Source organism: Siniperca chuatsi, linkage group LG24, assembly GCF_020085105.1.
Source record: "Siniperca chuatsi isolate FFG_IHB_CAS linkage group LG24, ASM2008510v1, whole genome shotgun sequence".
Taxonomy (NCBI): Eukaryota; Metazoa; Chordata; class Actinopteri; order Centrarchiformes; family Sinipercidae; genus Siniperca; species Siniperca chuatsi.
Window position 1 is genome coordinate 9,260,063 of NC_058065.1, and position 439,844 is coordinate 9,699,906.

The 439,844-nt window shown below is 40.0% G+C and overlaps 11 protein-coding genes and 1 long non-coding RNA gene across 47 annotated transcripts; 5 read left to right on the forward strand and 7 right to left on the reverse strand.

The window, feature by feature from the left end:
* Window positions 1-296: 296 nt before the first annotated feature.
* On the reverse strand, window positions 297-94,027 carry LOC122871808. Its single transcript, XR_006376933.1, has 3 exons — window positions 91,660-94,027; window positions 15,182-15,232; window positions 297-475 (listed from the first exon to the last, which is right to left on the reverse strand). It is a non-coding gene; the product is annotated as an uncharacterized LOC122871808 (long non-coding RNA).
* sox1b (SRY-box transcription factor 1b) lies at window positions 48,462-52,729 on the forward strand. The gene has a single exon (XM_044187209.1). The coding sequence runs from the start codon at window positions 49,018-49,020 to the stop codon at window positions 50,065-50,067; it is 1,050 nt and encodes a 349-aa protein (XP_044043144.1). The 5' UTR covers window positions 48,462-49,017; the 3' UTR covers window positions 50,068-52,729.
* Window positions 94,028-95,837: 1,810 nt separating the features above from the next.
* atp11a (ATPase phospholipid transporting 11A) lies at window positions 95,838-151,578 on the reverse strand. 6 transcript variants are annotated; one of them, XM_044187848.1, is made up of 32 exons: window positions 151,083-151,577; window positions 122,988-123,110; window positions 122,426-122,515; window positions 121,173-121,253; window positions 120,924-121,031; window positions 119,946-120,074; window positions 119,704-119,807; window positions 119,546-119,593; window positions 118,994-119,058; window positions 118,563-118,644; window positions 116,876-117,026; window positions 116,588-116,785; window positions 116,330-116,443; window positions 115,513-115,572; window positions 115,265-115,431; window positions 115,047-115,118; window positions 113,797-113,870; window positions 113,424-113,527; window positions 112,559-112,740; window positions 111,807-112,058; window positions 111,347-111,524; window positions 111,057-111,159; window positions 110,426-110,571; window positions 110,218-110,277; window positions 109,958-110,085; window positions 108,767-108,902; window positions 107,360-107,383; window positions 105,053-105,118; window positions 104,813-104,916; window positions 104,464-104,629; window positions 101,057-101,184; window positions 95,838-100,178 (listed from the first exon to the last, which is right to left on the reverse strand). In XM_044187848.1, the coding sequence occupies exons 1-32, from the start codon at window positions 151,125-151,127 to the stop codon at window positions 100,127-100,129; spliced, it is 3,540 nt and encodes a 1,179-aa protein (XP_044043783.1). In that variant the 5' UTR covers window positions 151,128-151,577; the 3' UTR covers window positions 95,838-100,126. The 6 variants fall into 6 exon arrangements, with proteins under 6 accessions (XP_044043783.1, XP_044043781.1, XP_044043782.1 ...); XM_044187849.1 differs by lacking the exon at window positions 95,838-100,178 and adding an exon at window positions 102,400-102,503 and having other exon boundaries at window positions 101,047-101,184; window positions 151,083-151,578; XM_044187850.1 differs by lacking the exon at window positions 95,838-100,178 and adding an exon at window positions 102,913-103,006 and having other exon boundaries at window positions 101,056-101,184; window positions 151,083-151,578.
* A 1,716-nt stretch (window positions 151,579-153,294) lies between these two features.
* tubgcp3 (tubulin, gamma complex associated protein 3) lies at window positions 153,295-170,580 on the forward strand. 2 transcript variants are annotated; one of them, XM_044187903.1, is made up of 23 exons: window positions 153,295-153,492; window positions 154,596-154,703; window positions 155,956-156,023; window positions 156,319-156,396; window positions 156,608-156,816; window positions 158,014-158,180; window positions 158,414-158,526; window positions 159,760-159,885; window positions 160,015-160,083; window positions 160,519-160,651; window positions 160,797-160,963; window positions 162,506-162,616; window positions 162,830-162,938; window positions 164,195-164,384; window positions 164,473-164,608; window positions 164,730-164,798; window positions 164,973-165,108; window positions 165,746-165,834; window positions 166,340-166,471; window positions 166,587-166,727; window positions 166,857-166,973; window positions 167,107-167,201; window positions 167,728-170,580. In XM_044187903.1, the coding sequence occupies exons 1-23, from the start codon at window positions 153,417-153,419 to the stop codon at window positions 167,792-167,794; spliced, it is 2,706 nt and encodes a 901-aa protein (XP_044043838.1). In that variant the 5' UTR covers window positions 153,295-153,416; the 3' UTR covers window positions 167,795-170,580. The 2 variants fall into 2 exon arrangements, with proteins under 2 accessions (XP_044043838.1, XP_044043839.1); XM_044187904.1 differs by having other exon boundaries at window positions 160,525-160,651.
* Window positions 170,581-190,100: 19,520 nt separating this feature from the next.
* LOC122872160 (fibroblast growth factor 14-like) lies at window positions 190,101-257,053 on the reverse strand. Of its 4 annotated transcripts, none has more exons than XM_044188014.1 (5): window positions 256,733-257,053; window positions 215,169-215,279; window positions 209,666-209,769; window positions 197,090-197,288; window positions 190,101-196,747 (listed from the first exon to the last, which is right to left on the reverse strand). In XM_044188014.1, exons 2-5 carry the CDS (start codon window positions 215,218-215,220, stop codon window positions 196,599-196,601), a joined length of 504 nt encoding a protein of 167 aa, XP_044043949.1. In that variant the 5' UTR covers window positions 215,221-215,279; window positions 256,733-257,053; the 3' UTR covers window positions 190,101-196,598. The 4 variants fall into 4 exon arrangements, with proteins under 4 accessions (XP_044043949.1, XP_044043946.1, XP_044043950.1 ...); XM_044188011.1 differs by lacking the exon at window positions 256,733-257,053 and adding an exon at window positions 251,110-252,428; XM_044188015.1 differs by lacking the exon at window positions 256,733-257,053 and adding an exon at window positions 225,957-225,975.
* Window positions 257,054-259,298: 2,245 nt separating this feature from the next.
* Window positions 259,299-269,494, forward strand: rcbtb1 (regulator of chromosome condensation (RCC1) and BTB (POZ) domain containing protein 1). 3 transcript variants are annotated; one of them, XM_044188128.1, is made up of 14 exons: window positions 259,334-259,436; window positions 259,539-259,568; window positions 260,669-260,960; window positions 262,117-262,267; window positions 262,760-262,926; window positions 263,927-264,085; window positions 264,180-264,287; window positions 264,417-264,559; window positions 264,950-265,013; window positions 265,652-265,778; window positions 265,939-266,065; window positions 266,442-266,593; window positions 266,722-266,852; window positions 267,518-269,494. In XM_044188128.1, exons 2-14 carry the CDS (start codon window positions 259,552-259,554, stop codon window positions 267,656-267,658), a joined length of 1,779 nt encoding a protein of 592 aa, XP_044044063.1. In that variant the 5' UTR covers window positions 259,334-259,436; window positions 259,539-259,551; the 3' UTR covers window positions 267,659-269,494. The 3 variants fall into 3 exon arrangements, with proteins under 3 accessions (XP_044044064.1, XP_044044065.1, XP_044044063.1); XM_044188129.1 differs by lacking the exon at window positions 259,539-259,568 and having other exon boundaries at window positions 259,299-259,436; XM_044188130.1 differs by lacking the exon at window positions 259,539-259,568 and having other exon boundaries at window positions 259,306-259,455.
* A 303-nt stretch (window positions 269,495-269,797) lies between these two features.
* cdadc1 (cytidine and dCMP deaminase domain containing 1) lies at window positions 269,798-278,922 on the forward strand. The gene is made up of 11 exons (XM_044187833.1): window positions 269,798-270,269; window positions 271,427-271,527; window positions 271,662-271,839; window positions 273,258-273,555; window positions 274,242-274,448; window positions 274,559-274,683; window positions 275,198-275,247; window positions 276,279-276,448; window positions 276,613-276,802; window positions 277,091-277,139; window positions 277,316-278,922. The coding sequence occupies exons 1-11, from the start codon at window positions 270,170-270,172 to the stop codon at window positions 277,414-277,416; spliced, it is 1,569 nt and encodes a 522-aa protein (XP_044043768.1). The 5' UTR covers window positions 269,798-270,169; the 3' UTR covers window positions 277,417-278,922.
* An 88-nt stretch (window positions 278,923-279,010) lies between these two features.
* cab39l (calcium binding protein 39-like) lies at window positions 279,011-293,436 on the reverse strand. Of its 2 annotated transcripts, XM_044187834.1 has the most exons (9): window positions 293,190-293,435; window positions 286,137-286,269; window positions 285,579-285,743; window positions 284,865-284,983; window positions 284,537-284,705; window positions 283,808-283,867; window positions 282,802-282,867; window positions 282,301-282,444; window positions 279,011-282,009 (listed from the first exon to the last, which is right to left on the reverse strand). In XM_044187834.1, the coding sequence occupies exons 2-9, from the start codon at window positions 286,236-286,238 to the stop codon at window positions 281,830-281,832; spliced, it is 1,005 nt and encodes a 334-aa protein (XP_044043769.1). In that variant the 5' UTR covers window positions 286,239-286,269; window positions 293,190-293,435; the 3' UTR covers window positions 279,011-281,829. The 2 variants fall into 2 exon arrangements, with proteins under 2 accessions (XP_044043769.1, XP_044043770.1); XM_044187835.1 differs by lacking the exon at window positions 282,802-282,867 and having other exon boundaries at window positions 293,190-293,436.
* Window positions 293,437-294,258: 822 nt separating this feature from the next.
* Window positions 294,259-348,627, reverse strand: mcf2la (mcf.2 cell line derived transforming sequence-like a). Of its 12 annotated transcripts, XM_044187881.1 has the most exons (35): window positions 348,282-348,627; window positions 348,029-348,139; window positions 347,204-347,307; window positions 345,932-346,057; window positions 320,646-320,729; window positions 319,004-319,118; window positions 316,570-316,660; window positions 309,127-309,240; window positions 308,845-308,961; window positions 308,552-308,701; window positions 308,289-308,413; window positions 308,044-308,158; window positions 307,830-307,949; window positions 306,931-307,122; window positions 306,579-306,770; window positions 306,283-306,436; window positions 306,087-306,139; window positions 305,780-305,859; window positions 305,450-305,516; window positions 305,018-305,133; window positions 304,534-304,603; window positions 304,260-304,352; window positions 304,066-304,158; window positions 303,844-303,969; window positions 303,325-303,546; window positions 303,127-303,219; window positions 302,959-303,037; window positions 302,787-302,853; window positions 302,581-302,687; window positions 302,216-302,308; window positions 301,043-301,117; window positions 298,794-298,903; window positions 298,548-298,660; window positions 297,956-298,059; window positions 294,259-297,442 (listed from the first exon to the last, which is right to left on the reverse strand). In XM_044187881.1, the coding sequence occupies exons 4-35, from the start codon at window positions 345,996-345,998 to the stop codon at window positions 297,363-297,365; spliced, it is 3,477 nt and encodes a 1,158-aa protein (XP_044043816.1). In that variant the 5' UTR covers window positions 345,999-346,057; window positions 347,204-347,307; window positions 348,029-348,139; window positions 348,282-348,627; the 3' UTR covers window positions 294,259-297,362. The 12 variants fall into 12 exon arrangements, 11 of the variants coding, with proteins under 11 accessions (XP_044043816.1, XP_044043819.1, XP_044043818.1 ...); XM_044187884.1 differs by lacking the exon at window positions 347,204-347,307; XM_044187883.1 differs by lacking the exons at window positions 347,204-347,307; window positions 348,029-348,139.
* Window positions 348,628-350,838: 2,211 nt separating this feature from the next.
* On the forward strand, window positions 350,839-377,096 carry LOC122871845 (radixin-like). Of its 3 annotated transcripts, none has more exons than XM_044187295.1 (15): window positions 350,839-351,055; window positions 353,394-353,487; window positions 361,956-362,039; window positions 364,221-364,316; window positions 365,256-365,378; window positions 366,333-366,484; window positions 366,727-366,810; window positions 367,208-367,354; window positions 368,275-368,371; window positions 368,515-368,678; window positions 369,255-369,385; window positions 369,872-370,032; window positions 370,209-370,301; window positions 371,222-371,458; window positions 372,628-373,335. In XM_044187295.1, the coding sequence occupies exons 2-15, from the start codon at window positions 353,476-353,478 to the stop codon at window positions 372,682-372,684; spliced, it is 1,638 nt and encodes a 545-aa protein (XP_044043230.1). In that variant the 5' UTR covers window positions 350,839-351,055; window positions 353,394-353,475; the 3' UTR covers window positions 372,685-373,335. The 3 variants fall into 3 exon arrangements, with proteins under 3 accessions (XP_044043230.1, XP_044043228.1, XP_044043229.1); XM_044187293.1 differs by lacking the exon at window positions 372,628-373,335 and adding an exon at window positions 373,430-377,096 and having other exon boundaries at window positions 350,840-351,055; XM_044187294.1 differs by lacking the exons at window positions 350,839-351,055; window positions 372,628-373,335 and adding exons at window positions 351,448-351,488; window positions 373,430-377,096.
* A 1,428-nt stretch (window positions 377,097-378,524) lies between these two features.
* LOC122871844 (probable ribonuclease ZC3H12C) lies at window positions 378,525-396,296 on the reverse strand. Of its 2 annotated transcripts, none has more exons than XM_044187291.1 (6): window positions 396,145-396,296; window positions 384,883-385,769; window positions 384,562-384,701; window positions 384,220-384,454; window positions 383,775-383,881; window positions 378,525-383,458 (listed from the first exon to the last, which is right to left on the reverse strand). In XM_044187291.1, exons 2-6 carry the CDS (start codon window positions 385,698-385,700, stop codon window positions 381,888-381,890), a joined length of 2,871 nt encoding a protein of 956 aa, XP_044043226.1. In that variant the 5' UTR covers window positions 385,701-385,769; window positions 396,145-396,296; the 3' UTR covers window positions 378,525-381,887. The 2 variants fall into 2 exon arrangements, with proteins under 2 accessions (XP_044043226.1, XP_044043227.1); XM_044187292.1 differs by lacking the exon at window positions 396,145-396,296 and adding an exon at window positions 390,724-391,194.
* A 2,015-nt stretch (window positions 396,297-398,311) lies between these two features.
* Window positions 398,312-437,366, reverse strand: LOC122871853 (mitogen-activated protein kinase kinase kinase kinase 4-like). Of its 10 annotated transcripts, none has more exons than XM_044187323.1 (33): window positions 437,064-437,364; window positions 436,657-436,722; window positions 424,300-424,356; window positions 420,108-420,233; window positions 419,702-419,812; window positions 419,519-419,609; window positions 418,692-418,822; window positions 418,496-418,550; window positions 418,326-418,404; window positions 417,242-417,417; window positions 416,982-417,054; window positions 416,667-416,877; window positions 416,377-416,538; window positions 415,774-415,860; window positions 414,334-414,804; window positions 412,720-412,872; window positions 410,891-411,166; window positions 409,866-409,966; window positions 409,131-409,270; window positions 408,806-408,900; window positions 408,628-408,636; window positions 407,335-407,513; window positions 406,963-407,071; window positions 406,194-406,487; window positions 403,961-404,078; window positions 403,342-403,512; window positions 403,003-403,146; window positions 402,446-402,580; window positions 402,196-402,296; window positions 401,938-402,087; window positions 401,697-401,856; window positions 401,359-401,498; window positions 398,312-401,104 (listed from the first exon to the last, which is right to left on the reverse strand). In XM_044187323.1, the coding sequence occupies exons 1-33, from the start codon at window positions 437,118-437,120 to the stop codon at window positions 401,021-401,023; spliced, it is 4,512 nt and encodes a 1,503-aa protein (XP_044043258.1). In that variant the 5' UTR covers window positions 437,121-437,364; the 3' UTR covers window positions 398,312-401,020. The 10 variants fall into 10 exon arrangements, with proteins under 10 accessions (XP_044043258.1, XP_044043257.1, XP_044043256.1 ...); XM_044187322.1 differs by having other exon boundaries at window positions 403,342-403,509; window positions 406,963-407,092; XM_044187321.1 differs by having other exon boundaries at window positions 406,963-407,092.
* Window positions 437,367-439,844: the final 2,478 nt, after the last annotated feature.

Below are 439,844 nucleotides of genomic sequence, written 5' to 3' on the forward strand. Positions count from 1 at the left end.
CTCACATGGATCATAATACAAACCAAAGGATGTGTAAGTGTGTGTGTGTGTGTTGGTGAGTGTGAGCGACAGAGGGAGACTGATTTGTAAGGAGGATAAAAGGTCCAGCCAAAAACCACACATCTCCACACACTCAGTAATCCCCATGTTGGTAGCTGATGTTTATTGCCATGTAATAGGATCAGGATGAGGCAGCGTCAATATCAGAGCAAACATCTCACACACTCTCACACACACACACAGTCAATCGCTGATCAAACATAGCCCAGGAAACATTGTGATCCAGGAGAGATGAGAGGACTAATCCTTTTAGCCTTCTAAGAAGACTCTCCTCCTCCTCCTCCTCTTCTCTTTCTCTTCCAGACTCGCTTCCTCAATCATTCTTCTTCTCTGCCTTTCTCTTTCTTCTTCTCTTTCGCTTGACAACATTGTTTTCCGCTCTCTCCCGCTGCCACTTTTACTGACAAGGACAAGGCTAAAGAGAGAGAGAGAGAGTAACTGAGCTAAATATACATGCCATGTGTGTATCTATGCGTTAAGAGTAGATTGATCTGCTTGGTTTGCTGAGAGATTAGGCCTGATGATAAATCCTGCTTTTAAACCAAACCAACCTCCCTCCTCAGCCTCCTCCCACCCACACTCTGCATCCATCCTTTAGGTTTGCACAATGATTCCCATCACATGTTAAAATTTCAGCTCAAGCTTTTGAAGTTCTGAAGGGTGAGACCAATTTTTGGACCAAAGCATGTCATAGCTGATGTTTTAGGGCTTGTTTTACAGAGTTAAGAGATCGCTAAAGTTAATGCACAGATGTCCAGGAATTTTTTTTTTTTTTTGGATGGATGGATGGATCTCTGTGGTTACTAATGATTTTGGTGACTGTCTTCACCAGAAAACAACAGCATTGTTGTTTGTTCACACACTTTATTTAATAGCCAACAGTAGAGAGATGACAGGTTTCTAGGAGAGAGAGCAGTGGGACGTCGAGGTTAATGGTCAGCGCCTTAAACCCCTTGGCCACCAGGGCAACCCCTATTTATATACAGTTTAATTTTAAGATACTAAAATAAGAAGAATCAAAGACAAATTTGGAATTAATTTCAACCAGTTTATAAAAAAAGTATACATATAGAGTACATATATACAAATTTAGAGGCAAACCTGATATGACACTAACAAACACTTTTCTCTAGTAGCTTCCTCTAGTCAATTTCCTCCTCTATGTAATTGCACTGCTTTCACATAACTCAGTGGTTTCTATATACTTTACGTCACTGACAATATATCTTGTCCTTTTTCTATTTTGAGCCTCTCATTTTCTTGTCCATTTTGCATTCTGTTCAAAGTTGGGAGCCAGTAGTGTCACATTTTTATGGTGTGCTTTTCTAAATAAGGTGATTTGTTGGGCTTCTTTCTTCTCCTGTTAAACACTTTATTTTATTAAAGACTGCAGCCATGCCACTGTAGACAAATATAAAGAATGAAAAAAATATTAGTTCATATCACATGAACATATTACATAGGTTCACTGCTCACTGCTGCATACAGTACCTGCTTGTGAAATGTGTGTGTGTGTGTCTTCAAACAGAGCTGTGAGTGCTTAATGAATTTACTTTGCTCTGATTGGAAATTAATTAAAACAGCCTCAAACAGACAGCCGCCCACAGGGAGCCACTGGCAACACACTGACAGACAGATTACTGCTCTGTGGAGGGAGGGAGGAGGGAATAGAGTTTACAACTATCTGATGCACTCCCTACGACCCCGCATGTCGCATGGATATATAGCAACCGTAGCCTCGTTTTTGGTGTAATTTTTCAATCTGTCTGATCTGCGACATCGGTTAAACAGCAGCGGTCTTGATTGTAGACAAGTGAGCAAGTGGCTTTCTCCTCAGTGAGCTTTTGACGGACAGTGACATGAATGAAATGTTTTTAACTGATGCCAGAAAAACACTGCAGGAAGCAGATGTTTCTTCAGAAAAAAATATTTTTAGAAAATGTGACATTTTAGGCATATATGTTGCTATATTGCCTGTGTCCCTATAGGCCAGACTCTGGATATTAGACCCTGCTTAGTGCGGAATTATATCATGCTATATAAATAATAATATAATATAAACGTCAAATACTACGTAAGTATTAAACACCCCATTTAATGAAAAAATTATGTATTCAAACATTTATTTACATTTCCCAGTCTTTCTTGTCCCTTGTAAATAAAAATAGTGTTATTTAAAGTATCACAACTAGGATTTGTTTCTATGAAGAAGTTAAACATATTCATTTGTGTAAATTGCGTTCGATTTTCCACACTAAAATGGACTATAGTTGAAGATTTACCAAATTTGTCACAACTTCTTTTGGCTTTATATTTATATTTTATTGGCTGTCGTATGAGTGTCTCATCTTACTTAAAATGCATTTGTTATCCCGATTTATATGATATAAATCTTGAAACGTGTCTCAGGATGTAACAGCAAATTTGCTCAGTTTTCCTGAGCAAACACAAGTAAAGACTAAACAGTGGTGGTGATATGAATTTGTTAGTTTTATTTAGAAAATGACAATATGGGAGTGTGTTAATACAGTTTATTAAACTGTAAAGGCAAAAGAATTCAACAAAAGTATTTGATTAATCTGTGAGACAGCTGGAAACTGAAGGCATGTCAGTGAACGATTCCCTATCAGCCCCTCAGGGAATGTGTCACACACAAGGCACAGAGAAATAAGACACAGTGTATACAGTATTCATAGACACACAGACACATCAATAATGACAAGGTATGGTATTGAGAGAATTCATCAAGAGTGACCACGTCAGCCTCTGTGAGTGATTTCCTACCTCCACTCAATTCAAGCAGACCTTTGTCTCAATTTTCTTTAAATCTCTTTTTAGTGTATATCATTGTTTTCTTGTGAAAAAAAAAAAAAAATTAGAACAGCAATTTCGTATTGCACTTCCATAAGGTTATGGGCTTGCAGGAGAGAGATTTAAATAACAGTGGTTAACATTGATGGAGCAGGATATCCTGACTTTTGTGCCACATTCATGTCATATCGGAGTTCTTGTAATTAGCAGTTTCTGACTTGTAAATAGCATCATGTCAACATCCAAGTTGTATTTACAACTGGGAAACCCTTTTTCTGAAAGCTCAGATGTATCCAACTTGTGCCTGAAAACCAAACAACCATGGACACCTCACGTCAACCAAAGTTTATCAGTCAGGGTATTTAATCCCAGATTTCATGGATATGGTGTTAGATTGTCAATGCACAGTATTTTTTTAAAGCATTTAACGCTGTTGTCTGATGATGTGATAGCTTTCAAGTCGTTAACATGGGAATCTTTCCCATTTCTACCTTGCATCCCATATAATGTGAACGCAGCATTAGTCCTTATTATTGGTAAACTTGCAAAAACACAGCATCCTACATTTTCAGGATTCCCATGCATCCTGGAAACACCTGGAAATGGATTAAAATGAAGAAATATCCTGGAAATAATCTATGTTGTCCTGGAAAATTTAAATTGTATTCTAGCCCCTCACTCAGATCGCCTACGTTAACCTAAGTGCATATTTTGTTTGAAACTCAACTGTTGGGGATAAGCTGCGCGGTATGACACTTCCAAGCAGGTTTACCAGACGCGAAGCGGTACGGAAAAACGCTCCCTTTTCATTTCGTCAGGCAATCTAGCTGTTCACACCAGACACGGAGCGCAACAGCAGCGATCTTTTTGGCGTCGAGTTTGTTTTTCCTGTAGCCGCAAGTGGAATTCTCAGAAGCCCAGTGGAAATTAGCCACGCAGTAACTTTGATACTGAAGCAGCAAGTTCTGGGATTATAAGGACTGTCTTTTTTTCTGTGATTTCTAAGCAGAATATTGGATGTTTCATCATGCCACGGACATCGGAGATAATAAAATCTAAAAGTGTGTCTGTGTGACCAGATATGACGTCAGACTCCGGGAAGGAGCATGATTTTTGACGCTAATTGCGCCTTATGCCCCCTTGGCCAGGCACGCCTCAGTTTGAAAACCTCCGTTCTAGATCATGTGATATGATCAAAAGCTCCAGAATGGCACCTAAATAGACCTTGAGGTGAGACTGCTGTTTCCAAGCTCAAGACTGAACTTTCAATCTCAACCTTTAAGCAGACATGGAAGAAAAGCCCTGAAAGTGCTCAGAAACAAAAATCTGAACATCTATAATTTCATGAAAACTGGGCAAACTTCATCTGCTGATGAAGATCATGTGATATGATCAAAAGTTCCACAACAGCTAATAAATGGACATTGAGAGATTGTTTTGTCAAATGATAAAATCTAGTAAAACATAAGGGTAAATTAGGTATAAGGGCATCTGCAGTTGAGGTAAATTTGAGAATTTACAGTGTGTCTGCTTCACACGTATATTTCATTAAAAGGACTCCAACTGTTGATGCGTCTGAACCTCTCCGCTCTGCCTCTGGTTCAGGAAGTGTTAACCAGTGCAGTTCCCTCTGGCAGACAATGATGTTAAAGACTAATTGACGAGCACTTTAAATAAGTCCTAATTAGAGCACGGTTGGTAATAATTGGGCAGGCAGTCTGAGCACTAATTAGCGTAAAATAAAAAAAAAAGCCCACTGTGTGTGTGTGTGTGTGTGTGTTACCGTGTGGATGAATGATCTCTACAGGGGGGCAGATGAAGCCCATACTTTGAAGAAGCAGACAGAGAGAGAGAGCGAGTGGGCGAGAGAGGTATGGAGCAGAGAGAAAGAAGGGAGATAAACCACCGCCCCTCCTCGCTCTTTTGTGATGGCGTGTGGTCTGCGGGTGGCCCTCTCTGCATGGGAGGGACGAGGTGGAGGCAGGTGTGTGTGTGTGTGTGTGTGTGTGTGTGTGTGAGAGTTGAACTTACTCTAACAAGACTAATTGATTCTGTAGCCTCTTTATCCCCGTCTTCCCCTCACACACTCGCTCTGTTTTTTCTTCTCCTCTGCCTCTAATTGTTTGTGCTGAGAGGCGTCTAGAAAACAGCAGTAATAGATTTCCCACCTGCTGCAGAGACACATTAGTAATACACTCAAATGACTTGTTTGCCTCTCTCTCTCTCTCCCTGCTGTCGTCTATTCATTGTTTACCGCTCGTCCTTTCAGCCGGCGACCCAGGTGTACTGATCCCCTCCGGTTCTTAGCCAGGCTGCATATTAAAAATACAACCAAGGTGTCACTCTTCTCAATTTTTCTTTCTATTTGAGTAGGGTTATTGGTGATTTGTCATTAAAGCCCAGATGTTGTCCAGTCATTTGCTTATTAGCACTAAACACAGTACATAAACTGAAGTATTGGACAAAATCAAATTTTGACCTGATGATGGTGCTAGCTGTTTTTAGCCATGCTAGCGGCTAAAAACAAGGATTAAATTCATGCTGAGCAAAAACCAACACACACACACACAATATTATATCCCTTGAAACGAAGAGACTCTTTTTGATGTCTAGGCTTCAGGTCAGCACATTCAGATAGGACATGCTTTGAAAAGTCGGCAGTGAACTGGGTTAAAGTTTGAATATTTCTGAACTTCGATCACAGTGGGTATTTGGTGCACAACACCCAAGGTAGCTCTGCTTTAAGGTTGCAAAGTGATTCTGCTGATCAAGCCCTGGGACTTAAAGTAGTGTCCTACTGGCCTTAGACACAGCAGGATTCGTCACTCAGACAGATTCATAATAGAAAATTACTTCAAATACTAATTAATGGCACAGCAGAACCAATCTAAAATTGGCTGTCTGGTTTGAACATGCCAGCTGTACAGTTGTTGGCCTCTAATTGCTGGTTAATTAATTAAAAAATCCAGTGGATTAGAGGAATTATGGGCAATTGTCCCTCAACAACCCTTAACGAGGTCTTGATTAGTGTCTTCAGCCATATCCTGTGGCTAAAATGATCCTTCAATTAGTGATGGAAAGCTCATGAAGAAAGAGCGATGGTGGATGAGCGGTCACATGATGGACAGTGGACAGGAATGAGATTTGCAGTTACTTCAACAAAATGAGGGAAAAGAAAAAGTTCTGAGGGAAATTTTAAGTTAGTGCACATGAGGCCTGTGGAAGTCTTGAGCAAGTTGAGATAAGAGGATTGTGGTCAGTGGGTTGTTAGTTTACATTTGTTTAGGCAACAAAGGGACTCAAAGACTTAAAGAGCTCCTCAAACTTTACCCGTTCTCTTTGTCTGTTGGTTCGGACAGTAATGGAAACAGTATTTAAGCTACCAAATATGCCAATTCACCTCAGTATTTCAGAAACCACTGGCGACCAACCCATCTGCAGAGGAACCTCAAACTTTTTATTTAACCGAGCTCTGGGATTGTTTGGTGATGAAGATTTATAGACATTCAGTTTAATAGCAAAACACTGAGTTATTAAAACTGGCTTTCACATGCAAGTTAAAACAATGCATATAGTCATTTTCAACAAAAAATAGAATATATATCTGTTCATGCCCAAGAAATTCTGACCCATTTTGAGATCTATTCAGGAAAATGAGTCTTATTTTTTCTTTCTGTTCAGAACTGCAGGACTGAAGCAGGGAACAAATTGTGCATCATTGACCTCTATTCGGTATAATGGATTTTACCCATACTCCATTTGTACAAGTCATTTTTTGTTACTCTTCATACACCACACATCAATGTGAAACCACTTGTTGCTGAGACATTTTACTTGATTCTGGTAGGTTGTCTGTATTTTTAACATTTCTCTGGAAAACTGTTGACATTCAATGACAAAACACCAGACGTAGGACCATGATATGCAGCACGTCAGTCCTGCATCCAGGCTACTAATACGGAGCTGTAGTTAATGTCTTGGTAAATTGGGAAAACTGGTTTTCCTGTTTTTGTCATGAAGAAGCGTTGAAAACCTGTAGCTTAATCTACAACTTCTTCAAATAATTCCAACTTCACTATGTCCAAAAAACAAAATTTGATGTGTTTCAGCTACAGTGTGTGTACGTGCAGCTGCATGATGTTTGAGTGCATCTATTTATTTATGTATGTGTGCGTAGGTCCACATATTTCATGACTGGAAGATTTCCCCGGCCTCTGCAGCCTTTTCAGATTAATGTTCTAGATCTCCCATCACGCACGCACGCACGCACGCACGCACGCACGCGCGCACACACACACACACACACACACACACAGGCTGTATGGAGATAGCAAGGTGGCTGACATTTGTGGAGCCTCGGATGAGGACATGGCCTTTTCTCCTCATTTCTCCTGGCCAATCACCCAGACTGAAAGGGGAAAGGAAGATAAGGCCTTTTGTTTGGCCTGACAATGTCCTACTGATACTGCCATGGGAGACCATTTAGTGTGTGTGTGTGTGGCAGTGTGTGTGTTGGGTCTTTCCCACCCCTCTTAAGACAGGGAACCCCTCAGAGAAGTCATTATTATTACAGGAGGACATTTACCATCAGAGCTGCGTTCTTAGAGAATCAGACACACGCATGCACACTAAACTAACGCACACACACGAGCACAGAGCCTACATTCAGTGTAACAAGATGGCACAGAAGATTTGTCTTACAACCACTCAGTCCAGTAAGGAATTTGCAATCTCGTGAAAAGTTTGTGAGAATAACACAATTTATCTCCACTGACTTCTTAGAAAAATGGTCAAAACAGTCACCACCCTTTTTCACTTATATAAATGCAATTCAGAACTGCTGTTAAAGCACATTCTTGGTATTACTTTGTAATGTGATCGGGGTAATTCTACGGTTCATCTCATGATTGTCGCAACAAAGGATAAAATGATCATCGCCAGAGCTTTAAAATCCTGTCTCATAGTGTTAGAAAGAAACCACTGTGTTTTGGCGTGGATATATTACTTAAACTGGCCTTCCTGTATCCTGTCATCACCTCATTAGTACCTGAAGCAACATGCCTACACCAGCGCTGACCCTTTTTTTAAAAAGCAGGGGCATTTCCGATCAGGACACCTGCAAACAGCCAACTTCCTTTCAGAAAGGCTAATGGTAGCTAGACTTTCTTTCCCACTGAAGTCGTTCTCAGGCAGACACTGTGTGTCACTCGCAGAAAGCTCTACCATTTCAAATCAGCAGCAACATTTGTAATTGTCTCCGAAAACTGAACAACATCTAACCTAATACTTATTTTGATTTTATCTTTAAACTTTTTGTTTTGTTTTTTAACTCTAGATTTATAGAGTTCGTTGGGAGCTTTACTCAGCCAAGCGCTACTTTCCCACCCTCCAGACCAACACTATGTCCTAAAAATTGTATTAATATACAAAAGTGTTGTCCAGACAATCACACAATGCTGCCACCAGCTTGATACAAATAATCAAAACTACAGAAATAAAAGCCAGGCTGTGGGGAAAAAATTAAGTTGAGCATTAAAGTTAATTCTTGACAATGGAAACCATATTTTAGGTCACTCACGAGCTTTCAAATTTACTTCGCTTTCATACTTTAATACCATCTGCCAGAGAAGACCGTGAGATGTGGTTGAAAGCTCTGGAAAAAGCTAGTGAATGGACCTTGAGTTGAGTTGTCAGTGTAGTTAGATGACAAAAGGAAGCTGGGTTGTGAGTAGCTATTCAGCTAGAAGTAGATTTTCCCCTTCTGTATTGAAAACCATTATCCGCTTTTAACATCATGGCTGACAGTGACTGACAGGTGACAGCCGCACAGTGAGTTTTGGTTTGCCTGGTTGCCTTGAAAAGGCTGTATGATGTGTGAACAATGTTACTCTAATCTGACAGATTTGTCTTCTGTTAAAGATGCTTTATTTTATTTCTTTGAAGGTCGGAGTATATACTGTATCACATACGCTGACAGGTTAGGCTCGATATGTACCAGACCAGTACTTAACATCCTCGGGACACCATGTTAGGCAGATGTCGTCCCATATGATATTAGATACCTGGATATTACATTGTTACCAGTAAATGGTGTTAAGATAGTGTCAGGTGGAAAGGGGGAATGCACTCATTTAAGGTGATATCACTCCCAGAAAAAGGGGCAGCAGCCAAATGCAGGAGGATTGATAATTTTGTCAAATTGCCTGTAGCACTTTGAAGCCTCGCCGTCAGCTGCCGAACATCTTAAAGAAGATCCTGGTATAATATATGAAGCCATCTTCATAATGTATCAAAATTGAATGGCTGGAATGCCACTTAAGGTAGAGGTGGTGTAATTGGTACTCTTAATAGTATCATATATCCTGAGCTGGGCTTTTAAAAGGATCTATTGTGAGATCTTGCCTTGATCTCTCTCTCACACACTCTCACACACTCACACACTCAGGATAATGCATTCAAGCCATCATTTCATCTCAGGATTCCCAAGCGTACTGGGATACCACATGCTATAATGATCCTCTGTAAATGGCTTGGTTGGACTGCTAACTTGTGTAAATAGTGCAGGCAGAGACTAATGTGCTGTCTTGTAATAAGGGGAAATTACTTGCCTTTTACAGCTAGACCCTCCGAGAGGGGAGGAGAGGAGGAAGGTGAGGGGGGAAAAAGGAAGTGGAAGACGAGGATGATGAGATTGATGAGGAAGATGAAAAGTTTCTGGTGTGTGTGAGGAGACTTGATGTCGACAAAATCTAATGGAGGCAGTGTTCACCCATTTTATCGAGGATGCTTTGGGAGCTGACCTGTGTGAACTTGGAGTAAACAAGTTAAAAGTTAACAACAGCATATATTCTGCTTGAGATGGCAGAGGAACGCCAAACCCAAAAGTGTACATTTTGTACAACAACTGTCATTGTGTCACAACATTTAGGTTTGAGAGATTTATTTGGCAGGAAATTAACTGTTTAATGTTTTCTCAGTCAGCAAGTCTCAGGTAGTCCTTAGGTAATTTACGGCTGATGTATCTGTAGGGGTTTGAACACGAGAAATAATTTCTTTTTGAGACCAAAAGTTAACTTTTGGTCTCAGAGTTAAAATCTAATATTTGCTGCTGGACAAATCGGCCCGACTGAAGGTTAAGTTGAGGTTAATGTTTTTGTATTGGGCAGTTAACGTCGTACAATAGCTTTGCCTGTTTATTTGTGGCTCCTTATATGTGCAGATCTTGCCACACTGCAACAGATAGAGCGTTATATTTCCCTCCATTCATTATCTGTGCCTGCTTATCCTTGCAGGGGGCTGGAGCCTGCCCTAGCTGTCATTGGGTGAGAGGCAAGCCATTAAAGGACATTACCTCAAATGTACATTACAGTGAGAATCACAGCTTTACCGCTGTGTTGAAGTGTAACCACCTGGTGATGTCAGCACGTTTGGTCTTGTTCTTGTAAATTTGGACTCCCATGAATGCGAGTGCAAACTTGTGTATTTTGTATTGAGAGAGACCTTCAGTGTGAGAAATTATAACTGCAACAAAAGCCAAAGTTACTCAGGGTTGTGTTGTCTTTGAACCCAAGAGCAAATGTTGGCAATTCCAACAGCTCCACTGGTTACCTTTTTTAAGGATTGTGTGGTAATATTTAAAGATCACCTTCATAGGACTGGGGGAACTTGTGCCCAGCAGACTAAAGCGAGTGTGGCCGACGTGTGCTTGATGAGGTTTAATATCAATATGGGCATCTGTTTCTTTTTAAGTTTGAAATAAATTGGAATAAATTACCTTAGTAGATGTAAAATAACAAGTAACCACCACACCTTTTTAAAAATGATATGAGAGCATATGAGAGACTTGAAAGTGTAAATGTGCAGTTTTATATAATTTATTTTGTTAATGTTTTTATTCTTTTTTTTTTATTGTGCCATCCTTGACGTTTTTGTAGCTACGTGTGATTTAATGCCCTCTTCCTCCATATTGTCAAAAAAACTAAACTTAAGGAGGATCCAGTGATCAAAAGTGTTGGGTGAAAAAAGAATATGAATGGAAGTTCCCATAAAGGCCTCATAAGTGTTAATCAAACAGCTGAAAAGTGCCATTCATGGTGTTTGGATTCATTTGAATCACATTCTAAACAAAATATGAAGCTTCATAAATCTCCTTTTCAAATCTGGATTTTGTTTGCTGACAAAATTCAGGCTTTATAATACCAACACCATGTTTTGTCATGCTTGTTTAAGGAAATTAATTGAAAATCTCTGCAGAGCCGGTTGTAATGCACGCTAATTTCCTTCAGCTATTGGTGAAGCGTAAATTGGCAAACACTCGCATAATGTGTTCATGTGAAAAGACAGTTTAGATCGCTGTTTGTTAACAATATTTGTTTGCTTAGTTATTGTATTCATGGAGACAAATATGAGGCATGTCTTTTTATGCTGCTTCATTTCTTGTTAGTTGTTTGCTATTATGATAACAAGGATCCATTTGATGTCAGCAGGCCTTTTATCTTCAAATGAGCCATTTAAATGTCATTACTGTAGGGGTGTGTGTGTTTGCATGTGTGTGTGATCATTACATTTACAAGGCCCATTCATGTCTAGTCATTTTTCCTACAATGAGAAATTACCAGCATTCACTCTGTCTGATGCTGCAGCAGTAACAATATTCATTTAATAGTTATTGTTCAGTGACATAAATTCAAGCTTTTGTCCATTTCACTGTCCTCAGTTGTTTACTGTTTTAGCAACAGGCCATAGCATAATGACACAGGAAATTAGTCATTATTCATTAAAATGGTAGACATTTAATTTTGTGATTTTTAAAGCTGAACATGATCCATTATTTAGTTTTCCCTTCACTGTGGGTCATCCCTGTTCTCAGAGCCCATAAGACCAAAATGAGCTTTGGAAAGTCAGCAACACTTTTTGTAGCTCAAACTTACCAGTAGCTTACTAACTGAGTCAAGTAAGTTCAGTCTGCCCGTTTTCATGCTAATAACGTTTCTGAAGCTGTTTTTTAAACCATTGCACACTGATTTCCACATCTGCATGTATTTCCTACCATGTGACCCCAGAGAGGGTCAGTATAGCACAGCACAGCATGGCAGGAGAAAAAAGTGACACAAATATATCTCACTGCTCATCATCATCATGAAGAAGCTCAAGCTGTGAAATGAGCAGTGATTAAAGCTGAGAAAGGAAGAACAAGTAACAAGCTTAATTATAGTTATAATATAGAAACACATAGGGACACCTCCATCAAGTTGTCTGGCTCTTTTCTTTGCCAACAGCTACAAAGAGAACGCTCACTGCACATTCAAGTTGCACCAGTTCAGTTTAGGTCAAATGAAGATTGACAACTAAATATCTTAGCTTTTAGAAAAATATGGGCTGCACCAAAGTTTTCAACTAATGATTTTGATTGTTTATTCTGTAAAAATATCAAAGTGTTAAGATTTAAAAAAAAATAAATAAATAAATAAAAAGCCAACACAAGTTAGACTCCAACGAGCACAATTCTCCTTCAAACTGTTGGCTTGTAATATGTTTTAATGAAAGTAAAAACCTGTTGGGCAGGTTTCAGTTTTCCACACTTCAAACTCTTTTAGGCATAACATTTTAAAATGTGTGCCTCCCTCCTTATCCACCTTGTGCATTATGTCCTTGTAGGATACATATAAAAACTGTCAGAGCGACTGCTATAAAATAAACCAAATAAATTGAAATTTGATATTAATATTGCTGATATTAATTAAAGGATTGATCGAAAAGGTGAAATTAGTGTTCAGATCGTTGACTTAAGTAAAAAGTAATACAGTGTTAAACTACTCCTGCATTGAACATTTTAGTACAGATTATCAGCAAAATGTACTTACATAATTGAAAGTAAAAGTACTCATTGTGCAGAATGTTATATACTACACAGTATTATTGGATTATGCACTTATGTGAAAGCAGCATTTGCATGGAGCAAATTTTTACTACTTTATGCATTATTGAGTAGTTTAATTTACTGTATAAACATGCACCATTATTTAAATTTGCATTATTAAGTGTTTACCATTTTAATTTACAAAGTTACTACTAACTATGGCTGTCAAACACATGTAGACAGTGTTGCAGTGGTGTCTTGATAGGGGAGTATACAGTGCAGTGGTTTCTCCAAGCTTGGTGCCATTTTACGGGGGTACTTAATGGCTAAAGTCAGAAAAAATAACGTCTCATGTATGCAGTTAAAGCCATAGATTACATGAAAGACTGTGGTATGCTTGGCTCCAGTCTTGCTCTGTAAGATGGACAGTGATACATACAATATATCAAAACTGTCCTTAGGTGAGGTACTCAGTTACTTCCCACCGCTGCTTAATCAGCTTTGATATGTTCCAGATGAGCTCAGGACACCTAACAGCAGACTCCTGTCAGAGGTGGACCTTGCTGACTGGATGATAACGGCTTTTTAAAGAAAAGCTGATGTTGGCTCCATGTCACGTTGCAGTCTAACCTTCATGGAGAGAGCACTGTCTCGGTCTCTTTGCTTGAGTGGCAGATAAGCTGTAGGGCAGTCCTCCCAGTGCACTATTGGTAATTTAGGAAATCCTTACTGGCAGGTTGAGATGACAAGGCCACTGTCTTTGTGGCAGTGCTCTGCAATTTGCTTGTTTTCCACTCCGCCATAGAGCTGACGCAATGCAGGAGCAGGCAAGCCAAGGAGCTTTCTCTCTCTCTCACTTTCTCTTTCTCACTTGCCCATTTGCTCCGGGTATGCTCTCTCCTATAGTTGTCATTGTGTTATTCAGTTCAGTTCTGTGGCCTCTGAGTTAAAAAGAAAAACACAGGCTGCAACCACCAAGGAAATCAGAGCCTGAAAAAACACAATCCTCCAACAGTTTGGAGTAAAGGGATCATCAATCTCTTGTGAAATTTGGTATCATTCTTTGATTGAAATGTGATTTTTAAAAAGCGTCTAAATATGGATATACCATAGACCATCAGTGTAGCTGCTGATTAACTGTTCTGTCACTTTCTGTGTAATTTTCATTTCCTAAAAATGCTCATATAACACCCAAATGAGAGAACATGTGTTTTACAGCTCATGTGTGGAAAAAATACCAAAAATATTAACAGTTTGGTACAAGCTCATTGTAAATGCTCTGCATAACATATCATTTCCCTCGCTGTTGGCCTGGAGCATTGTGGGGAATTCCTAAATTGAATGTAAAATATAAACGCTACTATAATAAATACAGGTGTATTGAACATTTTCTAAATCCTGAAACTGCCAAATATCAATCTCTGACTGATTGAAATGTGATTAAGAAGGCGTCTAAATATGAATAAATTATTAGTGTAGCTGGTGATATAGCTCATTTGTTCTGTCACTTTTTGAACTAAGTTTGGTACAAGCTCATTCCTCAATTTCTTTTGATGAATCATGAATTTTAAATGCACTGCTCAGTATATCATTTTCCTTTCTGTTGCCCCAGAGCATTCCCTCCTGTCATGGCATACAGTTTTTTTTTCTTCATTATCTACTTGCATTAGTCTCTGAATGAAACTATTTAGTTTGAATTGCAATTGTTTTCTGAGAAACAGGAGCACTGGACACAGGCTACACTTGCGTATGTACAGTGTGTGCATGTGTGTCAAAAGAACTTTGACAAACAGCTCCCCTGTTTACCATGGCGACGCTGTGGCCTGTGTTCTCTCGTCTCTACGGTAACCGAGGTCCTGAGCTCTCTTATTGGCTCAGCCATTGAACTCCCAGCTAGAGACAAAAGAGAAGGACCCGGCACTGGTAATTTCTTATCACCAAATCCCATTAGGCTCAGGGTTTTTCTTTTTCATTAACCCACACAAAAGTAAAGTGGAAATCACCATACCCAGTCAGCTCAGCCCCCTACTGTGAGCCTGACTAGGCCCCCTAATAACATCACTCTGCTCTAGCTCGTGCTACAACAGAGACTCGCAAAAAGTACATTAATAGAATCAATCCAAAATGGAAAATAAAAAGCCTGGGTTATATTTAAAAACAGCAGTACTTCATTATCACATTAGTCCTGATACATTTGTGAAAAAATGATTGTGAATAAATGAGACCATGGTAGATAAAGCTGATAACCTCTATATTATTTCAGTAATACTGTTAATTCATTTGTTTCTATGGATAGAAAAGAGTACTATTTATCCCAAAGGGAAATTGCAGTGTTACAGCACACATAAGGACACTGAAAGACATAAGTGATAAAAACATAGATTTCTGGAGGACGAGGACAAGTGATCTCCCCCCCCCCCGGCCTTTTCCTTTGTATCACCATCGTATTACCATCAGAGTGTCCTGGAGGTGCACACGGGTCCGCAGCATGCTGGTGGGTCCCTGCAAACAGATAACAGCCCTAATAGTTATTGGAAAGGTTCTGTTGAACTAAGGAACAAATGGCAATCAAGCAGCATGTGCACATTTTAATTAGTATATTAAACCCAATCCAATTTTTTTAAAAAGCCAATTCTTCAGGTTAAAGTCAAGATTGGTTTATTCAATGATATGGTCCCCAGATCCAATGTCTAATAAAGGAACACCATACCAATGTTACACAACAAGATCAGCTTACCAGTCGTGGGGGAGTACAACTCAGCCTGTGAAAAGAGTTGTATAATATCTCCTGTGGCTCTAGAGGAGCTTTGTCAAATATGAGAAAAGATCGGAAAGTCTGCAGTACAAACTGGAGGTGTGGAGTTTGAAAATGTGGCTGTTTACCTGGCAGAAAGGCTCTAATGAAAGGATCCAGTGTTTTTGCAGCTTGACCCATAGTAGGCACTAAAATTCTGTATCTCTCTGCCGCTTTGTTTTTGATCATTCTCGTATTAATAACTCTCCCAAGTTCTCCAACTGAAGCTAAATTTCTGGCGTACCCCAGTAAGGTTATAGAACAGATCCAAGGCTAGTAATTTAGCTCTGTATAGTAAATATATGTGAAGACAAGAAAAAGTGCTATAATATAATGATATGTCGTGTCAAGCAGGGCTGCTAAACATACAGTACCACTAACAAGTTTAGTTATATGTTGGGGCCTTTTCAGATTAAACACCCAGGTAATTGGGTAGAATTGGCTGTAAAATCTACTCTGAGACAAAAAATTGTCATTTGTCAATAGTAAAATGCAACATTGAAACTCTCAGTATAATTATTATAAAAGAACAAAATCACTGTTGAGAAGAGAACATTTCACAATTAATGAGGAAATGGATGGTTAAAAGCATATATCACCTCTGAGGAGTGCAGGGCCTTAAGTGCTGTAACCAATATCTCCAAACCATCTTGTAAAAGAGGGAAATGCTCAGGAAAAAGAAAACAGAAGAGCAGCTTGCACATTCAGTTGACTGGCTAAAAATCCTGCAAACACTCCATTCAACAGTATGTGTTATGAGCTTTCCAGGCTGTTAACATTACTTTAATCAAAAGGTTATATTGATAACATTTTTATGTAAACAAATATTTTAGAATTTAGAAAGGCGCTGAATAAAAGTATCACTTTTCAAAAAAAAATAAAAAATTACGACTGAATTAATCATTAAAAAAATGAATGTTTTGTTTCTCTGTGTGAGATATCTGACGTTTGGTTCCTGCTGCTAACAAGGCTTGTGAGCCAATAGTATAACGACGTTGGTATCACGTGGTATAGTTGCCAGTTAGTGTGGAAAAAACAGACACTGACGTTAGCGCATATTTAAACAAAATAAACAACAACTACCGACAGTCATAGTCCTTAAAACCTTAACTAATGTGTTGTCACTGGTTAGATAGAAAAATAGTTAGAAAAATAACAGCGTAATCCCTGAGGAGCTACGTTAGCATTAGTGACGGTTGCGTCCAGTTACATAACGATATAACGCTCCATTGTTTGAGGAAACTATAATGAAGATGTGTATCAGAGGGGATTTAGAAGTGGGCCAGGGTCCGACATAACCGTTGGCCCGGGGCCAGTACCAGTTTATGCAGGGCAACTTGACTGACCAGTGGGTGGACTGGTCCACTTATGCAAAGACGGTCTGTCTGTCTTCTTTAAGAATGGAGTGGACGTGGGATCCCAATATATTACCAATGTGTCATGTCGAAGTTCAGAACTGCTGTGAATCTGCTCATTATAGTGTTTAGACCCAAAACATGACTGTTATTAAGAGTGTCATCTCATATAGCAGTCTAACGTTAGCCCTATTATTAGACACTTCACTGAGGTACTTGTGGCTAGCTAGCCTCGTAGCCAGCTGCGTTGAGCTCAACAGCTACGGTACTCACATTAATATAAAAATCTGAAAATACTGACATGATCATACAGTCGTCCTTTCTCCCTGTAGCTGTTATTGCTGTGTGGCGTTCAGCTGTTTTTTCATAATCCGCTATGAGATTTGTTTTTAGCAAGAAAACGCTTCAAGGTCAACACTTCGCGCTAGCTAACTTCAACTTTTACTGTAGCTGTCTGTAATGTTGAGCGCTGTGGGTTTTAATAGCATCCCTTCAATGTACTGTAGTACGTTATCTAGTGGCTGGATGTTATCAATAGCACCATTTTAAGTGTACAACATTTAACAGCAAAATAATGGGTATGAATTCAGCTAGTGATCTGTCGACATCCTGTGCGCTCTTCTTCCCATATTTCCTGTTGCACTGAAATTTTGACATTTTGTGCAATAAAATAATTTTAAAATGGCATACATTTATAAGGGCCTCCTTAATGCATAATGCTAATATCACTTTCTCAGAAAAGTCCAATCGGAGAGGTCTAGAACAAAAACAAACTACTATAGTAATAACCAGTACACTGATGATTACCCATAGTCTTTTTGACATGTTGGCCTTTCCAGTCATCATTTCAGCTCAGCACTAAATTTCCATCTTTCACCTGTCATCGTTCTTCCAGCCCACAAACTGAGACGTGTGTGTGGGACGGCCCTAGCACCACTAGATCTGACACCTCTCAGCATACTGAATGGGCCCGATATACCTGCGGCCATAATCACTGCAGTTTCTGCACAAGTGTGCGTGACAGTAGGTGGTGGTTATGTGTATCTGCTCGGGTGTCTGTGATAACCGCCTCTCTGACGTCGGATTGACAGACAAAGGCCTAATCGCTCCTCAGCTCCAGCAGCCAAACAGCTCAGAGGAAGTATTGACCCAAAAGCACCATAATCCCCTTCACCTAACACGGGCAATTTCATGTAATACCTGTAATAACATGCATTTAGCTCAGAGTAGTCATCAAAAGAGCTCTGAGCATCTGATTTTGAAAGGTGAGCTGTTTGAATAAAAGGGATCTGAAGAGTATATCAATCTGTAATACCAACATCGTGGCCCGGACTCGCTTTCTTTTCAAGGCTCCTTATCGCCACTCCTCTGAATCACTTTAACTCGTGTTCTCTCACTCTCTTTGTCTCTCTCTGTCTAAATGTTCCGCTCATGTTCCTTTACGCTTTCAGCTTTTGGAGTTGTTTTAAAGAAACATATGGAGACTCCCATGGTAAAGAAAAGCTGTGTCAAGTAGGGGTTTCATTTTATTTTTGTGCGTGTGAATAAGTTTCCATTTATTTTTGACATTTGAAATGCCTTTGTTAGGTACCAAACTACTTGTCAATTTTATTTTCTCTGCTGTCAGTAAAGGTCTTGTACCAGCTTTCAAAAATCATGTAATACAACAACAGCATGAATGCTGAGATTATTTCAGAAAGTTGTCGAGAGCTTTGGATAACCAGAACAGACAAATGGCTAGAGGTTATCTGCTTGATTAAAACAGTGTAATCCTAACCTTTTCTACTCGTGACCACTTAATACGAACCAAGTACTTGTGATCACTCGTCAAAAAGTGCATATCTGTGAGTTGTAGACTGACTTTTAATCATTTTTAGAAGCCTAAGGAGGAAGAAAAGAACAAATATAAAACAATTTTGTGCAGCAGAATTTAGTTTTGTTTTATTGTCTTCTTGTCTCACAAACCTTTGGGGGATCCATAATTAAAAGTGCTGAAACATCTATGGATAGGAGGGATTCTAATTTTCTTTCCCTCTAAGCAGCTAATGAAGTATTAAACTTATTGTCAGTATGCAACATTTTTCTGTGGTGAGAAAAGTTGTAGTAAATGGTAGTTTGTTTTTTTGAAATATCTTGACAAACTGTCTACAGTTGTGTGTGTGCTGGACTAAATTTGCCGTCTTTATTTGTTGTCTTGATTAACCACACTATGAGGAAGCATCAGGTCAAACTTTATATGAATAAAAACAAAAGGACGCCCAGGGGTGCAGTGACTACCTTCCACTCTGGTGAAAGTAGCTTTAAAAGCAAAATGTTTTACTTTTCAGATAAACAGGAAACAAAATTCAGTTTTTGTAGCTGTCTGTTGGTGGCTGGATGCCACTAAAATATTTAGCAGTGATGAACTTTCCATGCCAACAATTCATCAAATTCACAGCTGAGATTCTTTCTTTTTGTCAGCACTTGGGTTGTGGCTGTGTTTTGCTGCTGCACAGTGAGTGTGTATAATGCGAGGCTTAGCTAGGAGAAATGGTGCACACGATGGAACACATGGTATTTTCTGTTTGTGTTGGGCTACATACACACAAATGGCAGTGAAGATCAAGAAAAGAATCACTAGAATGTTTTTGGAAAAGATATCTAAAAAATACATTGAGGAACACTCAGGACCAGTGTTATGGAGAGTTTATTAGTTTGGGAACCTTCTGTAGATCTAATAATTTAGTTGAGTTGTTGCTCCACATTTCTTTAGAAATATAGTCTACAAAATCTAGTTTGGAAGTGTTGGAGCTTAATATGAACACATACCGTGAAGGGAACCTGTTACACCCCTTGTGTAATTGCTACTGGTGGAGTCTGCCTAACAACTTTTAAATGTATTGAACCCCAAAGGAACTTACAGCCAGGTGATCGCATACGCTCACACAAAAATAAAACACTGTATGTGAGGTGAGAGCATAATATAAAACCTCTAAAGCACATCCAGCAAACCATGATCCAAATATTTGTTAAAAACATCACCACCAATGATTATGTGGAAGACTCGTCATCACCTGTCTCATCATGAGCGATAAAACAATTTCTCACCCTGTTAAACCTGGCCTTTGTTTCTCTAAATCTCCATCCACAGGGACGTTCAGGATTCACAAGAAACAGACAAACCAGACACCGGCTCTAGATAGGGCCTTTCGCGTTTTTAGCGAGTTTCACAGCCACCGTAGTTTATCCCACGCACTTTGGGTGAGGCGAGCGGTATTCAAATGGTTGCAAGCTGCAATTTCACTAAATCCTACACGCTGCTCCTTTTAACTTTTGAAATACAGTAAGAAACACAACATTCTGTCACAAATGAAAAGTTGAATTCACAAGCAATAAAAACACACCGTGTGTGATCAGGTCACACTCAGGTGAATATTAGCAAACCTTAAATAGGTATTGATGTATAACTGACATTACTGTGTCCGTTTGCTGACTTTATGACTACTTGCGCTACTGTTACACTACATTTTAGCCTTCACCATTATCCTGTAATTCCGACTTCTGGCTGATCAGCAAAAGTTACGTAGTCTTGCTTTAAGGATTAGTTAACTGATGGACTTTTTCTACACTACAGTACAATCTGGGTATCAGCCTTCTTGAGTTATTAGTATTATTAGTAGAGTAGCATGACACTGTTATACCATGAGGAACTCAGAAAATGCCTTCCCCATTTATCTCTTGGAACTGTATAATGTTCAGAAGGGCTTTCATGTTTGTCTATTAAATTCTGAATACAAAATACAAACATTTAGAGATTATTTTGAGCAGTCCATAATGTATTCAGTCTGATACCTGATCTGATCAACTGCTGAAGTGATGGTTTGTACCATACATGCACACACACACCTACCACCACCATCATATTCTCAATCATTGCTGTCTGCATTCACTCACACAGTTTTTAAGCCTGATTTGGTATTCATGTCACAGAGATTAATCAACCTACTCATTCCCTTGCTGTTATACACTGATACACACACACACTTACCTGCCTCTAGGTGTGTGTGTGGGCACATGTTTGACAGACAGTGAAAGAGGCCTCTATCACCAATCTGCATATCTGCATATTAGCACTGGACCATCCCTTTAATTTCCTACACCGGCTGATACCCATCGCCTTCTCTCGGCCTCTTAGTCGCTCCCACACAGCGCGCTGAGATTTCATACGTGTGTGTGTGTGAGTGAGAGTGAGAGAGAGAAAAGGTTGTTGTCAGTTCTTTCTGTTGCTCAATACATACACACACAAGGACTGTCGGACAGGCATTGACATCCTATTGATTCACTTTTCTCTTAAATAAGTGAAATGATCTGTGAGATATTAAAAGGAATGATGTAGAGAGCAGGAGGTCAAACAAGTTGTGGGAGGTGTTCAATGATAAAACAGGTTTGAAATGACTCCGTTTATTCCTGTCTGAAATAGTGTACAAGCCATCAGAGCACTAGTACGCTCCACTGAGACGCAGGTTATTGCCAAACATTTTCATTCACTTGTGTTGAACCTGATCAAAACGTCTCAGTAGGATCACTTGTTGTTAGTGCTTCGTATAGATAGCCAGTGTGGTATTGATCCATTCTTATTAAGTGATATACAGCCACAACATTAAAACCACCTGCCTAATATTGTGTAGGTCCCCCTCGTGCTGCCAAAACACCTCTGACCCGTTGAGGCATGGAATTCACAAGACCTCTGAAGGTTTTAGTGTTGTGGCTGACCGGTGTATGTTATCATGTCAAACGTGGACAACACTGTCAGTTTGCAATGAAATTTGATGTGTATACACGTGGCCCACATGATTTTTCTGGATTTCCATGAAATCTGCTGTGACTATTCATGATCTGCAGAGCATGATTAGTGATGTTAGTGAAGCATCAGAATAACATTTATGGTTTTACACAGAAGATGTCACAATCATATAGCAATGAAATTTACTGAGTATATACCTGGTCCCCACCGAAAGAACCCAATTACGTTTGGACAATTTGCACAAAAATATAGAAAGAAGTCCCTCTGCACTCTTGTGGAGAACTTGGCAGACAGGTGTGTCTGTAAAGCACTGGATCTAAATACAGCATTTGGATCCAACAAGACTCTTCCTCTGGTCTACTACAAACACTTCTGACCTCTTCACCTACAAACCATAGGCGCCGATTATGTGGGTGTTTGGCAGCTCGGGCTACAGGGGAATGATACTATGGGGTGACCAAACGAGGAGAATAGTAACATTGTTCAGAGAAAATATAGCGAGAATTGGACACTGTGTCAAAGCAGCGACTTTTAAGTGTGAGCTAAGCCTGTGTCCATTATCTTGAACCTGTCTGGTCTCGTACAACCTCCCCATAGGTTTCGACCACTCAGTGGTTTCATGAAGTGGTACAAAGCAACCTGCACCAACCGTTTAACGTAATTGGCTCTGGAGAAAGCATGTTAAAAGGGAACAATAATTTTCAAACCAAGGCAAAGTGAGTTAACAAGTATAACACACCCTGGCCATTAACAACCAGGCTAGTTTTTAAATCAAATGTAGACAGGACTCCGGTTAAAGCTTTAGAGACAAGTCAAGTGACTGTGGTGAGTTAGCCTGTAATGGTAGCTGTATGAGAGTGTCTGTATCAAATGTTCGTGTGCATGTAGCCTGGCGGTAGACACTTAACCTTGTTTTTTTTTTGTTGTGCTACTTTGATATTGATATTTACTTTGACTTGGTGATGAGATGGTTGTTTTGATTGATCGACCTAATGTTATATGGGGATGTGACTGTCTTTCCACAGTTTTTATATATAGATTATTGATTCATTTTCAGGCACCCCTTTGGAAAAAAATACACTTGGCACCTATTCCTAAAGCCCTTTCTTGAATAGTACACATGGAAAATATATTTTACCACCATGGGGAGCACGTATAAATAAGGGATGAACTCTGAGTGTGTTCATTTCATTATTAGCTCATTCTAATGCTTTTGATGGAACTCCTATAGATTTGTATAAAAGTTTTTGTGATTTTATATGATAACCACTAGTTCTAGCTGTAATCTGACTAAATGCAGCACAGTCAGTGCTCATCAGTGGACACTGAGAAGATGAAGAGTGTGTGTATATTGCATGCTACATAATGTTTGCGTAAGTGTTTGTGTGTGTGTGCTACATATGGTCACACAAGTGTGTTTGACAGCTCCACAGTAATAATTGCTTCACCTTAATTAACTCTGTGAGGTCTAGGCAAGTGGCCTTGCAGCAGTCTGTGTGTTTGTGTGTGTACTGAGTCATACCACATTGCGAGGAGGTGATTGGCGAATGCTAATCTGATATTTGCTATTATTCTCAGAGACCTTGGGTGAGACGAGAGGATGGAGGTATAGACGGGGGGAGCAAGAGAAGAAGCAGATATGGAGGTTGTGAATGAAGCCTTTGTGTGTATTGGTAGTAGAAAAGAGAGGTAGTACAAATTAGAGGTATGAGAGGAGAGGGCGCCCGCATGAGAGAAAGAAAGCCAAGTGAGGCAGAGAGAGGCGTCATGTGTCTGGCTCCCATCATGTACATCTGCATCTCACCAAGGTCGCAGCAGAGATAGAGAAGAAGAAGTCTGTGCAAATCTTTCTTCTAGCAGAAATATGTTTGATCAAGTTCTTACTGGAAAATAACCCGGACTGAGGATTCAGTTGTAATGGATATACAGTAGTTTTGCAGGTTGTCTGCTTTTTGAATGAGTTCACCACTTTGATTGGTGTTTAATTTAAGGCAAATACAGTTGACTTTGGTGTAATGGCTGAGTTCAAAGCAAGTTCCCGGACCAATCAGAAAAGTACTTTACCCTGTTTAGGCAGTGGTTAGATAGATCTACAGGTTACAGAAGGGTGGCTCAGGCCACTGAGGTGCCGTTGAGCAAGGCCCAAGTCTGTGTTTCCAGTCTGTGTAACTGAGTGTGAACAGGGTGATCCTGAAAAAGAGTATTATGCTGTCAGACATAACATGGTTGTTCAGTTCTGTTCTTTAAGTCTGTACATATAGACAATAATCTGCATGGATGAGGCAAAACTGAGATCTTCATCAGGGTTTTTTTTCAAGTCAATGCCAGACAAAGATCTCTGTTAGCTCCCATAAAATTTAACAGAGCTATCAGCACAGTGAGCGCATCTTTTGCCTTCAGTTTGTTTATTGATTCAGCACCTGTAAAATGTTTTGGGATGTGCAAGCTCTACACTCTTTGTCTTTGAGATGGGCATTCATGACATGTTCTGAAGACTAAAACATAAGAGGGGAAGTCTGGGGTCTGGATTATAGCTGTCTGAGACTACAGTCATGAGAACCAAGAGACCAAAACTCTGAGACTTGTAGATCAGAGCTCAGGGCCAGGACATGTTCTGAGAGTCCATGGGTCAGGGAGGGAACCAGACAGTGCTGTAGTCAAGACCAACAATGAACATAGTGGAGTCCAAGTCCCAAAAAGCTACAGTAAATTTATATCACAGTCATAATTCCTTGGAGTTGGCTACCATAAATAACACCAGTAATAAATGTGTCTTAAAATGATACAACCATTTGATGATGATGCATGACGGACAGTCATGTTGTTTACCTGCAAGAAGTTAATCCCTGTATCTGCTCCACTATGTTTGATAAATACTTAGCTGGTTGCTTTTTGAAGTCACTAATCTGTATGTGAGTGTAATGCTGCATTGTAATTGTATGTATGAATGTTTTCATTTCAGCAGAATATAGTAAATTACTGAGTATATGTTACTAATTCAAGGGACTTAAATAGAGGAACGGCAACTGTTTGTTACTGATGGACGCACAGAAAAACTCAGCTCATACTGACGCGCACACAAACGAAAGCCGCACCTACACAGACGTATGAGGAAAGAAATCCTGACTTTAAGAGTTAGGTGTTGTGTATGAAAGAGACAGAATTAAAACCTACTCTCTTCTTTGCAAAAATCAATGTTTATTTCACCTTTTTTTAAATTCTTAGATTTGATCTGACAAAGGTCGACTAAAGAAAATAATTCTTCCTCTGTTCAAGTCTGAGCGTTAGCGGCAGGTGAAAAGCAGACAATCTCTCTTCAACAATTTTATCTGTTTGGTGCTTTAAACATTTTTCATTGATACCATGAAAGGTTCATCAAACTAAATGTGACCAAGGGCCAGTCAAAGGGATCTGATCCATGTAGCTGTGTTCATTCCACCATGTCGCAACAAGGATTATATTTGTTGCCTTCCCTGATTCATCTTCTTTCCATCTAACCTTTTCCTCTCTTTTATTTCTTCTTTTAGCTAAGAAGCCGTACTTGAGCCCAAAAAGTTCAGGTGTCCCACTAAATTGCTTTGTTTATACTGAATTTACCTGTAGAAATCACTGAGTAACCATCTTTTTGCTTTTATTTTTCTGTTTTCCAGGACAGACATCAGACGGCTCCTTACACTGAAGTTGACAACCGAGAAGCACAATACCTCTGAAAAGGTTGAGACCTGATCATCCTTCCCAAACGTAAGAAATGCATAAGAGTTATCTGGTCACGGTGCAGTTATCAATGAAAGTGTGGAAGATTTCTCTAAATTGGCCTTTGACAAAAAAAACAATGTAAAGAGCAATTATTCCTTTATTAATTAAGTAATTAATTATTACTTGTTTTACTTGCTGCATCTAATATTTAACTTTAATTTATTAGATCTGATTAACTTAAAACAGACCATGAAGGTGCTCTTAATAACTGCTACTATCACATGTTTTTATTGGAGCTATAAAATAATTCCTCCATTAAAATGGTCAGATTTTAAAATAGACTATCTGTGGTCACTCGTTGCCTCAATGTCCCTCTTCCAAAATTTTCTTTTCATCTCTTTCAACCTTCCAAAGGCTGTGTGTGTGTGTGTGTGTGTGTGTGTGTGTGTGTGTGTGTGTGTAAGGAGCATTCAATGAGATAAACACTTGAGCTACAGATTCTGTATAGAAGGAAATCTATAGTTAAATACCAAGGTCAGTTATTGTTTCTCTCTCTCTGCCTCTACGCTCTGCCACAATAGATGTATTTTTCTCCTCTCACTGAAGAAAAGTTCCTAATCAAACCCTGCAGCTGAATGTGTGCACGCAGTATGGATGAGGTGAAGTGTCAATACCTCAAATCAGCAGCTAATAACCCTTTGAATAAGGGCTTCTTGTAGTAGTAGAATTTTAATAAGGCTGAAATTTCTGCATGTTTTGTTTGATTAATATATGACTTCTACTAAAGTGACTTTAACCCATGCACTTTTTGTTACTGTCAGTGAATTGGTCCTACTTATTCTTCAGTGCCCATTGTTGTCCAAAAACTATTAAAAACACATCAGTGAGCCACATCATTGCACTTGGTGACATGTTCCTTCATTGCAATGTCACTTTAGTTTATTATGTGTCTCACATACACTATCCTTGAAAATTAATTAATTATAGTGATCATAATGAAATAATCACTGGAGCACCAAATGTTTATTAATCCGCAGCTGAAAATAGTCCCCAATAATTGCACTATTTATTGCTGTTTGGGTGACATTTGCTAAAAACTACAGTGTCCAGCTGTTTTAAGTAGGAATCAGTGGGTTTTACAGCATCTTCTACACTAACCTATTATTGGTTTTGATCTTTTCATGGGATTTGTTGACAATAGGAAAAATATAGAATAATACCATCCTTACCCTATAAAAGTTTTTATACTCCCTCTCAGTTAACTAAAAATCTATAATATAATGAACTCACTTATCAAATATTCACACACAACCATTAATGTCATCCATTCCTAAGGATTTGGCTGTTGCAGGTTGAAATGCAGTTATGTTGCCGTTGTCTGGCCAATTAGTCCCTGAGCATGATAAACTTAAACCATCTCATGTTTATTTTATTAATTGAAATAGAAGACAACTAGGGCTGCAACTAACAATAACAGTCCAAAACCTAAAGATATTCAATTTACTGCCGAATATGACATAGAAAAACATCAAATTCTTTTATTCGAGAAGCCGAAACCAGCAAATATTTGGCATTTTTGCTTTAAAAAAAAGACAATTTTCTATCAATCAGTTACCCGACTAATCGTTTCAGCACAACAACATAACATTAATAAATAACTTGCAAATATAATTGTTCCATTTGAGATATGTAAACAAAAGGCAAGTCTGCCAACACAGGGGTACTAAAGCAGTGCTGTGTGAATGTGTGATTTTATGTTCCTAAAAATACGCTTATGTTGTCTGTCAGAGTGAAAGAAGCGTAATGGACATCTTATCAGTGCAGAATGACAGTACGTGCTACTACATAGAACGGTGTGTGTGTGTGGCCTGGAAGGAATAGACTGCTGACAGCACAATGATGAGATGATAATGTATGTTCTTCATGCTGAAGAAAGACAGAATGATGGACACGGCTGTTTCTTGCTCTTATCCTGATCATCTGTCCAGTTCGACTGACTGAGCAGTGATGCTCTGCAGTCTTCACCCTGTAAACACCCAGTCAACCTAAATACCTACCTGACATACAGTACATGTGGAGGGATGGATGATTTATAAAAGAGTTACCATGGCAAGAAACTGAAAAATCACATGAGATTCAGCTCTCACAAACATGCTTGAGAGGAAAAAGTTATGGAGGCTCCAGGGACACCTGAATGATTTTTGTATGTGTTTCTTAAAGTGGTCATATTATGCTCATTTTCAGATTCATAATTTTATTTTGGGGTTGTACCAGAATAGGTTTACATGGTTTAATTTAAAAAAAAAACACACACATTTTTCCCATACTGCATATTGCTGCAGCACCTCTTTTCACCCTGTATCTTGAACGCTCGTTTTAGCTACCGAGTGAGGCATCTCACTTCTATTTGATCTTTTGTTGGGAGTTGCACATGCGCAGTACCTGGGTAAGGACTACTAGCCAGTCAGAAGCAGAGTAGGGCGGGTCCTGACGAGCAAGGTAGTGTAATCCAAAACAAAGCCGCTTCAGCCGGTAACTATGGCTTCGGTTCAGCTGTGCATGTTCGAGCCCGAGTCTGATACCGAAACACAAGCAGAACAACCGGAACCAGCTTCACAACTTAGACTGGAGCAAGACGCTTCAGAGTGGAAAGTTATTAGTTTGTAACTAATTTATCTCTCGTAGGTAACGTTTTAACAGTGCACTGTCTTTACGTCACAGTAACAACTTTGTGCCCATTGACTGCCTGGAGGGTATCTAATGTTATATTAATTTCATATTTAGGTGTACTTGTGGAAAATGCTCCATTCGTGCATTATGACGCATGTTACATAGTGACGTAGATCTTTTACAGAAGTAAAGGCTGGACTACAATCCAGCTGTTTTTAGGCAGTTCAGGAGCAGTTTCCCTTTGGGGTGGACTTAGGTTTGCAAAGTGAAAAAGCCCAATTACATGCACAAAAAATATATAACACAATACAGGAAAGGGAAAAAGCCACTAAGCATAATATGACCACTTTAACACAATCGATTAGTCGATCGTTAGAAAATGATTTAATTAGTTTTGGTAATTGATTTATCATATAGTCTTCTAGCAAAAATAAACATTCCAGTTCCAGCTTCTCGCCTGTGAGGATTTGCTGCTTCTCTTTGTCATATTTGACAGTAAACTGACTACACAGAAAGCTTGCGTTACAAATGGTTTCAAAAGCATATTTAGCAATGCTAGCGGCATGGCTCTGTGGGTGGCAATGTTTGTCAATCGGTCCACCACTTTGGTCCAGACTGAAATATCTCAACGATTGGATGGATCACCATGAAAGTTTGTACAGACATTCATGGTCCCCAAAGGAAAATCTGTTAATCTCCTGCTTTTTCCTCTAACGCCACAATGAGTTTGACATTTGTGGTTGAGACTGAAATGTAACGACAACTATTGATGTATTGCCATGAAATTTGGTGCAGATGATGAATTATCATAACCAAATACCTGCTAAATTGACATCCCGTCAGCCTCAACTGTACTTTGTGTTATGAGTGTGTAGGATCCTGCGTTTATCAAGCTTGGCCCCAAACTACGGACTAAAAGTCAGGATATCTTGACCTCTGCTACTCCAATTTTGACCCTGTTTTTGTTTTTAAATTTTGTTTTTTAAATACTATATATCTTTAAACTTGTTACGTTCCTCTAACAGACAGCAAATTGACATTTTAATAATGAGTCATCTATCCAATTTTAACACAGGGCACATTGGGAGTTGCCCTGTTTTTTTTAAAGGCAGTACCTTTTATTTCCATGTCTCTTTAGCGTTTCACTTTCAACCTGGATAGAGTCAAGGCAAGATGAGTTTAGCACCATCACTCCCCTCCTACCCCCTTACTCCCCCGGTTGTCCTCCTGTCGTGCTCTTGATCCCTCCATCGCTGTCATGTCAGTGCTTTTATCCCGTCACCCTAAGCAACCTCTCCATCTTTTTGTCCTGCTGCTGCTATCTGCCTCTTTGTCGCTCTGATGAGGGTCAGCAGGTCAGCTGGAGGGCTTGTCATTAGCTGGCAGTGTGCACGTACATGTGCATACACGTGAAGTGTGTACACAAGATAATAAGGTCCTTTAATGATCACTGAGGAAATTGTAGCAGAGAGGGAAAGTAGGCGAACAAAGCATTTTAAAGTAGAAATATATTAATGTATAAGGAAAAATGTAAAGAAATTAATTATGTAAGAGTGTGTGCAAAATAAGTGAAAGTATATACTTGGACAAAAAAACTGAACAGTATGAGACAATGGCAAATACATGTATGTTTCTTAAACGTAAATTTAAAAATGAAAACGTGTTAAACATGTAACAAAGAACAGAAGTTTTGAGAATATGATGAGTTTGAAAATATGTCAGTATATATTTATATTTTGGGGTTTCTCCTGACACATGGAGTCACACTGCCAGGTTTTTCCTTCTTTCTGTTGCCTTCTATGCTGACCAGTTGCTCTCTCTCTCTCGTGCTTTATGTATGTCAGCCCAACAATAGGCACCAATAGGAAACTGCTGATGCTGTTCTAGTTGTAGTAAACAAACGGCATCCAGAGCTGTCCACCATCCTCCCATTTTATCATTCAGCGCTCTCCTCTCGCTTCTCTGGTTACATTTTGTACATCTCTATCTTCAGTGAGCCAGATATGAATTTTAACTCTCTTGGGAATCAAAAAACATAAAGCTATATTGTGAAGTGAAGCTAATGTTAAAGTACATGCTGAGTGTGTGTGCTAAATAGCTCGCTGGCCTGTCCCTCCAGTTTGTGGAGTGAAACTCTCGCTGGGTATTGATCATGTAGCTCTTCTGTCTGTCGACTTTAGCTTATTGTGCTGGCTTGTAACGAGAGCTGCTTGGCGTGTGCTGCTACCATCGCTGGGACTGTTTGTTTAGGTGCTGGTCTTCTGCGTGTGTGTATTTACATACATGTGTACACGTGTGTGTTTGGATGCCACTATTTGTTCAGCTTGGCCTGCTTTCTCAAGGTTGCCACATTGCAGCCAGGAGACAAGTATAATAGTGGTGTGTGTGTGTGCGCGTGTGTGTGTGTGTGTGTGTGTGTGTGTGTGTTTGCCTGAGGAAATAGAATCTAGAGTAAACACACATGTCCATCTCTCTCCCAGGTGGAGTTAGATGAATGAATGGGCCGACAGTGATATTGACAAGCCAACCACTGCTCATGTGAGTGTGTGTGTGAGTGTGTTGCTCTAAAACATGTAAGGAAGGGAGAGAGGTTTGAGTAGACAGACAGTTTAGCTTGTACACACTGTTCTTCACCAGCAACAGTTGTCAGTTTAACTAATTAGAGATCCACTAATAAGGGTTTTCAAGACCATTATTGATTTTTTTTTTTTTTTTTTTTTTTTGCCTGGAATCACTGTCTCAATGACTCTTCTCTACTTGTGCTGCTGTTACACTAAGTTTTAGGAATTATCATTATACTGTAATTTTCACTGGCGACTACAATGCCCATGTTCAACAACAGTTGCATTGACCCTATTAATCACATAATGAATCAAATAGTGAAATTCAATGAAAAACAAAAGCTAAACATCTTCCTAAAGCTTCAAGTTAAAGAGGTATTAGAATAAAAAAGTCTGTCATAAGAGATTGCTTGGACAGCATCTTTATTTGTTCCTTAATGTGCTGCAAAACGGTGCTTTATATGTGAGTAAAACATTAGATGTAGTTCAGTAACTAAAATGCTTACCGCATTTTAGTAAGACTAACATTATATAAAGGATAAACACTAATAGAAATATTTACCAAATTTAGATGATGAATTCTGTAATCATCAGATGCTCCATCTTTTCCAGGGCTTAATTACATTTTTGTTCCGGGTGGGAAAAAAACGGGATTGTACTGTGATGTTGACTAAATGTAACTAATTACTAATGTAATTAATAACAGCGTGTTTGGCTCTGAAGTGATAAACGTTACTTTGTCCCTTAAAACATATGGCAGAGAGCAACAATTAAATGACAACACTTTCTCCTATGGAATTTTGTAACTAGCTAGCTAGGTTAGCATAGCAAACTGAGACTAGAAATGACAGCAAGTGTCATTAATCTTGGGTGTGCTGCACATAGAAATTAATATAAAGTGTTGCTAATTATGTATTTGAAATCCCTACAAAACCAAAAGGACCACAAGGCAGGATGTGTGAGTGCAGAAATTAAAACAAGAGGTCTGATTAGAAAATACAGGGGAACACAGCAACATTGCTGCAAACAATGTCAGAGGAGGTCAGGAAACACCAGCAGTCAGACAGGTTGTAAACAAGCTAGCAGTTTATCCAGATTATCCAAACCACTTTACTCAGAGGTTAAACTGAAAGTGTTCCTGAAATTTAATAATAATCCTCCATTGCAGAAGGAAGCGGGTCTGTAAACTGTGACCGTTTAGGAAGTAGTTTTGCAGTTTGCAGCCTGTCTAACTCTCTGACCGCCTGTGTTTCTTGCCTCATTTGACATCTTTTTAGGGACTTTGCTGTGTTCCCAAATCTTAGCAGTTAACTTGATGAGTACAATGTTATCATTACTGATAGAAATGATGGCCAAAACTATCAATAAGTTGTAATAAACTGGAATTCTCCTTTAAAATTGACATTGAAAGAGAGTCAAGAGTGCACCATGGGTAACGCATATAGTATAATCCCTTTGTGTATAGACAGAAGAATATGTACTTACTATAAGTCATTATATACAGGGTGTGCTAAAGTGCTAGCATGTAGCACTGAAATCAATGATCTGCTTTTGGTACATTTTCCTCTCATTAGACAGAAACTAACAGGGTAAACAGGGACACTAGAGAGACATGACGCATCGAGCTGCTGTGATAATCTCTCTCTCTCTCTCTCTCTCTCTCTCTCTCTCTCTCTCTCTCTCTCTCTCTCTCTCTCTCTCTCTTTCTTTTGAGAGAAAGGGCCTTTTCTCCATTCCACATGCCAGGCAACTCCCAGCGGCCTCTTTGTTGACACAGCCACCACAATGGGAACTAAAGGCCTCCCAATGCCTCCCATTATGAGCCTAACCCAGGGCCCGGTCGCTGCGCTGCAGGGTTATCCAGTGCAGGCCAGCCAGCATTGGCCAAAGCCCCCTTGAATATTAGCCTGGATATATAAGACTACCCCCCTGCCCCCTGCTGCATTGTTCAGGGTTATTCTGCTCCCACAATGGGACATCACACTTTGGAAGTAATTTTCAAAAAGGGGAAGCCAATCAAAAATAATGGCACTTATTGTTTCTCTTTTGACACACATTGCTGAACGGCCTGCCCCTCCCTCCTCTGTCGCTTTCTCTGCCTGTGTAGCCCTAAACCCCAGGGTTCATTCACGTCTATTATACGGACAAATTAAATAAAACCCAGTATGGGTTGGAGAGGAGCGGAGAGCCACGCTGGTCAACGGCGGTGGTGTTGGAAGAGTCAGGGATGGGAGGAACACCATGGAGGGAAGGGAGAGGAGTGGATGCAAGGGAAAACCAGAGGAGGCTTGAGGAAGGCAGGAAGGGATGCAGACAGGCCCAGGTGGAGGGAAGTAGAAGAAAAAGACATGGATACTGAGGGTAGGGACAGAGTTCAGTTGTTCCTATTGCAGTAACTCATCAGGCAGGGCTTCAGTTTCTGCTGTTGATTGACACATTGAGTTCTGCAGGCATTTAAAGATGTGATGCTATGGGACCGTCTGTGTCAATGCTAGGCAGAGACGGTGAGCATTTTGATGGAAAAGTAGTGGAAAATATATGCATCTGGGAACAACAAGAACTTATGAAGACTAAAGGGAACATCACTTGGAGATTGTACGCCTGGCATCCATGTCTTTCCCCTCCATGCTCTTCTTCTATTCATCCTTTCTCCTACAATGCTCCAACAAGAAGAAATAGTGTAGAAATTACAGAGCTAGCCTCATCCTGGATGGACTGATTGATGGATAGATGGATATATGGAGAAAAAGAGTCCTCAACTTGCCTATCTACTGCTTTCTCCCATGGATAGATGGATGCCTGGTAAAAGGAGGGAAGGTATGTTGCTACTTATCAAAGAGGGAGGGCCCTTTGAGGCATGAAGGTGTGGGCTAGACAGGTGGTTGAGGTTCATTGGCTAATGATCGGCTGCATTTATACTCAATGTTGCTGTTTCTTTAGGTGTGAGAAATGCAAGAAATCAGCCTGTATGTTTAACCTGAAAGATTTCAACTCACTCGAAATCAGCCCTGACTGTTAGCACTGCTGCTTTATCTTTTGAGCATGGCGCAGAAGAATGACTTCCACTACATATGCTATGAAAAGGCTTCCACGGCCTTTGAATATTGGTGGAGAAATAATAACATAATTGCATCCATTTGTAGCAGCAGGGCTCTGCTCAGAGCTACTGTACAACTTGAATCTGCAGCTAATAAAATGTTTCGGGGAGTCCAGCTTTTTGTATGCAGTTTTTTTATCTATTAGCTGGCTCTGGCCTTGGAAAAACACTGTTCAGGTTATTTGCGTGGCCTTTTGTGACTGATTACATGTTGCCTTTAGGAAGCTCTTAACCTGAATGGATTCACATGAATAGTTTTAATATCACAATTGGTGTCTTTATTCTGGTTGCAGTGGAGATTTTTAATACCCCATGTTGATTTAAATGTTGATTCAGAAGCTTTTTGACACTGACAAGACAAAAGTTTTTAAACATTACTCTTTCTAGTAAGCAATGGTCTGGCACTGGTTCCTAACATTTGCTTCTGACCCTTTACAGCCAAGCCATGCCTACTTGTGACCCCTCGTCACAGGTTGCATGTGTCTATGAGCTGTGAACAGTTCAATTAGAGTCTGATTGTTTAATTTTAATAGTTTTGAGTCCCTAAGAGATAAAACTCTCCCACATGAGAAAAGTCAGAAAAAAGTAAACACAATTTTGTGTAGCAGAAATGTCTTTTCCACCTCTTGTTTTTCATCTTGCAACCCCTCCAATTTATCATGTGACCCACAGGTTGGAAAACACTAGTCTAGATAAAAATGTATTGATAAATGAAGGTTTTTAGACTTTTAAGTTGCATAACTGTTGTTTCAACTGAAAGACTGCAGTTTGATATATAGTCTCTGCTATGCCTATGCTGTTGAAACAGACATCTAAAAAATGTTAACCAAATTCAGCTGAGTTTTTACCTAGATGTCTTTTTGATCTGCAGATCACAAAATCGCTGTTCTGACTTGCTCAAGTATAAATTATGCAATGAAGAGCGGAAAAAAGACAAATATTGCAGATATAGATAAATGGGTACAGTAGGTAGGCAGATGTGAGCAGGAAAGAGGAAGAAAGGGGTAGCTGAAGTGAGGGATAGGGATGGAAAAGGAAAGGACAGGAAAGAGGAAGAAAAGGTTGTAGAAGAAGGGGAGGAAAGGGCAGGTGGAGGAGAGCTGCTCTTTGGGGTCTTTGAAAGCAGCAGGTCCTGGCTGGGAGCTTGACCCCATTTAGGATGAGCGAGAGACATAGAGAAGAGCTATGAGGGAGAGAGAGAGAAGGAGAGACTCCTCAGCCCTGCACTTAAAGGCTCTCTCCAGGAAGTCCTCATTCTTCCCAGAGCCCGCCGCCCCCCACCAACAGCAGAGAAAAACGAGGAAAAAGCCTTCATTTAGGATGAGTGGAAGGGAGCGAGAGTGAGAGTGAGAGGACCCCCATCCTCCTCTGAGGGGGGTCTTGATATCAAAACTTTCCCTCAGCGGGACGGAGATAAATGTCAGCAAGAAGGAAAGGTTTAGTGTCCTTTATCATTTTATTTAGAAATTGATTTGTGTGTGCAAAGCTTGTAATCAACCCATTTGACCTTTTCTGCATTTTGCGATGCTGAATTCAAAATGAGTGATCTATTGTTTGTCGCAGATTGACACAATTTAAGTTTTTTTTTGTTTTTTTTAAACCCGCAAGTAGTACAGAGGGGGAAGAAAACAAGGTTTCATTAAGTCCACAAAATACTCCACAAGTCAATGCGAGTCATTTTGGCTGTGTAGAATGTCATTTACTTGAGTATAGTGTACTTTTTGCTGCACTTTAAATCTGCAAAGGCACTAGTAACCAAAGCTGTTAAATACATTTTATATCTAAAACATATGATCTTATTAAATATGATGCATTGTTTACAGATTAAACTACCCAACAGTGTAAAGTAGTTAAAACCTCGACTGACTACAACAACAAATGCTGCGTACTGTACATGTTTATGCATCAGTGATAATAGTCCAATAGTAATAATATTAAATAATAATATTTCTTACAGGGGCCATCTTGCTGCGTAATGATAACTTTTACTTGCGATACTATAACTACTGTAAATTTTGCTCATAATACGTCTGTACTTTTACGAAAGTAAAAGTAGCAGTACCACCATGTGAAAATATCCTGCATTCAAAATCCTAATTTAGTAACAGACCTGGACACTTCTTCCACCACTGCATTCTGGTGCCTAAATATTGATTCTGGCTGCTATTCCATTTTTTTCTTTAGATGGCAAGTGAAAAGTCATCATAAACTAGAGACAACACTAGACACAGCTTTACAAAGAGTCCAAATGGGAACTGAACAAGGGGTTAGCAAAATGCCCAGATTTGTAGGCTGAGAGGCAACTGAATTTCTTAACTTTCAGTTTATATCTCCCTACTCTTTTTTTAAAATCAGCATTTTTAGCTGTCCCTGACCTCACTCTTGTTGGTTAAAAGGATCTCCGGCGGTAGATTATATATTATATATACTCTGTAGCTGATTTTGTCACGACTTTCAGGAGAATGTTAAACATTTTTGCATATCATATCAATATTTAGAAAAATAAGGTGTAAAAGTAATTAGGCTACACCTGTTTATTACAGTGTAATGTTACATATTTAATCAACAGTTCCTATTTTCAGCTGCTATCTGCAGGTTGGGAACATTATGTAAATGCTGTAAACGTATGTTGACACGTGTAGCTGGTGATGTGGATGGAAGCTGTTTTCAGGGAATCATAGGCAGCAACAAAAAGCATATTTCATAATGAATCCCATTTTTTAAATGTATAAGCTATCTCAATTTAGAGCCGATCCTCATGCCCAACCAAAACTGTAAATGTTATCATTCTGAACGGCCCTTTTATTTCAGAGCTACTTCAAGCTTCAACTGTGTGCCCAACACTTGTGTAGTTGTGAAATGGACAGTTCAGTAGTGTCTGTGCAGTGAAGTTGTGAGAAAAATGCTGCTGTATAAACAATTGTAATGACAGCCACAACTGCAAAAATACAACAATTTTCCTTTAAGGACACTTGTAGGATAGGTTCACATTTTTTCAAGTCTGTCTTAAAACAATGGTCCAATGCCCATATGAACATTGCAACAGTTTTTGCTTCCTGTAATCATTCGTCCTGCTCATACTGGACACTAAAACATCCCTTCCTAATGTGATTCCAGTGTAACAGATGGGGGACAAAATCCACAGTCCTCATTTAGTACAACATTGTCTGTGGAAACACTGTTCATTTGAGCACCAGACTATTGTTTTAAGACAGACTTGAAAAACTGTGAACCTATCCTTTTAAAATGTGAACACCTCAGGAGGAAATTAACAAGTGAATCCCCACAAGAAAAAACACGGAACTAGTTAGAAAGTCAGAAAACTTTTGTTGTCTTTCTGACTAGTGTGTTTTTCAGCTCACAGAACTTTCTGCCCTACAGAATAATTTTCAGATGTGTCAGTTAAAATCAGCCAGGATGGTGGGGGTTGAGTGGGATTAGCTGTTTTTGGCCACTAACACACACACACACACAGAGGTGTCAACCCAGCATGTTGAACCTCTCTAGTTGACTGTCAGCTGTTTTCTCGCTGTTGTGCAAAATTGGCAGAATTGTGTGTGTGTGTGTCAGAAGATGTACATGCTCCCAGCAAAATTACTGAAATAGTTATAAATCATTTTAAAAGGAAAAGTGAGTTTGAAATGAACGTGTACTTGCGTGATGTGATGTTTTCTGTTTATTCCAGTAGGCAGTGGCATCCATCTGTCTATATCTTTGTGCCTCGGTTGGTCTTTTTTGTAATTGTTTTCGTAAGAAAAGCGCTGAATGTAGATAGAATCTTAACAGTAGTTTGAATATGATGTAAAATTACAGTTTGACGTGGATCAAATTATTGAACATCTGGTGGGATTTCTGACATGTGGCACTGCCATATGTTTGCAGATAATTTGATTTTGCAAAGCAGTTTTCTTAAGTTCTGTGTTAAACTCTTCACAAGGTGATTTCCTTCATTTTTCATCATCAACGGAAGTGTTTATCAGTGTTTTTTAATGACTTCATATTACAGTCCTGTCAAAGTGGACAAGAACCAGAGCAAAGGAAGTTGGTGTTTGTTTCTTTGGTTGAACTTCCTTCACCTCATGAGCCTGACTCAGTTTTGCATTGTTGCTTGTTTTCTATGAATTTGTGCTTTTGACTTGTTGATAGACAGACTTGGCCTGTTGGAAGTTAATTGAGGATCTTACACATTCTTTTACTTGTGCCTGAGTTCATTCAAAACCTTCACTTTGTGTCCTTCCCAGCTATTTGGTGGCAAATTGAACCATGGCCTGGAGTTCTGGCTGAGCTTTGTTAACACATACAGCAAAACAAACCATTAACGGCACCAGAAAACAGTTAACTTTCATTTAGCTTCTGAATAGGAATTGTGTATAAAAAGACAACCATTTGTTGATATCTCTAAAAATAAAAACACTGGAGGTTTTTCAAGCAGCCCCCCAAGGAGAGAACAACCTGGCCAGTGGCCCCCACGTAATTTGAGACCCCTGCATTTGATTGTTTAAACTTGAACTGAACTGTTTATTTTCATGTATATACCTACTGTACAAAGTAATCACATACAAAGCAGTCATGTGGTGGAGTACAAGTGTTAAGGCATGTGTATTCTGACTTGTGTGTGTGTGTGTTTGCATTAGCCAGACAGGTTGGACTGATACTGATCACTTTAACGTGTTCATTGTGTGTGTGTGTGTGTTTGCATTGGCTGGGACTGACTCTGCTCCCTCAGAGGGACTATCATTGCTGGTAATCCTCTTCATGGTCGACTAATCTGTTTTCACCGGGGTCAGTCCTCCCTGCCTCCCTTTCCCTCCCTCCATCCTCTCACTGTCTCACCTCCCTCTCTTTTTTCTTTTCACCGCTCCTCAGCAGGGTTCCTTCCCTCTCTCCTTACCTCATTCTGCAAAGGTCACTTCTTCACTCTTCCCTCCTTCTCACCATAGTTCCATCAGTTCTTCTTTCTCCCTTTAATAACACTAATCTTATTACACAGAGAATCAAAGCTTTCATGTTTACCCCCTGTCCATTTGAAAATCAAACTAATGACGAGAGATTAGGGATCTTTGACCTTCCTTCCTCCTCAGATCCTCCATCTATCCTTTCCTCTACGTCACCTCTGATAATTTGACAATTATCGATGGAGGCCGATACCAACTTCTTTCAGAGAGTGAGATGAGAAGATCACTATCAGTCTTATGAATGTGCGTTGTAAGTATGGAGCTTGAGTCAGGACATGGATAGCCTAGCTTAGCATAAAGACTGGAAGCAGAGTGAAAAAGCTAACTTGGATCTGTCCAAGGAGATATTTTTTTAAAGTAGACTAATTTACACAATGTATCCCATTTGTGTAACCCATACCTGAACAGACATGTAAAATAGACAATTTTCAGCTCTGAGCATTTTGTACTGTTGTTGAAATAGCTTCAGCACGTAATTCCTTCTAAAACCAAATATTGTCTTTTTTACATTTCTCTTTCTGTTGTCCCTTTATCATAAAGCCTTTGGAGTAATGCAAATGCTTTTCTCAAGTCTGTTCATGTCGCTTTGACTTTAATTCTTTGTGCGTTCAGTGTGAACACACTTTTAGAGGTGATGGCAGGCATATTTCTTAATATTGGACGGAGCCAGGCTAGCTGTTTCCCCCTGCGTCCAGTCTCTATGCTAAGCTTCATACTTACACTACACAGACAAACTTGACAATATCTATCAACAAATTGAGCTCACTCCTCCTTCCTTCCATATTTTCCTCCCCTCTTATATTCAATCATCCTTTTCAACCCTTCAGCTTACCTCTGCTCTCACCACTGACAAAACCACAATCAGATTTCTTCCCATTTCCTACACACACACACACACACACACACACAGGCAAACTCAAACACATGGTCTAATCATATTTCTTCCTATCTAGAAGCAATCAGTGATAGTGTTGGCTGCTCCCGAGCGCCTTGACAATGCTGGCAGAGAGGGAGGCTGCACATGCTCTAATTAAATTAAATGTATGTGTGTGTGTAGTGGGGGGGACAAATAAATGTAGCTGCAGCATCAACACTGCTTGACCTGCCTGTAGCAGATGGGAAACAAAGGTTTGATGTGAAGAGCTCAGCTGAAAGTATTAAAGGTCGAAGCAGGATGTTGATCATCGCTGCTGCATTAACATGTCATTAGTGTTCTTCTTTTCAATTTACTGTTTTTGCACAGCATTTCTCAGACATCACATGTCAAAGGGTTTGTCCTGTCTTTTCCCCAAATATTCTGCTAATGAATTTTCAGTTCCTTGTCTGTTCAGTTATGATATTTACCAGACATTTCATGTCCTAAGACATTTTAAGTGTTAAAAACAACAAATGTAAAAGCTTTCCGGATCCTAAACCCTCTCTAGTTGAAAACACCATCTCACCTCTGCAAAACCCCAGAGTATGTCCAATAACAATTTTTTGATTTCCAATGCCACATTTTGAAAATGTTCGCTTTCTACAATATCTGGTACAATATATAAAAGGTAACTACGGTATGGTTAGAAAAAGATTGTGGTTATGGTAAATAAACTATATATGGTTAGGCAACTAACAGATTGTAGTGGCAATTAATAAAGATGAAAGTTAACTGCAGGTCTGCATGAAAGTTGGTCTCAATACACGAGCAAAAATGTACATTGTACAACTGTATATTGTTGTATGTTATCTGATGTGTAATCAGTTTTAAGAATAGAGGGAGGTAAACCACTCTGTTGCTTACTACAAAAAAGCTCTTTGCGTGGGCATCCGTGAACTAGTTTTTGACCACTAGTAGCACTGTGGAGAAATGTTTTTATGAGTGGGTCCCCGTTTGTATCGTGCACAAGGACAAAGCGTTACACATTCCTGCCAAAGGTTTCTCCCTGATTCACTGGCCACTGACAGTTGGCGCCGCTAGAAAGCATAGCAATGTGCCAACAAAGACAGGGAAGACGGCGACTGAAAGCTAGCAAACATGGATGTAAACAATGCAGGATTGTAAATGTAAATGCATTCATCCCATTTGTACTTCAAGTATACACATGCAAAACATGAAGAAAACTCCACAGTGCACCTTAAGAACTACTACTACTATAGTGAAGAACCTTATTGTATATGAAGCTGAATTTAACCAACACTCAAAGATCTCTGCGTACACAATTACATTTGGGTAAACTACCATTAGCTGTAACACAAGAAGGATTACTGTTTTTGTTATTTTTTTAAGTTTTCATGTCTCTCTGAGTCCCTTTGGGCTTCCAACAATTAGATACTAACTAGACTCTAAATTCCCAGTAAATACACAATACAGAGCTCTGTCATGGACTGGCAAGTGTGTCCTTAGAGAACGCTCCCCTCCCCTGAGACCCTGGAGACAAATAAGCATAGTGCAGAGATGTGTCAGAGCGGAGTGCTGCATATTATGCTTTTCCCTGTTTTTTTTTAAGATATAAAGCCTATCTGTCTCCCACTAGTTTCACACCATTACAGCCAGGGCATATTAGTGATGTGGCTGCTAATTGTGAAAGTACTTGGAGAGAGATGCTGATGAAAATGACTGGAGGCCTCGTTTACATTGAGCTCAATGCTGAATTTTCCATTTTTCGCACACACAGAACAGATGTGAACATGTAAGTGCTGTCCGTGAAATGAAAGCTCAGAATATGTATTTTTGGGTTGGTTTTGTCTGTTAAGACTGCTGTAAGTATGCAATCTCTGTATGCGAAATGATAGAATAAATGGTCTTGAAGCTCCCGTGTAAACGCAGACTTCTCTGCCTGAAGCCTGGGCTGTCTGGCAGACAGACAAAACCCATTAGCAAGGCTCTGTTAGCGATCGTCTTGTAAACCGAGGCCCTGGGCATTCATTAGGCATCAATCAAAGGACGAGGTGCGATAATTAAATGATGAGTGCAAATGCTTAACGGTGTTCGGTACACCAGGCCACTTTACTGTGACACTTGGAAATGGATGGAAGAAAGATGATGTTAGTCTCTGTGTAGATGGCTGAAACTGGTTAATTTATTCATCGAAGTTATTAAAGAAAGTGAATTTCAAAAGCTTGATGATGCCTACAAATGCTGGTGGAGCAAAGGGAAGTCAGGGTGCTCCCATTGGCTCTCAGTAATCATCGTTAAATTACACTCAATTTAGGATTTCACAGACTTTGTTCCTTTCAAAGCTCAGAACGTATCAGTAGGCATTTAGTATGTCGACTCTTAAAAAAAATTAAACACCAGAACCAAGTTTGGGATCTGTGATGCACCGCAAACTATAACAATGCTTAGGCATCCATCCATTTTCGAAGTCGCTCATATGTTTCAGGGTCGCAAGGTTGAAGAGGCAATGGACTTTAAATATTTATTGAATGTTACTCTGAAAAATAAAGCCCATTATAAACTGAAATGATAAGGGCCTTAAGGCAACTCCAGTAATATTACAAATACATACAAATCTTGAGGCTCCATCTAGTTAAATGTAGTTTTATTATTTTTGTGTATATTGAGCTTACATGGTGCATTTTAAATTTATGCTTAAAATTTAACAGAAATTTAAATATAAATCCTTGGTGTTTGTTTCATTTATTGTTCTGCAGTGATGGTGCTCCCTACATTAGGGTTGTCTAGAGGGTGTGAACTTTTGGTAAAATTGAAGAGAACCCAAGTTTAGTTAGTTAGTCGCAACTTGATTTAAGTCTAATTACTAACTAACACATACACAACACTGCACAGAGTGGGAGAAATGGGATCAATAGGGGCTCATAACATATTTTACCCCAGGGTTTACTAATATCACATCTACACTTTACATTCATCTCAAGAATTCAACAGTTGTTCTTTCACAGAAGAAAGCAGAAATACCTTGAGTGCCTGTGTTGAAAGCATCATAATACACAGCAGTAGACATACACTAAAATGATATTTGCAAAGCGTTTTCCATTCCTTTTGTAAATGGAGAGAAAATTAGGCTTTCAGAAAATACAGTGATTTCCCAAGAGATTACTGAGCTCATTTTATATAAAACGTCATCACAGCTATACCCATATGATTAGATAATACACCTGGAATAGTGGTGTGTTATGCCGTCATAACATTTTACAATTTATGCTGAAAAGTTTTCCTTTACGGTAAGAAAAGATACTGTTGTAATGCTATAAATTACTATTCTCAACATCAACTGTGTTAGTACTGCAATCATATCTAGAGTTAAGAAGGCTCTGGATGTTTTTAAGCACATGACATATTTCATAGCTTGCTGTTATATATATGTACTGTATGTATGCATGTGTGTCAGTGTACTCCCTGCTCTGTCAGTAAGGCTGAGCTCCAGTAGAGCTGACAGCTTGCTGTGACAGAGAGCCTTAAACAAACCCACTGGGTCGGCTGCTGCACAGGAGAAATGCCTTTGATTCTATTAGGCCTGTGTGTGTGTGTGTGTGTGGCCTGTTGGCTTAGAGATTTGGGTGAAGAGGTGAAGAACATCCTTACTGCTGTGTTTTATCTCCAAGCACTCTTTGATCCTTTGCTCTGTCCAGGAGTGTGTTGAGAAACAGAAAGTGGTGCTATTTTATGCATAATTATATGTAATGATCATCAACATGATCGTTTAGTTCTGGCGTCTCCGACTTATTTGTCAGTTTGTTCACACTGATGTGGAAGCTTCTTCACTTTAATCTGTCCTCAGTTTCTTTTCATTTTGCTAAAAAGTGGTCTTTGAAACAATGCCATAATTACAGTAAGTGCTATAAAAGCGATATATAGAATCAAAGGTCCACTTCTTAATTGATTTGGAGCTTTCAATCTCTACTCATGGTTGACTGAGTGAAGACCATGAGCCTAGATTCTCTTCACCATATATTGTTCCCAAAGGTCAAGAGCGATCATTCATTTATAGAAACAATGGTTTGATTTACATGGGTTATAGTATTTCTTTAAATGTTTGTGCCACAGCTGCGAATATATGATTCTTTATGCTCATACTAAAGATTAATTTGAACGTTTTAATGCTAGCAGCTTCCAAAAATGTTCCTTTTTTTTCCTCCATAAGAGAGTAGAAAAGCTTCTCAAAGAGCATTCAGCTGGGTCACATAAACAATATAAACACTGATCGCGATAGAAAATGTCCTCAATAAAACATTTTTTAATTTTGATACACTGTCAATAGAGGCTATATTGCTACAACAACCAATCATATGGCAGTCTTTTAGGAGCAGAGAGCCCACTTCCCAAAATAGACACAGCGCATGCTATTGTTCTGGTATCAAAAGTCAGAGTCGGATGAGCGCTCCCTCTGAGAAAACGTTTTCGTGTCGGCACAGAAAGCAACAGTCACGACATACAGTCCCATACGGGGCTACGGTACTTTAAGGCCGACTTGAAACAGATTGTTGGTGCAGGTTTTCAGCTTAGTGCCAAACACGTGCCCCTTGTTAAGAGACACATCACACGTACTGTTGCTTTTTTAATGGCAAAAGATATGATAGATTTAGACTGACAACATTGAATATTTTAGTTTACTTTTGTATAATTTTTAATCTAAATAGATTCTGGTTGCGGTTCAATTTTTTGGTCATTTAAATAAATAAATCTCACTTGAGGGAATCTTTATGTTCAACATAAATAGTGATTTAATTTATATTGTGATATTTCAATATTGGCTGATATGAGAAAAAGGCCAATAAAAATAGAGCCATTATCTGCCTGATACTACAGTATATCATCACATCTGCATGTCATAACTAACTTTTTAATCGACAAGACGTTCACTGTAGCTCAAGCAAGGCGTAGACAAGGTTACATTATTCTGCTTTATGTCTGTTATAAGCAGGAAAAGCCAAATTACCCCTTAAACACTGTATTTGAACATCTCGCGATCCTAAGTGTAGACCAAACTAACCCAGACCAGCAGAAGTGCAGCAGTGTTTCCAGCACTGTCCGTCCTGTCCCAAACAAAGCCTGTTACAGTACTCGCTGGGTATTTCCAATTAGGCCACGCTTGCTTAACACTGCTGTCTGGTGAATATCTCCAAAATGCAGGTTACACCGGACTTATAAGTAGATGTCGTCTTATTTTAACCACTGTGTGGGTTAGGCTTTAACCCATGGAGTCAGAGCTTCATTTACATTTACTTGTAGAGGTTTGAAGAGTGTCCAGTAATTCACTTACTGTAAGAGGCCTGAAGTATCTGGTATTTAACTTATTTTTGTCCTCTCTAAAAGCAAGCATTTGTGTAGAGGGAAAAAAATAAACTTAAACCTGGCCCAATTTCTTCAGCATTTATTATATCATCAGGTATTACGGACTAGAGTTTTTAATGATAGATACAGTAAGTGCATTTCTTTGACCTGCATTTAGTATCTGTGCATATTAAATACAGAGAGGGAGGAGTGACGGTCTGATAAATTGTATCAATGGAATTTTTTTGTTCGTTTTTTGATTGTGTTGTTTCCAGTCCCGGTGCTATCACATTTTACAATCTGCTTTATCAAAAATATTGTTTGTTACAGATATGGACATCTCTGCTTCACAAGCTTCTTTTGGGAAACTCCATGGAAAGATGATATCACTCCCAGCGGACCTGCAGACTTTCATTTATCTAGAGTGGAGACAGAACTTCACACGGAGCTGCATCTGATCTGTCACCGTCCATCTCCTAAGTCCCTGATGAAGACAGACACTGAATGGACAAACTCTACCATGTGCCCAAAACCGCAGAAGAGTGTTGTTGAAGTTCCCACACTGGATGCATAACTAACTGCAGCTTTTTGAAAATGCACGACACATTCCTCCAATTAGAAACTGAACAAACCCACTTTCTTTCCTGCTGTGTTCAGGTGACTGTGTGATTCTGTCGCCTACAAGGAAAGGCCTCCATACATCACTCATGCAGGTTGTGGATGACAAACACTGCTGAAAAGTCCAACTGAAATTAAATTGTGCTTTTTTTTCTCTGCTACAGTATACATATCTTCTCTGTAAATCACTTCATTTTAAACCAGATTTGTTAAAAGCAGTAACAACACAGTTCTATCATAGGCGGACCGACATCAGCTTTCCTGCTAAAGTCTCCTTCTCTAACTTACGAACAGTAACACACGTCATGTTCTGCACCTTAGCTTGATGAACGAGCGACCAAACAAACATTCTAGATAGCTAATGATGTGTAAACATACTTGCAAATGTCCCTTTGTCTTCTTTTAAAACGTGTCACTGAACGGTTTACATGTCTGAACTTGATGCTATTAAAATCAGAGCACTTCTTATGTGTTACTGGATATTACTGCCATAATCATTTTGTAATAACTCTTGATATGCGTGTAAACAAGCTTTAACTATGCCATCCTCATCCTGAAACTCTGCATGGTTGGGTCAAGACTGTCAAAGCAAAACCACAACGATAATGGTTTGTATGATTATGTTTCTAGAAAAGCGCCTGGTAGTCAAAATTCAGAAAAGGCTACACTACATTCAGCTTATTTGGAGCCATCTGAGAGGCCATCATTACCTCAAGAGTGTAATTCACCTGCAGTAAGTCAGCATGGCAAACAGCATCACACACACCAAGAAACAATAAAACACACAGAGTTATGATCTGACCGAGCTGATGAGGGCGTAACAGACAGGATGGGAGTGGTGTCCCTCTTTCTTTACAGTACTTTACAACAAAGTATTGTAATTGAAACCATCCAAATGTCCCTGAAAAACTTGATGCTCCTTATTAGCTGTCGGTTGAGTCTTCTATAAAATACCAAACAAGAGAGCAACAAAGTCCCTGTACGGTTTGCCATGAAATCAACAGATGAACATACACTACATTAGAAGATAAAGGAAAGTGTGGTCACTGACAAGATATTATTTGGTCAATGTGAAATATTTCTGTCAATTTGCTGATTTGATTTCCACCTCAAAGACTGACTGCGGGATTTTCTTGATGCCTTATATTCTGCAGCAAAGACACAATGTGCTTGACTCTGCGTGTGTCCATGTGTTTCTGTGCTGGATGTAAAAACAAAAAAGGCAGAGAGAGAGGAGATTGTCACAGTGTGAGCAAAACAGATCATACAAGCCACTTAGCAGCACTATAGCCAACTGGTACAAGGGAGCGAGAGGAAAATCCAGCCATGCCAGCGTGCCAATATAGTTTACCAGCTCGCTGAGAGGCAGGCAGCACCTGACAGATGCCACTTGGGAGCATAATCCCAGAGGGCTGAAAAGATCCTCCACATGACGGGAAGCCAGTGAAGCAGGAGGAGACTGGAATACCAAACGACAAATTGCAATGTTTAATGAAATATCTATCTCTCTCTTCCTTTTTCACTGTGCTTAGAAGCTTCATAGTGCCAAAATAGAGTCAAATGAAAGGAAATTAACACATTTCTACAAGGCCTTTATTAACTGACAATGTAAAATATAGAGCTGCAATGATTAGTTGGTAAACAAAAAAAGCAAAAACAATCAGCTACTATTTTGATGACTGATTAATTGTTTGAATCATTTCTTTAGCAAAAATGCCAATCATTCGCTGGTTTCAGATACTCAAATGTTTAGATTTCCTGTGTTTCTTTGTCTTGTAGGATAGTAAACTGAAAATCTCCAGGTTTTGGACTGTTCGTTGGACAAAACAAGTAATTTAAATGTCACCTTCAGCTCTGAGAAATTGTGATGGGCATTTTTCAGTATTCTATCACAGTTTACTGACAAAACAATCAAGAAATGAATCGTTAGTTGCAGCCCTAGTAAAATATGGTTAATGTGAAACATTATTATTATTATTATTATTGGCAGTAGTAGTAAAAATAGGGTAGTATTAATATATTAATTTTAAATTCAACCAGGTATTGTTTGTTTAACAACAGTAGTTTTTCCTTACAGAGCATGACAGACTCAATGAAATTATATCTTTCAGTAAAATTGCTTGTCAGATTCGTCCTTGATCCTTAGTATAAGAACAGGAGCATGTAAGCAATCCTGGGCCTCTTGCAGCAGGCCTGCAGCTGCGTTATGGTGGCCACATCATACTTCATCAGTTTATTAATGTGATCATTAAAAACCTATTGTATTTGTAACATTTATTATAGGATTACAGTAGTTTCTTTGGGATGGGGGTTAAATCTCTCTCTCTCGTTCTCTCGTGCTTGCCACACAGCTTTGGTGAAACAAACAAAAGGGGTGCTTTGAATGGCACGTGCTCTGGGCGTCAGTCACCTGTTTCCTAGCAACAGGCACAACAGAAAAGCACCTGTGGCTCTGAATAGGAGGCTGTGTAGCCCTTAGTTTGACAAAAACCAGGGGGAAATTAAAAAATATAGGATTTCTTTATTACTATTAGTAGAAGATATGTGCCATAACATATAAAAGGACTAATATGCCCCAAACAATTTAATTTGGTAAGGCAGCCTATTTCATAGCCCATGATAATGAGCTTAACAGCCTTCTTCAGTATTATTTTTTATTATTAGTAATAAGTTTCTAAATCAGCTCTGAAAGTAGACTGTTCACTGTTAATATAGGCAACAGCCTATTTTAAAATTCAAATATTGTTTACCCAGTTTGTACTTTTTGTACTGTTGATGTGATGGTGACCATGATAGGCTTATTAATGCTATAATGAATCATTTGGTTATTTTAAAATGGCCACCACATTTACTTTATTTTGATTTTCATCAAAAATGTTCCATATTGTAACATAACCTACCTGTTTTCTGTTGCTGCAAGGAGCAAATTTCGTTACCATTAAAGTTTTATTTGCTGTAACATTAATTTTTGCTCTATTCTTAGATATTTTACAAAGTGATATGAAAATATCAGCACAGACTCTGTAGCCTGCAGAGGACATGCGCAAAATTATGGGAATTAAACTGTTTACATGTTGTGTATTTTGTAGCTACACACACACACAAAACAGATGACAGAGGGAGTAATTTTTTTTTTTAGGTCTCGCGCTCCGACGTCACCAGAACCTCGAGCCCCTGCATGCAAATCACGTCTCCGCTCGAGCCTCTCCATTGGCCGTCTCTCGCTCATTTAGCTGCTGTCAAAGCGCGCGGCCCGGGCACGCTCCGGTAACTTTTCCCAGTACAGCTTCAACCAAAGTAAGCTCAAACAACCGGTTTCTATTCCTCCCGGCGCTCGCGGATGACAGTAAAAAGGCGAAAAGGGGAAGTACGGAGCAAGTTTACCTCAGAGTGGATTTCATCTTGAAACTACAGCACCTTTTCATCCCTCTCCGTTTCTTTCACTCTTTATCTCGCGCTTCCTCGGAGGTTTAGCTGCGCGCGGGCCAGCCTGAATGTTTCCGTGTGTTTGACTGAGAAGTGTTGTCCTACCAAGACGAGGTGAATGTACAGCATCATGATGGAAACGGACTTACATTCCCCCGTGGTGCCCCAGACCAACCCATCCAACCCGGGGGGACACGCGGGGGCCGGTGGCAAGGTCCCCCAGGACAGAATCAAGAGACCCATGAACGCCTTCATGGTCTGGTCCCGGGGCCAGCGGAGGAAAATGGCACAGGAGAACCCCAAGATGCACAACTCTGAGATCAGCAAGCGGCTGGGCGCAGAGTGGAAGGTGATGACCGAGGCGGAGAAGAGGCCGTTCATCGACGAGGCGAAGCGGCTCCGGGCCATGCACATGAAGGAACACCCGGACTACAAGTACCGGCCGCGGAGGAAGACCAAGACGCTTCTGAAGAAGGACAAATACTCGCTGGCCGGCGGGCTCCTCGGCTCCTCTGCGGGTGTAGGGATGGGCGGCGGGCAGCGACTGGAGAGCCCTGGAGGGTGCCACGCAGGGGCAAATGCGGGCTACGCCACGCACGTGAACGGCTGGGCTAACGGCACATACTCGGGCCAGGTGGCGGCTGCAGCGGCGGCGGCTCACGCGATGATGCAGGAGGCGCAGCTGGCATACACGCAACACCCGGGCACCGGAGCTCACCCGCACCACCCGCATCCACATCATCACCCGCATCACCACCCGCACAACCCACAGCCAATGCACAGGTACGACATGAGCGCCTTATCTTACAGCCCCATCTCAAACTCTCAGAGCTACATGAGCGCCTCTCCACCGGGCTACGGCGGGATCACCGGCTACACTCACCAGCACCAAAGCTCCGGTGTCTCCCCGGTGTCCGGGACGATCGGAGGGACTTTGGGGTCCCTTGTGAAATCTGAGCCTAGCGTGAGCCCCCCGGTTTCCACCGCGCGCGCACCGCCGCCGTGCCCTACGGGGGACCTGCGGGACATGATCAGCATGTATCTGCCGACCGGCGAGGCGGCGGGGGACTCCAGCGTTCATAGCAGACTGCACGTGCTCCACCCGCAGCACTACCAGAGCAGCGGCTCCACTCCGGTAAACGGGACGGTTCCTCTGACTCATATTTAAATCTCTAAATGTACTATAAGCACTACAAACCACAACCAAATATTTAAAAACCTAGATGTGGGCGCAGGCTGCTGATGAATTGTAAATTATAGGCGGTTATAGCCATAAAAATGCAATCACTTTGAACAAACTTTTTTATTGTAATTTTTATTTTCTTTCAGTGATGGATTTCTGTCTGTCCGAGCTAAAGGAAAGCGCATCCGATTTACTTTTGCTCTCTGGAAGAGAGCATGCCAAGTTTTGACACGATTTAAATTATAATCCGTGAAGGCTGGTGCATTTTGAAGGTTATTTTTTTTTTCGACTTTTCTGTGGAATTAAAAAGGCACCAGCTGTGTGTTTGAGGGACCCTGAAAACCTGTTTAAAAAGGGAACCGTATAATAAATGGAGGGCGGTGTGGAAGATGTGTTTAAAAAAAGTTTCTAGGCTGCAATTTAAATTGATTTCCAGTTTTAATGCTTGTAAACATGTGAGTCAGTCGGTGTAATTTGAATTTGTTTTTGTTGTTGTAAAATCTTGTAAATTGTGAATAAATAGGCCTACTGAAAACGCTTTTATGCAATTGTACATAATTTACAAAATACCAAGCCCCTATTCCGGCTGAAGACGAAACCATTTTGCGCTGAGTTTAATACATTTTTCAAAAGGGTTAGAGTTTAGTGGGGTATTTATTTTTTTCAGGAGACTTAATCAGGCTCATGTAAACTGTACCTCCAATATTTGATGTTTATTTACATTTATTCCATCTCTGAACTATATTTAAAATGCTGACGAGCTTATTGTGTCGTTGCAGTGAATACGGGTTTAATGAAGTCTCGGAAAACAGTAAAAATCTGGTCAAAATGCAAATGACATCAAAAGAAGAAGAATTACAACATTAGAGGCAGACATGTTTTCCCCCTTAAAGATTAATTTATTTATCAGTCGGGCTCCTAATTGATTATTTCTCTTAAAAATAATGGAAACAATTATATTTAGCTTTTTTTCCCCCAGGTAGCAGAAAAATCAGTTAAACCTTCTAATTACCTATCTTAAGATGACACAAATCTTGATGATATGCATTTTATCAATATAAATTCATATTGGAGCTCATAATGGGTAATGAGTCATATTAAGGTGATGGGAGTTATGTGAAAATAGGGTCTTTTAATGGGGAAATGGGAAATAGCCTATGAAAACAGAGGACAGGCCTACATTTTTTCCTGAAATTAAATTTTTTTTGTTTACATTTGAGTTTCCTGCCCTAGGATTTAAGGATATCTGTAACTGTAAAGTTGTGTTTAATATCTTATATGCCCACAATATAATAACATATATGATCACATATTTTGTTTGATTTTCTCTCCAGGGAGATTAATATACAAAATATTAGCCTGATAATGTCCTAATTTTCCATTTGTCTGTCATTTAAAATGGGGCCACGGTCTCCAGGACTCACACATTAGTGTCTGTATTTAAAACAAAAGCACATTTTCATGTTTTTTTTAAATTATTTATTAATGCCAGAACATACATAGAACATGCAACATAGAAACAAAAGGGATTATAGGGATTTATTCTATATTCATCATGTTGTGTTATATAGTCATTTCTTATTTTCTATCTCTGTTTCTTACATTCTTGCAAGTGCTGAAAATGCAGTAGGATATTTTCAGCTAAATCCCTTTTCCCGTGAGCTAGCCTTACTGTATCCTGATTATTAAAATCACCTGCATGTAAAATATGTACACTACAGGATGAGAAGGCCTTTCTATCGTTTTATCCCAATATACTTATTTTCTCCCCTCAAATTCTGGCACAATTATTCATCAACTGCATCATGGCCAACTTGATCATGCATCATTTAAATGGACTTTATGACCTTGACAGTCAGACCCACTTTCATATGCTGAATTTGTGGTCCTATTTGTTGGTATAATATTGCACTCATAGGCCAAGCAAAGCAAAGTTAAATTTTTTTTTGTACCTGCTTCAGGGTCATGACCTCAGTAATCTAGATCTCAAGCAAAAGTAAATCTGACAACAAGAGTATCCGCTGGTCAACGAACAACTAATTCTTCAGCTGGCCTCAATGGGGCCCACTTCAACCCCGCCTCCACCTGGGTCCCTCACAGGTCCTCAAATCCTACCCCATCTCACCCCCAGCATCAAACGCCTGCACCTGTGTGCGCGCAATTCTCCTGGCTGTTAAATTATTTCCTTCTTTAAATGTGATGGCTGAATCACTGCAGGCCCTGGGGTAGGATGGGGTAGGGAGGGAGGAATGAATGAGCGTGGAGGAGGGGGAGGAGGGAGAAGGCGAGGAGAGGAGGTTTTTGTGTTGGAGGAGAATGGGGATTAGTCCTGGTGGAAGCTGGGGCAGCCCGGGGGTCACCCCCAACAAAAAGCCCAGCAAACAACACCCCTGGTTTTATCAGACTAATTCCCACTGGGGTCTGGACTTAAAAACAAGAGGGCAACGTGGATGCAAATCACATAAAATAAAGCTGTTTCCATGGATGTCAGGTGTTTAAACTGAAGGTATTTATTAGACGCCTAAGTCCTGAATAATGTTTCCTAGTGTGATTTTTTTCTTTGTTAAATTTCATATCAGATTGCTTTAAATTTGGGTCTGTCTTTGCTCTTTGGTAAAAACGAATAAAATTTGGATTGATATGTGAAGGGTTTACGAAATAACTTTTTTTTAAATAACTTTACTACCTTAATACGTAAACATACATTGAAATAAAATCCACCAAACCTGTATAAAAATGAGGATGTTCACTTTAAAAAGGAATAATGCACAAACATGTTTTTCTGATTTGTGGTGGTTGTTAAGAAAATACATACTTAACCACCTTTTTACTACTGCATGACTCTTAATTAATAAATGTGAATTCTTGTTTTCTCATTGTTTTAGATGATTTTCCATCACATTAAAATATCGCCAAAGCCAACTCGCCTGGGATAATTTAAAGAGCTACTTTAGTGACAGTCAGTATCCACGGCTGCTTATTAATCCCTAAATGAATTCCACATTTGCAACGACTGGTAACTGATTAATTGAAAGAAGTTTGAGAGGCTGTAAAAAGATTTGTTGTTCAGACTTAATACATAAACTGACACTAAAACGTATTTTTGGGTATATTATATTTGTATTGCTGAAAATACTATTAAAACGGTTGCCAGTCATTTATTTCAGAAAATGCTAAACTCAAAAGTTAAACTGTCAAAAGGGAAGGAGGCAGAGATGTTAACAGATCATCTTTTGAGTATTTATAAACTTGAGGTCCTTGAGGGAATTTAAAAGATGAAGACATTTTAAGAAGACTAAAAATGAATTTGAGGGGTGAAAAGGAGAAGTATAAAGTTCAGTGTGTTTTTGTTCAACGCGATAATGCTGGGATTATTGCCTCTAAATATTGCTCTAGTTGGACTTTTTGATCAATAATGTCTTCAGTATGGTGGTTAGAAACTGCAAGATCAAAGATGGACGGATTTTGTCACAATAAACGTTTTCTGTAAAACTACTGTGAGGAGCATCATCCACTAAACCTCAAGGTATGACAAGAGATTTTCCTCCAAATTCTCCAAATATCCAAATCCATGAAATGTCTGGGAAGAATAATTTACAAGATATTATAATCTGAAAAGTGTGATGAATCAAATTATCAGGTTTATCATCAGGTCCTGATGTGACATGATGATGAAAGCGTCACATTTGGCCTCACTGAAGCTCAGGTAAGAAGAAATGACGAATATCTGCATCACTTTAAGGCAAGAATCAGTGTTTGTAATAGGATACTTTGATTGATCAGTCAATAATACAGCCTCATATCCAGTGGCCCCGGATGCTCCCTTTGGCCCGTCACTGAGGCTGGAGGCTGGACCCATCCACAGCCATGTGTCTGCAGGTTTTCATCCTCTCCTCATGTTCTGCTTGGCACATGCTTGGACACCGCTGCTCTGGCACTTCCCACTTCATAACCCCATGCACCCCCATCCCGCGTGCTCCCGGTGTCCTAAACGTGGCTAATCGGCATCAGTTTATCACGCCTCCGCATATTTCCCTCCCTCTCCTCCTATAAAAACCCTCACCTCCGACGTTGGACCCGGTTCTGTTATGGGAGATTACGGGGGACCGATTGCACAAGACCGAATGTGGCGCGAGGAGATTAGCCGGGATGCCATAGAAAATAGCAACGGGGCCAACGGATTCCTCGCGAGGGGGCCTTATCGTGCAATTACACGTTGACACGTTTTAACCATTTTTCAGCCTCTTAATCCGAGGCGCCCCTCCTCCCCTTTCCTCCCCCTTCTCTCTCCAAAAGCAGACCTATTGGTGCTCAGGGAGCCTCGGTGCTCTCTGTCTGACTCTCTCCATCACTCTGCTGCTGTCTGAAAAGTCTGCCTCATTTTCTCTCTTTATCACCCACTGTTAATATTTCAAAACATTTCAAAAGGGAAAAAAATACCAAAGAGTTGCTCGCAGTTTGTCTCTGTCTATCTCAGTTTCAAAAACTTTAAAAGCTAAATTAGAGTATTGAAAGTTTACTCAGGTTTAGAGTTACAAAGTCTTTAAGAAGATCACTGAGGAATATTGCAAACTAAATTAATAAAGGGCAATTACACAGAACAAATTTAATAAGATTAGAAATAGAATAAAGTACAAGAGAAAATCTAAATATAGGAAGAAAAACCTTTGGTACTAATTTGAACACAGTTTATGACTTGACAAAACAAAACCCTACAAGCATCCTGTAAATACACGGCCCCATGACTGGCTGGGACGCTGATTCTTGCCTTCAGGATGTGTGTATCTTGGTAGTTACACTGTGACACCATTACATTGCGGCTTTCACTGGACCCTCAGATAACGGAGTCCAAATTTGAACTGGTTGTTGTCGAAAGTGAGTACTGAGCCAAACTGACTGGAAAGCTACTTAAAAACAATATCTTAGAATAATGAGTATAGGAGTATTTTCCATTAGTCTTATTGTGTGATTACTATATACTGTAGGTGGGTTGGGATAAAGCACTGCACAACACTGCATGTTACGGCTGTCTTTTGTCAGTCATGTCACCAAGGTTGTAGCCAGGATTTTAGAAATACTGAGGTCAAATACTGAGGTGTGTGCACATATACACACACACACTACCGCTCAAAAGTTTATAGTCACCTGTTATATTGATGTTTTTCTTCTTTCCTTCAATAATGGCTATTTAAACATAGATAAAAACAGCTTAATTATACAATAAAATCTATTATTTACATTTGAAAGAGTTTTAGAATAATTCAATGATTAAGACTTCCGTTTAGTCGATGTCCCCACAGTGTTGTATGACAGGGGAGAAGACAGTTTTTCCCCTAAATACTTTTCGATTCTTTATTTGTTTTCCAGTCTAGAAAAGCATAAGTGACCCAAAATCATTTTTGAACCACAATGGTGCAATTGGGCTCTAAATATTTTGGGAACCTGTTTTTCTTTGGGCCCTCTGCAGTCTCCTCATTGGTTAGATTGAATAGGTTTAAACTGATTTGTCAGTCCAGAGTATGTTCAGCTGCTCTTCCGTGTTCCAACAGTGCTAACTCTAGACCAACCTACTATTTCTATTTTGAAGTTTTAAGAATAGCCTTGCTAAAGCAACACGCCTGTTAATTCCAGCTTGTTAGTCATTATTGTGCACTTGACACTGAAACAGGAACCTGATCCTATTTAAATCTACACAGATTTTAATGCTAAGTTACCAATGACTGCTGATTTCTTATATTGTTTTTTAACTGTTGCTCAGACGTATCTTTGTCTCTTTCTGCCCTTTCAGTTGTCAACAAACCATTGAACGGCGTTTTGTTCTCCGTGCACAAAACATTACTTTTTTCCCCAAACAATTCATACAAAATCTATTTGTAAAGAAGACTTTCTACAACCTAAAAGCATGAAAGACCATTCAAAATTTAGAGTATTCCTCTCAGCCATGTGACTGTAACGAAACAAGCTTTTGTGGAGGGCGACTCCAAACTTTTGAGCGGTTGTATGTAAAGTTCATATCTTTTTAAAAAAAATTATTATCACTACTACTACTACTACTACTACTACTACTACTACTACCACCACCTTTTCAGCTATTTGCTGCTTGCTAACAAGACAGTTGTTCCTGTTTATTCCAGACAAACCAAAGGCAAAGCAAATGACGGAGCAGTATTAGTCATAACGATGTAGTGGCTTCTCACTATACATTTCTGATGTCCTGTATTCTGTAAGCGGTAACCTGTCAGTTCTTTTTGCAACTCCTCCATCTCTTATAGCAGCCAATACAAGTCAGAGATTACTTAGTTCTGCTTTAGTTGCAGCAGATGTAAAAACTTACATGAACTCAGATTTTTCCCACATAAATCTCAATGTAGACTTCACACCGTCAGCCACGGCCTTGAGGTTTTTTTAAACAGAGTCACCAGGCATCAAACGGACTGCATGGTGTGTTGTTCCACCATGCTGCTCAATTCAATTAGGGTCTTTCATGACAATCAATTAGGGAGTACCCCCTGGATCTCCCCAGGGGCCTATAATCATCACACACCGTCTGCTCAAACGGACACTGGGGAGCCCCGCCCACCAGTAGCAAGGACGCTTCAGTGCAACGTAACAGGGCCACTGGGAACCATGAGGAGACAGTTTGTGGTTTATTTCAAGGCATCTTACTTCAGATTATGCTGTTTTTTTCCTTACTGGCTGTGTGTTAAATGTAGATTTCCCCCCTTTAAGTTTTGCTCGTCTGCACCATTTTCCTGCATGTAAGGGGTTTTATCAGGAAGGTTTTACCGCTTTTGGTTTGTGATAATTCTTCCAGCTGGTAATCACATCCAGAGGTTTAGTTTTCTGAAGCGTTGCTGACTAAAACCACATTGATTAATAGAGTATTTACTGTAGATTGCAAATCCATCTGCTATCTTTTTTATCTTACCTTGTTTAATACTGGAATATTTAGGTAATTAATGATCCTTTTACTGTAGGTTTTTTTTTTTTTTTTACATACAAAACTGATGATCAGCTTCTAAAATGTGATAGATTGTTACAAATGAAACTATTCAACAGTATATAAAGTGTAAGAGTGCAAGAGAAGTGTATTACTAAATCTCTTGAGTAGCCCTTTAAAATTATGTTCACGCATATGCATCAATAATAATAATCCAATAATATAACACTAGCCATTTGGCAGAATGAGTACTTTTTTCTTTTGATACTTTAAGTACATTTTGCTGATAATACTTCTGTACTTCTACTAAAGTAAATGACTGCAGGACTTTTACTTGTAATGAACTCTCTTTACTTTGAGGCATTAGTACTTGATTTCCATAGTGTATTACAGCAGCTAAAATGAAGATGGAAACTAAGTCTTGGGACTATCGGACTTCACTATCTATTCCAGTGACAGCAGATTTGTGCCAAATAAAATCACAATCCCCTTCATTTGTTTCTGATTTGGGACAGTTAGATTACTCCAGATGAAGTCTTTGTGAAGACATTCACTCAGAGGTTCTCTAAAGGTTTTAGCTCATATTCCTCAGGAGTCCACTGTGAGAGCCACTGCATTATGTAACTGTTAGTAATGGATGATCACACTTTCTGTAAATATGTCAGCATTATCACTACATGCCATCACTGATTAAAAAAGAGTTTATAAATATAGGGAACTATTTTTCCATGGCACCTTCGCAGAGGGGTCAAAGGTCACGGTCAGCTATAGCAATGGTTCCCAACCTGGGGTCGGGACCCCTGCAAGGGGTTGCAGAATAAATCGGAGGGGTTGCGAATGGGACAGGAAAGAAAAAAAAAATAATAATGTTCTGCTACATTTCCCTAATCTTTGCTTTTTTTCTTGTGAATTGCTAGATACTTTTTCGGGTGTGTTAAAGTTATTCAGATATAATACAACAAAATAAGAAAATCCCCCTTTGGTTAAACAACTCAAGCATATATTCAACCTGTGATGAGGGGTCACAAGCATACACTGCCAAAAACACTTGGAACCCCCACGGACTGGTAGAGATTTTTACTCAAGGCTGTTTTAGAGGGTTAGGATTAACAGATACTCGCTATATTTGCTATTAAAATATTGGCAAACTTCACAGCTTTATAAATAAAGTTTCTCATGAAATGAGGTCTAGCCTCACAAGACTAGGTTCTTTTCGCACTGCTCAGCCAGAAGATTTAGCTCAACAATGAAGACCCAAGAGACTGTCTTGTGTCTTGCCTACCTGTCATTGATGAAGGAGGAAATTATAAATTTTTCAGAATGATATATCTTTAAAATTGATATTGGTGAACATAGAGTAAAGATGTGCTTCACTGTAGCTGTCCAGGTGCTGAAACAAACAAGTTGCGGTGTGCCTGAAGACAATAATTCTAGCCATGCTAAACCATGCTTCAAGAATTACAATTTACATTGTCCCTATTGCCCCTTTTTGTTTTTTAAATGTTCAGGATTTTAAAGGAATAAAAAAAGACCTTGGCCTAATATAACAAAACCCAGCACAAAAGAGAGTTTTAATATCCCACGATGGTCTAAATGCTGCATACTTACATGTATATCATTTTAAACTAATTAATGGTTTGAAAATGGCAACATTTAAGATATTGAATACCGACACAAAATTGGCTGTTTCAAGTCATAAAAGTGTTCTACCAGTAACAAAACCTAGCACTGGACAATGGAAAGCAAGGAAAGCTCCAGTGTTTCTACCTTTAAACCAATTATAAATGCAGGAGCAAAAATGAGGTCTCCTCAGACCAATTACCTCAAACACCACGGTATTATTCCTGGAGGGTTAAGGCACTTTGGAGAAGAAAGAAAGAAAGAAAGAAAGAGAGGGAGAGGGAAGAGGACGAAATGGAAGAGAACAGGAAACACTAACATGATTACAACTGTAGCTTGGGCTCAGGTAATCACTGGAGTTAAAAGGTCTCCTGCCAGCCCAGAGGCCAATGAACCGCTCTCTCCCTTTCACCTCTGCGGAGGGGAACTCTGTCATTTGCAAATTGCAGGTGAGATCTGGTTCACGTCTCTCCAACCACCCACCGGTCTGGCCGACAAAAACACTGGTCAATTAGTGCCAATCATCAGCAATGGTGCCATAATTATTTAGTGATGTTTGACATGGGGAGACCTGTGTGTGTGTGTGTGTGTGTGTGTTTATATTTTACAGATCTGGGTTTTTAACAGCATATGCAGACATATTCTGGGTTGAAACTCCAAAAAGCCACAATACAGAGCCTTTGAATTATCTTTGAAATTTAAAGACATCTAAACATTTTAGATGAACCCTCCACACCTTCCTACCTGTGATGAATTGGGTTGCATTTTGTACAAGCACGTGAAATGAGGAAAGAATGAATGAGCAAAGACAATCAAATTTTACCCGCAACTATGGTTGTAGCGGAACCTCTATCGCATCAGTGGACAAGGCTGATATCTGATTTTAAATTGATCATCGTCTCACTGTTTTGGTTCTTAAATTCATAATCCTTCAGATTTCAGTTCAGCACCTGTGGTTTCTGGTGGTAATGCTAAGTTAAGTGCCAGAGTTCTGTTCCAAATTATACGCAACCAACGTAAATATGATTCCTCTTCAAAATGCCCGGGGGCCAGCTATTCAGATTATGTCATTACGTGACATATGAGCATGCAAACAAACTACCTGCTATGTCAGCATGCACCAGCTCTTGTCTTCCAAATCTCAGAAATGGCGGACTCCGCCACTGAAATACATTTAATAGCTATTACAATATAAATGCTAAGCGTCAAAATTGGGTTTGATATGATGACAATATTAGGGATTATAACTTTAAATATCTTTAAATCCCTCATTTATGTGCTCATATTTTCAGAATGTTTTGAGGAATTGTTTTCATAGTATGCCATTTTTACAGTAAGGGCTACATTTTGGGAAAAGAGCTCTTCTATAAGTGGTGGACTCCTACATGTATCATTAGACAGAATGCTTAACTCTAACAGTTCAAGAATATGATTTGTCTAAAACCACATTACCATATACTAAAGTCATCTATAAACCATAAATGTGTGAATAACGCAGTATATGTACATGATTGGTTGTCTTTATTTTTATATTAATCTCATTTAAATATTCTTTGTAAAGTGTGAAGGACACAATCAAAAGTGTGTGGGACTGACAATGAAGTTCTTCTTAATACTACAACTGACCCTTTAAGACTGCTTTTCAAGTGTGTGACGTGTTAGAAACATTTTCAATGTTCTCAATTCAGTGATAATGTAACATGGAAAACAATAAAAAGTAGAAATGATGGTTACTGTGATGTATTACCTATTTTAATTTTCATGTCTCTACGAGTTGATTTTTATACTTACTGGGAAAAAAAAATTGGAGCCAATGTCTACCTAAAAAACAGGAGAAGTACATTAACGTAAACGTCTGAAATACTATGTTATGCCTTGGAAAATGGTCAGCAGTAATGTAACATATACATGATTTTTTAATATGTGTGTGTGTGTGAGGAAGAGAGAGGCAGAGTGAATGAATAGCTTGGCTTTTGTACCAAACCTCACTACATCCAAAATACTTCCTTCTTACGGTTTACAGTGGAAACAGCTACAATTGTAAAAGCTAACATGTTCAGTGTTGTAGCGAGCACAAAAAAGCACAACACAGCTTTTTTGTTTACCTTAAAAGGATCATTACAACTTGGGTCTTATTTTCGTAGTTTTGCATTAGTGGAAAGTACATTTAGTCAGGCACTTTGTAGTATTTCCATTTTCTGCTACTTTATACTTCCACTCTACTACATTTATTTAAAAGCTTTAGTAACAAGTTACTTTGCAGATTCCGATAATCAAATAAAATATGTATTTTTTAGATGAATCTACCCAATAGTATAAAATAGTTAAATTAGCTCCACCTGGACCAACTACAACATTAAAGAGTATGGTCAAAGTTGAACCAGAACGTCAGTCAGTAAACTGTGATGGATGTTTATAATGGACAGTTCAGGTACTAATTTTATCATTGACTTTCTTTTTCTCTTCCAAATAAGATCTCAGCAATTCATTTGGTGAGTAAAATGTTATTATTACTGATAGAAGTTGGGGAAAAAAATCTAATTATCCTGCGTAAATTAATTTCTCTTAAACTATTTGTGTTTTATTAAAGCTACTTACTTTACATGTTTGTGGACCCAAATGGCAGAGAGGTAACTTCTTCAGAAATTCAGTGAGCTCATGTTTATTAACCGAGCAGTGTGTGATGCAGTTTACCAAAAAGAAGATCGAACACCGGTGAGTTCAACTTTTTCCTGGAGTGCTCACTCGCTGCTGTTAAAGCTTTCTGAGTAAACATTTCCCACCAGTGACCACACTGACTCCAGATTTTCAATTGGGCCATGCAGCTTTAAGTATTCACATAGTAGAGTGTGTGTGTGTGTGTGTGTGCGTGCGTTTGGGTAAAACAATATGCTAATCTCCGGCGTGGAGTAGAGGGATTTGCTGTATAAAAGGAGAGAGAGAGGGGCATGCTTGTTAGCGATAGCCTGGCTGAAGATTCCTACACACACCCACCTCCCTGATCCACTTCCATAGGCCTTCTAGTGTGTGTGTGTGTGTGTGTGTGTGTGTGTGTGTGTGTGTGTATGAGTGTAAGAGAGAGTGAGAGAGAATATATGGTTGGAATATATGGAATATATGGTTTCAGCTATACATGTTTTTCCTGTTTCTGTGTCATTTGTGGATGTTGCATATTGAATATTGATATCCATGTGTTTAGTGTGTGTGTGTGTGTGTGTGTGTGTGTGTGTGTGTGTGTGTGTGTGTACGTACAGGAGGATGATCTGTGTTGGCAGCCAGTAGTTGTGGACTCAGATTAAACATGGAGAGGGATTCAGTCTGAGGATATTTACAGATTCTCATTATAGCCTCAGAATATGAGCATTCTCTCACACACACACACACACACACACACACACACACACACATTAATCTTATCACCTATATAGCTTAATCTGTTTACTGTGATTAGACCAAATTTGAATAACATATTTTTACTTTTTTAACCTGATTTCTTTGCTGCTGAAGTTGAATGTACATAACCCTAAATTCAGAAGGTGAAAACATAATCATAGAGGTAATAACTGGGTTTTGTGCAGTGCATGCTGGGATATGCTCCTGTGCCACATGGCGCTGAGCAAGAAAGCGGGTAAAGATAATGAATAAACGACTTAGTAAATCAAAAAAGACGTCATATGAGCAGAACACGTACATTTCTCGGTTTCTACTCATTCCTGTATAATGTGTAAACCTCATCTGATCTCTGACCTCAACCCATACATGTACAACAAGTACTGAGGGAACGTCTTAATTAAATTAACTTATTGTAATAATAAATTCAATTAGAAAAGCTGAATAACTTGCTCACTTAAAAATTCATAATTTCTCTTTGAGTCAGAGTTATTTTTCCCCTCTTTCACCTCACTCCTAAGTTCAAATGATAGTTCTCGAGTCCACATAGCTGCGAGGGTCTGAGTGACGTACATTCATCATCTGCCCTTGAGGTACATGTGTGCCAAATGCACATTTGTGAACACATCCACCTCTGCAGACATGCAATGTAGCATAAACAGAACTGCATGCATGCCTACTGTCTGCATCCCTTTTGGAGTATATCAGGGGCTTTATAGTACTTATTTATGTGATGTAAGGTTAGCACTAGACTCTAAACAGTGGAGGAAAGTTTTGACGAGAATCTAATAGAGCTTGTCCTCTACCCTTAACATTAGCAACAAGAAGGGCACTCAGAGCGCAGACTTCCGCCAAGGCTAATAGACTTTTATGATATGCAAATCTGCAAGCGCAACTACTATATATATATATATCACTGGCAGGGCGTAGCTGTTTATGCACTCATCATGGCTGCACAGGAGCAGGCCCTGAGCACCAGAGCAATAGAGGCCCAGATCTACCGCACCAGACAAGACCCAAGGTGTAGGCTGTGCAAAGAGGCCCCTGAGACAATCCAGCACATAACTGCAGGGTGTAAGATGCTGGCAGGAAAAGCATACATGGAGCGCCATAACCAAGTAGCTGGCATAGTGTACAGGAACATCTGCACTGAGTATGGACTGGAAACCCCGAGGTCAAAGTGGGAAACACCTCCAAAGGTGGTAGAGAATGACCGAGCCAAGATCCTGTGGGACTTCCAGATCCAGACTGACAGAATGGTAATGGCGAACCAGCCTGACATCGTGGTGGTTGACAAACAACAGAGGAAAGCCGTTGTGGTTGATGTGGCGATACCAAGCGATGGCAACATCAGGAGAAAGGAACATGAGAAACTAGAGAAGTACCAAGGGCTCAGAGAAGAGCTGGAGAAAGCCTGGAAGGTGAAGGCAACAGTGGTGCCCGTGGTCATCGGAGCACTCGGGGCAGTGACCCCCAAACTGGAGGAGTGGCTACAGCAGATCCCTGGAAGAACACCAGACATCTCGGTCCAGAAGAGCGCAGTACTGGGAACAGCAAAGATACTGCGCAGAACCCTCAAGCTCCCAGGCCTCTGGTAGAGGACCCGAGCTCGAAGGACGAGACCACCCGCGGGGGGTGAAGGACAAAGTTTTTTTTTTTATATATATATATATTTGGATATATTTCCAAAACTATTAGAATTACAGTATGTCAGCACGCTGTGGTTGTAACAACAACTGCGGACAAAGCAGACAGAAATATCGCTTTTCTACGTTACCTTCACTACACCTGGTTCACTGTGTCCGCTGCTTGAGTGGGGAAGGTAGCGTACAGTGGACCAAACAGTATATGAGCTGAAAGACGCTGAAAGGCTCCGTTGAGCTAAATCAGTTTTCTAAAACCAATATTATTGGAACCCTCTGAGGTTTTCATCACTGTTATGAGTCACCTGTGCATTATAAAAAGTACCACAATTTAAATGCCAGTGTGAACTTAATAAGGAAGACACCCTCTGAGCCACAGAACAGAAGTAGCAGGTGAAACCCAGCTTGCAGATTCTACACTCATGTCAAACATCCTCAGGAGGAAACTTTACACAATGCAGCCTTTGTTTAGGCACAAACTTTTTCTTGTTTTTTTAAAGTAGACAACTTAGTCGGTGGAAAGGAAAAAGGGAAGGAGGGAGCGATGGCGAGGGATGTGGAAGGATGAGAAAAAACAGAGGGAGGGTAGAGCAGTGCTGAAACACAACGGGAGCATCCATCCTTTAACCGGTGGGGAGTTATCGCCAGACGACAGAGCCTTTCCAAACGCTTTAAAAAGCACATTTGAAGATGTATTAGTGCATCCCTGAATCCACTTGCTGCCAATAGGGGGCTGTTTGCTGGGCTTTGTGCATGTCTCTGTGTATATATATATAAATGTGTGTGTGTGTGTGTGTGTGTGTGTGTGTGTGTGTGTGTGTGTGTGTGTGTGTGTGTGTGTGTGTGATTTTTTTTTGTAGCTCCCTCCAAATTCCCTTAGCGAGCGTTGCTAAGGTGCTTTAGGGATGGGATTAGCTGGAGGCTCATCACACATTCCATAACAGAAAAAAAAAGTACGGAGAGAAAGAATTAAAGAAAGAAAGCAAGAAAGAGGAAAGAAGGGTGGAAAGAGTGATGAAACAGAATGAAGGAAAGACTGGAAGAAAAGAAAGAAAAATGAATGAAATAAGGAAGGAAGCAAGAAAGAGGAAAGAAGGAGGGAAAGAGTGATGAAACAGAAATGAAGGAAAGACTGGACGAAAAGAAAGAAAGAAAGAAAGAAAGAAAGAAAGAAAGAAAGAAAGAAGAAAGGAAGCAAGAAAGAGGAAAGGAGGGAAAGTTACTAAAAAGAAATGAAAGAAAGACTGGAAAAATAAATAAATGAAGGACAGAAGGAAGAAAAAAGAGAAGAAAATACAGGACAAAGTACAGTAGGAGGGATAGAAGAAAACAGGAAACAAGGAAAAAATAAAAAGAACTGAATAATAGGAAAAAGAGCAAGGAATTGATTTGTAGAGGCAAAGAGAGAAGGATTGGGAAATGATGGAGAGAGAAAAAAGGGGATGAAGAGTGAAATGACACAAGAAAGTAGAAGAAGAGAAATAACAAACAGTGTGGTAACGAGAGGAGAAGGGGGATGAAGGAGGTGAGGAAGTGGGAGAAGAAGAGGCGAGGAAAGAGAAGGACGGAATGAAGGAGGAAGAGAGGAAAGAGTAGGAAGAGGAGGGGAGTAAAGGAGTGAGCTTGCTGACTGTTGCATCAGCCTGTTAACCGAGGGCAATATGATGAGAATAAGCTGCATAATGAAGCGTGGAGGCAGCTGTAGAAATGTGTCCAGGAAGCCACCTTGTCTCCTCTGCTGTGATGTTTGAAAATCCATCAGAGCAGCAGCCTGGCAGGTTTGGCATCCTGAAGATTAAAGACACGCAGGCAGATGAAACTGCTAATCTTCAAGATCCTGGTTTATTTTTGGTGTGATGTTCCTGCACTGCACTTCCTAGAGATCACCTGTCAATCAAACAGTGTGGGCGGCGCTGTGACGTCTTTGTTAGATTTTCTGTTAGTTATCACTGCTCATGCCAACTAGTTCTTCTAACAAGGCCTCCAAATTAAATGACAAAATAGGTTGTTTGTAATCGCTCTGCATGACGGCCCTTTCAGCAGGACATGATTTGTCAGTGCCCTCAGAAACAGTTACAAAATAACTGTTGCAAAAATAAAAGTGTCTTCTGATCTTAAACAACTAAAGATTAAAAGAGTACTCCACCGATTTAGAGTTGCACTCCTATAACATTGTGGGACTCAAGATGAACAGTTCTTTTTAAAAAAAGGATTAAAATCGATGCAACAGAACTAGAGATATCATCTTTTTTATTCTACACATTCTTCTTCCTTGTCAAGACCTGGCGCCTACATTACCCACAATCCAAATCGATATGCAACAATTCGGATGGAGATTGTGTTGTTATGCTAGTAGCAGCTGACATAGCCTCGAGCCTCTAGCCTGAAGCAGAGGTCTGGTAAACTCACTTCTTTCTAACTTCTCAGCCCCAGATTGTTCTTCATCTTCAAACGCTGACAGTGACATCACTTGAGGCAATTTATCAAAAGGCTTCATACAACTTTTTAACAATGACTTGGTTAGGGTTAAGGAAATATCATGGTTTGGGTTCATTTAACTACTCCTATTAGGTTAGGGGACCATCGTCACCATGGTTAAAGTAATAACTACTTGGTTACAGTCAGGAACGCTCATGGTCTTGGTTAAAAGAAACCAACACTGAAGAGGAAGCAAACAACTGCACTTACCTCCTCCTCTGTGGACTTTGTGTTTTGCGATAACAACGTCACTTCAGACGGACAAGTCATAATACTTAAAGCTCCAAGAGGACTTTGAACATAAACATATGCTGTCATTTTCTTGGGAGGACAGGCTCTGTTCTTTTGTCCACACCAAGCACACCAGACAAAATAAAATAACCTATTGGGAACAGCAGCTATAAAAGCTTCCCTAACCATAACCATGAACTCCTTACATCACTCTTCTCCCTATTTCCATCAGTTACATTTGCAGTTAAGCAATTTTGAGACAAGACTAGCTTAGCAAAACTTGTAGCCTGTCTGATGATTCAACTGACAACATGAGGTTCGAATTAATCTACCGAGTATTTAGGGTAGGTAGCTAGTCTGCATTTACAACTTTGAAATGCCAAATATGTAGAATATAACTGTAAAGATCCAAAGCAAATTGATTTTACTATCGCTACATGCATCCAATGGACTGGAAGTGAACTTGACCAGTGAAATATGACGATATGAAGGTTTATTAATAATTGTGTCATCAGTTCAGTGATTGGTTTGGCTTTATGAATAAAAGAAAACAATCTTTCACGAATAGATCAGCCCTGGATAAACATATTCTCGTAGTTTCAGCTAATATTGGCCATATCTATTTCTGCCCGATGCACATGGCATCCCTGTAACACACCATCTATTAGCTGTACAGCTATGATGAGTTCCTGAGAAATAAGTCAAACGCAGTAAAAAAACAATGACAGGGACAGATACTTCACAGGCAACATCTGTAAAAGTCCAAAGCCACTTCACCTGAGCAACCTAAAATTTATTGAAGTTTGTTATTTTTTTATCTGGCTTGAATAATTCAATACATCGAGAGTTGCATAAATTTACTTGGAAAGAGGCAGTCTGATGCACTATCTGGAATGTAAAAAAATGATATAGACACTATATTTTTCTGATGTACACATGAGGTTAACAGACAAAACTATTGATTTGTCTGGTTAAATGAACACACGGTGGTCATCTGCTTCACTTTTAGAGAGCCAGAAAAACAAACAAACAGCCAATGTCCATACACTCAGTGTGTTCACAAGTGTGTGTATGTGAAGCAGTGGGGATAAGGCTAATACCTGCTGTATAGGTGTGGTCTGTTAGATCTCCTGTTACCTGGCCCTCCACTGCAACCTGAGCCTCCTCTGTTTGGACAAATTGACACAGTGAAGCGAGCTGACAGGCAGCCAGATTTCCCTCTCTGTTTATCTCCATCTCTTTCTTTTTCCATTTACCTATCACTCACTTTCTCTCTCTCTTATTATGATGCATATAAATAGAAAGCTAAATAGAATAGAAATAGAAATATTCTTATTAAGAAATTAGGACATAAATAATGATGGAAAAATGTTTTTTGCATGTAGAAATCTTTGTTTGGCACGAGAGAGAGATTCAGAAATATAAATGTTTCTAAAACTTGTCACAATTGCTCTGTCATTTCTCCTCTCTCTCACTCACTATGTCACGTTGTCTTTCTTTCCCCCTCCATCCATCCGTTTAGGGTTTCCATGATCTCATTATGTGTCTATGAAAAGGGACAGGTAATGCAATCTGGCATGGCGTGGTATGACTTTGTGTGTGTGTGTGTGTGTGTGTGTGTGTGTGTGTGTGTGTTGATTACCTGAACAACAGTCAACAGAGTCTCTATTTCACCCACTTATCTCATCTAGAAATAATCATCTAATCAGGCGTGTGCGCGCGCACACACACACACACACACACACACACACATTAATATACATTACATGAATGTAAGTACAGCTTCTCTGCATACAGTGCATGCACAGAGTACAAACAGGCATTCAGACAGGATGCAAAACACACACACACACAAACTTGTTAAACCTTTAACCCTTTTACATTGACTTACATTAATTCCCTGGAGACTTAACCTAACCTTCGCCACTAAATGCCTAATCCCAACTCTCACCCTGAGAGGATAAGGGTGGTAATATTCTATATATTTATTGTCAACAAACCCGATGAAAAGACCAAAGCCAAAAAGGACTTGATCCTACTAACAAGTATTTCCTGTGTAGCCCAAAGCCTGATACATATTATTCCTCCTCTTACAGCTCCATTATACACTGTAATTTCAAACTGTAATTTATTTTGAGTCAATCCAGTGTCGAGACGTTCAAGTGTTATGTTGCTCCAGTATAAACCACCAGGTCCGGACCTCTACGTGTATTTAGAGGCCACAATAGTGCACAGCAAGAATACAGGTTGTACTGGTTTTAAGTGAAGTAAAGCCATTTAAGCCTCATTATCCTTCGAAATTATTAAATTGTAGGCTACATTAAGATAACTCCATGATGAAATCACGGAATATTTTACTTACTTTGATAATTGTATTGACTCTGTGTGTGTATTACAGTATTTTTCCAGTGCAAGAACAAAAATCTGCTAACATACAGTTGAGTGAGTTCTGTGTACACGAACACAGAACTGAAGAAATGTAGACAATTAATGTATTAAAATCAATAAGAAAAACAATTATTAAAACACCAGCAGGCACTAAAAGTAGTCGATCAACCAACCATACTGCAGCAGTGTGTCTTGCCAAACTCGCAGGCAGCCAGGAATAATATCCACAGGCTAACGTACACCGAGTGTACTGTCTGATTCTACTACATGAAAGATTCTGGCGAGTCCCTAAGCCCTCAAGTGTCGACAGCAGCCAGTATGTGCGGGAGCCGGTACGACCAGCAGCAGCGTCGAGTCAAGTACAGCCGAGTCGGGTTTGCTGTACTGAATTATCTCAGCAGTGAGCGCATACAGCTCCGTAAGCCCGAGAGGTCAGCCCATCAGTCACCGTCTGCACTGCTTGAAGCAAGAGAAACTTTGTTACACAGTACTCGAATGAGTTTGTAATACTGTTTAAGATTGTAATGCTTCCATTAGTTTGGTAATATATAAAAAAAGTCAAGTAAGCAGGAGAAGAGCTTTTGTGAATGTCGGACTCATTGTGCGAGGCTGTGGCTATACCAAACCCAAAAAAGTCTCAGTAGAAAAGATTTGTTTATGATTTATTTTATGCCAGCACTAGTCAATCCCACATACAGCATCCTGCTAAATACTCACTACAGCACCAAATGTGTATTAATTTGCAGCTGAAATTAGTCCCCAATAATTACTTTTAGTAACATGAGCTAAATATTACAGTGTCCAGCTGTTTTAGGAAATTAGTGAGCCTTTTTTAATGAAAATGTGCCTTGTTTTCAAAAATGTATGTCTTCAGTAGGAATTAATTGTCTTGAGGCTGAAAGCGACGAGGTAGAGAGAGACAAATTAATGCATTGTTGGCTTTGGTCTTTTCACGACTTCAGGGACTTGTTGACAATAAAAAATATGCAGAACACCACCAGCCTTATTCTTTTACCCTACCCTAAACCTAACCAAGTCTTCACCATAAGTGTTTTGCTCCCAAATGGGAATGGAGTATCCATAATATGACTATCTGAGCAGATTTATATCCCCACAACACGATTAATACAGGTACACACATAAATGAAGACGTATTTCACCTGTTTGTTCGCCTCACATGAAAACACCCTTCACTCTCCCTCTGCATTATGTTCAAGGCATTAAAAAACAGCAAATAATTCAGATAATTTCATTTTCAGCGGCTTAAAGAGGTGTGTGTTTGTGTCTCTCCAACATAATGCTCAATTGGCAGGTGCCTGTGATATTAAAAATCACATATTGAACCGCAGTAAACACGCGACAGTAAGAAAACAGAAAAATAGATCAATCGCGCCGATGGGAGCGAGAGAAAAAAGTGATGAAAAGAAAGGGAGAAAGAGGGAGGGAGGTCGATCGACTGTAGCTTTGACCTCTCTGCGCACACAAAGCCCCCCCCCCCTCCCCTCCTAGGCCTCCACGGCCAGGGCATTTTACTGTATCAATTGCCCCCCCGCTCTCGTGCCCTCTCAGCCACCCACCCCACATGGTTGGACAGCCGATAAGTTGGAGCTGAGGACTAAAAGCTCCCACAGGGCGAGCGCCAATAGGACTCCTACAGCTAAGGACAGGAAAGTGCTCTCTCTCTCTCTCTCACTTCCTTCCTCGCTAACTCTCTCTCTCCCTCCTACGCTGTAGGGAGACATTATGGAAGTCATTATTCTGGCCCTCCAAGTTGCCACAGAATCTTCAGGGCTTTGACCTGGCCATGTGTGAGTGTGTGTGTGTGTACGTGTACATAAGCCCTGCAGGATGTCTTCCAGACCCACAGAGTGTGAGATGAGGAGAATTAACAGTAATTTTTCCTCAAAGAGTCTGACTTTTTTCCCCACTGAGGAGCAATGTCACACATTTTACATTTCTACTGGATACACTTTGATATGCACATACACACACACACACACACACACACACACGCCTGGTATGAGGTACATTCGTCAAAGTGGGTGAAATGGAATAGGCCTAACTAATGCATTTCAAACCAAATCTGCACTTTGTAAAACCACCCTTCGGAACAAAAATGGCAACAGGTGTTAACATCAAATATTACTTCCCACAGAGGAAGTTTCACGTCTTATTTTAAAATAATTATGCATCAGGATCAATAGGTAATCAACGTCATACTGATCGGTCATTGAAAGTAGAAAACAGAGGTTGAGAAAGGGCAGACTTTTCATTATTCAGCACCACTGATGTGATGATGCTCATTACTGTTTCCTACTGTTTCAGTGTTTTCAGCTTGTGTTCATACAGTACTTGGCTTAAACAAATATTACACTGTGAATCAGTCTTTTGAGATCAGCAGTTTGGATTCACAGCAGTTCCAATGCACTTCCACCCTCTTGATCAGTATGTTCCAAACACTCATAGTTTCTCCACACTATCCAGACAGATTACAAATTAAAAGGTGGTTTTGCCCTGCCCCTCCCTGTGCTGATCTCACATCTGTGATCATGTGAATAAATGTGTGGAGAAATAAAACTAAAGTAGAGTTTAGACTTGTAGCTTGTTACTAAGACACTTAATGGTGGTTCTTCCATCCATTTATCACCCATTCACCCATCAGCTCTTCTTAGCTCCGAAACTTTGCCTTAAGTAGCAGAATTAGTGATTTATTGGTGTGGCATGAGTCATGGACCAAGTTTCTATTAATGTTTGTTAAGTTTGGTTGCTTTCTTTTTGCTCTGACTCTGGGTCGCTGCTGTGAATCCAAGCTGATACAGCTGCCATCCTTAAAGAAAGACTTTCTACTTTTATCCAGTCTGTTTTAACATTGGTAGAAGACATATAAGGAGGCTGTGTTAGAGAGCTCTGATTGAAAAATAATGGAAACATCCTGTGTTGTTACAGTACAGTTTAGTCCAGCACATTGCTGCAGTGGAAAAAGCATGTGAGGTTCATCCAGGTCAGGTTATCTTTGTGTTGGTTCATGCAGACTGCAGCTCTTTGGAAAGCATTTCTTCCTTTGCCAAAATTCCAGTTTCAATGCCAGTATAAACCCAGTCAGTGCAAATTAACAGAGAGTGTTAGCCATCAATCATTTCCCAATACACAGAATTTGATGTGGAAATAACGGTGCCATAATCCAACATTGAGCAGTTATACAGAAGACCGATTCAGATGTCATGAAGAATGATGTACTGACTCTGTAAAGGACTGGCTTTGCCGTAATAAATTTCAAGGCAGTACCAATTACAGCCACCTAATCTAAATGCTACAGCCAGGTGAGGTTGGCATATAGCTATCACACCAAACTGCATGGACTAGCAGGGTATCTGTGCCAATTTTTACATTTCACCTTTCTCCACAAATTACATGAAGGAAGAGTCAAGTTCCAGGTTTGATCATTTCTTTTTCTTTTTTTCCCCCCATTTTAAGTAGGCTAATCCCAGAACGACTATTTTGTGAGGATGTATTGTTACCAGGTCTTGCAATGTGATATGTAGCCTAGGTTTCTATTTTATTTAGCTAGTTGAGGTGAACTGAAACAACATTTGACCCTTTTGTCAGCAAAACTGGACCGTAACAATCAGTGTTAAAATTGGCAGAAAATCAGTTTCTGATGCAGCAGATTTAAAATTTTGAAAAAATATAAATTCCAGCTCACATTTTCTAGATTTGTGATTTTTTTCATGAACATGCAGCAAGTGCTTAATTTATTATCAATATAATAGGATAACTAAATCATCGTCATCATCGTCGTCAATAATCTTATATTATTGCTGTATTTGTCATGTTAAACATCATCATCAGAGGTTTCTTTCTGCCAATATCACCTCTGCTATTGTCGTGATCACCAGCACCTTTGTTATCCTCATCATCACTGCTGTTGTTGTCCCCTTCATCATCCTGACCTCGTCGTCACTTTCCTCTTTAGGGCCTTTGATTGTTCTGGTCCTCTTGTATCTTTTTAGCCAGTGTCTGGAGAGGGCCTTTAGCTTTTAGGCTGAGCGACTGATGGTTAGAGAGAAAAGGGGATAAAAAAGGAGGAGAAAGGAAAGAAGAAAGAGGGGAATCAGGATGGAGGCTGTAACAGGAGACACGCAGCAGGAGGGCTGTTTACTGTCACTGAAGGAGGAGAAAAGAGATGGAGGGGGCTGAGACAGAGAATGAGAGGAAAAGAGGGAAGATTAGGGGAAGATGAATAGAGAAGGGCAGCGTTCAGGGAAAAGACAGACTGTACATGTTCTATACAGTGACAGAAAATGTTTCTTTGCTTGACACAGTCCTTCTATACTGTAGCATCCACTGTACAGTAACAAAGAACCTTTATGTAACTTCTCTAAACTGGTCTGATATACCAGTTCTGCATTCTGACAAATATTAAAAGTTCTTAAGCAAGCTCTGAGCTGGTACCTGCTCTGGTGGTGCGCTGAAGAGCTGGTAAAATCACTAGGAATGTTTCAGTAACCTGATATAGGATCAAGTAACAATTACATTGTCAAACGACAACCGTGGCATGTTATGTACTGTACCTTTGGTTTCAACAGTGTAACTAAATTACACAAAGTTAAGATAATGTTAGCTAAGGCTAAAGCTTGCTAACATTGAAGGATTGGTTAAGATGGATTAAGAAGACTCGATACCATGTTCCAAGATGTCATTTCTTTCATTTTCAATAAAAGCTGCTCATCAGGCACATACATCGAAAGATTTCCGCATTTATGGGCTACGAGCACATGCTAATTAGAGTCCTTTTCTGGCTAAACTGGCTGACTACCCGCACACGTCAGTGGCACAAAAATAGTTTGAGATCTTCATGAAATTTTAATTTATGTTGCACCCAATGGCTTGAACTGTTATAATGCAAAGTTTACTAAATTTACTTGGAAAAAAGTGCTATTACTTGCAATTTACTGTCTTTGCACTTGTTTCTGTTCTTATTGTGTACACCGTGGCACTGAAGGAACACAATTTTGTTTCCCTGTATACGAGAATTGTATATGGAAAGAACCTTTAAGTCATTGTTTTACAACTGTTTCTTTTTGTAATAAATTCAATCCTTTTATCCGTTTTCCACTTCCACGTACCACAAATGAGTTATACTGTATAATGACTGTGTTAAGTTTGTCACTTGACTTACAATTCTGATTATTAAGTCTATCTATTAAGCCAAATTGTTGCTGTACCTGGGGGCTGTGGACGTACACATTATATTAGCAACAGTAGATAGCTTCATCAATATTAAACACATTAAATCGACAACAGTATGACTTCAACATGACAGACCTAGGCGTTCTTTAAATGGTTAAATCAGAATTCACAGGTTTTTATTTCATCTTCCAGTTCTACATTAAGTGTTGCTTCCTCTGTATTTTATTTTAACTTTATGGTCTATTGTTTTTGAGCATACATTTTTGTCCGTGTCCTCCCCATTTTAGCAACACCTTTGACTGTCTCTGACTCTCTTCCTGCCTTTCACATCACTGGTTCCTCAGCTGAGACCAGCAAGTTAACAACTGCCTGCCAAGAAGCACTTCTTTGCTCTGAACTGTTCATGATGTGGTACATGAACTGGCACCTGGCTTATTAAAAAAGGGATATCAGAGGATTCTTTGAGGGTTGAAGCACCATGACCAACCAAAATCAAAACCATTTAACCAGACTATTCAATACCTAAGTCTCCCTTTAAGAACCACTGCTCTGACATTTACTGTCAAATGTCCATTTTGTTGAGATACGCACATGTATTCCACATTGTGAGTAGACATTGCCAGAAGCCATGATGTGGGCATGGCGCCAATGTGTTAGGCATGATAGGAATGGCATAAGGCATTGCTTACTGTAATCACATTTTGAGGTTTTCAGGTTTTACCAAACTGCAATAAATACCTGTCACCTGAACCTCTTCACCTAACCAGCTGACTTGTGGCTGTATTTTCTTTCTCACTAAACAACCTGCCCACCACAAAACACGAAGAAATAACTAAAATTAAATGTAAACCAAGTTCTATTAAACAAGCCCTTAATATTCAGTGAAGTAAGTAAGTGATAATGCACAACATGGTGTTCCAATATAAGAAAATAATGGACAAGGTGGAAGCAAAGTTTCAAAATTTCACAATGTTTCATGAGGTGTTTACGCCACAGTCTATTATTTTCTGTGATTTAGCCATGTAACTAGTGAGAAAGTGTAGACTTAAATAAGCACACATTATCTACGTGTTAATTGTTTACTTACTGAATATTTGTCCAGGAAATGAAGAATCAAATATTCTTATTCAAGACTCCACAGAGAGAAACAAAAACAAAACAACACTTAGCACTGATTAGTTGATGAACACATTTCCAGTGCTGTATCTGGAATGTGATCATTTGTGTACTGACTTTTTTAAGAAAATGTCTCTATAATGCATCTTTCTCTCTCTCACACACACACACCTTGAGTGTTTCTTCCAGACGCTGTTGGGAGCATTCACACACTGACACTAATGTATGCTGCTGCTTTGAAGATAGCTGAGCAGTAGAGTAGGAGGGAGGAGGGAGAGAGAAAAAGAAAGGGAATTGGTGAAGGTCTTACTGTGCTTTCTAGCAATCAATAACAAAAAGTCTTCTAAGAGTAAGAGGAGTCGTTACTGACATGTTTTGCTGTAGCTCCCCAGTTATAACGGTGTATATTCAACGCTGAAGACATCTAAAATTCAGTAGTTACTCTAAATTTGTTGAAATGATCTTTATCGCTGTAACCTCTTTCTACAAGTTAAAAGGATTAAAAAAACCCACATATATGGTGACGACAACGGTGTATATTTTGGCCCTGGATTTCTAAGCAATCGCTCAGGGAATGTTGCTTTCCTTTATCTTAACCTTGCTGCTCAGAGGAACTTTAATTTTCTGTTCATTAAGGGTCTATAGTTTCATCTATTCACCCATTTAGGCTATCACTGCTCAGGCAAACTACCCAGCTCTAGAATTCTGGTACTTGATCAACGGGTTCTGACAGAGGAGGCCGGACTCAGGGCGTATCCAATGCGATGCATTAGCATGGCAAACTAATGGTCAATAAAGCATGAAATTAGACAAAAATATAGCTTTGGGTCTCAGATTTGATTTGGGTTTCAAATTTGGCAGTACCAGTCAAGTTCAGTCAGGTCGGGTCTTAGTACAGGCCAAGTTCAGGTACAGGTACAGGCCAAGTTCACGTATCAGTTTCTCAGTACTCTTCTAAATAACTACTTTTAACTGAAATCTACTAGTTTCAGCAAGTACAAGGCCACGCCATTTCCTATTTTTTTTATTTTATTTAATGTTGTACTTTTTTCCCCCAAGAATGACAAAAATCCTGCCAGCACAACGTTTCCATTTACAGATGTACTGCCACAAAATACAAGTAAACAATAACTTACTAATAACACGAATGAGCCACGACTAAAAACACTACTCATACACCTTGGTTGAATACCCTATTGTGTTTGTGGGTGGGAAGCCAGTGAGGGATTATGTCTCATATCAGAGATGAGCAAGAATGAGGGAAAGGGAATTGATCAGTACAAACTGAAAGAAAAAGAAAGAAAATACAAGAAATTAAAAGGCTGTGCTTTCAAGAGGTAAAGTTAACATTTGTAAAATTTTGAACTGATTTCCAAGACTAAGCATAAAAGATTCTAAGTAACATTTATATAAACTGTCATCATGAAAAAGACCTAGTCAATAATGATTAACCGCACAATACCATTTAAAATTATCAGCATTATTTCCACTGGGTTTGAAAATCCTTGAAGACTTGTAAATTTTAGAATAATAAATTCAACATTTTTGAAAAGGAATAGATGGCCTTGACAGTGCTCGGTTTATTTTTCCAAACCCATAGCATACAACTTATTTAAAAGTCAGTGAACTTTATGTTCAAATGGCCGCGACAGCCAAGTGCCTCCACACTGATATTGTAAATGAAAAGATCTTTATGTATGATGTGTTTTGATTGATGTTGCTTATCTGCCAATGTGAAAACTGTAGAGTGGAGCCTTTTATTTTAAGATGCCAGGACAGTGTATTTGCCATTTATATTTCTCTCACAGGATTTTCTGGACATTGATTTACTGTCTTATTTACAGTGTTGTGACAGTACAGGTACACAGTATTTCTTTGCTATTCAGTTCATGTTTGAACTCCTGATGTACTACATGTGTAATTTCATGCGCAGAAATCAGAAAGTTATAACGGCACTAATTTCCAGTTCTGTCAGTCTTAAAGTGTTGTATGTTGTATTAGTCGTTTTCTGCAGAGCTATTTATCTGTCACATCTGCGAAACTCCATACTGCCAGTGAAAGCTGGCATGACAAGTGTAATCTAAAAGAAAGCAAGGAAAGCATCCACTGTAGGTTTATTAAGGCTGCCAGCAGATATAAATGCTTTACTGTTCTGAGGACTGTTTCCCAAAAGCATCTTTAAGAGTAACTCCACACTAGGGCTGCCACTAAAAATAATTTTCATTAAAAAAAAAAAAAAAAAAAAAAAAAAAAAAAAATCGATTAATGTGCTGATTATTTCCTAGATTAATCATCACAATTTCCCAGAACCCACAGTAAAAACTTAATGAAACAATCTGTTGCACTGTAGCTTGTATGGAGGTCAAGGGTTGCTGCACAGACCCATGGATGTATTAAGAGAACTGGATATCATCCTGGCAACCAAGTCATCCCAAAAAACAAAACCCTGCTCATTGGGCGGATTTGCTGAAAAAGTTCTTTAGTCTTCCACATTTTTGGGCCCATACAGTAGGCAGATTTTTTTATCTTTGGATAGAGCCAGGCTAGCTGGGTCCTCCCGCTTCTAGTCTTAATGCTAATCTAAGCCAACAGTCCCCTGGCTCTAGCTTCATATTTAGCGTACAAACATGAGAGTGGTATCAGTCTTTTCATCTAATTCCCAACAAGAAAGCGAATAAGCATGTTTCCCAAAACTATTCCTTTAAACTGATTTTCTTGGAAACGGTGCTTTGAGTAAACACTTCACATACTCTTAAGACAAAATTACCATACCATAGATTAAAGGGCGCTTCCTACTTGTTCACAAAAACACTCTTAACCTCTAAGACTGATTGTTATCAGATAACGCGGCCCTGCACTGTACCCAGGCCTCTCTTGTCCACACAAACACACACACACTCAAGCTCTCACCTGTCGAGCTCTTCCAGCGTTCTTTACCTGCCAATGGGACCGGCTCCAACAACTGTCAATTATCCGTAAACCAATCCCACAAGCGATTGACAAGCCAGTAGAGCCAAGGATCGAGTTCAGTCTCTTGGGGATCTGTGTGTGTGTGTGTGTGTGTGTGTGTGTGTGTGTGTGTGTGTGTGTGTGTGTTTGAGAGAGAGTCAGTCAATGTGTGTGCCTTTGTGGAATCAACCAGCGACACTACTAAGCTCTGACTTCAAGCAGCTCAGGTTGACAAGAAGTCGATGGGCTGATAAAACCAGTGTGTGTGTGTGTGTGTGTGTGACAGAGAGTGTGAGTGAGTGGTATAGGCCTCATTGTCTGAAGACAGAGACCATGGGAACACATGGACACCGCTAATCCTTTAACTACCTTTAACTATGGAGAGAAACCACCACATAAAACACACACATACACAAGAAGTATGTTAGCCTACACTTAGCATCTGTTTCTGTTGAGTTCTCTTAATTTTATGAAGTCAGTAATGTTACCTCGTTAATGCTGATTGATATAACATAATAATGACTCAATTAGTCATAGCAATCAAAAAAGCTATTACATTACTTAATACCTATAGTTTGAAGGGGTCTGTACTTATCAGAAAAATGTCAAATTTCAAAAGTAATGTTAAAGTTTTAAGCCACAAAAAGCTTTCGTTTGGGGTGGATGGTTGGGTATAGTAAGTGTGTGACTTCTATGTCATAAACTGTAGTTCACATCCCGTCTCTTACCAACAGTAACTTCTAACTGATCTTTCTCTAGCTAAGCAGGGCTCCAGGGTGCGCACATGCGACCAAAAATCTGTCAAGTGCCACTAAACATTTTCATTGGTTGCACTGGTGTGCCTGAAATGTAGCAGGTCTGATTAAAAAAAATGATGTATAAAATATCTTAAACACCCACTGGGTGTGCAGTGGTGATGCAAATCCGCATGTACACATAAATAATCCACCTGCCACCCACCCGAACAAATTATTTTCTCGGACTGAGAGACCCGCACGGACATTTCTCTCCATCTCTACCTGTCCCTGAAGGCTATATTGCCACTGAAATGATGTCGAGCAGCGCAAGCTTTCCAGGTGATTTCTTTATTGTGCGTTGTACTGATGTATGAGAGGCTGCTGTCTGTCATTTTAAATGTTTCCATTCGTGCAGTAATGTCACAGCAAATATCGTTAAGCAGCAAAACTTAAAACTGTAGTTATAAACTTGACAGGACAGAGGAAACAGAATTACACTTCTAGCTTCTGAAATACATTATTTTAGACAGCTTTGATGGGGCTCAGGATTTATCCGGAGGACGGCTGCTTTACTCCAAACAATCTCACTGTATGACCATGGAATGTGTGCGTGACCTGTTGGATGTATAGACGAACACAGGACATTAATTAACATTAGATCCTGACCGATCCTGTCAACATGTCGGGAGATTTAAACGATCAATTAAGTTATGCTGCTGTGCGTAAAGGTACGTAAGGGTCATTTTTATGACCCGGCCCACCCGATCCGCGGATTATCCACAGGATCCGTGGATATAACTGCGATCCGCCCATCACTACTGGGAACAATGCTTTAGCTTTCGGAGCATCGACATTCTGAATTGAAATGTTAAAAAAGCACAATGTCTTCAACAAACACATCCTGTGACATCCTCTAGATATGATAATAAAATTTAAACACTGCTCATAATATAGCCAAAGAAGAGCTGCCTTTTATTAAATTCAAGTCTGTTTAAAAAAAAAAAAAAAAAAACATCTGCAGCGTCATTCCTGTTCATTTACATGTGTTAAGAAATTACCAATGTGTATGGGAACTGACAAAAAAAATGTGATGCTTAAAATGTATTATTGGGTGCACCTAAATTATGTGCTGGTGCACCTAAATAAAAAAAAGTTAGGCGCACCAGTGCCACCAATGTAAAAAGTTAGTCTGGAGCTCTGAAGCTAAGTAATTTTAGTTGCTTAAATGTAATCATCGGGGGTGTTAGATTAGTAAAAGCTCATATGAGTCGCTTTTGAAACAGTCAGATGGGACGTTTTGGATGGTACTGTACTGATATGACTGGTTTTGTCGTCCAGGTATGACAACTTGTTGGAAAAATCCTCTGCTACAAATTGATGTGAAGTGTGCTTTTTTGTTTCCAGAGGCAACAACTGCAGTGTAAGAATGAGAAAATATTTCACAGCTACAATAAGTTAGTTATTACTGCAGAATGCTCAGCCACTAAATAGCTTGCTACTGTCAGCTTGCTGCACTAATCTGATTTGTTAAGTGTCATGTAAATGAGGAACTTGGTTTTCAAAATCTGGGTAGAGGAATAAAGAAACCTAATGGGCCCAGCTATATTTCTGCTGGAGAAAGAAGATTTCTTGGTCATATATAAGCGGCAACAGGTTTCTTACTGGTGTTTTACACGTATGCATGTGCATGACAGATACTTCAGACAGGATGAAGAGAAAGATCATTACTTGAAGTGATGCATCCTTGTATTGAAAACTATTTAATTTCAAACAAAAATTCACTCACCCATAAAGTTTAAGATGTTGTAGTAGTTTTTTTTTCAAATTATAACTGCCTTTTCTCTTATACATTAAATGACACCCCTCTATCTGAAAGTCTGAATGGAGGGTACACTTTCCAATAGAAGCAATTTCACAGTAAAACACCTATTTAATTATCTAAATTAGTTATGAAAATGAGCACCCTCTGTGTTACATGTTGCAAAAGAGGGAATAGGAATATCATTTTGACCCTGGGAAATGGATCAAATTCAGCAAAGCAGAGGGACACCTGACTATGGTGTTATTTAAAAAAGCCACAGACCAGAGAGATCTGACCACATTCAACTGAAAATAAATGTTCAAAAACACAGGAAATACAAACACTAATTTTGGATTAATATTCAGCCTGGAGTCTAGTCTGAAATTTTAACATTTTCAATGCATTTTGCAACAAATTTCACGGAGGCTTGGAACACTGTCATCACGGGAATGATGCCACAAACAAGACAATGTCAACCCGAAGAAAGGTTCAAGGATGACTATTAACCTCATCTTACAACCTGTGTGTGTGTGTGTGTGTGTGTGTGTGTGTGTGTGTGTGTGTGTGTGTGTGTGTGTGTGTGTGTGTGTGTAGGGCTTGGGGCCATATTAATGTCATGAGTTTAATACTCTAATTATTCACCTTTATTGTCCCCATAATACAGGCCTATCAATCAGAACCTGATTCTGTGTGTGTGTGTGTGTGTGTGTGTGTGTGTGTGTGTGTGTGTGTGTGTGTGTGTGTGTGTGTGTCTTTGACAAAGAACCTGACTGAATGCCGAATCAAAGAGGCAACTTTCAACTCCTATCAGATGACTGCTGGGAGAGGAACAGAGAGTAGAGGTGGAGGGAGATTATTTTGTTTTCTACTTAGTGCATTTAGTTGTCCTTTAGCAGATAAGAAGGTGGAATAAAATAAATAAATAAACGGCCACATCTGCTTAATAAAAAGGAATTACTATTCACATTTACTTTTCTGTGTACAAGTATTGCACTGTCCTTGTTTGGAAATAATCAACTCTCACACACACACCTCTCAATAAAATCTTGGTGCTCAATATATCTGACATATCTGGCAACTAATGAAAGTTAACAGAGTGCATATTGATTAATGCACTTTATTCAACTCATTGTCAGTTGGGATAAAAGGCCTAGCTAATTATTTTGGGTCATTACAGGACAAATTCTCAGTACAATCTTGGCATGGGTTAGCAGCTCTAGAGTGATTTAAATGGAAACTTCGGTATTTTTCAACTCGGACCCTATTTTCCCATGTTTTTGTGTCTAAGTGACTAATGGGAACAACAATTTTTGAAATTGGTCCAGTATTGAGCTAGAGCGCTGCAGCTGGCAGCCACAATATATCATTCTTTGGGGCAACAGCACGCCGTTAATGTACATCCACTTTCTTGCCACTGACAGGCTTCAATTGTTATTTTAAGTGTCTGTCAACATTGTGGAAAGAAGGCTAAATTATTTAATTTTTTTAAATGGGGGGGGGGGGTTCCTTTATTTGATAGGAACAGTTGAAAAGACACAGGAAATGTGGGAGAGACAGTGGGGGATGACATGCAGCAAAGGGCTATGGGTAGGACTCAAACCTGGGCCGCCACGGCAACGACCCAGCCCCGCACTTGGGGCACACACTTTAACAGGTGAGCTACCCGGGAACCCCATCACACAGATTCTTGTTGTATTATGTTAACACAAAATAAAGAAGAGGCAATGCTGTAAAAGCTATGGTGGAGTCGGACACAGAAGATGTGTTTTGAGGAGTTTATATTAAATAAATAAAAGGCCTTAACAAGTACTACCCACACCTTTATTGTTGTCAGTTTAACCTTACATTACATGTTTACATGTTCGGTAATAGTAAACATATTTTACTGCCGTGGTCAGGGAAGAAGCTTTGCAACAAAGAAGTGGATGACACCAGTCGGCTCTAGGTATCAGCCCATCCTGTGTTAATACTGTATTCAGCTCCACAATCCTTGAAAACTTCCCGAAGGTTAGAAAACTTTACCAAGTACCACAGCTTCCCAAACATGCCTATTGTCAACAGCTCCACCTTGAGAATCGCGGACCTCAGAAGCATCCAAGGTTGGAGGAAAAAAAAAAAAACAAAGCTGGAGTGGCAGAGAGTGGAGAAAAAGAGAGATGAGGAAGAAAGATGAGAATAAATGCTAACAAAAGTGAATACAGTTTTCCAAGGCTGCTCAGATTGGATCTATTCAGCAGTGACTGAGGACTGTTGAGAGGTAAACATGTTAGACAGTGAGTGTGTGGATGGAGTTTAGTTGTATGTGGGAGAGTGTAGGAGTTTGAATTCAGTCTTTGTCTTTAAGTGAACCCAGTTAAATGGAAGGTAGAGGAGAAATATGAATCCTCAGTCCAAACCAATTGATTACATACAAGGTTAGCTACTGTAACAGTGAAATAGCCAGACAGACAGACGGACAAGACAAACAATGATATCAAGATCATCTATTCTCTAGTTGTGTGTCCTTGCTCCTTCACGTCATCTATCTCTTGCACAGTATTATTTTTAATTTCTTAGTCTTGGATTATTGTGTATAAAGAAGTAAGTAAGACATTCCGCTGGTATTCACAGGATCCTCTGCTCGTTCGAAGAAGAGGATCACAGGACCACAGCGGCTCAGGTTCGATTCCGACCCGTGGCCCTTTGCTGCATGTCATCCCCTCTCTCGCTCCCACCTTTCCTGTCTCTCTGCAGCTGGCACCAACACCAATTTATCAATTAGGTGCTTTTGTGATATAAAACATTCTATAAACTTTTTAGCCCTTGACTTGACCCTTTCATGGCTCTTTAAGAACATCAAGCTGTATTCAAAACATTGGAGACACGATTTCCTCTGCAAGTACAGTTAAATATAAGTCTTTACATTTGCTGAGCGGTAGGGGATCGCGGGAGGAGAGAGCCGGGGGCAGAGCCAAAACTTCTGGAGGAGTAAACACCCGGAGTCACACCGGATTCTGATCTGGAGCCCTTTACCGGCGGGAGAAAAGCGCAGAGTTTTGTTTGTTTTTGTACTTTTGGGGTTAAAATGCGGATTTAGCTTCACTCTCGCTTCTCAACCTGTCTGCAGCAGCAACCACAGAGGTGCCGACCTCCACTGTTGTTATTGTAGCCTTCTGTGGGCCCCCAGAGCTCTGTGATACTACTTCGTTTATACAGAGACCAGACAAAAAACGAGATTGCTTGGAGAAAAGTAAGCGAGGAAGTTGGATTACCTGGTACATTTTTAAAAATCGGCTTTGCATTCAACACGTTGTCAGCCTCAAGGACAATGCGTATTGGTTAAAAAAAAAAACACTGAATTTAAAATGGCTTTGAAAATAATTTGTTTACAAAAACATTTTCAAAATGGGAAGATTTGCTGCTTTTTTCTGTTTTACACTATTGTAAATTGAGTATCTTTTTCAACTGTTGGTCGAACACCACAAGCGATTTGAAGACTTCAGGAAATTTTGATGGGCATTTTTCTCAATCATTTGACATTTTATAGACTAAAAAATGAGTCAGTTAATGAAAAAATGGGACAAATTAATGAATAAGAAAAACAACTGTTACTAGCAGCCCTAGCCTTAACACGCCATTAGTTTTGGCCTTGAACTGGTGATGATGGTGTGCTGAGTCCTCTCTAGACCATCTCATCAGTGACAGCTCAGAGCACTAGCCCTCAGTCCTCTGAAGGACACAAGTTCAGACAGTGTCTTTAGAAGGAGAAGGCACCGGAAGAACACTGAACTTTATCTGGCTTTTCAAGTGTTTTCTGTTCAGGACACTAAATAGCGTCCTGAATGCTGAACTCACTGGTGCTGCAATGCAGTGGTGAGATCACCAGAATACACATCAAGTGAGTTCAACTTTGATCTTGTAGTTTTCATTGTCATGATGCAGAAGAATCATCGTGCAGCAATTGACAGAAAACTATTTAAAAGTCTCGAGAGCATTCTGGACCTGTAATGCCCTTCAGATGATAATTTAGTGACACAGTACAGCACATTTTTATGATTTGTTGGTGATTGGTGTTCAATGTTTGCTCTAAAATTTGAGTTTTGAAGGTTTTTGTGGCATGTCAGAATGAGTTCCAAAGTTGCCACAATAAATGGAGAGGACATTATTTGCTTTTGGGCACCTATTCATTCAGACTTATTAACCCAAAGAGTGACATTGGACAAAACAGGAAGATACTCATCTCTCTCACTTATTCTGTGTGTGTGTGTGTGTGTGTGTGTGTGTGTGTACGCAATATACATTTTTCAAAACCAGTATGATTCAGACAGAGCTCCTCTTGAATTCATTTCAATTGCCTTCTTGCTTTCTTCTTTCTCTGGTTGACCTGGCCTAATTATCCATGTAATGATATAACCCTGGGTGGAAAGGGGATCTCCCTGTCTCCCAGACACACACACACACACACACACACACACACTCTCACAAATAAACTCCCCATTCCCACAGAAGACCAAAAAGCCTCCTGCTGAAAGAAGCGATGGAAGGGAACGAATTTCACCCACTAATTAGACTCGACCCCGCCTCGTATTCACAGCGTGGAAACATCCAGGCCATGAGAACAGAATATCATAGAACAGAAAAAAATAAAAAATAAAATAAGAGTTCATGTGTGTATAACTCCTTTTATATGCCACAAACGCTTTCCGGAGTTGACATTTATACTTCAGTAAATGGAGAACGACTAGATAAATGGGCAGATACCTTGAAACCAGTGCAACAGCATAGTGAGATATGATGGACAAATGTGGAACTTAAAAACTCTGGCTCCTTTGATGCATGTATTCAACTTCAATTTACTTGAAATTGAATGGTTTTAAGCAGTGCGGGTGGTTTTGCTGTCCATTCAAAACTTTGGTCCGGAGCAAAATATAGTATCTCGACAACTTCTGGCCAGAGTGCTGTGAATATTGCTGTGGATATTCATGGTCACCAGAGGATGAGTCATAACAATTTGCTGACCTCTGACCTTTCCTGTAGTGCCACCTGTATGCCAAAATGTCAACGTTAAACAATATATCTCATACAAGCAGATCACCAAGAAATTTGTAGCACATTTTGCCAAGAGGATGAACCTATATGATTTTAATGACCACAATCTATTCCTGTAGTGCAATTTCTTATTTTAACCCAACTACAATTAAAGCTTTAACAAGAGCTACATTTTCTGTTGACTGTTTTTGTTTTGTCAGCTAAAATGGGCATTGCAGTCTCTAATGGCTTTAGACTTTAAATTGTTTTTAGTTCAACTGGAATTAAAAACACATGAATTATTCAGTTTTTACTTAGGCATGAAGGTAGGGCTATGCAATATGTCAAATATATTCGAATATTAATTAATGTGCGATATAGCAGATGACCATACCGCCATATTCGAGTTTTCAGTGTTTCCGCCGGTCGCGGCTGAGGGGTAGTTCCGTTACTTTAGTCGGTCATAAAGTGTGTGGATGAGCTCAGGTTGCAGTATACTAGTGAAAGGCTGTGTGTTGTGTTTGCTGCCACAGAAAAGAAATAAAAAGTCCCTGTTTATGTAACGTTACTACGGCGTCTTCTGCTCTTCACAGCAGTTGGTCCAGACTGAGAACAGCTAGCTAGTTAACAGCTAACTTTATGTGTGATTTTTTTTGCTGTGGCAGGGAAAAAAAATAAAATCACAAGAGAAAACGCGATCAATCATCTGATCGCTCTGATTACTCTACCCGCGGTTCCAGCTCCGCAGCTCCAAAACATATTTGGGAGACCTCCAGTTTTAGGATATTTTGATTGACTTTAGCCTGATTCGAAGCAGCTTAGTAGCTACCTGTTCACAGTCTGGACCAACTGCTGTGAAGAGTACAAGAAGACGCCATAGCACCGTTACATAAACAGGGACTTTTTATTTACTTTCTGTGGCAGCAAACAACACACAGCCGTCCAGTAACTATTATACTGCGACCTGAGCTCTTCTACACACTTTATGGCAGACTAAAGTAACGTAAGGGAAAGGCTCACTTTCACAACAACACCGCTGGTTACCCACAAGGCCACTTTCCTTAAAGGGGGAGGCTCAGCAGATGCAGTTGTGGGTGTGCTAACCAGAGGTGGAAGTAGTATTCAGGTCCATCACTTAAGCAAAAGTACTAATTCCAACCCCACTGTGAAAATACAAATAAAAGTTCTGCAAGTACTCATTGCGCAGTAAAATGCTCCCCGTCAGTGTTTTACTATTATATCTGATGTTTCTGGATTCATATTACTGCTGCATTAATGTGTACATTGCATTTTACTGCTGTAGATGTTTAAGGTTGAGCTAATTTTAACTGCTTTATATACTGTTGGGTAGTTTCATCTGCAGCAATGCATCATATTCTACAAGATCATATCATATGTTTGCACTATTTGAAAATGTTCGGTATGTTATTTTAGAGAAAATGTATATATATATATATATCGAGATATATCGTATATCGCGGCATAGCCTAAGAATATTGAGATATTATTTATAAGACATATCGCCCAGCCCTACATGAAGGCACTTCAATTTGTAAAATCACAGAAAAGTAATGGAATCAACCTTTAACACATAGAGATAATACTGTGTAAGGCCACATTCTGACAGACAACAGCACTGCAGCCCCTTCATTGATTTGAATTTGGGGGTGTCAACACAGAGGGCTGGGACTGTCTGGTAAAAACGTTGAACCTGGCTCAGCTTTTGCTGCAAAGCAACATCATCCGGCAAGACGCTGCGGTGGCCAATCAAATACTTGCCAGCTCACATTCCTGGTAGATTACTTTGTAACATGAACACCGTACTGTATTTCTACTGTTCACCTCATGATCATTGTAATGAAAGAACACTATTGCCATCGTGACTGTTGTTGTAAAATCCTGTCTCACAGTATCATAAACCACTGCGCAGTGTGATTTCCTGGATCCTATTTCCTTGTCTCACCGGTACCTGAAGCAAACGCTCCCTAACTCTAATCTTTCTGTTTTGTCATTTGTATTGTAGTCTATGCAAGTGTGTTGCCATACATTTGGATCTTGCATCAATTAATTAAAAGAAAGGAAAAAAAATGTAAAAACAAATAACCATCAAAAACACATACATCGTGTTACATTCCATTTGGCATAGTAGCTGAAGTACAGCTTTTTTTTTTTTTTTTTTTAACTACAGAACACAAACATCCATCAGCAGGCCTTTGAACAGTGAGGCAGGTCAGAGCAATTATATGAGATCGATAGCCGCTACACTTAAACACACACAGAGTGAGACATCAGGGAGAGACTGACAGAGTGCTCTTGGATAGAGACTCAGTGTGTCTCATCTATCTTGCTCTATTTATCATTACATGTTTGACAGTAACTGTGTGGTGACTCTGTAGCTAAGGTGAGCAAACTGAGTTTGTTAAGCAGTTGAGGTCAAAAGTCAAGGTCATGACAGGTAGCACCTTTTGTGATCCCTGACGTGTGTGTGTGTGTGTGTGTGTGTGTGTGTGTGTGTGTGTGTGTGTGTGTGTGTGTGTGTGTGTTACCAGTGGAGTTATGTGTTACATTTAAAAATTATAGCCAACCTCCTTATACAGACAAAGGGCAGTTTAGGAAGTAAGATCACAAATAAGTGTGCTCTTTGTTTATTTTCTGCAGCTTGGTGGGTTACTCTCAGCGTGCTACTCTTTGTCAGATGTTTTTAAAACACTCTACCTTTTGAAAAGCTACCACTAGTAAAGCAATCCACAAAAACTGAATGATGTTTTTTTTTTCCCTGTCTGTGGCTGTGTGAAATTGAGGAAAAGACACTGGCAGGAGAAACATGCTGGCACATTTTCAAATGGTAAAACATCTGAACTCATTTAAATGACATTGAAGCAGAAAGAGAGCAAAAAATGGCCTTAACTGGTTTTCTAAACATGTGCAGAGCTTCAGGTGCAATTCAGCAACTGGATTTATTTGGTGATTTACAACATTATCTCAGCATGTGGCTACATCTTGTTGTTTATATTTTTTACTGACAAACCAACAAGGTCTTAGCTGTATAAAGCTTAGAAGCATAATAGTTTTAAACAGTATAAGTTTTAACCAGCAGAAGTCACTGGCTATTGATGACACAATGAAGAAACTACAGTGAATGTTTCTGTCTTATAAGCTCTCCAGATTGTGAGATGATAGGTGTGTGAGCTAGACTCTCTGCAGTGCCGGCTGGTAGCACCTCTATGGACGGGGACTCCGGTCAATGAGTAAGGCTCGGAGTGTTAAAGCCAAAATCTTTAATGATCACTCAGTCGACATTGAAAAGGCACCAGGGTGTATTCATGAGGTTAAAAAATAGGATAGCATTCAATTCATCACCAATAGGCAGAATACACGTTCAATTATCTGTTATTATCTGTAAATCACTTGGATTATGAAGCAACAAAACACTAGCAGAACAGCTCTGCAGCCAAAGATGCGCTGTGCTGGCAAAGTAGTGTAACCACAATAAAAGGCGACCACATGGCAGACTGCGGCTAGTGAAAAGGAGTATTGCTTGTTAAGCTATTTAAACAAATTGCAAGAACTATCACTCCTTAATTACCATCAGAATGTGTTATTCTAATTTGTCTGGAAACTAAACAGAAAACACCTAAACTAACAATTCCATAAAGGATAGTATGTGTCACATACTGTATAGTTTACATATATCGTTTATTTTAAGTTATTATAGTTTAGTTTAAGTTTTCTATAGCAGCGTCTTCTTCACCTCATTCTGGTGCACCAAGCTGTAATGGGCTCATTACTGCCCCCTGAGGCCAGAGGGCAGAAAAAACCCCACTGGTCCTTGGTGGTTTGTGAAAATCGACATTTGCAGTGGGTGATTTTTTCCCTACTGTGGTCACAATGGGGAAACAATGAGTCCTTTCCTAACTTGAAAACTCGTAAAAAAAAGGGACACAATGGTGAGATTTAAGCTTTATCTGAAGTTTTTTTTTTTTCAGTTTTTCAAGGAAAACGCTTCAAGGTTGAGGACTAACTGGTTAGTTCAGCAAATGTAAGTCTAGTTAACTTGCCCACCTCCAATAAACAGCAGCGCACAGCTGCTTCCCTGAGCTTTTCTATGGGAACCATCCACTGTTTCATCCACTGTGTGGGAGACACTCCCAAACGGGTATCGCTGTGAAGAACTACAACACTGTAGCACACAAGGTGGAACCCCATGTTCCCCTGGCATACTGGGTATTATTTATACCAAAGGATGTTTGTGCTTACAAATAATAATAATAATACCTGCAGTACGTGAAATCAAATTAAATCTGGACAACATAAAGCCACTGACAATTTCTCCAAATTATATACATTTTAGAATTGTTCCATGTGAATTAAGCAAATATCTCTTATGAAACCCAAACATTTTATTATATGCGATCTACAACCATTACACCTCTCCTTGGCTCAGTTGTGTTTGATCAGATAACATAAGTCAGGATTAATAAAGTGACAAAAAGCAGTATTATCAAAAGGAACCGATGTGGACTCCTAGTGAAGTTTGAAAAGCAAAGAGACTCTATTCCACTGCTCACCCTGCCATGTGTGTCAGTGTGTGTGCAGGGACAGAGGACAGGCCACATTTATTGACAATGGCTGCTTCGCTCGATAAGAAGAGACATAAAATCAATCAACCTGATTGGTAGACAAGAGGGAGGAGGAGAGTACAGAGGGCTGGAGAGGAACAGCACATAGCAGCACAAAAAAGGGCTACATATAAATAAACAGTGTTGGAAGAAGAACTCAGATCCTCCACTTAAGTAAAAATACTCTATTACAAGTAAAAAATAACTCAGACATCTGAAATGTGAAAAGAGCCCCCACCTAGATTTTTTTTGTAAGGGGTCACAAGCAAAAAAGGTTAGGTACCACTGGTTTAATCTTTAACAATGTGTTGTATTTTATAAACTGATCATATGTTTTTTTTTATGTAAAATCTTAATCTGAAAAGTAAAGCTGTCAAATAAAAGGCAGTGGAGTAAAAAGTACAATATTTCTCTCTGAAGTAGAGGAAGATTATTAGGAAGATTTATCAGAAAAGAGAGCGTAGGAAGAGACTGTAAACTACCACAGACAAAACACAAACACTTAATTTAGTGTCTGAATCACTAATTGTGATTTAGTTACTGGTGAGAAAAAAGGGAATGAGTTTGTAGCTACCAGCACTGCTTGGAAGAATAGCAGAAAAACGTCAGCTTTCTGCCACTGGCACTTGGACTCCATTCAGCACTGAGAAGGGGGATACACGCTAATCTGATTAGTTTGTTTCTGCACTTGTAAGAGGAGACAGTCAGCAGTGTGATGCAGTCTGTGTCCCATATTTAGCCTCCGCCAACATAGCATAGGCTATCACCTCTCTGCTGCTCAGTGGCGGTTCTGGCTCATTTAAACCACAGGGGCCAGACTGGGGGCCAGCTAAATTAACTCTGAAACTAAGAGCTCATTTTAGCATAAGAACTTTGAGAGAGATTTATGTTCACATCAAAAATAATGCACATATCATAGATACATGACTTACACACATTCCTTGAGCATTTTCTTAAACAAAAATATATACAGTACTACAAGTCATATACTCTGATACAGGTACAGATCAGGTCTGAATACTGAAAAAAACATTCACTGATCTACAACTTTTTCTTCACATCAAAAAAGTATCAATGCATGTATCAAATACATGCCTCTTATCTATATGGTACACAAAGTATAGTCTACAAGGCCTACACAGGTACTTAGCTCAATACACATTATACAGCACAGCTTAAAAGGCAAAGCAAGACCTCTCACAGGCTCATTCACAAGTTACAGGCAACAGGTGATTAAACAACCAATAAAAAGGCAAAATGTCAAATTATTCACAGCCTCGGCGGGCTCTGTAGACAGCAGCAACAAAACCAGCAGCTTCGGTGTCCAGGCAAACAAGATACAGAGCACAACAGGACTTCAACCATCAGCAGGAACACAGCCAGGAGTTAAATACAGGCAGGCAGCCACGGCGGGACATTTAACCATCAGGAAAGAAACCAGCCAGCAGACAGACTGTATCAGACTCACGTTTGTCGTCTCAGTCCATCGTGAAGTATCCACTGATGGTTTGACAGTCATTTTGTTTGTTTGTTGACAGAAGTCTTCGTGTCCTCTCTCCGTCGCTGCTAGCTTAACAGTCTTTGAAAAGCAGTTAGCATCACTGTGAAGCTAGCCGACTAACGGAAAACCACCGGTTGTTTCATTTAAATTATGTTGTTAACTTTTTATTATGTGTGGTCAGGGTGTGACAGGCTTCACAGTTCACTTCAGGGTTTCTTTTCCAGCGACGAGTCGTTCACAGTTTAGCAGTGTCATTACAGTGGCCGCGGCTTTTGATTGTTTGATACTTAACTATTTTTTAATCAAAGGATGCCAACTTTCACCTGGCGTCCCTTCGGTAGACTTCAGGAAGGGTGCAATCTCCTTTTTGACCACACACCCTGGCTGCCATTTACCAGCCGTTACAACCCAGAGGGGCGCTGTTTCACTCCCTTGAGGGAACCCAAAAAGTGAAAAATGGGGAAGACATGAAAATGAAACAAGTGTTTGCTATGTTACAAAGAAAATCTTTTTTTTTTATTATTACAATTACAATTAAAGTGATAATGAATAGTGAGGGAGTCCTGGCTTGCCTTAGTTCCTGAGGGAAAACCGGCATGTATGTCTCACTACTTCCTGCATTGGCTCTGAACTTGACTCTGGATATAAATCAAGTACAAGAATCCTCCAGTATGAACATGATTCCTAGGAGATGGACCTGGTTTCCAGGACCCATACTCTGCATCCTTGAATGTCTTTTTTCCATCTGAAAACAACCTTGTGTTTCACTTCATCCTTTGCTCCCTCAAGTCAAGTAATTTTTTTCAATATATCCCAGAATCACAGATTTGTCAGAGGCTATTACAATCAGCAACAACATGACACACTCAGTTCAGATAAGGAAAAACTCCACAAAAATAAAATAACAAATGTGCTCAACATAAATTCCACACCTCTGGAATAGTAACAAAATAAAAGATGAAAACAGTTCAGAAAATTAAAGATACTGTCCTATTTAAACATACTTTATCAACATAAAGAAACATTAACAAAGTTGGTGTTGGTGCCAGCATAATAACCACAAACATGACATCTGGAGCTCCCATATGAAATGGAGAATTCAGCAGTGGCCTTGAGTGAACGGAGAAAGCTGTGTGTGCGTACAGTATATTGTTCATGTGTACTCCAGATGACGCCTACAGCCCCTTAAGCTTTCAGCTAACTAGAAGTCTTTACGGCTCAGATTGTCTTGTATTGTATTGCATTTGATTCTATTATGTGTCAGGACATTGACGAGAGTGACAAAGAAGTGACAAGACCGGAGGATAGATAGATAGATTTAGTTGTTTGGTGAGTGTGTGTGTGTGTGTGTGTGTGTGTGTGGATGTGTGTGTGCATCCATCCTCAAAACATCTCCCTTTAAAAGTCAGGCCATAATAATGAGAAAGCCCTTTGTACGGACAAAAGCGGAGCCCCCCCCAAAAAAACAATGTGTACTGAGTCATAAACAATTGGTGGCAAATTACAGCAATTTCACAGCTAATTCGTAGATTTCACGTGTGGATGCCTCCATCACCTCCCTCCATTTAATGCTGTGAATAGAGACACATGCTGACATTACAACCACGAGATGAGATTCAGTGTGTGTGTGTGTGTGCGTGTCCGTGGTGGGTGGAGGTCTTAGGTCTAATGATTTAAGTCTAGTTTGAGTGTCAGACCTACTGTTGGGCACAGAAATATTCACACGCTGTTGTTACTACAGGTGACAAAATGACTGTAGTTGAGAGCTGATTGTTAATTGGTAATCAAATAAATCCATACAAATCAATTGCCTTGGATTGTTTAGAATGTCAGCTTATCCAGAGAGCATAATTATAATACACAACTCATGTGAATTTATAGCATATTCCCCAAAAATGTTTTTTTTTTTACCTTGGTAATCGACTTCCAAGGATGTTGAATATGTCTTTTTAATTGTTTTATTAGTTTCTAATGTTTTTGCAGCTTCATTTTTCACCCATGACCCATAACAGGAACATTAAAAGGTCAAGCAGGTCAATTTGGGCAAACCTTTATTTGGATATATTTTCCTTTTTTTGCTGTCTGTCAAGAGACACTTCAGCTCTCTTCCCTTTATTTATAATCGTTGCACATGTATTTTAGTCCTACCCAGAACATTTTGTGAGTAGAGGTGAAGTACTCGAGGATCGAAGTGAACGAGATTCGACTTCAGTACAGGCTGAAAGTCGCTGCAGAAGACGAAAAAAGAAGACCCTCCACACTATATTTGTTGGTGGTTTTCATTCTGCAGTCGGCCTGGATGAAAGCAGTTAAAAGGAGCTTAGTGGTGGGAAAACGTGGGGAGGTTAAACACCCGATGGGCAGCAACGTTCCAGACTAGCTGTAGAGGGAGAAGATGAGGGGGCCCAGGACTTAGCCCTGTGGAACGTCTGTTACCAAGCAGCGTGGTTCATACACAGATCCTTTCCATGTCACCCAGACGGAGCGACCAGAGTAACCAGAGTTAGACGAGAAGATCGAAACCCCTTACATCTGTATGTTAAATGTGCAATTACAGCCAGCAGCCGGTTAGCTTAGCTTAACACAAAGACTGGAAATGGAGGGAAACAACTAGCAGCTAGTCCAGAATGTCTTGACCAGGACAAGTAACTCCATGGAGTCTCTGCTGGTTGCCTGGCAACTAGTCCTAGCTAAGAAATAGCTTGGAACATAACCCCCCAGAAAATGTCTTTGGTGATGGTAGGCAGATTTTGTTACCTTTGGACAGGGCCAGGCTAGCTCTTTCCCCCTGTTTCCAGTCTTTCTGCTAAGCTAAGTTAGCCATCTTCTGGCTTTAGCTTCATGTTTAGCGTACAGACATGAGAGTCTGACGAACTTTTGCTTTAACCCTCATCTCACACCGAAAGAGGATTTTGTGCATGGCACTTTACAGGATTACCATTAAATTCTCATATTTTTAACAGTCACCTGTTGCTTATTGCTGCTGATATCTAGTCAGTGCCTTTGATTCTGAGTTACATGCAGACATTTCTCTGCCAGTCCCATTTCTGTCTCTACCGTTTCATTATGTGTACTCCATATGTTGAGTATTTTCATATGATCGGGGGTGTGAATTCATCTTAATCTAACATTCTTTGTTACAGCCCTCACAAACACACACCTACCTCAAAAAAGTGTGTCATTATGTCTTACTATTGTGCTTCAAGCCATCCAACCTCAAGCAGTTCAAGATGAAGGAAGCCTAAACTGGTGGTGAAAAGGTTGTAAAGGTCTTGGTTACACCTTAAAATTACACCTCCCACCTCTCTATATATTTTAGATTCTATACTAAGTAATACACCATAAAAATGAAATTAAAGGTAGACATACTGCATATTTATAGTTGAAGTTTTTACAGTTGATGAAATAGGTGGTAAAACATTAAGACTTTGGTCGTTATGCTCTCAGTTTAAAAATTATTGAATGAGTCATTGCAATTAAGCTACTGAAAAAAAGCTATCTTGGGGAAGGTAAAAGAGGTCTGCGCAACTACAATGAAAATGCACAGCCACTTTTCACCATCTGCTTTTCATATTTTTTCCTTCTTCCGCACATTTCACCTCTGACAGTCTTGCCCTAGATATTTCTCCATCCTTGTCAGACACACTAGCAGGTCTCATCGGCTGCCAGCTGTGGAGGAGAGGACGTGGAGATCAGCGCAGATGAGAAGTGAAAAGGATGAAGAGAATCCAATCGATCCAAAACCTCCATTCTAATCTTGTTGACGTCCTCAGATGGTGCAGACAGCTGCCCTGAAGCAACTTTGGGGAACACATTAAACCTAAAAATTGTCTTTTTTTTTTTACCAGTTCCTAAGTGTCATTTTCAACTGATAGTTTAGTTTGAGACAACACAGCATACGTGAGCACAGGTTGGCTGGATGCACACGCTCATGAAACATCTCTTTTGATTGTATTTCATCCGCTTCAGATATTTAGAAACTCCTCAGGTGCATTTGATTTTTCAACTCAGATCTTTTAAGGCCTCAGAGAGGTCTGACACATCAGAAATACTCTACTGCAGCCCTGTGGCTGATGCATGAAGTGCAGCTACAAATCATCACTGATTAAATTTAACTATATTGTATGAAAAAATAAGTCACATTATTTCAGATTTCCACTTCTGGCTTTTATTTTCAAGCAAATGTACAGTTGTTTGCCATTGATAGCTACAGAAAGGTTGGCAAAAATCCACAAGTAAATCTTGATATGACTCTGTTAAAAACTGTATATAAAAAGACCCCAAAACTGTACATCAATTAACATAGCTACATTTATATGTTGTGTGTGTGTGTGTGTGTGTATATATATATATATATATATATATATATATATATATATATATATATATATATATATATATATATATATATATATACTGCATCTGGGTGTACAGCAGTTTATAGATACTGTTGGTTATGAGAAATATAGAACACTATAATACATTGTTTAAGAGAAAGATAACATTCTGTTCGAAGGCTGTCAGTTTAGGTGGTCTTGAAAGATCAAGACAGTCAGGACAAGAGTGATTGGTACAATAAGACCTTGAATCCACCATTAATGGCTTTGAAGGTTTCTACAGCAAAGTGTCAATCATCAGACGAGACGGTTCAGTGCAGGGGTGTATCTGAGCTAACGCCACAGAAATCTCTTTTTTTAAATCTTTAAAGCTATGCATACATACATGCCCAGTGTTGTTTTGTCACAACTCAGTTTGGTTGTTCGAATACTCTTCTACATAAATAAGACACGTCAAATACTGTCTCCCGAAAGTAAAAAAAAAAAGTAACATGATCTCTAACATACATATAAAAAGCACTGCAGTAACTGTAGGTATTTATTTTGTAATTTATGTGGATTCCACAGTTTTCTAACGACTCTCCAACAGACAGAGACACAGGAGGTACCTGACTATCTCTTGGATAGATTAGCTCACACAGAGAAGGGGGTTATGGCAATAATTAGGATATTCTGATAATAAGACTCCCAGATAACTTTAAGAGCTAAAATTCAGTTAGGTTTGATTAGATAACTCCAGTCATAAAGAATAAAAGCTTGTGTGTTCGTGTTCCTCTTTATGAGAACTTCTTCATTCTGTTGTATCCCACATTAAGGATTTGGTGAGTGTTTAAGCACACATACACATTTCCAATAAGTGATGGAGGGATTATACATGACATGTTTGAATGTAAGACTAGGACAATTGTAATACTTATTCACTACCACATGGCTAGTGCTCTGAGGCCACATTTTTTGCATCTGGTCATTTACATGCAAGGCAATACTTTTACTTTAGTTTGATTACAGTCATCAGAGTAAAGTAATCACTGTTTTAAGTCCATCTCTGAGCAAATTAGCCCTGTGGTCATTCTGTATGAATTCATGTATACTGGCCCATTAAAAAGTTACAAACCATCAGCCACTTCTGACAGGACAATGGTTTCTCTCTCTGTCAAAACCTAATTTGAATTCAGACAGAAGTACATTCAAGATTCATTATGAGCATTAAAGGGTCAGTTCACCCAAATTACAAAAGAACATACAGTATTTGCCATCTAGCCATGCATTCTGTCTCCACCCCAACACAGTGAAGATGAATGAAATTTCATTTGTGCTGCTCAAATTGTTGAAAAATGACATTTTAAACAGTGTCCCTGTTACTCCGGATAATCCTCAGACTTCACTGTGAAAAGTTTTCATGGTAGAAAGTAGTTCCAATGTGCATGTCCAGATATTACTAGAGGTGAGTGAGAAAATATGTTTTTTCTTTTGTAACTTGGGTGATGTGACCCTTCAATATGCAAATCAGAGCCTGAAGTTCAGAGACAAATTCTGCGGATTTTACCACAGAATCCAACAGTATAAGCACCCCTTTGCGTTGCTGTTAATTATATATAAATATTGAAACAGAAAACCAGAATTTTGAGAAGCAAGTCAGAGATGTTAAAATAAAAAGGAAACATACACAGAATATTTGTAACATTGATTGACTGCAGTTGATCGATCGAACAGAGCTGGAGCTCTTCAAGTTTTCTATCTCATTAAAATAAAGATTAAAGACAACATCACATCAGACAGATATCTTTCCAGTGAGACCTTCACTCACTCTTAATGTGGTAAAGGGGAATTTTACACATTATACATATCAGAAAACGGTAAAAATAACATTTCAGAGACAGATGCCCTCCTGGACATATACAAAACAATAAAAAACAGATATTAAACGTAAGTCATTGAATGTTTTGGTGCAAGAAGTAATTAATTTATCAGTAGTAATATTTCAGTGCTGTGTTTGTTCCAAATAAGTCTACTTGGACAGTATAACCTGCATAAAACAAATTTTTACATTCACCTTTTCACTCACTTATCCATTCTCTGTCATGCCTAGGATCCACACCATACGATCCAAATGCCTATTTGTTTATTATTTTTATTATAATTATTAGTCATAAATTTACCATAAAGCAAGCAAAGACAGAGAAACTACCACAAGGCACCTAATGTAAAGCAGCTAAAAGTATCTCTAGCAGCAACAAGGCTTTGGTTCATAGAAGTACTATTAAAAGTAGAGTACAAAACATAATTTCTACTCTTTCTCACAATAATAGATGGATGGATAGATGGATGTATGTATGGAGGAATGGCTGAGAAGATGCAGAAGGGGACAGACGAGAGGATGATGATGATCAGACGGGTGGAGGCGGCTCTCACCAAGGTAGGAAAACTTCCACGTCAGTATCACTTCAGAGGGAGAATGAGAGAAAGACAGAAACAGACAGACAGCTAGAAAGAAAGACAGAGAAGATGAGTGTTGAAACAGGAAAGTGTGAGACAGATTTCAAAGACTGCACGGCGCAGGCCCTTTTCAAGGTAGAGAATCTCATTAGACTCTTGTAACACCACCATAAGGCTTTTAAGAGCATTAGCACTGAGCTATTAGATGCTGACCTGCAAACTAAAATACCTTACACTCTTACAGTACATTCTGCTGACGCCATTAGGTGGAAAAACATCTTTGACATGAATGGGTCTGAATGTCTGATACCCGAATTTCCATCAGTCTATAGCTAATAAACTAAAAGCTACTATCTAATAGGACAAACATGGATCAGTCCTTTGGTGAAAGACAGAAATATTATAAAACCTTTCAGAACTTCTGCTAATTGACAAACTCCACTCAGGGCAGCAGGGTTCAGTGACTTCTAGTTTTACACTCAGACCCATCTTAATTTCACCATTGATGATATAAAAAAGACCTTGGGGTGCTCCCATTACTATTCTCATCCTTAATTAACTGGTCAGTTAAGTAATGAAATAGTTTCTAACTTTGAGAATGCACACAGCAAGGTACAGAGCTATGTGAGATACTGTGTACAATACAATAATAATTTTGCGTGTAAAAAAAAAAATAGGTAGACTTTTTGAGAAATAAGCTTATTTGCTTTCTTGCAGAGAGTTAGATGAGAAGATTAATATCAAGCTCACGTCTGTTCAGTAAATATGAAGCTACTACCAGTAAATGGTTTGCTTGGCTTAGCACAATGACTGGAAAAAGAGGGAAACAGGGAGCCTGGCTCTGTCCGAAGGTAACAAAATCTGCCTTCAAGCACCTCTGAAGCTCACTAATTAACATTTTATATTCCTGGAGTCTCCGCTGGTTTCCTGCTACCTCATGGTTCCGACAAGTCTCCAGGAGGTCACTGCTCCCGGTCAAGAAATAGTCTGGCACATAACCCCCGTATAATTTAGGGAACAAGTGGGTCCTTTTTTAAATTACCCTTAAGACGTCCAAAAAATCTCATATTCTTTCTAGTGTTTTACAGAACCATGAGTGTGTACATTGACCTATAGATACCACACTTTGCCTAGCACTACACTATATCTATAAGTTGTTGTCTAAAGGACGTCATATTGTCTTTCTGTTTCTTTGGTAAATGGTCTGTGTGGAAGATAATGTGGTATTTACAAGGTGACATTAAGGCATTAAGAAACAGCCAGGAAGCCGTTACATAGCCACTTCTACTGGATTCTATTACTAAAACAATAAGGCATAAAAAACTTAGTTTCTCTGTATATAGCAGTATAGATAAATATAAGATGAAGGTATACAGTTAAAGTGCTTTAAAGACAATAAGACAGAAGGAGATCCTGCAGAGATGAATACAACACACACACACTAATAACTGCTACCTATCAGCACACACTCTAGACTACCTACATGTGAGTTCAAGCATAAGTGTTGGATATGGGGCTAAAGTCTGTCTTTTTTTCTTTAAGACATAATATACAATGACTAATAAAACAGGAAAAAAGACCAACTCAGATCCACTTCTCCAACACTTAGGCTTTACTGCTCAACTACACCCCTCCTTACAATGTTGTAGGACCCCAGAGTCCTAGGGAGTATTTCGAGATAACATGTTTGCACACAGGCAACACCAGTTAGTCCTAAAAAGTGGCAGAACAGACAGAGAGAAAGAAAGAGAGAGATGGTAGGAATGAAGAAAAGAAAATGTTTGGTCAGAGAAAGCTCGAGCTGGCTTAAGCACTGTTACTGTCTTCATCATCATCAGCAGCAGCAGCACAATCACAACACATCATGATTATCGCCATAATTGTTTTTCAAAAAGTCATATAAATCCTAATAGTTGGAATAAAGTACACTTCAGCTGCCAGCTATAAAAGACAGGCAGACGTAAAGGGCCAGTGCACATATTTTCAGTAGTGACACAATACGGTTTAAGAAATCAAAGCTCTTGAGTCTCTTTGTTGTGACATCAAATCACTGAGCCCTTGTTGCACGTTGTGGCAGCGAGCGAGGCCCTGTGGATGGAGTCCTTTTCCAGAGCCGTCCCATAGTGCTTTGTGCCATACTTGGCTGCTGACTTGGGAACAGTTATGAAGGTCACTTTCATTGTAATCCCTTACAGGTAGATTACATCTACTTGCTATTAGCAACATAGTCTGTTATTTGACTCCTGGCACAGTAACATAAATAAATTAATTTCAGTTACTTTTGGGTAACTTTACTTTCCAGCTCTGCTCGCAGTGACCTGGTCAGCTTCTGGTACCAATTTATTAGAATTACTCCTTCACTCAGTTCAACTCCAAATGGATGCCATTGTATCTGATATCAGAATATAAGAATAGAAAAACACCAGACAGAAATACATTAAACTGAGGTCTCTGGCCCCGCCCCGCTGTAGGCGTGTCCCTGCTTCGAGTGGCGGGAGCCATCGGCAAATTGGAGGAGGGGGGTGAAGGTACGGTAGTCTGGCATTTTTTGCCAGCGTGTATACATGATTTTCTTGCTAAAAGATTCAGACCTTCGAGGGTTCTGGGCGTTCCTTTGGTTGCCCGAGCCTTGCCGGTGGCTGCCAGCCTTGGACGGGGCGTGGAGAGACGCCAGGGGGGTGAACTCGGACAGCTGGCCCTTGTAGAGTTTATCAGTATTCTGTATGAGTGTAAAGAGGGAGGAAAAGGAAACAGAGAAGAAAACATGTTACTTGTAGCGTACTGTGGAGTTCTCTCAGAGAGCAGATGGGGGAGACATTGTTATTCCAGCTAGCCAGAATTCAAACTGTGGATACATGCTGTACATTTGTGTATTTTAGTCTAGTCTAGTCTAGTTTCTCATGGTTTGGGCTAGTTTTTACTTGCAATGAATGTTTTTCCAACTTTGTGGCATCAATGGAAGGGCCTTTCCTTCTTTCAACATTACAGTGCCCTCGTGCACAAAGCAAGGTGGTCCACAAAGCAACGGATTTCTCAGTTTGGTGTGGAAGAACCTGAATGGCCTGCACAGAGCCCTGACCTCATCAAACCCATCCAACACCTTTGGGATGAACTGGAAACGCAGACTGTCTGGCTGAATGGGAGCGGATAATGTCTGCTTCTTGATCTATTCAATACTTAGCTAATAGCTCCTACAGTAGCATCTGCATGTTGACATCATCAGTACTTGCTATATCAAGTCATTTTTCTGGGTGCTTCACAAGCTAACCCATTTTTTTCCAGGGGTAACAGGGCTAACTCTTCTTATAAAAGGGAGGTTATGGCTGAAGGGAGGATGGCCAAATGAGCTACTGCAAAAGACAAGACACCTTCCTCTGTCAGTAACATGAACCTGGACACACTTCTGCCTTACCAGACAATTCACTTGTTTATATAATTTAAGTATTGCATTGCCTTTAATCTAAATGGCCAGCTGTGATCATAATGTCCCCTCCACTCTGTTCAGACACAATCAATGCAACCCAAGCAAATGAAGTACATAAAGAATATGTAAATTAATGCATACTGTAACACCATACAACACCTAACCAAATCATGCAAATGGAAACATGACAAATAAACATGCATATATGTTCAGTGCCACAATGAGTAAAGTCCTCAGGCTCTGCAGCGATGCTAAAATGTGTTACTAGAGGGCGCCAGAGCTCATGTAAAGATTCCCCCAACAGGATGCAAGTGTTTCATACAATACCTGGAGTTTTTCGATCATCAGACTTTTAAACCCTCACAAAGACACACACACACACTACAACTTACATGTTAGTCAGATAGAACTCTCAGAAGTCAAATCTCTGAAACCACACACCACGGCAAAGTAAACCCCATTACTGCAGGATGTTAACGCCAACCACCATTACCCAGTCCAGCCATTTACCGTGCTGAAGCCCTCTAGGCTTCTGTGACAGCTACTTCATCTAGTAAGGAGTCAGAACACCGGTAGGCCAGGGCCCTCTGATACACTCTATTATCCTTCACACGCTATGGACACACACACACACACACACACACACACAGACACACACAGACCCACACACATACATTCAGAGACTAACACATTAATGGTATACCACATACACGTAAAAATACACACAGTCTAACCTCAGTGTTACAAAAGAAAACTGATTTCTAAAACAAAAAGTCATGAAGGTCACACATAACACTTCAGATACGCTGCATTTACACTACAGGCAGAGGAACACAATTTGAGTTTTGGTTTGTTTTTTACTCTGCCTGTGTAAATCCAGATATAGATGCACTGGCATGCAATCAGACTGTTCACTTCATGCAAAATTGTGGTATGGAGAAAGTAAGAGGGTACAAAAAAGGAAAATACAGAGAAAGAGGGATTCTACACAAGTTAGAGACAGTAGGAAAGGCAGAGGGTCACCTCTAGGAGGGCTGGGTTAGAAACTGATTCTGCTGGAAGTCTGAGACAGCATAAAGATGGTGGAGGGCTCAGAGGCAAGGCACCGACGCTTAGTCTGCCAGAGGGAGTGATAAGGGAGGAGAAGAGGAAGGGAGGAACCAGGAAGTCAGAGGGAAGAGTTAAAGCTCTGGAGATCAGTCAAATGTTTCAAAATGCCACATGATCAATTTGTGCGATTGAAATCAAAATCAAAAGGTCACATTTACAGACATGAGAAGATAAAGTCTGTCTCAGAGGATCAGAAATATCTCTCCAGCTCTCCACAACCACAGCTATTATAAGGGAAAGGAGCAGTTTAGGGCATGTAGGAAGAAATATAGAAGGTTGTTCAGGTCATTAGGAGGTTAATGTTCAAACCGCACTGAAAACAGTTTGAAAACAAACACATTTGACAGGCTACACATATTTGTACACATTTACTTTCTTGATTGATTTTCTCAGTGCAACCTAGAAAGGTTGATGTCACTACAGCAACTGATCCAACCATCAAACACAGTGTAAGAATACAGGCTTGGTGGAAATTCCCCAGCTCTCCATGTACTGTAAAATAACATTAGTGCTGTGCTTTGCAATAGCTCCCCTGTGACTAGATTCCAGAGCCCGGGACAGCAAGTGTTCTTATTTCTATTATTTTATGCAAACAATTTTTATAGTTTATTCATAATTGATATTTTGTTGAATACTGAATCCTACAGTATTTCTAACTGACTTTAATTATTTCTGCGTAACATGTCACTGTTTAGACCTCTGATCATATCATTCTGCAGCCAAGAAATGGTCCATTTTGTTTATTCCTGATCAAATAAAGCCGTAACACGAGGTACTAAAAACATATTTCTCCTTTGGGCACCTCATGTAGTCCTCCTGAACTGTTATAGCCTTAAATAAAATAATATAGGACTCTTCAACACCACACTTACCTCTATTACATGTTCAAAATGTATAGTTTTTACACAGCATTTATGCAACTTCAGTGCACATTTTCTACACTGTAACCTGCTAACAATTAATATTATGTCATTACTAACAAAACATATTTTCATAGCAGAACTCCCAGCCTCTGTAGGAGAGTAAAATAATAACTATGATGGCTGCATTTCTGCCTCTCATTTCTAAAGTATACATTTTTGTATACATTGATTTAGAAATAAAGGAGCACTGCACACAGACAGAGAGGGGCTTACTGACTTACATCCAACAGAGCAGGGACGTAGCCAAAGCCAGCGTACATCTGCTGGCCCACAGTCATCAATTAGACATTTGACACAGTTAATAAACAGTACTATACGTTTATCTATAAAGCTTTAAACTGGTGAATTAGTGTAGCAAATGTTACTGAAAAATATTGAGTTGTCTTGTTCTTCACAAAGTAAAAGTAGTTTGGAGGTAAATCTGGTAAATTGATTTATGAAACACAACAAGTAGAGGGAGCTGTTAAACTGTGTAAACTGAGCTTTCTCAGTTGTTTTGCGGTAAATACAAACTTAACAGTATGTATATGTATGCACCCACCTGTATGCGTTCAGTAGTGGTGGGCCACAGGGCCCTCCAGAGGACCTTCTTTACCACATCTGGCAGCAGACTGGCTGCTATTAGAAGGATTATGCTGAGCCAGGCCGGACCACTGGACAGCATCTGCATGAACACATAGTACATCCTCTGGTAGTTGAGGAAGGGCCTGGAGGAGAGAAAATATTTCTTTCATTAACTTTTTAGGTGTGAGGCCAACTCATTCACTGACTCTCTAATCAACACTTTAGTGGCATTGGAATTTGCTTTTACATAAAAATCATGCCTACAGCAACTTAGGAAATCCACACTAAAACATTATTTTAAGAGTTCAAACTTTTTCAGAGCTTACCAGATGATTCCACCCCACAGCAGAGAGAAGACTACAAAGAAAATCAGTGAGCCCCAGATGACAAAATGGTTGATCCAAGTCCAGTAATGAGTATCTAAAGCCAACTACAGGAGAGAGGGGAGAGATGAGAGGGGAACCTTCGACCTGTCAAACTTCATAGCTCACTTTAATGATACCAGTGAGGCTTAATCCAGCTTTGCAGTGCAGATGCTGTATGTGTGTGTCTGTATGTGTGGATACCTTGAATGTGACAGTGAAGACAAGCACAGTGAAGACCAGCGTCCCAAATGTCCAGTTTCCAAACATCTGCAAAGGCAAAGTGACAACAGATGCTGTTAGTAACACATTTCAAATAAAAATATTTCTGTTCAGTACATTTTTTTGTGTTCAGTATTTTTTTGTTATAAACTTCACGTTGAATGCCATTCATACTGTCACAACAGTGAGTTCATACAGTATATGTTTTTTGCAGCTCATTGTACAATGTCACATAACCAGATATAAGTGAAACAGATTCTAAGCAACTGTCTAAGTAAATATTCTTTTGTGTGTTGTGAAAATAATGTTTATTAAATGCTTAAATACCTTCTATATGCCTGGCATTAACATGCATCACAGGGCACATGACTATATTTAGGTACATTTCACAAGTAAATGCACTCAGGTCATTTGAGGCCTGGTGTTAATATGGTACACAGAGATAAACTTAAATGCACGTATTCAATAAGGAATCAATCAATCAAACAGATGGCAGGGTACTCAGACAGCAGCATTCAGGTGAAGAATAGATTGTCAGATGACTGATGGATGGGAAACAAGTGAGATGAGGTGTTTTTAAATGACTTAAATATTACCAGGAGAAGTGATGTGCATGTCATCCTGATAAGAAAACGTGTTAAATGTGCCACGTGTACAATTTATAAATGAACAAATAATAATTAGTCATGTAAATCTGAAACATCAGCCTCTCTACTGCAATTTATATTTAGTGTCATTAGGCTGGATTTGGGAGGAAACGTTGTTTACAGCACAGAGGACGTTGACACGGCTATTATTGCAACTTAACCTGCGTAAAAGCTTTGTTAATTTCTGGGAATGGCAGATAGTGGAGTTCTTAATTATACTAGAGAAGACTAGAGTATCAATGCCTGTTTTTCCATAATAATCCTGACATAATGCCATTAAGATGATGATGGCCATTGGATCAGAGGCCCTAAATGAAACCAACAATTAAATGTACTTTTTCTTGAAAATTCATGATAGCGATGAAGATTATTTCCCAAAATCAAAATTTTCACCCTGGCTTAACTTTGCACTCTTTGGCTACTAGCATGCAAGAAGCATTATAATATATAACATTTTTATTTTTGCTGTTGTTTCCTTAAATGTGTTGAATACATGACAATAAATTAGAGATGTCATATATGAATGACATCTATATGAATGACAAGTAAAAACAAACATAAATACAAGCATGAAAAGAGCTTTTTAAAGGCCACTTGAATATGTGGCGGTTGTCATGTTGATAGTGACATATGAAAAGATGACAGTAATGAGTTATAAGATACATACTTTTTAATACCAGACTGTCAGTCTTATGGTTAATATTACAAGCTCTCTCAAGTGCCAAGACAAAGCCAAAGGGCTTGCTATTATTAAAGTAGAATTACAGAGATATAATAGCAGCGAGGTGCTTGTTTGGTCCTGGACTTTCAACAATCACAGACTTAAGTCAAATCTATTACCTAGAGCAGCTATTGACCAAGACAATTTAAATGTGGCCTGTTTTTGTTTGCTAGTTTGCTGGTAAAGCAGAGCTATGCCATGTGAGTGTGCAAATCAGAGAAACTGGTAATCACTGCTGATTTTGCTGAAGGTGTTTATTAAAATATGAAATAAAACAGGACTGTAATATTATATTACTATTATAAAGACTAATGGAATGGAATGCAGCTGTTCACATACGCAAATGTACATAATGCACCTTTTGCTTTCTGTTAACATGTCTCCATCTCTACCAACTTCTTTGCATCCCATTTTGACTCCAGCTCTGCTATTTCTTTACAAATAAGCCTAAAAATAGTCCTGATGGTTCAGAGAGTAACCACAAATGTGACAATGTTCTTCTGCTCTAAAAGGAGCACCATCATCTGAGGGAGAATTAGATTAGAAAGATGGCTAAATGTCTCAAATGTCATGTTATGGAAGTAGGGGTGCAACTACTTTTCTATATTCATTTATCCCCTGATTTTAACTGAAGTTGTAACACAATGGCAACTGCCACACACACACACACACACACACACACACACACACATGCACAATGCACACAGAATGTATAGTTAAGGTGTTCAATCACTACGCAAAAGGAGGGTCACTACACAAAAGCCTACAGTTGATGTGTCTACAGCAAGCACTAAGGGCTGGACATGAGATGAACGGTGAACGGATGATGGGTGGTTTGGTATCAGGCTGTGTGACGGGACGAAACAGGATATTGGAAACTGAAACTAAGGAGAGATGACAGAGAGACAGGGACAGGCTTACCATCTGTGTGTTGGTTGTCATTAGCTGGGAGGAGGAAAGAGAAGCAAAAAGAAAAAGCAACACAAAGGTAAGAGGAGGAGAAGAAGAAGAAGAGGAGAAGGCCAGAAGAAGAAAATCATAATAAAATAAACAACAGTTTTGTGGCTGGAGAAGAATAAAAATCCAACGCATAAAAAAAGCAACTCAACGCAGTCCAAAAGGTTTCTGGGAGAGTAACGCTGCTTGAAAATGAAAGGAAACAAATAGAGAAACACAGAGAAAGATGGTGGAAAACCCGCCATGGTGTTGTGTCTTTGGATGTGAATAGGAGAACATCTATCAGCTTTTTAAGTACAGACGTACAGGTGTTATTTTTTACTAATGGGCACAAGTTAGAACAGCAGCCTTGAAACCTTTTCGGCCTGGGAAACAAATTAAAAATGTAGTTTCTTTTTTTTGTAGAAATGTACAGGTAGGTTTTTCTGTCAGTTGAGGGGTTGGAAATGTACCACACATTTTACCATCATGTGCTGCACATTTGCTGTGAAAATAAACCGCCAGTGTTGCATTATAGAGCAGAGTATCTATCGGGTATGTCATATACTGTATAATCATGTAGTAAGAAGTAATTACTAGTAAGTAACTGGTGAAGTTTTACCAAATATCAGGTAATTAACAAGTGCATTATGAGGAAAACTGCCACATAATTAAAAAAATTGGTACATGGTACCTGGTGCATTTACTAAATACTGTACACCTTTAATGTTACCTATAAATTAACTGCTTACTACATAATAAGGTGCTACAGGCATGGTGCAAAGGTACTACTGAATCATTTTTAACTTCACAGTAGTTGATAGACATTAAGAAATCCACTGTCCAAGCAACTCTAAGTCTATCAATAAAGGCTACAGTTAATACACATTGAACCTGCGTAATAAAAAAAGGTGGGGAATAAGCTGAGATTTGCGCCACAAAGAACAATACCCTTGGTTTATGTTCATTAATAGACTTAAAACATCCCAAATAGACTGAAAAAGACAAATGACAAGCAGCAAATTATAGATGCGTTCTGCATCATGACAGGCACGAGCCTGTCGAGAATCTGCAAATTGACAAATTATAATAGAAAATCAAAACAAAATGTGTTCTATTGAAGTATGCAGCCTACAGTTTAATAGAAATTTGAATGTCCAACATCCATGAGTTTCTTTTACAAACTGTGCTAATCAATAAAATGGGGTGCAGACAATTTTGAAAAATACAAAGTTGGAAAAATAGCCAACAGTTATGTCATCATTAAGCAGCCTGTGGATATTTTACTTGCAAAGATGTACCATAAAAGGTCCAAGTAAAAACTGTTTTCAATAAATAAAATGACTCTCCTTGACTGAATTAAAGGGGCTGTCATAGACACATGGATGTTACCTGTCCGTTGCTGGTGAAAGTGGTGTTGTCAAACAGGAAGTAAGTACCAAAGAACATCACGATGGCATCATATACACCCAGGATAGTCCAATATATGAAGATGGGCCACCGCAGCAAAGAGTTCTTAGCAATATCTCTGTGACGACAATCAGTAAACAGTATGAATGACTCATGTTGACCACCTCTCATATGAGTGATTACACATTTATTGATCAATGCTACATTAGCTGCCTTTGGGAGGACCTTAACCAGAAAAGACTATAATGAAATATTTTAATTTAGCATATCATTCATATGCAATAATTCATGAATACATCACAGATATAGGCACCTTATAAACACTAAAGTACAAAATGACCTGAGACCATTTATGCACCTTCAGAAGACTCATTGTTTGTGACAAAGAACAATATATCCAGTGTTATTTTTGAGGGTCATACGATGGGAAAAGGAAGAATCCAGACTGAGCAGAAAAATGCTTCATCTATTCATGTGAAACCTCAATTTTTCAATTTGGAAATATTTGAGCTCTGACCAAACTGAACCCAATCAAAGTGGGAGGTTTCTGCCCTTCGAGGCCTGATGTGAATGTATTGAACAAATGTCTCATGCATGGATGTAAAATCAATAGAAAATGTTTATGCCTGCAGTTTATTATAGTCAAATTGAGTTAGTGCACTCTCTTGCTTTTGGAAATACTTCTGCTATTACATAAATCATCCAATGGAGGGTATTATGATTGACAATGTCTGAAATGTATAAAATAACCTGAAATTTAAATATTCATCAGTTTCGTTTGATTATGAGGCTGAAGTAAACTCTGTAGTACACTTCAGCATAACACAGGCCATTATATTGCATTATGTGCTGGAGTTGGCTGAATCATTGTGGCTGATGTGAGATGACCTCCAAAGAGTCTTATTCAATCGAGTATCTCTTTCTGCCATGGCGATCTAGATCTGATCTGGACCTGTTCCAGGAGGTTAAACATCAAGCTGGACTGTTGGGAACTCTTCATTTCCACAACCAAAATTAAATATTCCAACACGTATGTAAACTTTTAATGGTTTGAGAACTCTAATCTGTCTAACTTTTTTGTACAGGAAAGTAACAGCTGGTAACAGTTGTACATCACACATTTACAGACACTGCAGATTTTGTATTTGTACATTGCCAGATATCAGCACTAACCTATAGAGAGATGGGTCCTTCTTCAGGATGTCCATATTAATGTGCTGCTCTATGAGACTGTAGAGCAGAATGGGCAGCGAGGTGAAGCTGATGTTGTACAGAGTCAAGTAGGCTGTATCATACAGAGGCTGGGGAGAAGGGCAGAGAAGATTTAAGCATTTTTAGTTATTTTTGTCTTTCATTCCTTGTTTGTTTATTTTGTGTACTTGTGTGTGTGTGTGTGTGTGTGTGTGTGTGTGTGTGTGTGTGTGTATACCTACCTGTTGTGAGAAGCCACAGAAGAACTGGTAGAGGAACTGCGGGAAGATGAAACAGACATTCTGCGGAAAAGAAAGAAAACAAATGAGAGAAGAAAAGCAGGCAGTGATAGAATTCAACAGAAGCTCCCTTTTGTTTCTATACAAGACAAAAAAGAAAACTAGAAACTAAATACACAAACACTGTACATGAAAAGAGCAGACACACTACCTTGTAGAAGAAGTATTGCACGAGTTCAGAGATGCGTATGTAGTAATAGTGTCCATGGACGAGCAGCATCTTCTTGAGGTGTTTGAACTTTGGGATCGCGTAGTCACTGTTTCTCACTGCCTGACGACCCTCCTTACCCATGATACCTGGAGAGGCAGACAGAGATTTGTCATTAAAATTACATAATTAAACACATATACAGTTGAGAGCATTATGGCAGTGAGTTGGGTTAAAGGGCTGACTTTTAGCTTTAAGAGGTGTTATTGGGTGAATGGTGTAGGACTAGTGGCACTTTTTATGCTTTATCCCCCAATTTTAGGACAATGCAGTAAAACAACAATCCTAAACATACAGATAAGGCAACCAAGCCTGAGGCATTTGAGGACCACACTTGAAGGCATTTGCAACCAAATATGATGACTTTTTTAGGTTTATGTTAACTTGTCCAGTTATCTCCTAAACATGGGGGACTGTGTATAAAAAGGGCAGCAATTCTTTCACTGTACATCAGATGTGGATGTAAATAAAGGCTGAATAAGTTGCAGAAGGTGTTAATAAGAGGTCAGTTTACAGGGATGTAGCATGTTAGTTTCGTAGCGCAGGATGGACAAAAAACTGCCAGAGTACTAACCAATGCCAACATGGGCCTCTAGGATCATGCTGACATCATTAGCTCCATCTCCAATGGCCAGCGTGATCGGGTGCTCCTCAGAGTCTTTGATCAGCTTCACAATCTAGAAATACAAGAAAGCAAAAGCGACGTTATACAGCACAAAGCATTACTGCAGGATGCAGACGTATATTTCAGTTTAGATCGATATTGATTCTTAATGATACGAGTGAAACCCATCAACAACTGCTTCACCGCTACTCATTCTGACTGACGTCTGTCTAAGAAGAATACAGGTGCTGTCTTTGTACCTGCGCTTTCTGGAGTGGCGCCATTCGACAGCAGAGCACGGCGCTGCAGTTGCGGCAGATTTCTAGGAAGATCTCTTTGTAGTTCCCTGAGTTTGAGTCCTCCTGGGCAGGCCTCATCACTGCAGAGAGGGTGGCTCCATCGATGATCAGACCATAGTCAGTACAGTCACCTGATAAACTGGACACACAGAAGACAAATACCAGTCTGTACAACAACAACAAGGGAAAAACCGGATTTCATTCAGCTACAACAATACACTTTCTTCTATTGTTGTCTTATCAAGACGTTTCGTTTTGGGAGCCGAAACGTCTTGATTCTGAAAACAGTGTCCAGATGACTACGACTGAAACCTTTTCTACGATAGAACACTCCTGGACGAATGAGGGACTACACCGTCTTTCTACAAGGTTGACAATCAGGGAATCTAAAACTGTCTCACAAAAATACACACACACACACCCAGAGAAGGTGTCCCTCGTCATGCCTCCATGCTGCCTCAGGACAGTCCTGCTCAGGTCAAACAGGACGTCGTGAAGGCTCTGCTCCTCGGTGCGTTTGGTGGTCAGCTCCAGGATCTGGGTGTTGCGGTGAAACAGCTTGCTGGCATAGCAGGTTGCAGCCGCCGTCTCCATCTTATCACCGGTCAGCACCCACACCTTCATACCTGCCTTGTGGAGAGACTCAATGGTGTCTGCTGCTTTTTCCTGGAGCCTGTTGTGAAGGAAAGTAGGACAACACAGACAAAGAAAGGGAGGAACTTAAGTGATCTGTAAATATTCATTAGGGGTAGGAGAAAATACCCCAGCAACAACAGAGCCATACATTATAACAATACTTGGATTATTCACACCCTGCCTCTTTCTGCACAGGACGAGTTGACTTGCAATACCCTCTAGATTAACGATACCTTTTAAGTCTGCACTATAATTGCTTTAGTAGGACGCGTGCGATCGGATCATTGAACTGCCTCTTGACCCCACTCAATTTGGCTCACTGAGAAGTGGGGCAGCACTTGTCATGGCGGCAGCACGCACAGAAACAAGAGTTAGTGCTTATTGTAGGGTTGTTTGAAGTACAGACATTTAAATCCCAAAAGTGCATAACCTAGCAAGCAACCAAGCATAACCTATAATGGTTATAACAGAGAAAAAGTAAAGACTGGATTTCTATATAATTAGCAGCAAAATTGTCCTTTAAAAGAGATCCTCTACCTGTCCTCCACAGCAGTGGCTCCCAGCAGTATCAGGTCTTTCTCGATGAGGTCGTAGGCCTCAGCCAGTCGTTTGTCTCGGTCCTGTAGTGCCAACTTGGCCCCGTTCAGCAGGTGGCAAATCTCCTGGTACTGTTCTGGACTCAGAGGCCGGTAGGCAACACAAAGTGTCCTCAGACCCTCCTGGAAGAGAGGTGAGATTCAAACAAGGTTAGAACTTTTTATATATAGATATTTATAGATATTTATAGATATTTGCTTGATTTTAGGCCTTAAATGAGAGTGTGTGGGCAGCAACTCCTCTTTCTATTTCAACCTCACCAGAACTACACCTACCATAGATCCTCCTGTTTGCACCAAAAGCTACAATTTATCTACAGCTGCAACGACGACAAGCGAGCCATTGATTAATTTAAATGGGTCCTTTCTTTAGAGTACCTTCTTCTTTCACAAAATATGTTTTGATAAAGTGTAGCGCTACTTAGTCCCACAGACTGCAGGACTGGAGCAATGATATTATGAAATAGATGTTAATCAGCTGCAATGTCTAACAGCTGACGGGAAAAACTGGAATTTTTGTCTATTAGAAGCCCCACTGGACCCTCTATGGAAAAATACAGAACAACTGTTTGATGGAAGTGGGCCATGCTCCACTGACCGACTTCATGTGGTAACCATGGAAACCGCTGTGGTCATGTTCTGTAACCGTGGAAACCACCAAGGTCACACAATCTTTGAAACTCTCTCACGTTGAATCATGGAAATAATGTTCCAAGAGAAAAATGCCCTCTGTAATTTTATGAATCTATAGTATCAGAGAAAGAGAAAAATTGTGTGTGTGTGTGTGTGTGTGTGTGTGCTCTCACCACTGCGTTGTGCTCCACCCGAGCTCTGACCTGATCCACCTTGCCTGATACAACCCTGGGGAAGATGGAGGAGTCTGCACCTTTACAGAACAGATAACGCTCACCTGCTCACACACACAAGCAAAAAAGAAGAGGGGGAAGTGTGTAAGAGAGAAACCATACATATAAACAAGACGGTGTAGTCCCTCATTCGTCCAGGAGTGTTCTATCGTAGAAAAGGTTTCAATCGTAGTCATCTGGACACTGTTTTCAGAATCAAGAAGTTTCGGCTCCCATCCGGAAGTCATTCTCAATTGTGAGATTGAAACCTTTTCTACGACATACATATAAACCTAACCAGATACATGCATATCGACAGTCTGAAGTGTATTACCAGTGCTGGCCCTGACAATGACACTCATCCTTCGTCTGACTGAGTCGAATGTCAAAACCTCCAGCAGCTCAAACCTGATAAAAAAAAAACACACACAAACAACATTGAAATTATCCTGTAGTTACATTAAAAATAGCTATGTCCCCATCAAGTTTTTCTGGCACGTTCCTGAGTCCTTTATTATTGGGTATCTGCTGATACAGATTCCGATCCAATCCTATTTACCTTACCTTTATTTATGTTGATTAAATATGTATCTGACACACTGAACAGCCTTAGCCTTCTTAATTTGATTTAATCTTATTTTTCACAAGCTTCTTGATCCAAATACTGAAGATCCTGATTCAAAACCATAAAGTGGATCAGCTTAAATTATTGATGTGATATGAATGAAAGTTTAACTGGGAAAATGCAACTCCTGAAATTGACATAAAGCAATCCGCAAGAGAGAAGAAGCATCACTCTGTTGAAGTTGTTGGGACCACAAAAACACTTACAGAGTGATGCTTCTTTTACCTCATAAACAATCGGCTGTAGAGAGCACACAAATCCGACAACAGCCAAGTTGAATTTTGGACTGCCAAGAAGATACTCATGGAGAAGCTGCTAGCTGAATGTTTTGTACACTGCTCTTTGCGGAGTTTAGCAAATCTGTGTATTTTGCCAACCAGGGCGTCAGAACAGAGTGAGTTACTGGTGCGACCAAATCAGTTTTCACATTTACACACTAATTTTCACTCACATATGGAGCGAAATGCTCGCAGTGTAGAGCCGGCTGTCATTAAGGAGAGCAGCGCTGCAACACTAGCAAGCTGAGATGACAAAACACAGTAGAGTACAGTAAAGAAAGGATCGGATTTTGATCGGCATTATTTTGATACCAGTCCATTAAAATATGGAACATCTCCAATTAAAATCTTATACAAACCTTTAAAAATCCTACTTAATGAACTCAAACACAGATGATCATCCGTTTGAAAGCTGAAAATGCTACAAAGTTTTCAGCCAACAACAAACATCTCTGTTCATCACTGTTCTATATTTATACTCATTGCTGGAAGGCTGCTGGTTTCAGCCGTTACTAGGCAACTCCCACTTGTTGCTGTAGTGACATAATATTACAGTATACACATGCAGTTCAGATCAACTCTAATCACTGCTCTCAAGTTGTGTGTTAAAAACAAAACAATAATAAGTACTATATCTGCTATAAATAACTTATAAAATAAATGAAAAGCTGATACACTCACCTCTCCATCTCATCCTCCCTATTCAGGATCTCCATGTGACTGTCCTTGAGTCTCAGATAGGTGAAACCGAGCCTGCGGCACAGAGCAAAACACCATTATTAGAAATGGGGTGAATGAACTGAATGTGTGTATGTGAGTGAGGGAAAATGGCTTTATTCGCAATTCAACAGTCTGATTATCACTGCCATTGTGTTTGTGAGTGTGTGTGAGTGCTCCACCTCTTCATGCCCTCCACCAGCGCCACCTCGTCTGGAGATGAGGAGATGTAGAAGGAAGTGGACTTGCCCTGGTGGATGCCATGCTTGATCCCGTCCACCGTCTCTTCCTCCTTCACCTGCACCGTGTGGCACAAACACAGCGCCCGGAAAAACAGCTCCTCATGCTCCTGTGGTGGACGGCCAACACAGTGTTACTCTAACACACACACACACACACACAAATGCACTCAAACTGGGGCTATGCTCACCTTGGCCTCAGGACCCGGTGATGTGTCGATCATGTCCATACTGGCTGCACCAGGTATTATCTAGACACAACACAAATTAAGTACATTTAAATATGATGATGTTAACATAAACAGGAGAACATGTGGAGTTCTAAAATATAGTGCAGTCACAATTACAACACTAGAGTGAACTGAGTAGGAATATACTAATAATAAGTAAAAAATGTACGGGGTGTATGCCGGAGTGTGCAAAATGACACAAATAGAAAACAGTGAATCAAAGAACATGAATGGGAATAATTGATGAAAGCATCTGAACACAGCTGAAATATTTGTAATACAAACACAAATATACAGAATTCAGAATACAGATAATATACAGAAAACTCCTTACTTCATGTTAGTATGGGCTTGATGACAAGTGTTCATTGAGGAAAAATTAGACAGAATCGTTTGTCTTCTGATCCAGTTGCTGCCACTCATTCTCATTAAGATTATTTTAAACATGTTTGATTTTTACAACAGGAATCGGGACCACTGATATGTGTGCAATAGGGAGGAATAATAATAGAACTGGTCAACAAGAGCGAGAAAACGGCAAACTAGTGTGATGTGCTGTGAGTGAGGGGGTGGGAGTTTATTTTATAATTTGGTGCATGAGACTGAGCATGAAAGTTCATTCTAACCTTGGAAATTGTAGATTTTTCTGTCTTCATCAACAGAAATTTGCTGAAGACATTGAGATGTAGCAGAAAGCTCGAGATCAGAAGCTTCAATAATCCTAAAGTCTGCTTCCAGAAAATAATTACAAACATCCATCCATCCATCAGGTCGTTACCTGTCCGTTACAGATAGCATGAGGTACATAAACGTGTCCGTCCACACAGCACTCTATGAACTCCATGTTGTTCTCTGTCAGAGTCCCTGTCTTGTCTGTAAACACATACTCCACCTGGAACGAGAGCAGGATAAGTGTTCTGTATGTTTGTGATGTTAATTCACATCTAATTTCTTGAACACTTCTCTGCACAGCACAGCAATGTTTGCTTTGCTGTTTGCTACGTTAGTCTGTTCTGAGTAAAGCGTTCTTTGCTACCTGTCCCAGCTCCTCGTTCAGGTCTGACGTGTTGACCACGGCTCTCTCTCCCAGCTCCTCGTCAAACATCTCGTCATCCCACATGATGAAATAGGAGCCCAGGAACTTCTGCATCTCCACAGTGACGTACATGGAGACGGGAATGATGTAGTTGAAAAGAACCATGAAGGCCAAGAAGTCTGTGAATGCCCTGATCACCTGAGGAAGAGGAAGAGTATGATAAGGTAAAGAGGGGATGAAGGAATCGTTTTTTTTTCTAGATGGAGGCAATGTAATTAACAGACTCACGATGTGCCTCTGTCTCTCTGATTCTGTCCTCTGGTTGTACCAGGGCTCGTCTCTGTTGGGGTCGGCCTGCCACACGTATTTCAGCACCGTGTTGATGAGGGCCTTGCTGATGAGAATGCACAGGTAGACCACCAGGTAAGCATTCATTGACCTGCACGGGGAGACAACAAGAAACATTTTACATACCAGAGTCAATGCGGACTTCTACATAAGGTGCTTCTGTATATTTCACACACCTGCGCAGAGAAAGCTGGATGTGGAATATAAACCAAGGAAGAAGGGATATGATTTGAAGAAATTACCATAATATGTGAATGTGACATTCATGGGTTGCGGGATTCATTCTACTCGTTATAGGCATGTGGTGCAACCCATTCGCATGGATCTAGACCCCGTTTTTTCCCTAACAATATCACAAATTCTCACTAGTGCTGGCAAAAAAGGGATGGACAGCTTGATACTTTTCGGAGTTGTACTGTATGTACAAGGTCTGCACCGTTACATACTGCATGAGGGAAATAGTATGACACTAACAAAAGCTGAGGCCTTCTCCTGCTGACTCAGCTTTTGTACGTTACCAAACTAACTGCCAGCGATCGCAATGGAAGCGACTTGAATACTATGACAAGTGTAGCTTACTTTAAGTGGTGCAGCTGGTGGCTGACATGATTTGCCCTCGGGGCTTGCCGTTGCTGTACAAACCCTGATTCGGTCCCTGCTGTTCAGTGCTACTGCAAATCCTAATTGCTGCAGTTTAGTTTGTATTCAGTGGAAAAATAATACAAAAGTAGAAGTAGACCACTTATCACAGTAAATAAAGTAAAACGCTCCATAATTTCAGTATTTTGGAAGGACAACACAGCATACATATATTTAATTTAACTTCAACTCAATACCAGCACAACCTGTTAGCCCCCTTTGTGGCCTAAAAGCTGCAGAACGCCTACAACTCGAAAAACAACAACAAAAAAATATATATCAAAAGTTCAATACATACTGAAGCTACATAATAACTTTCCTGCACTAATTCTCACAATGGATTGAGACAGTAAAAACACATAGAGGCGCAAATAAACCCACGATGTAAGGAAGGTGCAATCATTACCACATCAACACAAAAAACTATCTCTGATCCACAGATAGAAACCAGGCAAACAAAAGTGAAAGAAAGTGCAGACCAGTCCCATAGGTAAAAGGCAGTTTGGATTGTAACACACTGTACTTGTCAGAATAGATACTCGTGTAAAGAGAACAGCTGAGACGAGGCATTTACAAGTTCCAAGTTCATTTTGGCAAAAGGAAGACAAATACACTTCCAACGAGTTAATCAGGCACACGCTGTTACCAAGTGTAAATGTAATCCACCTCCAGCCAGTCATATCTACAAGCCATCTGGATACAAGATGCATGTCAACACCAGATGGGAAGAAAGAGATCCAGTCAGTGCAGTGAGCCAGAGAGACACAAGGACTCTCAGCCAGTGAATAAATGAAGAAATTAATAGATGGATAGAGGGATGGTTAAAAAATATAAATGATTATCTAAGCCAGCATTAATTAAGAAAAAGGATGCTGCCAAAGACTGTAAAGCATGGATAGTGATGTCAATCAATGCTAACAAGTTCCCGTCAAGAAACAATTTAATAATAATATGAGTTATGAAAATGAAAGCGAGAGAGCAAACTTACTTTTCCACTGCAGATCGTTTCTGAGACTTGGACTGGTAGTTGAGAGCCATTTTGGTTTCCATGCCGGTGTAGATGACAACCGCTAAAGGGAGGCAGAGGTGAATGTAAGAGTTCATGTCCATTTACTAGCTTTTACTGGAGCTTTTAACTGCTTCTAACTGTCTTCGCCAGTGGATGGAGTTTGCGAGTTGTCATGGAGATATATGCAACCTTATACACCTTATCTGACCACTACGTGACCAAAGTTCCATACTTGGGTCACTTGATGACAGCTGACGCAACTCCATCCGCTGAGAAAGACAGTGAGAAGCAGTTAAAAGCTCCAGAAAAAGCTAGTAAGCAGACTTTGATTTAAGATTTTTTTTGTCAAACAGAGGTGAATAGTTTTTTGTTTTTTTCCTAGCATATTAGTGTATTTCAGGTGATATTACCATAGATGTGCTCAGTGTTCTTGAGTGTGGCTCCTCGGAGCAGCAGGTTCTCTGATCCTAACGGCCTGCAAACAGACAACAGCTCAGTTTTCAACTGTTTCCTCCCTCTTATTGTGGAGGTGATATTGCTGTATTCTTTTATCCTAGGTAACGTATACTACCTAATAACAAAGGCCTTATTTTAAAACAAAGGCCCTGCTAAAATTCAAGGACAAATGCAAAAAGAAACAAATTTGAACAAAATTTAGAGACACATTTTGCCATGTTTGTGAGCAGTTACTGTACTGAACCAAAATTACATTCCTATTTTACTACCATCACAAACAAAAGAACTAAGGGAAATATAACAAAACCCAAACCTAACTCATTTGTCATACTATAAAAAATGTGAAATTCAAAATGTCCACAATCTTGTCAAAATCTAAGTAACAGGAATACTATAATTAAAAAAAATAATAATTAAAATTATTTAATTGATTGTGTCATTTCACTGATCATTACTGAGAAAAAAATGATCATATTCCTGCCCTACATGTTAGGGCTTCGGGTTACCTGGCCACTGACTCATTGTCCATGTAGACGTTGATACGGCCCACAAATCTGTGGTAGGACAGAGGCAACAGGAAAGAAGTGACAGAAGACATGTTTCAGACATTTATTTGGCAAGACAGTGCTTTTCAGGTGTGTATGCGTATGTGTGTTGTACTGACTTGTACAGGTCCGGCTGTGGTTGTTCACACTCTATGGTAGCGTTGATGGAGTCCACCTCCTTCTCTGTGTTGTAAGCTTTGGTGTCCTGAACTGCATAGTATGTCTTGGAGGGGAGGATGGAAAAAACATTGAGAGGAAGGAGAAAATGGATGGGTAAATAAAAAGAGAGGAAGAGGGATGTCAGGTTGGATAAGTGAACTAACTGTACATTAATACACACACACACACACACTGTACACACCTTGTGGCTGCTCTCTCCGTCCAGACTGGCTGTAGTAACATAGCAGGTACCATCATCTCGGGACGTGGAAAGAAGGATGAGGTCGCACGGAAAAGTCTCATTTTCTTCCACGAAGACGACATCTCCAACCTGAGACAGACCGATAGAGAGGAGGCATCCTGTTTGTATTAACTGTGTCTTTAGTAAAACTCACTGTAACAAACTAAGATTTTGAGTTTTTAAATCCATTTTCTTCATGTTACTATTTTCATTTCAATGTGTATCTGTTCATATCACTCAGGTCACATGAGAGTAAACATAAACACGGGTCAACTTGATGACTCAAGCAAACAATGTGGAAGATTTTACACACCAAGACAACAGGGTCAAATTTGTCTCTACCCTTTGTTTGCTCTGGTCACACAAACTAGTTTGTTAGATTTGATACATTAAGGAGGGAGGAGAAGTTAGGTGAAAGCTGAAATGAAATGTACCAGATCTACTGACTTTCCAACAGGGTGTGAATGAAAAACAACCTCGTAGATGTAGCGTCTTCAAGGGTGACATGCTGCTTATCCCGTTAGTATTGCCAATGCACTTTCTACTAATACACATTGCCTAACAAGCTAACCTTCTGCTTTTCCACCTGTGAACCTCTCCAAGTTCATTCAACAGTCGCAAACATTTGTTCTCTCACAGGACTGTTGATCCTGTAACAGATCATCTGTTATATTAGCTGCGGTTTTACTCTCTGAATATATTACATAAACTACATTAATGTAACAGACTTTAACAGTGAAATTGCTCTCAAATGTAGGCCCACACACACACACACACACACACACACACACACACACACACACACAGCTTAGTAGCAGGAAAATCCCTCGGCATGAGCCCATAAAACAAATGCACCAAAGCTCTGTTCATGTTATATGGGGTGAGAGTGATTTATCTGGTGACACATACACACACACACACAAACACACACATACATACCCTGAGCTTGCGACTTTGTTTGCGGACCACTTTCCCGTGCTCCACCACGTGGACAGGACACTGGTTGATAGAGTTATCTGCTTTGTGTCTCAACCAGTCCTCATAACCCTGACAGAGAGAGACAGAGAGGGTGGGATGTAAAAATTATGTGATGAAGTGTGTGTAGGTTTTGCTGGTGGTGTAGTGTTTAATGTCAATAAAGCAAAGTGAAGTGAAATTAAATCGGTCGTGAAAACCTTTGAGTCTCACCTGTTTAATGGCGGTGACTGTGATGACAAAGAAGAGCGGCAGTCCGCTGGTGATTGGACTGGTGGGAGTGTCAATGATCAACTGAAGTGACACATTTAGTGGAGAATAATATATCAAAACCACTGACAGCTTTAAAGGGAATATAACAAGTAATATCTGACCTTTACAGGGAGGTAATAACAAGTACAAAAATATTGATGGACCTAATCTCCTCTCCTACACTCACAGACAAATAATGGCTCTTTTGATTACATTGGGTGAAAATTTATAGCTGCATTCACCAGCTATAAAGTTAGTATAGTATTCTACTATACTCCTGGAATAGGGGAATACAGTGAGTTCAACTACAGCAACAGTTGCTTTTCATCTGCAAAGCTTTTAATCAAAAGATTTTTTTGCCTGTTTTCTTATGTACCCTTTAAAGGTTTATTATTATTGTTATTTGTATTTTTCCTACTCGTTTCTTGCCAAATTGTATGACATGTCACTCAGAATTAGGGCTGCACAATTAATCGAAATATTATCGTCAAGTGCAATATCCAAATCTTATTTTTTGAAAGGTCAATGTGTGACAAAACAGCATTATAATGGAGTACTGTAGTGCTGCAGAGATGCCCCGGCCTGCAAATCTTGTTCTCCAGATGTAAGACAACATGTTTGTTTAGTACAGACCCCAACAAATGTCACATCATCATAATAGCGTTTTCAGAGAAAATTTAAATTGTGATGCAAAAATGATCATTCCCACAAATCATGAATCATATCACAATCATAATATCTGTCAAAATAATCGCAATTAGATATTTTTTTTTACCATATCGTGCAGCCCTACTCAGAATAAATACATAAAATCAGACCTTTAATTTAAGGAATTTTTAGTGTGATGGTTTCTCTCTTAGAACTATTATACTACGTTACCAAAATGATAAACATAAGAAAACAATCTATATGTAAAGTATCAAATGATTCCGGTGGGAAAACTATATCATTGCAGCACTACCAATAAGATAAATAAACAAATATAGAATATTATTCAAAACAACACAGCAAGTTAGATAATATCGACCAGAATGCGAACGTCAAAATTGAAATGACAAATGTATTAATCAGAAATTTCAAAATGGTTCTTAAAAGCATTTAATTACAGCATACTGTAGAAGCATGCTTTGCAGAAACAAAAGCAGTGGAAAGACAGGAAAATATACGTTAAAAAGTCTGCAATTAATGTAAAAGTAAACAGAAAAAGCTTTTACCTGAACCAGAAATATGATGAGAAAGTAGAAGTTGGCGACTCTCCTGAACTGCTCAAACATATTCTTAGGGATGAAGTTCCAAAATGTATACTGGAAACATGAGACAGTTCAGTCAAACAAAACATTGAGTGTCAGTGTTCAAATCCCAGCACTTAAAAAGGGGCCACACTGTTATCAGCAGCTATCCATGTCAGATCCAGTGGGAACAAGTTCCAAACAGACTCAGGGTGACACAAAATCATATGCAGATAGTTTGAAACTTTATATTTTTACCCAGGCACCATGAGGAAACATAATGTCATATTTCTTTGATAAAGCACATAGGACAATGCAAACACAATCAAATGCCAATAGGGTCTGAATAAAGTAGATTAAAAGATACTTTTTAAGTGATTTTACCATGAGTAGGTCTGGATATTTCAATAAGGACAAAGACAAGTTTGAAGAGTACTATAGTAAAAACTATTCTTTCATGTCATGTCTTTTTGTTCTCCAATCTATGCTGTTTCAGTGAGACCTTAATAAAGTGTGTTTTGATGTTTGTGTGGGTGTTTTAACTGACCTTCGAGGAGACTATTCTGTTGTCAGGGTATCTTTGTTGTATAAAGGCCTCAGTTCCTGGAGGAGGCTCCTTGTTTCCAATGTAAATTGTCCTGCTGTCCACCCAGTTCTCCTCACCAACACACTGCAGGAAGAAAAAACAAAACAAAAGCAAGTTTGAGTTTGTGCTGGAGCATACACATGTGTGTGTGCTTCTTGTAACGTCAGTTTTGATTTTAAATGGTATTTTGTAGGTGATATGCAGTGTGGTTCCAAGCTCTGAATTTATATTCAACAACATCTGTCATTTTTATTGGACTCCTAAAGTTAACTAGGTTTTCATGGGAGATAAATAAATGTATGATGATCCTGTACATTCACACACACTCCTACACAGAGTTAAAATGAATGAGTAATTTCTCCTCAATGAATGAGAGCTTTTGTTACCACAGATACACAGACCTGCATGTGATTTAGACTGGAATGCAGAATACACACCTACACACACACACACACACACACACACACACACACAGACTGATAAGACACCTGAAGGCCTTTGCTCTTTTGACATCTCTTTGTTTTTCCCCTCATTATTTTTTCTTTCTTATCATCAAGGTGAAAAATAAAAACTGGATAAAGGACAAGCCTGTTGGAAGTGAATTTTGTAACTGGTCTTTTACTCATTCTTCCACTATGTACCGGAAACTCTGAAAGTTTAGCTCCAATGGAAAAACACTAACTCTGAAAACTGTGAAAAACAGATAACTCATGTAGTTTCGCCACATAAAGCAATATAGTACATTTCCACCAAATATGACCAGTGATACAAGTTATGTAGTGCACAGGAGGCTTCTGGAGTGCTTCTCAGTAATGGTCCCTCTGTATAATATGTAAAATTTAATTAATTAAAAAAAAGAAAAGACACTAAACATTTTGTGCATATAAAAACAACATTTAAGCGTAACATGAAACACAAAATGACCTCTAAAGATGAACTTGCTGCAGTGGGGATCAAACTCAAAAGGCTTTTTCTGAACAGCCTTCAGCAATTCAGATTTCATGTCCAAGCTGTAAACTTTGCTGCCGAGCAGTGAGCAGACACATTTCAGTTTGCTGGTTGAAACCGCATTTGTTGCTTTTATCACATTTACATTCAATAAGGAAGCAGTGGTGAGGATACCAATGATAGACTTACCCCATTTTCTGCATTTTTCTATTTCCTGCTGCTGTTTAAGTATCTCCACAACATTAAGGATCCAAAGAATGTATTCATTAACTTTTTATTTTTCTAATAAAAATTACATTCTTATAACTACAAATCCCAACAGACAGTTATTTAAACAAGAACTAATAGATATTAGACTGGAGAGGCTGTTGGTGTGGTATTCTAATACTCCAGTTAAACCCTTCAGACAGGACTGGACTCGAATGAAACACACACACACACACACACACACACACACACACACACACACTTTATGACCAGCTGGTTTTGGGAACACACATTATTCAAGTGCTATCTCCATGCAGTCCACCAATCCTATGAAAACACCAGTTCTCATAGTCAACAAAACTAGGGCTGCAACTAATGATTATTTTCATTATCGATTACTCTGCTGGTTATTTTCTGGATTCATTGTTTATTCGTTTTGTCAAAAAATGTCCAGTATAATTTCCCAAAGTCCAACGTGGTGTCTTCAAATTCATATCTTATCATAAAACCTTTTTTTTGGCGAGATTTCTGCTTTGTTTTTCCAAATTCCTGGTGTTTCCACTCTGTTTTTTATGTGCATATGTAATGTTTTAAAATGAGAATGGTCATTAACAGCTTCAGTCAAACAGATCGAACCCTTTCCAGAGGGCTTTCATGTCATGTCATAGCAGGCCATAGCCATCTTTAAGCACCTGTCACTGTAGTAATGAGGGGCCGGCCTGGGCGAGCAAGCTGAAATCTAAACACACCTAATCCTTTCTCTCTGTTGTCTCTCTCTCTTTCACTCATGAAATATTTTCTATACATGTCCAATGGCTGTCAATAACAACACACACACATTCACACAGGCTAACAAGAGGTGACAGTAATCTGTGGCCTGTGAATGAGATTGAGTGTCAAGGGGCTGCATGGCCCAGTTTCTATACTCTCTCTCTCTCACACACACACAGTAACTGGTTTACTCACTGCTCTAAGATTACCTTGTTTAAGATGGAGAGCTATTTATATCCTGTGGCCTCTAACTCTCTAAGGGAGAGCAAGGAATGGAAACAGGAAAATTGAAAGCAAAGGAAAATTATTGTACGAATAAAAATGGATATCTTCAAGACATACATACACTATACATCGTCCCTACTTCCCTGTCTTCATTGCCCTCTTCTTTACCCTCTGAAGGTCAGTATTGATGCCGTATTGAGACAGAAGATGCAAAACTAGCAGCTGATTTACGTGCTGACATTCAGTGTTACTACAATCACTTTGGGTTATGTGTTTCCAGTAAACAGCCCGTTCTAAAATAAATATATAATCAAACCAACATCATATCCATCATATCAGAGGAAGAGGACCACACCAACTGACTGATATCTGATTTACACTGAAGGAGGAGATGAAAACCAGATAGCATGGACAGCTTGCCAACTCTGTCGCCCACACAGTGTTACTGTTCCTCCTCTTCTCTCCCACCTGCCTGCTCCGTCTGCTTCACCTAACACATTTCTTACACACTTCCTGTTAGTGGTCTGCATATGGAACAGAGGACATTACACAGGAACACACAAGCACAGTGTATTATCAGTAAAGTCTGACATGCAGTAAATTAAAGTACAGTATTTTATAGTGAAAGAAGTGCCTAGTTTCCTGCTGGTTCTGACCACACACACATGGAAGTGAGCAATTCATCCTAGTGAGCTATAATATTATACAGTATAATTTTTCACTATTTTCTAAAATTGTATAGACACATATCAAAAAATAATCAACAGGTTAATCGATAATGAAAATAATCATTGGTTGGAGTGCTACTGACCTGATTCTTAATCAAATGACACAATGACACAAAAATACTGGATTTGATTTTTGACAATGAATCTGTATCAATCCTCAAACTGTACTATGTGCAGGAGCAAATCACTACTGTATCATATAAACAATGACTGACTGTATGAAAATTAGGATTATTACATGAATATCAGTGTTGGTCAGACACAGTGTATGAAAACAGATGGCACTGACTGAGAATCAGTAGGCCTCCTCTCTTACTGTCAGCTCTTCCATTTTGCCCATAATGCAACTTTATTGGTTTTCTCACCTCTTTCCTCTCCATCTCTCACCACAACCTGGATGGCCTCTAAGCAGACAATCTCTCCTATCGATTATGTTTAGCTTTCATCCGGATTCAAGCTCTTTACATGAAAGCCTGTGTGTGTTTAATCAAATAAAATAGCATCTTCACAAAATAAAAGCTGGGCTTATAAAATAAAACTGCCCTGTATTCGCTCGGCCCTTTAGCCTGGATGTAACTGGAGACTTTGGGCTGTTTTGGACCTTGATAATCACTTTTAGCAGCGTTTCATGTGACAGGACACGGCAGGTTTCAGGGGTGTATTTATAGTTGGAAGAAAAACATTTGTGGTCAGAGGGATGGAGAGAGCTCACAGGCTTTGTTTCTGTCCGTCTCACTCAGCACCCACATACACTTTCCTTAAAGCCACGTTAGTAGAAAGCGCAGGGAGGCTTTCAGGGATCTCACACACACACACACAAACACACAAAGGCAAGCACATCCCTGCAACATTAAACATGTATGAGAGCAGGCATACACATACAATAACACACAATGATACCTCTGTAGTCACTGGTCTACAGGGTATTGAGACAGAAAGATGACGAAACTCATCCAAAGTGAGAACAATACAGTTGGGGTCATTTTAGTAATTAATTGGGTTGGGATTTAGGTTTAGGGTACATTTAAAGGAAGTACACACAGGTGCATAGAGAAGTCATGTGTGTTTTGAAAAAGTGAAAGAATGAATGTTATTTTTAAAAGCATTATACCTTTTGAACTGAGAGTGCAACAGCTGGGTTTCCTATGTCACGACTGCCTCAGTCAGTAAATGAAAAAAAATTATTGTGTAACTGATTAAATCTGATATCAAGGATACCTTCATTTGTCTTTCTGTAATTTTGAGATATGCCTAAAGGTTTGTGTAAACATCTACGTTGTGAAAGTGTGTGTGTGAAAGTGTGAAGTGAAAGAATTGTTACCAAATGCTGGCTTCACAGAAATCCCCCTCTTATGGACTACAATGGAAAAAATGACCTACGCCCTTCAACTACAGAAAGACAACTGTGAAAAATACTGGACGAGATGGGATTGTTACTCTTGTGAAACACAAAATTTTAAAATTCTTCAGTTTAATGAACTATACCTGTGCATCTGACTGCATTCCTTGTCATCATGTTTCTGTTTAAATGTAAATGTCAAAAAAACTGCAGATGCATCCAATGAAGCACATCACTCAGATTTCAAACTTCAACTATCACATCCTAATGACTTAAATCTTTACTTAAATGTGTCAACAAGTTGGTGCTTTAAAAATCACACGGGACCCAAACAAAGCATTAGAGAGCAAGAAACTGAAGCCCCACTGTAATCAGGAACAGAGGACCATATTGTAAACAGGAAAAGCTGGACCCACCCACTCACACAGAGGACGCACTCCCCGAAGCAAGCTGCCATCCTCCCTCCACCCCCAACCTCACCAGCACCACCAGAGACACAGAGGAGAGAAAGATTCAGGGGGTATTTGATGTGGAACACTGGAGGTGTGTGTGTGTATGTTAGGCAGCAGATATCTAATGTCACAGAAAACTTTGAAAACATCCTCTAAATTTCCCATTTCGATTAGATTAGGCATACTTCTATGTTTGTGCTCCAGGAGAAAATTAATTTCCACAGCCAGGCAAATGCATTAAAATCCATTATTACACTAACACATGACTTAGACACACATCAAAAACACACAATTACAGAGCATAGGCAAAGCAATATAAACCATTACCATCACCATTTACTGCAAAAAACGACCTATTAAACAGATGAACAGAAATTGCTGTGCTGCTTGTCTGACAAAATCAGCATGAACACAGTGTAATGACAATACGTGTATTATCTGATTGCTATACTGACATTTTAAATGAGTGATCACAGAGAGGGTTGGAGGCAACTTTAAATTTACTGCCTCACAGCACCGAAGCAAGCATACGTTGTTGTTTGTAGTATGCTGGCTTAGTGCAGAAGTTCTCTTCCCTCCATATTGTAATTTTCCTATTGTTACTTCTTCCTACTCTGTACACATGACATCTATTGCACCCCTCCTCTCTTGCTCTCTTGAAGTTTATTTTTCCTGTTAAAGGTTTTTTTTTTTTTAGGACTTTTTCCTTATTTGAATTCCAAGGATAGAGGGTGTGGTATGCTGTACAGATTGCAAAGCCATTTGAGGCAAATTTGTGATTTTTGGCTATAATAATAAAACTGACTTGGAAAACTTAAGAGAAATAGATGTATGTTCAAATTTAGCTTAGTGTGGACGTACTCAGGGATATTCACACTGGTATAACACACTGTTCGAAGCTACTGTATGAATTTCAGACTTTAGAAAACAACTTAAGTATAAAAGTGGTATTCAGTCTCTGCAGTCATACTATAGTTATTAGTGCTGTATGATGCCTGGCAAATAAAGATAACATTTACAGGACACTGCAAGCAGGAAAGAGGAATCACTGCAACACACACAAATGACTATTGTTTGTCTGCAGCTTTAAAGGCTGAGCTGTTGTTCGACTGATGACCAATCCCAAAGTATTTTATCTCCCACTGCAACAGGCAGCGCTGAAAATAAGTCAACAAAACCTACGGACAGCAACCTGCTCTTTGTGATACCGTTGAAAGACACGCACACTTCACACACTTTCACAATGAAATTCTGTGACATATATCAGGGTTGTATATGCAAACACGATCGAACACATGCACACACGCCTCATGAGTGTGTGTTATCTCTCTGCTGCCACTGAGCTACAGAGATAAGAGAAATCCTGTCCCCTTTCCTGAATCACTAAGCATTAAATACAGACATATAGTGTGTGCTAGCATGTGTGAGTCTGCCTGTTGACTACTGCACTTGAGATTAGGTGTAAAATGTTTTGGCTAAAAGGGGGAAAAGGATAAATAAATGCAGGGGTGTGGAGATTGGTTGAGTCCTTCTAGAGAGTGCTTTAGCAGAGCATTTTCCAAAGTCACCACTTTCTTCATGGCTGTTCCCAATGGACTCAAAGTTTAAAAAAAGGCACCAGAGCAGGTTGAAAATAACAGCGAACACGTACTTTCTTGTGTTTTATATGAACGTGTAAATCTTGAGCTGTATGCCAGCTGGTAGGCCTGGGAGGCAGTAAAGTGATTAACTGCTGCAGCATGTTCATCCACACAAAAAAAAAAACACAACGCAAATGATATGGAAGATTAAAGATTTAATATCAACCCGCCTGCGCTGTGTATATTGTTATCTTATATGTGTATGTGATATTCTGATAAACGTTCTGATGATCTGTGTGTGACAGTCTGGGTGTGTGTGTGTTACCTGAGTTACAGATTACATACCAGCTGTGCTCCCCATCTGTCACTATGTCGTTCAGCCTCACCCGGGCAAACAGCCCAGATCAAGTTAAGATAAGATAAATAGATAAATCCTCATCATCCACCTTCCAACGTCACTCTTCAACCTTTAACCATGACGGTGTGTTCACACTGTGAAGAAAACAGTCAGCAGAGTCTGTGTTTAGAGCTGAGTGTCCGGTAAAATCTAATGATAAGTGGATACTCAAAAAGCTGTCAGGATGATAAAAGCTGCCCACAGAGGAGCTTTCTATGACAATCAGCAGCCAATCAGAGCTCTGTGATTCCAAGTAGTTGATATTTTTAATTTACCCTGTAAGCAAAATAGATGTAAAGTTGAAAAAGGTATCCAGTTACTATGATTAATATTGTGCTTGTTTCCACTATTGGAAACCTCATGAATTTCTGTAAAAAAGAGAAAACCGACAAAACATTTTATAAGCAACTTGGAAATGTTCCAGACATTCACTGAAGTTCTGCTTTCTGCTGATGAAGACTGTGTGGTATGGTTGAAAGATCTGGAAAAGGCTAGTAAGTCCTTGACCTTGAGTTAGGGTGTTTTGTCATTTCCAAAAAACATTCAATGCTTAACTTTAAGACAAAAAAAATGCTATGGATGGAATCATAACAGCTACTGACATCGCATATCAACAGATTATCTCCATGACAACTGAGCAAACTCACGCCGCTGATGAAGACCTTGTGATACGGTTTTGAAAAAGCTAGTAAGCGGACTTTGAGTTGGGAGCTTCTTCTCTGAAGCAATCAAGATGCTATGATTTAAGTTTATTTATAACTGGAATACTAATAGTACTATAATGCTTTTTTATGCTATGTTAATTTAACCTAATCTGCATTCTTTAATTTAGAGAATTCATTTGCAAGTGATATATCTGCCCCCAGATTTTCCAGCAAACACAGCAAAGTTTTAACACATTTCTATAATCTTTTCATGAATTTCCACACTTATGTCAGAGCACTTCTAGAAAATGTTCTCTTTTCTTGTACAGTAGTTAATGCTGCTTTTCTAAACAGATGAACAATCTAGTTTCAGCTTTTGAAGTCTAACTCTCCAATTTTCATTCAATAAAAGAAAAAGGTGTCACCCAAAAGCTACATCCTTTCATCACCAACCACAAATGAAAAATCCAGAAAACAGTGTTCCGACATGGCGTTTTCACAAAATGATCACACACGTGAGATCAGAACAGGGAGGGGCAGGGCAAAACCACCACAAATCCCCAGCAGTGATACCTCTGGCTCAGTTATGTGTCCCAACAAATGCCTGTAAGGAAGAGGGAGACATGAACCTCCATGCATGTTACACCTTAATAGTGATGCTCCTCGCTGGCTCCTGGCGACTGTGTCTATCAGAGGAAACACTACACTACACTCTACTCGTGCAGGCCAGATTGAGGAGGGGAAAAAAAGCATACAACACCTTCAAAAAGCCAATACAACTCCAGAAAAAGAGAAATTACTGACTCATGTTTAAAAATAAAAATCTGTGACTGTGCTACTGTTGTGTGTGTGGAGAGTAAACAGCAAGCCACTCTGGCATTACCAGAGAGAGGACAGAATACTAATCAGTTAAAACCAAGCCAGTCTATAAAGCAAACTGTCTGTGTGTGTGTGTGTGTGTCTCTAGGGGATTTAGTGATCTAACCCCTCTAGTCCTCACTGCTTTGTAACCATCCACACACACGCACACACACTGATGGCTCGATCACATGAGAGCGCTGCTGGTATTAATCAGAGTCAGTGGACCTTACGATTCAGCATTTGTACTGGTGTGTGTGTGTTTCTGCGTGTGTGAAACACCAACTGATACTATCATAACTCTACACCTGCATGCCCTTACAAGTATCTGAAAAGGACAGTTAGAAGAAGGAAAAGTACAGAGAAAAAGAGGGAAAACACAGAATGACTTATATAGAAAGTCCTGCAGTTTGTTTGAAAGATTTCAATAGAGTAACAAGTCAGTACTCTATGATCTGACATTGTAACAAACTGCAAATAGCTTTTTAGCCTATTTTTTATATTGTTGTTTTTTATATTTGAGCTACCACTTCTACAATTAACTTTGCCAATATTACGACTGCTGCTACTGTTGTTACTAATGTCACCACTGCTACATGTAGCATTAGGTTATTGTTACTACTTGCTATACTTCTACTATGACTGTTATGATTACTGCAATTGCTGCTACAATTAGCAATACTTATATTTTTATTACAACCACTACAACTCCTTCTCTTACCACTAGTAAAAACATAACAACAACAACTACTACTCCTCCTATTATTACTGATATGTTTATTTAGCCTAAATTTACTACCTTGATCTAAGTACAGTCACTTCATGCAGTAAGATCCATCCAATAAAACCTGAGTAATCACTGTCTCAATAAGTGACTCTGCTGAGTAATGTTTTGAACCTCCTGAGCTTCCATTAACTCTCCGCTCTGATGAATGATTGAGGGTGTCGCTTAAAGTGACAGGCGGATGCTCCAACCCTCAATGTGGAATGTCAAACACATACACACTACATACTAAAACACCTGGATCATAATACAAAATCATAATACGGTGAGGGAGTGGCTGTTTTTTTGTTGTCCATAATACATGTGATTACTTGGATTAATGAATCAAAGTGACATGACAACAACAGGTGCTAGTAGACTGCAGTGATTCGCTAGGAGATATAGGGCTTGGCGTCCTAGATGGTGAGGTAATACAAATAACTAGTTATCCTTTCAGGAGATTTTATATAATTAATACTTGAAATGTTCCATTAATGTCATATCCATGGTGAAATTAAAATAATGATAAAGTGTGAACAAGGCTTTACTTTCTCTGAAAATTATCAAAGTTTAAGACATATTAGATTGACACAGGACTAAAAAAAAAGATGCTGAAATAGACATTGACCTGCTTCCATTACCTATGTGGGTCAGCAGACCAGTGTACAGCTGTGTGTGTGAGTGTGTGCTGGTTTGTTTTGAGGTTTGAAGGAGTCAAAGTGCTGTGTAACTTGGTTTTTGAAAGTTGTTATATAAATATTATTATTTATTATTAACGAGCGCACACACCAGGTTGCTCTATTAGTGCTCTGTTATTACTTGGTGCTATGACACGATTTCTTTCAAAGAATATATACAGTTTAATCTTATCTCACACAGATACATGTATGGATACACAAATACATCATTATGTGGTTTCACAGAGGTAGTTTTATCTTAGTCCACCAACACATTCCACTCTCACAAGACCAACCTTTCCTGCTGAATTACTGTTGCTCTCTTTGATAAATGTTTGAAACTGGGAGAGAAATGGGGCAAATGTAGAGGAGTAGAGAGGAGAGGAATGGTGTAACCTCAGTGCTTCTGTCAGCTATACAGAGAAATTCATTAACCTGGTTTTCACGGAGCAGATCTCGGTAGGAAACTGGAATAATACGCCTGCTTTACCACACTGCACGCATGATTGCTAGCTCTAGATTTAAATTTTACCACTTTGATGACCCAAAATGACAAATTCAATGTTTTCCCAAGGTATTGAAGAACCTCTGCGGCAGCATTATTACACCTATCACTGAAAGCTATTCTAATGGAATTGCTAGTTATAAGCTGCTTTAAGCAGTTATTGCGCTCAGTGAAGTAGATGCAGGATATATGCAAGGTGGAAGGCAGACCATCTAATAGACCAACCACTGTGTTCTCCTCAGAGCTGGATAGAAGACCATTGTTGTGGATTTCCTGTGGATAAGCACAGTCATTCTTTGGATGGCAAGGGAGTAAACTTACACACTGGTTATACTTGCTTCATTGTGTGTATGTGAGAGGGAGGGACTGGAAGGGAGTGCTGCTGATGGTCACATGATCCCCCATGACTAGACCTAATGCTGAATTCAGGTCACATGGGAATAAATGTCAAAGGCTTGATGGATTATAGTAACAACTTGGAAGCTTTCAGTGCTCTAGCTACTGTTGATCACCTGATGACAATTGTGAATGTCAGAACTGAGGAAGTCAGTAAGTCGCTGGGTAGTAGCCTTTCATAAAGCTGAGGTGGACAGTCCTTTTGTATAAGAATTGTACAATCATTTCCATGACACACAAATGCAGCACAATAAAAAGCTGTTTTCACCTTTGCTCTCCTTTACTCTCACTGTTCAGCAGTTAGTAGATTACAAAATGCCAATGATTCAGCTCACCATGAATGCACCTCGGCTTGCAAAAATCACATAGAAAAGATGACCAGTGTGACTCAGTGTCAGACGGTCAAAACATTTTTCGTGAGTCTGGGATTAGGGCAACTCACTGAAAGTGTCCAAAAATCACCAGACAGAAGTCTGCTAGAGTAGCAGTAAACTTTGTTCCAATAATTTAAAAAGTAATTTACTCTAAACAGCCATTTCTTTCTCTGTCTTCCCAGCATTAAAAAACAACTCAACTAACACACATAGCACATACAGTCTTTGGATGTGAAAACTACAAATGAACAAATCTTGATACACAGTAACAAGCTTGTAGATTGGCACATCAGGTGGACGGACACAGAAACACAGAAACTCTCACTGAATCCAACCAATTCCAGTAAATACGCAATCAAAAATAATTAGTAAGTGGTGAAGAAAGATCTACATGCATCTGTAATTAAGTGACTGTTCTAGATCCCTCAGCAAACTCTTCAGTTAAACATGTCTGTGTTTGTGTGAGTACCCAGGTCACACTAAGTGCCTGCATTGATCTGTGGACACTCAGCTCACTTTAAATAACTCCAACACTGCCATTGAAAGGCAGTAGGCTCTTATTAATGGGTCAATCACAAGTTTTACATTAGGTATGTTGAAAAAACATCAAATATTTAGTGAATACAGCAAAATATGATCGTTTCTGTGCTGGATATGGTCTGGACAATAATTTTTTCCCAGTTATTCTGACTGATTAGACCTCATCACAGGTTGAAGTCAGTATGTGTTTATTCATATGGAATGATTTTTGCTATGTGCAGTGTGTAACAGATAATAGTATGTCAGGATGACGCAGAACCCCAGATCCCAGCATGTGGGAAATATATGAGCGCTGGTAAAACCACATAGTATTGCAGAGAAAAAAGTAATTCCACATACTTGGGAAAGACACTTTCTTGCCAAGAGTTAGATGAGAAGATTGATACCACTCTCATGTCTACCCGTTAAATATGAAGCTACAGCCAGGAGACAGCTTAGCTTAGCACAAAGACTGGAAACCGGGGGAAACAGTTCTGTCCAGAGGGGGAAAAAACTCCACATACCAGCACCTCTAAAGCTCACCAATTCACATGTTATATCTTTGTCAAAAAACAAAGACTAAAAAGGATTATTTGTGGTTTTTAAGGGTTCTGTGCTGGACTATTTCTTGGCCGGGAGCAGTAACTTCCTGGAGTCTCTTCTGGTTGCCTAGCAACCTCACAGTAACAACAAGACTCTTCCCGCAACTCCATTAAGCTTTAATGGACAGACACGAGAGTGGTATCAATTTTCTCATTTAACTCTGGACATGACAGCGAATAAGTGTTTAACTCTTCATTTAACTGTACTGGCTACGTCAAGACAGAAATTATTTTTTTGTTGAGTGCCTCTCTTTGTTACAGCACTATGCTAGCACTGCACTTTGTGTTACAGTAACATGTGGAGCTTTTATAGTCTATATACTCAGTAAAACAAATGGAGTCACCTGTGCACAGTCACATAGAATCAGCTGCTTGATGCATATAGTACCGAAAAACATGAGCAATGTGTAATCCACCGCACACTGAAATAAACAGATTTTTCTTTCATATTTAATAATTTTGTTTTTACTGATATCTGACCATCTAACTACAAAGCACTTAGGGTAGAAGCCATAATGCATTTATATTATTGGTAACAACATGCATTTCTGTTCATCAGGCATTTTTATTTTCCTTAGGGTGACAGTGCTATTAGCTGCTGGTCTAGTGTACATGTGTTTTACCTCACTCTGTTGGTGCTTTCACTTCCTGCTGTAAAGTAATGCTGTCTGCTTGTCTCCCAGGAGCTCAGAGAAAAGTACCAAAATGCTTTTAATACTTTTTATCTACCTCCAATGTGTTTATTTCCCAACTTTCCGTTCTCTCTGTCTGTCTCCTACTCGTTAATGAGAGCACTTCTCGGTCTTCTCTAATGTTTGTCCTGTAGGGACACTGCTGCTTAATGGTGGTCATTACACGGTTTGTGTTTCCGGTAATCATTCCCACATTTGACACACGCACACACTAGAATATAGAAGAATATATATGAAAGCTGTGTCTAACGCTGCATCTCCACAACTCAGCAATAAAATTAGGATAGCAATAATTATTTTCCTTATCAATTACCTTACCTAATATTTAGTTTATTGAATTCATTGATTAATCGTTTGAGGTCTAATAAAGAACGCAACAATACAGGGGATTGAATGAAACAAAAACATAAGCAATGAAGTAGTGAGATGTTTTGGGAAATAAAAGCTTTACCTGAATCAGCCTCTTCATTCTTACTGGCCTTAGCAATTCATTCATACTCTGTCAGAAAGAAAATACAGCCACATTGTAGTCTGGGGTTATGCTATCAGGAGTTGAAGAGGCATCAGGTCTTTAATGAGGGCCCACTGCCTGATTATCATCTGTCTGTTTGACTTGTCTCTGTTTCTATCTCCATTCCTTTTCTGTCTGTTTGCCAGTTGAACTGACTGGTGGCTCCTCGTTAGCCCGTCCGCCTTCCTGGTTGGTCTTGCTGGTCCATGCTCAAGGGACTCTAAATCGATCATATGATGATCAACTGATAAAGAACTGCAGTTAAATCCTAATTCTAGTCTCTCTCTGGAGCCACCCCTCCTTTCTTTGTTTCCATTCAGTCAGTATTGAATCAACTTTTGAAATGCTGTTGCTCAGTTATTAGTGTTTCCTAACAGTTAAAAAAACGTCCATGAGACAATGAAATGATGTTTGTTTTAGCTAAAGTTACTCTTCTTCCCTCCTGAAGAACAAAACAAATGCACTTCAAAAGCACAAACTAATGGGCATATAATTACAAAAGTTACTTTATACTATTCATGAAACAATGAAACACATGCAGTACATCTTTACATACTACAGTTGTATGCAAAAGTTTAGGAACCCCTGACAATTTCCATGATTTTCATTTATAAATATTTGGGTGTTTGGATCAGCAATTTCATTTTGATCTATCAAATAACTGAAGGACACAGTAATATTTCAGTAGTGAAATGAGGTTTATTGGATTAACGGAAAATGTGCAATATGCATCAAAACGAAATTAGACAGGTGCATAAATTTGGGCACCCTTGTCATTTTGTTGATTTGAATACCTGTAACTACTTAGCACTGATTAATTGGAACACACAATTGGTTTGGTGAGCTCATTAAGCCTTGAACTTCATAGACAGGTGCATCCAATCATGAGAAAAGGTATTTAAGGTGGCCAATTGAAAGTTGTTCTCTTTGACTCTCCTCTGAAGAGTGGCAACATGGGGGCCTCAAAACAACTCTCAAATGACCTGAAAAAAAGATTGTTCTACATTATGGTTTAGGGGGAGGCTACAAAAAGTTATCGCAGAAATATAAGCTGTCAGTGTCCACTGTGAGGAACATAGCGAGGAAATGGAGGACCACAGGCACAGTTCTTGTTCAGGCCAGAAGTGGCAGGCCACATAAAATATTGGAGAGGCAAAGGCGAAGGATAGTGAGAACGGTCAAAAACAGCCCACAGACCACCTCCAAAGACCTACAACATCAACTTGCTGCAGATGGTGTCACTGTGCATCGTTCAACAATTCAGCGCACAAGGAGAAACTGTATGGGAGAGTGATGCGAAAGAAGCCTTTTCTGCACACACGCCACAAACGGAGTCGCTTGAGGTATGCAAACACACATTTGGACAAGCCAGCTTCATTTTGGAATAAGGTGCTGTGGACTGATGAAACAAAGATTGAGTTATTTGGTCATAACAAGGGGCATAAACACTTGCTACCCACAGTAAAATTTGGTGGAGGTTCCATCATGCTGTGGGGTTGTGTGGCCAGTGCCGGTACTGGGAATCTGGTTAAAGTTGAGGGTCGCATGGATTCCACTCAATATCAGCAGATTCTTGAGAATAATGTTGAGGAATCAGTCACAAAGTTGAAGTTACGCCGGGGCTGGATATTTCAACAAGACAACGACCCAAAACACTGCTCAAAATCTACTCTGGCCTTTATGCAGAGGAGCAAGTACAATGTTCTGGAATGGCCATCCCAGTCCCCAGACCTGAATATCATTGAACATCTGTGGGGTGATTTGAAGCGGGCTGTCCATGCTCGGCAACCATCAAACCTAACTGAACTGGAGATGTTTTGTAAGGAGGAATGGTCCAAAATACATTCATCCAGAATCCAGATACTCATTACAGGCTATAGGAAGTGTCTAGAGGCTGTTATTTCTGCTAAAGGAAGCTCTACTAAATATTGATGTGATTTTTCTGTTGGGGTGCCCAAATTTATGCACCTGTCTAATTTCGTTTTGATTCATATTGCACATTTTCTGTTAATCCAATAAACCTCATTTCACTACTGAAATATTACTGTGTCCTTCAGTTATTTGATAGATCAAAATGAAATTGTCAGGGGTTCCTAAACTTTTGCATACAACTGTATATACATACATTACATTTTACTTTAACAAACCGCCTTGAGATAAGTTATTCTGAATTAATACTATATTTTTTTATATTTCCATATCTAAATCAAAACTCAAACATATTAAAATTACGTCCATCTTCATCTGTCTGTAAAGACAGTTATCCTTCCAGATTCTGTCCTGTTCACATTTCTACTGTCCTGCACTCGGCAAGTCTGCCCTGTTATGTTGCATTACACAATTACAGTATGCTACATTATGATACATTGTGCTCTGTTTACTTGTTGACTGGTAGGAGTGTAATGCTAAATCGGTGGAGTACTCTTAAGTTCAGATACTTAACGGTCTGCAACATTCAGTTACATTTTAGTGAAGGGCTTGTCACATTGCAACGCAGTAAACAAGAAAACACAGTGCACCATAAAAAATTGAGACTTTTGCTGGATTACAACACATCATCATCCAATAAGTGTGATAGCCAATCATTTGAAACTGACATCAAGCTAAACATAAAAAGTTCCCTTAGGCACATCCGTTCTTCTGTTATATTATTGTACACCAATTTGTTCTCTGCTTTGTGCTGTTTTTAGTTCAGTTTAAGTTTCCCTGTTCCGTATAGTTGAGCTTCACTGATCCCTGCTCTGGTCTGTCCTATTCATGGTGTTTCATTGTCACATGTCCCCATGAATCCTGCTGCCCTTCCATGTCACCTGGGAAGACTAATACACACACACAGAGACACAATCAGTGTGAGTGTGGGTGCAAGAGAGGAGAAAATTACTATATGGTCAGTTTGTTTCATTATCTACTTGACAACCATGACATTAACAATCTCCCCCCTCTCGCTTTCTGTCCTGTCTTTAGATGTTTCTCTAATCCACCATCCGTTGACTCTTTTTGTCTGACTGTTCATCCTTCTCCTTTCTGTCTGACACTGACTGACGTCTGTCACAGTACAATAGTGATTGAGAGCTATGCTATTTTATGGTCAATAAGAGGGACGACAAACAGACTGCAACAAAACACAAAAACACTTCCAGAAACTGCTTGGCAACAAGTGTGATTATCACACCTCAGCAGGAGAGTAAAAATCAAAGGACAAATCAGAGGGATGAGAGGAACCTAATGGCATCATGTGGCCCTCATGAGACCAGTCACCTGACTAGGCCCAAGCACCATGGTGGAAATGGATTCCTGGAAGTTATGAGATTTTTGTAAGATCCTTACACTTTCCAGCTGTTAAAGTTAAAAGAAGTGTGGCAGTGCTTTCATGCATACTCACAATTACAGTTGCAGAAGCGGTAACTTCAACAAGGCCTTTTTTATCGTCTGTGACTGAAGGATTTTATTTGCAGTGCTATTAAATGTACTTAGTGTTTCATACCACTGCAGCTGCAAGACAAAATAATTGATCATGAAACAAAGTGAAAATGACTCACTGATCAGAATACAGTTAAAATATACACAAATGCACTTCGCCCCCAACGTTGGCAAAACACCATGCTGGTTTGATGTACAAATCCTGAAAGAAAGCCAGTCCACTGAGCCCTGCCTCTACTCCTGTTACGGAACAGACCAACCCGGAGACACAGGTAAGGTGATTTCGCAGGTATATTTATTACAGGGATAATAAGAGAACTGATGAGAGCATAGAAGATACCGTCCCTTGGATCACTGGTTGGAGTGAAGTGCAGGTGCTGGATAGCTGCCTACGAGGCGACGGGAACTGGATTCACCACACTGGTGACGGGAGACACTCCGGGCCGGGTGAACACTGTTGTCCACAGGAGCCTGGAGTCGAGTGAAGGTTTTGCGAATCTTAGGAGACTGGAAACGTAGACTAGCGTCGTAGTAGAGTCCGTAGTACACTGAAGGTAGCAGGCGTAGCTCTGTTCTTTTAGTGAACGAGACCGGACACTGACTGAGGTGAGGAGCTGGGTTATGTAGGGAGTAGAGTGGTTGATTATGTGCAGGTGTGTGATGGATGACAGGTGCTGGTGATTAGTATTCTGGTGAGGAGGAACGGTGTGGCTGAGATGAGGTGGAGCCTGGCGTGTCTGTGACAACTCCACTCCTCCCACCAGTGCTAGACTCAACTATTTCTTAAACTTAAATGTTGTTGCAGAAACTCCATGATGCCATTTAATATTTACTCTACTGCACCATTGCACCACCCATGCTAATGGTGATCCTAATTTAAAAGTAGTAAGAGTGATATACAGACAAAACAAACCCAATAAATGGCCTTGTATAGTGAACATTGTGTCTTTGACTTGCCAAGCCATGCAAACCAGACTTTATTACAAACAACACTGTGAAGTAAATTAGATTTTAAGCTTGAGCTATAGGATCTGCATTATGCCTATAAACAATTACTTTTATACAGTTACACCTATTTACAATGCATATATTTTAAACCAATAACTACCATAAACAAATGAGACCATAGTTGAGTCAACTAGTAGCCTTCATCTAATCTCATTGTTGCTGTTGTTGCCAGTGTTTTTACTGGGGACAATTAACATTTTGAAAGCAATTTCTCCGTTGGACTTTGGCTCCTTCCACTATCTGCCATTACCAAAACTTCAGAAAGCTTTAGTTTAGTTTCGGATGGAAAAACAGCACTTCACTCCTGCATTTGTGCCATTTGCGTCTACCTTTGGGCCGTAAATCAATCCTGCAGATTTAGTGGCTAATCTAACCTGGTGCCACACAATGTAAAACGTACTGCTGAGTTCCAAATTTAGTGGTGTCTTTTGTGTCAATTACACTCAAATATTAATGTGGTGATTATTTATTAATGTTAAAATGCTACACATAGCACATTTAAAGGATTTAGTGCTGTTATTTAGTGTTGTCAATGCTGCACTCAGAAATATATTTATGTGACTTACAGTTTCATTATTTATATTGTTCTCCTGTGTTATACTTCTTCCAGTCTGCGTATAGTCCTGGGCGGCATCCTTAACTGTGTTTCTGCCACCAAACTCTCAGAGGCCTTTTTGAGAACCACTCCCAACTTGACTCTACTGCCGCTTAGGAGCTTCTATTCTCAGGTTTAGTGCTCAACATTACATGTCCTTCATGTACCGCAGAATAATAACAACTGACCCAAACTTTTTGAGTCCAAGTTGAATAAATGTAGTCTTCATCTAGTCATGTGGAAAGCAAAAAATGTATATATCTATGAAGCCCATTTTGGCTCTAATTTGACAACATGCCGTCTCAATTCTGTCAGAAACATTTTCAAGTGCAGTGATGTGTGTGCTCAGTATTATATCACTTGGTGTTGCTCTGCTCTGGCAGACTGACAGCCTGACAGTCAGAGTGGTTAGAGAGGATTGCAGCCATCTACTTCATGGTGGCTGCCAAAGTGCATTTATAATGTTACAGAATAATCGATTCATCGTTTCATGTGTACAAGTTGTTATGGAAATCTATAATCTCTACTATGGAAATCTCTTGAGTGCTCAGTAGTTTCAACTTAATACTGAACATTCACATGCAATTCACTGCCATGTATCATCTGCACTTCCAGGCAATAATAATACTGGTTTGTGTTTTGTCGCTTGGCAACAAATGCATCTTCAGGAAGAGGCCACTGGATGTTTTATAAGTTGTTGTACTACAGCTTGTTACAGGGCTTGGAGCTGCAAAAGTGTTTTCACAAGTGCTCCCTTTGGATTTCATTGAGAAGCTTTTAACTCTGCCTCAGGAGAAACTACAGGAGCTCCATATTCTGTAATAAATCAGCCTCTTGTGAAAGAAAACACACTCAAATGTCAGTATTATTCTCAAAAAACTAAGATAAGATGAACGCAAACAAGGATGGTTCTATTCTGTGACTACAAATACAGTGTTTTCCATTGTGTCCTAGTACAAAATTGCTGCAACTATGTAAAAATTGTGTCTTTTGTAGATGCTACAGAGACAGCTGCAAAATATTCTTGTGCAACAGTCAAAATCCAACCGTAAAGCCGTTCTCTTGTTCATTCATGTGGACCTGTGGCCTGACAGAAGTCTACAGAGGCACATCTGACATAAATGCATGAACTGATTCAACTCCCTTCCTGCATTTAAAAGCAGAACCTGTAATAGGTTAGGTCTATACACAAAAAGCAGGGAATCTATGTTTGAACTTCTCACTGTTTAACTTCACCTTTTGTTTAACTTTGCATTGTTGCAAGACATTTCAAATCCAACTAGACTATCCAGTCGAACTAACAGTGGCTCCCAAACACAACTCCCTGCATTACATATTTCTGTGCTTTTTGAAGCCCTGCATTAATAGGAGCTGATGTGGGTACAGCACACTGTGGTGCCTTCGTTTACAGGTATACAGTCATCTCATCACTCCCTAGATTCAGGATGAACACACACAAACTGAGAGAAGGCAGAGATGGATACAACTTCACTCTAGGCTGCACCAACTGAAGCATGAAGGCATTTGCTCAAGGTAATATTGTTCAACCTGAACCAGAAGTTTGCCTGATGCACTGAAGCAAATGCCCATCAGCTCCAAAAACTACAAATCTCTCCTTGGATGTATTTACAGAACAAAAATGGCCTTCCTCCCAGCACCTACCAATGACATCTAAACAAAAAGTTTATAAAACACAAATTGCTCAGTGTAGATATTGGAAGAGCTGCTGCTGTAACAGAAAAAGTATATCATCATACCCCATTGACAGAAGAAGCCAAGAACCAAGGCCGCTATTTATAGCTGCTTTATTATGGATAGATGTCCGTCAAACCGCCTATCTTTATGAGACTAATGGTAAGAAGTCAACCAAAAGCGATCAATTTCTTGCAAGTAGGCAAAATCCTGCTTCACTTCCTGTGTTAACATACAGTAAGAGGTGAGTGCTACATACCAATAATCCAATAAATAAATTGTTCTGTAATCATGTCCTACTAATGTCTCAAGCAAACAAAGCAAAGAGAGGGGGAAAGGGGGAGATGTTAGGGCTAAATGGAAGGGGGTGATGTCTGCAGAGTGCACTGTCAGCATGTAGGAAGAGGGGGTGTACACTCTCACTTCACTTCTCTTCCTCTCTCTCTCTCTCTCTCTCTCTCTCTCTCTGACACATGAGGACCATGGGGAATGGTGTGTTCTAGCAGCGAGTCGACCAGCTATCATTCCCTCAGACAGTGAGAACATTAAGGTGTTCCTGCTCCCCTCAGCACTTTCACTGGCACCCCGGAGCAATGTTATTATGATGACCCAAGTTCAAACAACATCTTTCTCTCTCTCTGTATTGCTCTCTCTTTTTGGATAGAGGCCTCTATGCACCATTAACCCAGAGCTATCCATCATCTGTCTCCTTGTTCAATGGGCTGTAATACACTGTTAATGTTACTGCAACGACACTGATACAACCCCTTAATGGAGCTCACACTCTTCAGCAGGTACTGTCTGGGCAAGGAGAAGGAAAGAGATAAACTGTTTTAAAAAGCAATGATACAGGAATTTTACGTCTTTTATATATCAGCAGATAAGAAAATTAAAAAAGGAAAAATAAACCTTTAAAAAGCAGCTTCAGACTTTACATTTGAACACTATATTAGTGGTTCTCAACCTAGGGAGACCCCCCGGTGGGTCACAATGTAAACCTGAGGGGTCATAAGACAATTAACAGGATAGGAACTCCAAAACAAAGAACAGACATACAAAAAAGCTACACAAAATTTGGTTTATTACCTCTTCAGGCCTTGAAAGTCAAACAAAAGTTGGGAACCACTGCATTATACAACATGTGAATGTTTCAGAAACATTTGTGGTACGAGGAAGATGCCCAGTACAGTTCTATCACATCTTCAAATGACAACCAACAGCCCAAAACCACAAAGATTTTCAACTTACTATGATATAAAAACAGATAAAAGCAGCAAATCCAAACATTTTGGGATGTATTTGTAGATATATATTGTCAGCTCATTAGAAAATGTCTAATGTTTAAAATACTGGAATAATACACTTATCTTCCTTGAAAGTGCAAATGGCCGATAATGTGATATTATCTTCAGTTTCTAGTGCAACGGGAGAATTGTTGTCATGAGTTTAAGTTTTCATGCTTAGGATTGTGCTTCTTCTACATTGTTAGTGTTAATGCCGTTTGATTCTTGCACTGCCTCATTTTTTATTTTTGTTTCTGTTTGTTAGTTAGAATTTGAAATATGACACATATTGTATCTTCATGTAAACAATTAGAAGGGACTGCTAAATGTGATTGAAAAGTGAAGCAGCAGCTAGTCAAGCAGTGAAACAATCCCAAGACTGAGTGGCTTAGTGAGAGCCAGAAAATCCTTTAGGTAGAGAGGTCAACCCTTGTGCACTTTGTGGATTGTGGCCAGTATGGATGGATAGGTGTTAAATGATTAGCATGAGGCTGAGAGGAAACCTGCCGCTGTTAGCATACACATGAGCATGCTTCAAAAGCCATTATACAGCGTCACAACATGGCCGTCCTTCAAAATAAAAGACTACCTTTCCTGTGTTCTGACACATCTTGCCATGCATTTGTTATTATAAATAGCAACATTTACCATTACTGTTGTAATTTACAGTAATTTGATGGCAGAAACACAAATTTTAACTTTTTCTGTTTGTGTTCCAGCTGTGTTAAAAACAATTAAAAATAGAATCCATTAATAATAGAATAACTAAGAGTAATTCTGACACAGTCATTGTCATTTTTGTGTCTGTATAATCGATTTATTCTGTCTTGTTCTATAACCCTCTCTTGAGAGTAAAGGCAGTCTTGGGACACTCTTAGGTGCTTGACTTAATTCTAGGCAGGAAAATAGGAAATATTTAAATTTCACTATAAGTACCTTATAATTAACTACTGACTCAGGAAATCATTTTTCACCTTTAATTTACTGTATGAAAGCTGTAATTCTTCAGTCCTGTGGAAATGAGGACAGGTTCATCAGAAAAGCCGCCATATGACAAATAATGCAGACAAAGACTATTTGTGGATCGAAGTGTGTTCTGTTTGATAAATAAAGTGTTCTGGTTTGCACGTTTTTTCATTATTTCACCAGCTTTAATTGACACCACATCCCTGTTTGCAAAAAGAGTCTACACTGTATTTGACTGTGGTTAGTAAAACGAAACCCTGTGATTAAAATACAATAAATGACATTTATCTGTTCCTCATTTTGCTGAGGAGGGGGAACCCGTGGAATCCCCTCAAGCACCCACAGGTATCCCTGGACCCCACACTGAGCAGCCCTGCTGTGGAAGACTCCATTATGAGCTACACAAACATCAGCCCGCATTGTCAGCCAGTCTGCTTATGAATTATTGACAACTAGACAGAGCCAAGTGGTTCATGCGATCCGCTGCCCTCTGCGTCACCTGGCTACTACTATATTCCACCTCCCCATTTAGCACTAGCCTGCATGAAGTAACAGTAACATTACAGAGACAACAATATAATCATCAGCCTCTATTCAATTACTCTAAACAGTTACTCTTGCCTCACATGCACAGATCAGTTAACATGCTTCATGCTACAGTTTACAAAATACAGCAGGTGGAAAATAAGCAGTAGGAGATCAGTGATTGGCTTAGATTTTAAAGTATAGCTGTAAAATGGATTAAGTGGGTGAAGGTATAGTGAACACCAGTAACCCCTTAATCCACTATGTGAAAACAGGAAGCCAGACAGACAGGGAGAGGGGAGGCACTTCCTGTCCCGGAATCCAGATTAGTCCCGAGCAGAGGAATGCTGCCCGGCTGCTTTTAACTCACCTCCACACAGACATGATAGCTCTAGTTTGTTCACAGCTGCAACCTAGTACTGCAACTCTTTATTATGCATTAACTAATTTATTCAGATTAAGATAGAAGAACATTTCAATATCACATATGATTTCTTAATACAACCACCAAGGCCATTCTTCTTACTCATTTAGTATTTAGTTGATGGTGAATCACTATAGTAGAGAATCAATGGAAAATCAGAAAATAAATGTCATTCTCCTTTCTGCTAAGTAAGTAATTAATCCAATAACCATGGCAGCCCTAATGCAAACATATTGTTTTTGCACTGCACGTAATGTGTATGCCTCTTGTTTTGTTTTACTCTTGCCCTAGTTTGTGTACTAACATTACATTCAAGTCACAGTGCTAAGCATTTCTTTTTCTGAAAAATAAATACCTGGCGATTGAAAAACCCAGAAGGCTGTTTAACAAGACTTACTGCTGTTCTGAGGGTATGTCCGAAACCTTAAAGACTCTTCTAACCATCTGGAGGAAAAAAATATTCCATCCTCTTCTATATTTTTGTAAGAAAATAATACTTTTTTTACTTTTCTTCTGTCAAACAAAACGATCAAGGAGATATGTCATCTCTGGCTACCTGCATAGGAAACGTGTCGCAACAGGTTAAAAATAATTTTTAACAAGCAGTGAGCAGATTATATTTTCATCTTGATGGTTAGAGGAGTCTTTAATGCTTCTGGAAATACCTTCATAACAGCTTAAGTGTTGTTAAAAGACCTTGTGCTCGCTGGGTATTTATTTTTCAGAAAAACGGTTGCTTAGTGCTGTGACTTGAATGTAATGTTAGTACATGAGAGGCACCAACAGGGGCTGGCTTTACCCATGACATATTGTTACTCACACATGGAAAACCACCAGGATACTAATATCACCTCATATCTGCTGAACTTCTTTTGAAACAGCCAGCACGTGTGTCAATGTGGTGAATTTGTTTCTTCTTTCTACAGTAAATAGGGAACTCGGGTAGCTCCTCCTTAACTGTCACAATCACAACGGTTTATAATGCTAAGATGGCAAAGAGTAAAAAAAAAGAAGTCCTGTTAGTCCATCATTAAAATGGTAAGAACAAAGAGACCAAAATCATCCACCCACTATAATCTGGGTGCTTTCTTTTAACAAAAAAATTATCAAATAGAAAAAATTAAAGAGACAAGAAACAGGGTTAGAAAAGCTAAATTAATAAGATTATAACAGAATTATTTTAAAAGCCAAAATAAAGAAAAACAGCTGAGAAAAGTGCAATTTCTTTGGATTCAACATAGATATCGATAAGCAAAATACAAAAAAAAAAGACAACAGGAAATTAAACAGTAAAGGACTATGATGTCAAACAGTGCTTAGTAAAGCAGACAGGACACAGAAGTGAGGAACAACAAGAAGAAAAGGGTTACACGGTGAAAAAACGAGACTCATTTCAGCACTGAGGTATTGCACTGAAGACTGTAGAGACAATTCAGAACAATAAATGGTACTTTTCAAACTTTCAGAGCCTTAAAATAACCTGAGAAGAGAACAAAAGAAGGGAAGTGAGCCAGCAGAGTGAATACAGTACAAGTACACTGGGTCTCAGTGCTCCTACATGTCACTGTGATTACATTTTGTCCTCATTCAGCCTGGACAGGAGCGACAGCCACAAAGATTACAACTCTACATGTTACACTTTAAAGGAAAGCTTTAGGCTTGCATAACATCCTCTGCCTTTTACCTCATCAGAGATGGCAGCAACTGGAGAGAGTGGCTTTCAAGACCAAATAACACTGCAACAGTACAACTGGTTTCTTAGTGGTACAATGTGGCCTCAGCTAAACTTAATAAGAGTAATGTGTTTATTTCACCCATATTTCTGTATTGTTATTATCACATTAAGTGAATTTAGCATTGCTTCCATTGATATCGGACAACACAGATAGCGTGGATTTTGAATTGAGTTGACTGCTAGGCGATGTTTTATATAGTGCGATTACAAGCATATTAAAAGGTAAGGAGTCTGCCCATTAACTCATCGATTTAGTTCTGTAAAAGTCACGGTAAGAATATCGTCCAGCACGTGTGTCTTTAATTATATTTCTGCAATGAAAAGGAGCTTTTATTTTCAAAATAAAGTGCTAAAATTTTCGCTTTTAAATGTAGCAATAGAAAGAAGAGAGGTTACAGGTTTGAGTCAAGGGTAAAATTGATTCAGTACGCAATAGATCAACTGCATCATAGCCACCATATCAGAGGCGCTACAATGACTGACTGGTATCTGATGTGTTTGAAAAGGCCTAAATTAGCAAATCAATTATCCATCTAACAGGTAACAAACAGAGACTCCCTGCTGGTTTATGACGATACCGCTGTTAGAGAGGTCTGCTGTTTGCATCACATGACAGAGCTGCTCTTTCCTCGCCCTCTCTTGCTCCTCATTCCTGCCATCGCTGCACTCATCAACACTCCCATCATTTCCTCACATCATAGACAGCGACGCCACTGTACATTGCACTACTTCTTTTTCTCTTATAGGCTCAACACTAAGGTGTATTGTAGGTAATAACCAATTAATATGATCCATTACACAGTGTTTGCAGAAAAGCATTCATTTATTCTTAAAGTGGATAAACTCTGAATAAAAATTAAACAAATTTCTTGCAAGGCGGGGTTGAAGTGGGCTTATTTTTCCTGTGTCTTTTTTCTGCATATATATTGAGCTTCTGAATGTTTGTATTTGAGGCTTGATAATAAGCAGATGTGTTTTCTTCATTTTTAGGATATGTAGGACAGTGAAGATGCAGATTTATTTATGTTAAATTCCAGATTAGATTAGATTAGATATTTGCAACATCCAAAAATGCATTTATTTATTTAACATTTATAGTGTGGATTGAATACAGAGTTATTGGAGACATAAATCAACATTTAATGCTGAAAAATCCTCAAAGGTGTTTCAACTTGATTGCTTGATTCTATTCTGTTTATTGTTCAGTTATTGTGAAATCTCCTGGATATTTATCAGTGCGTACATTTTTTCTGCATTTGAACCACAACCGTTATATCTGTTTGTCTGCCCGAAGCATAATGGCTGTCAGCCCACAAAGCAGACCGGTTCCTGGATAAAAGCCGTGAATAAATAAGCACATACTACTAATGCTTAGAAAGCTTCCAAAGAAGGAGAAATACTGAAGAATATATTGCATAGTCCATATTATTTGGTTCCAATGTGATACATTTATGGTGAATTGTAAAGACTTTGCAACACTTTTGTTTGGGACGAGCTCTACATTACAAATCTATTATATAGTGGAAATTACATAATTGAAAACGATGTAAATTATCACATTTAATTGCTGTATTCTTTTTAATAACAATCCCTTCCTTTTAACAGTCTGCCCAATTTCTTATTACGAAGTTATTACAGTAACAAATAGTGCATTGGGAAGAAAGTTTAAAACTAAAAAAAGGCAAAAATTGGCGTGAAATACTTTAAAAAACTGAGTGACGCCGTGTTAATTGGTCTCATGAAACATACTCTTGTCACATGCTGAGATGTTGGAAGCATTTTACCTTTCCTTTTTTCATTTAGAAAGACAACAACAACAACTAGAAATCACAGACATTTCACATGGGCTGAATTTATAATTAGTTTCATTTTAAGGATGTGGTCAGAGGGAGAATCCTCCATCATAGCGCTGGCTCTCAGTATTGACTTATATTACATAAAGGGCCGGTATTGACAACCAGATAGATGTTCCTAACCCTAATCTTAAGCATTCAGCAGTCTCTTTGCATCCGGGTTTTTGCAGCTGCAACACAATCAATTTAACCCTAACCCATTTGTCTAAAGCAGTTATCCAGATCAATTACAGCAGCAGACCTCATCATCATCCCATATCCTACCAGTCACAGGCTTGTCTCTGCACGTTTCTCACTATAAAGCTCCATTTCACCCTCCACACAGCAGGGATTTTATTTAATCAGCCATTTGCAACAGTTGGTCTAAGCCTCAGCTGAGCATGGAGCCGGGTATAAGGGGTATAAACCTCGCTGGCTCTCATGTGAGCCGGGCTCGCGCTGTCAAGCACATTACTGTGGAGCCTAATGCAACTCACAGCCATATAGGCGGGCTGCTCCATTGCTGCCCATCGATTTGCCTAGCAGGGAGAAAACAACTGGATTACATAATTCATGCGACTGTTCCATTTGTAGTCTTGTTGACTGGGAGATGTAGCATAATAAATCAGAGAGAAAGGCACAGAAATGAGTTCAACAATTCTACACGTCCGTCAAAGTCATTTTATCTGACGCAAAACAAGTTAAAACTATGCCAAATAAGCTGCCACTAGCTATGCTCACAAAGTGCACTGATTTCGCCTTTTTTAACACTTTCAAATTTTCCGCAAAAATAAGATTTAACTGGTTTTGACTTGTCAATATGTTAAGATTAATGATAATTGCTGTCTGTCTGCAGCTCGTGGCATGTTCTATCATGACTGGATATGTAACCCACTTGTGACTCCACCTTTTTTCTTATAAAAGTGCGAGTCTGACTTGTTGTGAATGTTCGTGTGTTTGGACAGAATGTGCTACAATACTTGAAATGTCTTCAGATGCTAAATATTTACTGACAAATTTTATGTGTGTCAAATCTCATTCAGAAATCTGATATTTTAACACATCCTTGGTTATCAGCAAATACTGAACTTCTCTCGTGACCAGTCACCACTGAATTCAACATAAATACATCACCAAACAGCACTTTGATTAATAAAAGTACCCTTTTAAATGGGTTTACAACCCACCACCATACTGTCATCTTCAACCATTGTTTTATGAGGAAATAAACACATTTCAAGAGAATTTGAAAGCAATAGTGATGAAAGCGAACACGTTTACTGTTAATCTTCGGAAACTGTAAAGGGCTTCGTTCCGCGGAGAACAAGCAGCCAGGGTGAGCAAAACTGAGAGCACACACGGAGGACGTAAGCGCTGTAAAAACTTACATATCTGCTGATGAGGGTCCGAAGAGTGCTGAAATCCATCCCCATCCTGTTCCCTTTTCCTCTCCGGACACTTCTTCTTTCTGAGTCGCTTTTCCAAAGGTTACTTTACTGTAGGCGCTAACTTCTTTTTAATTCTCCTCCTTTGTCCATGACTTTCACTCCTTTCCCTTCTTCCTGAATTTAAAAAAAGGCAGCCTCCCAACAATTGTAAACCTGTACTCACCTACGGGGGACTGTAACAGGCTAGACTAGGAACAGGAGGAGTGGCTGTCTGTGCGACTTTCATACAGTTTTAGGACAGTTCATATAGGCACAGACAAGTGAGGGTGCTCCTCCGACTGAGAAGAAACCATAGACTGTATAAAACAAAACTAGCTTCTCCACCTCTCTCGCGCTTCCTCTGCCTCTTACCGCGTGTAGTAATAATCTTCCTGTCTCGCGCCGCGGCAAAAGGAGCTTTTCTCTCATGTACGTCATGAGGAGCCAGGTGGTGGCTCTGACTGGAGGTGAGCGCATGCGCACTGTAGTGTTTTTGGTGTGTAATTGATTGGACGTTCCAGTTAATTAGGACATTGATTTGTTTGCTCTGGCCCTGATGGCGCCAAACCGAGCAAAAATGCAACGAGAGCACAGTGTATAACATTTACATAATTTGCTGCGTGGGAGTGTGTGTTGGACGGGGTCCAGTTTGGGACACCCTGAAACCCAAGCGGTGCTTTCCACCCACATGGTGCTGAAATCATTAAAAAAAATCTCATACAAATCTGTCTTTTTCCCACATGACTAAGTTCCAATATTTTTTTTTTAATTAAACATCATCTTGTACTTTTATTTAAAAAGATTAGACAAAAAATCATATTCCTCTGACATCTGATGCCCACTTCTTCAATGCAGCAAATTAGCACGGTTTAAATAATTATAGATATATAGAGATATTTTATAAATTATTGCCGCAAGAAGAAAATAAAAGTAATGTGTGCATTATTAAGCCATCAGTTTGTAACTGTTGACTGTTTGGTGAGGTCAAAAGGGTCAGAACTACAATCCATGGTGCTATGTTTCCGGAGGGACATGTTTTCATCCATTTGTCCATCTTCTGTTTCCTGGAGACGCTTTTCGGCGGGTTCTGTTGAAACACCAGCATCAAAGTTACTACAATAACAACCACCATATCCGGTTGTAACCTTCAAAATAAAAACCATACCCAAGTGAGGTTAAACTTTTTTTTTTAACGTATTGTTACACACATATAGTATAGAGTAATTTAGAATGGATGAAAATGCCATTCAGTTATTTTGTTTTTAAAACATCAAGATTTTGTTTAAATTGGGGTATTCTCATTATTGTACTTTTTGGAATTAGCCTATTTTAAACATTTGCACATATTTTAGGTTTGTTGTACTTTTACTTGAGTATTTATGATCTATTATAGTTGATTACATTTGTATTTTCATTTCCAGCCTTCCCCAGGAGACTTCTACACAATTCAGACCAGTAGGGGTGCTGTCAAAGCCATCATAGACCAAATGTAATGTGTAATTAACATGTAATAGCTCTTACAACAGGAGTGTATTTTTCCATTTAAATGGCATGGTGAAGTCTGATGGTTTACAGGAGGTCCATGTAAAAAAGACCAGTGCACACACAGGTATACACTCTTCATCAGTACAGAGTTTATATTTATGAGAATACAACTAACTCAGAGACAATTCTATCCCAATTTAAACCCTGTTTGATCTGCGTTTACGTGCATAAATAGGCTATATTTTAAAAGCAGTTCTTATTTCCTCCATTCAACCCCAAATACCAGATTGTCAGAATTCATTAGAGACAATAATCACTGTATAAGTGGATATACAGCTCTTGTGTTGTATAAATGCCATACTTTAGAAGTAAGCATCTGTGATTCCTTCAGTAGTAATTTGAGTTGAATATTTGGCAAGAAATCGAGTAACTAATCAGGTTCCTCTTTATTTTAAGCTATATACTTTGTCTTGTAGTTTAGCTGTAATCCTTAACTTAAATACCTTCTACAACACTATTAATTCATTTCTGCTTTAGTCAGTCTACTTCCAGTCTAGCTTGATATTTTATCCTCATTCATTCATCCTTTCTGATAGTCACGCAAGCCTCTGCAAACGGAGTGAGAAATTCTATGCTCTTACTTGAGCGGAAATATGGCGCTAGTTGCGGTCATATTCTTCCTGCGTCGTGCTAGCTTGACTCAACTTGTCAAAATGGCGATGTTCGTAGTGGGAGACTGGAGTTAGTTCATATTATACAGTGGCATTTATTCAGTTATCGGGCAACACACGCAAAGTTAGCCACGACAGTATGGCGACCCTGGATCAAAAATCACCCAATGTGCTCCTCCAGAGCCTCTGCTGCAGAATCACGGGGAAAAGCGAAGGTACTTCAGTTAACGCTAGCATGCTATGGGCTTGTACATTTAGCGTTACGTGCAATAGGGAATGTCAATGCTAACCTCATTCAAAAATTCGGCACTTTGTCGTTGCTCATCCCATTGCTAATCATACATATTTTATACATAAAGCAAAGGCATCGGCTGAATCTGTATCGTCTATTTGCAAATTCGGCTTATCATTTTCACACCAGGCAGTACAAATTAAGATAATAATCAAACTTTACACTGTTGCGCCGGCTGAACCCGGTGTGTTTTTGTGACGGAATCTTGCAGAAAAAGGTTGAAACTTTACTGATATTAAAGCTGCTTGGTCTTTGGACATATGCCGAATTAAAGAGAGCATATAATTCATTTCATAACAGCCTTGCGAGTTAACAAGCAGACACTTAAATATCAGATTAATTAAGAATAGTGGTAAATTGAGTTTGGTATCACTTTAGCTGTGTTGGACAACAGCACGTAGCGGGGCTAGGTCCGCGTAGCTGTCAGCCAATAGGCTTGGCTTGATACAGCACATTCCGCTTAACAGCTTCATGGCACTTCCAGCTGTTACTGAAATACACTGTTAGCTGTTCACTTCAGTCTATGAGCTTGCTAGCTAGTTAGCTCTCATGCTGACCTAACACTGTTTGCATGGTTATTGGATGTACTTGTGTCTTGCTAGCTGCAGGCCCCTGCTGGATGCAGGCATCTCAGAGGAAGGTTAGCATGATTGATCTGAGATAGCGACAAAGGCGGAAAAATATCAATATGATCCCGTGTTTTTCCGTCACTTTGACGCGATTGCAGCTTTAACCCCGTGATCAAAGACACCAAAGCTTTGTAGTTTGGCAATGTTGACAGCAATGTCAGCTGCAGATTTTTAAATCCAAAGCCAGAGTGTTAGCCCCAGTGATTTGGTCCCATTATTTACAACCCTTTTCAAAGCAATAGCCCATTCTCACCAGTATCCCAGTACCTAAGCAAAATGAGTGGGAAAATGTGGGGTAATAGCAGCAAAAACACAAGAAAAAAATCTCCTACATTACTTCAAAGTTCTGCTCTTTTACCATTTTCCTTTAGTCATTACTTGTTAATTATTTCTCCAGCTGAAGTTGCCCACCAGTTCCAGTATGCAGTGCGAGTCATTGGCAGTAACTACGCCCCCACTATTGAACGGGATGAGTTCCTGGTTTCAGAGAAGATCAAGAAAGAATGTAAGTGCCTTTTTTGACAACTTATTCATACTATAGGTTACTGGACTCATTTCCATCATTAACCTACAGTATATGGCTCAATTTAGTCTCTGTGGCATTTATCCCAGTCCACCAGCCAAATCTGCCCATCTGTTGCTGTCAGCTGGTTTTGTATATGAGCTCCACTTCACCTTTTATGTTGGAGCCACTTCACAAAAAGTCAAACATCTTTATTGCACCATAAATAGCAAATCCCAGTGGACTTTCATAGTAGCCAAGGTAGCACCATTAGTGGGAAAACATCGATCCAAGCTTTGATGCAGAAAATAGTGCAACACTTAATGTACAGAATGTTTATTTATCTCTGGTCTTCCCGTGGAAATCCTTTTTAACGTATTTTTTTATGATTATGGAGTTGCTGAAAAATGATGGTCCAGGTTGTTACTATCAAAACATGAACGTGTTTATTGGATTTATATGTTCATTCCTGATGTTATTAAATCAAATATTTAGATGAGTTTAACTTGAGTTCGTGTGAGTTCGATCAAAGAATTGACCAGTAATACCAAGAAAAGCAGCTGCAGAAATACTATTTGTCGTGCTGCCCGAGATACCAACTGTGGCATGTCATACCAGAGCTGGTAGTTAGATGTTAATACAGGGGCCAGCAGAAGAACTGAACTAAAAGCTTGGTTTTTGTTCTGTCAAAAGTTAGTTTTCTGTTTTCTGTCATGCAGCAATCCCTCGCTGCCTTTTTGAAATGTAGACAGGGATTCCTGAGGTTGTTCAGGTCTGAAAAGCTCTTAAAATATGTAAATATGAGACATCAAAATGATGAATGTCTCATGAATACAGACGCGAGATCTCTTTTTCTAGTCACGGTGTATGACAGGTTTCTTTGTGCTGCAGAACAGAGCGAGCTGTGCGGTAGCATCCTGTCTAGTTTTCTAAGCACAGATGGACCTCATGTTCCTTAGCAGTTCATTTCCTTTTTCCTTTTGTCTTACTCTGTGGTTTAAGTTAGCCATGTTCAAATCCCAAATAGACTCTTTGTGGAAGGGTTTCTTTCATTATTATGTCGTAAACCACAGGTGACGCAATTTTTTAAAATCTTATTTTATCTGTGCAAATCCTGCAGGGAATGGCAGGAAACCCTGGTGTGTGTTCATCTGTTAAATGAGTTAGTACTGTAGGAAACTTTAAGGAACGTCCCTACTGTCATTTTAACATCCAAACATCCCAGCTGACAGCTTTTGTCTCGATGCTGTTGCAGTGCTGAAGCAGAGGAGGGAAGCAGACGCGGCGCTGTTCTCAGAGCTGCATAGAAAACTTCAGACGCAGGTTGGTGTTTGTGTTTCTTTCAGAACTGTATTCTTACCTGAACTATTAGGGGACAATTCCCTACTTAACTCACGATACAGCATATTTATGTGTGGAGTATCTCCGAAATCAACTCAGATTAAGGTAGTCACATAGACGGACAGTGTAGTATTGATCATATTATTTATACATTCATTATATATTACATTAAATGTTAATTTAGGATATTTTTCTGCCGTGTCCCCAACTGATTGTGATGACGTTTAGCTGATGGGATGTTGAGTTTCTGTGGTGCGTTTCCTGTTTCCTGTGACAGTGTGTTCTGAAGCATCGCTGGTCTGTTCTCTACTTGCTGCTCAGCCTCTCTGAAGACCCTCGCAAACCATCCAGCAGGGTGAGACACACACACACACACACACACACACACACACACACACACACACACACACACACATCCCTGTTTTTGACATTTTTCTTCCATATTAAGTATTTAATAATAATAATAATAATAATAATAATAATAATAAAAGTATTATAATAATAAAGTATGTGGGAGATACTGATTTGATCCCCTCACCTCCTCACCATGTCCCTATCCTTCCCAGGTTGGCAACTATGGGGCACTCTTTGCCCAGGCCCTCCCCAGGGACGCCCACTCCACCCCGTTCTACTGCACCCGGCCCCAGAGTTTGGCCCTGGGCTACGGGGACAGGAGCGCGGGTCTGTCAGCCAGTGTGGGGACCAGCGGCATCTCCAGCCTGGGAGTCTACACACTGAACGGACCCACGGCAACGCCGCAGTCGCTGCTGGCTGGGTGAGCGTTTTCACATGAGCTTGCCTTCCACACACTTTTGTGTCTTTTTTTCTACTCGGCTGTAATGTTGTCGATCGGTACAGTAGATGGAAGGTGGACACTTTGCCTCACACTGTGCAGGCAGTTTAAATGGATCTTAACGGATAAACGTCATTCAGCTCCAAATGCACTTAAACTCCTCTGTGAACCACAAGCCAACATTATGCCTTGATTGATACCTGTACCTGTTCCACATACTATACAGTCGGCGGTCAAAATAACATGTACACCCTACTAGTTACTAATGGAGTCAACACCTATCTGACACAGTCTGAAGAGACTCATTTAATAACAGAATTGGCCTATAGTTTATATAGTTCTTAGCTGACAAATGAATGGAGAAGAGAACCAACTTACATCTTCATAACTGAGTCACACTTGTCAGCTGTGTTTAAGCAGTTTCATCTGAAAGGCTCTGGGGAGAAGAGGGTTATTTATCTGATGCCCGTCCTTTATAAACACTCCAGATAAAAGAAGCATCAATTAGCACCAGAAAATGAACTTGCATCTCAGCCTGACCTCTTATAAATCTGTTTTATGAGGCATCAGAAGGCCATTTAATTCCATTTATCCTTATTAATAATGCAGGAGTCCTTCAGTTACAAATGACCATTGAGCTGTCTGGGTTCACCTTTTAGTCGTGAAAGGGCAAATCCTCACTCCAAATATGAAAAACATCTCATGGCGTTGAATTATAATTTATACTCTCTGAAACACACAGTAGTGGTGCTTTTGTTTGCTGTTCTGAGTGCATCGTGGGCTAACGTGCTGATTTTGTTTGTTGACATCACTATTAAACTCAACTACACCCTCGCTAGCCTTGAATCTGGAGAAAGTGCTTTTATGTTGTGTGTTGGCACATCTGCACTTTCTTTGAATAATAACAAATCACATCTGGCAGAATAATTTCAGAAGTACTACATTGCAGTTGCCAATTTCATTCAGTGTTTCCTGAAGTTTTATTTTACCTCAAGTGGAACTTGCCCCTGAAACTGCATTTTGACTGTGAAACAGTAAATGTTTATACTGAAATGTAGAATTGTCAGTAAATATATACGCAAACAAACTGCATTATATATTTCATATCAACACCAACTAAACATATTAGTCAGAACCTCAGAGCAACAGTAGATCCGTGTGTGTGTGTGTGTGTTTCAGTCAGCCCCCTCAGTCTGCAGCAGGAGGCGGTCAGCCTCTGGGCTCTCGGCTGGCCTGGGCTCTTCCTGTGAGCTGCTCCCCTTCCTCTGCTCTGGCCCCGCTCGCCACTCGACCACCCCTCGGACCTCCAGCTCCCTCCACCAGGATGCTCCATCCTCGCAGAGACGGTGAGTGACATGTATAAACCCAGAATGACTTTATGCTTGTGTGCAGTGCAGGTTACAGGCTGACCAGAATGTCATTTCAGACCAAAAAAAGGTCCAACACGTTAAAAAAGCCCAATTTTGGGAGGCCTTTGTTTTTTAGAGAAATGTAGACAGTATTATAGCCTAAACTTCCGACTGAGAGCATTTACTGTGTTCCTAATGTACAATAAATTCTCTGTCCTGTGTCGGTGCAGGGGAGGTAACAGAGGCAGCACTGGTGCGGGACATCCTCTACGTCTTCCAGGGAATCGATGGCAAGTTCATCAAGATGAGCGCCCAGGATAACTGCTACAAAATAGACAGCAAGGTACCTGAACCTGTGTCTGGCCCTGTAAAGCTTTTAATGGACTAATCAGTTCGGCAGGTCACACACATTACCCACAGTAACCTAACAGTGCAGTTCAGGTCGTCGTCATCCCGGAACAACTGCAGTGCAGACCACGAGAACAGACGGAGGATCAAGTGGGAGAAATTCTTCAGGCACTTAGATTTTATGCTTCTACCTAGGGCTGCAAATAACCTTTAATTTCATCATTAATTAATGTGTTTATTTCTTTTTTTTCAATCACTTAATTGTTAAGTATAAAAAATGTCAAAAAAATAGTGAAAAAATCACCTGAGCCAAAAGTGGAAACTTCAGATGGCTTATTTTGTCCGACCAGCAGTCTAAAGCCCAAAGATATTCAATTTATGTTGATATAAAAAAAGAGAAAAACAGCAAATACTCACATTTTAAAAGCTGGAAGAAGGAAATGTTTGATTATCAGAACTGTTCTTAATTCATTTTCTGTCGATCGACTAGGTAATTAATTGACTTAGATGCGAACATACATTTAAAACTAGCTGTTCTCTGACATCTTTTTGAGAGAATTTGTTTCCACCACACGTCCATAGTAGATGATATGATATCAAGACTATTGCTGTTGATTGGACTTTAAAAGAAAGACTCAACAGATCAATATGAAGCTCTTTGGTTCCGAGCCACATCGACCTGTGAATTTCTTTTGGTCCCCTCTCCTCCTCCTCCTCCTCCTCTCTCGTGTCTGTCGATAAGATGGCCTTAGATGTAACCTGTCCCATATTCTCTCAGCGGTGCTAAACATAGACTTGTGGTCAATCTGCTGTCACCGTCCTGATGGAGAAGGAGCCACTGAGACTAGAGATAAATGAGTCAAGGATGGAGATTTTGGACTCGTCTTTGGCCACTTAACTTCTCTCTGTAAAGCTCTCTGGATAAGAGGTTTTGTTAAACAGATAAAAATTTAATGCATCATTGAATGTGAACTCTCCCCCAGCTGGAAAACAAATCTGTTACCAGTCACAGAGGGTACATGATGCAAAGTACGGTAATTTCCATGACAAGCACTCAGATCAAGATCAGGACAGTCAGTGTATTTTTGTTGAAGCAAAAAAAATCATCGTATGCATAATTTCCTCTGTGTCTTTACAAATGATACATTTCCTTTTTTATCACAAGATGAATGGACGGATGTAGTGCCTCGTGGATGAATGCGTTGTAATGTGTGCTGTGACTCACCAGGTGGTGCTGTGCAAGTCCCTGAGAGACACCAGCAGCAGACTGGCCGAGCTCGGCTGGCTCCACAACAAAGTCAGGAAGTACACCGACGCCAGGAGCCTCGACCGGGCCTTCGGACTGGTCGGACAGGTGCGTCTGCACACGTATTAATTATCTTCTGAGGATCCATTCTTTGTGTATCTAATCCTCCACTAACACATATCTTTCCATCTCTTGCCTGTCCCCTCTGTGTCCTCCTCTCTCTTCTCCTCCCCTCAGAGCTTCTGTGCCTCGCTCCACCAGGAGCTGAAGGAGTACTACAGGCTACTGTCTGTCCTCCACTCCCAGGTACACAGATCAAACAGTGCCTTACAGAGGCGAATGATGTTCAGAAGTTCATATTATAGAAAAGATAACGATGAAATGAAGCTGCTATTGAAACAAAAATCACTTCCCCCTCCTGAAACTGTCACTCACTTCCAGGTTAAATAAGTATATAACCAAAGAACTCCAGTTTTGTTGAACAATACATCACTTCAAGTGTGGGGAAAGATACATTTCAAATAAAATGATTTTCTTATGACCTACATGCAGATAACCGCTGTGATCAGACAGTGCTTTAAGATGTCAGCCTTCAGGTTTAGCGTAATTTCCTGCTCTGCTTCTGATCATTGGTTTGTGTTGATCTCTGTGTGTGTGTGTGTGTGTGTGTGTGTGTGTGTGTGTGTGTGTGTGTGTGTGTGTGTGTGTGTGTGTGTGTGTGTGTGTGTGTGTGTGTTGCAGTTGCAGGTGGAGGACGAGCAGGGTGTGAACGTGTGCACAGAGAGCAGTCTGACCCTCAGAAGGCTGCTGGTCTGGATGTACGACCCCAGAGTCCGACTCAAAACGCTGGCCGCCCTTGTCGACTTCTGCCAAGGTGGGTTAGGTGTGTGTGCTGTATTTGGTTTTGGAGAGGTGGTCAACACACTATGTTTAATGTAGTATTTGAGTATTATTGTGTTGGGTGAACAGCACGTCCCTTCAGCGTTTGTTTCATTCAGTTTGTTTGCGTGTGCGATCAGGTCGGAAAGGAGGCGAGCTGGCCTCAGCTGTCCACTCTTACGGGAAAACAGGAGACCCACAGATGAGAGCGCTGGTTCAACACATCCTCAGCCTGGTGTCACACCCCATCCTCAACTTCCTGTATAGGTGGATCTATGACGGAGAGCTAGAAGATACCTACCACGAGGTACACACACTCTTCTTTGTTGATCTTTTCCATCCAAATGAGTTATTAGAAAGTCCTCACCTCACAGTCACCAGTATAGCGTCGATGTAGTCAGATGAGAAAATCTATGGATATAATCAGCCCTAAATGTGGTGTAGTGTGAACGCAGCTTAACGAGACAGATGCATCCTGCTTCCCAGAGGTCCAGCAGGAATTTACTCGTCATTCCTGGAACATTGTTCTGTTCAACTGCTCTGACATTTGACCCGAGTGAGAAAGAACATTACTGAGAGGAGGAGTGGCAGGGCTTCTTAAATGAGGACTGATGAGAGGAGTGTAATGGAGAGCCCGCTGATGGATGTTTCTCCTTTACTTCTCCCTGCCCTTCCTCTCATTCTGTTTCTCTCTCACACACAGTATTTATGTCCAGCATTAACCATTATTCACCACTGGAGTCTGGTCTTAAGTGCTGTGTTTAAGATCACACAGACAAAGTTATTGCACCTTTCAGGAGGGCAATTAATAAACAACACCCATAATTATGGAGTAAGTGCGAGACATTTTAGGTTGTTCCGTGACACAGCAGTAACTCAGATGTGTATTAGCTTAAGGAAAATTTCATCATTTTCTTCTCTTGAGAAACATGAGCCAATAAACACATCAGAAATCGATTTTTTTTTTTTTTTTACCAAGCAAATCATAAAGGAATTTCACTTGATGTAGTTGGACCAAGGTACACATCATTAACATCACATGGGTTTTACTGACACACACACACACACACACACACACACACAGGATCTCACAGTGGAAGATACGCACAGAAGACTCCTACTGCTATCCATATTACTCTGTCGGGTTGGAAAATAATCAGTGTTATAGTTTATAGACTTTCAGTGGAACCATGTCCCATGCCCAAAAGTTCAAAAAATGCAAAAACAAACACCTTTTGCTTTAAAAAAGGTTTATATACTTAAGTTTCAGAACTACAAGTTTCTTGAACAAAAACTAGCTAACTCAGGGACATCATAACTAGCCACCACATTGATTTATGTTGTTAACTAGCCGTTACATATAGCCATAATTAACGTAGCCTACATTCTTTACTAGCCTTCCTATACCTTGTGTCGGGTCCGCTCTGTGGACTGGATGCATAGACTGTAACGTTACGCTTTCTGCTGAGATGCTGAAGCACTGACGTTGTGTTATTGTGGTGGGCTAGTTCAGTTTTACAATAGACACACTGTACAGAGCTTTCTGTTGCTTTCTCTGGCCTGTCTCTTCTCTGCGCCGCTCGCTATTTTCTCTCTTCCTCCTTTTTGTAATCCGCGCTGGCAAACCACACCAAAGACGCTCTGAACCGTCTCTGATCACACACAGTGTAAGTGCGTTGTGCGACAGTAATAATCATCCCTGCGAAACGCAGTGCGCTGTATATAGTTATATGGATTAAACGAAGCTTCGATGCAAATAATTTGAATCAATGATTTTTTTAATAATCGAGTTACTCGAGGAATCGTTTCAGCCCTATATTAAACCTTGTGTGTCTTTGTGATTGTGTAGTTCTTTGTAGCATCAGACCCCAACGTGAAGACAGACCGTCTGTGGCACGACAAGTACTCCCTCAGGAAGTCAATGATCCCCTCATTCATCACCATGGACCAGGCCCGCAAGGTACACACACACACACACACACACACACACACGTCTGTATTCATTACCATAGACCAGGCTTATTGCCATACACATCCAGGTAATCTGCCTGTTGACACACACATTAATGACAATAAAAAAAACTTTGTATTGCACAATGATTACAGCTAACTATTATCTCTAGGCGGCTGTTTACCTCAAGTCAAACCGACTCATTAGCTCTCTCCCCTCTAGGTTCTGCTGATCGGTAAATCCATCAACTTCCTGCATCAGGTTTGTCATGACAGAACACCGCCGGGCAAAATCACAGCAGCATCCAAGTCTGCAGACACACCCAGAGATGGTAAGAGCTTCAGTCTCTCTCTCGTGTTCTCTAAACACTCTTGTTTATAGTGAAACAATTTCACAGCACATTTATACCTGAACTTGGTTTCTGGGCATAATTAGGATTGGAAGAGTTTTTGCACTGCCACATAATGGGATATTTATCTTTAGAAAATATCAGTCCAAAGTACAAATAACATTAAGATGAAGCAATAGCACACTACAATATGCTGAACATGTAAAAGTTGATGTTTTCTTTCTTTTTTAGTGTTATTTTTGAATCAAGCATGCTAATGACATCATTGACCAATAAGAAGCCTCTTATTTTGTTTCGTCCTCATCATATTGATATTGTTATATTGACGTAGGCTAGTGGACTGGCAGTGATCGATGCTCTTACCGCTCACTGGCCTTGTCCTCCTCTCCTTTTGACTATGAAGAGGAAAGAGTTATACTTAGCCATGTTCTATTGATTCAGTTTGTAGGACTTCATCTGACCAGTTTGATCTGTAGCTTTTACTGTATCTGTTGAAGGGCATCACTCTCTCTTGTCCCTTATCGTCCAGCAGAGGATATTTGCGTCAGATTTTGTTTTCCAATTTTTTTGTTCAGCCATGCTTAAATAAGAAATACATTAATGTTGTTGTCTAGTTTTTGAACTAATAAAAATGGGGGGGAATGAAAAACATATCATTGCATAACACATAATATAATAACAGACAAAAAACAGAGCACTGAATCCAGCCAAAATAAGCAATGAAACATATGCATACACCAGCTATACAAAATGAAGGATAGGTAAACATGGGGTTTCCAATATTTATTAAATACTAATTATTTATGGTTTAAAAAAATAAAAGTCTGCCAATATGGGTTGTTCTTAGTCTTGTACCAAGAAAAGAAAATATGGAATAATAATCATGCAAGACTCAATCTTTAGAAAATGACATGGCCTGTTGTGCTGTAATAGAACTGCAATTATTACACATAACATAAATATAAAACTTCTTGTGTTCAATCAAAACTTTTATTTTAAAGTAAGGCGTTTTTTCTACAATTTAAAGGAAAAATAATTTATTAAATTTATTAAAACTCTGCATTTGAAGATAATCATCTGGGCCGTTTCATCAGTTTTAGATTAATATCGAAATTAACAATAACAGTAAACTAATAATCGGTCTGTCCCTAACAAAAAAAAATATATATTTTCACTTTCTGAAACCCATTCAAGTTGAAACCCCAGTTAATTCCTTCTCTGTCTCCACGCTCTCATAGCTGCAGAGCTGCTGTCAGACCTGGAGGGGGCGTTTCAGGAGAAGATCGATGCTGCCTACTTCGACACCAGCAAATACCTGCTGGATGTTCTCAACCGCAACTACCTGCTGCTGGAGCATCTGCAGGCCATGAGGAGATACCTGCTGCTGGGCCAGGGAGACTTCATCAGACACCTCATGGACCTGCTCAAGTGAGCAACACACACTTTGAATATTTTCTTTGATAACACATCTGAGTGATCGGTTTCATCTTATCGTATACTAATTATTTTGTCCCAGACCGGAGTTGGTGCGTCCTGCCACTACTTTGTACCAACACAACCTGACTGGTATCTTAGAGACAGCGGTCAGAGCCACAAATGCCCAGTATGACAACGCCGAGATCCTCAAGAGGCTGGATGTACGCCTGCTGGAGGTAATGTGTGTGTGTGTGCGCGTGTGTGTGTGTGTGTGTGTGTGTGTGGGAGTGCACTGTGCTGCAGGTCTGACTTAAGCATGTCCTTACCTTTTTGACATCTGTCTTTTCTTGGCTCCAGGTGTCTCCTGGTGATACAGGTTGGGATGTTTTCAGTCTGGACTACCATGTGGATGGACCCATTGCTACGGTATCACACACACACACACACACACACACACACACACTTTCAATACAGTTCCTAACATAAGCTATTGTGTATGCTTCTATCTCTGCAGAACAATTGTATGCATGTGTATGTTCAGTATCCATGTAGTGCTGCTGTTGTCATATATAAATATACATTATCTGTGTGTGTTTTCAGGTGTTTACAAGGGAGTGTATGGGCCACTACCTGCGTGTGTTTAATTTCCTGTGGAGGGCCAAAAGGATGGAGTACACACTGACTGACATCTGGAAGGGACAGATGTGTAATGCCAAGTTGCTCAAAACCATGCCTGGTACATAAACACACACACACTGGGATGTCATTCATTCAACTTCAATGAATCACATTTAAACATGTAGCAGTGACAATTTGATTAAAGTTAGTTAATTGAATAATCAGACTTATTTATTTTTATTATTTTTTTTATTCTATTAGTACTTCTATTCCTGTGTGCACTGACGTGATAGTGAGCAGCTGTAACGAAAGAGTTTCCCCCTCGGGGATCAAGGAAGTATTTCCGATTCTGATTAATACTCTGTATATCAGATTTTATTATTTATATTTTATGTTTTAGATTTAAGACTTTTTTATTACAGGTTTCCACACATGAATAAATCCACCAATGCACACTATAATTATAATAATAATAATATTATGCAATCCAGAGACATCAGGTGTGCTCCTCCTTCAATAATATAATCTAAATCAGGGCATTTAACACTTCTAACACATGTAAATGGATTTTTATGGATGCATACTTTTTTGTAGTGAGAAAAATGCCAATCACACAAAACCTACAATGTATTCTTCTGTTACCATTTTTGTCATTTCTATGTTTCTTTAACGGGCAAAACTGTCGTACTTTGATTATTTTTAAAAGAACGCAGCCTGTTGTGACTTTACCTGCCGTTGTGCTTTTTACCCTCCAGAGTTGTCCGGCGTGCTGCATCAGTGTCACATCCTGGCCTCCGAGATGGTCCACTTCATCCACCAAATGCAGTACTACATAACCTTCGAGGTCAGACCATTAGCAGAGCTGTCACTATCACAGGCTGTAAAACATCTGTAAAAAGTAGTAATTACAGCAGCAGATGGTCTGCTGTGTCTGTTAAATGCAACACTGAATGTACGGTGAGGTTAACTCAATTTTAAAAGGTTGCTCGTTTCAAGTCCAAACCAGTTGCAAAACAAGCCAGTGCATGAGACACTAGAAGTATTCTGAAAATCAGACTAACAGGGTTGTTTTAGGTGCATTAGCAGTTATTTGAGGCTGATTTAACAGCAGGTTTTACTGTTGGGTAAAGTCAGTAAATAACAGTAAAGATTTCTCTGCTCAGAAATCTGATCAAATAATTATAAGAATTACAAGAAAAACATATTGATGTGGACAGGGAGGCGCCGCCATCATACCAGGGGTGGACCACACTGACTGTATATCTGATTTTTAATAAAAGGGCAATGTCATTCCCATATACTTTTGGTAAAGTGTGTGTGTCTGTGTGTGTGTGTGTGTGTGTGTGTAGGTGCTGGAGTGCTCCTGGGACGAGCTGTGGAACAAAGTGCAGCAGGCTCAGGACCTCGACCACATCATCGCTGCACACGACGTCTTCCTTGACACCATCATCTCAAGATGCCTGCTGGACAATAACAGCAGGGTAACACACACACATGCACGCGATAATCATTTGGAAGAAATTAGATTATGTAATTTTTCTGCCTCCCCTTTTCCACACACACTTCCTTGAACTCTGTTTCTCTCTGTCCGTCCAGTCTCTTTTGAACCAGCTGAGGGCCATATTTGACCAGATCATCGAGTTTCAGAGCGCCCAGGACTCCCTCTACCGCTCGGCACTGGAGGAACTCACCCTCCGACTGCAGTACGAGGAGAAGAAGCAACAGAGAGAGGAGGAGGTAGAAAGGGGAGGAGGGCTGAGTTTTCTGGGCTAAATACAGAGAGAAAAAGAGTGGGATGATGGGAACATTATAATACTTAAATGTGTGATACTATCCTGTCTGAATACTGTCTGTCTGTTGATTCAGGGTCAGTGGGGAGTGACGGCTGAACAGGAAGCAGAGGAGAAGAAGAGGATTCAGGAGTTCCAGGAAACCATACCAAAGATGCGCTCCCAGCTCCGCATCCTCACCCACTTCTACCAGGTACCACATCCAGGAGCATTTGGCAGATTTTTAAATGCAGCTGTTTTACAGTATCTTCTCCTTTTCACGTCTCTTCTACTTTTCCCTTCCTTTTTTCTCTTTGTCCTCCCACGCCTCCCTCTCCTTCTTTCAGAGCATCGTCCAGCAGTTCCTGGTGTTGCTGATGACCAGTCCAGATGAGAGTCTGCGTTTCCTCAGCTTCAGACTGGACTTCAATGAACACTACAGGTTTGCCCTTTAAAACTCAGTCGGCACAGGAACCAAAACAACTGAATCAAGCAACTTCCTCGAGGACACAGAAATAATCTCATTATATCCCTGTCCTATGTGTGTTATCCCAAAGAGCCGTTTATAAAATACAAATGATCTCTGCGGTGGTGCCAAAATCTAAAACATCCTGATCTAAGCTTCTGCTTTTTGCTGTACCTAATGTACAGCAAAAAGCATAGAGGTCATTTAGAACCAGACCCCTTAATGTGCTTCAGAACATTTAGCTGTTTACTTTTCAGACTGGCAGATTTATAGTAGATTAAATTACAGATTAGATGAGATTGTTTAGCAGTAATCAAAATGTAAGGATTTTTGTCAGTAAAACTAATTTGCTCAAATGGGGCGCATTTTTCCTTTTACCCTTACTTGATATGTCAGTTCAAGTGTATAGAAAAGCTGCTTGACTTTTAGAAATATTAGGACCATGTAAATGTTCACATCTTTCTTAAACATCATTTTGTAATTCTCACTAATTCGTCTACAGGGCCAGAGAGCCGAGGCTGCGAGCCTCACTGGGCGCCAACCGAGGGCGACGACTGTCAAACATCTGACATGACGACGATGGCATTGGCAAACGAGGCTTCCAGTCACTGGAGCATGGGGTATGACATCACAGTGGGCAGTTGTGACATCACAGAGACGGGCCGGGCCAGCAGACTTAAAGCGCTTCATGTCGAGATGATGTCATGTCTTGGAGGAGCGGTCCAGCGCCGTTCTGAACGTTCTGGTATCGCAGCAGCCGTGTTCGCCAAGTGATGACATCACAGCAGACAGCTCCAGAGAAGTCGGCTGATTGGGATCACAAAGGAATGAAGTCCAGTAAATTCAAACTTTCAGAGCTTGACGTGACATGTAGACGACACGCTCGAAATTCAGCAAGAATTCTGCGAAACATGAGGTAAATTTGGGGAAACTGTCCAGCCGAGTGTGATGAGGTAAATAAAAGCTGCTGTCAGACTGAGCTCCCCGAGTCACACAGGGCCACCTTACATGGCATGCCTTATTAATGGGGAAAAACAAAACCTTTTTTCTCAGCGTGGTTGCCAAATCTAGTCCCAACACACATAATGTATGTACATAGAGTTTATGCAAAAATGGATGTACGTGTATATAAGCATCTTTACACATCAACACCTGTGGCTTTGCATCTTCTGGCTAGGGTTCAACCGATATGGGTCTGATATTGATATTTTTTCAATTTTGTATTTGTAGCAATTATTGATTAAAATGATTAAATTTGATCGTTTTTAGTACAATTACTCCTAAGAGAGTTTTGCTGGAGATTTGTAAGGTGGGGGGGCGAAAAACAGCATTTACGGTGTGAAGCACTGAAACTGTATGGACAGACAGGAGTCTTCAACATATTGAATATTTAATATTTATGGTCAGTATTGGCACACCAATATATCGGTCTAACCCTAGTCCTCCGCTCTCTCCTTCAAATCCAGGTTTTTTTAGTGTCAGGTCAGCTGTCCAATCACACAGAGGATTTTGAATTACAACACACACACACACACTCGCAGACAACTCTGCTTCCAGTGACATACAATACAAACCTGGCTCATACTCATACAGACAAAAAGCCCCTTTGTTGCTGACTTTGTTTACACCTTACATTATGTTAGTTGTTGATTTTAATAGTTTTTTCCATTACATTGGTGACACATAGAAAACAAAAAAGCATCTGGCTTCACCTTGACTGAGAACCGACTGATGTAAAGAATGTTATTAAGAGTTTAGTTTGTCTTTAAGTGTGCTTTCCCTCTGTTTCCCTGCTTAGTTTACAGTTTGTGCTTTTCTGTCTGTATGAGAGATGGATCATGTTAAAAAAGAACAATCCTCTCAACAACCACAACAACCTCACTTCTTGTCATTGCATAAACAAAAGGAACTATAAATGTTCAGAATGTTTGTTTCTTTAAAAAATGTAAATATTTCTAAATGAAAGTCCATGTTTAAAGAATTTAATGGTTACAAATGTCAACTTGGGCAGTTTATTTTCTGAAACAAGTCTATTCCGACATTATACAGAAGAAACCGAGTGTGTTGTTAGTGTTATTAAGTGAGGTTTGCTCCATGTGCATATGAGATGAAGATGTGACAGTATCCAGGTGGAATTAGTTCAGTAAAGTTGAACCGTTGCTGTTGATCAGCTCCCCGAACTTTTCATTAATTGGATTCACTCAGATTGTCTGTTTAGGACCATAGAAACCTTTGGATTTGGTAATAATAATTTTTAAACAAATGAGGAGGAGCGGTCAGTATGATAGTTGCAGTCCTTTTACCACAGGATGAAAAATGTCAACCTGACCCAAACCCAAAAATATCTGTCCAAGCTTTCATCAGTCTGAGAGAAGTTTTGAGTCCACAATGACTTACTTATACACTTACTCAACCCTGAACAGTGCTTCAGCTCAAAAATGGTTAATCATCAAAGTCTCAATTGCTGTGGTAGGACATAACTATTTGCTGGATTTCCTTTGTAGTACACAGTCAAATGCTTTTTTGCCAAAATGCTTGTTGAGATTTAAAAGTCAAGTAGCATTCAAATCATCAAGTAATGCAGTAATCATTTCCGTATGAACAGCTGTGGGCATTGATCTCACCTTGCAGGAGCTCTGATCCTGGGTCAGGGTGTGCTCCCTGTTTCTAAAAGCAAAACAGACATCACACATGCATTTTTAAAGAATTCCCTTAATGTACTTAAAATAAACCTTTTGGCTCCCCAAAATGCATATTTAACTGTATACTAAGTAGATATTAAACTTTTGTTAGTTTCTTTTGAGTTATACGTTGAGTTTTATTTGTGTCAAGCAGTGCTGTTCATTGAAAAAATGTTTCATGGGGAAATATTTACTTCTGCAGATTGACAGATTTCAGTTTTGGGAAATTGTCCTTTGGAGCTACAAAACACTTTTGTAGACTATTTTCACTGAGCAGCGTGTACACCAAGTTCAGGAGCAAATGTCTTCAACATCAGCCCTGCAGTCACTGTGCACAGATCGACTTCTAACTATCCACATGAACATGTGTGCGCAGTGACGTTCCAGGTTCGATTTCTATTGTCAATGAAACTAATCGGTGCTGCATATGGTCACTAGACCAGTGAACTGCTTTCTGACAATGAATTGCTTCATGCACGTGTTTATTAAAAAAATAAATAAATACATTTAAAATAAAAACAGAATTAGAGTGAAGTGAAACACCAAACTGAACCTGGGTCAGCACTCCTGCACCGTCTGTCTCTGTCTGTCCTCTACATTGTATAGCACATAATGTATAGAATATAGGGAAACAAACCATCCCGCTTCTTCTTTAATAAAATGTTTTTTATTAATGTGTGTTTGACTTTTTACTAGTCGGTACTGGTGGTGCTGAGCAGCTCTGCCCCTGGGTTGATATGAATTTGCTTGAACTTACTGCCACCTACAGGCAAGACCTCCAAGATAATGTTTGATCATTTCAAGGTAAACTTTCCATTATGATTATCATATTATGATTTACATAATACAATATAATCTGCACTGAGTTGAACATTAGTTCAGCTATTGGTCTTCCCCTCATCTGAGCTGTAAAGATTTTCTCCAAAGCCTGAAAGACTTCCCTTAATTTAGTAATTAATAAATTGTTAAAAAGTAATTAAAGCGGTACTCCAGAAATTTACTATAACATGTCTATAACGTTTGGGGACTTGTGAGAGAAGGATTCTATCTAGTCATTCAGTCCCTAGTGTGGGTCAAGCTCAAACAACACATCCTACATTTCCCATAATGCAACTCAACAGCTTTTCACTCCCACCTCCCTCCCACATCTTTCGAGCTCCACACCGCCAGTGCGTACAGCAGGATTTCTGTTGAACTCTCCTAACCCAGGCTGCGATAACCCTGATGACATCACTATGACATCATCAGGCATTATTTTCTCGAACTTCACAAAACTTATACAAAAGACTATTATACTATTATACAACTGTTTTCACCGGCTGAGAAGTGGCAAGTAATCTGATTTTGATGTGTAAAATCTCTGGAGTGCCCCTTTAACTGGTATTTCATTGGGCAACAAAAAAAAACATTTGTTCTATAAAAACCTGACAAATGAATAAATCAAAAAAGTCAGGTCAATCAGTAAGGCCCAAGAGATCAAAAAGTGATTCATAAATAGCTAAACATCACAGGCTGGCTAATAAATGCATACCAGCAACTGTGGCATGCAGACAGATCACTGAACCAAATAAACATGCATCGAACTGTTTATTGTTGCTTGTTGTGCTGCCGCACTGCTGCATTGTGTTTTCATTAACTGAGTATAGTTGGATAGCAAGGAATAATCCTGTTTTGTGACCAATAGGTCTTTACAGCAAGCCGGTAACAAATTCCTTGTTTTTTTATTTGCCATACAATTTTGTGACATTTACTCTTTAATCATCACAAGGCCTAAATGCTTTTGGTAAAATGTCATAGAACTTAACCCTGCAAAACACACTTTATTGGAGATTGGGCAATTAATGAGGTTCACTTACAAGGATCACGAGGAGTTCTACTCAGCCTGTGAACACAGTTGTATAATGTCTTCCCTGGCTCTGAAGGGATATTCCTTAAGTCTGAGAGAATAACCCTCATGATTTGTGCATGTAAATTCATTCTTGACTTTTGGCAACAGTATTTTTAACAAAATAATCTAAACTCAAAGGTCCACTTACTAGCGTTCTGGTGCTTTCAAATGCAAATGTAGCTGGCTCAGTTGTCATCACTTGACCTACAGTAAGTGTTGAGTTCAAGTCATTTCACTCAATCTTATAGGATTTTAAAAATTGTTTGGGTCTTTGCTGCTTCTCTATTTTGGAGTTTAACTTGAGTTATGAAGATATAATTATATAATATATATTGTATAAAAAATACAATCAAGTGGATTGTGTATTCACACTGGAGTTAGACATCTTTCACTGTAACTATGCAAGAGGTGAACCACTAGAGGGAGTAACAGCTTCTCTTTTTATGGCTTCCATTCTTTCCACACTCAGTCTTTCTCTCTCTTTATCACAAACACACACACACACACTTCATCATCCTGGCTTTAGGTTCTTTGGTGTGAAGGACCTGCAATCAAAGAGCTGTTTGTTATACAAAATCAGACAATTTCAGTGTATTTTGTACTGACATTAATTTATTTAACTATTCTGCATCTGTAGTTCAGATGTTGCCATGGCTGAATATATTATACAATATATATAATACAATATTGCTCACTTGCTCACTTGCTGTTGGATGTTGGAGGAAGATGTTCACACACTGCAGTTAGTGATACAGAGGCAGGAAGGAGAGGAAATACAGTAACACCATGGCCTCTTTTTCCTAGAGAAATTTGTTCCGTCTGTCTTAATTTCTGTCTCAAAAACCAATTCTTTCAACGGTTCACCCAGTCATTAGATTTTCTGCTGTTTGTGCAAATGTGCGTACTGTGTGTGTGTGCGCGTGCGTAAATACCTGTTTATCTGTCCAGAGAGCCATCTCTTCAGGCCTATATATAACAACCTCTCGTCTTTGTGGATAACACTTTGAGAAAATTGTCAATTTGGAAAGCCAGAGTACCGAGAGGCTGAGAGTCCTGATTGCTGAGCTGGAACAGACAGACATTTTTTTCTTTTCTTCTATCTTCTTTTCCTTTCTTCCTTTCTATACTGTGTCTGAATGTGATATATGTAAGTGTATAGAGGTGTTTGTCAGTGCGTTGGTCACTCAAGACATTTTTCCCAGTATTCCCAACACCCCTCATGTCACTTTTTTTAAAAAACAGAAATAGCTTTGCTCTGTTGACCTTTATATTGAGCAATACCTCCCCGACAAACTGACCTCGAATCAGTTCATTCTCCATGTGTCAGTGGTCTTGAGAGTGTGTGACAGCCGTGGGCGCTTGCTGTTAGCAGCCTGCAGACTCTTACAGCAGCAAAATGAAAAAACACTTTTTTCTCTTTAAAAACATAAACTCATTATTTTACTTAAAAAGGTGATCAGTGCTGGTCATAATCTCATCAACCATCCTGGACATGACTCTCTATTACAGTCCTATAAATTGAAATAGATATTCCAAAAACAGTGAGATGACCAACGTTATATGTTTCGTATCCTTTCTGAACATAATTTATTTCATGTAATGCTACTCATGATGTATTTCAAGTGTGTGTGAACGCTCTGTCCTCTATCTCTGTGCCCTTGTGCAGTGAACCTTCACTGATAATTGAGAAACAAATCCAGCTGCCCCTAACAGCCACATCTGCACTTTCAGCAGCCTCAGGGCTCGTGGTCACACAGAGGTGACAGTGAGGACTTCCTGCCAGGGCCATAGCTACCACAGAAGGCATATGTTCTGTATTTATTTCTGGAAATTTATGGATTTTAGCAACCTTGGTGTTTACATTCTATAGCAAAAAAACTCCAATTTTCGATCCAGCATATTTAAATTTGACATCTTTCAGGACGACATAAATAAATATATAAATAATTCAATAGTTCTTTACCAGAATTGTATTTGCTTTTTAGCTTATTTGCTTTCTTACAGAGAGTTAGATGAGGAGGTACACATCACTCTACAGGCTACAGCTAGGATATGGTTAGCTTAGCTTAGCATAAAGACTGGAAACAGGGGGAAACAGCTAGCCTGTCTCTGTCCAAAGGTAATAAAATCCAACTACCAGCACCTCTAAAGTTCACTAATAACGTGTTATATCTCGTTTGCTTAAGCTATACAAAAAAATGTAGTCTAAAAATGTTAACCATGTTTGTGGTTTTACGGGGGGTTATGTGCCAGACTATTGCGTGGCCAGCAGCAGTGACTTCCTGGACTCTCCTCTGGTTGCCTGGCAACTGTGCCCAGCCAAGAAATTGTCTGGCATCTAACCACCCTTAAAATGGCAAATTGTCGGTTTTTGTTATGTTTACACAGAGCCAGGCTAGCTGTTTCCCCCTGTTTCCAGTCTTTATGCCAAGCTAAGCTAACCAGCTGCTGGGTGTAGCTTCATATTTAACGTACAGACATGAGAGTAGTATCAATCTTCTCATCTTACTCTCAGCAAGAAGATGAATAAGGGTATCCCAAAATGTCCAACTATCCCACTATATATTAAGAGTTTATTACATTCATGGGAAGTTTTTACATGAGAGATTTTAACAAATGTGCTCCCCGAGTGGATCATGAAAGCTGTTGACAGCTGGTTAAATTTGGAGTCTGGTTTTCACAGAACAACAGAGCCACGAGGATGACACGTGCCCTATTCCCACAGCAGCAGACTTTATTCATCTCTGTCTGACCCGCTGAAACAAAGCAACAAGACCAACTGTCATATCCCATCATGCATTAGCCATGCTGCAAATGCGTGAATGCGAGCTGAAGAATAGTCTGCCAGCCATTCTGTCCTCTCACTGTTCCCCATTATATTCTCTGTGAATGTCATTAAAGAAAAAGCTGGTTCATTTCCCTGCGACTGACTCAAGCCCTGATCCTCTTTTGCATGACCTTCCAGCAGTGTTTTAAGGTGAAACAGAGAAAAAACAACTGTGTTGTCAAGCCAGGAACAGACAGCTGACATTTAATGGCATTTCTGGCAGCAGGTGTATTTCAGAGAATCTTATCAAAAGGATGAATTCTTGTTATTTCCTTTCATCCCTCTCGTCTCTCTGTTGAGCACCAGCTGGAACCACAGTTTGCTGTATACGTAGTTTAACACAAAGCAGAAAGCACAAGCTAATACAGAAACACTGTAATATGCACGCAACACAACAGAACTGAGCTTCAGATTTCTGCTCCTTGAAGGCCGCAATCTGAAAAATCTTGCATTGTGTACGGGACCTCCACCTCCTTTGTTCACTGTTTGCTTTAACAAGAGTCTTGAGGATAGATGTGCCGCATTAATTGGACATTTGCATTTGTGGGATTTTAATGAGGCTAATTAGGCCAGCAGATTTAAGTTAAATCTGATAATTTTGCACAGATACTGAACAAGGTGTGAAAACTACTCTCTACTGTGGATAACTGTCGCCTCATCCAACCCAAACTTTCACCTTTTGAAGTGGTTTCCCAGGTTGGATTTCCACTAACTGTGACAGTCTAAGTACTTTTGTTGGAGTACTTTTTGTTGCTGTTCTATCTCTATGATTATGATGTGTAGTTTGGTATTCCAAAATTAGACCAGATGATACAATGAACACGAAGTACAAATCACTAAATTCCACACTTTCAGACACTCTCTCCTTTCCAAAAATGCTTTAAAAATCCTACATATTACTTAAATGCAAGTGTAATGGTAAAGAACAGGTCAGGGTACAGATTCAGATGAAATATGATCACAAACAGTAAGAAGTTTAGGAAATTCTCAAATCCTATAAACTTGAAAATTAGCATCTTATTACCAACTGTCAACTATACAATTTTGTATAGTTGATGTTGTATTTTGTCTTCTGTGTGGTGGCTAATCGATCCAAATGGTATGGAAAAGGTAAAAAAGTAAAGATATATATCTAGTTGGTACTTGCTGCTTCTTGGACATGTGGACGTGATCTTCAAGGGCTTTCTTGGCCTCTTGAGAACTGATTTGAAATGGATTGCCAACAATTTTGATAACTGTTAATAATTATATACTGTTCTAGACACTATTAATGCCAGTCAGATGACTGTTGAATGTTATCCTGAAGAAGGCAGTGTCCTGAAACATTCATCTTTAGAACTCAAAATAAAAAAGACTGAGTATATGGTTTCACCCTTCTTTCTTTGAAGTCTACCTGTGAGCCAGCATCCTCACTATAGGTGTGTGTTTTTCTTCAGTTCTTCAACATTATATAAAAGTTAGTAGAAAATGTTTAAACTTAAAGCCGAACTGCAGAACAAAAATGACTACATGGTTAATTAAATGATTGCAATATAATATGTAACCTGACCACCAACTTCTTCAGCGTAAAACCTGACAGACAACACACAAAGAAAAGCCAGGACTGAGTAATTTCATCTCAATAAACACAAGTCCTGCACTTGTTGACAGCTGGAATTATTAGGAATGAAGCACATCAGAGAACACAGTGAGACTCAAAGAGAAAATATGAAAGGTTGACTCAAACAGGGAAACAAAAATGCAGAAATCAAATCAAATGCAATAATGGGCTAAACAGAGACAACTCACAAAAAGAGGGTCAGGTCTTAAAGAAGTCCTTCACCAGCACATCTCACTCTGTTTGCTTCATCTTCTCTTCTTCTACTGTTGTCTCAGCTGCTTTCTACCTTCAAAAACTCAGGGCAGGTGAGCTCATTTCAGCATCGGATTTCTTGATGTTGCAGCAGGGTTACTTCTTTCTTTTCAGATTCATCTCTGCTCCTCTCCTCTGCATTACCTGACTCCTCCGCACATCCACATCTTGACAGCTTTGCTCTGTAGTTCCCTATTTTGAATTTTAAGCAAGTCTCACACCCGTACCATCCACAGGCACTCCCGGCTTCTTTGAGACGCTTGTGTCTCAGCTGTCTCAGCCACTTCTCTGTCACTTGGATGAAGCAGTGAAACCTTGTCTGGTTCATATATTCACCAAAAAAGGTTGTGTTAATTTAATACTAGAAAGGCCAGTAGATTTGGGTGGAAAATCTGGACAATTTGTACATAATTTAAAAATTTTACTTAGAAAGTTCAAACCACAGCATCCTCTTTCTCAAATCGCAGTAAGAAAACTTTCAAGTTTTCATTTTTAATGGCGTCTGCCTCTTCAAGTCCTGCTTTATGTGACAAACTCAGCACTGTGAAAGGATCAGGCCATCTCTGCGGACAGTCAACCATGCAGACAGGACGGAGTATTCAACACGAGGGACAGACATCATGTCCACAATTCCAGCTGAGCTGCCATCACTCTGATCAAACGATTTTCAGTTGTGGATGGTGCTGTAGCTCCACAGGGTCCACAGGACAGCAGAGCTGCCCGTCAACATGCTGCAGAGGGACATGACAGTGCAGTCTTGGCTGGAAGTTGTCTCTTGTTATGCTCATGGCTACAGTGTTCTGTATCTACAAGGCTATCTGAATCCCTCATCAAAACAAAACACAAAGGCACGTTCTTAAGAGGAGTCAGTCAATAACAAATACATCTGCTTGTTCAATTGTCAGCAGCATTTTCTAAAGCCAAGCCCAGACTACACAATGTTTTTAATAAACATTTTTCCAGTTTTTGCAGGTTAAAACTTTTTTAGGTGGGTAGGGTTGTACTGGGACAATTTGGACTCCATATTTGTAAAATCCTGCAGCCCTACATGTCAGGATTTTTCTCTAGTGACAACATCCATGACAGACTGATGGGGTGTTTTTTAATCACTTAGTTAAACATATTGTAGTGACAATCCAGAAAGATACAAATGTCATGTAGTCTGATCCTAATATTACACAGTATAGAGATACAATATTGAGGCATACAGTACCATGAATCTGACTTGTGACAGCTTGTTTTGAATAGCAAAGCTGGGACGGACCCCCTCCCTGTCCCATTGATGTAAGCATTCCTTTAAAGCTGGGGTTGTTAAGGAACTCAAATGCGCTGAATACAGTGTTCTGTTTTCCTTTTGTTTCTGTTATGATGTGAAATCCAGTGAAGATGAAACCGAAGTCATTTCATCAGGATGCGTGCTGTGCAATGAGTTGCCGCTGGAATAATTGTAGATTTTTTCAGTGTTATAATTAATTGTAATCAATTAAAGGTGGGGGATGCAATTTTAATCCAATACACGTTTTTTTTTGTAAAATTCAGCGAATATCTCCTCATGGTCTGCTAGCTGTCCATTCTGTGTGTGCGCTGAAACAAACACAACACTGCTCCAGTCATGATTTGTGTGTGTCAGGTAACCTTAAATGACTTGCCCATGGACATTCAGCTTACTTTCTAGTTTGCCAAGTTATGCTGCTGTTGTGATGTTAGCTACAGTAGCAGGAGAGTTGTGAGCATCGCTGTCTGGAGCTGGTGTGCTGCTCTGGGAAACCGTCTCGTCCTCTCTGGCTGTTAGCTTCGCAGTCACAACCTAGCTAACGTTAGTTACATTACTTGCTGTGTCATTTTTCGCTCTATATCATGGTATTGGTATTTGGTACTTACCCCAACTTGAATAGATTTTAAAAAGCTATCATAAATTGCACACACAACTCCTGCCACCTGTTCCTACGCACAGCAGAAGGGGGGTTAGAGCTCAACAGATGGCCAATCAGAGCTCCTGTTGGTGCTCTGTGGGTTGGACTTTATTTAATCTTTAGGTGGCACACAGCTTACACATCTTTAAATTAAAGAGAGGTGTCTCTAAAGTGATTACAGGGATCATGACATGAAGCCTTATATGAAATATAATTACTTATTTGCAAATATAATGATAATATCTAGGGGTTTTTAATGTATAACTTAAATGCTTATTTATTTAATCAATTTGTAATGGATTTTAAATGTAAATACATTTTAGCAATTTATGAATTTAACACATTCCAGCGGCACACTCCAGACTCCATACATGTCATGTACAGCAACTTTGAAAAAGCTTTCCCTCAATCTACATCATTAAGAGATGGATCAGTCTGAAACAACTACAGATACCGTTATTATTCCTTTCAAATACTCTTCTTCCTCTGCGGGAATCATACAACCTGCCTTTACAAGGTGCACTGTGTGACATTTTCACTGCCCATAGCTGCCCTTTTCCTGCCGTGGGTTAATCAACCTCGTGCATGTGCTCATAAGGGAAAGACGCAGTTCCACTGTTTAACTATTCCAAAGTAAAGTGCACGAGACAAATCATCTTCTGAACTCTCCAGGTGTGATAACTTCAAAAAGGTCATGAAGACGGGTGGGGGAAGGGGAGCTGCGCTGGTGATGGCTTGAAAATGTAAATTCTGTCTCAAAAGTCCTTTTACACACATTCAGCCGCAGAATGTCTCTAATAAGGTCAAGTGTATAGAATTTGTACCAAACAAGCCTCGGCGTCTATTCCAAGAGTTATCGGAGTAACTTTGATGAGTAAAATCCAGATAATTCAGTAAACATGCTATCACAATTTCGCTTAGATGCTCAAATTTAAACTCGGTGTGCTCAGCAAATTTCCAGATAATTGGCCTATTAGATAATGAGACATCTTGTGTTTTAATAATGATGACTTTTGAAATAAAGATCTTAATTTGACAGAAGCTAATGCTCATACATCATAAATAGCATCACCACAAGTAAGAAGTAGTTTAGCTAGCCTGTGTGCAACACTTTTGCCTGAGGGTGGTGCATCAGGAAAGGTCATAGAGTATCCAAAATGGGAAGTGTTGATCCTCTGAGGAGCATGAATAGCCAGAGTAAATTTCATGGAACTCTGATACCTTTTGGGTCACCAAATGACTCACTAGGCGAGAGACATCCATGCCAATGTTCATGGCAATCTAGTAAAGTGGTTGTTGAGATGTCTTGCAGTGGGCCAAAGTGCTTGATGAACAAAACAACTGATCAACATCACCATCTGTAGACGTGCCGTTAAGCCGGTGTGATTTCAGTTATTGAGTGTGACGGTTTAGCAACCCAAGCTGTGGCTGCTTTAAAGATATTTATTCAGCTTAGACGGTCAAATGGGTTGATGGACACATTAAAGGACGAGCAAAGAATAGTTTATTAGCGCACTTGTATTCATACGCATGCACAAGAGTTCCGCCGTCAGTCATGAGGCCTGATGGGAGAAGCTGTCTGCAGGCTGGAAATGCCACCGTCTCCTCTATTGACAGACAGCAAAAACAGAGGGAGAGCCAGATCGACAGACAGAGGGACGTGGGTGGGAGCATGGGTGGGTTTATTTGTGTTGTTAATGTTTGATGAAAATACTGCAGCGTTTTCATATTTTAGGTAATGAAAACATGACAGTATGTCATCATCATTCTTCTACTACTATCTAGTCCACTGTAGTCTATATATAGATGGCATTATGATATCATCTGTACAAGTAAAACAGACCCTGGTTAGTACATGAGACAGAACAAACAGTCTTCCACAAGGAAGTGGTGGTATTTAAATTTGTCCAATACTTTGGTTTATGCAAAAAAATAGTAATTAATTAGTGCTAATTAGCAAATGTTAGCATGCTAACACGCTAAACAAAGATGGGAAACATGGTAACATTATTGTACCTGCTAAACATCAGCATATTATCATTGTCATTGTGAGCATGTTAGCATGCTGACATTAGCAGTTAGCTCAAAGCTGCTGGGGCCTATGTACGTGCTAGTGTGGCTGCTGTTAAGGTGCATTTTATGAATACATGCTTACTATTTAGATTTTTCTTACCTTTTTACATGACTATGTTTCACAGGAAACTTAAACATAGAACTTCACCTAAAGAAAACACAACATAGAAGTCATTTAGCATTCTTATTTAACACTGTTATGGTACATTTAATGTAAAAGGACAGGCCACTGGATGTCTCTCCAATTACACCAATGTGTTAAAATTAATGAGGCAGTGATTTATTGATGTTAACTGCTGTGGACTTGGTCAAATTAAATAACTTTAATTTTAAAGTCTTAAAATTTACGACAAAATGTGATAAACGTACATGCTTCCTCAAATCTTGTTAGTGGACTGACACACACCCTGATTCATCTCATGATCTTGACAGCAGCTTAACGGAGAGGTTAGAAAAGAGAGCAGGTTAACAAAGTTTTTTTTTTCCCCTACAATTTAGAGTAATTGCTGTAACAACTGCCGGCACACACCTGGACAATTACCTGCTGCGAATGGTGAAATGGCTGAGTGGCGGCAGCACCCACGGGTGAAATTGCTGGAACGCCAGACGTGTCTCACTCTATGATCAACTGACAAAACTGTCTGACTCATCAGGCTAAAAAGCTTTTCCTATAAAAGGGTTTATTGTGTGAATAAACTAACTGCTCAAAAGGAGAACAAAACTGCTTTTATTCTGAAAAAATTCTGCCTTTTCTAGATGTGCATCTGTAAGTAAAGAATGTAACAATTTTTCCATTTGAACATCTTGACCTCCCCTGCATGTGACACATGCTCACATGCACACACACCAATCAAATGTTCTGCTCCAAAGCCGGTTGCCAAGGTCACCACACCTGCAACTGCTGCCTAAAAGCAAAGAAAAACACTTTATTTTTTCTTTGCTCTTTGTGCTGCAGTCAGGCATTGATCTCTCTGTCAGGCTGACTCTCTTCTCTCTCTGCTCCAATCCATTTTTCCCCTTCCTTACCCGGAAATACCTGGGCAGAAATAAGGCGGCCTGTTCTCAGAAATCTCCAAAGGAAGTGCTCTCTTTCTCTCTCAAACTATGGAGCTGTGACTTCAAAGCCACTCTCTAAAAATGGGGGGATAAAAACCGCTCAATATGGCTCCAACATAGTGGGGTTGTTTTGTGAAGGAACCAACATGCTGAGTTACCTGTTAGGCCCAAAAAGCTGGTTCTTTTGACCCAGCTCTATTCTTCTTCTTTTCCATTCACACCCATGGTCTTCTGTTTTCAGTGATACAAAACCAATAAAATATGAACTGTTCCCAGATGTTTCACTGGCAATTTTAACTCTAGTTCTCCACAAAGATACCACAGTGAGATCAACCCTGATTTTCAATTACAACTTTTGAAACATAGGTAAAGTGCTCTTTCATTCATACATTTTCTTTATTTCAGCCTTCAGAAACTGTAAATACTTTGCAGATTTCAAAATGTTTTAATTCCACGGCTTTAATCTTTCTGATCATAACAGATTTGTGTCAAAAACAGTACTTTCATTCAACCATAAATGAAGCAGCCAGTGTTTATTGTATGTGGTTATCATTCCATTTACATCTCTAGGGCAACACAGAACATACATTTATATGAGTATATAGCCAAATGAGGATAAACATAAGCTGCTGTGATTCTGTTAGCACTCAGTAATGGAAAAAACAACATTGGACATCGGATTTATCAATCAAGTTTATTCTTAAATGAATTAAATAAACAAAACTTACTGAAAACATATAGGCCTGCCTGTGTTTCCACTGTGTCTGTAAGACCTGATCTATCCCTTTCGGCCCTCTCTATCCTGCTACAGTTACAGCCATGTCTGAACTAGCTGCAGCCGCTCAACAGGCCTCTTCTGACGAGTTTAACCCGCAAAGGTATTGGGTTTGTGGAAAATGATGTTGCTTAAATCCTTAAATATTAATAAACAAGGATATTAGATTGGTTTTCAAAAATTGTCTACGCTTATCTAGCACATGGAGTTGTACTTTTAGTAATTTGCGTTATTACAAATATCAGTTTGATTTTGAATAAGGTTTTCTTACAAAATAAAAGCTTATTCAACCTATGCCTGCATGATTTTTTTTACATGAAAATCTAAACACATATCTATTGTACTGTGGATTTTAACATTTAAACCCTAAAACTCCAAGAAAGAAATGTAAATAAAAACAGAGGATCACTCATATAGACAAAAATATATACATTCCAGATGTTATAAATGCAGAAATGAAGCATGGACTGTGACTGAGATACACTTTAGACTTGAATTGTTTGAGCCTCTTATTAGTGAAGTAAGAGCTGATGAGGCAGCTTAATAATAGAAGACTTGAATATCCCAAATTATAATAGGATATTGGTGTTTGTCAGATGAGAGCCAGCCAGGGAAATTATATCATATGAAATGCAATATTTATGAATTCGGATATTGAAGGCTTCTTTCTAACTTCAATATTAAACCTGCTGAGGTGCCCTTCAAAATCTTGTAATAATCCACTCCTCCTTTTCTCTGTTCTCCCCATCCGTCTGTCTAATAATAGCACTTACACAAAGATATCCAAACACAACGGCGATGCACACTTTTTAGTAGTTTAAAGGAACATTTCCTCAGTTTTCCTACCGTTAACACGTGCAATAAAATGTTAAGGCCGTGCTCAGGGTCAACAAAGCAGGCTAAACTTTGCCACAACGCACTTTAACGTCATGCAGCAAGGCGCTGCGTTAGCCAATAAAATACGTTCAAGTGCACATGTCTGGTAGATTACTTTGAAGTAACGGCTAACCTCTGAGATATAGTACTGAGAAAAATAGTGTGAAACATTGTGGTGTTAGAATGTAACAATTGTTTTCTAAAACCAAACAAAATTGAAAATGTTAGTGAGGTATTAACCATTTTAAATACCCAAGTCCTCCAAACTAAATTACAACATATGTGGTCGTCACTGCCTTCCAACATGGCGCATTTAATTCTGCACTTTTGTTGGCAGGACAACATTGTTACTTATGATAGAAATTGCACATACAGTATGACTGTTTTCTATGGTTTGGTCAGGTTTAAGCACGCTATGTAAACATAGTTTGTTTTAGACATTTTTTCTAATAAGGACAGTCTCTGAATACCAGGGTTTATCACTAATCCAGATGTTAAAGGACACACTTGTTAAATGTTAACCCAGGGATATTACAGCCCAGGGTTAAACCTGGGATAACACTGCCTGGTTTTGTTATAGTACTCAATAATCCCTGAAATTCCCTCCCAGCTACTGTTGATGCTTTGAAAGTCGGTTCACTACTGAATTGTGAAACACAGTGCTCATGCTCATGTTAAAAATCCTTGATGATGTATACACTTGTGATTTATTTTATTCTGGCTATACAGGTCACAACATAAAAAAAAGTTTTGAAGAAATGTTGAGAGGGAGATTTACTGTGTATCATCAACACGTGACTACATTCTGCCATTTCAATCACAAATTTTATAACAGACTGAATGCTCTGAATCTGTGCGGTGGTCAAACATGATGCCGCTCCACAGAGACTTTAGTGACGCAGTGGTTTGAAGTGGACTTGATTACTGTGAAAACCGCCCCATGACTCATGGCTTTGTGAGTGTGTGTGTGTGTCTGTGTGTGTATGTGTGTGTGTGTGTGTGCCAGCAACAGCAGGTGAAATCTAAATCTTGGGGATTGGATGAGTAAATACAACTGTTTGTGTGGTGACATGCAGCAGCATTATGTGCATTATAGCACAGAATGCTATAATATACTCCCAAAGAGATAATGAATTTAAAGCACAGTCCTTGCTGTTGGCTCCATATGTAACAATAAGGCAAGATTTTCATTGACTATCTCTTTCTGTTCTGCCCATCTGTTCTGCTCCTCATTTGCATGACAGTTGAGAACAATATTGCCAAAGCAGCGAGACAAAGGCTGTCCCATCTTTAATTTTGTTCTCTTTTCTCTCTTTCAGTGCCACTCAGATAATAAAATCACAGTCATCAAAGTGTGTCAGACACACTGTTGCTAAAGCTCTGTTCAGAATAAAATCAGCAACATTTACTAAACAATACTCATTACATTGCCTTGATGTCATGTGAAAACAACACATTTCCAATTAAAAATTGCATTAATCAATTATTCTTATATTAACACTGAATTAATTACATGTAATGTGAACGGCATCCCTTGTTGCGATGAAGCCACCAAGAATTATCACCCAACTCTGCAGTTCTTACGAAGCATTTTAGCCTGTTTTGGCTCATTTAGTTGTTTTGGTTTACAGCACATTTGCTGTTTTGGTTCACCGCTATTAAGCTAAACAGAGAGTGAATATTGGACAGACACAGAACAACTTTAACATTCATTTGGAGTCATTTTTTCTAGCCATCTGATGAATGTAAATCCAATATTCACTCTTTTTTTAGGGAAATATATGGCTCTTTAGTGGCTAAATGTTCCAATGTGTTCACCAGCTAGTTGCTAACTTTGTCTATCTGCGGGAGTGTATAGTGGCTTTATCTGAGCTTTTGCTTGAAAAGAGCTGCCTGCTGCTGGAAATGGCATTGATGAGAGTAGTGATAGTTAATCAAAACATTTTGCGGGTTGTAAAACCAAAACAATGAGCTGAAAGATGCTGAAATGCTCTATCTAGCTGAGGGGAAACTGCCACTATCTGTGGGTTCTTTACTACAAGTGATCCTTTTCACATTACATAGTTATTTGATCCATTGTTAATACAAAAATATTGATTAGTGCAGCTTTAATTTCAAAGCACTCGAAAGATTTAAAGCATGCAACCAGTGTAGAACCGATCAGTTCAACAATAAATATTGTCAATCTTGTCATTTTCCTCTCTCCAAGCTGGAGGAGAAAGATTTGTTTCTTCTCAATCCAACATCAGCGTGCACACACACACGTTTGTTTCACTATCCCGGTGGGGGACAGTCATTGACATAATGCTTTCCCTAGCCCCTTACTCTAACCTTAACCATCACAACTAAATGCTTAACCTTAACCCTTACCCTAACCCTAACCTAATTGTAACATGTACCCTAAAACCAAGTCTTAACCCTCACAAAACAGTTTCTACCCATGGGGACCTCAATTTTTGTCCCCACGGTGACACAAGTCCCCATGGGTTAGTGTGCATTCAGGTTAAAGTCCCCACTGGGATATAAGAACATGAAATACACACACACACACACACACACACACACACACACACACACACACACACACACACAAAGGCACTTCTTCCCACTCATTTCAGCTATGATGCTTTCTTGGTTGCCATGGCAGCCAACGAGTATCTCTGGTGCCAGGCAGAAATGGGCTCTGATTGGTTAATCGGTATTCAGACTGCGTGTTTCCTCAGCTGGATGCTGCTCTGCCCTACTCTGTGTGTGTGTGTGTGTGTGTGTGTGTGTGTCCATCAAATGTCACTTATCACCTGAGAGATAAATTATTCCTTTCTCTCCTCCTGCCTTCACGGTTCTCTTTCTTCATCAACCTTTTCTTCCCTTTCCTGTTGTTGTGAAAAAGAAGAGAGGAGTGATAAATGAAGGCAGGGTTATGATGAGAGGAGTAGAAGAAGAACGAAGGAGATGGGGAGAGGAAAAGAGAAGAACATGGAAGAGAGGGGGTCAAAGGGGAAGAGCGAACACGGAAAAGAGAGGAAGCAGAATGAGTGACAGCGTCAGCATGACCTCTGACCTTCATCTATAGTGTTAAGTCATAGGAGGTTTAGGTTGTCAACCTGATTTTGAATTCTAATAAATCATTTGGATAAAATTTCATACAAAGATTCATCAATACATTTTGTTTTACACAAGTACATTTTATGATGATCATCCTGGGTCCCATAATAATCTAGACATTGTTTCAGAGCATGAAAAGGAGAAACTTCCTACCAAAAAACTGAATATTTAGTTGTTGTTTTTTTAACATAAGTCAAATAACGATAATGAGACATATAGCAGTAATTACAAAAGAGTGGGTGGTTTGATCTTAACCTTTCAGAGTGATTGACAGCAGTCTGGTTGCCATGGGGATATAATGAGCACGAATAACAGCAGACTGCTATTGTGCTAATGCTACTGTTGTGTGAAAACATCATGTTGCTGCTGAGTTTCAGTTTCAGCTTCAATTAAAGGATCACACGCTCCGCTAAGGGATGAGGAAATTCCTATCACATGTTGGTTTATGAGACCATTTAAAAATCCCGCTGGATAACTTAAAAAAAACACAGGGGTCAAGTTACAATTTCTCAGTTGTTCACAGTTTGGAGGTACAAGGTTTTCACGTGACAGCAGCTGTGAGGGACATTGTGGCTTGAAGTGGCCATGATTACTATGAAAACCATCTATGATGCATGCCTTTGTGTGTATGTGCATACAAGGGTGTGTGTGTACATGTGTGTGTGCATGTAAGTATGTGTATGTGTGCGCATGTACTGCTGCCTGTTGTCTTTGATGATAATGAGGCAGACAGAAACAGGCTCTCAAGTGAGCTCTCAATGCCACCTCAAACACATTGCTTCAGCATGGGTATATTAGCTGTGTGTGTGTGTGTGTGTGTGTGTGTGTGTGTGCGCGCTTGTGTGTGTTTGTTGCAGATAAGAGACCAAAAATCCCAAGTCGATGCTGTTTTAATGAAATTAATCAAAAAGACGGGAAATCGAAACATTTTGTGCTACGTGATAACAAAATGTCATTTTGCTTTCCGGATATAATTGGCTGCTTTTTAATAAGAGATTACTGTTCAGCCATTTGGCTTTGTGCATAATGGAGTTTTAGTTTAGCTGGCCAAAGTGATCTCATTGGTTAGGAGCCAAACAGGGCCGAAAAATACAGAGGTCACGAGTCCAAATTTCACCAACAGAAAGCCACCCTATGATTTTTATTTTGGCATTTTCACCTTTACTGGACAGTCAACAGTGAAGAGCCAAAGAAATGAACATTGTAGATTCAAGAAACAACAAATCCATCTGCTGATGACGATTGTGTGATGTTTGAAATCTCCGGAAAAAGCCGGTAAGTGGACCTTGAGTTGGGATTGTTTTTGTCGAACTACTGTTTCCAGGGTCAAGAATGACCTGAAATTCTTTTTTGATGTGCACACAAATTATTATCTTGTATCTAGATAATTTACTATAAATTATTATGCTTCGTAAAGAAGCCTTTTCCCACCCACTCTTCTGCCCACATGATGCTAGACTATGTAGACACTACTTTCTCGGACCGCTAGTAATATGAAAAGTTACAGTTTATGTATGCATATGAAAGTTTAGACTCTTTTCGGTTATTGTGGTCATTTTCAATGCACAGCAGAATATACAACTAACTTAAAAATACCATTGTAATGTACAATGTAATAAATTTTTAAAAGGGTCTAACAATCAAAAATAGTCCTTTTGTTTAAATTCAGGTGGCCCACCCCCAAAAGGGGGCAGGGTTAAAGGGTTAAAAGACAATAGACTACACAGATCTAGACCCTGTCATTGACTTCATCCATGATCAATTACACGGTCTGAAGAGAATGCATGGGTATATGATGTTTTCACAGAGAAATATAACTTACAATAGCTCCATGACAAGGCCTACACAGCATATAAATCGTATCGGATACATGAACATGGAAGAACTACAAATGCGCGACCGAAGCTATTCTGAACATCACTTTGCTCACATTAGTAGTGTAACTGAATTTATCTGCAGAGTGATGAATCACAAAAGCACAGTGCAATGACAAAGTATGAAAGTAAAAACCAAAATTTATGCAGGATGCTTCTGATATCACCATGAGACTACAAAATGTCACAGTGCAAGATAACAGAACAGATGGTGAAACAAAATGCCTGAAATGACAAAGAATGACAGGAGAAAGACATGTGAAGGTAAAATAACTGAGGTATGAAATAAAATCATGACAAAGTCTACAATCTTAATACTTTAACAAGTGATTAATAAAATAACGTATGTAGCATTAGAACGATCTTCATCAGCAGCACTGCAGATATAATTAAACTTACAGGTCTTTATAATCCCCTTCTTGCTAATTAAACACCATGTTGCCCTTCAAAGTACACCTAATTGACATTACATTTACATATGCAAATTTTAATTACCATCCACCTAATTACAGTATTTGCTGGTTCATCTGTCATTTAAAGGAGGCCAGACGATGCGATGCGTGTGTGTGTGATGTGTGTTTCTTCCGTCAACTTGTCTGAATGTGTGTGCCGTGGCTGTCTTCCCAGCTCTCCCTATACATATCTGCCCGATAACGGAGCTGTTTAATGGTGCTTCCGTCATACTCCGCATTTTGATTAGCGAAATCTGGGTTTTGTTTTGTGAAATATCAGAATCACCACCACAGGTCTGGTTCCACACCTCTGAATCTCTGCCCACATTTCCAATTTGTTCAGTAATTCAAATACACGAATCAAGTGAAATGAAATGGCAATTCAGTCTGGTTATGAGGTCACCCCTGGGAGATTCCTTTGCTGACAAGTTGTGCGAAAAGAAAAGAAAATATCAATAAGTGCACAACATTATCTCGGACTTGGTGTGCTTTGTTCCAGTGTGAAATCTAGATATGCTAATCTTTTCACATTTTGCATCAGAATTTCAGTTCAGACATGGTGTGCAACAGCTTTAAAACTCACTAGCAATTAAAATTATTTTATGGCCTCAAGGCAGCTGCATTGTTACTTATTATTGGTTGGCCTGGTGTTAAAATCGAGTTTTAATACCTTCATTTTTTGATATTATAAATGCAGATTCCAATATAAATTAATCAAATTACCACAAACTAACTGAAACACACAACACCTGGTGCAGGTAGTATTCCAGCATACTGTTTGGTTTCTGGGGCTCAAGGCAAAATATAATGTAGTTGCTAAGTGTAGTCTGCTAGGTGCACTCTACCTGATTAGTACTTAAAGGCAACAGGATACATAAATGATGGAGTGAGTTGTACACAGCTCTTTTTACCCCGGTGCCTTTAGCTGGTTAAGCTGGCCCTGTATGTCTCTCTCTCTGTCGCTTTCTCCTTTGGGTTGTTTTGTACCACAGTGTTTGCTATTTGAACTCATTCAGTACACAAGTTAATAGGATGATATACATATGTACTGTCAGCTACTGATTAAATACTCCCAGGGAGTTTATGAAAAATAATATTTCTGCTTAAAACAACACAAAGCTACTCACTTACTGTATGCTAAGGCTAAGGCCCTTACTTTGTAGGGATTTATTTTGTTAAATGTCTGAGCTCAAGTTACTGTACAAGCAGCTGAATAGTCTACTGTCCTTTTGCTAAGCAAAGTCAGCCACTTACTGCTCATTTTCTGCTGCTGAAACGGCTGATAATACAGCCTGCCCTTCAGTCAACACAAAGGATGAATGGAATTTATTTAAGGGACCATCAAGTGTGTGTTTGATACTGATAGGTGGGCATTGTAAACATATAAGTGATAATAAGTGCTAATGTTGAACAGATGATATCTATTAATGATTATGAAATAAAAGGCTGAGACTGAAATGTTGTGCAGTAAATCACTCAGTCAGTCAGTCAGTCCAGTCACACTTCCTTTCTATAAATCCTTTATTCAATATCATTGTTTTTTGTGTGTATACAATGGATTGGACACAAACTGTACAGTGCAGACAAACTTTGCATAATATGTATGTAAAGGTAACTGTACATTTACTGACAGAGTAATCTCCTTTAAGGTTAGCACCAGTGACATTTAGCTTTTGGCTCATAGCTAGCATGGTTTGCACTAGCATGATACAACAGATTGTGGTAAATCTTTATTTAATGTGTCCTTTGACATCTTTACATAGCTTAGACGCTAATTTTATCTTCATCAACATTTTTGTGCAATATCTCACTTTGAAAGAGTTATCATTAACATTCTTCCAGGTCCGTCATACTACATATCAAGGATAAAACCCGGACATTGTAGTCACAAAGCTGCTCCTAAAATTTGTTGAAATAATACTAATGTTGAAAATACAAACCATGTAAAATCAAAAATGGTGCTTGATTGTAGCTCCAGTATTGCTGTTATACAGCTTCTGACCACCGGTGGCAGCACTAAGCACTCTCCAGCAGCACTCCAGTGAGCAAGGAAGAAAACCTGCGCCATCTTTCTTTTGGTTTTAATGGAAGAGACCTTGGTCGGTCTGAATCGTGCGTTCTTTGTTACTTTACACGTGCTTAACACCATTTTTAAGTCACGAAGAAGATTGCCTGCCAGCTGACATGTGCGTTATACTGTATGGAGTATGATGATCCTTGATCAGGACTAGTTCCCACATCTATTTCTACATCTACCAGCATCTAAAATAACTTCCTGAGCTTAATCCATCATTGTTAAAAGAAGCAGCAAAGGATATCAAGCAATTACTTGTTCCTGTTTTTTCGTTTTATAATTTTTCCTGCTCTCAGCCACCAGAATTAAATATTGATGCTCTGCTGGAAGTGTTCCACGTAAGACATGCATTAGTGTAACAATGTTAGAGATATGAAGTAATTTTGATTCATTCTTTGCTCCATTATTGCAATGATGGATTATGCTTCAAAAACAATATGGCTCTGTAAGTTGTTTCTGATGCCACTGGGAACCAAATGTTGATTTGAATGTATAAATAAAACAAATATCAAAATCTCTACCAGTGCAAACCGATGACAGAAATGAGCCAGACAAAGTTTTACTGGTGCTACTTGTAAATGTTTGTTTTGTTTTGATAACACATTTCCTACATTACCACATGCATCAGTCCCAGTCATCTTTCCTCTTTTGAAAACCATGCAACAAGTGGGTAACAGAGAGGGGAGGAGGAGGAGGAGGAGAAGGTGGAAGAGAAAAGAGGAGGTGGGAATAAGCTCTCCGGCTGCTTGATTACAAAACGAGCAGAGAGCAAAAGCTAGCATAGTTACAGTGAACAGAAGATTGGGGATCAAAGGATAATTGAATAGTAAAATAGGATGAACAGTGTGTCTGCTTTGTGTGAGTGTTCAGAGAAAGAAACAGCTGGGAGGAAAGCGCATTTACTGTCTCGCTTCAGATTCAGATGTAATAAGGCAGGAATAAAGTGGAACAGAAAAAAGAAACGGCAAAGAAAACCTGAGGGAGACAATACATCATGGGTACAGTGCTAACCATTACATGTTCCTGTGTCTCTAAAGTGCACCTGTACTGCAGCGCTCAGGTCACAAAAGCCTTTTTTCTTCTATTATGTCTTGTGTCCTTTTTGTGCCTTCTGATTTCTGATTTCAGAGCTACAGTTCATGCAGGACAAAGTAAGATGGCTACATGTGTACCTGCCATGAGAACATGAGTGGCACTCATATGTAGAAATTAAAGTGACCCAGGTTGTTGTGATTGCTCACTTCTAATTAAATCAGCTGCTCTCTTCCTGCGCAGAGCCCGCTGTTAGATATCTCATAATTGTAGCCTTGGTACCTGGCTAACCACCAGTGGAGAGAAATCTCTCAGGAGACGCTGACAGTAATTGCGCCTTCGTTGTTTGAACCAGGAACTGTCATTACCAGCCTGGAAACACTATTGTAGCAGTGCCTTTGGTCAGTAGCCAGGAAACCAGGCCATTTTTCTCTGGCCTCAACCATCATTAATTCTTGAGCATGTGCCACAGATCTTCAATAGCTGCTTTCACAGGATGTGAACCCGACTACTAACCTAACAAGCTGAGCCTCTCTGAATGGAGAGAGATTTGGTTCCTTTGCCAAGTCCATCTTTTTCCTCTGCTAACAGTGTAGGACAAATTAGCTGCTTGATAATCATTCAGTGAATAGCAGTTGCTGTCCTCGAGTCTTTTAACCAATTGTATCTCCTAATGGTTGCTCAGGTAAGTACAAAAACATCGTCCTCTATACTGTCATTAAAGTGGCTTCATTGAAAGGTTTTTGCTTAGACACAGGCAGTTGAGACAACAGGTACATTTAAAAACTAAAGAAGAAGTTTACAGACCTGATTGTCAGGGTTTTTGTTTTTTTAAACCGTTTTGCTAGTAACCCCTAGTGTGACACAACAAGTAGTCAATAAATGTTACATCCACATGTCTCCGACGTGAGACAAACACAACACCGGTCAAAAGACTTCTTCCTCATCACCATCATCCCACTTTGCTCTTCAAGTAAACCTAAGACAGGACAGAGCTGAAGTCAAGCGACTTTGAGAATTTGGAAATCTTGGGTAAACCCCCTTTAGTGTAAATCTACAGCCACCCTGGATCTCACATCTTGAGCTTGAGCTGGGGATGAGAGGCACTCACATAGCAAGAAATCTACAGTACTACCCAGCAATGATAACACTTTCTGATGAACCAACAGCAGCAATACATTTCACGTGTACTTGCAGGTTTTCAGCATCAAGATTACAGTTTGGTGATACATAAACTTAAAATGCTCTGATCTCTCTTGAATCTTTTTTGTAATCGGTAGTCTCAAATGTTTTTCTTTCAAAAAAACACTAGTTAAGGATGGACACATCAGACTAGATACATTCATGTAATGTGAGCTGGTCAAATTTGAACAGGGAGGCAAGTAACAGCTAATGAGATCAGAGAAAGAGAGAAAAACATGGTGTATGTGAGGAACAAATCTGAGAAATGCCAATTAGAAACACTGTGAGCTGTCTAGCATTTTCACAGTCTCTTCAGTTGCGGCGTGTATCCTCTGTACAAAGCAGCGGGACAACATGAAACGTGTTCAAGTGGCTTCACTTGTGTGCAGCGTTTCACCTACTACTCAGACACCTGTTGCTGAGGGATGCAGCTGATTTGGGCTGGTGCTCGTTTCATGTCGGAACAACTGTGAGGATTAATCATACAGTCTTGTTTTTTTAGGGTGGTGGTTTGCTCTTTCTTGTTGTTTCTTTGTAGTTTTGGTAATGTCAGTGGAGGTTATTCATCTTCAGCAAATATGACAGTGTTTCAATGATCTGATTAAAATGAATTCAATGATTAAAAGTGGTTATTTTGCCCAAAATTGGGATTCAAAGGAAGAGAGCTGTACAGTTTTTGTTTCATATTGAATATATTCATTGACATGTGTCTGCCTCTTTGTCACTGACACTTATATGAAGTGTGGGATCACAGTATTAATATCTCCTCAGTAATATGACCGACTACTGGCGGAACTTTTTGAGGAGTTAATTGGCGTCTAGTCTCGCTGTCTAAGAAAGACGAGTAAACAGAAAGCCTGGACCAGAAGCCCAGAACAGATTGGTGCCATGTTGACTGTCACAGTGAGAGGGCAAAGCATGGGAATCTATTTGGTTTAATTTCATTTCAAGGCATTCGATTTTCTGCCTTGTAGTTCTTCACGTTTCCCACAAACCCATATTTCAGTAGTTTGATTTGACACGGTTACCAATGTGTGCTATTTGTTTTTGGTGGTTTTCATTATTTCCTATAGAAACCACATTTTTAATACTACATTTTTAATACAATGCGGTTAATTTAGTAACTTAACCTGATTGTATAGGCCACTCTGCATGCTAATTTAAAGCCACTATGTGTAAATGGAGTTTTTTTCTGGAATTTAAAGTTCACACTCTGTCTTGGCAAAAACCTAAATTTTCTCCTGCGATGAATATGCATGTGATCAGAGTTGATAGCCAATCCGCTCGGATTTTTGACATTGTATATTTGAATACTTGGATATACAACTCGGACATATAGTAGTAGTACAGTGTGTCTAAGACCACTCGGATCGTAGACATACTGTATATTTACTCAATGACTGTACTTAAGTACAATTTTGAGGTACTTGTGCTTTACTTGAGTATTTCCATTTTATGCTACTTTATACTTCTACTCCACTACATATTAATATTAAATACTCCACTACATTTATTTGAAAGCTATATTTATTAGTTTTACATAATTTGTCATACATTGTCATGTTTATGTCTGAGTTGTCAGCACTTGCACCAAAGAGTGATTCCACCTTGAAACTTCTCAGATGTTTCATTTAAATACTGTTTGTGGCCCAGAGGTCAAATTATCAAATATTTCACAAGAACGGCAAAGATTAGAGAACAGTCCAAAAAAGGACTATATATTTGTGTAGCAGAACTTTGTGTTTTCTTCTCTCCCACCACATTAATCATCTCACAACCCCTCAGATTTATCTGGTGGCCCTTTGGGGGGGCCCGACCCCTAAGTTGGGAACCATGGGACTAAAGTATTGAACTGTATATAAAGTAGTAAATAAGCTTCACCTCAACCAACTACAACAGTAAAATGGTTCCTGCACATTGATGCATCAGTATTAACAATCTAATAATGTAACATATGTCAGTCACAGCTGCCATTTTCCTGCAGAACGAGTAACTTTACTTTTGATACATTTTGCTGTACTTTTGAATGAGGGACTTGTAATGGAGTACTTTCATATTGTGGTATTAGCACTTTTCTTTATAAAAGATCCGAGTACTTCTTCCACCACTGCCTGAGAACTGCACCAATACAACAGGACCTTTTCTGAGCCAATTAGACAGGATCAGGCTCCCTTGCAACTAAGCTGACCCATGAAGACCTCTAGTCCTTGGGTCCGGGTCGGATCTATGGGAGTGGCGTGCATTGCTGTCTACCACAGTGCCTTTTTTGAAAGTACCACAGGGCAGTAAAGGTGGAAATGTTCAAATTCTACACATAGTGGCTTTAATATAATTTACCCTGTTCACTATTACCCTCATTCCTACCTTTAATTTCAAGTACTTGGGAAGGCAACAGAAATAAGAAGTACTACCTTCTACCATCTTTAGGTTTGACCCTTCCCCTGTTAAACTTCAATCTACAATATCTGCTACTCCATGTAAACACTGACTGCTACCATGCTGCTTGGACAACAGCATGCCTCCACTTGCTACAAACATGGAATTTGTGGAAATCATTCTGGTTTCAGCACTCAGCTACACACTAATCTGAGCAACTTCATGCCAAAACTCTTCATTTGACACATCAGTTGATCTCCTCTCCTGAGCTACACTTGTGTCAGCGATGTGAAAATCATAGCATTAGTAAAGGGACAGAAAAAAAACTTGTTAGACAGAGAGGTAGAAACTAAAATCGGTTTTGTGTCTGTACAACAATGTAGCTTGATAATCACTAGTGCTTTGTGTGCAGAATAATAAACCACCTAACAAACAGATAATAAAGGAAACTGTTAAGACAAACATGCTTTAAGCTAAGTGGTGTCAAATAAGAACTCTCTCTTCATAACAGCTATATAGTAGTATGTGATCAAAATTAAGGACAGGCCATAAGATGCGTTTGCCCTGTATGTAATGCACAAGTACATTTCATTGTAAGCTTAGTACAGAATGTCCTGTGCCAAATCTTAATTGATCGATGAATAAGTATCCTCTGAATCATCAGTGTGTGGTGTTTAAAGTGTTCTCTTTGCCCGATGTTTGCTGATGTTTTTAATCTGTTCTTTATTTACTCAAAGATCGAATCCAAGGGTGGGAGTTGTTGTGTGTGTGTGTGTGTGTGTGTGTGTGTGTGTGTGTGTGTGTGTGTGTGTGTGTGTGTGTGTGTGTGTGTGTGTGTGTCTGTAGCCACCAGCAAGCAAGCATACCTGGCAACAGAAAATGGTACTATCAGGAGGGGAAAAAGGGGCCTCATTCTTACAGACTGTCACAGAAAAATACCGGTGAAGACGACACTTTTTTCCCCATTTTTAGTTTGTTTTGTTTATATTTTTAAGAAGTAATTTTGTCTTCCATATGAGGGCATGCCACTGTCCCAGTTCCAAAATATCTGGCTGGCATTGGTCTGACTTTACAGTCTTCATCCTCCTCTTCCCCCGCCACCAGCCACAGCGCTCTGCCCCTCTGGCTCTGCCCCACAACACCGGATCCGTCCAATAGGGAGAGAGGTGAGGCGGGATGTGCGTCCCCACTGCTGACCAGTCAGAACTTGAACTGTTGTTTTTTTTTTTTTTACCTTTTGCTGCAGTTTCGTTTTTTGAGAGCGCAGCAGTGGGGAGAGTCTCTGACTTTTCCTAGCCTCTGGTTGGCCAGGGGGAGGGGAAAAAAGGGGGGCGGGGTTATGTCTCCTCCTTGTCGGGTTTGTTGACTGGTTTGCCGCCATTCATGACCACTGGTTCGCTGGTTGTGCTTTTGGAAGGCGGGCCCCCGGCGAGTTTAGGCACCGCCTCCCCTACATCGTGCAACGATGGCTCTCGGTACATCGCAACTAAAGAAGTGGAGGAAGAAAAGACGGGGGAGGAGGACAGGGTGAGGAAAGAATGGAAGGAGGAGGAGAGATGATGGAGATACAGTAACATGGGTAAGAGAAGAGAAGAAGAAAGGGATATGGAATTGATGAAAGAAAGAGGGGGGAAGAGCAGAAGAGAGTTAAAAAAGTATACAGAAGGAGAAAGGGAGGAAGGAGTAAGGAGAAAAATAGGGAGGAAAAGGTGTGTCTTTACTCTATAATCCAATAAAACTAAAAGAAAGAATAAAACTAAACATCTGCAAACCAAAATAGAAAAGCTAAAGGACTTAACCCTGGTTCATGTGTGTATAAATCTGTTACCTTCTATGGGTTTGGGCAGGAAGTGTGCAGCTGGTTTGGTCTTTTTGACTCTGTTGCCCTTCATGGCCTGTCCTTCCTTATTGAGACCCAGAAACCAGGCCCGGCCCGACTCCTTCTGTCTGTAGAGCATAGAGCTGTAGATCACATAGTAGTTCTCGAACACCGACTCCTTAAACTTACACTCCGCTGTAAACAGCTCCTGAGGAGACAGACAGAAAGAGATATCCGCCATATTATTCAACTGCAGCTGCAAATCTGTTGTGGTTGTTTGTCATTCAGATGTACTGTATATATTCAAACCACTTCAAACATTTTACACATGGCATTGTTTTTTTCCACTTAAAAAGTTAATAATGAACAATATTTTGTTTAATTTAGACCATTACTGTAAGAGAAAATAAACAGGAACTGATAAAGTAGTTATATTATCAGCTCCACAGTGACATATCTTCATCATAATTTGCTTGTTTATGTTATAAGTATTGATATTGTATCGGCCTCAAAAATCCACGATTGGTCAGGTTCACCCATCAAACCTGTTGAGCAAAATCCTCTTGCGAAACCAGAATGACTCCTCTGGTCAGACACCTGATATAAAGATTGATTCTGGTTACAAAACACAAAAGATCTCAGCCCTCCCACCCACATCAGCCCTGCTGTTACGTGTCAAAACTCTTTTCCACAGTTGCAGGCGCCTCCAGCGGAGCATATTTCAGCACAGAATCAAGGTGTTATTCTTACTGGGAGAAAAATTGTCTCTCCCTGGTGTCCGCTTGCACTACTGAGTCACAGCATGTGTAAAAGTCAGCCTGACATAAAACATTCTCCTTTTGGGAGGTCAGAATTGAGGCAGTCTGAGAAGTCAGGCTCCAAAAAATTCTCATTACTTAGCAGCAAACTGGAAATTCTCAAGCAATGTTTACATCTAAAAGCTGAAGCTTAGCACAATGATATATGATTTTTAGAAGGAAGTTTCTACGGTTTTCTTACATGTATATGATGTCAACACAGCATGAGATCAGTCTGGGATAGCGAGCTTCACAATTAGGGCTGTAGCTAATGATTATCAACTAATCTGTGGATCCTTTTAAATAAATAACTAATAATTTAGTCAATAAAATGTCAGAAAATAGTGAAAAATCTCCCAGAGCCCAAGGTGACATCTTACAATTGCTTTTTTTTTGTCCAAACAAAGGGAATTTTAAGCATTTTTGCTTGATAAGTACATTGATTATCAAAATTGTCATTGATTCATTTTCTGTCTATCAACTACTCAATTAATTGAGCAATTGTTTAGGCACTATTTCCCACAGTTTTGACATTTATGGCACATTCAAGTGTCTTCACTAAGCCAATGTGGGAAAAGCAGTCAGCAAACCAGATCTCAACAGTTTCCCTTTTACAGTAGTGCAATTTATTGTTATGTCCTCTTAATATCTGGATAAGATTGAAAAATAATCCCATTATCTCACAAGGTTTATTAAAAATTACATTTAGACAATATACCAAAACACAAGTGATAATTACAACACTAAGATTAGTTGGCAATATAAGAAAGCAAAAGCAAAAAAATAATAGTAAAACATACTGAGACAGAGAAATACTGTATGTACAACAGCAACATTTATGCACATACAGTAGAGACATATCAAGATCTCTGCAATACCTAGCTTAAAGTATGTCTTTAATGTGTCATTGATCGCTGGTTTTCAAACTGTCTTTGAGGGGGTTTTATGGGTTCTCAACAACACCAGATATAATTAAAATACACAATAATTTAAAGCTGCATCAATTCATTATTTGTTCACTTGGGCATGTTGAAAACACCACATCTGACATATTATCACCTTATTAAGTTGTTATGGCAAACCAATTTACACATCCAGCAGACATGGAGCAACAGTGGCATTCATTTGGATGATTTGGATGTTTCTGTCACCATGACAACTTGAAGTGCAATATTCACTCTCCTTTTAGCTCTGGTTTGGTTTTCATCAATTCCTCTCCAGCTGCTCGATGTTCCACTTTCTTTACCAGCTAGTCTCTAACTTTATCTGACTGCAATTTGGTACTTGGCAGGCAGGTGGGTTATCAGATTTGTTTTTTGCAGGCCCGAAAACCAAAACAATGAGCTAAAAGAGGCTAAAAAGCTTCGTAGAGCTGAGAGGAACTGTAGAGTTGTTGATAATTCTCTGTGGGTGTGTCACTATGAGAGGCACCTTAGTTTTACCTAACCCTATTTGAATTACTACTGTAATATCTCACCCTTGTAACAAGAATCTTCCTTTCTTGGGGCAACATTTTTATTAAACCCCAATTTCATGAAGGAACTCTCATAATCATTTAGCATTCAATAACTGACACATTTTCTCATTAAGATAATTGCTGAGGAAATGAAAAATAGTGTTAATAAACTACCACTCATGAGGCTGAGAAGGCTCTTGCAACCCAAACAATCACCCCGAGGTCTCCAGACCCCAGATTGGGAAGTGTTTGTCTAGACCGTCTCTTATTGGTTGTTGTGGGCCTCTTGCCAGAGCCACAGACACATTGTCATTCAGCTCAGGTCTGTCGGTCCGAGTCTCATAGCAACATGAGGAAGAGAGGCGACACTGTAGCCGTGGCAACCAACCAGCGCTGAGAGGGAGGGGTCAGTGGGTGGGTGTGTGTGTGTGTGTGAGAGCGAGAGAGAGAAATACACACACACACACACACACACACACACTTGCATTGGTAATTTAACATATAATGTGCTATATCTCATGCTCATACCACATCCACTCATGCTAACATAGGAGGGCTGGGTGCCACCAATACGCAGCTGCGAGGGATCAGACACTGGCACACACACACACAAACACACACTTGTGGCTCTAGGGGATGAATGGAGGGAGGTGCAGGAGGGCTTGCTGGGATATGAAATGTGACTAAATGAATAAGACAGGTTATAATGAATGAATGCTCTATTTATTGGCAATGTCAGTGACACGCACAAATACACCACTAAAAATCAAATGCTCTCCTTTGGTGACTATGGTTTTGATTTGCATTAAGAGTGTTCTCTGTAAAGCTTAATATTTTTAATTCCTAGATAAAATTAATTTAATAATATATATTAAGTCTTAACCTGCACCCAAGATTCATTATTCATTTGTTAGGGAGGATGATCTTTGCTGGTGTGCAGAGAGCGGTGCCAGACACTTATTAATGTTGGTCAGAGAGGTCATACATCATTTAATGCTGCTTTTAAAATAAAAGATGTTTGATGTTGCAGCGTCTCTCAGCCTCGTCTGAAGAAGAAACATTTATTCCTGGCTGAATTCGGAGAGAAAAAGTGAATTCACTTCACATGAAAAGCTCAGTCTTACAGGTGAGTCACTTTAACAACACTGCCTGCCTGAATGTATTTCTGTCGTCATTTCTAAATAGCTGTGTTCACAAGCTGCCCACAGAAAGAAGACGGGGAGAAAGAATGAATGAAAGAAAATGGAGGGTGGGGTTAAGGGGGTAGGAAATTGGGACATGAAGGAGAGGAGAGAGAATAAATCACCCAGTGAGGAGGACGACGCCTCCTGATTGGAAAAACAGCAGGGGATTCTCTCTCTCCCTTCTCTTATCTTAGCATTTCTCTCATCGCTCTTCTTTTTTTCCTCGCTCTGTCACTTCTCTGTGCTCTGCAGAGATTTTGTGGAAGTGAACACACTACACACATGCATGCACGTTGTTATCTTTTGAATTACGCACACATACATTCATGCATCATAGCCTGAATAGCAGCTGTTTTTCACACAGCCGTAATCAGATAGAGAGGAGCCCATTAACATGTTAAAGATCCGGCTCCAAAACATGCTAAATTGATACAGGCAGCACTTTGTCCCTTGTCCATTAAAGACCTAAAAATAAGAAACTCAGAAACAGAGTGAGAAAAGCAATCTCAACTCTTGGCACGGCACAAAGCTGCACTAATAACACTTGACTGCTAGCCACTAGGAGCTTCCCAGTAGAAGCACATTCATCGTACAGTAATAAACTATTGTGAACAATTACTGTTCCAGTGTCTGTTGTAATTTACCAAAGCCTTTAATCCACAGACAATCAGGAACATGTCTTGTTGAACAGAGCTGGATCACAATACACTCTGAAGGAAGGCAGAGAGTTCAGGCCTCAGTGACCAGGGCAGCTGCTAAATGACAAGTTCTCCTGTCAAGATCTGATTCTCCAGGCTCATGGGCTGAAGACTGATTGACTGCCTGAAGCTAGATGTATACTTGCATTAATGCATCAATGGGTTATGGAGTAACAACAAAGCCCACACACATAGCTACACCATAGCTAACCCGTACCTCCTCAAAAATGTTACTACACGAAGAGCCTATGGCGACTACAAAAATACCATGTGGAGACCACAGGCTCAGCTTGGGCTGCTTGTGTTTTCTCTTACAAGTTTCCAATACCCCTTAAGATTGTTGATAATGTAGTCAACACAAGTAGGTTGAAGAAAGCCTCAGTATTTGCCTATTCAGCAACACACATCACTTGTTGCAACTGGCATTCTCTATCAAAGTGAATAAAAAAATGTAAACACCATTACTTCATAATGATTGCACGGCACTAGTCTCCTATTCAGTAGAGAGACAAGGCAAACCCTCCTATCACTGCTCTATGTTAAGTAAATGAAAGAATGTAAAACACAATTACTTTGGGTATATAATTAAAGCGTGATATGGCCTGATAATATACGACACATCCGTCTAATGTTCCAGTGATGGTATCAAGAAGTGAAATCTGATGCTGAACTGTGAATCAGTCATTGTGGCGGAACTACCTTACACTGTCATGCACAAGTGTAATTCCACCTCTTGTAAGTACCTCCTGTTGAGGTACTAAAGATATGACTTAACCAAGTCTGTTCTTTCACAGGTCAGCCTCACAAGATCCCAAACATCCAAGAAATCATTAGCTGTGAGTTATCATGCCTTGTGAGCAGATCTGCAATTTCTTTAGTACTTGATGTATCTTATAAGGCTGGGTGATATGGTTGAAATCAATATCACAATATTAAGAATATCATATATATCACAATATGGCAAATATATGCAAAAATCACATTCAACTCATGTTTTTAATTACAATTTAGATGGAATCCTTAATTCCAACTAAATTTTGTGAAATGATAAACATAGTATGATCGTATCATTATTTTATTATTGGTTAAACCTACGTAAAAAACAATTAATTATCAAAAAATAAACAACTTTGCAGTTTCATTTTTCATAAATATGTGGAACCATCAGAGAGTTTGTGTGCACTGCTCAGTGAGTGGGTGTGTTTGTTTCCAACAGCAGTTATTATCACAGAACTAATTACCCAGGAGAATTGTGGGTAAACAAATCATTCTAAAGAAAAAAAGAGGAAGAGGAGGAGTGCAAAGAAAAGTGTTGGCATATGAAACAAACGAGTGAAGAGGGTGGTTGAAGAGGGGACTTGAAAGGGTGTCCTCCAGCCCAGACAGACTGAATCAAAGCACAAATCTGACTGCGATCACAGCCTCTCTCTCGGCGTGTCAGGAACATCACAGTGTTCCTCAACCACTCCAGACCTGCACAACTGATCTAATTACGCTGTTTTGAAAATGTGTTGCTCTTAATTGGATCAGGTGTGTTAGAGCTGGAGCATGAAACTCTCTGAAACACAGAACAGGTGCTCCTTAAGGACTGGTTGGGAAACAGAACTAGTGGATTTTATTAGGAGAGAACTTATGTAAAATATCAAAACTTTATTTAGACACCTGGTAAATGTAGCCTTTTATTATTTAGATTCCGTGCATGTAGTTGACACCAAGTAAGTGACCAAGTAGGGGTTCTGGTGAGACAATGAAATATGATCTATAAGGCCAGTTTGAGTAATTGATGCATGAGTTTGAAGGCTTGTCAGCACCAAAATATTGCGTGTTTTTTGGGCCAGTGTGTCAAAATGTCAAATACCTGTATAGATCCGAATGGATCTGAGTGTACTAAATATCAGCTCTGATCACGTGGTTCGTCATAATCACCGCTGGAGAAAATATTTAATGATTCAATAGCCTATGCTATTAAAAGACAATTGCTTTTTGGAATTTGAGGGAAAAATAGAACTTTCAATTATATCTTTAAATTAGTTTTTAAAGCATATAAACAAATTATTTTTGGATTTAATTTCTGACTTAACATTTGTTCTAAGGATATTATTATTATATTGCTGCACTTTTCAACTGCAACTGCTTGTTAACTGACAGCACATCACGCTGGTGCCAGCGTTGTCGTTCTCTCTCTATAAGGGTCTGTTCAAGTCGACCTAATTTGAATGAGGTCTAATTATTCTCGGAGGCTATTCAGGTGTGCTTGGGTCCCCCTTCGGATGAGGACTCTCTTTTTTGAAAATTAATTTATGTACGTTGGGTTCAGGTAAGTTTTCCACGGGTTAGTTTGGGTCCAAAAGGTTGGATCTGTCAAGACCTCTACTGCCAACTCAGTGGCCTCAGTGCAGTGGCTCATGCATTGCTAATGACGGATGGTCGACAAACCAACTGATACCATTACAGTATGACACAACAAGTCAGCGCTAAAATGGCATCAGAGAAATGTCAGCAAGTTCAGTTTGCCGATTTCATCACTTCAGTAGAAATGCAATCACATCTCTAAATTAAACTTCAAACAATAAGCCAGTTTTCACGTCTTTATTAAAAGGTGAATATGTCTTTGAGTTTGTGGGTTTTGAATCTGTTTAGATTTCTGCATACATTCATCTTCATCATCTTCATCATCATCAGTAATGGCTGTCAGACATCATCAGTGGACAGTTTTGTCCAAATGTTCAAACCTGCTATTTGAGTGTAATATCGGTCATGTGGTGCTTCAGTGCCATGATGCACAGAGTGGCATCTTTGAAGATACTCCACAGCTCACCAGCAACTACTGTAATTCATTCTCTAATCACCAAAAAATGTGTGTGTCTGTGTGTGTGCTTCATGACTCACATGGCTAACATTTATTCTCTCTGCCACTCTTCTTCACTTCTCATCTTTCTTGATGAAGACATCACAGGACTCAATCTGAGTGCTGTACCCACGGTGTGAATGGAAGTACACGCCTACGTACACAGACGTGTGCCAGGCACACACACACATGCACACACACATGCAGGACACACACCCCTATGTTTGTTGAAAACATCCTGTTGTAAGAAAACATGTAGCTCAGGAAGAGAGGGAAGCAGAGAGGGAAGAAAGATGAGTTTAGAAGGTGAAAAGGAAATGGAAGGATGAATCCACAATGTAGAAAAGGATGAGCAAGATCTCTCCATCTAGCTTTTTTAAATGTTGTAATAAAAGAAATAGCACTAAAACGATTAGTTGATTAATTGATTGAAGTACGTGTTTATTTTACCTTTATTTGCCTTTTAACATTAAAATCTCACTGTGATATGTATGTGTGAGTCATTCATCTGTAATGGTTTAAAAGCAGAGATGAATGACATTTCTTTTTGATTTTAATATGCTACCATATTGTTAAGTAAAATATACTGTTTTTATTTTTTACGTTTTTCATTGGGCAAATCTACTAGACCTCTTTTCAGCACCAGGAGCTGTCCACAGTATAACCCAGACCAAGGCATAGTCTCGCTTTGCTCTCCATACAGGGGTGTTAATTATTAGAGGAGAAATCCATGCTTTTTTTTTTTTTTTTATTGGGATTGAAATGGGCTTTGGATTTATACTGCTAGATTTCTGAAACATGCCTTAACTTCTGATTTCCCTCTGGGGGACAAAGAGTTTTTGTGGAGGACCAGATTTGACCGCAGGCTATTTGCCATGCCTTACTTTAAGATGTTTCTATGACCTGAGGATACCTGGACTAAAAGAGCAGGGGGGAATAGAGAGGAGTATTAGCAAAGAAACAAGAGGAGCAACAAGAGGATGAAAAATATGGATGGAGGGGGGGCTTGAATTCATGGTGTTCGGGCTCCCAGGACCTCTCAGGCAGACAGACTGGGGCTCTAACAGTCTGAGTCACAGGAGCTGGCATGAAGGAATATATTTCCATTTCTAATCTTGGCTGGTGGACAGTCAGCACAATTCAGATTTCAAAAACAAGCAGATTTTAGGGGGGCACTGCTGTACACGAGCCTCAGTCATGATCTAGATACGTCTCATGACCACACTGGTACATAAACAGTTTAACTCATTATATCCACAAAACGTTCTTAAGAAAATGCTTCAAATGTTCATGTTACATCTCATGTTACACAAGCTATTACCTTTAAAATCACTTCTCAACAGGGAAGCCTTTTCAATGTTAAAACAATGTTATTTATGCTCTTTTATCCCTAACGTAATAATTGTCTTTCTCACCCTATTCATACAGAAGTAGCAGAAGATAATAACAATAATAATAATAGTATGAGTAGCAGTAATAATGGTATTTTACAGGAAATGTGCAAAGATTGTATGGAAAAAGTCAATTTCCTCTTTCACCTCTCAGCTGACATCCTGACACCTACCCAACCACCCGGATACACCCACACACATACACACATTCTAACGGGTGTATTACACACACTTTTGCACAGGAGCAGACTCTCGTCACTCCTATTCTCATTCACACGTAGACACACACAGTCCCAAACTCATCAGCACTTTCTTTCCACTTTCCCCAACATGCTCCATAATTATCACATAACAGCTCATTGCACACTGTGCCATCTGTTAGTTGCACGCACGCCCAAAACCCACACACGCACATACCACGCGTACATGCACAACCACATACTGCCAGATGCTTGGGATCTGGGATTAATAAGATAGTCCTACCATGTATAACTAAGTTTGCAGCATATTATTAACAATTTGCAATAAGAGGATAAAGAATCTAATTGAGATCAGAGCAGCATACATTTAGGAACAAGCTAAGGCTCAACTAGCTCTGCTCACAGAGAATGCACTATACAAGGAAATGTCTTAAATTAAAATTTTTGAGGCAGGGTTAGGCAATATAGATAAAATCACAATAATAATCACATAATTATTTTGATAGCGGTATTTTGCTATATTGACAAAAGTATGAAAAGACATGATAAAAGGCATGATAAATACTACCATTAATGTGTTTTATTCTACCAAAATCTTCAGAAAAATGTACATATTCTAGATCTGAAATAATTAGTTGATTATGTGATTATTGGATAGACAATGAATCGAAAATGAATCGTCAGCTATTTTTACAACTGATCAATCATTTATTTGCAGTTGCTGGTTCCAGTTTCTCATGTGTAGGGATTTGCAGCTTTTTATATTATACATATTTTGTAAATCTTTAGGTTTTCAATCAATTTAAAAGTTGCCACCTTGAGCTGTGGAAAACTGCGATGTGTGTTTTTTTTGTCTTTTCTGACATTTTATAGACTAAAGTACGATTAACCAATGAATTGAATTATCAACTGATAATAAAAATGTGCAGTCCTAATATATACTAAACTATTTAACATCTCATATTTTGGTATGATTCACCTTGTTAATAAACCTTTTCATGCACACTGGTATTCATTATTCAGTACATCATGTTCTGATTATAATGATTACAGTGCAGTCACAGTGTGCTTAAAATGTTCGATGTGTGTACATACCAGGAATGTCGAGTTATTTGTTTGTGCTCATACGTGTTTGTAACTTTAATTAAGGTCATTTTGACAGGTGCCATTTCTTTAATGCTGCAGGGGTCGTTAAATAAACCATCCATAAATGCAATATAGCTACAAGGAGACGTGCTGACATCTGCTACTCAACATATTGTTACATAAAAATTCTTCCGAGAGCAAAACTCCACCTGGACTGTCAAACATGTTACAGCAAAAACTGCTGATAAGTGCACCATGTTTAGTTAAATTTACAGGAACTACAATCTGATTTGTATCGACTTCCTGACACCTCCACAATAACTAACCCGGCAGGATGAAAAATAATCCAAACTGTCCGATGAACAAGCGGCTCCGTCTGTGTGAACCTGAACCAACCAATTACACATGCATAAAAGGTAAACGTCACCGCTCTGGTTCAGACCAGGATAAAACAAACTGTAGCTGTGATAGCACCCTCGTAATGTTTAATGAGTGGCACCATCCTCACCACACACTACACCTGCCACGACCTTAGCAGCAGCCAATTAAACCTCAAGCAGTGCTGACATCATGATCAATTAAACCTGCTGTATGTTATTTATATATTCATTATCAGTCACAGAGCTGGTAGATGATCAAACATCCTTGCTTTCCCTCTACACAGCTTTAGAGGGGATTTCTACTGTGTGTGTGTGAGTGGGTGTGTGGGTGTGTGTGTGTGTAGGGGGGGACTCCCCCTCTTCAATTATTTACAGGAAGCCCTCATGCATCTGCGACAGGCTGAGAAAGCCCAGCAAAGCAGCACAGATCTCCTTTCTTTCTCCTCCCAATTACTCCTTTCTCTTCCTCTTATCCCTTTGTAACATCTTTCCTTCTTTCTCTACATCTTTTTTTCCTCTTCTGTCCACAACCTTCTTCCTCCTCTTCCCTATACATTTTTTTGTCCTCCTTCCTCTTTGGCTTCTTTATTCCTGTCTACAACCTTTTCCTATCTTTCTCTCCATCTTTTTCCTCTTCTATCTACAACCTTTTCCCTTCTTCCTTTCCATCTTTTTCCTCGTCTATTGCCCTATTTCTTCCTCACCTTCTTTCTTTTGCCTCCCACTCAAGTCAATCCTTTCTTCTCCCCTCTCCTCCTTTTCTTATGATTTGTCCTGGCCTCACCTTTATTCCTCTCACTCCTCCCTTTCATTTCCCTCCTTTCATCTCCACTCCTCTTTTCTTCTCTCCTCCCATCCATTTCTATTCCCTCATCCCCTCCTCTCTGGCTCCTGTCATCTCCACCCAAAAAAAGAAATGAAGAGGAGGAAAGAGGGATGATGGGGGAGAAGAGACGTTGGTGGAGTGAGAGTGTGAACTCTCTCTGAAGAGTCAGCATGGAAATAATTCATATTCCACTCAAGCAGATCTCCTAGCAGCCAGCCGATCCTCCTCTACCTCACATCCCCACCACTTGCTCTTCACCACGTCTTTCTTCCCTCTGTCTAATCATGTCTTCTATATTGTTCTGTATGTCCATCTCTAAGGTGATTGATTTGACAAAGGTTTGACTAATTTAGCTTTTTGTTTGTTGTATTTTGCAGTTTTCATTTGTAATTCAAACTTACAGTATTTTGTTTTTTCTTTTGCATTTAGGGAAGAAAAGCCTCTAGAATGGCATTTAAGGATTAAAACTGAAAATTTAAAAATAATAAAACAGTTCATGCTTACGCCTGCTCTAACTCAGTATTCTTGTCTCAAACAAAAACTCTGAAAAGCTTTTCACTAGCACTTAAAAGAAACTCCAATCTGTTGGAACAACTTAAATAATGATAGTAGCATTTTAATTAAATGTAAGTTACATATTGTATAATTTAGAGCAAGATTAGTCTGTAACTGCTTTTTAGGTGAGTGATCAATTTTGCCTTATTTTGCTCAGTGTCCTTCAGACAGAACAGAAGAGGCTCTGCAGACAGACCCTGGTCCCTGGACACAGTGAGTGCAATGGTCTGTGCACCGGCTAACTGAGACGAGTTGTACTAAAATCACCCAATGGTTCTTCTGAGCAGCATAATGAGAAAACAGCAGGTGAAAACCATTTAACGTATGTCATGTTAACCGGCTAATGATCCATTTATCTCGACTCAAAGCCTGTTTCTTAGTGCGCGGGTAGCTACACTCGGAAAAGAGGCAAATGTTACTTGGCACAAGAGCTGAAACAATGAGTCGATCGACAGAAAGTTAATCTGCAACAATTTTGGTAATCGCTTATTCGTTTAAGCAAAAATTCACTGGTTCCAGCATCTCAAACATCTTAATCCTCTATGATACTTAAACTGATTATTATAAACTGATTTTTTGGTTTTGGACTGTTTAATGGATAAAACAAGCTATCTGAAGTGGTCACCTTGGGCTCTGGGAACTTTGGATGGACATTTTTTCACTATTTTCTAACAGCCTATAGATCTCATGATCGATTAGTCAAGAAAAGAATTGATTAATTGATAGTAAAAATAATCAGAAGTTGCAAACTGTTTTTTAAGCAAAGAAAGTTACAAATTAAAACATAATTTCACCTCTTTCATTTTAGTTTGACAACTAAAGTCAACAGACGTACCTTCCTCAGTCATTGCAAGCCACTTATTTGTCCTTACTCCTGTGCATAAAGTAAGGCCTTATAAATGACCAGAGATTTGTCAAAACAGGATGATACTTCCATTTGTCTCCTTGAAAGAATTACCACAGCTTAAAACCACACACCAGGGGCCTGGATGAGCAACAAACATTTGCAATTAAAACACAATTTTCCAAAAAGAAACATTAAGTTCTCAGCAGGAGGTTTTCTATGACAGACACGTAAAAAACCTGAAACAAAACATGACGTGTGGACACTGTCCTTCAGGAATCTCACACTGTATGTGTCTGCGTGTATGTGTGTGTGCTCACCGATGAGTAGAGGTGACCCTCTCCGTTCATGGCGATGTAGAGGCCAGTCTTGACTGATTGGATGGCCACGACTCTCAGACCCACAGGAATTAAGTTAAACAGAGCTGAGGACAAAAACAGACAAACTGAGTTTACGCGTGTGTAGGTGTCCGGTGCACGTGTGCTTGTTTGTCTTGAAATACAGTGCTCTGAGAACTGAAATGTCAGATGGTCTGTTGCTCAGTTGGCTTGGTTAGTTGGTGAGGTGAAGAAGCAGCTCGGCCTCGTGGGGCTACTTCCAGAGCTTTTAAACTCAGTTTTGCAGAGGAGGACGTCTGCAGAACACTGACTGAAAATTCAGACCACCGCTTTATATATAAATTCTCATCATACTCTAGTATGTCTCTATAGCTATATACCTCAGAAGGGGTGAGACTATGATCTATATACAGTATATCCCCCTGCGGTGGCTTATGCCCCCCACTGCGTTAGCAAGAATTTTTTTTTTGTCATGTCAAGCCATTCTGTCTTTATTTGTGTCACTGTACAGCTCTGTGGTGACACAGTGTTGACAGCTGTAGTAATAAATGGCATCAAGCTGAAATGAATTTACAACAAGTTTGTGCAGTTCAGAGGGTTTGCTGGATCTGACTTGGATTACTTGTACAAGTTAACTTCATGGAAAAAGTAAGAGAGCTTTAGGATAAGAATACAAAAATGTTCCTGCATGAGGCCCATTGTGTATTATATTTTGACCACGGTAATCTTTCCGTAAGATTTCAATATCCTGTAAGCCTATTCTTGTCTATTTTTTTCAAAGGCACAGCTCCATCGGGTCAGTGTTATTTGAAGAACAGCAGTGATGGTAAAGGAAAAGACAGCTGATCACACCCTTATAGCCTTGGGCAGGTATTTTAAAAGACAATGCTAGTGTCACTGGTGTTTTTGTTCACTTCCTACAATCCTTTGTCTTGTATCTTTTTAGATTTGTTCCAGCTATGAGATATTAACCATTTTTCTATTTTCCTAGCATGTTGAGGCCATAATTGTAAAAAATCAGGTTTCCATATCCATAGAATACATTAGCAATTGATTGGGAGATCGAACAAGGGAAATCCTGTATTGGATGTCAAAGTTGGTTACAAGCAGAAGGTAGTAAGACAGCCCTCACAGTGTTGTGCAATGATTTTCTTATCTCTTTAGAAATGTTTTGTATGTTCATAAAGAACATACAAATGTTTATAGCCTGATAGCAGCATCGGGATACAACCACAAAAGTTGTTTTGTATGACATTTGGAATTGAAGGTGTGTGAACAAGCCAATGGAGGCTAAACAGAAGTGCTTTATAAGCATCTATCATAACAGTCCATATGAGAAAAAGTCCGAATTAACATTAACATATCAAATGAGCAAATACTCTAATCACACTGGAATCATTTCAGGTGACCAATCAAATGAAGAAAACCTCCCAGCTTTCAAAACTCACATTACACAAAGATGGAGGAGCTGCTAAAAAGACAATGATGAAGCTTGAAAGTGATTATTATAATATTTCCATCGTGATATATTCCTCTACCTACCTCTTCTCTAATGTGAAAATGGGACAAATATTATGTTGATTATTGGCCATCATTAGTTGTGACCTTTCAAGGTTGTTGAAACTCCTCAGTCCCTCTCCGTGGGCAACTGAAACCACGACTCTTTAATCCATATGCCTCTTATCATTAGTGAGTTATCGATTAGCCTGCTGACAGCACATACAGTCGAGCTGTTATGACAGAAACAATGTTAAACTAAATTCAAGATGAATCCTGCCTCTCTGTACATTCAGTATGTTAGTGCACATTTTAGAAAATTCAGACATAATGTTTAAATGGAAACATTTTCCAATAAATGTACATATTTGCCAAGGTAAATGCGGTAAATGTTTATAAGTGCCTCATATCATGATGCTTCATTATAGCTTCAAGGTCAATTAAATCTCAGGATCAACCTGTGGAGTAGACTGAGGATGGGTTGCACTAACTTCTGAGTTCACAAATGCTGGGATTCCACCGGACACGGCTCTATAATGTCACACCTGTGAGCTGGTTTTGTTCCGTCCTCGAAGCAGCTTCATACCCCACCGGGAGTGTTTCAGAAGCAGAGCAGTTTGCCTGCCCGACGTTGTTGATTTGGCCCTTTTTCCTTGACTTTCGTGCTTCTATCATGGGTAAGTAGGCTACATAGTTAAATGGTTTCTCTTTTTTTTGCTATGTTTTAGTTGTTTTTTGTTGATATACGACTGGGAGTGGACTGGTGGGACTGAGTGTTTTATTTTGAAAATTGACCAGATTCTCTATGCCGTTTCTGTGTCTGACTTCCTGCCCGGTTTGATCTGCTCTGTGTAGCTTGATGCGGCTTCCGTCAAAAATAGACTTGCCGCATATTCACTGCGGAGAGCCACTTCTGGGACGCGTTGCAGCTGGAACGCGACACAGCCATGTCCGGTGGAATCCAGGCTTTAGGGGTGTCTAGCTAGCTTGTAAACAGTTTGGGTTTTATTTGTCTATGTTTTTAAGGTAACCCAGCTTCTCCAAGTTTTTCACCTACTCTTGAAATTCACATTTTCTGTATGATTCGTTTTTCTTTAGGATTCTCAGACTAATTCCTGTGGTTGTTGTCTGATCTTGCTCCCCCTCTCCCTTATTTGAACCTTTCTTGTTGGTAAAAATCACTTATTTTACATTGCCCATCCAGTATTTTTACTTCCAGTTTTCTTTTTTATTGGGTTCTGTGGATCTTGAGACACATTTTATCTATTTTTTGTTTAATGCTTATTTTATAGGGACAAGTGTATAGCATGAACCAGTGCCACATACCATTTATAGCCTAAGCTATTTTGCAATGCCGGTCCCAATTTGGGCCTTTAAAATACACAAAACTCAACAATAAAACACATACAGAACATTTTAGGGATGTTTTCATCAAGTATTGATGGTGTAATTGTTTCAGGTGTTTGTGATTTGACTCCTTTGTTGGTTTGTTGTTGCAGCCTGTGGCTCGAGTATAAAGATGTTAATTGTTTCATGTTGTGACTCTGATGCCTGGAAAATGTTGCAGTTTCAGTAAACTTAGTGCTGACAGTTTGTGGGAATAGATTGCTTTCATTTGCCCAGGTTTTGAAATATCTCTCTCTGAAATGTCTGCCTCCACCCCTATACAGTGGAGATGAACAGAATCTTGTTTGTGCTGCTAAAAACATTTTAAAAATGACATTTGTAAAATTCATCAGCAATGTGTTTTTCCTAAAACACTGTCCAGGTTACACTGGATAATCCAAGGACCTCACTGTGAACGGTTTTTATTTTGAATATTTCTTCAGTTGGATACTTTTGTCCAATAATGCCCATATTAGATTACACAACTAATCCATCCATGTGTTGAAGATATGGTAGTCTAAACACACTTGACTCTTAATTAATCCTTTAAATTGTGTAACTTTTTGCATGTGTTGTTGCCCTTTCCAGCATGGAGAGATAAACTGAAATGATGACTGTATTAAAGAAAAGTCTGTTTATTTCATTCAGCCACTGCAAAGCTTTAAAGAAGCACCAGCTAGCAAAGAGTGGGCTGAAGCTGTCGATTTTAAGGAATTAAAATCCAAACATAATGTGAGAAGCATCCATTCCAGTGTGCTTATTCTATTTTGAACAGACTTTATTGACCCATCATCACCCAGGCCAGGTACGGACATACAGTATGACGAGCTGATCAACATTTCACAACAGCAGAGGATTCTCCAAAGCAAATTTTGTATTTAATGCAAAAGGAACTACACACATAGATATTGCTGTGTAATTGATATATTATAATATCATAACATAACAGTGACCTGTAATGAAGGCTGTGACAGTAGACATGCTATTTGGGACCAGAAGCCCTGCTGGTTTTCTTTCTAATCAAGGGCTGATTACACCTGGGATATCAGAGCCCTCATTAATCAAGGTTGCATAGGAATGGTTATTAAATCTCTCTAACAACCAGTATTTACATTGTTCAGAGTTGAGCGGAGGAAATGTATTAAATGTGTGTAAGTACACCTGCAAGTAATCATCCTTGACAAATATCACACTTTCTAAACCACCATCACACTCATGCACAGCCTTCATTAACATAAAGATATGCACCCAGCTGATTAGAGATGGTAACAACCCTCCCTTTAAATGCTGCAGGAAATGTCACTGATGTCTCCCCTCGGCTGAGCATGGCTCAGCCAGACACGCTGACAAACAAATGGAAAATGAAGCTTGGCAACAAGTGCAAGCTGCAGTAAATTCTGTTTGATCTACACACCGAGCTGTGGCAGAAATACAAAATATGGTGACGTGAAGACATTTGCCAAAAATTGATGTGAAGACATTTGCCAAAAAAAAAAAATCATAGTAAACAAGTGGAACATTGCTGCAACACGCGTTGCAGACCAGCTCAGCCAATGTGGTAAGGACACTTTGGACCAGTGAGTTGCCTGCTGTAGTGTTTACTGATTAACATTTGATTTTCTCTCAGCCTAGCACATCAGAATATAGCAAAGGTTACATTAATCAATAAGCTATCCATCTGTAGCTCCTCTCTGAGGTTAGTGTTGGGTGCAGAGCTCCAATAAACTAGGCCTTAAAAAAAATGTTATCCTCTGAACAGCCACTTGTCGCTTTCAGTCGAACAGTCAGAATGCTCTCTGAAAACACACTGCCTGCACAATGTGAAATGTCCCGAATGGAGCCACTATGAAAACACTATCACTGTCTTATTGCTGTCTTTATAAATGCATATACTGTAATGTGAATTTCAATCAATACCACCATAAAAAAATGTCAGTCCATATAGATCAATATGCTCGAATGGTAGATGGTGTGGTCGAACAATATATTTCTAATTTCCTTGTAAATGGAGGAACTTGAACCTTTAGTTTTAACTAATTTAGATCAAGCTACTTTAAACATTTAACGATTTTTTATAATAACTAGGAGTCATTAGATCTTTCCTGCTGGTCTCTCCTTTTCACTGCAAGAAAAGTATCTCTCGACCTTCATCAAATCAGATGAGGACGAGAGGCAGACCATCTCTAAATAACTATTTGGCCTTGAGAGAGACTGTCATGGATTTTCCTGTACTATGATGAAATTTTTGTTTTGAGCTGCAACTCTCGTCAGTGTTGTTTTGAGCACCGATTTTCTTTTCCTTTTCAGACACTTGCACAGCTTTACATTCCTGCATTGTCAAGAAAAACACAATGCGACACCCCTTTTTAGAAATGGTTGCACACACAGTTCACACATGCTTTTAGTCAAGCTGTGTTGATAAATGAGGGTCCTGGTGAGTGCAATTGACTAGTTACAGTATTATAGAAAGTCTGCAGGGCTCTGTGCACTCAGTTCTGGGATTGAGAACTACCGTACAACAACAAATACTGTTTTTGTGGTCAATATCAACTGAGTGCGTAATCCAAATATGCTGTCAGCAGGAATCCCTGTGTCTACTTACAGGAGTTGGTGCTGTCGTCTTTGGTCCCGTCCAGACTTCCATCCTGGCCCATCTGGAGATAGAAGCCCTGCCTGCAGAACAACCTGGTCACTATGCCCTTCAGCTGTGGTTCTACACAACACAAACACAGACAAAGACCCAGGGAGAAGAATTGTTGAAAAGAACTGATATTCAAATCACGACACGCTATACATCATACCGCCCTTAAATATGAACAAGCAAATGAAAATAAATCGAGGCAACATTTGTAATAAGATTTGTCAGCTTCAACAGAATGATTTATAAATGATTTATCTACAAATTAATCCCCAGAAATCAATTTATGCACAAATCCTGGAAGGCACATTTGAGATACAACACAGGTTTGGCATTAAAGAACAATGTGACCACATGCTGCATCCTGAGGGATTTCCTGTGGAGAGACTAGTGAGGCAAATCCAATCCATTACAGTATTCTTGGACTAATCCTTCCTTCGTGGTCATTGTTCCACTTGAATAACATTGATAAATTATTTCTGAACCTTTGATGGTATAGAGCAGCTTCATAATGGCTTTGTATCTATTTGTATTTGCTATTGTATACTATTTATTTATTGACATATATATTGGTTTGTAGGTATGATTCCCTTAAACAAAACATAGATATTTGTATGGATCTCTAATGGTTTCTCCCCACCTACAGCAGTTTATCTGTAATGTTGTAAGACTGACATAAATATACTGTATTAAAAATACTTATTATATCCACAAATAGTTGGATTTTGATGAATCCACAATGGCTGAAATGCAGATGTTTACATCATTACAGATCTAACATTGCAAACACAAGAAACTCATTGTTGTTCCAATGCAAATGTTTTAATTCTTTGTTACTGGATGCAGTGCTCTTGGCTAATCCATACTGCTCCAACTAAACAGCGGCCACGTTCGCTTCTCCCTATTTGGTTCTTGCATCTCACCATCAAATACAAAACAACTGTTATAAAACAAAATGAATACAGCTGCTCAGAATGAGAGACAGTAAGAACAAGTGACAAAAGGGGAAGGGAAGGAGCTGAGGGACAAAGACTGACTGAGTCACTAGATAAAGATGGAGAATGAGACACCTGCATTTGGTGATATAACGGTAGTACTTCCTCGGCAGGCACAGACAGGCATTTTTCCATTCTATCATCATCATTACTCTCTGTAGATAGATAGCACCCTTTTTCCACACAAACACACACACCTCAGGTTGGTTGGTGACATGGATTATTTAATATGGGTCCTCACACACACTTACATGTGACCACACCCATTCTCCCTCTATAAAACACATATCAGGGACTTTTCCTTTGTTGGCGCAGTGAAAGCAGGGTGGGAATCCCCTTTGAAGATGTGTGTGTGAGAGACAGAGAGTGAATGTGTAAAGGTATACCCTAATGCACAGAGACAGAAAAAAGCCAAGACTGACCCAATTCATGATGAGTGTGTGTGTGTGTGTGTGTGTGTGTGTGTGTGTGTGTGTGTGTGTGTGTGAGAGAGAGAGAGGCAGGGGTGTTTTCCATTTTTGTGAAGGATCCATCTTGTGCAGCAGGGGAGAAGGAGGGAAGAGAAGCTGTGAAGTTTGCAACCAGCCCTCAAACTGACAGCACACTGCTTAACATGTTGTGTGGTACAGTCAATAATAAATCTCAGTTAGATTATTAAAACAGCTATTACATTTGCTGGCAAGGATCTCCCACCACTAGCAGGAGCATAGTTATACGCACATCGCATGTAGGTGCAAGGTTATTGCAAATCAGAATATGAAAATATGTACATTTTGAATCTTTGACCTGACGAAGATCCGTCTGGGATCTAAAAGTAGATTTAAGTGAAACTGTGGTTTCTAGTCAGTGCAGGCGAACTCTTTTCATCGAAGGATCACCCACCACACCGCTAGGGCTGGGTATCAAACCTCAATGCTATTTTGGTAGCGACCAAAATGTGTCTGTAGCACTAAGACTTGAAAATGGTAAAATACCAAAAGCTGGCATTGAATGTCTGGTCAGATTGGCAGTCTTGTTTAATTATTCTTTAATCACATATTTACTGATTTCAATTATAATTTTGCCAGACCTCAGACTGTATATTATTTAAGTACAGTTCTCGTACAGCTGCTTGTGTTTAAACAACAGAAAATTGGCTTCTTTTGTTAAATGAAATCATTACAGCAGTTTTTTCATTTGCTTGATACTTTTTCTGCTTTTCTCTGTTACATCATTGTAAATTAAATAACTTTGGGTTTTGGACTGTTGGTTGGACAAAACAAGCAATTTGAAGACAACAGCTTAGAAATTGTGATGAGCATTTTTCACTCTGACATAAATATTGACATAGTAATTGATAATGAAAATATATTATAGTTGCAGTCCTGTACACTCCTCACTGCAACTGAATTTTCTTTCCTAACTACAGTACAGCACAGTCTATGTTTTCATGAATTAAGTAAATATCGTTCCAGCTGACAGCTGTGATATTTCTTGCTGCTTTATGATTCAAAATAGCAGTTTACCTGCCCAGCATCCATCTGTCAGAACAGAAATCAGAACACACTGCCACTGCAGACAGACTGAAATCAGTCAAATTTCAATCTCTCTGTCCTTGTTTGTGTGACGCACGACCAGAGGAAGCTACTGGAAATGTTATTTATTGTCTCTTATCTTTTTCTACAACGTGTCATGTCTCCTGTATATCATCTGTGTCGTTTTTAATTTATAAAAAGATCATTTAAACTGTATTATTGTATTTTAAATGTTACTGAATTAGACCTGGAGGCACAGAGGAGAGTGTACCTTCCAGCCTGGCTTTGCATTTATACATCTGTCTTTCTGTCGGCTTAAAACCCTGTCTGATATGGATATATTACAGCAGGTGCATTTCAGTGGCAGCTTGTAATATCAGAATTCCTTTCCTGGCTGGTGTCGTGACTCAGCCGATGGGAATTTTCAAGGCCATGCAATTCATTTTTTAAAAAAAAGGTGTGTAGAAAAACATTATATTTCTCAAAGTAACATGGGGAAAAAATAGTTTTGGTATCGATACAGAGGATCGTAACACTTGAAACAATATCCAACCCTACCCTACCCACCACAACCAACAACTTTTTTTAACATTTGAAAGTCAAGGTCACTATATATTAGATTGTGGCGTTTTATCAAACTTTTTCCTTCCTGGCCACTATACACTCTCTGTGTGTCTGAGTGCAAACAGTTCAAAATGCCGTCTTTACTGTGACTTCTGTTCAGAATAACTTATTCATTACACTTATTTAAAATCAAACCTCTTGTTCTGTACTTTGAGGTCTTCCACAGTAGATCGTTTTATTCAACAAGAAGCAACAGTTATTATTTATATTCTGAATTATCTGTATCATGACTTAGGGCTGGACATGAGTCTGAACCCCATATAATTAAACTGAGAATAACTAAAACAACCAATCACATCTAACCAGAAATTTAACCAATCAACTCACAGTCTAGTCCAGAATCTTTAACAGGTCATACTGTAATTATTTAGGACAAACATCAGATTTGAGCCAACACATTAAAAGGAAATATAATGTACTGATGTATTTTTTTTTTACTATTACGTTTATCTTATGCAATGTAGTTTGTCATGATGTATATTTTTAATCACATAGTCAAGCCCTATTATGAGTACAATTACAGTCTCAAATGGAGTTATTGTTGGTGTTTGCATAACTCCCTGCTGTAATGGATGAAAAATCAATAACTCTCCACAGGGGTGCTGCATCTACTCAGCATCAACTCATTATCTGTTTACGTGTCTATTCATCCATCTCACATCCAGTTATGCTTTTATTCATATTCCAACCTCACGAGCCCAACCGTTGCCACAGTGACATTCCCAGAGTCGTCAAGGTGATATTCCCACTCTTCCCAGCATCTCCACATCCCGTCTGTTATTAGGGACATTCCCATTCTCGCGTTGCCATGGCAACAGTCTCGTGATTCCAGACTGTTCCAGTGGAAGGGTATTCCCCCATCCACACACACAGTACACATACACACAGCTGTATTTTCACCGTGATCTGATTCAATCAGTCAGCCCGTCAAGCGGCCACGCTGATTTGACATGTCATATTGTCTGTTAATTCGCCCCAGTCTGAGTCTAAATACAGTGTTTAATGCGGTATAAAATATCAACATGAGTGTCTCATACAAGTGATGCATTAAAAGACCTTCTCTCTCACTCTCTTTTTTTTTTTTTTTTTTTACACATACACACCAACCCACCAAACAATAGCACCCAAGTGAATAATTCACGATGCAGCAACTAAATGCAACCATTTCATCCTCATTTACAGCAGAGTGATTAGTGATTAGAGAAACACTTAGGGTGCAGAAAAGGGCAGATTTCTTGTTAAAACACACTGTTAAACCATTCGGATCTGCTTCAGCTAAGTAAATGTCCTTCACCTCTTATATGGCAGCAGTGACGCAGTGTTTGATTATGTATCTACTCAGATAAATAATAAAAGTCCTTAACCTGAATTTGTCCTAGTGAGACAAGTCTGCACCACATATCATCGTTGTCTTTTCTTTAATGCTGCATCATCATGATACTTTTTCAGAGGCCTTCCCAGCCTTGACAAGAATACAATTCTGAGGGAAACACCAATGTCATCTATTGATTATCCATCCCTGCTTATCATTATGCATTGATTGAAAGCCAAGGGAACACCATGTACACATAGCCAGTCCATCAGTGGGATAACATATAGACAGAGGTGACAGAGCAACGCCACACTGAATACCAGTAAATCAATATTTGTGGCTTTAATGTGAAAAATGTTGGTTTCCTGATCTGTGGAACCCAATTTTACTAACAGTGACTCTTCATCCATCCATTTTCAAGCCCGTTTCAGGAAAATGTGGCAACGTGGCAACAGAGCAGTGGAGATGTCTTTTTATTGGGCATCTTTCTCTTCATTTCTCCTGGAGGATCTCAAGCTGATCAGAGGCCAGCTGGGAGAAGTATTTCCTATTACATTTCCTGAGTAAATCCAGATTTTGACTTCTTTGATCACATATTTACTGGTTTAAACAACTGGGGTATCCCTACCAGGTGCCTGAAAATATGCAGCTGGCTCCTATCAATGTGAGGAGCAGCTACTCGACTTTTAGGTCCTCCTGCATCACTAAACTCCTCATCTCAGCAGTGAATCCTTATTTTGGCACATCCATAATCTCATCCTCTCGGTCACTACGCAGAGTTCATGACCACGGGTGAGACGTGGGACACAACATCAACAAATCGGCAAATCAAGAGCTTTGTGGTTCAGCTCCTTCAGCCACAGCACCTAACCAGCAGTCAATGTCATGCTCCTTGTAATGTCACTGTGTGATGACAATATTGCATTACACAGATAGATTTTCTGCTTTTCTCTTCACATCATCTTTGGGTTTTGGGCTGTTGGTCAGACAAAACATATTGTCTCATGAAAAACGACTACAAAGCAGATCATAATGTGAAGTAAAATGCAACCAAAAGTCAAAAATCTCTGTGCACAATTATTCTTCTGGTAATGTTATATGTAAGAAGTTATGTGTATGTGCTGTGTATCTAACTAACAAGACATTTGAATACATCACCTTGGGCTGTGGGAAATAGTGATTTTATAGACTAAACAATTAATTGAAGAAAATTGACATATTAATCGATAATGAAAATAATCATTTGGTGCATCCCTATAGACACACACCTCTCTACCTTCAACTGCATTTTTCTCGTTTCCAATTTCCGATGAATACGACAAAGTCTATGTTTTCATGAATCAAGTAAATATCGTTCCAGCTGACAGCTGTGATATTTCTTGCTACTTTATGATTCAAAATAGCAGTTTACCTGCCCAGCATCCATCTGTCAGAACAGAAATCAGAACACACTGCCACTGCAGACAGACTGAAATCAGTCACATTTCAGTCTCTCTGTCCTTGTTTAGGATTCCATCTGTGTTGTTTTTAATTTATAAAATATCATTTAAAATGTATTATTGTATTTTAAATGTTACTGAATTAGACTTTGAGGCACAGAGGAGAGTGTACCTTCCAGCCTGGCTTTACATTTATAAATCTTTCTGTCGGCTTAAAACCCTGTCTGATATGGATATATTACATTTCAGTGGCGGCTTGTAACATCAGAATACTTTCCTGGCTGGTGTTGTGACTCAGCCGATGGGAATGTTTGGAGGCCACATGATTTATTTTTTGATTGAAAGCCAATATTTTGTGGCAGTGATTATCTTTTAATTTGGCGGGGAAATCCTGTCCATCATGTCACAATCAAATCCTCCACTCAAAGACTCAAAGTCAGACAGATGAAGTAGTTTTAGGTGGGTTAGCAGCTCTTAAATGAGGCTGCAGGATTTAAATACTGTTGAGTAAAATCCTCCCACAACAGTGCCATGAGTTCTCCGCTCAGACGTCTAATTAGAATTACTAATAATAACAACATACTGGGACTAGTTGTGGACAAGAAGAAGCCTCTATCATATGAGAAGTGGACTGATATCACATTTTTAATGAAAAGCCAATTTTGGCTCCGTGTCAGTCTAACTCTAGCTGATAAAAGCATGCAAATTTAAGCTGTATTGAATCACATCTTTGATCGAGTAATGAAAGCTGCAGATCAGTTTGAGTCGGGTCTGTCTGTCTCTCCTTCACAAAACCTCTGGAAGACAGTAGGAGATGTTGGCAAATCTCTCTCTCACACACACACACAGACAGACAGAGCACAGAGATTGTGGACGTTGCCAAGCTTTCACCAGCAGCTCTCACAGCTGGGAACACAGAGGAGGGAGAGATGGAAGGAGGGAAAGGAGGAGAAGATAGGGAGGGAGGAAAAATGAAGCTGGAAGGACGGATGAAAAGATCTAAGGTATGTGGGGAGGATTGGGTGGAGAGGATGAGGTCGATGAGCCAAGGTGGAGGAGAAGAAAGGAGGTAAAGGAGAAAGGTGACAAAAAAGAGAAAAGGGGAAGAGAAGAAATGAATAATAAAGATCTAAGGTAGGCAGAGAGGATTAGGATGGAGAGGAGTAGGGGTGGTCAAATGAAGGATGAGGAGCAGGGGATGCAGAGGAACTGAAGCTAAGACATGATGAGAGGAGGAGACAACAAGAAAGAGGAAGGTAAGTGAAGGAGAGAAGAAAGCCGAGGAGGCTGAAGGAAAAAAGCTCGAAGAAGGGATGAAAAGATCTAAGGTAGGGAGGGAAGATTAGGGTAGAAAAGAGGAAGGGTGATAGAATAAAGAGATGAAGTGGGGAAGAAAGGAGGTAGGGGAGAAGGGTGACAAAAAGGGAAGAGAAGGGAGACAAATGCAAAGAAACTGAAGGTGATACATGAGGAAAAGAGGATGCAAAAGAGGAAGGTAATAAGACAAATTAGGAAAGATGGAAGGAGGAGAGGAGATGAGGGTGGAAGGGAAAGGGAATGTGAAAGGGAGGAGGAGAGGAAAGGAGGTAAAGGAGAAAGGTGACAAAAAAGGGAAAGGGGGAAGAGAAGGAATGAATAAAAATGCAGATGAACTAAGGAGAGGAGAGGAGAGGAGGCTATTTGTCCCAATAAGGGAACAAGGCTGGAAGGAGGGATGAAAAGATCTAAGGTAGGGAGGGAGAATTTGATCATATAAGAAGGGTGGTAGGATGAAGGGCCAAAATGAGGTGAATGGGGAGAGGAGCAGGAGGAGAAACAAGGTAGGGGAGAAGGATGACAAAGGTAAAAAAAAGGTTAAAAAAAATTTAAAAGGAAGAGAAGGGAGGAATAAAAATGCAGAGGAACTAAGGGCAACATAGGAGAGCACATGGCAAAAAGAAAGAGGAAGGTAAGAGGAAAGATGGAGAGAGGAGGGGAAGCTGTTTGTCTGTTCCTCCTAAAGTAAAGAAGGGTGGAAGGGAACAAGGGAGGGAAAGTAAAATGAAGCTGGAAGAAGGGATGAAAAGATCTAAGGTAGGGAGAACGGTGACAAAAAAGGGAAGAGAAGGGAGGGGGAAATGGGGAGGAGAGGAGGTTGTTGTTGAAGGGTGGAAGGACAAAAAGGGAGGAAAAGTAAGTCAAATGTAGAAAGTACATATAGGCAAAATGGAAGAGAAGGGAAGAAAAAAATTCAGAGGAACTGAAGCTAAGACATGACGGAGAGGAGGTGACAAAAAGAAAAAGGAATGTAAGAAAAGGAAAGAGAGGGAAAGAAGGAGATGGGAGGTGAAGAGAAAAGAGGAGATCCAACTCCCACCATGATCTGGAATATGGCTCTCAGATCCCACATATTCCCGACAGTCACCAGACCAAACTGGTGAAAACCCATTCCTATCAACGTGACTCCTCACGTTCGCCTCTCCCCTCCTCTCATTTCCAACCCCCTTCTGTCCTCCCTTCATCCATCCCTCCATACACCGTCACCTGCTGGTTTCTCACACAATCAATTGATTACAAAAACACTTGTCACCTCTGCTATTGAAAGCTTACCATAGCAAACAATCACAACATTCTCATTAATCTGCATTCACTTCCATATCTAATCACTTCTCTGTGCATTGATGGCAAGGTCTGCCCCGTGATTTAACAATGATGTTGATTTGGATATGAGTGGGACTTGAAATCTGAATGGTGGAAATTTTTACTTTTAGGCTACTTTTACTGTTTCAGAGAAAAATCTGAATTACATGGAGCAAAGTGTGATTTCAAAATAAGAGACAGGTGCTAGTTTTGTTCCTGTCATTGTGTTTTAGTCTGACATTCTGCTAATGTTAAGGCAAAGTCTGATCATGGTGAATTATGAGCTGGAAATGAGACAGAGAGGTAGAGATGCACAGACAGAGAGAGGGAGAGAGAGGGAGAGAGAGAGAGAGAGAGAGAGAGAGAGAGACACTAGACAGACTAATCTGTGGCTTCAATAATGGATGCACCTGGAAGCTACTGAACCATAGGGCACTACAAGACATGACAGTGTGTGTGTGTGTGTCACCACAGAGGAGAGGGGAAAAGACAGAGAGAAGGGCGAGTCTGTGTTTATGCATGATTGGGGTGTGTGCGCGTGTATGGGCGCGCGCGAGTGTACATGCGTAAACCAGCGAGGGCGTGCATGTGTGAAGGTGGTTCTCTATGACTGTGGCCGCGCGTAAAAGTGCGTGCGTGCGACTGTCTGTGTGCATGCATGTGCGCGTTTGTCTGCCCCCCATTTCCCCCCACACCTTGCCTCCGTAGCCTCCTCTTCTTCAAGCCAAATATCCGGACTTTGGAGAAGATGTCGACCAGGTTCCCGTTGCACAGCCCCTGCTTCTTACCGGGGCTTTTCCGCCGCCGGTGAGTAGTCGGTCGGTGGGCGTGTTGCTCTCTCGCCTGTCGCTTCTGCCGGATCAAACCGCTGGCGATGGCCGCTGCCATGTCTCCGCCGAAACAAAAACAGCCCCGTCTCCGTCCGTGTCTCCAGTCTCTTCAGTTGTGTCCACCGGAGGGGACGGAGCGCAGACAAAACCAGACACAAACCCCCAGTCTCCCCTTTACCGGCTATAACGGCCCCATACTTCAGCCACAACGCGGTAAAGTCCAAAATAAACACACCACTTCACGTTACAGCATATTTTCTGTTGTCGTTAGTCCCCAAGCCATTGATATGAAACGTTCAGCGGTTTACCTGTCCGTCACGTTTCACCGGTCTGTCTGTCAGCAGCTGTCACTGAACGGCTCCGCCAGCCGATTTTACAGGACCTCGTTTGTCAGTTTGTGTTCCCATGGTCAACAGGCGACACAACCAAAAAGCTCTGAAAAGGAGAATAATGCCTCAGAAAGCAATTCTGTCCTCTCCTCTGAAAACGTCCGTTTGTATTCCGCTGACAGAAGCGCGAGGCGCGCGTGCAGCCGCGAGCCGCTCCATCTGCGTAACTAGCGAGAGTTACCCAGAGCATCACCGGAAAGAGGGCGGCTTGGCTTTCAAAGTAAGTATGGCTTGGCTTTGAAAGAATTTATGTTTCTCAAATGGATTATATAGCCTATATTAACAACTCACTTTTCAGACAAAAAATGTAACCTTTTACAGCACAATTTGCTGTATTCTTAATTATAGCCTACTATTCTGTCATTTTGCTACTTGTTGCTGCCATCAAGTGGTCAATTTTCATCTAATCTAATATCTAATAATATCTTTTTTTCCTCTATAAAAACACAACTAGGCCTAACAGTTTAAACTCTAGAAAAATTAATAGGACACATTACACCCGTTTGCCTACCTTTAAAAAAATAATATTAGCCACATTATGTAGGCTAAGCTATATGATTTATATTTGCTTTTAAATATCATTAACATGGCTGCTACATGGCTAAATTTCTCCTGCAGTATCACAGTTTCAACTTGTGTTATTTACTGGATGAAGGTTATTTAGTCATCTTTTATAATGTGCCTGCTTCTATTTAACATTGACCTTTAGTTTCCTGTTACAGGCTGTAGGCCTTATTGTGAAAAGTATTTTTTTTCTTTTTAAAGTCTACGGGAACTTTACTCAGACATATGTTTCAAAGCTTACATCATCAATTATATTTTATTGTTATTTTGAAAGTAATGACCGGATGTCCCTGTGACTGTAGTTCTGGGTGGTTTGACGTTGGAAACCACACCGTTGCTGGAGCCACGCGCCGAGCGAGCAGTCACACACGCGCTCTCTCAAAAACATCTTGTCATTCTCATTACGGCCCAGTGAAGAGGTGTGTGTGTGTGTGTGTGTGTGTGTGTGGTGTGGGGGCGACGTCACCGGTCGGCGGTCGGCTGGAACTGGTAGCAGGTTCTCGGGTGGGGTTCTAGAATGGAACGTATAGTGCGATAGAACACCGATTTAGGTCTAGAACAGAAGAGAAGAGAATATTTCACTTACTCTGTAAATACTATGGAGTTGGACATTTAAGCACTAGCTTGTTTTGCCATTTGACTGAATGGAACCAAATCTTGCCACAATAAGTATACTATAAGTTGGCTAGCTATTATAAACATTGTATTTTAATAAAGCCACGTTGTCTTTGATCACATTTCGTTGCTGAAGGTGTGAGGTAAACTGGGACAACGCCTTCACAATATTGTACATTTCAATTCAGTAATGTATGAGACTGATGAAGCTGCTCAAGATGTTAAAGCTGCTGTGCTGTAATGTAGACGCTGGTAGTTCACATCTAATCAAGATTTTTAAATCATCATTTAATGTGAAAATTGTTTATTTCCAGAATCTATGTGTATCCAGCTACATTATCTATATATTAACCACAACAGATTTTCTGAGCTCTACATCCATATTACTAACCTACATACATGTAACAGACAAATGAAGGGCTGTACCATTTCACAAAAAAACATGACTGGTGTGAGTGAATAGTTGTTATAATGGTGTGTCAGCGCATTTGCCAAAAAAGTGGCCCACTTTTTCTGAACCCACCCTCTTCTGTTTCCATAGGAGTTTAGGGTCTTTCACTGATATTTGTCTCGAATTCCTCTATCAGGGCCGTAGCTATGAGGACACTGAATTTGTGTCATCTATTTTTCTAAGGATTTGGGGTTTTGGGGTTTTAAATATAAAAAAGGTAATTCCAGTATTTTTTAAGACCCTGCATATTAAAGATCCCTTTAAGACATGTTTTAAAACATAAAAATACTTTAAATAATAATTGGTGTCTGATATGGTTTTTCCACAAAAAAGTTTCATAGTTTTACCTCTTTAGAAAGAAAGAAAGAAATCTTAAAATTACATCTACTCTTCTTCCTCACTGAAAAATCCATAATCTATGAATATGCAAATATTTTCATGGACTCATGACCTCAGTATTTTTACAATTCTGGCAACATCCCCGTCTTCTGCATTATTACTTTACTTTTTGTAGGAACAGAGCATATGAATTGTGGGATAGAGCAAAATTGTGAGACATTTTTCCTCCCGGTCATACTAATTTTATTTTAGACTGACACAAGTAAAGAATCTAACTTATATGTTTAGGAAGGCAATGCAGTCAATGAAAGCTGCTCCACTCATTACCTCATCCCACACATTCCTACTGTGTGCATTCTGCTCATGACAGGCTGTCTGAATGAATGGTTTAAAAATGCAAGAGGTGGGCTAGATTGACAGGCTGATAACCTGGAGGGCTGACTGCCTCACATGTCCGGATTGTCTTCTGTACACGTGCTTTTACCTTTACAGGTTTCCAGCTGTAAGCTTATATGACAGGACTGAATACAGTACACTCACATTTCCATGATGTAACAGTATGTGGCGTTTTAAATGTTGTGGTCACATGATTAAGACTGTATCATACATTACATAACAAAGTACTATTATTTTAAAAAGTTATGTTCGGATGTAAGTTTTGCCTAAATCTCACAAGCATGAATTTGTCTACCCAGTGCAGCATGTGGGTCAGCCATCTCTCCAGAATAAAGAGCTGGGCGGGGTCCCAGCTGGACACAAGAGGACTGAAATGAAATGTTCCTGTCTTCTGGGAAAACTGATATCAAAGACAATCACAAAACCGTTTCCAATCTATCGGTCTTTCCAATGAATAACGAACAGTAGAGTTTGGCCGTGTGGATTTTTGAAGGCAGGGTGGAACCCCCATCATATCAGGGAATAACAATTCATCAGCTTGGAAAAGTGTAATTCCCTCTAGATATTCTGACCGCACTGTTATTGAGAGGTCTCAGCAAAATGTGTACTTAAATATCTGAATGTGTACTTAAACACTAGCAAACAACAAGCAAAATATGTCTGACCATAATTCCACTAAATTTGCTTTGGATATTCATACTTCCTGTAAGGACTGACCCTAGTGTCTTTGGCGAACCCTTGACATTTCCTTTAGCACCACCAACAAGACCTAATCTACACTTTTGAAGAGAAATATCAAAATCTGATGCTCCCAAAGAGATGAACCATTTCCATCACTGTCAGTCCCAAATGTCAACTTTGCATATAAAGATATCTCGCGGTCTAATAGGTTGATTGTCATTTAATATGCTGATCACAATCATTTTCACAAAGGAATAAAGCCTTTCGCTCCCAATATAGATTGTTGCTGTATTATAATGATTATGATTGTTATGTTATATGTCTGTTAGTCTGGGTGATCACAGATCAAGACTGAAGTGTGGCTACATTCAAAAAGGCTTACAATAAAAGTAATATCACATTAAAATAAAATAAATACATTTGTGGTACTAGCTGTATTTGTAGCCTGCATTTACTGTATTATATTAGTGTTATTTTTACGTAAATTCTTGGTTTTAAAACTATTCGGCAAATGGTAGTCCTATTCATTCTGAAGTATTTTTGTCTATGTTGTGTGGATCTAAAAAGGACTTGAGGGCAGCGGGTGAAGCATATGCGGTTAAAAAATAATGTGATGTCGCTTTGAGGCTTCATGACGTCAGAAGCAGGTCAGAACACTTGAACTGAAATATTTCAGCACCATGGACAGCGAACAGCCTCGCTCTGATTCTGTCTCTCTGCGCCTCGGTGTGTGTGAGGGTGTCGTGGCCTGTTCCTTGAACTTCTTTTAAACTGTGCCACCTTAACAGAGGTCCTCTTCTTGACTCACACGTTAAACAGTCCAAATCACAACACTGCAGCCGCGGATTCTGTTGCCTTCATTTGGCTGATTTATTCTCACTTTCAAACAAAAATAACGAAACATTTCTAAGTCTAAGTTCTAAGTCAAAGACTGTACCGATGCCCCGTTCTCCACACGTTTCCTACAAGTTTGCTGAAAGAACAGAGACTCAGTCCCATCCCTTCCTTCTATCACAGCTGATCATCATCATCATCTGATTAATCACAATAGATCCAAAAATAATTGTGCGGAATATTAATTTGACATCAATTCATAAGTCAAAAGAAAAGATTTAAATCACCTCAAATTGTGAGAATATAATTTGCAATCAACACAAAACAATGGCTCTAACACTGTGTGTGTTATTCATATACACACAGACAGTTTTCTACAAGATATCAGAGAAACATGATGTATTTCTGTCCTCATGCCCACTAGGTGGCACCAGAGCATGTCTAAGGAGTTCACTGATAACTGTATTAATAGTGGCAGTACATCAATAACACAGTGGTAGCTCACTGTGTGGTACACAATGATCAGCAGCAGTGTGGGACCCTGCACAGACAAAAGCGCGAATGACTGCTCATATAAAACGCTATAACAACCAAATGGAGTTCTGAATGCAGAACTTATACCAGAGCTTATAGGATTTTGATCTTTGAGAACTGAAAATATGTCAGTGCCATTATGTTTGTTATAATTTTCATCTTCATATACTTTGCTTTGCTTGGTCCTATTAAGGTCTATTTAAAGACTCATATAGATACGACAACAGCAGCAATCTGTCATCCTGGATCTTTATCTTTTGTCCCATTTCAGCAGGATCCCTGGCTTTTTCCTTCGTTTGTCTTTGATGTTGCTGACGCGCTGCTATTTAAATACAGAAGGAGCCACTGATTCGCCTTTGCCTGTCTCTCTCCCAGACAGCAAGAAAAAAAGAGAACAAAAAAAAAGTTGTGTGTGTTGGTGTGTACTTGTGTGTGTGAGGAGGGTGTGTGTGTGTGTTGTTTTATCCAGGTCAGTCCAAGTGAAGGAGTTATGAATAAATCAAAGCTACATTTACATTAAAATTCATCTCTTCTGCTGCTTTTTATAACATCGGAGGAAGGCGGGACACAGCTCTTAAACTTCAAAAGAATTTTTTTTTGCACCCCATCCTTCTTCCAACCACTTATTCCACCATCCATCCCCACAAAATAAAAAATAAAAACCACACCTCTGCCCATCCAAAGTCTTCCTGCTTCATGGTATGCAGCTTGCAAGAGAATACACACACACACAGAAACACAAGAACACACACGCATTAATGAAAAAAGAAAATGCTTTTATTACCCATCCAACACTCCCTCCTGAGAGAACACACACAGATACACACTCTTCTACTCACACTTCTTTTCTATTGTATTTTAAGCTTCTCTGCTTGTCTGTGTGTCTACACAATTCTCCTGTTTTTTGAGAGGCAGCAGCGCCCTCTACAGGCACCTTACAGGCATCATTATCACAGCAAACAACATCTGCATACTCGCCAATATCTGACATGTAGGTTAAATGTTTAGAAAAAGTATAAAAGCTCATTCAAAAATTCATTTATTTTCTTGGAACGTTTATTTAATTTTATGTTTATTCAGTTTTAAAAAAGATTTTCATGGTGGCTAGTTTGTCATATGATGTCTTCATAATTAGTAACAATTACGTCAATAATTGTGGTGGTAATAATAACAATAATTCCTAATAATTGTAATGCTCATTTGGGGGCCTCTGGTGGCTGCTGGGCTGGCACTGAGCTGCTCAGTGCATGTTAATGTTCAGAGGCCAATCCTGGAGCCACAGTTATGTGAAAATCTTCTTTCATTATGATCAAACTTCCAGCAATATTTCAGTAGGGAGCAGCTGCAACAAGGATGACAGCATATTAGTATACCTTGGAAAAATAGAGCAGATGCATGTCCTTGCAAGCGGTGGGAGAACCAGAATAAAGGAGAATGTAGCAGTAGAAAAGACTGAGGAGACTGGCTGTGTGTTGGAGTTTATACTAAATGTTTCAGGGCTGCTGATAACTGCAGATAAGTCAGACCCTTCAGAGTAACTTATCTTGTCAACTCCTGTCCAGATTTGGCATGAAACCTGTTGTGGACATTTTAGAAGGTGACACCACCATCAGGTCAAAATTTCAATCATTCACTAACCTTTCCGCTAGTGCCAACCTCAGGCACCTTGTGTGCAAAGTTTATACATTTTGCCTAAATCTAATATTGTAAGTAGGTTGCCGGGACATTTGCTGATCACATTTATTAAGAAACCCTTTTTAGCTCTACTAATGGTAAAGTTGAAAGAATAGTAAAATCATAAGGAGCAGGGGTGAAAATGAAAAAAGGAGCACCTTGTTCATCAAGTGCAAGTTTAGGGTTCAGTTTATAGCAGTGCAGCACTTAGGCTGCTCAAGTGCCCCTCTGGTGTGACATGAGGCCAAAAATGAAGCACGAAAGTGTCCCATTAGGGAACAGACATATCCTGGTTAAAAAAAGGTTTCAAACAACACGCAATTTCCGAGCAAAACGGACAGGAGTGGTCACTGAGTATGTTTTGTTATTGGTGTCTATAGCCTCTAGGGGCTGCTTCAGACTGATAATTTTTAAATCCAAAGCATCGCGTTAAAAAGCAAATTAATTGTGAATAAACCCAATGAACCAGCCGAAAACAGAGGCATTGTGATGCTGAAAGCAAGATTGTCTTTGACATTGCAAGGCATTTGTTCTCAAACACCTCTGCTGCCTACGCCAACATAGAAAAAAAAAAGGAGTTATTGTACAGTACTGGCACCAAAACTGCTCAATTACCTTGAGAGAAGTATTGAACATGTTGGGTGTGGGAGGATGACGATGACTGTTTAGTTCTGATTTTTGTTTTCTGTGTGTGCACCAAGATGCTCATCCATATACAGTACAATAGAGGAACTGTGCTTGAGACCAGATGGGGAACTGGATGGAGGCAGCCATTTCTTGTTTTTTGAAAAGTACTCTCTACTGTCTACATCCTTAGATGTACTTTTGGTCTAGGGCTGTTTTGAGCTAGGCCCCCTAGTTCCAATGAAGGGAAATGTTACTGCTACCTGTATAGCATACAATGATATTTAAGACCATTGTCAGCAGACTGGGGGAAGGCCTTTCCTGTTTCAACATAACAACGCTCCTGTGAACAAACCCAGATCCATAAAGAAATGATTTTCCCAGTTTGGTGATGAAGTGCTTGACTGGCCTGCACAGAGCCCTGACCTCAACCCCATCCAACACCTTTGGGATGAACTGGAGCACCAACTGCGAGACAGGTCTTATCGCCTAACAGTGGCCATATTCGCTGATGCTCTTGTGGTTGAATGGGAGCAAATCCCTGCAGCCAGGTTCCAAAACCTGGTGAAAAGCCTTCCCAGAGGAGTGGAGGCTGTTATAGCGGCAAATTAATGCCCATGGTTTTGGAATAAGATGTTCATCAGTACATATTGGTGGAAAGTTCAGTTGTCCACATACTTTTAGTTTTTTAATAACTTTACAAGACCTGGTAGCTCACCAAACTGCTTTAAGGAATAGCTTTCTTACCGAGAGGATTATTATCAATCTCTGTGCGTGAAGTACAGGATGTGTTTATTTTAGCTTAGACTGGACGTAGGTGGAAACAGCTAGCCTGGCTCCCTCCAAAGTTTTACAAGACCTCTAAAATTGACTAATTAACATGTTGGATTTTGTTCGATTAATCTGGACTCAAACAGTCTTGTCATCACAGTGAGGTTACCAGGTGTGGTGCCTGCACAGAGACCTACACTAAAATCTGAGCTCATCTGGCAAGTCGTATTATAAATGGAGACTGTGCACTGAACTGCTGGGCGGACAGATATCTGCTGCTTGACAAGAAATAGTTACAGCACATAATTCCCCCTAAATTCACTAATTGTCGTCTTTGCACAGATTAAACAACCGAGATACAGCATGCTAATTTGTGAGCTTTATAGGTGTCGGTAGGTGTATTTCTAAACTTTGGACAGAGCCAGGGTAACTGTTTCCTCCTGCTTCCAGTCTTTGTGCTAAGCTAGGATAACCACATCCTGACGCCATCTCTGCACTTAACACACAGACATGAGAGTGGTGTCTTCTCTTCTCACTCTCAGAAATAAAGTAAATAATCCTTTATTTCCCAAAATGTTGAACTATTCCTTTACAATGGAAGATTCACCTGGTGAGATTGGTCATAGATAAGGCCCACAAAAATTAGGCTTCATTTATACTCTCCATTTTATCAATAAAAGCAAGATTTATAGCAGTTCTCAAGGATTACTTGTCAATCAAGCAGCATCTCTGTAGGTGGCGCTCTTCTCTTTGTTTGATGATGGTGACTATGGTAATTAATGTGTTCCTCTCTTGCTCTGAACAAACAGCAGACAAACAGAAAGCAACAGGTAAATATTACCTTTATGTATTAAGATACATTGAATCAAACAGCCATAAATATCTGTGAGTCTGGGCAGCGGAAGAGAAAAGAGTTGGGAAAAAAAGGGGATGACGGAGAGAGATGAGAGATGGAACGATATAACGGGGGAACGGGGGAGTTAACAGATGTGGGTGGGTGTTCCCTAGACAGGAGTGTGAGGATAGCCACTCCGAACTGAGCGAGATGAGTCATAATTTACACTCAGACACCCGCCCACGCGCACGCACACACAGCCACACACACAGACACGGGGATGTCCACTGTTACCAAGGTAACGAGTGATTAGTGACGCAGGTGGGTCTCCGAACGGAAGGAGCGAACACCTGCTGAATGCTGAGAGGATAACACACACACACGCACACACACACGCACACACACCTGGCATCAATTACATTCATCGCACTGCGTCTCTGACTTTATCTTTCAGCTGTCTATGGGTGTGTCTCTATCTCTCTCTCACACACACACACACACACCCCAATAGCTTCTTTTTCCCTCCTTTCTTTGTTTTCTTTCCTTTCCTCTCGCCTCTCCTTGTCTCCTCTCTTCTCCTCTAATCTCCTTTACATTTATCTCCTTTCCTTGTTTGTACTCATCTCCTTCCCTTGACTTATCTCCTTTCATCTAATTTCCTTGTCTCCTCTCCTCTCCTCTCCTTTCCTCTCATCTCATCCCTCTTCTCATCTCCTTTCCTTTCATCTAATTTCCTTGGCTCATCTCCTCTCATCTCCTTTCCTTGATCCTCTCCTTGTTTCCTTTCCTTTCCTCTCATCCCTTCAGACCTCTTATCTTCATGTCTCCCTTCCTCTCCTCTTAGTCTTTCCTTGCCTTCTCTCATCTTCTTCCCTTGTCTCCTTTCCTCTCATCTCCTTTCATTGTCTCCTCTTTGTTTCATCTCCTTTCCTTGCTCTGTTTCATCTCCCTTCCTCTCCAAGTATTTCACTGCCTTTTCTCTTCTCTGTTCCTCTCATCTCCTTACCTTGTCTCCTCTCCTCTTTGTTTCATCTCCTTTCCTTGTCTCCTTTCCTCTCATCTCCTTACCTTGTCTCCTCTCCTCTTTATTTCATCTCCTTTCATTGTCTCCTCTTTGTTTCATCTCCTTTCCTTGCTCTGTTTCATCTCCCTTCCTCTCCAAGTATTTCCTTGCCTTCTCTCTTCTCTGTTCCTCTCATCTCCTTACTTTGTCTCCTCTCCTCTTTGTTTCATCTCCTTTCCTTGTTTCCTCTCCTTTCTTTGTCTCCTTTCCTTGCTCTCTCCTTTCTTTGTTCTTTATTTCATCTCCTCTCCTCTTTGTTTCCTCTCCTCTCCTTTCCTATTCTCTTCTTTCCTTTCCTCTCCTCATCTATCTTTGTAACATCACCAACCTAGCGGGGAGGAGGAGGGAGGGAATGGAGGGACTAAATTATTCATTCACACCCCCTCTCTTTTCCTCCATCTCTGCTGTCTCTATTGAATCCCCCTCCCAGTTTACTCTGTTATACCTCATACCTTATATCCTCTCTCATCCTGAATGTCTTACAACAGCTCTCTTGCTCGCAGCACATAGACCAGTGAACTTTACATCTAGAGTGTTGTAAAATTCACAGGGATGTGTGTATCACAGGGATAGGCATGTGTTTTTGTTCCTATCATACTAGTTTGTCAGTCAGAATGGTTAAAGTAAGTTTTATTATCACAAATATAACTTTCTGATAGGGGACAATTGGGTTAAATTGAGTATGACAGCAAAAGGACCAAAACTTCACTGCAGTCCTGAGAAGCTGCGCCAAGCTGTTTTGCCTTAAATGAAAATTCATTTAAATAGATATATGTACTCAAGTGATATATCTTCATATCCCAGTGCAGAAAGAATTATGGCATAAAACGGCAACAACTAAAGATGAAAAACATGAGACAAGTCAGGATAAATCTGGGTAGAGTAAGTGAAAGACTAGGCTCATTACACCACTGAGGTGCCGTTGAGCAAGGCCTTTAACCCCCAGCTGTTCCAGTGGAGCTGCTCAGTGACCAACAGTGGTTGTACTGGGCAGCTTCCAGGTGTGAATGTGTGTGTGTGTGTATAACTGTGTGAGTGTGAACTGTGCTTTCCCGAATAAAGAGAGCATTGATCTTTTGAGACTTCCCTGAATATATAAAGGTTTACGAAAAAACGTAACTAAACCGACAGGCAAGGAAGCTGATTTAATTAGCAGCAAGAGAACAGAGGACAAGAAAACTGATTATGACAGAAGAGACAGACCCACAGACACAAACACACACAGACTGTGTTGACAGTCATGTTGAACTAAGTCTCACATTGCTATTCATCTGGAAAGACTCAAATGAAACCACTGAATCAGACAAAAAGCCATTACATTAGCTTTTTGGCCTAAGCTCACAGTAACCACAGCTCAGATTGGCTGTTGTCACCCTGCGTCCTTCTCACACACTGCAGGATTTATTTAGAGCCATTGCAGATGTTAGGTGATATTTGGGCTAAAATCTGTTCAGTTATTGTACATTAGCCCAGGAATGCACGGGTGTGTCAGCAGCCTCGAGTGCAAGGAGTTTCTGGACTCTCAATGGAGGCAAACAGACCATTTTTGACTGACTTGAGTCAATTGGCATTATTTTGAAAAGTCAAGAACAGAGTGGAGACGCACATCATTCCCTCAACTTTTGTCCAAATCTGAGGGTTATTTCCGTGACCAACATGCAAAACAAAGCAACAGAGATTAATCCACATTTTCCTCCACTGTTATTTAATTTATTAAACTTTTAAATTTGGGGATGATCCAAGTAGATTACACAGACATTATACTATATATTTTACCTCTGTTTTTATTGTGAATATATAAAACACTATCAGTGTATCAAGAAATCTCCTGTCTGCATATCAAGCAACCTCACATGGGTCTAGACCCCGAGGTTAAGTACTTCAGACTCTTCACAACAGTAGGACTTGGATGTCAGTAATAGGGGGCTTCATGGGCCGTGGTCCTCTAAACACCTCACATATTACTATTGATCTCTCCTTTAAAAGCTCCCTGTTTTTAGCTTCAGGGACATTTTAAAGGGGATATCCCCAAGAAATGCTGTTCTAATTTTTCTGGTGTTGTTGGTACTTTGAAGTGTGAAGTAATAACAGTGAAAGTCAATTTGTGTTAGTCAGGCCTTTTCCCCGGAGTGACCAACTGTAAAAAAGACTGTAGACAATGGATGTGTTTTTAAAACAGTCTGCTCTAACTTATCTTCATCCATTATGACTGCCAGTTATTGGATTCTTATGGGAAAATAAACTCACACAAAAAAATTATGGTAAATGAAGAGAAATGTATGAGGTGGCTCTGAGGAAAACTCTTTGGATAACAACAAAGGATTATGCAGAGATATACATTGAGTACATATTTAGGCTATATGGTTCAGTAAATACAATCTAATTGTATGATGCATTCTTACAGCTATTACAAAAGCAGTATTTCAATAGGATTTCCCTCCATTTTTAGATTTTCCCAGACAGTTATGAGGTCACAAGTGGCTGCGAGAGCAGGTATAGTAAGAGGCTCAAGTCATCAGTGACAATTTTCCAGACTTCTGCGTCAGAGTGGTTACATAAAAGCTCCAGATCTTTCCCCAAAAAGTCAAAACTACAGAGGAAGATGGGAGGAAGGGGAGAAGAGGGAGAGGGTGGAAGTGTGGGGATGGGGGGGGGGAGATAACTTCAGAGACTGAAAGGAGAAATCCTTCAAGCAAGAGCTTGAATTAAGGAGGTGCTGAAAGTCAAAGCTGGGTGGAGCTGGCGGAGGGCTTGAAAATATGTTTATATAATGTGAAAATGTAGTTAACAGCTCTACTGTATAGTAAGACACATCTCCATTTGTTGCACTTTGGTTCTGTGTTTTTAGAAATGTTGTTTTCAATCACTTTTTACCTAACCTTTGTCACATTACACAATAAAAAGTGAATAAAAAGACAAAAAGCATGAAATAACGTGCTTTTGATATACTGCTTAAATTGAGTAATACATTCTCATCCTCTCTAAATCTCTCTTTAAATAGATCATGCGGTGCAGTCAGTCAAGCAGACTGCCTGATACCACTTCATCCCCTCTCTATTATCCAAACATGTCTCCTCCTCTTAACCAACATCATGACTGGATTTGATAGTGGATTTCTATGAGACTGCAGCTTTCACCAGGATTCAGTCACTACTTGGAGAGCATGTGCCATTACTTTTATTAGCGACTTTTAATTATAATTAAATCAAACAAAAACATGGGACACAATACACCCATGCTGATCAGGGACTCCATTCACTAAATCCTAAAATAAGGCAGTCTGTGCATCAAATATCATTTTCCACTAAAATGGCCAAACCCACCAATCTCAGCTACATTTCGAGAGACAATGTGAAGTAATGAGTGTATCTGCGATATCAAATATTGGACTTCAACAAATCAAAAAACTATTAGCTTATTGGTCCTGAATGCACCCCTGTTATTATATATATTATTATATTGACATATGAGAATTTTCTGATCCGTTCGTCAGCGCCTACTAAAACCACTACAAATGACTGTTTAAGGAATTATTCATTTTACCGTCCTGTAATCTACCACTGCAATGGCTAAGGTATGGTTAGGATTAGGCACAAAAAATACTTCATCACAGTTAGGAAATGAATGGAAATTGAAAGAAAACAATGTTGACTGTAAGAAACAGGATGTCAGCAGTGTTCTCCCAAGGGAATCACACAAGTCAGGTGGTTTTGCGACACTACAAGATTAGAGGCTAGAGGTTACAAGAGGTCCTTGTCAGGTAAATGTATCTTATACCATTCAGGGTCGCGGGGGCTGGAGCCTATAGTCCAGCATGAATGAGGTACACCCAGGACAGGTTTTCAGTCTATGACAGGGTCACATTAACCTAACTTGCCAATTCACCTGACCTGCCTGTGTTTAGACTATGCTTGTTTTCTGTCAAGCTTTTATCGAAGATCTTGTAGTTGAAGACCATAAACTGTGGCCTCCCTTCCACTGCGTGTTGCAGTGGTGTGGGTCAGAAAGCACTCACAGTCAGAGTCAAATTAAATGGTTTCCCAACAGCTGCACTCTTCCAACCTCAGCTAAACCACAATTCCCAGCCCACTGCTCCTCTGCCAACAGTACTTTTCAGTGTACTGGCCATTTAATGGAGTAATGACAGTGATTTTATTCTCTTGCCTCTGTATGTTTACATCATTGTAACCTGCTGGCCTCTCTGCAATGAGTCACTCGCGTCTCGGGCGGATCATTGTTTGATTGTGTTGGCAATGCTTTCACAACACTTTGGCATTATTTAAAAGACTGTACACTTTTACAGATTAAAACAGTTTTAACATAAATTTGAAATGTGTTGTTTTGCTAGTTACAGCATGAAAAACAGAGACAATATCGGCTCCATATTTTCCCAAAGAAGATTAGAGATTGGCTTGTTGCTGTTGATGGAAAGATGCATTATTTTTCTTTACCAGGAGTTCCTTCAAATGCTCCTGTATGTGCGGCTGACTGACTAAGACACAAAATTAGTTTAGAAATAACAGGAACAGAGAGCGTAGGTAGATAATGTGACGAGATAAAACTTTGTTATGCATTCAAGATTCAACAAAGGAGAATGTTTTCAGTGCCACCCACAGTCGCGTGCATGCTGGGCGAGAACTTAAGCTTATTTTTCTCGGCAGCAGTTCCAATCAACTATTGTCTGAGTGAAATAGTGCCTAATTTCAGCTATTTTGTCATGAAAAAAACTTGTTATTCCTCACACCTCTCTGCAGGGAAAAGTTAGAGGAGGAGGAGGATAACTGAGCAGGTGGTGGATTTTTGGAAAAGGATCTTTGCATTGTTGTGGCTCTGCTGGGTAAAAGAAAAAATAAAGGAACTCAAAAATCTAATGAATTCAGTAATCAACATATACAATAAAAATAGCTTTACTAACTAAAAATCTGAGGTGATAGAGTAGATATGTCCCTTTTCCTTCTTTCTTTAAGTTAAACTTTAGATAAATGATAGAGTGACATGACAACAGGTAGAATATAAAGATGGCAAAAACACATTTCTGAGGCCAACAGTAATGCTGAAGAGACAAATCTGTTTTCCCCACATTGCTGCATTAAAGGAACCTTGTACACAGTATGTGCGTGTGTGTGTGTGTGTGTCTATGTGTGTATAGTAATCCTTCTCAGTGACAATGTGAAGAGTTCAGCAGCACGATATATTACAGGATCCGTGCCACAATGCAGGTCTGAGAGCAACACTTCTCACAGGTACGAGGGCAATTTGAGAGGGGATACAGACATGAATACAGCACAGGCACCCTGGGCATTGAAAATACTGATTCTATAACCATTTTACGACTGTGTCCATTATCTAGGGCCTTAGAGAAAACAGGCTAATGGATTTGAGATGACAGGATGTTGACATGCATTACAATTCATTTAAAATTGGACAAAAAGGCATGAAATTGCTCCCAATCTTCTCATTTCACAAGAGCGAGTTTATGAGAGAGCATTAATAACTGGTGTTAACCATCCAAACACAATATGAAAAGCATTTTTATCACAGGTGAAGCCTTTTAGATTCTCATTTAGGCCCGTCTAATTGCTCCAACTCAAAGTTAAATAATAGTGTATTTAAGGAATTGTTTTTAAAAGGATTTGCCTTCGAGTCATGTCATAATTCCATAATGGGCTGAAGCAGGTAAAAGATGAAATTGCTCTGGTAAACAATTGTTTAAACAAAACAAACAAACTAATACGTGGATTTAAGAATAAGGCTGGTAATATCAGATCAAAGATCATAGACAATGAGCTGATTGTATTACCTGTGTAGCCAAAACCTAATATAGTTTATTCCTCTGTGCAACAGACTTCCACCGCTGTCCAAAAACTATTAAAAACACGTTAATGATCCACACTGTTGCACTGGGTGTTCCTTCATTACCAGTAACGCAGCCACTGTAGTTTATTTTGACTTAACCACCCTTGCAAGAGAAGATTTAAATTAGGACGATATCTGTTGGCTTATGTGTTGGTCAACATGTTCTACTGCATATTCCTGCCAATTCTGCTGTTTTCTGATTAAAAGAGCTTGCTTGTCCAGTGAATAATCACCTACAGTAACCCATGTGGGACAGTATTTGCATTCATGTGGGCGTTTGCCATCACAGCTTTTTGGTGTGTGTTATGACTCTACCTTAAAATGATCAACCACAATACTCAACAAGTGTAATAGTTAAAAAATACAGGATTTGAAGGATTTGGTGGATTAAAAAATGTTAACACACGGCTACATCACAGCTGCGGATTGAAACTGACTGGCACATACTGTATATGAAACGGCAATTCAGTCATGAGCAGCTGGCAAGCATCATGACCTCATCTGTCCACCAGACACACACACCATTGACAGCTATAAATTGCAGACAGAAGCTAGAGTGTAATGCCTGACTTATCAACTACTACAAAAGGCACGTCAGTTTATGTTGTGCATCTGTGTGTGTTGTGTGTATTCTCATCATCAGTCCATATTCATGAGGTGTGTGAGAATTAAGGCACTGTGTTGAGCTCAGGAATCATAGGGATCATATTATCATATTATTTTTAAAACTTTTCTGTACAATGAAGTTGATGAGGTCCTCCCCAGCTTGACTTTCCTCTTTTGTAATGTGTTACTTAGCACAAAGTAATAACTCACAGTAGTTTCTGTAGTCATTTTGGCCTCATTTCAAGTTTTAAAAAAAGGCAATATATACATAGGAGGAGCTGGTGTTTTGCCCCTGCGTTATTTTAACCTACCACATAACTGAAACTCAAAAAAGTCATTTTAAGCCACCAAAAAAGAAATGGCTCCATTTTCCATTAGTTATGTTTCTAACAAACTGTCAAATCAGTTTTCAGCAAACTTTCAAAAAGGTGCAAAGACTATGTGTGTGTTTACAGTAAGACTGTTTTGTAACAGTTTCTCTCTATCCTCCTCCTAAGTCTCAGGACAGATGCACACAGCTGTTGCCAGTGTAAAGAGTATCTTACCTGGTTCAGCTCTGCCCAAAGCAGCCTTTATTCTCCTCTCTGCTACCTTCAGTATAAACTCAAAGTCCATGGCTAACACACATACAACTGTAAACACCAGCCCATTGGACTCCTATGAAAACTCACTTCTTAAATCATCTGGACTCCCCCAACGCGGCCTCAGACGGGGGGACACACACACCAACACATACACACGATAGTGAGTGGGACGGATATGGACGATTATGTCATGCAAGGCTGTCATCAAGTAAAAGGTTAACACAGACAAGGGAAGACTAAAAGTCAGCTCAAGTGTGTGTGAGGGAGTGGTAGAACAAAGGAGGAGGGAGGAAGTGGAGAACAGAGATAAAGAGAAGAGGTGCTAAGAGAAAGCTACAGATTGACAACTCATCAGTGATGTAAGCCGCTTAGCTATCAGTGTTTTGAATGATTAACTGTTTTGGGGTTGAATTTACATTCATGCATTTATCTGGTTCAACATACAGAATAACTTTCAAGGTCACTTATACATGAAATGATAAAATAAACAAGCTAAAAAGAGCAGATATTTGTATTTAATATCATTATTCAATATGTCCATAATTATATTCTTTATTTATATATATGAATATAAATAATTGTTAGTATTTTGTCTGATCTGTTGTGACAGATTTGGAAAGCATCAAGACAGCCTCTCCAGCATGAACTAAATACTATTTTGTTAAACTATTGTTTCCAAGGTAAAGAATGACCTTTCATGCTTAACTTAAGGCCTAACAAAGTACTGTGGATGATCGCTATTGAGTTGCATGCCAACATCTGTGTATAATATCACTAGCGTTGTTATAATACTGTAGCTCTATAGTACAGTGACTATGTATATTCTGCATCTCCAGCCCAATTAAACCCTTTTTAATGCAGCGAGTAAGAGAGAGAGACTGAGGTGTTGTCAGGTGTTTCTCTGCTTCTTATCATTCAGCCTGTGAAAACACTTCTTAGTGGAGCCTTTGATGCCCTGCTGCTTTTTAAGTGCACTTGGAAATATAACACTCCACACTCACTCCCTCTTGACAGAAACCTGGAGCGAGAGCCGTCCAAACACACACACACACACACACACACACACACACACACACCCTCCCTCATTCACCTTTCCTCTTTTGCTCATTGCTTCATTTTGAAAATTATAACGTTTCCACTGCTGAACAGAGTCACACTGTAATCAACAGCACTGGCTTCTCATGAGGTTTTTTCTTTTTTTGACACCCTGCAATAACTGCATCATTTACCTCGACCTCAATACTGTCCTTTCAAAGCAGAAATGCAACAGTGGTAGATAGCAGTTTAAGTGTCCAAACATTTGTAGCAGAGACATGTAATGAAATACTGGGGGTGGAATGAAATTTGAGTAATTTTGGTGCACTCTCTCCACAGTTATGAGTTGTATTCAGGTTTAATGTTTTATAAACCAGCTTGTGTTGAATAGAAAGGTCAGTGAGCAGATCTGTGCTGTTAAAGGTTTACTTCACCCACACACACACACACACAATATGCTCTCAGCATTGAAAAATACATTGGGAAATCTCAAAAGCAACTTGTCTTTCCAAAAACAATGTCCCAGTTGCCCTGGATTGTCCACAGGCCTCATTGTCAACAGTTTTCATTGGACCTACTTTCTACCCAAGAAATAGTCCCTCACATGAAACAATTAATTGTGTCAAATCTAACTTCTGCAAGTTGACCTTTTCTTTAAAATATATACACAACATTTTTCTTTCTTCTTCCTGTTTGGTTGTTACATAAATTTAGCCAATACTGGATTATCAACTGGGCAAAGCTTGCAACAGCCCTGAGCCCTAGACTCCCAGGGCCCTCCCAAAAAGTTCACTGTGTGTATGTTGGTTGTATGTAATTTGATTAAATGAGATTATTTTAAGACATGTGCACTAAAGTAAAATATGTAGCATAGCGTTAGTACAAGTAGATTGCTGATGTGCTTACATCAGCAGCTTCATTCATGCTGCGCCATCAGTGGCTCATTCACTAGCTGTTTGGCTACCAGCTAATTACTAAAATCCTATCATATTCATGCAGGTGTAGAGCCTGGCTATTATAAGCTGGCACTTCTCACTATTACTCAGCTGATGCACTCATGCCGCAGCTCCCTCCACCACCCAAACCTCCTCCTTATGTGCTAAACTTTGGTATTGTTGATTTAAAGCTGCACTAATCAATATAATATTTGCATGTTAGCAAACAGTTGCCTATTTATACATTCAGCAGACACAGTGCAACATTAGCCTTCATTTGGAGTATGTAAATCCAATATTCACCCTCCTTTTAAGTGTTTTTGGTCTCCACCACCTCCTGAGACAAATATCTTTAGCTGCTAGCTGCTAAATGCTCCGCTATGCTCACCAGCTAGTCTCTAACTTTGTCTGTATGCTTTTTGGTGCTGGGCAGGTAGTGTACAGTGGGTTTATTAGAGATTTTTACATTAAATTAGCTCCTTGCTGCGACCGAAAAAAATACTATGATAGCGGTGAGAGTAAACCAGAAAGTAAAATAGTTACAGGCCGGAAAACCAAAACAATGAGCTGAAAGACACTATCAAACTCCATATAGGGGAACTGTAGAGTCTGGTGATAATTATTTGTGGGTTTGTTACTTTGATCCATTCTTATTATAAAAATATTGATTATAGCTGCTTTAACAGCACATTTTATAATACTAAACTGTACTAAAGTGTGTGTAAGACATGAAGATATGAATATCGCATAAGAAATACTGGATCATTTTTGGCTTTTTTACCTGCAAAGTTCAGTTTGTTTGTTCTGCTCTGATTATATAAATGACCTGTGTGACTGCACTGTATGTGTTTGTGACGGGTGTGATTAGTTGACAGCTTGTGAGTGTGTGTATGCGTGTGAACTGTGAAGTATGACGTACATGAGAGTTTGGACGAAAGCAGATCAGACCAGCAAAGTCATAAAGTCTTTCTGCAGACTCAGTGTGTTTGGACAATGAGGCCATGAGCTAATGAGTTCACACACACACACACACACACACACACACACACACACACACACACACACACACACAGAGCATATTAGAGTACTGCACCAAAACCCTCCATGTGACCTTAGAGGACAGACATCACTATGATGTCTGTCACTATTTTGTCAACTCATCACCTTTGGACAATGTAACAGCACGCAACTGAGCAACAGAGACACACACAAATATACTTTGTTGCAAGCTTGAGGAAAATATGACATGAATATTTTTGATCCAACAATATACATTTTGAAGGTGACTAAAATTAAATTTAAATACAATATTCTGTATTTAAATAACATAAACGTGTAGTGTATGCGTGTGTGGGCCTTTCACTTACAGAGACAGATCCGAGTTGGCACGAACCCCACTGCTATACTCCAGTGTTTGAATAATATATAAAGTACGATGCCTTAATGGCAACTCTCCAGAGAAGGTGAGCAGACGTGTGTGTATGTGGGTGCATGGGCATGTGCACCTACGTGTGATATAAAAGGGTTTAAGTCTATCTGGGTCATGCCACATGGGACACAAGACATTGAGTAACATTGTGTCTTATTCCTTTTAACAATGAATGATACTGATGCTGGTTCATCTGGAGGAAACAAAGGGAGTCCCATTTACAACACTGGAACTCCATTCACACAGTTTCAGCTGTTTCTAACAGTAAATGTTCCATAGCAGTGTGACCTGAACACAAATTTACAGAAAAGTGAGTTTTTGTTGTGTCAAGATTGAATTTAAGCTTAATCTGTCTTATCTTTAAAGTTGTGATATTGTGATTTAATTACATCAAACCCCATTTTTGATACTATTTGTCATTTTTTGGTACTGGCGGTGTCTGCCTTTTATGCACAGGATTCAACTTGCCTACACACACATGATTCACAGAAAACAATGCATGCATGTACCTCACCGTTACTGTTCGTAGTTTCATCTAACTGATAGAAGCCTCCCTGTTTACTGATCACTGTCCCACAGCTGTAACTGAATTTGTTACTGCTAATGCAAACTGAACATTAAAGCGTTCAACCTGCAAATCATGGGCTGGCTTTTATTGTAAAGCAGCCACAGGACATCAAATATATTTCTCACCATGTAAGTTGTAAGTTGTAAGCAGTAAGTTGTTAGAAATGCATTGTTCACTAAAAATCTTTTTTGACTATTGAATTTTGCCTGGGAAGAATGAATAACAATGTACAAGAAGAAACAGCCGCAGTAAACATCTTCTTTTACAATGCTGTCCTGTTGTATGGAGAAGCATTTAAAGCATGACATCTGATCGCAGGTGCTCGTGACATGCAGGGGACACCCAGCTGTATGAATTTTCTTTTTTTAAATACAACAATGTGACATGAGGATTTCTCTTAGCCCCCTATTTGTTTGGCTGTACTGTAACATACACACCAGTTTCTCTTCTTCTGTTGCATTTCTGACAAGGTGTATTTGCTGGCCTCAGTGGTTGATAAACATGTCCTGGGACCTGAATTATTATTATTATATATACCTGTATATTACCACTGTCAACCACAGGTGTCCTCAAATCAACCAGGACTAAAAATCTTGGAGATTGTTTCTCAAAATATCATGACAATAGCATCCTGAATTTTAACTCTGAATTATTTGAAACAACTACTGACACCGATTGTCATGAAGTTTCATAGGAATACTGATGATTTCTCATGATTTTGGTCACCTCTGATCTTCCCTATAGAGTTACCATCAGGGCAAAATTCCCCTTTGACCAGCGCTTAAGTTCATGGCTTAAGTTCATTAAGTTTCTGGTGACCCCCTTACCTTTCTGTCAGCACCACCATCAGAACAAACTTTCCATCAGTACAAAAGAAATATAAAAACTGATTGAGCACATTCCTGTTCTCAATGGGGATTACCTTTTTTATAGTAAGGAAGAAACACAAACTTTTAGCTTGCTTCTTATAGAATCACCTACATACATACTAGTGCGCCACACACATCTCAATAAACACTAAACATATCTGTATTTCTGTCTTCCCAGTGGACCTTCACTAAATAGTGCAATTCAGAGCAAAAACACCAACAAATGCTGATTCAGCAAAACTCCTCCCCATCTACAGCAGGTCCATTTTTCACCAACAACTGCTATGTGTATTACACAAACACACACATACAGACTAAAAAGCCAAGGGAGGGAGTTCATGCATTTTCTTTAATTAAAAGAGAAAGTGACAGCTAAATGGTATTGGCTGCTATAAATCTATGACCCTGGCTGCAGGATGCTGGTGGGAACTTACTCGTTTACAACATATGCAAAAGCCAGGTTTCTGAACTCCTGTTTGCAATCACTTGCATTTGAACTACAGTATTAACACAACATCATTGCAGTTGGCATTACACCAGAAAATAAGGGCAAAACATTGAGCCAGTCTCAATCTCTTTCACCATGACATAATGACTTCAATGGCCATGTCAAATAAATGTACAGTGATTTGCCTCATTGGTGCAGAACATTTGATAAATTACATGATTATTTGCAACCATCTATTTATTGTTTTATTATTTTATCTTTAAAATGTCAAAAAAAAAAAAAAACAATGAAAAGTGGCTACTACAAGTTTACCAATCCAATGTGATTTTTTTGACACACAAAACAGTCAAAAACCTAAAAAGGTATTCAGGTTGCAATTACATGAAAGAGAAAAGCAAGTTAAGAAGCAAATGTTTGGTATTTTTAACTTGAATAATAACTTAACCATTCAATGGAATATCAAAACTGTCATAAACTAACTTTCATTGGTTCAACAAATGAATTAATCATCTAAATTGACAAAGTAACATTAACTCAAGGTCCACTTACTAGCTTTCTCGGGAGCACTCAACCACATTTCGCGGACTTCATCAGCGGATGGAGTTGGCTCAGTTATCATCATATCAAGTGACTGAAAATTTAGGTCATGTGATGACAACTAAGCCAGCTCCATCTGCTGATGAAGTCCATGAGATGTGACTGAAAGCCCCAGAAAAAGCTAGTAAGTATACCTTGAGTTAAGATTATTGTATCATACAGTTTCTTATGTCAAGAATCAACTTCCTACTCAATTAATTAATGGTTTTAGCACTCAGTACACTGGGACCCATGTTACAGAAAGACCCTGAACTACACATAGGTATAAACGTGTAGTATGTTCAATGACATTTTACAGTAACATTATAGATGATTTATTTGTACTTCAAAAGGACAATAAATCTCAGGCATCAGTATACAGAATATGGCTGGAAGTCTTTCCATTTAATGACATTCCACACCCAAAGAGGGAGTTTGAAACTGCAGGGTAACTAAGTTAGGAGGTTATGCTCAGTGTTGGTAATATCCCTGCTTTTGTATCAGGAGTGCACACATTCTCTCATAAATCCAGCAAGTCTATCTTCAAGCCAATTCATCAAATGAGCAAAGAGGAGCACAAAGGAATTAAAGCAGAAACACAGAGCCCAGAGGACACAAAAAACAACCAGTCATGTGACACTTGCAGGCAGTGGTGTGTTGGCAGGCAATGAAAGGAAGCTGCGAAAATTTTGCAGCTCGTACAACTGTTCAGTTCTGTGTGGCAAATTAGTCCTTTCACCTGTGCCGACACATCAATATTGATTTGGTTTTGTTTGTTTTCATTTTTAAATCTGCAAGATTAGTGGTTTATCTTTGGCGCTAAAGACTTACTACTCCAGTGTTTTCCCAGAAATTACTTGTTGATCACACATGGCAAGTATATGCCCTTTTATATTACAGAATATATTTCTCAGGAAAGACCTACAAGCCTTTCATAAGCTATTTATATGTTGAATCATGGTTAAATGGCAGTAAAGAAAAGAAAAACAGATACTTATGCAAAAGAAAATGTCACAGATTAGACCTAATACTTTGATGTGCTCTCCATGAGATATTTACATTTTAAACTACATGTCTCTTATGCATCTGTTTTTATGAGGTTGGTAGTCTTATTTATCTGCCACAAACTACAGTCTCTTGCAAGTGTGGGTGCAATTTCTCAATTAGGATCATCACATGAATACCGAGTTGTATAGCTGACATACACCATGCTTTATTATGCGTTTATTATGTCCTTTTTGCACATTAGCTCCAAACCAGAGGTACAATGCTTCCTAATCACTCAAACAACTGACTCTTCAGCATTCAGGGACAAAGTGGAGACCCAGCATTAATGTATTTGACTTCATCGCACCATTAGAATATCCACTCTGTATTTTTCTTTTCAGTGCTGGATGTTTTCACTTGTCTGTGGTAAAACATTTACTCTATGCCACCACATAGTGATGTTAATGTACAGAGGAATGCAGCAAAGGAGTGCCCACATAATGAAAGTTTTGCATTATGCTACCAAGTGTAGTGTAAATGGCTTGTTAATACATCATAGAGTGCATTGTAGCAGGAGCTGTAAGAACATTAAACAACTAACTCACTAGATGCTGAGTCAAAGAAAAAATGGTTTCATTTAGAATATATTCAGGCTTAAAAAGAATACTGTTTTGGGGATGTTTGCTTGACTGGCAGGTGATTGGTTGTTGTCACTTGTTGGTCACTGATCAGCACCACCCAGGCCTCCTACCCTTTGCCCAAATATGTTTTTTGGCTCCAAAACAACAACAAGTGACAGTGCAACCCAAAAGCAAATGTTTAAATGTTGCTTTGGAAACGTTTGGCTAATGGCCCAGACGCTACAGCCATGTTTTTCTACAAGTTATGGTTGTTTGCAGCAAAGCAAATGTTAGCTTGTTCAAAAAAAGAAGAAAGAAAAACACCCCAGTAACATCACAACTTGCTTATAAATGGGCAACTTCCACTGGCCATTTGGTCAAAGCGTACTGTTCCTTTAATCAAGGCCTGATGAGGTGCCCTTGAGCAACACACATAATAACGACCAGCTGCAGACTGACCACTGACCTGCCTGTAAAATCTATTCTCCTTCTGGTTCATACGACAAAAAAAAAAAAAGACGCAGCTAAACTTATCATGTCATAAACTACAGAAAGTATTGGCACTATTTGTGGCTACAAAATGTGCATATTCATAACTACAACTTCCATGTGTCAGCTCTTTTTAAGGTTAGGGTAATTTAGTATAGATTATTTTGGTTGAGATTACATTAAGGACTTGGTCACTGTATACTGTACACTGCACAGCTGACTTCATATTAAGGCTGCAACTATAGTTGCTGTCATTATCGACTAGTCTATTGAGCAATTAAGCTGATTAATCATTACATCTATAAAATGTAAAAAATAATGACAAATGCCCATCACAATTTAACAAAGCCGGAAGTGATGGAAATTCCCTGTTTGTCAACCAGTAAAAAAACTAAAGTTTTAAAATTGCAATAGGAAATACTGTAAATTAGGAAGTTGTGAATGTTTCATATTTTAAGACATTTTCAGAACTGTCAACAAATTCTTTTTTTTAAGTGATTAATCAATTAATGGTCCAGCCATACAAATACCCATTACTGTTTGTAAATGTAACTATAATGTAACTTTTTGTGAATGTAATTTGCTGTGAGGCTTCCCCTAAAATACATAAACACTACGCAGTCAGTCAGATAGCACCTTATAATTCCCAGCTCAGAGATAACAAAAGGCAGTGATGGGTAGTTTGGCCAGTCGTTCACATTTATTAAAATGTGAAAGATTGTGTTATAAAAAACAATATCTGACTGACTTCAGAAAGTTGGATTATGGGGGCTGTTGTTACCCTTTAAGCACTGTGTTGAAGATACAGAGACCAACTCTCTGATGCAATGTCAATATGCCAATAATGTCAACAATGTCCACTTCCTGTTGCAATGCCAATATCAATCTCTGTCCTGCCCTCATGCAGATCTAGTGGAAAACAAAGCAAACTATTCGATTTGGTCAAAGCTTTTAGCTAATCTAAATTTGTCCTGTGGTCTCTGGAGAGCATGACTAAGAGAACCAAAAGACCTGCTGGTGAATTAAACTGAATATCCCTCTTAATTATATCCTCCCTGCATCCTGTTGATGAGCACAGCCAGGGACATGTGACGGGTCTCCCAGCCTTGATCTTTGAAGTTACATCTGTGAGAGTACCAAGCATGATGTTTGACATAATTGACAGCTCACCTGAACGGAAAAGTTGCTATAAACATTGTATGACCCCTTAAAGTTGGTCCCCCAAGAGCTCTGAGCTCTGCTGAACACAGCATCACGTTCAGTCTTCGATCTCATGAGGAGAGATGTTTATGTTCACACAGTCTGACTGAAATGTCTGCACCTATAAGATAAACACACAGACTCTTTCCACTGTTTCCCATCGCACAGTATGCACTGGATATCCACAGTGGAAGTCTAAATAAGGCCATGTGCTGTTGGTAATCATGCAGGTTACTGGAGCCTGAATGGGTCTGCATGCTGCATTAGACTGCATCTCTGCCACGCACAGCACACATGCAGTCTTTTTTGCACCACTGTCACTGTTGTCAGTTTCTGTGCTAATAAGTTATCATCACCCCCCCTCCTCCCTCTGCCCCCCTATCATACCCCCCTCCCCTCCCTGTAGTGCACTCACTTGCTGCACAGCTGCGATTGCAGAGAAACACCAGCAAGCAGTAGAACAGTGCTGTCTCGGGAGGAAACAGAACACACACACACACTCCTGCGCGCATGCACAGGCATGCAATAAAGTATTTCCCTATCACCCCCACACACGCACGTACACACACAGAAAAAGAGACACACGCACAACAAACTCACCAGTTGGGTTCTTGTTTTTCTTGAGGCTCCTGCCACAAAGACACTGCAGCATATGCGATCCTTTGCTGAAAATGTTGTTCCAAATAAACCGCATGGATTTGGCCGAGACGGGGGAGGAGGAGGAAGAGGAGGTGGGGGACGAGAGGCGCTCCGGATGCGGCAGCCTAAAATTCACCCACCGCATGGGGGCTGATCCGCCCCCCTGTTTGCATGCCAGCAAAGCCGGCCAGCTGTTGGGCTCAGTTCGGCGTTGCTTCGGCCCCCCAATCTGCACCATAGACAAGAATAAGAGCAGGAAGCCCGGCTCGTCGCCCGGTTTCTCGCCCGGTTCCTCCACAAGCCCAGAGACCAGAAACCGCACGTATTCCGCGTCGACGTCGTCTCCGTGCGGCAGGAAAAGAGCAACCGCTGCGGCGCTTGTCTCCGCGGTCTCCGCCTCCGGCTGCCCCAGCGGCCGGTGGTCCTCAGCGGCGGAGGATCGGTCGCTGCTGCTGCCACCCGGCCGCCGCGGCGTGAAAAGCCCCCGAGCGCTCCTCTTCAAATGGCGTTTTATGCCGCGCGGCGCGGGGAGAGGAGCGGCAGCGGCTGACAGGCATGCGGCGGCGCTAGCGTGAAGTCGGCGGTACGCGGCAGCTGTCGGCTTCTGCACAAAAAACCATTGCATATTAGTGGGGTTCGCAGGGGTCGGTGCGTCCGTCCGTCCGGGAGGGGAGGAGGAGGGGAGGGGTGCGGATACCGGGTGTCCGTCAGTAAGTCGGTGGCATCCCTGTAGCCTACCCGTACAGCAGGCAAGTACTGCAGCAGGGGGGCTCCTTTCCAAACACACACACACACACACTCAGACACACTCACACACTGCACATACACACACACGCGCGCTAGATGCAGAATCCTTTTCCAGCGCTGGTTCTCAGGTCTCTGGTCAGTGGGAGCGCATGAAGCGCTGGACCGGGCAGGTGAATCACTGCAGGGAATCTCTGCACTATCCCACTCTGTGTTTTTCTCTTTAAAAAGTCCTTATGAATATTTGATCCGCGTTTCGGCCTCCACTTCTCAATAATCCATAAGCACCAATGCGCCAAGATACTGCTGCTGCTGTCTGTGTCTCCTCTTCCTCTCCGCCTCTTCCTCACCTTGCTGATGAAAAGAAACTGCTGGACTATGGCTCTGCTGCCTTACTACTCCAGAAACTAGATGGAGAAGAAGTAGAAGAAGAAGACCGGGTCCGGCTCATGGTCCTCTCGCGCTCCTCTGGTGCTTCAGCGTCTTCTTCAGCAGCGCTCGAGACGACCGACGGCCGGTGGGGCGCGAGGAGGTGCACTGACTATCTATACCTAACCAGCAACAAAGTGGGAGCAATTAAACAAAACGCCTGTTCCGGTTGGCACCTTCTAAATAAAAGACCGAACCGTCACATTTTTAATTGAGCGCACTTTCATAGACTACATACTAATTCTCTCTTTTCCCCATATGGAACAGTATTTTCTTGCAATATTGTCTTTTCATTTTCTTATAGCCTAGTATGTTTTTTCTTACATTTTAACATCTGACTTGATATATTTAAAGAAGATTCTTATCTGTGCATTTTGATAAATAGGCAAAGAAATGTTAAAGAAGAAATGTAGAGTAATTTAAAATTGAAATTAAAACTGTTCATCACAGAATCATATCCACAGAGATGCAGTAGGTAAATACAATAGGCTAGTAACTTTCTCCTATCAGCCAAGCATACGTGACTTTGTTGTCTGTACCTGCAAAACAGTTTACTTACAAAAATGTACTTTTTTGTTTAAGCAACCTAGAGCTGTGCGTATTGCCCAAGCTCTTTTTCTGAGCGTGCTGGTTTACCCTCGACTTTTGTTCTGAAGGAAAAGGTTACCTCCGGTTTGCCTGCGCAGCTTGATGCAGCCCTACTAACAGGAGCTGCTTGCAGTCACATAGACACGTGGTTCCCACACAGTCAGACTGACTGGATATGACCCGTAACCGGCAACATTTGGGGAGAGGGCGGCGGCGAGATGGCGTCACTAATATGGGTACGAGACCTCCACGTACCTTTCTCTCTCTTTACTGCTGTTTGAAGAGTGCGCCCTTATTTTTAATCAGATAGACGTTACTCCAAACTCCGTCCAAAAATTTTGCAGTTTAATTCCGCCTTTTCTATCGGCAAATGTACACACCTGTTGCACGAGTCCCTTGTATCACTGGGGTGTTCTAGTCAGTTCGGCTTGTATAACATGATCTACAAAACAGCACCTACTCTGAATGAAGTCTTATCCTTTATTGCCTGTTTCCTTCGCATTTCCCTGTGGTTAAACCGTCAAACAACAAATTATTAGAGTTGAAATGTTGGTGGTTGGTGTATTTAATGTATATTGAAAAGCCCACAGAGATTTCTAAAAGCTTATCTCGGTGGTGGACCGTCTCGCACTCATGGCGGTTTGAAACGGAGCTGAAAATGCTGCAGTGGTTTCAGGAGAGCGAGCTGGCGCTGTCCGTGGTGCTGAATCCACATTAGCTGCTCAAACCCACAACACACACACAACACACAGACACACGCGCGTGCGGGATACCTTATCAGTGGACAGTTTAATTAGTTTAATCACTGACATGCACGTGAGGTCTCTGGACCGTAAGAACAGTGTCAGTGACATTTCAAACGGATTAAACAAACAAAACTACAACGAGCAATAAACTGACTTGATTAATTTGCAGATATAAATCATTAAAGTCAAAAACCTTTAGTGTGTCTATGAGAAAAATAATTAAAAATGTCAGTGAATATAGAAAACGTCTGAAAGAGACAGAAAAGTCTGCCTAGCACGCACCATCAAGTCCTTTAGAGCGATTTGGCATCTTGAAAGGCTTTTAAAAACACACCATCCATTCTCTAGCATGTGCCTGAGAATCAGCCACTTTATAAACCTAAACCCAAAACAGCAGTTTTACTGAGGGAAGGGGAATGACTTTTATGCACAAAGGGCCTTTGATGTTTGCAATGTAATAAAATCCCCTCTCTGAGCTGACAGAAATGACTGTGAGGACCTGGGAACTTAAGAAGAAAATTCAACATACGAAGAAGCCATTCACTCTCAACAAGAACAGAAAGTTAGATTTTCAGGAGAACATACTGTCTTTTTTTTTTTTATACTAAAAGACAAACATCCTGTTCAATATGACAAAGTAGGCCTACAAGTTGAGCACGCCAAACTGCTTTGGATGTCTTCCTGAGATGAAGCAAGAGTATACGTCAGGCATTTGGAATGAGGTGTACAAAAAAATAACAACAAACCAGCATGCAAGACAATTTATGGAGGTGAGCACACTTTCCCTACAAAATAGAAATTTAACTGTCTATATAGAGTAACTTTAAACACCCTGAAAATCTGTATTTGCTGACCACAAGTGGTTTATCTTCTCACCTTGATAAAAACAAAAAAAATACTAACAATCTTGTGCTTTAGTATTCATTTTTTTGTAATATAACTTTTATTACAACCCTATATTTTATTCTGAAACTCTGCTATATCTTTCTCCAAGTGACAAGATTGTAAATATACTTTCAAACTTCACTGTAAAATATGGGTTAAGGTCAGATGTTGCTATGTTCTGGCTGTGAAGGAGCAGCATGTACTTTCTTAAAATTGCTAAATAATTTCCACTTAATGTTTGTATCATTATTTATACCATAATTCGGCAGCCTTATGTTGCTTTACATATATTGTCTGCCACTGGTCAGACCTGCCATGAGCAGGAAATCTGATGGATTGCTTTATGGCACAAAACAGAAAGAGATCAGGTGCCGTTTTGTTAGTGCAGATGATGGAAAGAGTGAAAGATTAATGAGAATAAATCACTTGAAACATTATTCTCCTCAATAAAACATACACATGATAAAGAGCAGGTTTGATAAGTCATTACAGCCTCTATCCAGGAAGGGTTTATGGGAAATGAGGTCTTAGTTTTGAGAAACAACAAATATACGACCAGTGTTAAATATAACCCACCAACTGTATCCACCATGGTCTCACGTTTTCACAATGATCATATCAAGCTATCACAGTTCATCTGACAATGGTTGTTAAAATTGCAACGCATAGCACCTTTTATCTTTCACCTAGCACTAAAACAGCCAAATAGAGCTGTGTGAAGTTTTGTCCAAGACATTTGCATTTTTTAAAGTTGTCAGGCACACACTCGAATGAGCAAAATTCTGCAGTGGCACAAATGACCAATTACAGACAAACACTGAATTTCCTGGAACAAACATCACTCTCAGCTGCATTGCAGTATCAGCAAATGAGTCCAGGATAATGGTCCTCACAAACAGCCACGTCTCCTGCTCATCCAGTCTTGTATATTGTGACATTTGGATCACAACAGGGACCACACATACATAAGAGATACACACACACACACAGTCATTACTGCAGGATGACTGACGCCTGGCAGATTTGTTTTCTTCTTTTTTTTCACACTCTGTGCACGACTTGTATTGTTCTGAGGAGCTCAAGGCTGCAGCATGGGATTGCTGTCATCAAGGGGCAAAATATCATCTGTTTGCACAGAGAGCTGTGTTAGCTCCATATAAGCACACAACCACAGCTGCATGTGCGTGTACAGTATTGGTGTGTTTGTCATACACAGCAGAGAGTGTAGCTGGAAAAAGGAAGAAGAGCAGCAGTAAAGAAGGAAAAAATGAAAGGAGCGAAGGTGCAGGAACACAGGGAAAGAAGGTGTGGGAGGAAGACGGGTGCATGAGAAAAACAAAGGGAGTGGAAAAGGAAGGGCGCAAAAGACTGAAATCTGAGAGTGAGCCAGTGGGAATTCATGAAAAGCAAATTAACCAGAAAAGAGGTGACTTTTAATTATAACACTCATGGTGATTGTTTACATCAGAACAATCCCCAAGCTTCTCAGCTCGTTATAGATCTCTACTCATTTTCATATGATTGCAGCTAGAAAGTTCAGGGTCCCTGAAAACACAGCCCTAGGCCCCATTTTTTCTCTTTTTTGTAACATCTAACCTGTTGCTTTTCTTCCATCATGGAAAGTACAATAAAAACATTTTTACAAGATGCAGATTTGGCTGTATTTGAAGTCTGATTTATTTCTATGGGAACTGGGCATTTTTAACCTGTGAATAATAGTGGCGGTTTCCCTGTAGGCTCTCTATAAAAATGATCCTGGAGAGTTTGATGGTTTGATGATGATAACTTAGGCTATTAGATTCACTATTCAATTAAATAACAACTTTAGGCTACAAAAAAGTGCATTAGCATGTCAATGTATACACATCACACCACAGAGCCCTTATGTCCAAACAATTCCTTTTCTATGGACATTTGCAGCCTGTTCATACAAGTTATTATCAATTTTAAAAAGCCTATATACAACCACCATCCTCTGTATAGCCTTACTAGAATTATATATATATATATATATATATATATATATATATATATATATATATATAAAACTCCACAGCAGCTGCAGCCGACAAACACACACATTATAGCAAAAAAGAGCCTGCACAGTTTGTACACACAGCGTAGTGCAACACGCAATAAGTAGTAGTTGTAAAGTGACTTACAACAATAAGTGAGTTTGTTGTTGTACTCACCTGTCTGAACGCCATTCTGGGAGCCTTGAGCACCGCGCAGTCCTCATTCGCAATGCAAAACAGAACCGGTCCACCGAGCCTCTCTGTCCCACTGTGCCCCTCAAATTCAAAAAGTGTGGAGCTAAAAGAGCGGGAGTCATAAACAGCACAGAGGCCTCACACACTTCACTGTTGGTAAAAGCTCCTGAGCAAATGTAGAAGTCACCGCTGGAGGATCCAACATGAGCATGATAGCATTTAGTGTTTTAGCTAGCTCGGGATGCACCTGTTGTTCACGCGCAACATGAAGGTGGGTGTGTTTGACGTGTGTCACTGCGCGTGCTCAGCGGGTGGTGCCTTAAACCAGTGATGAATTAAGGTAGATGGGACCTTTGTGTGGTTTTTAGCCAGCTAGCTTCTTCTCTGCTTCAGTTGCTGATTTGGGTCCTTTCTTTTGTTCCATTCTCACACAGTTTATCAGGAATGGTTCATGGGACTTGTTTTGTTTTTACTCTGTAACAATTGCGACTTGAAATGCGAAGTACAATAGGCTACTTGAGATAAAAAAAAAAAAGACTTGAGTAGGCCTACAAGTAAAATGACTGATTTTTAAAAATACTCAAAAAGTACACAAAAATTAAAGTAAACAAAATTCGTTACTTCCACCTCTGGTAGCCTATAACTAAACAGCTAATTATGAAAAATAATTTAAAACTTAAAATTTTCTAAATCTATCTATCTGTCTGTCTGACTGACTTCACACTGAATGTAAAGAACTTCAAATGTTAAACTTGGTTTCGCTGTTTACCTTTTTACAATTTACTTTAAACACCTTAAGCAAAGGCAATTTATAACTCCCTCCAGCAATTGTCTACCAAAAGACTGTCAGCACTTGCTTCTGAGTGGCAGATTTGTAGACTGAATGCCTGTGGGAGCATGTAGTGGACACCAGGCTATTGAAAAGTGGGTTAGCACTAAGCCTGCTGATGTATTGATCTGTTGGCTGCAGCTCCGAGAGAAAAGCACAACGTGGCCTGCCTAATGTGATCCCCATGTGATATAAAACAGGTTTTACAAATGGCAGAAAAAAATGAAAAATAAACAAAAATGGTTCTTTTATACACATCAAACCAAAACTGGTGAATATATTCGGACTTGATTCTGATTGACTCCCTTTCCTTAGAATCAATGAAATCCTTCCACGCAGGCCTTTGCAGAATTTGAAGTAGAAAGCTTTGACTCAGCATGTTTTTGAACTAGAAAAGCTGCTATTGATAGTCTTATTAGATTGAGAATCTAATCTTCAAAATCATTTAATGAATACATTTTTCAGTAAAGTCCAATGTTTGAAAACCATCATGGAATTCGTATACTGAATCATGAAAACTGAAGTGACCCCATATTAAAACCAAAAGCTTAAACCTTAATTTTCTGGCACTGTATCACTCTAAGAGCATCCCAAATGATGCAGCACATCCATGAGCCCAGATCTATGTGGTAGTACTCCACCTGCTGGTTGCCAAGGAAAACTACAAGTGCATGGGGCGGTGGTAGCCACTGCAGATATTAAAATGCTTAGTTTTCGCTTTTTTAACTGCAGTTTTGCAACTTATAAACCATCAAAACTTGTCTGACTGATATGCAAATGTGCATTTTATAAAACATTTAGTTCACTTAACTTGAATGTGTTACTAATAATGCATGAAAACCATGATACAAAGTGTTTTTGTGCATAATCAACAAGTACAACTTTATTGTGATAGAAAGAAAGACATGAAATATTACTGAAATGAACTGTGCATGTTTTTGTCCATTAGTTCATCATCAATCAAATGAATGCAACAAAATGAGAACTCAAATTATCAGTGTCAAAAATTAAATAAACCAAAATCAATGTATACACAGTGGTTTCTTGTTTTAAGAAGAATGAAACTGACAAGAGACCTTAACAGAAGGAGTTACTTTTTTTTCATGTTTTTAGGAAACTGGTTGGAGGAGGGGACGATATGGATGATCCATGTTGAGAAGGTTGAAAAATGTGACAAGATCATAAACGTGTCGAGGTGTTTGTCTGGGACAACAAGTGAGGGTTGTGTGAGGAACATGATCATGATCTATCAAATAATAGTCAGCGTTTGATACTGGTTTCATGATATTTGAATCAGATGCACCCTCGGTATTAAATAAATTTAATGCAAAGGATGCAAACAAAATGTTTGTATGGGTATTGTGGGGCCCTTTGAAACTAAATGCTTCTTGTTATGGATAGGACAACATAAATTAACATTAGCTGGGTTCGCATTCAACTATATGTTACAAGAATTTTGCATGAAGTTGACGTATTGATTTTAGATGTAGTGAGAGGGGAAGGGGCTAATTGGCCACAAGGCTGTCATGTGTTAAATAATGAGAAACTCTATCCCCGATGTGCATCACACATGTTTTGTTAATCGCATGTTTAATAATCATGAATTATAAATGGGTCTGACTGAGCTTGGGCTAACGGTGTATTCTCCCAAAAATACTGGACATGATCAATGAAAAAATAAAAGGCAAGTTTTTAACAGTTGTTTAACTAATGACCGGAGGGGGGCAGCAATACGCCCATGCATCGTCTACTCTGCCGGAAATGAAGAAGACGAAGAAGAGAAGAATTGGCCCAACTCGACGCAGTTTTATCAGGCGGATTTACTGTTGACAACACCGGGCGAACTGTTTCAGTCGGGTAACTTTATACCATTAATGTTAGTTTACATATTGTTGACGTGGGTGTTTCAATGATAGTCATAATGTAATTAAATATCGCTGTCTGTCTATCTTTTCTCAGTTGTCTCGTTGTCATGGAGCGATGCTTTAGGTAGGAAGAGCACAGGAAAGCGCTTAACTAAGCTACTAGCGTCTCCCGTTTACCATATGCTTCAGTGCCAGTTAGCTTGCTGTGGTGCCTTACTAAATGGCTAAAATCTCTTTTTATTTGATCCATTTACATGTTTAAAAGGGAGCCTTTGTGTAAGATAACGCAGTTTTAGCTCGCTGACAATGTTCTATTATTATGTGTTCTGGCTAGCCCCGATGGAGAGGACGGAACCCGAACTCCACTCAAAATTAGAGCAATTTAAAAGTTTCCCCCTGCTTGTCAGCTACAGGACATATCTAATGATATATGACTCAGTGGCTTTTCTTAATCGTTGTGAGCCACGTTAGTATGTCTAGAGTTTGGCAATAATTTACACACAACTAGCAGCGTTTTTCCCAACAAAGCTATAAATATTATGCCCATCACTTTCAGAATGTGCAGTACTCATCAGTTTGGCCTTCCATAGGGAGTTATATGACCCTATATCACTAGAAGTGTTGACTGAAGTTGGCATATATCCCGAATTGAATGGCGGATTTGGTTAAGGAAAGTAATGAGTCATAGCTGCTGAACGAGATATTGAACATTTTGCCTATAAGCAAGAATGCATTTAATTGACAGATTTTGTGTAGAATTTGGCCAATTTCAAGGCCAGCAGAATATATGAAGCATGAAGCCTTGCTATAATAGATCACTTGTGCTGCTTTGACTGCATGTCACGCTTCATTTCCATGAGCTAGTGGTGACATAAACCGGGGATTCTCCTTTTCCTTTAAAGTTGATGAAAGTTTCTTCAACTTCCTGTTCTCACACATGGATTAAGAACTACTGAATTATTTTTTTGCATGCAATTCTGAGTGCATCTGTCTGTGTATGTTTATATCTGTCCAATCTGTCTACTACAGGTTTATGAAGCCCAGTCTGTTAATATAAATATGTTGTTTTTAATGTGGTTTTCTGTCCGGAGACCCCCAAGAAAGGGAGAAAAATACATTTTGCCTTTACAAAACAAAATTTATCAAAATTATTAGTAGAAAGAGCCATTTTCTACGCTTTGTTCCATTCATTCACAACTACCTCTGATCTTGTCCTTTTTGAAGTGTCAGCAGGGATGATTCTGCTCCTTGCTACCCACCTCCTCCAACATCGCCTCCTCCTCCTCAAGTCCTCCCTTCTCCTCGTCATCCCCCTCCTATTCCTCACTCCTCTCCTTCGTCAGCCCTGACTCCTCCTCCCCGACAAGGAAGGCTGAGTTTTGCAGGAGCCATGGTGGATGTCAGTAAGTGGCCCCTGTTCTCTCTGCTTAACACTGAGGAACTAGCCACAATTCGACAGGCCTGTGTCTTTGGAATCTCTGCTAATGAAGCCATCTACATCACACATGGCAATGAGGTGAGGAGTGTGTGTGAGACAGTATGTCCTGCCTCTTTCCAAAGTCTTCATTCATCTAAATTTAAAGATTTTAAAGTATTATTATTTCTTTAAATGCTACTAGACTAATTGTTTCATCTTTTAATGCAGTTTTACTTTAAATGAGTCATTTTGTTCATCAAATTGCTGTTTTCCATGGTGTAAGAACACCAACTGGTGATAAACTATGTGGTTGCGTGCTGTATGCTGATCCCAAGGTGCTCAGTTTATTAAACCAAATTTGACATTATGTTCCATGCTCTTTAACAGCAGCATCTAAATCTTAACACTTGTTCAGACTGTCTATGCTCAAGTATGTGTTTTCCAAAATCCGAACAGTCATTAGGTTTGTGTTCATCAAGTTCAAAAGTGCATCAAGTGTACAAAAGTATGAATCTGGCTGTACATCAAGTGTGATTTAACTGATTGTGAAATGCGGGAGTTATTGTCAGCTACCTTAGCCTAGAAACTGAGCAAACCGTCACCTGAGTTTAAAAGTTGAATAAAGCAATCAACTGTCTCCAGGTGATAAGATTGTTTGAGAATAAGAGCTCACATTGCAAGGTTTCCTCCAGAAATGGTTTAGCAGAGGTGGTAAGCCACCCAGATCCTGATGCATCTCATGATCAGTTCTTTCAGTAAATGATGGCCTAAACAACAGCCACGCTTATTAAATAAATGGCATTTGCAGTGTCAAATAGCACCTCTGCTCTTTTCCATGAAGTTTTATGTTTTATTTCAGAGAAGGGTGTATTTCTTCTGATGGTAGCAGAGGTAGGGTAGTTTACCTCTGCTATAAAACACTGCAGGAACACGAAACATTGCTTTCATTGTCCTTATGACTGGAATGTCAGCATATCACTATCAGTAGACCACTATTACACCATGTAAGCCAAAATGTTACAATAGTCTGTTGTTGTACCTGCATATATGTATTTAGTGTGCACCACATTGCTTCTCGGATTTCTCTGTACCTTCTATGTACCTGTGTTCCTGGCAGTTTTGTTTGTTGTACAGTTACAGCTAACAAAAAAATACAGTTTTTAAGTTTACTCCCTCTTTTATGTTAGTTTATGTTGTATGTTTATGTTTATGTTAGTGTGTGTGTGTGTGTGTGTGTGTGTGTATTATTTCCCAGGTATTTGTGTTTGGGTTGAACAGCAGTAGCTGCCTTGGTACAGGAGACAGTCTGAGCACCATTGTGCCAAAGAAACTGGACTTCCTGCGGGGGAAGAAGGCAGTCAGCCTGAGCTATGGCAGCGGGCCCCACGTCTTATTGGCTACTGAGGGTAGGTATTCCTTATGCTAGCTATATAAATCATTTAGTCTGTAAATCGTCTGCTCACACCATGTGTCTCTGCTCCTCTCACCTTTAACCTTGGCAAGTATAAGTGCTCCTATCCTGTATATAACAACGTCATTTGATGATATTAAGTTTCTTGGATAAGAGGTTCTTTCATGTGGCTCCTTTCAACTGTCAGGGAAATGTAATGTAGACATTTGAAAATATATTCAATTAAATAGGAATTACTTGTGTTTGCATCAGCTGGGTTAAAGTGATATTTCACTCAGTTGGCTTGAAAGATGGCTGCTAAAGTTTTGTCCTTGATAGCGAACAGCTCAGATTCATGTCGGTTAAGGTGGGAATTTTTATTGCACCTTTGAGTTTAGATTATTTTGTTAGATTCTATGGACTTTTTGGTCCTTTCTCCTGTGAAAACATTTGGCTGGTGAAAGTCTGGATGATCTTGACTCGTGTAATCTTTGTTGATTTATTGCAGATGGAAATCTGTTTGCTTGGGGCCACAATGGCTATAGTCAGCTGGGGAATGGGTCCACCAATCAGGGACTGTCTCCGGTGCTGGTCACCGCTAACCTACAGAACAAGAAAGTGAGAGAAGTGGCATGTGGCTCGCATCACTCCATGGCCCTCACTGAGGATGGAGAGGTAGGTGTTATTTTCAGACTTAAACACCCCTGGGGGTTGAGATAAATGTTGTCATTCCCATGGGAGTCAAAAATCATACTGCAACAATTTAAACCAAGGCATCTCCATACTAATCTTCTGCAGCTCTGGTGATGACTAGTTCATTTAGAAGCAAAAAGGCAGTTAAAACACAATATTACAACTGTTGCATGGGAAAATGTATTGTTGTTAAGGAAGAATTTTGGAAAGGTCTCAAAGAGTTGTGAGACTTGATTCATATATGACACATAATTGGCCATATCATCATTTAATTAGAAAAACACAAGAATCTGATGTTACGTTGTCATGTTTGGTTTTAGATGAGTCACTTGAAAACCTTGACGTAGCCACCTCCCGCTCCTGCCACTGTCAGACTAAGCAGCTTACTTTTAACCCCCAAGGCATTACAGCTAATTAGGCTGTGTTTGTGGCAAGCAGGAAAGGCTGTTACCATGTTAAATGTTACTAACTGCACAGTAGTACATTTCACTGTATTGTGTAGATATTGCATTGTCTGTCTGCATTGTGTAATTGCACATGATGCTTGTTGGCACGTTAAAGTTAGATCTGTCTTAAAGGAATAGTTTGATATTTTGGGAAATACACTTGCTGAGAGTGAGATGAGAAGATCGATACCACTCTCAATCTGGCAAATGTGCATCCCATCAGTGCTGATTTAGAGATTTAAGTGGATGATTTTAAGATGTTTGTGAGATTAATGTTCAAGATTCAAGGTTGCTTTTATTGTCTCCTGAATGAGAAAATTGTCTCAGGATTACTCACAAGGAGCTCTTTCTTGCAACCTGAGAACTATTTTTAAAATTACAACAGACTTAAATTGGAAAGCCTTGTAAATCCATGTAAAAACATTATATAATAATTGTAAAACTGAGAAATTTGGCTTTTCTCGCACTACAACTTCAACCATCAATATTTGACTGTGTTGCATCGCTGGTCCTGACCTGCCTCCATGCCCATCCAGGTCTTTGCATGGGGTTATAATAACTGTGGCCAAATTGGCTCAGGCTCCACAGCCAACCAGCCCTACCCCAGGAAAGTCACTGGCTGCCTGCAGGGCAAGACTGCAGTTGGCATCACATGTGGACAGACCTCCTCCATGGCTCTGGTCGACAACGGAGAGGTGAACTGAAAACATGAAATCTTAATGATCCCAGTGAGAAATCTGAACTTAACACAGTAATTGTAAAACACAGGATTGTTTTATGTGTATCTAGGTTTATGGCTGGGGCTACAATGGTAATGGACAGCTGGGTATTGGTAACAATGGAAACCAGCTGACGCCTTGCCGCCTCATTGCACTCCAAGGGCTGTGTATTCAACAGGTAAGACAACAACCTAATGTAATGCTGACTGGTGATATTGTGTATGCCAAGGTTGATGAAAATGATGGCTATCATGTACGTGTCTCAATGCATGACTCACTCATGACTCAAGTGTTCCCTGTTTTCCAGATTGTATCAGGCTACAGCCACTGCCTGGCTCTAACAGATGAGGGGCTGCTGTATACCTGGGGAGCAAACACCTACGGTCAACTGGGAACTGGCAACAAGAGCAACCACCTCAGCCCTGTACAAATCATGGCTGATAAAGAGAGGTAGGGGGAGAAGGAGCGGCTGATTTTCAGAGCAGTAGTTCTTTGTATTTGGAGGACAGACAAGGCAAGTTTCTTCCCATCCTGTTAAGACTTAAACTTCCTGTTTCCTGTCCTCATTTCCTCCCTCTGTACTTCAACTTCCGTTCCTGGTCTTAAGTAGATGTCAGTGGGCAAAAGGAACTCCATAAGAGTTGCTCCCCCTCATGAACAATGACTATTAGACCAAATCCTGCCACAGTAAAAACACCCAGTGTGTTGTCCTTCCCTGACACAGTTGTCAAGTTTTCTTCTTGTTGTGGCTAGAACACAATATTTGCACTTCCCATGTAATTCTGTACATACTTGAAAATGAAAACATGCCCATTTGTTAACACATATCTCATTCAACAGGATTGTAGAGGTCGCAGCATGCCATTCAACACATACTTCAGCAGCCAAGACCCAAAGCGGGCAGGTATATATGCAATTAATCTTGTATACAATAGTTCCATGTGTGTTTTGATCATTTGTGGGTGGATTTTTTTGTATTTCCTGCTTTCAGAGTTTGTACAAGGGCTTAAGGGTTTATTTCAGTTTTGGGTCATAGTTTGTCCTCCAGAGAGCACTGACAAGTTTATTTTTCAGCTGTAAAATGGCCCGCTTATATATCTTACATATCTTGGTCACAACTCTTTAAAGACCAAATTTAATGGCTCTTTATCAAAAATGTTTATGTAAAAAATGAATATCAGCCTCATACTGTGTGGTGTATTGACGCAGAGGGGAAACAGTGGTAAATCAGAGCTAAATAGGCCTTTCTCACAGCAGACATTTGCACTTGTCGTAGTAGCTAAAGCACAGGTGTTACTAATAACGTTAGCAATGGCTCTGTTTTATTCAAGTGTCTCAATAAGCCATGATAGTGTGACAGTGAGCCAGCAGGCACAATACCAGGACCCTGAAACTGAGCTTGTGCTTTTTCTATTGTGACATGTCAAATGTCTTCCATGAAAAAGGCTGCATCGTCACCACTCCCCAGTCTGTGCCCCTGAATTGTATTATACAATGACGATGTCTGTGATTGGGATGCTAGTAACAGTGTTTCTCCTCCAGGTGTATATGTGGGGTCAGTGTCGGGGTCAATCCATTGTCATGCCGCACGTCACACACTTCACCAACACTGATGACGTCTTCGCCTGCTTCGCCACACCCTCCATCATGTGGAGGCTCGCATCTATGGGTGAGAAAGAGAGAGAGAGAGAGAGGGCGTTAATCCTCAGCAGTATGATTGTCTTAAACAGATGTTTTGTTAACATTGTAAAAGGAGGTTCTATTTTAAATTTTAAAACATAACATGAATGGGGAAAGAAGGGTGATTATTGTATTCTGCTTTATTCCAGAGCATGATGACTTCCTGACTGTTGCGGAGGCTCTGAAGAAAGAGTTTGACAGTCCAGAAACGGCTGACCTTAAATTCAGCGTTGACGGCAAATGCATTCACGTTCACAAAGCTGTGCTGAAGATCAGGTGCGTGTGTTCATGCGCATGTGAGATACAGATATAACTAAAAAGTAATTAAGTAATTATGCTAAGTTATTGATAGCATTGCTTTTTATACAAACCCTTTTTTCTTTTAACAAAAGAAACCAAGCTTCTCAAATGTTAAATGTTGTCTAAACACAAGCAGCTGTACAAGAATTTTGTCTAAATAAAATGGTCTAAAATTGGCAACATTTGTATTTAAATCAGGAACTATCTGATCAAAGAACAAGCAAACAAGATTATGACCATACATTCAATGCCCGCTTTTGTTACTTAACAGTTTTTTCGATATACTCAGTGTCTACTCAGCCCATATACCCAGCCATATATATATATATATCTTTTGTTTTGTTTGGAGTAGGTGTGAGCATTTCCGGTCCATGTTTCGCTCCCAATGGTCGGAGGATCAGCAGGAGGTGATAGAAATTGGCCAGTTCTCTTACCCCGTCTACAGATCCTTCCTGCAGTTTCTCTACACAGACACTGTTGACCTTCCACCTGAGGATGCCATCGGTTAGCACAAATACATTTGTCAAATACTATGTTCTCTCATTTCTATGGTTTCTAATCAGTTTGGGTGTTTTTATAGAAATATATTTATACTGCATCTGTGTGTGTTGTTGTTTGTGTGTTGGCTGCAGGCCTGTTGGACCTGGCCACCTCTTACTGTGAAAACCGCCTGAAACGTCTGTGTCAGCAGATCATCAAGAGAGGAATCACTGTCGAAAACGCCTTCACCCTGCTGTCTGCCGCCATACGATACGACGCAGAGGTACACACAGACATACTGTGCACCACAGTATTGTAATGCCAGGGTTAAGGTGTAATGGTTAATTATAATGGTTCATCCTATTTTCTTATACTTTACAATAGCGTGAATTTAATGCAACTGAGGATTTGCATAAATGGGATAGTGATTGACGAGTGTAACAATGTATCATTGTACCAACAATGTTCATTGTGCGCATGCGCCAACGTGCATGCTGCCTGTTGCCGTAGCTCCGTCTCGTCGTCTTCTGATTCACGTCTAGTGAAATTAACACTAAATTTTAAATTTTCCTTTAAATAGTACTGATGTAAGAATCCATTACTGCAGTCAACAAATTCTCCATAAAACTTTTACAAATATAAAAATCCCAGTAGCATTTTTTTCTGGCAACACAATCAAAAATAATTTGCCCTCTGTCTCGTAACACTTGATTTAAAGTTCCTTCTGTTGACCACAGAAAAAGGTGACACCCAGTGTACACACAGTGAACTACATGCACCTCTATTCTAGAAAGGCCTCCTACACTGTACTGTGTTGCTGCTGTGGCGTTGTATTCTCCAGAGGGATCGTTTTGTCTTTCCTATTCTGTTCTGATCTGTTCTGTTACATTACATTACATTATATTTTGTATATTCTAATCCTATCTCATATTATTTGTCATTTTCTAGGACCTGGAAGTGTTTTGTTTCAGGTTTTGTGTAAACCATCTGACTCAGGTGACTCAGACTGGAGCCTTCTGGCAGGTGGACGGCGCAATGCTCAAGGAGTTTATCAGCAGAGCTAGCCGCTGCGGAGCCTTCAAGAACTGAGTGGTACACTTACGTTTTTACAATTTATAAATGATATTCTGGCCAAGTGGATGTGGTTGTGCTCAGAGTGTAGCAGCACTGGTGCGTCACTGCTCCAAAAATATCAGTTCCGATCACATTCCTATAAAAAAGCGAAGGCCCTTTCTTTGAAATGTTGATTTACATATTTACTGAAGCACATGTTGGCACATAAGCAGCATCATTCACAAGATGTTGGGCTGGAATTTAAGCTCCAATATCCATGGATCTGAAATCAGCACTTTGGCCAATTCCTGTGGTCATGGCGTCTTTATCTGTCATTGTATTGTATTCTTTACAAGCTGTATGTATACTTGAATTTTTGTTTGTTTTCTTGCCCAGTGCTTACATGTCCTGACATGTCTTCCTTTACTTCTGGAAAAGTTAATATAGGAGACCAAAAACATGGAAGGAATAGAAAACTAGTTCAAAGAACAGAGTCTGTGTCTTTGTTAGGGAACTGAAGAGATCTTTTGTTAAAAGAGCTTAGATAACTGACTTACACTGGCCAGGACTCTTGTTACCACTGTAGTGAAACACATCTTTGAGTTACTTTCCATTTCTTTCATTTTCAATTTGCAGTCTTTGTGTTCAGGCAAAAGTAGCTCTTGGATGTGTTGAACCTTTAAATTTATTGTAACTCTTGAAGCAATTGAGTTGATAAAGAGAAGCTGAGTCCCGTTCAGAGGCATCAGCATACACAGTCGATCCAGATCCTACTGTGGGTTGTTATGGGTCACATGGCTGGTTATTTTAAGTGTTCTCTCAGCTGGTATTCTGTACATTTTGGAAGTTCAAAATGTGAGATGTATAATATTTTTCTTTTTTTACTCAAGTCTGTATTCTTTTGGTATGTTCATTCTGTCTGACTTTTTGCTCTATGGCACTTTAAGAAACTACAGTTGCTTCTTCTTCGTATTCAGTAAAACAGTAATGGTTCAAATGATGTCAAACGCTGTGGAAGGGAAGACTAGAAAACTGAGTTAATGAATGTTGCACTAGAAACTTAGTAGCAGATTTGTTTCCATCCTTGCAAGTGTAAGAGTTGTAAATTGTATCTAAGGCAGGTGGTATGCTACAGATGCTTTATATTCCAAGAATGACCTTATAGTCCTTATTATGCTAGGACCTTCAACAAACTGATCTAACGTGACTGTTTGTGTTTGCTAATGTTATTGGGGCAAATGGAGAGGAAAAAAACAGGCAACGCCACAAACTCAGTAAGACCAAAATGGTTCCTTAGTAATTCCTTGGTAATTTATCACATTTTCTGCAGGTTTTTCTGTAGATACAGTGAAAATACACTGCACTGAAGACACTGCAAGCTAAAGCACAGTAAAGTAAAGCAAAGTTTTGTTTACATCTGTTTTTATTTCTTGATGTACTCAAATGCTTGAAAGAACATTTTTAATTTGGTTTGAACTTGAGTAGGATCTCTGTTTATTTTAAAGCAGTTTCATTCAGGTTAGAAAACAATTACAGATGCATTGAGGTTAGGTGTCTGTGGTAGTTAATGCTTTAGTGGAATGAGGAAAAGGTTTACAGTTTTCTTGTTTTTATATGAAAAGCAAACTGGAAAGAATAAGATTGTTTGTTATTTGCTTTGTTAAGCTTTTATTTACACAGGACAAGTTTATAAAACTACTGGTAAAGTCAACTTATATATATATAATGGTTTACTTTGTGGTGATCAGCATTACAATGTTGGGATTTGTATGACTGTTACATAACTGTGACATGTTATTTTACTTTGTTTTTTATATTTAGTTATGGGATGACATGTTTCTGAAAGAAAGAAATAAATAACTACAAACTCTGCTTTGTTTCCATATATAATTCATTGTTTGCACTAAGGTAGTCCCTTATTAGCTAATTCTTATTGTGTACAGATTTCTTGGCGTTAGATTACACCTCAATACATTGCTGCCAGCCGATTCAAGTTTGAAACAAGGTAAAATCTTATCATTTGAATGATTAGTGTTTTATACTAAAGGAGCTAATTCTTCATAGGGTATTAAAAGCAGCATTTATATGAAGATGCATGATAACGTAGTAGTGTGCTGTCACCTGTTCAACCTGTTGTACTCGTTGCCCCGCCCGCGTGGTGACGTCAGAGGTTATAACCCGGAACTGTCAAGCTACCGACCGCGATTTAGCTAACTTAATTGTCTCTTGACATTTCTAAATATTCAGAGACTAATGTGACAGGGTAATTTCAGAAGGAAATATGGCTATATTTTATTTATGTTACATATTCTGCTCTAAGCACAGCTGTTTTTTTCTTTTGCAAATAACCAATTTGGTTCGTTTGTATGGCTTATTTTGAAAGTACTGACTGGAAATAGTGTCCAGTGAATAGCTGTCCGGCTTGACACCGTATACCAGGTTAATAATCATTGTGGCTGAACTGTTATCATCTTGCTAGTTGCTCTTTGTCTTATTGAAATCCGGTAACACCCGGACGAAGTATTATTACGCTAGCTGGCGGATTGAATGGAAGGAAGCGAGATAAGGAACCGAGCCGATCCGGGCCAGTCCTGGCCAGATCGAGATACGAGAGACAGCAGCACTCAAACTGACAGCAGAGTACAAGGTGAGCCAGAGAAAGAGTTCATGTTGTAATGTTTTATTCACATAGGTTTCTGTTCTGTTATAAAACAGCTGGTATATGAGAGAGGCGAGAGAGAGACAGTTGACCAGTACAAGCTAATATTGTAGCTACGTCTTTTCTAAGTGTTTATGATAGCAGCATTCCTAATATAATCATGATTATCTCAGCAACGTATAGCAGAGGGAAAATTCACATTATCATGATTTATTTCAAACGCTGTCCTGCAGAAAGTATCCATCCTTGTGACAGTGAGATATGAGCTGTCATCATCACAAGCCACACAAATATGAACAAGAATCATTCATATTTTCAGGAAAACATTGATTTATTCATCAAGTCACCTACATTGTAATATCTTAAATTATTAGTATCCTTAGCTCCTGTCTTAGCCGAGTCCAGCTGAGTGGGTCCAAGGTTTAGATAGAGAACTTTATTAAGGGGAAATTGCGGAAATACATTATTGATTTTATTATGATTACACTGGAGAACAAAAAAACAAGATCAGATCCCTTCATGTCTATTTAAAAGCCAAGCATTTTCAAGCGTCAGCTCCAGTGTCCCCTCTATGCTGGCAGTTTGGTGAACAAGTAATATTCAGTTCCTCCACCATGAAAGTGAGCCGACATAAATTGACATGGACATAATCATTTTGGGTGGCAAATAAGTAACTAAGATAAGCAAGACGATGTAGTCCGTAATTCGTTCAGGAGTGTTCCATCGTAGAAAAGGTTTCAGTCGTAGTCATCTGGACAATGTTTTCAGAATCAAGACGTTTCGGCTCCCATCCAGAAGTCATTCTCATTTGCACAATTGAGATTGACTTCCGGATGTGAGCCGAAACGTCTTGATTCTGAAAACAGTGTCCAGATGACTACGACTGAAACCTTTTCTACGAGATAACTAAGATAAGGTAAATAATATAGCTGCATGGTCACAGCAATAAGTCAGGTTTAGGACGTGGAAGCAGCTCGAGGAGACTTTAGTTCAGCTTTCAACCTGTCCAAAACTTTGACTCCTGCTCTCCTTCATATACATGACATTCCACATTTTCACACCAGCCAGTGTAATTACGCCTTTGCTCGAAGACAGTTTGTCGGCAAAGTACAGACAAGTTGACTCACTTTTTGTCTCTCGTCCAGGTCATAGCTCCAGGTTATCAAAGGTAAACATGTTTACCTTGTTGAGTTTGTGGATGGAGCTGTTCCCACAGGAGCAACCTGAAGAAGATGACCACAATCAGGTTGGTGTACAAACACAGAGAGAGAGACCATCTTGATCTACTACACATTTAGCATACACTACAGTGAGTTATAGTAGGCTCCGTCCCAGCACTCGAGCATGTTAAGTAATAGTTTTGAATCTGCTGTGTTCCAGATCCGTGGGATGGGTCTGGTGGTGGTGCGGGACAGTAAGGTGGTGGGACTCCACTGTTCAGGACCTGATCTCCATGCAGGACAGGCAGCCATCATCCAACATGGCGCCTGCCTGGCTGACTGTCAGTTGTACTTCTCTAGGAGACCCTGCGCTACCTGCCTCAAGATGATCATCAACGGTGAGGAGAGAGGGAGGGACTTTAGATAGATGACAGAGAGATTAGTAGACAGATACAACGAGGTTGAGAAATTGAAAAGGTGCCTGCAAACAACAGACTATGGCAAAAATGCTATGTGATACTGTCGTTATCTCCCAAAGAAGAGGTCTGTCTTTGTAGGTCTCTCTGCTCATTCTGTCAAACAAACTGTACGACATCTGCCACAGTACAACCACACTAAAAGCATTTTATTTATTTAAATATTCAGTTTATAGGGAGAAGTACATAAGACCAATGTTACATGATATTTATAGCCTAGCCTAGTTTGCAGGCCTAATTGGTTTCAGACATCTCCGAGATTCACTCACATCTCCAATTTGTTACAATATTGAATGAACAAAGTGAAACAAAACGGCAGTTCAGTCTGATTATCAGGCTAAGTTGGGCCTTCATACAAATACAGACATTTCAACAGGAAAACATAGAGAAACACCACAACAAAATTACCACAATAAAAAAACTCAATGAAAAGCATTGGTCCCTGTTTAAAAGCTGTTTCAGTTTATTCAGTTTAAAATGATCCCTTTCATGAGCTATTTTGAGTTCTGTGATTAAAGAGTTCCACATATCGATCCCTGACAGAGAAAGATGTCTGTCCAAAGGAGATATTATTGCCACTTAAGCATGTTTCAATTCAAAATACACTGAAATCACTTACTTCAAAGTAGGATTGAGTAGCAACAGCTATTCGCTTTGTGTATAAAGTTCTAAGGAACAATGAAGAATGTAAAGAAGAAGTCATTGCAGCATCACAAGTTATAACCTAACTTTCAATAATCAGTTTTAGGAGCCAAATTATGCTGTTGTGCCACCCATTTCATTTGAGTAACATCAAAGTAAATCTTTAATCGGTAAACTCTTGCATTATAAGTAAAGACAGGTGTGAACCTATGAACAGCTGGTGCAACCGGCTCCAGATATTTTGCACGAACTTTTAGAAGCAAAATACCTGCTCATTGTTATTGCTTCACAAAACGTTCATTCATTCTAGCCTCTGTGCTTTTCTGTTGAGGCACCAACCCAAACTGTAGCCAGAAAAACCTGCAGCGTTTCTGGTAACTGAGGAAGTGCCAGTACATCTCGTTAAAACCACAACATCTCCTCTGTCTGCAGAGATCAGTATAAAACCTTCCGAAATGCTCTTTCAACTTGTCAGTGCATAGGAATTTGTCAGGCATTTACTTTTATGTTCAGCCTATTTTGAAAGACCCTGTCTTGACAAGCAGTATCTTTGTAAAGGGTGTAACGAAAGTCTAAATACTGACTTTTTATACATCAGCAGTAAGCTGAACTTTGGAACTGTCTTTCTGACCTCACGCTTGGGAAAAGTTAACAGTAACTGGAAACAAATACTGATGATGCTGTTTGCTCTTCTCTAGCTGGAGTCAGTCAGATCTCCTTCTGGCCCGGAGACCCTGAGGTCAGCATGCTGAGGTCCACCTCTACAAACCATTCAAACTCCCACAGTCCTCCTGACTGCATCACAGAGGAGGCCGCGCTGGACGCCGTGGCAACAGAGAAGCTGAAGTCCAACAGCTGTCCTCACATCTGTGTGCTGCTGCAGCCGCTGGCGCCCGGCATGGCGCAGTTTGTTGACGAGACGTCCAGAGAGTGTGATTTCATGGAGAGAGTGACTGGTAATAAACCAGGGCTGAACACAGAGGAACTCTTCAACAGGTACCATATTGTACCTACTCTACCTACCTACCTTTGTTGCTGCAGCAGTAATAAGAATAACTAAGTCATTTCTTGGCTAGATGCAGAGATTTCTGGCTCTCAGAACTCACTTTAAGGAGTTACTTTCAGTTTACTGTTCTACTTTTGAGTGGTGGTCACAGGGATGTGACAAGGTGCTGATGTGCAGTCAACACAACTAAATCTCTAACAACCATTAAATGTCACATCTCTGTGCCATTACAAAAACAAGGCTATTGGCTCTCAGTCCAGTCATGTCCAGTTGCATATGAAGACCTTTATTTTTAGTGAGTAAATCAAACTAAAACTATAAAACTGCTGAAAAACAAAATTAGGATTTTAAAAATCGTCTTTACGCCTTTGCTTTAATCAGTGAAGCAAACGTGAAATATGCTAAAATATTTCACCTGGAACCATTAATCTTTTTTACCTGCAAGCCAAATTCATTTCAAATAATCACTCATGAAACTCATGAAATATGCAGACTGACTAAAATCTGTATAAAGTGAGACTGGAGCTCAAAATCACATGTCTTTGCAGTTTTCTAAAACTAACTGCAAGGGTTTTTTTCTTTTTCAGTGTATCAGAATTAAAGTCTGCATTTCAGTTCATTTTTTAAAAAGTAGCTGTGTTGCATATAAACAGGAGAAATTCTTCCTGCTTTCCAGAGAGCGGACGAGACACCTGAAGGATTTCTCCAGACAGTTCCTGGTCGAGTCGTCTCGGCAGCACCGGGAGATTTTGACCCAAATGGGTCTGGAGAACTTCTGTGTGGAGCCATACTTCTCCAACCTGAGACACAACATGATGGAGCTGGTGGAGGTTCTAGCTGCAGTGGCTGCTGGGGTGCCACAGCAACACTACGGCTTCTACAGGTTAGAAACACTGTTTATCATTGTTTATTTATTTATTTGGAGTGGGTATCTTCATGCGCTTGCCATCTACAGTTGTATTTGTTGTTGATTGTGTTGTTCCTGTTACCCAGGGAACAGCATTCGACCCCTGAGCCATTACTAGCCAAGTCCTCCCTGCCTCCTCGTTATGAGGGACTACCCCAAGAAATGGCTCGCCATTGCATCATCCAAGCCAGGCTCCTGGCTTATAGAACAGGTCTGTTGTCTTTTTCAGCTTGTCACAGAATGCTTCACAGTACTCGAGGGGGATTCAGCATAGCAGTACATATCCTGTTTCAGGTCAGACTGAACAAAAAGACATGATAACACTACATGCTGCTATAAGCAGCTAAAATGAACTACAATCAAAGGGAAAAGAAAAAAAAATCAGAGTCAGTAATGAATAATAATGTGTCTGTCAAACTGGGGAAAAGTAGTCTGACAGTTCAAGTTTGGCTGGATGTCAGTCCGAGCACTGTTTAGTTTAATGTAACAGCATACTTGCTTTGACATTTAGCCTGAGGAAGCCTAGATAACTAAAGTCACGGTTAGATTTCTGTCTGTGAGTATCGAGACAGTTAATCGCAAATCTTTAAAGGGTTGAGGCAACAGATGCGTGCCTGTAGGGCATTTTCCTGAATGACAGGCTTAATGGTCACAGTCATTTTGAACAACGTTCCTGTCAGTTTGCCATTTGTCACCTTACATGCATACTGTTATTTTCATTCCAGAGGACCCTAAAGTGGGGGTGGGTGCAGTTATCTGGGCCAAAGGACAGTCGGTGAGCACACCTTTCTTCAATTTGCTTTGATTTGGTTATTTTTATCTCAGGTGCAAAATTACATTATTTCTGTTTACTGTGTCAGTTAGGATTTGACACAATGGTCAAAATGGGATCAAATAAATCCATTTATGGGTGATTTGGGTGTATTAATGCGTTGATGTTTTCAGTGTGGGTGGGTACAGTGTGCTGTTTCACGCTGATAGCTTTTGACAAATCCCTCTAGTCAGCTTTCATGCTTTGATGATGAGAATGTACTCTTGTATCTTAATGTAAAATGAAATATTTTAAAGGAATTTGGGGAAATGCACTTATTCGCTTTTTTGCTGAGAATTAGATTGATACCACTCTCATGTCTTTACGCTAAATATGAAGCTACAGCCAGGAGACAGCTTAGCTTAGCATTAAGACTGGAAGCAGGGGTAAACGGCTAGCCTGGCTCTGTCCCAAACTAAAAAAGCACCTCTAGCAGCACCTCTACAGCTGACTTATTAACACATTATATCTTGTGTATTTAATCTGTACAAAGACCGCAATATGAAAATGGTTGTAATGGTTTTATGGGGGTTATGTGCTGGCTATCTCTTGGCCGGGTTAGTGCCGAGAGCCTTAATTAGTGAGCTTTAGAGGTGCTTGTTGGCAGATATTTTTTTTAATCTTTAGACAGAGCCAGGCTAGCTGTTTCCAGCTGTTTCCACTATCTATGCTAAGCTAAGCTAATCGGCTCCTGGCTGTATCTTCGTATTTAGCATACAGACTTGAGATTGGTATTAATCTTCTCATCTAAGTAAGAAAATAAGCATAATTCCAAAAATGTTGAACTAATCCTTTAACTTGTTATAGAAGGAAATAATAATATCAATGATGGTTCCAATCCATTTAGGTGTGCCAGTGAGCCAGCATGCAAAATACCAGAGCCCTGGCATTGGCACACCGAAATAGAATGGAGAAATAATTGGTAATACTTCGCATGTATTCCCTTTCTCACTGATACTGTTGATGGAGCTTTTTGAACTGCTCTCTTGTGCCAGGCTGGCAGTGATGGAACTGGGTGTCTGTACCTGGTGGGTTGCGGCTACAACGCTTACCCAGCAGGCTCACATTACGCCGAGTACCCCCAGATGGACAACAAACAGGAGGACCGACAGAGACGCAAATACAGATACATTGTCCACGCAGAGCAGAACGCCCTCACCTTTAGGTCAGAACATAGCCATTTACACAGCGGAGGAAGACAATGATGTGAAAAATACCATCACAAAAACATCTTCGTCTATGTGTGCTAGTCTTAACACGCTCCACCCGCTGAAGTCTCCTCTAATTCTAAACAGTGTTTGACAGAAGTGTTCCTCCTGATGCTTTTAGGACTCGAGGCATCAAACCGGAGGAGCCCACCATGCTGTTTGTAACTAAATGTCCGTGTGATGAGTGTATCCCTCTGATCAGAGGAGCCGGCATCACACACATCTACACCACCGACCAGGACAGGGACAAGGACAAGGGGGACATTTCCTACCTGAGGTTCAGCAGCCTGAAGAACATCAGCAAGTTCATAGTGAGAACATGGAGTGTTTATTCACTATTTTATGCTGTTACATGCTGATTTTTAGATTTTATTTTTGTATGCAAAAAGATTTGTCAGGTTTTAAGGTATCAAAACTTCATGCTACACTCAAGCTTTCAATGCTAGAATGTAAGAATCTGTTGAAAAGCAAGATATATGTTAATTTATTCTGTTTCATAATACATTTTTCTCTGACTCAGCAGCTTTCTGATGTTTTGGTTAAGTAGATCCCCGCCTTTAAATTTCCTTGGAGAATCTGACATTTTTCTGTCTTCACAGTGGCAGAGGAGCCCCTCAGTTTGCTCGGCGTCCTCTCCTCACCTTGGCAGTAAGTTCCACCTTGTCATCTTGATGTCTTCACATTCTGGCTCTGATTTAGTGAGTGGATATGTAGAGTGGAGTTACATATTAGAGAAATGAATAAAGGGATGTTATAATATGCTAAAAAAAAACAAAAAAAAACAGCCTGGCCTCGTATTGTAACAGTAGTGTCTTTTGTTCCAGATGGTTATGTTGGGAAGCACAGCAGGCAGGCTGAGCAGGAGAGCCACAGCAACAAGAAGCTGTGCACCAACAGATCCCACGACTCACCTTCTGTTAGCTGAACATCAGCAACGGTTGGATGGATGGACGGAAAGATATATGGACATACCAAAAGCAGAATCCTGTTTTTAGCTCACATGCCACAGATTTGATATTTTATGGCTGCATCAACACAGCTACAGCTGGGAGAAATCTGAATATACGTTGTTTCCTCCCTTTAGATCAAATCTGTGCCACACATAATTTTACATTATTTATTTGCCCTTTTATGCAGAGCTGGGAGTGATTTTGTGAACCATGTTTTTGGGAGACTGATCATTGGTCAGTCTGTATGTTATGTAATCAGGACATAGACATAAACATCTTTCCTGTGTCCCTCTAGACTGTTAAATCTGCATCCGCATGTTTATGTTTTATACCATGCTGAGTGATAAAACCAAATTGACACCTAAAAGGCTATATATGAACTACCAGGGGCTGCTTAAATAGGAATTGTTAGTGGTGGGTGATTGGAGGACAGTCCCCCATATCCTTTGAGGCTCAAATCTAAGAAATGGGAGCCCTCCTTCAGATAATTAATCTGAAACTTACCTAACACTGTATCTTTTATAAGTCCAGTCATTAAGAAGTCAGTGGGGTGGAGAGACGAGAACACGCTGAAAACGATACAACATGCTGACCTCAAAGGAAAACATGGATGGATGAATCAGTGATGGATGGATGGATCAGTGATGGAAGAGGTAAGGAACACTAGTGGGTGTTGGACAATTTGAAATGAAGAGCAAGACAGGAAATAGGGATAACACAAAACATAAAAAATATATATATATATATATATTTATAACAGTAATATAAACCATGATATGTGGATTTGTGAATAGTTTAATTTAAATGGTATAAGATGTTGGATATAAAGACATCATGTAAAGACAGTATGTATGTATGCACAGGTTACCATGGGTGTAGCCCCTGTTCTCCAGGATGTTGACTTGAATAAGGTTTAGTGCAGATGCTACGCAGCATCTCTCCGTACATTTGAAAGGCCGTTGGTGTGAGTTATATTACAATTATGTTGTTTTTCATTTGATTTGAACTGAAGCAACATGCACTCAGTTTGCATCTCAAGCTTGAAAGATCAAATCTCTTCCAACATATTTATCCTCCTCAGTATAGACAAAGAGGCACATCCTCTTTACGAAAGGAAGCATGAGATTTAGTTTCAATAAGACTGAACATTATCAGTAACATTGGGTCAAATTAGAAGCTACCAGTGGTCTTGACTCTGGTGTCATTTTTTTTTTAAATATATTTATCCATTGTTGAGGAATTGTTAACTTCCATCTTTAATTTTCTGTACAAGAACCTGTTTGAACTTGAATTGTATTCCATTACCTTTTTCTGTTGGTTCAATAGCACGCTGTTCAAATGTTTCTGTAACTGAGGTCCAAATCCTACAGAAAGAAGGTAAATCTGAGAGAAAAACATCATGTGTGTTATGTTTAACCGTCTTTTAAGGCTGACAAGATAATTACGCACAAAATGAAAATAAAGTTATTAAGAAAATATAAGAGGTTTCTTTACACTGTAAGAGTCGATCAACTTCAGTAATTGCACTCCACCTGCCTGTAAACGTGAAATGAGCACACACACAAAACATGCATTCCCATCCTTTTATTTCTCATGAATGTGGTACAATAGCATCAATGTGGGGGAATGGTGGCTGCTTTCAGAGAGGACACTGGGAAGATAATGTGGAGTTCTTCTGCTTATTATTTTAGTTTAAAAAAAAAAAACAGGCAAAATCAAAGACGCATTTGCGTTTGGTCTGCTGTAAAGCTGGCTGGTCTACTTTTGCATCTCATGTTATTTTCTGATATAGTGTAATATGTCACAGCTTATAACATTAAAAAAGCTGGTATTTTTAGTTTTCACCCAAAAGACAAAACATGGAGAACTAGTTTTTCCATTTTTCTTTTACACCAGATAAAAAAAAAGCAGAATGGCAATTCCAGGTTTACAATTGTTACTGTCACCCTACTGTTCTCCACTAGTGCCTTTATTTCTGTTTAGACAGCTAAACATTAGTCTAGTGAAAGGTCTTTTTTAGTCATTTTTATTCATCATGACTCCATTAAACATAAAACTTCTGTGGAGGCTCAAAGAAACCTAATGAATGCACATCAAATATTGATTGGGAAATAAATTCTGAATTTTACTGACTTAAATGCCAATGTAATTTTTAGAAAATGGGAATATGATAATTTTTCATTGAGGTCAAATAAAAAGCCAACACCACTTTAAAAGTAGCGTTTCAACCTCATTGATTTTGCACGTTATGGTCCTTTTAACTACATGTGGATTTTTCACAGTTACAATTCACCATCGAATCCTGTTACAGGTCAACTTTGGCCTCACTCTGCGACGAGTTTCCCGATGAGTTTGTAGCCGACACAGTTTGTAATTCACGTGTTGAATCAGCGCTACTTTGGCGACAAACTCAAAGGGAAACTGTGACCCTGCTCCATACACAATGGCAACCAATCAGCTGCAAACAGTTTAAAATGTTTCTTTGACAGCGTAACTCAAATATGGTGAGTTAAGAGGTTCACTGCTTAATCACAACAAATATGTTCTATCCAGAGCATATTTTCAATAACATAATAATTAAGCTCCCCCTAAAAAGATACTGAAAATACAAAAAATAAAAAGATAAGAGAAAAGAAAAGAAGGGAAAACACACCAAACCAAAAAGGCACCTCTGAATCTTCTCACCTGTTTCCATTCTAATACCAACATCAGATCCAAATCCAAACAAAAACACTTGTTACAGTACAGAAAGAAAAGGAGTGAAACTAAAACACAAACAGCTGCTCGCCTCTCTCAACAAGAGCAAAGTGCCTCCTGTTAATGTTCAATGTTCTCACTCACAATGGCACTCGCTTCAGGTGTACAAACCATAAACTGTACATGACAAGAAATGAAACTATATATAAAAAACAAATGTACCATCAAGCGATGTGAAAACAGTGATCAGCTTAAAATTAACAAAAAAACAAAACAAAAAAAAAAACCATATGAATCATCATATTATTATTATCATACAGAAAGTGCTATCAGCCACCAGCAAAGAGAACCAGTGATCAAAATGATTGGAGCTTACTGTACCGATAGCAGCCCACTGACTCAATTAAAAAGGCCCTTCATTCCAAGTCTTAAATAAAATATTCCTACAATTACTATTTTTTGTTGGCAATTTTTGGTCAACAGTGACTAAAACACATCTATTCAGTCAGTCAGTCTCAGTCTTACTAAAGCTTATATGGGTAATATGAATAGCACAGGTTTTTTGAATCATGATTGACTAAAGTAACTTTTGCAAGTTAGAGTGGTTCAGATTAACCCCTCTTAAACTGCAGGATCACATTAGGAAAATCAAATCATGACCAGAGCCAATTTAAAACTTAAAACTTACAGCACACTTCAAGAAGACATCCGCGGTGACCTGCCAAACATTTTGCGGACAAGTGCCGAATCTTTGTGATACTGGAAAGCTATTACCATAGGCAAATCAGCCTTTATATATTATGTAATGTATTCTCAACTTCAGAGAACTGCTTCAGCCTTTCCCTCGTTGAACTGGCTAAAATCTGTCATGACACTGTCAGAAATAAGCAAAGCAGATGTTGAGTTTTGCATCACCAATTAGCTACAACATTAACTTTTGAGGAATAGTAAGGAAGATGAGACTCAAAGCTACGCTGACATTTCGGAAATATATTTAAGTCTGATGATGCTTGTTAGTTTTAGAGAGAGAAAACTTGAGCAATCGTTGGCTTTGGCAGTACGATAAGAAAGAGGCGTTTGGCTAGCAGAAGGTAACTGAGGATTATTGTTGCCATTTGGCTAACAAAGCTTTTAGCAATGACTGAGAATGTGTTTCACACTTGTGTTGTGTTTAGAGTGATGTTCTCACTCTAAAGTATATGTTTTGCCTGATTCCGACCAGACATGTTGACCCAGCAAAAAAAAAAAAAAAAGCAGAAATTCTTCATTATTTTTTTGATTTGCAGCAATGAACTAGTGTGCAGCGACTAACAGAGCACCTGCAACTGGTGACTGTGATAACATTACAAAAATGGTCATGTCTGTTTTGTCCGACTATTTTGACCGAAGCTTTTTAACCGCTGGTTCTCCCAACAGAGCAAATCAGCTGCCCCCAACCATGAGTTGTGGCACTACACACTACAGATGAAAAAAGAAAAAGAAAAAAGTTCAGGAGAAACATTTACAAAAGAAAGATTGGTGATGGAGAACTACTCTTGCAGTTTAAATGAACCAACAAAGAGAAAAAAGACAAAGTCTTGAAGGTTTTTTTTTTTTTAAATAGAATAACCATTATTGTTAATGTGTTTTTTTTTAACTGTATGTCTTCCTATTGATAAAAAGTTGGGATAGAGGCAGGGAGGGATGTTTCTCTAGGAGGCCGGTTTCTTCAGATCCCTGATCTGTTTGATTAGGTAGGTCTTCTCGTCGTTGAACTGCTCGTCATCTGTGCGTTCCTTCTGGAAGTTGCTCAGGAAGTCGATTAATTTGGTCTGGTTCTTCAGCAGGATGTCGACGATGGGCTGCGTCTTGTTGGGGTTCGCTACAAAAACCTGAGGACAAGGGGGCAGCAGAAAACACACATTTTTACTTACAACAGAGAGAATCTACCTCCTGTACATACTGGGTCTGGGTTTCGGTAGACTTCACAGCGGGATAGGATAATTGTATTTCATTTTTCGTGATGCCTCCATGATTTCCATGACACAAATTGCCTGTCTGACATAAATTAACTATGGCAGATTATGGCTTCCTACACAGGCACCCACTTCATGATAGAACATTACTTGCATTTCGATTTGAATGGATCCATATTTGCTGTGTTATGAGTGTGATGTTTTTACCTTGAAGACATGGAAGGCCTCAAACTGGATGTTGGGACTCTTGTCTCTTAGCAGATTCATCATCAGCTTGAGATTCTCAGGCTTGCTGATGTAGCGCGTCATCACCGTGAAGTTATGTCTGTCCAACAACAGCTCGCCCAGAAGCTGGAGGAGTACAGTAAGTGTAAATTTAGGCCTGATAGTGGTGCCAGAGTGTGGTATGGTCAGACCACGTACCAAATGATGCTAAAGCTATCTGGCCAACTGGTATACAAAATGGTGGGTGAAGGGGAAACTGTTGGAGGCGTCCTCGTAAGTGCAAATTGAATTCCCATTTAAAAAGAAGCTTTCTTGCAAAATTTATAGTTTCACAGCAAAAATCAATTCACAGTGTGTATATATATATATATATATATATATATATATATATATATATATATATATATATATATATATATATATATATATATATATATATATATATATATATATATATATATATATACACGACTCGAGTCAAACCTTTAGAGACTGCCTCTTTGTGACGTAGTTCTCAGAGTGCAGCAGCTTCTCATAGTCTGAAAACACCTGCAATTACATAAGAAACACACACTTATTTTACATTAATGGCATTGACTGAACGACAGCAAGCACCTTCGCCACAATAATGTTTTGTTTTTAGTATATCACACAGTCGAAACCAAAAACTAACTTGTGCTGTATTTTGGCTCAGCCTTGTCACAGGCTCCTGCATTACATAGACTCTCTGTCAACATACCACGTCCAGGTAAAAAAGCAGTTTGGTGTGGGCTTTCTTCAGCCTGGGACCCCTGGGGGCCCTACCTGTGAAAGGGACCCTTCTGCCTGGGGAAACTGACAGCATAGAGCAGAGCTTTGTATCTACACTAGCTGTGTCACAGAGGGCTTTCCACTGATTCCGTTTTCCTGGAACTTAAAGTGTATTAGTCAAAACTTTATTTCTTACTTCCTACTTATCTGCCCTCTTTTCCAGCTTATTGAATAGTCTCTCAAAAGGCCCTGTGTGTGATCACAGTGTGTTCAATGAGACAAATACATGACTGGGCCATTGAGCCCTGCTGTGACTGATACCTGATCTGGTTATGTATCTGTGTGTGTTTCCTCTCTTGGGGTCTTCCTGGTCAAGCAGTCATTTAGAGCCATGGACAGTGTTTATGTTTACGCTTCCAAATTGAGCTCAGTGGCTGATGTTGCGTGACGTACATGGGAGGTGGGGGTGTGTGTGTTGCATGGATGTGGTCGGGGGGGGGGGCATGATGCAAGTTAGAGACTAAAAAGTTCCGCCTGGTAACGCTGGTTGAAAATAACATGGCAAACTTGCATTAATAAGTGTGGTAGCTATTACAGTCATCCATCATGTGTTTTCCAGACTAATCCTCTGTGGGGTAGGGCTACAAATATATATGTGTGTGTGTGTGTGTGTGTGTGTGTGTGTGTGTGTGTGTGTGTGTGTGTGTGTGTGTGTGTGCGCGTGACTCAAATCACTCACAGCATCGTAGTTCTGTTCGAGGTATTCAGCCACAAGCACTTTGTGTCTTGTCAGGAGATCCTGTGAATATAAATAATAATAACAAATATATAAAATCAAGTCTATCAGTTAATAGAGCTAAACATTTGTGTAGTTTTCTGTACCCCGACATGGCTGCTGATGGTTCACCAAAATCACAAAGAGAGTCCTGACTTGCCTCTAGTTGTGTCGAGCCATGCAGATAGTTGTGGTTTTATTAAAAGGTTTCGAGATATGTGTTGGAGATTTTTGTCTCTCCACCGATACAATGGAGGGAACTGGGCTTTAATTTGTGGTGCTTACACCACTGGAAAATAGCATTTAAATTAATTAAAATTAAAGAGCAATGTGTCTTTTTCAAAAACAGTGTTCCTGTCACTCTGGATAATTAACAGAGCACGTTGTCAACAGTCTTCACGAAAAATGCTCACAAAAATGTAGTAAGAAAATGTGTTTTTGTAATTTGGTTGAACCAATCCTTTAAACCAGCTTACCACTGAATACTTCTATTTTCTAAGTTTTTATTGGGGATAAAAATGGGGAATTAAAGATATTGAATACTGGCACAAAATATTGGCAGATTCAATCCAAAAATATATCGGCTTTCAAAAACCCTCATCAGTCAAACTCTGACTCAAAACTTTTTTTCTATAGTTGCTGGCATGTTAACAGCCTTATCATACAGACTAGAACAGGAAGGACCCAAGGTACCTTGAAGGTGGCGAAGGCATCGGAGGCGATGTCGAAGGTGGACATCTCCACGTAGTTGAAGAAACTGTTGAAATGATCCGAATGAAGAACTATCTTGGCGAGTGGCTCGTGGCGGATACACTCCCTTAGCATGATCCCACAATTCAACGCTACCTGGGGTGTCTCATACCTTCAAAACAGAGAGAGATCATTTGTGTCACCTCTTTGGAAGCCATTAGACTGTGTACAGTATATATATATATATATATATATATATATATATATATATATATATATATATATATATATATATATATATAATAAATAAGTGTGTGTGTGTGTCTCTCACCCTTTCAGCAGTATAAAGAGGACCTCTTGGTGGGAACAGAAATATTCGACGGTGGGGCTCCTCGTCCCAATCTGCCTCCTCAGGATGTTGTTAAAGATCTGACACACATCCTTCTTCCCCTGAAAAAACACACACACACACACACGAAATTAGCCACAAACAAGCACTAAGTACTGCTATGTCCTTCTGTTCTTCATCCTACACTCCTCTATCCCTTCTTGTTACTTTCCCTCCATAACTGAAGTATACACCTCTCGTCAAGTCAAGTAACAAATCAATATACAACATGTATATCTAATAGCATTTTCGAATGCATGATCTACACTTTTAGATTTTTTTATGTATTTTTCCTACCTTTCCAGACAGCCATTGGATCCTAATAATTCTATCCAGTATGAAAATCAATTAGCAGGATCTTCAGACATGCTTTAGTTGTGTAATCCATCATAACTTGAGCTGTGTTATTCATAGCAGTGAACATCAAGTCTGCATTCATTTTTGTTAATGTTACAGTGTCGCGCATGGTGATGCAGTCTAAGTGCAGACTGATTAGAAAAGTCGGAATTTCATTACCTCACAGCAATAATGTGACTTAAAAAAATAAGAGCAAAGTCCTCGTTTAATGCCACAACATTTCTCCAAACGGCACAGAGGAATGAGGAGCAATTCATAAAGACAACTTAGAACATGTGGACTGATATCATTGCTCCTCACCTCAAAGTCTATGACCTGCAGGTTTTCTACCAGTGACATGAGCAGGCCACTGTTATACAGCTCCTGGGCCAGCTGGGCCACAGTCTCAGTGTGAGGCTCCTTATCGTTGCTACCGTACAGAATCTCCTTCATGGACACCAAACACTTCGACACCTCCTCAGACGCCTGGAGAATAGAGAGGAAGAGTTGAAGAAGATGGGGAAAGGAGAGGGGGAGGTAAATAAATAGGTGCCTCTGTGTTGCTCTTTCCAAGGACACAATATGGAGGAACACAAAAGCAAATATGCACGTAAAACAAACATTACAGATTAAGAGTCGTCCTGGTAGAAGGAGAAAAGGAGAAAGCTGAAACTGAGCTTGAACTTGACTTGTGTGGCTAATTTTATGTGTGTGTTTTGTGTGTGTGCATGTGTGAGAGAGAGTAAACTGTCTTGACAGTGAAGTGTCAGGAGATGACAGGGCCAGGCTGTTCCATGTTCTAATTTCACAGCGCGCTGTCACCCTTGGGCCCCTGGACACCCAGACACACACACATAGGAATACACTCTCCTTCTCTACCTTGTCTGTCTTCTTATCCTGTTTGACCAGGATGGCCAGGTTTTCCTTCAGGGTCCTGACGATGTCCGCCGGACTCTTGTGGGATTTCCCAAACAGCGGCATGATGGACACACACACACACTCGCCTTGGGACCTGGGAAACATAGCAACAACACACACACATGAAGGCCATATAAAGGAGCAGTCAATAACAAGCTGGATGCAATAGCGGCAGTGGCAACTAAAACAATAATCATTTTCATGTGAATAGTTTTTCGTTTCATCGATCAAGATGTACTGAGCAGGACATTTTACAGTTGAAAATAAACTTGTCAGTGCTCTCTGGTGGACAAACTGTGCTGGTGGTGTCACTGTTAAATAGAAATAAAACCACTATTTTTGTCATTTCTGTATTGCATTTTTTGTTACTTATCAGCCATAAATAAATAAATAAAGAAGAGCATCAGGATGATTTACTGATGACCTGCAACATCCTGGTGTCACCATGTTTTTAGCATTCAGCATTAGTTGTCTTGACTGTACATGATCCATATAATTAGATTTTGCTTTATTTCATAATATCTGAGCAGGCCTTCGGTTGTATTTTGCCCTGGTACTGCCAGAATGTCACGGACTGTTTGGGTATCAACAGTTAAGAAGGTGCCAGTAGATGTAGGTTACTGCAGTATTCTGTTGCAGCCACACTATGGGCATGGTGACACATAACATACTGATACACCGAGTCTCAAACAGGACTTTCAACATGGGTGAGCCCTGGCAACATTAGTGCCAGACATGTACCATTCAGTCATGCAGGACATAAATAAAAGGAAAATGCAATTCCATTGTTCACAACCTGCAGACCTATTGGAACTGCTAAACCTTCCTTCATATTGTCAGTTCCTCACAGGAGCCTCACATGCTCATTAAGTCATATTGTCAGGAAAAAAAAGAGATGTCAATGCAGGTTTAACTCAACAAAAAACAAATGTTATTTTAATGTGGTGAATGAATGAGCGTGTGAGCATTTAATCCAGGAGGCAGTGGTGGCCTTCACAATCCAGGCCAGGTCAGGAACAGGCACAGAACTTGTGACTGCTAATCCTCATCTGGGAATGTAAACGGGCACTACCCTCCCCCTTAACCCACCTTCATTCCTCTCCGTCCACCTCTGCTACCATTCCTCCTTCCATCCACTCCATCTTTGCTTGCCTCTTTCAAGCTCAACCTCATTTCATCCATTCCTACCTCTCCCCTTCTCTTCCGAACTCTGTCGCTCCTTCCTTCCCTGCCCACTCAGGACTTGCTCCATGAGAAAAGTACTGTACATACCTAACCAAAGTCACACCTTAACTCAAGCTGTCTGGGTACATCATACACACATGCTGAGCAGCTTCCTGAAAGCCTGAACAATAAGGTTATTAACTAATTATCTACGAGGGGACAGCAGAGCAGCTAGATAGCTGCGAATGCTGTATTTTAAAATGTTGTTTCACTGCACTCCTGAATGCTTTTGTACAGAATGACTCTTGTGTTACACTTGGAAAACTCCAATTATATGACATAAAACCCAACATGCTGCCCAAATAATAGCAACTCAAGATTTCATGAAGTTGTCATGAAGGAGCCGTCCACCACAGGGCAACATAACAAGTGAACAGCTGCTACAGCTCACAGTGCAACAATGATAAAATTAAGCAAATAAACAGTTCCTCTATAGAGATATTTCTGGAGAGCACATCGAGTATCAGTATTTCCCCCAGAATGAGGAACAAATGCAAAATCTTTTCACATTAAGGGCAAGCCTAAACATGCAGTTACACAAGAGGGCTCTTCAATGCCCGCAAAAACAAGACAACAGCTCGAATTAGAATCACAAGGTTTTCACCTGACAAAGACAAAATCTCAGCTGAGCGTATTCACTTTCCTCAACACTGACTCGCAGTGTTCAACCTTTTATGAATAGATTTAAAGGTTTTATTGATAATGCCAGCTCGTGTTCTTCCAATTGAGCGAGTTTTTTGGTGTCGTGGTGATGGTTTTTTTTTTAAAAAATGCTGACACAATGGCATTGGTCAGACGGTAGACTGCTGATTCACATTTAACAAATGAAGTCACATGGAACATGATGCCTCATAACATCAGGAAAACTCAAAAATACTTTGTCCACAAACTGTTAAGTGCACAAAATATTTCAGTCACACACCATCAGAAGGTCAACATGAACTCAAGGAGCCACATTCTTAAGACTGAAGAGACTTAAATACCCTTTAGTCCCTTAAATATGATGCAATGATTTTTTTGCTACAATAGATTGTGAGACACTTAACATATAACTTTAAGGAATTGCCATTTTGCATTTCTACTTATTATTTATGCGATCAAATGCTTCTCCAAGTACCTGTGCAGGAGTCCAGATCTTTATTCAGTGTATTCAATTGCAAAGTCAAGATTTAAGTGTGCCTTTGAGGTTTGTGACTTCCTATTTAGAAAAATGTCTGGAAAAAGTAGAAAAATACAATAAGGCTACTTCTGTTTCACTTCATCATCATATTACATCATGCCCACACAACTTCAGTCCAGTCAATATTTGTCAAAGGATAAGCAAGCAATGAGGAAGTAGTTATCAAAAAAAAAAGAGGACCCATAGTTGCACAAGCTTTCCTGCTTTTTAATCCAATCATACTGCAGACTGCTGTGTCAGATAATAACCAGTCTTAAGTCGTCTGGCCTTGTTTCTGCAGCTGTAACTAAATGTTTCTGCTTATTAAAGAATACTTAAAGGGTCCATTTTAATCATCTAATAACACTTCTTTTGAGTCCTGGAAAGCTTGAGCTCTAGGTTACTGTGAAGCCTTCATTTTCACTTGTAGCCTACTTAAGACTGACTAAATGTTATGTAATGGAATTAATCTGGTGCCCACTGGGTTTGAACACACACAGCTAGCTGCTCTGCTCAAGTATAATCCAACAGAGAAAGGCTCCACATTGCCCCAAATATTAATGTTTCAGCTGTAATCATGAGAACAAATGAGTCTTAAATACTGAAAAAAGCTAAAGGACGGAGGCTACAATTTCAATCTGATTATAAAAAATGTAATTCACATTTTGTTAAGATTCCTCCTGTAGTTTCCTGGACGACACCTTTGTTTCTGCTTTGTGTTCGGTCATTTTTTTTTTTTTGATATTTCTGTCAGTGCAAGGAGGTGTATCTTGTGACAATAATTATGATAATAATAATTAGATGCATTAAAGCTGCTATTATTATCCTGTTGGTCTAAAAGAAAAATGTAATGTAATCTTTAAGTAATAAATACAGGCATCAGAGTTTTGAAAAAGAAAATGGGGAAAATTGCCCATCACAATGACCTAAAACCAAAATGGACGTCTCTAAATAGCTTGTTTTTTGTGACCAACTGTCCAAAACCCAAATATACAACAATTAGTTTTCTGGTCATCGACTAATTGTTTCAGCTATACAAAAATCCATAATAAAAAAAACAAACAAAGATCTATCTAGTCTTGTGACGCAGATGATCAGAGTATATTGACAATCTCGTCATGTTGGAACCCAACAGAAACAAGCCAGTCACCGTTTTTATGCTGGCAGTAAACTTTCACAGTAAATTCCCTTAGATGCGAGAATGTAGCAAAGAAAGATGGCATATTTCAGCTGTTAGCAGACTTCTCCTGGATTATCTGTAAGCATGACCTTTGCAGTGACATATGGGCTTAATGCCAAAGCAGACATCTAAAAGAAAACTTTCATCTTTACCACCCCTGTGCTGAACAGTCGCTCAGTGCATTCTGAATAATTCAAGCCGTCCTACACGACATGCATTAGGGCTGCTTGACTTTCCTTTGTTTATACTTTTTTAAACTGACAGTAGTAAGTATGTTCTTCTCCACTTCTTCTGCAGTAATTTGCGCACAACTTTAAAGCACACATTCTTGTCTTGTATTCTTCAGTCTTTATTCAGAAGGTAAAACTACTAGTCATTCATGTATGAATTGCCAATACAGTTATAATAGTCAGGTCCCCTGCCCTCATCAAATACCACAGCTGCCTTTTGCAGCATCAGATTACAGTAATATACACTGTAACAAGTGTAAACTGCACAGTAGTGGGTGGCTTTAATAATCAAAGTCATTCCAGAGTAGCAAGATGGTTATCTGTCTCACCTACGTGCCAGCACCAGCAGTGAATTCCGACTTGTGCTAAAAACAGGTTTTCACCTCGGCCCATGGGTTGACTTAGTGCGCAAATGATTTATTTTAATAATCCACAGACTTGATTAAATAAAACTAATTAACTCACAATCTTTAACCTTTACACACAGCTGCTAAAGCATCTGAAATAGAAAATTACAGGAAAAATGCTCTCCACACCATGACTCATGGCAATTAATAAGATACATTCTGCATCAGATGTTATCATATTCAGATTCAAAATGTAAATATCACATGAAAAAGCCTTCATAATTACTGTGTGCACTCCTTTGGAACCTTTTAAAGCATTCAGGACTGCTTGTAAATCTATTTCATTAAGCCACGAAGGCATTCAACAATGTGATGAATGTACCGCCTTTCAAAAAATAAGAAAGATGGCGGCCTCTAATTTGACAGCATTTCTTCTTGACTGTCTGGAATGCAGAGGCAGCCATTCATGATGTACTGTAACACATACAACTGGAATTTAAGTATTCAAGGAGGAGCAAGGAGGATATTTAACCCTTAAAGACTCACTCACTCACTCAGCATAAATGATTACTGTTGGTATAAACTGATATCAGATCAAAGAGAAACCAAGATACGGAATAAAAGTCAAATAAAAATGACAAGAAATCAGTTGACCTCACAGAGTACAACAAAGCACATCAGGGTTCATTTCTTACTAGGAAAACTTCTTCGAATAAAAGTCAAGACCTCCATATTGTACTTCACTGACTTTTTAAGAATGTAGGTTATCAAATTCAAAACCTTTCAGGGCTTTTAAAGTTCTGAAAACACCCCGGTTTGCTCCAAATTCTATCTTGAAAAACGTGTTAGATATGCTACAGAGCAAGAGAGAGAAATACAATAAGGATCTAAGTGTTTGAACTCCATCACAGCCCATCTCAAACCACAAAGAGGCGTTCTCTTTACAGACGTTCACAAGGAGATCGTCCTCTCCGAGGCAACCAGAGAGGAACGCTCCCCGAAAGGACAAACATCAGCTCAAGTCCATTCCTGAGATTGATAATGATGTGAGAAATGCCTTCTCTTTTTAACTTTGAATGGAAAACAAAAGTATTTCATAACTGCAAAAATATTCCCTATGCAGGAGCAACCCAATATTACTGTGAACCCTGATGCCTGCCTGTATTTGATGCACCTCACTGAAGCACACAGAAACCTCCATTACAATAAAGATACAGTTATGGCTCTGTGCTATTGGCTGTGTCAGAGTGGCCATCGCCTGCTGCATGCCCAGCTGCTTTGATAAACAGCATCATGGCTGGGTGAGGAAGATACTCTGCAGCCCTTGAAAAACATAAGCAATCTTAAAAAAAAAAAAAAGGCTAATCTCACCTCCTTCGTTACAGGCGGCAGATGCTAACTCCAACCCCAGCTTTAACCCTAACCTAAACATTTGACTAGCAGAGCTCGTAAGGGATGGTACTTAGCCTGGGAAGCCAAGTCCAGGGCAAAAATAAAATTTGGAATTGAAAGACAGGCCAATAGTTTAAATGTCATGCTGAACATAAATGTGGCAAGATGATATTGAAACGTCTGTATGCCACAAATAGACAATTGTAAAACTTTTGGTCAAGTTACAGGTATAAAGTATGCCCACCTGTCATACATTATACCAGCGTGTTAATACTGAAAGCCTTGGTTATACAATACATGATGCAGGGTCTTCAACAGCAGGCTCACACACATGGACAGATCTGGACCATATTGTACAAGTATACTATCTGCTACTATATGCTTCATCAGGAGAGTTTGGAGGTTGCTGCGGTAATGTGCAGGGTGAATAAGGGTTAATATTCTGAACCAGTGGCAGACAGGCCTATCCTACCAGCATATGAGAGACTACTGTATCTGATTCTGGTCTATCTATGCGTCAAGGCAAATAGAGGGAGCCTGAGGAACACAGGATGTTAGGTAGTTGTGCTTTAAAAAAATAAAAGCTGAGCAGATTTAGAACATCTTAAACATTGGCCGACCATCATTTCAAAGCCCAAAGATATTCAGTTTATTATCATCAAAGACTAAGAAAACCTGAAAATATTCAGATCTGAGAAGCTGCCATTTTTGCCTTAACAATTTCCCACGACTAATGGATTAATTGAAAAATCATTTCAGCTCTATATACAAGATATATAAAATATAAATTCACTCCAGAATTAGTTTTGTCTTCTCAGAAAAACTTCCAAAAGCAACATGGGGCAAAAAAGCTGATATTACTGCCTGTCCAATATTAGGATTTTTTTATATAAGCATAAAATTAGTCACATGAATCAGCAATCATAGTCTATTCCTAGCATAGGTAAATGGCATTGGAGTCACTGCATTACAGATGGAGTCAGACTGTTTTGTTTATTTTGAAACATTTGACCGGAAGCTGCATTGTTTTCATTCTGGCTAGCCTGACGCTGGTCGTCTAAAGTAACATAGCAAGGAGGGAAAAAAACCAACACAAAAAACACACTCTGTATTTGTGCTGCTGAAGAATTAAAGATCCTGTGAACGACAGTGTTTAGAGGAATAAGAGCTTGCAGCGCAGACGGCAGTAAATTACACATAAGGCCGCATAAACAGTCCCAGACAATGTGATTTAGCAAGGCTACACCCCTCTCGCCTCCGGCTAAACACCCTTTTTGTTTGACAGATTTCCAAAGCTAATCACAGTTGTCTGCATGATTTCAGAAACAACTGCTGAAAAGGATATTAGGGAGGTCTCAGTTATCAACATAACACACATTTTAACCCCGACTGAAGTTACAAAGACTGTCAAGGGCAATAATATTTCACCCTAAGGATAACTAGAAGCTATTGCTCTTCGACAATATGGGCTAGAAATGATACCTTCAGTGGGAAGATGTTTGGTTGGGTATCTTTAGATGTCTTGACCGCTTCTGTCCCGGTTCACAGCGCAGCCGAGCCTCCCGGATAGGCTTTTGTAGTCACGCCAGGGCTGTTTGATAGCAGGAAAGTCAGCTAAAAATGTGTGCGATACAATTTAAAATGTGTGGAAGCTGTTAAGAAGGCAGTGCAGAATTCCATCTGGTCGCTTTCCAGTCTTCTGTCAAGCCAGCATAAACATATTTAAGGAGTTCCGGTGTGAACTTTCATAATAAAAACCCCGCGGACCCTCATTCGTTTAAACTAATGGCAGAAGAAGGGGAAGCGAGGTTGAAATTCAAACTGAAACAGCTACTAATAATCGAAATAATGTCTGTATTTATGAATTAAAATAATAATTTTCCTATATGCACACTATTACACGGTGACACGGACAAATTCGCTTTATCGTGTAAAAGGCGTCACTTCCGATAGTAATTCTGTTCCCGCTTGCCAGCTTGACACATCTGTATCTTTCCAGCCGCGGTTGAGTTTCGTTCACATTCTCTCACATCAAGTCCTTTTAACCGCCTTGCCTCAGTCTTACTATATCATAGGCCATTCAAAGACACAAAAGTACAATGTAATTCACCACATTTAAATTTAACATATCTTGTGGAACATAATTTAATTTTCTCCACCACTAAAAAGGAAAAAATAGAGGAGGAAAGAGATTGAAGGTTGGATAGTGTACATATTGGAACGAACCCCAGGCCAAATCATGACAGTCTAAACTGGAAAAAACCCATTGGAGGTAAAATACCACGTGGTAGAAATTACATTTCCGGAAAAAATACATAATTCATAACATTGGCAATTTATCCATGTGTTTTTATGTTGAACGCAAAATATCAAACTAGTAAAAATAAAAATATAATAATTAAAAAATGTTGTTAAAAACATGCCGGTTAAAGGGGTTCCAAAAGCCAACACACATGCTCACACTGGTGTAATTGAGAGTGTTGCCAGTTAAACATATTAACATTAAAAATGAAAACAGCTTCAATTCCTACAAAAAAAAAGCAAAACCCCATAGAGGAAACCATCTCAGACTTTATTAAAGCTGCTGTTCATTTTACATACAATTCAGAATTACATATTTACAAATATACACAGATATGTCTCATTATAATATCTTTATATCAACACCATACTCAGTAGATACAATAGGAAAATAAAGACAGTGGTTGCTGCAATGTGCTGCATAAAAAGAAAAAATATACCCCTTCTCATCTCTCCAGCCTCCAAGTCAAAAGTAGAAAACAATTCAACAAGCTTTATTGACAAAACACTGACAAGTTTAGTGCCCATGTCAGCTTTCATAAGAGGGCAGAAAATAAACTCTCACGAAATACAACAGTGCCTGGTAAAAATACTTGCCTTGTTCAGGGCTTTGACATGAGAGCTTTAAAATTGGGGCTATGAAGAACATGCCACAGAGAGTGATGATATACAGAGAGACAAGGAGACTCACAAAGACCATGATCCTCTTCACAATATACATGCTCTCGAGGAAAACAATGTGAGGTATAGAGGACACGTCTGTACAAGTGTAACGCATTTCTCAGTCTTACAGAACTTACACGGATAGACACATAATGCCAGCCACGGTTTACTCTCTGGTTTAGCTCACAGTTAGATACCGAAAGACCTGTAAACTAGTTTCTTCCGTTTTCTGGAGAAAAATCTCTCCTTTCACAGGGAGGACATGGGATTTCTGATTTGAGTATAAAAGTGGTTCTCAACAAAAAGAGCTCGAGAAAAATCAATCACGAGCGCTAATCGTAGTCGGGGCCGAATTTTTCAAAACCACAGTGGTGTTATACATGGCTTTGTTGAGCCAGTGGACAAATACAACCCATTCTAAGTAATAAACAGGTGGGGCTGGTTTTAGTATAACAGCATGCTGCACTTGGTATTGTTCTGCTTAATAACAGAGTCACACATTCAACATTAAAGATGGAAAGAGGAAGAGATTGTTTGTGGATACAGTAGAAAATCTCGGGGTTTAAAAAACACGTTCACCCTTGAAAAACAAGGTAAGAAAAAGGTGTAATTCAGCGTTCAGAATAGCACAGGTTGTGTGTGTGTAAAGAAGGGTGTCACAGCAGCTGGTTGTCAGAGATGTGCTATCAACCTGTATAAACATCCTCATTCCCACTACAAGGCCAAACAGGGCCATCTAGGGCTCAGCTTACTCACCACCCCTGCTGAGTAATTCACACCGAAAGTCAGACTTTTTTTTTTGCATCTTGTTATTCGACGGTGATGATTTACTCAGCTACATCATGCTGTCAAGTAAACAAATATTGCTCTCAGGCTGGCGGTGCAAGCGTCTTGAGAAGGTCTGGGCCCTGGTCAGCCCTGCTTGTAGAGAAGTGGCTACTGTCACATGCCTGAGTGGGGCTGGGAGCAGAGGGAGTGGACAAAGCCTGCTTTTGTTGCTGCAGTGCAGGCCAAAGATAGGTGGCCATGACACAAAAACTGGATATATATGCAGAGTGTTGACATTTATGTGCGTCTGTTTCGGTTTATATGACCGGGGGTTCTTAAACTGTGGGACCCTTGGAGGCCACTGAGGGTCAAAATGCAAGCTATTAATAAACTTAACCTTAACTATAAATGAATCCAGCAGTGAATGCATTAGGATTACTGTAACAGCTCTGTAATATAACTCAATTATACCTAAATGGGACCTTATGTGTAACTGTGATCCAGCTGGTGTCTGGAGCTTAATAGCCTCTCTGGGGGTTTTGTGACATACACTTGTCGGGTTTGTTCTGAAGCACACACACACGTGCGAGAATGCACACACACAAAGACATTTAGTCGACACAAGCAGGTATGCAGTCACACCTGCCTGCCCACGCAACTTCTTGGGCTTCCTGAGAGGTAAATCCAGAGCAGTTCAGAGGCGAGTTAGACAATCACTCTTGGAGAAAAAAAAATAAAAAAAATAAAGAGGTTCAGAAGTTGTTCCAAGCTGCCGCTCTCTGTGTAAGTGATTTGTACGTGTAGTAGGAGAAGTGCAAGACATCTGACCACCAGGTAGTGCTGTTGGTGACATTCGCCTAGTGATACATTTGACTCTGTATTTTAATTTGTAGTTAACACCACAAAACCAGGGTTAAAGGAAGCTCATATTAACAATATGGGAGGAAAACAGCGTTCTTGAATGGGGGAAAAATTAAAAGCCAACTAATTTGAAACCACTGGCCTGCCAGACACTACAGGGATTTAACACACTTCACCTTGTATGTGTCCCACGTACAAAAAGGTCACAAGACTTACAGTAACGGGCCCTGAACATTTGACCTGCTCGGTGATGCTCCAAGATGCACTGAAATCGCTTTTTTTGTTGCAGCCAGCTGCCAGTTTTCACAGTGTACGATTGCTGTCTGACACTAAAGCTGATCATGTGAAATACCAGTCTTATAGTGTGGATGTTTCACACAAGAATCTGTCGCTATGCTGGGATGCTGTTGACTTGAAGGTTGATACCAACAGTTTTGTAAGCTGCTGATGGCTCACAATTAGTGCAGATATTCTTTAAATGTGTCCACTTTGATGCTACATAATCAGAAGGGTTAAATACAGTACTGAACGTCTGTTCAGTAAGTTATTAGTCTGATTTTCTCCGTAGTTTACAGAGATTGTGATTTTTAAAGAAGGCATGACAGGAGGTGATACATCACATGACTGTTACACGTGTGTTGAGGAACTCTTTTTCCCTGATATTTAAATTATCTGAATTTTCTGTCACTGGAATGAACTGTGAAAATACCTACACTTGATATTCTACCAGCATGCTGATACTTTTGAAGGTAAAAATAATTTAAGATGAGAGTATAATACTGCTGAATGGAAATAAGCTATTTTTCATTTGAAGTTAGACGGACAGGTGACTGTAAATACTCAGAAAAGGTGGGTGTAGTCAACACTCAGCTTAAACACTGGTAGCATTCACAGATACAATGATAGCTTTGGTTTTGGTTGGATCCGACAAACTGCGAGGTGGATGTCTGTGTGATGAAAAGACTCTGATTCCGTCCTCCTGTCCGGGTCAGCTTTAGGTTTTGTAATTCCAACTGGAAATAGTTTTAGGATGAGGGATGGAGCCGGGAGAGTGATCACAGGTCAGGGTTTGATGTCCGAGAAGCTGGTGTAGGTCTCACTGCAGCTGGAAGAAGTGCTGAGGTTCCCAGAGACGCTGCCATCTGCAGGACAAACACACAAACAACAGTGTCGGCTTTATCAATTCCAGACAGACAGCAGCTGTGTTTATACGGAGTCGAACAAAAAAATCCTCACGCAAACAGCTCTATCTGAATAAACTGGCTATTTGCAAAAAAAAAAAAAAATAAAGCATTTTGTTTTTCCAAAGGACTGGGTTAAACAGCTAACAGTAGTTCTGTAGTTTGTTCTTCAATACAAAGTAAAGCAGCTACAGTGGCAAGTGCTTATGTTTACACGAATCCTTATCTGGTCATTTTATTTCACATTCATGTAAACACAGTTGTGGGAGTTGTAGATCAGATTGACTGATATTTAGAGGAGAAAAGATGACACATTTCACTCCAGACAGTGTTGATGGCCCGTGTTCTTCCATAAAATCCATACATTTTGCAAACTAAAGTAGCGACAGACAGATGACGACTAATATAATTTGTGAAAAGCGTTGAAGAACAGGTGTCAATAGTCCCAATATAGTATATATGGGAAAGAAATACCTGAGCTGCTGAGCGACTGGGATGACTTGGACTCTGAGATGAGGCTGAGGAGGTTTGCTGCTGCCACCCAGCCCTCCTTACTGCTGCGAAGGTTCTTCACAAACCTACAGAGGATTAAACAAACAGTGACTTTACCTACAATGTACAGTGGAAGCAGGAATTCAAGGACTTTTCAATTATGTTTGAGATTTAAAGTCAGGTTACTTTCATAATTCCTTGTTTTATACAGTCTTGTTTACACTGTTTGGGCTGAAAAGCACCAGCTAATGTAGTGACTGTATGAATTAAGGTGGAAAATACATTCTGGTGTATTCCTGGTGCCTCTTTTATAAAACTCCTTGGCATACCCAGATGCCTGCAGAGAATTCATTTATTTCACTGGATGGATTTCACAACTCTCAATTCCACGATTTCCATAACAAAATAGAGCCCAGAAAGAGCTTTCTTGCAGATGTATAATATATTTTGAAAATGTTGGGACCTACAATAATCAAACTAATAATAATAATAATAATATTAATAATTTTAAAAAAATCAGGTCTGCATAAAATTGAATTTGGACTCTTCTGACTGGAGAAAGGAAGATACTTACCACTGTCCCTCCTCTCCTTCTCTGATTAGCTGGACCATGTCTCCGCTCTTGACGGACAGCTCCTGAGGTCCCGCCTTCTCGCAGTCTGTTACCACCGTATACTTTCCTGGAGCCTAAAGGGTCAAAGGTCATCAAAGACAGTCAGTGAGAGATTAAAGAAGTCAACATCAAACAACAACATATAGAAAACAAGACACTGATGGGAAACCATATTCTGAATGTAAAACTCCTCAGTTTCAGGCTCACCAGCTTCTTTCCTACTTCGTCCTCGGGGTCAGAGTTAATGGGATCCTCGCCGCTGGAGTACCCATCATTCTCTTCTGAGGCATCCACCGAGAGTGACGCCTTGTTCCAGCCTGTAGGTGGGTGGTGGTGGTGCAGAGAAGACAAGAGGACAAGGGGACACAGGTGAGGAGATTTAGAGGCAAATGAGAGAAGTGGGGGAAAGTGGTGAGTGACTTAAGGAAATGTAGAGTTGAATCTGTATCACACACACTCACACTCCATGTGGCATTCAAATGCTTCCTGGGTCACCTACTAGATAAGATAATGTGTTGAATTAATCGACAAAACTAGCTCTAGAGATGCTAGGGATATTCATAGTTGAAGTGAGACAAGATGTTTTCTGCCAATATTAAAGGACAGAAACAGTAGACAAAGAAATGACATGTTTGTGAATGTGAATGTTGCCAGGAGCAAACCGAATGCCACTTGGAAAGAGAGTCGCAGTTACACATAAATCACCCATGAGGAACACAAAACCACAAGATCTATTCCGTCAAAACATGTGAGCGAGACTGTCTCCTCAAAAATCCCAGAGAAGATCAATGGAGACAGCAGACAGATCCCAGTGAAACATGTCAAGGAAACAAACCAGAGCAAATCAAAGATTCATGATCAGAGAACACAGAGATTTGAATCACCTGGATTCATTTCAAGGCTGCTCTGACTGCCAGTGCTGAAAAATAACTTCTAATTCTCATTATTCTCCATGCCACACAGCCACTAACCCAAAACACCCAATAGTAGAAGAAGAGAGAATGATTGATTTGAGGTAGAGTAGGTACCTTGCAAAAAACATTGTCATTTAGCCGAGAATTGAGACTTAAAATATTTAAGTAAAAAGAGTAGAAATAGCTTTCAGGTAATTTGAAACTCATCTCACACCAATAAGAGATAAGACAATAAGACTAAATACAAGGCTAAATGGAAGGAAAGTGGATATTTTGCTACACATTACCTCTCGTAAAAATCAATCATGACCACCACAAACCACAGCAAACACCCACAGTGACTGATCCTCAGAGCGGCTCTGTACCTCGCCGCTTGCTCTGTAACAGACTAGAGGTACTCATCCATCTGATTCTACTCAGAGTGACATGGGGAGCCGGCTCTAGGCGGGGGAGAAACAGCCAGCAAATCAGTGAATCAGCTGAACTAGTCCTGTAGTCAGACAGCTGGTTAAACTGGGTTAGCTGGTCACTAATGGGACAATGTGAGAGCATTTTGTCCTTGATGTGGACCAGGAGAAAACTACAGGTGTAATCACGCCCAAAATCACTGCTATTGGATATACACAGGGATTCTTCACTCTGATTTGGTTAGTAAAGTAATCAGACAATTGGTCAGTTAGTACATAAATCATTTGTCCATTGTCAAGTGTTCCCCAATGAAAATGAACACAGCATCTTCACAAATTATTTTGGGAAAGACACTTATTTGTTTCTTTCTGAGAGTTAAATGAGAAGATTGATACCTCTCATGCTTGTACGGTACATATGTAGCAGGAGGCAGCAATCGATTAGCTTAGCCTAGCAAAAAAACTGGAAACAGGGGTAAACAGCTACCCTTCTCTGTCCAAGGGTAACAAAATCAGCCTATCCCTCGGTGCCTTTGGACAAAGCAAGGCTAGCTGTTTCCACCTGTTTTCAGTCTTTATGCTAAGCTAAGCTAGCACTAACACAAGAAAGCAAGTAAGCATATTTCCCAAAATGTTGAACCATTCCTTTAAAAAGGTACAAGACTTTATAATTTAGTGATGATGATGAGTATGACCTGTGGAAAAATGTTGTTGTGCACAAGGCAACTGCAAAAAACAGACAACAGAGCATCTGCAGGTTTCAGAAAGCCAAAAAAGACTTGTAGTGACATTCCATTGGTCTAAATGTCTGCAAAGTGGATGCAAATTGTACTGGATGGCAAATAAGGCAATGGAAATCTATCATGATGAAAATACAACTGGGTTTTAATATTTTACCTGCAGATAGCCTGTGTGAGTACAACACATAGCACTGTCATGGTAAACGTAGGGTGATAGTGTGAAGAACAGCTTCTATTGCTGGATTAATGTTTGGTATAACATCATATCCAGTTTCATCCTTCTATATGAGACACAGGTGAAATCTACATAATGAAAACACACAAGACTTGAGTACACTTTAGTGGTGAGGGATGGGAAGATGAATGATGGCCCCTATCATGGGATGACAATATACCTTTGAACCCAAATGGTGTGGGGTCACTCTTGACCAGGTGGCGTTTGGAGCCGTGCTCGGGGCTTAGGGCCGAGCCTGGCCACACAGGCAGAAAAAAAGTGAAGAGAAGGGAGAAGAAGGAGAAGAGAAAAGTGAGACAGAGAGCAAGAATTTAATCATTAAATATCTTAGCCAGTGAGAAGCCTCAGTCATTCTTACTTTGTACTTAAAGTAATTATAATTCTACGGGACATCAGATTAATTTAGCTTTATTTAATATTTCACCTTGAATATAACTGAAACTGGACAGTGGGTGGACAGGAGAACAACTGATGTACATACAGTAACTCTTTCACTCGCTATTGAAGGTCTGGCGTACCTAGTACAATAGGAACTACAGCAGTGGCAATGTCAGATTTTTACCACCAGGAGGCAGAGTGTCTACAACATAAAAACTAGGCTCATCAGTTCACCTCACAGTGAAAGCCTGCCAATAATTGAGCTTCAATTAAAAACACAGCTCTGATCAGTCACTGTTTTTTCTTATGAAATAATGGATAAAATGCAGTTTAATTTACAGTATATAATGTATTTACTGTAAAACTCATGATAATTATACTGGTTGTAGGGAAACCACTATCTAAACTGATTCAAATAACATTTAAAGAAAGATAGATAGAAAGATAAAATAAAATGATCAAATTCATAATTTTTGAATATTAAATTAATTGAATGTTAATAGTTCTGTCTTTTGTAAAGTTTATAACAATTGGTCAAGCCCAATTCTTACGACTGACTCTTTTTGTGCAGTGCTGAAAGCAGGTATATGTAGCTTTTGTCAAACAGCAGCCATTGTGGTCACAACAATGACAATTACAGGAGGATAGTGCTAAAATGCTAAAATGTAGTTTAAACTGACTCGGTAGCATCAGATACACAGAAATATCTATCTAAAGTTTGCTAACATTAGCCACCATAAGATAATGTTCATACCAGACTAATTAAGGCTGTAGCAGCAACATAATGTCCTTAATCCTTAATGTATTTAATTGAGCAGGGTTGCGTTTTATTGCTTATGAATTCAACTTTTCATTCGTAAAAGAAAGAATTTGTTCAAAAGCTACATAAAACACTAAACTGGTCTAGGCACTGTGTGCCTGTTTTAAAAACCTCTTTTAGGTCTGCCAATGTTACCTTTCGGACTCTTGAGATTTGTGAAGCCCTGCAAAGTAAAACGCTTTTTAGCCACCGAAGACCTGTCAGTCGTCGGGCTGGTCACTGGTTCATCTGGAAACAATGGTTTGAAATGGAAAGCGGGAGGAAAAGAAATGGGAGAGTGTTGCAATCACGAAAAAATAAACGTAGCCCAAAAAAGAAAAAATAAAGAGGAAGAGAGAAACAGGAAGAGGAACCATGAAGATGAAGGTGATGAAGAAGAGAAGGGTCCAGATCAGTGAGAGTTTACACTGCAGCTTTCAGTAGGGGCAGAGATCAAACTTTTTGTTGACTAATACATTTTCTGTCTGTGTGGGAGGATGCAGCATTTATCAAACATTCACCTTTGTGTTTCGGTGACGAAGAGGAGTTGACGTCAGAGATCGTGCTTGGCTCAGCCTTCTTCTCCTCCTGCTTCTTTTGGTTTTTCTGACCACTGCTACGAAAGGGACTGAGAAAGAGAAGAAGAAGAAAGCATCACAACAAATAAAAGGCACCTTAACTGTGGGTGTACCTCATGTGTGCAACGTACATAAAGCTAGACACCAACCTGAGGGAGATGGAGGTGTTGTTGCTGGTGGGACTCGCGGAGTCTGAGCTCTTCTGCTGAATGGCATCTAAAACATACAACAGTTAACTACATTTACAAGCAGGTATGCTGTGCAAAAGACAGAGAAGAAGAAAAGCAAACAAGCTTGTGTGTTGTTCTGTGTCCACAATACCTCTGCAGGCTTTGAGCTGTTGGGTCAGAACTTTGCGTATCTCGTTCACCCATGATGTTTTAATCTCTGGTGTTGGAGCCTGGATGAGACAAATTATACAGCATTAACAGTGATAGGGTTCCTTCTTCCTTTTTGTTTGGTTGAAGCAGTGAGGCTGAGCGACCTTACTTGGACTATGAAAACTTCGTCTCTGGAGTTACACCAAATCTCAAACTTCTTGTAGTCTCCTTTAGCGTTCTCGGTGATGCCCACGGCGCTCATCTGAGAGAAGAATGAAAGGAGAAGACAGGTTTGCGCACAGTCAGCCGTGATCTTTCACTACAGCTGCCTGTGTACTTTGAACAAATCTGACCAATGGGAGCTTACACTGAGGGAGTGTTTGAAGCTGTAAGACGGAGCTTTCTCGTAGCCCTCGCCGTTCTCCTCTCTCCTCTTACAGAAGAGCAGGGCCTTCTCGTGCAGGAACAGGTGCCTCTGCATGGGCTTAAACCGGGCCAGGTCCTTGACCTTGGCGTGACCTTTTTTATGCTCTGTCCACACGCTGAAAGAGCCCTGCATCAGCAGGCGACCCAGCTCTGACAGGTTGCCCTGGAAAAGGGGAAAGACAGACAGGTATTTATGGTCTGGGTGCTGCATTCTACAAATATGTGAGAATCTGGCTGGACAACAGACTTTCTTTTAAGATCCACACAGACAACCTTTGGTTAGAAATAAACACAAACACAGAGGTGGTGAAGCATCTGATTTATGGCTGCATGGTCTGCATTGTTTTATACAACCATGAAAATTGCACTTTTATACTTCAAAAATCAACTCCTGCCCAAGCCAAGCAGCTAAATGACAGCATACCTTTCCAATTCATTTAAACTGTGTCATTTCTCTGACCTCATATCCTGTGATGGCGATGAGATGCATGGAGTCGTTAACAGCTTTCAGGATCCCAAGGATGGAGGACAGAGCTTCCTGTAGGGCATCGCAGCCATCGCAGCCCTTACTGTACTTCAACAGCTCCTGCGAACACACAACAAAAAGTGGAGAATACAGTGAGTCTTCCCTTTCTGAAATATATAGACATAGACATACAGTTTATACAGTACATGAACACACCTTAAGCAGTAGCTGGTACTTGGTGATTCTCTGGACAGGTTTAAGGAGGTAGGAGTCCAAACCAAGTTTATGTTCCAGCTTCTTCTGGCACTCCTGGTTCACAAAACAGAAACCAATGAAGACACTTAGGGTTTATTGTTCTTGTAAGCCACACGAAAAAGAATAAACATGTCGGTATGATGTGAAAGGGCAACCTGGAAGAAGGCACAGTCGGAGCACTGCCTCCACAAGCTTTCAGAGCGAGGTTTATTCTGGCAGTAAGCCTCGTAGATCTGCAGGTCCTTCATCTACAGAGAAAACAGTCATCAACAAGTTGGTACAGTTTCACCTTTTCTTACTCAACGTTGTTAATGGAAGCGGTTTGTTGAGGCAATTCCTGTCATTGATTTGACTTTTTAAGATTAAGATTTTTTATTGGCTCTTCATAAGTAATAATTCCAGACCAGAGTGTAGGAAGTACATGCTTACCCTCTCTAAAAAGCAGCGGCCCACTAGTTCTGGGCAGTCAGTGTATGCTTCGAGTTCCTTTAGAAACGTCCTGGAGACAAACAACATTACACAAATGTTTAGAGCATGAAATTGAAGTAAAAGTTTGATATTATTCACTTTCTTGCCGAGAGTCAGATTGATAGAACTCTCACATCTGTACGGTAAATATGAAGCTGGAGCCAGCCGGTGAGCTTAGCTTAGCATAAAGACAGGAAACAGGGGGAAACAGCTAGCCTGGCTCTGTCCAGAACAAAATCCACCTACCAGCACCTATTTTCCAAAATGTCAAACTATTCCTTTAAAGTGAAGATACAAATTTGAAAACACTGACATTTTTCTTAAGAAATAAGCAATAGTCTGACAAAACAAATGACCAAAAGAATCAATGACACTTGGTGAATGAAAGGTTTCTGATTGACAATAGTTCCTGGCTAGGCGAACTGTCTGAAAGAAGCGTACCTACCTCTTATGAAACTGGTAGATTTCAGACATGTTGCCAAACAGGACGTCCTTCTTGCTGAGCAGGGCGCTGGGGATGAGGTGAGCCATGGCAGGGTTGTCCATCTCTGCTGCATAGCCCTGGAGTTTAATATTACACACATTACATCAACAGATTTACAAAACTTTTAATTTCCTAGTCATTCCCCCAATGAATGATGCAATACATGTAGGTCCAACCCCCATGTGGCCTTGTATAGAAATACACTGATATAAAGAATAGATACATGATTTGAATTTGTGAACTGAACACTGTACTTGCGGAAACAGTGATAAGGTAATTATTATATTATTTCATTTGTCATTTCAATAGTCATTCTCTAATTTGTAAATGTACATACATTTTGCTAGGACACTGCAAGCTGAGGTGAATATACACAAAGTGACAAACACTCACCTCCAGCACACACAGTAGCTCCTCCACATATGCTCTCTCCGTCTCTAGCAGTTCATTCATCACGTGGCTGAAACAGAAAAAACAAAATACAAACAAAATTACAGTAGATTTGACTGAATATCTCTAAAACATTGTAAGTTGAGTTGATGTGAGAGCTTCCAGTTTGGCAGAAGCCTGCATGCTAATATACTGCAACCCTAACTCCAAAACTCCCTAAGATGAGACTCCAGTACTGAAGTATTTGGATGTCACTTTATATAAAATGTGTATTTTACTGTCCATTAACAGCTTTCTTATCTATGGCTCTGAGGATGACCTCTGACCCCTTACCGCCGAAGTACTGCCAGGTTTTCTTCTTCTTCTGAGAGAGAAGCATGTCTGGTGCCACCGTTATGTAAGGGAGACTCCACCTGGACACACACATTCATGTATAGTATGACCATACTTATTCACCTTTTCACATCCATATCACTTTGCTTTGACAAAAATCTCTTAACCTTTGTTGGGGAATAATTACATCTAATTGATTATCAAAAACTAAGAAAAACTAAAGAAACTAAATAAAGTTTTAAATGTTTGTCAATGCATTTAACAATATCCACTACCAGACAGTTGATCAGTAGTCATGCATTTTTACCTTTTTGCAGATGGCATTATCTGCAGAATATCTTCTCTCTTTTCGCTGTTGATCTGAAGGACAGAGAGAAAACTGTTTTTATCCCTTTCTACCACTAACCAGGTGAGAAGAGCCCTGAGTTGATATCAATCCGTGGTACAACTGATACATGCTGCTCTCTCTCATTAAATCAGTTTATCTGCTGAGCCAGGCTTACTGGGAGAGGAGAGTGGAGACTTCACTTCAGGTCTTGGTGCTACTGGCTGGACTGGTCTGGTCTGTTTGGCGGCGAGTTTCTTCAGGCTGACGCGTCTCTTCTCAAACATCTCCTGGACAGAGCTTTGCTTCTGGAAAACTCTCTCTACTTGGTCCTGATGGAGACCAAACACGGACGCAGATATTGCAGTAAATTAACTAAAAGCTAACTTTGACCTCAGGAGGAAACATCATCACACGTAAAAAATTGTCAGAGCAAAGCATATATTTAATCTGTTAAATCCACTTCCTACTGACCCTGAGCTGAGTGGTGAGCACCGCCTCATACTGGCAACAGATGGCGCTGCGGTCGGCGAGGGTGTGTAGCGGTGCTGTGTCCAGGTATCGCTCCAGTTCTTGCAGAGCTGCTTCAGCTCCATCCTGAGACTGACAGCGGTCCACTGGCTGGCTGGCCAACAGGAAGATGCCCTCCTCACACCATCGTGATGCCTGGGAGGAAAGGTTTTATGGAAATAATGGACAAAGTTGGGAAACGGATAACACTTGAATGAATGCCTTTGAGGATGACGTGGATGTGATGCTAAAGGAAAGATCACCAGGTCATCTGGCTTTTTCTCTCATGCACATACAATCTGACAAACACTTGTACCTTCTCCAGAGCGTGGTGGAACTCCATTGCCCTGAGCAGGAGGCTCTTCTTGCTCCTCAGAGTGGAGCTGATCTCCTCGCACACTCCTCTCAGCTCGCTGCACTTCGGCCTGATGGAGTCCTCGGCATAGTGGGAATTTTCTATCAGCCTGTCACCTTCAACGGCCAGGGACAGGGCGCGGTCTAGTACGTCCTATTGAAACACATTTAAGATGTCCATTCTTAATATCAGAATATACTTCAGGATACATATAGAATACTGGCTTGTCAGCTAACAGCAGAGGACACATCATCAATCAATCGCAGACAATGAAACAACCCCCTCTCCTCCTCCTCTGTCCTCTCCCTCTAAGTCGAGTGGAGGTGTCATTACTTAATTCTGGATGCAGTGGGACACCTGCTTGGTACAAATTAGTCATCCTCTTTGGGTTTTTAACCTATATCAGTACTTTCACATGTGAAGCTAATATTCTGTGTCAAAATGCAAAGCAGCATCTTTAAATTTTCACATCAAAAAGTCCAATATGTGAGTGTCTGAAACAGCATTTAGAACATCTCTACTAATAATACCTGGACACTAATAATAACAGTGAGATTGTATGTAGAGTGTTGTGTAGTCTTAATCCATCAGTCAATATGTAATTAATCAAACTGAATGGTAACCATCATAGCTAAGGTTGAAACATGATCTGACTTACATAAAAGGCTAATAGCCTAATATATTACTATATTGGACCCCTCTCTCTGTCTCTCACATCTATTTCCACTCGTTCCCCGTGATTGATTATATCATTAGCCATATGGCTTCAAGGATGCATCAAAGGTGAAAGTGTTGAGTATGTGTTTTCTGTACCATGTGAGCTGCAGGATGAATCAGGATGGTGTGTATGTGTCTCTTACAAAAGCCTTGTCCTCATGGCAGCTGAGCTCTCGGAGGACGTGCTCAGCATGGGCGGGGCTTACGCTGACCTCAGAAAAACCCGACAATCGCTCTGATGCCACATCAAGCTGGGCGCGCACCTACGAACACGCACGTTGTTAATGTTGTGCTTTTATCAGCACACGTTACCTGACTAATCTGTCCAAAAACTACTTTTCCCATAATGCAACTCACTTCACGGAAGTGCTGTTCAAAATGGCGGAGCTGTAAACACTGTTCCAGCTTGGTGCGGTGACGCTCCCAGAAATCATCAAATGCTGTCTCCGTTTCGTCCAGCTGACCCAGGAGTCTGAGAGGGAGGAGGAAAAGAGAAGGGAGAAAAGAAGGAGGAGTAATGGGAAGAGAGGAGAGAAGATTTATTCATGCGTTCAGGGACACCTTCCTCATCTATTTATGTATCCATTCATCCCTTCCTCTACCTCTGAACAGTAGCTAAGTTTTCCAGTTCATCGTAGGTCATGCTGTATTCAGGGTCTGTCTGTAGAGGCTCGTTGATACACTCCAACAGGCGTCTCCCTTGAGTCAGCGCCACCTGCAGGTCCTCCTGGAAAATGAACAAATCATTAAAAGCTCTCGGGGGCAACTGCACAGTCCCCCCAATATACCTGCCTTAAAATATTTCACCAAATATCTATGAGAGAGAGAGACATATAGTTGGAAAAGACAAAAAAGCATATCTGACCTTCATTTGATCCTTCTTCAGAGTGTGTGTGTGCAGCAGGTTGGTGGTGGCCTCGGCATCGTTAGGTAATTCTGTCTCTGCAAGCTCAGTGCCAAACGCCTGCAGGGTCTGAGCCGTGGTCTTCACCATGAGGGCGAATGCCTCGATTGCCTGTGGAGGAGACATTCAGGTATGTAGAAATACACAAGGGTCCATACTCAAACTAATAAAAACTATTAAAATGATGAAGAAATATGCACATACACATGGGTGTATTTAAAAAAACAGAAAAATAACTCTGTGTGTGTACATACAGTGCGGTGTGAGATCCAGCTGTCATGGCAGTATTCCTGCGTGCCTCCCAGCTCTGTGGTCAGTTGTCCTGGGTCAATGTAGGCATGGAGCTCAGTCACCGAACTAAGCATCACCACCTGATAAAACACACACAATCAACTGATTATATGAAGTATTATTCATTCAAAGATCATCCTAAAGAACTTACAAGACACCTTATATCATAATAAATTAAAACAAAAGCAATAAATAAAAGATGATAATAATATACAAAAAGGAAAGACAGTCAGTCATGCTGGCACCTTCATTTTGAACTCATCCTTGTTGTACTTGAACAGGAAGTCTGACAGAGTCCTCTGGAGCAAAGTAGTGGGACGCAACACCAGAACCAAGTGTAAGTTCCCTGGAAATGAACCCTGAGAGAGAAAGGGGGGGGTAGAAAGGTTTTTAGTAATCTGTTAGTATGTCAATCTTTGTCTAAGCCATATGCAGGACTCATGACCTCAGCATTTCTAAAAACCTGATAACAACCCTGTTGTCAACACTTGGATTCTTCTTCCTAATTTCAAAGGACAATGCTTTAACAATATACTCCTATCTGAGTCATCACTGTGACCCGAGTTCAAGTTCAGCCCATATGATGTTTTGGTCATTCACCTCACAAAGTGTATTCTGTATTCAATATTGATTGTGGCACTTTGTTTCTTTGCATCTCCCAATGAAAAACTACAGTTTATAGTCCACATTTCTTTTGGGGAAGCTAAGCCCCTCTCTGCTCTGACACGGTACCACGTTGCAGCACAAGCTATTCTTTTTTTTATGTCAAAATGAAAAATGGAATTTGGAATTATCCATCAACCCTTTCAGTAAATGAGGGAAAAGTCTTGGGCATGACGTATGAAGCGGGACGGACCCACTTATGTAACTACTGTCCCTCTGCTGCAATCCTGAGCCAACCATTTTTCTGGGATTTAATATCCACTAAATCTCTTACATTCCTTCACAGTTGTTCCCTTGTTGCACCTCCCATCTAGAAAGCTGTGACTACAAGCTAAATTAGTCCTGTGACTTTGGGAGTAACCACCATTTTTGTCTCTCCACCTCCACACTAACAGGTTAAAAGCATAGAATTGCCTTTACACAGACAACAGCCCAAGAGGCCACTCAGCTGGAAGGCTATATTGGTTATGGCTTCATCTAAAACCCTGGGTGAATTGCTCCACCCTGTTAGGCATCATAAATCGATGTAGGGTGACATGTACACACACAGAGACACACAAACACACACTCATGTACATACACACACAGGGCCAGAGGCGAGCTCAGAGATGTGTGACAAGCTCATAAAATCTTTAGCGTTGCCATAAATAAAGTCTGGGGGGAAAAGTAGAGATATGACAAAAAACGTTTAATGTTTTGCTCAGATTATGTTGCTGTATTTACACTGCTTTTCTTGTGGATCTCCTCCCACTCAAACATCATAGGAATTCCCACTCTTTCCTGGCTTTTCTGCTGATGAAATGTTAGTAGTGGTAGTGTCTAGTGAGCTATGCTAGCTACTGCTGGTCATGCAAACAACCAATTGACTAGCAATTTATAGCCTGACCATTAAAATATTACAATAGCAGTCTGAGAATGTTCCTATATTATCTGGAAATGTTTTGTATTAAGAGGTTTATTACATCTTCTTCAATCCATTTAGAGGGATGTTTTAATACATTAAGACACTGATTATATTGTATATGTGAGGAAACAAAATAGTAACTGGTGTCCACAATCTCTACAAAATGGTGCCACCCACTGACTGCATCTGTCATCGACGTCGCAAATCCGATATTCATCAGAACCACAGAGAACATCCCATAAAAACAGACAACACGAGTGCTTTGATAAAATCAGTAAAAAATACTGTACATGGCTTTAGTTTCGTCTACAAGGAGACCTGCACTAACACACATTTTAACAGTCATGAAATGCCTGCACAGCGTTACCATGGAAACCATTCTCCTTGGAAAACGCATGGAGAGAGATGGAGGGAGGGAGAGAGAGAGTGCATGACGGAATGCAGGCGAGAGTGATGATATAGAGAGAGACAGCGTGTGTGTCTGTGTGTGTGTGTGTGTGTGTGTGTGTGTGTGTGTGTGTGTGTGTGTGTGTGTGTGTGTGTGTGTGTGTGTGAAAGAGACAAATTAAAGGAGAGAGAGTAACTGAAGTCTGTCTGTATGGAGGAGTCTTCTAAAAGTGTCGATGGTGCTGCAGCTCCACTCTGCTCTTCCAGTCATTTATTCTTGGCTCACACACACACACACACACACACACACACTCTCCACCTGCCATGAAGTTGATGAAAGGCAGCCAGGTTTGAAAATTCAACGCTCATTCTACATGTTTCCTTCCAATTTCCACCCAAACTGACTACATGCTGCCTTTTCCCTCTAATAGCAGCAAATCACATCTGCAGGTAATAAACTGTAGGAAAGAATAAAAATGCAACTACAATAGTAGAATAACTGTAATTCAGCCAACAAGTGCAAGTGCATGTTAATTAGATGAAAATATATATAATATACATATTGCTCTTCTACCAATAACATACCATACAAAACACAGTGAGAAATAACATATCTGTAATCAGAAGCCATGAAATTCAATAAACCCTGAGAGGTCTTGGTTTAATTTGTACCTCTGCATTAACATGACAATACACAATCTGCTCGGTGTATCCCCCCTGACAGATGAACACAGACATGCTAATGTGTATACACATCCCTGGATACACACTTATACATTAAAGTGATGCATGCACACACACATATACATTTCTCACAGATAAAAAGCACACATAAATAAATGATGAAGATTAGAATATCATTTTCTGTTGACCAGGGTGATTTATATTCTTTCAGTGAGGAAGTGTGTGTGTGTGTGTGGGGGGGCACTCATGTCCTCTAATGACATCCACATTGTTCTCCTGGGAGTTGGATAGCCACTATATTAAAACACCTCCCTCCACATGCTCAAACCCCCTCTGTCTGTATCACTGCTTTTGCTTTTGGATATGGAAATTATGACAGAGACTCAAAAGTGAATCTTGACAGAGGCTGCTGTACTGTAACTGCTTTTTAGCTGGTTAAATTTAAACCTCTTGTTTGCACCAGCTGAGCCGTCTGTGTCTTAACCCTGCAGCAATGTTCCTGTATGCTTGAATGACTGCATATTTATTACCCTAAATCACAAAGATGGGCTGCAACAGAGATGAAGGTGTCCCATCATCATTTGACTGTGATGCATGTGGATTCACCCTGTTTACCCTAATTCAATTCTGCTATCCGGATGGTAATATTGTGAGGTAAATATTGATGATTAAGTGGAAGCCTGCTGTTCAAGCATCCAGAAAAGATACTAAAACTTTCATTAATAAGACAAGGAACAATTGAAACTGTCAGGTTGCTGGGAAGCAACAAAAAGATAAAGAAAAGAAGGACGCTGACACTATAAACATGAGTAGTAACTAATGGACAAATGATTTATGCTGTCCAGGCAGAAAACGGTTGCTTTAATTCTTTGGTCACTGATTGAGGCTGATAAAAGGTTCTAAATTACTAGAATTCCTCTTTATAGTAACTAAATTTTTCTGATCAAACACGTGTGGAAATACTGTAAACAAACGATCTAAGGGGCTTAATGCAATTCATTTTAGCAGCACAAGAAAATCACATTATTCAAGGCTCTACTTGAAATTTCTGTAATTTTGTGAGCAGCAATTGTTGCTTATTTCATGGTGACTATCAACTAGAGGTCAAAGTTCATCCTCATTTTTTTTTTTTTACTGCTGTAGCACATCACTGTACATGAGACTAAAAACTACTGGTCAGCGCTATCTGTGGATTGTCAGACAACCCACAAGGCAGTGTGATAGCATCTGTGCATGTGCTGTACACTGATCTCTGGCTTTACATGACAATACTGCCCACTCCTCATTTTTTTTCCTCTCTGGCGGGGAACCAGCAAATGGCAGCTGCTGACCTTGAACAGCCTTGATGAGCGGAGAGTCTCACAGGAAGACAAACAACCTTCATTCTCCAGTAAGACTATGTGTCATTGGCTGGTGGACAAAGCAGGCATGCCCAAGAAGGACATCTACCATAGGGGATCCGAGCTGAGGGGACTGAGGAGGAGAGCATGTGAGACACTCCTCTCACCACCTGCTCTCCATGCCTTCAGGTTAAGTTATAATGCTGCAAAGGATTTAAAAGTTGAAACACCTGGTGTACCTTCTTGAATGGAACTTATATTTAAGGATCTTGTGATAGACTAAACAAGGACCTGACTTTAAGTGAAGTCTAGATTTAAGAGGCTTTCGTCATCTGAATCTGCTGATTTACATAATGGGATACACAAGATATTACTGTGATTTGTTTGCATTTTTTTATCTAATATATTATTCCACCTTGTTCTCTCTTTTTTATGTCATCTGTGTGCAACATTTCTGTTTATGTTGATGGAACTTTAATTGCTTGGACTTCCCCAAAACATGCCAGGTGCAGCATCTTGGCATTGATAAATAATTACTGTAAACAAAAAGCACCGCCAACAAGATTATCAGCCTCTAACTGGCTAGCAGGGGTAAATCTGTTGGACTGCTTTAAAGCATGAAATAGGAAGCTGTAGAATTACTTCTAACATTATAATCCACAACAGAAAAGAAACACACCTGGAGCTTAATTTTAGAAAACTGGAGCCCCAAATCATCTCAACCATTTTCTTTGTTGACTATATCATTTTTCAACAATAGTCTGATGTTAAATGACAGCAAGAAATATAACCAAATATAGCTGAAAATAAAAATACAGTGTTCCCAGTTGTTTTAAATGTTACTTTTTACATTGCTGTGTGGGAAGGGAAGCAGAGGACGACTCCAAGGAGCAAAGAGACAGTAGAAACACAAAAGCAGAACAAAGAAGTGCAGCAATGGATGAAAACAGAGAAGAGAGAGAGGTGATCAGCAGGAGAGGTACAGGTTGGATGGAGGTCCTGCAGAGAAGCTTCTGCCAACATGCTGGTAAACACCGTACCTCTCTACATCATGGGGTTTCTACTGGGTATGATAGGGTGTGAGACTCATTTTATCTTAGCTTTATCACTATGATTTTTTATCTTTCCTTTGTTTTATTGTCGCCAATGAGAGCTCAGACAAAGCATAAATTGCAAGAATCTATCCTTCTAAGGCAAAAACAAAAAGAAATTCAGGGAAGCCTTACATATCTTCAATCAAGTGTAGCAGATACTGAATTTAAACTAAAGGTACATGTAGTATAAAGCGGTGTAGGTACATCTTCTTAACTTTAAAGCTTCATTAAGGGAAAACTTAAAGAAATAGATATTCACTTTTTTGCAGAGAGATCGATACCACTCTCATCTGTATGGTAAATATGAAGCTGGAGCCAGCAGCCGGTTAGCTTAGTTTAGCATAAATACTGGAAACGGGGAAACAGCTAGCCTGGCTATGTCCAAAGGTAACAAAATCCCCCTACCAGCACCTCTAAAAGTCACTTATTAACACATTATATCCCCTTTGTTTAGACTGTATACAAACCGAAGTGTAAAAACAACAATTTGTGGTTACGTCAAGACTCCAGGAAGTCACACATAGCCGCTATTTTACACTTTAGTTTTATACGGATTAAATATACGAGATTTAACATGCTTATTAGTGAGCTTTACAGGAGCTGATAGGTGGATTTTGTTACCTTTGTTACCCCGTTTCCAGGCTTAATGCTAAGCTAAGTGGATGCTGCCTCCAGCTTCAAATTAAAACGGTCATGAGAGTGGTATCAGTCTTCTCATCTATCTGTTGGTAAGAAAATGTATGAGCAGATTTCCCAAAATGTCAAACTATTGCTTGAAGGGGAGAATGAGGGTTCTTGTGACACTGACAAAATGGTAATATCTTGTCAGTCACTGATAAAAACAGATACAGTTTCCATGTATCTTGGTTTGTTTTTCATTCTTTCACATGGAGATACAGTAACACCAATTAAAACAAAGAGACAACTACTGATTGATTCCCTGCTATCAGTACAACCCACAGTCCATCAACGTCCCTTTTCAAGGACATGCACTTGGTCAGTGAACTGGAATAAGATAATAGACCTGGAATGGTCCATTATGACTGGTGGGGGAGTGTCTTGAGTGTGCAGATGTTTGTGTGTACAGGTTAACTGGCTGCCTTGGTGGAGTTCAGTTACTAAAGCAAGGAGCTTCATAATGACTTATTGGCACAGTGGGGATAGTTTCTTAGGAATACCATGGAAAGACCATTAGGTTTGATGATAATCAGTGTCCAATTAGCATATATTAGCATATATCTGCATACATTGAATATGCTAAGCGGTGTAATACAGTAAGGGCATCTTAACAAAAGATGTGTAGGGTGTGGTGAAGCTTCATCCTCATGTTGGCAGAGCTGGTTAATTGTGAGTCAAAGATGGAGTATGTAGAGGACAATGCAAAAATCAAGGAAGCCAAAAATCTACTTCACAACAAAGCGAAATATGATGCAGTATCATTCTAGAGAGATAAATAATTCTGAAGACTTTTTAAACACTCAACCTTCACTATTCTCTGTGTTCTATTTATATACATTTTAAGCAAAAACTGATCATTTGATGTTTCTCTGTGGATTTTGTTCACAAGAAAAACTGCTGCTTTGAGTGATTTTAAGCTAAAATATATCACAAAAGGAGCTGTCAAGGCAGTGTTAGAGTCTGGACACCTCTCCCGAACCACACATTTCTTTCAGATATAGCAGTTTCCTTTTACTTTTTTTACTTTTATTTTTTCATATTAAGGGCCTCAGAGAGCAACAATCAGTAACTTTGATTCTCAAGTCTGTCTGATCCTCAACTCCTATACGGCTCTGCCTCTCTTTGAGGTTTTATTTTTCTGTTCACGATTCTCATTCCCCTCTTTCCCTTTTTAAGCATTTCCCTGGATGCCTTCTCTTCCCATCTTTCCTCTTCACTCTTGTACTGCCTCTTCAATTTAATATCTTAGAAAGGAGTGAAAGTTTTACACTGCCCGAGAAGTAGGCTAGTAGGCTAATGGCACACAGATATAAGGCTGATGGTACAAAAAAAACTATTACAGAATGAGACTAATAGCTCACACAGTTTAGACTTTCTATTTCTAACAGGACAGTATCTCATTGCACACACATATACACGTATTATGTTCACACGTTGTGAGATTCCACCACCCACTCCAGCATAACACGCTGTTTTTAACTCCCCTCCTGCCTCGATTCAACATCCAGAAAGAAAAAAACTGTCGCCTAATTGCCAGTACATGTCCTTCGTACACACAGCTAATGAATAAAAACTAACTAAACTAAAACACACACACATAATGTACAGTTTGTTCAAGCTAGCAAACACACACACACACGAGCAAAACATACATTACTCTACAGTAAGTGGTGACAAACCAAATTATACACACACACACACACACACACACAGCTGACATCAGCAACTACACTCACAGATCCAGGTTTTAACGAGCATTAACACATGTAGAGTAATGCACGCACACCAAAACAGCTATTTGTAGTCGTCAGAGGTACCTCATCAGCAAATGATGCACACAAACAAACTGATCCAGTGCGCTCCGAGGACTGTTTCTCCCTTCTCCTCCCTACATACATACATACATACATACACACACACAAACACACAGGGTCTTACAGCGATGCGGAGCAGGGTAGTCCTGACGGCAGCCCATCGGTCCAGTCGTCTGTCAATGACCAGGATGAAACCCACTCCTGATGCTGCAACGCTGCAGGAGAGGAGCACACACTGTTATCACAGAGGAAACCACTTTTCTATATGTGTGTATCAGGTCAAACTACTGTACATGGCGCCACATTATTCCAACAAGGGAACTTTATGGAGCATGTTAATGTGATGTGTGGCTCCAATATCACCCCGGGGGACCCCTGAGTGAGTTCCAGGGTGTCCCCAGCAAGATTCATGTCCCACTAATTATATCGAACAGGTATTATCCTAATCACAGAACATATACTATAAGAAAGGCTTGTAACCCCCACATAAGTTGTAAATCACCCATTAGTATGATGCACTGCATTTCCCAGAGATCATTTGTTTCTCAATGAGGAAGGTAATGTGATTCTGTGTATCAACAAAAATCTAAAATACATCATCTTCTGTCCAATGGAGGACTGTACAGTAAAGTGCTATCAGGTTAAAGATTTCAGTTAAAGCTTTCATTAGCTATCGTCAGGTTGGGTCATTATAACTGGCAAATAACAACATATACAAAAATTCTATAAAAATTACAGGACTTCAGTGGTGATGGTTGGTCTTCACAACAGGAATAAATACTATTCAGGGATTTAAAAGCAATGCTAGGAAAGGTTAAAACCTTGCTACCAACTGTCTGTGTGTCTGTAGTCATAATTTGCCATCAGTGATGATTATAAGAGACCCTTGTGATTACCATGGCAACCTTGGCTCTACAATAATGTGTGTGTTGTTGTGCATGTGAAAATCCATTCATTCCACAGGCAGTGCCATATGTAGCAGCCTCATTAAGCTAATGTATGTGTGTGTGCGTGTGTGTGTGTGTGAGAATGCAGTATTTCCGGCAAAGATCCTGCTGGACAAATTGACATGCATCCTGACACCTAAACACACCAGCAAAACGGATGAATATTAAAGCACAACACACATATACACACACTGTGGGGCCAACATATGAATACTGCTGAGTTGGTCCATCTGGGCGTCATTATTAGCCAATTTTCATCATCACAAACATACACACAGACATTAAGAGAATGAACACACTACACTACCCAGTGAACGCTGCAACAGCAAATCCTCAATCCATCTCTAATGGAAAAAATATTTGAACCAAATGAATGAAGCTGGCTGAATTGGGAAAATCTTTGCTATTCCATGACAAAAAAAACAACAAAAATCTTTAATATCCCATTGTTATCATCCTGCAATAATCCATTCCTCCTTAATTTCCTTTCCTTCCTTATTCCGTTGTTGTTAGTGTTCAATTCCTGCATCCACAATCAACTGTTTGCAGCTCGAGAGAGGTGACCGTTCACATCCTTAAAAGAGCATCTCCCTCCTCCTTTCCCTTCTCCCACTGCTCCTCCACCACCTGCTTCCCACCCTCGGCCAATCAAAACCAAGCCCTGCATCTTGCTGTTCTCCCACAGCCAATCAGAGCTCAGAGCACAGTCGATTGGCAGCTGGGTGCAAATAGCTGGTGGGGAGAAAGGGAGGGGACTCAGAAGGGGGGGTGGGATATGAAAGGTGATGAGAAAAAAAAAAAACTGAGGCCGCCATGACACACACAAGTACATATGTATATATACATATACAGATGCATACGTCTGCATCCTTTCTCCTCCCCCTTAATTATGTGTGTGTGTATGTGCACACTCCCATCACACACATACTCGTGTGTGTGATGAGAGTGCAGCGCTCAGCAGTAAAGGAAAGGTGAAAGAAAGGGAGGGGAGGAGGAGGGACAGAGAGAGGGAGGGGAGAATAAAGGAGGAGAGGAGGAGAAAAGGCAGAAAGAAGAAAAGAGACGTATATTGTGATTTAACAAGTCGTGTTACATTTAACCTCAAGCCACACCTAAAACCTTTCTTTCAGGTTTAGGATTATTGTGGTAGTTTATTTTGAAAAATGTTTAAAATTATATGCAAATTCTATATATATATATATATATATATATATATATATATATATATATATATATATATATATATATATATATATATATATATATATATATATATATATATATATATCATTATGTCGATTAAGATCATATGATTTTAAGTGGTCTTCAGAATATTGTTGTTTTTTTGTTTCCTCTCATACAATTTGTGTCACTTATTTTTCATTCTTAAAACCTCTTTTTCTGCAATCTTTTATTCTCTCTAAAATATATTTCTTTATGTCTTTTATGTCTCTTTCCTTGTGGCAGGCCTTTGGTATTGTGCTGACATCTGCTGGCTGTATGTGGCATTGCATCTCCACAAATTGGCCAGATTCCCTTCACAGTTTGTTTGCTGTCAAACCAAATGACGCTGCGGAAAGGATGTTATGCGCATGTGTGTGCGATGCTAACCTGGGGACGCTGGTGAGGTAGTTGAGGACATTTTGGACCTCCTCCTCCTCCAGCTCGCTGAAAGCTGGGAATTCTGGGAATACGACGATGGGGCTGCCGTTCATCGCGCGGCCCCCTGGAGATACAGAGGCCAGGGAAACAGAAACAGACAGGTCAGAGTGACATCCAGGCAAGTGGGGTTATAAAAATCATAGAAACGAATCACAAAATAGAGCTGTAAGGCCAATGTGTGCAAGGTAAACTGCATCAAACCTTGCTTTTCACCAGATAAAATGCCGCCGGTTAAATATCACACACTGTATACTGATTCATAATTTGTGGATTTATTGATCATAGGAGTTTAAAACTTTTAAAAACTCCATAAGTGTAAATCTGATTTTTTAAATCTTGCAAATCCATTTGAGCTCCAATCCATAATTAAAGAAAGACATAATGGTGGCCATTAATTATATTCTTTTATACATTTTCCACAAGAACTTCAGACAAATAACTTGACAAACAAAAACTAAAACAAAAGTATCAAATCAATAGGGCTTCACACGCACATACACTCTTCTCTTTTGTTGGTGGGTCAAGTTGCAAAGCAGATCATCATGGTGATGAATTATTCACATGCCGTCACTGGGAAGGCATTATCGTCATGGTAACCCAAAACAGGGCCCTAAGTGTGTGTTTCTGTGTGCCTCAGCGTGCATACGTTTTTTTTTCATGTTGCTTTGTGTAATTCTATGTGAGTGGTTGTTTGTGTAAAGGTTTAAATAAAATGTCAAACTTTAAACTCTAAAAACCATTCTTTATGCTTCTTTTCATGAGAACTTTACTTTCCATGACAAGACGGCTTTGGAAGAACTTTTTCAAGTACAAAATGTGTGTATTTGACAGCAATTGTTCTAATAAAGAAAAGTAAACAGAGCAAAAGCTGAATATCAAAATAGTTTTATATCTAAAGGAAATTAAGGGGCTGAGTTGGAGAAATGGCACATATTTTGCTAGACAATCCAATGTTAGCTACTAGCTAGCTAGCTACTCGACAACAAGTTAATTAAGTCGATGCTTCTAAAGCTACAGCACAGGGGTACAGGGCAAGTACAAAGCTAAAAAATGCAACAGAGGTAAAGGCAGATATTTAGATTCAGGGTAAAACAAAACTGCAAAAATGAGCTTCGACTCCAAAAAGCGTAGCTCTTTTGCATGTTATCTATCCTTACATAACTTACTTGAATGTGTTTCTGCACCAACAACCCAAATCCTCCAATCTAATCTAATCCATGCTGCATATTTGTAACAAACCAAGATCTATCTGGGGTTACTAGTTCATCCTGAACTTCACCATTTTACTTCATTGTAAGTCAAACACACAGTAATTTAACAGTATTTCATTGTTTCACTTAATTACATTTGTTAAGCTTATTCAAAATGTTGGGTCTACTTGCACTTACTTTACTTATGCAAAAATGTAGGAAAGAAAGCTGTCACTATAGAGTTTGTTTGAAGACCTACAGTATTGTGCAATTACACAAGAAAACAGAGTTCTACAGTATATATATAGTATATTTGAACTGGCTGACTGTAACCCTGATCCATGCAGGGCCACACATCCCCAGTGTGTGTAATGGTCAGGAGTCAAAGAAATCAAACCAACCTGGCAGGATGGCAAACTGTTTCTGGAGTTCAGAGCCAATTTCTGCTGCACACAGAGGACCATCCTCCCTCTGCAGAATGTCATCTGAGGAAAAAGACAAGAGAGATGTAGATATATTGATTATATGCTAATTCCTCCACATACAAAACACATCCTTACTATTGCTGGCCATGCTGGAAGTTCTCAGCTCTTTGCAATTAAGGACAGCTGATTACTCTCCTGAACCCAGAGCTGAACGGTCTAAACCGAACTGAATAGGCAGTTAATATGCTGTTTATTCTGTTGACGAAGAAGAAACAGAAGAAGTTCAAATCAGGCTGATTGGCTCTGATCAGTGTGACCCATTTTGGTCTTTATAGCTAACAGCTGACCTTTTTATTACCAATATATGTAATTCAATCAAGTTTATATAAAGATGGAAATAAAGAGGAGAGTCAAAGAAGGACTAGAGAAAATCCAAAGAGGAGAAAGTGAGGCAGAGACACTAACTCATCCCCCTGATGAAGTAAACAGCATTTGGATTTCCTCTTCTCTCCGGTCAAACTGGATTACAGTAATCTCATTTAGCCCTCTCTGAGACATGTAGAGACAGAGAAATATAGAGATAGAGAAAAAGCCGTCTCCCCCCACCCATTTGGTCTGTGATGAAAACTGAGAATTTTGAATGTTTTAATGTCATTTATGTGTGTGTAAAGGAGCATCACTGTGAAGTGCATGTGTGTGTTTGTGCATAAAGACAAAGACTGGCACTGAGACTGGTGTGAGGGAAGTGTGGTGAGGTTTCCAAGCAGTATGGCAGGGCTGGCAGTGAGAGGCATTTATTACCATCAAAGTGCAAACCAAGCAAACTGTTCACATTTTTAAAAAAGAGCCAGACACCAAAATCCCCCCACAGGAGCAGCTCTACTGGCTCAAATTTTGGGAACAGAAGAAGATAGCATGCTTGTTTTAATCTCACCAAGAATAATCTTTTGAGTTGAAGTGTTTGAATGTTCAAGGGTGAAGAAAGTGGGGTGCTTGATCAGTGGACAATAACGCAGTTTTAAAAGCTCCACAGTTTTCTCTAAGATGAGACAGTGATGAAAAAACTCTCCAAAGAGGCAGCTAAGGTCAGTCTAGCAACAGGCAGACCTTTCATAGCCACACGTATTTAAAGTCCCCCTCCTCTCAAAAATGTGTTTTTCTTACAGACGCCATACTAAAGCGTTGCAGGTGATCACACAACTAGCATTCTTCATCAGAAATCCAATCTTTTAAGAGGTATTCTGCAAGAAAACTGCACATTCGGATGTTTGTTAGTTCTTTCATTGATCTTAGAAATCTGTCACCTGTGGCACTGAGGACACTGTTGTTTTCTGCAGCAGCTCCATATGATGAAGAAGCCCGACAGATTAAGAGCTTAGATCCTCAGTAATGCTATATGCAGTGTGTAAGCATACCGCTGGCTAGACAGTGACCCATACCACATACTGTAGTCCACACTTAGCACAGAGCAGCATGTGTGAGAGTGTAGGCAGCTGTTGTTTGGGACACACTGGGCCTTTTTTTTAAAGTTACTTTACAACGATTAAATAGGCAACACAAACAACATGTAGTTGTGGTCAGGCAGGAATCTATTACACTGGATGTATACAACACTGACTGGTGCACACACACACACACACACAGTAATATTTCCAGTAAGTCATTGGGCTCCAGATACCAGGGGATTATATTAAGATGACAGAGCAGTGACTCAGGAGCCATCCAGCTGAGGAGTAAGGTGGGAAAAAGAGGAAGGAAGTAAATAGGGAAGGACACAAAGGAGTGAGGGATTTATAGAAGGAATTCATTAATTAGGCAAAAAAGGAACAAACTGAAGCAGAAAGGTAAGAAGGATGGAAGAAAAGAGTGGAGGAAGAGTCTAAAAGAGGTACAATGTTAAGCAGGATACAGTTTAGAGAAATGGCTAACGTGGCACTAATGCAGGTCCACTCTAATACACTTTAACAGACCACAGAGCTTCAACCAGCCTGTAATTTTACCCAAAACAGCAACTCTGGTATAATTAGCTTCTACTACAGCAGAAACCAGAGAGGAGGAAGAGTTGGAAAGGGAGGATGTGCTTTGAAATGTAAATGACGCTCTTCACAGTGCCTTTGAGCAAAAAAAACTGATCCCTAAAAAGAGGAAGTGTTTACAGACTTTCCTAGATCGATAAAGCTTAAGAAGAGCCACGGTTCTATTTCAGAAATGTTCACATGTTCAGACTGTGTGTGAGCAAGTGTGTTGTCATGTCAGGGTGTGTGTTTCAGTGTGTTGTCGGGCCAGCTGTCAGTACAGTGTGTCAGGCAGTAAGCTCTGGCTAAGACCCAAATGCTCTCTGACTTATACTGTATCTACGTATATGTGTGACTGTGTGTGTGTGCGTCTTTGACCTCCAGACGTAATCCAGTTGGTAAACACCAATTTCTAAACAATAATTTACAAACTATTAAAACTCAAATTACAAACTTTACTAAACTTAATGCCTTAGGACTTCCCCACGAGAAGTACATGTACAGTTATGACTGTACTGTTAGCATAATGTATCCAGTAAATCAACTTTAGGGATTTTATGGGGAATATATTTATATTGTTGGAAAAAAAAATAGAGGAAACAAATAAACATTTCATCATGTTGAAACAAACCATGCATGCCTATAGGGGTGAATGGCGCAGACACATCAGACATTCAGGCGTCGGGCTGCTTTTCACTGGTGCTGAAACTCTAAAACTCCCTGCTTTGTCCTCAGTGGAATGAATGAAATTAAACTATAGCAGCTAGGCTGCAAGTGAACCCTTTTACCCATCAAACAACACACACACACACACACACACACACTGGAAGTGGGGCAATGCAGCCAAACACAAATAGTGATTATGGGGGCCTAGAAAGAATGTCCCTCCGCCTCCTTGTACCCTTCCCCCAAGCCCTGACACCCCTTCACCATTTCATTCATCCTTTTTTTCAAGAGCTTAGCTGAGGGGCAATCTGATACATAACCCTAAATGTTCCCATTAAAAACTAAATATTACACCATATTACTCAGCTCTCTTTTATCAGGTTCACTTCAGTTCTATAGGATTCTCTGTTTTCCTATTCAGCAGTTATATTTACTTCAAGTCAAAGTTTCTCTTAATTATGTCCTGATATAACAGATATGTGTATGTCATAACGTACACATTTTCAGGATTTAAATATGAGACAAACTCAACAATAAAAGCCGACTGAATCAAACCAATTCACACTCTTGAGTGCTGAATCCCTGTTTGTGTGTGTGTGTGTGTGTGTGTGTGTGTGTGTGTGTGTGTGTGTGAGCGTGTGTGAGAGTGAGAGAGTGAGACACAGAGAGAGAATAAGCCCTGGATTTAGAGAGGTGAAAAGATAGTGAAGAGGAGGAGGAGGAGGGGAAGAGGGGGAATGAAGCAGTCGGAAAAAAAAGAGCGTAGAGATGCTCTTGTCTCAATAGGATGAAATGGAGGACAGGGTTTCTTTACACATGCCTACATATTTAATGTGTTGGCCTGGTGCTAGTTGATACTGTGGATGTGTTTTCTCTATGCTAGGAGGTCAACAGCAGTACCACACTGTACAACTGTAAAATACACACCACCAAAACTTACATTATATACTGTATTCTACAAAACGGCCTAATCTTTTCCATCTCTTTCTTTCCAGTTATGATTCAGCAGTCATTTCTGATGTTATTAAGCAATGCATGACAGTTGGATAATTCCCCAGGAGATAGTAGTGACACGATTCAAATTTCTGCTTCAATAACAATACAGTAGAATAACACTGTTTCAAGAGTTGCTACTTTTCTTGTCAAACTCTGTAACTGGAAGCTAAAAAGAAAACCCACCATCATTTCCAGATTCAAAACATTACTTGCTGTTTGGTTTATCGTTATCATCTCTGTTGTTTAATAGCTACACTGATTAATCGATTAGTTCATTCACAGAAAATTCAACGGCAACTATTATGATAATTGATTAATTGTGTTGGTTGCCAAAATATTCACTGGTACCAGCTTTTCAAATGTGAAGTTTTTATGCTTCAGCTAAACTGAAGATCTGTCTAGAAAATATTGTTTTGTTAACCACTTTTCTCTGGTGCTTGGTATCTTTCTTACAATCTCCATCAAAAATAAGGATTAAACTAACAAATCAGTATGCTGAAATCATGACACCACTATTGCTCTAACAAAATAATGTAAAATAGCAGTATCAGCCTTCAAACAGCGTTATGGTCTGAAATACCAGCAAAACACATTAAAAGGTTTGGAACATGCCGATTATCTCATCCGTCTCAGCATCTCAGCCCTTCACAATAAGTGAGTAAATTTGACTGTACACACTGTGTATGTGTGTGTGTGTTTGGATTTGATTACCACTAACACTCCTTTACAATGTAATTGTAAAAACACAATTTGGCGAAACAAGATTTCATCACTCTGGTTAGGTCAGTACTCAGTGGTGAAATTAAGTCTCATAAAGGTACAGTCCATTGCACATGCACAAAGCATTAACACCTGATGGAAACCCAGCAAACGTTGTTATTTCTGTCTCACTAACAAAAATACACAGACACACACACACCTCCCCTCGACCTCAGGCATATACACACAATGCAGTCGAGGAAATGGACAACTCTCATCTGGGTCCACTGCTAACAGTCTAAATCTCTTTGATTATTTGTTGCTGGGATCAAATTACAATAAGCTTTCTTCATTTGAAATGTAGTTACTGAGGTTGCAGTGACATGAATGAAATTGATTCTAAATGTAGTTAGAAAAGACTACAAATGGACGGCTTTGGAAAAGTTGGACTTATGGAATGCCTATATTCATGAATATGCTTCAGCTCTCTCTGTTCTAGCATCAAAACTTACAGCAGAAGTTTCAAAATGTAGATTTTAGCAGGGATTTTTCACATGATTAGAAGTAGAAAAACAAGGTTTCAGAATGTAAGACCCTGAAATCCATTGCAAAGTCTTTTTTAATGTGGTTTCCAAGAGACTGTTTGAGCCCTGTTAGAGCTTAAACCTCAGAGTGCGCTAGTTTTGTGCTACTGCTTCCCTTTAATTGCACATGTTTGTATTTACGTCATCATGCTTACATCTGCCTAATCTACAGAGATGTGTTTACTTCCAACACCATTCATAATATATCAGCTACTGGTAAACTGCTGCAAACAAGTGGAGGAATTACTGATGACAAGCTGCAATACTTTTTGGTGAATGCAATAATCTTTAGACATCATTTGTACTGTGAACATTTGAACTTAATGTGACAATTAAAACAACTAACTGTTTCCCAATATGCACTATGAATAATACTCATTTCACAACATTGAAATATTAATTTGAAATAAATGCATCTCAAAAATATGGAAAGATACAGTATATTCATAGCTGCACATTTCAGGAAGTTGTCAGCTAGATTCAAGCACTTGTTCCTGAGATTGCTGCCTAAAATGATAATTATTAGTATTATTATTAGACTCCTTTTATGTAGCCTAATGCTTGTTTAATATGTATCCCAATATTCCAGGCAGAGTTTGGTGTCACTGAGACCTCCAGCTCTCCATCTGCTGTTTTAGTATGCACCAAATGGGAAGGACTGACTTGGAATGTAGACTTGAGGGCACTAGGTTGGAGAAACAAGGTTTGTGTGTGTGTGGTGAGGGTGTGGCTGGGAGGTTAAAAGTTGCTGCGCTGGTATCAAATGCCAGCAGAGAGATGGTCAGTTGCATTGTGCGCATTTGCATGTAGGGAAGCAAGGATTTGCCAGCCGCTCTGCAGCTGTATGTGTGTAGGGGCACTTGTGTGAGGGAATCCACGCTCTATTATCTGGCATTATAGTTAGGGTTTACCAAAGCCCCATCTGTCGCTGCTGAGGGGTATCTAACACACACACACACACACACACAAGACAGGGGCTGGCAGGCACACACACACCATGCCAAACAACAACTGGGTCACAGGGCCAACAGTGGCCTGGAATGTGTGTGTGCGTGTATGTCTGTGTGTGTGTGTAGTGCCCATAGCCAAACCCAAAGCTTGAATTAGTGTGGATCAGGAAAAACAGCAGCCAGACAAACATTAAAATATTACTGATGGTCACATGAATTCAATCCTGATTGTTTGGGTTCTTAAGCTGTCGTTGTGCAATTAGGGGACACCCAGGGGTCACTGAGGAGATTCCAGATTCATTTCACGTTTATTTAAATTTATATGACCACTACTGTCTCACTGCATTCAGTGTAGACACTTTAGTCATCCAATATTCAGGTTGAGTCCTATTATTTTGATGCTGCAATGCTGCAAATTAAAGTTTCATCCTACATGTATGTCTTGGTAAGGCCAAGAAGGAAAAAGTGATGTGCTCTGCCTCCATTCAGCAACGGTTAGAAATCCAGAACAATGGCTTCAGGCCTGACTCTGTCACTGGCAGTGAGCCCTCATCTACTGAATAGATGGTGGCATCATCATCTCAGCAAAACAACACACTACTGTCCCCCTGTCTGCAGTCTGCGCTGCCGTCACAACACACACAGACACGCAACCACTCGGAGGCTGGGTTCCCATCCAATGCTTGAGCAAACTGTATGCAAATCTGTTGCAAAAATGAACAATTAGTTAAGGTTCCATTATCAGGGATGACAAAGAACTGGACTTCCTGAGTGTACAGATGAATAAATACAAAAAACTAAGGCATTCATTTGTATTGGACAAGTTGTTAGTGCTCCCCAGTGTCAGGTAATGTAAAAATAAAGGAAAATGCAATGCACTGCACTTTATTTGTTCAATAAATATTTCTCTTGCTATTTAGCATGTACACGTTTAGTGCCAACAACAGTGTCAACATCAAGTGAGCTCAAAAACTTTTGCATGGTCTCAAAATAAAGAGAAGCTGAAACTCTAAATACTAAATGTTAAAGCAATAGTTCAACATTTTGGGAAATATGCATATTAACTTTCTTACCAGAGCTAAATGAGAAGAATGACACCACTCTCATATCTGTCCAGTAAGTATGCAGCTTTATCTTGTTTGTTTAATCCATACAAAGACCGTAATGCATAAATTACAAGTTGTGGTTTTACAGGCGGTTATGTGCCGGACTATTTCTTGGTTGGGAGCAGTTACTTCCTTGAGTTTCCACTGGTTGTCAACTATTGCCTGAAGTTATCTTAAAAATGTGGCCCGTGACATTGCAACATTTACACTAAATATCGCACACAAAAAACTTACTGTATTGATACAAATGTCTAAATCTACAGGCCTTAAAGTAAAAATGCTACCATGGAGCACCAGAGGCAGCAATCCACATGCAAGACATGGATTATTTTGCTGTGTTGACAGTATTTGATAACTAAGCAGCATTGGCGTGGTGATTGGTGTGACCCAGAAGGCCACCAAGTTTTAGCCAAAATGTCTCAATCTGCACCAAAGTGGCACTGACCCTCCGCCTGCTCCAAGGGCATATAGCAGACCTGCAGTCTCATGAAAATTTACAGAAATTTACACTGAGTTGTTGAGGAATCTGTGGTGCAACTCACTAAACTACAAAGCATGCACATACAATCCTGTGGGTAAATCCAGGTCCTCCTCCCTTCCTCTCTCTCCACCATTAGAGTAAAAAAAACTGTAAAGACTGTAAAAGCTCAGCTGAGAGTAAAACCAGCAGATATAACAGCAACCTTTTTTTAGCTGCCTCTGGCCATAGCTACCAGTCATTACACTACATAGAACAAAGAAGAACATGAAATCTGAGAAAGACAGTGAAGGGGAAGAAAAAGGAAAAAAAGCATAGAGAAAGAGAGAGAGGCACCAAATAAGTAAAGAATCCAACAGGACTGTGTTTTTACTTGCCCTAAAAGAAACTTGCAGCTGTAGGAAAAACCTGACACTACTCTTTTACACAGTGACATCATGCACTGGAAGCAAGACTTATCTTCTATAATTGCCTTAAAGGTCACTGAGGGTGTGCTGGATTCACTTGAGGATGTTCTGGGGGGATGTCGGTAGAAAGGATTTATTACAATGACTGTGGATCACTAACCCAACTTGCATGGCTCTGTGCATAGTGCTTCAGCATAATGGGCATGCAATTACTGACATCTTTAAGTGGTTATGCAAGACAGACTTCTGACAAAACCACCTCAATTCTAATATTCACGGAGGACTAAACTTTGAACACTGTGGCGCTCTACAGAAGATTACTCCCAGCACTCTGATCTTGGCTAGCACAGAAATTTGATCCCCATCAGTTGATATGGTTTTGTATCTGTGGTGAAGTTGAGTAGGTCATAATCAAAAGGTTAGCGATCCTCAACAGAAACTAATCCTGCCCTTGAAAGCTTGCATGTAGGGCATGATGAAAAGCAAGATCTGATTTGGCGCATGTTGCCCCAGGGTATGACATACAGCTTTTTAGAGAGCAAGTTTAGTTTGTTACCACAAAGTTATAAGGTATCTTTGTGTCTTTTTTTACATAGGATAGCAGGTTTGCACAATGTACGTAATGCAGAATGTATTCATTTTATAGTTCAAGTTCCTTTTACTGTGGGGATAGCGTCTGAAAGAAGTGGCAGGCAGGGAGGGTCTCGTGAAAAAGTGCTTATGGGAAGTGTAGGATCCAGTGTTTCTGGGGCTTGACTAGGGAGTAAAAGTTGTGCAATATCAGCCTCTACTGCATCATATTTTTCCCCTTTCCCCAAAGTAATCATTTTAGCTACAGTTACTGAGGTAAATGTGACAATACTATATCATAAAATGGATTTCAGGTTATATCCACTGAGTCCTACAATATGGCTAGAAGTCTCTGGAGCTACATGGAGCCGTGTATTGGCATGATAAATATGTTGCTTCTTTAAAAATCAATATGTTTGATTTGTTGCTGCCATCATCTTATCCGCCCTCAGGGATCATTAAAGATTTATTCCATCAATATGGAATTAAGACTCACCGTCTAATTTACCACTCTGTATTGAGTTTATTGATTATGTTCTCTTGCTTTTGTGTTGATACTTTCTTGTGTAACTGTTTGAGGACAAAGTAAATTGACTGGAAGGAGCATTACAACAGCTGCTGATAAATCCAATGCAAACAGGCAATTTTAAAAGCACGATAAGAACTTCCTGTTCTTCTGAGAAACACACACACACACACACACACACACACTTTGATCCACATCCCAGATTGCATTATGGGAGCTTAGCTGAGACTTCTTCTAATCTTGACTTGGCAAAAAGTAATGCTAGGAAAGGTTGATACCTTGGTACTAACTGTCTGCGTGTAGTTGTGAGTGTCTGGTTGTATCGGCCCATAAGATAACCTCGGTCCATCTGCCAGTCGAGCAAACACGATCGCTCTCTCTGCACAGCAACATAAAACAAAAACACACCACACTGTTCACACACACACCTGAAAAAGCCTGCAGAGGGCCAAGAAAAGCATGACAAAATCTCCATGGACTATTATCAACACTGTGGTTCACAGGTTTGCCATTATTGCACATCAGAGCAAACAAAGAAACCTAATATAAGAGATGGAGTCCACCAGTAAACACACACACACACACACACACACACACAGAGTGGAAATAAGGGGGAGGAGATGTTGACATTCAAACTCTCAAAAGGGTTTTGTCCACAACGTTGCTCCCAACTACGAAGAGGAAACAGTGTGTTAATGGGATGAATGTGATTAACATGCTGTCAGTGTGCTCTGCTGTGTAGTGTACTGAGGATGGACAAACCTCACGTTAGCATACAGTTCACTTCAACATGCAGTCAGGACCTCAGGAAAAAAACACACTCTCCACTTTAGATTGGATTATGTAACCGTCTGATGGATAGTAATGCCTTCAGCAGGAAAAGCATCTTCCGGCAATGAGACCAAATCAATGATAACAAAGTCATGTCATGTTCATTCATTTAGTTAATTCACAGAGGGTTCTACACCCGTTTCTAAACTGCTTTTAATATCTGTATATAAAATGCTTGGATCAAGTGATTTGTTACACAATGATGATGACTTCGGTATGTTTGTGTGTGTGTTCTGTGATATGTGTTTTTGAAGAGTTTTGTCTGTCTGACCAACACTTAGTGCAATATATATTTACAACTAGAGGCCAGATTGCAGTATTTTCTTAGGATATTCATGGTCCGCAGAAGATGATCCATAATGCTGTGCTGAATCCTTCACCACCTTCTCTTTTTAACGTAAACACATTTTTTGATGAAGATCCCTTGAATGATTTTTCAAAGAACTGTGACCAAGATATGTACTAAAATGCATATTTTACAGTTGAAAAATAGACTTGTCAGCGCTCTCTGTGGACAAACTATGTAATGGTTAGGTTAAATTACTTCAAACTAATTTCTGTGCTGTAGTTTCTTGTAACTCATCGTACAACATTTACACTGATAGTACTTTGAGTATGGTCCCAAGACATTTTTTCAGTTATAGAGATCATAATGGACGATGCAGTGGCTGAGAACCACACGACGGCAAAGAAACACCTGCATCATAGGTGTTTGGTTATACTGTCCGGTCACTAAAAGTTAATCAGCATCTTCCAGCCAGAAGCCTGCGAACCTGCTCAGACATGGGACTTGCATCGGGCTCGACTGGTCTTGACTACAGCCCTTCTTTACAGCCACGACAAAAACAATCTATATCTAATAAACAGTTAGCATTGTTATTTTGTGAGCATATTCATGTCTCATCTGCGCACTCAATGGCCTTCCTCTGGCGCTAGCCAGGACAATCTGGGCAGTTCTAGACTACTTATAAAGCTCAAAATTGGGGGAAAAAGGGGAGTTAATTCTGTTCTACACCTTCACACTGAACATTGTAACTTCTAGGGGCAGCAAGCAAGACATTGCAGCTTACATGGAAACAAACTGGACAAACATAAAACTCTTAGGCTCTACTTCACCACCTGGTCAACCTGTGATGCCAAGTGCAACAGCAAACTGCAAACAGCTGGACCAGGACAAGAATGCACAACCACACACAAAACCTGTAAGAGCTGCATGCACACACACGCACACACAGGAAAGCACCTGCAGAATTCTCATAGTCTTACCTCTCTCTATAACACACACACACACAAGAAACAAAGTCACCAAACGCACACACTCTCTCTAATAACAAACAGTCTTGTTCTTCCTCTCTCACTTGCCTCAGACACTCAGTGACATAGACACTCTACCTGTCATCATCTTCAGTTGCAGCCACAGCCTGGTGATATTGTGGCAGAGTTGAGACACTCGGTTTAGAGACATTGTTTTGCCGGTACATGTATGCCCCCTGATACACACACACACACACACTGTTAAAACACATTCACACACAGCCACATATTCTGTCAAAGTGCATCACGGTGGAAGTTCAGGCAATCCATTCCGCCACAGCCGAGGACTTCAGCAGCTTAGTGAGCTGTCACTGCACACAGCGCAGCCCACACACACTCACACACACCTCCCCCCTCCCCATCTGTACCAACCAGCAAGGCGGAGTTTCAAATGGTCCGCCCACAGTTTCACATGTCACACTGTTTTCATGGATACAGAAAAACTACATGTGACAGAATATGGAAGTCTCTAAAAACCTGCATAATAAACCAAACAATGCACACAAAAAAAAACATTGGCTACAGCTATTTGCAGTAGCTTCCCAAGAGATAGTTAGAATTGACAATAACAGCTAGTACATAATAATTCTTATTTTTTATTGTCATTATTCCCATGTATAATCTGTCTCTAGTTTGGTTCATTGACATTTAGCTGATAAATTAGATTACTGCAATAATACATTTCTTTGTTTTGAACATCAGGCAGTATGAAATATGGCATAAATTAGCTCAGACCATAGGATCTCTAGGCCGATACGAATCGGTTTTTATGGTGGATGTCTCTCTCTGATTCAGTCTTTTAAAAACAAAGCTGTAGTGAGAATATACAAGAAAATAAGCGCAAGTTAGCACAGCTATACAATACAAAATATGCTTCTACTCCAACACCAATCTTACCAACACTTCTTTTGGGTGCAAAATTTGTTGTGTAAAGTTGTGGATGTGCCGCTTAGATCTGCTTCTACATGACGTGTTAATTAGAAATTTCATATTAGTCAAAGTAAAAATTACTTTATAGCATAATTGTATGTATGTAAGTTCATCCTGATCCTGGCAGTAATGGAAGAGAGAAACCAGCAGATTTCATCTCATCACATTTTTCTCAGTAATCTATATTAATTGATATTAACAGTATTTTCATCATGAGAGCAAATTATTCTCTCAACTCTAATAAGCATAGTGTCATTTTTTAGGCTTGTGAATGTGTTGTGCATTCAAATGTTGGTTGGAATCTGGGATATCTGACAGAGTAATGAAATAAAAGTTTGGCTCCAAATTAGGCTAATGTAAAGTAAACATGATTTATGGGTGTGTACTGTACACAATTCAAAGACTCATATTGGTGCCAGATGGAACGAAGGCCTCTTTCTCTCTGTTTTCCTCTGCTTTTCTCACACTCTCTCTCACACACACAAACACACTCATAGCCACTGAAGACAGCAGGGGGACCCAGTGTGCCACACACAGAAGCAGTGAGAAGTTGGACTGGTGAAAATGTGAATAGACCCTCGGGAGCTCAATTCATCAAATGCTGCCCTGCTGAGGAAAACACACATTTTTAAACTGTCATTCTGTTGCTTCTGTTTATTCAACATCTTGCCCACTCTCCTTCACATAAACAAGGAATACACTAACTCCTCACATCCTTTATGTATGTAAGGCGATGCAGAAACTTGATAATACCAGCCAATAAAAAATAGCAGTAAAACTGGAAAGACTGAAACATGCATGCAGTGATGTCATCAGGGTTATTTCAGCTTGGGCTTGGAGGCTCAAATGTATAGTAGAAAGCCTGTGTTACAAACTGGAGGCATGGAGTATGAAAGACGATGGTTACTTAATAAATATATGCTCTTAAGTCGTGTTAGTGCATTTAAAATAGTGTAACATATAGCTGTTTTTAACATATAGCCATCTGCCTCAATTTTATTATAGTTAGACACCTAAGAAAGAGGCTGGGAGTGATTTTAGATCGAGGAGAATCACTCACACACGCACATGCAGGGAAACCCCTTACTCAATCTGTCTGTGTGGTCTCTTCCCAACAAGCCATCTTTACAGTCTCAACATAAAGTGCACAGCAGAGTTATTTTATTAACTTGCACAATGGTTTTACTTGTAAAGATGATCATGTGCCGGCCCAGATAAATTAAGCGCACATCAACAACCACCTACAGTGAGTCAGAATGAAGATCAGTCCATTCATCCAGTCACCGATGGGTTTTTAAGATAAAATCAAAACAGGACACATGCTTAATCCTGGCTGTTTTTCTGAACAAAAATAGAAATGCTTTCATCATCTGGGGTCAACATTTACTAAAATATGGACTAAAACATGGTAATGTCATGGTGTAACTGTGGTGGAAATTATGGAAGAACTGAGATTAGGCACGAGGAGATGAAAAACAATGGATGTGTGAGATTAAGAATTAGATTAAGGCTAAATTAAAGATGGATCTCTCAGTCTAGCCTGAGATAAGATTATCAATAAATAAAGGGATTCAAGAGAGTTTGAGCTTTGAGTTTTTTGTAGGTTCATGTCAAAACGCAGGCCTGTGTGTGTGTGTGTGTGTCTGTGTGTGTGTGTTTGTGTGTGTGTGTGTGTGTTTACCTAATGTGAGATTTAGATGATAGAGCACGTTGGCTGTGGGACAGGAAAGAGCAGAGGGGTTATAATGGTTCATTTCCTGTCTCTGCTGATTTATCCTCCAACAGCTCTGACAGCAACCAGTTTCATCTACTGGTGGCTGATGTACAGTTCCAACCTCAACACTCACATTTTAAGACACCATAATTGTCATTAACGAGCTGGCTTGAGACACATTTCGTCTATTGTCTTATACATGTCCAAACATGTAAGCTCTCAGAATGACTACACACTGTATGTGTTCATGTAAAAATGTTTTCCAGCACATTAGGAGATGAGATCAGTTTTAACTGAATTACTTTGGAATATTAAAGGATAATTCCAGTTTATTACAACTTGAGGGCAACAACAGTTTTATTGCATTAACTCCACAGTTTGGCAGATCCCAAGAACTGTCCCATGTCTCACTGGGACATCCCGCCCTGTTAAAAATGAACAAATCGCCTGCTGGATGGAGACATAAGAAGAAACATAGGTGTGGTGTGTGTGCGCGCATCAGTTAATATGACACATGCAAAGCCTCTAAAATCAACTTTGAGTTAAAAATATTTCATGACGCGTGAATGTGCATCTGTGTGTGTGTACATGGGATGCAGAGCAGACTTCAGTGTGTATACGGGATGTAAAGGAGACCTGTTTGTGCCTGTATGTGTGTGTGAGGGATGTAGTGCAGACTACGGCTAGAATAACTCCCAGCTGAATTATTTATTTGAGGCTTTCCCTCCCACGTCTGTGTCAGCAACGACGAGACACTATTGACTCCTTCCGCTCCAGGATCAAACACTATTGACCAGCTGGAGCGTAAACAGGAAGATACCAATAGAGAAGCGACTCATGGGCCGAAACAAGCAGTAGAGGATAAGTAGGAGAACAAAAAAAGGTGTGAACAGGTGGACAGTTATTCTGTTATTCAAGAAAATAAATTACAGAACAAACAGCCTATGGCCTTCAAAAACCAGCTGCAATGTCTGAAAGATACAATGAAAGAGTGATAAAGCAGAACTGTCACATAATTACATGTCCATCAGACTCTCTTCTTTCTCTGTCACTCTCTAAATCACAGATTAAAGATGAGGAAATACAGTAGCAGGCAGTCATTAGGCCAGTTTTCTGTTACATTCTTGACATATTGACTTTTTGATATGTCACGTACACTTGACAGAAAGCAGCCTGCATGGCTGGGTTAAGGGGTAACACAGACTCCTGTATCCTGTCAACCAGCATGAGCACAGTCCATAAATGGCTGACAACCAAAAGGAACACATCATTTTCAGTTAGGAGGTGACAGTGAAGCCACTTCCCTTCGGACAGAGCAAAAAAGATCACTTGTTGTTTGCATTTCTTCATATGGGTAAAGAAAAGGAGCTCTGCTAACCACAGTGCTCATTAGGGCTAGCTGACCTGACCAGGCTAAAGATGTAGAGCATGCACGAAGATATATATATATATATACACACACACACACACACACATACATTATATAGATAGATTATATAGATAGATTAGATAGATTAGATAGATAGATAGATAGATAGATAGATAGATAGATATAAACACAAACACTTTTTTATGTATTAGATTCTGTATGTAGGATAAGATGTAATGCTGCTATGTACATTTACTTTATTTTGTATTCAAATCAAGTCTATTAAAGACCAGTGTAGTCAAGGAAATCAAGTAATGATTATCTAACTGTACATACATGTAATCACCACCGACTCTGGCTGACTGGTTTGGAAAAGGAAACTCAAATATCCATAAAACATCAGTGATTCCAACAATGACTACATTTAAACTCATGCTTTACACATGTGACAGAACAGCCAGTCAGCAGTTTTTTTTATTGTTTTACGAGACGCAACCGTCATCCATGTTTACTATGACTGAGCGCCAAGACCTTGTTGACAGTCAGTCATTAATCCCACATGTTCTAGGAAAACCCAATAAAACTAATTCAGTACTGCTAGGATGCTCTGATGACATTACAGACATGCACTAAAACAGCTGATAAATGTGTGTCTAAGGTGCATGCGGTACTACAATAAAGGCTCAAATCCGGCACAACCCTCCAATAAAGTTGGCTGAAAAGACACGCCTGAGTGAGAATTACTGTGGTAGACATTTCTGCGCTAATATGATCAACTACTTATTGTATGATGTAAACTGTGCAACCAACAGCTGAAGGAGACAGAGACAGAAGAGTGGTTGTGTTACTACGTAACCATTCAGAATATTCCCCCATCTCTCTCTCCCCTTATTTCTTTTCAACTCTGTATTGCCGACTATCTGATAAAGCATAACATGCCCAATAAAAAATGTTGTTTAAAGTGGTGGTAAAGGACACATGGCTGTAGTTGAACTTCACAGCTGTTGAAACCTTCACACTTATCATCTGGACATTTTCTGAACCCTAGGTCATCTTGCTATTCATTTCAACTAATTTTATCCTCCTTTAACTGAAACGGCCAAATTGCAGGATCAATATCATGACATTTTTAAATTGAACTGTATTGGATATATTAAAGCTAGACTAAAGTCTGATCCTTTGATTATTGTAACCCACTGCACTCTGGGAACACCAGAAAAAAAAACACAGATAAAACACTGCAACCTCCTATGTGCACCGCATTGCACTTAAGGAAAAAATACTACTTAAAAAAAATACTGAAAAGACAGTTTGAGTTTTTTTCCCCCTGTCAGGATAAGAACAATGAACTTGAAGAAGAGGAGTGTGTGTCAGGGTCGTTCACACCGACAACTCAGATGATGACAAAAAAACAAAGAGTGTGACAGAGACAGGGATATCATGGGAAAGAATAAGTTAAAATGATAGGAAACAGATTGCAAAACCACGAGAATACCCATGAAAGAGGATGTTTTGTCACGGAGGGGCAAGACTATCATCTGTCACGATGGATCATCATTTAGGAAACACCAAAGGAAGTTGCAAAGAAGACAGCAGCTGACCTTTATAAAACCCATGAAATTTTGGTGGTGTGTCAAAATGAATATTTATTCACAAATACTGCATGCACAAATACTTTTTGATCAATTACTACACATTAACAGATTTGTCTTTTTGTGTGAGATTTAAACAAAGGACCACAGTATATTTTACTAGAAGCAAAATGTAATTCTGCAGGTTAACAGCATGTGTACATCCATCAAACTTTAGAAATTTAAGATGACGTGAAAATGGATGGATGGCCTCAAAAGTACTTGATTGTTTATAATTACAATCTACAAAAAAACAAATGTACAAAAATATCTCACCTCATGTCTTAGCATCAAAATTGTGTACCCCCAAACAAACAAGTCTTGGAAATATGAGTTGATGTAGCAACATTAAGGAGGAAAACAAGATCAAGAGCAAAAACGCAGCACCTGTCTCTGTGACTTAGCCTTTCTAGAATAGCTCTTACTAAAAATACACATATCATCCCTAAATACAGACCAAAGCCCACGAGAAACAAACCAGAATAGACCTGAACCATCACTGACAGGCACAAAGATTTAAAAATCATCACACTCCACAGTCCTCACATGCACACAGACACCCAGGAGTCTGTGTAATCAATGATGTACAAATACTCAGCAGTCTCTCTCACACACACACACACACACACACACACACACACACACACACACACACACACACACACACACACCTCTCTTCCTTTCTCTGTCACACGCACACAGGCTGCCAGATAATTGTGGTACCTTTTATTGAACCACCTTGAGTAAATAAGGATGTAGTACTATACTATATTACTCTTTTCCCACATATACTTTGGTCTCCTATGAAGGGCCACAGGAGACATCATAGGCAGGAATAAAGTCAGTATGTTTTCTTGTGCAGCTTTACATCCACACTTTACATCATATCTAACTCCTGGTTACATTTAAAATGGGTGGATAAAGATTTACTTGATAACTAAGAATACATTATGGACCTGACCAGCAAAAGTTAAGGCAAGCCCAAAGATTATGCGGAAAGGTCTTGAAGACTTTGCAAGCGCATGAATTCAAAGGTCAATGAATAATGCCAAATCTGAACTACACAAATGAACTACAACCTGATGGCAGTTGCAGTTATTGAATGCAAAAAGATGATGTTAGCAAACAGCAGGAACCCATTCATTTGCACAGAAATCTCTGGTCTCATGACTCAGCTCTTCAGACAGACTGCTGAAAAAAAAAAAAAACTCAAAATGTTTCGATGAACAGAGGCTAGTACAATAAAAAAAATGCATGTGATCATCATGTGGAAAACAACAACAGCTAAGAGAAAAAGCAGCATTTACAGATCACTCACAATGATGTGCTAAAGTAGTTTAGATGCTTCACTGCACCCCTAAATACTGCACATACAGTATGAACAGCGAATACACAGTATTTAGTTCAAATTAAATGTTTAACAAGACATAGCCATAGGCATTAAAGCTGTACGCTACAGTTCGTCTACTTCTGTTTAAAACTGACTTCAGCGGAATATTTGAATAGGTCACATGAAAATATTATGTTATGGGTATATTCTAAATTTCAAGCCCAAACAATGCCATAAATCATTTTGACTTTAGATTTCCATCTTCCTTCCCTTGAAAAAACAGCCAGGATTTCCATCCCAACATTGACTCAACATGAGCATTTACATGCACTGACGCACACACGTCCCTGCAAAACTCACTGTGCAGCTGTTGACAGCACCGGGTGTATCTGTAGTAGCTCTCCATCTCCTCCAGTGAGATGCAGACAAACCTCTCTCCTCCACATTCCTGTTTTCCTGTGCAGTCCTTCATCCCGTCCCTCTGTCTGTTCTCCTCTTCCTCCCTTATCATCTCCACAGGTAGAGAGAAGTCCTCATCCTGCCTCATCCTGCTCTCCTCATTCGTATTTCCAAACCCTCCCTGTCTGTCTCTCTCTTGCACACACACACCTGTCACAGTTTCTTCAGTTATTACACCACTCCTCTTTCCTCTGCCCCACCTTCCTGCTGTGGAAATCTGACTGAGCAAGAGAGAATATACACTTAAATACCCTATAATAATCACTTGTCTTGCCGTTTTGCCGCAGACGCCGCCATACATCCACACAAATATTGAGTACTGAGCCTTCAAAATTACTTTTTCTTAAATAGAAACAGGTGTCAACTTGGATGAGAAAAGATTTACAATCCTATTTAAAATACAGCTAAGATTTTAAAACATGTTGAACATAAAAGTTAAATAAATTAAAGTTCATAGTCCAGCCAGGATCTGATTGTCAGTGTGACTCCTCCAGCACAGATCCAAGTTGCTGACAACTACACAAACACACATGGTTGCTGCAACATCCAGTATCATGCAGAGCAGTAATCCAGACCTATGCTGGTTTGCATTTCATCAGATGGTTTGTCAGCAGATAGTGTTGCTTTAGCTACAACTATAAAATCTGAGGCTAAGCCAAAGTTCTTATCTTTAATTCTCAGTATCATTGGTGGCAGTGCACATGAATCAGCAACATTTTGCAAGTCAGATGTCTAAAGAGCCTGAAGGGATTACACTGTTTGGATAGAGAAGCTCAAACACCAAATCAACCTCCCATCTAATGTCTACAAACTAAGATTAATCCTTTGACCTGTCTGGTTTCTGGCCTTGTGAGAAAGTTGTTCATGTGGACTAATATTGATTAGGCTGTGCATGTGACTAACATGTGGATTTTTAACAATCAATGCAGTTTCTTCTTTAACCACCTAAACTTGGCCTACCCTAAAATGACCCCTTTACAAAGTGCGACCAGTTAAAATGTGCCTGCTTCTGGTCTATACTACTCAACAGGTTCCCAGAAGTAGAATAATAGAATTTCATACGTTAAAACGACACTCACCTTGTCTGTTAGTCTGCGTGCATTTATGATTCTGTTTCCTTTCTGCTGGTTGACGGCCACAGCAAAGGCTTGCAGACATGATAAATACAAACACCTGTCCACCAGTCTGCTTATCTTTCTAATCAGTTTCTTTGACTTTCTATTGGTCTTCCTGTTTATCTGTCTTATCTGTCCTTTAAGTGTCCAACTAGTGAACAGACATTTCTGCTGCTGGTGTATTAAGACATAAGGTAAGTTATCAGTTAGCCACTCACAAGGGCCAGGTAATCAGTTACCAAGGTCAAACACTAAAAAGGGCTGCGTTCAAGGAATTACACTGCATAAAGTGACAGCTAGTGCCCCTGCTGGTCTGGTGAGTCTACACTTAAAGGGATACTACAACATTTTGGAAATACATTACATTTGTTTACAGTCTTACTGGATGTTAGATGACTATATTGACAATTTCTTTCCTGTGAGAGATCGGCCCATTAGACTTAGCTTATCACCAAGACTGGAAAGGGAAAAACGGTTAGTCTGGCTCCCTTAAATGTTGTATTAATGTGTAGAAATAGAAAATGACACATTGTGGTTTAATGACAGTTTAGGTTTTGGCATTGGAGCTTTTTACTGGACAACAATAGCTGGAAAATCCTAGTATACTGATCCAAAATAAAGCTGATATATTTTCTCTACTAGTCAAGAATAATATTTGCAGTACACATTGCATTAAATCAAGATGGATCCACTAGGAAACTGAATGCCTGATTTTTTGCATAAAATAATAGGATTTTTCCAATTGATAATGATTTAAATAAGGTATTTTCAGTCAGACAATTAATGACTAAATTCAAGAATATGTGGCTTCTGCATAAAGAAAACCTGTTTTCTGAATTTGTAGAGAGAGAAGTACATACAAAGAGCATGGCATCTCATGTTCATTCCCCTCACTAGTCCCTGTGGTCAAATTTCAAGCCACCTAAACTATCACAGACATACAGTACTCCAGGAAACTAAATAATGAGATTCTTTTTATTATGTTTGAATAATGAGGGGTTAACACGGCAGGGGGAATCTCCCCGTGGTGATAGGAAATCCTGTCCCATCATCCTGTCACATTGATTTAAATAACAGACACTACAGACCAGAACACTCTCTGAACATGGACGTCCAGTTACAGAATTACACAAAGTATACACCTAAACCTTTACAATCAACACACACACACACAAACTAACACTAACCTGTTTTCCAGGTTGGTCCGCGGCTCCTGCTGTGTGTGTGTCGGGTCAACAGACTGATAGATACGGACAGATTGTGAAGAAGTCGACTCAGCACCTCTTGGCACTCTTGAATTAACTCCAATTGAGACATTGTCATGTCAGAGTAGGCTTCATGCTACGTCTGTGAGCTTATTCAAGCTGCCTGCCTCTCCTCCTCCTCCTCCTCGATTAGGCTGCTGTGTTTGTTCTGGTGAATGTGTGATTGTTGATCTCACTTCATGTCTGCTCTGTGTTTATCACAGGAAGAGAGGGGTGGAGGGTGGGCTATGACATAACCCCCCCCCTGCAGCTAATTATACTAACTTGGCAAATCTGTGTGTGTGCTGTCCTATGAGACAGTTGGTGATTGATTTTCCCGTCCTTTTGGGTTTTACTTTCAACTGAAAGGCGCATAAACACGTACCATCAGGTGTCTGAAGTCCAACAAGAAAGGGGAATGAGAACTTAGTTTATCAGTAATGTGTGTTTTTCTGTGTGTATACACAAGATAAATTCCAAACTTTCAAAAACAACAGCTACCAACTCACTCTGTCCACATGAGGAAACTAGTGACCGGTTTCTCATGAACACATGATCGTACAGTAGAAGTTGCACAAGGCTATGTTTTTTTCACCATGAATGATAGAGATATTACTGCAGCTGCAACTTGATCTGCAGGATACTGAAAATAGTCAAATTTACACCATACACCTCTTTTATTTTACTAATTGCAATTGGCAATTATGTGTTACACACATAATTGTCACACTTTCCCAAGCACAAACAACACTACAGGCTAAATTAGCTTGTTTCTATTGATTCAAATGGTACTTTTAGGTTCAATATGACTAAAGAAAATATTTAAAAGTAAGGTGGTTGTAGCATTATATGTGCGGAGAGACATGTTTGAAAAGCCTGTTTTCTCACCTAATATAACATATGCTTTTTTATATATATAAAAATAAATAACGGCAACAAAAACGTCACGTCACGTCAAGAATTAGCAGGACTGGCAACAAAATGATTTGCAAATGAGATAAAACAGCTTCCCTCTATGATCACAACAAGACATCTGCCATTTTTGACCAAATTTAACAGTGATTATCAAAATAACAAATAACTCAAGGAATAACTACAGTTATCCTAGCCTGATAATTAGACTCAAGTGCCTCTTTGTTTCACTTCATTATTCATTCTATCGAATATGAATCACTGAAAACAATCAAACATGTGGGCAGCCTGAAACCAGGCAACAATGATCCTGGAAACCAATTAACTAATAATAGTGGATATTTATAACAAAATCGCTGCTTGTCTCCTCCTGCATGGCATCACATTAGTCTCATGAATGATGATATTGTACTTGCCAGTATGATATGCACAGTAGATGACTGAATTAGACCAAGAGCATTTCTAAGATTTCATCCACCCATTTACATCAGTGAGGGTGATGGTGTAACACAATACAATTCAACGGCACAACATGGACCTTCAAAATGATCATAAAGTTGAATCAACGGCTCTCTAAAACAGCTTCAACAAAAAACTGACTGATTATAACCTTCATGAAGGTAGGGTTCATTGCAGAGCTGTTGTATTAGACTGCATTAGTTTTAGTTAGATAAATGGACTGCTTTTATACAGCACTTTTATCCAAAGCACTTCACAATTTGCCTCTCATTCACACACACTCACACACCAATGGCGGCAGAGCGACCATGCAAGTGTCTTGCTCAAAGAGGAGCCGGGGATCGAGGCCGCCAAACCTGTGATTAATGGACGACCCGCTCTCCCTCCTGAGCCACAGCCGCCTGTAGCGTTAGGTGGACTTAATAAACTGGTAACTGAGTGTACATGTGACAGTAATATTGTACGTATATTCTTAAATTTTCTATTCAAAAAGGATTGTTCTGACTGTTTAGGACATTTAGTTATTAAGCCAAGTGATGTGCAGTGGAATTTCAGGATCTTTCTGAGGTAAGCTCATGTATTACTTCAGGGAGAATTATAATGAAACCAGCAAAACAAGAAGTGTTTAGTTTTCACAAGAAGCACAAGAAGTTCAGTTTTCCTGTCGTCAAGGTAACAAAAACTACTCAAGTTAGAGAATGTCAATGTAAGACAGTAATAAATAGATGCTTAGTGATTGGTATAAAGTTCATGAGGACATGTGACAAACCTACCATTATCTCAGGTCTGAAACAAATTAATTAATACATTAAAAGTAAACTATGTCAGCTGAAAGCCTGATATCTACAAATTGTCAACTTTTCAGTAGCCAAGAAAAACCGCCTTGTCTTTTTGATAGGTTTTATATTATCCAGCAATAATTCAAGTCATTTTATTAACTTAGCAAAATAACCAAAACTGGATTTTGAAAGGTTTTTATGACACTTGTTGCTTTTAATTTCTTCTTTTACTCAAAAACACTTGACATGATGCCAAGGATTGTCAGAAGCTACAAGGTGTCAACCAAATACTGAAGGTAACTCAATATTCCTGTTTGTGATTTTGAGTTGTTTTAAATGATTTGTCTATATACCAGAAGCTGAAGACTTCTAAGAAGTATGCAGCAGCCAGACAGACAATAGGAGCATCTGACTGTGGCATCAGTGGGTTTAGACTTTTTTGGGGCATTACTGGTGATAGGGAGAAAACTAAAATTACACTGGTGCCATCCGTAAAGGTCTCCACCTCTCTTAGATCACATTATCTTTATTTCATTTAATTTATCATCACACAATCACACAAACATTCCCAATTTAAACTTCAAAGGTAGCAAGCAAAGGTGGTCATGCACTTTTCATTAAGTGGCATTCTGCACTATTAGATTTATTAATCAATCAAATTTTAGAAGAGTCACAATCCGAAAGATCAAAACCTATGCCCTCCTACACTGGAATGGCTTCAAACCTCACACAGACAAAAAACTGAATTATCCCAGCTTAATCTTGGTAAAGCCCATTCTCCTTCACAGTATATGATTCAAACCATTGCATATGTTTTAAAAGCTCCTTTTCCTTATCTACTATCCTCGCCTGACAAAGTCACACTCCATCTGCAAATAAATAACAACGTTTATATGCAGGAAGTAGATGAGTTATTTGAAATGGTCATTAACTAACTAATTAACTAAACTAATTATAATAAATGTGTATAGTCAACACACATTAGAGTTGGAATATCGTCCTAGTCTTTAGTTTAACAACACATTTAATCACTTTAAACAATAAATGCACAGGAATTAGCTCAGAAGACTCGCTGTAAAAAGTAGTAGTTTAGTTTAACAATTAAACAAAATATTTCCAGCAATCTAGTTTTTTCCAGCTTTCCAGCTATTTTTCTATTCAAAAGCACCCACCCACAGCAAAGAGCTGTGTTCCTGATTGATGGTGCTTCTGGCCACAGTTGACTGTGATCTCATAGTTTGAACCTAAAAGACAAACCAAATAATAACAAAGTCATAGTTTTCTGCCACAGACTATCATGTGAGCATATTTTGTCCTTAGGATCTTGTAATTTTGCTTCTCATCTACAGATGTCCTGCCAACACTGTATGTGGGGATATGATAATGGTACATGTAAATTGTATAGTCACTCTTACGTGTAGTCTCACTGGGTAAAATTACTCCTTGTTTTGCTGGAACCTCCTAAAAAGACACCTGGGGTCAAATCCCATTTTCAAAACCAAATGCAAGCTGTGATTTGCAGCATGAGATCATTTTCTCTTGCATTAATTTTGACACATTTAACTAATCAAATGAAACACTATATTGCGACCAATGCATGAACATGAACACAAACCTAACATGGCAGCGGCGGATGGCCGCCCACCATTGAGTCTGGTTCTGTCCAAGGTTTCTGCCTGTTAAAAGGAAGTTTTTCCTTGCCACTGTCGCCAAATGCTTGCTCATGGTGGGATTTGTTGGGTCTCTGTAATTAATATTATAAAGAGTGCAGTCAAGACCTGCTCTATAGGAAAAGTGCAATGAGATAACTTCTGTTATGAATTGACGCTATATAAATAAAATTGAATTGAGCCCTTGTAGGACTCGCTAATGTATCTGCAATTTGCGAATGACAATCATCTGTGAAACGGGACGCTGATGCAATTTGCAACCTGTGTGTAAGCAGTGCTGGCAAATCGATTTGTGAAGGTGTAAATAAAAGCCTGCTAATCTTTACCTCAAAACATTCCTGATAAAAGATGCATGTAAATGACAGCTGTGCAAAGCAGACCAAGAGTGTATGCATTCCTTACACATTGTATGAGTACAGAATTCCCATATAAAGCTAAGAGGACACTGAACAGATGCACAAGACAACCTTCTGGCCACGCTGAGTAACAAACCGACAGGGATCCCTACCACTGCTTGTTGACAGCACCTCCAGCGATGGCTCCAGGTCTTCTGGTACAGACAGCCGCACACCCATCCTCGCCCCTGGACACCAAAACTCAGCAGACTTTCCTCTTCACATGAACTTAAAAGCTCCTAAAAGGGTACAGAAGCCAAACATTACTAAAACAACAACTTTTAGAGTTAAAAAAATAAAATAAAAAATGTTGAACCTTGACCATACTTGAGCAGTAGACTCAGTTGAAAGAACACAGCAGGAATAATAAGAACAGAAAGAGACTGATACTCTGTCCATTTAATTTGGTCAGCAGAGAGGGAGGGGAGGAAGGAAGAGACACACACACACACACACACACACACACACACACACACACAGGACAGCACTGAAGGCACTTTTGCAATTGCGTAACACATAACAACGTCCATGCCATACCAAACACACACGTCTGTCCTCAGTGGTGTTAACAACATTACTGATGCTAATTTTATCTTTTCATTCAATTGAGCTCTGCAGCAATTTATCTTAGCATTTGTACATGTACGGTCAACTTAGGTCAACCTGTGAATTCATCTCCTGCAATTTTAGCATTCAATATACAAAATATGTTGCTGGTAATACACTTTTAAAAATCGATAGCATGTTTCTACCAAGCAAAATAATGCATGTCTCCCCAGTAGATCAATGTCTCCTGCAACATCTTCTGCATTATCCAAGTTAAAGGCCTATTTTAAACATTTTCTTAACCAAATGTTACAGTTATATTCACATATAAGAATTTTGTGTATTTTTTTAACTGATCATAATTCTAGTGTGAGTGGCTAGTTTCAGTCAATCCATTCAGCCATGATAGAGTCAAAATCGGATCCACATGGTGTCAAAGTTCAGTATTATAAGCTGTTTTCCGGCACGTGAGGAGCATGTGCATCCATATCCAGGTCTTATAAAACTCTCACACAGATAGTACACACACACCTGATGACTTCTGGTAGTACAATCAAAGCAAATGTATCTAATTCCCCATCCAATTACCAGTTCCCTGACAGTGACTCCTTTCATTGCTTTGACAATAGAGCAGCATGCACTTAGTCATATGAACAGAGATCCTGTGATATGCCAGGCTAAATAAAGACCCAAGACTAGTTCCACATGCAATACAATGTGACACTTCTAACAGCCAAGTTCACAGAAGTGGTCTAGGGGATGTCCAGAGCACAAGGAAATTAAAGAGTCGACAAATTTTAAGTGCGTATGTCTTTTCCAAGGAAAGTACACAAACTCACTTTCAGTTTCAACTTCAGGTTTCCACCACTACAAATATGTGTTTCCATTTCAAATAAAGGAGACCAGGCAGGCTTGGATTGCCTCTGCTTAACAAACTGTACATCTGCATGCAAAGGATTAAAAGAGAAAAGGAGAGCACATAATGGAAGTAACAACAGAGCACAAAACACATGAATTCAGTTCCATCAAACTTTTTTAAATCAAGGGATGACTTGGTGTAACTGACACATGCAACTGTGTGAACTGAATGCATGACCCATGGGTGTACTGTATGCCAGGTGCTGGACATTGAGAATGATTCATGCATAACTATTTAGTTTTATCAATTAACTTGAATTTTGATAGTGACACCAATTCACCCCAGTGAAGAGCCCAGTGTTCACACTGTAGCATAGAAACAGTGACAGATAGGCTTACTGATCACTGTATTAACAACCTGCATGTTCTGGGTTTCATTGGAAGTCAATTAATGTTTAAAAATGGAGGCTCATTTAATGAATGTTATGAACACCAGACACACACCAGTACTTGACAACGATGAGTTACAATGTTCTCTTCTTCTTCATCTGAATATTTTTTACCTGGTCAAATACCAAATATGCATACCACATGCGAATAAATAGGAGCAATTCCTCAATCAATTTTCGACTTTTCCTCTACACTGCAATTCTCCAGGGAGTTGCGTAGAAACTCACATTTGTTTAATATTTCATTAAAATTAGTGAACCACTTATATGCCGAATTGTCAGCCTGAATGTATTAATCAACATGTCCAAAGTGGTGTGAACAGCTTTTCTTTGTTGATGTGCAAACATTTAACTTACCCGATTGTTAATGGAGTTTGGTGTGCTAACGACTTCATAAGGAACCTTCAGTAATAGCTCTGTGGATTAATTAGTATGCCTGCCGACAGAGCTGCGCTGCCTCCGTGCGTCCTATTAGGAAATTACATTGATGCAACAAATTTGACTTTTACTGCACCGTAAATTGGAGGATGTTGTGCTTTATTGTTTAAATGTGTTATTGTGACTGTTGTGTGTACCAGATTAATAGCTAGTGTAAACGGTATATCCTTACCTGCACGTTATTCCCAAACCAAGCCAAACAGCTCCGTCTACCCAATTAGTTTGACCCAGTTCAGTACTGCTGCCGCCTCCTCCTCCTTTCCTTCCTCGTCTTGTAGGAGGACATTTTGGTTAGTCTGTTTGCCCAGGATCTTTCCAAGAGCTTTTTACTAAGCTATCTGAATAACTTGAACTTGAAAGAGTTTGAGATTAAGAGTAGAGTGTGACTGTTCAAGCTGTACATACACTGGCATAGGTGGAAAAACCCACCTACATTTCAAACACTCCTGATTAGATTGAAATCAGATGAAGAAGAGTGAAAGGAAGGAGGGAGACAGCAAGGATGAAATAATGAAGGGTTAGGAGGAAAAGAGCAAGGAAACAAGTAGGACATGGAGGAGAGTGGATGGTGGATGAGGAGGGAGGAGGGAGGACAGAGGAAGAAAGTAGGGAGGAAGGAGGGATTGACAATGACAGTCATAGGTCAGATTTTATATCATTGCTATACTGAGTCAATACATTGTCCACTGTCAATGTCATTTTCAACCATAGATGTTTTCAGAGTGTTTAGAGATGCAGTCCAAAGTAAGAGAGGGGGGCACAAATGATCTTAGTGCACCATTCAGTGGGACGAGCGGTTCACCTGGAAGTGTATTTATACAATTCCACATTTACCTTTAGGACAATAGTTTTAGTGGACTTTCTATAAAGCTTGGACAAGGTATCTGCAGCTTACACTAGTTTGACAGGTCACACACCTCCGTCCCAAACTTAGTGTTTTATCATTTCTGTTTATATTCATGACTAATTGATTGACCTGTCATTTGTGGTTAAAGCATGCTGTATGTTTATTCTGATCCCTTTTACCTGCTATACGGTGACAGCTTGGACACAGAGAGGCACCTGCAGTTTTGTTGTCTTTGAGCAGCTGCACCTGTTTCCTCACTAGTGTGGGGCGGATTGTAAGAATGTGTCAATAGGGTAATGTGACCAAAAACACACTCTTGACAAATTAAATAAATACATGAAATCCCTCCTCTGTACCAACAAATGGAGGAGCTTTATTAACTCACCTGGGACACCAGCAACATGGACACAATGACATCTGGTGGTAGAACAAAATATTTGCAGAAAATGACTTCTGACTGCACAGCAAACCTACTCTTATGTCAGAGGAGTAGAACTATTTATTGCAGGTTACACGGACGAATGCTGCTGAATGAACCCCCCAAACTTTAAACATTGTGCACAGTACTTGTTTGAGACGTTTGGGTGGTGGGTGTCTGATGAAAAACACCACCCTAAACTCCTGTTTGAATTTGATCAGTTTTTGCTAAAAGCCAATCAGCTAATATAGCCATTGATTTATTAAGCCTCTGATCAGCTGTAGAGGCATGACTTAAATGGCTGATTGTGGATCAGGTGATGCATGCAAGCCTAAAAGTTCTGCCTGATGTACAGAGTATTTAAAGTATGATGATACATTTGAACTGTAGTTAGAACAAGAATTGGCCATTACTATATTGTAAAATTGGATATAGATTTATTTCTGTCATTGTAGGTAACATCAGGTCCTTGGTTATTTATGATTAACTATTAAAAAGTTGTTATAGTTGTTTCAGACAGTTTAGTATCCAGATGTCTTGATAGAATAGAGTCATACTTTATTTTATTCACATAGACATAAAGCTAGGAACCATTTTATTAGACAGGTTAAGAGAGCACTGAAACAATGCATAATTGTTGCTAAGGCTTCTTTTCTGCAACAGAGTACAGGAACAGTAAGAAAAATGAATGATATGATATTTCAATATTTTTGGTCGGATATATGTATATACCTGTTGGATTTGATGCATGCTTGGCTTAATCCAACACAAATCTAAACTGCAAGAACGAACTGAAACATACTACAAGATGCATCTGCTTCTGTGCCATATGAACTACTTTCAATGCAAGCCAATGCACAGATGCAGTCTGCCAGGGAGTCGAGAGTGGGGCGCTCTGCCACTGATTTAGCTTATCAAAAAATGCTCAGTCTGATATTAATCACCCCCCTATACAGCTCATAGCACGATGCATGCCACATACACGCCTTGCATCCACTCCTCGGTTACTGACAGCCATATTGTACATCGCCACAATTAGCTGCGTCAAGTGTGCGATAGACACTGAAGACAAGACCGGAAATTGGGCATTTTTTCCTTCAAAGTAACCTAAAAATATGAATATAGGTTGAGAGAAACTCTCTGGGTGTACAGAACAAAAATCGTGCAACTTCACTTAGAGCTCTTAGTTGGATGGTTAAGATATGAAGTGAAACTATAGCTCCTACTAAGCACTGTCTTGTTTGTTTGTTTTTTTTTCACAGCAACGTCATTGCATATAATAGTATAAGAGACTTTGGGAGGGCCAAAGTTGCACTGCTTATTTACTACTTCTTACTACTTCTGTCGTAACTATTGTTAATTGTTGAGAAGATAGTTAAGATTGTGATACTAAAAGTCTTCAGTAATATTTTTTTCCCCTCCTCACGTTTCCAGAGGCTTTTATTTTTAAAGTTGAGGCCGGAAGCTGTAGTGTTTTATTCCGACTGGCTCGACACTGGCTCCCCAAATCGCTTTACGGTTAGGACTTCAACGGTTTTTCTATGTCTGCGGGATTTTTTTTCGGTTAAAGCAGTTAGAGATAAGGAACGAGAACTATAACGGATTTATCATCGTGGATATTTTGTTACATTTGAAGATACCAGGCTTTCCTGTCAATTAAAAGATATACTTCGTCCCCCCGGTGAGTTGCCTCTCCCTAAAAGATGAGCTTCAAGTTTGATGTAATAGCGGATGTCCTCGTGTTCGACCAATTCACGTCTTATACGACACGATAGAAATGCTTGTACGAAGTTGTGCCCCTTAAACTACCTGTAAAAACACATTAGTCTTCAGTCACAATTTCTTGGGATGTTTTTGGTTTTGGTGGCAAATGTGGTGAATTAATGATGGCCAACATTTAAGGCTTTAAAACTTCACATGCCATGAGGGAGGCAGACCTTGGCTAGGCTTGTCCCGTTATGTAGACTACACCCACTAGCTTGAAAATGTCAGCCTTTAAACGGGCTACCCAATTGACTTAATGAAGAGTATTTAGGAATTAAGAGTCGTATAACAGCAAACATTGGTGTGTTACCGAGTGAAACTCAGGAAAAACGCTTTTTGACACGACAAACGTATGTATTTTGATTTTTGTTTTCGTCGTGTCATGCCGTTGTAGCTACCAGTTTGGCAGGAGTGTAACAGTTGTTGTCTACCATTTGATTTAAATTGTGGTTAAATTAACGTTACAATGTAACGAAAGCCATCCCTCGGCGGGCAAATAGGCAAGCTAATTGCTTACAAGCTACAAGTGGTCTTCATCTGGAGTAACGTTACAAACACCACAGCTGAAAGGTTCAGCGGGCTTCCTTGCACATTTTTCTTCAACGGAATAAATAATTTTTGTCACTGTTATTCTGTAAGGCCGCTATCATTGACTGTTGAGAGCCTTATACTTTCTTATACTCTGTGTGATGGTAATCATGGTTCTTTCTTCAGTTACCAATATGGAGTAGGGACCTTTTTGATGTTAATTTTTTTAAATATATATTTTGTGCTACAGAGGATTCCCTGGGCATTCATTTAAAAATAAAGTAGGTGGGATTAATGTAGTTGCCAACTTGCCGCTACAGGATTGTGTAAAACAAGAACTGCATGCCACTTTAATACCTCCAGTATTTCCAAGAACTCGGGAATGCCATATGTAGTATCAAAATAGTTTACCCAAATTAAAGGTTTTAACAGGACAGCTGGCTGTTCAATCAGCAGTGTTACGTGAAAATGTATATAAATGTGATAATGACAATTAAAGAATGAAGTACAAAAGTAATCAAAACTGGTTGCTAGCTTCAGTGACAGAGAGCATCCCCTCTGAAAAAGTGTCCTGTAGCAAGACACAATCAGTATGCAGTTCAACCTCACTGCTCAAGCAGGATGGTGTGTTATTGCTCCATCATTTGCTAATAAACTTTAGCTTTGAGATTGTGATACTTTTATCTTTGACAGAGCACAATACCATCAGACCATACACTAGACTAGAGCATCCAGATCTGATTGATGTGACATGTTCACGTAACTCTTAGTTTTCCTGGATCATTTCAATATGGTATGGCAGTTCAACACAGGTCATTACCAAACTTTTAGGCTTGTGTTTCAGCTAGAGTGTACCTAGACTGTTACATGTATTTTACAGAAAACATGGCAGGGAGTTCACCAGTAACAGCAGTACAGGGTAGTAAAAAATCATTATAATCAATAAGTGAAATCGGATGTCAAGTAGTTTTGTCACTGGATGAGCTTTGAGTGGTTTAGGGACATTTTTTTTAGTTGGCATGATATAAGTAATGAGCCAAATTAGGTAGAGCATACAATGATGAGCTGCAGAGTGAAATAGATACAAACTTGAAGTCCAAATATTCGGTAATTTGTGTCACAGATATTTTATCTTGATAAAGTATAACTGATAATCAATGTCCATGAGTCATCACACAATGACTTAACTGTCTTTCAGTTTCTCTTAAACAGTAATTATGTTTTAAGTAGTTTCCCCATGCATCCTTGCAATAGTTACCATATGTACACTATGTACAGCAAAGTGGTAGTGCATGTTAAGATTGAATGCAAAACCACTCCTCTGTGCATCTGGCTGTTTGGGTTTTCTGTGCCTTGTAGTCATTGACAGATTTAAGGATTGGATTCATTTCAGTATTTTTTTTTTTCCAATCTGTTGTTTCTTTGGAGTACTCTGCTTCTGCTCAGTTCAATGAGTGTTTTATTTCCCCTCTCTTGAAACTTTATATTCTGTTATTTTCTGCTATATGCATTATATTTCCCACATCACTAAATTCAGGGCTTGACTGATAGATCCTGATATAAAAAAAAAAAACCTGTTTCAAAGAAAAATGTCTGCTAAATTTAATAATTGAAATGTTTCTTGCCAAATCATCAAAACACAAGTACATAATACTGTACCTAAGCAGCTGCTCATATTGTTTTACCCATGTTTACTGTGTGCCTGAAATAGTCTCTTTCGCTTTCAGGTACTGTGATACAGGTGGTGTTGCAGCCCTGTGACGGATTTGTCCTCTCAGCTGTCGGGTGTGAGGAGGAGAGGAAGCAAAAATGCCGAAACCGGTAAGAGGCTGAAAGGAGCTAAATGAGAGTTGGCATACAAATGTCAGCAGCTTTTATCATACTGTGTTCTACAGAGATATACAGGAATGCAACGCGAAGGGGAAGAAGCCAGGAAAAACACTTGAGTTAGGCACTTTCCCTGCTAATTGATTCAGATTGTTTGATGTAAAAATGGCGTTGCAGTGATACAACTTAGCAGCAGTAGCTCATGTAGCTAAGGATATATGATATGAATCAGAAACATAAAAGCTTCTTGTTTGTTCCTGCCTAGTCTGCTTGTATAAACTGACTCTTTAGAGCTGCTTTTTAGTTGTCTTAATAGTCTGCATGCACTACTGCCGAAAGCTATATTTGTGCATTCTGGGAAGTGGCAGTTTCATCCCCATTGGTGCTCCAAACTCCTCATGCTCCTCTTCCAAGTAAACAACAGCCAGAGTGTGAAATGAACTGCCTGTCCCACAGGCCTTGCAACTGCATCACTGCTGCTATTGTTGCTGAAAGGGTGGAGAGAATGCCAGAGTCCTGGGATGTGAACAACACCAAAACAAAACCAATTTGATACAGCCCCTTCATGGCTGTCCCACAGTTATCATGCTGCATTTTCATCATAAACAGACTTGAGTGGAGCTCACGCACGAGTCTGGGGATATTGCATGTTACAAAATTAATTTTCAGTTTATAGTAAGAGATTTGCAAAGTATGCAATACTGAGTATGGAAAGATTTTAATGTCAAGTTGCTAAAGCTTACATCAGAAACCTTCTTAGGAACTGGGAACAACAGGCTTCAGAGTTTGCCATAAGTGAAGCGCCTCTCCTGTCTAGCTCTAGAGGTGGTTGGTGTTTGTTTGTGTCTGTGTGTGTGTGGGGGGCTACAAAGAGAAACAGCCAGGCACTGATGTCATCCACTTCCCCCTCTTGTCCCCTGAGTCACCAGGGCACCATCCCAAAAACAGCTCCTAGGACAGTGGAGTGCTGGCTGCTCTGCTGAGAGCGACATTTCTGTTGCAGACAATAACTGACAGAGAAAGTACAGCTTCTCACGGGGAGGCACTGACATAATAACAAGGAAACAAGAGCAGTGTCCGTTAGACATGACATTCTCAGGGATTGTTGCCAGACATCAAAACTTTTGGAATAGGCCTCTTATGTCTCAGTGTCAGCACTCATCTGTAACCGAGGCATAAAAACAATTGCAAGGTTGAGTAAAGAGTTTGTTGAGCTAGCAGGGAGAGGGTACTGAATTTGTTTTTCAGTAGGGATTTTGCAATGAAAGTCACAACTTTATAGAACTTCAAGGTTTCTTTTGAAACACAGAAACACATGGTTCTAGTTCACAGTAAGGCTTTGAAGTCAACTGTGAGCACATCCTGTTGTCTCAGTTTTTCCATTCATTTTTACCCCTATGTGGGTGTGCAATTAGCTGAATGGTTAAGGTTGTGGTGATATTACAGGTTAAGTGATAGCCAATGTCAAAATAACACACATAGAGATGGAACCAATTGACTGACTGTGAGATTAATGCAGCAAAGCATTTAAATAACATGCCTTGCCTTTTTAGGTATGTCAATTTTACAGAATTCAGAAAATGTTGAGAATGCCTCATAATGTAGAGCAACAATTTTGTAAATTTTATATGAACATGATAACCTACAGTACTTAAAACCTGGGGTGTTTGGAAGTTAACTCACAGCTATGATATTCGAAGTACATATAAAATAGAATAAACATATAATGTTTAGGGCTGCAACTTCCTACTATTTTCATTATTCTTTAGTCGGTTGTCTATAAAACATTAAAAAATGAGAGCCCAATGTGACAACTTTAAATATATTTTAAAATTATATAAAACAAAGAAGAAAATCCTCATATTTGAGAAGCTGGAACCAGCAAATGTATAGCTTTTTTCTTGATAAATGATGAATCGATTATTAAAATTGTTGCAGATGAATTGTCTTGTTGATTGACTAATCATTCAACTGTACTGCTGTTACTTCCAAAGCTGCTTCATACTCCACTTGTTCATACTCCACTTGCTCTCATCCAACAAGTAAATCAGTGACTAAGCAAGATTCAAGTACAATTTCTCCAAAACTTCATTGCATAATTGAAGTTAAAATAATTAGACTGACACTCAAGATGCAGCTTAGCAACATAAGACATCCTTCTATAAATAAAAAGGGTCATTCAACAGCTGAGGGACTGCATGAGAGAGAGAAGAAGGGGAGATGAGAATTTGTTGTAGTGCTCAGGAGATACTCCGTAGGAATTTTAAGAGGTAGGAAAACAGTGAGGGTTACGGGAAGGGAGGGGCTGCAATACTGGTGCAGGGCAACATTAAAACTCTGTTTACCAGTTGTGTTTGACCCTTCACCTCATTTACAATACAAAAGCTAGGTCCATAATCAAGTAGAGTAAGTAAGGCCCTCCCTTTTCCTCTTTATTATCCCTCTAGTGTATCTTGTAAAATCACTGGAAGCTTTTCAAACCCTGTCTGTACAACAGTTGACTGGACATGAATAAGTAGATTTTTTTTGTCCTCATGTGAAAGGGATGCTTCCCACACAGCGTTCACCTTCCCTTCCCCCAAAGGATGAATGTTTGTGTTTGTAGGAAGCAGTGATTCCTCCTCCTGCTCTCACTCCTCCTTCCATTCGTCCCTTCCTCCGAAGCCTACCTCACCCTGCAGGGGGGTTAATCAGAGGGACAGACAGCTGCTCAGAGCCCAGCACGCCAGATTAGCAGCTCTACTGATTTGAAGTGTGTGTGTGTGTGTGTGTGTGTCTCTCTTAAGGCCTCTCTCAGCAAAGCCCCTCTTAACAGCTTACAGTAACTAAACAGCTGCACATTTAACAAGGGTCCCGTCTGAGTGAGAACTCGTCTTCGCAATTAAAATGGAGAGGGGGATTTAGAAACATCCCAAAAGGGCACAGAGAAAGAAAAAACAAATGTAAATGATACAGCCACTGGTTTTGAGACTCATTGAGATACTCATTGGCCCTCATTTGTTCTCTTGCTTATTAAGTCAGTGCTTTCGTGCAATCTTGAACTATACTCGATGCAACTTGAGGTCTGTTTAGTGACACTGCACATGAAGAAGGGAGAGCAAATTATAGGGTTATGTTTGAGATAGGAGGAGACACAGTGTAAAATAGTCCCTGCTTTAAACTGTGTCATCTAGAAAATGGTCATGTGATTGGAGATGGACATGGAGTTACCCACCGAATGTCCACCGAATGCAGCTGTGTCGCATTTCGGCTCAGCTGCAGCTGCCGCAGACGATCCGCTGCCATTCTAGCAAGTGTGCCAATGTTCACCGAGTGTGTGAGCAAGGTGTCTCAATCTTGGATCACGAAAAGCTCTTCTCTCTGCTCCGCTATCTTTAATTGTCGGGTCCATTTTTGTTGGAGGAGCTTGTGTCTCTGAAGCGTGGAATTCACTTGCGAATGTATATACATACCAACATTTATTGACAATTAACATAAAATGAATACCTAAAGTGCATGTTGTTTGTTACTGACTTTGTCTTAACACATATACAGCAAAACTAGTATATCTTTTTTTTAAATAACGAGCGGGAGAGGAGAAAAAGATGGAAAAGTGAGAGGGAGTTAGTGAGACAGATGCTGCTAATATACACTATTCAGGAAATACAGGTAAAATTACTGTAATTAAATGGTAAAGTAAAGCACAGCCACAAAGCATCTGTTACCACATCTAAATGAGCTGCAAACGTGTATTCAGTATGCTTGCAGACACAAAAAATGTTGGAAAAGATACTGAGAACTTTTATTGGAAATGTAGCTGCTGAAGAACAAGCTTCTTAAGACGCTCTGCTTCTAAAACGCTTCCAGTAGACATTGGATCTGTGATGGAGGTGTGCCAAACGCAAATGCTGCAACTGGAACTGCATCAAGTCAACTTTTAGGATTTACCTCTTGCCTTTTAGAAATTTTTAAGGCACGTCAGTTCACATCATGACTCGCAGGGTCACTCATATGGCATGCCAGCATTAAACAAACACACCTGAATTTGCAAGTAGTATACATGCTTTTACCTGCAGAAGTTGGGCAAATCTGACAACTTGTTAAATGCGTCTTTGTTCTGGCATTACTCTCTTTTTAATGAAAGTAATTTGTCCCTTTTTAAGAACTGTCATGTTGCCCAGTCAGTGTGTCTAGTGCCACCAGACAGACAGTGTCATATAAGGACAGGCTTGCAAAAGTCGCTCCTTCGAGACTTCTCAGTTGTCGGAGTGTGTGATTAGCTGTGTCAGTGCCTTGGCATGTTGTTGTCCCTCTTCTCCTCCCCCTCTTTCTGCAAGAGAGAGCGGATTAACTGACCGTCTGGTCCATACAGGATTCCACCTCTCTGCTCTGTGGGTTGGCTAAGTTTTGGCAGAGACACACACACAAAGGTAAGCCCAACACAAATGCAGGAGAAGGGACATTCAAGACCGGTCACTTGGAAACCCCAACTCAGCACTACATTCTCCATAACTACTCCTGTCTCAGAAAGTCAATGAGGCAGCTAGTCTTGAAACCAACACAGAGTCTCAATTCATCTGTCAGTGAACTGTGAACAGGTTATTCTGCCGATGTGGCTTTTATCAGGGGCTTGTTTGTGCACTTGCAAGAGTAGACTGAGATGTTGCCCTAGTAGTCTCTAAAGTTTTGCCTTATTTGGCTTCATTTAGTGTGATGGAATTTGTTACAGAATTTTTTCACAAAAGACCTCAGCACCTGGATTAAGTGCAGGTCTGTTTTCCAAAGTTAAAGGTCACTGAGGACATAACGCTATGGATTAGTTGTGATGCCATCTTCCACTCCAAATCTCAAATGATGGAGATTCTCCTTGATGAGAAAGTGGCATGAGAAGAGTACAAGCAGTTAAATGCAGTTATCGCACCATGTTGTCTGAGACAACTGTAACACTTTGGTTATACTTAATTTTACAAGAAGTCTAGTAGATCTCCATATTGTACGTAACACGGCAGTACATTAAGCCTTTGCTTGTCCTGTAGCAGATGTAACTTCAAAGTAACTTGTTGGGTTTTTTTTTTGTTTTTTTTTTTAAATATACAGAGGAGTAAAGGGCCACAGTCTGTTTACTCCCTACCAGAGACTCACATGCAGGGAGGAAACAGTAAATCAAGTAATATGTGAAAGACCCTTTTGTAGAATTTATTCATTGCCCAGGCTCAGTCACATCATATTGTGTGTGCAGGACATACATAGTGGAAAAAGAGAAGGGCGGTGATGTCAACGCTTACTACCCTGCTAACTGATTTTTTTTTTTTTTTTTTTTAATAGTTCCTCTTGGTTGAAAGTTTTATAATAGCCTCTGATGGAACTTTGCAAAATCTAATTGTTGACTTCTTGTTTTTCCCATTTGTTTGTTGTGGTTGATGGCTTATAATTGGATTGACATGAATCCATAATCTGTTGTTTGTGTTTAAGTATCTGCATCTAAAAAAAACTAACCAGAGTCAAGAGCTGGTTTTCCTAGTTAGCAGTAGCTCATGTTCTATCATGTAACAATATACTTAGCATCCTCATTGAAATGATGGTCTTGAGTGCCATGAGTGATCTAGACTCACCTGTAGGAATCACACAAAAAAAAGTAAACTAGGATTGAGAATTCTCCAACCTAAGAGTGGGACTTTATTTAATTTTGAGGCTTACTAATCACAGTCTCAGCAGTATGTAGAAGTTTTCATTTGAGACTAACTTAGAACAATAAAGTAATGACATGTTTCTTGTATTGTTATGGTGAGTAGTCAACACATTAAAATATACAATTTGGTGAGGAACTAACAAAATAAAACACAGCAAATAATGTCACTGATATAAAAAGCTAGTTTCACCCAGATAAAAAGGCATACACAACTGCATGCTTGTGTACACCTTTTATCATAGCCAAATGGTCTGGTATATTCATGCATCCATGTGTTGCATCATTTTTAAATCAGGTTATTTACAGTGAAATAAATGTTTTAAAAAATCGTTGCCTGAAAAGCCATCCTTTTGTGAATCCATTTCTTTTTCTTTTTTTTCCTCCCCTGCAGATAACTGGCATGTATTGCAATGTGGGTTGATTTCCCAGACAGGGATTTAGCCTTGGTCTTGATGTGGACTAAAAATAAAGTGCCTCTCCAAGTGGAATCTTCATTGAACGACACATGCCAGAGAGATTTGGTCTCAAGGAGCACAAAATATTTGTTGTAATGTAGCAATTGCATTGATTGAAAATTTATGGCAAAATACAATCATTTAGTTACTTCAGACTTAATCTTTTCTCGGGAAGCTGGCCACATTTTCCAACCAAAATAAAGCTTGGCCTAAAGCAGGTTAGATTATGAACATGTGGGATACAGTTTAGTCCATTTTTAAAATAATGTTATATAAATGGACTGTCGCACATTACAGTAATAATTGTAGGCCATGCAGGAGTGTTCATACGAGATGTCTATAGTGTGGAGAAAGTGCTGCAACTTTTCATGGGTAATTAATGAGAGGGAGACAGTGGCAGATACATTGTGGTCTGAGCTCCATGTGGCATGGGTGAGTCCAGCTATGTGCTGTATAGACACAAGTTTCATGGATTATTCATTGCAGGGATATTGAGAGAAACAGAGAGGGATGAAGGCAGGAGAGACAGTGAAGAAATAGAGAGGGAGAGAAATCCAAACTAAGCGTTCCTGAGGTTTTGTGCATAATTGCTCAGACGAAAAGGAAGGTTCTTTTTCTGAGTTTCTTCTTTCTGTGTCCCTTCTCCTGTCCCTTCTTTTTTGTATGGTTGGCTCATCTACAGTAACCTCGCTGTAATTTAATCTCAAAGGGAGTACACCCCAGATCATCTCTCTTACTTCCTGTTGCTCTCTATCTCACCCGCTTTTTTTCTCCTCTCTTCTTGCACTCTTGCTAAACTGTTTGCTTTTGCACTCTGCCTCTCATTTGGCTTCTCGCCTTCCTCTGCACCATGTGCTTCCCTCAAGTCGTGTCTCAAGTTGTTAACCACTACTGAGGCAACATATAATGTGTGCGTAAGTGTGGGAGGAAGGATGTCGAATGCCCTGGAGGTCAGCCTCGCTCTGCTCTGTGCCATCAGCTGCTGCTAGACCTACTGCCAGTGCCGTTTAACTGGCCACAGCCAATGACTGAGTTTTACTCTCTGCTCCACCCTAACAGAGGCCCTTGACTAGTATAATGCCTCGAAAGGTGGGGCTTGCTCACCCTGGCAGTGCAGGATGGAAAGAGGGAGAGAGACACAAGTTTACACAGTCCACTAAACTTAGGATTGAGGGAAATTGACACATTGCCCTCATACTGAGCAAACAGTCTTCAATTCTCTTCTGTAGAAATTCTGTAATTTCCTGGAAGATTGTTGCTCGACTGAGAGAGTTAGACGACAGCCCTTATGCATTGCCAGTTGTGTTGGTACATACATGCCGTGTGCCACATCCTACAGTATATATTATGTTTAACTTTTTATTCCATGACAGACAACAGGGTGAATAATGCCAGAAGTAAGCACAGACAGCACTCATTGCTACCGCAGATCTGAAAGTATAAATTATATTTCCTGATAGTAGTTTTTGTATTTTGCTTTTTGCATTTATTTGATAGTATAGCTACAAACTGGAAATACAAGGAGAGACAGCACACATGCACAAAGTCCTCAGCCTGATTCAAACAGCAGATTTCTGCAGTTATGTGGTATGCATCGTAACCACTGGGTCACCGGATTTCTTATTTACTCAGTTTTTTTTAGAAAAAACTAACCAACTTTTGAAAGATATGTCAACGGGGGAGGCGGTACTTTGTGACAAATTGGTATGACTACTGTATATCTATGACGGATATTGATGACGGATACACTTTTTTACTCACCAGAAGTCATTTGGTTTTCAGAGCTCTACATGAACCTGTCGCTTAGTGAGACACTGTGTACATCTCTTTATCTAACGGAACCACTGCGGGTGTTTCTTTTTTTTACCATTCCTTTCTGCAGTATTCAAAACCTATCCGCTTACAACAACGTGCTTAAATGTCCATATATTTATTTTAACCTGTATTTCCGAAGCGTTAGTGTTGTTTACTGAAGCTACAAAAAAAGCCTCAAGCTACTTCACAAAAATCCTCACAAAATTCTTAAAGTGGTTAGCCAGTGGAAAACTATAATTGTGAAGCATCAACAGGATGTGTGTTTATAAAAACTTAACTGCACCTCCAAGCAAAGCTAAAAAGAAAACCGAGTTTGCTGCCGGTAATGTTGTCTGATTAGTGATGGAGATTAGTGGATGTTTCGTCGAGATTAGAAAACTAAGGCACTAATAGTAATGATAATAGTAATAGTAATTGTGACCTGTAATGAGTCAGGCATCAGTGTTGTAGCTAATGTCTCAATGTAAAATCTTTGTCTGTGTAATATGGCAAACAAAGTTAACATCTTGTTGTTTGTTTTCTAGATAAATGTCCGTGTGACCACCATGGATGCAGAACTAGAGTTTGCCATCCAACCTAATACCACAGGAAAACAGCTCTTCGACCAGGTGAGCATGAGTGACATAACCACAAATGACGACTGGTTACTGCTTTCCAAAAGGCAAAATCTGCTTAAGCAGCCTTTTAGCGTTAGAAGTTGGCTTTGGGTTCCTACTGAATTTACCTTAGTTGTATGCACACACAGTTTTTATTTTCAGTAATGGATTATAACAGACATGTTGGGTGTGATCACTTGGTTTTCATCTTTGCTGTTTGCTGCCTAAAAGAGGAACAAGAAGCAGAGATTTAGCAGTTTCCTCTTTTAGGAATTTCAGTATAGGTGGAGAACTTTTTTAGAAATTACCTGAAAACACTAGTGTTGAAGCACTTCATTTTCACACAAAAAGCATTTTCAAATTGATTTCAAAAATTTCAAATTAAGCTGGTTTAGTGATGATGTGGTCTGAATCTTGATTTCCTCTTAAGATTATTCAGCAGAAGCACTTGGTGTTTGTTCATCTCAAACAGCTTGCCTTCGCAGCTCCATCTTGCCCTACCTTAGTCAATTTAAGAAACTCCTACAGCAGTTACATGAGCAGCATGTCTAGATTTAATAGCACATCTAAGAATGATTATTCTAGCACCACCAAGAAAATCAATCGAGCCTATGGTCCCGTCAGTCACAAAGCAATTCATGTGCTCCCACACACTCCAAACAAGTAGAATGCATCTAAACGGACTTGAGTAGCCTAATGTGAAAAGACTGCTGCATGTTAGGAAGAAAGTGTGATACCAAATGTGATATTTGAAATTTGCTCTGAAAGTGCTAAATGAAGTTCAGTTACAAGATTTTGTTTTCAGCTGTGCCTCCTTTTAATCATAAGACATTTTTAAAAATAATGGATACATGGTGAATCTTTCTGGCTTTTGCAGCTACCAAACAGCCCTTTAAATGACCCATTCTGTGTCAAGCTGTGAAAAGGAAATCAGCTTGGTGTCCTTTGAAATCCAGCTGGAGGCACACAATTTACAACTAATGTAAAATTGGTAAATGGACTGCACTGGTACACCTTTCTAGCACCTTTCTAGTCTTCCGACCACTCAAAGCACTTCACACTACATGTCATTAACCCCGTTCACACACATTCATACATTGATGGCAGATGCCAACTGCTCATCAGAACAAAGAAACTAATCATTCATACACAGTCACAACAATTTGGGGTTCAGTGTCTTGCCCAAGGACACTTCATGTGGGCTGATCTTCTGATTAGTGGAGGACCCACTCTACAGTACCTCTAAGCCACAGCCGCCCCAGAGGCTGCCAGTGTTGTTGGTTATCATCTCATTTATTGTGCTAAAATTATGTATGTAGGTGTCGTGTACTAAATTGGTACCGGTTCCTGACTGGCCAGTACCAAAATATTCAGTATTTATGTAACGTTAATTCATTCTAACTTCCCTGGCATTTTCAAATTCCCAACCGTCCCCTGATGATGATGATGAAGCTGCCGGCATCAGCCGATTACGTTTGACATTGCATAACTGCATATTTACATTATTCAGTGCTCTCCAGTCATGGCTGACAGGGCAAAACGTTCAAAAGTATGGGGACACTTTGCATTTTCATTAAATTTAGTAGCTAAATGCAATATATTTAAAAAGTTAGTTGCGTGTAAAGGTGGTTAATAGTAAAGTTAAGCAGCAGCAAACTCGTGAAACACTTACAAATATAATTCTTTAAATCTGAAGCAGTGCAGCGAGTTTGACTGCTTTAGCAAAGTGGCTGCTGCACAGTGCTACCTCCCGGCCCCAATGCTGATGGGATTTGCCAAAAATTTGCTAAAAAGATTTGCTAAAAATGCGACTGTCTCAACCTCGTCAAGGTAACACTTATCGTTATAAAAATAAGTCTGTAGTTATTAACCAAAAAAATCTGCAAAAAAGTAATAATAAAATAACGGTTGAAACTTTTCACATCTTTTCATGTATCAATAAGTATCAATAAGTCAAATAATCAGTATCTATCGGTATCAATGTAATCCTAACAACACCCATCACTACGCTTAATCATGATGTCCCTGGTTCAATTCAGGCTGGGGTCCTTTGTGGCATCATGTCACCACCCATCTCTCGTCACCTGTTTCTTGTCTGTCTATCAAATAAAGGCAAAACTGCCATAAACAGAATTTTAAAATGATGTTTATAGCACCTGTAATAATTCAGATTTCATTTTGTTTTATTCTCAGGTGGTGAAGACGGTGGGACTGCGGGAGGTCTGGTTCTTTGGCCTACAGTATGTGGACAGTAAAGGCTACATTACCTGGCTCAAACTCAATAAGAAGGTTAGTCTTCCTCTGCTTTAATCTACTCCTTTGTCATAACCATCAAAACACTTTTTTTTTCATTTACACACTTTTACGCTCTTTTTCTTTCTTGTACTGTCTCTCTGCCTCCGCCGCCTTTGTCAGGGTCTTTCACTTTCCTTCACACTGTAGTATGTTTGTCTTTCATCCAGCCATTGTCTGTTGTTGTCTGGGATTTGCCTAGAATCTCTGCTGTGGTCTGGAGCCTCAGAAATGCTCTTTAACAGACTTCCTCTCTCACTCAGGCCAACACACCCTTCAGCCTTAACACCCCTGCTATTACAGTGTGCCTGTGTTTGCATGACAGAAAATTTCCCTTTCTCTCTCTCTCTCTCGTAGAGTGAGAGTGAGAGTGAGAGAGAGAGAGAGAGAGAGAGAGAGTTGGGCAGGGGCTACAGAAAAATGTGATGAAAAATTGAAATGCTGTGAAACCAGTGTGTGTTTATGAGCATGGATGGATGGATGTGTGTGTGTGTGTGTGTGTGTGTGTGTGTGTGTGTGTGTGTGTGCGCGCGCGCGCACGCTGAGGTTCTCCAGCCAATGTAGACCAATGCAGGGCTGTCGGCGTGATCTGTGACTAGCAGTGCTCCAATGGAAACTATTTTGTATGTGTGTGAGCAACAACTGTCCACATAAAGTATGTACAGCCCAGCCCAGTAGCACATGTCCCCAAATATCAAAAGATCTGTTCTGACTGACAGTGACTAGATTACAGAAGTGTTATATGATGAATATGCTTGTTGATTTAAGGAAATTATGAAAAGGATGATTCAAAATCAGCACAATTCACACAACACACCAAAGTCACAAAGCTTTGTTGTGACTTGTTCTTCCTTCCTGGTCACTCACTGAGATGTAGCTGTGACAAAATTTCTGATTTGCTGATTAGTGGATAATCATGTTGTCTTTATTGTCCAGGTGACCCAGCAGGACGTGAAGAAAGAGAACCCTCTGCAGTTTAAGTTCAGAGCCAAGTTCTTCCCCGAGGATGTCTCAGAAGAACTAATCCAGGAGATCACCCAGAGACTCTTCTTCCTACAGGTAACAAGCAACTCACTAGTCTCCATCCAAACGTAGTGCAAATGTTCATCGAAATTTCCAGAAAATCGGCTAAAGAAAATGCAAATATTAGGAGATGGGCACATCGAGAGAAAAAATTGGTGGTGCTAATTCTCCAGTCGGTTGCAACTAAACCATTGCAGAAGAAGAGTGTAATTGAACAATGGTGAACCATGTGGAAAAAGTGATGGAAATATTGCATTTATGTTTATTTCATGTATTAATTTGAGGAACATTACAGACTCCTCATTGGTCCACAGATATCTGATGTTTTAGTCTCTTCAGTGGAGCGGGAGCTTAAGTGATGTTTAAGTCACATGCCTCTCAATCGAGTCTATGATCCAGTCAGCCACAAGGCAATGTGCTCCCACATACTCCAAACAAGTAGAATGGCTGGTTGTGTTACCCCTGTGGAGCTGTGATGTTTTAAGTCACATGCTTCAAGAATGTCATGATTTATTTACTAAGTCTGTTTCCATTGCACTTTGTCACATTTTGTTTTAAACAATACAACAACTTTTCCACCACAGTGAAGCATAAACACTTTTTAGCGATATTTTGACTTTTCTTCGAGATTCAGTTTTTTTTTTGTTTGTTTGTTTTTTTTGATGCCCAAATTAATAATGCCCATAAAAACAGGTGACCACACTTTTGACAAGACAAATGGTGTCAGGAAGAGGTTTTAACTTAACTTAACAAGGTTAGCTAACAGCTGGACAGCAAATGAGAGTAAGAAGCAAACAGTAGATTTTACTTTGAAGAAATAAAGTACATTTTTAGTCATTTCAAAAATGCACATTATCATATTGTGTAATTCATTACCTAGCTTCGCATGAGTAGGCCACACCTGGTATATTTTATTTGAAAAGGAAAAAGTGTAGAATAAATTCAATAATTTCCATTTGTTAACTCCTTCACTCCCTCCTGGTCTGCCAGGTGAAAGAGGCCATCCTGAACGATGAGAACTACTGTCCCCCAGAGACAGCTGTGCTACTGGCGTCATACTCTGTCCAGGCCAAGTATGGAGACTACAACAAAGATGTCCACAAGCCTGGGTACCTTACCCATGACAGACTGCTGCCTCAGAGGTACACACACACAAAATATGTCACAACTTATATTAATCTGCTGTGAGCCAAAGTGACTGCCGGTGAAGAGGGAATGTATGGGAGGTGTCCCTTGAGTTTTCACACACACACACAGACCAGATCTGTTGAAACCTGGAATGTGTGTTGTTCCCTGTTGGAATTTTCAGTGATTTCTTCTCGAGGAAACAATTCTGTGCTGTTTAACACCCCTTCAGGTGAAGTCATTGTGTTTGTGTGCACAGAGTCCTGGAGCAGCACAAGCTGACCAAGGAGCAGTGGGAGGAAAGGATACAGACTTGGCACGAAGAACACAGAGGAATGCTCAGGTATGCGTCAAACTTTCCTTTTCATATTCTTCACTTGAAACCCAGAGAGAGACAAAGAAAATTTGTATGAGTATACGTGTTTGGGCTTGTTGTGTCATGTCAGGATGTGGAACTATTTCATTGTCTGTGCAATTTCTTAATGTAGAAGGCTGAACAAGGCCAAAAGTTTCCACACTCTCTGAGAGCATTGACCTACCTTTCTATTGGAATGTGTGATTTCATTGTATGATTAGGTGGTCATTTGCTTTATATTATAAAATGACTTCATCAATATGTTAAACTGTTTACTTCATAAATACGTTATAAAACTGTTTAACTGATGTTAATGTGGACATTTTCTTATAAAACCTATATAATATAAAATCTTCTAACTCCTCCTGCTTTTCTTCTTCTCTAGAGAGGACTCTATGATGGAATATCTTAAAATCGCCCAGGATTTGGAAATGTATGGTGTCAACTACTTTGAGATCAAAAACAAGAAGGGCACACAGCTGTGGCTGGGCGTGGATGCCCTTGGCCTCAACATCTACGAACATGAAGACAAGTACGGGACACAGACGCACACACTAACAGATTTGTTGAGTTTATTTACAAAATATGTGATGCATTCTGGGGAAAAACTAAAATTCAGCCTAATCCTATATTGCATTGTTAGCCTGACAGTGAAGACTGTTTGGAGTTACCTTTAAGGCTGAGACACGTTAACCTCCGCTTTCATATTCAAATACCAGTAGGTGTCATGTTTTGGTATGAATCAGAATGAACATACAGACACATGCTTGCGAGGGGCTCAGAGCTATGGTTTGCAGTTGGATACTAAACAGCAGCAGACATGAGGACAAGTGAGGAGGAGGCTTATGACACAGCGTGTCACAACCGATGTGTGTCAGCACGTGTTGTCATAATGGTGGCTGTTATATCTTCTTTGTCACACAACCTCACCACAAAATCAGAGGCAGAGCCGTATGTCTTATTTATAAGCAAATAACATAAAACAGATTTCATAAAAGATTTTCAGATTTTGCATAAAGTTGAAATTACTATTATCAGTTCTTAGCTCACAACTAGGGGCAACTTTTAGCTGGATTTATCACATAGTGAAGCCCTAGGTTGGTGCATTGCAGTAACTTCAGCATTTAGATTTTAGACAATAATAAGCAAAACATAATAGTATGCTTCTTTCATCTTGTGTCTTTGCCTGGAGCTTTTTTGTATGGAATTTTTTAGTATAGCTTTTAATATGTTTTATAGATTTTCAAGGACTTACGTCATCCAATACCCAAAGGACAGGATAATTATGTGGGTTCTGACTGTGCAAGCTCTTTCTGTTTTCATTTCATTTGGCCCCATTTAAATGATTACAACCAACTGTGTAACATCTATACTGTATATCATCATATGAGTGAGATGCAAATGTTTAAAGTGTAAATTGGTAACCACTTTTGGCCATTTATGTTTTTTCAGGTTGACACCAAAGATTGGCTTCCCCTGGAGTGAGATTCGAAACATCTCTTTCAATGACAAGAAGTTTGTCATCAAACCTATTGACAAGAAAGCACCTGTGAGTGTCATATTCATCAAAAATATATAAAAGTCAACAAATATCTGACTTTCTGTTTAATGTATACAGAGAACGTGTCCTGCTTCACATTAAAGGATGTATTTTCTGCCCCTCTCTTTTTAAAAAAAAAAAAAAACATGTAGGACTTCGTGTTTTATGCCCCGCGGCTGCGCATCAACAAGCGGATCTTGGCATTGTGTATGGGTAACCACGAGTTGTACATGAGGAGGAGAAAGCCCGACACCATCGAGGTGCAGCAGATGAAGGCTCAGGCCCGGGAGGAGAAGCATCACAAACAGATGGAGAGGTACTGCTCAGGAACACTCTCAACAATGTTATAATTTTGTTCCTAAGGTCATAGAAAAGCCTTCTGTATTATATGAAATTATGTATATGCCTGTTAAGTTTTGCAGATCATATGAAATGTATGGAATTTTTTAAAGTATTGAACTTCATTGTTTTTAAGCAATATATTTCCCGTTCAAAATGTTTGAAGTAATAAGTGCACTGACCTAAAATAAGACCTGTAATTTCAATTAGTCAATTTGGCAAACTGACTTTTGACAGTACAATATTTTATGCACAAACACTTCCACTTGAGTATTTAAGTCAAATGTCAAAAGTAGCTGCTAATAAAGAGAAGTAGCTGCTAGAGCTTCTCCACTGGAGGGCAGTCTTGCCTCTTGTACATACATTATCTGAGGCAGGAGTGCTGGAGTATTTTATTTAATTAAAGGTGCAGCAGCTTCAGCTAAGTTTTTTTTATTTAGGTCAGAATAAGAATACTGTGTTTCTCTGTATTTGTTACTATCAAATAGTAAAGCTTGTTTATCACTCAAAAATACTCAAGTAATCTGAAACATGTAATTGCAAAACTACTCAGGGCTCAGCTGGAGAATGAGAAGAAAAAGCGAGAGTATGCGGAGAAAGAGAAGGAGAGGATAGAGCGTGAGAAAGAAGAGCTCATGGAGAGGCTGAGACAGATTGAAGAGCAGACGATGAGAGCTCAGAAAGGTACCCGTTTTTTCTTTTTATCCATCCATCTGTTCACTTATCTTTGCTGCTGCCCCCCTCCTTGTGTCTGTCAAATTAGAGAATCTCTCTAGGGCTGTGAGTCAAGGCCAATCATGTCTATTCATCATGCTTGTGTAACCAGAATTAACTGAAAAGTTGATTGAAGCCATATCTTTTTTTATTCCTCTGGTTGTTTTTACTGTTTTTATTTATTTCAGAAAGACCTGTTTTTACTTAGTACCATGTCCAATGACATATTTAGGGATAATTATACATCAGTACTAAAACAGAGGTCAAACATAATTAACAAATCACACTTTATGTATTTGTAAATGCACCCTCAGTTCTGCGCCTAAATCAGTAGTATCTGACTTGACCAATCACTACCAGCAGAGATCATACTGAGGTTTGAATTTGAAATTTGTAGAAAAATGAAATTAAAGTAGGAATTATGTGTTACGTGTTTGTTTGTCTGCCCTTCCACAGAGCTTGAGGAACAGACTCGCCGGGCCATGGAGCTGGAGCAGGAGAGAAAGAGAGCGAGGGAGGAGGCCGAGCGGCTGGAGAGAGAGAGGCAAGCGGCTGAGGAGGCCAAGGGAGAGCTGGCCAGACAGGCTGAAGACCAGCAGAAGACCCAAGAACAACTGGTGTGTGTGTGTGTTTGTTTGTTTTACCTGATGGTGTGAGCAGTTACAGGTTGGCTTATGTGGATATTCACAATTCAATTCTCTGTTTAAAAGAGTCTAGAGTACATTCTTGTGTGTTTAAATGTACAGTATGTGTAACAGTAGGATCTCTATTTTATATCTCTATTTTATCCCAGGCTGCTGAACTGGCTGAGTTCACAGCCAAGATCGCTCTCCTGGAAGAAGCCAAGAGGAAGAAAGAAGATGAGGCCACAGAATGGCAGCACAAGGTACAGGACTCCTCTTCCCCCGACATTGGCTTCATTGTGTAATCTTAGATCAGAAATTAGATAAACATGCAAATGCTTGGAAATCTTTCCAACCGCTGCATACTATGGCTATGACAATGTCTATTGTCATCTCTGTGTCATTATATTTTGAAGTCTTTTTAAAGAACAAATGGAGTCACTTGTTAGAAATGAAACTTTGGGGGTATTTTAGGCCTTTATTTTAGATAGAGATGACAGGAAGTGAGGGGGAGAGAGCGATGCAACAAAGGTCCCCGGCCGGACTCGAACCAGGGATGTCTGGGATCATCATCTTAAACCCTAAGCTACAGGGGCGCCCCAGGTGGACTTAAATCTATTCAGAGCATCTGCACTGCCTTTGAGCTAAAAATCCCACGTAGTTAGTATTTATTACACTATGTCGGCTGAATCAAACTTAAACAGGATTTCTGTTGAGTTTGTTTTAAAAGGAAACATGTAAATTATAGTCATACCTCAATGGCATATATGCTTCTAAAAATAAACTCTTACTCAACTCTTTCCATCCTATGGAAATATTTTCTAATTTAACATGCATAGCTAAGCCAGTTCATAATGCATACAGAAGGAAGTGTCTGTTATCATGGCCCAGTCCATCTTTCACACACAACTCTGTGTGATGTTTGCAGATCAGGTCTGTAGGAGGCAAGTTGCACTTCATACTATTTTGATTATAACTTGTGCCATGGAATACCCTGTGGACAGTCACAGTGTAATCAACAGCAGATTTGTTTACATTCAGCACATAACATGGCAGATGTCACAGTGCCCCAGACATTCAGCTGCGTATGATGATCTACCACCGTAAACACTCTAACCTGTCTGGTGTGAATCAGGTATGTGTCTCTGTCTTACACTCTGCCTCTCCGTGCCTTTACCTGCAGGCTCTGTCAGCCCAGGAGGACCTGGAGAAGACCAAGGAGGAGCTGAAGACTGCAATATCAGTGGTGCCAGCACCTCCGGGCGGCAGTGCTGAGAGCGAGCATGATGAGCAGGACGAGAACCACGCGGAGGCCAGCGCAGAACTCTCAAATGAGGGCGTCAGCCAGTTAGACCTCCGCAGTGAAGAGGCGCGTGTCACTGAAGCCCAGAAGAACGAGAGGGTCAAGAAACAGCTGCAGGTGAGCGCAAGGGGTGAAAACCTTTAGGGTAGGGTTGGAAAATGGCGGTCAAATTTTGCCTGCCAGTGAAGTCTGACATTTTTCGTTGAAGGGCTATATCAAAACGTTTGACACATAACAACATAAATTTCCTTGACAAAATGATAATTACCCAGGGAACTACTTTTCCCAAGGTCAAATTAACTTTCACACTCAATATAAAGTTAATTTAAATCCCAAAGAAAATGACGTGAAAATACCATCTAATCATTGTACCCCCATGTGGAGAGCGACCTGCCGTTGAAATGAGGTCTAACACTTCCCAGATGAACTTTTTTGAACATTTAAGGCGTTTTCACACCTATAGTTCGTTTGCTCTGGTCCGAATCAGTTTGTAAACTTGGAGCGTTTTCCCCTTGGTTCGGTTTCTTTTCACACAAAGAAAAATCCAAGCAAATGGAAATCCATCACTACAAACAACGGGAGAACGTTCACTCCACATAATAGTCAGATGCGTCTGATACAGGAAGACGTGTGTTCTGGACTAGTGCATATTTTTGTGAGAGAAACATTGCTATGCAATTTAACATGGAGCAACAGCACAGTTGGCATTTGCTCATAACTGTGGTAATTATCTGGACAATATACCAGGCAAAACTATACCAGCAGAATGCCAAATGCATTTCAAGGAAACGTCTTGAAAGTACTATATTGCTTCACACTTTACAAAGAAGACAGGCTGCCTTCAGATGACTGAGCAGAATAAGGGAACTAATATTGAGCATGTACAACGACATGCTAGCCATCAACATGTTAAACCGAAGACGTGTTCGTGCGTGATATGTTAATGGCAGTTTGTGGTATTTTGTTCGGATCACATTCCCACCACAAACAAACCGCTTTAAAGTTTGGGACCCTTGAGAGGTGGTGGTCTCGGTGCGGTTGTTTGGTCCACACCAGAGTTCTATTGACAGCTATTACACCAACCCCAAACGAACCGTACTAACCGGGCAAACGCACCAGGGTTCGTTTTAACCGAACCAGACAGGTTAGGTGTGAAAGCACCCTTAATTAAACAATATATATCTCTTTAATCTAAACAAAAAATCATGTCATCAGTTTTATTTAACTAAATGAGATTTGCGTCTCACAGACACAAATAACAACGGGATTATATTATTTTCTAACAGCAGTTTTGTTGCAAAGAAGAAACACCAGCCAGGCAATGGCACATAAGGGTAAGATAAGGCATACTTCTCTGTCCATTCTTCTTTAAACTCCTGCTTTTAACAGGAGTAGATGTGCTGGCTTAGACTGTAGCCTGGCTTTAAAGCAGACCTACTGGTAATTCAATCAAACAGATAATATCAAATCTCTTCATATCTTTCACACCTTTAAATATATTACAGGGGCTGTAGATCTAAGCTGGGCTACTGTATAGGCCAGGACTTGTACTGAAGCTATGGCAAGAAGAGTTCAAATATCAGCTAAATCGTTTTATTAATCCTAATTTACAAAAAGATAGCAAACAAAACAAATTTACATACAGGCCTGTGTCTCCACTGCACCTGTAAGCCTGCGTTGGGCTCCCCAGGATCTGTGCTGAATAAACCGGCTCGGCCAAACCTTTGTAACTGCCGACGCCTGCTTCAGGGTGTAAAATAAGTTAAACTGTTGCATCTCATTAGAAGGAGTTATTTGTTCAGTAAACATTAAATACATTTTGACACACATAGATAATTGTAGCTGTAGATAAGTTGCTTTGCGTCAATCAGATGTTTACTTTTAAAATGGTTGATGCGTATTTTCCCCTTTTTTCTCTTCTGCACCTGTGTCCTGTTTCTTTTTTCCCTCTTCTCCTCTGCAACCTCTTCATTGCCCCACTGTTTTTTCCTTTCTTTTTCTATTCTTTGCTTCTTTTTTCCATCTTGTCGCCTTTTTCCTTCCTCTTCCTCACCACCCTCTCATCCTTCCTTCTCTTTGATCTCTCAGACATTAAGTTCAGAGTTGGCTGAGGCCAGAGATGAAACCAAGAAGACACAGAACGATGTGCTACACGCTGAAAATGTGAAAGCAGGCCGAGACAAATACAAAACGCTGCGGCAGATCCGACAGGGCAACACAAAGCAGCGCATTGATGAGTTTGAGTCCATGTGAGAACAGCACCCCCGTCCCCTCGCCCCTCTTTGCCTCAGGGGTACCTGCTCCCGAACGTTCCCCTCAGCGGCTGCTCGATTTTCATGGACAACAGTTGCTGCCGTCCATGTAATCCCACTAAGTCCCCCTCAACACCCCCAGGCTTGAGAAATCTTGAGAAATCATCTTGTCAAACTTTGCCAAAGTCCTGCTCCACATCTCCACTCTGAAAGTTACGGATATCTCCCTCATATGGAGCTGCCTACACGTCACTCTGAAGAAGCAAATATTATGTGTAATTCTTATGCACAGGGGAAAAGAGAAACTGTAAAACCAAAATGGAAGCAATTGGATTTTTTATTTTGAGCAAACATGGCCATACAATACGGAGCCCCGTAAAGGTCCCGGCAAGAATTTTTTTTGATGGCTCCTTTTCTATTTCCTTGCAATATGTTTTGCATTACCTCACAATACTTTTCTTCTTCTATTCCTTCTGGGCCATATGTCTCTTTGGAAGGGAAGCTAGTGTGGACATTCTCAAGTTAATGCATTTAGCATTGTTTATGGACACCTTACCATATGATGTCCATTGCAAAGAAGTTATCACATTATCAAACTTCTGGGTAGGAGCTGTATGTAAGGAATATCAAATATTGCTCCACACATATAGCAACAGGCCTTCTACCAAAAACCTGTTTTAGCATAAACTGCACACCTGTAATTTTGCCTCTGGAGACGTCTCCTTTTCCTCAGTGAAACCGCTCTGGGGTTCAGTACAGTAACTGTTTACGAATGAAACCGACAGCATCCTGCAGATTACTGTACTGCTTTCTTCTGGAGAGACCTCTTGATCTAAGAATTTGTTTGTTTACTTTAATTACAGAACCATGCATGCCTATTGAGCAGTAGTACTATATCAACATACTTAATGCCCAGTTCAAAGTAAAATTCAATGAGCTGATATACTGTTGCGTTGCGCTGGGAGCAGCTGAGAAATAGACATATGGCTCAGAAGGAATGGAAGAAGAAAAGTATTGTGAGGTAACGCAAAATTATTGCGCAAGAACGCAAAATTTATTGCGAGGGAATGTAAAAGTAGTCCTCAAAAAAATTCTCACTGTGACCTTTAGGGGGCTCCATAATAGAAAGCTACTTTACTTTTTTGTTTGTTTGTTTGGCTTGAGGACTTGTATGCAAAGGTCTAGTGTGATTCCATGTCTTCAGTTAAAGATTACCTGTCCTTCTCGTTGTTTTTAAGTTGTTTCCTTTTGTTGTTTCCTCCTTCCCTTGCTTTTGTTTGACTCGTTTTGTTCATGGTGCCCTTGTTTGTAGTTGTCTGTCGAACACATTGATGCTAGGTTTAGTCCCAGGCTATGAATAAACCTGAATAAAACTAGACTGGAGGTTGGGGATAAATTAGGTCACTATTTTCATTCAGCGTCAAAGTGCTGCTGTTACATTATGTCAAAGCATACGACAAGCTAGTTATGCTAATTCTCTTAGCATCTGCAACTCAGAGAGCTGAGCTGTGGTCATTTCACTCGATTCAATCAGTTCAAAGTGTTGTTTGAATGTTACATTTATAGGTTTATATACAAAATGACACTGCAGTATTTTAATAGTTTCATTTCAGGCTGAATATCAAGAATGGCAGGTTTTTTTTCAGATTTTGATGAAAATCCTTTCTGTGAATGAAATTGAAGTGAATCGTAGGGAAAAGAGCCACCCAACTTGTCAAACGGCAGGTTTTGATGAACGAATGTAGCAAAGGTAACAAAGGGAAAGTGTTTTTTTACATGCAGAGGTGATAGAATAGCATGTAATGAGCTTGTGCCACTGAGCTATCGCCCTCACGCTAAAAAGTGTTATGAAGATAAGCTAATTGGTAGTTGTGTAGCCGTGTGTGTGTTTTCCATTGCATCCCAGTGTTTCATTCCCAGTCACCATAGATGGTTTTCTCTGCCTACCAGCTCACAAAGGAGCCCAGGGTATTAAATGGACAGACAGAGGAACCGAGAGATGAGTACTATGTCCTGGCTGTTTGTCTGTCTGTCCAACCGTTTGAGTGTATCTGCGAGTGAGTGAGTGAATACAAATGTGTACGTGTGGAAGCGGAGGCCTGGCACCTCTCTGACTGGGGAGCTTATGAAAACATCAGTCCTTGACCCAGGACAAATCTCTACCTCAGTAATGTTAGCAGTGGTGACTGCCAGTCAAACACTCAGGGTGCCCCCCCCCCCAAAAAAAAATAAGGTCATGATTTTATTTGGTTGCTGTTACATCTTTGGGTAGGCTACGTTTTGTCAGAGCTGAGTTAATGATTTCAAGAGAATATTAAAGGTCTATGTAAAACATACCTCCTAAGTGAGGTTGAAAGTGTTATTTCTTACATTTGAAGCTAGTTTTAGTCAAGGGTCTCTCCCCCCGGCCTTGCTCAGATGTTCTGGTTCATTCTCATTTTGTCTGAAAAAAATCCCAAACAATGAGGAAGGTGAAATAAATAATGCTGCGCATATCAGAATGGAGATGTACTGTATGGAGAGAATTTTCAGATAAAGCTAGGTCATTTTGTCATTACCTGACAGAGTCTAGTGAGGCATTTGGTTCTTAGGAGCCACAAGTTGTTGGTGGTGACAGGCTGGGTCTACAGAGCCGCCTGGACTCGAGACTCGTTTAAAAGAAGGCTCTCCTGTATAATAATTGAAATGGCCTTCATTGTCTGCTCAGAACTTCACAGGCTTGTGAATACGTAAAGAGATGGGTTATTAGTAGTTCTTAATGTGAAGGGACCTTGCTATTGTGATTTATGCAAATCAAAGGCCAATTTTCTTCCCCTAAAATGTATTATAAATTCTCATCTAACAACATTGCTCAGACAACAAATTGACTCCATCTTTTGTGGGATGGAAAATATGTTCTGGGGTGCATTTTTGAAAAGAATTTTCCTTTTTTTTATTAACAATATGATGAAAAATGTTTATGGTATTATTTGTTATGCTATACTTGACAGCTGGTGTAGGTTGATATTTTTTTAATAGTCAGAGTTTTAAAGTTAAAGCACTTGTTTGAAACAAGACACTGAAGCCTGCCTTTTGTGTTTAACTTCACAGTGTCCATTGTTAGTGTTGTTTGCCATAGCAGGTGAAAAAATTATCCTGTGCTTCCAGCTCATATTTTTGTATTGTGTTCAAAGACCCTAAACCAGCAGCACGCATCGCTGTACTGGACAGCTTCATTGGAGGGGAAAACTCTTGTTGACACTCCCAAACCCCCCACATTCAAGCTGTGAGGCTTCAGTTAGACTGTCTGTCTTCACAGCAGAATGTTATTGGCCTCCCTGTCTCCTCCAATGAAGCCAGCGTCTGTGATGATGCCTGCTCTGGCACCAGCTGTCACGTTTTGCCGTTTCTTTTTTTTTTTTTGTATTTTTTCCTTATGTTCATGTTAGTATTCTTTAAGATAAAAGGCACAGATGGATTGCAGTCCTTTTCATTGGTTCACAAATAAAAGTTTTAAATTTTGAGCATGTGTTTGACCCATTTGTATTCTTTAATATCACAGATTTAATGGTGTTGGGAAGTATTCAGGCTCCTTCAATTTTGGACATTTTGTCGTATTATAGGCTTGAATAATTCATCTACATTCTGTAAAATACCCCAAAATCAACCAAAAAATGTTTAAAAATATTTTCATATGTATTAACAAAAACTTTTATCTTATTTATACATCTATTCAGACTCTTTATTCAAAACTTTGTTGAAGTACCATAGGCAGTAATTAAATCTTCAAGTCTTCTTGGTTTCACCTCTACCAGATTTGCGTCCTCAGTAAGGCTGCAACTAACAATTATTTTCATTATCAATGAACCTGTCGATTCTTTTCCCGATTAATCATTTGGTCCATGAAATGTCAGAAAATGGTGAAAAATGCCCATCACAATATCCCAAAGCGACATCTTAAAATGTCTTGTTTTGTCTACCCAACAGTCCAGAACCCAAAAAATATCCAGTTTAGTATCATAGAAGACTAAGGAAACCAGAAAATATACATGTTTGAGGAGCTGGAACCGGAGGATTTTCTCATTTTAAAAACAGTTGCTAAATCAATTTTCTGTCGCTCGACAAATCCATGTTTTGACTAATCAAGGCAGCTTTAATCTTTAGTATTGGCCAGTTTTTCCCACTTCTGGTTGGATGCCTTAGTGAACTGTGATCTACTGATGTCTAGGTCTTTCCACAGATTATCAGTAGGGTTATAGTCCAGGCTTTGACTTATCAAAGACGTGACAGTGTTGTCTTGGCAGTTCGTTGTCGCACTAGTGAATCTTACCCCTGGTCTGAGGTTGTGCCCTCTGGAGAGAGATCTTTGTATTTAGTCCCATTTATCATGCTTTCAGTTTAGACTGGGTCCCTGTTGCTAAGAAGCATCTACATACCATTACTTCCATGTTTCAGAGCTGCAACTAACAGTTATTTTTTATTAATTATATTTTTAGAAATCATTTTGTCTGGAAACTGTCAAAAGGGGAAAAATGGCGTTTATAATTTAACTATATAATAAGATTAGTCAATCAATTAGTCAATAACCTACTAATCATTTCAGCTCTACTTTCAACTAGGGATGGTAAAAGGTGATGAGGGATCAAATGTAGCACTTCAAATCCTACAGCGATTAAAAAAACTGAATACACACCACATGCAACTACAAGCTCAATTACAAATAATTGTCTCTTAAACAGTAATTTTTTTAAGTACTTTTATCACTTACTTTTATCATAATACTAAGTAATCTGATTTTTACAGGAAAATAATACGGTACAGAAATTTGTAAACAGGCCTTTCTAAATAAAGAATTCTAAATAATTGTCTTTTGTAATAATTGGTAATAGTGTATACTAAAATTGGGATAGTCACTTAAAACAAGCCTTTAACTACTACAATGTCAATTGATACATGTTTTATAGCAGTACTTTCTTTAATGAACAATCAGAGTTACAGTTGAAAATGTTACAATGATTAATTAGTTACTGTTATTCTACTGGCAAAATGGAAATATAATTTGACACAGGATTTTCATTCTATTAGAGTGTAGTGGCCCGTATAACATTGTATTATCTCTACAACACAGCAGTCAATTTATCATAATGGTTTCCATTATCATTATCTATGGTCGAGGGCGCTTCCAAAGCAAACAATGTTTGAGAAAAGTGGAATGCATTCCAAAACATTCTTCCTGATTCGTAAATGTCAAGCTTTATAGAAAACAAGATGGCATTCTCACTTGACTTTATATTGTGTCAAAGGAGGGTGTTGTACTAACTGATATATGCAATAAAACATTAACGAGCAGAAAAACAAGCCAGTTTTGTGTATAAGTAAGCCTAGAGGCATCTCAACAGCTAGCTTCATGTCACAATAACAGCAAGACAAACTTCCAGGACAGAAACACAGCTATGTACACAAATTAAACACAAGGAAACATGCAGAAACCAAAACAAATCAAAACATGCATAACAGTTAGCTGAACATAGTTCAGAGTATTGGATGTGTCATAAGCACAATGCCATGAAGAGGCATTACTTTGGGCCCACGCTCAGGTGCCATACTGACACACAGTGCCAGGAGGCCAGAGAGAAGGCGCTTCTTCAATACACACAAAAGGTTCTCTCTCACGTGTTATTGTACAATTATTCACTATTTGTACAATGTGACACGTTGGACAGGAAAAAAAAAACAGTGGGCTTTATGTAGCTGGCTTGTGATGAACTGTATGACGAGCTCACTCTGCAGACTTTAATTTCCTTGGCGGCCATTTTGAACTTGCATTACACTTTGGTTGAGCTCTACCTGATCAAGTACAACCAAACTATGTCCTGCGGCTAACATTCTAATCTGGCCATATCTAAGGTTTAAATACAACAATTTAACATAGTCATAGATAGGCTAATCCTGCATTCAGAATATTTAACGTCCTACTAATAAAAGTGCAACGTACATCCGAATTAAAATTTTTGGACTATCCCAGCATGCAATAAACCATAGGCAGGTTACATCCCGAACAGGTCTGGTGTGTAATAATACAACGAAATGTTAGCATTAGCTTAATAAGTGCTCAGGTAGCCTCAGCAGTAATATTTTTTCCTGTTTGTGGTGAAGTTGAAACATTTTTGTTATATGCAATTTTTTCAACCTACCACCCTGTAATGCAATATGGCCAAATAAATTTCAATATATATAATAATAATAATTATATATATATATTCTTTTTAAAATATCACACAGAAAAGTTCTAGTAGCTAGTAGGTTAGCTAGCTAAACTTCTTGCTAAGCAGTTGTTGTTATTCTAAAGCTGTCTACTGACTGGATGATTTATGATTCTATGAAGATCTCATCTTTTTGTTGAGGCAAAAATTGCTTTATATATTTGCAAATACACCAGGTAGAGCTTTGGTAGAGTGTTACAGACATTCAAAATAGCAGCCATGGGATATGGCACTGACCCAAATACAAAACTTTACTTATTAAACATGGTTGGGGTCTTACCACTCAATTCATGATATAATAGAATAGTTAATGATAAAACATCATTCTCTATTATTTCAAGCAGAAAGTTTTATAATGTTACTTTAAAAGGATATCCATGTCCTGACTTAATAAAGAAGCTAAAAAAGCTTAAAATGAACTGACCCCAGCCTCACTGTGAAAAAACAGACTAATTCACTTCTGTTTTCTAATGGGCAGTTAACCAGTAAACCAAAGCATATTTCTCACACATGATTTCATTGGAGCTCCTGGAGAAAATAAGCCAGCTTCAAACCCAAAAGCGCAGATAAAGAAGTTGTGATACCTAAACATAGTAGGCAGACAACTCCTTCTGTTTCATAACATATGTGAAATAATTGTCTCAAAGCAATTTCCACAAGATTAAAAGTTGGAACATCTCGATTGGAACAGAACTGTTGTCAATGCACTTCATCATATAGCAATACATCAAGAGTGTTTGATAAATACAGATCAACAAGTCCATGTACTGTATATAACATCAGCGACTTAGTTAATGATACAATTTGTATCAAACAAGGTTTTTCTCCGTCTAGCATGGATTCAGCTGGGATCTGCTACAGACAACAGTAGACGCTGTTAGCCAAAAGCACAGCAGGGAAATCTGTTAAATATATTTACAATAGATACATGTTTGATTTACTGATTTCCAGATGTTCTCTGTCTGTAGCAGATACCAGAGTTGACCCAAAATAAAGGGCCAGAGATAGAGAGAGAGATAGAAAGAGAGAGAGAGAGAGATGTCCCTTACTAAAACTAAGGTACACACGACAGGGTCACCCATCTCTACAGCTACAACTCTGACCAAAATACTGACGTCATCTCAAATAAGACGACTATCTTTCGGACACCCATTTTCACCAACATGGAAAAAAAAAACCCCACAACACACACAAAGAGATTAATATAATACACAGACCTCAGTCAAATGGTAGTTTGAAACTGTCATGTGATAATGGAGTACCAGACGGGGATTTGCCACATAACAAATTAAGAAAATGACATGGAAATATATGAAATTAAGTCTGATTACTTATCTGTGACACTTTCTTTATAGGTAAATAGAAAATCCCATCCATCTGGTGCTTTACACATGCAAGAATTAGTTTTTTTTTCAAACACTGTTTGACTGGCCTGAGAGTAAGTACAGTGTACAACGCACAATAATGTGTGTGTAGTCCATACAAATCCAAATCTGGCCATAAAAGGTGGTGGAAATGATTAAATAATCCTTCATATTTGATGTTTGCGATACCAACTTACTTATGATTTCGCTGTAAAATAAAAAAGTGCCTTTTGAATTTGATGCATAATAAGTCCTGCATGTGAAAGATACATAAAATAAGCTACTAAATAAATAAAAAAAGATTAACTGGGTGATGTAGAATAATCTCCAAGTCGCACTTTGTGTCAAAGTCATAGATTTCGTCAAATGACTCACTCTCGCCACACTTCTTACAGTTGAGTTGATTTAGTTGTCGCTGCGCAGTGACCAGAGCTGGATTGGGATTATCTTCTACATATTGTATCCTTGAAACTTATGCATTGTCTCATTAATGTCATAAGAGAAAGAAAAGGCTCTCCTTGCAGACAATCCAAAAGCACTCCAGTATTTAAAATTCCACCATGCAAACCCCACTTGCTTTCTAGTTTTCTCTGCTGATGCAAACCACCCACAGTTTGTTTTCCTATTTCTACTCAGACTACATAACTGCTATTGTTTTCTAATGGGAGATTATATTTTTCTTTGTTCTTCAGTAGCCTGTTTGGGCTTTCTCTGCAAGGATGGCGGCTGCCAGCTGCTGGGGGTCTGTGATGTGAGGGCTCCTGGCCATCACCCGGCTCACCAGCTCCGAGGGGAAGATGTTACACAGGTTGACGTAGACTTTCTCCCTCACGTCCCCGTAGCGGCTGTGTGCAGGGGATTCTGGGTGCTGCGATATGTAGGAGGGAGGAGCGTGGGAGGGCACTGTAAGGTGAGCACTGTGAGGCTGGTAGGGCGGGAGAGGAGTGCTGGATGGATGAGGTGGGTGAGGAGAGTGGGCTGGAGGCAGTGGGTGGTAATGTGTTGGGGATGGGTGGAGAGCTGGGTGAGAGGAGTGGTGCTGGGCATAGCCGTCTTGTGCCCAGGGAGGGGCGTGCCAGGATGACTGGCGTGTGTCTGGCAGGCTCTGATAGGCAGATGGCTCATACCTGGACGGCGGCAATGGAGGCTGTCTGTAGTATGTGTCCCAGCCGGGCAAAGCTTTAGTACGGTGGTGATGGTGTGATGTAGAGAGGTGTTCATACAAATGTGAGTCTGACACACTCTCTGCTCGTGTGGGGGCCAGGCAGCGACCAAGAGGAGAGCCAGGGGGGTGAAGGTTGGACTGGGGCAGAGAGTGGTAGTCACCTGGGCAGCTGGAGCGTGCAGCCAGTGGCTGGTGCTGGAGATGAGGCGGCAAGGGGTAGAGAGGGCGCTTTGGGGGAGCCTCTGGGGGAGGCTGATCATGAGCACAGTTCTGCCCGCGTGCCACACTCAGGTGGTAGCTGTGTTGGATATTTGTGTAATCGGCAGGATGAAGGCCACAAAGTTCATGGTTTGATGCGGCATGATGGGGATACAGCCGGCTGTGGGGATTAGCAAAATGGACGCTATCTTCCAGCAAGGTGTCTGGGGGGCATCCAGGACACGGTCTCTCACTGTACGACTCGCAGCTGCTACCGCAACTCACGCTGCTTTCGCTGCCACATTCGGAGCCTGCTGAGCCCATTGAGCCTATTCGCAGGTCTGTGTCATTGGGGAAGCGACAGTCTGGGCTCCGTCTGGAGGAGAGGGTCAGGCCAGAGTAGGCCCGCGTTACTGAGTAGTAGCTCAAGTCTGGAGACTCGCAGTGAGGGTAAAGGTCATGGCTGGGGGCTGGTAGACCATGTGGAGTTGCTGCTCTGGACTGTTGGTCCTGGGGAAAGCTAAGACTGGATGGAGGGCCTCCTCCTTGGGCTGGGGACATTGTTGCACTCCCACTGCAACTACTGCTACTGCTGCTGCCACACATAGTGTTCTTCTGGCTTTCCGCCCTCCCTTTTGCCAGCAGCTTCTCCTCAGCATCACTGTATGACAGAGCTCGGATGCTAGGGTCTGACTGCCTTTTCTGGGCGCCTTTTTTTGCCTCAATGCTGCCAGCTGGCACACTGTGGCTCTTCACCAGCCCGGTGTCCCCCTGGTTTTTTGTGGCAACACAGGTCTTGGCACTAGCACGCAGCTCATCAGCCACAGCGCGCTGAGGCTGAGCACCTCTTTCTGGGTGGTAGTACTTACACTTGTGGCCGTAAGTGCACTTCTTTCCTGGAGCAAAGAGACAGAAGATCGCAGTATCATTACATAGTAAATACAACAAACAAAATGCAACATAGTCAATATATAAGCTGCACAATTGTTTTAAAGACAGACTATCACTACACACATACATAATGTTATAAAGTCAGATTTGCATTTGTTGAGCAATTATTTTTTCTTAAAAAAAAGGTAAGAGGAAAAACATTTCTTGGAGAGCTTTTTATAGAGCACAATATTTTGAATTCAGTCAAATAACACACACATTAATTAAAAAATAAAATGCAATGTTATTTCTGTTTGTATATGTGCATATCTGTGTTCTCACCATATGGGCAAGGCTGTTTCTTCTGCTCAGGCATGACGGGTCTTTTCCTCAGGAAGTTGTCTAAGCTGGGGCCATGACGACCAAGAGGGTCATCTGGGGGCATGAATCTGAGAGACAGGAAGGAAGGATTAGAAAGGACAAGGTGTTACCATCACTAAGTTTAAGGACAATGGTGTTTTGGCAATGGTGCATATTCTTTCGGTTAAATCTCTCATTTCTGTTGTAAATTGATTGGGAGAACTGTAAAGTGGAGGTAAACAGAACAAAATAAGATGTAATTCTCCTTTTAAAACCAAGTGAAAATGTCAGTTGTCATGACATTTGTTAAACCAGATGTCAGAGGTGTAACTAAGATCACTCTGAGTTCAAAATTAGAGACATAAATGTTACACTTCTTTTGACACGAAGTCATGAAGGTCTTTCATAATGATCCACTCCTACTTACTTGTCATTGACAAAGGAATACATGAGCAACCGCTCATCGATGAACTTCTTCCACTCGGGCTTCTCATTAGCCAGGTCTCGGTAGTTATCATTGGAGACAATGATACCGTCTGACTCGTAGGCCAGTTTGACAATGAAGCGGTCGTCATAGCAAACCACTCTCCGACCTTGGACACGGCGCGAAGGAGTGAAGACCAGGATCTTTTCCTTCTCTAGGCGACGCAGGATCTCCTGATCTGTAGGAGGGAGTTACGGTAAGGTTGAGAAAAATGCTGTGCTAGAATAATTCACAACTTTATTGACCGTATGTGTGTGTTTGTGTCAAACAGCGTCTTGCACTGACCTGTTATAGGGGCATCAGGGCGGGACTGCTCTTTCCTCCATGCAGGCACAAATACTGTGATGTCATGATGGCCACGCTCTAGGAACCAATCTACAGCCAGCTGGATCCCCTGGCAGGAAAACACTTCCTTGTTGCCATGGCTACGGGACATAGTTAAGAGGCAGAAGGTAATAGCAAATTAACATTTGGGGTTTTAATGTAGGTCTATACAGCAATTTTCAGCAATAAACACATACTATGAAAATCTGCTTTGTGGAATCAATAAAGGACATTTTAAAGTGACTGAACGACTTTATTGAAACTGTTGCCATAGTTGCTCACCTCATGGCTACGTTACTGCCATCCACGACAATTGGCCGCAGGTTGTCCTGGTCACACAGAGAGTCTGAAGGACAGGGCGAGTCTGACCTCTGGCTATCCAGTAAATCGGAATAGCCACAAGAGGAAGAGGAGGATGAAGAAGATGAGGTAGAGGCTAATGATCCAGCCGGCTGCTCGCTGTCTGACTTGGTGCCCAGTTTGACCAGCTCTCCCAGTATGTCATTGATGAGGGTGTCAGGGCCAAGCTTGGACAGCACCAGTCGCACTGTCTCCTGAGAGTAGCCGAGCTTCAGGGCAAACTCCAGCTTAGCTTGGTATTCCTTCCCACCAGCCCCGGATGCTGGCTCTGATGTGGAGGGATTGGGTGGAGCCTCAGGTGGGTGCTTACATGGGGAGCTGAGTGAGGACTGTGCAGGGGTGTCGTGTTCAAGCTCTGATGGGAGTTCAGATGGGGGCTCAGGAGGACCTTCAGTGCCTAAGTCCACACACTGGGTCCGACAAAGCGGCTGGTGGGTGTTCTTACTGTGAGTTAACCCTCCCTCTCCTCCATCCGGGTCCGGGCCGGCAGCGAGGGTGGCGCTGGAAGACGGCGCCGGCTCACATTCTTCAACAGACCCAGCATTTTCCTCCACCACAGCCGGTGGAGGGGAATTGGCGCCGCTGCTGTTGCCGGAGCTCTCCCCCTGCTCCTCCATAGCAGGGGGCCCGTCAGCGCCGCCAGCCTGCCGGTCAGCCCCTGCTACGTGGAGATACTCCAAATCCAGCCCCAAGTCGAGGATGTGGCCTGCTCCTGCCTCCACATGGTCCTTCTGGCCCATGGATCTGTCACAGACATCCAGCACACAGGGCTGACTGCTGCCCTCTCACAAAGCTTGACTCATTGGTGCCTAAAGAAAGAGAGGAAGATGGAGTGAGTGTGAGATACATGGAAATTAGGTCCTGACTGACATATTGTATCACTTTAAAACTTGGTCTACACTATACTGGGCCCTAAAACCAGTAGTAGTTACAGTAAAGTAAATATAACTTGAATATTTGACATATTCTTTTCTAATGATCAGCTCTGGTAATCAAATGCAAATCTGTTGTTATGCATGTTGAGATGGCACTTTCAGAACATGATGCCTCCAGGGAAACTGGGTAAAACCCCTTAAGTGAAGAGAGATACTTCAACTAACATTTGGGTGAAAACATAAGTATGGTGTCTGTTACAAAAGCAAGGTGAGAATGTGCATTCAGGCTGTATTGTTACATGATAATTTAAAGTCAACATTGACTGTCATTTTAGGAAAATTAGACTTTTTCCACCTTTATTTTCCAAGGAACATTTTTGCCTAAGCCATCCTAACAATGTAAGGCTCTGAGTCGATGTTTACACTGGCTGTGACTGGCTGTCTCGGGCAGTTGGGGACTCCGCCGAGGCACAGACTGGCTGACACAAAGAGCCGATGGGGCCTCTCACCCTAATTAATTGACTCCCGCGTTTTTTTTTTTGTTGTTTTTTTTTTGTCTGGCCCCGGTGTGTTTTTATAGGGCCACGCCACAGCACGTTAATCTAAAAGGGGGAACAGAGGGTGAACCGTTTAAAAACAGACAGTAAGCCATTAGCGATGGGGCCGCCAGACCCTTCCCCCTCACATTCTACCTGGTAATTAAGGTCCATATGCTTCTTCCCACTGGGGTGGTGGAGTCACTCATTTAAACACTGAGGGGCTCCGAGGCTACTGAACCAATCCACATATTGCATTCAAGCACCAAGGACATGGGATCTGGTTAGGCTAATCTGATTGGTGTCAAAGGTTTAGCTGCACACAAATTACAGGGAGCACTGGAAAGTTAAGATGAGATCATGAAACTGATCTCTCTCTAGAAACAAAATTACAGGCCTGGTGTATTCTGACTGGAGTTATGTTTACATAAAATTCAGGTTTACTGATGTCGTTGAAAGTTTCAGTATCCATGGTATTTCCAAAAAACAACAACAAAAAAAACAAAAAACACTTAAATTCCTTTTGTGTGACTTCGAACAATCAATCATTTCTTGGCTTTGTTTAGTAAACCCTCCAGGAGGAAACAATATCAGCAAATTCTACAAATGTAAATGTGCAGTTGGACTTCAGTATCCTCCGACCCAGAAAGCAACTCAAACCCACGTTATCTGGACAAAACAGATGATAGAAGGGGAAGTGACTTAAATATGGTGGGTGGGAGGGGGGAGAGGATGAAGGGGGGCGGGGTGGAGTGAGTGCGCATTTTATGAAAAAGCGCTGCCTAGCAACGCGGCTGAGCTACTGTTGCTAAGCTACAGCTGTTAAAAGCATTCTCCCTTCCAAATGCCAAGACAGAGGCTGCGGCGTTCAGTCGGCGACCCGCCTTCCACACACATTACAAAAAGGGCTGGGGGGTTGCTTAAGTGTGCCTCACTGGCAACCCACCCCACCACCCAAGACAACAATAGACCTATAGGAGTGATTAGGATTGGGACTTTGGCATCAACCAATGTGGGCGTTGATGGTGCCCATACACACACACACACACACACACACACACACACGTCTAGCTCACAAAGTGACTCATACTGCTGTGGAGAGAGTGGGGCTATTGGGAACATTTCATGCGCACTCTACTCTTTTGATGGTCTAAACTGACACATCCAAACTATCTTTCCATTCAAGTTTCTCTAAGGCCTGACATCATCCAGCCTAAGCATAAGTAGAGCACATCATCGATGCGTAGACATGACATTACACCAAGGACGCAAACAGAAGTAGATCATCACTCATATCTAACTACACTGAAAGTCTTCAGGCATCAAATAAGCTGTTTTCTGTGACAGAAAAGTAAAACTAAATGACTTAAAAGTTTTCTGAGCAAACAAATCAACAAATCCCTAGTTTAACTTGGACCTGGTATCAGCAGTAGGGCTGGGTATCAAACTAGGTTTGCTGATATTAACCTCATTAAGTCAGTCATTATATGGGGTATGATGTGATCGATCCTTGTTAAATGCAGTTTATTCATCAATGTCATTATAAAAGTCAGTGTTTCCGCTATCAGTTACAGTCATTCGGTCACGACTCGATGTCAAAACAGTTTTAAATGCTACAGCAATCTGTGGTGTCATGTTACCTTACATGAAAATGATTCAAATGAGTTCCATGCACTGAGGTGCACAGATATTACACCAGGGAAAAAGAGAGCACTGGTATCGGACTGGTATTATGTATTGGCACGTACGGAGTTGAGGTATCAGAATCAGTACTGGAGGAGAAAAAGTTGGATCAGTGCATCCCTATATAAAAACATTACTACTTTTGGAACCAACCAAAATGTGTCAATAGCACCTAGTACTAAAGGTTTTGTCAAACTGGTATCCCAGTGTCTGGTCAGATTCGTAATCTTGTGTATTCTTTGCTTCAATAAAATTGTTTAATTTTGCCAACTTTACACTAAGAGCAATCTGACCAAAGGTCTGGTACAGCTGCTTGTGTTTAGACAAGATTCGACATTTGAGAAGTTTGGCTTCTTTGTTAAATGGAAAAAATTTTGTTAATATTCCTCACAAAAGGTAATGAAAAAAGTATTGTTTTGTATTGGTACCAAAACTCAGGCATCTTATCAGCACCAGAATTGAAAATTTCAAATGACACCCAGCCTTAATCAGCACCGGGCAACTTATCAAAGACAAAAAAAACCAAAAACTACTGCATATACAATATTGAACCAATGTACGATGGGATACATTCACAACAATGCAGAATAGAGAAGTGGTAATGGATTCTTCAGGGGTTTCCCCCAGGAAGTGGTAAGCCACACAGATCCTGACACATCTCATCTAAGGCTGTTGGTAATTCTACTGATAATTGTCTCAATTCATGGATGAATTGTTTTGTTTATAAAAATGTCAGAAAACAGTGGAAAAATGCCCATCACAATTTTCCAGACCCCAAGTTGACATATTGAAATGTCTTGTTTTGTCTTAAACATTCAAAACCCAAAGATATTAGCCTAACTAACTAAAAATGAGCAAATATTCACAAAACACTAGTTTTACACTTGTCTGTAAAACCTAAGGCAGGTTATCATAAACAGTCAAGCTGGACAAATCTGATCATAATCCTGTTGTTTTAGCTGCTTAACGACAAATCTGAACAGTGTGCTTGTCGCTATTAAAGCCTGTCTGAGTTTTTTCACAGTTAGGATTTTAAAAAGTCTTCTAGTGTGGTCCACACAGAATAATACATTCAGTGCATTGTGGAATCCCCAAATCAGGCCTAGTCTTAACGGACCAACGGCAGAGCGACCTCATCAAACCATCTCCAGACCTCCAGGCTGAGTGGGTGCATCTTTCAAACATCAGCGAGCCAGCTCCCACACACAGCAGCACTGCTGGCTTTGATGGAGGCAGTAATGAATATGTAACACAGTCCTTACAGCGCTTTGTATGTGGGAGCTTTGTGTAAAAAGTGTATGTGTGTGTGCAGTGGGAGAGAGAGGGGGTTTTGGGTTGGGGTGGGGGGGTTTCTGGGAGGGGCACAGGGAGGACTAGAGGGGGTTGTCTAGTATATCGCTGCATGCGCGACTGTTCAAAAAAACTTATTGTTAAAAAAAAGGGGCTGTCCCGAGAATAATAATCAGCCAGGGGAATACTGTGTGTGTGTCGGTGCATCTAGATGCCGCACTAGGTTTCCCCGCCAGCAGCAGGGCAACAGATGTCTGCTGTGCGGTACTTGCGACTAGTGTCTCCCCTTCTCTCACTCACACACACACACACACACACTTCTCACTATTCCCGTGGGGGACAGTCACTGACATAATACTTTCCCCAGCCCTTTACCCCTAACCTTCACCTAATTGTCACCTGTACCCTGAAACCAAGTCTTAACCTTCAAAAAGCGGGGACCTCAATTTTTCCCCTCACACTTGGGGCAGTTCCCTTGGGTTAGTGTGCATTCAGGTTAAAGTCCCCACCGGGACATAAGAACATGAAATATACACACACACACACACACACACACACACACACAGCCAATAGAGCAAGAATAAAGACGCAGCAGGACAGACACACACTGAGGACACACGGTCAGATGTGAAAGTTGCGCGCGCGCACACACACACACACACACTTTCCAGGCCAACATCTTTAGCCAAAGCACTGTTTGCTTCCTCATGTGACCCAGATAAGCAGATAAGAAGAAGCTTGCTTTTCGTGAACTCCCACCCATTTTACCCCCCCCCCCCCCAATCAAGTTTCATATCAATACAGATGACACTGAAATTCGAACAACTGCTAGAGCAGTGACTAAAGCAAAGTTTAGGCAGGTGTAATACATTGCTACAAACTCTTATGACTCAGGGCTGCACACCAAGATTTCTTGTAACGTAGTGGTTAATCTGACCTGTGGTATGGTTCAAACTGTTTCATCTCTTGTTTGCACTATTGATCCAAAACTATTAACAGACAGAGAAACTGGACTGCACCTTCTCTTTATTCTGAACTTATCAATGTGAACTATACATGACTATTTTACATGCAAGGGAATCCAGGTCAGGTAAATTAAGTATTTAGGTAGGCAGCATAAAAGTCATTTATGATGCTGCAGCCCTGCACAACCAGGCTGGATGTAAAGGAGCAACCTGTCGTGCAGGTAACACTGCTATAGCTAGGGCCCTTTGCATCATCTCAACGGTCAGGGGTAGTAAAAATTACACTTGCTTTTGTGAGACAGATCAGAACAGCCACAAAAGGGTATTTTTCAATTAAAGCAGCAAGCTAAAAACTAAAATGTCAGTATAAAAGTCAGGTTATAGATAGACATGTGGGGACTTCATCACACTTACCAGACCTTAAAAGATCAACAAACAATGCAGAAAGGCAATTAGCTCATATCCGTAGATTTAAATCCTTGAAAACCAGAATGGAAAACACTGCAGGTGAAAGTGAGAAAAAACAAGTCCTAAAGTTCCCACGGCAGCTACATCCAAGGCTGATGTTTGTCTTTGCTGCAGGTACAGCAGAGCATCAACTCCAGCCAAACGCCTCTGTCCTCAGTGTCGGAGAGTCTTCCAGAGCTGTATTTTTTTTTCCCCCCTACAGAAGCAGGCAAGTTGGACAATGAGTGGCAGAACAGATGGACCAACAATGTCTGCCATTCCCTCGTTTAGAGTGGCTGCTTTTCTACCAATCAGAGCGGAGCGGCCTTACAATGAGGCGCAGAGACAAGGGGAGTGGGTGTGGGCGAATGCCTGCAACACCCAGTTTCCCCAAGGCACGCGTACCTAACGTGCACTAGCACACACACACACACACACACACACACACACACACACACACTCCTCAGTCTGAAAGGGCTTCCCCTGTGTGGCCGATGAATCAACGAGGGCTGGGCGGCTGAACAATAGAGCTACACAATGGGAGGCTGGGGAGGGCAGCTGCAGTGTGAGGGCTGGTGCTATTACAGCCCAGGGCAGCAATGGAGAACACCTGGCTACAGAGCGCCACAGTCACTCTCCAGTCTTTGTCTCAAGCTGGGGGTGGTGGTGGTGGTGGTGGTGGTGGTGGTGGTGGTGGTTCAAAACAGAAAGAAAGGACCAAGGCTGGCTGAAAGACTAGCGTGGCCTTTAAGAGAGTGCAAGAGGAAAGAGAAGAGTGTGGCTGGGCTGAAAGGGAAAAAGGACAAGTGTGGGGGGTGAAGGACATCAAAAAGTTTTATGTCCCCATGAGTACGAGGAGGGGACCTGTTCCTCATTGTTGCGGCACACTTGGGGCAGATGACTCGGAAGCACAAATCTTTGCCTTTCTGTCTTTTATGTGATTATGGAGCCCGTGTGCAATTAACAGAATTTTAATGATTGCATCAAAAAAAAAATAAAAACCATATGTAATAATATATCTATGTTTATTTGCACCAATGTCATTGATTCAATACATATTAAAGACATAAAAGTTCCACATTGCACAGTTCCACATGCTACAAGGCCAGTATGACTTCACTATAAAAAAAAATAAAATAAAAAAATAAAAAAAACAGGGGGGCGCAATACTCATTGTACCAAACCAGACTACTGGAATATGTACACAATATGCAGCTCTGTGGCACTCTGGAAACGTGAAGACAGCATGGAAAGGGTTGAAGAGGGAAGTGCAACAAGTGGGAAGCAGCAGATTCTCAGGACCACAAGGCTAAATTATACTTGACAGAATTAGTTACGTAAAAGAAACTGCTCTGCTCAAAAACCTTCTGACATTTCAGACACAGTTTAACAGTAAACAGGAGTTTGGTATCACTTGCTGGGAAGAAGTCAAATAAAATGCACCAAGCAAGCCTAAGAAGAATATGTAGTAGCTTCGCATTAGACTAAATATTTGAGCTGTCCACACATCCCATAGCTTTTTCTTTATTAAAAACAAAGGACTCTGGATCCAAGCAAAGTAGCACAAGTGACTTCCTATGGCTGATCCCTCTTGAACGAGTTAGTAGGAGTTGTAGAAAAGGTTTCAGTCGTAGTCATCTGGACACTGTTTTCAGAATCAAGACGTTTCAGCGCCCATCCGGAAGTCATTCTCAATTGTGAAAATGGTCTGAGAACTCAGAAATTTCAGCTACTATGTGTTGCTTAAGCCCTGCCCTCAGGGAGGAGTCTTCCTGAGTGTCTGCTGTTTACCCTGCCTAGTTTCACCTGAAACTGACCTTCTTTTGTTTCCATGATGGCCCAGTAATCAGGCCTATTGTTCTCTGGCTGCACCTCCCTCATCACTGTTAAGTACCTGATTAGCATATGATTGGCTTGACCACGGTGTTAATACACTGTGGTAAACGGCTGGCAAGATGAATCTCAGACCACCATTTCTGTTTAAAGAGGGGTTTCTTTTTTCACAAATATGGCTTCTTTGACTCCTCTTTCAAACCAACTCCTCTCTCTTCTTAGAATCTTCACCTCGCTGTCTTCAAATGTGTGGTTTGTAGCTTCTGAAAACAGTGTCCTGATGACTACGACGGAAACCTTTTCTACGATGGAACACTCCTGGACGAATGAGGGACTACACCGTCCTATAGTAGGAGTTCTTCGTCTCCAGTGTTTTCAAATAAAATAAAAGCAGCTTGTACTCATATACTTGCTGCTGAACGATACACCTCCAAATCCAGAGTTCATGAAAAGTTAACCTGGATGTCCATAACGGTGAAGTCTGAGCAAATGGAGTCTTGGCATCTAAGAGTTTTGTGCATACCATACAATAAATGCACATTAATGGTTTCATTGTCCCTCGCGCAAAGCTAATCAGCAAAGGGATCATGAGATTGTCGAACGTGTATGATGATGTCTGATTAGGTCACGTAACGTGGGAGTTGTATGGCACCAAACTAAGCCAGCAAACCAACCTCTCAATGTCGCAGCTGATCTTTTTTCCCCACCCACAGCACAAGCTGATATAAGCCACCAAGGTGAGGCTCCTCTACGGGGTAGCTGACCTCACTCTATGTGATCAGGTGATCATTTGAACAGAACATAGTATTGAGGTAATCCACAATGCAGGAAGCCAGTTGAGGTGGTTTAAACACAGGATATGGAAGAATAATGGATTAATCTTTAGTTTATAAAATGTTAGAAAAACTGTGAAAAAGGCCCATCACAATATCCTAAAGCCCAACATGATGTATTCACATTGCTTGTTTTGTCCAACCAACAGTCCAAAACCCAAAGATATTACGTTTACAGTCATATAAGAAAGACAAGCACAAAATCCTCACAATTGAGAAGCTGGCAGGGAATGACAAATGGCAAAAAATAATAATTAATCGTATAATAATAATAATACGATTAATCTATCAATCAAAGCTGCTGATTCACTTTCTGTCTATCCACTAATCGATTCATTGTTTCGGCTCTAAAACTTCTCATTTAGGAAAGAAAAAGGCATATTTAAGATGTTTATGATGAGGTTATTGTTAAGAATTTGTATCCATGGATGTATTGTGAGATGAAAATAACTCACGTATTAGTCAATTAACAAAAAGGACTAATTTTCATATTCAAATTTGTAGAGTAAAACTCCCAAACATCTGCTGGTTCCAGCTTCTCAAATGTGAGACTTTGCATGTTTTTGAATTTCTGCTTGAAAAAAAAAAAAGACAAACAATTAATTTACTATCAAAATGACTTGTATTATATTTTTTGCTAGTACTTTTTCCTGTGTGCACTGACGTAAAGGTGAGCTGCTGTAACAAAGAGTTTCCCTTCAGGGATCAATAAAGTATTTCTGATTCTGAAAATAGTTGCAGTTTAAATATCTGAAGATGGGCATTTTATAGACTAAACAAATCAATAATTAGAAAAAAATGTATAGATAAAATCAATAGTGAAAATAAGCGTTAATATACAACACTGGGGCTACTGAGCAACCTAACTGCAGCTACCACACCAGTGGATTGCAGAGGTCTCAGAAGTTACAGTATGATCCAGCCTCTAAGTTTTAAATAACATGTCTGCCAACAGAAATATTAATTTAATTTATCTTGGCAGCAAGAAGTTAATATGTAATCAAAAAGCAACACAAAGCAGTCCATGGCGTCAGTGTGTTTTCTCAGTCAACTTGCCAAATAAAAGAATTGTTCTTTCAGCTTAGTGGCTCAACAGGAAAACAACTGCCTGATTAAATAAGAATGTGCTCTGAGTCAGCGTGCCGAGTCAGATAAGGGTGATGGGGGGGAAATACAACAGCTGACCAACTGCACAGTATCCAAACACACAGACAGACTCTGTAGACCATCTGTCGTAACAAACAGGTGTGTGCTGCGTCCAACAACTGCAGCAGCAACAACAGGGTGATCGTTTTTCCTCTTTGGAGACAGATAACACTGAATGCACACAAAACAAACCTAAGCTGCAGAGTTCAGCGATGGCAGAAGAGCAATTATGAGAGGGGAAACAGCAGAGACCTAGAGGATGTATTTGTTGAGGAATCCAGAAAGCATGAAATTATGTTTGCTATTATGCTTGCTTTTGCTTCCAAAACCCAAAGATATTCTGTTAGTTTACGATCACTTAGAAACAACAAGAATCAGCAAATACTCGCAATTGAGAAGCTGGCATTTACATTACTATTTTTAGTAGATTTTTCAGCATTAGACCCATCTGGATAGGTTAAAACAAATACCAAAAATGGTTTGCATGTACTATCCGACCCAGGTGTATGCAGCAGCAGACCTTCTGCCCTCATGACCTGTCTTCTGACCCCTGCATTTCCACCAAGCACTAAAAACACACACGCGCGCACACACACACACACACAAACAGCCAATATAGATTAAGTTAAAATATCATGGCAACACTCACCAGCTCTGGGTGTGTCTTCTGCATGCATGTGTCATTCAAATCAATACTCAGAATGTGAAAAACTGAGCAGATGAAGCCTTTGAGGAAAGCCAAAGGGCCGAAACATCACTCAAACCAGTCAGATCTTTAAAACCACAATAAGATGAAGAGCAAGTGAACTTGTGACTGATTAAACTATGTGTTGTGAGCCAGATCGTGCATATACAAGAGGGGTTATTTGACTTATTTCTGCCCTTTAAAAAAAACAGCAAAAGAGCCCTTTGCAAAGAGCATTGGAGAAGACAAAAGTGACAGCAGCAGCCAGATCTCCAGTCCACTCTTAAAGTTTAAGAGAGAAGTTAAAGGACAGGAGGAAATAAAAGCCTCATGGGACGGGGACAGACAGCTGCTGAGGCTCGTGCTCACACCACCTCCCCCCTGCCCATCAAAAGCTGTGAAGCCATGCCTGGACTGCTACTGCTCTGATCCACAGGGAGCCACTACCAGCCGCTGTGTGGCAAAAGACACGGCTGTCAGAGAGAGAGAGCACATACAGATGAACACTAGACAGGTGGAGGAAGGGACACAAGGTCTACAGTGTCTCTGCCCCGTCGTGAATCCACCAGGGAGCAGACAACTAGTGGAAGCTTGTGTTTTGCTCAGGCCTTCTTCACTCGAGAGCACACAAACTCCATTTCCCCTCGTTTAAAAACATTTTCACCTGTATTTCGAGTCAAACAGGTGATAAACAACACAGCAGCACCGCCCGTCCTCTGCCTGTTGAAGGGGCTACAATACAGAAACTATATTATGGATGTTTGGGGGCGCGCAGGGGCGTGCACGGTCACTGCAACACCGTCACGACCTCCCTGCAGCTCTCACCCACACCAACCTGCAGCTCCGATAGCAAACAAGTCCGCTCGGCTCACGCCGTATGCGGGTACTCACCTGGTCAGGGCCGCCGCTGGAGCCGCACGATTAGCTTGGTGATAAAATGAGCAAATGTTCCCATCACATACTGGCGGCGCAAAACATCCGGCTGGATTGCAGCGTGACCCAGCCAAACTGCGTCAAGTTAAAGAGAGCAACGAGGCGACTTCCGCTCTGACGGTGTTTCAAAAATAAAAGCAAATGCGTTTTTTTAAATTACGTGGAAATAGAGGTTACACAACGTGTATACTTGTACGTTTTTCAATATATCTTACCTTTGTTTGGTTTGTGATATAATAACAATTCGATGTGAAAAAGACGGTAAGTTATCCTGCTTCAGGAAAATATATTCAAACTGACCGTAAGACCTCCCTTGCAATATATTTCCTACTTGAAGATTTATCATATGTCTCTAATAAAGTTTAAGATAATACTTGTAACCTTTTGTTACACGTTTACCATCTGATTTTCGGCGAAAGCAGGAAACTACATTGTGCAGAATCAAGGCTAGCTTTACGAAACTGCTGGAAACTGGAAGCGATATGAAGTGGGATGGGCGGATGAGCCGTGCGGTGCGCAACGCCGCCATCTTGTGGTGAAAATAAATAGTGGCAAGTACTTTTTTTGCTGCGTTTAATTCAAGATTTAAGAGAGGATTTTTTTCACTGGATTACATATTAATTTGATAACTTCACGATTGGATACAATTTAATTGTGGCTCAGAGTTAAAAATGCATAATCTCAAGTGTATCATACGCAGTGGTGGGAAGTAAATCTACTCAAATTTTGTAATGACGTATCAACTTTTGATGACATTTTTAAACTCCACTACAATTCAGATAAAATATTGTACTTTTTGGCTATACTCAACTAGTTTATAAATTATGATTTTACAAAACACATTATTTATTTATTTAACAAGAAGTTCCTTCACATACATGACCTCTTTTACAAGAGAATGTGTTGTTTGCATGCATGGAGGCAGTGTTTCCAAATTAGGTTTGCAATGATGAGTTTATAAAATATGATGCATTGTTATAGATTCTTTTTTTTTTTTTTAATTGATTTGTTTACGGTACCCAGCCTGTATGGCCTTACAAGACACTGGAGGACAACAGCAACAACCAGGATGGCCACATGACTAGTCACAACATACAGTTTCACAAATCCAAACGAAAAACATTCACTTTCCATAACAAATTAAGTCTTATTACGATGCATATAGTGTTGTCTGTCTTAGTTTCCATCCATTTTCTATAAATCTTGCATAGATCTCCTCATTAAAGAGCCAACTCAACATATTACCTTCAATCAAACCAAAACAAATCAGGGTTCCTCAACTGCATGTTTTCATACAAATGTTTCCTCAGGTTGCCGTACATGGGGAAAGTTCACAGAACACATAAATGCTGCACTTCAGGAATACCTTTATATCAGCCTACCTCAATTGCCAGAGGCAAGGTACCAGTTCCTTACTGAGCACACAGGGACCTCTGCCCTCTCTGTAAATGTAATTGTATATAAGGCTCAGGATTTGAACATAGTTTCTGAGCTTTGGCTTATTCCAAATCTCATCCTTCCATTGTTGCTTATGGCTCTTTAGTAGTTTTTCTTTGACTGTAGTTATGTTACACAGCAAATTATTGCTGAAAATAAAGTGTAAATCAGAAAGAGAAAATACTGCAGAGACCTCTCTTGACCAAGGGTAACCGTGTGCTCTGTCCCAGTTAAAAATCGTTTTGGTTAGCCTTTCCTCTGGCAACTGGACTAGGCCGTTTCACGGCCCAACTACTTCACATGTCAGCTTCACAAGACATGAGACCCATCCCATGTCCCCTTCAATAGCCTGCTTGGCCGTATATTATATTGCACCCCAAGCTAACACCTCATGGCTCGACTCCTTAAACCCCACATTCCTGCAGCATAAAATAAAACTGAGCAAACCACTGAATCATAACGTTGTGAAAACATTGAAAAACCGAGGGCAGGACAGTTTTATTTTATTCATCTCAGACTCTAACACTCTTCCTGCTGACTCTGACCATGCTTCTCTTCCCAGTGAAAAGCACATATTTTCATTAAAAATGGTAGTGTAAGAACGTAGACGCAGGGCAGTTATGGTTCAGACACTTGAAGCTAACCACATTTTGTTAAAACAAAACTATTGAAAAGAATGACACCACACTGTAAATTACTTCTGATTTTATTCAATGGAAAAAAAAGACCTTCAGGAAAATACAGTAATTCCCATAGTACACACAGAGAGGACATAAATTAGAGAGGCATGGCAGAGAGACATTTGAGGGAAAACATGTCACCTGGCACCTGGGTGGTAGAAAATATTTGATCCACGCTGCCACACAGCCAGGGGCACACTGTCCACTAATGCAGGATGTAGAGGAATCAGTGAAATCACACTCTAGACTTGTGTAATTCATAACGTGAGCAAAAGTCGATTATTCCTGTACACAAACGTCTAAATGATAGTACAAAATAGGGAATAATACAAAATACAAAACGGGAAAACTGCCCTCAAAATAAACCATAAATATTCATATTGATGCACATTGGTTTAACAAAACAATTGCTTCTGTAAACATTTTCAACATAAGGTGTGCATTACAATTTAAAAACCACTGCAGTCGCATACTTATCTGAAGGGTTACATAATAAAAATAGCAGAAACAAGACTAAAAACTAAGTCAGAGTTAAAAATATGCCGCTTAGTTCACACCGTCTGAAGTGGTTTCGTAACACTGCTATTAGAAGGTGACTTTTTGCCTTCTTTGCTTTTCACAGATGATCAGACAGTGAAAGCATCTCATTCCCATGCTCTGCAGCTCTCGGCAGTGGACAGTGAAGGCACCACCCTTACTGAGAGCAGGATCAAAGAGTCGAGTTTGGGGGGGGGGACTTGCAAATTCCATGAGTCCCGTTATCGAGTTTTCTCGTCCATACATGCAGCCGCAGGGTGGATTCTACATTTTAACAGTGGAATGAGACTGAACATGAAGTGACAAACAACTCTTGCCTTGTCGTTTGGGTTTTAGAGGATGAGAAAGGCAGAAAAGTCAAATGAAGAAATACAATTCTGGGATGGAATAGTGATCCAGTTAAAGTAGTGTATTTGTCTTTTCAATCCGGACTGGACTGAGTAAACAAACTAACTGCCTGTCTGAAGCCCAAAATGGCCAAAAAGAGGTCCTATATTGAATCACATGGCTGGTTCAGACTCAAGTGTTCCTACAGTACGCCAAATCCAAACGTCTTTTACAAACACTTTTAACTTGTCAAAACCTACAGAGGATTTTGAGCAGTTTTAATCAGCTGACCCTTCTAAAGAAACGGGTTAGCTAAACATGAAGCTCTCCTTCAAAATACAGAGTTGGATGATCGTAGATGTGAAACTGGGCTTCAAACGTCGCAACTGCGCAGATGGAGGACAATCAGCTGATCCTGATTACCTCCCCTCTGGGGAGTGTGATGTTCAAAGCTCTAGTTTTCTGCACAATGCCTTCATTCCCTTTCTGTCACTTCTGCTCACTGGCCTCCATGCTACCTTAATGGCCACCTGCTAAATTCTGCATGTCTAATTCACAGTTTATCCTAGCCCTACTTATGACTGATGTTAAAGGAAAAATCCACCTTTAAAAAAAAAAAAAAAGCTTTTGTCACATTTCTGGGTCCATTTGTGGTTTTGGTGTCGTGTTTTTAAGATTTCCAGTAGAACAAACAACAGGATCTGCAGACTTCAAGCTTATGACCATGTGAAAATGAGCAACTGAAATGGACACAGCAGATTAAAGAAAAGCTGGTTGACCAGAACATTTCATCACAATATGGAAAATTACAGATTGATTTTTCCTTTAAAACTCATCTACGGGTGTGTCCTGCATTCTTATGCTTTCATTTATGTGCAGCAAGTCACATACAAAATATACAGTGTATGAAAAACTGGGGCTAATTGTGTCGATAACACCAAAGCAACATGCTGTCATAAACAGGGCTACTTCTGTCCGACATAACCTACAGTACGTGAAGCAATGTGGTAAAAGTCTGTAAAACCTGGGAGAGTCTGAAGCCCACAAGGTTGATGTAGTTAGTATGTACAAGCTAATATCCAGTACCCTGTATTTAATGGATATATCAAGAAGGTCCCTTAAAAAAAATCTTCACTTTAAGGAGGAGAAGGCAAAAAAAGTGAAGACACAGAGGCAGATTTACATGTCAAGCGTTAGGAAAACTGTGGCTGTGAACTAGTGTTAAATGACATGCTTGACGTGGAAATCTATCGTGGTGGGAATAGGAGTTAATTTAGCCTAAAGACAGCTATAAACAGCGACACTCAAGGTGTGGCAAATACAGTATTCGCCTTCTTTGATACAGCTACAGCCACGTTTAGCCCCCTATCGTCCGTTATTCACATGCTCAGTGTTTCCTCCACTCGCACACATACACGATGCAAAGTTTTACTATGACACAAAGATTTACCATCAACAGGCAACAGATCCCACGTCCTGCAGAGGAAGAGGAGGAGGGGATCGGCTCAAAGGTCGGGCAGCGGGGCTGGGGTGAGAAAAACCTGGAGGCTGGTGGGGGTTTCTGTGATCGTAATATAGTTTACTAGTACACTCAGTGGACTTGTGACAATGCACACAAACAGAACGCACCCCAAACACACACCCATCCCTCGCTTCTTTTCATGATTACAGTCCAATCCGTTGTTTGTTTGCCCGAGCAGGTGAGAGGGAGCCGCTCCCTCCGTCGAGATGCTTCTCCACTTCAGGCTCAAGGCTGTTCTCTTCTTCATCGTCGTTGGTCATGGTCACAATCGTCATCTGTTGGTCACTGCTTAGGTATGGTCGTCGTGTTGGCTGGTGTGGTGGGATGGCGACTACCAGCTCATAAGGGAAGTGCGTCCCAGGGTCATAAAATACACCTGGCTGGCACCTCCAGGGCGCACAGAGGCGAAGAAGACCTGACGAATGAGGGACAAAGGCAAAAATACAATGAGCTAAATGGTATTTGGTGACATTTCTGATCCAGCGGGTTGTACTCAGAGAGGTAAAGGGTGTGATATTTAATAAAGGCTGTAAGCCAGATAGAGTCTGTGGCGGCTCCATGCGCTTCTGGTGAATCAGTCGCAAACACAGCAGACAGGAGGAAGAAAAGAAAGGAAGGAAGGAACGAGGGGGGAAGAAAGGAAGGAAAGAAAGAAAGTTATGTTCTCACCTTGTCATTCCTCTCACAAAGGAACTTGAGTCTCTGGGCTCTCTTGTGCATGAAGACGCCGTCCAGGTGGCCCGTCTCCACTGAGCGGATCTCTATGGCCTTCTCACCCCAGCCCATGATCTGGTTTGACCTAATGTAGGCTGCTCAGCCACAGAGGGAGACAACAGAAGGGTATGACTAGAGCGGCACGGATTCATTCAAGAAATGGTGACTATTGCTGTTACAAAGAGGCACCACAGTTTCTCTTGCTAGCACTCGTGGTTCATGCTGAAGAACAGATAAAAGTCAAACTGGGCTGTTTGCTGGAATGTCTTATTTTTTTTAATGGCCCCACTTACCCACTGAAGTTGGCATTTCTCCCCACTGCAGCACCACGTCCTTGGTGATGCGCCCGTAGGTGTTGACGTAGACGCCCTCGTCCTCGTAGCACACCAGCAGCTCGATCCCGTCAGTGTTGGGCAAGATGATGATGGCGTGGCACTGAATGCTGGTCTGGATCTGCGGGCGAAAAAGGAAGAAGAGTTAAGAGAGTAAAGAGCATCAAAAACAAGATATGATCAGACTGCGCTAAGTGCTTACATGTGTGGGCAGGTAGATGTCGTAGACGGCACCGGAGTCCACATCCACAGCATGGAAGCCTGAGCAGGAGCCGTAGATGACCTTTAACCTCTGACCTTCCTCCACCGTCAGGTCAACCAGCAGAGGCCTGTGCACCAGGTCACCAAAAGACTAAAGCCAACCATGAATAAATAAGTTAGTTGGGTCGACTTACAGAGGAGTAACAACTAAAAACGTCTTTGGTGGAATGATTAGAGATCCAGATCCAACCATGTTTACCTTAAAGGCCATGAACTTGTGGTAGGGTTTGGGTGCCCAGGCGTACACCTCCACAGCGTTCTTCAAGGCCAGCACCAAGAACTTAATCCTCTCATACTTCACTGGAATAAAAAAGTAGAAGTGAGTCATTTACGAGTGATAGTATTGCTTAAAGTAGAGCTTATCAACAAATCTTGGTCAAGTTTAACCTTCTCTTTGTGTATATTATTCATTTGAGGTTCAGGAATCTGTGATAGACAAAGAAACGTACCGACTTTGTAGTGGACGCAACCCTCCAGGTCGCCCACATTAACCCAGCCCTGCTTCTTCTCCACCTCAGGGTCGTTGTGCAAAATCTTGTTTCTCAGCCACGACAGGTAATACACTCGCAGCTTGTTCTTTTTACCTGCAGGAGGTGGAGTTTGATTGAAAAAGTAGTGAGAGTGACAGACAGACAACCTCCTACACAATTGTTTTACAATCAATTTCTAAAAGTAATATGGTTTTCACAGCTATGTAGTCTCAAATTATACACTGTGGACTGCATGTAAACTGAAAGTTTAGAGCCGTCAGTGTTGAAAGTGACAATACAACAACAATTATGCATTTCTTTTCTGTCCATTCTCAAAGATGAGTCGCACTGTGGCAATACATTTCTCCAAAGAAAATAAAAGATGCATGTAAGAAGTGACGGCAACTCCAAACAGTCAAACGAATAAAACCAGCTACCGATCCTTCCAAACCTTCATCACTACTTCTACATGACTGAAAATAAATCAAAGATCAATATTTGTGTTCAGTAACCAAAGGCAGCACATCGCACTGTACCCGATATGGTGACCAGGACATTGAGCCCCTCCAGCACATCCATCTGCTGGATGCGTCGCCTGTTGATCAGGGGGTAGACCTTCCCCTGACCGCTTCGGTCCAGCAGCATCAGACCGCTCTCTGTCCCCACCAGCAGGTTCACTCCTGGAACAGACAAACATGCAAACATAAATGAAACACCCCTAGTTAGCTGAGCTTTGATGGATACCAGGGCAGAACAATTAGGTTTTACAAGCAACCACCCCCACTGAGGTGTTTCTGAGCAAGACCATGATTCCCTACCAGTGGTCGTATGCAGCACATTGCCACATCGCATGTTGATTTTTAAGATACACTTACCCCAGAGTGCAGCACACAGGATCTCAGAGTTGAACCTCTTCTTGTACTTGCGAATCTCTGGCGTATCGCTCGGCGGGCGCGTGTTGACTGGGTTGACGTTGACCACCGAGCCTTTACGGGACGGGTCCGACCTCAGCGGGTCTGCCAGCCGTCCGTCCTGCCCAAATGCTGCTGGAGGGGGGCACATAGGTGGTAGAGGTCAGGCTGGAGGTCAACATGTAATTAAATTATTAATGAACAACCTGGTGCCTGGTTTGAACACATGGTGCTGTGTACACTTATCTGTGTGTGTCTGTCTTCAGTTTAACATCACTCTTGTACTTGTTACACGGCACATTCTTATATAGAGTACATGAGACTATGCTGCAAATATCCTCTTGCATAACACTAATGTACACTGTACAACTTGACTCATCACCTCAGCTCAGATGTTTCAACATAATTTCTTTATCAGTGCTAGAAAAAATGTGTGGCTGAGAAGCCATTGCTCAGAAAAACTCCCTCAACGGAAAAAAACAAACTTCTGTCATTGGGGAACTGAAATGGGCTACATTCAACAGTTTTTAAATTACTGAGCTGCCCTAATAAAACACATTCGCACAGTTAGTTGTTGACCTACCCATGTTGTTGAGGGAGCTGCCGCTGGATGGAGAGATCTGGAGAAGACGAGGGTCGATGAAAGGAGTGAAGGAAGAGGAAGACTTGTGTTTGGACATGGAGTTGCTTTCTGACTGGGACTGACAGAGATTTAAGACGTTTAGAAAACAAAGACTTGTACTGCATAGAAAGCAGTTCGTGTTTGTCGAAAAAAAACTGGATTTAATAGTAATCATTATCAAGTAACTTTAAAATGGAGATTAGGCAACACAACGAGATTAGGCCTTTGGTCTAAACCACGACAAAGATTTGTTACACTGATTTGTAATTTATAAAACTGTTGATTTAAACAGCACCCTCTGTTTTGAACATTTCACGCTTCACGTTTTCTTGCAGCCTTATTCCAAAATGGATTAAATTCATTATTTTCCTCAAAATTCTATAAACAATACCCCATAATGACAACGTGAAAGAAGTTTATTTGAAATCTTTGCAAATTTATTAAAAATAAAAAACATAAGTATTCACAGCCTTTGCTCAATACTTTGTTGAAGCACCTTTGGCACCAATTACAGCCTCAAGGCTTTTTGAGTATGATGCTACAAGCTTGGCACACCTATTTTTGGGCAGTTTCTCCCATTCTTCTTTGAACTTCTTCCATTTACGGATGATGGAGGACACTGTGCTCATTGGGACCTTTAATGCCGCAGAAATCTTTCTGTACCCTTCCCCAGCTCTGTGCCTCAATACAATCCTGTCTCGGAGGTCTACAGACTTCATGGCTTGGTTTATGCTCTGACATGCACTGTTAACTGTGGGACCTTAAATAGACCGGTGTGTGCCTTTCCAAATCATGTCCAATCAACTGAATTTACCACAGGTCGACTCCAATCAAGTTGTAGAAACATCTCAAGTATGATCAGTGGAAACAGGATGCACCTGGGCTCAATTTTGAGTGTCATGGCAAAGGCTGTGAATACTTATGTACATGTGATTGTTTTAGTTTTTTATTTTTAATAAATTTGCAAAGATTTCAAACAAACTTCTTTCACATTGTCATTATGGGGTATTGCTTGTAGAATTTTGGAATAAGGCTGTAACAAAATAAAATGTGGAAAAAGTGAAGTGCTGTGAATACTTTCCGGATGCACTGTAGTTGGCACTGCAATTCAAGTTTATAACAAAATCAAATGAAAAAGATGACGTGCAGTGATGTTAGTTGTTGTGAAGCTAGCGAGGACAGAAATGTTAGAGAGGAAAAACAACATGTGCGACAAGAAGAAATGTGTTGAGGGAAATGAGAAATGATCCAAACACTGGCTGCTGTGAAGCATTAGAGGAAAAAGCTGCTCCTAATAAAGCACAGAGGATCGTAATTCCACCACCCAAGATGATGCATGTTGCCTGCAACGCAGTTATGTGTCACACTGCAAACGAGGCAGTAATTTATAATAATCAACATTAAAAATAAATGTGATTCCTTTAAGTAGGTCATGTGTGCTTGAGGATTTGTGGTCCATTCCATATTTGGTACACTAAAAATTTTAATATATTGTCCCATTTCACCCCTACCATCACACCAAGCATGCCATCACCCAACACTGCTAAGACTACTTATAGTGGTTATAATGTTCAACCCAAGAAGCTCCAGTTTAGTTTCCTCCATGCCATGACCACGTTCTACCACCAGGAGGCACCAGTGTTAGCAGCGACACAGTGCAATGCAGTGAATTGCAGGAGGGAATGAGGTTGCAGCCTGCTCAGAGGATTCAAACCAGGTGACAGCCAAGCCAGAAGGGTGCAGAGGAGAGCCAGAGTGAAGCCAGGAGGGAACAGAGGGGGCAGGATAGGCCGCAGAGAGGCTCCGAACAACCATCAAGGACTGGACGGGGGGTGTGTATAGGCTTAGAGATGGAGGTGTGTTTGCTACAGTGGTAAACATTAACCAATCCTGCTTAAAATAACTAGACAAAATAGCATTTGCAAATAATTTATTCTACCTAACTTCATGTCCAGGGAGAGGATGGCGATATAAAAACTTACAATGAAGAACACTTAATAATAATTCTCTATGGTGGCAACTTAGTCTTGAGGCAGTAAATCATTTATCATCTTGGACACAAATTAGATAGAACAAAACAATTGCAACTGCCATTTGACCCAAATCTGCTTATTGCATGTCTAAGCCTGTACACTCAACAAGTGCAACAGTCCTCTCCACGGTTGTTTGTCTCAGTGATGTGAGGGTGACATACCTCTATGGCAGTGAGCTTGTCCAGGGGGTTCTGTGGGGACATGGCAGGACTGGCATGGCTAGATGATGAGGGGAAGGAGGAAGAGGAGGAGGAGGAAGGGATGGTTGTGGAAGAGGAAGGGGAGTGATGGCTCTGCTGGATAAGGTCTGGTAGGTGGTGTATGCGGCCAGCAAAGCCGTTTTTCTCTGGGAGGCCGTGGCCGGGGGGTTGTGGCTGGCCGTGGCCATGACCAGGGCCAGCCGAGGAAGAGGAGGAGGATGAGAGATTGACCGATCGCTTTATGTCAACGGTGCTCTGGAAGCAAGAACAGGCACACTTGGGCTCGAGCAAGCAGGTGGAGAGAAGGAGGAGATGTATTTTGGCTGCTAGTCTGCTGCTTCGTATCAGGATTTACTCCCATTTCACAACAAGATCCGCTTATCCCGACATCAACATAATCTTTAAATTCATCTTTGGAGATCACCACTGCTGTGCATGTTGCGTTAAATGCAAACTATAACTATCTGACGTATTAGATTATCCATCTGTAAATGTGAAGCAGCAAGTCTATAATGACTATAATAACATAAACGCACGGTAATGTACAGGAACACAGTGGAAATGATGGAGAACGAGTGGATAAACAACTGACACTGGACAAAGAAAAAGGAAAATGATATTTCTATCAACTATATACAAGCAGAATATGACTTTAACTTAACAAGAACTTGTCTTGGTGTTAAATGTAGAAGTTGGCAATCTCATTAAGGCCGGCTCCTCCTCCCCTTACCTGTCTGATGACCAGCGTACCATCCTTGCAGGGCGTAGTGGCTTGGTCGCTCTCTGAGTCTTCAACCAGCATGGTCTTAGCAGACTCCGTCTCCCCGTTACTCAGCCTCCTGCAGAAGCCATGGGAATATCTGATGTCCGTAACCAGACCAGTGTTAACAGTCATGCAGAAAAGCCATGCAACACTGAGTCTGACAATGCACATCGTCTGGGGTTAATTTCTTTATTATGTGACATGAAAATATCTTATGTTTTAAATTTGAATATGAAATTAAAGAGAAGTGACTGAATAATTTCTTGCGAAGAAACATGAATGCAACAGACAGTGGGGACTGAAACTACACTGACACAACATCATCACAGTTAAACCTACCCAGCCCTGGAGTCCTCAGCTCCTGAGGTGGACTCGTCTCCTGCCTCCTGGTCCACTTCCTCATCGTCGTCCTCATCGGTGGTGCCTGACTCCTCACTTGAGGAGGAGTAGTCAGTGACCTTGTGGGGAGGCCTCACATCATCTACAGCACGAAGCTCCTTGGCCAGAGCTGTCAGGTCCTAAGAGGAAAAGTAAGGACGTCTTAGAAAGACTCAAGTCCAATATCTTGGCAAAACTCAGGTTGTCTAGAATGACGCCTTATTAATTTCAACATTTGGTGCAATTTATGCACCGACCAAATCAAAAAGCTACCAATTTGGTGCCACACTTAAATACACTTTAATTCTCAAAGAAATTAAGTCATCTTAAGTGAATCACTGCATAACTAATTTTCTAGACAATCTGAAAGGGGCCTTGAAGTCATCCCTCCTCACTTTTTTCTGTTCAACTTACATACACCTACAGCCTCAAATCTCTGGGTCCGTGTAGTAGAACATTTTGCCCTCTTAGGTGTTTTTGAATTGTCTATTTTTAGCCCAGCAGTACATTTTTCTCTAACCAAAAGACCTGTACTCAGAGGCTGCATGTTTCAAACCCTATAGTAGATCAACTTCGCCTTGGGCTCGAGTAATAGAGGCCACAGAAGAGAAAATGGCCAGTTTGAAACCTTGTTAGACCTGGGCTAAGATCCCAGTTAGTCTAAGTTCTAGGATGCGGTGAGTTAAGTGGCATATTGTTTGGAAAATCAAGTAATTAGATCATAGTCCGTGTCTTGTAACCATGTTGCCCTTGGCTTGTTTTCCCTTGCAGACTCTTAATAATGCAGTCTTGTAAGGTCAGTGACGAGCAAGAAAGGGAGGAGGGATACTTCTCTGACATGCTCAACAAAGAAAATGGGCCATAGTTTATCCAACAACAAAGCCAGATGAGATTAGGACTGGCAAGTACAAGGAAACAGGAAACAGTGTTTGCATTCAAATGTGGTAGCATTCAAATCTAGACTCAGGAAGCTGCTGCAGAGGGTTAACCCTTCTAGTGCCATGTGCGTTTTGTCGATGACAAGCACTAAAGTGAGAAAGAACTGTGAAGGCACGAAGACAGATGCCAGCAGAAGGCAATCACATCACAAACAGAAAGGACAGTAACCAATGACAGAACTAAAACGAATTATTGCATTAATCCTCAAGGGAAACAGTTCTTTTATCACAAACCTTTATCATACAATGCAATGAGTGGGGCAATGGTGCAAGCATAGCATAGGTGTGATTACGTATTCTCATTTAACAGGCTTACCACATCAGCCTAAGAGGTTCCCCAACAATCACGAACCATTGGATTCATGAGAAGTTGCACACACCCGGTGGTTGAATAATTAGAGTAGTAGAAAATAGAGAAAAACACAAGTGGGAAAAAAAGTTTTCACCTATTCAGCATCAAACAAGTTTAACCAGCACTTTAACAGCGGACTTACAGCTGGTCGAGTAGGCCTGGCAAGGTTCTTTTCATCTTGTTTTTTGGGAACATTTTCAGGCCGCTGGAGAGGCGACCCTTCAGATTTGGAGGAAGCTTTGAGGGAACAAAAGGATGTAGCATTAGTGAGGGGAAACAGAACTGGGCAAAGAGACCTGGATCTGAAACAATCTTCAATTGCCTGCATAAAAAACAGCAGAAAACGCACTAGAGCGTGAGCAGATAGCACTGCATAGTAATGAGTAAGAATGGTGTTATTATAGTAATAATGATAACGTACTAATAAGCAGTTAGTAGAGTTAGTGAAATGTAGCCGAGTACAGTACCAGGGGACTCACAGCGTGGCCTGAAGCGGTCACCAGAACTGGCCTGGGAGCCGGAGTTGGAGGAGCCGGAGGAGCTGCCGCTGCCTGGCCGAGGCTGCAGCTTCTCCACTCGGTCCCACAGCGGGCGCTGCTCCACATTACTGTCACAAAGAACAATGCCACATTAACAAGCACAGTGGAAACAAATGGTGATCAATCACAGTACACTGATGTGATATATTTTGTTGTTTTCTTTCTGATCTGTTGATTATTATTTATTTAACTGAATGTAAATATATGTTTTTTGTGCTTTCAAGTCACACGGCTGACATCCCACTAGTCCATACCAAACTTCCTTGGTACTACTCACATCAACCACAAAAACTGGTTGATTCACATATTTATAAAAAGGTATCAATTGATAATATGTCCTTAAAAGAACAACAGTGTGGAACCAGTTTCACTTCATATTTACAGAGACTGGAACTATTTCTTTCATCCACCTGCAACTAATGATTTCATCTGTTACATACTGTTATAATGATGATGATTTACCAATTGTACATTCATGTTAAAATAAACACACATTTGTTAGTAGTATTTTCTAAATCTAGCACTTCTCTATCAATGACGTTTTCTGCCAATCTAACATTTCCAGACTTAACAACTTTTAATCCTGCCAACCTGTGTCGTCACTGGCAACAGGAGTAATGTTCCTATAATAACCTATAAAATCTTTTCAAATTCTTTACTTACACGCCAGCGTTCCTCTGTCCGCCCTGGTTGCCTGGCTGTGACGGCAGAGGGGACTCTCGGCGCGACAGTACTGGAGACCTGGATGTTGTCCTTACTGGTACCTGGAGGAAACAGATTCAAAGGTCCTCACACAGTGGCAGGTATGTGTGCGTTAGATGATCCCATTAAATGGACACCAACAAATGACTATCTTCCAAAATAAAAACATCTACCTAACAGAAAAATGAACAGCATCAGCATACCCGTATTCAGATCCACAAGCTTCAACGTGTCACTGATTGCCAGTGTAAATGATCTGAACAAATTTTATTGTGACAAGAAAACAGATAAGTGTACTTCATTAAGTTTTTTAGCTAAAGACATTGAGCATGACATTGTGAATTACAGTTGATCTTAAGTTGAAAATCAAATATGAGAATTTAAAGTTCACAAGATAAGAGTTTCAAGTAAAACAAGACAGAAACCAGAGAAGAGCAACACATCTACTATAATTAGATAAACCCAATATTTGCTGTAGATTTATTCTGGTTCCCCAAAATAATTCTGCCATGGGTACAGACACAGGTAGAATAAAGTGATTCAGTACAAAAGCATCTCTTAACCCACAACAATTGAGCACTCAGAGAAAGCTCGACTTCTCTGTGATGGCAGAACCTCTCCAACACCGCCACCACACACTAAGAGCGAATTTCGGTCGGAGGAATGTGTTGTTTATTGATATCATGTTAAATCATTACTGAGTTTTGAATATTGCAGTTCAAATCCTCGTAATGTCGTTTGTAGGCTTAGAAATGCAAAGTTTCCTGGTTTAATTTTAATATAACTTACAGAAGTTGTATTTCACAACAGTGTTCAGTGTTGATGTTCAAGAAATGAGAATGAACACAGCAAGGCAGACGCAAACAGACAGGTTGTGGTTGAGCAGCGTGATCAGAGAAGTGATTGGCATGAGAATGAGGGAGAGGAGAGTCGAAGTGAGGAAAGGGATGGGGGATGGGGGAGGGGGGCCCTCATCAGCTACTTACCTTGGGAGGTACCTCCTCACTGCTGGCCTGGTGTTCAGCCCTAGTATGGCCCTGAGGGTGGTGGAGGGGAGGTTGGGGCTGGGGGTCAGTGCGTGCGGGCGATGGGTGGTGGTGGTGATGGTGGGGGTCCTGGGAACGCAGGTGGAGTTGTGCAAAGCTAGAGGTCACGCCGCCGGGCTCGCTGAAGGACTGGGAGCGAGAGACCACGGGCGGAGGAGGAGGAGAGGGAGCGGCGCTGTTGCTGCTTTTTAGAGCAGCCAGGTGGGACCACTGGACCTTTGAGGGAGTGAGGGAAGGGGAGGACAAGAGGGGGTGGGGGTGAAACAAGCAGACAACACAGTGAGACATGAGGGAAGATGTGTGTGGCTTTTCACATATATGTGCGCAGATTTATACACATGCATACAGCAGACAAAAGCACAACACGACACGATGATGTGTTTCACTCAGATTCATTGTCTGGGCTTTAGATTGATGCCACTGCTTAAAGGAATAGTTCAATATTTTGGGAAATACGCTTATTTGCTTTCTCGCTGAGAGTTAGAAATTGTTATCAGTCTTATGACGGTAAATATAAAGTTAAAACCACAACTTGTCGTTTTTGTACAGATTAAACAAACATGTTAATCAGTGAGCTTTAGAGGTGACTGTAGGCAGATTTTTTTAACCTTTGGACAGAGCCAGGCTAGCTGTCGCCACCCATTTTCAGTCTTTATGCTAAGCTAAGTTAACCGGTTGCTGGCAGTAGCTTAATATTTAGCGTACAGATACGAGCGTGGTAGCGAATAAGCGTATATTCTAAAATGACGAACTAATCCTTAAACATATTATTACACTATTGGATGTATTTTCAGAAAAATACATTGCGTAACTTAAGTTAAGTAAAAGTTATTTAAGTTGCAGGTATTACTTTGCAAAAGAATAAAAACCTATGATATGATTTTTGTGGCATAAAGTGGATTATTCAGTGATGAAGAACTTTGTCTGTAAACATACATATTCCTCCATGGTGGCCATTTTAAAATATATTATGGCCATGCCTGGTTTAGATTAGTGGTTCTCAGACTGGTCCCAGGCAACACAATAAGGATGTGTTCGGTTTTATGAGCAATAAGGTTTAACATCTTACGCACTTGTGTTCGAGTGTGCACTCCTTGCTATTTGCTCAGCGGGAAGAAAAATGCCACAAGGTGACACATTGAACAACATAATATCTAGATGATAAACTGGTGTAAGAGCATTGATGGGAGCAGGGTGGGGATGCTGACTGAACTACTGTATAGTCTCCTCTTGAATCTTTGATTAAGTGAGTTAGAATAAAAACCTTCTCTATGATATTAACTTGCCAGATCTATGCCTTTATACTACTGAGGCTACTGGCTAATTTACCTGCATTGGTGGGCTTTGTGTGCAAGTCAACAGCCAAAAATGATCAAAAAGGTGAACAGCTTGAAGCGACAGGTCACCCAAAAACACAATAACAGATATCAGATGGAGATATCAGCTGTAGATACATACAAAATGGACTCAGTAGCATTTGTTTATGTCAAACAATGTGTGTTAAAAAAAACTCTAAAGGACTATCTCTTTCCAAATATGTCATTAATTAACAGACATTGTTGTTAACAGTTTCATTGCAGATTACTGTCTTTGCTGCCAACTGTTTCCACACAGAAGGAAGATAAGAGGGCTAAAACATGGGTCCAACAGTCTACATATACACTTCACCGCCCTGCTGCCCTAAAACCGTGCGAGTACACAAATCCAGCAGTGAGGGAGGAAGAGTGCAACAGGGGGAAGAGGACAAGAGGAAGGGAGGAAGGAATTACCTGAGGCTCCATGGGCCGGTGCATTGCGGAGGCCTCGGAGGAGGGGCCGCCATTGGAGAATGGTTCAGAGGAGCGGGGAGGCAGTGGGGGCTGCTTGGGAGGAGGGGCAGTCTGAGGGGAGCCCTGAATGTTCTTACGGTACCGCTCGTCAGCCTGGGATGAGGGAATTGTACAGGACAAAGATGGAATGAGGGTCAGGAGAAATATTTCAATGACTGAAAAAAAGATTAAAAAACCAAGTAGAAGGGAACCACTTCTAAAGTTTAAAATAACAGTGGCAAAGATGAAATGTCTGCATAGGCCATGAAATACCTTATGGCTTGAAGCTGAGTGCACTCAATTTAACAGTGTATGTTCTGGGAATTAACCGTTTTCTTTTCTGATAAAAAATGGTTTCCATCTCCTTGTTTTTTTTGTTTTTTTTTTTAAATATTATTGTCCATTAGGAGTCTTTTGTCACACGCTGAAACCTTCATATTTGACTGACAAAGATCAACAATAAAGACATCTGGTGACAATGATATTAAACATGCTTGAAGCCCATTCAAGGCAGCCGTACAGACACAGGTATATGTGCACAGACAAAGGTGGAGACAGGACTCTTTCAAACAAATACATCCTAGAAAACACATTTCAATCATAAATGGTGGGAAAGATCATTGTTAATGACACAGAACAGCTCTGTTGATGAGGGGAGACACGGTGGGTGTCCTGCATGTTAGTCTGAGCCTCAGCCATCCACATGCAACGACCCAATCCACACACATTGAGAGTCAAAAACAGCCATATTGAAGAGTTTCACAGGTCGGCCATCCAAGATCAAGAGAAATTCCAAACACTTGTGGTTGAGTATTGTTCTGAGGAGAAAAACCTCTAAGAAAAAAGGATGAAAGGACACCTTGAGTTTTTCCTTGTGATGAGACAGGGCTCAATTGGCAGTAGATGAAAGAGTGACAAATTATTACTAAAAACAAAAAAAAAAATAAGTGCCTAAAACATGCTCATGTAAGCAAGAATTAAAATCATCTTTGTTTCCATGGGGAAACAATAAAATAAATTATTTGAAAATGGAGCCTAAGAGATGTTGATTGAAGTAAAACACAAATCTTGCTTATTTTTCCACTTTTTCCCAAACCTACAAATTGATTATTTCTCTTTCTCTTGCTCCACCTGCTTCAAGTGAAAATGAAGACAAAAATATTTCAAACATCTAATGGTTTTAGTAGTCAAGGAGACTAGCAACAGTGCAAGTGAGAGCGAGTGCCAAGAGAGAGTGGAGGAGTTTTATTCAGGACATAAAAAGGCTGATTGCTGGTGGTTGCGAGCCTGTGGGTTTCCATTCTCCACCGTACTTGTTTCATTCAAAAAAGGTCTGGCTGAGAGGGCCTACGTTGTAACTAATTAGTTATTGCTTTGAAAAAACACCACAGCATCCAAAACAGAAAACACCAAATTAAATGTAACTATTTGGGCTAAAGGAAAAAACATTATTTGCTGTTATCTGCTGCTCGCACCACCTCTATCATCATGGTTACTGAGGCTGTGTGAAGACAAGCAAGAAGAAGCTGGAAAGAGCAGGCAGCGTGGGTAGGCAGAGCCAAGGAGGGGGTTCACCTCTCTGATAGGCTGAGGAGGAGGATTACTGACAGGCTCTGCAGGCCTATCGGGCTCCAAACCTTCTGCCTGGGGAGGTTCAGAGTCAGTGGGGGTTTCAGTCTGAGCGGGGCTGGGCGAGTTTGAGAGCTGGCAGGGACAAGTCTCATCAGAGTCAGTCTTCTCTGGCACTGCTGCCTGGGATTTAGTGCTGTCTGAGGGGATTGTCTGAGGGGCTCTGGAGGACTCACAAGTGCCTTTTGCTACAGAAACAGCACTGTCAAGGACCTGAGCTTGAGGGGTTGTGGTGAGGTCAGGGGGCAGGGTGGAGGTCTGTGGAGGTTTGCTATGGTCTGAAGGGAGTTTGGTCTTGTCGCCAGGCTGCTGTTTGGATTCGTGCTGGAGCGACCGCAGGTAGGCCTGCTCCTGCTGCAGGCGCTTATGGAGTCGCTCAGCCTTGCGTTGCTCCTCGAGCTCCCGCCACTTGAACTCCTATTGCAGAGTGTGGGGTTGATTCAAGGTAGTGAGAAGAGACTGGAGAGCTGGCAGCCTGCATCGGCCGACTAAAAATCTGTGCCATCTCTTAAATCCTTTCCTTAAAAACACATTTATACAGACAGACTTTGGCAGCATTTGCCTGTTTTACACTCCAGTAACTCCATTTTATTTATATGCAATATTTTAGCATTTTTTAATAGTTGTCTTTTGACTCTAAAGCTAATTTGTGCTGTATAGTTAATGTTGTGTAAAACCATACTGTTTTAATCCTTATTACAAGGTCAATACATGGTATGACTGATGAAACAATGAAGTAAAACAGATCGAATCCAATAAAATATAAAAATGTAAAAGAGTTTGGAGTTCCAATCATTAGGCAAATTATTGATTTGGTTCATTTTACAAAAATAATGCGAAATGTGATTAAAAAAATTGGATGCACTGACAAAACATGATACAAAGAAAACAACATTTCTTCTCACATTTCTTTGTAGTGTATATGACTCAACTATTTGATGATCTGACAATGACTGATTGACAAAGTGCAACTCTAATAAACCCAAACATGTCAATGAAAAAAAGTTTAGTCAAAACATTCTCAGATTCAACCATTTTTTAAATCATTATTATGTTGTTAGTTTAAGTCTTAATATAACTCAAATGATTAAAGTACTTCACTGTGATGCCCACACTGATTTATATAAAAGAAAACGAAATGACATCTTGCAATGAAATGAAACTCCAGGAACACTAAAAGCCAATTAACTACACACCTGAAATCAGTCTTTAAAGAGAACATCAGGGATCAGTTACAGTGGTTAAATGAACTTTGATGCACAAGTAACTGTAATCCTGAACTATGTAAAAGACAAATTTTAGCTAAAACTAATATGGTCGGCTAAGGCAATAGTATTAATAATATTCTGGAGGTTATACAGTATGTGGTCTATGTGTGCGACTGACCAGCAGCATGGCCTGTTCACGGAGGAGCTGCTCCTGCAGCATCTCCAGGTGTCTCTGCTCCTCCTCCAGCTGACGTCTGATGTACTCCTGTCAAGCAAAGCAAAGCAGCCAGTGTTGTTAGTGGGCATTATTCCCATTCGAATAACGATTTGAAAGTCTCACAGGAGACATAAGCATCAGTATACTACAGTCAACATCTAATCTGTATTATTCTCACAGGCAATGTGGCAAGTGTGCAACCTTAAAATCCATCCTCTGAATCAGCTCCCTGAATGCACAAGGATCTACCAAGGTTGTTGTTTATTTCCAAATTGTACAGCTTTATTTGCATTCACACCAAGCCAGGATACATTGTCGCAGTGCATACAGTAATTGCAGAGTTGTATCTTCATTCCATGTGCTTATTTAGTTTACAGCCACAGCTTGTGTTGTCTGCCTTTTGGAACTCACTGACAAGCATCATTTCTTTCACCACGACTAGCAAATTCCACCTTCTGGTGTGAGCGGACAGACCTTAAGTCCATCTCAAAATTAGTATGCCAGAGCCCTCAGTGAGTCCTCACTTGGTACATTGAAGGCAAGTAAAAATATTTTAAAGCTGACCTGTTCACGATCGTTCCTTCTCTTCTCGTCCTCGGCCCGCCGGCGTTCCTCCTCTTCTTTGCGTCTACGATCCATCTCTTCAATACGCCTCTTCTCCTCTTGCTCACGACGACGCTGCTCGCGCTCCTGTTGCCTCCTCATCTCCCGTTCACGTCGCTGTTGCTGTGGGGGCAGAAGACAAAGAAATGTCAAAACAACAAAAACATGGCTTTCAGCAGTCTGATCAGCCTCATCTCTTGAGAGACAAAAAAAAAGTCCTAGACAAAAAAACAAACAAACAAACATCCTACCTCCTCTAGCCGCCTCCTCTGCTCCTTCTGTTGCTCAATGCGTTTCTGCCTCTCGGCCAGTAGTTGGCGCTTGTACTCCTCCTGCTCCCGGAGCTGCTGCTCCTGGAGGAGCTGCTGGCGACGGAGCGCCTCTGATCGCTCCTTGTTCTCCTGCTGCAGGCGGATGAAGTCACGGCGCAGAGTTGACTCACCTGGCACATTGACAATGGAGCTAGATGACGGGAGGAAATGGGACATAAAGGTTAGATTAGGGAGTCACTGGGTTTAGTTTGTAAAGCATCCAATAAGTAGGTACACCTGTTTTTAAGACCATACCTGGGCTCTCCCTCCTGCTCTGGGGGATCCTCTTCCTCCTCCTCACTCCCACTGTACTCGTACTCTGTCTCATCTGTACAAGAAAAAATGACCAAGTTAGAATCAGAACTCAGAATCTCACCACAGCTATAAACACACCAGAAACTGGCTTGAGAGATGACATCTATTGCACAAAGTAAACTTTTCCAGGTTTTCTGTGACAATAAAAACAGAAAAGAGAAGCAAAGTTGGCAAGTGAAGACACAGAGAGACTGACGCACCCTTCTCTCCCCTCTTCTTCTTGGTACGGTCGATGTGGTCTTTGAGCTGAATGCGGACTTGCCTCTCGTTGGGCTGGTCTCGGATGAAGGGGTGCTTCAGCAGCTGCTCTGTCGGGGGGCGCTGCGTATAGTTCTTCACCAGACAGCCCTCAATGAAGCTAAAAAACTTTTTGGACCTGTAGGGATTGTAGAGGAAGAGCAGGGAAGAAGACTCAACAGAGAGAAACAATGCATGACAGAGAGGGTGCCAGACAAATATTTCAGCCATGAATAGATAGGGCACATCCAAAGATCCTAAGTAAAATGGACATTTCTGCAAACAAGCTCTCATTCCAAATTACCCCTCCGTCTTAACAACACTCCCTCCCTTCGTGTCTCTGAAACACTCCACAGCATGACAACAGCCTCTGGTTTCTCTGTGTTAATTGAGGTTTATACATGTGGACAGGCAGCATTGAACCTTTCATCCCATATATACCATGGAAACTCTGAAATATTGGGCGCGGTACAATGAAATTATCATCACCATTGCACCTGCTGCCATTAAGGTGTGGGTTCATTTCACTTTCAATTAAACTATAAAAAAATGAAACGATCTAACAGCAAACAATCTATTATTTAATGCAAGACAGGATCCATAATAATGTAGAAGCCCATCCATACCACAACTTCTGTTAAAATAGGAACTAATTCATCTCAGCTCTACTGCCAGCAAAAAAAAAAAAAAAAAAAAAAAAATCAGAGGTTGGAGTTTTTTCTGCAGTGCGTCCAGAGCAGCGCTGCAGTGTGTGCCAGGAGAGGCTGAGCCTGCCAGAGCAGGTGTACCACAGATGTTCAGCTCAGCAGCAAAGCACAGAGGAAAGGCCAAGCTCTGGATTCAAGCCTCTGTAGCTGGCTGGTCTGAGGTCAGAGATAAAATCAAAATGCACAAGAGTACATATAAAGAGGCCAAGTAGGAAATCTATACATAAAATAACTTATAAAAATCTCCTATGTCAGGATTTATCAGGGTGAAAAGAGGATTGGAAAGGATAGAAATACTTACACATGGACAAAGAACACATCCATTCTGGGTGGTACTCACCATTTTTTAGATTTGAGCCTGGGAGGAGGGTTTCTTGGAATGAGGAAGAGTGCACGCATTGGGTGCATGTCACAAAGTGCTGGAAGAAGACGCACATATGCAGAACATGAATAAGAATTCAAGACACTGATCCAACACAAAAAGACTAATATTAAAAAAATGGTACTCACGTGGTGCTCCTTCGGCCATTTCAATAGCTGTGATACCACAAGACCACAGATCACTCTGCAAGAAAAGACGACGCCCATTAACCACTACCACAACAAGCTCAAACTAATCAGGGGGTTCACAGGTACAATACACCTGTATTACAGTATTAAATAATGTCAAGTTTTGAGTGCTTCAGACTTCTGTGGAGGCTCTTACTCTGTAATCGTATGTAGCATCTGGGTTCTCGTCACAGGCAATGACCTCAGGGGCCATCCAATAAGGGGTCCCAATGAAGGTGTTTCTCCTCCCCACTGTCCGATCCAGCTGAGCACTCACGCCAAAGTCAACTAGAGAGAGTAATTAAAGTGACCACAGTCAACAAGGTGTTGCACATTCATGTTCTTACACTCAACTTGAAATTAAATACTAATTTCAGGAGAGACTGGGGGCTTCCATCACTCATTTTTATACCTGATGCTTTTTATTGCTATGACAACAGTTCATGTTTAAAGTTATCATCCTTAAGACTTTTATGAAATCAAACCCCATTTTTGATTATTTTTCTAGAAAAGGGAAATCTAATTTTGGTGTGCTAGGAAAAGATCAAAAACTGGTGTTGAGTTAAAGTGGGTAAAATTATTCTTATTATTTCTTTGTAGGAGTTTTTAACACTGGTTTGTGGATGAAGGTAAAGTATTTCAATTTACATTAGTAGTCACATGAAATGACCCATCCTTTCCATTGTGGAAACAGACTAAAAAGGTGTGTGATAATGATCACTGCATGTCACACTGAGTGAGATGACTTTATTAAAGTCCATGTCACAATCTGTGTCAGACCAGACGGCATCATTTTTGAGTCATGGCAGATTGTACGAAAAATGCCTGGAGAATTATAGCACTACAATGTAAATAGGAAAAACAAAAAACTCAGATGCAATCATTGCACAATAGCAAAGTGTAAATTAACAATAGATCCTCAGCAGCACAACAACAGCTGACACTGATCTGAGAAAACATGGAAAAATCTGTGTTGCCACTCACCTAGTTTGACTTCAGCATTCTCAGTCAGCAGGACGTTCTGGCCCTTGATGTCACGGTGAATGACGTGGTGGGCATGTAGGTGGGCCAGGCCCTGAGGAGGATAGAGAGACACATGACATGAGTGACTGTGAGAGGAGTTGAGAGGAGATGAGAGGGGAGGGGAGGAGAGGAGAATGTGCTCACTCTGAGGATCTCTCTGGAGATGTAGGCGATCCAGTCTTCCTTCAGCTGGTTCCCCTTAGTGTTCTTCACCAGGTCTGTGATTGAACCAGCTCCACAGAACTCCATCACCAACTAAAAAACAGGTACAAAATATGAATCATCAGAAGATAAGTCCATGATATCTGACCAAACAATAATAACTTTAATACATGACCCTTGTAAGCATTGCCCAAATATAAAGCACCCACAGTAGTATGAACTAGGAAAAAGAGGGTTTAGGGAGAAAAGAAAAATAGGAAATATCACTAGCTTAAGATAACTGAAAAAAAGGAAAGTTGGTGGAAGAAGTAATCATGGCAGCTACATATTTTCTTCCTTCTATACTTCTTACTCAGCCTTAATTTCTTGAATGGATTTGAGGACTTACCCATAGCTGGTCATCGTGTCCCGGGGGGCTCTTCTTAATGAAAGCACCATAGTAGGTGGCTATGTTTCGGTGGTGGGAATACTTCTTCAGCATGTTGATCTCCAGTTTAATTTCCTCCTCCTCATCCTAGACACACACACACACGTTACAGAGGTATAAAAAGACAACAGGGTGTTTATCCTTCCACTGGAAATTTTTTATGATGAAATACAATAATCACTACGTGGGCATCGGCCTTTAATCATCATTTGGCCTTGAGTGACATTTCATTTCAGATCCAGATCAATTCACTTCTATACTTAGGGTCATAGCAAGTGTCAAGCTATGTGACAACGCCCTGGTGTGGTTTCATTTCAGCCTGGCCAGGCCTTATTCATCATGCATCTAGGACTCAGCTATATAACAATGCAGTATGAGTCGTCTACTGGCAAATGATTCCTTTGTTTAGGGATTAATGATGCATGAGTGAGTCTCATTGTGAGTTGATGTGTACAATAGCCATTATCGGTAATCCCTTGTAAACTAAAACTAAATATACATTAGATCGATGGCAAATCCTCCATAGATATACATTAGTATCAGGCTGACACTTTCCTGATTACAGTTGTTTAGAGCTGGGAAGAAAGCTAAGAATCCTGCCATGACCATTTACCTGCAAAAACACAGTAAATATCATGCACACTGGGTGTAGGATCACTTAATGGAAGAGTAATAAATCAGCAGGAGATGGATGCCTTTAAAAATCAAATGCAATCTAAAGAATGAATGAAAAAAAAAGATAAAGAATCTCTGTAGATAAAGAATGCAATAGGGAAATCAGTGGGTTCATCCAGAGTTTAAAAAAGTCAAATCAACTGCCAGATGTAGCTTTGATGCAGTGTTAAGTCTCTATTGGAAATGGCCATGATTGCAAGTAAAAGAAGCAAACCTGCCCAGTATCACATCTTGACAAAAAGGTCATGGTCATAACTAGATGCAGTGCTAACTCCCTGCTTGCACCCAATAGCAACATGACAATGATAAACAGTGACAGTGAATTGAACACATGCAGGGATCAGCCCGCGAGTGGCTTGCTTTATGGTTATATGGCCTCTCCTAGAGAAAGTACAGTGGGAGGAGGGGGACAGAAACCAAAAGGCGAGGGTGGTTGTACAGCAATCACTGCAGACTACAATGTGTGGGGTTTTGCCTTTTTATACTTAAGTTATTTTATTTCACTTATCACCAGGTGGCACAGCACCAAATGTGGTGAAATTACAAGAAAGGTGATGCTATGTGTGCATATTACGATACTGTATTGTGGGCATGCATCACCTATAGCAAAATGGCAGTTTGTCTATGCGGTCGGCCATACTGGTGCTGCATGTCTCGTTTGAGTTGACGTAAGCCTTTCTGTTGTGCGCACCCCCCTCCCAACCTATCCTCCCTCATCTATCCCCTCTCTGCTGTGCAGCTGTTGGATTATCACAATGCCGACAGTGAAAGCCTCACTGCCACAAGTCGGGTGGTGAAGTGAGGGAAAGACTGAAACAATCATATGGGGATGTGTGTCAGAGAGCAAGAGAGACAGAAGAGAAGGAGTGGAGCTTTGTCAAATGAGGGAAAACAATGTGTCAATGTACAATACACACAGATAAGAGGTTATCAATCTGTGGTATTGGTCACAAATAATATCCATGCATTATGCTTGAATATTTAATACAAGGTATAAATACTACATAAAATACAGTTTTCTTTAAGTGATGGAGTTTGTTTTCATGTCTTCACCAACATTACAAGTTCAAACTAATCTGTAACTGGCTCAAAACCAGAGAGCCATGTTCCCAGTTGCTGAAAGATACATAATACATTTTGGAAAACCACAATTTAAAACAAAGCCAATATGAAATTTAAGAAGTGAAGTCAACTCTATACCAGAGGATTGGTAATGGTTTTAATATACAACAAAATTGAGCCAAAGTAGAAAGACATCCATTTTTAGCTTCAGGGTTATATGGCGGCACAGAAGAGGAGTGGAGGAGCGTTTGGATTTGAGAATGTGGAGCGGGGATGAGAATGTGGGTCAGAGTGACACTGGACAGGCCAGCGTGCCTGTGGATGAGCTCTACAGCCAGGACAGAGGAAAGAGTGCAACATGGCCTCACTAAACCATAGCAGCGATGATCAGGTAGCATGTACAAGATGAGGAAAACCACTTGAGTGTGATTAAGATACAACAAAGTTAAGTCAAGTCCAAAACCTTGTTGGGTTGGCCACACACTGATGTTTTAGCACTATACACTAACTTTGGACATTAATTAATGCATTATCTGTCTATCTGGGTACTTGTGCTTCTATGAGTGACCATGAGGTTTAGGGCTGCAACTAACTAATTATTTTCATTGTTGACGTGAAAATTTCCAAATCACAATTTTCACAATTAAAAAGGTTCAAAGTCTATAGTAACACCTCAAAGTGCAGTCATATCACATCAAACTGTCATTATCCACAGACACCAAATGCAAATTTGTCACCGTAATGGATTAGCATACTGTTCAATGCCCACAAATTAAATCACAGTCACAATGACTTAATGACAGAGAGGTCTACTGGTAAGTAAGCTTTATCAGTTTAATGGTGGAGACAATACACGATGAATCATTCAGTCGTGTGCAGGTAATACAAATCTGGCTTATGATAGCTGTCTAGAACATTTAATGCAGCACAAGCTAGTGTTAAAGGCACACATATAGACACAATATTAGTCAGAATTATTTACTAGTTAGTGCTAAATACAGCCAAGTTCTGTCGCAGATGCAGATAGGTGACAAATGAAAGAAAAAACAACATAAAGTGTCTTAGTGAGGTGTTGGGCTATTTTCACAATATATGGTAAAACAGGTTTAGCCTCAGTGGGCACGTGCTGTATGTGACAAATGATTTCCATTCAACAGAAGCTGTTGTCCTTAGATTACTACATGTCTAGAAGGCACACCTACAGTAGCATCCTGACGCACAGAACAGTCTGAACAGTCATCGGTTGGGTAATATTCTCTATACCGATTACAAGTGATAACAAATAAGCCAAGTGTGTCCCTCTGACTCATCATGACGTAGGCTTATGTGAGGCGTGGCGGCAGGCAAGTCGGGGCACATGGGTTATCTACTGCTGTGTCAGTAGCCTCTTTCAGGAATATGTAGCACTGCATAGTTGTAAACGTGTCCTTATAAGGGTAGTGATGCATGGGTGAAATTTAGCTGATGACTTTAGACTTTGCTCCCCCACGAAAGATGATGAAGCTGTAAGAGCAACTCATTCACCAGTAAGGCCTGTCATTGGTGCATGTGCGCATGTGTGTACAGTTACACCCATATTCCTCCATCATTATTATGGCTGTGTGGGTGGTTGGCCCTGCTGGCCTTCACTGCTACTCTGAAACCTTCTGCTTTGTGTTTCTGCATATGTGCATGTGTGGTTGTGTGCATTGTGCAGACAGGACCTCCCACGGCTGAGGGCAGCCTGCTGGCCGCTAAATGACGCACTTCACTCAATAAGCATCCTGTTGCCTCTACCCTTCCCCTGCTGTTTATGATTGGGGGGGACGACTCATTACAGAGCATGGCATTTTCCCCTTTGTAAGCTCAAAAACATTTATACGTCAGATCCGATGGAATGTCTACTGATTTTAATATTAATCAGACATTAAGAGCAAAGACTCACATATAACCAAGTATAATTTTCTAGAGCTGAAATGCTTAACTTTTTTCAGTACACAAACCACAATTTATAATATAATGGGGTGTGACAATCCTGCGGAGTTGAAATAGGGAAGAAAACTCTAGCAACTACCTCATCACTTCAAGTTTTTAAGTTGCCACAAAAAGCTCAACAAACACTTGACATGACTAATCTGTAAATGTGTGGAAAGACCAGGCAAAGCGTGCATGCGAAACCAGTAACCAAAATGTCAGGAGATCAGGATAAATTATGTTATTTATCATATGGACTAATCTGACTGTCTTTGTCATTAGTGATGAAAAAAACAAACTCTTTTCATTCTCTATCAAGCAGTAAAATTGTTATATTATATTATATATATCATACCATGGTGTGCCTAATTAGCCTTTCATTGCATCCTTTGCGAAGTGACTGCACAATGCACATGCGTACATTGTGATGTTGAAGCTGAAACAATATATTGTTTAACCTTACCTCTGTGACATCCATGACTTTGATGGCAGCCAGCTGTCCAGTCTTGACATGTCGTCCCTGTGAAGAGACAAAACAGAGGTGAGCATTCACATTTCACTTGGCAAACTCATTGTGGTGCTAATCAATGAACTAAGGAAGTGTGACTGACTGAAATGCTGAATGTAAATGAATGTACATGACAGTGCATTGCCTAGGAAGTTAAATAAATATAACTGTTGTATTTTTATACATATGTAGGGCTGCATCTAACCATTATTTTGATTACCGATTAATCTGCACATACTTTTCTAAATTAAACAATTATCTGATTTATTTATGAAATGTCAAAAACTAACGAACAATGTCCATAACAGTTTCAAATTTTGTTGTTAGATGTTGAAAGTTGTTTTTAAATCAGCAGCAAGGTGCCGCCATGATGAATCTCACACCAGGTCTCGTGAGATTGGGTGTCACAGTGTCATCATTGATTAATTACTTTTCTAGTAAAAATGCCAGACATTTGGTGGTTTCAGCTTCTAAAATGTAAAGATTTACTGCTTCTCTGTTTTATATCATTGTAAATTGAATATCTTTGGGTTTTGGACTGTTGGTCAGACAAAACAAACTATTTGAAGATGTCAGAGCTTGAGCATTTTTCACCATTTTCTGACAATTTATAGACAATCAATCAATTAATTAATAGAGAAAATAATGGACAGATTAACTGATAATGAAAATAATCGTTAGTTGCAGCCCTCATTGTATTAATGAAGCATCAATTACTGAATCTAATTTAGTTTAAATTAATTTAATACTACTGCCGACTTATATTTGACGTGGCAATCAATCAAGTGAAATCAATTGTTTAATTGTTCTCATGAAAGATTACAATCTGAAGCCAGATGTATCCCACTGTATAAGTAAACCTACGTTATACAGTACATACCACAGATGAACATATTATTCCCAAGCTATATAGTCCCAACATTCCCAGACTTCTCTGCTCCCCTAACACCCTACTGCCACTCCTTACATAAACAAAGGACCAAAATAGAGGCCTCTCTACAACCCCTCCCTCCCACCCTCAACCCCTCGAGAGGAGATAAAACATGGGACATTTTTGGGAGCGGGCCCAATTGGGTATGGGTATTCCCCTTCTGATTCTTTAGGACAACACTGCAGTAATACAGCTGCTGTCTCTCTGGGACACATACATCAATAAACTGCACAGACCTTGTGCGCAGTTGCAGAAGGAAGACACATGTAGATGCACATTCACACCGACTCGGACACACATGTGAACGCCCCCACCACCACCACCGTCGTCTTAGCCAGTGCATTCCACAGTCAATTGAAACTGTATGGATTATGACAATAAAAGCCATGCAGGCTTAGGGGCCCTCTCTTTTCACTGGGCAAGAGAGGGGGTGAGAGGGACACTTTACAATGCCTTTAATCCTCTCCACTTTGATTCCAGGGGTCGCCACTACAAAACAACATTGAAGCTGACATTATGACTGTCAGCTCCCCATGTACTAGCTGTTAGCGCTGATGCAGCCCGCTTTGCTGGGTTCACTGGTCACAGGTGTTACCAAGAGGAACTCAGTAGTCAACCTCACCCTTATGTGATTATAATTTTCAAATATTATTGAGTGGAAACAATTAGTCAATTAATCAATTAGTCGAACAACAGGAAATTAATCTGAGACCTTTTTGATAATTAATTGTTTAAAGCAAGACAATGTAACTTTTGACAGAAGAAATATCACATTCTTAAAAAATGAAAAGTTGAGTTCATAAGCAATAAAACACACCCTTGCTCATTCCAACACACTCAGAGGTTTTGCTGCTATAGCCTAACTTAGTCTGGTATGACCAGTAGCTTGTTGTGACTGATGTTTCTGTAAAATTGCTGTAAAACTAACATTACTGAGTTAGTTTGCTGACTTTATTTCCTGTTTATGGTCCCATAAACAGGTCACATAATGATGGTGTCTTTAAAGCAACTGACTGTAGAGAATCTTGGGAAATGCAAGGAAATCCAATGTGCTATCATTGTGTAATTGATGCTTGTGGCTTCTATTTCAGCAAAAGTGAAGACATCACCTTGGGCTTTGGAAAATGTGATTTTCAGTATTTTTAGAACAAACAAATAATTGATTATTTGGGAAAATAAGTCGCAGATCAATAAGGATTGCAAATTGTAAGCATAATGCTACTGCAGTCAACAATGACTCATTGCTTTTTCTCTTTTTTCTTATGACAGGAACAAAGGTTGTTTAAAGCCCTCTATCCAACACCAGGTGTAAACAGTGCACCTCAGGGCTCAACATTAATTTTTTTAAGTGGTTGCCAGGATGGCAAAATTAATCCAGCAACTCACTGATTGTTTGTTCGTCCATTCTCTCACTTTCAAATTTTGGTTTTCTGGACCTCTGTGCTGATTTCCACCACAGATCCATTGGCCCTTGCCACTGATAGCAACCAAAGGGCAAGAATAGTTTGCCAGTTTCTGCAAATGGTTACTGTCGAGCCCTGCACCTGTAGAGGTTAAATGGTCTAAATTTTAAAAATGGGCAGAAAGAAAAAAGGTTGGAAATTGAAGAATCAAGACACCAATTGTCTGTGTCCCCGCAACCCTCCTCTATTAGCACTACAGCTCACTCTGAAATTAATTCTTTTTGGAGACAAAGCTTGCTTTGATCCAAGGATATAGTCACAGAGAGGCCATCCAGATATTTATGGAACTCACTAACAATGCCGTTAATCTCTCTTTTTGGCTGTTAATAAACCAAAGCTGTTAATTCTTACAATTTTGCAGTTGACAGTGCCTAGATAAATGTGTATATGACAGCCTAACAGAAATGTCTGTTTACATTGGGTTTATTGATGATTTAAAGATATGTGGTTTGGAATAGATACCAGGAAGTGCGGATATGAATTGTTTTTTGCTATGATTCAGTCTCTGTGAGCCTGAAGAATTTATGGTCGTATGAACCCAAATGTCTCTCAGCCTCCGGGTGGAGATAGGGTTATTTAGGCCACAAGGTTATTGCATTTTGATACCACAAAACAACTGGGTTACACAACATTAGCACATGAGTAATGAGATCAGTGCCTGGATTACACACAAGTTTCTTGACATGCTTTCACTTCAACTATCCATTGTCCTTGAAATAAGGAAAACACTGAGCAGTTACTTTGGGGTTGACACCATACTGTACAAGTAATTATAAATGATGGGAATCAGCACAAATTAAACAGGCAAGTTTTTGGAAAGTTGGATTTGGAGAAAGGTTGCTGCCAGGTCTGCTCAATAGATCCTACAAATCTATTAACTAGGTTATTCTAGGAAAAACTGGCAAACAAAATCATAGAGAGCGCCAAAGTCAACATCAGATTCAGCATATTTCTTAGCCATGTATTCTCAATACAACTGTAAATTAAGCATTTTTGAAAGTTCTAAATCTAAATGCTAGGACTAACGATCATTTCCATTTATTTGCAGGATATTTTCTCAATTAATAGATTCAACATTTGTACTAAGAAATGTCAAAATATTGAGAAAAATGGCCACATAACATAGCACCATAGATCCTGGATTTTTGAGGCCGATATCAATATCGATATTTGAGAGTTTATAAAAATCAGTCAATAGTCATTTTTTTCTTCATAAAACACATAAAAACCAGACACTGAAATCTGAGTTTCAACATGTATCTGGCACTCCTTGGCTTTGGTAGGGAAGGGCAGGTTTCTACACTACTATTAACTCATTACAGATACTGGTGACCACTTCTAGCCCTCTGAGCCATAAATTATGCCCTTCTCAATCACAAGGATGTTTAGTAATTGAGCATAACAGCTCATAGAGCATAATTTGCAGCATTCAATGACTGATTTAAGGAAAGAAATGCAGCATCATCACTAACAACTTTTGAATTATGGCAAAATGTGATAATCCAGAATTCTTAGTCTAGAATAATTCTATGGCATAAACAGCGATTGACCACGTATTTGCCCGTTACAAACGGGCTGTCAAAATTGGTCAAACGCAGATTGAACAAATGCCCCAACTCTCGTCATACACAGGGTTTTTGAGTCAAAGAGTTATCACAATTTAAAGCATTTGGCATTGGCTTCCACAAAGAGGGATCAATGTAAATAAAGACACTTACTACTTAATTCCAACACAATCTTGGCAACAGTTATCAAAAACAAAACTTGTAAATGGAAACTAATAACTATAAAAACTAACTATAATGTAATGTCTATGCTAACATGCTTCGTGTCATTCCATCAGAACTGACCAACAACATGAAGACTCTCTACTTTTTAAAGCCAACTGTCATATACAAAGTTGCAACTAATAATTATTTCCATTATTGATTAATCTGTTGATTATTTTTTTTTACAATTAACTGATCAATCGTTTAGTGTAAAAATGTCAGAACATAGTGAGAAATGCAAATTTACAAGTTCAAAGATCAAATAGTCAAGTCTTAAAATGTCCAAAACTCAGATATATTCAATTTACAATGATATTAAACAGAACAGCAGTAAATTGTCACATTTAGAGGAGCAGGAAAAAAAGCAAATGTTTAACATTTTCCTTGATTAGCAGCTTAAAACAATTAATCAATTATAAAACTATTGACGTTTCAATTTTACACAGACCCTTGAAACAGGCATGGGTTGATCACAGGAGGGCTAGGCCCTAAAGGGCCCCTTGAACCAGCCAGCTAGGCGTGGCTGTGGAGGGGTTATCTGAGGAACGGAGCTATCACTCAGCCCTCCCTGGCCTCCATCTCCACTCCTCCCATTGCAGCTCCTCTTAACCATGGCCAGATGTGCTGCTGGCCACTCTCCAGTTCAGCACTAAACCACTGACTGACTTATTGCCTTTAGAGCCAGAGACATTAAGTTAAAATCTACCCTAAAACACAATACACGATTCTATGAGGGCTCAATTAATAACGCTGTGGAGAAGAAATCTGACTCAACGCTAGAAACTCGATAAGCGAGGCTCGAACAGGCTGCTCTATTAAACTGAGTGCTGACATAAGGGGTTTGTAGAATTTGAACTTTCCCGTTAAATGAGCATTATTTCACAAGCATGTATAAACCGGAAACTGTGCCCACAGTGCCAGTTAAAGAAAATACACTTCAGGTGCTGTCACAACATTTCACCATAATACTACAGATTTTTTGTGTACATAAATCAGAAACAGTTGAAGATCTCTGTTAGGGAAACCAATGATTCATGCTTTAGGGTGGATTTTCACTTAACAAAAGTGAGCCGTAATGCTTAGCAGTATCGTTAGTGGTCTGCCCACAGAGTCGGTGTGGACAATGGTGGAGAACAGTTTCCCATACACTTTTCCACAAGGCTCGTATCCTGATTGACCAAAATACAAAAAACCTCTCCCTCCCTACATCTTTCACATTAATGTACAATCAATCACACTTAGCAACCATTTCAAAATGCTGACTGGCTTTCTACCCAGGTCAACCTACTGTTTTTCCCTAACAAGACTCTTGGCTCACGCTGCCATTGCACAACAGAGTGGTGAAACTGAGCGACATGCTTTCTAACTAGCCATGTAGGTGTAAAACAAACTTGGTTTCATAATATTAGTTCACGCAGCGAGGGAGAGAACTGCTGGGTGCCATGGTTCGGTTCTTCAAAAGGTCATTGCTGAGTGTGTGTGCGTGGAGTGGGGTGTTAGCTGGCAGAGCTGTGGTAATGAGGGATGGAAGACCCCCCGCCGAGGGTTATGTGAAGATCTAAGGTGACATTTGAACTGGCAGAGTGAGTAGGTGGATGGACAGAAGGTGATAAACAGGCAGGTCAAAACCTCTATCTACCTTGGGAAACAGATGCAGCGCCATTTAAAGAGTTGCTTACACACATAGATGCACGCTTCTGCCTACGCCTTCCACAACACACATCAGATGAATGCTGGGGAAAGAAATGATCAATCAGCAGTAAGCAGCAGCACATGACATCCAGGGCTGTGCCTTGCCCCTGCCTCTCTGGACTTTACCACTTTATACTGCTGCTGCATACCAGCACACTGACCCAATTCTCACACACACACACACACACACACACACACACACACAGACATACACAACCTCTGCCCTGCTGCCTCCACTCCAGCACTCCCTAGAGAAGTAAGGATTGAAGTGGCGAAGACAAAGAAAGAAACAGTGATGAGACTGGATGGAGAATAAAAGACAGAAAGTGAGTAGAGAGGAAGAGAAGATAAGCTTTGAAAAAGGGAAGGATGACAACACAATGAGACCAAGAGAATGTGGGAAGACCAAGCACACACGGAAAGCTGAATAAGAGTCTCAAACAGGAGGCCAGTTGATGTGACTGTATGTCTATTGATCACAGTGCAGTATCTGGCTGCTGTAAGGGATCAAAGATGCATGGTGGAGCCTTTCCTCAGGACTAAACTGGAATTTAAATATTTAAACAACACTTAAAGGGTGTAAAAGTAAAAATCAGCCAGCAACCTAATTCTGTAAATTATGGCTGTAATTGATAGGTATGTCTACTTCACTTGCTAGTTTGCAGGTTTTTAAGCAGGGAAAGTAGCTAGTGGGATTCTCACTGTGAGAAAATATCCTTAGCCCTGGTATGATGTCATTAAAATAACATAAAAACTAAAAGATGAGCTGTTGTCTTGAAAATGGTTTTTATCTGCATGTGGTAGGAATGGGAGCAAGTTGAGTGGGTCTTAAAAAGAAAGGGAATTTACTCTAGAGAAAATCCCATCCCTTTATTTGGACTGAGGTGTTCCCATTACATGAGTTTTTATTTGTCCCAGCACATAAAGCGCATTAAAAAAAAGGAAATTTCTTAAGGAAATTTGATCTTGAAGAGAAAAGAGCTGTCAAGGAAAGGCACTGGAGAAAGCCAGGCAAGAGACTGTCTCATCTGCCAGCGCCTTTGTGTCTCATCTCAACACCACTCGGGTAATGAGGTGGCTCAATGAGCCACACACACACACACACACACACACACAGACACAGACACAGACACAGACAGACACACACACACACAGACAGACACAGAGAGTTTTGTTCAGGCAGCATGGCCGGTCAGGGAACGTTGTGGGTCTTGTGACACCCATTAGGGAGAGGGTCACTGTGGGGGAGATGGGGACAAAAGAGATGCACACTGCAGAGTGTGTGTCTGATATTCACCACTTTAACTTGAGCCTGTAATGTTTCACGCATGCCTTTCAACTATTTAAAAAGAGCACAAACGAATGTACTTGCTAGACTGTGTGCTAACACAGTGTGTGGATAATAGAAAAAGAGAGCGAGTGTGACACAATATGGACCCTGGCCCTTGTTGCAGCGTGGGTGACACATTCAACATCCCCTGATTCTGACCTAAAAGCTACACAGTGCCAATCAGCACCCAGGACCTTTACCAAAGAGCCCTATACAAGAGTCATTCATTAGGCAAGCCATTCACCACCACAAGGTCCAGCAATGGTATCTTATCCACTGCTATGCAAGTAACAAGTCATTAGTAGTGTTTTTCATTTAAGTCAGTTTAACTGGCAAAATAGTCAAAGGCCTACATTCCTACATATTAAACAATAATCGCAAGGATTCTGCTAGATCCAACAATCATGATTTTTATGAAGTACAAACCAGTCTTGATTTGGGGTGCAATTTTTACATTTTCACTATTACCATCCACATTTCCAATTAAGGTGGGCAATGTAGATTAAATATTTCAATATCACAGCTATGCCAAAATCTTACAATTAATCATTGTGGAAACAAAACCACTGATGTAAAAGTCCCAGCCCACTGCCCTTAATTCAGTACAAAAATCCATTAAGAAGGGGTGAAATGTTTCGGTTCAGTACTGTTGCTACCACATTGTCTGACGCTTCATCTTCATTTACAATTGAAATAAATAAACCTCATGTCTGTTGAAATATGCATGTCCGCATCCATAGTGTTACCAAATGAAATATCTGATTTACTGTTAACTTTGATAATAAAGTTTATTGCTCAACTATAAAATATCTGCCAAATAAAAACCACATTTGAGGGATCTTTGCCAAAAATGTTTTCTCTGTGAACAAAAAAATAATACTGGCCAATACATCATTATCAGATTTTTGTGTACTTCAAATATTGATACTGACTGACCATTACTGGATTATTAACACTGTCAGAATAATCCAGTATCACTCTGACTCTACAACAAACTGCTGGAAATGGCCTTGCTCTGTTACAGACTGAGGCTGGATACCCTACAGGCAGTGGCACAGGGGTGGATGAGGATTAAACTGAAGTCAGACAGCATCTCCCACCCCCTCTATGGTGAGCTGATACACCTACATGGCATCAATGATTTAAAGTGCAACCTGGTGCATCTTTCACTTGTTTGCAGACCGCATTAAGATTCCAGCACCCGCCTATTTTATAAAATCCACAATCCTCCATTTCTTAAATTTTTTGAACAAACATTCAAAGTACCTTGCTGCTTTGATCACTGATAACCACTGCCCTGAGGTAAGTACCAGTCTCACCCAGCGCCATATGGCACTGGTAGGCATTTAACAGATTGCACGAGAGATTCCGCTCCCCCCTCAGCAGTAGTTCCCACCCCTTGTGCCCGTCAGGCACAGCGAGCCCCCTGAGGACAGAGCTTCTTGTCCTGAGGGCAGGGGCGAGGCTGCCCCTAAGGTTGGGGGAGAAAACAAAGGAAGGAGATGGAGGACAGTGCTGGGAAAGGAGGAGCTGCTGAGCTACAGAAATACAACCTGCTCTTGAATTAGCTTGCTGAAAGAAATGTGTCTTTAGCATATGATATCACTGGATGAATAAGCCTACTAGAAAAGCCTGTTATGTGTAGTGCATGTGCACATTAAAAAATAAATCATATTTCCATTTGGTGCTTATGCTTTGGTGAGTCTTCAGCCGCATGACCTTGCTGGTGATTGTCAGCGAGTGCTGGCATTGCACCAAATACACCCCCCCAGTCAATTCACCATAGATTTTAACCACTGGATAAACACACATACATAAAATACTGGTGGGCACAGCCTTGGCACACCCCATGGATGCATAGCAGGCAGGAAAGCAGGAGCTCTGGTGCCTCAGGCCTGACTATATATGGCCATTCTTTAGTGCAGGGGGAATCTTCCCTGCATACCACGCACAATTTGAGGAATCATGTATTTTTCTATGTTATCATTACTCTCTCTTTTTTTAAATTCCTATATCCAGAGTGAGGCACCTGCGATACTCTACTGAGACAGATGCTTCGGTGCCAAGTGAAGGACTGGAGGGAGAGAAGCTCAGAGAATCTCTTTGTGCAATGTAAGAGCAGTGCTTTCAAAGAGCATGGATATAAATGCATAATTAAAATAAATGCACATGCCATTTTAAACAAAAGTGAGGAATATGGCTGTAGATGCACTGTGAGGGATTAAGTTAGGTGCTCCTGCAGCAACTTAATTCAAAAATGCAACCCTGCAATAGCATTTTACAGGTAAAAATTTAAATAATGTGGTTAAAAACACTGGTATAGGTTGCACTAAATTGTCTTTGTGGCCTAGTTTTCAGCACAAGCATACAACTACAATACGCTTGAGTGTAAGCATAAGTGTGTTCAATGTGTATATAGATCCAGGCTTCTATTCCAATCAGCCAGCTGGCCAAAGCAAAATTAAGTGATTTAAAAAGGGCTTTTTGGCTGTAACGTAATTTTCATTATGGCCGTCAGTCAAAATCTGCTGTGCTGTGTTTTCAGAAGTTGACTGTAATCTGGCACCTCTCCAGGGGCAACTGCTGCCCTATTGGCAGAGAGTACAGCTAGCCAGCACAGCATGGCCACAAGAACCTTGACATGGCATTTCAGGTCTTAGAGAACAGCTTGGTTCTTTAATTTTCTGGGTAAAGCTGCAAGCAGTGCAACACAGCAGATACAAAAATAGGTTTTGGTGGGATCTGATCCTAGGCCAGCAGTGATAGGTCTTAATCAGGTCTATAGCTGAGTGTTATATATAGTGGAATCTATGTTTTTCTACAAACCCCTTTTTCTATATAACAAAAGAAGTATTAAATGTTGAACAAACACAAGTAGCTGAACAAGAAGAAGAAAATTATTATTTAAATCAGGAACTATTGAATCAAAGAATACGTGAACAAGACTACAAATCTGACCAGACATCTGAAGCCAATGTCTGGTGCTTGACAGGTCCTAGAGGCATTACATTACCTCTGTGTGCTGTTTTTTAAAATAATTTTAAACAGGGAGCAATGCACCAAACATTATCAGAGTATCAGTCAGCAAAAAGCTTGCCAAACAAATATTCTCCATATTCTCATAGGGAGGTCTTTATAAAAGAATGATAACACTGTATATCAATACATTATGATCAGCTTATTGGTCTGGTCAACAAAAGCAAGAAATAAATGCAAACACTGCACTTATACACTTGACTTTTGTTGTGAAAACTAACTTTAAATTCAGTATTTTTATCAAGATCAGACATTCCACTCAAAATATCTCAAAGGAATCAAAAGTCACAACAAATCAAAGAGTAAAGAAGCTTGGTCACATTGTGTTAACTAAAAGGCCCTTGCAATCTGTGACCGAGTGCTTGACAAAGCAGAAAAGGCCTCAGAGGGAGAAGAAACTCCACCCCGTTTTCAGTTGGGGGGCTGTTGTGATTATTCAGTCGGTTAGTGTTTGAAACCCTGCAGACAAACTCCTCCTTTCTGCGGATCTAACTGACTGACGGACTGAGAGACCCAAAGAGTGAGGAGACAAACTCAGCTTTGTGAGAGTGGTGGGCAGGTTCTGTCTGGAACTGGACAGCTGCTCTTCTACCAGTTGCAGCCCCCCACCACCACCACACTCCCACTGCACATGCTCACGGGCCACATGCTCATTCAACTGGTTAACATGACAGTCAAAGCACTGATCGACGCTGGTCGAAAGGAGGCTACTGCAGCAAGCTGTAGCATTGGGCTACAGTAAGCTATGACTCCGCTATAGACAGTTTGGCTTATCTCCTGCAGGCTGTAACGACCATGTCTTTGTGTCAACTGCAGGCTAATCTGACAGCCCTCTCTTGCACAAGCTCCATTCCCACACAGCAGCACTTGCAAATAGAATTAGCATTGGACAGTGAATGGAAGGAGAGATTAAAGGGACAAAAAGAGGGGAAAGCAGTAATTCTCCGTCCCATACGCCCGGCTCAAAACCATCTGGTGGGAAGATAGCATGCAAGCATCACACTTCCTAATGACAATCATCCGCTCCTTCTCTCTACACTGCACAGGGCTGATTTCAGATGGGGGTGATCATGTGAGCATATGCACACAGATGGGTTCGCTGTGAGTTGAGGTGGGGGAGATCCTGGAAGTTCATTGCACTAGGGGATTGAATGCAGGTCAGTGGAGCACTGTGGGCTGTCAGAATTAAATACTCAGCTTAGCTTGCTGCTTAGTGCACAAGCAAATTGATGTTTTTTTTGGCTAGCCTGCTAGTACTAGCCTATTAACAGTCTGTGCTGTGCCTAGCAAACTAGAGGTCTGCTTAACATATAGGTATGTGGTTAAATGATATTAAGCAGTGTAGCAGTAAAGCAACAAAATGGAGCCTCCACTGACTAGCTAGCTGCAACAATAACAACACAAGGAGGCCCATTACAACATTAGGCTACGGCGGACGCCTCTCCAATCCAAGGCCATCCCTCCATCAAACAGATCGACCACATCGTTGACTTGTACATGAGAATCGCTGTCTCTCTCTCCCTCCTTGGCAATGTCTTTCAACAGGCGCAATGTTAATTTTCAACAGAGAAATGTGACACCAAGAGCAGATGGCCCAGAGAGTGGGATTCCCATCCACTGAACTGGAAAAGTCCTGATTTAAACAGGATATGAAATTTGGGTTTCTTATAAAAAGAAAAGAAGAATGAGTTGCAGACAGAGACGTGAGGCCAGAAGGATTAGTCTTATGACAGATATTGTTTCTCCATCCTTGCCTCCTAATAAGGCAGGTGATGTAGGCTAAGATAGGTGATGCATCAGACTGTCTGATTCACTCTTTACACACACCTCCCAACTGAACAATTAATGATAACACCAGGCTCTAATCAGACTGATACCAACACAAGCTACCATTACTAGAAACTAACATTACATCTCTCTGCTTCTTTCAACTGAATCCTCAGTGGTGAGGTCTGATAGCAACATCTGAAAGACATGCCTTTTTAATGTCACTTCCTTTGTTTCCAGACTTGATAAAGGGGAAAAAACATTGTCTGTCCTGAGCATTCACTGTGAAAACAGGACAGGCCATGCACTGCGCCTCCAACCAACCTTGTATACTTGTCCATAGGTGCCATTTCCAACCACCTCCACCAATTCAAATATCCCAGCTGGATCCTGAAAAGAAAAAGACAGAAAGACGATTCAGTGTGAATAAACAGCAATGCTAATATTTTTCTTTTATAAACAATATTGTCCACTGTGAGCCAGCTGTTGCGCCCTGGTCTACCCTACATGCCAAATGCATCTCGAACAAAGGAAAACCAGACACTGGCAACACCTCGCTATGCCTCAGCGGTCATTTTCAATACTTCAGCTCTAACAAGACGGGACATTGGAGAACAGGGTAAAACTTGCTCATGTTAGTCAGACTGGGGGACGTGTGTTTTATCGAGCAACGTCAAATAAAGGATAGCAAAACCACAAAGAAATATATAGGCTCATTCGGCAGCACTCACCCGCAATGAAGCCAAATCTATGTCTACTAGACTTTTAGCTGGAGAGTCGTTCGCCATCTTTCAAATAAAAGCCGAGCTTTCCTTTGCGTTTACGAAAAATAACCGCTGCTGTAGCATTTGCGGGGACTTCGGCGGATAAATCAAATACAGGCCGTCGCGTATTCCTCTCTGTGGGATCCGCTTCTTAGCAGTGAATGCTGGGCTCTCGCTACTCCATGTTGAGGTGGCAGCAGCGGGCTCCCTGTCCGCTCTCTCCCAGCTTGTGCCACTGGTAGCAAGCTACACTGAAAACTCAGACTTCCGCCAAAGAGTTTCAACATAAAAGCCTCACTGATATTCTAGTTTCATTGTTTTCGACCAAAGACACTAAGATACATAGAATTACATTGAAAGAGGAATCAAATGTGAATTTAAACAATATAGCAATTGTTCTTGTTTTTCAAATTACCTCAGCTTATATTCAGAGCCATAGGCCTATGCATAGCCACATGTCTTATCGAAGTGTGCTTACATTAACCAGTGGTAGAAATACTCACATCTTTAACTTAAGATGTAGAAATACTACAGTGTAAACATACTCTATTAGAAGTAAAAGTCCTGCATTCAAAATTACATTTGAGTAAAAGTACACAAGTATTCAGCAAAATATACTTAAAGTATCAAAAGTAAAATTACTCAGTGTTTTGTATATCATATTATTGGATTACAATTATTGATGCATTAATGTGTAAGCACCACTTTAATGCTGTAGCCGCTAAAGGTGGGGCTATTTTGAAGTACTTTATATATAGTTTAATTGATAACAAAGCATCATAATTCATTTGTTGATTGTATGTAGTATGACAAATCTGAATCTGTAAATCAATTGTTAATTAAAGCTCTCAAATAAATGTAGTGAGTAAAAAGTAGAAATATGTCCCTCTGTAATATAGCAGAGTAGAAGTTAGAATAGCATAAAATGGAAATAAACAAATAATGTACAAGTACCTCAAAACTGTACTTAAGTACAGTACTTAAATGTATCACTTCATTACCAACATGAGTGAATGTAGTTACTCTCCACCATTGACATTAACAAGGCAATTTGCCGGCTCACACACTGCTCAGTAATAGTATATTTTTATAAATAAGATAAAATGCATTACCTACAAAGTAAAAAATGTCTAAAACACACTAAACACGTGTTTGAAGGACAGAAAATTATATCAACCTGTTTTCCTGATAGAAATGTACCAAGTTGTTTTTTTAAATACGATTTGTATTTTTATAAATTTTTCTTCAAAATGTATTTTATGCTGAAAGTAAAAATGCCTCATTTCCGCTTTTATCCTGCCTGCTTCTGTCTGACTTGACGCAGCTTTGATTGAGAACCGCACAAACACAGGAAGCCGGTCGGCTTCACACAGAAAGAAAACGGGTTGGGCCTCGATAAATCAAGCATGGATACCGAGATTATCTGTAATGCACTATCCACACAGGATCACCTTTCCACCAACCTGCATGTTTGTATATATACAATTCACACAAGCAGCAGGGCAGGTGAGATAAATAGAGGCAGACAGGACCGGACCACGCCACCGCACAACATCCTATGGACATGCGCATGTTCGACTTCGGTCGATGTCAATATTGGTAATCATGGGTGTGGCAAGTTAGCAATCTCAGGAGTGATGCTGGGGATGTTAGTGCAGTGGTTCCCAAAGTGGAGTCTAGGGAGCAGCATGGGACATGAGGAACAAATAAAATTACTTAATTTCATCATTACTCTCAATACTTGCTTTTAAGATGAGAGGTTTCACTATACCCTCCTTAGTGACATACAACATAGCTAAATGATCAAATGTTATCACGTTTATTTGTGAAGATTTCTGATTACCTTCTTAATAATATGAAATTGGTTAGAGCTCAGTCTGTATTCTGCCTGAGTCGCAGCCTCAGCTTCCCATCACCAAAGCAATGTATAGGATACTGAATTCTTAGGGGCCTGTCAGCAGTGCACCCAAAGGTGCTTCTTGGCTACAGTCACCTCATTGATCTAGGTTAACTTCTGCTCTGCACTATCTTTCTGTACTCTCAAGGCATGATATAGTTGAATATAGTGTATATAGCTATACACTACATTCTGGTGTAGTCACATAAAAAGAGGACTTTTTGAAATACATTGGCACTCCCCAGCATTTCACAACCCTGGAGTTTAACTAACAATACCAAAATAGGAGGCGCTGTGTTAATAGGAGCACAAGCAAGTCCACTGTAGTGGGAGAAAACGTTCAAGCTGCAGTGTTTCAGTTATTCATCAGAACTTTGGAACAGACAAAGCTAAGCTTTTGGTTAAACAAACTTCAACTCAACATTCAAATGGCAGGGCAGGACGAACCAGTCAGACAGGATGAGAGAAGTAACCTGGCAGTGGACACACGCACACACACACACACACACACACACAAAGCCTTAACTTAGTGCACTCAATGTAAGACTTAAGACACTCAACTGAAGCTTAAGCCCTGTAAATTAACTTAAATCCATCTGCCATAAGGTAAGTTTGTACAGACGACACTGATAATGTAAATCCTGTTCCACCCTGCACTGTCTTGAAATGCTTGTTGACATATGGCTATGAACTCATTGTTTTGCCCTTATTCCTATGGTTCAAATGCCAATTCAACAGTCCTGTGTGGTGACAGTAAGTGCAAGGGTTCACGGGGTTTGTGGCTTCCTAACTAAGCAGTAAAATTCTAAATGGTATACTGCCACCGTGTGGGTATTTGATATTATTGCAGC

What these genes read in the sequence shown, in the direction of transcription:
- sox1b (XM_044187209.1), top strand. Translation starts at nt 49,018, where the DNA reads ATGTACAGCATCATGATGGAAACGGACTTACATTCCCCCGTGGTGCCC.
- atp11a (XM_044187846.1), bottom strand. Translation starts at nt 151,127, where the DNA reads ATGGGGATGGATTTCAGCACTCTTCGGACCCTCATCAGCAGATAT. An exon ending in CTGGTGGAGGGCATGAAGAG is followed by an intron (nt 115,119 to 115,264) that starts GTGGAGCACTCA and finishes TCTGTGCCGCAG; the next exon opens with GCTCGGTTTCACCTATCTGA. An exon ending in GGGTGGAGCACAACGCAGTG is followed by an intron (nt 112,741 to 113,423) that starts GTGAGAGCACAC and finishes CCTCTCTTCCAG; the next exon opens with GAGGGTCTGAGGACACTTTG.
- tubgcp3 (XM_044187903.1), top strand. Translation starts at nt 153,417, where the DNA reads ATGGCGACCCTGGATCAAAAATCACCCAATGTGCTCCTCCAGAGCCTC. An exon ending in AGAGAAGATCAAGAAAGAAT is followed by an intron (nt 154,704 to 155,955) that starts GTAAGTGCCTTT and finishes ATGCTGTTGCAG; the next exon opens with TGCTGAAGCAGAGGAGGGAA. An exon ending in TGCTGGACAATAACAGCAGG is followed by an intron (nt 166,472 to 166,586) that starts GTAACACACACA and finishes CTGTCCGTCCAG; the next exon opens with TCTCTTTTGAACCAGCTGAG.
- LOC122872160 (XM_044188011.1), bottom strand. Translation starts at nt 251,773, where the DNA reads ATGCAATGGTTTTTTGTGCAGAAGCCGACAGCTGCCGCGTACCGCCGA. An exon ending in GAAAAACAAGAACCCAACTG is followed by an intron (nt 215,280 to 251,109) that starts GTGAGTTTGTTG and finishes TGTGTTGTGTAG; the next exon opens with AACCACAGCTGAAGGGCATA. An exon ending in AGGGTCACCTCTACTCATCG is followed by an intron (nt 197,289 to 209,665) that starts GTGAGCACACAC and finishes CTGTCTCCTCAG; the next exon opens with GAGCTGTTTACAGCGGAGTG.
- rcbtb1 (XM_044188128.1), top strand. An exon ending in CCAAGACCCAAAGCGGGCAG is followed by an intron (nt 265,014 to 265,651) that starts GTATATATGCAA and finishes TTTCTCCTCCAG; the next exon opens with GTGTATATGTGGGGTCAGTG. An exon ending in AAAGCTGTGCTGAAGATCAG is followed by an intron (nt 266,066 to 266,441) that starts GTGCGTGTGTTC and finishes TGTTTGGAGTAG; the next exon opens with GTGTGAGCATTTCCGGTCCA.
- cdadc1 (XM_044187833.1), top strand. Translation starts at nt 270,170, where the DNA reads ATGGAAGGAAGCGAGATAAGGAACCGAGCCGATCCGGGCCAGTCCTGG. An exon ending in AACTGACAGCAGAGTACAAG is followed by an intron (nt 270,270 to 271,426) that starts GTGAGCCAGAGA and finishes TCTCTCGTCCAG; the next exon opens with GTCATAGCTCCAGGTTATCA. An exon ending in ACAGAGGAACTCTTCAACAG is followed by an intron (nt 273,556 to 274,241) that starts GTACCATATTGT and finishes CCTGCTTTCCAG; the next exon opens with AGAGCGGACGAGACACCTGA.
- cab39l (XM_044187834.1), bottom strand. Translation starts at nt 286,238, where the DNA reads ATGCCGCTGTTTGGGAAATCCCACAAGAGTCCGGCGGACATCGTCAGG. An exon ending in TGCAGGTCATAGACTTTGAG is followed by an intron (nt 284,984 to 285,578) that starts GTGAGGAGCAAT and finishes GTGTTTTTTCAG; the next exon opens with GGGAAGAAGGATGTGTGTCA. An exon ending in TCGAACAGAACTACGATGCT is followed by an intron (nt 282,868 to 283,807) that starts GTGAGTGATTTG and finishes ATGTAATTGCAG; the next exon opens with GTGTTTTCAGACTATGAGAA.
- mcf2la (XM_044187887.1), bottom strand. Translation starts at nt 339,332, where the DNA reads ATGAGGCAGGATGAGGACTTCTCTCTACCTGTGGAGATGATAAGGGAG. An exon ending in ACGAAGTTTTCATAGTCCAA is followed by an intron (nt 303,038 to 303,126) that starts GTAAGGTCGCTC and finishes TGTCTCATCCAG; the next exon opens with GCTCCAACACCAGAGATTAA. An exon ending in CACACCATTTGGGTTCAAAG is followed by an intron (nt 299,941 to 301,042) that starts GTATATTGTCAT and finishes TCCCCCGCCTAG; the next exon opens with AGCCGGCTCCCCATGTCACT.
- LOC122871845 (XM_044187293.1), top strand. An exon ending in GACGATGAGAGCTCAGAAAG is followed by an intron (nt 369,386 to 369,871) that starts GTACCCGTTTTT and finishes GCCCTTCCACAG; the next exon opens with AGCTTGAGGAACAGACTCGC. An exon ending in CCACAGAATGGCAGCACAAG is followed by an intron (nt 370,302 to 371,221) that starts GTACAGGACTCC and finishes CTTTACCTGCAG; the next exon opens with GCTCTGTCAGCCCAGGAGGA.
- LOC122871844 (XM_044187291.1), bottom strand. Translation starts at nt 385,700, where the DNA reads ATGGGCCAGAAGGACCATGTGGAGGCAGGAGCAGGCCACATCCTCGAC. An exon ending in GGCAGTAACGTAGCCATGAG is followed by an intron (nt 384,702 to 384,882) that starts GTGAGCAACTAT and finishes TATGTCCCGTAG; the next exon opens with CCATGGCAACAAGGAAGTGT. An exon ending in TATTCCTTTGTCAATGACAA is followed by an intron (nt 383,882 to 384,219) that starts GTAAGTAGGAGT and finishes CCTGTCTCTCAG; the next exon opens with ATTCATGCCCCCAGATGACC.
- LOC122871853 (XM_044187321.1), bottom strand. Translation starts at nt 437,120, where the DNA reads ATGGCGAACGACTCTCCAGCTAAAAGTCTAGTAGACATAGATTTGGCT. An exon ending in AAGTCATGGATGTCACAGAG is followed by an intron (nt 420,234 to 424,299) that starts GTAAGGTTAAAC and finishes GTGTGTGTCTAG; the next exon opens with GATGAGGAGGAGGAAATTAA. An exon ending in GAATGCTGAAGTCAAACTAG is followed by an intron (nt 418,823 to 419,518) that starts GTGAGTGGCAAC and finishes TACTCTCTCTAG; the next exon opens with TTGACTTTGGCGTGAGTGCT.